This window comes from Leucoraja erinacea, chromosome 5 (assembly GCF_028641065.1).
Source record: "Leucoraja erinacea ecotype New England chromosome 5, Leri_hhj_1, whole genome shotgun sequence".
Classification (NCBI taxonomy): Eukaryota; Metazoa; Chordata; class Chondrichthyes; order Rajiformes; family Rajidae; genus Leucoraja; species Leucoraja erinaceus.
The window spans coordinates 35,249,967-35,826,682 of record NC_073381.1 but is presented as its reverse complement, the minus strand read 5'-3'; the positions used below and the strand labels follow the sequence as shown (position 1 = coordinate 35,826,682).

Here is a 576,716-nt window from a genome sequence, read left to right as displayed (position 1 = left end):
AAATATATTCACCAATCAAGACATGATATATACCACAATGACATACAGTATATACAGTATCTCAACTATTATTACACATTGCAATGAATGCAATTTCTCTTATTTCTTTCCACTTTTAAACAAAAATGTGGATTATTCAGCGTATGATCAACCTCGGAGAGTCCAAGCGCAGGCTTGGCGATCGCTTCGCACAACAGGTCCACTCAGTTCGCAATAACCAACCTGATCTCCCAGTGGCTCAGCCCTTCAACTTCCCCTCCCATTCCAAATCCGACCTTTCTGTCCTGGGCCTCCTCCATGGCCAGAGTGAGGCCTACCGCAAACTGGAGGAACAGCGCCTCATATTTCGCTTGTGTAGTTAACGCCCCAGCGGTATGAACAACTGCTTCTCCAATTTCAGGTAGTCCCTACTTTCTCCCTCCTTCCCCTCTCATTCACAGCTCTCCCACAGCCTCCTGTCTCCGTCTCTTCCTTTCTTTTTCCCTCCCCCGACATCGGTCTAAAGAAGGGTCTCGACCAGAAACGTCACCTATTCCTTTGCTCCTTAGATGCAGCCTCACCCGCTGATTTTCTCCAGCTTTATTGTCTACCAACGGGATCCCACCACTGGCCACATCTTCCCATCTCCTCCCCTATCGGCTTTCCGCTACCTCCTTAACTCCCTGGTCAATTCGTCCCTTCCCACCCAAACCACCCCCTCTCCTGGCACTTTCCCTTGCAACCACAGGAAATGCTACACTTGTCGCTTTACCTCCCCCCCCCCCCCCCCTTGACTCCATCCAAGGACCCAAGCAGTCTTTCCAGGTGCGGCAGAGGTTCACCTGCACCTCTTCCAACCTCATCTATTGCATCCGCTGCTCAAGATGTCAGCTGCTCTACATTGGTGAGACCAAGCGTAGGCTTGACAATCGCTTCGCCCAACACCTCCGCTTGGTTCGCAATAACCAACCTGATATCCCGGTGGCTCAGCACTTCAACTCCCCCTCCCATTCCGATTCCGACCTTTCTGTCCTGGGCCTCCTCCATGGCCAGAGTGAGGCCCACTGTAGTCTGAAGAAGGGTCTCGACCCGAAACGTCGCCTATTTCCTTAGCTCCATAGATGCTGCCTCACCCCCTGAGTTTCTCCAACATTTTTGTCTACCCATTCACACAAGTTCTGTTATCCCACTTTCTTCACCCACTCCCTACACTTTTGGGGCAATTTTACAGAGACAAGTTAACCTGCAAAGCCAATGCATCTTTGGGATGTGGGAGGAAACCCACACGCTTGCAGAGAGAATGTGCAAATTCAACACAGACAGTGCCCGAGGACAGGATCAAACACAGATCTCTAGCATGTGAGGCAGCAAGTCCACCAGCTGTGCCACTAGATTTTGTTATCCAACACACAAAAAAATATACATTGATAACTTTGGTTACTAAAACAAAAGAAACTATCAATTTTCAGTCTTAAATCTCTAAGTGACGCTATGTCCCCCTTTACAGCTACTGTATGTTTTAATTCAGTTCAAGACTATGGGGTAGTACATTGGCCATAAAGTTGCTGCCTGGAAGTGCTAGAGACCCGGAATTGATCCTGAATATGGGTGCTGTCTGTATGGAGTTTGCTCCTTTTCCCATTGATCGCATGGGTTTTCTGGGTTTGGAGTTTTCTTCCAAATTCCAAAGGTGTGCAGGAACTTTTTTCAGACTCAACCCAAAATGTAATATTTTCCTTTTGTCCAGAGATCCTGTCTGACATGTTGAGTTACTCCAGCTTTTTGTGTCTATCTTCAGTTTCAACCAGCATCTGCAGTTCCTTCCTACACAAACAATATTATACAATAGAACTTTATTAATCCTAGGAGGGAAATTGTGTGTGTGTGGGTATATATATTATATATACACACACACACACACATATATATGTATATTTATATAGTTATATATTCATATATAAATATACATTGTGTTGTTTTCTCGTTTATAACATTGTTTACAGAGTACAATGTTTACATATTCTGTTGTGCTGCTGCAAGTAAGGATTTCATTGTTCTAACTGGGACGTGAGAGAATAAAACCCTCTTGACTTATGTCGCTAATGTGTGGGATAGAACTAGTGTACGGGTGATCGGCGTTCGGCGTGGACTCAGTGAGCCGAAGAGCCTGTTTCCATGCTGTATCGTTAAATTAAACTAAAAACGCTTAAAACCAGAAGAAATCTAAAGAAGGGTCTCTACCCGAAACGTCACCCAATTTCTTCTATCCAGAGTTGCTGGCTGCTCCATGTAGTTCCCCCGCACAATTAAAGCTTGGAATAGTCTTCACCCTACCATAGTTACCCAACCAGACACAATTAAATTTAAACTAAATGCAAACTAAATCCCAAGAAGCCTTTTTTGCTTAAGTCCAAGTCAAGAGAGTTTTATTGTCATGTGTCCCAGATAGGACAATGAAATTCTTGCTTGCAGCAGCACAACATAATACATATTATGTAAACATAATACAGAACAGGAGATAAAAGTTCAGTGTGTCTATATACCTTAGACCACATATATATACACAATAAATAAACAGATAAAGTGCGATAGGCTGTTATTTTTCATAGTTGAAGTTTGGTGGTGGTGGGTCCACTCCAGTTTAAATTCCAATTGGAATATTTTTGGAGGACCAGTAAACCAAGAAGCAAGAGTTACTCCAGCTCCAGGGAGTGATTCTGCGTTGGTTTTCAGCGGTCGCGGTGAGGCGGCGACCGGACAGCAATGGCGGGCAGATCTCCCACAATGCAAATGGAGGGAGAAGGTGCCCGGTGCCGACCAGTTGCCGTGGCAGTGCGCACGTGCAGGGTGGCACATGCGCACAACCACGGCCGATGATGCGCAGGCCGTGGAAGTGAGCATGTGCAAGGCGGCCGGTGGTGCCGGCAGATGAGGAGCGAGCAGAGAACCGGCGGCCCGGACACGGATAAGGATGATGGGCGGAGATGGAGAGTGACAGACAATAACTATTTAATTTTACATGCCGAATGTTTTATTCTTGTACAATTGCTTCTAATAAAAATAATTTTTTTTTTTAAATAATAAATAAAATAAGTTCAAACCCTGCTATATTTTAAAAATGAGTAGGCACTCTGAAGTGAACGATTAGGAATTTAACTGATTTCTCCTTTTACCCCTTATAACTCACCATGATTTGTTTAGTTTTGTAAAGAATTTTCTCAGAATCTGGCTACCATTTGCTTTTAGATTCACTTATTGAGGAATATTGGTGTTACCAATGTAAAATAATAACTTGTTGCATGAACAAACTGCTCAAATCCTACAGTATTAGTAATCAAGTACATCAAAGCTCATCAGTAAATTAATGTGAAGAAAGAGCACAGTAGGGAGACCTTGCCTCTAGCAGTAATTTTAAAGCGCCAGCCAATTAGTCCCACTTAATTGCTCATCCTCCATAGCCCTGCACTGTTTGCCCCCTTGAAGAATTTGTCCAATTCCCCATGAAAGTTATAACAGAAGTAGAATTTCATCCTTTCAGGCATAGCTTGCCAGAGCCGATTAAAATCCTTGCAAATATTTTTCTCCCATGTTGCCAAGAAATCCCTCGGACATGTCGGTAAATCTGCCTTCTCCAGTTACTGATATTCGTTCTGCTGGAAACTGTTTCTCCTTATTGAGACCCTCCATGGTTTTGAACCGTAAACAATCTGTACTGCAAAGAGCATCTTCTCAGTTGCTTGCCTTTCACAGAGCTGAATTTCTATGATATCTACTTTGCAGAATCTTATGCTTTATGGAGAATAGAACATCTAACAATACAGCTCAGGAACGGGTCCTTTGGCCCACAATGTTTGTGCTGAACATGATGCCATGTTAAACTGATCTCATCTGACAGTACATGAGCCATGTCCCTGCATACCTTGCATTTCCATGTACCAATTCAAAAACCTCTAAAATGCCACTGTTGTATCACCCTCCACCACCATCCCTGGTAGTGCGTTTCAGGCCCCCACTACTCTCCCCCACTGTAAAAAAAACGTTCCCCACACATCTCTATTAAACATTCCCCCTCTCGCTTTATAGCTATGCTCTCTAATATTATACAAATCTGCCCTATGAAAATGGTTCTGACAGCCTATTCTATCTATGCCTCTCATAATTTTATATATTTTTATCGTCTCCCTTCAAATTCTAACGCTCCAGAGAAAATATTCCAAATCTATCCAACCTCTCCCTGTAGCTGAAACCCTCTAATCCAGACAGCATTCTGATAACCCTCGTCTGCACCTTCGCTAAACCCAGTTCTAGGTGCCACATCTTTCCTGTAATTGGACGACTAGAACTGCATGCAATACTCCAAATGTGGCCTAACCAAACTCTTGTAGAGCTCCTTCATGATTTCCTGACTCTTATATTTTGTGCCCCTTGCAATAAAGGCAAGCATACCATATGCCTTCCTAAGCCACCTCCATCGTGCCAGTGCCAAAACACTCCACTGCGGCAAGCCTCAACGACTTCCGCCCAGTTGCACTTACCCCCATCATCACCAAGTGCTTCGAGAGGCTGGTCCTGGCACACCTCAAAAGCTGCCTACCCCCCACACTGGATCCCTATCAGTTTGCCTACCGCAAGAACAGGAGTACGGAGGATGCCATCTCAACGGCACTTCACTCCGCCCTCTCCCACCTCGACAACAGAGACACTTACGTAAGAATGCTGTTCATCGATTACAGCTCAGCATTCAACACCATTATTCCATCAAAACTGATCACCAAACTCGGTAACCTGGGCATCGACCCCTCCCTCTGCAACTGGATACTGGACTTTCTAACCAACAGACCCCAGTCTGTGAGGTTAGACAAGCACACCTCTTCAACCCTCACCCTGAACACCGGCTTTCCACAGGGCTGTGTGCTGAGCCCCCTCCTCTACTCCCTCTTCACCTATGACTGCACACCTGTACATGGTACTAACACCATCATCAAGTATGCAGATGATACAATGGTGATTGGCCTCATCAGCAACAACGATGAGCTGGCCTACAGGGAGGAGGTCCAGCACTTAGCAGCATGGTGCGCTGACAACAACCTGGCCCTTAACTCCAAGAAGACCAAGGAGCTCATTGTAGACTTCAGGAAGTCCAGAGGCGGCACGCACACCCCCATCCACATTAACGGGACGGAGGTGGAACGTGTTTCTAGCTTCAGGTTCCTGGGAGTCAACATCTCCGATGACCTCTCTTGGACCCACAATACCTCTACTCTGATCAAGAAGGCTCATCAGCGTCTCTTCTTCCTGAGGAGACTGAAGAAGGTCCATCTGTCTCCTCAGATCCTGGTGAACTTCTACCGCTGCACCATCGAGAGCATCCTTACCAACTGTATCACAGTATGGTATGGCAACTGCTCTGTCTCCGACCGGAAGGCATTGCAGACGGTGGTGAAAATTGCCCAACGCATCACCGGTTCCACGCTCCCCTCCATTGAGTCTGTCCAAAGCAAGCGCTGTCTGCGGAGGGCGCTCAGCATCGCCAAGGACTGCTCTCACCCCAACCATGGACTGTTTACCCTCCTACCATCCGGGAGGCGCTACAGGTCTCTCCGTTGCCGAACCAGCAGGTCGAGGAACAGCTTCTTTCCGGCGGCTGTCACTCTACTCAACAACGTACCTCGGTGACTGCCAATCTCCACCCCCCCCCCACCGGACACTTATTATTATTTATTCAAATCATTTGCTATGTCGCTCTTCCAGGGAGATGCTCTGTACTGTACACTGACAATGACAATTAAATTGAATCTGAATCTGAATCTGAATCTGATCTGAATCAACTTGTGCTGCCACTATACAGTTAATGGGAAGATTATACAGTCAATGCTGTTAATGATCTTCCCATTAACTGTATACTTCTTGCATTCAGCCTCCCAAAGTGCAACACCTCACACCAAGCTGTTGTATCTTCTGACAACATTCCCCACTGTCTGCAACACCTCCAATTTTGGTGCCATCAACAAACTTCAATCAATCAATCAATCAGTTTTTATTTGTCACATTGCACATAAAATGCAAGTGAAATGAATTTGTCAGCAGCGGTACAATAATAAAGAACACACAACCACAATAAAATTTTTACACAAACATCCACCACAGCATTCATCACTGTGGTGGAAGGCACACAAACTTACTCACCAACCCATCTACATTTACGTCTAAGTCATTCAGGCACGGAAATCGTTATCAAAACATGGGGGGGACCGGAGGACACAATTTCTTGGTGGCCGCGCATGCATGCGCGCACACACACACACACGCGAGGCTTCGGTAGCTTCAGCCGTGGGCCCTGTGGACGGTAATCAGTGACGAGTGCCGACAGTCAACAAAAATATCGCGTAAGTGGGACAGGCCCTTTAATTTCCCATCAAGTCTTCAGCTCCCACTAGTCGAGATGCAGGTGCTTTGTGATAAAAGCATTGAAGCTTTTTCCTAAGGTGGATTTCCTTCTCAAATGTAGCAAACTATTGATCGTGATTGACTCCAGGTGGCTATTTCATTTCAAGAGTTAAAACGTAATGGCAAATATAATAAATGGCACATATGAAAGAAAGCTAACAAACCAATGAAGAAACCATCATTGTTGGTATAATTTTCAGTAGCACTCATCACCTGTTTGTCCTCTGGTTTAGTTGTGAACAGGTGTGTTGTCTTGTGGATCGCTGAAAGAAATTACCTGTTAAATTGAATGTGATTACTAACAATCGAGAACAGCTTTTATAAAGCGTGAATTGCTACATTATTATATGCGTACCATTCCGGTTCTGGAAAGTTAGTTTGCCACCAGTGTCATGGGATCATATGGAGAAAAATCATGGGTGAAGTTTCTGGTCGGGACCCTTCTTCAGACTTCAACCACTAGAGCTACTGCCTCACATCGCCAGAGACCCGTGTTCAATCCTGACTTTGGGTGCCATCTGTGTGGAGTTTGCCCATTCTCCCTCTGAACATCTAGGTTTCCTCCTGTTCAAACAAGGGTCCTGACCCGAAACATCACCCATCCTTTAACTCCAGAGAAGCTGTCTCACCATCTGAGTTACTGTAGCACTTTGTGTCTCTCTTTGGTATATACCAGCATCTGCAGTTCCTTCCGGCACACTCGTAGAATCATATAAAGGTTGTAACACTGAATGGGGCCATTGAACAAGTGGAGTCTATGAAGATTGTAAGGAAGGCAAATGTAAGTGGGCAGCATAGTGGTCTAATTCTTTTCAGAGTCTGAGCTAGCTGACCATGCATGCGGCCGCGACTCCGCAGCGCGCGGTCGGATGGGAACTGATTGCAAAATACATGTTTCACAAAACGTGGGGGGAGATCGTCCCCACCTCTGAAAACATGGAGGGGTCCCCCCCCCCCCCCCCCAGGATTTCTGCCCCTGAAGCCATTAATATATATTCCCAACAGCAGATGTCCCAGCACAGATTCCTGCAGAACTCCATGTTATTCCAGCCAGAATATCTACATTACACAACAACCTATGTCTTCTATGAATAAGCCAGCTCTGAATCCATACGACCAAGTCATTATGAATCCCCTACATTTTAATCTTCTGGTTCAGCCTACCATGAGGTACCTTATCAAGAGCCTTACAAAGATCTATGTATACAACATCCACCGCCCTACTTTCTTCAATCGTCTTTGTTACCTTTGATTTAAATGATAATAATAAGCAAGGAACCTCTTGCCGCCTTCTCCACTGAGTTCACTGCAATTACCGAACCTATGGATGAAAATCTAAAGGTTTTTCTTATTGTCTAGATCTAGAGAGAATAATAGAGAGTGCACAAGTTGGTTGGGGAAAGACAATGTGGTTGTAGATTGCATTGATAAAATCACTGGCAAACAAACAAATTGCATTATATTCAAAGCATTAATGATAAGGCCTTCACACTTAAGACATATTGAGGCATTGTGGAAGATATGAGTATTTTTACAATACCGGAGAGATTTTGAGGAACAAGATTATTATTCAGTTTTTACACAATTAACAAAAAAATCTACCCATCATGTGAAACCTTTCAAATAACAAATATAATTTAGATAACTTCAAGACCGAAAGTCAAAAGCGTTTTTCATAGCAGACAAATTTTCACCGTTTTACTATCATTTTGGACACCAAAAATGTGACATAAAAAACTAAAAACGGAATATTTAATTCATAAATAAACTTCATATGGCCCCTTATACGTTTTGATAATGATCTAGGGAAATATCTTCTTCAACACCAGGAGAAAAATACAGTAACATGTCTGGTTTTCCGCCTAGCAAAGATCCTGTAACGGTCGTTGTGCTAGGTGTCCATTGTCACAATGACCATTATCGGGGACAGTACCTCTGTAAGTTAAACCACGGAGGCTCCAAACTTCTAATGCTTTTCAAAAACCCAACTAGGTATCCTATGGTAGTAACGATTTTTGGGAGAGTTAATTATTTTTTTCTTATTTTCCAATTTAATATATCAAAAACATCGTGGTGTCAAAAACACAACAGCCGTTTATGATATATTTTCAGACTTTTTAAAATCAATTAAAAAAAAATGTTGGACATAAATTGGTCATCAAAACTAAGAAACTGAGCCAATCTTCAATTTGGCAACACGCTGTCCCTTGTTTACCTTTCGTACGGACCAAATCGCTAACTTCATTCCTTCGTGTCAGCTTCCGGAAGCTCCACAACGACCGTTACGGAGACATTTTACGTACTAAAAAATCATCCCAAATCAAACCTTCTGATGAATCATCGGCCATCGATATAGCTCAAATCCATAAGGTGATATACCGTTTAGATCACATTGGTGAAAATGTTTGGTTTTCACTAATAATGTAACGTTGTTTTTCTGGAACACCAAACCTTTGAGTTCCCATTGCAACATACTTTTGTGTGTATGATGTGTAACGCGCATTGCGATGTCCACTCAGATGGATGCAATATTCTACTACATGATCAGGTGAATGAAGTGGAAACAATGTTTGCAATTTTATTGTTCCATGTGGTATTCATAAACATGGAAAAGAATAAGAAATACATGCACTTACTGTGCCAGCCAGGTCACTGGTGGACACCACGCGAAAACTGTTACACAAAATGTATTTGTGTATTCTGATGCCATTTTTGGAAACGCCATCAATATGCTACCTTTTCTTATATTTTTTGTTGATACTATGTGCTTGAAAGTGCTTGTCAACTTTTTTGAAGGAATTTGAAATTTGACTCCCTTTGTCACATTTTTGTGTGCAGTATTGTAAAAAGGCACATATACAAAAGGGTAGATAGACACAAAAAGCTGGAGTAACTCAGTGGGACAGGCAGCATCTCTGGAGAGAATGAATGGGTGACGTTTCGGGTCTCGACCCTTCAGACCCGAACTCGACCCGAAACGTCACTCATTCCTTCTCTCCAGAGATGCTGCCTGTCCCGCTCCAGCTTTTTGAGTCTATCTTCGGTTTAAATCAACATTTGCAGTTCCTTCTTACACATATACAAAAGGGTGGCAGGTTACAGAATCTGGAGGCATTAGAAACTTGATACTAGAATCTGGTGCAAAAATAGAGAGCTGCTGAAGGAGGGGAAAGCCAGGGGCTTGTAGAGGGAGTGGTCCCTGTGCAAAGCAGAAAGGCGTGGGCAGGAGAAGATGTGACTGTTGCTAGAATCTCGTTGTAGTTGGGAGAAATGTTGAAGAATGATGTGCTGGATCGGTGGGGTGAAAGGTAAAGACTAAGAGAACTCTACCCTTATTCTCACTGGGTGGAGGGGGGTGGGGGGGGGGGGGGGGGGGCTGGGATAGTGACAAGTGGAATTGAAACAGTAGAGAGAGGGAAGGGGTAGAGTTCTGACAGCTGCGATGTGATTCAACACCCATCATTCTTTGATAATTCCACTGGGTGGCGCCATACGATGGTAGTCTCGCCAACAGTCTGTCTCTTCCTTTTTTCTTTTGTTTTTAGTCTGTTGTTAAATGTATGTTTTAGTTTTATGTCTTTATCTTTAGTTTTGTATTATGTGGGGGGTGGGAGAAACTTTTTAATCTCTTTCCTCGACAGAGATGCGACTTTTTCTATATCGTATCTCCGTCCGCACTGCGGCCTAACATCGTGGAGCTTGCGATCACTTAATAATAATAATAATAATAATAATATATTTTATTGTCATTGCACATAAGTGCAACGAGATTTTGGTTTGTAGCTTCAATCCGATGTCATAACTAATAAAATAAAGATTTAGATACCCCAAGATTATCACTTTGTCAGGAATTAACTTCGGGAGCTCCAACCGCAGGAACCTGTGGACTTAACATTGTGGAGCTCGCAGTCCCTTGGTTAGGGATCAACGTCGGGAACTCCAACCTCAGGAGCTTCGACTGCCCCGATCGCAGGAGCTTCAATCACCGGCTGTGGGAGCTTTGATCCCCCTAACTGCGGATGGTTCGAGTGCCCCGAACGCGGATGAAAAGGAGGAAAGAAGATAATACGCTGTTGCCCTCCATCACAGTGCACTGTGGTGGATGTTTATGTAATTTTGTATGTAGTTGTGTGTCTTGTTCCTATTTTGGTATGACTGCATGGCAAATCAAATTACTTGTATGTTTTTACATACTTGGCTAGTAAATTAATTACTTACTTTCTCTCCCCTCCCCTTTCTGCTTTCTGCATGGACCATTTGCTCTGTGACTACATTGAGAGTAGAGTGTAAGATATAGAGGAGATATGGGTGAGGGCTGGGACAAAGATGGTGCGGAGAAGCAATGTTTCCTGAAAAATGAGGACATTCGAGATGTCGTGGAGTTCAAAATCACATCTCGAAAATAAATGAATTAGAGAATGTAAGGAATATGATCTGCTCTGTTGCAGAATCTGCCACGTCATTTCCATTGATGTGGTGTTTAAGAATTATTAGCCTGTGGCTGCCAATTGTCTACAGTTCTAATGGTTTTTGATGAGGAGTTCAGTTCCTCCAGTGAATTTGAATATTCCAGTCGGGGTAATTATCTCTTGTGCATTTTCATTCATTAATAATTTTGTAGGTTCACATTGTAAGCTTGGGGATGTACTTGTCTCATCCAGTGTTCTTTCTAGTTTAATTTATTCATAAGTTTAATAAAACAAAGGATATAAATAAATGAACTATAAATGCTGACTATATTTGTCCACAACTAAAGTCCTGGATTGTGGCTCACATTTCGATATAGTTTGAATGGAGAAATTCTTTAAGCAACTCAATGTTGTTGGGAATTGAGAAAATGAATACTTTTCCAAACACCCGGATAAAAGAAAATAGATGAATGACCCATAAGCATTATAGTTCTTTACTCTGGAATTCATGGACAGACCACAAGAATACAATGTTAATATAAAATAAAGAGGTTTTCATTTTAAATGCTGATTTATTTTGCAAAGAACTTTTGTTTAAGCCTTTTCATTTTGCTGTTTGACAAATTGTTTATTCTCGATGGAAACGAAAACCAAACGGTGTTTCTAAATACCTAATCTAAATACAATGCCCAAATATTCCGGGCATAGGTCAGTAACAAAACAAACTAGAAATCTGAACATTTGCATGGAAGTTAGATTTGGCATAAGGATGTGCACTACACTTTTTTTTTTTCTAACACCCCAAAGTGGGGCTAATTTTAATTTTTTCCATCAAAAATTTATGATATTGTTTTCAGATCTATTTTTGAGGTACTATATATTTGGTTGGACCTGACTAAGTACTTTTGCTCTCCCCAAACCACAAAGAGAAATTGAAAATGTATGCACTGTTTCTGCAGGAGACCAGCCGCAATTCAAACCAGTTGGACAAATGTATCCAAAGAACCAGGTTTACCAAATAAATGGCAGGTGTGGTGTAATCTGAGCAAATGTGAGATGTTATACTTTGGGAGGTCAATTTTGGGAGGACAAGGTATACAATCAATGTCCAGCACATTAACAGCAATAATATACAGAGGGATCTTGGGTTCCAAGTCCATAGCTTCCTGCAAAAGGCAACACAGGTGGATAGAGTGATAAAGAAGGCATATGGTACACTTCCTTTCATTAGCTGTGGCATTACGCTGAAGAATCAAAAAGTCACATAATATTTGGAAAGAGTACAGAAGAGGATTACCAGGATGCTGCCTGGTTTAGTGGGTTTTGGCTATAAGGAGAGGTTGGACAAACTTGGATTGCTTTCTCTGGAATGTCAGATTAATGGGAGCCTCATAGAGATATTTAAAATTATGAGAGGCACAGATAAGGGTAGACATTCTCCTCGGATATTTCCTAGGATATTTCCATCCTAAGGACACTCCTAGGTTATGCCGTTGGCAGCATTTAAGAGGCTTTTGGATAGGCATGTGGGTATGGAGAGATGGGAGGATATTTGTCTACACTTGATTTTGTCAAGTGTAGACAAAAGAGATTAGTTTAACTTGGCATCATGTTTGGCGCAGTCATTCTGGGCTAAAGGGTCTATTCGTATTCTGTACTGTTCTATGTTCTAAATGTCTTACGAGTGACCAATAAATCATTTTTTAATTTATCTGCTGGAATATGAAAAACCTTCCTTATTAATCTACTTCTGGGTAAAATTAGATAAAGCTTGATTGTCTTGATTGTGGCATCATCAAGCAGTGCTTCAACTCTCTTGACAAAAGGGAGTACTGCACATTCGGCTTTTAAACTCGCGTTAAAGTTCAGAACCGTGGGGACTCCAACATGTAACATTGGTTAATACATTTTAACATACACATCCACCACAGCGACTCCTCCCCATTCCTCACTGTGATGGAAGGTGAAAAAAAGTTCAATCTCTTTCCCACCAAGATCTTGAACACAATAAATTAATGGTGGTGTTACTTTAATACTGCTGCAGATTTTCGTCAAACACTTCCAGTAATTTCTCAAGGTACTCAATTGATTGCTGTATTAAAGCATCTTTGTTTTGAAAAAGGTTAAATTATAACCATATAACCATATAAAAATGACAGCACTGAAAACAGGCCATCTCGGCCCTTCAAGTCCGTGCCGAACAAAATTATAGTACTGAAGCCAATATGTGGGCAGATATTATATGCGATCCATTCACGAGAGCATTCGTTTCGAAATTACTCAAATTAAGAAATGAGGAAATGAAACACGAAGAATCAGGAGGAATGATTTAGATGGAAAACTTGGGTCAAATTGTATATCACTTTGTAATCCGATGCATGCTGTTTTCCCAAATGTCACTCGACTTCATTGAATTATCATTGGTGGCATGAAAGAGCAACAAAAACATGACACAATACAAGCTATAAATAAGGACCTAATGCCATCACCCAGAGAGTTGTGAATTTGTGGAATTCCCTGCCACAGATGTCAGTGGAGGCCAAGTCACTGGGTGGATTTAAGAGAGAGTTAGATAGAGCTCTAGGGGCTAGTGGAATCAAGGGATGTGGGGTGAAGGCAGGCACGGGTTATTGATTGGGGACGATCAGCCATGATCACAATGAATGGCGGTGCCGGCTCGAAGGGCCGAATGGCCTCCTCCTGCACTATTTTCTATGATTCTATGTTTCTAATATAAATCTATTGAGAGTGTTGCAGACATGGATGAGGCTATACATTTTTTCCTGTTTAATTTTTAAACTCTCCTTCACCATTTGAGGTGCAACCACATAGTCTTGAACTAAAAGATGGAACTTCAGGATTTTGAATCCACCAATATCATTCAGAACATTACTATCACAGATAATTGAGACCACAAGACTGGTTTTGCTTTTTGTCTTTATCCCTTGGATACCAATCACATCCGATCTACTTTTTCAATTTTAGCAACTTATCAACTTTAATTTATTTTGCATTAAAAAAGGTAAAAAGACAATCATTAAAGGCTATAGGCATTGATCTCAAATTTCAATCTTTTCCCTGATTTCAAGATACTTAATCTATACATTTTTATACGATACAAAAGCAAGAAATGTATCTGAAATATGTAGTAAATTCTGAATTAGTTCAACATTGAAATTTTTGACCTACTGAAGGAGAACTATATTAAATGTAATTTCTGTGTAAATTTTTTATTTTCTGTGTATTTTTACGGGTAACTTGAGTTAAATGATAGAATTTTAGCCCTCCAAAATTATTAATCATGGAGTAAATATATATTTTGGTTAGATTTTATTTAATTTACAAGGAATGTTTACAAAACCCTGACTACATGGAAATAAATGCAAACATCATGATTGCCAGCATAATGGTGCAAGTGAAGCTATGTATAACAGCTAGTAACTAACTGAAAGTGAATGAGGAAGCATCCAGCTGCTCAAAATTCTTCAGTTTCAAATCATAGATCCTTTCAACCTCTATTCCTAAAATAAAATGCACACCCTACAATGTGTTTTCAGCCTTGGCAATATATTTGCATTTGTGTCAGAATGTTGTGTATTCAAACACATTCTGAGACACAAGGGGTTAATTTATGATCTTATGATTTAATATTGAGGAACATTCTATCTCTTTGGGTACATGTTACATTGAAGCTTGTTAGTTGCATGTAACAAAAATCATAGCTCTTATCTGGGGAAGGAAATTGGAGTTTTGTATTCTAGACCAGTGGTTCTCAACCTTTTTTCAGTGATGTACTCCCTGTGAAATATTTTTTCAGCCAAGTACCCCCTAACCAGCGCAAAGCATTTTTGGTTGAAAAAAAAAAGACTTAAAACAGAGCACTGTGCCATCAGTGTCTAATTTATTAAACTTTGGAACTGATAAACACATACAAAATTCAAACATTTGAAAAAAAACTATTTCGAACATTTTAAATGTTAATAATCCATGACTAAATTTATTGCAAATATTTCTCATCACTAAAATGTAGTGATTCAAACTAATGTCGTGAAAACAGTGACCATATAACCATTTAAAACTATAAAATGAACCATTTAAAACTCCATAAATGTGCAAAACACTCCTCTAGGATCTTTGCTACTGACAGTCAAACGGGAGGGAGCAGGAGAGATTCACACAGTGTATAATCCATAGCACCTAGTGTACAATTTCATAATATATACTAAATAACTGGGCTGACACACCTTGGCTGGGAACCGGGGGCCCACCAAAATTGTTCCCAATTGGGCCCCGCACATCCTAAGGCCGGCCCTGTATATGCAGGCCTATATTTTAAAATCTCACGTTCCCCCTGGAGTGCCTTCACGTACCCCCAGGGGTACGCGTACCCCCATTTGAGAACCACTGTTCTAGACAATGTTTACCTCATTTTTTTTCATTGCAATTTATGGGACCTTGCTCTATGCAATTACTGCCGTGCTTCCAAACATGAGTACATTTCAGAAGCATGCCATTGATTGTAAAATATTTTTTTTAATCTATGAATGTTGAAATACCAATGTATTTTTTTTTTTTCTCTCTGGGCAAAGAATACATAGCAGGAACGCCCCTTCGGCCCACAATGTTCATGCTGAACATGATGCCAAGACTGATCTCATCTGCCTGTACGATGAATATTTGAGGGAAGAGACGGTTACATTTGTAATCCAATCCAGGAATCAGACATTTTCTAAAATGCTACATGAATGTCTTTCCTAAATGTTCCTTATGCTGAATTGTGTATAAAATAAATATAATCACCAAACTCTTGCCAGACTTGCCGTAAGATTTCTGCAGAAAGATACTAATGATATCCAGCTGCTAACTTAAAATTCAGTGATAACAATTCTGTAGTTAACCACGCACTACATTGGTCATTTGGTGCGCTATGACACAAATTCTGCAGACAGATTTATGACTGGAAGGATTGTGGAGTGTGTTTTAGTTCCTGAAGAATTAAAGACCTATCGGATTATTCTGATATATGATTGTTGCTAAGAAGAAAGAATAAACTTTAAAATTCTACCTACATTTACAGATCTTTAAATGCTAAAATAAGTGAGATGACAAACATTATCAATTCTTAAGTAATTTGTCTCAGGGAAAACTCATAATATTGCAGTGTCTTCTGGAACCATTTCTCAAGAGAGATTACTATTAAATTTTACTTCGGAGTCACGTGAGTGACTACGTGAAGAAGCCCGCTTCCACGCATGCGTGTCATATCGCTACACGCATTGCAACGAGTCACACAGGGGGAACGGCGTTCCCCAAGCGGGAGATTTGAAAGTCGGGAACAGCAGGTAAGCGACTCTGCGTTCCTTTTTACTACTTACTTTTAGGAGGCTGCGGAAAGCTGGTGGGGAGACCCGTGGAGGGCGAGCAGCCAGCAGCAGCAACAGCACGAGTTTCCCTGGAGGGGAACAACCTGAGCCCGACTTTGCTCCCGCACCGGCAAAATTCACCTCTCGGCCGGGCGGGAAGCAAAGTAAAAAAGGTCCCTATGCCAGTCTCAAACGAGACTGGCTTGGGACCAGTCGCTAGCAGCCAGCACAGAGGCTGCGGGACAGACAGCTCGGACCAGCGGTACCGGGGCTCGAAACGCTCAGCGAGTGCAGCGGCACTTATGGAGTCGGAACGGGACGTTCGGGCTGAAAACCTTGTTCACAAGGTAAGCACCAGGGTCCAGGGGATCTATAGGAACAGCCGGGGTTACCGGCTGCGGAACTGCCGCGAAGGACCAGGCCCGTGAACACCGGGGTCGGTCCAAGCGGCTCGAACCCGACACAGGGAACGACGGTCACCGGCGGGAGAAGGAAAGTCGGGAACAGCAGGTAAGAGACCCTGCGTTTCCTTCAACTTACCTTTCTAGGTGCAGACATGGACCAGGTCCATGTAAGGTGCAGAAGGCCGGCGGGAGAACCGCGGAGGAGCGGCAGTAGCAGCAGCAGCAGCAGCGGCAGCGGCAGCAGCAGTGGCAGCCGGCAGTTGCAGTAGCACAGACAGCAGCAGTGGCAGCTGGCACTTCGTGAGGAGCTGGCAACGGCAGGAGCAGCATGGGCACATCGATTCCCGGAGGGGGAAAAACACCTGTGCCCAACTTCGCTCCAGCATGGTGAGAAAGTTCATTTCTCGGCAGCAAAGGACTTTGCAGTTGACTGGCTGCAATCTACTACAAGGGACCAGTATGTGAGTACCAGGATCGGTCCCAGCGGGGTTTTAGTTACAATAATCGCTTCTCGGCTTTTTGGCTAAGATCAAGTGTAGTATCTGTTCTTATCAGTTTAATATCTGATACACCCCTTATCTAGGGACTATATATTATATATAAAAACTATAGTAGCTGTTATCATCAGTTTTAATGTCTTGTATGTCCCTTATCTAAGGACCATATAAGTAGGAGTGCCCAGAATTGAGGGCATTAGAGTGGGGTTGACCGGCTGCAACGACCATAAGGGACCAGTACCGTCAGTACGGGGGTGGGTCCCAGGGGTCTAAGATAAAGGAGCAGCCAGGAGTGCTGAGAGCGTTGAAGTCAGGTTAAAGGAATAGATGGAAGCAGCTGTGCCAGTTATCCTCCACACCGGCCATATCCACTTCACGGAAGGAAGGACAAAACTGGAGAAGGAGGACCATGGAACAGCGGGCAGCCAGCAGCAGCCAGCGGCACTTGGATCAACCGTAGTGGGATCAGCTGTGCCCGATGTCGGCCCCGCACCGGCCAGATCCATGTGACCGAGCGGTAGGCTAGACACAAATCAAACAAGGTAGTGGACTCGGAAGGGTCCGACTTTGCATAAAACCGCCGGCAACCAGTGCCCGAGAGGGCTGGAGCGGGTAGAAGCGGTGTATGGAGCCTTGCTCCAACGTGATAAAACCACAGCAGTACCTCTTTGAGGGCTGCACAATGCTTTTACCCCATCAGAGGGGAGCACTGTGGGTCAGTTCTGGGCTGACCTGCAAGAGGGGTCCGCAGAACAAAAGACAAGTGGGCAGCAGTTTAGCCCCACATGGGTACCCCGTGTGGGACCCTAGAGATCTCTAACTCTATAAAAAAGAGTAGGCAGGACCCTGATGGGCCAGAGCCTGGTAATATAGCGTCCCATGATCCTAACACAGCAGGGACTCTGCTGGACATGGTGGCCGATTACTTTAGCCAAGTCAAACATGGGTAGACTTGGATCCAGGATGGCAATAGTATTACTATATGTCTGGCCACAAACGCCAACAAGAAAAATTTACAAACACTGGCCAGACATCTGCCACCTGGCAACGGTGAGGCATTACAGGTGCCCAGTGTAAACCAATGCATTTGGCAGCATATGGACGAACATCAGGAACCAGGACCTCAAGATCCAGAGAACCTTCAAGGGATTGACGGAAGGCATCATAGCACACACCAGCACCCTGGACTAAACGTAGGTAACCAAAGACCATCAAGACGCACTAGATCTGTTTAATAATATGCAATATAACCTGAACTACACGTGGAAGGCGGCCATTCAGCCAGCACTAGGACCCCAAAAATGCTACCATTTGCAAATAAAAACCGTGTGTGGACTAAGCCAAGACACTGGGGCTCATCAAGGCCAGCGCAAGGGCCTATTTTGGAGCATGATACCAGCCACAGGCAAGGCCATAAAAAATGTGGCTCATACCAGTAGCAGGGTCAGAAATCAATATAACCTGCAGGATCCGTTTTAGGGTATGGCCAGGGCGGCCACCCTGGAAGATGCGGAAGCCTCAACCTCCCACACAACCCCGAACAAGAAATATTAAACCAGAACCTTATTTTCAAAAAACCAAGGAAATAACAAAACCACCGGTAACCAGGGAGGTAGGTGGGTGGGGTTTTCTTCTGTTAAAATAGGGACCTACGAGTGTAGGGGAGGTTGCAACACTACAGTTATGTATGGTATATAATCACTACAGATTCATATAATCTCAGCAGTATTCAGGGTTATCTGATAGGGTTTTTCTCATCCCATTAACCACAGTACATCATACACCAGAAGGGCATTTTGTCCTTACATAAACCAAACAATCTAAAACCCACATGGTGCTACAAGAATTGTACACAAAGATGGGATTGAACATATTTATTAAATATAAGATAGAGTAGGGTTGCAGGATTATCATTGATTTTAACCCTAAACACATTTGTTTTAGATATTCATTTTAAGATGGATGCTCTTATTATTGACATAGACTTGGTGTCAGTTGTGGGTTTCTATATGGCAGGCATTGACTCAATAGAGAAACTTTGGCAATATAGAGCTTACATAAGGGGCAATCATTAGCCCCATTATTATGTACTAAAATTCGTAAACCAGCTTGGCATTGTTATGTAAATAAGCCATAGGGTGAGGTTTTCCCCCGTTCGGACCCATCATTGGGGTACTAGGGATAATTCAACCACACTCGGCATCTGGAATTTTCAGAGTACCCGACTGACCTTCTCAATCATGGTATTTCAGTCTTACAGGGGATGGTGTTAGAACCATGTTCCCTATGAACATTGCCAAAAAATTATTGATTTATCCAGTGACTGGAGGCAGTCATCCATGCCATAACACTATGGATTTATTGATTTGTAGAGTCTAACAGACCCACTACACTGTCAGACAGGACGATGAATCTCATCTCATCTGCACTAAGACTGTCAACACGGAAGCAGTACCTTGGACACATCAAGAAATGGGGCATATACTGCTTGGACAACAATCTCGACCAAAAGGCCAAGAACATTCTGGCCGTATTGGAATTTTTACAAGCCTCCATTAGGATTATCGATGGAGCTACAGTGCCTTCAATAGTGCCACAAGTGCACTCTCCAATTACCTATCACAAGGAACGGAGCGGCACGCGGTGGAAACGCACCCCTGGTAAGAAAACCAGGTACTCCGAAATCTGGGACGTGGGTGTCGTTTCTCAACATGCTGAGGAGCCTGTAGCTCATAACAGCGTTGTCACTTCAGTAACAGTCCAGGAAGATGGTTATGCTCATGGTGTTATTTACCGCACAACAAGTCCAGCCATTAAGCAAACTGAGCCTGGACTCCCTGATCATCTCACCGAGAAACTGGTGTTGTCATACAGGATTTAATAAAAGAAAACAGATCGGGTTCCTCGGGTCAAGTGTTTGAATTTATGGTACACCCATATGGCAAACGACTGTATAGCAAGACACATCTAACAATACATAGAATATACTAAGAACATTCGAGGTCAGAGAATGGAGTTGTTTATCTCTTACAAGAAACCGCATGAAAGGGTCATGACTCAAACTATATCAAGGTGGCTCAAATAGGTCCTAAAAATGGCAGAAATAGACACTAATGTTTTAACTCTCATTCCACCAGGGCTGCAGCAACATCCGCAGCAAAAATTGTACAGGTACCCACAGACCAAATCCTCAGAATGGCAGGATGGTCATTAAAAAAGGGTTTTCCACAGGTTTTATAATAAACCAGTTATTTTTTGGAGCCATCATTGTATTAAGAAAACATTTTATTTTCAACAAAATAATTTGCCCGAAAGTTTACAGGGCTATGATTCTAAAATTTTTAAAAAATGTTATATATTTTTTCGTTATACCACACAACTCTTTGTATAATTGTGTTTAAAATTACTAATGATGCTCTCTCCCAATACCCAAGGCAGTTTGTGAAGCATGGACTCGTTCCACGGCATGAGGTCACAGAGCTTTGAAATCTTCACGTAGTCACTCACGTGACTCCGAAGTAAAATAGTAAGATTAAACGAGAACTTACCAGTTTGAAGTTTGATCTGTATTTTATGAGGAGTTACGATGAGGGATTACGTGCCCTCCGCTCCCACCCTCTTATGATCATATCAAAAACTGGTATCTCTTTGGTAATCTTACTATGTTAGATCATTATAGGTTCCTGTGACCTCACACCGCTGCTTTGAAGTATGACACGCATGCGTGGAAGCGGGCTTCTTCACGTAATCCCTCATCGTAACTCCTCATAAAATACAGATCAAACTTCAAACTGGTAAGTTCTCGTTTAATCTTACTATTTTTGTTAGTCATTTTTTTGCAGTTGATTTTCAAAGGGTTTCAAAGTATCCTGGGTTATTAATGCTTGTGGCTAAGGGGATCAGGGGGTATGGAGAGAAGGCAGGTACAGGATACTGAGTTGGATGATCAGCCATGATCATATTGAATGCTCGAAGGGCAGAATGGCCTACTCCTGCACCTAATTTCTATGTTTCTAAAGACATACAGGTTTGTAAGTTAATTGACTTTGGTAGGATTGTGAATTGTCTTTAGTGTGAATGGAAATCGCAGGTCGGCGTGGATCCAGTGGTCCAAAGGGCCTATTTCAATGCTGTATCTCTAAAGTCATAATCTTACTGAATGGTAGAGCAGGCTTGGGCGCCTAATGACCTACTCCAATTTTGTTTAAATAATCCAAAATTCTGTACAAACTGATTCTGGCGTAGTAAATGTGCTCTGTGAATGAGCTGGTTAAGAGAGAAATACATCAAGTTCTGACAATTGATCTTCAACCTGATAGGGGTTTCTTTCTTTTCCCACAGATGATGCCTGGCCTACTAAGAGTTTTGAGAATTTCCCGTCCAATGTTAGTTCAGGATGGTGCCCAGGGTACATGTAATGCTATCCACATCACCATGTTGCTGGTCCAATGTAAGTTGGCAGATGAAACCACTTTAATTTAGCACTCCGTATTTATTTATTTGGCCCTTCGAGCAGTATTGGCTCGAAGGGCTGAATGGCCTCCTCCTGCACCTATTTTCTATGTTTCTTCTAAGTTCAAATAACAAGTGACACTTTGAATAAAAAAAGATTAATTCCCATCTTTGAATCAGAAAATTGTGTGTTTAACTATCATTTTCTGGTCTGAGGATTTATCTTGTTGAAAATACAACATACTCAGGGCATTCAAAATTGCTCCATGCTTTATTTAATTTTAAGTATTACATCAGGGTTGTGCGACTTCCTAACACCATTTTTGATATTTACATAAACCTCAAATGCAAGATTTGCAGAACAGAGTTGTTCTCTTCACCTTAAATTCTACGATGCCACCTATTGTAGAGTCAACTGCAACTTCTTCTTCTTATCAAGTCCACACTCAAGATTAGAAGTTGTTTAGCCAGAGCTGTCTGTCATGCACTTGTTGTGCTTCTTGTGCGTGGTGGTAGAAAAATTAGTGAAAACAGGGCAGCGATGTGAATGCTCTTTCCTTTACCCCAGCTGCAAGTTACTAATCATAATTTGTGCATTCTTGTCCAAATCATTGCTGTAGGTGAGGAACAGCAATGATGCCAGGTGCGGCCAGTATTTTCCCTGGGGTAGGGGATTCGGAAAGCAAGGCATATTTGTAAGATGGGAGGGAAGATTTAAGGGGGACCTGAGGAGCAACTTTTTCACACAAAGAGTTGTATGTATAGAGGAAGTGATGGAAGCCAGTACAATTATAACATTTAAAATACATTTAGACACGGATATGCATGGATACCAAAGGTTGGAAGGATTTGAGCAAGGCACAGGCAATTGGGACTAGCTTTGGTAAGCAACTTGGTTGTTATCGATGAGTTGAGCCGAAGGGCCTGTTTCCAGACTCTATAGCTCCATAACTATGATTAATCCATCACCAAATCCAAGAATTCCCGCAAGACGGTCCAACGGTCAAAGGCAAGAATACCTGCTGGATTCCTTACCTTTGTTAAATTGGCACAACCTTGCACATAAAACCAATAAGGCTAAGATGCTGATTTTGACTGGGACACGTTTGCAAACTCAGCATGCTAAAATACTAAATCATTTGTAAACACAAAGGAATATCAACAGAATTATTGCCATCTGCATGCTAAATAGAACTATCTGGTTTGTGTGCTTGAAGTGCGACAAATACATGTGCAGTGGATTCAAACAAATATGATGTGCAAGTCAGTCAGACTTCTGGAGCTGATTCTCTCTCTCTCTCTCTCTCTCTCTCTCTCTCTGTCTCTGTCTCTCTCACTCTCTCTCTCTCTGTCTATCTCTCTCTCTGTCACTCCTTGTCTCTCACTCTCTCTGTCTGTCTCTCTCTCTCTCTGTTTCTCTCTCTCACACACATACTTCCATCTAAAGGACATTGGAATAAGTTCCTGAAGAAGATTATTCCAAGAGGAAGTATCAATAAGTTTAATTGTAATTAGCTGTATTTCTCGGTTGAAAACACCTAGAGATTTGGCACGAAGGTGAAAAGGAAAATGAATGAGCACAGTTCATTCGATGCCCACTCCATGTACAAATTAAATTATTAGAAGTTTACAAAGGTCTTTAATCTTATCCTACTTTACATATTGGACAGTTGTTTATCCCAGTTGTGAGCGCAAGAGAAAAGGAAATAACTTTTTGTGAAGTAATAGACAATAGACAATAGGTGCAGGAGTAGGTCATTCGGCCCTTCGAGCCAGCACCACCATTCACTGTGATCATGGCTGATCATCCACAATCAGTACCCCGTTCCTGCCTTCTCCCCATATCCCTTGACTGCGCTATCTTTAAGAGCCCTATCTAGCTCTCTCTTGAAGTATCCAGAGAACCGGCCACCACCGGCTCTCAGAGAATTCCACAGACTCACAACTCACAACTGAGATAATGTGTTTCCTCGTCTCCATTTTAAATGGCTTACCCCTTATTCTTAAACTGTGGCCCCTGGTTCTGGACGCCCCAACATCGAGAACATGTTTCCTGCCTCTCGCGTGTCCAAACCCTTAATAATCTTATATGTTTCAATAAGATCCCCTCGCATCCTTCTAAACTTCAGAGTCTACAAGCCCAGCCGCTCCATTCTCTCAGCATATGAGTGTCCTGCCATCCCGGGTATTAACCTTGTAAACCTATGCTGCACTCCCTCTATAGCAATAATGTCATTCCTCAAATTAGGGGATCAAAAAGGCACACAATAATCCAGGTGTCATCTCACTAGAGCCCTATACAACTGCAAAAGGACCTCTTTGCTCCTATACTCAACTCCTCTTGTTATAAAGGCCAACATGCCATTCCCTTTCTTCACTGCCTGCTGTACCTGCATGCTTGCTTTCATTTTCTGATGAACAAGGACCCCCAGATCCCGTTGTATTTCCCCTTTTCCCCAACTTGACACCATTTAGATAGTAATCTGCCTTCCTGTTTTTGCTACCAAAGTGGATAACCTCACATTTATCCACATTAAACTGCATCTGCCATGCATCTGCCCACTCACCCCAACCTGTCCAAGTCACGCTGCATTCTCATAGCATCCTCCTCACAGCTCACACTGCCACCCAGCTTTGTGTCATCTGCAAATTTGCTAATGTAACTTTGAAACCCTTCGTCTAAATCATTGATGTAGATTGTAAATAGCTGCGGTCCCAGCACCGAGCCTTGCGGCACCCCACTAGTCACTGCCTGCCATTCTGAATGGGACCCGTTAATCCCCACTCTTTGTTTCCTGTCTGCCAACCAATTTTCTCCCTATGTCAGCACTCTACCCCCAATTCCATGTGCCCTAATTTTTCCCACTAATCTCCTATGTGGGACTTTATCACATGCTTTCTGAAAGTCCAGGTATACATCCACTGGCTATCCCTTGTCCATTTTCCTAGTTACATCCTCAAAAAATTCCAGAAGATTAGTCAAGCATGATTTCCCCTTCGTAAATCCATGCTGACTCGGACCGATCATGTTACTGCTATCCAAATGTGCCGCTATTTCATCTTTTATAATTGACTCCAGCATCTTCCCCACCATGGGATGAGGGAGATTCACATCCATTGTTGTTGATGGGCAATATTGGTAGTATACTGATTATAGAAACATAGAACATTCGGCCCTTCTAGCCTGCACCGCCATTCAATATGATCATGGCTGATCATCCAACTCAGTATCCTGTACCTTCCCTCTCCATACCCCCTGATCCCTTTAGCCCAAGGGCCACACCTCCCTTCCTCTTAAATATAGCCAATGAACTGGCCTCAACTACCTTCTGTGGCAGAGAGTTCCAGAGATTCACCACTCTCTGTGTGAAAAATGTTTTTCTCCTCTCGGTCCCAAAGGATTTCCCCTTTATCCTTAAACTGTGACCCCTTGTCCTGGACTTCCCCAACATCAGGATTATCTGTAATGTGTTGGTTTATTCATTGTACTGAATTAATGTGATCCAAATTAAAGTATTTAAGCTTAAACAGAAATAAAAACTACTTTTTTATTTGCGTGATATCCATGCTTGGGTGGGGAATGATGAAATAACTGATTCAAATGTGTTTACTCACACCAGTGTCTCAAGCATAACACAGTACTCTAAATGAACAGTTGGAGGAGCTATTTCCTAAGTTTTTACCCCTCTCATGCCCATGATTTGGGAAACTAGCTTATTTTTTGCTTCAAAATTCTAAAATTCTAAAATTAACTTAATCCAAAAGGAATTCTCCCCAACTGCTTCAAATCCAAGGGCGCTGGAAGATATTTGGGCAGCGCTCATATTCATTTGTTTCACTGTATGAAATGCTTTTGCCCGAATCCATGTGTTATGTTCTGGCAAAACGTTGTTGTGCCTTTCCTTTGTGTGCTATGTCTCGGATAAACAAATTAATTGTTTAGCTGTACATTTAAAATTTTCAATGTTATTTTTGTCTACAATATTTATAGTGTTTAAAGTTTTGTCAGGGTTCAGGATATCTCTACTCTTAAACTGAATAAACAAAGATGGTGAAGGCTAAGGAATCAAATTGTGCTTGGTTCCAATGGGCAGTTGTATAAAAAAAAACATTTGCAGCATTTCCCAGGTTAGTCCATCTCTGACCTCTGCTTCTGCATTGAAAAGAGCATTGAAAAGAACAGTGATGTACACAAGAATTCACCACATATAGAACATAGAACATAGAAATTAGGTGCAGGAGTAGGCCATTCGGCCGTTCGAGCCTGCACCGCCATTCAATATGATCATGGCTGATCATCCAACTCAGTATCCCGTACCTGCCTTCTCTCCATACCCCCTGATCCCCTTAGCCACAAGGGCCACATCTAACTCCTTCTTAAATATAGCCAATGAACTGGCCTCAACTACCCTCTGTGGCAGAGAGTTCCAGAGATTCACCACTCTCTGTGTGAAAAAAGTTCTTCTCATCTCGGTTTTAAAGGATTTCCCCCTTATCCTTAAGCTGTGACCCCTTGTCCTGGACTTCCCTAACATCGGGAACAATCTTCCTGCATCTAGCCTGTCCAACCCCTTAAGAATTTTGTAAGTTTCTATAAGATCCACTCTCAATCTCCTAAATTCTAGAGAGTATAAACCAAGTCTATCCAGTCTTTCTTCATAAGACAGTCCTGACATCCCAGGAATCAGTCAGGATGCTATGAGAGTGCAGTGTGACTTAGACAGGTAAGAATTTTTATCCACTTTGTAAAAAACAGTTTATCTAAATAAGATCCCCCTCTCAATCTCCAGCAGGCAATGAAATTCTTTAGAGAGTATAAACCACAGTCTATCACCAGTCTTTCTTTTGGTCATAAGATATTCTTGCTAGTCCGTCGACAAGGTCCCCGGAATCACCGTCCAGAGATGCTATGAGAGTGCAGTTAAGTGACTTACACGCTAGAGGCAGGTTGGGGGGGAGTGGGCACATTTAAGCATGGGGTAGCCATGACGAGACGGAGGCAGAGTTCTGTGGATCTCTGGAGGACGGTGCTTTTAAGAGAGAGAGCTAGATAGGGTTCTTAAAGATAGCGGAGTCAAGGGATATGGAGAGAAGGCAGGAACGTGGTACTGATTGGGGATGATCAGCCATGATCACATTGAATGGCGGTGCTGGCTCGAAGGGCCGAATGGCTTACTCCTGCACCTGGTGTTTATTGTCTATTGATACTTATAGAACTTCCATCCAATCTGCATTTTAACAGGGAAGTGAAGGAACACAAGAAATAAGAGCAAGTGTAGGTCACCCAACTCCTAATGCATGCTCTATCAATCAATAACATCACAGCTGATGTGTTTTTAACATCAGCACCACTTTCCTGTACTAACCGCATTTCCCTTGATTTCTATAATTTAATACCCAAAAATCAATTGATCTCTGTTACAGCTATTCTAACTACAACATTAGTATTTTATTAAATAGTTGTTTTTTATATCCAACGTATGAAGTTTTGATCCAACTTTGTTTTCTAGGTCTTCATCCTGTCTCTTTCAACGCTGTTTGTAACTGTAATTTTATCTGCCCTTCTCAGCTTCCCTTCCCTTCCCAAACATTCCCTTGCCTTACACATTCAAAGCATGCAAATCCAATAACATCTAACCTCTCATGAGAAAACAAAGGGGTAGCAGCTCATCTTGGGCAGCAATGCAAATGTATTTTCTTTGTAATCTAAGGCAGAATCGGAAAATATAAAGATCTTGTTATGGCAGGTAGGGAAATCGTCTTGGTTTGCCACTGCCCTTTTCTAAAACTTTGAAGAGGAAGTCTATTCTCTGCTGGGTGTCAATAGTCAATATTCAGATTTATTCGTCACATACACAATGAAGTGCAGTGAAATGAACTTGCCAGCAGTGGTACAATAAAAAAAGAACACACAATACACAATAAAAATTTAACACAAATCGTCCACCACAGCATTCATCATTGTGGTGGAAGGCACAAAGTTCAGTCAGTCCTCCTCCATTTTTCCCCGTGGTCGGGACCATAAACCTCCGCAGTCGCTGCTGCGGGTGGCCAGATGTACAAGCAAGGTAAATCCCGAATCGGTGCTTCCCTACCGGAGACCATGGCTTGAAGATGAGGTAGGCCACAGGCTGGTGGTCGGAGCTCTTCTCCGGCGAGGGATCTCGGCGAGGGATCCCGCTCCGGATGGTGAGTAAGTTCCCGTCGCGCCCGCAGTGTGGATCTGACTAAAGGGATAAAATCATTAATACAGTCTTCATGACCTGAAAGGTAAATTCAGAAGCACTGTCAGAATGTTTATTTCACACCGTTTCACAGAATCTTAAAATATATAAAGTTATGGTTTTCCCATTGTGCATGTGCTGAATTACTTGGTGATTTATATTCAGGAGTCTCATTCCTCTAACTTTAGATGCTTATTTTTCAAACTTTTATTGACTTGCCTTTGTAAAATCATTATGTAATATGTATCCACTTCTGCTGCAATTGATGGGTTTCATACCCATACAACCCTCTGTGAAAGAAAAAAATATAATTGTACTCTTGGTTCTTTGGTTTATGCCCTCCAGTTACTAATTAATGATTGAATGATTAAAATTATTTCTCTCTCTTTCCCCATCTAAACCTTTCAAAGTTTTTTAAATTGCCAATTAGTCTCACTTGAACTTAATTTGATGCATGTAAAGTGCTTCTGCCTTCCACATCCCCTGTTGGACTTAAAACTTTTCATCCCTTTAACATTTTTTTTTAATTAACACCTTGCACCATCTCACTTTTTGTCATTCTTAAGTTACAAGGCAACATAAATGTATTGAATATTGCAACATTTTATAACAATATACAAAAATGATTATTCGTCTGTCCTAGAAATGTCTGTGGCAGATTCTGTAAACCTTTCTGCCTCTTCTCTCCTATTACAACTTTAATATTTGATGCACATTCATTTGTCTTATTCTTCCAAAGATATGTATCACTGCAAATCTCTACATTAAAAGTAATTTGGCCCGTCATTTGACTTTATCTAACAGGTGTTGGAGTTCACTTCAAAGTTATCCAAGGTAGATAAAAATGCTGGACAAACTCAGCGGGTGAGGCAGCATCTATAGAGCGAATGAATAGGTGACGTTTCTAGTCGAGAGACCCTTCTTCAGACTGATGTGGGGGTTGCAGATGTAAGAAAGATGAATTTCTGAGGGGAATCAAATCGATTAATGATATTTCACATTCCCTCTGAATTAATAGAATAAAGGGCAATGTGATGACATTTCATTTCTCTGAGATCTTGTGCAGTGAATATTATGCCAGTTGTGCTTGCAGCTGGATGGAAATTATGGAAATGCTGTGATTTTGGGACCAATTCTTCAGCCCCTGAGAGGAAACCATTGAAGAGACGCCTTAGAATGATTTTCCCTCTGTGGTTGGCGCGATCTGATCTCTTTCCTGAATATTAGCAAGGCTATAGGATCGTTGAGCTCCTCTGGCATTTCATCTCTTGCCACCTATTGAGTAATGCTGTGAATTTGTCTCTGACCTTCCTCTCCACCATGATTTAAGACCACAACAGGCCTTGTGTTTCAGTGGGCATGTGGTCTTTTCAACCTATCATTCTGGGGGTAACATTGGGGTGGGACAGATGATTTGTTGTGGGACGGAGTCAAGGATTGGTGTCATAGAGAGAGTCTTTGAGGGGAATTCTTTGAAGGGGTCATTCCAGTAGAATCTGACCAACTTTGCTGAGCTCTCCATTCACCTCTGAGTATAATGGGCCATTGGGTGTTTGGGCCATAATCTTAAGAGTGTAGCGGGGACTCGCAGGAGTTCAGCCAAATACTAAATGGACACATTATATTCCCCGATACAGCTCAGAATATGGTGCATGATACCATGCTTCAGGCTGGCCGAGCCAAACTTGGGGGCGACAATGTCTGGAAACTCGGCCAGTACCTGGACATAGACATTGTCCACTGTCGCTATGGGGTTGCTGACTGGCGCGGTGGGCGCAGTTGAGCGCGAGGAGATCTTCTCGAATGTTGACGCGTGGACGAGACGTTGGCCCCTCACGTCCACGAGGAGCGACTGTGCCCACAAGAAATCTGTGCCCAGCAGTGGCTGGGCCACGTCGGCGATGATGAATGGCCAGGTGAAATGGCACGTGCCGAATATGACGGGAATCATGCAGACCCATATGTGCAGATGGAACTGCCATTCACAGCAGTTAATGAGGGAGGGGGGTGGGGGGGGGGCATGAATGTCCAATCCAGATGGGGGAAAAACACTGACCTCCACCCCAGTGCCCACCAAGAGCCTGAGCCCTGAGCGCCGGTCCCAGACATACAGGGGATGGATCCTGCCAGCCACCGCGGTGACTATCGGCGGCCGGCATCGGCATTTCCCGGAAATGAACATGGCTGGCGGCATTGGCGGGCTGCTGAACACCAGTGTTGGTGTTAAAAACACCACATCCTTCTCCCTGGATCTGCTGGGTCCTGCTCAGCCATACTCTCCTGTGTCACTTGCCTGGTCTGTGGCACTTGTGGGCATGGGCCTCTTGTGGGCATGGTCCTGGGTCATTGGGCCTTCCAGGGCGTTGAATCGATCCAGTCCAGCGATTCCAGGGATTCCAGCGCACCCACTTGCTGCCGGTCGGACAGTCACAGCTCGTCGGCGTGCGCCGTTAGTCTGATCGGATCCTCGAAGCTCTCCCCCGAGAGCTGCCGGCCGATGTCGCGCTGCAACTGCTGCAGGTAAGTAAATTCAAACAGTGGGCAGGGCTGGTGGTCGCCCATGAGCGTGAGCATCTCGCTCATGAGGGCCAAGAGCTTCCGGTCGCTGAGCCCGCCCATGTTGATGACCTGACACGTGCGCTCCATTCACCTCGGCCCGTAGATCCGGAGCAACAGCTCCTTGCGGCCTGTGTACTTGCCCTCCGCCAGAGGACTATCGAGTTAAGGTACGACCCGACCGGCCGTCTCATGATCAACAGCGCTTAAAGGGCTTTCTCACGGTGCGACCTGAAGCAAGACTTAACAAGAGTTTAACATCGTGCGAACCTTCTCCGATAACAGTACGGCATTCGTGTACCACCGAGGACCTCCGTGCCGCTAACGTCAGGTAGTTGTGATACTTTTTGAGGTCGGGAGAAAATTCAAACATTTATGAATTTCTCCAAGAGTGCCTTGGTGAGCTTTGCAACATTGTTTGAACGCAGTGGCCCGTGCGATATCCGTAATAACTCTTGCGGGTACCGTGGGAACTCCTGCGAACGGTAAACCCGGAAGCCTGACAGAGGGGACATAAGGTGAGGTTAAATAAATATATTTTTTATTATCAGATTGATGTCTGCAACTCTTCATTAACACATCACTACAAGAGGAATGTCTCTAATGTTATAATCCCTCTCATGCTGAAACACAAAATAGTTGAAGGGAGGTGAAATAATCACATTTTTATTCTTTTTCATTTTTGAGTGTTCACTTGCTGAGCTATTGTACTCTCACTTGCTGAGCTATTTTACTCCAGCAGTTTATGTCTCTTTTTGTCTGAAAGCAATTTCTAACTGGAGGAACTCCGCGGGCCAGGCAGCATCTACGGAGGGAAATTGACAGGCGAGCCTTTCCCCAGGCTGCCTTACCTCTCTACCCCCCTCCCCCCAACTCCCACCCACACACACAAATGCTGGAGAAACTCAGCGGGTGCAGCAGCATCCATGCAACGAAGGAAATAGGCAACATTTCGGCCCGAAAAGTTGCCTATTTCTTGTGCATGTGTCGGAAGGAACAGCAGATGCCGGTTTAAAGAGAATGAGTAACTCGACGGCAGGCAGCATCTTTGGGGAGAAGGAATGGGTGACATTTTGGGGCGAGACCCTTCTGATATGCTGCTTGTCCCGCTGAGCTACATGTTGTGTCTATCTTCATTTTAATCCAGCATCTGCAGTTCCTTCCTGGCCGAACCCGATTGAAAGGTGAGAGGCTGGGCGATAGAAATCATTAATTGAATTAAATAACTAGATACCTGTCTAATCGTATCTACGGGATTGGACAGGCTAGATGGAGGAAGAATGTTCCCGATGTTGGGGGAGTCCAGAACCAGGGTCCCAGTTTTACAGTCTACCGTGGGAACTCTTTAATTACAGCGGGAAACCTTCAGTTTCCCAGGGGGTCGGGACGGGACTGGAGTTGGGAGGGAAAGGTGGGGGAGTCGAGGGAGAGGAGGGGGAGACAGATGGGAGTGTCTTCATTTACTGGCGGTGGGTGTCTGTCACTGAAACAGGCAGGTGAGATTTCACATAAACCTTGTGTGTGCCTCTCTCTCTCTCTCTCTCTCCCTCTCCCTCCCTCCCTCTCACACAGGCATGACTGGAGGAACTCCGCGGGACAGGCAGCATTTACGGAGGGAAATGGACAGGCGACCCATTCTTCAGGCTGCCTTATGTCTCTCTCCCCCCCCCCCCCCCCCCCCCCCCAACTCCCACCCACACACACGAATGCTGGAGAAACTCAGCAGGTGCAGCAGCATCTATGGAACGAAGGAAATAGACAACGTTTCGGTCCCGCTGCACCCGCTGAGTTTCTCCAGCATTCGTGGGAGTTGGGGGGAGGGGGGGAGAGAGACATAAGGCAGCCTGAAGAATGGGTCGCCTGTCCATTTCCCTCCGTAGATGCTGCCTGGCCCGTGGAGTTCATCCATTCATGCCTGTGTGAGGGGGAGGGAGGGAGAGAGAGAGAGAGGTACACACAAGGTGGATGTGAAATCTCACCTGCCTGTTTCAGTGACAGACACCCACCGCCACTAAATGAAGACACCCCCATCTGTCTCCCCCTCCTTTCCCTCGACTCCCCCACCTTTCCCTCCCAACTCCAGTCCCGTCCCAAGTTCGGTCTGTGAAACGCAACACGCCAGCCCCGACAACCAGCCCGGTGGTCAGTCCTTTGAAGATAGACACCAGTTGCTTGGAGCAACTCAGCGGGACAGGCAGCATCTCTGGAGAGAAGGAACGGGTGGCGTTTCGGGTCGAGAGCCTTCTTCAGACTGAAAGTTTCACCTCTCAGTAGATCATAAAATAACACAATCATCATGGTCAATGTGAGACACAGTCTTTATTCATATTTGACAAAATAAAAAGATGACTTCTTGCACATATTGAGAGAAGGTGCATTACACCAAACAATATTTGTCTAAAAAAACACAGATTATTCTTCAGCTCTTTAAAGAGCTCGGGTGAAAAAAAACAATATAGTGTGTGACACAAAGTAACATCATTTGTGCCACGTGCTTAACTACACTACAGTCCACGATGTTCATTCACGATTAACGGGAAAGATCAGGAGACGGACAAGTCACTCGCACAAATGACAGAATTGCCGAGTACCGTGGGAACTCTTTATCTACCTCCCGCTATATCGTACGGAACTCTTGCTGGACCACGACCACTTCACTCTGGTGACATCTTGCATCAGGTCGCACCGTGAGAACTGGCCTTTACCACATAGTGATAACGGGCCTCGTCAGCCGTTGTGCTGCGGATGTAGAATTTGGACTTGGCATGTCAGAACCAAACCCTGGCTGCGAGGCCCAAAATATAGGCAGCTTCAGGGAGACCGCATTGAGTTCGGCCTTGTCGGGCTCGTAGGCGACAGCGGCGGAATGCATTTTTTTTTTTTTAAAAATGTAATTCCAGGATTACACTCCTGTGCGTCGGGGTCACCAGTGTAGCGGTGACTCGCAGGAGTCAGCCAAAAACTAAGCTGACACAAGTTGTGTGCAAGAGACGTGTTTATTCTCTCTGATACAGCTCCCTACTCCTTGAAGGTCACGGGCGTTGCCCGGCCTTACATACCAACTCGGGTACAAACGTGACTAGCGCCTCGTGACTAGCGCCTCCCACACTGAGACGCCACCCTCCAGAGCCGTGGGTTCGTTGTGCCCATGGCTTTCCACCAGGTGCCGCCACAAGAGCACAGAAAACATATCCCATGTTGTCCCATCAGTGAGTTCAATGTGTGTTATAGGACTATAATGCATGTTACAAACTGTGCATGTCTCAGGCACTGTGTTGTATGGACAAATTGTATGTGTTATATGCTGTATACATACTGATGTACTGTGGGCTATTGTTGTATTGTAGTTTGGTGGAAAATGTTGGGGAACAATGGTGAGACAACTCATGTACAATATGTGAGCAGTGTCTATTATAGGTGGCAGTGTGTATTAAAGGTGGTTATTTATAGACTGAGATTGTGTGTAAGCATGTGTTTTAGGTGGACAATTTGTGTTAAAGAAATAGATACAATGACGGACAATAGATACAAACAGCGTGTGTTATAGGAATCATGCAACAACGGAGCATTACTGTCGATCATTGTGTACTACAGGCGGACAGTGTACATAACAGGCAGTTTTTATTAAAAGGTGGATAGCGTGTGTCTGTCTACCTGCCATGATGTGGATGTTGTCGGATGCCTGTAGACTTAGTTGATTAGGCTGGGTGAAGGGTAGCGGTGGAAAAACGTGCAGAGGGGGCAGGGAGCTGGCCGCAGCATCCGAATAGACCGCTAGCGAAATGATTCACGGAGAGGAAGAAACGTCCGACCGTTCAAAACGCGCATTAGTGAAATATATCAGCTACGAGGGCAGTCCGCAATTGGATAAGGTAAATACTTTTATCTTTCCGAACAATCTGCCCCGCAGAGTTGTCAGTGAAGTATCCAGTCTGAATAGCAGCTGAGGCTGCCATTAAGCATTTCAGTATTTGACTGTGCTTTATCTGTGTGGGTTTTTTTCCTGGTTTGGTGTTTGCTACGATGAATTCTCTATTAAACTTGACAACGATTAAATATATTTATAACTTGTATTTATGGTCAAATCGCTTCCGAGAAAGCGTTCGACCATGGACAGAGCAAAACGTTGGCTTTCCTGAACGCCAAACACTGGGGGAAACCCGAAGCAGAATCATTATATTAACTGATAAATGCAGGACAGGTGTTAAATATATTTGACACTATTGAAGTTATCTGTCCAGTAAAACTGGGCAGCACTTTTTAGCATGGTTGGCGGAGATGAAGAGAAACGAAATATTCAGCTTTTATGCACAAACCCAGACGTTGACGATATTTCCTCAAAGGGATATATATGTTGAGAACAGAACCAAAAAATATATTGCTAAAAAACTCAGCAGGCCAGACAGACAGCGTCTACGGGAGGAGAAACAGTTGATGTTCAAGGGCGAAGAAAACAGAATTGAATGATTCTAGCAGAGGTGCTCGAGTGCTACTCGCAGAGTGCCCAGGTTTGGTAGATTATGGTGCAATATGGGACCTGTAGGTGGGAAATGTAAACACACCACGTGTTCCGAGCTTTGGCGCCGGCGACGCCAATTGTCACCCAACACAAGGATGGGGAAAGTCAGCCTGAGAAACAGCTACACTCGCATGCGAACGTTCAATGGGTTACTTCTGTGGTTAGAAGAGACAATTGCTCACTTGGAAAACTGGCAGGGAAATATGAATCATTCCCCACATGTTCCATCCTATCCAACATTTCTCTTGCTCCACCTCAGAGAGGTATTTCACATCATACTTGGCCCTTTCAATGGCCATACATTGCTATCAAATCTCTTCCATCTGTTATCCCAATTAGGCCGTTTCTCCATTATAAAACCCTCAATCTCAAGTTTATATTCAAATCCCTCATGACCCGAAATCCCTCTCGACCTGAAATGTCGCCCATTCCTTCTCTCCAGAGATGCTGCTGTTACTCCAGCATTTTGTGTCTACCCTCATGACCTGATTCCTTTCCCCTGTGGAAATAGTCTCCACACTCATCCAGGATTGGACTCTTGCCCGCGTAAGGCGGCCACGCATCAGGCCAATTTCCTCTTCTGAAGCTCTTGCTGTACCTGCCTCTCATTCTCTAAGGGCTGCCGGAAGAAACTAATCATGGTCAAATGTGCACGAGGCAGTAAATTACAGTCTGGAAAGGCAAGTGTAGCAGAAACTGGTCTTCTTCATTCAATTCGCATCTGCCTCAGTTGGCACCTAAATGATGAATCTTGCTTCATTAAAATTGTCAAGTTTCAGTCATTGAAACTTCAGCGAATCTCAGACTTCCAGACAGGAAATGCAGCACATGAAGTCAGAGGCCTGCTTCATGACAGACACTAAATTCCTCACTGCACTTGGTCACTGAATTCCTCCAATCCAATTATTTTGAGGATTCTCCAGCTTTGCTCTGGGAAATTGTGACTCATTGCTTGCTTCAGAACATATGTAGCATCTGAGCCCCAATGATTTCAATGGGAATTCCAATGACGGTTGGTTAGGAGGCAAAAGGGAGGGTCATTTTCTAATTGACTGTCAATAATGAGAGGTGATCAATGAGCAGGGCATTTTAGTTGGCATGCACAAGTTGGGCCAAATGTCCCAGGCTGTATGTCTCTATGGATGCCACAAGGATTTGTACTGGTGCCTCAACTATCTATGTCAATGACTTGGCTAAGTAACCAAGTATATCGCAGCCAAATTTGCTGATGATACAAAGATAGATGGATTCGCACATTATGAGGACAATATAAAAAGCCTGCAAATGGAAATAGAAAATTTAAATGAATGGGCAAAAAAAAAAATGGTGGATGAGTAAAACGAGAACAAATATGAGGTTATCCACTTTGGTAAGGAGGATAAGGAAGAGAATTAAGCTACAAAGATTTAATAGTGTCAAATCCTGATGCATGAATTACAAAAGATTGTCACGCTGGTGGTAACAATTAATTTGGAAGGTCGATGAAATGTTGACATTTATTGTGGTGGATGTGGAACATGAATTAGGAATGTTTTAATTCAACATTTGAGGGAAGCAGTGAGATTACTCCTGAATTTACTTGCATTGGAAGCAGTGCAGAGGAGGTTCAGTGGGTTGATTTCTGGGATTAACATACGAAGAAAGGATGAGCAATGTAGGCTTATTCTCATCAGAGCGTACGAGGTGATGCTATTGAAATATGTCAGATTGTGATGGATATTGAGGAGGTGGACGCTGAGAGCATTTTCCCTCTAGTGGAAGTATCTGGAATTAGGAAGCATACAGTAATTTCAGAATAAGATGTCATTCATTTAAGGCAGAGATGGTGAGAAATGTTTTAGCATTCTCTACCCAGAGCTTTAGAGACAGAATCATAGAATGTATTCAAGGCAGAAATTGACAGACAAGCATAATTAAAAAGGTAAGGAATAACAACACTTAAAGTGTATAGTAAAAATCAGATTGAGTTGAACAAATGCAAAGGGAAAAAAAATAAAAACATGAGTAAGAGTCACAAATACAAATTTTGTAAACTGACTTGCAAAATATGTCAGAATGAATGCAAAAACAATTTTACAATTTTATTGGATTAAAGAAATGATCTGATTTATTAAATAATGACTTTATGTCAGTATTTATAATCAGAGTAGGTTTAGTGTAAAAATGGATGGTTTGTTGGCATGATCTGCTGCCTGAGTTGCTGAATGTGTCACTGAGTCTGTGACTAAGTAATAGAAAATGAATGAGAACAGAGGGAGAGAAGACAATTATTGTACTTGGGAGATGGAAAAAAATGCTGCTGTGGAAAATCTAGATTGAAAGAGAACTCAGATAGAGTCATACAGCGAGGAAACAGGCCCTTCAGTCACACTTGCCCATGCTGACCAACACCAAGTGCTGGAGTAATCACATCTCTTGAGAACATGGATAGATGATCTTTCTTCAGATCAGTATGAAGAAGGGTCCTGATCCGAAACGTCACCTATCCATATTTTCCAGAGATGCTGCCTGACCCACTGAGTTACTCGAGCATTTTGGACTTTATTTTTCATAAACCAGTATCAGCAGTTCCTTGTTTCTACACTATAGTTTTTATCAATATTGTGGTTCCTAATGCTTTCTACTCATGGGTGTGACAGTTCAAAATAGCTTTATGCCAACTGAATTACTGAGCTCAGCTGCAGTGCTGTTTTGCAGTTTGTTTACAACAGACTGATGAAGGGAGTGCCATTTCATTGATTGTATTTTGTACTAGCTTGCAATAATGCGATGGAAGCATATATTTCCAGCACCCATCTTTTTCTCCACTGTGGTTCTTTTCCTATCTTTACACTTGAAGAAAAATAACCTTAAAAGCACATTTATACCTATATTTGACAAGAAAACATATTTATAGTGTCTGCAACCACTTTACAACCAATGAAATACTTTTGAGCTGAAGTCACTGAAACACCGGTGACCAATTTGTACATAATCCCACAAACACAAATAAGGGAAATGACCAGATTATTTGTCCATGTGATGTTGATTGCGGGTTATATATTGCTTGGGGTTTTCAGGATAACTTTCCTTGTTCCTTTTAGGATGTCCCAAAGAACATTATAGCGTGTTTGAAGTGCAATAATATTGGGAGGAAAACAAAATATAGTTTATCTTCATATAAAGTCTGTTTTGAATTATTTATATTTTGTAATAACGGTTTCAGATTTGAAAATGCAATGATTACCTGCATTCCTTAATTGATAGTGATGACATTTATCTGCTTTAGGTCAAAACTTCAAGAAAATTGTCTTTATGCTGCAAATTGTGCTTTGCAATTGGAGGTGCTCCATATGAAGTGGTCGCTAGTGCAATAGGGTTCTTCCTGCAAATTTATCTACTTGATGTAGCGCAGGTGGGTATATTTAGAAAAGGATATACCCTCATAAAATAATAATTGGAAATAAATGCAATTTTTTCTTTTGCAAACTAGTAACTGATTGTCACTGATGGAAGTTGCCAGCACACAGTGGGGTTATATTTAGTTCAAAAGTTGAACTAGATAGTTCACTCATGTCTCTAAATTAGCAGTGACATAAATTGACAAAGGTTCATATTGGGACTCAAACATGGTCACAACACCCTCGTTCTGATGTACAAATTGATTGAAAATGCATGCTTTACAGAGTCAGCAACATACTATTCAACCCAATAAACTGTTTGTCATCCTTTTTGAAAGAAAAATATTTATTGTGCCAAACAAATAACAATACAACTGGATTGTTCCAATTCAGTCGAAACAAGTGTAGCTGCTAAATGGAAACAAAAAATGAAACAAAACAGATCCTTCCATTATCATTAAAAAAGAAAACTAACAGTTTACAAATAAACAGGCATTTTACCAATATGAGAAGTGCAGCATTATATCTATAACATAAACAAGTTGATATAGTTACTCCAGTGTGAATGATTAAAAATACCTTGATTCAAAAACACCTTGAAGTTTGTGGATTCATAGGAGATACAGAAGTTGCAAATAATAGTATCAAATCACTGGGACAGGATATTATTCATATGGGGCATATTAGGTAAGGTCTTGAAATGAGACACTGTTTGAAAAACAATTTGGTAAAATATCTTGTCCACTGCAGTGAAGATTCAGCTCTTATATTTGTGCCTGTAATTTCGCTTCGACCATCTTTTTGTACAAGTTCCTGCACTATATTACAACGTCATTTTCCTAATCCATCTACTTGTATGAATGGATGGAGGTGCATGGCAATGAAGAAGGGGTGACTAAAAATATGTTTCCCTTCTCCTCACAGAGCCATACTTGTGGAAGGGGACTGTTCATTTACTGGACATGTAACTGAATTCCCAGCCTTCTCCCTACGTGATGGAAGCTGTGTTTAGGTGCCAAAATGTATCAAATAAAAAATGTGACTACATAAAATTACAATTTTCCAAATGAAAGTGCAAGACCATGTTTTTTTGACATTGGGGACACAGCAGCATGCAAGTAAGAAAGCAATGATTTGGAGCAAGTCAGCTTCGCCTTTCATGCTGGCTCCACCAATCAAAAAAACATACTTGTTTAAATTTTTGTCTCAATGCCAGCTTTCCACACTCTTGCCACCACCTAATTACCCTTCCTTGCAGTTTAATTATCTCTTTAGATGTGTTCAATGACCTTATTTCCAACTCTCCTGGGGGTAAAGAATTGCAAACATTCAAAGAGAAGGAATTCTTCCTCATCTAAAATGGTTGACCTGGGAGATGGTATATGTGGCCGTGTTCTTAAAACCTACACAGACCAATTGGCTGACGTTTTTGCAAGCATCTTCAAAATCTCACTACTACAGTCCGAGTTCCCGACTGACATTAAAAGGACATCCACAATACCAGTGCTCAAGCAGATCAGGATGACGTGCATCAATGACTACAAACTGATGGCACAATGGCAGGCAGTGACTAGTGGGGTACCGCAGGCTCAGTGCTGGAACCCCAGCTATTTACAATATATATTAATGATTTGGACGAGGGAATTGAATGCAACATCTCCAAGTTTGCGGATGACATGAAGCTGGAGGGCAGTGTTAGCTGTGAGGAGGATGCTAGAGGGCTGCAAGGTGACTTGGATAGGCTGGGTGAGTGGGCAAATGTATGGCAGATGCAGTGTAATGTGGATAAATGTGAGGTTATCTACTTTGGTGCCAAAAACAGGAAAGTAGTCTATTATCTGAATGGTGGCCGATTAGGAAAAGGGGAGATGCAACGAGACCTGGGTGTCATGGTACACCAGTCATTAAAAGTAGGCATGCAGGTGCAGTGAAGAATGCGGATGGTATGTTTGCATTCATAGCAAAAGGATTTGAGTATAGGAGCAGGGAGGTTCTACTGCAGTTGTACAGGGTCTTGGTGAGACCACACCTGGAGTATTGCGTACAGTTTTGGTCTCCTAATCTGAGGAAAGACATTCTTGCCATAGAGGGAGTACAGAGAATGTTCACCAGACTGATTACTGGGATGTCACGACTTTCATATGAAGAAAGACTGGATAGACTCGGCTTGTACTCACTGGAATTTAGAAGATTGAGGGGGGATCTTATAGAAACTTACAAAATTCTTAAGGGGTTGGACAGGCTAGATGCAGGAAGATTGTTCCCGATGTTGGGGAAGTCCAGAACAAGGGGTCACAGTTTAAGGATAAGGGGGAAATCTTTTAGGACCGAGATGAGGAAAACATTTTTCACACAGAGAGTGGTGAATCTGTGGAATTCTCTGCCACAGAAGGTAGTTGAGGCCACAGTTCATTGGCTATATTTAAGAGGGAGTTAGATGTGGCCCTTGTGGCTAAAGGGATCAGGAGGTATGGAGAGAAGGCAGGTACAGGATACTGAGTTGGATGATCAGCCATGATCATATTGAATGGCGGTGCAGGCTCGAAGGGCTGAATAGCCTACTCCTGCACCTATTTTCTATGTTTCTATGTTTCTATGATGGCACTCACTTCCCTTGTGATGAGATTGGTTATGATGCATATCAACTCCTGTCTAAGTAACGATCTGGACCCACTCGAATTTGCATTCCTCCACAGCAGATTAGCAGCAGGTGTAATCTTGCTCAGTGAATGACCACACAAAATTGTTGTACGTGTAGCCCAGTCCATCACACAGACTTTACTTCCCACGATTGACTCTGTCTACACTGCACGCTACCTTGGAAAAGCAGCCAACATAATCAAAGACTTGTTCGACCCCAGTTGTTTCTCCTTCCCTCTGCTCTTGTCCCGTCTGTCTGAAGCCCACTAAAAGTGTTATATAATCGTAAGGTTTTCTTGGATAAGGTAATAACTTGTGGCAGAAATATTCTGCGGAGGATGAACCAGGTTTCTTTGAGCCCAACTCGGTGTAATAAATAACGGATGCTCCCTATGCAGCATACCTCCTTGGTGTGGATGGAATAGCCAGTGAGATATGCTCCCAATATCATTTGTTGAGAGAAGAAGATCAGGATTGAATAATAAGAAAAACGAAAGTAATCATTTTCAAGGTGGGACTCAGGGGATTTTATTTCAGAAGTGCTGCAAAGGATGCATTTCTTGAAGAAAGGACGGAACCTGTAATTTGAGCAAAGATGGCTAAATTAAGTTAACCCTGTCCTCATCAATGGATATAGAGATGGCTGACAGCTTCATGTTCTTCAGCATCCATAACACAAGCAACCTAAGCTGATCACTTCACACAGATGCAGTGATCAAGAAAGTGCAGAGTATTTACTTTCTTAGATGTCTGAAAAGATTTGTCATGGCCATGAAGATATTTGCGATCTTTGTCAGATGTGCTGTCAACAGTATACTAATAGGGTACATCTCAGCCTGATATGGCCATTACCCTGCCATTGGCCACCTGAACCTCCATAGAGTTCTGAACACAGCTCCGCCCATCACTGGCTTGTCATTTCCTTCCATCCAGTCCATCTTCACAGTATATACTATCAACAAGTCCACAAGTATTACAAAGGATGCCTGCAATTCTGGCCTGTAATTCTACAATATTTTCTCTCTTCTACCTTCTGAGAGAAAATATAGAAATATTAACTTGGATGTCCACAATTAAAATCCACTTTTTCTTCACTGCTCTCAGATTCCTGAACCAATCCTTATTCACACCCCCTTCCCATAGGTGCTGCCACACACTCTTAACACACTTTCATTTGATTAATTCATTATTGTATTTAAATATTATTTTGCAGCATTCAGCTTTTATCAAACTCACTGCCATATTTATTCTACATGTTGCTATATATCTATCATTGTGTGCATATCATTTACTCTGTGCACTTCAGGTGAAGGAATTTCATTGGACCCTGGTGTACATGACAATAAACTAATCTAATCTGATCTAATTAGTCATACATTTCCGTATTTCCAGAAAAATCTCACATTACACTTATTTTTAGTGAGCAATCTTACAATGATTGCAACAAGATTTAAATACCACTTTCAGACAGTATGCAAATAAACAAGGCTGCTTTTTAGAACATTACACGCACACATGGTATTGCAGAAATATGCTTTTAATGTGTGTTTCAAGTTTAGACCACTTAGCATCCTGTCAATATAAGATATGTCAATATAAGCTATATTTAAGAGGGAGTTAGATGTGGCCCTTACGGTCAAAGGGATCAGGGGGTATGGGGAGAAGGCAGGTACAGGATTCTGAGTTGGATGATCAGCCATGATCATATTGAATGGCGGTGCAGGCTCGAAGGGCAGAATGGCCTATTCTTGCACCTATTTTCTATGTTTCTATGTCATGTTGAGCTCCAAAAATGGCAATAGTTCCATGAAATTAAATCTGTGCTGAAGGTTGTGATTATCTCATTAAATCAGTCATGATCACAGTGAAGCAGCGCAAAGGATGTCCGGAAGTTTGGCTGTAGTCATACATCACATTATCCTGAAAAAAACACTATTCTTCCAAAGGAGCAGTCCATAGAAAATTATTATCAGGCCGTAGTTACCCTAGAAACTTTGGATCTGCTTTGCTGAAGCCCTTAGGAGGAAAAAAAAATCTATTTTCACCTTAATACCTTGTGCCCTGAGTGTACCATAATCATTAGATTAGATGTGGCTTGGGTTTCTTGGAGGAGCCTCAGAAGCATCAGAAAAGGAAATGATTAGTCTTTTCATTCTACTTAAATTCAAAGCACAGATGTAAGTAGCAAGGAATCTTCCTCAGCCAGATTCTTTACTTATTGCATTAGTAGTAAAACTGTTTTCTGTTTATTCTTAAAACTAGTTTTCATTTTGTTTTCAGATAACTCCATTTTGTGCCTCTTTAGTATTGTTCATTGGAAGAGCTTGGGATGCTATTACTGATCCAGCTGTTGGATATTTAATCAGTAAAAGCAAATGGACGAAGATTGGAAGATTAATGCCCTGGTGAGTTTGCAGATATATTAAACAGATGTATACATGGGAATGGCATGCCACAGAAACGCTTGACATTGTGATGATCAGCATGTCAAAGGTGCAAGTGCCTGGTCAATCTTGGCTCACATCTTGTGGGAACTCCATGAATGAGGACCATGCTTGTATGGGAATATATAAAATTAGTAAATGACAAAGAAAAGATACGATGACATTTGAACATCTTCTGAGTAGAGTTGCTATAATTCTCTGGAATATTTGAGATTAACTATGATTTGACGTTTTCAAAGAAATTGATAGGATAGACTAAGAGAAACATTTTCTTCTGATTACAGAGTCCAGAAAAGCAAAACATAACCTTGAAGTCCAAGCCAGCTATTCAGGAAAGACATTAGGAAATAACTCTTCTCTCAAAGGATGTGTGGAACTCTCTCCCACAATAGCAGAAGATGCCACCTCGTTAGTTTCTTCTGTTAGGTTGGGAAGATGTTTATTTGGCAAATATATTAAAATAAGCCAAAGCAGGGGTTTTGAGTTAAGATGCAAATCAACCAGGGTCTCACATAATAGCACAGTGGATTGCTCACATTTCAATGTTCCCATGTTCAGTAAAGGTGAATCTGGAACATGTACTCCAAACTATTTGTGAGTTTTGAATGATGGCACACTTGTTCAAATTGGTAAATGGTCATGTATGAATGAAACTTAGATTATATACATATGAAATTATAATTTCAGCCTTAGTACAAACTTACCTTTATATTTCACGAGAAATGCATTTCAGTGTAACTCTAAGGTTCTTTATGTTCGGGTTAGTAAGTATTATTTTATCTCAATTTCTCAGTAGAGCTTAAAAGTTGACGTTTTTTTTAATTGTCTTTGTGAAATACAAATGTTATTCAGTGTTTTCAGCCTATCGAGAGCAGCAATACTACATCTTGAAGAAGAAAAAAATAATATTGCACAATTTGAGTCTATTGAACGGAGAGCTTCTTTAGGTTCAGAAGTTGTTCTTTTGGTGCTTTTGTAAACAATAATGAAGTATTGATATTAAGTTAAAGGGCCTGTCCCACTTAGGCGATTTTTTTCAGCGATAGCCGGAAAATAGGCTGTCGCCACATGGATACGGGGTGACGGCTGTATTGTTGCGAGTTCCTCCTCAAGTGTCGTAACTTCCGCTGGATTTTGAAATGTTCAAAACCTTTCGGCGACAGTGGGTTTGATGTTGCCTGTCTTCTCCTGTCATAGGTGCTGTCGTAGGTTGTCGCCAGGATGACGGCAGGTGACGTTTGTTGTCGCCGGGTGATGACCTCGGTGAATTCCAATGGCGACAACCTACGTTATCCTATGTCAACCGGCGACAGTACCGGCGACTGAATTGTCATCAGTTGTCGCTGACAGGGTCATTGCTTGTCGTAGCTTGTCACGGGTGGACGTAGGTTGACTTCGGTTGTCATTGTTTGTCGTCTGTGTGGTCGTAGGTTGTCGTAGGTGAGGTCGAAGGTGGACGGTCCTAAGTCGCGACGATTGGGTCGCCAGTTGTCGGTAGCTTGACGTTGCTTGACATCGACTAGGTGGTAGGTTGTCGTAGAAATTGTCATAGGGGAGGTCCAGTCGCCAGCAGTCGCCGAAAAAATCGCCTAAGTGGGACAGGCCCTTAACTCTTCCCTATTGTCGTGAAACAATAACAGAAATTGTCCAGAGGGAATTATAACATAGCAATGCAATGAATTTGCTTTCTGGCTCAGAATGCCCTGACCATAGACACTACTGCTTCTTAAGTATAGTGTAAATATCTGTGACCCAGTGCTGCCTAGAGCTTACTTTGTAATGAAATACAACATCCATTCACCCATTAAACCATATTATTCAACATGAATTCACAATTGAAAGTTGGGTCATTTAAATAATTCCAAAGAGGTATGGGCGTTATTTCATGGTTGAAATTACTGAGACAGCTGTTATGGATTAGATTGGCCCATGTAGGGGCTCAGGAAAATCAGGGAGGCTCGTGTTTCACATTATGCATAATACAGACTATCTCATGGACTTTAATATGGAATTTTGAAGTGTAAATATGTAGTAAGAAATGGATTTCATTTGTGGTATAAATTACAGCATTCTGGGAAACACTGGACCTGCATTGGGAACTTTTACCAACAGTAGTTTGGAAGTCAGTAAATCAAGCATAATCAATTGTTGCCCTTTGAACCGAATGTGAGAGTGTTATCTCATACAATTTCCAAAAACACCTTCTTCACTACAAGATGAAGGTGGCGGCATAATAAAGATGACAGCAATGAAAATATATGGAAGCCTCAATACCGAATCAAACTACAAGGATTTTCCTGCTATTGTTAAGTCTTATCAATAATATGTTTATGCATACTTCCAGGTCCTATTTCAGCAGGAGAATCAAATTAACATTCGACTATTGATCACTCCTTTATGTTATCAATAGTACAATTTATGATTATCTGAGAGAACAACAAGCTTTAATGAAGGCAGGGCAGAAGACTACTATACCATATTTATCAGATTTCTCTTTTCATTGCAACATATCTGGTTAGTTTTTTTCTGTTGCAGTATCCAAATGATAGCTTCCGTTAGAAAAACTAATTAAAATTATTTTGCCCATTTACTTTTTCTCTCAAAGTGAGTCCTACATATAAAATATTATTGCCGCCTTGTTCCAAAATCAGTTTTCTGGAGATGGTTTATATCAGTAATGCTTGAATTTGTCAAAGTAAAAAGCATTGGAACAACATAGTTAAATGTCAGTTTGATGAAATTAGACTTAGAGTGCAGCTTAACTCAGAATATTCTGACTGGAATGAGCTGCTTGCAGCTGTTTGACTGCAAGATTCACAATTTCCTGATGTATATCTTACAACAGCAGTTAAAACAGTTCAGGGCTCTGGAGAGTGTCCTAGAACAAAGGAACCTAGAGGTGCAAGCATACAGTTCCCTCAAAGTGACATATGTAGGAGTTTACATCTTTAACATACGTGAAGATAGACACAAAAAGCTGGAGTAACTCAACGGGACAGGCAGCATCTCTGGAGGAAAGGAATGGGTGACTTTTCGGGGATCGGTTCTGAAGAAGGGTCTCAACCCGAAATGTCACCCATTCCTTCTCTCCAGCGATACTGCCTGTCCCGCTGAGTTATTCTAGCTTTTTGTGTCCATCTTCAAGTATGTTAAAGATGTAAACTCCTACATATGTCGCCACTTTGAGGGAACTGTATGCTTAAACCAGCATTTGAAGTTCCTTCCCACACATTTGACATGCTTGCCTTGATCAGGCAGGTCATTGAGTACAAGAGCTGAGAAGTCATGCATAAAACATCAGTGAGACCATACGAAGTATTGTGTGCAGTTCTGATTACCCAGCTACAAGAAGGATATTGTTAAGCTCGAAAGGATACAGAAAATATTTGTAGGTGTGTTACCAAGACTGGAGGGCTTGAGTTATAAGGAGAGACTGGATAGGCTGGGCCTTTATTCCCTGAAGTGTACAAGGCTGAGGGGTAGAGGTTTACAAAATCATAGATAAAATGAATGGTCAGTCTTTTTTTCAGGCTAGGGGAGTCTAAAACTAGAGGGGTAGTGGGTATGTGGAAGGAGCTCCAGAGAAAATAGTAGAAACGGGAACAATTACATTTGGACAGGAATAGGATAGGAATGGTTTAGAGGTAAATGGTTGGGATAGACAAATTAGGTCCAAGGGACATATAGGGTCAAAGGGCTTATTTTCATGCTATATTACTCTATGAATGTGAAGATTACCTCTTTCGCTCTCAGCCATTCCTCTCCATTGAAATGAATGGGGGTCATTTATTTTCCATCATTTCCAACCTCATAGAAAGTCTTGAACTTCCACAGCTGTTGAACAGTTAATCAAGGAAGTGGCTTAGTTCCAAATGGAACAGCTGATATTCCTCAAGGGAAATTGAGTGCCTGGAACACAATTAAAAATTTAACATTTGTAATAGATGTTAAGCTTAAAAATAATTTGGTGGAAGAACTCCACCTAATTAGGTGGAAAGGTTAATAGAGAAATTGCAAAACATTGGAGAATTGCAGTGAATTTGCCCAATTTCAAATGTGGAGGCATTGCCAGCTAAGGTCAGGGGGAGGTTGACAATCTGCACTGTTATGCAGCAATCACAAATTATTAAAGAAAGCCATATGACAGGCCATCTCCCCTTCATCGGATTTCGATGCATTTTTTCACTCCGCTGTATTTTGATTCTGAATGATTGACAGATCAAAGTACAGAGCTCTTGGCTGAATTAATTTGTGGTTGGAATTCTGGGGGTGGAAACTGACTCTGACAGGCTTCATAATCAGTGGCACAACGACAATGCAATTAAGGATCCAAGGCTGGCTTGAACGTAACACTTTCAAGGCAAAATTTTGAATGATGATATTTTCTTTCTCCTTTCTCTACATAAAACATAAATAAAATAAAGGGCGGCATGGTGGCACAGCAGTAGATTGCTGCCTTACAGAGATCCGGATTCAATCTTGACTACAGGTGTTTGTGTGTACGGAGTTTGTACGTTCTCCCTGTGACCTGCGTGGGTTTTCGCCAGGAGCTCCTATAGATTCAGGATCAGTTCCTGTGGATTGGAGGGTATCTTACGTTATTGCACTTTTTAAGAAAGGAGGGAGAGAGAAAATAGAGAATTCAAGAACAGTCAGCCTGACATCGGTGGTGGGGAAGATGCTGGAGTCAATTATAAAAGATGAAATAGCGACATATTTGGATAGCAGTAACAGTATCGGTCCTAGTCAGCATGGATTTACGAAGGGGAAATCATGCTTGACTAATCTACTGGAATTTTTTTAAGATGTAACTAGGAAAATGGACAAGGGAGAGCCGGTGGATGTAGTGTACCTAGACTTTCAGAAAGCCTTTGCTAAGGTCCCACATAGGAGATTAGTGGGCAAAATTAGAGCACATGGTATTGTGGGAGGGTACTGAAATGGATAGAAAATTGGTTGGCAGACAGGAAACAAAGAGTAGGGATAAACGGGTCTCTTTCAGAATGGCAGTGACTAGTGGCGTACTGCAAGGCTCGGTGCTGGGACCGCAGTTATTTACCATATACATTAATTATTTAGATGAAAGGATTAAAAGTGACATTGGCAAATTTGCAGATGACACAAAGCTGGGTGGCGATGTAAACTGTGAGGAGGATACTATGAGGATGCAGGGTGACTTAGACAGGTTGGTGAGTGACCAGATGCATGGCAGATGCAGTTTAATGCACTTTGCACAGGTGCACTTTGGTGTCAAGAACAGGAAGACAGATTATTATTGGAATGGTATCAAGTTAGGATATGGGGAAGTACAATGAGATCTGGGTGTCCTTGTACATCAGTCACTGAATGTAAGCATGCAGGAACAGCAGGCAGTGAAGAAAGCTAAATGCATGTTGGCCTTCATAACAAGAGGAGTTGAGTGTAGGAGCAAAGAGGTCGTTCTGCAGTTGTACAGGGCCCTGGTGAGACTACACCTGGAGTATTGTGTGCAGTTTTGGTCTCCAACTTTGAGGTAGGCCATTCTTGCTATTGAGGGAGTGCAGCGTAGGTTCATGAGGTTAATTCCCGGGATGGCAGGACTGTCATATGTTGAAAGAATGGAACGACTGGGCTAGTATTCACTGGGATTTAGAAAGATGAGAGGGGATCTTATTGAAACATATAAGATTATTAAGGGATTTGACACGCTAGAGGCAGGAAACATGTTCCCGGTGTTGGGGGAGTCCAGAACCAGGGGTCACAGTTTAAGAATAAGGGGTAGGCCATTCAGAACGGAGATGAGGAAAAACGTTTTCACCCAGAGAGTTGTGAATCTGTGGAATTCTCTGCCTCACAAGTCAGCAGAGGCCGATTCTCTGAATGCTTTCAAGAGAGTGTTAGATAGAGCTCTTAAAGATAGCGTAGTCAAGGGATATGGGGAGAAGGCAGGAACGGGGTACTGATTGTAGATTATCAGCCATGATCACATTAAATGACAGTGCTGGCTCGAAGGGCAGAATGGCCTACTCCTGCAGCTATTGTCTATTGTTTCCTCCCACACTCCAAAGACGTACAGGGTTGTAGGTTAATTGGCATGATAAAATTGTAAATTGTTCCTAGTGTGTGTAAGATAGTGTTAATGTGCATGGGTATTCTCCACATACTTATGGATGTGCACCTTCAGCAATACTGAACAAGATTGACACTATCCTGAACAAAGCAACTAAGCAGCTCACTTGGTTGGCATCTATGCTCCTAAATATTAATTTCCTCCACCACTGGTACAAGGTGACTATAGTGTCTACCATCTATAATATGCACTGCAAGGATTTGCCTGGGCAACTTTGAAAGAACTAGTAAACCGTCAGCCACCAAAACAACAGCAGGTGCATGGCTACACCAATGTTGACAAGTTTCCTCCCAGTCGGTCACCATCCATACATCATTATTACTGTTCATTAATTGTTGCTGGCTCTAGGTCCTGGGAGCCTCTACTCAACAGCAATATAGAAGTACCTTTACCTGAAGAGCTACAGAAACATTTTAGTAAATGAAAGAATGAAATGTAGACAATGTAATAAGCTCATCATATTGGTTGGTTCACGTCATTTATTCTTGGGTTGGGCGATAGGTTATGGGGACTGTGATTATATTGTCTGGAGGTTAGAAGAATCAGAGGTGGCCTGAATGAAATATAGAAAACTGGGTTTAACAGGAGACGTGGAGTTGGTGTTTCCTTGACTGGGGTGTCAAGGATCAGGGTCTCGGACCATTTGGCCACTCAGGACAGAGATGAGAAGACATTTCTTACCCAGAGGGCAGTGAAATCGTTTCAGTTGTCTACCCAAGAGGATTATGGAGATTCTGTTGCAGAATATGTTCAAGAAAGTGGTGGATAGGCTTTTGGGCATAAAGAGTAGCAAGTGGTGTAGGTTAGTGCAGACAAGTGGTGCCAAGATAAAAATATAGCATAATCATTAAATGCAGGAGTGACAGCATGAATAGTCTACTCCTATTTATACTGTTCTCATGGTCACCATAATCAATAATTATTTTCTGACTTATTAACCAAAATGTTATTACCCAACTACATTGTGGTACAGGCCTTTTGATTATGTTTAGTTTTATCATGATTGCAAGACCTTTCAATATTTCTTGATTCATCACTCCTCTCTAGCATGGCATGTGCTCAAATCTTGCAGTGTGTATGTAAAGACCACAAATGGGGTAGGACAAGTTGAGGAGCTTTAAAAAAGGGATTTAAAGCACTTGGCTTCATTAATTGAATATGAATCAAAGGCAAGGAAGTAATGCTAAAAAAAAATACTGAATGGGCCTCGTCTGGGTGACTGTATTCTATTTACAGCTACAATAAAATAAGACGTTTGGGTACTGGCAGAAAACAATTGTGCTGTAATTATGCTGATTAACTCGGTCATCTATTATTTCCAGTAGAATATACAAACCTTTCATACATCATCACCTGTTTATGGAGAGCTAAGTCTCTTGTTTATTTGGTTGTGTACAGTTCTCCAAATAGTTTCATGGTATTAAAATCACATAATACATCAAGGCGAATTTCTGCAGTCATTTCTCTGATTTTCCATCGTAACATGATCAAAAGAGCAGCAGAAACCATAGCAATCCATTCCAGACCCACCTGCCCATCTCATTTACATTTCTCAGAACTTCTGGATAATCTCAGTTTCAATGGAGAAGCAGGAGAATTTCCCCAACAAATCATCCTCCAAATTCTTGCATTATTTTAATATCTTTTTGTTGTCATGTAGTTGCAAGGTACAAACAAAATGTTCAAATTAATTTTCTCAGTGGCTCTCCCTGATACGTCATTCGCACATACATAAGTAACAAATACATTCACACTTACGCTTTATGTCTCGCTGTTTGTCAAATGATGTAAATAGTTTCAGAAGAAATCTTACCAAGGACATGCAAGAAAAAGGAAAGAAAATAGGAGGACAGCACCTGCTCCTCAATGCTGCCCCATTGTTCAAAATCAGAAGGATTGATCTGTCCTAGATCTCAATGCACCTTCTCTGTCTGTTCCATGTGGCTCACTGTCCCCATTCTTTCAAGGAAGTACCTCATTCTTCTTTAAACATCTCCAGCGATCTAGCCTTCACAAATTTGGGGTAAAGAATACCAGCAATTCAGAATTCTCTGCAAGAAAAAATCTTAAGCTCACAGAAGGTGGTGGGTATATGGAATGCATTGTCAGAGGAGACGGTTGGGGCATGTTGCAAGGATAACTCAATAACTTCACGTTTGACTCCTCCCATTTCCTCCAAATACAAGGCGTAGCCATGGGCACAAGCATGGGCCCCAGCTACGCCTGCCTCTTTATCGGGTACGTCGAACAATCCTTGTTCAATACGTACCAGGGCCCCATCCTCGACCTCTACCTCCGTTACATCGACGACTGCTTTGGGGCCACCTCCTGCACCCACGCACAACTGACTGACTTCATCCACTTCACCACCAACTTCCATCCGGCACTGAAATACACCTGGACTATTTCCGACACTTCCCTACCATTCCTTGACCTCACTATCTCCATCACAGGTGATAGACTCCTGACCGACATCCACCACAAACCCACTGACTCCCATGGCTATCTGGACTACACTTCTTCCCACCCTGCCCCCTGTAAGGACTCCATCCCTTACTCCCAATTCCTCCGCCTACGCCGCATCTGCTCCCAGGATGAGGCGTTCCACACCAAGACATCTGAAATGTCCTCATTGTTCAGGGAACGGGGATTCCCCTCCTCCACCATAGATGAGGCTCGCACCAGGGTCTCTTCCATACCCCACAACACTGCTCTCTCTCCCCATCCCCGCACTCACAACAAGGGCAGAGTCGCCCTAGTCCTCACCTTTCACCCCACCAGCCGTCACATACAACAAATAATCCTCTGCCATTTCCACCACCTCCAACGTGACCCCACCACTCGCCACATCTTCCCATTTCCCCCAATGTCTGCCTTCCGCAAAGACTGCTCCTTCCACAACTCCCTTGTCAATTCTTCCCTTCCCTCCCGTACCACCCCCTCCCCGGGCACTTTCCGTTGCAATCGCAAGAAATGCAACACCTGTCCCTTTACCTCCCCCCTCAACTCCATTCAAGGACCCAAGCAGTCGTTCCAGCTGCGACAGAGGTTCACCTGTATCTCCTCCAACCTCATCTACTGCATCAGCTGCTCTAGATGTCAGCTGATCTACATCGGTGAGACTAAGCGGAGGTTGGGCGATCGTTTCGCCGAATACCTCCGCTCGGTCCACAAGAACCTACCTGACCTCCCGGTGGCTCAGCACTTCAACTCCCCCTCCCATTCCCAATCCGACCTCTCTGTCCTGGGTCTCCTCCATTGCCAGAGTGAGCAACACCGGAAATTGGAGGAACAGCACCTCATATGGGGAGCCTGCATCCGGCGGGCATGAACATTGAATTCTCCCAATTTTGTTAGCTCTTGCTGTCTCCTCCCCTTCCTTAGCCCTCGAGCTGTCTCCTCCCATCCCCCAGCCCTCGGGCTCCTCCTCCTGCCTTTTTCCTTCCTTCTCCCCGCCAACCCCTATCAGTCTGAAGAAGGGTTTCGGCCCGAAACGTTACCTTTCTCCTTCGCTCCATAGATGCTGCTGCACCCGCTGAGTTTCTCCAGCATTATTGTGTACAGTTGGGGCATGTACTTTAAGAACATTTAAAAGACATTTGGACAAGTGCAGGGATATGAAAGGTTTGGAGGGATATGGGCCAGAAATAGGCAGGTGAGACTAGTATAAATGGGGATAGACCCAAAATGCTGGTGTTACTCAGCGGAACAGGCAGCATCTCAGGAGAGAAGGAATGGGTGACGGTTCGGGTCGAGACCCTTCTTCAGACTGGTCGGCATAGATAAGTTGGGTCAAATAGCTTGTTTCTGTGCAGTATGACTAATAAGTGCAGAAGTAGGCTATTCAGCCCATCGAGTCTATTCCGCCATTCAATGTGATCATGGCTGATCATCCACAATCAATACCTCGTTCCTGCCTTCTCCCCATATCCCCTGACTCTGCTATCTTTAAGAGCTCCATCTAACTCTCTCTTGAAAGCATCCAGAGAACCGGCCTCTACTGCCTTCTCAGGCAGAGAATTCCACAGACTCACAACTCTCTGTGTGAAAAAGTTTTTCCTCATCCCCGTTCTAAATGGCTTACCCCTTATTCTTAAACTGTGACCCCTAGTTCTGGACTACCCCAACATCGGGGACATGCTTCCTGCCTCTAGTGTGTCCAAACCCTAAATAATCTTATATGTTCCAATAAGAATTTCCTCTCATCCTTCTAAACTCCAGAGTATACAAGCCCTGCCGCTCCATTCTATCAATATATGACAGTCCCGCCATCCCGGGAACTAACCTGGTGAACCTACGCTGCACTCCCTCGATAGCAAGAATGTCCTTCCTCAAATTTGGAGACCAAAACTGCACACAATACTCCAGGTGTCCAACTAGGGCCCTGTACAACTGCAGAAGGACCTCTTTGCTCCTATACTCTACTCCTCTTGTTATGAAGGCCAACACGCCATTCGCTTTCTTCACTGCCTGCTATACCTGCATGTATACTGATGAACAAGCACCCCCAGATCCCATTGTACTTTCCCTTTTCCCAACTTGACGCCATTTAGGTAATAATCTGCCTTCCTGGTTTTTCTACTAAAGTGGATAACCTCATTTATCCACATTAAACTGCAACTGTCATGCACCTGCCCACTCCCCCAACCTGTCCAAGTCGCCCTGATTCCTCATTGCATCCTCTTCACAGTTCACACTGCCACCCAGCTTAGTGTCATCTGCAAATTTGCCAATGTTACTTCTAATCCCTTCATCTAGATCATTAATGTATATTGTAAATAGCTGCGGTCCCAGCACCGAGACTTGCGGCACCCCACTAGTCACTGCCTGCCATTCTGAAAGGGACCCGTTAATCCCGACTCTTTGTTTCCTGTCTGCCAAACAAATTTCTATCCATGTCAGTACCCTACCCCCGATACCATGTGCTCTAATTTTGCCCACTATTCTCTTATTTGGGACCTTATCAAATGCTTTCTGAAAGTCCAGGTACACTACATCCACTGGCTCTCCCTTGCCCATTTTCCTAGTTACATCCTCAAAAAATTCCAGAAGATTAGTCAAGCATTCGATCATGGCTGATCTATCTTTTCCTCTCGACCCCATTCTCCTACCTTCTCCCCATAACCCTTAACACCCTTGTCAATCCTTGTTAAAAATACCCAATGACGTGGTCTCCACAACTGTCTGTGTCAATGAATCAAAACGATCATCTCTTGCTTATCATACGTTTGTGTCTGTTTACCCTGTTTGCGTCATGTTGTATTGTTTCCCGGCGAGTCCTGGAAGCAGTGTTTCATTAGACCTATTATACAGATGCAAATTTGAGACGTAGATTCTACATTTTTATTTTCTCTCATTTGGCATGCCAAATAAATTGTAATTGAATAGAAGAAACAAGTTGTTCTTCAAGATTGTGAATCTCAGCTCCCTCCTTTGATGGAAATGCATGGCTCATTTTGATTCATACAAGATCACTCCCTCTTTCACCATTTCCCTCACTCACTATATGGCCTTTGAGCATGCTTACTAATCAGTGCCGTTTATAAGCCAATTTTTAAATACAAAATATTTTCTTAGGGAGGGCAGTTTACCTTTTAGCAACTCACTGGAATCGTTTTCCACAGGACAGAGAGTAAAACATTTAAAGGAGATCCGAGAGGTAAATTTTTCACACAGAAGGTGGTGAATATCTGAAACAAGATGCAGAGGAGGTTGGAGACACACATACTACATTTGAAATGTATTCAGACAGGTAATGGATACGAGGCATGGAGGAATACAGATCTAGTGTAGGCAAATGGCATAAAATCACAATGCTCGTTTCTATGCAATATAATTCTAATGAAATTCAAAGGCTAAATACAAATCCGCCATGCCCGGAACCAGTCTCTGATGCATTCTTTCTTTAGGCAAGAAGATGAAAACTGTATATTATTGGTCCCTTTGAACCAACACCATCCAATATCTCACCACTTAACAAGCACTCTCTTCCTTTATGTGCATAAAACAGATGACCACATTATACTCCATGGGTCATGTTCTTAAGGGCCAGTCCCACTTACGCAATTTTTTCGGCGACTTGCCAGCACCCGTCATAGTTGCAGTAGGTTATCGAAAGTATTAAAAATGCGGCATTCTTCAGGGCAAAAGGCATTCTTAGCCATTCGAAAAGGCCGAAAGGGGTGATGGTAGCCATCTTAGGGACGTCGTCGGCGTGGACCGGAATTTGATTATACCCACGAATGTGGTTGACCTTCGAGAAGAAGGATGCGCCGTCTAGATGTGCCGAGAAATCCTGGATGTTCGGGACTGGTTATTGATCTGCCATGGTTACGCCGTTAAGACGCCTGTAATCACTGCAAGGTCTCCAACCCCCGGACTCTTTGGGTACCATGTGCAGCGGGGAAGCCCAAGGGCTAACTGACTGCTGGACAATCCCCATGTCCTCCATAAGCTGGAACTCATCTCGTGTGATGCGCAGTATACCAGGCAACAGGTGGCGCGTGCGGGCGTGAACCGGTAGGCCCTTGATGGGAATGTGGTGGACCATGCCATGCTGGGCACGGCCCCGTCAAACCGGGGCATGAGCAACCCTGGGAATTCAGTGAGAAGGGCTGCGAAAGGTTGCTAGATCTTGGCTACCTCGTCGAGTTGCTGTAGGGGCATGGACGAATTACGCGGCTTGGCAGGGCATAGGTCCGACACTGGAACCATGCGCCCGCCTCGCACATCGACTAACAGGGAGAACGCGTGCGGGTGAAGAAATCGGCCCCCAATATCGGTTGGGCAACATCAGCATCAGGCGAACTTCATCGGGCATCTGCTCTAGGAACGCTTGTTCGAAGAGCAGACATGGGCGGTGCCCGTCCATCAGGGCTAACATCTTTGCCATGATGGTGGATGGCCGTCGATCGCTGACGCTGTCCATATGTAAAATCTTTGCCGCCCTGTCTCTGTGACTGAGACCGAAGGTGTGGAGCTGGAGGGCCTTCAGACCTTCGTACTTGCCAATCTTCGGCGGGTCTCTGATGTAAGGCAATAGCCTCGAGGCACAGTCCTGTGGCAGAGCTCCTACCACATGGAAATACATGGTTTCATCCGCAATAATGTGGTGCAGGTGAAACTGTGCCTCAACGTGGGCGAACCACACCTGAGATTGATCCGGCCAAAACGAGGGTAGTTTGAAGCCCGGTGAGCCCTGCCTCGTGCCGGCCGATTCTGCGGGAACGTAGTCTTCCTGCATGATCTTTGCTTGTCTAACGACGGCTAGACAGGTCGGGGTCACCAATTTGGCGGTCGCAAGAACGACAACTAAGTTTTGTAACTTATTTTATTCTGAAAGTAGCCGCTTAGCTCACAGGTTATTACAACACGTCTGGCCACAACGGCGGTCAGCACTCAACTGCCGTGCAAAATTTAAACCGCGCGAAAAACAACAGCCCCTCCCGAGTCACGTGACCGCGGCTTCCGAACGCCAGGTTCGATATCTACGTGTGCCAGCCGGCGCCGCTACACCCTCTAGATTTTGATACTTGTTGAAATGACGATATATTTCTATGTCCTGATAGTGTACTTTTCTAGGAGAACATGCAGGTGGTGTGTTCCTTAATGCCTGCTGCTTTTGCCCTTCTTAAATGGTAAAGGTAGCAGGTCTCCAAGATGCTGCCAGAGTAACCTATGTTAGTAACTGGAGTGTTTTTGTACATGCATCCATGGTGCATTCTGCAGATAGAAAGTATGAATCTTTATCTTGGTGGATTACTTTGTAATGGATGGATGGCAACTAAAGAGTGAAAGTTAAGTCTTAAGGGCCTGTCCCACTTGCATGCGATTGTGTGCGTTTGACGCGACCAACTGGAAGGGGAGGTCGCGCGAAGTTTGCGCGTGACATCATTTATGCATATAAATCAAATCAGCTGGGCAGGAGGCGGGCCGACTGAATTTGGGCGTCGCACGGCGTCGGGCGGTGATGTCATCACGCAATGCCACACGCTAGGCGTACGCCATCAAGACGTTGCGTACGACGTCAAGATGTGCGTACGTGGGCCAACAGGCCATTGGCGCGCGAAGATTTCGGTCACTGCAGGAATTTCGGAGCCTTGCGCGATGTCGGGACCAGCCCCGCATAACTCCATACCTCTCCACGTTTCTAAGTGGGACCGGCCCCGTGCGGCCATAAGGTGCCCTTACACCTCAAATGACCACAAGGTCGCGTAATTTGCGAGCCAAGGTTGCGTAAGTGGGACAGGCCCTTTACTTTGTCATTGTTTAAAGAGGAGCAAGCCTCATCAAAGTCACTGTCAGTAGGCGTGTAGTGTTCTATTCCAGGTGGCTTCCACATGCTGTTCACTTCCACATCCATCTCACTTGACAATGACTTCAAGCCCAACTGATTGTATTCTTGACACCCCCAAAATTCCATTCTTCATCTCCCCAACAACAACTCCCCATTTTAAAAAAAAATCAGTTATCTCTCAGTTCAAACCACTTCCCACTTAAGCAAACTTTTTGAAAGCTCATTATCTCCAGACCCATGCTCACTTTCCAACCTCCAACCCAGATATTTTCTCTGCAGTCTTTCGGAGGTTCTCACAGAGGAAAGGTTTTTATGCGTGTATACTTGAGCAAGGTCCTTTCTATCACATGGCATATCCTGGGCATCATTGATAGAATATTAGCATAGATGATGGTCTTCCACCTATCAGAGTTTTATTGTGCAAGTCATTCTGAGGAATGAGATTGGTCATGCCTTCAGTTTCATTCCTTATAACATTTTTATTAAAACAGACTATGCTTTCTGCATTCCTCCAGGATTATCGGTTCTACACCTTTTGCAGTTGTGTCCTACATTCTCCTGTGGTATGTGCCACCAATGAAAGAAGAAAAGTTCCTTTGGTATTTAGTTTTCTATTGTCTGTTCCAGACTCTGCTTACAGTGAGTACCTAAACTAGTAATTTACCATTAGTCTGTGTTATTAAAGTATTGCGCAAGAATTGTAAATGGTCTGCATGAAGTGCTGAATTTAAAGATCATACAAAGTCATCCAAAGTCAACCTAAGTGGTGAGAGACATACATCTAAACATATATGAAGCACATTTAGAGTATCGTTGGGGGTATAGTTTTAAAAATAAGTTGCTAATAAGGCCAATGTGTAGAGATAAGTGATTGGGTGAGCATATAGATATAATTCAAAGGAACTTTGATAAATCACGTGGCTCATTAAAGAACAATGTATGCATTTTAATGTAGACAAATGCAACATTATCAATCAAATAGAAAATGTGACAATGCACTTTCTCAATTGAAACTTTACGCTGCACATGAATATATGTTGTATCATATATGAACTTAGGACAATTTTACAGAAGCCAATTAACCTACAAACCCACTTATAATGAGTGCATGTGGAGAAACACCTGTTTGTTAATTCGGCACCACAAACACACAAGATTCTATAACTTTAATCTCACCTTTAATGTGCCAAAGGTCACCATCCTTTTTCAGTATTAACTGAAAACTTGATTAATTTACAATGAATCTCTGAAACTTTCATTAATGTACCTTAGTACTGAGATCAGGATCTCGGAAATTGGATCCGAAAATGTTATCACTGGTTCAATCCCTGGGAACCCGCTTTCCATACTTTCTAACCTGCAATGTATTGTCATAAATATTTACATAAACTATTTTATCCTTCAATTAATATTTTTTATTCCTGGTGCTTTGAATCTAACTTGTATATTTAACATTTTCATTGGCTCTCTATTTAACCATTCTTAAACAATCTAACACTTGCCTTTTATCCTCATTCATATGAAATTAAAGTTTTGAGAATGAAATACATCATTCTTGATTTGTGGTATATCTGGTTTCAGGGATTAAGTCCAACATCATAATTCAATGTCACTCTCCCACTAAAGTCTCATTGTGTATCTTACGGGTGTGATAAATGCAGATGACCATTGCCTCTATTGAGTTCCTTAACATACCAGGTCATAAACTATTTGATTTAATTTATCAGCGCAGGCTCTGAACTACCATGTTCTTCTTCATTAATAATTGGTTGAATGATGTTACTGATGGAAAGATTTATTCTCTACTTTTCCATGAAGCAAACTACTCCAATTTACCCATGAGATATGTAGGTACATTTACCCATTTTCTGTTCTAAAATACCTATTATGGATTAAATCCCTGCTAACGCAAAGCATTCAGTACCAACATCAGCCTTCTAATGCTTCTGATGTTCAAATGCCATGCAGTAGATGTGTCTCTTTTTCTAAAAGTAGCAGCCTCTCATCTGCTCTGCCATTTAATTAGAACATGGGTGATCTTTTATCTTTACAACACAAACCTACACTAATCTTACATAACTACTCTAGTGTCTTTCTTGATATTTTGGTCCCTTTTTTGGAAAAGGGACTGGCAGGCTAAGGAAGACAGCTGATTACAGAAGAATTCTCTCTATAATAAAGAAAAATCCCCAAACACGTGTCCGACAGATCAGAAACACTCTTCAGGAGTCAGGTGTGGATTTGGCAATGACCACTGTCCTCAGAAGACTTCAGGAACAATAATACAGAGGCTACACTGCAAGATGCAAACCACTGGTTAGCCGCAAAAATAGGATGGCCAGGTTACAGTTTGCCAAGAAGTACTTAAAAGAGCAACCACTGTTGTGTCTGTACTCCATAATTTGAGATTTGTGGTTAAAGTACACATTGTCAGATTTTATTAAAGGGTATTTTTATACATTTTGGTAGAAATGACAGCTGTGTTTATACATGGTCCCCCCATTTCTGGGCACCATAATGTTTGGGACACATTGCTTCACAGGTGTTTAGAATTGCTCAGGCATGTTTAAATGCCTCCTTAATGCAGGTATAAGAGAGCTCTCAGCACTGAGTCTTTCCTTCAGACTTTCCATCACTTTTGGAAACCTTTATTGCTGTTTATCAACATGAGGACCAGATTTGTGGCAATGAAAGTCAAAGAAGCTTGTATGAGTCTCAGAAACAATAATAAAACTGTTAGAGACATCAGCCAAACCTTAGGCTTACCAAAATCAACTGTTTTGAACATCATTAAGAAGAAAGAGAGCACTGGTGAGCTTACTAATCACAAAGGGACTGGCAGGCTAAGGAAGACCTCCGCAGCTGATGACAGAAGAATTCTCTATATAATAAAGAAAAATCCCCAAACACCTGTCCGACAGATCAGAAACACTCTTCAGGAGTCAGGTGTGGAGCAACCACAGTTCTGGGAAAAGGTCTTGTAGACAGATGAGATGAAGATTAACTTATATCAGAGTAATGTCATGAGCAAAGCATGGAGGAGAGAAGGAACTGCCCAAGATCCAAAGCATACCACCTCATGTGTGAAGGTGGTGGGGGTGTTATTGCCTAGGCATGTATGGCTGCTGAAGGTACTGGCTCACTTATCTTCATTGATGATACAACTGCTGATGGTACAGGTGCACAACCTTTTATCCGAAGATCCAAATAACGAAAACCTCCGAATAGCGACATTTTTTCAGTCCTTGAAGAAAGGTCCTTGAAAACGTTCACCGAGGGCGGCCCGCAGAGGTGACAGCGGAACCTCCGGTCGGTCCTCGAAGAAAGGGGAACTAAATCCCCATTCATAAAAGAGAAGGTGAGGGTATATTGCGTGGGAGGGTTAATAATTGACAATTTGCTGCTGCCTGCCCGCTGTTAAAAAGTTCCCACGGTAGACTCACGATACACAGTGTATCGTGAGTCTTGCATGAGAACTTTTTAACTCAGCGGGCAGGCAGCAGCAAATTGTCGCTCCCTTAAGTTTCACCCCACCTACACCCCTCTGCTTCCCGGCCATGTGTGTGACCCCTTCCCTCCCCTCTCCAGCTCCCCGCCCATTGCACCGGGGCGGGGGTTTTGCACTGTCTTCACGTCGGAGTCGGTGCCAATCACCGGAGACGTCAGGACCAACGGGACACCGACCCCCAGGCCCACTGCAAGCACGGAGAACCCAGAGACCCACAGCCAGCAGCAGCCCAGCCCCGTTCCAATTCCAGAGGGACACGCTCCCCGTAGGGACCGAAGCTGATGGTGTGCAAAGTGCGTCTTGGTCTTGAGGTTGCGGATGAGGGGGCGCAGCTCGGGATGTGACGTCTCCGGCCACAGGAGCTGAGACTGGGAACTGTGGAGTTGTTTGCAGTTGCAGAGGGAGGGGGCAAGGGCGGTACAGTTCCCAGTCTCAGCTCCTGTCCAGAGGGGTGACCGGAGACGTCAGGACCAACGGGACACCGACTGCAAGCACGGAGATCCCAGAGACTCACAGCCAGCAGCAACTCTAGCCCAGCCCCGCTCCAACTCCAGAGGAACCCGGGTTGCGGATGAGGGAGCGCAGCTCGGGCTGTGGGCGAACTGCCACTTGTCGCTGTAGCGGTGAATCGGGGAGCGGGTTCTTGTTGGTCCTGCCGTCTCCGGCCACCCCCCTGGACAGGAGCTGAGAGACGTCAGGAACACCAGAAGCCGCTCACCGATGCGCCGCTACAGCGACTAGTGGCAGTTCGCCCACAGCCCGAGCTGCGCCCCCTCATCGGGACACCGACTCCCAGGCCCACTGCAAGCACGGAGATCCCAGAGACTCATAGCCAGCAACAACTCTAGCCCAGCCCCGCTCCAACTCCAGAGGAACCCGGGTTGCGGATGAGGGGGCACAGCTCGGGCTGTGGGCGAACTGCCACTTGTCGCCGTAGCGGCCCATCGGGGAGCGGATTCCTCTGGAGTTGGAGGGGGAGGGGGGTATTGTGCTGTTTGATCGCCCCCTGCTATCCCAGGGACAGGGAGACACAGCGGCTTTTGAGAATGGTGGGCAATCACTTCCAAAGTTTTGCCCACACAGTCAGTACACCTCTCCTACATTTGTCTCCCGCACTAAGATTATCTCGCAGAGAATGATCCCAGCCTAACCCTCCCTATTCTCTCCTATTCTGCAAGAAAAAACTACATTGAAGACTCAAACTCGTGATCGAGTAACTGCCGGGATCGAGGCGCAAACTCGCGACCTTGCGGATATGAGCCGAGCACTCTACCACTACGCCAGCCGTTAAAATCTACGCTAAAAATCTTCCTTTCCGAAAGCCGAAAAATTCTGAATTACGAAAAGTGTCTGGTCCCAAGGCTTTCGGATAAAAGGTTGTGCACCTGTAGTAACATAATGAATTCTGAAGTATTTAGATACATCTTATCTGCTCATGTTCAAACAACACAATCCTGCACTAATCTTGCATTCCTGACTCTAGTGTCGCTTTCCCTCTATATCTTTCTTAGTTATTAAACACATCCTCCCACTTACTACCAATTTTAATGCAAGGTCTTGTTTAGATTTCACTTTCTTTCCCACCTTCTTTATCTCATATATAATTCTCATTTTTCTTGTTTTTTTCCTCAGGTGCCTTATTTTTGAGACTGATCTTTTTTATAGTGTAAACTTTCTTAGTTATAAGATTTTTGTATGTTTCAGACCAGATTCATGGTTGCTAAATCCTTAATTTTCTTGATAAACTCTCCTTTGTGGCAGCTGTATTTGTAATTTGCATCATTGAGAATTAAAGAGCAACAGAAATAAACTCCTTATTTAAACCCGTCCCTATAAAAGGAAGGGAAATGATGTGCAGTATCAATGAGAATAATATTTTAAATTCATTAGATGCGTAACATTTCCCATACTAATAAATATCATATTTAGTAAATCTTATCATAGAAAAAGGCAACTACAATAATCTACATTGTAGACCGACAGACCAACAAAGTGGCTATTTCTATTACAAATCTCAAATTGTGGAATACAGAGACAAATAAATAAATGATTGGTCTTTGCCCCAAACATTATGGAGGGCACTGTATACTTAAATAATTTCATTTGAGATATTATCTATTACTAGACCAGGTGCAGACCAGGTGTCAATAACTTATAAAATATGCTAAAAATTGGAGCACTATCATGTACCGTTTTTGCAGAATTACCAGGAATTACTCACATACAGCGAGAGAGCACGTCTGCATGACCTCAATACTGAAAATCTGAGTGCTTTGGTAGACGTGTTTAAATAATTATAATCTCTGGAAACACTTGAATCAAAACAGGTATTTGTGGATCAAAAATATATTAATTAATCTATGTTCTACAATACACCCATCACGTGATATTCTGCCCTGTGACATTCTAGGCTAAGCTCTAAGATATTACAGGGGAACCTACTAGACTTCATCTATTATGTCCCCTTGTCCAGTGTTTCCATGTGCCGTACTCAGCCCTCACTATGTTTCTGAGCAGCGACCAGAAGGAGAGAGACACAGCAACTGCGTACCGTAAGTATGATTTTTTTCCGAAAGGAGTGCCAGTAAAATCCATGATACATGTTTTATGGGCACACACTGTGTACCTGTCTGAGGCCATCTGCTGGTAATGGTAAGTAGATGTATTCAGTCAGTCAAAGGATACTTTATAAACTGGAGCATTAAGACATAAGAAATCAAAGCAGGAATTGGCCATTAAACACCTCATGGCTGCTCTGCCGTTTGATAAAGTTAAGGTTAATCTCTAACCATTTAAAATCACGATGATTTTGAGATATATTTGTCATTCCATGTTAAAAATTTTAATTTTAAATATTAACTAAAAACAAAATTAGGAAAATAAATGAGCTAGCTTCTGCATTCAGTCTTGTTACCATAAAACTATGGGTGCTCTTAGCTAAGTTTTCCATTTCTTAACACTAACATCCTACGCATTGATAAAGTACAAAATGTACAAGTGATGAAAAAAGCATTAGTGTCGCAATTTTTTTTCATCAAGAAAAGTAAAGTGTGACTTTTGTAGTTGCTACAAAAAGACAGAACATATTGGGAAAATATTGACAAAGCTATAAAACCAGTAGAAATTAGCAGTCTCAAGGGTCTAATCCAAACCATCACTAATATATGTTCTTCAGAAATGCAACAAAAAAAAAGAAGTTGTACATAAAATGTATTATGAAAATATATATTAGGCGCTTTGGTGCCATATGACTGTACTTACTTCTAATAAAATAAAAATTAAAAAAAATAAAATAAAAAGAAATGCACCTGACCCACTGAGTTACTCCTGCACTGTCTACTTTTTAAAAACCCACATCTACAGCTCCTAGTTTATATGCTTGAAATTTTCGGCAATTGCTTTTAAAAAAAATACATCATGAAGTAATAGCTGCAGATTTTATTCTACTTCAAAAGTCTGACTCCATTGAAGCATTTAATGTAAACGACTGAAGGCACGTTTCTGTCCCATCACAATACCTTGTTAATTTTCCCATCTATAACTAGGCAGGCATGATAACTCACTAGGAATGATGACTGAAAAGAACCTCGCATTTTTCTCTTTCTTGTACAGGTATGACGATGGAAGCATTTGGAACAATGATTGGAGCTGCTGTCCAAGGTCAGATTGTTGCACAGGGCCATGCTTCCAGTCACTGCTTTCTGCAGAACAAATCAGTTGCCAGCACCAATTCCACTACGATAAACAGCCAACTTGATGGCAACATCAGCACCTTGCAACCAAAAGACTTACTTTCTCAAACGGTATGTAATTTAGCTAGAAATTCCAGAATTAGATAGGTAGTAGAGAAATTTGGAACTGAACTCTTTCTTCAGGATAGACATCACCATCCCCCACCAGGAAGTCATTAAAGCCCTCCATTTCTTCCTCGACCGCAGAACCATCCAATTTCCCTCGACTAACACTACTCCGCCTACCGGAATTGGTCCTCACCCTCAACAACTTCTCATTTGACTCCTCCCACTTCCTCCAAGTCCAAGGCGTCCCTATGGGCACCCGCTTGGGCCCCAGCTATGCCTGCCTCTTTGTAGGGTGCATTGAACAATCTCTGTTCCCAGCATACATTGGCCCTATCCCCGAACTCTATCTCCGTAACATTGATGTCTACATCGGTGCTACCTCCTGCACACAATACAGACCTCATGGACTTCATCAACTTCACCACCAATTTTCATCCTGCACTTAAATTTACTTGGACCATCTCCGACACCTCCCTCCCCTTTCTTGATATCACAGTTTCCATCACAAGAAATAAACTATTGACTGACGTCTATTACAAATCCACTGACCCACAACTACCTCGACTATACTTCTTCCCACCCTGCTTCCTGCAAAGACTCTATCCCCTACTCCCAATTCCTCCATCGACGCTGCTTGTGCACCCAAGATGAGGTGTTCCATACTAGAACATTCGAGATGTCCTCATTCTTTAGGGAATGGGGGTTCCCCTCTCCCATCATAGATGAGGCCCTCACTTGTGTCTCCTCGGTACCCCGCAGCTCTGCCCTTTCTCCCCCTCCCCCTAGTCGCAACAGAGACAGTTCCCCTAGTCCTTACCTTCCACCCCATCAGCCATTGCATATAACACATAATCCTCTGAAATTTCTGCCACTTCCAACGGGATCCCACCACTAGCCACATTTTGCCATCTCCACCCCTTTTCGCCTTCCACAGAGACCGTTGCCTCTGCAACTCCCTGGTTAACTCATCCCTTCCCACCCAAACCCCCTCCTCCCCAGGTACCTTCTCCTGTAACTGCAGAAGATGTAACATCTGTCACTATACCACCTCTCTCGACTCTGTCGAGGGACCCCGACAATACTTTCAGGTTAGGCAGAGGTTCACTTGCACCTCCTCCTCCGCTAAACACAAATTGGAGGAACGCATCTCATATTTTGCTTGGGCAGCTTACAGCCCAGTGGTATGAGTATTGATTTCTCTCACTTCAGGTAGCCCCAGCATTCCCTCTCATTCTATCCCTCCCCCAACCAAGTCGTACTAGCTTCTCATTTTCATTCTACAAACAGCTTACAATGGCCTGTTTATCATCGGTTATTTTTTTGCATATCACAATCACAATAATACTTTATTAGCCAAGTATGTTTTGCAACATATGAGGAATTTCATTTGCCAAGTCAGTCATACAAATAAAAAGCAAAGGAACACACAAAATATATTTCAACATAAATATCCACCACAATGACTCCTCCACATTCCCCAATGTGATGGAAGGCGAGAAAAAGTTCAAATCCCTTCCCTTCTTTACTCTCCCATGGTCGGGGGCCTCGAGCCCTCCGTTGACGGGATAATCTTGACTCCTGTAGCCTGGGCGATCACCTCCTACATCGGGGGGATGTCAGCTCCCCCTGCGCCGGCGATTGGACCCCGAGTCGGGGCTGGTCGAGCCTCTGCGTCATTGGAGCTTCCCGACTCGGCCTCTCCGGAGACTGCAAGCTTTTGATGGTAAGTCTGCAGGCTGCGGTTGGAGCGATCCCAGGCATGGGATAGACTCCGATGTTAAGTCCACGCCCCGTGGTGGGGCTCAAGTCAGTCTGAGGAGGCATTCAGCTCCATCGATGGTAGGCAGCAGAGCGACCAGAGATACGACCCGAAAATTAATCATATTTCCGGCAAGGTAAGAGACTGAAAAAAAAATCCCCCCCCCCCCCCCCCAACGTAAACAAACCGGAGAATATTTACACAATTGTTTAACACGCACTAAAACATTTAAAAAAGACTAAAAAACAGACAGACTGTTGGCGGGACTGCCAATCATGTGGTGCCCTTGTTCTTTCACTCATTGTTATTTATTTTTCCACATCACCGTCTATATCTCTCATTTCCCCTTATCCCTAACCAGTCTGAAGAAGGGTCTCGACCTGAAACATCATCCATTCCTTCTCTCCAGAGATGCTGTCTGTCCCGCTGAGTTACTCCAGCATTTTGTGACTATCTTCGGTTTAAACCAGCATTTGCAGTTCCTTCCCACACATCTTTCTTCAGGATGTCCCTTATGCCTAATTATTTCAGAAGTTCTTAATGGGGAAATAGGGTATGGAGATGTATTTCTCAATGATTCAATTAAATAAGATGGTCTTGTTTCTTGGTTTCTTGGTCCTCCAAAATATTCCAAATGGAATTTAAACTGGAGGTGGTGAAGGGAGGTCTTGTGATGCTTCCTCTGTACCTACCATAACCCTAGTCCAACCTCATGACTACAACTAGAGATGAGACTGCGAAAATGCCAGACTTCTGGAAATCTTGCCAATCACACCAAGAGTACAGTGAATAAGAAATACTGTTCCAACAGGTTGGTACTCTTGTCTTGCAGTAGCATGTGGGGTCCACAATGCTGCATCCAAAAACAAGAGGGGACCCAGCGAGAGGGGGGAGTGTACAAGGAATGAGTACTTTTTGTAACTGTCGGAACTTTATCGCGACTCTTTTGTGTACTTTGTAAGTCAAAACAAAGAATATCACTGTACCTAGGTACAAGTAATAAGGAAGTAGCATCATCATCGTCTAATTTACCCTGAAATGTACTAAATATGTAGGATTAAGAGAAGGCTATTCAACCCCAACAGCCAGTTCACCACTCCGTGAGATAATGACTGATATGTATTCCACATCACTCAGCTGCCTGACATTCTTACCTGTTGATCTTAAAAAATCATTAATTGCGTACACCATTTTGAAAAAAGTGTAGAATCTCTACCACTATTTGGATGAGCAACGGTTTCCTAATTTCTCTCTTGATTGTGAATTCAGAATATCTGAGATTCTCTTAGAAATTAAAAATAAAATCTCTCCAAACATTTTTTCTCCAAAGCAGAAACACCTAAACATTTTAAACTTTTCAGCATTAAAATTTTTATATTCCAGAGAACAAAAGCCTATTTTATACAACTTCTCATCATAGTCTAACCTTTGAAGCCCTTGTTATTTTCCCGTGAATATGCACCAATCTCCTTCCAGAGCCATGTTGTGTTTCCAAGATGTGGTGTCCAGAGTAGTAAGCGGTATTCCAAATGTGAGCTAAAAATGACTATCGTGGAAGTAAAATATTTTCTTTATGTGCTCCATCGCTCGGTCCTTGTTTATATATTCTAATGTTTCCAACAACATTTGTTAAACTAATGGGTAAACACTTTATTTGTTTCCCTTGCCTTACTTAAAGAGTAAAGGGCCTGTCCCACGAGCATGCGACTCCATGCGGCAAGTGCGACCTGAAGGGCCGGTCCCACCAGCATGCACCTGCATGCGGCAAGCGCGACCAAACTAGAAGCGGGGGCCGCGCGGAGGTCGAGTGAGTGACGTGAAGTTCGAGCGAAGTCCGCACGTGACGTACTGCGTCGAGGCGTCTGCGGGCCGGCGGGCTGATGCTGCGCAGAAATTTTGAACACGGTCAGTTTTTCGGAGCCCCGCGCGATGTCGGGACCAGCTCTGCACAACTCCATATGGCTCCGGCGATCGAAGTGGGACCGGCCCCGCGAGGCCGTACGGCTCAAGTGACCACGTTAGGTCGCGCTTGCCGCATACTGGTGGGACTGGCCCTTTAGGTCGCGCTTGCCGCATGGAGTCGCATGCTCATGGGATAGGCACTCTATGTTTTTAATTTCCTAGCCAATCTGAACAAATGTTAAATTGAGAGAACTTTGACAGATCATGGATGAAGCATTTGCAATTTCTTTGCTACCTCCTTTGAAATCCAATGGTGGAAGCAATCCATTACCCGAGTCACTCTTTATTGTAATTATTCCAATTTGGTGTCCATATACTAACCAGTTAAGGATCAGTGTGTCCTATCATCTTATATCCCCTGAACCTTTACTCGTGCAATGAAGTGAAGTGAACCACAGCTGGCATACAGAGGAAAGCCTGCCACAGAAGCACACTGGCAGCCTTTGATAAGAAGCAAAGCCTTATATCTTGTCAACGTTTTTTGAGGATTTGGAGCAGATTTCTTAGCCACCAACAGAGATTTTTAAATCTTTGTTGGCCGCAGCTGAAGTCCCGAATGATTGGAGGATAGCAAATGGGATATCTTTATTCAAACAGCAGGAAAAAGCCAGATAATTACAGGCCAAAGAGTCAGGTGGCAGTGGTAGGGAAACTATTGGAAAAAATTATGAGGGACTGGATTAATCTACGCTTAGAAAGGCAGAAATTGATCAGGGATAGTCGGCTTTGTGAGTGGGAGATCTTATTTGATGAAATAAATTGAGCTTTTTGACGAAGTAGCAAAACATATTGATGAAGGCAATGCAGTTGATGTAGCCTACATGGATTACAATAAAGACTTTGACATGGTCCCATAGAAAAGGCTTATCGAAGCGGTTAGAAACCATTGGATCTAACACACATTGACGGGTGGCTGATCTAGTGCCATCCCTGTGGATTACCTCAACTCAAATTCTCCCCATTTCATTCAGAAACCTTTATAGTTGGAAGCAATATAGGACTTCCTAATTTTTGTTTCCTCAATTGAACAGTTTAAACTTTCTTGTCTCTGCTCTTTTATAGAAAGATTCGTACATGATTGCTGCTGGTGTTGTAGGAGGCATTTACATTTTTTGTACAATTATTCTGTTCTTTGGTGTGAAAGAGAGAGATGGTAAGTAACTCAATTTGTGGTGCGAAGCCATTCTCATGCTGAAATGTTTTGAAATGCACAATTAATTTGTTGGTTTCATTATATATTGTTCTTAAATGTGCATTTGCCCCAAAATATACTTTATTCACAAAATGTTCAATTATACAATATCCATTGAACACGGTCAGTTATTCGGAGCCCCACGCGATGTCGGGACCAGCTCCGCACAACTCCATATGGCTCCGGTGATCGAAGTGGGACCGGCCCCGCGAGATCACTTGGTCAATGTTCACATTATTTTCAATATTGTTCTCTTTGCTTAAAGTATTTACAATATGTCATTATCCATTTCCAAACATTCCATCAGTGATGTGTTTAACTGATTTTTTTCACAAGGCCTATCCCCTTAGGCATCTGCAATTTGGCTTTTTTTCCCTACAGAAACTTTGCAATGGCTGCACCAAGCTTCAGTGCATCCTTCAGCACATAGTTCTGCACCTTGAAATGTGCCAGTCTGCAAAATTCATTTATGGCAAACTCCTTTCACCGTAAGATCAGCAAATTGCAACCAGATCAAAGTGCATCATTCACCAATTTGATGATCTTCAGCAACAGTCAATTATTGTCAGTATTATCCCCAACAATAACCTGGAAAGCTGTGGGTTTTGCAGCTGCTCAGGATGAACCAGAACAGAAAGCTCGCATCATTTTGCAGAACTCTTGACAAACACCTACTCCAGAGGCAGGTGGTTTAAGGTCTCATCCCCACTGCAACTGCCAGAAAATCAGGACATGGAAGGACATGACATGTAGGGTCCTTATCACCACCAGCCACACAAGTTCTAGGTGCTTGCTTGTATGGTCTAGAGATGGAGAATTCAGCCAAATAACTTGGACAATCTGTCCACAGAGCCATCCAACAGAATAAACCATCTGGAGTCACAAGAAACTGCAGATGCAGGAATCTTGAGTGAAAATCTAAAGGCTGATGGAACTCAGTGGGTCAGGCAGCATCTGGGGAGGGAAATGGACAGATGACATTTCGGGTCAGGACTGATGGAGTAGGCGGGAGAAAACTGGTGGGATAAAGCGAGGTGGGATGGGGCAAAGCCTGGCAAGTGATAGACAGATACAGGGGAGGGGGTGATTTAGCAGTTGCGTGAAGTAAATGACAAAGGCTAGAGGTGAAAAGAAGACAAAGGGATAAGAAGAGAAAATAAGTAAAGTAAGAGGAAACTAACTGGGTGGAAGAGGACAGGGGTGAGGGAAAAGAGAGGGATAAAGGGGAAATGTGAGTCTCGAGAATAGATGAGTGTATGGAGGTGGGGAAATGTTTGCACATTGCGCTGAGTGGAGGTAGAGAAGTTTTACTTGAAATCAGAGAATTAAATGTTGATACCGTTGGGTTGTAAACTACCCAACCAGCATGTGAGGTACTTCTCAGTTTGCGTGTGACCTCACTCTGGCAATGGAGGAGGCCAAGGACAGCAATGTCGGTATGGGAATGGGAAAAGGAGTTAAAATGGTGAGCAACCAGGAGTTCCAGCAGGCCTTGCAGACAGAGTGCAAGTGTTCAACAAAACAATCGCTTGGTCTAGGTTTGGTCTCATGGAGCATGGAATGCATGAATCCACTGTATCTTTTTCCCCACAAACTCTAAAGGATATTCTGTGCGAGCTACCACCTGATTGTCTTGTGATCACATACACTTCCATGAAGCAGATGTGGTACAGCAGGTTCCATTTCAATTGTGTGTTCTGCAGCAACATGATCAGTTTTGCAGCACTGGGGACAGGTAGAACATCAGCACATGGTCAACTTGGGTGTTCATATAGGTTAATGCAGTCACGCACAAAGGCAGTGATGAAGATGAGGGCCACATGGGATAACCCATCATCGATGATTATGCACTGCGATACCATCTTCTCATTTAATAAGGTTAAATACAAAATAAAATGGAATCAATGCTTCAGTAATTGGCATAAGCTCCAAAATTAGAAATATGAGTTTAGTTGAAGTAATTTATTTCCCACTGTGAGAGAATAATGAAAATAAATAATGGATATATATAGTAAATGCTGGAATTGCACTGCTGCAAAGGACCTATATCTGAAATGCTGATTTACTGTCTCAATCGACCCATGATTTTATTTATATCTCTGATTCCCTTCACATTTCCTGCAGTGTTTCTTCTTCTCACTTGGTATGCCATGGCATTCCAGGGGGTGAAACAATAACTGAAAGAAAGTGAGCCAGAGATTTTTATGTCTTGGTTTTGTCACAGTATTCAGAAGCATTGTCTTATTTGGTTTATTTTATCAGGACTCATCCAATAATTTATATTAAAATAGCTGACTAGGGGGGGGAATTGTTATGGAGTGACAATTGGTGTTTGGAGCTTGGAAACATAGAAAATAGGTGCAGGAGTAGGCCATTCCGCCCTTCGAGCCAGCACCGCCATTCAATATGATAACGGCTGATCATCCAACTCGGTATCCCGTACCTGCCTTCTCTCCATACCCCCTGATCCCTTTAGCCACAAGGGCCACATTTAACTCCCTTTTAAATATAGGAGAATATACAAGCACTATATGATTAAGGTCTGACAATAAATTTGCAATGTAAATAAAATTATCCTTTAATAATCCCAAGAATGTGCTGTTGAAATAGCTTATAGTCTGCCAAATAAAGTAATATTGATTGACATAGACGGGGACCAAAATAACCCAACATGTTACTGTAACTGATGAAAACTGTTGCTAAAAAGCCTCCACAAGGGCCAAAGTAAATGAATAAAACTAATACTCATTTGACTGGAAGGAAGCAATGATCAGTGGGATGTGAGAAGAAAACACCAAAGTTAATGGGATCAGTCTAAGAATTGAATACCGCACAGAATACATACTCATGAAAGGTGAAAAGGATATCCATTGAGACTTAATGAATAATTAGTTGGAAACTTAAATGAGTTGTTTTCGCTGTTTTCGCACTCTGGTCCCAGACTCAGAAGTTGATAGGTTACATTCCATGTTTAGGATTTAATCGAGGCTGATGCCCAGAACATAGGGTAGGCTACTGTATATTATCACCAGTCAGTCTTGCACAAGAGATATTCATCTAATTCACATTTATCCAAATGTAAAATGTTCCAACTCGTATTTGCATGTTATTGTTTTTTCAATAACTCCACAAAAGCAACTGAATGAATTGTTCATTCCATTGCAGTTTCTGCAAACCTGCTGTATTTTGTTTGTGCAGTGTTTTCCACAAAACAATAGTTCCCGTGCACCATTGTGCACCATTGTGAAGTATCTGGAATGCCCCATAAATGCAAGTTCGTTCTTTAAAGGGGGAACTGATGAGTACTGGAAATAGGTATGGCCTGGTAATGGGAGTGGGACAAATCACTGGGCCCATGGATCTAAAGTCCCAAAGTAGCAAAATCCTGGTTTGCAAAATCTAATAGATAATCTAAATGAAGAAAGATAACAGATGAGCAAAATGCAAAGAAATCTAGGTGTTGTTTTGCATGAATCACAAAAAGTTAGCAAGCTGGTGCTTTAAGTGGTTATGTTTTGGCATGCTGGCCCTTAGTGCAAGATAACTGAGGTTTAGAAATGGGGAAGCATTGTTATAATAGTACAGGATACTTGTGAAGCCACACCTGAGTACCAGTGATTGAAAGAGGCATTCCTTGGATGAGTGGATTGGCCTACCTTGGCCCGCGAACAAAATTAGGTCTGTACTTGTTGGCATTTAACAGAATGAAAGATCTAGTTGAAACAGATAAAGGTCCGAAGAAGTCTGACAGGGTAGGGTTAGCGAAAGGAACATAGTTATTGGTGATAATTTAAAACTGCGGAATGTGGGAGCTTCTCAGAGGGATATGGCGGCTTGATCAATGGGAGTATTTAAAGAGCAATTAAATGTTCGATGTTTTGAATGATAAAAGAAGTGAGGGCTGAGGTGAAATGGCAGATAAAAGGAATTGTTATCTGGAGCAGTTCAGCCATGATTATATTGAATACCCAGGCAGGAGTGAGGGGCTGAATGGTTCTACTCCTACTCTTCTCTTCTTATATTGTTATGTCCCTAGATGTTTCCAGAAATCTAATTCCTAAAATACAGAAACTCAACCAAATGCTACTGGATTTTTAAACTAGACAATACAAAATGGAACATGGTTGCAGTTTCAGCAGGAAAGAAGGTTGTAAAAGCAAAGTGGGTCGTGGTAACCTAACATATTCAATAAGAAACTATCAGATCACACTGACTGGCAATTTACACATCTCATGCTGTGGAAGACTTGTAACCAATTTGATCCATTCAGTTTCCATCCATATGACTCAGGTTTGAATGATCCCGTGGACTTGCATTTATATAGATTTTTTTCTCAATTTTTAAAAGGGTTTTCAAAATACATTTCTTCATTAAATTATTTTGAACTCTAAAGAAACCTAATGGAATTGGAGAGAAGATATTCATGTTACTTTTTAAGACTGTATGTTTAATTGGCCTCATCTCTGTCCAATCTGTACAAACTCTGTTATTTAAAGTAATTCTGAAAGCCTGCCAACTTAATCTGATCATCCAGTTCATCAGTCTTTTGATAAGAATCATTTTTAGTTATTAATATTGCCTGATTTGTTTAATGAAATGTGAAGGGCAAGTAGTTTGATATTCCATTTTCTTGGTTAGACCCCTACACTGTGAAGTCAGGCAAACCAATTCCTTTCCTAAAAGGAATGAAACTTGTGATGAGACATGGCCCCTATGTGAAGCTGACTACAACTTTTCTCTTCATATCTCTGGCCCTTCAGGTAATCCTCCAGGACATTTAAATCTGCATCACCAAAAAAGACATAATACAGAACTGCATTAAAATTGTAAGAAGTACTTGAATGTTACATCTTACAGTGGCTTGAATATTTAAAAAAATTATCTTAATACCCATTGAAATTTTTAGGAAGCATTAAATATGTATTTTTCAGTTCTTAATTATTTCTGAACTTTGGAGACATTTTTGCATTGTTATGGGGTCTTCAATGTTAAAGATACTATAAAAAATGTGAGTTGTTTTTGTCATATATACATGCCAAGAAAAAAAATGAACACAAATTTTATATTTGCTCTATTTGTTTGTGTAAAATAATTCATTAATGTAAATAATTTTATATGAATTCTCCTTTGTTTGGATTTGAAGGAAGATCCCATGTTATTCCTTTTATTTATTTTGAGTATAATAAAATGTCTGGTCCATGTGCTCAAACATCAGTCCATGCGCTCTGGTAGTTATAATGTAGACATTTCTCATCCTCCCTGATGAAATTGGACAAAACTAGCTACAATTTCTGGAGCCCACACAGGCATGGTTAAAGATAGAGACCCTGAAGTTGTTAAACGATTCAGCCACAGGGTGTGCTATTGAAGCAGTAACCTGTGCGTTCAACATGGAACTCAGTGTTAAGTCATGAACGTAAATTATTACACGTTAAAACCCAAGTTACTTTTGAATGGCAAAGCTTGTGTTTTTAAAGATTTACTTTCAACATTCCAGTCTAACATTCCTGGTTAACCATTGTGTGGAACAAGTCAAACAGAAAAAAAAATGTAGGTAAATGCAGAAACTGGCAAGTTGCTACTGGAACAAAAACACAATTTGCCAGAAACACTGAGTAGTTCGTGAAACATGTGTGAAAGAGGAAAAATAAATACCATCAACGTTGTAGGTTTATGACCCATCATCTGCATTTAATTGTTTTTGTTCCAGATTCCAGCTTTTTTGTGTCGGGTTTCCACTGTAGTTACTCTGCTCTTCCAGATGTCGTACTAGAACAAAACATTGAAATACCTGCAAAACATGGTTGTGCCATATATTCAATTGAAACTTAATAACCATTTCAGATTATGACAGATACTTAACACACACATAAAGGGCCTGACCCACTTTCCCGAGTTATTCACGAATTCTCCTAAGTTATTCACAAATTCTCGTTCCAGTTCAAGTTCAAGTTAGTTTATTGTCATGTGTCCCTGATAGGACAATGAAATTCTTGCTTTGCTTCAGCACAACAGAACATAGTAGGCATTGACTACAAAACAGTGTGTCCATATACCATTATATAAATATATACACACACAAATAAATAAACTGATGAAGTGCAAATAACATAATGGGCTATTAATGTTCAGAGTTTTGGCCGAGCCAGGTTTAATAGCCTGATGGCTGTGGGGAAGTAGCTATTCCTGAACCTGGTTGTTGCAGTCTTCAGGCTCCTGCACCGTCTACCTGAAGGTAGCAGGGAGATTAGTGTGTGGCCAGGATGGTGTGGGTCCTTGATGATACTGCCAGCCATTTTGAGGCAGCGACTGCGATAAATCCCCTCGATGGAAGGAAGGTCAAAGCCGATGATGGACTGGGCAGTGTTTACTACTTTTTGTAGTCATTTCCTCTCCAGGACGCTCAATTTGCCGAACCAAGCCACGATGCAGCCAGTCAGTATGCTCCCTGCTGTGCACCTGTAGAAGTTAGAGAGAGTCTTCCTTGACAAACCGACTCTCCGTAATCTTCTCAGGTGCCCAGCAGAGAGGTGCTGATATGCTTTCTTGATAATTGCATCAGTGTTCTCGGACCAGGAACGATCTTCAGAGATGTGCACACCCAGGAATTTGAAGCTCTTGACCCTTTCAACCATCATATATAAACGGGGCTGTGGGTCTCTAACCTACTACTTCCAAAGTCCACAATCAGTTCCTTGATTTTGTAGGGGTTGAGGGCCAGGTTATTGTGCTGGCACCATATGGACAGTCGCTCGATCTCTCTTCTATACTCTGAATTCTCCCGAGTTTTCAAACTCGCAGAATAGATAATAGACAATAGACAATAGGTGCAGGAGAAGGCCATTCGGCCCTTCGAGCCAGCACCGCCATTCAATGTGATCATGGCTGATCATCCCCAATCAGTACCCCGTTCCTGCATTCTCCCCATATCCTCTGACTCTATTTCTATTTTTTAAGAGCCCTATCTAGCTCTCTCTTGAAAGCATCCAGAGAACCTGCCTCCACCAGCCTCTGAGGCAGAGAATTCCACAGACTCACCACTCTCTGTGAGAAAAAGTGTTTCCATCATCTCCGTTCTAACTGGCTTACTCCTTATTCTTAAACTGTGGCCCCTGGTTCTGGACTCCCCCAACATCGGGAACATTTTTTCCTGCCTCTAGCGTGCCCAAACCCTTAACAATCTTATATGTTCCAATGAGATCTCCTCTCATCCTTCTAAACTCGAGTGTATAAGCCCAGCTGCTCCATTCTCTTAGCATATGACAGTTCCGCCATCCCGGGAATTAACCTTGTAAACCTACGCTGCACTCCCTCAATAGCAAGAATGTCCTTCCTCAAATTAGGGGACCAAAACTGCACATAATACTCCAAGTGTGGTCTCACTAGGGCTCTGTACAACGGCAGAAGGATCTCTTTGCTCCTATATTCGATTCAACTTGTTATAAAGGCCAACATGCCATTCGCTTTTTTAACGGCCTGCTGTACCTGCATGCTTACTTTCTTAGACTGATGTACAAGGACCCCCCGAATCCCGTTGTACTCCCCTTTTCCCAACTTGATGCCATTTAGATAGTAATCTACCTTCCTGTTTTTGCTACCAAAGTAGATAACCTCACATTTATCTGCCATGCTGCCATGCTGCCATGCATCTGCCATGCATATGCCCACACCCCCAACCTGTCCACTCCCTCACCCTGCATTCTCATAGCATCCTCCTCACAGTTCACACTGCCACCCAGCTTTGTGTCATCTGCAAATTTGCTAATGTTATTTTGAATCCCTTCATCCAAATCATTGATGTATATTGTAAATAGCTGCGGTCCCAGCACCGAGCCTTGTGGTTCCCTGCCATTCTGAAAGGGACCCGTTAATCCCTACTCTTTGTTTTCTGTCTGCCAACCACTTCTCTATTCATGTCAGCACTCTACCCCCAATACCATGTGCCCTAATTTTGCCCACTAATCTCCTTTGTGGTACCTTATCAAATGCTTTCTGAAAGTCCAGGTCCACTGGCTCACCCTTGTCCATTTTCCTCGTTACATCTTCAAAAAATTCCAGAAGATTAGTCAAGCATGACTTCCCCTTCATAAATCCATGCTGACTCAAACCAATCCTGTTACTGCTATCCAAATGGTCAGCTATTTCATCTTTTATAAGTGACTCTAGCATCTTCCCCATCAGCGATGTCAGGGTAACTGGTCTATAAATCCCTGTTTTCTCTCTCCCGCTTTTCTTAAAAAGTGGGATAACGTTAGCTACCCTCCAATCCACAGGAACTGATCCTGAGTCTATAGAACATTGGAAAATTATCACCAATGCATCCACAATTTCTAGATCCACTTCCTTAAGTACCCTGGGATGCAGACCATCAGGCCCTGGGGATTTAACAGCCTTCAGTCCCATCAGTCTATCCAACACCATTTCCTGCCTAATGAGTATTTCCTTCAGTTCCTCCGTCACCCCAGGTCCTCTGGTCACTACTATATCAGGAAGATTGTTTGTGTCCTCCTTAGGGAAGACTGATCCAAAGTACCTGTTCAACTCATCTGCCATTTCCTTGTTCCCCATAATAAATTCACCTTTTTCGGTCTTCAAGGGTCCAACTTTGGTCTTAACTAATTTTCTCCTCTTCACATACCTAAAGAAGCTTTTACTATCCTGCTTTATATTCCTGTCTAGCTTACCTTCGTACCTCATCTTTTCTCCCCGTATTGTCTTTTTGGTTTTCTTCTGTAGCTCTTTAAACATTACCCAATCCTCTTGCTTCCCGCTCATCTTTGCTACGTTGTACTTCTTCGCTTTAATTTTTATACTGTCCCTGACGTCCCTTGTCAGCCATGGTCGTCCTTTTCTCCCCTTGGAATCTTTCTTCCTCCTAGGAATGAACTGATCCAGCACCTTCTGTATTATTCCTAGAAACACCTGTCATTTTTGTTCCACTGTCATCCCTGCTAGAGTATCCTTCTAGTCAACTTTGGCCAGCTCCTCCCTCATGGCCCCATAGTCCCCTTTATTCAACTGCAACACTGACACCTCCAATCTACTCTTCTCCCTCTCCAATTGTAGATTAAACCTGACCATGTTATGGTCACCACCTCCTAATGGCTCATTAACCTCGAGGTCCTTTATCAACTCCGATTCATTCCATAACACTAAATCCAGAATTGCCTTCTCACTGGTAGGCTCCAATACAAGCTGTTCTAAGAATCCATCATGAAGGCACTCTACGAAGTCCCTTTCTTGGGGTCCAGTACCAACCTGATTTTCCCAGTCTACCTATATGTTGAAATACATAACAACCACATACTTTCGTTATATGCCAATTTTAACTCCTGATGCAACTTGCGCCCTATGTCCAGACTACTGTTTGGGGGCCTGTAGATTAGTCCCATTAGGGTCTTTTTACCCTTACAATTCCTTCGGTCTATCCATACTGACTCCACATCTCCTGTTTCAATGTCACCCCTTGCAAGGGACTGAATTTTATTCCTCACCAACAGGGCAACCTCACCCCCTCTGCCCACCTGTGTGTCTTTTCGATAGGAGGTATACCCTTGAATATTCAGAATGTTTGTAACAAGTCCATAGGAGTCGGTGGATATATCGTAGTGGCTCGGTATGCCAGCTGTAGATACTCGGGGCATCAGGTAAGTCGGGACGTATTTTCCAGCCTGATGAAAAATGTCCACGAGTAAAAAAAATAGCCCCAAGTACCTACAGATGGCATAACGACCCACTACGATATATCCACGGACTCCTACGGCCTCCTATGGACTCGTAATGAACATTCTGCGAGTTTGAAAACTCGGGAGAATTCGTGAATAACTCAGGAGAATTTGTGAATAACTCGGGAAAGTGGGACAGGCCCTTAAGTCAGTTAGTTATTGCACAAATGTTTAATTAGCAGTAAGAATTTGTTTTTACAGACATAGAATTTCAATGCCTTAGGTAAACATTGCTGATTTAAGATAACAATTTAAATTATTTACTATTTATCTACCTCTCATTCAATCTTTCTTTCCCTCTCTTTCTTTTGCTCTCATATGTATGATTTTGACACTGATTAACTATTTTAACATATACTTCCAATTTTAGATTGCAAGAGTCATATTAATCTATTCTCCAGTTAGATTAGTTAAAGTCAAAAAGGGCCAATTCCCTTTCGTGAGCACCGTCATTTTGATTTTTCAAGCATCTGCATTTCTTTTATTTGATTTCTAAACAAATGACAATTTAATGTAAAGTCCCTTAGGAAAGTAGTGAGCGTGTATATGTAATGATCGTGATCACTAAATGATACTGATTACTAAATTTGACCAGCTTTTTATTTCAAATTTAAGGTTTTTACTTGAAAATTTGAAAGTTAGTGTTTGAAGTTTCATTGTCAGAATGATTTCTTGTGAAGTATATGAACCATTTTGTTTGTATATACTGTATACATATTAATGAATATTTTCTCATTCCCAGCTTGTCGAGGGGAATTTTGCTCTTTTTTGCACCTATGCTGTGGATCTTCGACATCATTTTCAAAATATTGTCCTGACAATTCTGGTACGTTTAATTATAGCTTTGTGTTTTTGCCTCAGTGCACACATGTGAAGAAAGTGCTGCTTCATGAAGCAGGAGTATAAAAGAATATTAACCCAAATTCAAAAATATTTTAGAAATTATAATTATATACAGTCCTTAATAGGTGCTGATGTTGGAACAGAAAATCCCACTCAGTTGTCTTTTCAAAATCCCATTGCAAATCATCATTGTTCTAGAGAACAAACATAGGAAAGATTTGAAGAGATACGAGCCAATCGTGGGCACATGGGACTACTTTAAACGGGAAATTGATGAGTTGGGCTGAAGGGCCTGTTTCTGTACTCTATAACTCTAAGCAGCTATGATATCAGTTATTAATATCAGCTACTGATATCAGTGCTACATGCCAAGAAGTGGAACACTATGGCTGTTTATAACAGTTTAAGATATAACCCTAGGGTTATTCCCCCATAATGATTAAATGTAGAGCCAGTGATTTGGAGACTAAATTACGGAATACCCAATGAAATAGGTAACTAATTCTTACTTTGCAACATTTTTAACAAGAAAATGCAAATAATTTGCAGAGGCAAAAACTGAAAGTTAATACCTGAAACCCAGAATTATGAGAGTGAACTAGGTTTAATTCAGGTTGTAGAAACAAGGAACTGCAATGCCAGTTTACAAAAAAAAGAACCAAATGCTGGAGTAACTCAGCAGGTCAGACAGCATCTCAGGAGAACATGGTTAAAGGTGACGTTCAGACTAATTGTGGGCGGGGGAGTGAGAAAGCTAGAAAAGGAGGGGTAGAACAAGCCTGGCAACTTATATGTGGACACAGTGAGTCAAAGTTGGACAAAGACCAGAGGTGAAATCACTGAAGGTGTGAGACAAAATGATTGATGAGTAGTTATGATGCTAGAGGAAGGAATGCAGGTAGAAGGGGAAGGGAGACATAGCTGCAAGTTCAGGTTGGGGCACAGGGGAGGGGCATTACCGTCAACATATTCCCATCTCCACCCTTTATTGCCTTCCACTAATTGGTTAACATCCTTTTCCACCCAAACCTCCCTCTCCCTAGGTACATTGCATTATAACCATAGGAGATGTAACAGCTGTCCCTATACCTCGCCTCTCATCTCCATCCACGGATCCTAGCTGTCCTTCCAGATTAGACAGAGGTTCATGTGCACCTCCTCTAACTTCATCTATTGCATTCAGTGTTCCAGATTTGGCTTCCTGTGTAATGGCAAGACCAAGCATAGACTCAAGAACAATTTCACCAAACACTTGCACTTGGTCTGCCAAGGCCTACTGGATCTCTTGTTTGTTAACCATTCTAACTCTTCCCATTCCCACACTGACCTTTCTGTTGTGGGCCTCCTCCATTGACAGTGAGGCTATGCACAAACTGGAGGAACTGCACCTCATATTTCGCCTGGGTGGTTTCAACCCAACTATATGAACATCGACCTCCAGTTTTAGGTAACTAGCAAACCCTACCTCCTACTTCCCCCTCCCCCCCCCCCCCCCCCCCCCCCCCCCCCCCGTCCCTTGTGCCCATATCTATTTCTCCCCTACTGGAATTTGACCGGATTAGCGTGGTCTTTGTCAGGACAGAAGCAAGAATCCTGGAGTTTGACAAGAATTTAAATTGATGGAATTGGAATTGGCACAAATGTAGCAAGGATCGTGGAGATTGAGAGAACTTTAGTGAGGATTGCAGAATTTGACAGGGCTGTTTTGACTATGTAAAAATGATCCTGAAATTTCAGAAGGAGGGACCATGGATCCCCAAGTTTGCATGGAGTTTTTAGGTGATCCAAAGTTGAATTGGAATATGCTTAGCATCTTAGATTCTTAGAGACCTCCAGTGAAGATTGTGACGTTTCTCAAGGAGTACGACGTGAAAAGATGAAGTACGAGTGTAAGCAGGCCACGAATATAAAAAAGGATAGTAAAAGATTTTTTTTGTTTGTTAAGAGAAAAAGGCAGAAACAGATGACATTATTATGGGGATCAAGGAAATGGCAGAAGTGTTGAACAGGTACTTTGTTTGTGTCTTCCTTAGTGAAGACAGAACCAACCTCCCAGGTGTATTAGAGGACAGAGGATCTAGGGAGACAGAGGAACTGGAATAAATTTACATTAGGCGAGAAATAGTATTGGGTAGACTGATAGGACTGAAGGCTGATAATTCCCCAGGGTCTGATGGTCTGCATCCCACGGTACTCATTCAGATTCAGATTCAATTTTAATTGTCATTGTCAGTGTACAGTACAGAGACAACGAAATGCAGGTGGAGGTGGCTCTAGAAATCGTGGATGCATTGATGATCATTTTCCAATGTTCTATAGATTCAGGATCAATTCCTGTGGATTGGAGGGAGCTAATGTTATTCCCACTTTTCAAGAAAGGAGCAAGAGAGAAAACGGGTAATTATAGACAAGTTAGCCTGACGTCGGTGGTGGGGAAGATGCTGGAGTCAATTATTCAAGAAGTAATAACGGCGCATTTGGATAGCAGTGAAAGGATTGGTTCAAGTCAGCATGGATTTATGAAGCGGAAATCCTGCTTGACTAATTTTCTGGAATTCTTTGAGCATGCGACAAGTAAAATGGTTGAAGGAGAGCCAGTGGATGTAGTGTATCTGGATTTTCAGAAAGCCTTTGGTACAGTCCCACACAGGAGATTCGTGGGCAAAATTAGAGAACATGGTATTGGGGGTAGAGTATTGACATGGATAGATATAGATAGATATGCCATTTATTGTCACTATACATGTACAGTGAAACTGAAAGCTGCTCGTACTCAGTGCATACATACAATTTAGCACAAAAAACAAGAAACAGAAAAAACAAAAAACAGATGGGGGAGGGGGGAATAGGTGCACAAATTCTGCGGCGCTACATACATATATACATATATACAGATGGAAGTCCGTGTTGGGCGGTGTAGTCAGTGCATGTGTGAATTTGAATTTATAGTAGATATAATTCTCGGAAAGCAACTATTCCTGAGTCTGTTTGTCCTGGATTTGATGCACCTATAGCGCCTTCCAGAGGGCAGCAGGTCGAACAGTCCAAACGCAGGATGGGAGCTGTCTTTGATGATCTTCTTTGCCCTGCTAAGGCAGTGGGAGGTGTAGATGTCCATCAGGGAGGGGAGAGGGCAGCCAATGATCCTCTGCGCTGTCCTGGTTACCCTCTGAAGCCTCTCCCTGTCTGCCATGGTGCAGCTGCCATACCATGCTGTAATGCAGTATGTCAGCAGGCTCTCGATGGACGAGTGGTAGAAGGTCAGCAGCAGGTTAGAGTCCAGGTTGTGCTTCCTGAGGACCCTCAGGAAGTGCAGCCGCTGCTGAGCCTTCTTGATGACCGCTGTCATGTTGTCCGTCCAGGAGATGTCAGCAGCGATATGGACGCCGAGAAACCGGAAGGTGTTGACCCTCTCCACACACTCGCCGTTGATGTGTAGGGGGGCTAAGTCGGTGCTGTGCCTCCTGAAGTCGACAATGAGCTCTTTTGTTTTCCTGGTGTTCAGAGCCAGATTGTTTTCTGAGCACCAGGTTGTCAACTTCAGGACTTCCTCTCTGTAGGCTGCCTCGTCTCCCTTCGAAATAAGTCCGACCACAGTAGTGTCGTCAGCAAATTTGACGATGCGGTTGTTGTTGTGGGCCGGACTACAGTCGTAGGTGTAGAGACAGTATAAGAGGGGGCTTTGCACACAGCCCTGTGGGGAACCGGTACTCAACCTGCGAGTGGAGGAGAGGTGGGGGCCGAGTCTCACAGTCTGGGGCCGGTTGGTGAGGAAATCCTTTATCCAGGCACATGTGACAGTGGGGAGGCCGAGAGTGACCAGTTTACCAATGAGAATGTCCGGAATGATTGTATTAAAGGCTGAACTAAAATCCACAAAGAGCATCCGGACGCAGCTCTGCCCCTGCTCCAGATGGCTCAGCACAGAGTGGAGAGCTACGGTAATGGCGTCTTCTGTGGATCTGTTTTGGCGATAGGCGAATTGGTGGGGGTCGAGGTCTGGTGGTAGATAGTCCTTGATGTGCTGGAGGACCAACCTCTCGAAGCACTTCGTGATTACCGGAGTGAGGGCCACAGGACGGTAATCATTAAGGCTGGTGATGGTAGACTTCTTCGGCACAGGGACGATTGTGGCTGATTTTAGGCAGGACGGAATAGCTGCCTGGGCCAGGGAGAGGTTGAAAATTCTGGTGAAGATGGCAGTGAGCTGGTGGGCGCACGCTTTGAGCACCTTACCAGGGACTCCATCTGGGCCGGTAGCCTTCTTGGGGTTCACTGCCAGGAGCACCCGTCTGACATCACGTTCCCTGATAGAGAATTGGTTGGCAGACAGGAAACAAAGAGTAGGAATAAACGGGTCCCTGTCAGAATGGCAGGCCACTGGCAGGCGAGTGGAGTGCCGCAACGCTCGGTGCTGGGGCCACAACTATTTACAATATATATTAATGATTTAGATGATGGGATTAAAAGTACACTAGCAAATTTGAAGATGACCCAAAGCTGGGTGGCAGTGTGAACTGCGAAGAGGATGCTAGGAGGTTGCAGGGTGACTTGGACAGGTTGAGTGAGTGGCAGATGAATGGCAGATGCAGTATAATTTAGATAAATGTGAGGTTATCCACTTTGGTGACAAGAACAAGCAGACAGATTATTATCTCAATGGTGTCAGATTAGGAAAAAGGGAAGTGCAATGAGACCTGAGTGTCCTTGTACACCAGTCACTGAAAGTAAACATGCAGGTTCAGCAGGCAGTGAAGAAAGCTAATGGCATGTTGGCCTTCATAACGAGAGGATTTGAGTATAGGATTAAAGAGGTCCTTCTGCTGTTGTAGAATCTGGAGTATTGTGTGCAGTTTTGGTCTCCTAATTTGAGGAAGGACATTCTACCTATTGAGGCAGTGCAGCGTAGGTTCACGAGGTTAATCTCCAGGATGGCGGGACTGTCATATGAGTGCATAGACTCGGCTTGTATTCACTGGAATGTAGAAGGAAGAGAGGGGATCTTATAGGAACATATAACATAGAAACATAGAAAATTAGGTGCAGGAGTAGGCCATTCGGCCCTTCGAGCCTGCACCACCATTCGATATGATCATGGCTGATCATCCAACTCAGTATCCCATCCCTGCCTTCTCTCCATACCCCCTGATCCCTTTAGCCACAAGGGCCACATCTAGCTCCCTCTTAAATATAGCCAATGAACTGGCCTCAACTACCTTCTGTGGCAGAGAATTCCAGAGATTCACCACTCTCTGTGTAAACATTATAAAAGGACTGGTCAAGCGAGATGCAGGAAAAATGTTCCCAATGTTGGGGGAGTCCAGAACCAGGGGCCACGGTCTAAGAATAAAGGAGAAGCCATTTAAAACTGAGATGAGAAAAAAACGTTTTCACCCAGAGTTGTGAATTTGTGGAATTCTCTGCCACAAAGGCAGTAGAGGCCAATTCAATGGATGAATTTAAAAGAGTTAGAGCTCTAAGCACTAGCGAAATCAAGGGATATGAGGAGAAAGCAGGCACGGCTTATTGATTGTGGTGGTGGCTCGAAGGGCCAAATGACCTCCTCCTGCACCTACTTTCTATGTTTCTACAAGACCCAGGAGTTTGCCAGCAAAGCAGAGGGAATACCTGAGTATGTCAGGAATGTAGCGAAGATCCTGGATACCTATAGGGGTATATTTCAAATACTGAAGTTTGACAAGAGTGCATGTAGAATCCTGGAGAAAAAGAATCTTGAATCCTGACAGAAAAATCAAGAGGATCTATTTGATGCAGAGGATTCATCTGAGGAAATCACTTCTAAAATAAGTTGATTGGTTATGATTGCATTCTTGGGAAAATGCCAACAATTCTTGATTGGGTGGCAAATTACCAACTATAGAGTTTCTGGAAACAATATTTTTGTTATAATATCTGAATTTTTCAGGAGTAATTTTTATTCATAATTATTAATTGTGCACCCTCACTAATGTTTGATCATATTACTAATTCACAGGTATCTGCTGTGGTAGCCATCCCATTCTGGCAATGGTTCCTACAAAGATTTGGGAAGAAAACTGCAGTTTACTGTGGCATTACTGTATGTATCAAAATTATTTTTGTTTCCACTTTGTACTTGGGAATATTTTATAGATCTTCCTTAATGCTACTGTAATTCCTTACAACAGACATAGATCAATGGGATGACGCTTTTCCATTTACATCCAACAACGGCAGATTAGAAAGGGCAATGCAGTTACGTTTGACTTGGAAGTGCTGCAGCTAACTTAGTTCCACTGCGCGCAATGAGAAGCTCAAGACTTTATCATCCTGTCCTTGCCAATTGTAAATGCAAGTGGATGAGATAGGACATGGCATGTCACCCATTCCCCGCCTTCTTTTACAAGTCTGGCCGTGAAGGTTAATAGTGATAATTGATACTGGGTCACATGGCCCACTGCTGCCCCATTTAGGAGAGTCTGATCATTCCCATTGCATCCTCCCTTTAGAGATTTCATACAAAACTCCTTTCTCAAATTCCTGGAAGGTTCTACTGATTTTAATTGTCCACCATCTCTAAAGGTCTCGCAGGGGATCATCAATATAATCGGTAATTGGGGGAGATGTGCAACACAGAGGTTTGTGGATCATGTTCTTATTAATATTGCCTCAATTATGTTATTGTCCACATCAAAATTGCTATAATTAAATTCAAAACAGATGGGGAAATAACTTGAACCTTCTTTAACTTATTGTTACCCATATAATAGCAGTGTTTCTCACTTAAGTGATCCTTTATACAGCACCACCTGTTTTATCTGCTGCTTTTGTGCCACACAGGTGATGTCTGCAGATAGAAAGGAAGGGATAATGTGTCTGGGTTAACATTGCGGACAGCAATTAGCACTGCCGCCACCTACCAGTCCCTGGAAAATTAGTTCAATCATTACCTCGAATGCTCTCTGTGTGCGGTATACACATTTTCTCGGTTGCCAACCTGTAATGCTATGTGTGGTCTGGTTTCTTCCCACCTCTGAAATACATGCTGACTGGTAAATTACAGTAGCCAATGAATGTAAGTGTAGGTAAGTGACAAAAGAATCAAAGGGAGTTGATGAGCATGTAGAAGGGAATAATTTGCAGTGGTAGAAGTAAATAAGGAGAGGGGAAAAGGATCTGATAAGTGAGTACATAATGATGGCAATTTTGACTGATTGACAATAATGCGAATGAAACAATGTTGTTAAGACTATTCCACAAACCTCTGTGTTGGGCATCGCTCCCAGTTACCAATTATATTGAAGTTCCTCTGCGACATCTGGAGAGATAACAGTCTTCTATGGACAGCAGAACACCTATGCTCATCTGACACTTCAGCAAAGGTCAATAGAAATATCCCTGGTTAACACATTCCATCTGCGGCCATTTTGTGATATTCAGCAACCCTGACGGGCTTAAATCATTGATCAGGGACCAGGAAATGAATCTGGGATTTCTGGAATCTAATTGTAGTTTTGTTTGGTTACACGTTTAAGGGCTGACATTCCTGTAGTTGTGAATGACTTCACCCACAAGGTTGGAATTCAGTCCCACTGGAGTTCTGTTCCTATTATGATCAGGCAAAAACTCAAAGAAAGCTACCCAACTGGGAAGGGCGATAAGGGTATCACTGATGGAACATATCTCCTGAAAAGTCTAAACTGAAACAGAGTTTATCATTCAGTTACGTAAAATGTTCATGAAGTTGGATAACAGTGCACTGACAATCTTTCTATTTGTTCTGCTTTCTTGTACGAGCAGAGAAAACCACTCGTATATAGAAAATAATTCAACATTTAGCACTAAATTTAGTCCAAACACTAGAGAGCAGCCCTGAGCTACGATCTACCTCATTGGAGACCCTTGAGCTATCTTTAATCAGACTTTACTACACTTTATTTTGCACTAAATGTTATTCACATTATTCTGTTCATCATGTATCCACTGGGATCTCTTCTGGGGTAGGGGTGACCTGTACAAAAGGGACGGGTTACACCTTAACTGGAGGAGGACCGACATTTGAGCAGGCAGGTTTGCCAGGGCTACATGTGTGGGTTTAAACTAAATAGTGGGGGGGGATGGATTGACAAATTGGGAGTATAAAGATGTAGTTGAAGGGGAAGTGAGTACAGGAAAAATTACAAAAGATTCTCGAATTAATGGGAAGGAAAATTTGATAAGGGATAAAAGAGTAAGGTCAGTGCCAATTGCGAGCGGTGCGAGGGGGGACGTGAATACGGAGGTCAAAGTGTTGTATATGAATGCGTGAATTATAAGAAATAAAGTGGATGAGCTTGAGGCTCAGTTAGAAATTGGCAAGTATGATGTTGTTGGAATTACAGACATGGCTGGGAACTGAATATCCAAGGGTGTACCTCTTATCGAAAAGACAGACAGGTGGGAAGAGGGGGTGGGGTAGCTCTGTTGGTGAGGAATGAAATTCAGTCCCTTGCAAGGGGTGACATTGAAACAAGAGATGTGGAGTCAGTATGGATAGAACTAAGGAATTGTAAGGGTAAAAATACCCTAATGGGACTTCTACAGGCCCCCAAAGAGTAGCCTGGGCAGAGGGTGCAAGTTGAATCTGGACTTAAAATTTGCATGTAGCAAAGGTAATGCTGTGGTTGTTATGGGAGATTTCAACATGCAGGTAGACTGGGAAAATCAGGTTGGTACTGGACCCCAAGAAAGGGACTTTGTAGAGCACCTTCGTGATGGATTCTGAGAGCAGCTTGTATTGGAGCCTGCCTAGGAGAAGGCAATTCTGGATTTAATGTTATGTAATGAACCAGATTTGATAAAGGAACGAGGTTAATGAGCCATTAGGAGGTAGTGACCATAATATGATCAGGTTTAATCAACAATTGGAGAGGGAGAAGTGTAGATCGGATGTGTCAGTATTACAGTTGAATAAAGGGAACTATGGGGCCATGAGGGAGGAGCTGGCCAAAGTTGACTGGAAAGATACCCTAGCAGAGATGACAATGGAACAACAATGGCAGGTATTTCTAGGAATTATACAGGTGCAGGATCAGTTCATTCCTAGGAGGAAGAAAAATTCCAAGGGAAGTAAGGGGCGACTGTGGCTGACAATGGACGTCAGGGACAGTATAAAAATAAAAGAGAAGAAGCACAACGTAGCAAAGATGAGCGGGAAGCAAGAGGATTGGGTAATGTTTAAAGAGCAACAGAAGATAACTAAAAAGACAATACGGGGAGAAAAGATGAAGTACGAAGGTAAGCTAGCCAAGAATATAAAGGAGGATAGTAAAAGCTTCTTCAGGTATGTGAAGAGAAAAAAATTAGTTAAGACCAAAGTTGGACCCTTGAAGACCGAAAAAGGTGAATTTATTATAGGGAACAAGGAAGTGGCAGATGAGTTGAACAGGTACTTTGGATCCATCTTCACTAAGGAGGACACAAACAATCTTCCTGATGTATTAGTGGCCAGAGGATCTGGGGTGACGGAGGAATTGAAGGAAATCCACATTAGGCAGGAAATGGTGTTGGGTAGGCTGATGGGACTGAAAGCTGATAAATCCCCAGGGCCTGATGATCTGCATCCCAGGGTACTTTAAGGAAGTGGTTCTAGAAATCGTGGATGCATTGATGATAATTTTCCAATGTTCTATAGACTCAGGATCAGTTCCTGTGGATTGGAGGGTAGCTAATGTTATCCAACCTTTTAAGAGAGGCGGGAGAGAGAAAACAGGGAATTATAGACCAGTTAGCCTGACATCGGTGGTGGGGAAGATACTAGAGTCTATTATAAAAGATGAAATAGCCACACATTTGTATAGCAGTAACATGATTGGTCCGAGTCAGCATGGATTCACAAAGGGGAAATCATGCTTGACTAATCTTCTGGAATTTTTTGACGATGTAACTAGGAAAATGGACAAGGGAGAGCCAGTGGATGTAGTTTTCAGAAAGCATTTGATAAGGTCCCACATAGGAGATTAGTGGGCATAATTAGGGCACATGGTATTGGGGGTAGAGTGCTGACATGGATAGAAAATTGGTTGGCAGACAGGAAACAAAGAGTAGGGATTAATGGGTCATTTTCAGAATGGTAGGTAGTGACTAGGCTCGGTGCTGGGACTGCAGCTATTTACAATATACATCAATGATTTGGATGAAGGGATTCAAAGGAACATTAGCAAATTTGCAGATGACACAAAGCTGGGTGGCAGTGTGAACTGTGAGGAGGATGCTATGAGAATGCCGGGTGACTTGGACAGGTTGGGGGAGTGGGCAGATGCATGGCAGATGAAGTTTAATGTGGATAAATGTGAGGTTATCCGCTATGGTAGCAAAAACAGGAAGGCAAATTACTATCTAAATGGCGTCAAGTTGGGAAAAGGGGAAGAACAATGGGATCTGGAGGTCCTAGTTCATCAGCCTATGAAAGTAAGCATGCAGGTACAGCAGGCAGTGAAGATAGCGAGAGGAGTCGAGTATAGGAGCAAAGAGGTCCTTCTGCAATTATACAGGGCCGTAGTAAGACCACACTTGGAGCATTGTTTGCAGTTTTGGTCCCCTAATTTGAGGAAGGACATTCTTGCTATTGAGGGAGTGCAGCGTAGGTTTACAAGGTTAATTCCCAGGATGGCGAGACTGTCATATGCTGAGAGAATGGAGCGACTGGGCTTGTACACTCTGGAGTTTAGAAGGATGAGAGGATATGTTATTGAAACGTATAAGATTGTTAAGGGTTTGAACACGCTAGAGGCAGGAAACATGTACCAGATGTTGGGGGAGTCCAGAACCAGGGGCCACAGTTTAAGAATAAGGAGTAAGCCATTTAGAACGGAGACGAGGAAACAATTTTTCTCACAGAGGGTTGTGAGTCTGTGGAATTTTCTGCCTCAGCGGGCAGTGGAGGCCAGTTCTCTGGATACTTTCAAGAGAGCTCTTAAAGATAGCAGAGTCAGGGGATATGGGGAGAAGGCAGGAACGGGGTACTGATTGGGGATGATTAGACATGATCACATTGAATGCCGGTGCTGACTCAAAGGGCCAAATTGCCTACTCCTGCACCTATCGTCTATTGTCTATTATCTATTTGTACACTGTGGATGGTAGACACAAATGTTGGAGTAATCTGGCGGGACAGGCAGCATCACTGGAGAGAAGGAATGGGTGATGTTTCGGGTTGAGACCCTTCAGACTGATTATAGGGGAGTCGGCGGGACAGAGATATAATGTAGTCAGAGACAGTAAGACTGATGGGAGAACTGGGAAAGGGAGGGAATGGAGAGAGATGGAAAACAAGAGCTATTTGAGGTTAAAGAAGTCAATGTTCATACCGCTGGGGTGTAAGCTACCCAAGTGAAATATGAGGTCCTATTCCTCCAATTTGCGCTGAGCCTCACTCTAACAATGGAGGAGGCCCAGGTCAGAAAGGTCAGATTGGGAATGGGAAGGGAGTTAAAGTGCTGAGCAACCGGGAGATCAGGTAGATTAAGGCGGACTGTGCGGAGGTTGTTCAGCTAAACGATCGCCGAGCTGCGGATGGCTCGATTGTAATCATGTAATGTCTTTCTGCTGACTGGTTACCACGCAACAAAAGCTTTTCCCTGTACCTCGGTACATGTGACAGGAAACTAAATAGCACAGGAAAACATTAGTGTTAACCTATTGCCCTAACATAACAATGCATACTTGTCAATTTTGTTGTGCTCTTTCCTGTTCACAGTGGATTATTCCATTTTTAATTATGATGGTTTCCATTCCAAATAACCTGATTGTATTCTACGTGGTGGCGGTCTCCTCAGGTCTCAGCGTAGCTTCATATTTCCTTTTGCTGTGGTAAGTAACTTGGATTTATTTACTTGATTTAAGCTTCATGCAAGCAGTGATTGGCTTGGTAACTTCTCCCACATATAAATACATTCATTGTTTAATAACACCTCTTACTGTAAATACCTCACTTTTTCTATAGAATAGCCTCTTACCTTGTTTTTCTATCTGTCCTAAATTTAGCACTATTGACATTATTTATTCAGTTTTGAAGCTCATATCTCAAATCTAATTTCCTTTTCATACGTTTGCAATAAAAATTTCAATTATCTAAACAACATACAGTATTTCCAAATTTATGATGGAGGAAATGGTGAAGTCTAAGCTGGTTCTTCTTCAGGTTTTGGTTTTGATCATTCTTCCAAGGGTTTCTATTTGTTCTGCTTTCTTGTACCTAGCAGAGAAGCAGACAAAGAAAGCCAACACCTTTATTTCTACAAAAGTATTTGGCACATCGCCGAATGCTTTACTGAACTTCTACAGGTGTACAGTGGAGAGTATACATGCAGGTTGCATCACAACCTGGTTCAGTAATTTGTACATGCGGCTACAGAAAATGGTAGACACAGCCTATTCCAGTATGGGTACCCACCTCCCCATTATTGAAGGGGGAGTGATACATCAAGAAGGCAGCTTATATCATGATAGATACACACCACCTAGGCCTCACTGCCTTCTTTCTGCTGCTACAATTGGGGAAAAAGTACAGGAGCATGAGTATTATTATCTCCAAGTTAAAGAACTACTTCCCGTCACTCATCAGATTCTTCAAGCACTTTCCACAACTGTAACCACAAGGCTACAGTAGTAGTAAGCCACTACGGACTTTTCATAACTGTTGCTGCTCAACATGCATTGGATTTTTGCACTGTCATGGTGTGGTTTACTTAAAATAACTGATAATTTATAGTATATTTATTTGCCGTTCCATCAATTGTGCCTGTAAAGCAACAGTAAACAGTTTAATTTGGCTTATTGTCGATGCATATCTATCCATCCATATCCGTCATATCCTTCTTATCTATATATACTTAAAACTCTGATTGTGCGTGCGTGCGTGTGTGTGTGTGTGTGCGCGCATGCATGCATGCATCTGCTGGAAAAAACGATGCCCTAACGGTGATATTTTTACATATTCCTGTAGAGTTCTATCCCGTGGAGTCCAAAATTGTCTTATCTGAAAATGAAAATTCATGAAAGTGTTCACACATCTGAAATATCTTTGAAAATAAACGAGCCAATGGTCTCACGATGGCGTGACACCGCAGGCCACCCCCCCACCCCCCCGCAACTGCGCGTTGAGGTCATGGGACCCAACACTCCCACCTTGTCTAATAACTATTAAAACTCTGATCTTGTATGTGGATGTGTGTCTGTGTGTGTGTAATCACATCTTCTCGAACAAAAAGACACGCTAATAGTAAAATGTTTACATATTCCGTTAGGGATTTATCCCTTGGAGTTCAAAATTGTCTTATCTGAAAAATCTGTGCATTATTTCTCAAGTTCTTAATCAAAATGTTCAAAAATCTGAAAAAACTTGGAAAAAGATTGCTTATTCCCTGTGCTTACAGCTTTGACGTCACAATGAGATTGTAGCCCTGCTTGCAGTATTGTTTCTATCCAAGTACACTGAGTCCTGCTAGCCCTAGCAATTGCAAATGTTTTTTTTTATACTCACAGTACACTGAGTTCTGCTAGCTAACAAATGCAGTTGCATTTTTTTTTTATTTAAAAATGAGGGAGGGTGAATAAGGCAAAACGAACAGCTCCTGCGCAGTTGTCAGCTATGTGTGAGTGGTGAAATATTGCTTTGGGAAACAGGTTGCGTTGGGGGACCAGGCCTCCCGTGGGGGCTATGGGTGAGTGGTGGAATATTGCGTTGGGGAATGGGTTGTGTTGGGGGACCAGGCCTCCCGTGTGACAGGTACCCAACGGGTCCCACTTGGTCTGGTATACCTATAAATGTCTGATCTTGTATGTCTGTATGTATGTTTGTTTTGTATCTTCCTCAAAACACTACGCTTTGACGCTTCAATTTTTACATATTCGAACTCACATTTTTACCATTCACGCCGTACTCGGGTTCACAAGATTTCATCCTATATTTCACAAGTTATTCACAATTAAAGTTTTAAAACCTCAGCCTCATGCCTGTCTGCTTCAAAGGGATCTTGTTTGAGGGCCTCTAAAATTGAGGGGCCTCGGCTTGATCTTGGTTTGGGGGCCTCTAAAATTGAAATTGGCCTGGGACTCAGTTCATCTATGAGAGAGCCTGGCCAAAACTGCCATCCAGGGAGATAGTGAGAGAGGGAGAGGGAGAGAATGAGAGGGAGAGAGGGAAGGAGAGTGGTAGAGAGTGTTGCACAGGCCGGTTCATGGGTTCGCCGGCCTCCTGTATTTTCTGCGGCAAGGTAGAGACCGTGTTCCACGTGTATATGGAATGTGTGAGGTTGCTGCCCCTGTACGAATATCTGAAGGGGCTGATCCTCAAGTTCTGGTTGCATTTTAGTCCCATGATCCTGGTGTTTGGACACAAGGCAGGGAGTGGGGAGGGACGATCGGGGGGAGGGATCTCCCTGTTGGTTTGATCCTGGGCCAAGCCAAGATGCCCATTTGCGGATCCCCCCCCGCCCCGCCCCCCCCCCCCCCCCCCCCCCCCCCCCCCCCCCCCCCCCCCACCCCCCCCCCCCTTGGTCCCCGCACACCGCCCCCTCCCCTCCAGCCCCCGCCCCCCCAACGTGAGGACGATTGATTGCCTCCATAAATTCCATAATTTTCCTTGTGGGGGTGATTGTCTCTGGGGCCGCCTGTCTCCGGGATGAGCGCCGACCCCGTACGTAAATGTCACCCCTCATCCCTGGCTTCACCCCTCAGTATCCTATCTCAGGCCTTGATGTCTATCCTGAAGTGTGGTTCCCAGAATTGTCACGTTAATACAGTTAATGTCTAATCAATTCATTAGATAGGTTTATCATTCATTTCATGCATCGTTTTGCAAGGTCTATTTTTCAAACCTGTTATTCCTTATGCTCCCTTAAGCTTCATCAACTTGCCCTGCCACCTTCAAGCATTTATGAATATTTATAAATAACAGTGCTCTCTGCATTTACACCTTCCAGCCTCAAAATAAAACCAATTTTACTGCATGTACAATGTTTCTAGTATAATGTTACCCTAGGGAAGATAATCCACTTTTTTACTAGTAAAATGCGCACATGAAACATTTTCTCACATTGCCTCATGATGTAGGTGGGTATTTGGCCCATCAAGTCTACCTGGCTGTCAATGCTTTGGGATGCAAGAATACAAAAAAAATGTTAACTCAAATCCAAGACTATTTTAGAATCCAGATGTGGGCGTATAACTTGTACTGAAGATCTTGCTCATTTGTTTCTTTGGTATCCTGCTGTAAATGATCAATGTTTGTGAGAACAAACAGTGCTACTTATCATGTCAAAACATTCTGTAAAGTATACAGGAAATAAGCTCAGGGCTATTCATCTGTAACAACTAAACGGGGCACATTTAGGCCTGGATGATTCAGAGGCTGAATTATGGAACTCATCCGTTGCCCTTAGGGTGTATATGCTTTACCAATAGGTAACTCATTTTTACCTTCTAATATTTAAAAAACAGAGAATGCACACCAATGCAGTTTGCAAAAGACAAAGAGTCTGCCCCAGCTTTCAGAGATTATTCCCAGCAGTTCCATTCCTTCACTTATCTTTTCACACATGCCTACAACCTCACCTCTGCTTTTCCACCTACTCACCCAACTCCCATAACTTACAGTAATCAATTAACCAACCAGCAATCTTTGGGTGGGAGGAAATTGGAGTACTTGGGTGAATCCCATGTAGTCACAGGAAGGATGTGCAAACTTCCCAGATAGCACCCTGTGCTGCTGCTGCTGCTGCTGGACATGTATTTCTCTTGGGCTCCTTTTACCATCACCAGAACTTTGAAAAAAAGCTGTCATTTGTGCAAGTAGCATGTCTACCTTATTTAATCTACATTTACAATTGTGTATCGGGTGGAGCCTTGACGAAGTTCCTACCTTACCCATTTAGATGACGAAATGTCTAAGATTTTTCTCAACAAGCAGACAATACTACATTGAAAGGTGTTACAGTCCACTTTAAAAATGTGTGGCAGGTGCACTGTTGCTGATCAATTTATGACTATTGGCAGATCAATTTACCTCATGGGATAAATAAAGTTGTTTCGTATCGTATTGTAACAATTCCATAGGCAACAGCAAGGAGCTCCATGCTCTGCAGGGTAGAAGTCAGGGACATGCAGGAGGTCACAGGCTGCAGGATTGACCTCTTGCTCTGTCCCAAGTTTCAACATTCTGTCCAGTGACAGGCCACAAGCTTCTGTCCAACCTCACAGCTTTACACCAGCTGCCGCTGCTGCATCTTTTATCTTACTTTTTTGCATTGGGGATGTGGACTGAGGCTGAGCAAGCATCTAATCGGTCTTTATCTGGCCCTAATTGATCTGACTCCAATTGCCTTGAAAAGGTGGTTGTGAGCTGCTTCTTTGAATGGCTGCAGTCCTTGACCTGTGGCTATATCCCAGTCCTGTTAGTGAGAGTGAATGTGATGGCGATGGGACAGCGATTGAATTTCCAAAACAGGATGGTGGGCGATTTGGAGGCAACTTCCAATTGGCAATGTTTCCATACTTTTGCTGCTCTTGGCCTTCCAGCTGCTAGTTGTGAGTTTGGAAAGTACAGTCTAATGAATCTTGGTCAGTTGCTGCTGTGCATCCTGCAGATGGTACAAAGTGCTACTGCTATGCATGGTTGTGATTTCAAGCAGGCTGTATGGTGTCGAGCTTCTTGAATGTTGTTGAAGCCACAATCATCCAGGCAAATGCATCGAGTGCAAATCCTCTTTGAAAAGCCCTTCAACAGCACAGATTATCAGAAGGCCACGACGGCGATCCAGGGGATGACCCTTTCTTTTCACTCCCTACAGCCTGGACATCACTCATGCCCACTGCATTGATGATTGTTTGACACATTCTCTCATGCACGCTCCAGTCCACTGTTTTTCAAACTTAGGTAACATTAAACAGAAATCAGAATAAACCAATTTAAAATTTTACATTAAATCTTTTTTTTTCTTGAATTAAAATGCATTTTCTATAAAAGGCAATATAAATTTAACCTAAAGACTAAATAAAATACTTAGGTTGTCTCAAAGCTCTCTATAACTTATCTACCTCAATTGGAACCATTGATTCTGATTCAAATCCATTACTCTCTTATAAATAAGATATTTGTACATGTTTTTGGAAAACAAATCTTCCGTCTGGCGATTTAATCCATGGGAAAACAACAGCATTTCTACTACTGCAGTAACCTTGCACATGTCACAGTCTGACACATCTGGCAAACCAACCTGGACTGATGATGGGTTGGTTGCAGATAAAAGTGGGGAAAGAAAGAGGCAGAATGGCAGACCACTTTCTCACCCCAGTCACAAACTCAGATGATTTATGTGTACAGTTCTTCACAAAGGTGCCAGGAATCTTGTCAAAATGTGGCCACCGCAGCTGTTTCTAAATTGCTCCATTGGTGGGCACAGTGGGAGATTTTTACGATGTGCAGATTTTCGGGCCCATTACACACAATGGAATACCATTTTTTAAATTCCAATCAGCATCATCAATCTGGGTAGTCAAAGTAAATGAGCAATTCTACACAATAAATGACAGTTGCATTCTCAAGTCAAGAATTTGCGGCCATTTTGTCATTGTGCAACTTGACAATATTATTCTTTGCAAATATCCTACATAAATATCTGTTTGTTTTTCATTGCAGGTCCTTGCTGCCGGATGTCGTTGATGATTTTAGACTTAAAAACCCATTCATAAAAGGACTAGAACCTATATTTTGTTCATTTTACGTTTTCTTCACTAAGTTTGCTGCTGGTGTTTCTCTTGGGTTCTCAACACTGAGCCTTGAGTAAGTGTTTTGTATACAACTCGTCATTTCGCTCCTTACTACACAGATCTCATTAATTCCCCAGTGCACTAAATTGAATAGGAACACGTTAAAGATACGTTCCTTTTTAATTTTGTGATGTATGGAGAATAATTTTAGGTATATGCAGGTGTAGAATTCACACTCATCAAGGTGCAGTGTGGAGATCTCTCATCATGCTAACTCAATTCCAGTCGACAGTCTCGACCTGAAACGTCACCTATCCATGTCCTCGGAGATACTGCTTGGCCCACTGAGATACTCCAGCACTTTTGTGTTCCATGCAAGATTCCAGCATCGGCAGTTCCTTGTGTCCACATCTCTCAATCCTATTCTTATCCTGCCCTGCATCAATGCTATCACAGTTAACTTAGACATCTTTTGATAATGACTGCTTTTTACTATCCATTCACTGATACAATTCAAAGGAAAGGCGATAGGATGATACATTATAGAATCCTCTGAAAGTAACTGTGGCATTGGCAGTTTAGTAATTTAGTCAAAATTGGTTGATACATTCCAATTTGATGTTTAATGGCAATATTTACTTTGACTTCATTCACCTAAAGCGGCTGTCCCACTTGGGCGACCTAATTGGCGAGTTTAGAAAAAATGATATGTTGAAGACCTCCTTCGACTATGTAGAAGACCTCCTCCCACCTCCTTCGACTATGTTGAAGACCAGCTTCAACTAGCTACGACTAACCGGAAAAAATGGACACCAAATAGTGGAGAGTGAAGACGACCTTCTTCGATCTCCTTCAACCTCCCTTCAACCTCCCTTCGTCTATAATGAAGACTATCTACGACTACCTTCAACCACCTTCGACTACCCTTGATTACCTACGATTAAAATGCCGACCTACTACGACCCATTGCAACTAAACCTATGAGTAAAAAAAGTATTGATTTTTTCCATGGCAACCTTTTTTTACTTGCGGGCATTTTTTTGACACCGCAACCTAGCTGAGGCCTCGAGCACGCGGAGCCCACTCTCGCGCATGAAGGAGAGTTACGAAGACCTCCTACGACCTCGTGTCAACCATGCTGCGAGTATGAGTTGAGGGCAAACTCGCCAGAACTCGCGGATTAGGTCGCCCAAGAGGGACAGGCCCATAACTCTTGCAAGTACTTTGAAATAACACTTCCAAAACCAATTATCTCTGGTTCATATTGTTGAGAGTCATGCTGTGAGAAATGTATACACAAGAATAGATGTCCAAAAAGTATTACAGTGAAGGTACACAAAAAAGCTGGAGAAACACAGCGGGTGCAGCAGCATCTATGGAGCGAGGGAAATAGGCAACGTTTCGGGCCGAAACCCTTCTTCAGACTAATCGGGGGCGGGGGTGGGCGGGGACAAGAAAGGACAAAGGAGGAGGAGCCTGAAGGCTGGGGGATGGGAGGAGACAGCAGGGGGACTGAGGAAGGGGAGGAGACAGCAAGGACTAACAAAATATGGAGAATTCGATGTTCATGCCCCCAGGATGCAGACTCCCCAAACGGAATATGAGGTGCTGTTCCTCCAATTTCCGGTGCTGCTCGCTGTGGCCATGGAGGAGACCCAGGACAGAGAGGTCGGAGACGGAGTGGGAGGGGGAGTTGAAGTGCTGAGCCACCGGGAGGTCAGCTTGGTTATTGCGGACCGAGCGGAGGTGTTCGGCGAAACGATCGCCCAACCTCCGCTTGGTCTCACCGATATAGATCTGCTGACATCTAGAGCAGCGGACGCAATAGATGAGGTTGGAAGAGATGCAGGTAAACCTCTGTCGCACTTGGAACGATTGCTTGGGTCCTTGAACGGAGTCGAGGGGGGAGGTAAAGGGACAAGTGTTGCATCTCTTGCAGTTGCAAGGGAAAGTGCCCGGGGAGGGGGTGGTACGAGAGGTAAGGGAAGAATTGACAAGGGAGTTATGGAGGGAGCGGTCTTTGCGGAAGGCAGATATGGGGGGAGATGGGAAGATGTGGCGAGTGGTGGGGTCACGTTGGAGGTGGCGAAACGGACGGAGGATTACTTTTTGTATGTGACGGCTGGTGGGGTGAAAGGTGAGGACTAGGGGGACTCGGCCCTTGTTGCGAGTGGGGGGATGGGGAGCGAGAGCAGTGTTGCGGTGTATGGAAGAGACCCTGGTGCGAGCCTCATTTATGGTGGAGGAGGGGAATCCCCGTTCCCTGAATAATGAGGACATTTCAGATGTCCTGGTGTGGAACGCCTCATCCGTGGAGCAGATGCGGCGTAGACGGAGGAATTGGGAGTAGGGGATGGAGTCCTTACAGGAAGCAGGGTGGGAAGAAGTGTAATCCAGATAGCCATGGGAGTCAGTGGCTTTATAGTGCATGTCGGTCAGAAGTCTATCACCTGCAATGGAGATAGTGAGGTCAAGCAATGGTAGGGAAGTGTCGGAAATGGTCCAGGTGTATTTGAGTGCCGAATGGTATTACAGTGAGACCTGTTTGTGCTCTAGTTTTGCAGGCTATGAGACTGGAGCATGCACTCAGCCCCCTCCTGTGGCTTTCACCCTGAAACTGTTAGTGGGAGCAGCACCTTCAGGACTAATAGTCATTGGGTTATTGATATTCCAGTTTTACCCAATAACAGAAGAAGTCCGAATGAGAAATAAATTGGCACTCCAAGAGCTAAGGTACATATTTATTGACTGTGAAATTGGTTGTTTAAAGTAGGAGACAAATGTTTGAAAGTCCTGTTTCTGTTTAGAGGTAATAATTCCTTTTGAGTAATGGCACTGAGTAGGTGGTACCACACGCACCATCAACTATATTCCCACTCAATATTCAGTTTGTTAAAGTAAACAAAAACCAAAGGGTGGAGGGTATTGGGCTGCAGGTGGCTGGTGAGATGTTGTTATGTTTCGTGTTCAGCCCTGACATTAAATTTCTACCTCCAGTGGTTTATAGACCTAGTCACCATAATGTGTACAGAATATGAGATAATTATATCTAGTGTGATTTCTAAGTAGGACATCTTTAAAAACTGAAATTGAGTTACTTGATACATTAATATTGACTATATTGAAACAATGGACCTTTTTCAATAATAATGCCATTAAAGAGCTTGTATTCTGTACGAGGTGTAATCTGGTTTTGTCCTACCATGCAGAGATTGAATTAAAAGAAAATATCTAAAATATCAAAACGACTAGGATTTATGGTTGCCTGGTAACCAATGGCAGCTAAAGTGGCAATAGTGGGCTGATTGGTGCGTACTGCTGACTAAAATAAATGCTGCGCAAGCCATTTATCTGTAATTATAATTATGCCTTATGAAGACCATTGTGAGTTTTTAAATCAGAAGCTGAAGTATTTGCTACCACCATAGTACTCATAGGCCAGAGAATGTGAGCAGTTACTGTAGATCAGTATGTCTTTAATATATATATATATATATATATATACACAGATTATGCATGCTACACATTCCTTATGTAGTCCAGTTCAGATCTTCATCCTGGGCACGCCGTTCCTATAAGCCGGTGCGTCACTCTCTCTCTTTAGATTTGATGCGGACCAAGGGGATGAAAGCACGTTGTGTTCCCTCTGTTTGAGCTGCAATAAAGACTATGAGTTCTAACCTCTATGTGTGAGTCTGATCATTCAACATGATCAGAGATCACGGACCCGTTACTCGCCTAGTTGGTTTCAGTTTATTTTAGTCAGTTTTTTTGTCAGTTTGTTATTTTACTATTGCTGGCACACTTCGTAAGCCTGAACCATTAGTGTTCGATGGTCACCTCGCCAAGCATTGGCGCATCTTTGAAGAGTACTTCACCGTAAAGATCCATGCAGCGCATCATGCTGCAGCGCCAGACATTCGTGCCTCCATTCTCCTCAACCTGGCTGGTACAGAAGCCACTCGACGTGCCCGCAGATTCCACTATGCCCCAGCTCAGGAGATGCTGCGGGTGTTCAAATAGTCCCGGCAGAATCTATAGATGACCCTGCCTGCCTGCTGAACAAGTTCAGACAGCTGTGTGAGCTAAGCACTAATCAGCTAATGGAGCGCCACAGATTATTTTCGTGCAGCCAAAGGCAAGGTGAGCCTGTTGAAGCCTATATCAGTTCTTTAAAGCACATCGACAGCCAATGCTATTTGAAAATCTATGTGATAGTCTTATATGTGACAGACTGGTTTATATTATTCTCAATGACAAGGTGCGTGATTAACTTATTTGTGATGCAGATCTCACTCTGGAAAGGGCTGAGAAACGCTGTCGTGTTGCAGAAATGACAGACTCTCACACTAAATCTCTGGTGTTGGGTCCCCACCCTGCCTATGATGTAAATGTTGCCGGCATGTTTTATCAGGCCCAGCACCAGCCTTCACAAGTGCCCAGTAGATCGGGTGTCGGATTCATCAGTAATTGTGTGAACTGTGGAGGTTCTCATGCAGGCATTCGTGAGCAATGCCCGGCCTATGGAAAAGTTTGCTACTACTGTAAACTCAGAAACCATTTCATCCGCTGCTGCCACTCGCGTGGGAACAGAGTGCAGACAAAGCAATCAGTGCACCTGCTACAGCAAGACAGCTCACAGTCAGAACCTTCCCACGTAACTCCCACGTCAACCCCTCTGACTAACGAGGACATGCTGCTTGCTATCGAGAGACAGAGTATAAACATACATTCCTTGTCGGACTTGTCTCATAAACACCAAGATCCCATGGTCACTCTCATTAACGGGACGAGTGTTATTGCTAAGCTCGACACTGGAGCTCGTTGCAACGTTCTGTCCTTATCTGAGCTTAACAGAATTCGAAAAAGCAAGGTCATCAATCAGATTGCCACCACTTTACTTCCATTTGAAGGAGGTGCAGTGCTCCCTGTTGGAAGAGTCGAGTTACAGTGCCATCTGGAGTCACGTGTCTACAATCTGAGCTTTTTTTATTGTCTGAGAAAAAGTGACTTTTCTGCAAGGCATTGACGCATGGAACGACCTAGGTCTGGTCGACCTAGCTCTGGTACGGTAGTTCCTCAACTATCTGCAACATGTGGCTTTACTCAACAGATCCTGGCACAATACGGTAATCTTTTTGACGACAAGCTGGGCAAACTTCCTATCAAGTACACAATCACGACCGACCCTGAGGTCCTACCAGTTGTCCATCCTGCACACCGGATTCCCCATGCTTTGCGGGATTGCATACAAAATGAACCAAACAGAATGGAGACTCTGGGTGTGATTGACCCTGTCATTAACCCATCAGATTGGGTCTCAACCATGGTAGTAGAAATGAACAAGAATAAGGAAGAAATACGGATTTGCAATAATCCTAAAGATTTAAACACTGCCATCAAACAACCACAGTATCCCATGCGCACAATGGAAGATGTTGCTGCACAGCTGGGCAAGGCAACGGTATTCTCACTTCTAGATGCCAAGAGTTCATTCTGGCAGATTCCCTTGGATCACAACTCTTCCAAACTAACCACTTTCAGCACACCCTTTGGACGTTACAAATTTCTGCGTATGCCATCCAGCATAAATTCAGCAAGTGAAGTATTTCAGCGCACTATGGAACAACTATTTGCAGGTTACCCATGCTCCATCATTGTTGATGACATTCTTGTTGCTGGATAAACAGTCCAAGAACTCAATGCGAGGTTAAAGAAAGTTCTGGACCGTGCCAAAGAGATCAACCTCAAGTTCAACCCCCTAAAGTGCAAATTCAGAGTGAGCAAGGTGAACTACGTGGGTCATATGTTTACCAGTGATGGCCTCAAACCCGATCCATCAAAGACTATTGCAATTACCGAGTTACCAGCACCCACAGACGTGCTCAGCCTACAGAGATTCCTTGGCATGGTAAACTACTTGGGGAAATTCATTCCAAATTTCAGTGAACAGTCGGCCCAACTGCGCCACCTAACCCACAAAGACACTGTTTGGTTCAGGCATGAACAGCAGCAGACGGCGTTCGACACTCTTAAACAACAAATGTCATGCCCCCACCCTCACCTACTTTGATGTTAAGCGACTTGTCACACTGACTTGTGATGCCTTGCGGTACGGTTACTGCAGTCCAAGATAACGGGGACAACAGGCCTGTTGCCTATGCTTCTCACACTATGACCGACATGGAACAACGCTACGCTCAAATTGAAAAGGAGCTGCTAGCGGTCGTTTTCGTTTGCAGGACGTTTAAGTACTTTATCTTCGGAAAAACAGTCACGATTGAGATTGACCATCAACCCCTAATCATCATCTGAACAAACCGATACACGCTTCTCCAGGACACCTCCAACATATGTTGCTACAGAAGTATGACATTGTTCTAACCTACAAACCTGGCTGACACCATGTCGCGTGCTCCACGGAAGACCTGCGAGAAACCATCCACGGCTGAAGGCAGCTTCCTTGTCATGATGGTCTCCTAAGTTCCTTCATCCTGTTATGGAGGACCTGGTTACCCAAACTGCCGTTGATGATACCTTATGATCGCTCTCTCTATCATTAAGCACGGGTGGCCAGACAAGCGATACAGATTGCCACTCTCAGTCCGGTCCTTCTTTGCCGTTCGTGATGAACTAGTATGACAAGAGGACATTATCGTAAAGGACCACAAAGCTGTTATTCCTTACACAGCAAATACTTTGATGCCGTCCATGCGGGACACCCAGGCGCAGAGGCAACTGCCATGCGAGCGAAAAGCATGTTTTTCTGGCCAGGCACAGCTGATTATATTCGTGAGTAAGTAAAGTCCTATGCCGTGTGTAACAGATTGACACCACACCAACAAAAGCAGCCACTTCTCTCGCACCCGGTTCCCGACCTCCCATGATCCACATTGGCAACTGACATTTTTGAGTGGCATGGCAAACAATACCATGTTCTAGACAACTTGTATTGGTTAGAAATGGTTAGAAATTGATCTGATCAGTAGCCCCACCTCTGCAGGGGTAGTCCAGAAGCTGGCACGCCATTTCTCTGTTCTGGGGTCTCCGTATCAGCTATTGTCCGACAATGGCAGTCAATTTAGCAGCCAGTACTTCAAAGACTTTGCTACGCGCTGGGGCTTTTGTCATATCACCAGCAGCCCCGAATACCCACTGTCGAACGGGCTGGCTAGGCTTGCCTTCGGGAGTGCCAAACAAGTGATGGAATGGTCCCACAGAGTAGGATCAGATGTATACATAGACCAGCTCAACCTGTGCAATAATAATAATATAATAATAATAATAATATATTTTATTGTCATTGCACATCAGTGCAACGAGATTTAGTATGCAGCTTCCAACCGATGTAAAGAAAAGTAAAATAAATAAATAAGCTATGTGACGTGACCATCCGAGGGAGACAGAGCCGCTATAGCTCTGGGGATAAAGCTGTTTCTGAGTCTGGAGGTTCGGGCGTAGAAGGCCTTGTAACGTCTGCCGGAGGGAAGTAGTTCGAACAGTCCGTTACAAGGGTGTGAGGAGTCTTTATGGATGCTGACGGCCTTCCTGAGGCACCGTGTGTGGTAGATGCCCTCCAAGGCTGGTAGCTGTGTCCCAATAATCCTCTGCGTTCTGTGGATGACGCGCTGAAGAGCTCTCCTCTCCACCTCCGCGTAGCTGAGATACCACACAGAGATGCCATACGTTAATATGCTCTCTGTGGTGCAGCGGTAGAACGTTGTCAGCAGCTGTTGGGGCAGACCAGTCTTTTCTAATGTCCTCAGGAAGAACAGTCGTTGCTGTGCCTTCTTGACCAGCGCAGCGGTGTTGGTGGACCATGTGAGGTCCTCTGAAATGTGAGTGCCCAGAAACTTAAAGCTGGACACTCTCTCCACACTTTCCCCGTAAATGGAGATTGGGGCGTATTCTCCATTATGGGACCTCCTGAAGTCAATAATCAGCTCCTTGGTCTTGAAGGTGTTTAGTGACAAGTTGTTACATGCGCAACCGAGCCACACTGCCTGTGGCGAAACAGGCACTAGTACCGCATGTGATCCGACCATCTGAAATCCAGTCCAGGCTACAACTAAAGCGTAGCATTCAAAAAGGATGATATGACAAGATGAGCAGACCACTTCCACCACTGGCCAAGGGACAGGTGGTCCGTCTACAAACCGAAAAGGGTCACGACCTGCCTCCGTGTAATTTCTGGAACTGCTTCCGAACCACGTTCATATTTGGTCAATGCCGATGGCGGCACCTACAGACGTAATAGACAACGAACCAGCTGGGGGTGCTCTGAATTGAGCAAGTGCCCATTATGGTGGTGCTTAGGCTGGGTGTCAATATGCTTTGAAATAATGACTGCAAGACGACCGAGTGTTGTTCCAGCAGTGAAGGTTGCTTGGAGGCTGGTGGTGTCCTATGATTCAGTTTTAAAGTCCATACAATACAATACAATTTATTGTCATTTGAGCCTCAGTGAGGCTCAAACGAAATTCCGTTTCCACAGCCATACAAACAAAGACAATTTCCTACAGACATACACACAATTTAATTCACACAAACATCCATCACAGTGGGTTCACTGTGATGGAAGGCAAAGTCTTTTCTCTCCCCTGTACTCCATTTCTCTCCCGACGTCCAAGCCCCAGGTGGGCGATGTTAAGTCCCACGGCCATTTTAGGCCGTGCCGGGCGATTTACGGCGCCGCTCCCGGTCTGAAAGTCACAGTGTTGGAGCCCCCGGTGGGCGCTGTGATGTTCCACGGCCATGAAGCCGCGCGAGGCGATGTACGTCCCCGCTCCGGGTCGTTCCAACCCCGCGACACGGGCTGGAGAAGTCGCGTTGCGGGAGCTCCTGGAAGCGGTCTCTCCATCCGGACCCGCAAGCTCCCGATGTCCCAGTCCACCGGACCTGCGGCTGCATTGCTGGAGCCTCCGAGCCCCAGGAGTCGAGTCGCAGCAGCGAGTCACCACCGCTCCCCATGCTCCGAGGCCGGCCAGCCCCACGATGGCGAGTTCGCAGCTCCGATGTGATCGCATATTTGATTGAAAGACATAAGATGGAAACATCCCTTTCGGCCCTTTGAGTATGACTGTCATCGATCACCTGTTCAAGCTAGTTCTATGCTATCTCACTTTCTCATCCACTCCCTACTTACTTGGTCAATTTACAGAGGCCAATTAACCAACAAACCCACATCCAGAAGGTGTCCCCGAGCAAACTCCTGGAGGAAATTCACCTGGCCACAGGGAGAATGTGTAAACTGTCCCTGAGGTCTGGATTGAACCTGGGTCTCTGGTGCTTTGAGGCAGCAGCTCTACCGCAGTACCAATATGCCACCAAATATACAATTTGTGAAAGGAACAGGATCAGAAGAATTAGAAATGACATCAGGCTGCTCAGCTCCTCATGCTTACTCTGACATTCAATCAGGACATAGTTCATTTGTTTTATCTCCGCACCACTTTCCTGCACTTAATTCATTGCTCTTGATTCCCTTAATATCTAAAAATCTCTTGATCTCCGCTTTAGATATACCCAGTCTCTGACCTTCCTGACAGGCCTCGAAAGACTTACTTTCCAAGTCTTTTCAGTCTTGAAAGGTTTACCCCTTATCTTGAGACTGTTATCCCAAAGATAGGTTCTCAGCCCAGGGAAACATCAACTCAACATGTTCCTGCAAAGCCCAGTAAGAATTTTACTGAGATCACAGTTAGTTCTATTAAAGTCAAGAAGGTATTGTCCTAACCTGCATAACCTCTCATAATAGTACAAAAATACTTTCCCAGGATTAATCCAGTCAACCTTTGCTGCACTCCCCATATTACAATGAATCGGGGTTTATCTGCAAAATCTCCTCAAGGTATGCCTATTCTGAAGAAGTTCTCCTCCTCTCTTTGAATACAGTTAAACAACCTCCTCTCTCACTGTCCCCCCTCTGTGATCCCCGCTTCCTTCCAACTCTACGACCACATCTTAACACAGACCCGTTATCCCAGCCACGTTTGCTTGCTCGGGGCTTGCCTGCACCTCCATCTTGTATCTCATGGATTCCGGCCACAATTCCCTACCTCCCAGTTCAGGCCTCACTCACGAAACCTCAGGCCTCACTCACCCAGACCTGCAACGGACCCCAACTCTATTTCATCCAACGGCAGATCCACGCCTTCAATAAACGATTCCTGGCCCACCTGGACTCCACCAAGGACCTTAAACTGGCCCGCCTCCAGACCGCTTCTGCCACCGACACTCCGTGACTCGACCGCCTGCAGGCCCCGGGCCCCAACACTGGCCCGCACCGCCTGCCTGAACACCACCAGGCCTTAATTACCATATCAGTCTGAGGAAGGGTCTCAACCTGAAATGTCACCTATTCCTTTGCTCCATAGATGCTGCCTCACCCGCTGTGTTTCTCCAACATTTTTATCTACCTTTGATTTTTCCAGCATCCGCAGTTTCTTCTTAAACAGGGTTTATATAATATTCCTCACTCCGTATTGTAAACATTTGAGATTGAGCCATCTAATTAATACATTCAGATTTCTAAATATGCCATCGGAATCAATGTGTGACTAATGATTCTAAGCAGATGATACTAAGATAGGTAGGGTTGTGGATAATGAAGTAGATTTTCAAAGTCTACAGAGAGATTTATGCCAGTTGGAAGAGTGGGCTGAAAGATGGCAGATGGAGTTTAATGCTGATAAGTGTGAGGTGCTGCATCTTGGCAGGACAAATCAAAATAGGACGTACATGGTAAATGGTAGGGAATTGAAGAATGCAGGTGAACAGAGGGATCTGGGAATAACTGTGCACAGTTCCCTGAAAGTGGAATCTCATATAGATAGGGTGGTAAAGAAAGCTTTTGGTGTGCTGGCCTTTATAAATCAGAGCATTGAGTATAGAAGTTGGGGTGTAATGTTAAAATTGTACAAGGCATTGGTGAGGCCAATTTTGGAGTATGGTTTACAATTTTGGTCGCCTAATTATAGGAAGGACGTCAACAAAATAGAGAGAGTACAGAGGAGATTTACTAGAATGTTGCCTGGGTTTCAACAACTAAGTTACAGAGAAAGGTTGAACAAGTTAGGGCTTTATTCTTTGGAGCACAGAAGGTTAAGGGGGGACTTGATAGAGGTCTTTAAAATGATGAGAGGGATAGATAGAGTTGACGTGGATAAGCTTTTCCCACTGAGAGTAGTGAAGATTCAAACAAGGGGACATGAGAATTATGGGACAGAAGTTTAGGGGTAACATGAGGGGGAACTTCTTTACTCAGAGAGTGGTGGCTGTATGGAATGAGCTTCCAGTGAAGGTGGTGGAGGCAGGTTCGTTTTTATCATTTAAAAATAAATTGGATAGTTATATGGACGGGAAAGGAATGGAGGGTTATAGTCTGTACGCAGGTGTATGGGACATGGGGAGAATACGTGTTCGGCACGGACTAGAAGGGTCGAGATGGCCTGTTTCCGTGCTGTAATTGTTATATGGTTATATAATGTGTGAAACAGCTGAAGGTTATTTGGTGCAAACTGAATACAGGTGCTAAATGGTTGCTGTGTTATAAAACAGGTCTGTTGGAAAATCTGGGATCAGCATGCAATTTGTGGTCTAATTGCAAAATAACTTGAATGCGCCTGAAGGTGTGAAAACATTTGGGTTTGATATTTATCTGCTGATACGGTCCAATTTGCATAAGGCAGTACCAGGTCCACACAGCTACTCCCACTAACTGACTCAATAATGGGTTCAGGTTGCTCAGTGACCAAGCTCAGGTAGGAGATCCTGAGTAGGAGTAAAGCCATGAAGCAACAGGGAGGGTGGAAGTGTAAGAGTCTCCGCAAAACACTGTAAAATACAAAAAATACCTTTACCAAAGATAGACACAAAATGCTTGAGTAACTCAACGGGTCAGGTAGCATCTCTGGAGAAAATGGACCTGTGACATTTCAAGTTGGGACACTTCTTCAAAAGTGTCACCACCTCTTTCATCTTGCTCACACCCATACCTGAATTATCTTAGGGTGAAATATTTTGTTTGGCTGCAGTAAAGGCAAAATAGTAGCACCCATTGATTATGGAAGAGGAAAACAACAATTAAATGATCTTTTTTTCGCATAGCAGCTACTATTAAATGGAACAGAAACATAATCACTATGCCCATGAAGTGTCACCTAACTCCCGCATCTACTGTGCATTGGTGCCCAGCAGAGAAAGGTTATTAAAATTACCTATCCCCTTCTATCCTGATCATGGAGGAGTCACAGAAGGAAGTTGCCCACAGTTGCTACTTAATGGATACAGCAATGATAGATTACTTTTGGGGTTGAAGTTCATTTGAAATCACTTTGCTAAATGGACCATTTGAAAATATATTTTTTTAACACTTGAAATAAAAAAAATCGCATCCATTGAAAAGCACTTTTTTTTCAAGATGAATGCAATTTCCACTTCATACTTGATGTGTTTTTCTGCTTTACAGGAACGACAGGCAGAACTGTGAACATCCATTGAATGACATGCGGAGAATATTATGACAAATATCAGGACTGAACGTGACAAACATTTACAAGCCATAGATTCCACCATCTGCAGGAATTGTTATTGCTGCAGTACCTGTGTATATTACACTGATTGCAAACGGCTATTGCAATGATTTATACTTTAATACACTTTATGCAGTTATTTTATAAATTTAAAATATTGAATTGATTTCACATAAAAATAATTGATGTGCAAACGGTTAATTTAATATTGTGTGAAGGAATGCATAGTATTCATACATTTCCTTTTATTTACTAGGTTTTTCCAATTTTAATTTATTGCATCATAATTACTAACAGGACTTTTGTGATATTATTTTATATTTGAGAAGCATCATTTTTCTCTTAATAAATTATTAATGCTTTTAGAACAATGTAAATATTTGGAGAACAAAATTGAACTTTTTGCATTCTTAAGTAATGAACTACCAAAAGGAATATTTATAATGAAATTGCATTATTGGCAAGTTAAGTACTTCATTATTCTTACAAAACAAAATATATAAAACAATCAAAAGATTAGAAACTGGACACTACAATATTCATGTAATTGACATAAAATGCTATTCAATCTCCAAAATCTGATCATTTGGTTGGGAGTTTTGAAATATACGTACATGTTTACACACCACTGTTACAGTAATTACAACTACTGTAATTTTCCAAATTGCAATAAGTAGAATATTGACCAGTCATATTATTACAAAGTTTCCACAGTGTTGATTTAGTGGAATTTAAGTGGTCATCGAGTTGCAATGCAAGTGATTAAATGATATTGTAAATTAGTGCACGGATCCTTTATCCTTAATGCAGAATGTAAGTTCACTGAATCTGTTTGATCATTTTAAATGATCCATTGTGAAATAATTGACTTAGACTGTCTAGTAAAGTACTTGAGAGCACAAATTCTAAGCCCACACCAGTACAAAGTTTGGAGTCAGATTTAGTGTTGAGGAACATTGGATACCCACTACAAGACAAGGCCGTAAATGTATTGGAAGGTACTTAACTGAGATCAAAGACAGATCATGACATTCTGTGTGACCATTCTATCATCTCGCAGGGCTTGATAAGACAGTGTATCCAAGATTTGCAAACAATTCAATTTTCCAACATTAACATCCATCATACATAAAATTAATCGTTACATTTTTCTAAAAGAATGTCCAGAAATAACCATATTTTTTAAATAGGAAAATTACAGCCAAAATAAACAATTGGAACCAATTTTTGTTTTGTTTCATGGAGAAGTGTTTAGATTAACATATCACACAATGACATGTTAGGGCTTTATTCTTTGGAGCGCAGAAGGTTAAGGGGGGACTTGATAGAGGTTTTTAAAATGATGAGAGGGATAGACAGAGTTGACGTGGAAAAGCTTTTCCCACTGAGAGTAGGGAAGATTCAAACAAGGGGACATGACTTGAGAATTAGGGACTGAAGTTTAGGGGTAACATGAGGGGGAACTTCTTTACTCAGAGAGTGGTAGTTGTGTGGAATGAGCTTCCAGTGAAGGTGGTGGAGGCAGGTTCGTTTTTATCATTTAAAAATAAATTGGATAGTTATATGGATGGGAAGGGAATGGAGGGTTATGGTCTGAGCGCAGGTATATGGGACTAGGGGAGATTATGTGTTCGGCACGGACTAGAAGGGTCGAGATGGCCTGTTTCCGTGCTGTAATTGTTATATGGTTATATTATATGGTAATGACATCTTTAATACATGGTCCAATTTAGATTTGTTTACTTTTTTTCAAACTTAGATTACTGTTTTGATTGTATTCATCTTTGGTGGTAGAATATTGAAAGTGATAGAAAGGATTATGAGTAAATGAGTATTTTAGGTGGGCAATTCTCACTGCCTGTTGCAGCCACCAACCAACCTTAAAAATCAGTATTTACATATCTTGGTAAACCAATGATAGTTTTTTTTTAAAGTGATGAATATAATCAACATCTTTAAAAGACAGGTTATAACCCAAAGCAAGGGTTGGATTTTAAGACAAGGTCTCCGATACAGTTACAGGTTAGGAGTTTCCTCTATATAACATCTGCTTGCAAGTAAACAAGCCCAATGTCTTGAAGGACTGGACTGTACCTCTGTGAACATTGGACTTCTTCCCTTGGTTTTCCCACTGAGCATTTTTTCACAATCTTGCATCCAAACAAGGAGCGCAAAAGAGATACAATTTCAGAGACAGTGTGCTATTGTGTCAGTGTACATTTGCAGAGTAAAATTATTTTTAAAGTCACATCAGCAGCCATGTCCAGATCAACTCTATGGGAGAACAGCTCCGTTACAACCAATTCCAATACTTTCTGCTCATGTATTCTTGGAATTGGACAGATTAATCACTTTCTCCTCATGCTGAAAAAACAACTAATATCTCAACAGAAAAAGATTTGGTCAATTATAATTTGTAATACACCGTAATGCATCACAGTTCTAGGAATTTATCTTGGGGAATCAGTGGTTTATATGCATTACATTCCAAAAATAATCAAGATGACGATTTAAGAGCAGTTATTTTATCCCTGTCTGTTCATAATTTCCAAGTCAAAAGCTGAGCTGAAATTTATCAGTACAGGTGCACAACCTTTTATCCGACGATCCAAATAACGAAAACCTCCGAATAGCGACATTTTTTCAGTCCTTGAATAAAGGTCCTTGAAAACGTTCACCGAGGGCGGCCCGCAGAGGTGACAGCGGAACCTCCCATCGGTCCTCGAAGAAAGGGGAACTAAATCCCCATTCATAAAAGAGAAGGTGAGGGTATATTGCGCGGGAGGGTTAATAATTGACAATCTGCTGCTGCCTGCCCGCTGAGTTAAAACGTTCCCACGGTAGACACGATACACAGTGTATCGCGAGTCTTGCATGAGAACTTTTTAACTCAGCGGGCAGGCAGCAGCAAATTGTCGCTCCCTTAAGTTTCACCCCACCTACACCCCTCTGCTTCCCGGCCATGTGTGTGACCCCTTCCCTCCCCTCTCCAGCTCCCCGCCCATTGCACCGGCGCGGGGGCTTTGCACTGTCTTCACGTCGGAGCTAGCGCCAGTCACCGGAGACGTCAGGACCAACGGGACACCGGCCCCCAGGCCCACTGCAAGCACGGAGATCCCAGAGACCCACAGCCAGCACCAGCCCAGCCCCGTTCCAATTCCAGAGGAACACGCTCCCCGTAGGGACCGAAGCTGATGGTGTGCAAGGTGCGTCTTGGTCTTGAGGTTGCGGATGAGGGGGCGCAGCTCGGGCTGTGACGTCTCCGGCCACCCCCCTGTACAGGAGCTGAGACTGGGAACTGTGGGGTTGTTTGCAGTTGCAGAGGGAGGGGGCAAGGGCGGTAAAGTTCCCAGTCTCAGCTCCATTCTAGGGAGTGACCGGAGACGTCAGGACCAACGGGACACCGACTGCAAGCACGGAGATCCCAGAGACTCACAGCCAGCAACAACTCTAGCCCAGCACCGCTCCAACTCCAGAGGAACCCGGGTTGCGGATGAGGGGGCGCAGCTCGGGCTGTGGGCGAACTGCCACTTGTCGCCGTAGCGGCCCATCGGGGAGCGGATTCCTCTGGAGTTGGAGGGACAGGGAGACACAGCGGCTTTTGAGAATGGTGGGCAATCACTTCCAAAGTTCTGCCCACACAGTCAGTACACCTCTCCTACACTTGTCTCCCGCACTTAGATTATCTCACAGAGAATGATCCCAGCCTAACCCTCCCTATTCTCTCCTATTCTGCAAGAAAAAACTACATTGAAGACTCAAACTCGCGATCGAGTAACTGCCGGGATCGAGGCGCAAACTCACGACCTTGTGGATATGAGCCGAGCACTCTGCCACTGAGCCAGCCGTTAAAATCTACGCTAAAAATCTTCCATTCCGAAAGCCGAAAAATTCTGAATTACGAAAAGTGTCTGGTCCCAAGGCTTTCGGATAAAAGGTTGTGCACCTGTACAGGTATTTGGAATATATTCAAAAATAATGCTTTCAAATTGCTGTTATGACATCCATGGGATTAATTTGCAGCCTACTGTACGTGATCTTCCATATAGTCTCATACAAGTGTTTATGTGTTGATAGGTTCAAAATACAGGAGCTGAGGCTTGGGAGAGTTCTCTTCATTTGAGTTCTTTTCCGCTCTTAGATAAGCATGAGGGAACTTAAGGGAGATGAGTAAGAGAGGAATTGTGAGCATTATTTGGAAAATGCTGGAGACCAAAGGAACAGAGCCCAGCAAGCAGGTAAATGGCTAGGTGGAAGGTTTGAAACACCACTGCAACTCCTTGCCTCCTAGTCCCAGAACAGATATAAATAAAATCAAAACAACATGTCCTATATTTTAGTTTTCTGTCCTCTTGCTCAGTTGGTCTGATGGGAAAACAGCAACATAAAGAATGGAAAGAAAATTAAACATTATGTGCAAGTATATCTAATACTGTAGGGAACATGGAAATATCTTTCACCAGATTTAGTTGATCAAAGTTAGAGTTTGTGGTTGTTACAAAATTATGGTAATGGAAGCACAAATCAGAACAATAGCTTCCATTTAAATATATCAATAATGCAAGATGTATCAAGCTTCTTATCAAATACTGTTTCACTCCAGGCCAAACAAGGATATGATGGCATTAAGAAGTAGGTTTTAAAACATGCCTTAAAAGGTGAAAAAATATGAAGTGAAGGGCAGAGCTTTAAGGATGGTATTTCAAAATATAGGAACATGGCAACTGGGACAGTCTTCGAGCAATTACATTTGATTAAGAAGATGGGGCAGACACTGAAGTAAGGAGTAAAGGGCCTGTCACACTTCGGCGTCATTTGCACGACATCATTTACGCGTCATGATGCACGACGTGTGCATGGTACACATTACGTGTGCATGGTGCGTGGTAACGTAGGCAGTGATGCGCGGTCGCGCATGGCGCTCCAAGATTTTGGGATGTACAAAATCTCCGTGCGCCATCTGTGTGATGCGCAAATGACGCCCAAGTGGGACAGGCCCTTAAGGATACAACAGGTAACTGATAATGAATGTACCTGTCTTCAGTCTACTGGAGAAGGGAGTGGGGGTGTTTGAGTGTGTCGATGTGAACTGAGCAGTGGAATAATGACATTGTTTCTCAACATGGTGAAATCAAAAAATGACCATATAATTTTTAAACAATGTATAGTTCATTTCACTTTCCAAGCAAATAAGCCTAGTGGTGCTGTTGACATTCATCATTACAATAAAACGTTGAAAATCTGTCATAAACAGATCTAAAATGATGGTTAACATAATCATAACTTATTCATCTACCTCAACCCTGTTTTGACGAATGCAATCAACCCGGCAAGCACAATCAAATAAGATCAAATAGAACAAGTTGTCCTACAACTTTAGGCTATGCACGCAAGAAGATTCATCTACCTGTATAAGAACTACCTGGATGGAGAGATTTGCTTCAAAATGATATTTTGCAAACTTCCATTATTTGAACACAGTTTTGTAACATAGCTAGAGTAGACTGGCCAGGGTCAAATGGATAATACACTTATATCAGCTCTTCAAGAACCAATCAACCTTTTTTCCATTTAGCATGACAATGTTGCATCCATAATCCATGTGTTCTGTAATGATTGCCTGTGTGGGCATGCTTGAACAAATTTGCATGCTGATTGGCCAAAACATTTTAAATACACTCCCTGGTGAATTAAAATCACCAAGTTGGATGTATAAAGGATATTGACATTTAAGATAGCATGTTATGAATATGAAAATACAGAATAATTAATGTAACTTGTTTTAATGAAAACTTGTTAAATAAAACATTACATATAATGTTTGCATCTAATTTTCATTTACTCTTGTTGGTAAATGATTTTGGATAATTTTTATATTTTTGCTTCTCTAAACTCCTCTAAAAGGTGAATTGTTGTATATGGAATTAAACCAAAGTCATTTCAGAATATTGTTTGGCACAAAATTTCAAATTGCAACAATTGTTTTCAGTTTAGTTTTATAGATACGGCATGGAAACAGGCCCGTTTGCACTAGTTCTATTTTATCCCACGTTTTCATCCACTCCTTACACATTAGGCGCAATTTTACAGAGGCCAATTAACCTACAAAACCTTCACGTCTTTGGGATATGGGAGGAAACCAGAGCATCCTGAGGAAATCCATGTGGTCACACGGAGAACATGCAAACTCCATACAGGCAGCACCCATGGTCAGGATTGAACATAGGTCTCTGGCATCGCGAGGCAGCAACTCCACCAGCTGTGCCAATTGTGTTGAATAAAATACATTTCTGACAGAAATTCTAAAAGAACCTGGTTTGTACATAATACTTTAAAGGTATTTCAAAAAGATAAAAACTTTTTGCTATTCCAGAAGGAAAATTGTTCAAACATCTTTTTACATGCTTCTTATGAAATATAGTTAAACAGATATAACTTAAACCGCCTGCACTTAGAGAAATAGACAGATTATTTGGACCCATCTCCATCTCAATAATACCTGACTCACTACACGATTTTTCTGCCTGTGTAATCCAAGGAACATAATCAGCACGGTTGGAGCAGGCTCCAGTGACCATACGGCCTTCTCCCTTGTCAAATTCCAATGTTCTCAAGTAACATATAGGATACTCACTCAAGTAAATAAAAAACAGCTTTGCATGTAGTATGCCATGCAGGCCCTTGCATCTCAATAATGCTCACAACATGGTAATCCATCACACCTTGGATGAGCCGACAGAACAAGAAAACCTCATATTTGTTGACAATAATATTGTTAACTAGACTGCCCCTGTCACACGGGAGGCCTGGTCCCCCAACACAACCCATTCCCCAACTCAATATTCCACCACTCACCCATTCCCCCAAGGTAACCTGTTCCCCAATGCATTATTCCACCACTCACCCATAGCCCCTAACTGCGCAGGCACGGCTGACGGGTTCCTGTTGTGACGCCCCTGATCCCCCCTCCTCCCATCACCCCCCATCCCCCCCCCCCCCCCCCCCCCCCCCCCCCCCCCCCCCACCCCACTCATGCCATCCCACCTCAACCCCTCACACCCCCCCATCCACTCTTAGCGGCTCTCTGGCAGCGCAGCCATTCCCACCCATTGACTAGTCACTGGTCATTCTCCTCCGCCGAGATCAGATTCTCCGCTTTCTGTGTGGCGACATTTCCCAGGCCGGCCCGGTTGGAAACCTCCGCCAGCCATCGTTGGGCGGTCCGGTTAGAAACCTCCGCCAGCCATCCACTGCTCCAGTAAAGACATGATAACGCAGGAAGGGGCGGACCGTTCCGCGGAGCGACAGGAGAAAAGACCAATCCATGCGGCGCTGAACAGCAGGAGAGGAGATCGATCTGCGCACGCGCTTTTTTTAAAGATTATTAAACCTCGCTAAAGTTTACATTAGACCACCGATCAGAACAAAACTTGGTGCAATCGCAGCGCAGGAGAATGGGGAGTACGCTGGCAAAAAACGTAGTGCTATCGCGTAACGCTTTAGCGCAAATAGAATGACCGTGCAACCGGAAGATAACAAGATCAGAGCTTTAGTTATGTATAGATAGATATTGCAAGATACTTCATAGAACTGAAATTAATGGTGGAATCTGAGCCATAGGGGTTGGTATTAAGGCACTGAGGTATAGTCTTTGCCAGGTGGGGACTTTAGAGATACAGCACGGAAACAGGGCCTTCGCCCACTGAGTCTGTGCCGATCAACGGTCACCCCGTGCACTAGCACTATCCTACACACTAGGAACAATTTATAATTTTACAGAAGCCAATTAACCTACAAATCTATACGTCTTTGTAGTGTGGGAGGAAACCTGGAGCACCCAGAGAAACCCACGTGGTCACAGGAGGTACATAAAAACTCTGCACAGACAGCAACCGTAGTCAAACCGGGTCTCTGGTGCCGTAAAGCAGTCTCTCCAATACTACGCCACTCTCCCTAGTGAGAGAGAAATAGTTTAGATATGGAATTGCAAAATCTTGATCCACATGGCTAAATGTACTGACATCATTGCTGGGGAAAAAGTGATGCGTACAAGAACCTTACAATAGTTGTGAAGGACAGCTAATGAGGGCAGAAGCTTTGTAGTAAACTGATATTGTTTGGGTTGTCAGCAAAAATCGATGTGACTAATCTAAAGATGAAGGTAGCTAGCAACTTTGAGATCCTTTGATACTGAAAGGCTTCCCTGCCACAGTGAGACTTAGGGTCTTCTTGTGTATATCGTCTTGACCTTAATAAGAATCTTCCAAATAACCCTGAATGTATATGTACAATGTTACAGAAGCCAGAGCACCCAGAGAAACCCACATAGTCACAAGGAGTGCATAGAAGCTCTGCACAGTCAGCAACCATAGTCAATTTTACAGAAGTCAATTAACCAATTAAAGAAATGATGAAATTGAGTTGGAATGGACAGAGGGAAGGATCAAATCTGCTGGGATATTGGTCTGGAGAGGTAAACCTCCCACTGGGTTAAAAAAAAAAAAATTAATCATTGTAAGGAGGTTTCATAGTTATTGTTGGGTGGGTTGCTGTGAATCATAATGCTTAGGGCATCAAAAAATGTTAATGGAACAGCTAGAGGTTGATGAAGCATCGCAGGGGAATGACTCACAGCAGAATAATCTTTAACAAAAGGGTTATGCAATATCTGAAATAATGTGACGGTGTGACAGTTTAATGCCCTTGAACATTTCAAAATGTACTTCTAACCTGCATAAAATTATCGCCATGCAAACTCTTTTAGTACCTCGTCTTTCTGTTGATATGTAGTTTTGTATTTATCACAATGAGAGAATCAAGATTAAGCAGTAAGCTTAACATTTCAGATATTCTTCTTCCCTGATTGACTTTTAACACAAGATCATCAGAGTAAACCTTTGTGTTATATTCTCATCCTCAGAACAGCAGTGCCTATTACAATGTTATGTAATTGGACATATGTGTGTCTTGGCAACCTGGCCCTTGAAGCATTATTTGCATTAATTCCTGTTCACTGGTTTATTTTGCAGCATTTTTGTGCTGTATTGATTGTGAATGGGTTAATCATGGTGCTCTCTCTGGCATGATACAAATCCAGAATCAAACCATCAAAAAGATTTGTTGTTTTAGCTGTTTGAGCTCTGACAGAAACTTTGTCTATGAACCCTTGTGCTCGCAATATCTTTATAAACTTTACGTTTGAGATTTCATGAAACCTTTCCCGATGTGTCATTTTATCACTAACAACAATGTGGAACCATAAAAGCATAGCAAAACACAAACTGCTGGAGGAACTCAACATGTCAGGCAACATCGGTGAAGGCTATGAACAAGTCAACACATTACTTCAATTGATTGTAGCAGAAGGGAGAAAAATGGAAAATAGGTGGGGACGGGACAATGCCCGGCAAGTGATCAGTGGAGCAAATAACACTGACTACTGCGGTTACTCAGCTGGTCAGGTAGCATAGAAACATAGAACCATAGAAAATGGGTGCAGGAGTAGGCCATTCGGCCCTTCGAGCCTGCACCGCCATTCATTATGATCATGGCTGATCATCCAACTCAGTATCACATACCTGCCTTCTCTCCATACCCCCTGATCCCTTTAGCCACCAGGGCCACATCTAACTCCCTCTTAAAATGCAGTATCTCTGGAGAACATATTTTTCTCTGGTTTATTTATCAGGAGAACATGTACTTTGTGTTTATTTCTTTTGAGAATATGTAAATTATGTTTTTTTTTGCTCAAGATTCTACCATTTGAAGTTCCTTGTGTCTACTGAATGATAGGTGGATACGTGGGTGGGGGGGGATTTGATTGGCAGATGGATGGAGTAAATGACAAAGGGTAGAGATGAAAAGGAAACAAAAGGAGGTCAGATGAGGAAAGAAAATGAGTGAAATGTAAAGCCAGAGGGAGGGACATAGGTAGAGAAGGGCAGGGGAAGGGAAAAGGGATAAAGGGGAAATGAGGGACAGGGATGAGCTGAGTGTATGAAGGAGGGGAAAGGAGCAGGGAGTTTTTGGGTGGAATAGTGGGAGAAATTAGTGAAATGGATGGGGGGGGGGGGGGGGTGGTGGGGACTCAGAAAGGAGAGGGGGTGGAGGGGTTTACTTAAAATTGGAGAATTCAATGTTCATACCGTTAATCGTAAGCTACTCAAGTGGAATATGAGGTCCTGTTCCTCCAGTTTGTGTGCAGCAATGGAGGAGGCGATTGACAGAAAGGTCAGTCTGGCAATGGGGAGGCAGCAGATTCAGCAGGCCTTGATAAACAGAGTGCAGGTGTTTGGTGAATTGGTCACCTAGTCTACACCTAGCTGGTGGGTGTACCAGCCTGCTGCACACATTTGGCTCATCTGCAAGTACTTTACTAATCCAATTCACCCTCCATTGTCCTGGAATAATCCTTTGTTTTAAATATTTACCTTCTTTCCCCTTTCAAGATTCAACACCCTCTGCCTAACCTACACAATGAAGCAAAACTATGCTGTAACAGTTCTTCACATCACCAGGCAGATTCGTGTTGTGGGCCCACTTCCAATGAAAATGTTCAAACTAATTTCACAGACAATCTGATAAGAGCAAGAAGACAAAGGAGGCATGCATCTTTTAAGGCTAACAAGCATTCAAACCAATGCACAACATAATTCCAAAATCCCAAATATTAAAACATAACTGGATTTCAAAGTGTAATGTAAAATGCACAAAGGCAGTAGTTTAGGTAAAATGGTACATTAACATTGGACTATCAATTGTTGATCAGATAAATATGCTACGATTGGCATCATTGATTATATTAAACATGAAAATGCAGCCACGTTGCACAATTTTTTTAGGTTCTGAATCTGTTGTCCAGATCAGGTATTGGTTTCTGACAAAATCATTTTCTCTTTGCCTCTGGATACAATAGCAGCCATTGTTTGATCGAAATTCAAGTTTTATTGTCACAACCTATTAAAACAAGAGTTTGTAGAATTGCCAGTCAGCTCGTAAGATGAGAAAAATAGCAGATGTATGTTTCATTTTTATCTTTTTATGAGCAATGAAAGCAAATTATAGTATTCACAGTTTCTCCCACTGCCTTCATTTCTGCTACACACACATCCTGAGATGACTGAAATGGAAGACAGCTAATTTAATAGTCTGTCAAATTGTCAGCTTGACAGCTGGGGGCTGTAGATGTTGAGAATTTTAGGGCAGCTTCTGTAACTTACTTAGTTGTGCATGCTGACACCGAGTTGGCAACAGCTAGAAAAATGCCCAGCATGAAACTTGATTGTAATTCATGGTGGGAGATAAAGGATACAGCAGCTTGAGGAAACAGCACATATAATTTAACTAAAAATAAAATACCATTAAACAGCTAGGGAACTACAAATCAAAAGTTTCAGCTTTTAGGTTCCAAGTTTACAGATACGACCTATTGTTAATTAATTTCAATCTGGATTACGACATTTTTGGGAAATAGTTTAGTTTAGTTTAGAGAAACAGTGCGGAAACAGGCCCTTCGGTCCACCAAGTCCGCACCGACCAGCAACTATCCTACACACACAATGGACAATATATATTTATACCAAGCCAATTAACCTACAAACCTGTACATCTTTAGAGTGTGGGAGGAAACTGTAAATCTCAGAAAAATCCCATGCAGGTCACAGGGAGAATGCACAAACTCTGTACAGACAGCATCCCTAGTCAGGTGTGAGGAAATAATCCCTATTCACCAGCATGTGTGTAAGCATTGTGGGATATTCGGGAGTTCTAGAATTTTGTAGATAGGAGAATTATATTAAAATAATCTTAAAAATTGTTAAGCATCTATGGATACTTTAAGACTATTGAAATCAGTCATTGGGTGGAGGATATTCTGACCAATACTATTGGTTTAGGTTTAGGTTTATGTTTTTTTTATGTTTTAGAGATACAGCGCGGAAACAGGCCCTTCGGCCCATCGAGTCTGCGCCGACCAGTGATCCCCACACATTAACAATATCCTACACACACTAAGGACAATTTACACATACACCCAGCCAATTAACCTGCAAACTTGTACGTCTTTGGAGTGCGGGAGGAAACCAAAGATCTCTGAGAAAACAAACGCAGGCCATGGGGAGAACGTACAAACTCCGTACAGACAAGCACCCGTAGTCGGGATCGAACCCGGGTCTCTGGCTCTGCAAGCGCTGTAAGGCAGCAACTCTACCGCTGCACCACCATGGCCTTAAGTTGGTTTAGGTTTACTATTGTCACACGTACCAAGTTACAGTGATAGGCTTTATTTTGAACTGGACTAAGTGGGACCTGTTGTATCCCCTGTTCACACGGGAGGGCTGGTCCCCTATTGTAGTGTAGCGCAATATTCCAGGCTGGTTTCCAGAGGCTAGTATGGACATCCAAATGGATTCCAGCTCAGTCTCTCAGATATCAGTCACTCAGGGGTGGTGGGCTGGCAGATCAGTCACTCGGGGCTGGTGAGCTGACAGTTCACTCACTGGGGGGGGGGGCAGGGGGGGGGGAATGCTGGCTTTCAAAGCATTTCAAGCATAGTAGCACTAGTATTGGTGTTGTAGGCCAAAGGGACTGGTTTCCAGAAGGCTAGTATGGACATTGTGGGCCAAATGGATTCTTGGGCAGGCAGCTCAGTCTCTCAGACCTGGTGGGCTGGCAGCTCAGTCACTCAGGGCTGGTGGGCTGGCAGATCAGTCACTCGGGGCTGGTGAGCTGACAGTTCACTCACTGCTATTCTTTGAAATAGCATTTCAAGCAGAATGCAGGCCACCAAATCCAATTTCATAGCATCTCAAGCAGAATGCTGGCCACCAAATTCAGTTTCAAAGCATTTCAAGCAGAGTGCAGGACACCAAATTAAATTTCACAGTATTTCAAGCAGAGTGCAGGCCACCAAGCAGAGTGCAGACCACCAAATTCAATTTCACAGCATTTCAAGCAGAGTGCAGACCACCAAATTCAATTTCACAGCATTTCAAGCAGATTGCAGGCCACCAAATTGCCAAACAACTCATTGCATTGTCATTAAGCGCTAACAAATCATTTATTGGAAGTACATTGCAGACTCACAGTTCAGTTGATTCACAGCTTAGAATCACAGTTGGGGATTAAGTTGTGGCTTCTCCCTCTTGATCTTCCAGAGTGACCGACTCACATCCAGGCATCTGGGGTTTTATCGTCCTCCCCCACCCACCCCCCGGAAGGGGCGTTACCTTCATCGTAGTGATTGGCAGGCGAGAGGACCAATCAGCTGATCTCAAGATTTTTCATCGATCGGAAAAGTCCTCGGGGCTGCCTCAGGAGGACTGTGAGTAAGATGGCCAAAAATCATAGCGATACATGGTAGCATTTTTTCTAAAATCAATATAGAGCGCAGACAGGAAGTGGTCAAGATGAGACTTTTAGTTATATAGATGCTATCCAAACAAATTACATATACCATACATAGATACAATCAGTTCAAACTCAAGAGTAAATAGATAGAGCAAAGGGGAAGATACAGAGTGCAGAATATAGTTTTTCAGCATTGTAGCACATCAGTTCCACAGACAAAGTCCAATGTCTTCAATGGAGTAGAGGTGAATCAAACAATACCCTAGCTCATAGGAGGGCCATTCAGAAGACTGGTTACAGAGGGGAAGAAGCAGTTCCAGAGTAACATCATTTTCAGCAGGGGCCCTTAAGGGAGATTTCTCCACATGAAAAGTTTGATTTCTAAAGTTACAGGGCTGTGGTCTTAAGGAAAATGAGCAATATTAAAAACAATTTTTGCAGGAGCAACATTTAACCACATCTTATATTTAATGGATACTGATTGCCCAATTCTCCAGCTTTTTTGTCTATCATCCATTATGAGTGTGAGTTCATGAAATCTGCCTCTTAACATCGTAATGAAGGACATCTATTCCACTTATGAAGATTGATATCCAGTTTAAGTGAATAACTAAAATAAAAATTGAGTAGATCTTTCCAAACGTGAAGCCTGAAAGCTGTGAAGTAAAGATTCATACTCAGTACTCTGGTCTCACTGAAGCACAAGGAAAGCATGGGGTGGAAAATAAAAGTCAACTTATAATGTTCAGTCATCTTGTCGATCATGTGGTGCACAGAACAGCAATGCAGTTTCTAGATATACTGCGCGCCACTTATCACTTTAGCCATCTCGTGTATAATATATCCTATTTCTATCCTCCCCATGTATAATAAATTGCTTGTTGGCACCTAAATTATCTCAGCATTCTGAAGATCATCCATGCCCAATCACTCTTCTTCACTATTCTTCACACTGTTTAATACAACGAGGGCAATCACATGTGTGCAGGTCTGTCACATAACATTGAACTCTAAATATTGAAATCATTCATTGAGCATTTTAGGGCGTCTAACATTACACAAAAAACTCAGAGTACTCGATAACCTCCCATGGTAATCTGCACAAAATTAGTATAACTGTTTTGTCCTTGGGATGGATCCTTTTATTTGATTAGTTTTGATAGCTGCTTCCGGTTGACAAACAGCCTTCAGTGAATGATCAGTAGTGCAGTGAGGCAGAACTATAATGGGTTGTAATATCTTGCAGTGTCATTGACGTGGGGGGTGGCTCTTATACAAAGGAACCATTATGGTGCAGCCTCTATGGACCCATTATGTTACTTCCTGGGAGGCAATACAATTTCCATCAATGCAGTTGACAGAGGTTTCATATTCCTGTCAAAATGTTACAAAAGCAAATTACCGCAGATACTAAGAATCTAAAATTCAAATGGAGAGGCTGAAAACGCCCTTCATTAAAACTGGAGAAAGGTAGGTATATTTTAATATGATGAGAAAAGGGGAAGAGATGGGACGAACAAATATGGCGCTTATTAAACTTGGCATGCGATCTCCCAATTTTATGGGGAAATATTCATAACATCATAAGATCATGAGTGGAAGGGCAATTGACCCATCGTCTACTCCACCATTCAGCCCTTCGTCCACTCTGCCATTCAATCATGACTGATCTATCTCTCCTAACCCCACTCTCCTGCCTTCTCCCCATAACCTCTGACACCCATACTAATCAAGAATCGTTCTATCTCTGACTTAAATATATCCACTGACTTTGTCTCCACAGCCTTCTGTGGCAAAGAATTCCACAGATTCACCACCCTCTGACTAATCCGCTGAGCATACAGACGTTTATTTTTTGCCCTAGATTCCAACATCTGCAGTCTATGTTATCTCCTCATCGGCTTTACCATGGCCGTTTTTCTAAATATATTAAAATCTTGTTCCTATGTACCTTTGTCCTTATGCACTGGACATCTCATTGTTTCATCTCACCCCCTTGCCGAGTTCATCGCTGTACAAAGGGCAATCCTCCCTTACTGTGCTTTCTGGAAAAAAAACCCACCTTCAATTCAACATTCACATGTTGATCCCAAAATAATGCGACAGTCTCAATGCTTTTTATTGCGCATGTCCTTCCTGGCTAACTCATTCTTTCCTTGCTGGCAGGAAATACATCCTTTTAAAGCTGCACAGCAAATCTTTAGGAAACGCAGCTGCAATTGGACCCTGAGCCCTGCTAAGATAAACTCAATTCAGGCTGTTTGTAAATAATGCTAACATTAGGAGTGGGTTAAATTCAACCATGACAACTTTTAACAAAATCCGAAAATGACTCTGGTTCAGCATTAAAACTAAAAAGTACATTAAATCACATTTTTATGGATCCAAATGAATTCAGATTAAAAATATTTTTTTTGTGTGTTAACAAAATCCTTAGCAGGCATATTCTCCTCATAGAACATGTAGATTCCTGTCGTCGAGCTTACATTTATATCAAAACCAGGAGGGGTTGTGGAATCCTAAGAGACAGCTAAGACATGACAGCACATGGTGGACAATATGTGTAATTGAGCAGAACAATGACATGTTCAGTTTAATGCAATCCAATGTAGTGTACTGTGTGCATAGTCTTGAATGGCAAGCCAGAAGAGACCTGACACCACGCATGCACAAGACACTGATCAGCCACAGAAGGCAGTGGAGGCCAATTCACTGGATGTTTTCAAGAGAGAGTTAGATTTAACTCAGGGCTAAAGGAATCAAGGGATATGGGGAAAATGCAGGAACGGGGTACATTTTAGATCAGCCATGATCATATTGAATGGTGGTGCTATATTGATCATATTGAAGGGGGCAAATGACCTACTCCTGCACCTATTTTTCTATGTTTCTATGATCAGCAAAGTCAATAGAATGTTCAACAGTAGTCAAATGAGCAGTGTGTGAATTAATGGCTGTTGTGATCAAATATCACATGGGACATTTACACTCACTGTATCTTGTTCAGGCTGCCAAGAAACAAGAGCGATTGCAGTTCAGTTTAGTTTATTGTCACGTGTACCGAGGTACAGTGAAAAGCTTTTGTTGCATGCTAACCAGTCAGCGGAAAGACAATACATGATTACAATCGAGTTGGTTTTCAAATAGGTGTCGGTGAAGTTAATATACTGTACTATTATTTCAAATAAAAGCAGATATCGCTGATGATACTCAGCAGGTCAGATAGTGTCTGTGGGGAGAGAAACAGACTTAAAGTTTCAGATCGGTGTCATTTCCTCATGGACTATGTCTACGGGATACAGTATCAGCAAGTGGAAAGTAATTTTGGCTGTGATGCGAGGAAATAACTTTTCATACTAAGTAACTTCTATTTACAATCTTGAAACCAGAAGTGTTGAAGCAATTTAAGAACAGCTGGATATAGAAATAGAGGATGGTGAAGATTGTGCAGTTTATTCTGTAGTTGGCTTCATCAATTCATCTGGAGGGGTTGTTTGCACAGGTTTCCCCCAATCAGCTTCCACAATTTCAGCAGAAGTACTGCAGAAATTCTAAAGAAAAGGCATGAAGTTTTTTTTGCCACTTCTCTGCCATTTCAGTGTATTTTCATCAACCTGCTATACAATTTGTAACCCTACAATAGGGATCCCACCAGAATTTTGGGTTTCAAAACATTTTAAGATTTAATAGGAAGATAATTGTTCTAAAGTAGAATAGGGAAGTAATTTTACAAACCAAAAGTGGATTGTCTAACATGTGGCAGCAGGGAATGGAGGGTTATGGTATATGCAGCAAGAGTCACTACTAATTGTTCGGTCAATGGACTGGGGCCACCTACATGAATCAATGGTTAGGTTACTCCATTAAGACAGCAAGACATTTTTGTAAGGGCAGGGTGAATGCAAGGGATCAAACAAGTCAACCCCAGAGTTCGGTTGTAGCCATTAATGCATTGCATTCAAATCTGACAAGTTGGTAAGTTGACAAGCATTTTCTTTTATTTAACTTAATTGAATCATGTTCATAACCTCGGTATTAAAATAGCTAAATCAGCAACTTATTCAGACTATTATTGTTTCCAAAATACAGATATGCACCGAGTTGGTAATATTTAGTGCTTTTTCACCGCTATTAAACTTGAATGTTGTCAATAATGAAGCCTTCAATAGACATTGCTCCTGAAGTTGAAGACCGCATGGAATTAACATATTTTATTAAAGTCAATGAAATAAGAAAAATGTTGATCAATTTCAAGATTATAGAAAGATCTGAAACGTGGTAACCATATACCATTTTGATAGGAGGGCTATTTCTTCAGTTAAAGCAATTTTGACTGACAAGGGATTCTAAATTTACTTTAATTCATTATGTAAAAACTAGTCATAACTTGACTCAAAGTACAAGTTTAGTTGGTATATAAAATAATTCATGCCAATCATTTTAGATGGGGTTTTTTAAATTTACACTCCAAAACAAATTTTCTTCCAGATAATTTCACAATGAAAGTTTAGTTACATGTTAATGATAGAAATATGATCTATGAAGTGCAAAATGTAGTTACTTCATTTAAAAAAAATATGAAGCAAAGATCAGAAATAATTTCACTAATGCGGATTCTGACCTGGACTTAAATAACCGTTGATTGTTATTTCAAAAACTTAAGTACAATCTTCCAATGTAGCTCCAAATACTTCAGTAATAATTTATCTTGCCTTTTAAAACGACAATCTATACAAATGATCATAAACACGTGTAATTTCTTGGTTTAAAATGCAGGATGTAAGCATTCCTACTGCTGGCAAGTAGTGACTTTAGATTTTCAATTTCAAAGCATGGTTATCTAGTGTTATACAGGGTGATGAAATGGCCAACTAATTTTAAAAACACTGCAGTAATTGAGAAAACCACTTTATCAACAACTGAACTTCCCACCCTGCTTCCTTTAAGGACTCCATCACCTACTTCCAATTCCTCCGTCTATGCCGCATCTGCACCCAGGATGAGGTGTTCCAGACCAGGGCATCGGAGATGTCCTCATTGTTTAGGGAACGAAGGTTCCACTCTTCTATGATAGATGAGGCGCTCACCAGGGTCTCCTTTATATCCCACAGCTCCTCTCTCACTCCCCATCCCCTTACTCGTAACAATAACAGAGTCCCCCTTGTCCTCACCTTCCACCCTATCAGCCGTCGCATACACAATATAATCCTCCGACATTTTTGCCACCTCCAATGGGATCCCACCACTGGCCACATCTTCCCATTTCCTCATCTTTTTGCTTTCCGCAGAGATCGTTCCCTCCGTAACTCCCTGGTCAATTCTTCCCTCCCCACCCAAACCACCCCCTCCTCGGGTACTTTCCCTTGCAACCGCAGGAAATGCTATACTTGCCGCTTTACCTCCCCCCACGACTCCATCCAATGACCCAAGCCATCTTTCCAGGTGAGGTTGAGGTTCACCTGCACCTCCTCCAACGTCATCAGCTGCATCCACTGTTCCAGGTGTCAACTGCTCTACATCGACGAGACCAAGCGCATGATTGGCGATCGCTTTGCCCAACACCTCCGCTCAGTTCGCACTAACCAACCTGATCTCCCGGTGGCTCAGCACCTCAACTCCCCCTCCCATTCCGAATCTGACTTTTCTGTCCTGGGCCTCCTCCATTGCCAGAGTGAGGCCCAGCACAAATTGGATGAACTGCACCTCATATTTCGTTTGGGTAGTTTACACCCCAGCGGTATGACCATTGACCTCCAATTTCAGATAGTCCTTGCTGTCTACCTCCTTCCCCAGCTCTCCCACAAACCTAATGTGTCTGCCTCTTCATTTACTTTTCCCGCCCCCCCCCCACCCCCGACATCAATCTGAAGAAGGGTCTCGACCCGAAACTTTGCCTATTCCTTCTCTCCATAGATGCTGCCTCATCTGCTGAGTTTCTCCAGCATTTTTGTCTACCTTCCACAAAGATATTTCAGTTTCAAAATCTGAAGAACTCATGTAAGGAATTTAATTAATGTAACAAGGTAGAGATTTTTTAAAAGCTCAGACAGGGCAGCAGTACCCAATCAGTTCCTTTTTTAATAAGAAGTAAATAGAAAGATATAAACAATCCGTATCCCAGATCGCAAATGGAATTTACCCCTATCAAGCAAGCAAGCTCCTTTCAATGGACATTCTCGCTGTTCTTCATGCCTCAATCTATGACTAATCCAGACACAGGTAATCCCAATATCTTATCCTGTCTTCTCTTGCACCACTGAACCATTAACGGGAAGACAGCTTTCCCCTTTAGAATGCCTGTAAAAATTCTCAAGTCCAGAAGGGCCGAGATGGCCTGTTTCCGTGCTGTAATTGTTATATGATTATATGGGACCCAGCATTTTTTGGACTTGATTAATGTTGGCCCTTCTGGTGCACTCTTGCAGGATTCATGCCAGGAGCATACAAAAGGATGAATTCTACCCCCTTGTTCAATCTTAGACAAGAACCTTAAGCTCTGGTTTTACATTAATTTATTTAAGTCTGAATTCCATAATTATAGAAAGGCCTTCAAGTTTCAGCCTTCCAAACTCAAACTCCCCAACATAGAGAAACGGTTAGGCATTTATCAATTTCCCAATGGGATTCAAGGAAGAAATATTTTGGTTCATTGAATGACTGGGCAATTAACTTAACGGGCAACAATCAGTCGCTTTCTTTAAAAGGAGGTACTTCAATTCAATTAACTCAATAACCTTGTAATCTAGTATGCCTTGGTTGATATCCAGGATCTGGACCCAACAATGTCAAAGGAAGTAATTTTGCATTGACATCCAGAAGGCATTCAATAAGGCTCTATGCACAAGGCTAACATTAAATATGTGAAGGAGACCAAATTATTACTTGGTGACAAGAGGGAGTAGCAGATAGAGTGAAGATAATGTGCTAGGTTCACATTGGAAGGTAGTGAGTGCATCTTCACTTATTCACTACATTGTGATTTTTTAAAATATATACAGGTCCATGTTTGCCAATGCCATAAAGACTGCTGAACACCAGCTCGTGTATGTCGGCAACATTGGATTAAATGAGAAGGCAAAACTACAATAGATGGATTTCACGTAAACTTGGGGTCATCTACTTTTTGGATCAAGTGATTGGACAGTGAAAAAAAAGTACAGCAGAATATGTTTTAATACCACTACTAAATTGTTTATTAAAATATACTAGTCAGCACCGTGGCGCAATGGCAGATTTACCGGCTGAGAAAGAGAGATCCGGATTCAATCCTGACTATGGATGTCATCTGTATAGAGTTTGTACGTTCTCCCCTTGACCTGCATGGATTTTCTCCCACACTCCAAAGGCGTACAGGTTTGTAGGCTAATTGGCTTGGTAAATTTGTAAATTGTCCCTAGCGTGTGTAGGATGGTGTTAGTGTGCGGAGATTGCTGGTTGGTGTGAACCCGGTGGGCTGAAGGGTCTGTGTAAGCGCTGTATCTCTAACTAAACAAAAAAAAACACTAGTCAGCCTGAAATAATAAATAATGGGATGCTTGGAGTTAAGTTTGTCATATTTTGAAAGTATTTGGCGGGATAGAGAAACTAACCTGTAGTTGATGAAAAAATCAGTGCTAATTCAGTAAGAAGAGTTAGGAAACATTTGTTTATATAAAGGTTGACAAAAGTATAGCGCTCTCTCCGTATAGGAATATGCTTACTCAATTAATTACATTTAAATCAGAATTAATAAATCTAAGGTACACTAAAAAGCTGGAGCAAACTCAGCGGGTGCAGCAGCATCAATGGAGCAAAGGAAATAGGCAACGTTTCGGGCCGAAACCCTTCTTCAGAAACATAAATCTATGTTGGCCAAGCGTATACATGGAAAATGGTAGACAGATGAGATTAAGAAAGCAAATAACTAAGATTTTATCATATTGTGGAACAAGCTCGAGATGCTGAATGATTTACTCTTGAACAGTGCTCCTAAAGAAGTCTCCAACGGAAAGAAAATTCAGTGATACTCTGTATGCACATATGATTAAAACAAACTCAAATAATTTATTATTTATCTGCTCATTTACAAATAACATCATTAAGAAGAAGTTTGTTTGCATTTCCAAACATTTATGCAAACACAATTACGTTGCACTTCTGCAGTTGTCCAGAGTAATCGTGTCGGTTGGAGATGGAGGTGGTGGAAAATCTAGAAGTCCTATTGTTTGTTTACCATCACGAATCATAATTTCCTGTTTGTGTTTGAATGTTAATGGAGCAAATCCATCACTATCAGCAGTCAAAACTATCCAATTAGAACCTACAAGTAAATATATATAGGTTACTACTTACTGATATTCAAATCACAGCTGAAACAAAGTTACAGAATAAACATTACAAACAATTAGTAATTTTACAATATAAAAATAAATGTCCGATACCTATATCCTTTATGATCCTAATTAATGAAAATTGTTCTATTCAATTTTTACAATTAATTCCAGCAATTGCTCTCATCTCAGAATCATCTCTGTGCGGTAACATTGTACCAAGCCTGATACATTCTTGCACACTAGCATGACTTACATGACCTACACTAGCACACTTACATGGGATCCTCTGCTGAGAGCAATGGAAATATTGCAATCATTAGATAAATTTAAAAAAAATGGAAATACTTCATCACACCTTGAAACTTGGACACTTAGCCCATCACAACATTCAACTGAAGCATCTTGTGAGTACTTGGATGAAAATTAAACAGATAATCTGTAATATCTATATGAGAATAATTCAGCTAAGGTTATTAAAATGAATAATTATGATAACTAATTATCGCTCCTCAAATACAAAACCATTAATTTGTCTATTCCCTTTCCAACTATGCAGAGGGTAACATTTATGGTATGAACATTAGTTTAAAAAGCATCTGTGCATAAATCAGCAGAGCTGAAGGGAGACATGGTTTAAATTTGAGCATTTTGAAACCTCTCACTATCCTAATGTTTACTGTGTTATTTAAGCCATGCATTATGAACGTTAACTTTCATGTCACCATTAGCATAGGCATCTCAACGTACAGAGGGGTGATAAGAACACCAAATATTTGATATGTTGGGACAAATCAAAAACATGTTTCAAAAGAGGAGGTGCGAGAGGAGGTGCGAGAGGAGGTGCGAGAGGAGGGCGGTCCCTGTCATTGATGTCTGTGTACAGGCTAGGGAGAGCAGTGTGTGGAACGTGAACTGTGCCTAATTATAGCCGCTTCTGATGGCCCAGTTGAGAGCAGCTGTATCAGCAAAAAGTGGGGATGAATCTTGGACCTTCCTAGACTGTATTTACAACAGCTCATTTAGACAGTCACTTCTCTAGTCACTGGGTCAAATTTAAAGCTTACTCAACACTGATATTTATATCCTGATGAAACATACATAATTACATTTTGACCAATTATTACAAATATCCGCAAATAAGGCCAGTTCTGACAATTTAAAACATTTGTTTTACTTATGGATATAAAATAAAATCTCCTGGGTCACAGAATGTCTGGTTTGGAGTGAATGTGGGGAAAGAGAAGGGGAACTTAATTTCAATAGTTTTTTACGTCAACTTTCTGATAACTAATCCTTGCCATAATAAATATATAATTATCAACGATTCAATCTTATTACTGAAGTGGTTTCACCAAGTATAAGTAGTATTTATCAAAGCTGTAAATTGTTAGGAATTTCAAAATATCCTCAGCAAAAACATTTCTATTTTGGCTTCAAGGTTAGAATGAACATCAAACCAGATTCCCTAGACCTTCCGATAGTCAGATCTGATAGTGAAGGGGACAGAGGATCGGTCAAGCCAATTCCGACGAGCAATACCTCACTCCACTGTGGTTTACTCTGGCTCCCGATGCCAACCTAAGTTGGTTGAAGACGCTTACCCACAATGGATCTGAGCAGAAGACAGTGATGTCATCAATGTACAGTGAAGCTTTGGTCTGAGTGCCCCCCATACCCTGGCAATGTCACCCCTCTTATGCTCTTGTCCCTTCCTGATAGCTACAATAAAGGGTGTTTTGCAGGGTACACACTCTTCTCTGTGGGCAATTCTGCCCGATTCCAGACTTGATGGAGAAGCTATCTGTTTCCCATTGCACTATGCGGCCATCAAAGATTTTCCTGCCGGGTACAGCATTGGTTTGATCTGAGTGGATCACCTGTCCCAGAGCAGACTCTACCCAGTTGGAAGAAGAATCAGTTAACATTTAAGGTCAATTACCCTTTATCAAAACAGAGAAAGAGAGAGGTTGGCTCAGATCCTAAATTAACTTATGAGTAGCTCAAGCTGAGGTAGTGACTATAAAACATTATTGTGAAAACTAGCAATCATTAAAATCAAGATTATATCACTCAGATGGACAATCTGCATGATATTCATTGGATTTGTTCAAATCATTATTGACAGGCATAAAAATTACCAGTGTATTATTTTTATATTGAGGTTTTTGAACATCTGATAATTATATCAGTGTACTGATTATCCATATGGTAAAAAAGTATTATTAGCAACTAAATAAGATCAACCATCTGTCCTGCTTGCTTAGTTTATAACACTGAATGCCAGCGTCATGCTATAAGACATAATCGGGTTTTAGTGATAAGCCTTAGTACAGTAATCTCCAGTGATAAGACAAGAATTCTTTGCCTCTGTTTGGGCAGCCATGTATTGTATGAACATTATGGTGTTACATTAAACATTCAAAGGAGAGATTTCTGTATTAACCATATTTTGTAAATTTATTGTCAAGGTTTATTGAAAGTTACAGAGAAAGGTTGAATAAGTTAGGTCTTTATTCTCTGGAGCGCAGAAGGTTAAGGGGGGACTTGATAGAGGTCTTTAAAATGATGAGAGGGATAGACAGAGTTGATGTGGATCAGCTTTTCCCTTTGAGAATAGGCAAGATTCAAACACGAGGACATGACTTCAGAATTAAGGGACAGAAGTTTAGGGGTAACATGGGGGGGAACTTGTTTACTCAGAGAGTGGTAGCGGTGTGAAATCCATCCCTGTTGCCAATATTAAAACTTTCACATTATAAACTATGGTACTCTGTACCATTACGAACAGAACTAATGTTTACTACATAACAGCACAAATTACAATGGTAACCCAGTCCATAACATGACTCACCGGCGAACCAGATTTTAAATAAAATCAATATAATTGAGATATATATTTGAAATATAAAATTGAGAAAAGCTTTGAACGGAGCTAAGTTATCTGTAGTTCTCCAAACGAACTTTACAAACATATAATGATACAATACAGAGGCACAAATTGAACAAAGCAGCCAGGTTGAGTTTTGATAATAAGTTATTGATTAGTGGGGGTTTTTTTCAACTTAAAAGCCACAAATTTAAAATTGGCAAAATATAGATACTGGATGCAGACATTTCTAGCATCTTTGAAAATGGCTTAATTTTCTGTGGCATAACGTTAAGTTTATGAGCAAAGTTGCTCAGAAATTGACCGTTTCTGTCATGGTTTCATTCTCTTCCTCTCTAACCCTAAGTGATGTTGCCATGCCAAAGAAATGTCCAAATCACAAATGTACAGAGAGAGAAAACAGCACAATTGTCACAATTGACAACATACACTGATACTATAATTCCAAGTCAGAATGGAAGTCAGTCATTTCTCCAATCTATTACAACTGGAGAAAGATCTTTATTTCCTGAGAAAATGTCCATAAATTCTTCAACATATTTGTAGGCATGCCGAGTAGTGCCTGAGAAAATCACTGAGTAGTGCTTGTGAACATCCAAAGATTTATCAGATTCTTATGTACATGTATATGATAGAAATGTGTTATTGTCTAACTGCACTTCTGACTTTACTGGCACTGCTGAGAATCGTTGACCCACACTAACTGGAAAGAATCCCACATTGCCACAATGCTGACAGTTTTCTTCTAGCCTCCATTAAAAGTAGGGTAGAAGTACAGAACTACAGATGCTGGTTTACACAAAACAAGACAAAAAGTGCTGAATTAACAGTGGTCCTAGCAGCATCTCTGGAGAACAGATGGTCGTAATTTCGGGTCGGGACCCTTCTTCAGACTGATTGTGGTGGGGGAGGGAAGAAAGCTGGGAGAGAGATGATGTCAGGGCAAAGCCTGGCAAGTGATAGGTAAATATAGGTGAGGGGGGTGGGGTTTGGTTGATAGTTTCTCAAAACCAGAAATTAAGTAACTAGTCATGCCATTAATATAGGAAAGGAATCTTGGATTTCCACAAAGAAAAATCACTACCCACATAAACCTAGATAATGGATGCAGTTGATAGATTTAATCAAAATTTTCAGCGAGATTATCTCTCTGGTAAAAGCCCAAGTCAAGATCAACACTCTGCTTCCCAGCAATGTTTCTAACATCAGGAATATTTTAGTTACTATTGATAATAGTACATTTCAGTTTCTGAAACCACTCACCGTAATACATTTCAACAACAAAAAGGTTAAAAACTTCTTGGACTGTACTTAGGCGAAGCTTGTCTTCACAAAGGAGAAAAGCTCGTTTTTCATCCACAACTGTATTCTCCTGCAGCTTTTTCTTCAAAATAGAATTTCAAAGCAATATTATTTATTGAAGACATAATTCTTTAGAAACATAGAAACATAGAAAATAGGTGCAGGAATAGGCCATTCGGCCCTTCGAGCCTGCACCGCCATTCAATATGATCATGGCTGATCATCCAACTCAGTATCCTGTACCTGCCTTCTCTCCATACCCCCTGATCCCTTTAACAACAAGGGCCACATCTTACTCCCTCTTAAATATAGCCAATGAACTGGCCTCAACTACCTTCTGTGGCAGAGAATTCCACAGATTCACCAATCTCTGTGTGAAAAATGTTTTTCTCATCTCGGTCCTAAAAGACTTCCCCCTTATCCTTAAACTGTGACCCCTTGTTCTGGACTTCTCCAACATCGGGAACAATCTTCCTGCATCTAGCCTGTCCAACCCCTTAAGAATTTTGTACGTTTCTATAAGATCCCCCCTCAATCTTCTAAATTCTAGCGAGTACAAGCAGAGTCTATCCAGTCTTTCTTCATATGAAAATCCTGCCATCCCAGGAAACAGTCTGGTGAACCTTCTTTGTACTCCCTTCTCTGTACTCCCTCTATTACAATCATATAATTTAAATGAAATTCATAAACAGTAATTTACATTATATTACCAACCAATTTACGTATATTTTAGAATGATCAGTAAAATCTGTGTGGTTTACACAAGGAACATAATAGTAGAGGGTAGAGAATATTGTTCTGAGCTCAGGGACCTGAGATTAAATTTCACTTAAAACATTTTCTTTCTCCACCAGCTACAGAGAATCGAGGCAAAATTATTTTCAATACGATGATTTGGATGTAGATCAATGATTCAAATCTTCACCATCTTAGCTAAGTTGTAATTTCACTGATCTAGGCCTGACCAAGTATGTGCAATTGTCAGGCAGTCGAGGAAATATTCATGCTAGTCTGCAGTTAAGCTGTGGAGGGATCGTTACTCTCCACCCAGTATGTGTTGTAGTTAGCCACTGTGTTCATAATGCTAGGTCCCAAAATGGAAGTGTACTTCCAATTATAGCACAAACATACAATTTACACGTATATAAATACGGCAAGTGAAATAAATTAGATATGTTCAGACAGACGAAGACTGTCTAAAAGTAAAGGTATATGATTTGAAAGTTAGGTACTGTGAAGGCATTCTATTTATACATTCATTCGACGCCATTTCAGCTGAATAAAGAAACTATTTTGTAAATGAATTTTAAGTTTTTCTGCATCAGAAACACTTGAAATAAAAGTAGACTGCCAAAGCTTTGCCCTGGGTTGCCATGATTTCTTGATGGAGCTAAAATACTAGAAATAGTGAATGTTCTTTTTTTTAATCATTTTTCATCATTGGACAAATTGTCTGGTGAACACTTTCTCTCATACTCAAACAACGAGCGTTGAAGACCAACGATCAATTTGAAGACCAGGACAATCTTTCAAAATGTGCCATGTTTATGACTCCACGTTGATAATGTTGATGTGTCATGCAGAGTTGTCTTCAACATCGTATTGTGCTACAATACATTCACGGGACAATTTTGTTCACAATATATAGATGTTTGATTTTCCTATTGACTCAATAATAGATGTTTTTGGGTCAACATTTTATAAATTGACTTCCTAGGTTTGGATTGGCAGATAGGTGGAGTAAGTGACAAAGGCTGGAGATTGAAAGTAGATAAAAGGATGTCAGAGAAGGAGAGGAGTGACATGTAAAACCAGAGGGAGGATTATAGATGGAAGGGACAGAAGTAGGGGAGAGTGGACTGGGATAGTGGGAGAAATGGGTGTGCAGTGATTTAGTGAGTTTGCACACAGAGAGGGGTTAGTGGGGTGTCAATTAAAATTAGATAATTCAATGTTCATGCTGTTGGATTGTAAGCTACTCAAGTGCAATCTGAAGTACTGCTCCTCCAGTTTGTGTGTGGCGTCACTCTGGCAATGGATGAAACCCAGGACTGAAAGATCAGCAACGGAATGCGAAGGGGAATTAAAATGCTTAGCAACCAGGCGATCCAGCAGGCCTTGGGGGACTGAGCACACATGGGAAAAAAGGTCACCTAGTCTATGTTTGGTCTTGCTGATGTAAAGGAGGCCATATTGGGAGCATCAAGTGCAGATTATAAGAGGTGCTTTAGAACATCTGTCTCATCTGGAAGGGCTGCTGGATCCCTGGGTGAAGGCGAGGGAGGAGGTGTGGGGACAGGTGTAATTTCTCCTGCATTTGCAAGGGAAAAGGGTGGTTCAGATGGGAAGGGATGAGTGAAGGAATTGTGGAGGGAGTGGTCTCTGCCTAAGGCCGAAAGGGGTGGAGACGGGAAGATGTAATTGGAGATGGGATCATGTTAGTGGCGGAAAGGTTGGAAAATGGCGTGTTGGATGTAGAGGGTGATAGGGTGAAGGGCAGGGACCAAGGGAACTCTATCTTTGTTCCCTCTGCCAGAGACGGAGAGCAAGAGCAGAACTGCAGGGCACAGAGGGGAGAAAATACAATAATGTATTAATGTTTTGATTTAGATTTGATATCTTCTCTAAGTTTGTTTATGATATTTTTGATTACAAAGTTTGGAAGTATACAGCGTGTTTGACTTCCTGCAGATGAGATGTTTACATGAACTTCTAGGACTGTCAACAAAAGCTTCTTGGAAATAAATGTATAATAATAATTTTCAAATCCTTTACCCAGATAGAATATTGTACCCCTATTCAAGAAGGCCTGCAGGGAAAAAGGCTGGGGGAAGGGCTTCGAGGGGAGAGGGGGGGGAGAAGGGGATAAAGGGAAAGAGAGAAATGTTAGGATCGATGAAGGGATATCGATGTAAGGCCAAGGAAAGGATTGTTAGTGGTTATTTATCTAAACTTAAATAAATTAATGTTCATACCATTAGATTGTAAGCTATCCAAGCAGAATATGAGGTGTCGATCCTCCAGTTTGGTATGACCTCACTGGCAGCGGAGGAGGCCCAGGGCAGAAAGGTCAGTATGGGAATGGGAGTTATAATGGTTAACAACTGGGAGATCTAGCAGGCACCAGCTATGTCTACCTTTTTGACGATTATATCTGGGCCCCAGCTATACCTGTCTTTTTGTTGGTTATGTCGTTCAAGTTAAAGATGTAGCCATGGGCACCTGCTCTTTTTGTTGCTTACGTCGAACAGTCCTTGTTCTAAACGCACACTGACACAATCCCCTATCTCGTTCTCTCCTACATCAACGACTGAATTGAGGCTGCCTCCTGCATCTGTGCAGAACTCATTGATGTCATTAACTTTACCACTAGCTTCCATCATCTCCTTAAATTCACTTGGACTATCTGATACCTTTCTCCCTTTGCTTCATCTCTCTGTCTCCATCATAATGGCCAAGAAAGCAAACCAACCTCCCTTCCATTGACTCCGTCTACACTTCATGCTACATCAACAGGGCCACCAGCATAATCAAGGACCAGTCTTACCCTGGTCACTCCCTCTACTCCCCTTTCCTATCAGGCAAGAGGTACAGAAGTTTAAAAACACATACCTCCAAATTCAGGGACAGTTTCTTTCCAGTTGTTATTAAGCAACTGAATCATCTTCTCGTCAACTAGAGTGCAGTCCTGACCTCCAACTACCTCATTGGAGACCTTCAAACTTTCATTAATCGGACTTTACTGGATTTTATCCTACACTATCATTATACCCTTTAACCTGCATCTCTATACAGTAGACGGCTTGATTGTAATCATGTATAGACTTTTTGCTGACATAGCACACAGCAAAAAAGCTTTTGACTGTACCTCGTACATGAAACCATCAGTTTTTGGTTGAGCAAAATTTAATTTTGCAGATCGCATTATTTTGTGTTTGCTGTTTTAGAATATCATATGAAGATAAACAATGAAAAAAAACTCACTTTGACTTCTGTAATTAAGAGCAAAACCTAAACATTTTGGCAGCATAATTAAAATAAGAGGAAAATAAAGTACCTGACAGATGATATAAAGAAATGAAGGATCTGATGGATAGGCCATTGATGACTTCTTTCCATTTCTTGTACTATCTGATATTTGAGAAAGGCACTGTTTCATTTCTTTGAAGCTATCAAGCATTTTTTCCATTTTTTTAGACAGTTGTTTAATTTCATCATCCACTTTATCACTGCCATTCAGTACAGTTCTAGCACTTGCTTGTGCATTGTGATCTTCCTTAACTAAGACAGGGCTCCTCAAATCTCTATTTAGTGGTCCAAGTCCAGGCATTATGATATTCATAGGTTCTGCATCATAGTTTTTCAAAACCATTGTAGATTCACTGTGTGCTGATTCATCTGTTGGTTTAGGGGTGCTTGTTGCTGAGCTATGTTCACTACTGCTGTTCATTATTTCTTCTATTAATCCTTTTTTATTACTTGGAAATTGAATTGTGGTATTCCCTGGCAATAATAGTTCTTTACTTATAGCTGCCTCTTCCTTGGACAGATTTTCAAAATATTTCTTCATTCCAGAGATACTAATACCCGGCTGCCCAATCTGCAGAGAGTCTGGTAACACACAAGAATCATCTAACAGGAGCTTTCTACTCATAAACCTGATTAAGTAGCGATCCGAGTTAGAAGATGGAAGAAAAGCAAGGTCATTTGATTTCTGTCTCCCAACTAAAAGCAGTAACAATGTTTCAGTCAGAAAACACATACCTTTTGGCCGTTCATTGTTTTGCAAATGAATTTGCTGAATATTAGGCATACTTGAGGGAGTGACTGTATAGAGTAATATTATGTTACACGTATTGGATGATACAGCAATTGTACATCGATGGGGGTCAAAACATACTATATCAGGGACCAGAATCCCAGGTATGCTTACTTTTCTGGTTGTTGTCACTTTTCTCTCAAAAGTGACTAAAATCAGATGTGAAGAATCATGACCACTTCCAGTAATGCAATCTCTTCGTCGCAGGTGGAGTAGGGGACTGGGATCAGATTTTCGATGATTTGCCAGAATGTGGGTCAAGTCCACAGGACCAGATGATGAAAATGTTGGTTCCTCTATTAACGACTTTGAGGAATCTATTGATTTTCTTCTTGAATCCATGGAATGTGTTTCATCCACAGCTAACATCGTGGGTCGTGAGATTGCAGAACCAGTTTCTGATGTGGGTGTAACGTGAAAGGCAAGGCCAGCATTGAGACCACAAATTTTATCAAGGGGCAGTTCAGTTGTCACAACCACTTGTAATTCCATGCATGCCTCGACTGCACAGATATATCCCCCAACATCAAATATAGGACAAAAACTGCATGCACGAAGAGTCTTTTGAGCATTATTCCAAATATAAGAATGAAGGGCGCTGCCTATGGCAATCACCAAACGATTTCCATCTGCAGTCCAGCAAGCACAATGAATCAAGCCAGTACCTGTAATGTCTGCTTTAACTCTACGATTATCAATCTGCACGGCAAACAATACTGAGGCATCTTTTTTTGTTAGCACCACCAAGGCATCATGTTTTGGATGCCACACACAGCCTTGTGGCAGAATTGGAAAAATCTCTCCCAGTTCACAAGTTTGGGAAACCAAAAGTTTGTTTTCTTCTAATGTGCTGTTTTGTAACTGCCACACAGTTATATGCTTTTTATGCTGAACTGCAAGCAATGCCAGAGTCCCTGTATAATAAACAGGACCCCAGTGAAGTCCATTCACATGTTCAAAACTTCCAATGACACTGCTATCTCCAAACTTTACCTCACCATTGACTAGATAAACAGCAGTGAGAGCAACTTGCTTTCCATCAGTCCAGGCAATCCCATGAATAGGATGAAGAGCTTGATGCAATACATTAATTGCAGTTCGCGGCAATTTTGCTTTTCCAAGTTCCATGCTGGCCATCTTTAGAATCCTGGAAGTGACAAAAAAGAAAATTAAAATCTGGAACAGTCTATTCTTCAACAGATCCTACCCACAAGGTTTTAGCAAGGCAAAATATCTGATTAAATCAAAGCAAACGCATCTGTTAACGTCTGCAACACTGGTGGATGAATGTTTGTCTTACTGAGGTGAAAAGTATAACCTTCTCCTACAGCAGTCTGTTGCTTACCCAAGGCTTCTTCAATAAAGCTGACCTAAAAAGGAAAGCCACAACGTTTAATCTATAATGAGGCTTGAGCTGATTACTTTCAATCGAAGTCCAGACATTACTGCTGTTTCAAACTTAAAAATAATGAATGTTTTACACTCTCACCAAGGATTTAGCATGGAAATCAATTAAATGCAAAATAATAGAGAATAGCTTTGATTTTCTGTTGCACTAAATTTTAGCAGGTCTACATTTTTCTGTTTTTTTTTTAAATAGCAGGAAAATAATATCAAACAAAAAAGCCACCTTTGGCAAATGTTGACCTGTCCTTTGGACACAACATTTAGCAATGAAAGTCTTGGTTATAAAATTACCATACTGTATTTTCATTCCCACATTTATAAATGACTGACAGTGGTGATACACTGCTTACAGCCATAGTAATGGAAGTCAAGTGCAGATGTAGAGCAGGTCACCAATTTGCTAAAACAATGGAATCCCACATTAATCAAATTATATTAAAACTAATGACTCACACATGATAGTTGTAAATCTAAAAGCGAGCAATTTGGTAAACAACATAGTTAACAACTGAGCAGTGCCAAGAGTACACAATGATGACAAGCTGGAAACCTATGAATTACTACCAACATCCAGAGATGACATGGTTTACAGTTAAGTCATGTGTACGTTCTATACGATTATATTGCGTCCATTAACCTCAAGTGTTCTTTTTATGCCTTTACCATCAACAGCTACAACTGTTAATGTCTGATACATGTTGATCGCTGAATAAATCCCTCCATTCCTTCTGCATGTCAAAAATATTTTAAAAGAGTAGCTTCCAATAAACTTTCTATGCATAACTGTTCAACTTCTGCAACCTCCATTCCAGAACCAAGGTCACCTCAATGACCGTCATTGAGATACAGGGCAGACGATGCAGGTGTGTTCAATAGTTCCGAGACTGAGCTTGAAACATGGTCTATTCATTCACTGAAACATTGAAAAAAGGGTCCTTATACTTAACATTCACAAAAGATTGGTCCTCTACAAATCTGCCCCGACTATAAAACATTACCCTTCTACACTGAAGGTCAAACCAGGACCCTGAACTACCTCCCATGTCTCTGAAACCACTTCTTAACAAAGGCAGATATCAAAGAAGAATTTTACCAGTGTCTTCAGTGCACAAGCTGGGTGATGCCACCAGCAGTGGCTGCTTCGCCAACAGTCTGGTCTTTCTTCTTTTTGTTATTTTTAGTATGTGTTAAAAAGTGTGCTTTGGTTTGTTTTATGTGGGGGGTGAGGGGTGGGATTGGGGGAAACTTTTTTCAGTTTCTTACCTCAATGGAGATTAGATTTTTTTCCATATTGTATCTCCGTCTGCACTGCGGCCTAACATCGTGGAGATGGCGGCCTTTCCTGGAGACCGACGGGTGCTCCAAGCTGCAGTAGTCTGCAGGACTTTAACATCGCGGAGCTTACGATCCCTTTGCCGGGGATCAAAGCTGCAACCGTGGGGCCTGTGGACTTTAACATCGTGAAGCCCGTGGTCTCTGGTAAGAAGAGGCCGACTCAGGAGTTCCATGCTGTGGAGAGTTTCAACCGCACCGACCCGGGAGTTTCGATCACCCTGACGGCGGTTTCAATAGTCGGCTACAGGGGCTTCGATGGCCCCGACTGCGGATGGTTTGACTGCCCTGACAAAGAGGAAGAAGCTTGAATTTTATTGCCATCCATCACAGTGAGGAATGTGGAATCCACTGTGATGGACGTTTATGTTAACTTTTATGTGGTTGTGTGTCTTGTTACTTTTCACTTAGTATGGCTGTATAGTAACTCAAATTTCACTGTACCTTAATTTAGGTATGTTACAAAACCTACCTGAATCGTGATTGAGAATCTGCCCCACCCCTTGTGTGTGATTTTGGCGCTGTTTAGAGGGGGCGGGTTTAAAACGCGATTTTTACTAGGCTATAGCAATCGAAAATGTTCAGCCTAGTAAATCATTAACTGAGAATCGCTGAAAGACCCCGTCGCAAAAGTTTAGTTTTTATGGCCTTGTTTAATAGTTATAGTAGTTTAAAAATCACTCTCTAAACCCGCGACCTCTCGCAGCCCCAGGGTTTTATAAAGCAAACAATTAAAGGTATGTACCTTATTTTTACATTAAAAGGGGCTTCTTAAGAACCCTGTAATATAAAGTTTTCTATAGCGAGTAGCTCATTTTGGGCTCTTTATATCCCGCAGTATTTTTCTGGGCATTTGAGGGCACAAATCCAGCGCAATGTGAACGTTCTAAACCAGCGCGTTCACAGGAACCCACTAGAAAGTCGATTTTAATTGACTTTAATTTACAGCAATTGAACACTAAATTCCTTCCATTTGGCCTATAAATTGATGTAAATGAGATTTAAAAATCATGTTTTATTGTGAATTATTTGTGAATATTATTTGGACACTTAGGCTATTTAAAAATGTTAATCATTTATTAAGAAATGGATAGATGTTTAGATCTAGTAATTGAAGTTTGAAATTAGCTACAATTGGGTAACTAACAAATTATATGCTTTAATTTCAGGTCCTCCAAGTAAGATTATTTTATATTTGTTTCAGAATGGTTCAATCTATGATAACTGAAAATTTCATTCAGTTCTCTTAATTTTTAAGAAGGTTATGGGCTTTTGACTGTCCTCGATCACAGCTTTTTTGTTATGTCCATAGAAAATCAATAGGGAACAAGATGCTAATTTCCGGGTATGAAAATGGCCATAACTTTTTTATTACTTGAGATATGAAAGTGAATTAGGTGTCAAATTAAACTTATTGTTATGCTTTATCTGATGGGATAAATTGCAGACTTGATTTTTTTAATCTCAAAATTTTGTAACATTGCTACTTAATTGGTACATGTGACAATAAACTGACCATGAAACCTTGAAACAAGCACAAACTTTGGCTGTCTACAAAAAAGAGTGTTTGATAAAAGCTCATGATCGACCTGGCAGAGTAATCACTGCTCTCCTTCACTTTTCTGTAACATGGACTATCTATGTTCAAGAAGGCACTGCAGATGCTGGAGAATCGAAGGTAGACAAAATTACTGGAGAAACTCAGCGGGTGTGGCAGCATCTATGGAGCGAAGGAAATAGGCAACGTTTCAGGCCGAGACGCTTCTTCAGACTAATGCAGGGGACGGGAAGAAAGGAAGAGGAAGAGCCAGAGGGCTGAGGGAGAGCTGAGAAGGGGAGGAGACGGCAATGGCCACCGGAAATTGGAGGAGTCAATGTTCAGGCCACTGGGATGCAGACTGCCCAAGCGGAATATGAGGTGCTGCTCCTCCAATTTCCGGTGGTGCTCACTCTGGCGATGGAGGAGGCACAGGACATAAAGGTCGGATTCGGAATGAGAGGGGGAGTTGAAATGCTGAGCCACAGGGAGATCAGGTTGGTTAATGCGGACCGAACAGAGGTGTTCGGCGAAACGATCGCCAAGTCTACGCTTGGTCTCACCGATGTAGATCAGCTGACATCTAGAGCAGTGGATGCAATAGATGAGGTTGGAGGAGGTGCAGGTAAACCTCTGTAGCACCTGGAACGACTGCTTGGGTCCTTGAATGGAGTCGAGGGGGGTGGTAAAGCGACACTTGTAGCATCTGTTGCCGTTGCAAGGGAAAGTGTCTGGGGAGGGGGTGGTACGGGTGGGAAGGGAAGAATTGACAAGGGAGTTACGGAGGGATCGGTCTTTGCGGAAAGCAGACGGGGGGAGATGGGAAGATGTGGCGAGTGGTGGGGTCACGTTAGAGGCAAAAACGACGGAGGACTATCTGTTGTGTGACGGCTAGTGGGGTGGAAGGTAAGGACTAGGGGGACTCTGCCCTTGTTCCGAGTGGGGGGATGGGAAGAGAGAGCAGTGTTGCGGGGTATAGAAACCCTGGTGAGAGCCTCATCTATGGTAGAGGAGGGGAGCCCCCGTTCCTTGAAGAATTAGGACATTTCCGATGCCCTGTAGTGGAACACCTCATCCTGGGAGCAGATGCGGCGCAGACGGAGGAATTGGGAGTAGGGGATGGAGTCCTTACAGGAAGCAGGGTGGGAAGAAGCGTAGTCTAGATAGCCATGGGAGTCAGTGGGTTTATAGTGGATGTCGGTCAAAAGTTTATCACCTGCGATGGGGATAGTGAGGTCAAGAAATGGTAGGAAAGTGTCAGAAATGGTCCAGGTGTATTTGAGTGCCGGATGGAAGTTAGTGGGGAAGTTGATGAACTATCTATAGCAGGGATATAGATATAGCACATTGTAGCTGAATCCACAAAATCCTCCAAATCCACTGACAGGATAAGCAAAACTATTCAGCATCTTTCCCAAAATGGGAAATGAGACATAAGGAGAGAAAACAGTTGCTGTAAAAGTTGTATCTTACTTAACCATTATATCAACGATTTAAAACAAATTCCTAATCTAATTCCCTAAACAGTGGTGCAGCTGGAAGTGCTGCTAATTCACAACGCCAGAGACCTGGATTCAAATCTAATTTTGGATCTCATTAGGTTCGGCTGAAAGAACTTTCAGCGCTAATTCTGATTATAAATTTGTGTAATAGCAAGCCAACACTTATAGTCTATCTGTAAACCTCTTAACTGTTACCTATATGTACGGTCTGAATAACAAGTCCATCTTCCTTAATGACAAGTTGTTCATCACCATTGTTCTGGAACTACCAACAAATCATCTTTTTAGAACAATTCTAAGTGAGGAGTTTCAATGCACAGGTTATCAGATCTAGCATCACAATTGGATTAATGATTTTAATAATTTAAAAGATTCACTGCACTTTAGAGCTATTCTCATGGAAAATAATTTTTTCTTCAAACTATGGGGAATTTTGGTGTATACAACCTTTCATTCATATCAAATTCATTTTACATCATGGAGCATCAGCTGTCTCTACTAACACAACCAGCCCAATATCCAGCGTTGCTGGATCAAGAATTTCCTCCAAAATAAATCTTGAAAAATAATAAAGCCATTATCTTTGGTTTCTGTCACAAACTCTGATACTACTACTCAGCATCCTTCCCATCAACAACACCAGTTGCTTCCAACTCTATAAGAGTCCCCAATTCCACATTTTCATCAGTGCAACTACTGCTGAAACTCTCCTCCATGTTGTTGTTACCTCTAATCCATTCTCGCCTTTTGTGAATTCAAAATAATCCTAAACTGCAATCCTTATTCAGACTAGGTCCCATTCATATTAGCTCCTGGTTCAGCAAGTCTGACAAGTCTTTTTTCACTTCCCATTTCTGTACCTTCCTTCAGAAATCCTAGAGAAATCTCTGGGTTCCTCCAGTTCTAGTGCTGTACATATTCCAGATTTCAACTCCCCACCAAGGCAATGACAAAACCCAAAGCTAGAATTCCTCCCCTAAATTTCTCCACCCCTCTCTCCTCTTAAAATCTTCATTTTTAGCAGCTTTTGGTTATCTGACCTAAATTTGCTTATGTCGTTCAGACTCAAATTTTGTTTGATAACACAAATTGAAAACCTAAGGAATTTTAATTATTTCACAAAGTCCCAAAGCTAAGGAACTACTTTTCAAGTATAATCATTGTTGTGGTATGAGAAAACAATCTACGAATCGGTATTTAAGATTATTCACAGAAATGAGATTAGTGACCACGTAATTTAAATGTATTTATTCAGAGGTTGTGGATGTGACTGATAAATGCCAACATTTATTGATCATCCCTAACTGTCCAGTGCATTAATTATAATGCTCGACCATTTGAAAGGACAGTTAAGAGCCTGGAGTCACATATATGTCATATGTCCGTCGCCAAATGGTATTGGTGACCCTAACTGGTTTTTACGGCAGTCACCACTATGGACTCTACCTTTTTAATTCTGTACTTATTTAATTACTGCAAATTAAATTCCCCAGTTGTTACAGGGGTCTCAAGATCCATTGTCGATGTCCAGTCCAGGTACCTGAATGCTAGTTCAATAATTTTACCACTCTGCTATATGTTTGTTTTGTTTAAATGTTGAGTAGGGGATACATTCAGATAAGAATGTGAAATCACTTACATGACCCAGCGAGCTGACAGACCTTTTGTTTAATACAGAGTTAAGCCAGCAGTTCAGACAATGTAGCACTTTTTCAATACTGCACCCATTAGACCCTAAGATGTGGTGACAGGTTTGGGTCATTCAATAAGACGATATCCTTCGTCCACTTTCTTGCCCTTTTCCCAGAATCTTTAGTTAGAAATCTATCTTAGCTTCTAATTGAACAAGGACCTTGCACATCACAATTCTGTTACAAGGAGTTCTACAGATATTATTCCCCATCTCAATTCTATATGGGTATCTCCATATTCTAAGACTATGCCCTCTGGTTCTGGCCACTCCCATAAGAGGAAATATCCTCTCAGCTAACCTCTTAACAAGCTTAGGTTTCAGTAAGATCGCCGCTCCTTTCTCCCATCTGTAATGTGCCCTGTCCATTTAACTTTTCCTTAAAGGACAATCGACCCCATACCCAGGATCATCTTAGTGACCTTTCCTTCAAAGGAAATAATCAATAATGCTTACTGTTGTCTCCCTGGTGGCGGCTTTAGCTGCAGTAGGGGGTCTTTTTTTTTTTGTTTACACTCCAACCACCTAGAAGTAAAGGTGAACATCCCATTAATCCTTATCTGAGGCACGTGTACTAGCATTCAGTAGTTTGTTTAAGAAGGAACTGCAGATGCTGGAAAATCAAAGGTAGACAAAAATGCTGGAAAACTTAGCGGGTGAGGCAGCATCTATGGAGCGAAGGAAATAGGCAACGTATCGGGTCGAGACCTACCTATTTCCTTCGCTCCATAGATGCTGCTTCACCCGCTAAGTTTCTCCAGCATTTTTGTCTACCCAGCATTCAGTATTTAGTATACACGAGCACCCCACCCCTCTCGATTCCTTTATATAGTAGCTATTTGCGGGTCTTTTTTTCTGTTTAAAAACTTGTCCCGCTTTCCAGAATGAGCAACCTTACATTTTCTCAGAAAGCTGGCACGAACCCATCACCTATGAAAGAGGCAGCATTGCAGACTTTCAGCAGTGGGTGAACGCTGTCTAACGTAGAAATTGGGGACTGTTCCAGTGATGGAAGTGAATAGTCTTTAGATTATTAATATTAAGTGCTAACTTTATTTATTTCACCACAGGCGTTTTGGGAGTCTGTAATCACCTGTTATTTTATTTCGATTACTTGCTCCACTAGCAAAAAAAAGTGCTTGCGAAACTTTATTTTAGAAACTTAGCGGGTCGGGCAGCATCTGTGAGTAAGTCACGTTTCTGGTGGGGAAGAAGGGTGCATTCCCTGCACAGATGCTGCCTGTCCCGTTGAAGTTGCTCCAGCACCATGCATGTGTTTTGTTGCAGAGCTCCAGCAACAGCAGCCAACCTCTTGATGTCTCCATGGCTCCGCCTGGTTGCGACGTCTATGTAACTCCACCTCTCACACTGACTCACAGAGGCGCGGCTCCCGGGTCGGGTAATGGCCGGGGTTTAGGTGAGATCCGTCCCACAAGTGGAGGCCCCGGGAGTAGCGCCAGCGCCAACGCCAACTCACCCCTCTCTCCCTCCCTCTCCGTCCGTCTCCCTCGACGGCGGCGGCGGCGGCGCCTGGCCGGAAGCGCCGCTCCGACGGCCACCGCTACACTTCCGGCCATGCGCGGAGGGAGGGAGGAAGGGCCGGAGTTTGATGCGCAGGCGCGGGCAGAGCGGCTCGGCTCCATCCTGGCCGTTGTCATGGAGACAAAGTGCAGGAGCACGTCATTGGGGCCCACCGTGCCAGCACCGCCTGTGGTGGTAATGATGGTAAATATCCTATCGGCCATGCAGCCACTTTCACACGGAAGCTGTCTTGTTTTGGTCAAATGCTTTTTTTTTGTATTCCCAGAAAAATAGGTGCAGGAGGAGCCCATTCGGCCCTTCGAGCCAGCACCGCCATTCAATATAATCATCATGGCTGATCATCTAAAGTCAGTACCCTGGTCCTGCTTTTTCCCCCCATATCATTTGATTCCTTTAGCCATAAGAGCTAAATCTAACTCTCTTGAAAAAAAGACTTGACACATTTTAATTTCCCATACTCAATGGTCAAAGTTAGAGAGGTCTGAGCTACATTAAACACCCGAGTCACAGCCAATCCTATCCAATAGGTAGCAATGTTACAATTTTTTAGAGATTTAAAAAATCAACCTTTCTGCAATTTATCCCATCAGATAAAGCATAACAATAAGTTTAATTTGACACCTAATTCACTTTCATATCTCAAGTAATAAAAAAGGTATGGCCATTTTCATACTCGGAAATTAGCATCTTGTTCCCTATTGATTTTCTATGGACATAACAAAAAAAAGCTGTGATCATGGACAGTCAAAAGCCCATAACTGAATGAAATTTTCAGTTATCATAGATTGAACCATTCTGAAACAAATATAAAATAATTTTACTTGGATGACCTGAAATTAAAGCATATAATTAGTTAGTTACCCAATTGTAGCTAATTTCAAACTTCAATTACTAGATCTAAACATCTATCCATTTCTTAATAAATGATTAACATTTTTAAATAGCCTAAGTGTCCAATTAATATTCACAAATAATTCACAATAAAACATGATTTTTAAATCTCATTTACACCAATTTATAGGCCAAATGGAAGGAATTTAGTGTGCAATTGCTGTAAATTAAAGTCCATTTTAAATCGGCTTTCTAGTGGGTTCCTGTGAACCCGCTGGTTTAGAACATTCACATTGCGCAGAAAAATACTGCGGGATATAAAGAGCCCAAACTGAGCTACTCGCTATAGAAAACTTTATATACAGGGTTCTTAAGAAGCCCCTTTTAATGTAAAAATAAGGTACATACCTTTAATTGTTTGCTTTATAAAACCCTGGGGCTGCGAGAGGTCGCGGGTTTAGAGAGTGATTTTTAAACTACTATAACTATTATACAAGGCCATAAAAAGTAATAATGCCTTTTGCGACGGGGTCTTTCAGCGATTTTTCGTTAATGATTTACTAGGCTGAACATTTTCGATTGCAACAGCCTAGTAAAAATCGCGTTTTAAACCTGCCCCCTCTAAACAGCGCCAAAATCGCGCACACGGCCTGGGGCAGATTCTCAACGACGATTCAGGTACGCTTTGCAACATACCTACAATAGGTACCCGAGTGACCACCACTGAAAGCAATATTAATGCATATTAATATCAACTGAAAGCAAAATTGCTTGATCTACCTGAGGGGGAAGTGCTAAATATTAGTCAAGAACAGAGGATATACACCAATAATAAGCAAATAATTTTGACTTGGATAAAAAGGTACTGATCTGAACCCAAATATTTTATCAGAAATGAAAAAACAGAAAATGCTAAAAGTTTCACTTATTTCCTGAGATGAGGACAGATCTGGAAAGGGAAAGGTAAGAACAACAATGTGAAGATAATCAAAAAACAAACTGCTGGAGGAACTCATACGTGTCTCCTCGGTGATCTGCTCTTGTTCCTCTTCTCCCAGAGTCACATCAGGGACAGAGTCCCCCTAGTCCTCACCTTTCACCACATCAACCGTCGTAAACAGCCATTATCCTCTGACATTTTCAGCACCACCAACGGAATGCCTCCTGTAGCCACATCATCCCATCTCCCCCCCTTTTCGCCTTCTGCAGAGACCTTTCTCTCCGTAACTCGCTGGTTAACTCATCCCTTCCCACCCAAACCACCCAAGGTACTTTCTCCTGCAACTGCCGGAGGTTCAAAACCTGTCCCTATACCTCCTCCTACAACTCCATCCAAGGACTGGCTGTTCGAAGGGCAGAATGGCCTACTCCTGCACCTATAGTCTATTGACCATGACACTCCTTTCAGGTGAGGCAGAGGTTCATTTGCATCTCCTCCAATCTCATCTACTGTATCCGCTTTTCAAGGTATGGACTCTATACTGTATATCGGAGAGACCCTGTAGGCTTGGTCATCATTTTGGTGAACAGCTCCACTCAGTCCACCAAGGCCTACGTGATCTTTCAGTTGCTAAACAACTCCCCCTCCCATTCCCATACAGACCTTGCTGTCCTGGGCCTCCTCCACTGTCGAAGTGACAATGCAAATTGGAGGAATAGCACCTCCTTTTTCATTTGGGCAGTTTACAACCCAGCAGTATCAATATTGATTTATCTAACTTCAAGTAACCCTTGCTTTCTCTTATTAAACAGTGCAACAGGTTAAATTCTGGAAGATAATATCTGTTTTCTGATGTGGATAAAGATACCGCAGACACAAATTGTTTAACGGTTGTGTTCTACGGATCCTTGCATGTCAGATGTTATGCAAGTCAGAAGTGGAAATGGAACAATAAAATTGTAAACACTGAACTCAATATATATATTAAAAAAGTTCAATAAATTAAAAAATCCAATATAGTGCAACAAAGCCCAAAGTCCCTAGTGCAACCCAGGCAGTTTGTAGTTAGTAGGGGGTTTGTAGTGTTCAATAGCCTGATGGTTGTTGGGGGGGAAAAGTCATTCCTGGATATTACAGTGTATGTGTAGGAAGGAACTGCAGATGCTGGTTCACACTGAAGATAGACACAAAATGCTGGAGCAACTGCAGAACAGGCAGTATCTCCGGAGAGAAGGAATGGGTGACATTTTGAGTCGAGACCCTTCGGCAGTGAGTCAGGGGAGAGGTTTCAAAGGGTTTCAAAGGTATTTTATTGTCACATGTACCAATTAAGGTACAGTGATATGCGAATTACCATACAGCCATATGGGAAAAAAAAGCAACAAGACACATAACTACATAAAAGTTAACATAAACATCCACCACAGTGGATTCCCCACATTCCTCACTGTGATGGAAGGCAAAAAAAAGTCCAATCTCCTTCCTCTTTTCTCTCCCTCGGTCGGGGCAGTCAAACCATCCGTCAGGGCGATCGAAGCTCCTGCAGCCTGCGGTCGAAACTCCAGCGTCGGGGCGGCCAAAACTCCAGCGTCAGGGCGGACAAAACTCCAGCGTCGGGGCGGTCGAAACTCAAGCGTCCGGGTGGTCGAAGCTCCCACGTCAAGTCGATCAAAACTCCCGCGGCTTGGAGTTCCCAAAGTCGGTGTCTGACCAGAGACCGTGAGCTCCATGATGTTAAGTCTGCAAGCATCCATGGTTGTAGCTCCGAGGTCGATCCCTGGCAAAGGGATCGCAAGCTCTCTGATGTTAAGTCCACAGGTGACTGCGGTGGAGCTCTCAAAAGTCAGTCTCCAGCAAAGGCCGCCAACTTCTCGATGTTAGGCTGCAGTGCGTACATAGATAAGATATTGAAAAAAATCACATCTCTGTCAAAGCAAAAGATTAGAAAACATTTCTCCCAACCCCCACCCCCACTCCCCACATAAAACTAGCTAAAGAACACTAAAAGGATACATTTAACACATACTATTATAACACAAAGAAAGAAGGGACAGACATACTTTTGGCGAGGCAGCAATTGCTGGTGCCACCTGGGAAACTAGAGATATGGAAGGGCAAGGTGTGAAAATGAGACATCAAGGAGATGGGGTTCAAAGAAATGTAGAATGGTTCATTGTTAGCTGAGAGGATGATGTCAAGGAGACGTACAAGGTAAACATGGTAAAATGAATTGGTAGGACAGTGAAATAAGAAATGATGCAAATTAGGATCCAAGTAACAGAATATGCTATAACTTCCCTTTTGGTGAGCTGAACATAGGAAACTGAAAAGGAAAGCGTTAAAACCATGTCTTGTGGGAACAAAGTCATGAATGAGGATTTCAGCAGTAGATGAACTAGGAGAGATGGAGTAGGATGGTGCTACAGCATTAGAAGTTCACAATTATATGATCTACAGATCTTTGGTTACTTCATTGGCCAGGAGTGGAATGGCAACAAATAGGTACTGAAGAAAATAATTTCAACCTTTGTTTAAAAAAAAATTGCAAACAATTCCTGCTCAATTCCTGCCCACGATTAGACATTGGAGAAAAGATTTAATAATTTAGTCAATTTGAGGTGTCAAGTAAGATTGAGTTGGGTGGCAACATCTGGCATGTGAAAACTGATGCTTTGTCTTCAGATATGGCAAAGAGGCAGCATGTCGATGAGTAACAAGAGTGGGATGAGGATAGATCCGTGGGTGACATCAGAAGCAAGCTCAGAATGCATATTAAAAATGTATTTCCTTGCTTTGAATGGGGTTTGACTATTTAAGTGGGGGGGTGGGAGAATAGTAATTATTTATTTTATTAATTCAAGAGCTGCATCATTAAGCAATGATGCATGTGTTCTGATGTACTAATGTATGGAATGAAATTTGAATTCTGCGATTGTTATCTCTTCAACTGAATCATGAATTCATGGTTTATGTGGGTGTTACATTGAATGTTTCTCAGTGAGTGGGTTCTGCCTGACATTTTACATTTCAGATAAAGGTTGCAAATGACTCATTCTAAGACACTTATAGTTATGCATGTGCCATTCTCAGCTCCTCGGTTTTTAACAGGGATACTTATATTTTCTAGAAAATACGAATTTTAGAAAAGTTCATATTTTATCAATTTAATTCAACAGGATCTTATGATACAAACTTGTTGAGGCATTACCTTTAGTAAGACTCCAGGGTGAAAAGGAATTTCCAGATATAATACGTTTGTAGCATTTAATAGAGTAATGCTCTACATATGCTATCCAATTGACGTACTCGTATCATACCTGCCCCAAGAAAGTTAATCTACGCAATAAAAACTCAACCATGATGAATATAATTTTAAATATTATAATGTTTGTGGTTATTTTACAAGACAGTAATACAAATATGTTCTAATGATCTAGAGATAAAAGTCAAAATTGCACCAAGATTGTAGAGAAATGTATAAGTAGTTAATTCAAAAGAAATCTGCACAGTGACCACGAATCTACCACATCATGATAAGACATGGTGGTTTGTTTAGAAAGGAAATCAGCTGCCTTATCTGGCCTGGCCAGCTTTCCATTCCAGAAATATAGTTGCCAAGTTGAAACCAGCTTTATCTTTGAAAGAACAGCAATCCACTCAATTCGCAGGTATTAAAAAGTAGGAAAGGGCAGAGAAGGTGCAGAGGAAATTGGCCAGGACTGGAAAATTTTTGTTATGAGAAAAGATCAGTTGAACTAGGATTGTTTTCTTTGAAACCAAAAACGCTGAGGGGAGATTTATTTGAAGTGTACAACATTATAAAAGAAGGACCTTTATATGGTGTGTCAAAAAACAAGGGGCTTTGGTTTGGGGTAATTAACAGAAGGAAGAGGAGGATTATTTTAACCCAGAAGATATTGGGATCTGGAACTCATTGCCTGAGGGTTTTAGAGAAATGTTTTTATTTAAAAGGCCTGGCTGTGAGGTATTAGATGGGTAGCTATTTTTTAAATAAACTATATCCCCCCCCTCCCCACCCCCCACCTTGATTTCCTCTAAACTCTGAGCTCTAGCCTACTCAATCTCTCATATGACAGACCTGCCTCTCAGGAACTAGACTGGTGAAATTTTGCTGTACTTTATAAAGGATAGCAATTTTTATGGGTAAGGAGACATAATGTTCTAGGCATGTTACCACCAAGGTCCAAAATAATTGTTGAAGCATGCTTTTACTCTTGTACTCAAATCATCTTGCAAAATATAATTTGCCTTCATAATTTTCAGCTTTGTTTTCAGCAAGTTGTGTACAAGGTCAACCAGGTTCCTTTTCACTTCCCAATCTCCCACTAGAAGTAGTAATTTCTTTAAAACTCTGCATTTCTGTTTTTCTTATCAAAGTAGATAACAATATTTTTCCATATTTAATTCATCCAACAAATTATTGCCCATTCATTTATTTATATTCCCTTGACACCTCTTTGCATCCTAATAATTTATTCTGTATCTCTCATTAATTTTACGAAACATAAATTGATCAATCTCAGCCTTGAAAGTTACAATTGACTCATCAACTGTGATATTTGCACCACCATAAAATGAATGAAATGCTTACTGGCCTAACTACAGAATTATTTTGTGGCAGTTTTAGGCTTATTTCCTCTTGTTCCAGATTCCCAACACAGTAAATAGTTTATCTACTTTATCAAATTAGAGTCATAGTTATACAGCATGCAAACAGGTCATTTGACCCAATTTGTCTGTGCCTACCTGACCAAATCTAATTTGCCCATGTTTGGTCCATATTTCTCAATCTTTCCTATCTATTTACCAATCTAAATTTCTTTTAACTGTTACAATTGTTCCACTTCCATGTACCCACCACCCTCTTGAGAAAAAAACATCCCCCTCGTCACCTTTAAATCTTTCTTCTCTTATCTTAAACTTATGCCATCTACTTTTATGGGCCTGTCCCACTTAGGTGACTTTTTAGGCTACTCTGCAGTCACCACATGGTCACCACATGTTTGTGGGTGGTTGCCGGGTAGAAACCTTTATGGTCGTGAGGAGTTCCCGCGTTCTGGGAACGAGTCAAGGCCTCATTATAGTTGCCCCAAATTTTTCAACATGTTGAAAAATTAGCGCCGACCAGAATGAAGACGCCATGGAGAATAGCGAGAATTCTCGTGCTGTAGGCGGGTCTCCAGGAGATCCTAGTGGGTTGCCAGGAGGTCGAAGGTTCTCGTAGGTTGTAGCCAATGCTGACCGGTGAATTTTATTGGCTTATTGGGAAAAAAACATCAGCAGTAGTTTACAGAACCAAGGATAACCGACCGGTAATGTTAAATGTCCGCCGAGCTTCACAGCACTGTATCTCTAGCTTCTTAAAAGTTGTCTCCACTCCTTCTCCCTCCTCTCCCCCCCCCTCTCTCCCCCCCCCTCTTTTAAAGGACTTACCATACACTGTGCTTTAACCGTTTTAATTACAGCGCCAACCTTCCTGTTCACCGCGGTGTGTATCTATCACCTTGGCTTTGCACTGTGTGAATTTCACTCAGACAGCATTCCCTCCTGCTTGCCCTGTCCCCCGCCTGCATAATGGGCTGGTGAAGGAAGCGATGTGTGTGTGTGTTCCACTCTGACAGTCGCCATTCCAGTTGCCGGTTTTTCAGGCGACTGCCGGCAACTTAACAGTTGCTGGCAGTCGCCTGAAAAATCGCCAAAGTGGGACAGGCCCATTACATTCCCCTTTTCTGAGGGAAAAGACTGTGGCTATCACATTATCTATGCCCCTCATGATTTTATAAACCTCTATGAAGGTCACCTCTCAGCTTCCTACCCTCCTTGGTTTATACCACCTCCCCTTATAAATTGAGCCATCCAGCCCCAACAACATTCTTATGAAGGTTACACAAAAAAGCTGGAGAAACTCAGCGGGTGCAGCAGCATCTATGGAGCGAAGGAAATAGGCAACGTTTCGGGCCGAAACCCTTCTTCAGACTGAAGTCTGAAGAAGGGTTTCGGCCCGAAACGTTGCCTATTTCCTTCGCTCCATAGATGCTGCTGCACCCGCTGAGTTTCTCCAGCTTTTTTGTGTAACCTTCGATTCTCCAGCATCTGCAGTTCCCTCTTAAACATTCTTATGAATCTTTTCTGTACCTTTTCCAACTTAATAACATCCTTCGTCCAAACACACCAACATCTTGTCCAGCTGCAACATGACAACATAAATCTTATACTTTGTGCCTTGTGAAGCAAGTATGCCAAACGCCTTCTTCACTGCTCTGTCTACCAGTTTTACCACTTTCAACAAACTATGTATTTGTACTTTATTGTTACAACACTCTCCAGTGCCTTGTTATACACTGTATGTCCTGCTCTAATTTCGTATTTTGAAATGTCTTGATTAGACCATCTCTCGACCCTCCCTCTAAGAGAATAAAAAACAATGCAATATCATTAATTTACCCCTTTATTTATTTAGGAGTTAATTTATCTAAGATAAACACAAAGTGCTGGAGTAACTCAGCGGGTCAGGCAGCATCTCTGGAGGAAAAGGATGGGTGATGTTTCTGTCTTGGACCCTCACTGTTTCTCCAGGATCAGTATGTAATGTGTGAGATACAAAGACTAGTGCTGGAAATATTCAGAAAAAGCTGCATCCATGGAGAAACAATTAAATATTCTAAGCCAAACACTCCCTTGTTAAAGTGAAAATATTTCAGGTGTAAAAGGTTTTGAGTAAGAACAAAGACAGAGAAAGTGGGAAGGGTGGTTGAGGGAAGGGGGAGAGGGCAGTGTGCTGACAAAAAGCAAGATTTGTGATAAGTGAAAGAGGAATGATTAATTGATAAACCAGATGATGATGAATGACATAAAAGGCTGAAGCAAAGATGAAAATAATGATTCCAACAGAGCTGGAAATGGTAGCAGCTCAATCATCGTGCCACCTCCTGTTGAGAAAACAAGAACAATGGCTTCAAAATTCTAGATCTATTCTAAATATGTCATTTATCATGTTGGCATTACTACACAATATGATGAAATGTGTTGTCAATATGAAGAGGGGACTGCCCTGCAGTCACTCTGTTCCACACTTGCCTTGACTCTGCCATGCAATGACTTGAAACTGCTGAGGACAAGATCAAAAGTAGTTTCATCCTTTGCATTTTCTCACAACCTATGTGTCTGTTATGTTCTTCAGGATTTAGCCAGATTGTAGATCAGATGTACGAGCAGGCCATTGTTGGTGAAAGGCTTTGACAACTTCCACCGAGAACATATTGTATGCAATTACTTCCATTCCGCCAGAATTGAAAAAAACGACCTAATGGAAGGGAGTGAGTGTGCAGTTATTACTGGGTATTTTATAATCACGGCCTGAAGCTACCATAATCCTTGATTAATCTTCATCATTAAGCCAAATGATTGAACCTGGTTTAATGAGAAATGTTGAAGAGCAGGACCAATGCCAGACATGACTCGAAATGAAGTGGCAAACCAACAAAGCTATAATAAAGAACAGGGCAGAAGCAGGATGCTATGGACAGAGCTAAGCATTTCCAAAACCAATGAATTATATTAAAGTTCTGCCATATTCCATACCCAAGTACAAATGGCAGTAAACATGGTTTCATAAATGCCACTGACTTCAATGATGTCTGATGTCAGACATGAGTATGAGATAAGCTTGAAGTGGTTACATCCATCATCTGCCATGTGCAGATTGCACAGATCATCTCGGTCTCCTTCTGAGGAGAAGTTGAACTTCAGTTAATTTGATTCACTCCACACCATATGGAAGAAAAATGACACTAGGTGTATACAAAGGCTGCAAAACATGATGGCTGCAGAGTAAATACTTGCTGGATAATTATCTGTACCACAATATTAACATTCACCTAACATTGAGAGAACAATGCCACCCACAGCAGACGGCATGGAAACCATTATAGATATCATCAAATATGCAGTAAGAGGTGATATCAGTCACGTTTTGGACAATATATTGCTCTTTGAAGGTAATCTTGCATGTTCCCTGTCTTCAAGTGTTCAATTTGCTAATTGAAATTGTAATTAATTTATTAGCCAAGTATGTAAACATACAAAGAATTTGATTTGCCAACAGTCACACAAAAAAGCAACAAAAGATACATAACCACATAAAAATTAAGCATAGACTTAAACAGACACAACGGCACGTGAAAATCCCCAAGGCACACAGCATAAGCGGAGACCCACAGCCATCAGTTCAATGTCACAAGCTCCTTCACCGTGATGCGACCAGAGTTGTACTGACCGCTGGCACTCTCTGCAGTCCCTGTCTGCCAAAACAGTGAGAAAGCGGTCCACACTCGCACTAGACTCCGGGATGTCCTCATGGAGCCACGTTCCCGCAAAACACCAAGATCACTGCACTCATGGCACTCCCTCCAAGCCCTCACCTGTGCAGGCAGCACATCCATCTCGTTTTTTCGGTGACCTCCCATTCCCCACTATGATGGCAGGCAGATAATTTATACCTCCTTTTTTCCCACGGTTGGGGCGATCGAAGCTCCTGCAGTTGGAGCTCCCTCAGTCGATCCCTAACAAAGGGACAGCCAGCTCAACGATGTTAAAGCTACAGAGCAGACGGAGATACGATGTAAAAGTCGCGTCTTTGTCGAGGAAAGAGATAAAAAAGGTTTCCCCCAACACCCCCCAACCCACATAATACAAAAACTAACAGTACACCTGAAACATACCAGTAAACACAGACCAAAACAGCAAAAGAAGAAAAAGATGACAGGCTGTTGGCACAGTTGCCATGTATGGCGCCACCTAACTTAAATGCACATTACACTGATCATCTTGCCCATTTAAGGTAAATTGTTTCAGAATCCTGATAACATCCCCAATGAAAATAAAATCATCCACCCTCCAGTTCTACAATTCTGAAATAAGTAAATTATCATATGATAAATTTTAGGAATTGTGTTTTCAGGCACATGCCTAGATACTATTGTTGACAAACACTGCATGATTTGTTTTCCTCTATGGTTTTTAGAAGATGGACAATATCATAGGAAAGATGTGTTGGGGGTTGTGGTGTTGAGGGTTGTTGGAACTGATGTACCATAATATAGAAACATAGAAAAAAGTGCAGGAGTAGGCTATTTGACCCCTCGAGCCTGCATCACCATTCAATATGATCATGGCTGATCATACAAAATCCAACGTGGAAAATCAGTGCCCCATTCTGGCTTTTCCCCCATATCCCTTGATTCCCTTAGCCCTAAGAGCTAAATCTAACAAGCTTGCCTCTGCCTTCAATAATCATTAGGCACATCAAGGTCGTGTGGAAAATTAAAACTGAAAACTGCAGATGCTGGAAATTTGTAATAGAAAATGTTGGAAATATTTTGGAGTTCAGGCACTATCAAGGGTGAGGAAAACACGTTAACATTTCATCTATATATACTATTAAAAAAGTCTCGACTTGTTTGCCTGTCTGATCTCAGGAGCTATGCCAAAACGGTACACAATAACGCAACAATTTTTGCAGAATCTTACTCGGCTTTTTCCTGTGGTCATTTGTATCAAGTTTCTTCACATTTGATGTTATGTTTCACGTTATTGATATTTAAAGCTTTAAAAAAGCCAACTTTAACAAGTTTTTTACTGTTAAAAACCTTCCTGCTAGCTGCCAACAAACTTTGATACAAAGTAGCAATAAAGGGACACTGCTTTCCGCCAACTTTTCACCTGAATGGGATATCAGTCCTCCACCCAACATTTGCAACAATGTTGCCATCATACAACACTGACTCCAGCTCCTGGGAGGACAGGAGGGCGAGGTGAATTGTATTGCAATTGGGAAAGTGCAATTGCAATTTTTTTTTAAGTCCAGTGCTGGAGAGGCAGGGTAGTGCTGGAATCTTATGTTCGGCAACGGGTTGAGTTGGGGGATCACGCCTCCCGTGGGGGCTACGGGTTAGGGATATTGCCTTAGGGAACAGGTTGCGTTGGGGGACCAGGCCTCCGGTGTGACAGGGACCCAACAGATCTCAGTTGGTCTAGTATCAACTAAAATTAAGAAAAGTTAGAAATTAAATATGTTTTAAGGTGCAAGGAAAAGGGGGTATGGCATGAGGAGAAAAAGGGAGTGCTTGGAAATGAATGGCCAAGAGAGACTGAGTTACAACAAAAGGTGGTGTCGTAAGCTTCAGACAAGATGATGAAGCTTAATTGCAGCTGAGGAGTAGAAATGTCCAGAGATGTAAATAGATGAATGAGAACAGAGGATGCAAACAAAAAGAGTGCTAAAACCATGAGATACAAGACTCTGCATTTGTTGAGAAACCTGGATTTCCATCACGAAAATGTGTGGAATTGGTGCACTCCATTGTTAAGTGCCCTTGCAAATGCCGTCAAATTTCAATTCCTGCATAACTCTCAGCCTTCCAGGAACTATTGACCTTTGGAGCAACTTTTGTGATTAGTGTCCCTGCTGGTTAAAGTTCCAGCAATGTAAATCCATGAAATGTTAGGTTATAAATGTGGACTTAGGAGCACCTGGTCTGGCAAGATAGTTATGCCCCTGTCCCACTAAGGAAACCTCTGGAGACTTTGCGCCCCACCTGCAGGTAGACCTTAGTGGAAGGTCTACCTGCAACCTCCGGCAACCACCTTCAACTAGCATCACAACCGGCTTCGACTAAAAAAATTACCGAATTTTAAAACGGCAACCTATTTTTAGTCGTGGCAGGTATTGAATTTTTGAAATAATCGCCGGAACATATAAGCAGCGGAAACCACTTTCGACCATTAGGGAGACTGACAAAAACCTCCAGGAACCGCACGGAAACCTTGGGTAGAGCACAAAGGCTCTAGAGGTTTCCGTTCAGGTTTCCTTAAGTGGGATAGGGGCATTAGATAGCACTTCCTGCACAAGCTATCTTGAATCGGCAGAAATTTCACGACAGCTGTTAAATCTAAAACATCCTAGTGCCAGAGAATAAATTTGCAATGGCATATATTTTGGAGAGAAAGTTATGCAAGTTATTAATGAGTATGATTTGATTATGCAGAACAATAGGATTAATAATTGGATGATGCATGGGAAATAGAGTAATTTTTTGTGGGTGTAGTGTTCCGTTCCGAGCTGCTCACCTAAAACAAAATGCCTAAATTATAACTTAATTTTGCCACAGTGGAAATTCTATTTGAACAAATATATCATCAATGTTAACAATGCAAACAAAAGGCTTTTGGTTGTATTTTAACTTTGTGCATTAAATATGTTTTTCTCCTAGCTATCTTGATCAAATGTCTTCTGATTGTTTAAGAAATAAAAAAATGTTATGGTCATAGTGTGCTCACATGCCTTATTAGATTAGATCCTTTATTTGTCATTCAGACCTTTCGGTCTGAACGAAATGTCGCTGCCTGCAGCCATACATATAATAATAAACAACAAAACACACAATAAACACAAATTAACATCCACCACAGTGAGTTCACCAGGCACCTCCTCACTGTGATGGAGGCAAAAATCTTAAGGTTACTGTTTCTTCCCTCCCTCTGTGCTGAGGTGATATGTTGTTACCCCACCGGGCAATGGTAGTCAGTCCCGCGGCTCAACCGAGCTCCGCGAACGGGCCGGTTCAAGCTCCGTGGCCCGGGGTAGTCGAAGCTGCCGCCCTCCAGTCCAGCGGACGCAGCTGTTGCCGCGGGAGCTCCGTAAAACAGGCACCAGCCTGTGACTTATCTTCTGATATTCCCAAATCCTTGACTTCAACCAAATAAGACTGATTGCTGGGAAGAAATTTGGAAACCTATCAAAATATTATTTTACATGTGTTTAAATTTATTTATTAAGAGCTAAGGGGTTTGTTTATCAAATTATGAATATTTAATTGAGATGATGTTTATACAAAAAGTGGCAGTGTAGCGAGATTTTTCTCCAATGATGTTACCCAATCTAATTTTACTATGCTCATTATCCATTTTCTTCAGTGATTGTCTTTTTCAAGCAACTATATTATTTTATTGTAGAAATTCCAACTTGCGAGATGGCTCATAGGAATGATTGGCTAATAGAATCTTCTTTCCATGAGTGGGTTCAATTTTGATTAGTATGGGCGTCCAGGGTTACGGGGAAAAGGCAGGAGAATGGTGTGAGATGAAAAGATAGAGCAGCCGCGATTGAATGGCAGAGTAGACTTGATGGGCCAAATGGCCTAATTCTTCTCCTATGACTTACAACAGGCAGATTTATGAAATCTTTAAACATTTGGATTTAAGCAACGTTGCTCTGTGAAATTTAAAGAAAACAATTTTAGTCAATATGTGTCTGTTTTTCTTGTGCAAACACTAGGACACAATTCCCAATTACTTTTTTCTTACCCCAGAAGAATAAAATGGTTATTGTTTTAATATAATCTTCTGTCTTATGGTTGAACTTGGAGAGACAGTTGACGGCACGGAAAGACGGCACCCGGGACAGGCTGGGTTAGCACCCCAGTCTGTGTCTTTCGTGAGAAAGACACCCAATAAAGCTACGGAAAGGCCTAATGAACCACCATGGCCTAAAGATCTACCAGGTGCGAATGAAATGCTTGGAGAAGGAGAAAGAGGTGCAGCGCACAGGCCTTGAACCTGGTGAGATGATGGAGGAGCCCGGCCAGGACTCACCCCAAAGAGCCCAGTCCCTCCACGCACTACAGTCTCCCAACCCCTGCAGAGTGGTTATTAAGATGGCTGTTCCGTGGGCGGTTGCTGCTGGGACGTAAGTCGGGGCCTGATCAACCCTGGCTGGGTCGTCTGGGCGAGGGTGTCTGATGTTGTGAGACCCAAAACACCCGATGACCCCAGATCACACCACTGAGGATGCGTCCCAGCGCATCTAGAAAATGTATATTTTTCACGATCACTATAAATTAAACAGAAACACTAACATAGTGACATTGAGAACATCTAACTGGGATGATCGGGTGATTTTAAAAATAAATTCCTGTCTTCGCACAGCAAGCATGACACTTGCCATTGTAATTCTCTCCCCACTTCCACCTGTACTGCCCAGAATTCAAACTGAAGTTGGGGTGGCAGATTACAACCTTCACGTGGTCCACCCTGTTTCGACTAATGCAATCAACCTGGCGCGCACAAACAGAAGATCAAACAGAACAAGTTGTCCTACAACTTTAGGCTGTGCACGTCATAAGCAACAAACAAGAAGAAGAAACTGAAGTTCAATATACAAAATACTGCAGATACTGGAAATGTATCCTTTTTAGGAACTTTGCAACATACTAGATCCAAGATGATATTTAATTGTTTTGGGTCATCCCACTCTTCCCATTCTACACAAGCAAAATGCTGACGATGTTTGCCATGGGCATCATCTATAGATATACCATATGTCTTTTGTTCATCCATTCATGTGATTAACTTTTTTAATCTTTGAAATTCCTCCTGCCTCCCAGACTATCACAGACCTTGCCTTTTATTGTTCACACCCCTCCCCACAGCACTATTTATTTTTTCTTTGCTTCAGTCCATTGCACTTGCAACATTTCACAATAAAAAATAAAAAACAACCAACATGAAAATTTGGAAATCATAATAAACTGCAGATCGTGAGAAATGCAATTTTCTTATGCTCTCCATAGAAATTATATATTTCACAGCTTTTCAGTTTACATAGGAAGAGTTTTCTGCTGTGCTACTGTAACAAGAGGAACATCAAAATGCTGGACACAAAAAGCTGGAGTAACGAGTAGCTGGGTGACTTTTCAGGTCGAGACCCTTCTTCAGACCAGCATCAGCAGTTCCTTCCTACACACCAAAATACTGGAACTCCTCACAATACCAACACCCCCACACACTTGTCGTGTGCACCAGTACATGGTAACAATATTCAAATTAATGTAAAATAAAATAATTGTAACCACGCTGATTAATTGAGAGGTTGAGCTATTAAAATCTGCCAGCAGGTTTATTCCTTCAGTTGTCTTTATGGAATGTCCTTGGGTCTGGTGGTCATGGTTTTAAAGCTCCTGTACCTTCTCAATGGTATTTATGAGAAGAGAGTGGGGCCAGGGTAGTGCGAGTCTTTGATATTAGCTGCATTTTCTATAGATCCTTTTGGTGGAGAGACAAGTACCTGTGATAGACCAGGCAAAGCCATGCTCTATCTTCCCTTTCTTTCTTGGGTGTTCAAGTTGCTAAACCAGGCCATGATGCAACCAGTCAGTATACCCTCTACCATACACCTGTAGAAGTTCAATATTAAGTATAGTGAGGTACTTAATCCCATTGGAAGGTGCATATCAAAAACTGCTCATCAATACTTTGTCCTTGATCGAGTTTATTTTAGTTCACCTCAGGAAATTATTTTGACCACTCTTCTAAAACTGGCAGAGAAGAACTTCAGACAAATTCCTTATATCTCACATCTAGACACAGGGGAACATGTCAAAGGATATGTAAATCAGCATAATAGTGACCATCTTCAAGAAAAGGAGATGTTCAATTATTGTACAGAGAGGAGTCTCCCTAATGTATGCCGCAGGCAAATTTATCACAAAGGAAACTAGACTGAAGAAGGGTCTCGATCTGAAACATCACCCATTCCTTCTCTCCAGAGATAGTGCCTCTCTCTCTGAATTACTCCAGCATTTTGTGTCTATCCTCGACCACTACCTAACAGTGGTCAGAAAGTTACAATCACGCCATCAATCCTCAGGCATTAAGGACAGGATCTTCACAATCCCACTTCCTTGGATTGAGCTTCAAATGTTGCTTTATACACCAGCATATACGATAGCCAACTTCCTTTAGAGTGCCATAGGAATACAGAAATAAAAGTTGGCAACTATCCTAATTGGTACCTCTGGGAATCTGATCAGAATGCTGGAAGACTAACTATGGGCAATTTTTTTTCTTTGTTGGCAGATGATTAAAAAATAATGTTTTTCGATTCTTGGGGGGGGGGGGAGGATTTGACATGCTGGAAACTGCAGAATGCTATTGGAATGGTAACAGCTGTTCTGCATACACACATTTTTAGTATATTTTGGGGGAATGGGTGAAGGAAGATGCAATTAAATTTGCATAATTTGCAGACAGGAGTTGCAGATGATTTAGTGTATAATCATCTGAAAATTCCTTGGTTGGCTAATATCACCCCACGAGTAAAGTAGGAGTAAAAATGGAAGAAATTATAGTTTAGCCAATAACCCACCACGTCCTCACTATTTGCAATTGTACAGTATTCTGCTCTATGCAGTTGTTAAACCCCTGAGAAATGCAATTAAACTTACCTTGCTCAAACCTCTTGTGATTTAATGTCGCCATATGTTTGGTTATGGTCCCAGCCCGTGATTGAATCCAAGGTGATGCGGAACACAATCTATCAGCTGTATGCCGGAGCTATGGATGATGCTATATTTCTGACATTGCACTGGTATTGACTCGACATGTAGTATCTCTGTTTTGAATTATTTGTTGCCTGGTTGTGGTGTTGAGGAAATATAGGTGTCAATGGGTGTTATGTAGAACAGATACGCAGCAAATTTAAATATGGATATGTAGATTTTTTAATTAGGGTGCACCTTTATAAACTTAATTGAACAGTAGTTCCTTAAGAAGTAGTGCCTAAGCAGCTAGTCCCTTTATAATTAGTACCTACACAGGGGTGTACCCCAACAAAGGCCAAATTATTAATTGTATTATTATTTTGTACTTGCCAAAAACAGTGTATTAAGGGAAAATATCTGAATGCAGCAGAAATAGTTGTTTTGTTGTGATAAAGCATACATTAATTTGCAAGAAGTAAAATGCCTCAAAAATTGTGTTATGTGACCTCTCTCACAACCTATGTCTCAAAAGTATATTTATTGAATGTCAATTGGCTACATTGATGTTTCCAGTGCATCTCTTGAGACTGTGGAAGATCTGTGATCTACACATATCACCGACCCAGACAGATTTATTGAAAGAAAATATTTACTTTATAGTGCCTTTTATGACTCTTAAACATGAAGCATTAAAAAGCAGGATCAGGCCCTTCTCCGACAATGACTGTGTAGAACATTATGCCAAGTTGAACTAATCTCTTCTGTCTGCACTTGATTCATAGCCCTCCATTCCCTACACATCCATGTGCCTATCTAAAAGCCACAATTGTGTTTTCTTACTTGGCAGTATGTTCTAGGTGGCTACCACTGAGTGAAAAAAAAAGTTGTCCCGCAAATCTCCTTTCAACTTTTTCTTTGACTGGATGAACTGTGGTGGTCCTAGATAATTCTTGTCCAGCACCTTTTTAAAATGTCCACATCTCAAAAAATGAATAAAAGAGAAACAAGTTATGTCCATGGCAAGGTGTCCTTCGTGCATCAAACTGTTCCTGATCTTTGTACCTGCGTCTTTTACAGCAGAGGCCGGAGACAAGCTGGAGGTCCGATGCTTCATCCACTTTGCCACTGTGATTCAAATAAATAGCTGCGCCTTCTGGTGGGCCACTGCGACAGAAGCCGAGGGCAGAGCCTCATGGACCGGACCCTTGCGAGTCCGAGGTGGAGCCTCGCTGGCTGGAGCCCAGGCCTCGTGGGCCAGCAGTGGAGCCTCACGGCCCACGCCTCGTGAAGAAGAATTTCACTATGACTTGTCACACGTGACAATAAAGTATTCAATTCAATTACATTCAAATGCAACCCAAATTATTATTCACCAAAACTATCACATTTTACTTTCTCTCTGCTGTGGCTCTTCACATTAAAAAGCAAAACGCAACACAAAATAAACATCAAGGCAGAAGAATCTGCAGATGCTGGAGATTGTTTAAAAAAAAAAAGGAGAGCAGCTGGAGAAACTCAGAAGACCAGGCAATATCTGTGGAGGGAAATGGATAGTCAAAGTTTAGGATAAGACCCTTCAAAATAAACATTTTATGCAGAATGCCACTTTACATAGAAAACAATCTTTGTACTTGCCTTCTTGACCAGCTATTTTAATTTTCTCTCTTCAGGATTGGGGATGACTTGCTTCCACATCAGTTTTATGGATTGAGAGGTGGTGGATGAGACTGGTGCAGGACCTGGAGATTCTACTTGGGTGCTTATCTGCTGGAAAGATGTACAGTATGGGTGGTGATTCACATCTTCTGCCACTAATGCTAGACTTCAGGAATATTCTTCGTTCATTTTGTGCAATCATGAATGTGGATTCAATGGTATTTTACATTTTTTTCAAGAAGGGTTTGAGACATTCTTGAAATCATTTCCTCACTGCAGCAGTTCCTGACTTCAGAAACAGTTGCTGCAATATTTGCGACGACAATTTCTTCATGGGTTAAGGGCCTGTTGTCACACCCATCTATCTTGATTGGGTGTTTCCATCATGTTGTCCCACAAAAGAGTAAGAAGTGTGGCATGAGTATTGTGCTATGACTACTTAGGCATGGTTGAATAGCTCTGAGTGGGTGCTTTGAAATGTGATAATGAGACTTGCAGGAGTGTTAAACATGTGTGAATGAGGTGAACCCATCAATATTAGGCATGTGTCTAAAATGCAAGAGTAAATGAGACAGTTAGTACATTTAGTAAGAAATGACATTTGAATTTGCATTCATAAAATTTGCATTAGATGAACAGTTGCATCTCAACCATTCATGTAAGTTCAATTAATATTTTAAATCAACACACCGCTTCTCAAGGCTTGACTACGAGCACAGCATGATTCTGATTATTTTTTGGTTCCACATTAGTTGATATTGTTAATAGTTTTTTACTCCTTTCCTTGAACAAGCTGTCTCCTCCATCCTTACACATTACCATACGAATTTCAATTTACATTTTCACTCCCAAATTCTTCAGCAAGCTGCAATCTCCCTAACCATGTTTGTCTACTCTTCTCAAACATCCAGAAAATAAACTGCAATGGGTTCTCTACCATTTGCACACCATTTTCTCTCATGTCTACCTGGATATATTTTAAACACCTCGTTATTTACCATAGAAAACCACTGGCAAGGTGTCCTTCGTGCATCAAACTGTTCCTGATCTTTGTACCTGCGTCTTTTACAGCAGAGGCCGGAGACAAGCTGGAGGTCCGATGCTTCATCCACTTTGCCACAGCACTTGGCACCAAATCCATGGCCAGGTGCACTGAACAAATAGCTCCTTGGCTTTATTCCAGCAGGGTAAGGATGACAGATTTCCTTTCTTGAAGGACATTGGTAAAGCAGATGTTTTTACACCAATCTGATAGTTTCATGGTTAGCATTGCTGACTCACTTTAATTTCAGAATTATTTAAATAGTTGAATTTCCTAGCTGGTAATGGAATTCAAATTCGTGTAATTGAATCAATGATCCACAACTCAGCTGTCAGTTCAGTAGCTTAATTGTTATGTTCATGAACCAAATTATGATCTCCAACAGCTTCTGAAAACATAAATTTTGGCATGAATGTTGATGACAGAAAATTGTACCTCCTCAATATTTCTCCTATCCCTTCCACAATCTTTGAGTTAATTGTTTGGATGGCATCCAGTATTAAACAACATTTCTTCCACTAGATGTTGGGAAGGCTGAAGCTACTATATGGTGTTTTGTTTGACAGTTCCCAGTACACCCATGAAGCACTTTTTGGCTGTTTTCATTCAGTGTTATGATTAGTGTACAATTGCCTGTTTTTGTCTTATTCTCCACATCAGAATGAATTTCACAATGAACTTTCATTATTGTTGCAGCCGAATCATACTTGTCCTTTAAAAGGTGCTTGTTATCTCTAATTCAGGTATCTACTCATTACATTGAACCATTTGTGCACTGTATAATAGCTCAATTGGTCGGTGGGGGCACTCCGTTATTTTATGTTCGTTATTTCAACTTTTTTTGTTTTCTTTGGTGTGTCCAATGTTAGTTTAGGTGTATCTTGGTGTGTCTTGTGTAGGAGGTGGGGGGGGAAGGGGGAAAACCGCTTTTGGTCGCCTCCTCGACAGAGAGGCAAATTTTTCCATGTCGCTGGGGGTCTCCAGAGAGGAGTGGTCTGATCGCTGGCCTGGTGACTTTGGCATCATGGGGCTATAGTCTGTGGAGCTTCTAGCCACATGCGAGGCGTGGACTTACCATCCGAAGTCTGGGATCCCAAGCCGGGGATCGCCGGAGAAGAGCTCTGACCGCTGGCCTGCGGTCTATAACATCCTGAAGCCGCGGTATCCGGTAGAAAAGTGCTGATTCGGGCACTCCAAGCCGTGGAGTGTGTTTGACCGTTCCGACGTCGGAGGTTTGATCATCCCGACGAGAGGACCTGTACATCGTGCTGTCCGTGGCGGAGGGTTTATGGCTCCGACCATGGATGGAGGACTGACTAAACTTTGTTGCCTTCCATCACAGTGAAGAATGCTGTGGTGGATGTTTGTGTTAAATTCTATTGAGTATTGTGTATTCTCTTTTTAAGTGTATCGCTACTGGACCTTCGGGTGCATGTGACGAATAAAATTGACTTTATCTTTGACAATACTGTAGTTACCACTGCTGGGACACTGAAATCATACTCATTTCAAGCCACCACAATTAGATTTTTGCCTGGACTCTACTAAATGCATTACAATTCCATATTCTGATCCATGCAGTCACTTAAGGAGCAATCAAATGTAACTCTGATGGCACAGCACAAAGCTCGGGGTCATAATATTACATTAAGAATTAGACATTAAGTGATGTTGTTGAGAGTACCTGTTCAATCAGTATGTCAAATCTGGAACTCTGAAAAGTTGAGGCTTTGTCAATAAAAAATGTCAAAAGTGAACTTCATAAATTCCTACAATTTCATATTTGCATTTGTTCTAGAATTCTATTCCTTCACAACATATGAAATAGACAATCTCTACGTGCCTTCTGTTTTTGGATTTAAATTTTTCATAGATGGTACCATCTCCATTTCTAAACTTTAAGTCTGAAGCGTGAATAGTAGATTAGAAGCACTTATTGAATGAGCCATCTACTCGCAGAAATATGAAGTGAGAAATGTGTGTAGGCTTTCCTAGTGATTTTGCCAAGATATGTTTGCCTGAAGATTTTCAGTGATCATTTCCATCACTCTTCTGACTAGCTGACTTACTCATCTTTGATACATTCATTGTAGCTAGTGTCTTATTAACGAAAAGCAGGTTCAATAAAGTGTCTAACTTTACTTGTGTCATTGATAAACAGATGGGAGAAGAGGAAGTCAATTTCATTAATTTTCTTTGATCTTGGAATATTCACATAATAAAAGATGACTGCCAAGAAAAATTACATTTGCATTATAGAAACATAGAAATTAGGTGCAGGAGTAGGCCATTCGACCCTTCGAGCCTGCACCGCCATTCAATATGATCATGGCTGATCATCCAACTCAGTATCCCGTACCTGCCTTCTCTCCATACCCCCTGATCCCCTTAGCCACAAGGGCCACATCTAACTCCCTCTTAAATATAGCCAATGAACTGGCCTCAACTACCTTCTGTGGCAGAGAGTTCCAGAGATTCACCATTCTCTGTGTGAAAAAAGTTCTTCTCACCTCGGTTTTAAAGGATTTCCCCCTTATCCTTAAGCTGCGACCCCTTGTCCTGGACTTCCCTAACATCGGGAACAATCTTCCTGCATCTAGCCTGTCCAACCCCTTAAGAATTTTGTAAGTTTCTATAAGATCCCCTCTCAATCTCCTAAATTCTAGAGAGTCTAAACCAAGTCTACCCAGTCTTTCTTCATAAGACAGTCCCGACATCCCAGGAATCAGTCTGGTGAACCGTCTCTGCACTCCCTCTATGGCAATAATGTCCTTCCTCAGATTTGGAGACCAAAACTGTACGCAATACTCCAGGTGTGGTCTCACCAAGACCCTGTACAACTGCAGTAGAACATCCCTGCTCCTATACTCAAATCCTTTTGCAATGAAAGCTAACATACCATTCGCTTTCTTTACTGCCTGCTGCACCTGCATGCCTACCTTCAATGACTGGTGTACCATGACACCCAGGTCTCGCTGCATCTCCCCTTTTCCCAATCGGCCACCATTTAGATAATAGTCTGCTTTCCCGTTTTTGCCACCAAAATGGATAACCTCACATTTATCCACATTATACTGCATCTGCCAAACATTTGCCCACTCACCCAGCCTATCCAAATCACCTTGCAGTCTCCTAGCATCCTCCTCACAGCTAACACTGCCCCCCAGCTTAGTGTCATCCGCAAACTTGGAGATATTGCCTTCAATCCCCTCATCCAGATCATTAATATATATTGTAAATAGCTGGGGTCCCAGCACCGAGCCTTGCGGTACCCCACTAGTCACTGCCTGCCATTGTGAAAAGGACCCGTTTACTCCTACTCTTTGCTTCCTGTTTGCCAGCCAGTTCTCTATCCACATCAATACTGAACCCCCAATGCCGTGTGCTTTAAGTTTGTATACTAATCTCTTATGTGGGACCTTGTCGAAAGCCTTCTGGAAGTCCAGATACACCACATCCACTGGTTCTCCCCTATCCATATGAAAGACTTATTGAAATGATAATAAGCTAGGCATTTAAATGTCTCATCCAACAATTCTTCAGAAGTGCAATATCAGACTAAATTATGTGCTCTTTCTGGATGAGAATTGAGCACAATAACATGTTAATTCAGACATTGCTGCAATATTACCCATCGAGAATTAAGAATTCAGATGCGACTAATCGCATTTTTGATTCATAAATGAGACAGGAGCATAGAAATTTGTAAAACACTCTACATTTATTGAAAGGGTACAAAGGGAAAAAAATGTTTGTGAGACTTTGATCATTAAATGCCTTCTTGCTTCGGTCATTAATAAATGGTAAATGTTTGCTAAATGTGCTTTTAACTCATTGTGATTAAGCAAAACTGTTTTCTACTAAAATAAATACATATGACAAAAATATAGTCACTGTTACCATTTGGCAATTTCTATAACCACCACTGAGACATTTTTTGAAATCTGAGCCAAAGATTTAAGTGATATAAATCCCATGTCCAAAATGGTATAATATTTCATATAGAAAGCAGATCCTTCAATTCTTTGTGCATAATACTTTGGGCAATTGATGAATAATTAGATACATCCAGAACTGGTTCTGACTAATTAACAGACGCAGTAATGGATGTCTAGAATTATAGACATTTACAGCACAATGAAGGCCATTTGACCCATCAAGATCATTTTAACCAAAAACCTTAATCTGTGACGTGTAAATACATATCAGGTGCTCATCACAGTTTTATTTTTAGTAAATGCGACGATGGCTATTTATCTTTCAATCAATGTTCCAGATCCTCATCACTCTAAGTGCAAAAGAATAAGCGAGTTCGGTATTCCAAAAAACACAAGGAATCATGGGATTTATCAAAGGTGACTCTCCATAAAGAAAAAGCGAACGAAGCGCTGGCTGCATAAACGATATATAAATTCTTATCTTTATTCACGATTTATGTGTAAAAATATATTTAATCTGAGGAACGGGGATGCCAGGTAGCAGGGAGAGCGGGGTGTAACAAGCGAGTGAGAGGGGGCAGATGCGAGTGGGAGACGGGGAGAGACTGGACCGGCAGAGACATTTGGGTTAGTGTCTGAAGAAGGGTTTCGGCCCGAAACGTTGCCTATTTCCTTCGCTCCATAGATGGTGCTGCACCCGCTGAGTTTCTCCAGCTTTTTTGTGTACCTTCGGCAGAGACATTCTCGGCAGCTGAGCACACACAGACCTGCGCCTCATCCGCAGCCAGGATCTAACCCGCGCCGCAAGCACTGCCGAACCGCCATTGGACCGTCCCCGCTCCAGGCCGGCCCCAGACTGCCGACCAACCCGGCGGGACAGATAGAGCCGAGCTGGAGCCAGCGCCCCCCCCCCCGGTTGCAAGTCCGGGGCCGCCACTGCTCCGGGCCGGCCCCAGACTGCCGGCCAACCCGGCGGGACAATCCAGGGCTGCCGACCAACCAGGCGGGACAGGCAGAGCCAGCACCTCCACCCCGTGCTGGCTGCAAGTCTGGGGCCGCCAGGGCCACCCACAGACAGGGACGGGAACTGCCCAGCAGCAACTCAACAGCGCCGGAGACCCAGGCCCGACCCCGACCATGGACGAAACGCAAGCCTGCACACAACCAAAGATCCTAGAGGAGCTTTATTTATAATCTTTGCACACAACACAGAACCAGTTACCGAGAATGTTTATAGCGAGTGATCTATGACCTGGGCATGCACAGTATGAATATCAAACTGCTTATTCAACTCTTCGATTCCTTAGACTAGTCACTTCATCCATTTGGATAAATCCTTCATCCATTTCTCCTCTATTAACCTCAACGCTACGAGAAATGGATGCTTCCTATCTACTATGTCTAGGCCTCATTCTGTTCTCTTTCTGAGAAATCAAACCCCATTTAAGTGATAGCAGAATTCGGCCCATCAAGTCTACTCCGCCATTCTATCCTGGCTGATCTATCTCTCGCTCCTAACCCCATTCTCCTGCCTTCTTCCCATAACCCCCGACATCCGTACATTTGTTCTAATGCATATTTCTTTCAACCCAGACATCATCCCTATCCATTTCCACTATATATACACTCACTACATCCATACTGTTGTTTGCATACCCGACGCCAGGCTCCTGAAATAAATACTCTTTTTCAAGTGTTATATTACGAAAGGAGATTACGAGACAGACAAAAAAAATGTGATCAAAGTTTTCCCGAAGATGTGCAATATACCCATTGGTTCCTGGAACCTCCTTGCACAATCAGTGAAACGTAGAGCCCCTACAAACTAATTCCCCAGCCGCCTGCGCCTTCAGCCACCTCCTGACTGGGAGAGTCTGCACTTCACGCATTGGCCTCGTTAGTCACCTCAGAACCCACAAAAACAACGAGGAGGCAAGTCGTCCTCGACCCCATGAGATGAAGTAACCTATACTAGTTCCGTACTTCTCGTAAAAAAAAAATAAGCGCACAACAAAGAAAAGCTTCTAAGTATGTGTATAGGGCAGACATCGTTACAGATGCGATTGGAATGCTTTGCCTGTGGCAGAGATCCAAGTTATATCTCCACTCCACAATAACCAGAACAGAAGGCGTAGTTCACTATGAGCGAACTGCATCATTTACATCTACATCTCCCCCTCTCTCTCTCTCTCTCTCCCATCCAGCTTTTGCATTCTGTTTTACCCCGCAGATAGATATTCGCTAGCCTCGCAAAGGTCTCGGGCAGCGTTCCACAAGTTTAAAATAGGTCTTCTCTCCCTCCACTCGGGGAAGTGCCAGACTGCGACTTTAACCTAACCTGGGCTGGGCTGGGCAGCGAGGAGCGGAACACAGCACCGTGCTGGGGGGAGGGGGAGACTGCTCTTCCGTTCCCCGGCCGCTGATTGGCATGCGCGGCCCACCAACCATTCCAATTCGGAATGCGGAGCGGGCGGGCTCCCGGGTGATGGACGTCACGCGCCCATTGACAGGCTGGGCTCGGCTGGTGCGTAGTTGAAGCCACGCTGGGTGCACGGCAGAGGAGAACGCTTCTGCACTTTCCAGTGGAGATTGTGACAATTTCCTTGACGAAAGACACACATAATCTATATATTTTTAAACGTTTTTTTTACCATTGCTTAAGAATGGGCGTTGAAATCGAGACCATATCTCCTGGAGACGGTAATTCTTCCTTTCAGTGGATATGTATTGTGTTAACCGGGTTTACATTGTAGCAGTCTTGTCTTAGCAGTCTAGACAAATTTGGTAGCAATGCAGTGTGTGTGGATTTTTAAATGGCATTTGCTGACAGCTGCTTAAAGGCTGGTACTGTACTGTAGGGGAGAGATAACGGAGCGACTGCGGGATTTCATTCTACTTAGATTTTCACTTGAAGTATTTATTCTGTTAATATCGAGAAAAGAGGAAACGATCCGGCATGTTCTTTAAAAAAAAACTGATTGCACAGAGCGTGTGCTTGAAGAGGTATGTAAAGTTTAGTTACGGCAGCAGTCAAATCCTTGAAAGATCAAAGCCAACCATTCTGAAACAGGCATAGAATCTAAAACCTTACATTATAGGTCTGCTACAAGACGGGGATGCGTTTTAGCAAGTAATTTGGCAGCCTATTTATTCTGAAAGTTAGTATGTTTTAGTGCTCTGCTGCAAAGCCAACAAAAATAATATTAAATAATTGGGATATCGTATAGTTGTAATGGTATACTTGAATGTATTTAATAGTTGTGTAATCTATCAATAATAGTCACATTTCATACACGTGATGAATATTAAATATACAAATGTACTAATTCAATATTTTTTCTTTTAGGCAGTACATTTCCAAAAAAAGGACAGACGTGTGTTGTTCACTATATAGGTAATGTATTCTATGAATCATACATTTTAGTTTGATATAAAAAGAATGTCACCAGTGGGCAATAATAGGCATTGCAGCTTTCTGGAGGTGGTATCTATGATAGTGTTTTTGGAGTTCGGTGCTGTTCAGTGCAGGATGCCAGGATTTGCTCCTAAATTTGCAGCCTCTCCCACACAAAGTTCTTCATTTTGACTGTGTCACCATGGCAAACTGCTGAGAGATGGCCAAATCATTTTCTCTAGGGAGGAAGAGTAGACTGTAGGAAGAGCTGCTCTGAGCTACCCTCGTGTAGCTTTCGAGTACTGATTTTAGAACGGCTGGCAGAATCCCAGGAGCAATTCACTCCACTGACTAGTGATTGTGCACGGCATGGGCTGATGCGCAAAAAAAGAAAAGAGAAGTAATGGGGGCTCTTCTTAAATAAACACAGAAATAGTTTATTGGCAGTTAATGCTCACTGATTATGTACCTTAAAAAAATCTCACCATTGGCAATCTTCGTTTACACTCGGGGGTGAATGAGTTCTGCTCATAGCATCATTACTGCATTAATTGAGGCACGCAAGTGATATTGAAAATTTGAATTCTTTGAGTTACGTAGACCTGTGACATTATGGTTGTGTAAATAACAAAAATAATTTAGATTTTCTGTATTTCTTGTACATCTCAATTGATGCGATAATGATGTTGAGTAGAGATCATTGACCTCAAGAGTAAACCAAGGCTGCCAAATTGGTGAGATTTTTATAAGTACAGGATCTGTGAGCAGTGACTGCAACTAAAATGATTCTAATAAGTGTAGATTAATTATTTGTGACTGATCACTGGAGTATCTATGCAAATTAATTTGTCACGTGATTATTTCCGATTGATTCATCGCACATTATAGTGTTCTCACCATAGTGACACCTGGGTTATAATGTGACTAATGCACATTGAAATCTTGTACATATTTGGCACTTGGGATTACACAAAGTTCTACTTTGTGTTTTATATATGACAAATGAGATGTTTCAGCATATTTTATGCATCCCACTTTTTAGATGTACATTATTAATGTCCTTGCAAGGGCTTTTTGTTTGGGGGAGGGGGGGGGGTGTGTTGGTCTCGTTGGGCAAGCTACTGCTTTCTTATAAACTGATGATTGATTTCTGGCCTAGTCAACTTTATTTTGCCAGCGGACTTTCATTCAAAGTTTGATCCTCATTTCAGAATGGCTGGCAGAGTCACTGAAACAGTCCGCTCTATTGATTAGAGATGGTACAAGGCATGGCCTCAGAGTATTGCAGTGTGGAAACGGGCCGTTAGGGCCGGCTTGGCCATGCCAACCAACAACATTAGTGGAACCTGCCTGTGTTTGGCCCATAACCTTTAAACATATCCTATCCATGTACCTGTTCAAATGTCACTTAAATGTTATGATAGTACCTGCCCCAACATCCTCCACTGGCAGCTTGTTCTATATACCCACCACACTTTGTGTAAAGGAAAAAAAAGGAAAAGGAAAAAAGTTACCCCGCAGGTTTCTGTTAAATCTTTCCACCCCACACCTTAAACTTGTCCTTTGGTTCTTGATTCCCCTATTCAGGGCAAAAGGCTCTGTGTATTCACACAATCTATTCCTCTCATGATTTTATACCTCTAAGACCTGCAGTCTAAGGAATAAAGTCCAAGCCTACTCAACCTCTCCCTATGGCTCAGGATCTTAAGCCCTGGCAACATCCTCGTAAATCTTCTCTGCACCCTTTCCAGCTTAACAACATCTTTCATATAACATGGTGCCAAAACTGAATACAATACTCTCAATGTGGCCACACCATTGTCTTGTACAACAGTAACATGACTTCCCAATTTCTATGCTCAATACTCTGAATGATAATGCAAAAAGCATAAAGACATCAAGAAATTAGATTATTTTTAAATGGATACAGAGCTTTGGATACTTAGCACTTTGTGTTCTATGCAAGATTCCAGCATCTTCAGTTCCCTGTGTATGAATGAATGTAATAGCTGACTGGAAGCTCAGGGTCAACCTTGCTGACTGGATACAGGTGTTCTGTAAAACACTCATCCAATCTGTATTTGGTTTATTCGATGTATTAGGGACTATATTGTGAGCAATGGGATTGGAGGAAGAATAAGTGAATTGCTCTTACACTAAGGATAATGTTTTTGAGTCCCTGGATGGTGCAAAGAGATGTACCAACTCCAGGAGTTGCATGGAATTGTTGGTAAAAACAGAAGAGCTAACCTCAGCTTCCAGGAGAAAAGATTCAAATTCATTGGTTCCTTTATTGTCAAGTATACAGAAATGCAGTGAAATGCTTCTACTGCATGCTATCCATTAAATCATACCATGCATGTGTAAACTGGGTCCTCCTCAGGAACAGCACGCAAATAAACTTTGGAATCTGGCTCCATCTTGTAAATCGAAGGTAGACACAAAATGCTGGAGTAACTCAGGCGGACAGGCAGCATCTATGGAGAGAAGGAATGACAGTATAAAAATTAAAGCGAAGAAGTACAACGTAGCAAAGATGAGCGGGAAGCAAGAGGATTGGTTAATGTTTAAAGAACAACAGAAGATAACCAAAAAGACAATACGGGGAGAAAAGATGAGGTACGAAGGTAAGCTAGACAAGAATATAAAGCTGGATAGTAAAAGCTTCTTTAGGTATGTGAAGAGGAAAAAATTAGTTAAGACCAAAGTTGGACCCTTGAAGACCGGAAAAGGTAAATTTATTATGGGGAACAAGGAAATGGCAGATGAGTTGAACAGGTACTTTGGATCCGTCTTCACTAAGGAGGACACAAACAATCGTCCTGATATAGTAGTGGCCAGAGGACCTGGGATGACGGCGGAACTGAAGGAAATACACATTAGGCAGGAAATGGTGTTGGATAGACTGATGGGACTGAAGGCTGATAAATCCCCAGGGCCTGATGGTCTGCATCCCAGGGTACTTAAGGAAGTGGCTCGAGAGATCGTTGATGCATTGGTGATAATTTTCCAATGTTCTATAGACACGGGATCAGTTCCTGTGGATTGGAGGGTAGCTAATGTTTTCCCACTTTTTAAGAAAGGCGGGAGAGGTTATTCTTCCCAATAACCCTTTCTGGCTTAAGCCCTCCCTCCACCACCTCCAGTTTAAATTCCATTTGGAATAATTTGGAGGACCAAGAAACCAAGAACCAAGAGAGAGAAAACGGCGAATTATAGACCAGTTAGCCTGACATCGGTGGTGGGGAAGATGCTGGAGTCAATTATAAAAGATGAGATAGCCGAACATTTGGATAGCAGTAACAGGGTCGGTCCGAGTCAGCATGGATTTACGAAGGGGAAATCATGCTTGACTAATCTTCTGGAATTTTTTGAAGATGTAACTTGGAAAATGTATAATGGAGAGCCAGTGGATGTAGTGTACCTGGACTTTCAGAAAACATTTGATAAGGTCCCACATAGGAGATTAGTGGGCAAAATTAGAGCACATTGTATTGGGGGTAGAGTGCTGACATGGATAGAGAAGTGGTTGGCAGACAGGAAACAAAGCGTAGGGATTAACGGGTCCCTTTGAGATTGGCAGGCAGTGACTAGTGGGGTACCACAAGGGACAGCAGCTATTTACAATATACATCAATGATTTGGATGAAGGGATTCAAAGTAACATTAGCAAATTTGCAGATGACACAAAGCTGGGTGGCAGTGTGAACTGTGAGGAGGATGCTATGAGAATGCAGGGTGACTTGGGCAGGTTGGGGGAGTGGGCAAATGCATGGCAGATGAAGTTTAATGCGGATAAATGTGAGGTTATCCACTTTGGTAGCAAAATCAGGAAGGCAGATTACTATCTAAATGGGGTCAAGTTGGAAAAAGGGGAAGTACAACGAAATCTGGGGGTCCTTGTACATCAGTCTATGAAAGTAAGCATGCCGGTACAGCAGTCAGTGAAGAAAGTGAATGGCATGTTGGCCTTTATAACAAGAGAAATTGAATACAGGAGCAAAGAGGTCCTTCTGCAGTTGTACAGCGCCCTACTGAGACCACACTTGGAGTATTGTGTGCAGTTTTGGTCCCCTATTTTGAGGAAGGACATTCTTGCTAATGAGGAAGTGCAGCTTAGGTTTACAAGGTTAATTCCCGGGATGGCGGGACTGTCATATGCTGAGAGATTGATAGATGGATAGATAGCCTTTTATTGTCATTCAGACCGAAGTCTGAACGAAATTGCAGCAGTCATACATATAATACCATACAATAAAACAACAATAAAACACCAATAAACACATATAACATCCACCACAGTGAGTCCACCCAGCATCTCCTCACTGTGATGGAGGCAAAAGTCTTAGGTCCGCAGTCTCTTCCCTCCTCTTCTCCCTCTGCGCTGGGGCGATACCCCCCCCCCCCCGGGCGATGTTAAGAACAGTCCCGCGGCTCAAACACCGCAGCCCGGGGTGGTTGAACCTGCCGCCCATCAGTCCTGCAGAAGCAGCTGCTGGCCCGCGGCCGAACCCCGGACTCAGGCCACCGCTGCCAGAACACCGTCCCAGCCAACCTCACGTGAGTACTGTGCCGTCTTAAGCCTCGGGCTGGGCCGCCCCGACTTGGGCGCCGAACCTCCCCCGGACCGGGCCGCCCCGACATGGGCGTCGCTTCTTCCCCGGGCCGGGCCGCCCCGACTTGGGCGCCGAACCTCCCCCGGACCGGGCCGCCCCGACATGGGCGTCGCTTCTTCCCATGGCTGGGCTGCCCCGACTTGGGCGCCGAACCTCCCTCGGGCTGCCAGTGCCGCACCTTCCCGAGCTCGGCCGCTCCGACGGGAGCCTCGTTCCACCCTCGGGCTGGCCGTCCTCACGGGAGCGTCCCAACCTCTTCCAGCCCTGAGCCGGACCACCCTCACGGGAGCGAGCTCAGAGCGAGTCCTGGAGCAGCTGGGCTTGTACACTCTGGAGTTTAGAAGGATGAGAGAGGATCTCATTGAAACATGTAAGATTGTTACGGGCTTGGACACGCTAGAGGCAGGAAACATGTTCCCGATGTTGGGGGAGTCCAGAACCAGGGGCCACAGTTTAAGAATAAGGTGTAAGCCATTTAGAACGGAGACGAGGAAACACTTTTTCTCACAGAGAGTGGTGGGTCTGTCGAATTCTCTGCCCCAGAGGGCGGTGGAGGCTGGTTCTCTGGATGCTTTCAAGAGGGAGCTAGATAGGGCTCTTAAAAATAGCGGAGTCAGGGGATATGGGGAGAAGCCAGGAATGGGGTACTGATTGGGGATGATCAGCTATGATCACATTGAATGGCGGTGCTGGCTCGAAGGGCCAAATGGCCTACTCCTGCACCTATTGTCTGGTGTCTATTGAATGGGTGATGTTTCGGTGAGGAAGGTTCTCGACACGAAACGTCACACATCACTCATTCCTTCTCTCCAGAGATGCTGCCTGTCCCGCTGAGGCACTCCTGCATTTTGTGTCTATCTTCCATCTTGCAACTTCAAAGTCCCTGAAACACCAGATCTAGGCCTTGGGAGACTTGCAATTCTTCGAAATTCCACTTTAAGGCTCCTGGCGGCACTAGATTGAAGTAGAGGCCAGCCTGTTCCAGCACGATGCCATCCGGTCCTTGCACCATTATTCTCTGCAGCTGTCATGTGCTGCACGCAAATTGACGCTCCCACCTAGGCTACTGTATGGCTTCCCCGCAGTTGCCTCCGTTAACACCACGACGCAACACCACTGTAAACACACTGTACGTTGGCTTCACCCAGTCACTTCTGTGCGCCAAGGTTGACATGTCGCGATCCGAAATCGATCACGTAACTTTAGGGCACTTTCCAAGGATGTTGAATGTGTGTTTGCAGACCGTTCACAGCTGCCAACCTTTTCCCTCACCTTCCGCCGCAGTAGATTTCCTGTGCTCTTCTAGAGTGTCGCTGTCCCAACTATCAATGACTTGGTCTTAAAATGCCACATAAAACAAATAGTCTTAAAACACGTAGTCTTTCCAGGTGCGGCAGAGGTTCACCTGCACCGCCTCCAACCTCATCATTTGCATCAGCTGCTCTAGATGTCAGCTGCTCTACATCGGGGAGACCAAGCGTAGGCTTGGCGATCGCTTCGCTCAACACCTCAGCTCGGTTCGCACCTACCTGATCTCCCGATGGCTCAGCACTTCAACTTCCCCTCCTATTCCGAATCCGACCCTTCTGTCCTGGGCCTCCTCCATGGCCAGAGTGAGGATCACCGTAAATTGGAGGAGCAGCACCTAGTATTTCGCTTGGGCAGTTTACACCCCAGCGGTATGAACATTGACTTCTCTAATTTCAGGTTGTCCCTGCTTTCTTCCCTTCTCAGCTCCCCTAAGCCCACTGTCTCCGCTCACCCGCTCCCCCCCCCCCCCCCCCCTCCAGCATTTTTGTCTACCTTCGATTTTCCAGCATCTGCAGTTCCTTCTTAAACATAAAACAAATTTGATTACAGGTGTATTGATGAAGTGACTCAGTAATTCACAAATCCGCTCTGCTTTAAATTGTGCCATGAGATCTTGTATGCCTTCTCAAGTTGGCAGTCAAGGTCCTTCATTTAACATCATCAATGCAAAAGATAGCATCTCAAGTATTGCAACTGTACCTGACAATTGCAATCAAATTGTTTGGAAAAGACTTTTAACTGAGATGAGACTACAACTGAATTATGCTAACCTTTATTACTTTACTCTTTAGAAGTATTCAAATAGAAGTAATGTTATTGAATTATTACCTCCTCTATATAGCCGTGTGAGAGGTTTCAAAAAGGCAAGAACATTCCAGGCTCTAAATCCATGTGGGATGGGTAGTTGCTGTTAGGAGTAATAGGTATTTGGGTGGGGTCAGCATTTGATTAGAATAAGAGATTTTTTAAATCTAAGGGGTGGTGATGTAAATGTAGGTGAGATTTGAAAAAGGAGATTAAATTAGCAAAAAGAATATGCCAAAACCTACTTGATCTATTTTCCACTGACACTTATGTTTCATAATTCAAAATAGTTATTCTGTTTCTTTGACGCCTATGCTGCATTTCTTTACCTCTTTGTCAAGTTTCCATATGTGTCAGTTCTCTTTATGATTAACCATTTCATCTGTTGTTGCTCTTGTGTTCCTCAACATTGTTCAGTGTTTCCAGATGTCATAGTCAACCAATGCTTTCAAAATGTAGTTTCCTTGGCTATTTATATACTGTTTACAGGAAATGGGTGGTGGTGGTGACCCACACAGATCAAGGCATTTCTGTATTTTAGTCCTTGGGTCTGTTGAAGTTGTGAATCTTGGAGTGGAAGTATTCTTTTTCTGCAATCTTCTAAGAATCAATTAAAAGCAGCCAATGTATCATTGGTAGTAATCAATTATACCTCTCCAAAGTAAGCAAATAAGACAACCATATTATGATTTTTTGATTTTGTATCAACACAAGTGATGCAAACTCATCCTTAAGTCTTCATATTCTCGCCAATTCAAGTTGCACATACAAATTAGTAAAATAAAATAACTGAGGATACAAGGAACAGCTGATGCTAGTTTACAAAAAAAGTCTGAAGAACGTTCTTGACCTGAATTGTCACCAATCCATGCTCTCCAGAGATGTTGCCTGATGCAATTAGTTACTCCAGCACTTTGTGTCTATTTTTTAAAGAAAATAACTGAATTGGTAACTTCTTCCTTGAAAGACCTGTGCCTTCTGATGTGGAAAATAATGTTACTCAGCTGTATAAATAGTTCCTTACTTGATCAACATACAAAATGGCAAAAGAGAGAGGCAGACCAGAGGACTTGGAATTTTTTCAGAAACTAGCAGCAACAGACCAAAGAAACTAATCAGATGGGAGAAAACTGATTATGGGGGAAAAAAATCTGGCAAATAATGTCAAAACAAACAGCTTCTTTAGATATATAAAAAAGAAGAGGGTAGCGATGAAGATGTTAGGATCCCTGAAGGGTAAGACTTGAGAATTAATAATGGGAAACAGGGAAATGGCAGGTAATGTAAGCCCTTACTTTGCATTCATGGTAAAAGATACTGGAAATCATCCAAGCTGGCAGATGAGTTAGTTTCAAACAGCATCGTAGAAGTGTAACAGTTCTTATCACGGTATTGAAAAAACTAATGAGACTAAAGGTAAAGGAGTCATCAGGACCCAATAATCTGTGTTCAAAGGATTTAAAAAAAGTGTAGCAGATTCATCGGTTGATGTTTTATGAAATATATTTTGTTCCAGGAGAGTAACAGCAGATTGGAAACGCGTAATTGTGGTGCCTTTGTTTATGAAGTTACAAAGGAAATCCGGAAGAGATTTTGAGTAAATTTCTGGGATAAGAGAATCAAGAATTGCTTAAAGTTAAATCTGAATAAATGGGATTTAGGAGAACGAGGGTTACATAGAAATATAGAAACATCGAATTAGGTGCAGCAGGAGGCCATTTGGCCCTTTGAGCCAACACTGCCATTCATTGTGAAATAGAGAGAGTACAGAGGAGATTTACTAGAATGTTGCCTGGGGTTCAACAACTAAGTTACAGAGAAAGGTTGAATAAGTTAGGTCTTTATTCTTTGAGCGCAGAAGGTTAAGGGGGGGACTTGATAGAGGTCTTTAAAATTATGAGAGGGATAGACAGAGTTGATGTGGACAAGCTTTTCCCTTTGAGAATAGGGAAGATTCAAACAAGAGGACATGACTTCAGAATTAAGGGACAGAAGTTTAGGGGTAACATGAGCGGGAACTTCTTTACTCAGAGAGTGGTAGCGGTGTGGAATGAGCTTCCAGTGGAAGTGGTGGAGGCAGGTTCGATGGTATCATTTAAAAATAAATTGGATAGGCAAATGGATGAGAAGGGAATGGAGAGTTATGGTATGAGTGCAGGCAGGTGGGACTAAGGGAAAATAATTGTTCGGCACGGACTTGTAGGGCCGAGATGGCCTGTTTCCGTGCTGTAATTGTTATATGGTTTATATGGTTATTGTGATCATGGCTGATCATGCACAATCAGTAACCTGTGTCTGCCTTCTCCCCATAGCCCCTAGAGCTCTATCTAACTCTCTTTTAAATTCATCCAGTGAATTGGCTTCCACTGCCTTGTGTGGTGGAGAATCCACACCCAGATCTTGTTGCACTTTCCTTTTTCCTAATCTGACGCCATTGAGATAATAATTTGCCTCCTTGTTCTTGCTGCCAAAGTGGATAACCTCACATTTATCTACATTATACTGCATCTGTCATGCATCTTCCCACTCACTCAACCTGTCCAAGTCACCCTGCAACATCCTAGCATCCTCTTCGCAGTTCACACTGCCACCCATCTTTGTGTCGTCTGCAAATTTGCTAGTGTTACTTTTAATCCCATCATCTAAATCCTTAATATATATTGTAAATAGTTGCGGCCCCAGCACTGAGCCTTGCGGCACGCCACTCGCCACTGCCTGCCATTCTGACAGGGACCTGTTTATTCCTACTTTTTATTTCCTGTCTGCCAACCAATTCTCTATCCATGTCAATGCCCTACCCCCAATACCATGTGCTCTAATTTTGCCCACTAATCTGTGTGGGACCTTTTCGTCTCGTCTTGCTCTACCTGCAACAGTCTTGCACCTCACCAGCAAAGGCAGCCCCTACTGCAACAACCTGCGCCAGCCCTGGCCTGGACCTCAGTGGCTGCTGACATTTTCGAGTGGCACGGTAAGCATTACCTTGTCCTAGCCGACTCGTACTCGAACTGGTTCGAAGTAGACCTTCTGACCTCCCTCACATCCGAAATGGTCATTCGCAAACTGAGGAAACACTTTTCGACATTCGGCTCGCCTGTCCGTCTGCAGACCGATAATGGCAGGCAGTTTACCAGCCAGGAGTTCAAGCTCTTTGCCAACAAGTGGAACTTCCTCCATTTCACGAGCAGCCCCGAGTACCCGCAGAGTAACGGACTTGCGGAGCGGGCCATCAGGAGTGCTAAACAGCTGATGGAGCAGGCGCGCCTGGCTAATTCGGACTTTTACCTTGATCTACTTAACCTCAGGAACATTGCCAGAGACGCATCCCTGGGATCACCAGCCCAGTGGTTAATGTCCAGAACGACGCGCCCACCAATTCCGATTGCTCAACATGTGCTGCAACCTCATGTGCGGGAGTCTGCCTCCATCCAGTCGCGCATTCAGGTGAAGCACGATATCCAGAAACAGTCCCACGACAGGTCATGCAAACCGCTCGTGCCCCTGCTGCCAGGACAGGTCGTTCGCCTACAAACTGCAAGTGGATATTCCCATCTGGCCACCGTTGTTGGCACAGCCAACACGCCTCGCTCTTACCTTGTGGACTATGATGGGACTGGTGGCGTTCGACAGAACGGTTCACAAATTGATGATATCGATGGACCCGATAAAGGAATACCCTGATCTGTTTGATGACAAACTGGGCAAGCTGCCTGTCACCTACAAAATATCTACCGATCCAAAGGGAGCGGCTGTTATTCGTGCACAGCACCGAGTGTCACACGCCATGAAGGACAAAGTTGAGTCCATGTTAAACGACATGGTCTCCATGGGCGTGCTAGAAGCGGTCAGCGAGCCCACCGAGTGGGTGTCCACCATAGTTGCCACGTTAAAAAAGGACAAGAATGAGATCCGTGTTTGTATTAACCCTAAAGACTTGAACCTTGCCATCAGGCGCCCCCACTACCCCATGAGGACAGTTGAGGATGTTGCTGCACAGGTCGGACAGGCCACCGTCTTCTCTGTCCTCTATGCAAAGAGCTCGTTTTGGCAGATACCACTGAAGGGGTCATCGAATCTAACCACGTTTTCAACACCGTTTGGCAGATTCAAGTTCCTGCGAATGCCTTTCGGCATTAACTCCACCAGCGAGGTGTTCCAGAGGACCATGGAGCAGCTGTTCGCTGGTCTGCCGTGCGCTATCATTGTTGACGACATCCTGGTCTACGGCAAAGACGCGATGGAGCACGACCAGAACCTACGCTGTGTCCTGGAGCGGGCACGACAGATCAACCTCAAGCTTAACCCCAATAAGTGCAGGTTCCGGGTGCTGAGGTAGCTATATGATTGGTTGCATGCATAAACCATCTATAAAAGGCTTTCTGAAAGTCCAGATACATTACATCCACTGGCTCTCCATATTATATCCATTTTACTTGTCACCTCCTCGGAATATTCCAGAAGATTAGCCAAGCAAGATTTCCCCTTTATAAATAATTTTACTGCTATTTAAATGAGCGGTTATTACTTCTTTAATATTTGACTCCAGCATCTTCCCCATCACTGATATCAGGATAACGTGTCTATAATTCCCTGTTTTCTCTTTCGTTCCTTTCTTGAAAAGTGGGATAACATTAGCTACCCTCCAATCCACAGGAACTGATCCTGAATCTATAGAACATTGGAAAATGATCACCAATGCATCCACAATTTCTATAGCCTCCTCGAGTACCGTGGGATACAGACTCATCAGGCCCTGGGGATTTATCAGCCTTCAGTCCCATCAGTCTACCCAATACAATTTCTCGCCTAATGCAAATTTTTATCAGTTCCTCTGTCTCCCTAGATCCTCTGTCTTCCAGGACACCTGGGAGATTGTTTGTGTCTTCCTTAGTGAAGACAGAACCAAAGTACCTGTTCAACTGTTCTGCCATTTCCTTGTTCCCCATACTAATTTCACCCGTTTCTGCCTGCAAGGGACCCACATTTGCCTTTACTAATCTTTTCCTTTTAACATACCAAAAGAAGCTTTTACTAACTTTATATTCTTAGCCAGCTTACTCTCGTACTTCATCTTTTCACCCCGTATTGCCCTTTTTGTTACCTTCTGTTGCCCTTTGAAAGTTTCCCGATCCTCTGGCTTCCTGCTACACTCTTTGCTATATTATGCACCTTTTTAAGTTTTATTCCATCCCTAACTTCCCTTGTCAGCCACGGTTGCCTCTTACTCCCCTTAGAATCTTTCTTCCTCTTTGGAATGAAATGATCCTGCATCTTCTGGATTAAACCCAGAAATTTCTGCCATTGCTGTTCGACCATCATTCCTGCTAGGATCCTTATCCAGTCGACCTTGGCCAGCTCCTCTCTCATGCCTTCATAGTCCCCTTTGTTCAACTGCAACAGTGACACTTCTGATTTAACCTTCTCCCTCTCAAATTGCAGATTAAACATCATATAATGGTCACTCCTAGTGGTTCCTTTACCTTGAGTTCCCTTATTAAATCTGGTTCATTAGACAACACTAAATCCAGAATTGCCTTCTCTCTGGTAGGCTCCAGGACAAGCTGCTCTAAGAATCCATCTCAGAGGCACTCTTCAAACTTCCTTTCTTGGGGTCCAGATGTTCCCAGTCTACCTGCATATTGAAATCTCCCATAACCACAGTGGCATTAACTTTGTTACATGCCAATTTTAACTCCTGCTGCAACTTGCACCCTATATCCAGGCTACTGTTTGTGGACCTGTAGATAACTCCCATTAGTGTCTTCTAACCTTTACAATTCCTCACTTCTACCCACAGCGACTCTACATCGTCAGTCCCTATGACACCCCTCTCAAAGGACTGAATTTCATCCCTCACCAACAGAGCTACCCCATCTCCTCTGCCCACGTGCCTGTCTTTTCTATAGGACGTATAACCCTGAATATTCAGTTCCCAGTCCTGATCGTCCTGCAGCCATGTCTCTGTAATCCCCACAGTCATATCTACCAATCTCTAACTGAGCCTCAAGCTCATCCACTTTACTTTTTATATGCCATGCATTCATATATAATACTTTTGATCCATTACTCTCTTCACCTTTCACATCGATTCCTATTTCACTTGGCCATACTCTCCTATCCCTTCGTGAGCTTTCTGTCCCGTTAATTCTGGTGTCTTTCTTAACTTTTCCTATACTGCCTTTCCCTTTAACTCCATCCTTGCATTTCCAATTTGTCTCCTCCCCCCCCCCCCCCCCCCCCCCCCCCCCCCCCCCAACTATTTGGTTTCAACCCACCTGTGTAGCAGTTGCAAACCTGGCTGCCAGAATGCTTGTCCCCTGCCTGTTAAGATGCAACCCGTCCCTTTTGTACAATTCACCCTTACCCCAAACCAGATCCCAGTGGTCTGAGAATCTAAATCCCTGCCACCCGCACCAGGACCTCAGCCACACATTCAGATCCCCTATCTCCCTGTTCCCGCCCTCACCAGCATGAGGAACTGGAAGCAAACCAGAGATAACCACCCTGGAGGTCATAGAAACATAGAAAATAGGTGCAGGAGTAGGCCATTCGGCCCTTCGAGCCTGCACCGCCATTCAATATGATCATGGCTGATCATCCAACTCAGTATCCTTTACCTGCCTTCTCTCCATACCCCCTGACCCCTTTAGCCACAAGGGCAACATCTAACTCCCTCTTAAATATAGCCAATGAATTGGCCTCAACTACCTTCTGTGGCAGAGAGTTCCAGAGATTCACCACTCTCTGTGTGAAAAATGCTTTTCTCATCTCGGTCCTAAAGGATTTCCCCTTTATCCTTAAACTGTGACCCCTTGTCCTGGACTTCCCCAACATCGGAATAATCTTCCTGCATCTAGCCTGTCCAACCCCTTAAGAATTTTGTACGTTTCTATAAGATCCCCCCTCAATCTTCTAAATTCTAGCGAGTACAAGCCGAGTCTATCCAGTCTTTCTTCATATGAAAGTCCTGACATTCCAGGAATCAGTCTGGTGAACCTTCTCTGTACTCCCTCTATTCCTCTCTGAGGAATGTCTTTCCTCAGATTTGGAGACCAAAACTGTACGCAATACTCCAGGTGTGGTCTCACCGATACCCTGTACAACTGCAGTAGAACCTCCCAACTCCTATACTCAAATCCTGATCCTGGTCCTGCTGGAGAAGTCTGAAGAAAGGTTTTGGCCCGAAACGTTGCCTGTTTCCTTCGCTCCATAGATGCTGCTGCACCTGCTGAGTTTCTCCAGCACTTTTGTGTACTTTCATGAAAAGCAATCAGGAATGGAAAATGTATTAATTCTGTCCCTCCCTGGAGGCATTTTATAGCATCCTAATTGCCACCCTGGTCAAGAAAGCTCACTCATGATAGGCTTAGGATCAAATTTAAGCATTCTTTGTGTGTGTTATTCTTTATTAGCAAATATTATTATGGAGATTAATATATATTTCAACACCCTTCTCCAGTTAACATAAGTTGTTTCAATTCTTTGTTTTTGTTTTTCACCAGAATAATCAGAGTGACCTTTTTACAGTGTTATGTTCTGTAGTATACTTTTCCTATCGTATCTTGAAATATAATGCAACTTGCACCTGTGTGTCGAATGATAGCATAAAGTATGGCAAAGAACCTGATCTCAATCACGCATTGAATTTTTACAAAACTTGATTAGTGACTTTCTAATCTGATTTAGATTTCCTATGAAGTTATGTTATAACTAAACATTTAACCAGTTATTTCATCTCTATAATTACTAATACCGAGCACCATTTTACTGTAAGCGTATTTAATTGATTTTGTTCTTAAAAATTAGTTGTCACCTAAAATAGCCCTAAGTTCTTGAAGCTTCCATATACAAGCAATAAAGACTCCCCACCCCCCATCCTCCATTCCTAGCAGATTTTCATTGTACAATAAACATTGTTTGTATTTTCACGACTTGAGCATTACCAAAGTGGATAGAATATAAATAGAAAACTACTGGTTATATGTAACCGATGACCAAAGAAATTGGTATTTGGACAAAGTTTGCAAAAGTAGAGCTTAACATTATGTTGGACTTGGAATTCATTAAGGTGGTGTTGTGAGGGGAATAAATTGGGTCCTCTGCTGTGGTCTAATCCCTTGGAATCGGGATTCATTTGAACTGGTTCCTTGAGCATGAAATGCTGTAATTTATCCACATGGATTAAGTGATTAAAATTATGTCCAAAGGAGAATAAGAATAACATGCTAAAAAAAAACAATTTAATTCAACAGTATCACCTTTTGGATTAAAAAGATCATAAGATTCAGTACCTTCAGCAAGTTGTTCTTCCTAATTGAAAATATGACATGAAGGGAAATTAAGTGAATAAGCACTAAGTAATAGGTGAAAGTCAATGTTTTTTATTTGGGCCACCTGGGTTTCCATTTTTACCAGCTCACCAACTGTTGCTCTGGTTGTGTTTCTACAGAAAATAAATTCAATGTATATATTATATTTGCTTCGGCCCATTCAAGAATTCCCTGAACATATGTTAATTCCACCAAGTACTATCCAATGAAGGGTTATTTTTGGCTTTCCGGTTCATAATGCACAAATTATATTTGTGTTTATTGTTGGCATATCAAATTATTTTGCTTCAAAGGGAAATGCAAATGAAGAACAATCTAACCTGGTTCAATTAATTAAGCTCTGTGATGAAGTCAAGGAAAACCACGAGTCATCGGTGAATTTACCACTGCCTGAAAATGAGCTTGAAAGGTAAAATCAGTTGTTTCAACAAAAAATGGAAACTTTTAATGGGTTTATGCAAGATGTAAAGGTGTGGTTATCGGATGTTGGACAGAAAATTACACACTCCATTGCTGACATACAAAAGAGTGTTGTAAACTCGGATGACATAGGACCTGATGACAGTGTTTCAAATGCCTTAAAACCTAAATCAAGCCACAAATCTGATTGTAGTTCTGTTTGTAGTTTGTTTGATGGTTTGTTTGTCTTTTTGCACAAAGTCCACGAGCATTGCCACTTTTCATTTCACTGCACATCTCGTATGTGTATGTGACGAATAAACTTGACTTGACTTGAAATCTAGTTCTTCATCACGTGCCTCTTCACTGTCCTCTGCTCGCATTAAAGCTTATGCAGAAAAGGCTGCTCTTATGGAATGGGTTGTCACCCTGAAGAAAAGGCATGAGCTTGAGGCACGAGAATAACAATTGAAAAGAAAGAAAGAACAATTGAAAAGAAAGAAAGAACAATTGAAAAGAAAGAAAGAACAGCTGGAACTAGAGACTGAGCTGGCAGCAACCAATGCAAAGATCAATGTATTTGAGGCCATGGGATCAAGAAGCAGCGCTAGAGTATCTGATGGGAAGTTCTTATTTGAGAAAAGGAACTGCTCCAAAGGAAACATCAGCTAAATGAAATCCACATGCAAATGAATACTTACCTGGTCAAGTGCAATAAAGACAGAATGTGTTGATGGAAACTGAATCTTCCTCTCAGCAACAGGTTGTTAGAAGAAAACAAACAAGTCGTGGACCATCTGTTCTCTAACTCTTACATGATATGACCCATGTAACTTGATACTCTCTTCAAAGGCAAATGTACAGATAGTTGAAATCATCTTTGTCTAGACTAGATATTTCCAAACCTGAGATATGATGACTGATCACAGGCTTCACTTGATTCAAGGTACGCAAGGGAATATTGGTCTTTTGTCCTGTAAAAGGGTGTGCAGGGGCATGTTCACACTGCCCCCCCCCCCCCCCCCCCGTACTGAATGATGGAAACCAAGGTGATATCTGGAACCTAATTCAGAGGCAGAATGATATCACAGCTCCACTGGCTCAACAAAATCTCTCTTCTACTTTACCACCAAGACACAATCCTGTTTATGATGGTGATCCTTTGCAGTATGAAGTTTTTCATCAGGGCATTTGAGAGAGGAGTGGAAAGAAGGACTAACGATTACAGTGACGGCTTGCATTTTCTAGAGCAATACACACGAGGGCATCCAAAAGACTTAGTCCGCAGCTGCCAACATTTGCCTCCAGTCCAGAGCAAAAGATCTGCTTAAAGAACATTTTGGTAATGAACATAAGATTGCCACTGCATGTATGGACAAGGCATTTGCCTGGTCAAGCGTTCTCGCTGTTCTTATTGTTCCTTAGAGGTTGTCGCCAAGCAATGGAATATCTCACCTACATGGAAGAAATGAATGTTGCTTCCAATATGAAGACCATCCTTCTAAAACTGCCTTACAAGCTCAGAGACAAGTGGAGGAATATCAGCTACAGGAGCAGCGTGGACATCGAGCTAGATTTTCTGATCTGGTAGACTTCATATAGAGACAAGTGAAGATACTGTCATCTGGGATGCTAGGCCAATTGCAACTGTCAAAAGCTCTACTTTTGCTAAAGCAAGAGAAAGGTCAAGACCAAGAGGAAGCAGTAATACTTGTAGGAACACCAGTGCAAGAAAATATGACAACAAATGGAATGAAAAGAATGTATCTACCACCAATTCTCAAGGTTCTTGGTTGTTCTGTACTAAAGGTGGTCACACATTGGGGTGGTGTCCACAGATCAGGAAGAAGGGGCCCAGAGGAAGGATAGACTTCTTAAAGGAGAAGAGAGTCTGTTTTGGATATTTGAAAATAGGACACATGAGCAAAGACTGCAAGAGTCATTGGACTTGTGATGTGTGCAACCAAAATCATCCTGAAATACTTCACATTGAACAAAAGGACAAAGAGAAGAAGCCAGAACATACAGAACAGAATAAGAAACCAATTGTGAGTAATGCTGTTCTCTCACCCCAAATGTGTGGGCATATGGAGGCCGGTGATGAAACCTGCATCTTCTCCATTGTACCAGTACAGGTAAAGAACCACAAGTGGGACACAGTGTTGCAAACATATGCATTTCTGGATCATGGAAGTTCATCTACCTTTTGCACAGAAAGCTTGATGAGATGGATGAACATTACAGGACAAAAGACCAATATTCCCTTGCGTACCTTGAATCAAGTGAAGCCTGTGATCAGTCATCATATCTCAGGTTTGGAAATATCTAGTCTAGACAAAGATGATTTCAACTATCTGATGTGTTCACACATAAGACCATGTCTGTTTCCCAGCTAAACATTCCCAGATAGGAAGACCTGATACAATGACCTTACTTGAAGGATATCAAGATTCCTGAATCAGACTCTGGCATTGACCTACTCATCGGGACAAATGCTTCAAAGTTATTGGAACCTTGGGAGCTGGTCAACAGCCAAGGGGATGCACCATACGCTGTGTGGACCCTACTGTGGTAGGTCATCTATGGTCCCCTGAGAGGAGACAACGGCAGCAGGGATGAAAATGGTTGCCCTGCTGCTGTGAATCGAATATGGATTGTAAACCTAGAGGAGCTACTGGTCAAACAATACAATCACCACTTCAGTGAACGAACCAGCAAGGAAACGGAGGAAATGTCCTGAGAAGAGGTAATCTTGGATATTGTGAATCGCTCAGCAAAGATGACAGATGGACACTGTCGTCTAGACTTGCCTTTCAAACAAGAAAAGGCCAGCATGCCAAATAACTGTTGCATTGCAGAGCAGCTCATCCAGTGCCTGAAACGCAAGTTTGGCAAGAATGAGAAATATAATGATGAATATACATCTTTCCTCACAGAAATGATTGACAACAGTTATGCTGAAATGGTACCAGTGGACCAGCTAAATCAAAGTGATGGAGAACTCTGGTACATCCCTCATCACAGGGTGTATCACTCAAGGAAAGGAACCTTAAGGGCGGTCTTTGACTGTGGTGCAGTCTTCAAAGGAACATCACTAAACTGCCAACTGTTGCAGGGTCCAGACCTTAACAACTCACTCATTGGAGTTCTCATCAGATTCAGAAAGAACTGGTTGCTTCAATGGCTGACATCAAAGCAATGTTTCATCAGGTCAAGGTATCAGAAAATTGACTATGTACAATTCCTGTGGTGGCCCGAAGGTGATGTGCAACAAGATCTTGTTGAATACCGGATGAATGTACATCTTTTTGGAGCCGTGACATCACCAAGTTGTGCAAACTTTGCATTAAGGAAGACTGCTGAAGACAACAAAACTCACCTTCCGGCAGAGGTGACCAACACAGTAAAGAACAACTTCTATGTGGATGATTGTTTAAAATCCATGCTTTCAGAACAGGAAGCAGTTCAAATGGTAAAGACCCGACTGCCCTCTGCCAGATGGGATGATTCATACTGTCAAAATGGAGCAGCAACAGCCGTACTGTATTGGCATCCATTCCAAAAGAAAACAGAACCAAGAAGACCAGGGAGTTGGACTTGGACAGAGACAATCTGCCAATAGAAAGAGCACTGGGATTGCACTGGTGCATTGAAACAGATGTGTTCAAGTTCAGAATTGCTGTACAGGAACGAGCATACACAAGATGGGGCATCTTGTCCGTGGTCGGCTCTATTACGACCCTTTAGGATTTGAGCACCATGCTGGAGCTCTGTCACAAAAGACTCGGATGGGATGAAAACATACCCCTACCCTTCTCTCAGCGATGGACAGGATGGTTAGCAAATCTCAACAATATGGCGGAGTTCAAAGTGGACTGGTGCATGAAGCCCACAAGCTTTGGTCAAATCAGATATGCGCAGCTGCACAACTTTTTAGACGCCAACGAAAGTGGCTACGGTACTGTTTCATATCTAAGACTGGAAGACGATAACTAAGAAGTGCGTGTTGCATTCATAATGGGAAAATCTAGACTGGCACCATTAAAACAAGTGACGATTCCCAGAATGGAGCTTCCAGCTGCAGCAACTGGACAAATCCATCTTCTGGACCGATAGCACAACAGTGCTTAAGTACATCAACAACAACACCAAACACTTTCAAACATTTGTAGCAAACAGGATCTCTTTTGTAAGGGATGCTGTTGATGTATCACAATGGAGATATGTCGGCACAAAGGAAATTCCTGCAGATGAAGCCTCTAGAGGACTAACAGCAGACCGCTTTTTAAGCTGCAAGAGATGGATCAAGGGACCAGAGTTTCTCTGTTAGCCAGATAAGGAGTGGCCAAAACTTCAGTGGAATCTGCAATCACTGCTAATGATCAAACAAGACATCACAATGAATGTCTTTGTCAAAAATCCATTGAATCCCACAAACTCTCTGATCATCTATTTCTCCTCATGGAGGAATCCGAAGACTGCTGTGACTTGGCTTCTTAAAGTAAGGCCAACACTCTTGCAGCTGACTTGAAGGAGAAAGGAGATTCAGACTGCTGTGAGTAGCTTTGAAAAAGATCCTGGCATATTAAAGGAAAAGGTTGAAAAGGTGATGCAAGTCTTTAAAGCAACCCTCTGCGGACAGTGTTTATGTCCTGAAGATCTTGTCCAAGCAGAAAGCTCTGTCATCTCTTTCAGTCAAAGACAGATTCAAAGAAGAACTATCAGTATTAGAAGCTGGTAAAAATGGTGTCAAAAGGAACAGTCATTTGTACAAGCTCGATCCGGTGTTGGATAATGTACTTCTAAGAGTAGGTGGTCGCCTGAATAGACTAATGATGCCTGAAGAGGCCAAACATCCTATTATTCTCTCGAAGGACCCTCGCATATCAACTCTACTGTTACGACATATCCATGAACAACTCGAACATGGAGGAAGAAATCATATGTTGTCTTGCCTCTGTAAAAAATATTGGATTATCAATGTCCGCTGAAAGAAAGGTCATAATAGACTTTGTGTGTAAATGATAGTGGGGAAGAGTTGGAGAACAAAAAATGGCAGACTTGCCCCTGGAGAGGATTCTACCAGACAAGCCTCCATTTACAGATGTAGGAGTAGACTAATTCGGTCCTATAGAGATCAAGAGAGGATGAAGTCTTGTTAAAAGGTATGGTGTAATCTTCACCTGCATGGCAAGCAGGCCAGTACATCTTGAAGTTGCATCTACACTTGACACAGACTCCTGCATCCATGCATTACGAAGATTCATCTGTCGACGAGGTCAAGTTTCATCTTTAAGATCAGACAATGGCACAAATTTTATCGGAGCGGAAAAAGAATTGAGAGAAGCACTTAATAGCTTGAATCAGGACAAGATCCAGAGTGCTATGTTTCAGCGAAGGATAAGGTGGTACTTTAATCCTCCCAGCAGGATCCCATCACGGCGGTGTTTGGGAATGATTGATCCGCATGGTTCGAAATGTGCTGCGCTCTGTTCTTAACCAACAAGTTCTCGACGATGAGGGATTGCAAACTTTAATTTGTGAAGTTGAAGCAATTTTAAATGATCTACCCATTACCAAGACTTCTGATGATTCAATGGACCTGGAAGCACTCACACCAAAACATCTTCTTCTGTTGAAAACCAAGCCAATACTACCACCTGGACTTTGTAAAGGAAGACAATAGACACTAGGTGCAGGAGTAGGCCATGATCCCCAATCAATACACCCGTTCCTGTCTTCTCCCCATATCCCCTGACTCTGCTATTTTTAAGAGCCCTATCTAGCTCTCTCTTGAAAGCATCCAGAGAACCCGCCTCCACCACCCTCTGAGGCAGAGAATTCCACAGACTCACAACTCTCTGTGAGAAAATGTGTTTCCTCGTCTCCGTTCTAAACGGCTTACTCCTTATTCTTAAACTATAGCCCCTGGTTCTGGACTCCCCCGACATCGGGAACATATTTCCTGCCCCTAGCGTGCCCAAACCCTTAACAATCTTATGTTTCAATGAGATATCCTCTCATCCTTCTAAACTCCAAAGTGTAAAAGCCCAGCTGCTCCATTCTCTCAGCATATGACAGTCCCGCATCCCGGGAATTAGCCTTGTAAACCTACGCTGCACTCCCTCAATAGCAAGAATGCCCTTCCTCAAATTAGGGGACCAAAACTGTACACAGTACTCCAGGTGTGGTCTCACTAGGGCTCTGTACAACTGCAGAAGGGCCTCTCTGCTCCTATATTCGATTCCTCTTGTTATAAAGGCCAGAGAAGGGGGAGGGGGGGGAAACAGGTAGGGCCGCCCATCAGCCGTCGGCCTCGGAGTGAGCCTCAGCTCCATGGCCCCGCGTCCTTGGCACATCCTCTATGTACCCCCAGAGCCAGCTGGTCATCTCCGGGTCGTCACAGAGGACCGATTCCCAAACGCTTCAGACCCCGAGTACGGGGAGGGTGGAGTAGGCGTGGTCCCGAGTGAGCCTGCGGGCCGCCAGCGAGGCTTGGAGCGATCTGAGGACGGCGAAAAGCAACCAGCCAATCGTGGGGTCTGCCAGCGTGACAGAGCCGAGCCGGGGGGGGAAGTGGAGGAGAGCCGGGCGGCAGCAGCCGTTATTGTCGCGTCGAGAAGGTGGCATTGGCGGCCATGACTCTTGATCTTTGGTCCACAGCACAGCGGGAGGCGAAAAAATGACGGGGGGGGGGGGGGGGAAGGGTGGTGGAAAGTGCACCTGCGCGTTGAGAGCATCTGCTTTAATCGAGTGCGGGGGAGGGGTGGGCAGTGCCGCGAGCAAGGCCATTGTGACATCCGTTGCTGCCGCAACGGGTTGATTTTTAAAAAACAGTCCGTTTTGTAAACGACTTTATGAAAAATCTGGGGAAATAATTGATGAAATTTAGGGAGGAGTCGATTTGTGAAATCGTAAGTTAAATCGCTACCGAAATGTGTAAAAATTCTCAGCGTATTTGTGTCTGGTTTTCGAGAAAATACGTTTCAAAGGCAAAATGCCACACGCGCGCACACACACACACACACACACACACACACACACACACACTCTTTTAATATGATGATTGGCCAAGCTTAGGCAGGACGGACAAGTGCAGCTGGGATATGTTGGCATGTGTGGGCAAGTTGGGCCGAAGGGCCTGTTTCCACACTGTATCACTATTTGACTAAGTTATTTAACCATATATATTGTGCCATGAAATACAAAAATCATCATTGATTTCTTTGATAATAAGATGCCCGAAGGCACAAATTATACTCATATTTTAACAAGTAACATCTCGTAATCATACTCCGCGGCAAAACCATCGTTCATTTGCAGCTCATTTATCCTTTTTATCTTGACAACATAGGAATGTTCCTCTGTTGTGATATATATACTCGATATTCAATTCAGCAGGAGGCTGTTGAACTATAGAGATTCATGCCTATGATTACTTCATACCTTAATGCTTTGAAATTATTGTGACCCCATTTGAACAGTGAAATCTACATGCGTCAAGGAGCAACTAGTTCACTTGTATTAATCTTAAATTCATAAGTTATAGGAGCAGAATTCGGCCATTCAGCCCATCAATCTCCTGTGCCATTCATTCATGGCTGATCTACCTTTCTCTCTCAACCCAATTCTCCTGCTTCTCCCCATAACCCCTGACGCCTTGGATTTTGATGTCATAAGCTAGCATTTCTGTTTTCTGTATGCTCCAGTGATATTATCAATTGTGGATCATAATGTAGAGAATACGTGCCTATTGCAGAGAATAGGCTACCACTTTTTCAAATAGACTGCAAGGCCACATTTTAAGAATAAGGGGTAAGCCATTTTAATGGAGATGAGGAAAAGCTTTTCGCACAGAGGGTTATGAATCTGTGGAATTCTCTGCTCAGAAGGCAGAGGAGGCCAATTCTGTTTGCTTTCAAGAGAGAGTTGGATAGAGCTCTTAAAGATAGCAGAGTCGGGGAGTGTGGATGATCAGTTAATGGCGGGGCTGACTCGAAGGGCCGAATGGCCTACTCCTCAAGTTGTCCTACAACTTTAGGCTGTGCACGCCATACGCAAGAAGAAGAAGAAGCCTACTCTTGCACCTATTGTCTAAGATTATAACCGAAGGGAATGGATCAGCAGACTGGATCTCTTTGTGTCTTGAATGGAGAAAGCCGAGGGATGACCTAATAGAGGTCTTTAAAACTCAAGGATTATGATAGCGTATGATCATACTCTGAATTTCCATCCAGAATTGTTCCTTTTAGGCCAAGATTCAACAATGAGATAGAAATTAAAGGGGCCAAAAGCAATTTTTATTTTAAGCGGCTCAAGAAATTGTGGAACCGATTATCTACATAATCATAGGAACTTACAATCACAGGAATTTATTTTAAAAACAACATGGGTGATTTCCTATTAAGAAAGATATGAAGGGTTTCAGAATTGTGGCAAATAAACCAAGTTTGAAAGAATAGGCTGCATGAATGTCATTTGCTCAAATAATTACTGTTAATTTACAGACATACTTAGAATGGGGTTATAAAATAACATAGCACAGAAAGAGATGATTTGGCTGTGTCAGCTCATTACAAGAACTTGTGTGTTGATCTTGGTCCTCTTCCCCTCACCAATTCCCTTTTGAATTTGCTGCTCCAATGTCAGGCCTATTTTTCATGCAACGTGTGATAGTATTATTTCCTCATCTGGACTTGGCTCTTTTGGATGTTGCAACACCTGTAGTTGTATCATAGATTCACATAGCGCTACAGTATAGAAAGAGATCCTTCAACCCATCAAGTCTATGCTGACCATCAAGCATCCATTTTGACACAAATCAAACTCTAACCCGCTTTACTCTCACCATCAACACCTTCCCACCTCCCTCTACCCATGATACTACAATTCCTGTACATCCAAGAGGCAAATTACAATCAGCAATTAACCTAATAATTCACACATATTTAGGATGTGGGAGGCAACTGATGTGATCAACGGGTCAACGTGTGCAAACTCTGCACAGATAGCACTGGTGGTCAGGATTGCACCTAGATCACTGGAGCTGTGATGTTGCAGCTCTACTTACTGTAGCACTAATCGTCTACCAATTTTCTGCCTAATTGAGGTTAATCTCAAACTTACTTAATAGTTGTTTTATATCTGGGAGGAAATAAGAGTTTATGTTTAAAAACGACCACTGTACTGTTGAGCAAAACAAAATAACTTGTTGACCAGAACAAAGTTTGCAAAATATTTACATTAGCTGAGTGATACCAGGAACTTCCCTTGGGATTTCAATTTGTGCTCCTACCAACTTCCAGCGGCATAAAACTTATTATTGACACTCCTTTTAAAATTCATATTTCTTAAGGAAATAGAAATCGGGAAGGCCTACTACACAAAGCAAGCCATTTTGCTGAACAACTTTGAATTATTCTGATCCAACCACTTAACATGGGCATCACACGCCTCAGCACTCGTGAGTAATGCAAGGCAGCGCCTTTACCACCTCAGGCAATTGAGGAAATTCAGAGTGTCTCCGAGGATCCTCCAGTGCTTCTATGCAGCGGCGGTGGAAAGCATCTTGTCCGGGAACATTACCATCTGGGTTGGGAATTGCTCTGGCAAGGACAAGAAGGCTCTGCAGAGAGTAGTGCATTCAGCCGAACGCACTATGGGAACTTCACTTGCCCCCCTGCAGGAACTATACATCAGGAGGTGCAACTCCAGAGCCAACAATGTCATGAGAGACCCACCCCTGCAACGGACTGTTCCAGCTGCTATGGCCAGGCAAACGCCTCCGTTGCCATGCGGTGAGAACGGAGAGGTTGAAAAGGAGTTTCTTCCCAGAGGCCATTCGGACTGTAAACGCCTATCTCACCAGGGACTAACTCTACTGAACGTTTTTCCTTCCATTATTTATTATGTAAAGGTATATGTGTGTTATGATTGTGTTTATAGTTTGTTTGGTTGTTTGTCTTTTTGCACAAAAGTCCGCGAGCATTGCCACTTTCATTTCACTGCACATCTCGTATGTGTATGTGACAAATAAACTTGACTTGACTTGACTTGACTAGAGGGTCAGAGGTGGAGCTTTGCGGGTCGACGAAGCCTGCGGCCATCAGTGTCTGGGTAGGCGGGGCCTGGGTCGGCAACACGGAGGGGTCCGGATGGGACCCAGCAGTGTTAGTGGAGAGGTCGATGCGGCGGTCGATGATGGCGCCAACCGATGGACGACACGTGGAAGTGAGGACGCCGCTGCCAAGGGAAGGAACAAAGGAGGAACTAGCGTGGGGGGACTGCTGGGGGAGGGGGGGGAAGAACAATAGGGAAACTGGCACAGTGGTGGGGGTGGGGGGGAGGAAAGTTTGTAAGTGCCTTTTATGGGCAACTATTTGCATACCGTGGCAAGTTATGCAATCAAAGAATTTCACTGTGACTTGTCATGTGACAAAGTATTCTATTCTACCTGTAGTCAGGATTGAACCCGGGTTTCGGGCACTGTGCGACGGCAGCTCTACCGCTGTGCCACTGTGCTGCCCCTTGAAAAATAAAAGGAAGCAATATATTTTCAGTTTACTTTTTATTGGATCATCACATGATCAAACAGGGTGCGGCACAATTGCAATGTTATAAAACTGATAATGTAAGTGACCATAGAATTACAGGTACAAACATCATTTTGTTGGTAAACCAAACATATTCCGGATAGAACAACCCATTCAGATAATAATGATTTAAAACTTGCCTTTGACCAGGCATATTCATGAGTAGATGGATAGAAATAATCAAATCTCCACATACTGAGCTCTGGATACACATACAACTTGAAGAGTAAAATGTTTCCGTGTTTGAGTTGGCACACATTAAAGGTGTCTTTATGTAGTATTTTGGAGTGTTTATATGAATGGAATTTTGGTCAAGTTCTGAGGAATCATTTAGTGTAATGCACCTTACACATGGATCCATTGTTAACCTTTTTCAGCTCCAGAGCAACCACTGTGTGGAAAGTTCCGCATATTTGCTTTTCATCTCGTATCAGTTTAAAATATTTGCGTCATGGTGATTAAAACTACGGTAGGTGAATGAGTCAAGCGGGGCAGTGTGGAATAGCACTCTCGATATTGTGGGGAGAAATTAAACGGTGTGGCCTGGAAATTGAATTTAATTTGTGTATTGTTCTTGCTATAATGTAGAAATATAAATTTACATTACATTAAAGGCAAGAACAGGTAGGGTAAAAACAAAAATATGTCACTGGCCAGTGTCCAATTTCATGTGAACTCCCATTAATAGAACAATATTTTCTATACCTGCAACCAAATAAATCTGCTTGTCCACACTCAATGTACAGAGATTGCCAATGGCATCTACAGTGCCCTCCATAATGTTTGGGACAAAGGCCTATTATTTATTTATTTACCTCTGTACTCCACAATTTGATATTTATAATTAAAAAAATCACGTCAGATTTAATAATTTGATTTAAAAAATTTAAAAATTGAACATTGTCAGATTTTATTAAAGGGTATTTTTATACATTTTGGTTTCACCATGTAGAAATTACAGCTGTGTTTATAAATAGTCGCCCCCCCATTTCAGGGCACCCAAATGTTTGGGACACATGGCTTCACGGGTGTTTGTAATTGCTCAGGTGTGTTTAATTGCCTCCTTAATGCAGGTATAAGAGAGCTCTCAGCACCTAGCCTTCAAGTGAGTTTATTGTCATGTGTCCCTGTATAGGATAATGAAATTCGTGCTTTGCTTAAGCACACAGAAAATAGTAGGCATTTACTACAAAACAGATAAATGTGTCCATATACCATGATATAAATATATACACACATGAATAAATAAACTGATAAAGTGCAAATAGCAGAAAGTGGTTATTAATAATCAGAGTTTTGTCCGAGCCAGCTTTAATAGCCTGATGGCTGTGGGGAAGTAGCTATTCCTGAACCTGGTTGTTGAAGTCTTCAGGCTCCTGTACCTTCTACCTGAAGGTAGCAGGGAGATGAGTGTGTGGCCAGGATGGTGTGGGTCTTTGATGATACTGCCAGCCTTTTTGAGGCAGCGACTGCGATAAATCCCCTCGATGGAAGGAAGGTCAGAGCTGATGATGGACTGGGCAGTGTTTACTACTTTTTGTAGTCTTTTCCTCTCCAGGGCACTCAAATTGCCGAACCAAGCCACGATGTAACCGGTCAGCATACTCTCTACTGTGCACCTGTAGAAGTTAGAGAGAGTCTTCCTTGACAAAACGACTCTCCGTAATCTTCTCAGGAAGTCGAGGCGCTGAGGAGCTTTCTTGATAATTGCGTTAGTGTTCTCGGACCAGAAAAGATCTTCAGAGATGTGCACGCCCAGGAATTTGAAGTTCTTGACCCTTTCAACCATCGACCCGTTGATATAAATGGGGCTGTGGGTCCCCCTCCTACTCCTTCCAAAGTCCACAATCAGTTGCTTGGTTTTGCTGGTGTTGAGGTCCAGGTTATTGCGCTGGCACCATATGGACAGTTGCTCGATCTCTCTTCTGTATTCTGACTCATCCCCATCAGTGATATGCCCCACAACAGTGGTGTCGTCAGCAAACTTGATGATAGAGTTCGCACTGTGGTTGGCTACGCAGTCATGGGTATAGAGTGAGTACAGCAGGGGGCTGAGCACGCAGCCTTGAGGTGCTCCCATGCTGATTGTTATCGAGGCTGACACATTTCCACCAATACGAACAGACCGTGGTCTGTGGATGAGGAAGTCGAGGATCCAGTTGCTGAGGGATGCGCAAAGACCCAGTTCTGCGAGTTTGGTAACCGGTTTGGAGGGGATGATTGTGTTGAATGCCAAGCTGTATTCGATGAATAACAGCCTGACATATGAGTTTTTGTTGTCCAAGTGGTCCACTGCGGATTGGAGGGCCAGCGAGATCACATCCACCGTTGATCTGTTGTGGCGGTACGCGAACTGCAGTGGGTCCAGGTTTTTGTTGAGGTGGGAGTTGATTTGCTCCATGATCAGCCTCTCAAAGCACTTCATCACCACCGGCGTTAGTGCCACTGGTCGATAGTCATTGAGGCACGTCACTTTACTCTTCTTGGGCACCGGTATAATTGATGCCCTTTTAAAGCAGGTGGGGACCTCAGACCTCAGAAGTGAGAGGTTGAAAATGTCCGTAAAAACACCCGCCAGTTGGTCCGCACAGGTTTTTAGAACACGACCGGATATACCATCAGGACCAGGTGCTTTTCGGGGGTTCACCCCTCTGAAGGATTTCCTGACGTCGACCCCTGTGACTGTGACTGAAATACCATCACAGTGAATGGGGGCTCATGAAGGCACATCAGTATTCTCCCTGTCAAAGCGTGCGTAAAACGCATTGAGCTCGTCAGGGAGTGATGTTACACCGACATTCGAGCTGCCTCCTGGTTTCGCCTTGTAGGAGGTGATTGCATTCAGGCCCCGCCACAGCTGCCGAACATCTGTCTCATCCTCCAGTTTGGAGCAGAAGTCCCTTTTGGCCTTTTTGATGGCCTTACCAAGGTCGTATCTGGACTTCATGTAGGCCACTGTATCATCGGACATGAATGCCCTGTGTCTGGACTTTAGAAGAGTGCGGATCTCAAAGTTCATCCAAGGTTTCTGATTGGGAAACACTCGGAAGGTTTTTGTAGGGATGCAGTCCTCCACACATTTCTTTATGAAGTCTGTAACGACTGTGGCGTATTCGTTCAAGTCCGTTGCCGAGTCCTTGAACATTGCCCAGTCTACAGACTCCAAACAGTCCTGGAGTTGTTCTTCTGTTCACCCGTGGTCGAAGCCTATTGAGGCCTCCGCAGTTGCCGCAATGGCGGCCCGATGTTTCGGGCCCTCTTGCCGGGGTGATGAAACTCCGATGTCGAAACGGAAGAACACTCTCAGCGGCTTGGAGTTCCCGAATCGGCCCCTTTCTACCAGAGACCGCAGCTTCAGAAGTCTACAGGCCGAGCTGGGCGGAGCTCCAACATTGGCGGTTCTCGGCGAAAGATCCCAGGGCTCCGTTATGTTAGAGACAGCGCTGCCCGCAGCTGGAAGCGCCGCAGACCACAGCACCACAGTGTTAAAGTCGGCAGGCCCTCCGGAACTCCACACGGTGATCCCCGGTAAGGCATCGCCCCGCTCCAAGATGGTAACTCAGTGCTGCGCCGCTGCTGAAGCTCTGGCCGGTCTCCGGCAGGAAAGGCCGCGCCAATCCAGATGGTAGGCCGCGAGGAATGGGCGAAGATGCGGGTTGGAGAAAAGACCCATCCTTGACCAGGTAGTGACCGAAAAACGGTTTCCCACTCCCCCCAAAAACAGACTAAAAGACCTCTAAAACAAACTTTTAGACAGACTAAAAATAACAAAAAGGATGAAAGGAAAGCCTGCTGGCGAGGCTGCCACACTCGATGGCGCCACCAAATAAGCCGTTATGAGACTGAAAAACAAGACTAAAACTGTTAGAAACATCAGCCAAACCTTAGGCTTACCAAAATCACCTGTTTGGAACATCATTAAGAAGAAATAGAGCACTGGAGAGCTTACTAATCGCAAAGGGACTGGCAGGCCAACGAAGACCTCCACAGCTGATGACAGAAGAATTCTCTCTATTATAATGAAAAACCCCCAAACACTTGTCCGACAGATCAGAAACACTCTTCAAGTGTCAGATTTGTCAATGACCATTGGCTGCAGAAGACTTCATGAACAGAAATACGGAGGCTACACTGCAAGATGCAAACCACTGGTTAGCCACATAAATAGGATGACCAGTTTACAGTTTGCCAAGAAGTATTTAAAAGAGCAACCACAGTTCTGGAAAAAAGTCTTGTGGACAAATGAGACGAAAATCAACATGTATCAGAGTGATGGCAAGAGCAAAGTATGAACGAGAGAAGGAACTGCCCAAGATCCAAAGCATACCACATCATCAGAAAACTGAAGGGGACTAGCCCCAAAACAAGCATAAGATAAAGATGGCTGCAATACAGGCTTGGCAGAGCATCACCAGAGAAGACACCCATCAACTGGTGATGTCCATGAATCGCTGACTTCAAGCAGTCAGTGCATGCAAAGGATATGCAACAAAATACTAAACATGACTACTTTCATTTACATGATATTGCTGTGTCCAAACCATTATGGTGCCCTGAAATGGGGGACGACTATGTATAAACACTGCTGTACTTTCTGCATGGTTAAACCAAAATGTATAAAAATGGCCTTTATTAAAATCTGACAATGTGCACTTTAACTACATGTGATTTTTTTTCTATTACAAATCTCAAATTGTGGAGTACAAAGACAAATAAGTAAATGATGGGTCTTTGACCCAAACATTATGGACGGCACTGTATAACCAGAAGAATCGTGGCTTCCTCAGTTTTGTTCTGCATTATGACGTGCTGCTTTTGTGAGATGCAGGTTCTCTCAAACTTAGCTAAAAATACCCAAGCAATATTCATTGAAATTTGATGGGGATTCTTGTTGGTCATGAATTCAGTCTGCTGGTTGGATGATCAGTTTCCCCAGGCATAGTGCGATGTTGGCCTATTCCAGGAGATCTTCCATCCAAAACTGTTGAGTTGTGGTGGAATGGGTCTTCGTAAAGGGTGCAATGAGAATGCAGACCATTGTGATGCTCAAGGAGAATGATGTCTGAACTGCAGTGGAAGAGCATCATAATGTAGTCTTAATTCATGAAGCTATACTAATAAAAAAAATGTCCATGAGGCTCACGTGTTTAACTAAAAAATGGTAATATTGACATAAATGCTTAGTTTATAAGGAAACTGAATTATCCACGTGCATCGCAGTTTTTTTTTGCTTCAGGTTTAAACGATGTTCAAAGCTGCCAGCCTTTGTTACATTTTGCAGTGTATTTGCTGTATTTTGCAGTGTTAAAGTTTTTTTTAAACCCACAGGGATTTGATTTAAGCATGATGTGGTGTTATCTCTGTGACCATTGAAAATTGTGTGGTACAACACCTGATATCATATTGTATAAGGCATTACTGTTGGATATTATTGACCCTTGATTAAGGATGTTTGGCCAGAAGTTCTATACTGTTGACTTGCTCCAGGGAAGAGCAATACAGACCACAGGCGATGGGGGATGGGGAGGATGGTGTCTGTTATTACTGATTATCCACAATAATCACGTGAGGGGGGTAAATTTTAACCCAAAGCTGAAATAAGCAGCAGTTGACAGGTCAAGGAGCTGCGGAGTCCCTGGCCACACACGTGGTGTACCAGGGACGGGTCTGATACTCTCGCCACCTTCATGCTGCTCGTTTTCTCCGCTCCCGCAACTGGAAGCACACCATTTGGTGCCAGCTCAAAAAAGGGGCATCGCCCCGCTCCAAGATGGTAACTCAGTGCCTGCGCCGCTGCTAGAAGCTCTGGCCGGTCTCCGGCAGGAACGGCCGCGCCAATCCAGATGGTAGGCTGCGAGGAGTGGGCGAAGATGCGGCTTGGAGAAAAAAGACCCATCCTTGACCAGGTAGTGAGACGAAAAACGGTTTCCCACTAAAAATACAGACTAAAAGACCTCTAAAACAACACTTTTAGACAGAACTAAAATAACAAAAGGATGAAAGGAAAGCCTGCTGGCGAGGATGCTGCCACACTCGATGGCGCACCCAATAAGCCAGGTATGAGACTGAAAAACAACGACTGGACATCGCCAAACATTAGGCTTACCAACAATCCCTGTTTGGAACATCATTTAAGAAGACCTAGGCATGGAGAGCTTACTAATCGCCAAAGGGACGGGCAGGCCAACGAAGACCTTCAACAGCTGATGAAGTGAAAAACCCCCAAACACTTGTCACAGTCAGAAACCTCTTCAAGTGGACCGATTGGTCAGAAGACTTCAGAAAACAGAATATCCGGAGGCTACACTGCAAGATGCAAAGACTGCTCTGAACAGGCGGAGGCTACCGCAAGATGCATGCCCACATAAATAGGATGACCAGTTTACAGTTTGCCAAGAAGTATTTAAAGAGCAACCACAGTTCTGGAAAAAAAGTCTTGTGGACAAATGAGACGAAAATCAACATATCAGAGTGATGGCAAGAGCAAAGTATGAACGAGAGAAGGAACTGCCCAAGATCCAAAGCATACCACATCATCAGAAAACTGAAGGGGACTAGCCCCAAAACAAGCATAAGGTAAAGATGGCTGCAATACAGGCTTGGCAGAGCATCACCAGAGAAGACACCCAGCAACTGATGATGTCCATGAATCGCTGACTTCAAGCAGTCAGTGCATGCAAAGGATATGCAACAAAATACTAAACATGACTACTTTCATTTACATGACATTGCTGTGTCCAAACCATTATGGTGCCCTGAAATGGGGGACGACTATGTATAAACACTGCTGTACTTTCTGCATGGTTAAACCAAAATGTATAAAAATGGCCTTTATTAAAATCTGACAATGTGCACTTTAACTACATGTGATTTTTTTTCTATTACAGATCTCAAATTGTGGAGTACAAAGACAAATAAGTAAATGATGGGTCTTTGACCCAAACATTATGGACGGCACTGTATAACCAGAAGAATCGTGGCTTCATCATTTTTGTTCTGCATTATGACGTGCTGCTTTTGTGAGATGCAGGTTCTCTCAAACTTAGCTAAAAATACCCAAGCAATATTCATTGAAATTTGTTGGGGATTCTTGTTGGTCATGAATTCAGTCTGCTGGTTGGATGATCAGTTTCCCCAGGCATAGTGCGATGTTGGCCTATTCCAGGAGATCTTCCATCCAAAACTGTTGAGTTGTGGTGGAATGGGTCTTCGTAAAGGGTGCAATGAGAATGCAGACCATTGTGATGCTCAAGGAGAATGATGTCTGAACTGCAATGGAAGAGCATCATAATGTAGTCTTAATTCATGAAACTATGCTAATAAAAAAAATGTCCATGAGGCTCACTTGTGTTTAACTAAAAGAATGGTAATATTGACATGAATGCTTAGTTTATAAGGAAACTGAATTATCCACGTGCACTCGCAGTTTTTTTTTTGCTTCAGGTTTGAACGATGTTCAAAGCTGCCAGCCTTTGTTACATTTTGCAGTGTATTTGCTGTATTTTGCAGTGTTAACGTTTTTTTTAAACCCACAGGGATTTGATTTAAGCATGATGTGGTGTTATCTCTGTGACCATTGAAAATTGTGTGGTACAACACCTGATATCATATTGTATAAGGCATTACTGTTGGATATTATTGACCCTTGATTAAGGATGTTTGGCCAGAAGTTCTATACTGTTGACTTGCTCCAGGGAAGAGCAATACAGACCACAGGCGATGGAGGATGGTGTCTGTTATTACTGATTATCCACAATAACCACGTGAGGGGGGTAAATTTTAACCCAAAGCTGAGAGGGAAGAAACGTGGCATTGTTAGGGGGGGGGGGGGGGGGGGGGGGGAGGGGGGGTGTGGCGGGTAAATAAGCAGCAGTTGACAGGTCAAGGAGCTGCGGAGTCCCTGGCCACACACGTGGTGTACCAGGGACGGGTCTGATACTCTCGCCACCTTCATGCTGCTCGTTTTCTCCGCTCCCGCAACTGGAAGCACACCATTTGGTGCCAGCTCATTGGGTAACTGGCAGAAGTGGGGGGGGGACGGGGGACTGCATCGGGAACCTCCGAACGAATAACAAAAATCTGCTATATAGAAGTTCGTTATTGCGCTGTATAGAGGTACCTGTGCACTCGACACTATTGTAAACATTGGAACAATGATTTTTTCTAGTGTTCCTTTTTTCTTGGTTATTATCTATGTGATTATCTGTTATGGCACATTGTCGCAACATTAAATTTAATATTGTGGAACAATTACTTGTGGTTTGAGATATCCTTTTCAAAAAATCCACTTTAACTGAAGGAGACACCAAACTGCCGATGTTAGAATATGGAGAACTCAACGGGTCAAGTCAACTGCAAATTCAGGCTGAGAACTTGCATCACAGTTGAGAGTGTCAGGAGAAGATAGCCAGATCCAGCAGTTCTGCTATTACGTGATATTCCTAATAAACCTCATATTTTAATTGTCTAATTACTGTAATAAACAGAATTGTTGGCCCCACTATGTTATTCAAATCCAGGACAGCCTTCTTTTTCTGCCTGTCAATTTCCAAAGTAACGTTTAAGTGGTTCTCTAGTCCAGGTTGAAATCCCATTTTAACCAGTTCGGTCCATGTAATGCAAGTAACATTCGTTAATTTGTCACTGCAAGGAAAATAACTTTTCTTGTGAGTCTGAACTCTCTTGTCCTTTTTCCCCATCAACATAATTATCTTTATAATGCAATTATATCCAATTTGTGTTATGGAAGCACACATTATAACAGAACTACCTGTGTATATATGTGGCAGGGAAGTGAGTAAGACAGGCTATTAGGTTGTAGGTGAAACTAGATGAGGGTGGGGGTTGAAAATGATGGGCAGGTGGAGGAGGGAGGAAGGTTGAGACACGTTGAGAGGTGATAGGTGGAAACAGATAAAGGGGATAATAGGCAGATAAAAGTAGGTTTGGTAAAGGCAGGGCAAGGGGAAAGACAGGCTGGCAGATGATAGTTGGAACCAGGTAAGTAAAAAGTGAGAGATGATGGGCAGATAGAACCAGGTGAAGGAAGAGAGTAGGAAAGGTGAACTAAGGGAAAAGGAACCTGGGTAAATGGATATGTGGATGATGGGTAGATGGAACCAGGTGGGGAAGATGATAAGTCAAGTCGTCACTTTTATTTCTATAGCACATTTTAAAAAACAACTCTCGTTGACCAAAGTGCTTTACATTGGAATGATAAATTGAATTGGATAAATTGGAATTATACATTCGAATGATAAATCTAGGCAATTGGGGGTAGGGGCAATATAGGGAAGTATGCAATAGCCAAACAAAGGGAGAAAAAACTCTAGGTTAGTTGGTGGAAGTGGGAAATGGGGTTGGAATGTGTGGGTTTTCGAAAATTGAAAATTTCAATGTTCACACCAATGTGCTATAGCCTATAAATCAGATTGTAAGGCACAGTTCTTCCACTTTGTGTTGGATCTCACTGCTGCACTAGCAAAACCTAATGATAGACAGGTCGGTGTAGGAATAGGAAGAGGAGTTAATTTCAATTTCAAATGCAATTCATTACTATTTCAGATCCATTTCATAATATCTTGTTAAAGGCACATGGGAATTGTTGTCACTTTATCATACTATTGCTGTAACATTTCAGTTTCTCAAAGTACTGATTGAAGACCTCAACTATTGTCCTGGCTACCAACAGAACGCAGACATACTGGGTAAACCCAGCATTGCTCTGGAATAAGATCAAAATCTTCCTTCATTTGAATGGGGATTCCCGACCGTGAGGCCTGAGGGGAACATTATTTATTTTGATAGTTAATTTTAATGCTTTTAATGATTATTATTTAATTAAGAGTGCATCAATCAATTTTTAAAGTACCTTTGAATGTTTTAATTGTTCAAAGCAATCTTAATTTATATAAACATTTCTTCTTCCAAAACTGTTTCCAGGTTAAATGCTTTCAAGGTGTTTTGAGGGCGCGGCGTCTGGAATGACATCCAAGACTCATTTGTCACTGAGGCTTCGCTCTCCTATGTTGGGGAAGGGGATGAATGGGGAAGGAGGAGGTGGGGGGGGGGGGGGGGGGGGGGGGGGGGGGGGGGGGGGGGGGGAGGCGGGGCAGTAGTAGTAGTATTGTGTGGGGACCAGGTTATGGGTTACGTGGGAGATAAATTGCGTTGCGTCAAGAGTCAAGAGTGTTTTATTGTCAGATGTCCCAGACGGGACAATGAAATTCTTACTTGCTGCAGAACAACAGAATATGTGAAATGTAAACATTGTATATAATGGGAAAAAAAGTTCAATAAATAACAAAAATAGTGCAAATAACAAATAATAATATAGTCTTTTGCAGTCCAGAGCTCATAGCTTATTTGTTGTGTTTAATAGCCTGATGGCTGTGGGGAAGAAGCTGTTCCTGAACCTGGACGTTACAGTGTTCAGGCTCCTGTACCTTCTTCTTGATGGCAGTGGAGAGATAAGTGTGTGGCCAGGATGGTGTGGGTCCTTGATGATTTTGGCCGCCTTTTTGAGGCAGTGACTATGATAGATCCCTTCGACGGTGGGGAGGTCAAAGCTGCTGATGGACTGGGCAGTGGTCACAACTTTTTGTAGTCTTTTTCGCTCCTGGATGTTCAAGTTGCCGAACCAGGCCATGGTGCAACCAGTCAGAATGCTCTCTACCGTGCACCTGTAGAGGTTTAGGAGAATCCTCTTTGACATACTGAATCTCTGTAATCTTCTCAGGAACTAGAGTCACTGATGTGCCTTCTTTCCAATTGCATCGGTGTACTGGGTCCAGGAAAGATCTTCTGATATATGCACGCCCAGGAATTTGAAGTTATTGATCCTTTCCACCATCGTCCCATTGATATAAACAGGATTGTGGGTCCTCATCCTTCCCCTACTAAAGGCCACAATCAGTTCCTTGGTCTTACTGATGTTGAGAGCCAGGTTGTTGTGCTGGCACCATTTGGTCAGTCCAATGTACATTGGGAAAATTGTGTGTATATATCTGATTACATTATTGAAACCTTTATTGAAAAATATTGACATAAATCTTCTCAGAATTTTTTTAAACACTTGACAATATCTGTTAAATGTTATGTCTTGAGGGTAGTCAAACTAGACACAGGGAGAATGTTGCTGAGGTTAGAAGAGCTACAATGAGGCATAGTAGTTTCAGGATATGGAGGTGAACCAGTGGAATTTTCTATCACAGATGACAGCAGAAACCAAATAGCTGAATATATTTAGAATGGAGCTAGATACATTTCACAAAAGGCATTAAGCAACATGGGGAGAGAGTAGGAAATGGTATTGATACTGAGTATTTGCCATGGTTGTAGGGATAAACTGTAAGGGTTGAAAGGCATACTCCTCTTCCCATTTTCAGTGTTTAATCTGATTTTTTTTAATGCATATACTGGTTTTTATCATCTCTAGGGACACAAATTAAATTCAATTATTAGTTCCTTGCCATTCAAATACTCAGTAGACATAATTGATTTTAGCCTATCAATATATATATTTTTTAATTTCCATGGGTGTTACTATTTTAGTGAAATGTGTTAAACTTTTCAAATGTTAATATCAAAGGATTTGTCAATAAAATTATGTTAAAGTTACTGATAATAGTAAATTAACTGTTCCTAAAATGGAGCATTTTGTTCATAATGTAATCTATGATTTTGCTATTCCTCATAACTTTATCGCATTTTACAGAAATGTGTATTCATGGAACACGTTTGAAATATTCCCTAAGCATTAGGCTGTAACAACCGTGGGATTTTTTTTTAATTGAATTTGACAATTTTTTTCGTGAAATTAAGGAGGCACAGTATTGCATTTCAATGGCATCTAATGTACTCTGTCAGACAACCAAAGGCAAAACTGTGACCTAGATTTTGTAGCCAGCTCTGCATAAATAGGTCAGCATTCAAGCAATTTTTCAACAATGTAATTTTGTATGATTCTGGAAAAATATGTTGAATATCATGCTAAGTAAATGAAGTGTATATGTGTCACTGTACATTAAGTAAAATATTTGTTTAGCCACAGAACTGAATTGCATGATACAAAATCAACTTGCTTGAATGTTATATCAATTGAAATCTATTGTTTACTGTAGCCAATGTTCACTGTCCAACCAATTTTTCAATGCCCAGTATGCATTCTGCATTCTTGGAGTTACTAGTGTTTTCCCTACGGGGGTGTGGACTATGTGGGTGTGGAGAGAATTATTTTTCACAATTGATGCAGTTTATTGGCATCAATCACTAATATTTATTCCATGTTTTTGTATGATTACACTTAAAATCTGTATGCAACTTGAGTTTTCCTTTCACCAGCGTGGAATAGTTAACCCATGCTGTTTTACAATCAGTCCTTCCATTTTGTAAATTATAACTATATTCACAGAACCACTGTAACAAAGGTGCAATGGTAGCTATGCACAAAATGAAAACAATTGGACTCATCAATATTAATAAAATACACCACTCAGACTGGCATTATGTAATTTTTTAAGTTACTTGTCTGGAGCACCTCATTTTTGTCTTCTGGTGAAGGAATTTACCCATTGACTTTATGACCCATTGATGAGGTCCATCCACAATAATTCTCAACACTGGTACCCCACAAGGATGCATTCCCAGCCCCTGGCCATACTCCCTATCGACTCACAACTGCTTCTACTCGAACTCTATCTACAAATTTGCAGATAAGTCGAACAATGATGACCAATTTAAACTAGTAGTTCCCCAGCCTAGATTTTGCATTTTGGTGTACATAGAGCCACATATCACCAAAACGGGGCTTTCAGCCCAACTTGCCTATGCCGACCAAGATGTCCCATCTACATTAGTTCCACCTGCTCGCGTTTGGTACATATACCTCGCAATCTTTCCTATCCACATACCTCTTCAATTGTCTTTAAAATGTTGTCATGGAACCTGCCTCAAATTATCTCCTCCGGCATTCCATATGCCCACCACCCTTATTTCCGATATCATCTTTAAGCATTCTACCTCTTTGGTTCTTTTAATTCAAATACTTAATAACTTTTTGAATATTTTATATACTAGTTTGTTTTACCTTTCAATAAAGCTTGACACGTTATCAGATTCAGCTAACTTAGGAACATTGTTGGCCCGTTTTCCCCTCACAATGCTGACCTTGTGTAGAATGAAAGGCCGAAAAGACTTGAGAAACCTCAATCCCTTTGTGTGATGCATATCCTTGATTTTGATCATTTTATTTTAAGCATAATATTATTGAACAAAGATTTATTTTAAAGTCTTGTTTTTCCCGCTGATCCCAAGTAATAACCTTGGTGCAAATAATTGGTGCAAATGCTTGGCATGTTAACTAGTTTAGGTAAATCATAGAAACATAGAAACATAGAAATTAGGTGCAGGAGTAGGCCATTCGGCCCTTCGAGCCTGCACCGCCATTCAATATGATCATGGCTGATCATCAACTCAGTATCCCGTACCTGCCTTCTCTCCATACCCTCTGATCCCCTTGGCCACAAGGGCCACATCTAACTCCCTCTTAAATATAGCCAATGAACTGGCCTCAACTACCCTCTGTGGCAGAGAGTTCCAGAGATTCACCACTCTCTGTGTGAAAAAAGTTCTCCTCATCTCGGTTTTAAAGGATTTCCCCCTTATCCTTAAGCTGTGACCCCTTGTCCTGGACTTCCCCAACATCGGGAACAATCTTCCTGCATCTAGCCTGTCCAACCCCTTAAGAATTTTGTAATTTTCTATAAGATCCCCTCTCAATCTCCTAAATTCTAGAGAGTATAAACCAAGTCTATCCAGTCTTTCTTCATAAGACAGTCCTGACATCCCAGGAATCAGTCTGGTGAACCTTCTCTGCACTCCCTCTATGGCAATAATGTCCTTCCTCAGATTTGGAGACCAAAACTGCACGCAATACTCCAGGTGTGGTCTCACCAAGACCCTGTACAACTGCAGTAGAACCTCCCTGCTCCTATACTCAAATCCTCTTGCTATGAAAGCCAACATACCATTTGCTTTCTTTACTGCCTGCTGCACCTACATGCCTACCTTCAATGACTGGTGTACCATGACACCCAGCTCTCGTTGCGTCTCCCCCTTTCCCAATCGGCCATCATGCTCATAAAGGGGAAAAAAAAAACACTTTTCCAGAAATATTTTGACCGTAGCAATATGACAGTATTTTCTGATGTTTGTAAATTCAAAGTTAAGAGTAGTAGGCTTTCGTTTTTTGTAAAGGTTCTTACAACTCTTATGCTTTCTAAGAGGGTTGTGTGGTATTTGCAGGAATACTCCAGGATGGAAAGAAGTTCGACTCTTCCAGAGACAGAAACAAGCCTTTCAAGTTCAAAATTGGCAAACATGAAGTAATTAAAGGCTGGGAAGACGGTGTAGCACAGGTATTTATTCGATGGTTATAATTTCAAAATTTCAGTTTATCACATATTTTGCTTTTACAAAAATACAGAAATACAATTCCAGCTGCTTCAGCTTATAAGCTTTAACGATCTTTCCATATAACCTGTACAGTATATATTTTATGGGCATTTAGTATCCTCGTAGTGATGGCATTAAGTACTTGGCAAGTTCCTACATATTCATTAAAAACTTTCAACCTGCAAATCTAATATAAAGATGCAGTGGTATCCAATGAATTTTGGTTTGACTGGGGGTTGAACAATCACTTGCTCTGAAGCCAGTATAATTTTTTTAAAGTGTCTGAAGTAGGGTCCCAACTGTCACCTGTACATTCCCTCCACAGATACCGCCTGACCCGCTGAGTCCCTCCAGCACTTGGCGTTTTTTTAAGAATATAACCTGATTAGTGTTTTCGGAAGGAATGCAAAAATCATGATGAATGGAAGACACAGTTTGCCAATGGCAAAATCATAATTAGATGATGTTACCTCACACAAGTAGAAGAGAATAACATTTCAAATGTGTGTAAACTAATGACTTCAACTAATAATCAAAATTGCTTCAATAACAGATGAGTTTGGGGCAAAGGGCAAAACTGACCTGTACCCCTGACGTGGCATATGGTGCAACAGGCCACCCCGGAGTCATCCCAGCCAATGCCACTCTGATCTTTGACGTAGAGCTGCTGAAGTTGGAGTGACAAAGTCCTTCATTGAGATTTAACTGCAAGGTATGCAATCTTCTTTAACATCTAGATATTTTGTAGACACTTTTTGAAATTTGATCTGAAACTTTTAAGGAATGAATTTATTGAATGTGCCAGTCACTTTAAAATCTGATGAGACATTTGTCTTGAGAGACAATTGGATCATTGTTATAAAGTACAGCTTTAAGTCGAGCACTGGGAAATATTTGATCGACAGGTTGATCAACAGGAAGATCTATCAGGAAGATTACTTGAAGCCAGGGCAAATGAATAATGGAAGAGAAGCTAGATTATAATGGGATTAATTGGAATTATGCTGTCATGAGCTAATTGAGCCAAAGAGCTAATTTCATCTGAACCTTCAGGTTAATTAACCCTGCAAACAAAGATAATTTTGAGATTGGGATTGTGGTCCTTTGGACTGAAAGTTCAGTGCTATGGTTAAAGCTATTGGTTGAGTCAAAATGAAGGTTCCCCTATACCTCCTCCATCGACACCATCCAAGGATCCTGACAATCCTTTCAGGTGAGGCAGAGGTTCCCTTGCACTTCCGACAACCACATCTATTGTATCTGCTGTTCCAGGTATGGAATTCTCTGGGGTGGAACCCTCTCCAAGACAGACGTGAAGCTCACCGTTTGACCTGTTTTTACAAAATGTTAAATGGTCAGCTAGATGTAGATCACAAGACCTACAACAACCCCAAACCAATTAGGAGCAGACGAGGGCATTCGATCCAATTTGTGATCCCAGCTACAAAGACAGATGTATACAGCAATTCGTTCTTCCCACGCACAATTAAAGCATGGAATAATCTCCACCAAACTATAGTTACCCAACCAGATGCAACTAAATTTAAAGTAGCACTTTCTTCCCAATAACCCTTTCTGGCTTAATCCCTCCCTTCACCACCTCCAGTTTAAATTCCAGTTGGAATATTTTGGAGGACCAAATAACCAAGAACCAAGACTCCTATATATCGGCAAAACTAAGCACAGGCTCGTCGATCATTTTGCTGAACACCTCTGCTCAGTCTGCCTAGGCCTACATGATCTCCTGGTTGCTAAACACTAACTCCCCCTCCCATTCCCATGCTGACCTTTCCATCCAGGGCCTCCTCTACTGTCAGAGTGAGGCCCAATGCAAATTGGAGGACCAGCACCATATATTTCACTTGGGCGGTTTACAACCCAGTGGTATGAATATTGATTTTTCTAACTTAAAGTAACCCTTGCTTTCCCTTTTTTGCTGTCCCTCCCCCATCATTGTCCTCCTGAATAACTTTACTGATTGTCTGCCTCGTTGTCACCTTCTCCTCGGCTAACAATGAACTATTCTACATTTCCTTGATCATCGTCTGCTTTGATCTGTCGTTTGCACACTTTACCCTTCCATATCTCTAATCTCCATCTCCCCTGACTCTCGGTCTGAAAAGGAGCTGGACCCGAAACGTCACCCATTCCTTCTATCTAGAGGTGCTGCCTGTCCTGCTGAGTTACTCCAGCATTTTGTGTCAATCTTTGAAGACTCCAGAGATGTACAGGTTTGTAGGTTAATTGGCTTGGTATAAGTGTAAATTGTCCCTAGTGTGTATAGGATAGTTTTGATTTGCTGGGATCGCTGGTCGGTGCAGACTCTGTAGGCTGTTTCTCTAAAAAAACATTTGACATAAGTGGAAATTAGACTTCTCGTTATTAAATGCATAACTACTCTTAAGATGTCTACAAATGTTCGTGAATCTTTAGGATCTTGGAAAAAAAATATCCTGTCTTAGCAAAGTTTAATTGTAATAATTATGAAAACAATGTCTTTAAACTTCACCCCAATTACATTTTTTGGTACATTTGCTGTGGTAATTGCAAACTAGTTCGCTAAAATTATACTTGCACAATTATGCTTGAAAATACAAATAATAATAAATGCTCATTTTTATTTTATCAGTTTCCTCATTGAATCATAGTGGGTATATTTGGTAAAGCAGGCAATGTATAAGTAAGATTCAAAATGATGAGAAAGTTAATAATTGTATGCAAATCATCTGGCATTTCAATTAGCTACATTCTTTCCATAGTGCACTTTTATCATTGTAGATCATATAAGATTAAACTGATTACCATTCTGCTGTCCTACACATTCAACTGAGTCGGCAGCTTTATCAGAGAACAGTTGACATATATTTTATTGAAGGATCAGAGCTTAAAATAGCATTTTAAAAAATGCTAGTTTTGACAAATGGGTACATGCTAACATTTTCAATTGTGCAGGCACTAATATTGTCTACAGCATCTTGTCTGCATAATTGACCAATAGTCCTGTTTTTTAACTATAAAATTGTTGTTTTACTAGTTGGAATAAAATATTGCCATTGAGATGTTAATAAAAATGTAAAAATAAAAAAAGAGATTGACTTGTATTTAAATGGTAACTTTATTTTTCTCTTTTTAAAGGGATGACATAGGGAGTTCTGGGTTTCAGTATTGTGGAATAGATCTTCAGTAGCTCAAGAAGCCAGTTAGAAGAATTTTATGATATTGATTAAAAGATCCAATCCTACCTTCCTATCTACATCCTGTTTGTTTTTCTCTCGATATTTAGAATTGTTAGTTTTGACTGCCTGTGTTGTTCATTTGTAGATCCTGTTCTTATGAGATTCATATTTAAATTTTTATTGATTTCTGGTCTGTTTAATTGCATGAAATATTTAATGAATTCAAATAATATCAAATTATTTGATAAAGTAGACCTGACTGGGAGCTAATCTAATTTTTGAATAGCAAAGACATTAAACAAAGGGCCTACTAAGATTTTATGAAATTATAGTAAATGGTCATTCATAAGAATCTACTGGACCTATATTACCAGTCTTACACTGAAGCAAGAACTTATGTAAAACTTAATTGCTTGTTTAAATTAAAAAATATTGATGTTCACCATTAAAATATAGTCCCAGGCAATTGTATCTTCCTTTTTCTGATGGGAAAATATCACCATTGGATGTTTGTAGTGATAAGTTCTGGTAAAACCCCTTGAGCTTTGAAATGCTACATGTACAGACACTTCTAGAATAAAACAAAAATGAAACATTGCAAACAGATTTTACAAATGTATGTGTAGCTCAAGGAGTCTTATGCATTTATCAATCGGAATTTAGTCATTTTAAATGCGAGGATAAGACACTTGTGTTTTATAATAACAACAGAAATGGTGGAAAATCTCAGCAGGTCAAGCATTCTTTTTTGTTGTTTGTATTTCAGATTTCCAGTAATTTTTTTCATACTTGTGCTTTTGTTGAAATCAGTTTTGTCTGTTCTCATTTAGGCTGTTGAATGGAAAACCAAGTGATAATGACATTTCACACAATGCAGAATTTGAAATGCAGAAAAATGACTTGCATCATCAAATTTTACTTGTAACCTGCTCAATCATACTTCCAGACACCATAGCAAAAGCTAGCCTCAACCTTCCTGACCTAAGGAAATAGCATGGAAAAAAACACCACATCACAATGAAGAGAAAAAAGATTACAAGAACTTTAAACTGATGATATATTTTTTAAAAGCTAGAAACACTCAGCAGGCCAGGCAACATCTGTGAAGAGAAAAAGAGAATTACCATTTGAGACCAACATCTTTCATCAGGAATGGATAAAGATAGAGATAAGACAACTTGGAAATTGTAGGGAAAGAATGTGGGAAGGAAGGAAACAAAAAATGATAGTGTGCAAACTACCATCATTATTTTTGTCATCTTCATTGTGTTCATTTCTGCTGAGTATTTCCAGAAATTCCTAGTTTAATTTTGGATTTGTAGCATCGACAATATTTTGCTTGTGTACTTATATAATTCAGTTTACAACACATTTTGCAAGGTTATAATAATAAAACTCTTCATGTTTAAAGAATTATGCATTAATCATTTGATGACATTGTACAGAATCAAATGTATCTTTTAAAAGGAAAAAAATATTAAGTTTGGATGTTAAATAAAATTTGAAGGGATTTCCCAAATAAAATAATTTGATTTTTATTTAAACAAAAGACATTTAGATAAAAATGGTTTAGAGGGGTATGGGCCAAATTCAGGCAAAAGGGACTAGCCCAATATGCCAACTCGGTCAACCAAAAATGCCAGTTGCCGTGCTCTACAGCTCAATTACTCCAATTTTTCTCAATCTCCGAGAAAAACCCAAAGTCTTCTCCAGTTATTAATTATGCTTGAAGTACAGTCATTTACGGTGGAGGCAATCAAACCCCACGTGGCAAGATACCATAAATAACAGATTACATTGTTTTTGGTATGTTTAATTGGAAACTAGGTATTCCTATGGGAATGTGTCAAAAGAACATGGGTAAGATTAACGTCATCAGAATGTCTGCTCTGAATGTCAGGTCTTGATTATGTGTCTAATTATCTGAGTTTGAGTTGAGCCCATATGCTTTTATTTAGCTCAAACTGTATATTTATCAAGAACGTCTGCATATTTTTAAAGGGAATTATGTATATGCCAAACAACAAGCAAAATAATGTGGGGATTAAGTGCAGGAAACACGCCACGAGACAAGAAAAAGACTGTAAATAGAATCTATTTAATGTTACATAAACTCAAGCAAATACACCTAGTGTTATGTCTGATTGTAATGAGGAAACTCTATGGCTGATTATCAGCTGAGAATGGAGACTATGTCCTGTTACGTAAAAAATAAAATCTGGATAGATTCCATTATGGTTGTGCAAATTCTCCATCTCGTCCTCACCTTAATTTTTCTCTTTGTTAACCCTAATTCATTAATTTCACCTAACCTAGATAGCAGTAGAATCAAACGAAGCAATCGGTGGAATTATTAGAATAGCAGAAAGCTCAAAACTCAACTGGTTCCTCTTGAACAAAGGTTGTCATTTCACTTTTATTAGAAAGTATGCAAATGCTGAAGGCTATGACAAATGAGTGTAAAAGAGTGCAGATGCTGAAGGTTATAACGTTAGTGCAACAACTGAATTTCCACATTTAGCTGATCGTGTGCTTATGTCAAAAGTTGTCACATTTACACAGAACTAAATGCAAGTCTTGACTGTCTCCACACTACTTCAGAATACAGGTCTTGGTCTTCGGGAGATATTTTCCTTAACTGGTGCTTGGTTCACTGAGAATGTGCAAATTTGAGTAAGTCTTTGTCTGTGCAGTCCTAGATTTTTCCAAAACATCAACTGAGCACGTTGTAATTTTCTTTTTAATTTTACCAAAACAAAATGTGACAAGCCACATTGTCCCGATAGAAATGGGAGAAGATTGATAATGACTTGGATGAGATTGAATTTGATCCAGCAGTCAAGTTATGCTGTTCTCAGATTCAACCAAGCTTGGGATATATCGGTTTTGAATGAGCCAGTGTTGAAGGCTGTTTATAAAGTGGGGGGAATAAAGGTAATTTTAACTCCAGAATTTCAGTATGCTGCTTGGAGAAATGTAATCACATTCAGTTCCCACAGGCACCTCTGACTTTTTTTTTTTTTTTTACAGCCTTGCTTGGTGCTTTAGTCCAACTTAATACTGCTGCTAATGCAGTTCCATGAACCGTGCATACAAACCTACTGCCAAATACTTGTTTTTGACATCATTGTCACTGATCATTGTAATGAGGACAAGTACCATCCTCCATTTTCTTCTCAACAACACATGATGGGCTGTCCATCCACATCTCCCTTTCCCAGAGCATCTATGGATGTCCGTTTGCCTTTCCTAGTACCTTTGTGCATCAATAAGGAAATATCACAGGCAAAATTTGGTGTCATGTTCCACACCACATTGTAGGCCGAAGGGTGTGTTCCCGTGTCATATATTCTAGGTGTACTATGTAAAAGAGCCACAAGTGGACAAATAGAATGCGAGAAATGGAAGAAAGTGATTGATGCGGAAAATGGAACCAAACAATGAAAAGGGTCTGAGGGTTATAGCTGCCACATAAGAAAAAAATCAATGTCATAGAAGGCAAAGAAAACAAATAAGAGTTTCTGGGAAAAGTGGAACAATGCTATGAAAAATATTTAGCAAATTTATGAATCAAATCTTATGAATGTTAATGGGCTTGTGAGCGGCAGGCGCATTTCAACGAACCTGAATAGGATGCCACATGGAGAGGTAAGATTAACTATGTGCTAAAGTAATTACACTGGAAATACTACATTTTAATCTTAGATTCTATTTAAATAAAAGCCACATTTGTGATTTTCGATTCCATTCATATTGTTACAATTTAATTTATAATTGGAATTACATGATGGTGGAGCAAGCTACTCACAATTAGGTTAAAATGCAATGTTTCTGCTTGGGAGATGAATAAAAGTTGGCCTACGACCATAAAAAGACCCCAAATTGGTAAAAGGCTCTGAGCAATTATAATCCCATGGGATTAATTAGGCAGTGGCAGAGTTGATATTATAGTAGAACTCTATCTTTTTGTCTTAAGTGCAATTAATGATTTTCAGACCCATTCCTTCTGTCCAGAGATGCTGCCTGTCCTGCTGAGTTATTCCGGCATTTTGTGTCGATTTAAACCAGCATCTGCAGTTCTTTCCTACCCAAAGAAAGTTAATCACCGTTACTTGTCTTCTGCATCACAATGAACATTATCAATGAAGATGTACTGGTCTTCTTTTTTTTTTTGTTTATTTATTTTATTAGAAGTTAATACATCACAAAACAGTACAGTGGCACCTAATTTTAGGTGCCAACTATGTAATAACGTAATCCATTCTATGTACAACCTCTAGTTTTATGTTATAAGAAAGAAGTAAGCAGAACAAGAAAAAGAAAGCAATAGAAAGGGGAAAAAGTGGAGAAATAGATGGTAGAGAGTAGAAAAACGTGAAGTGTGTATATAAAAAATAAAAAAAAAGGAAGAGAGAAAGAGGAAAGTAGAAATAGAAGAGAAGGCCCCTTAAAAGAGAATTTTTCAAATCTGTATTCGGAGATGTAGCTGTACTGGTCTTCTAATAGGAACTGTTTTACCATGCGGCTTGTGCTAACTACTCCGTGATATCTGACTATAGCCAAGTATATTATAAATAAACTTAGACTTGGTGATTGTTTCGGCGAACATGTACTCGGTCTGCCGAGGCCTACTTGATGTCCTGGTTGCTAACCATTTTAACTCTTCTTCCTATTCCCATACTGACCCTTATAACCCTTGCCTCTATCCCCCTATCATTTGTCAGGCTTTGAACTGTTCCTCCTCACTTAGAAACATAGACATAGAAACATAGAAATTAGGTGCAGGAGTAGGTCATTCGGCCCTTCGAGCCTGCACCGCCATTCAATATGATCATGGCTGATCATCCAACTCAGTATCCCGTACCTGCCTTCTCTCCATACCCCCTGATCCCCTTAGCCACAAGGGCCACATCTAACTCCCTCTTAAATATAGCCAATGAACTGGCCCTCAACTACCCTCTGTGGCAGAGAGTTCCAGAGATTCACCACTCTCTGTGTGAAAAAAGTTCTTCTCATCTCGGTTTTAAAGGATTTCCCCCTTATCCTTAAGCTGTGACCCCTTGTCCTGAACTTCCCTAACATCGGGAACAATCTTCCTGCATCTAGCCTGTCCAACCCTTAAGAATTTTGTAAGTTTCTATAAGATCCCCTCTCAATCTTCTAAATTCTAGAGAGTATAAACCAAGTCTATCCAGTCTTTCTTCATAAGACAGTCCTGACATCCCAGGAATCAGTCTGGTGAACCGTCTCTGCACTCCCTCTATGGCAATAATGTCCTTCCTCAGATTTGGAGACCAAAACTGTACGCAATACTCCAGGTGTGGTCTCACCAAGACCCTGTACAACTGCAGTAGAACCTCTCTGCTCCTATACTCAAATCCTTTTGCAATGAAAGCTAACATACCATTCGCTTTCTTTACTGCCTGCTGCACCTGCATGCCTACCTTCAATGACTGGTGTACCATGACACCCAGGTCTCGCTGCATCTGCCCCTTTCCCAATCAGCCACCATTTAGATAATAGTCTGCTTTCCTGTTTTTGCCACCAAAATGGATAACCTCACATTTATCCACATTATACTGCATCTGCCAAACATTTGCCCACTCACCCAGCCTATCCAAGTCACCTTGCAGTCTCCTAGCATCCTTCTCACAGCTAACACTGCCCCCCAGCTTAGTGTCATCCGCAAACTTGGAGATATTGCCTTCAATTCCCTCATCCAGATCATTAATATATATTGTAAATAGCTGGGGTCCCAGTACTGAGCCTTGGGGTACCCCACTAGTCACTGCCTGCCATTGTGAAAAGGACCCGTTTACTCCTACTCTTTGCTTCCTGTTTGCCAGCCAGTTCTCTATCCACATCAATACTGAACCCCCAATGCCTTGTGCTTTAAGTTTGTATACTAATCTCTTATGTGGGACCTTGTCGAAAGCCTTCTGGAAGTCCAGATACACCACATCCACTGGTTCTCCCCTATCAACGCTACTAGTTACATCCTCGAAAAATTCTATAAGATTCGTCAGACATGATTTACCTTTCGTAAATCCATGCTGACTTTGTCCAATGATTTCACCACTTTCCAAATGTGCTGCTATCCCATCTTTAATAACTGACTCTAGCAGTTTCCCCACTACCGATGTTAGACTAACTGGTCTGTAATTCCCCATTTTCTCTCTCCCTCCCTTCTTAAAAAGTGGGGTTACGTTTGCTACCCGCCAATCTTCAGGAACTACTCCAGAATCTAAAGACTTTTGAAAGATTATTACTAATGCATCCACTATTTCTGGAGCTACTTCCTTAAGTACTCTGGGATGCAGCCTATCTGGCCCTGGGGATTTATCGGCCTTTAATCCATTCAGTTTACCCAACACCACTTCCCGGCTAACCTGGATTTCACTCAATTCCTCCAACTCCTTTGACCCGCGGTCCCCTGCTATTTCCAGCAAATTATGTATGTCTTCCTTAGTGAAGACGGAACCAAAGTAGTTATTCAATTGGTCCGCCATATCCTTGTTCCCCATGATCAACTCACCTGTTTCTGACTGCAAGGGACCTACATTTGTTTTAACTAATCTCTTTCTTTTCACATATCTATAAAAACTTTTGCAGTCAGTTTTTATGTTCCCTGCCAGTTTTCTTTCATAATCTATTTTTCCTTTCCTAATTAAGCCCTTTGTCCTCCTCTGCTGGTCTTTGAATTTCTCCCAGTCCTCCGGTATGCTGCTTTTTCTGGCTAATTTGTACGCATCATCATTCGCTTTGATACTATCCCTGATTTCCCTTGTTATCCATGGATGTACTACCTTCCCTGATTTATTCTTTTGCCAAACTGGGATGAACAATTTTTGTAGTTCATCCATGCAGTCTTTAAATGTCTTCCATTGCATATCCAGCTTTCTTCCACTAACACCACCACCACAATCGGTCTGAAGAAGAGCTCCGACCCAAAACATCACCTATCCATGTTCTTCAGAGAAGACACCTGACCCACTGTTCCTCCAGTACTTTGTGTCCTTTTTTTTTAACTTCAAAGTGATTTTACATATTCCTGTCAATCTTACTAAAGAATGAATAGTATTACCACACTGAGATCTGTGCCCGTGCTTATCATTCACGTCTTATATAATCAAAGCATATCAATAAAATAATCCTGTGCAGCAAAGTTCCTTTTGCCTGTTGAATCCTGTGTTATAAGCAGAAATACATTCCGACAGGATGTTTTTCTCTTGTATTCAGTCATTTTATCGGTGATAGCAAAGTGACCCACTGCCATTATTTAACAACAGAGGCCAACATTACATTCAGGGCAAGGGAAAAGCTTGTGCAAATGAAACAACAAATTTTGTTTGTTATTTTTAGTTACTCACGACTGAGGTCAGTAAGATTTTCATGTGATGTCACTACGTCATTTGGATCACCAGTCATGGCCAAGTCTTTCTATCATGGTCCTGTCTCGTGTCTGAGGACATTTAAAAAGAACTCCAAGTACATCTTCATACATTCATAGGTCATATAGCATGGAAACAGGCCAACAAAGATACCCATCTATGCAAGTATCATTTGTCTGCATATAACCCATATCCCTCTAAACATTTCCTACCAATGTACCGGTCCAAATATCCTTTAAATGTAGTTACCTCAAACATTTTCTCTGGCAATTCATTCCATATATGTACCATCCTCTGTGAAAATGTTGCTATTAAATCTTTCCTGTCTTACCTGAAATCTATGCCCTCAACTTCTAGATTCCCAAACCCTGGGAATTAAGATTATGTATTCACTCTATTTATGCCCCTCATGATTTGATACACATCTGTAAGATCACCCCTCAATCTTTTATAACCCAAGGAATAAAGTCCCAGCCTGTCCAACTTATCCCTATACTCAGTCCCTTGAGTCTTGGCAGCATCCTTGTAAATCTTTTCTGCACTCTTTCCAGCTTAATGGCATCTTTACCATAGCTGGTAGACCAAAATTGAACACAATGCTCCAGTGGGCCTCATCAAGTCTTATACAACGAAATTCATTAACACTAGCATGAAGATGCTGAAATTGAATCCGGGGTCTCATAAATGCAAAGCGTAAGCTCTCCTGCTGAGTTACATTCCTGATTCACCGGCAAGGCGTTTTCTTTGATGCAAGGCTCGTGGATTAGGAAAGTGGAAAGAGAAAAAAGGAAAGGAGGATATCTGGGAATGAGTTCAGGGGTGAAGGGTCAAACACAGTGACTATGTGGAAATGGAGTAAAGGTCGGAGGATTACTTGAAGAAGCTGCCCTCAACAACTGCAAAGGAACGCATCAGAGAAAATGCCTTGCAGGTGAAGAGAGCATCAGTGCTGCACTGAGACTTCTGTTCACATGACCTCAGACTGAAGAGGGAGAGGCAAACAATGGACTGTCAACCCAATCGAGTGGAAGATGTCACATCCAAATCTTATTGCCACAGTATTGAGTGACTAAAAATAAGAATTGACAACATTTATTGTTTCTTAATTTGAGGGTGTCCTAATTTGAGGAAGGACATCCTTGTGATTGAGGCAGTGCAGCGTAGGTTCACAAGATTGATCCCTGGGATGGCAGGACTGTCATATGAGGAAAGATTGAAAAGACTAGGCTTGTAGTCATTGACGTTTAGAAGGAGGAGGGGGCATCTTATAGAAACATATAAAATTATAAAAGGACTGGACAAGCGAGATGCAGGAAAAATGTTCCCAATGTTGGGTGAGTCCAGAACCAGGGGCCATAGTCTTAGAATAAAGGGGAGGCCATTTAAGACTGAGGTGAGAAAAAGCTTTTTCACCCAGAGAGTTGTGAATTTGTGGAATTCCCTGCCACAGAAGGCAGTGGAGGCCAAATCACTGGATGGATTTAAGAGTTAGATAGAGCTCTAGGGGCTAGTGGAATCAATTTACAATTTAAAAAAATTTACCCATTGCATTTATTTGTAAAAATCTTGGGTATACATAAAATTAATTCAGCTTCAATTTATCTTTACAATGCAAGTACTACATTTGACCAATTAACCTGTTTTTAACACAGGTTCACTTTAAAAATGTTGAATAAATACATTACCGCACTAGAAAATTCCCTGTTTCAAACATTCATGGTTTCCTTATAAAAATATGAATCATCTGTTTTGCCTTGAGCAATGCCTCAGGAAATCCTGAAGCAGAACAGCATAATAGGCTGCTGGATAAACATCCTTATCCAGCATTCTCATTGGCAAAGGACATTGTGACATTTGCCAAGTTTCCAAGGAAACGATGTGGTTGATTGTCAAGTGCTGGAAGGAATCATGTGACTTGTAACCAAGGCTTAGTAGGAATGGGGTTTGGCTGTTTAAGATATATAGCCATCAAAAAAGCCACAAAACCTTTCATGCAATTTCCTGCTGGACTGCTCTGGTGTTCCATTGCTCTGCTTGATAAGGGAATAATAACAACTTAGAAAGAGCCTTGAACATAATAAAACATATTAAGCCACTTCACAGAACTAAAGGGTACTCCTACTTTTCTGAGCTCAGGCTGCTGCTGAAGAGAATGATTGCCTTGTCCTTGTCAGTGGTTTCCAGACTGTCAGTATTCACAATTTCAAGATTTTCAATATCAACAATATTTGGCAAAGGTTTCTGGAATGAAAGTTCTGTCAGTATAACCCATGGCAGAAGGCACAAGAACCTCTGAACTTTTAAGTAATTTTATTTCAGTCTGCTGTGTCTTTCCTTTCCTGAACTTTGATTGCAATCATCAGACATGCAATCATGTCTTTCCTGTGCTCACAATTATTATTTTTACTCTTTCTAGCAGAGTTGCTGCATTCGATTCTGCTCACACACATTTTCTTACTTCCCTTATGTGCTCTGGTTTTGTCCTATTCGGTATAACAGGTTGAGGTCCTTGGACAATTGCCAACGTAAATGGTACATTAAATCACTGAAACACTTCACCATATCATGCAGTATCAGTGGAGAAAGGGAATGGAGATAACTTTTAAAGTAAATAAGCTACCCGAGGAGTGGAAAAAGTTAGACATCGAACATGTTTTCAGAAAACATGGAGAACACAAAAGGTCTGTAACAGGTTGGGGTCCAGCCGACATGCTGATGGTGCTGGCTGAAAGAGGTTGGTAAAAGTTAGTGAATAACAAGTTTGGAAGAGCTGGAAACAAGAGGAGACAAATTAGATCTGATGAGAGAAAAAGTGAATGTGAGATACAGGAGAAGAACGCTGATTATCTGGTTAGGAGAGGGGAAGTGAAGGCGTGTCTGATCATCATCATGTAGGAGGTTTCTGAAATTGCAGAGGAGCATCCATTGAATGGAAGCAAGAGGTCAAAGCTAAGGACAAGGAAATTTACCCCTCATTCCAATAAAAGCCACATTTTAAAATTGTTTTTTTTAATGCTGCTGAATGTTTAATGATTACAGTCAGTGCCATCATTTCTCTTTAAATAAAACTTAAATTACATGTCACTGTCATTAATCAGGAAGGGAATAATTTGAAGGTAGACAAAAATGCTGGAGAAACTCAGTGGGTGCGGCTATTTATCCGCTCCATAGATGTTGCTGCACCTGCTGAGTTTCCCCAGCACTTTTGTCTTACCTTCGATTTTCCAGCATCTGCAGTTCCTTCTTAAACACAGGGAATAATTTGAATTAGACTGATTGAAAGATTTAAACATTTTGCAGTTCAGCACCTCATTAATCACCAGCTAACATTTTGCAGTTAAATAAAACTTAAATTACATGTCACTGTTTATTTTTTTTAAAGCACACAAAGTACTGGAGTAACTCTGTGGGTCAGGCAGCATCTCTGGAAGACATGGATAGGTGATGTCTCAGGTCAGGACCCTTCTTCAGACTTCAGTTTATTTTACTGCTGGGTGGTTGTAGTTATACATTGGGCAGAGTGAAATGGGCAATGTCCATTTCTAGGTTATTCTGCAACACTCCAGAATCTTGACTGGCAATTATTGGTGTAAATTATGGTTGTACCGCTGATATGATTTTAGAATGCAATGTACCTAGAGTGCGACCATTCACCATGCTGTGCTCTATTCAGAGCATTGAGCAGTGAGTGTAGTTTAATGGAATCTATTAGAGCATTACTGTGCAAGTTAGACCGCTTTGTTACACAGCACTGGAGTAAATTGAGACCCCCGATTAAGATATTCCCATTATTTAACTTATCTTTTTTTGTCATGCCCACTGCACCAATCTACATCATGACTATTTAGATCCTCTAAATCCCAAATCACACAGTTAACCCAACTATCCATAGACCCATGGTCCTAATTTACTCATGGACTTAAATGAGGCCCCAATCTCCATCCACTACTCACACCCCCAACAAGAAATTCTGCATTCAATGTCCTTTTTTAATTATATCCCTAATATGACCCACATAGGGCATTTGATTGCCATCCCCTCTCTCCCCACCAATATCTTGGACCTTGTCTTTGTACCAGGACTTGGATTTAACTTTGCACACAAGATTAATTGTAGTTCATTTGATTCAGTTCAGAATCTTGAGCCTTAGTTGTTGTCGTCGAAAATAGTCATCGTTATCATGTGCAGTCATACTCTAGGGCATTTCTAAATTAGGACATTCCTAAAATGATTTTTTTTCAGTTAAAAAAAAAAGCTAACTTGCACTAAATATACCCCACCCTGCAAGACTCTGAGAACCCTTTCATATCAATGCTGGAGAACATTGTTAAAGAGGTAAGCTGTAGAGAGTTACCAGATTTTAAATATTTTGGAAGAGATGTGAGATGCTGCTGATCAGCATGAGTTACTTCAAAAGGACTGAGAAGGGGACCTTGCCCTACCATTGGAAATGTCTGAAGAAGGGTCTTTACCCGAAACGTCACCCATTCCCTCTCTCCAGAGATGCTGCCTGTCCCGCTGAATTACTCCAGCATTTTGTGTCCATCTTCGGTTTAAACCAGCATCTGCAGTTCCTTCCTACACATGGAGATACCTATCCCACCCATTAAAAGCCGCAATGGGGTGAGCACCTTATAGGTTTATAGATCAGATAGTAAGCTGAGCAGAATATCGTGAGACTTACAAAATTACTTACAAAATTCTTAAGGGGTTGGACAGGCTAGATGCAGGAAGATTGTTCCCAATGTTGGGGAAGTCCAGGACAAGGGGTCACAGCTTAAGGATAAGGGGGAAATCCTTTAAAACCGAGATGAGGAGAACTTTTTTCACACAGAGAGTGGTGAATCTCTGGAACTCTCTGCCACAGAGGGTAGTTGAGGCCAGTTCATTGGCTATATTTAAGAGGGAGTTAGATGTGGCCCTTGTGGCCAAGGGGATCAGAGGGTATGGAGAGAAGGCAGGTACGGGATACTGAGTTGGATGATCAGCCATGATCATATTAAATGGAGGTGCAGGCTCGAAGGGCCGAATGGCCTACTCCTGCACCTAATTTCTATGTTTCTATGAGACGGACCCATTCTAGAAAACTATTCAATAGTTTATTTTCCAACACAGACAGTATACAACTGCAGAAGATGTTGGCTTGTTTCATCAAGAGAGGACACCTAATTAATCACCAGTTTTATTTATTGTACAAAATCTGGTGAAGTAGGATAAATCTTGTGGGTTTCTATATTCATCTACACTGATCAGTCCCATGTCTAAATTGGACAGAACTCTGCTAATCAGCAATTTTAAAATGTTGAATTTTAAATGTGAAATTTGTTGTAGCTATTCCATGACTTTCAATTCAATCAAATGCACTCCTGTTCATGATGTGTTGAGAACATACACCCGTACACCATGGAAAGAAAAATCTACTGATTTCATTAATAGTCACACCAATAATGTAAAACACACTTTAAACATTTACACAATGGAGTGATTTTCTGATCTTATGTTAACAGTGAAAAACTCAAATATTAATAAAGAATGACGAAGGGCTCCAACACAAAATGTCATATTTTCTCCAGAGATGCTGGAGAATAACTGACCCAGTTATTCCACCATTTTGTGTCTATTAATAAAGTAAATCAGAAGGTTGATGCAATGAGGTAGATTTGTCAACCATCAGATAGAACATCAGATATAAAAGGATAAGCTGGTTTGATCCGAGATCACAAACACAGAACTTAAAGCCATTTTGAATTTGCAATATTATTTGATGTTGCATAGTCATTTTTAAGAGAAGAAAATTACTAAACCAAATTATGGCAAAATCAAAAGATTAATTTGCACATAATAGATCATACATTTGGTAATTAAAAGAGCATTACTGGATAAACACTGTGACATATCACATTGGCTAACCCTTAGTCACTTGCAATACACATTTCCCAGACAAAATGAAAATGCAGCATGCGTAATTGCTTTAGCAGGATAACAATAATGAAAGTAGGCAGTGTTAAAAGCTATAAAATGCTAAACTATTCTGCACCACTGCTCAGTTGTCATGATTAGTCTTGAAAGGAAAGTGCTCGCATATTGTCCTCCAGTGCGAATATAGTGCTCGCTTATATATTCGTTCAGTTAAGTAACAGCTCAATTTTGAGTCACTCTTCTGTTCAAATCATTCCATGGTTGTTGATTTTGACGCCTACTTCAATATTCTCTATCCACGGTGCAAATGATCAACCTGCAGTGTGTAAGGATGTTTTGAAACAGCTAAAAGATCACACTATGCAGTCAAATTTTGGGGTTTAAATGACTTTTAGCAGACATCTTTTGAAATTTACCATTTAAAAATTATTCTCTTATTTGAAGTACAGGTATATGCTAACTATGTTCGAGGATATAAATCCTATTGTTTTCATACAGTGGGCTTGAATTTCATTTGTGACCTTTGCAACTCTAACCAGAGAAGGCATATATATATATTCACACACACACACACACACACACACACACACACACACACACACACACACACACACACACACACACACACACACACACACACACACACACACACACACAATATATAAAACCTGAAGTTTTATATATTGAACTTTTGTTGTTGTTTATTATGGTGTTTATGGAGTACCATGTTTACATATATGTTGTGCTGCTGCAAGAAATAATTGTATTTTTCCGTTTCAGGATACATGCAACTATTCAGTGGTAAATGAAGCCATTATGGTAGGTGCTAGCCACCAAACTGTCATCTGTGGCTTTAATGAGTGTAACATGGTATGTTTGGTGCCAACCAACCCCATAATGAGCTTTCTTGAATGAATGATATTTGTCACATGTACCTAGGTACAGTGAAATACTTTGTTTTGCATGCAACCTAGGCAGTATACAAGTGTCACCACGTGTCTGGCATCAACAAGGTTACAAAGCAACAAACAGTCCTATCTACTGCCTGCTTTTGCTCATGATTACGAATACATCACCAATGCAGCTAAATTAGCAGTGGAACGCAAAGTGATGGAGGGACTCAGCGGGTCACATAACGTCTGTGAAGTGTATGGATAGGCAACATTTCAGGTTTGGCACTTCTGATTATTGACAGTTCGATTGACTTCAATGGACCGTTTAGGTACTCAAATGGTGCTGCAGCCACCCACTTGCTTTTAGGAACATGGGAAAAAGCAGTTAACTCTAAGTTGTCCGGTCAAGGAGAATTCAACAAAACATTAAATGGTTGCAATTAAAAACTGCTGAATCTATGTCAGGTGGCAGAAAATTAAGTTGAACATAGTTATGCATGCAAACTAATGATGAAGTAGAATATGCCCATTATATAACTAAACAAATTTACATAGAAATTAGCTCAATCACTGATGAAGGGAGACACAAACGATTTTAGATGCTGTATTCCATAGCAAATGTCCTCTTTGACATACCGAATCTCTGTAATCTTCTCAGGAAGTAGAAGCGCAGATGTGCTTTCTTTATAATTCTCTGGAGAACATCAATAGGTGACATCTCGAGTCGAGACCTTTCTTCAGCTTGCTTGTAAGTAAGTAAGTAAGTAAGTAAGTAAGTAAGTAAGTAAGTAAGTAAGTAAGTAAGTTTATTGGCCAAGTATTCACAAAGAAGGAATTTGCCTTGGTGCCCTGCCTACAAGTAACAACATGACATACAGTGATAGTTATGAATGACTCAGAAAACACAAAACATTAATAATAATAAAACATTAATGATAAAACACCATTGATCAAGCATGTGAACCAAGAAAATATCAGATCAAAGGGCGGCTACAGGTTTTTGGCTGCTGAGTAGAACAACTACTCGTGGATAAAAACTGTTTTTATGTCTGGCTGTGGCAGCTTTGACAATCCAGAGTCACCTTCCAGAGGGAAGTGATTCAAAGAGTTTGTGGCCAGGGTGAGAGGGGTCAGAGATGATCTTGCCCACTCGCTTCCTGGCCCTTGCAGTGTACAGTTCATCAATGGAGGGAAGGTTGCAGCCAATAACCTTCTCTGCTGATTGGACGATTTGCCGCAGCCTCCAGGTGTTGTGCTTGATGGCTGAGCCAAACCAGACCATGATGGAGAAGGTGAGGACAGGCTCTATGATGGCTGTGTAGAATTGGACCATCATTGCATGTGGCAGATTGTGCTTCCTCAGCTGCTGTAGGATGTACATCCTCTGTTGTGCCTTTTTTGACTGTGGAGTCGTTGGTACTTAAGGTCCTTGGAGATGATGGTTCCCAGGAACTTAAAAGACTCCACAGGTGTGACTGTGGTATTGTTGATGGTGAGTGGGGTGAGGGGAGGGGGAGCTCTCCTAAAGTCTACAATCACTTCCACTGTCTTAAGAACATTGAGCTCTAGGTTGTTGCTGTGCCACTTCCTGTCTGTGAGCAGATTCTTCCCCATCCTGGATCAGTCCAATCAGGGTTGTGTCATCCGCAAACTTGAGAAGGTTGACAGAGGTGTCCGTGGATGTGCAGTCGTTGGTGTAGAGAGAGTAGAGGAGAGGAGAGAGTACGCAGCCTTGCGGTGCTCCTATGCTGAGCGTGTCCGAGATGTGCTTTCCCAGCCTCACATGCGGCTTTCTGTCTGTCAGGGAGCTGGTGATCCACCAACAGAGGGGTTCAGGCACAGTCAACTCGGAAAGTTTGCAGTGTAGTAGCTCTGGCACAATGGTGTTGAATGCAGAGCTAAAATCAACAAACAGGATCCTCGCATAGGTCCCCTGGCGGTCTAGGTGCTGTTGGATGAAATGCAGGCACAGGTTGACTGCATCATCCACAGATCTATTGGCCCGATTGTATTGAGGTTGTGAGGAAACTGGAAGCAAGAAAAAACAGGACCAGCAACAAATAACCACAGGCACGAAGAGTTCAGGCATACTCCATCTTTGGCCAACAATTGGCCTATCAGGGAACCTCCTTGCCGGAGATGTTCTGCAAGCAACAAATAATTAATTTGCTGCCCTTCCTAGATCCCTCACAGCAGAATTTTCGTTCTTATCACTTAATAGAACAAACCATTCTCACTGACATCTATTCCAAACTCACTGACTCCCACAATTATCTTGACTGCAGTTCTTCCCACCCTGCTTCCTGCAAAGACTCTATCCCCAACGCAAAATTCCTCGGTCTATGCCGCATGGGCACCCAAGATGAGATGTTCCATACCAGGTCATACGAGATGTCCTCATTCTTTAGGGAGCGGGGTACCCCCCCCCCCCCCCCCCCCGCATAGATAGAGGGTCCTCACACACGTCTCCTCTGTATCCTGCAGCTGTGCCCTTTCTCCCCTTCCCCCAACAGGGTCAGAATCTCCCTAGTCCTTACTTTTCACCCCATCAGCCATGGCATACAACACATAATCCTCTGACATTTTTACCACCTCCAATGGGATCCCACCACTAGCCACATCTTCCCATATCCACCCCTTTCTGCCTTCTGCAGAGACTGTTCCCTCTGCAACTCCCTGGTTAACTCATCCCTTCCTATCCAAACCACCCCCACCCCAGGTACCTTCCCCTGCAACTGCTAGGAGATGCAACACCTGTCGCTATACCTCTTCCCTCAACTCTGTCCAGGGACCTTTCAGGTGAGGCAGTTCACTTGTGCCTCCTCCAAACTCATCTACAGTATCCGTTGTTCAAGATGTGAACTCGTACATAGGTGAGACTAAACGGAGACTGGGCAATCGTTTTGCTGAACACTTTCGCTCAGTCCGCTTGCACCTGCCTGATCTCCTGATTGCCAAACACATTAATTCTCCTTCCCATTCCCACACTGACCTTTCTGCCGTAGGCCTCCTCCATTGTCAGAGTGAGGCCAATTCCAAATTGGAGGAACAGCATCTCATATTTAGCTTGGGCTGCTTGCAGCCCAGTGGTATGGAATTGATTTATCTTACTTCAAGTAACCCCTGCATTCCCCCTCTCTTCAACCCTCCACTGCCCAAGACACACCAGATTCCCATTCTTACCTAGCAAACAGGTAACAATGTTTATTTTGCCTGTTTCCTTTAACATCCTTACTTTTCTGCATATCTTTCATTCATTTGTTCCATATCCTTCATCATTGTCTATTCCCTTTCCCCGACTAGTCTGAAGAAGGGTCTCGACCCGAAACGTCACACGTTCCTTCTCTCCAGAGATGCAGCCTGTCCCGCTGAGTTACTCCAGCTTTTTGTGTCTATCTTTGGATTAAACCATCATCTGCAGTTTCTTCCAACACAAACCATTCCAACACAACTGGGCATTATAATCCTCAAAGTCATTTCAAATCCGTCTATCATTTCACCCTTTCCTATCTCAATAAACATACACCCCTAGAGACCACGGAAAATACCATCTTCCTCCAATTCCATTACATATCCTTCTTCACCACATCATTGGAAGTTATGCTATCTTAGACCTAAACTCTAGAATTCCCTCCAGAAATCTTTTTTTACACTTCTCTCCCCATCTTAAACTCCAACTCTTTGATCAAACCTCTTGGAACCCAAATTAATATCCTTGTGAGGGCCAATATCATTCTTTGTCCAGTTTAATTCCAATAAAGAGTTTGGTGGTATTTAATGCATAAACAATGCCAAACAAGTACAAATTGCTGTTTATTAGTGGCTAGGAAGTGTGGCCAGAAGTGGAAGCAGATGCGACAGTGACTTTTAAGAGTCATTACAACTGCCCCATGAACAGGCAGGGAATGGAAGGATATAGACCATGCACAGGCAGAGAGGAATAGTTTAAATTCGCAGCATGACTGGCACAGATATGATTGGCCGAAGGGTTCGTTCCTGCGATGTCTTATTCAATATTTAATTCAGCCCAACGAAAGTCTGCTTAAGGTCAAATTGCCGCTGGATTCTGCACCTCCTGGCCCAGTTGCTGAGATGCAGAATTGGCCAGTTACGCAAACAGTTCCCACATGATATTATAATAGAGCACTGAAATCAAAAATTTGTAGAATAGAATAGAATAGAATGTCTTTTATTGTCATTCAAACAGCTTGGTTTGAATGAAATTGCATTTTCTACAGTCTTAACAATTACAATAAAACCCCAGACCCACACTTAACACAGTTTACACAAACATCCATTATAGTGAATCTCCAACACCTCCTCACTGTGATGGAAGGCAAAAGTCTTATCTCTTCCTTTGTTGTTCTCCCACGGTCCAGCAGTCCAACTGCATCGTCGAGGCGAACTGGGGCTTCTGAATGTAAAGCCCCCGTGGGCGATGGTAAGTCCCGCGGCCGTTTAAGCCGTGCCGGGCAATGTAAACATGCTCTGGCAACTGCCCAAGCAATGAGTAAGGTCGCTTGCAAATAAACTTCAAGTAATAGATGGCATTTTAGTAAATTTTCCAGAGGAATAAAAACACATTTACTTTTATGAAGCAGGCCATTTCAATATTGTCAAGAAGGATTGCAAAGTTATTTGTTAAAGGTTGGATTGCAATAATAGCGGGCAAAAAACACTTCCATACTGGACATGTTGCTTTCATTAAACAAAGTATAAAAACGTTTAACTCTTTTCCAAGTATTCTGGCATAAAGGTTTATCATCAGCTAGTTTATTTCACTAGCCCATTAATATCCTGACATCAACTCATTCATACTGTATTGCTTTGCTGAACACCTTACCTGAATTACTTGTATTAATAATTTCTGAGAAAAGATGCTGCCCGACCTGCTGAGTGCTTCCAGCCTTTTCCATTTTATCGCAGTTTTCCAGCATTTGCAGTTTTATTTTCACATCCCAATTGGATTGGCTTGCTGTATTTCCATTTTTGTGTGACGACCCAATATCTTAACCAAGTTTATACAAGAGTGTAAATTGCTCCCCAAATCATGATTACATCCTACACTATGGTTAGGCTGCAGTTCCAAAGAAGGATGGACTTGCCTATGAAGACCCTCTATTGAGAAGAAAAAGTCTATAACAATGAATTCACTGGAAAAGAACAATTCCAAATGATCAGCACATTGCTTTCATTAAACAAAAACAACATTAAAGAAAGACTATTCTCCAAATATGCAGCTAATGTCAGCAGAACCAAACATTAAACTAATAACACAAGCAATTTTTGAGTTTATTTTCTTTTCCAATATATAATTAAAGTCAATCTTTTGGAAAGCTCCAAATATGGTGCTGTCCAAGAAGTTAAGAGTTTCATAGGGTTTATTTGCTTCATCGTTAATCCTAGTTTAATTGTCCATTAAAAGTGGATTATAGGCTGAATTTTAGTTCACAACATTTTGCAACTAAACAATGGTTATGTTATTATTCTTGGCAAAAATGCAAGATTCCACTGTTCACAGCATTCTTGATCATTTAAGAGACTTCACGATAAGGAATTAATCACACAAACATGTTGGCTGTGGCTGATTTGTTAGTAATTTTGTCGCTTTCCAGAAGTTATAATTTGAAGTATTACTCCAGTGACACATGCATTAAAATCTAAACCAATGTTCCATTGAGGGAATGCTAGACTTCAGAAGTACAGTCTTTCAGATCAGACATTAAATCAAGGAAGCCGTGTTGCACAAACCTGTATATACCCACCATCAAAGGCACCAATATGAGGTACTACCTTGAGAAGGCAGCATCTATCATCAAGGATCCCCATCATCTGGGTCATGCCCACTTCTTGCTGCTGTGGTTGGGCAGAATGTACAGAAGCCTGAAGTCCCACATTACCAGTTACAGGAAAAGCAACTTTCCTACAACTATCAAGTCTTGAACCGGACTGCACAATTCTAATCTCACCTCAGCAATGGATCACCATGGATCACCTCTTGCACTACCATTAAATTATTTTCTAATTGTGTTTTTATATCAAGTCTTTTTTTTGTCACTGACATATAATGTACATGTAATTTATGCATCTTTAATGTTCAATGTATGTGTTTGTGTGTTGCTGCTGTAAGCAAGATTTTCATTGTACCTGTACCTCACCGAACTCGAGAATTTCACAATAAACTCAATGAGACTCGACTTGACAAAGAAGATGATATGGCTATTGAAGCAATGTCTCTTGTGAGAGCTTGTATATATGCAAGTTAACAGCTACATTCCTGCATCATCCAAAAGTACATCAGTGGCTTTGCTGAGCTTTGTGGTATAAAAGATGCTGTCTGTATACAAGTCTTTCTTTTTAATTTTGGCTTTGACCTTGACTCTCGCTGGCAAACATTTAAAAAAAAATGTGATTCACATAAACTTTAGCAACATGAGAATATTGTGTAGTAGTTATGTTTTCAACAGGCTCCTGATAATGTACAATGTAATGCCTTATACAATTGCACATAAACATGTTATTTAACATGGGTTATGGAGTGAAAAAAGGAGACATCAAATATACAATTTAACATGGAGACACAGGAGAGTGCAAATGTTGGAATCTGGAACAACAGCCAATCAATTAGTAGAGCAACTCAGCGAGGTGAGCAGATTCTGTGGGAGGGAATGGACAGTCTATGGTTTGGGTCTGGACACTTCATCTGCAGTGAGAGTATAGAAAGGAGATAACCAGTCTAAGGAGGTGAGGGGGGAATGGGTGAGACAAGAGCTGACTAGCAATAGGTGGATCCTGGTGAGGAAGAATTGACTGACAAAGGAAATCAGCTGGGAAAGCATGAAAATGGAAGTTGTGGTTGCGATTGAGGACCTGGGTAGATTAGAAGATGTTACGGAGTACTTAGAAGGAAATGATAAAATAGGCTGAAGTCAGCATGGTTTTGTGAAGGGGAGATCTTACCTGACGAATCTGCTGGAATTCTTTGAAGAAGTAAATAGCAGCACGAAGGAGAGTCAGAGGATGTTGTTTACCTAGATTTTCAGAAAGCCTTTGATAAGGTGCCACATGTGAGACTGCCGAGGAAGAAGAGAGCCCACAGCATCAAAGGGCAGATACTAGCATGGATAGCAGGTTGGCTGAATGGCGGAAGGCAAAGAGTGGCAATAAAGGAGGCTTTTTCTGGTTGGCTGCCAGTGACTAGCGGAGTTCCACAGGGGTCGGTGCTGGAGCCGCTACTCTTCAATTTGTATATTAATGATTTAGATCAGGGTGATTGAAGGCTTTGCGGCCAAGTTTGCAGATTATACAAAAATAAGTGGAGGGGCAGGTACTATAGAGAAAGCAGGGACTCTGCAAAAGGACGGGCATGTTGGGAGAGTGGGCAGAGAAGTGGTGGATAGAATATCGTGCAGCAAAGTGTGGAGTCATACATTTTGGTAGTAGGAATAATGGCTTAGATTATTTTTTAAATGGGGAGAGAATCCAGAAATCAGTGGTGCAAAGGGACTTGGGAGTGCTGGTGCAGGATTCTCAAAAAGTTAATTTGCAAGTCGAATCGGTAGTATGAAAGGCATACGTAATGCTAGCATTTATTTCAAGAGGGCTGGAATACAAAAACTGGTACATAATGCTAAGGCTCTACAAGGCACTGGTCAGGGCACATTTGGAGTATTGAGAGCAATTTTGGGCACCATGTCTGAGGAAGGATGTGCTGGCTCTGGAGAGGGTCCAGAGGAAGTTTACAAGAATGATCCCATAACATATGATTAACCATTTGACGGTACGGTGGGGGCCTGTACTCACTGGAGTCTAGAAGGATGGGTGGGGGGGGGGGGGGGGGGGGGGGGGGGGGGGAACAGCCGACTTCATTAAACTTATCAAATAGGAAATGCTTGGATAGAGTGGATGTTTCCACTAGTGGGGGCAACGAGGACTAGAGACCATAGCCTCAGAATCAAATGACGTTTCTTTAGGAAGGAGATGAGGAGGAATTTCTCTCATCAGCGGGCGGTGAATCTGTGGAATTCTTTGCCACAGAAGGCTGGAGGCCAAGTCAATGGATAATTTTAAGGCCGAGATAGATAGCTTTATGGTTAGTACAGGAGTCAGGGTTTCTGGGGAGAAGCAGGGCTAGATTTACGTATAAGCTCCCCGCCGCACTGGGGCCTACCCTCCTCCCCTCCGCACCGGGCCTACCCTCCTCCCCTCCGCACCGGGCCTACCCACCTCCCCTCCGCACCGGGCCTACCCTCCTCCCCTCCGCACCGGGCCTACCCACCCCCCCCGCCCACCTCCCCTCCGCACCGGCCTACCCTCCTCCCCTCCGCACCAGGCCTACCCTCCTCCCCTCCGCACCAGGGCCTACTCATCTCGCTGCCTCACCGGACCCGTCGAACCTCACCGCCTCGCCTACCATCTGCCCACCGGGACCTCCTACGCTTTGCCCGCTGACGCTTGCCACTCCACCGCCCGCCAGCAGCCCGCAGCCGTCGCCTTACCTGCAGCCTGGACTCAGCACCGGGCCTGCAGTTTCAACGCTGCAGACTCCAACTCCCCTGGGTTTGACTGCGCTGGGTCCTAGTGCTAGCCCCCCCCAAACCCTGGTAATCTCAGTGGCTGTTCCACTGGGTCTTCCCCATTCCCCTCAAACCATGTGACCCCAGCTCTTCCCCACCCACAATACAGTCCTCATACCCCCCTACCCCCTGACCACCCACCACCCCTCCACCAGACATCGCCTTGGCCTCAGTCCACTCACCTGCCTTCCTCCGGTCACAATCCCTGCCATGTGTTCACCATCCCCCCTGACCTCCCGCTCTCAGATACCGAACGGTCTGTCCGCAGCAGAGGTCTCACCTTTGTCCCCCTCCGTCCCCACCTCAATGAGTTCCGCGTCCGCTGCGATTCGGATCTCTTCTTCCGTCGCCTCCACCTCACACCGTTCTTCCATGGGAAGGAGTCCTCGCCCCATTGATGATCCCTTTCCCCGTCTCCAATGGACCCCCTCCTCTTGGAACCCCCCTCCCCCTCATGGGCATTGATACAATGAAATTTAGGGGTCACCATCCGACGTCGGAACGGGAGAACATTCTCAGCGGCTTGGACGTCCAAATCGGCAACTTCCTACCGGAGACCACGGTTCCCGAAGTCCACAGGCTGAACTGGGTGGAGATTCACTCTAGCGGCCCTCGGCAAAGGGATCCCAGGGCTCCGCAATATTGAAATCAGCGCGGCCCGAGGCTGGGAGCTCAGCAAACCACAGCTCCATGATGTTGAAGCAGCAGGCCCAACACTCCAGAGCTTCAAACGGCGATCCAGGCAAGGCATTGCTCGCTCTGCGGTGAAACCAATATGTATTTTAAAACTAACTGTTTAATGACAACATACAGTAGGATCTAAAAGTGTCACACTGTCACTGTCGGGTAGTCATTGTCCTCTAGTCGTGGGGATGGGGGATTGGGAGGGGGGGCGGGGACACTCACAAGTGAAATAGCTTAGGGCCTCTCTTCATCTAAATCCAGCTCTGGGGAGAAGGCAGGAGAATGGGGTTAGGAAGGAGACATAGATCAGCTATGATTGAATGGTGGAGTAGACTTGATGGACCAAATGACCAAATTCTGCTCATATCACTGATGAAGAAAGGGGCAGAGAGAGAGAGAGCAGGTTACCTGAATGGATGGGTTAGGAGAAAAAAAAGATACATTTAAACTTTAAAGTTTAGAAGGAAGACGGTGAAGTGATAAATCAATAAAGCATATAAATTATTAAATGGTATGGATTTTAAGTGCTGCCATCTGGGGAATGGATGCAAACATCTACCAATTAAGCCGAGAAGCTGGGGTAAAGGACATAAATGGAGATGAGTGAAAACCCAATTTTGAACTGGAATATCAGAAAAATCTTCTGATCCATAAATATTTTGCAATAGTCAGAAAGATACAAGAAGAACATTGTTCATAAGTGGAAAAGGTATCGAAAATCAGGAATCAGGAATGGAGTGCAGTTGGATTGAGTTGCATTAACAATTAGAAGTTCAAACCAATACACTTTCATATATATGCTCCTGAGTGGGCCTAAAACTAAGCGGAAGCTCAGAGGGGACCGTGCCTTTGCTGTGTCAGCTCCGAGATTATGGAATGAATTGCCTCTACACGTTAAACGGGCCCCTTCTCTAGCTGTTTTTAAATCACTCCTGAAGACACATCTATTCTCCGTGGCCTTTGTAGACCAGTAAGGTGTCGAATTATTTATTTACTTTATTTGCTTGATTTTACTGCGTGGTTCATACTCATGTTTTATGTCTTTTAATTTATTGTTGAATTTTCGTATGTAATTTATGCGCCTCGTGTTAGCTGTATGTTCTGTTATTCTGCCTGTTTTATGATGTCTTGCTTATTTTTTTTTTCTGTACAGCATTTTGATCAGCTTTGGTTGTTTTTTAAGGTGCTTAACAAATAAAGTTATTATTATTATTATTATTATAGGGTCTGAAGAAGGGTTTCGGCCCGAAACGTTACCTATTTCCTTCGCTCCATAGATGCTGCTGCACCCGCTGAGTTTCTCCAGCATTTTTGTGTACCTTCCCTTTCATATATAGCCTATTTCATTTGGGCTGAAAAGATCAGATCACCTTCTGATCTGTAAACTGTCTGTAGATGTCATATTTATCACCCTAAAGTCCTTCCTGTCTCACGTTGTCAGTATGTATTGAATAAACATAGAAGGCTGAAAATTCTAAAGAAAAATACAAATGTCTCATCATAAAAACTGGATAAGTTACAGGAGAAAGAAAAGTGATTTGCACACAATGAACTCCCTCTAGCCTTCCTTTCTTTACATTTGGAGTGAAATGTGTAATAATTACAGCTTGTGGAGGTTTGAAAAGCCTTCATGGCTGTACAACACTTCCCAGCTGTGCATTTCACAGCCTGAGATAAAGAAAGCACAATGTATTTATTTATTAGGCAGCGAACAAATACTCAGCCATTCAAATTACTGGCATCCTCTGGGTATTTAGAATTCTCGTGTGAAGCTTACCACAGATATGAATAATTACTTTTCATCTTTGCAGGAAGGAAGCTACTGAAATTTCCATTTGAGCACAAGTTAAAAGAAACATTTAATCAATAGTTTTTAAAGTGAAAATACAGGAGGTCTGAAACAAGAAAAATCTTTTGTTGTGGAAAAGGGGCTAGGCCAAACAATAAAGGAAATGTACAGCAGCCTTATTTTGTTTTAAATCACCAGCTGAAAATTTAGAACATTTCTGTTGTAATCGAGGTAACAAGGGAAATAAAAAATCCTTGTAATTCTTGTGAGGATCCAGCTCAAGAAAGAAATCCGAGTCGAGCAATTACACCCTCCCACTTCTCAATCTAAAGCAGATGGAGCTGTATAACAGAAAGTGATACTCACCCAATTTACATGCTTGTTCTGAGCAGAAACCATGCTCGATTACAATGGCAAGAAAATAGACAATAGGCGCAGGAGTAGGCCATTTGGCCCTTCGAGCCAGCACCGCCATTCAATGTGATCATGGCTGATCATCCCCAATCAGTGCCCCGTTCCTGCCATCTCCCCCGATATCCCCTGACTCCGCTATTTTTAAGAGCCCTATCTAGCTCTCTCTTGAAAGAGAACCTGCCTCCACCACCCTCTGAGGCAGAGAATTCCACAGACTCACCACTCTCTGTGAGAAAAAGTGTTTCCTCGTCTCCGTTCTAAATGGCTTACTCCTTATTCTTAAACTGTGGCCCCTGGTTCTGGACTCCCCCAACATCCGGAACATGTTTCCTGCCTCTAGCGGGTCCAAGCCCTAAACAATCTTATATGTTTCAATGAGATATCCTCTCACCCTTCTAAACACCAGAGTGTACAAGCCCAGCTTCTCCATTCTCTCAGCATATGACAGTCCCGCCATCCTGGGAATTAACTTTGTAAAATGTACCTCTGTTATTTTGTATAGAAAGGAACTGCAGTTGCTGGTGTATACTGAAGGTGGACACAAAGTGATGGAGTAACTCAGCGGATCAGACAGCATCTCTGGAGAAAAAAAGATGGGTGATCTTTCAGGTAGGGACCCTGGAGTCTGAAGAAGGGTCTCGACCTGAAACGTCTCCCATCCTATTTCTCCAGATATGCTGCTTGACCTGCTGACTTACTCCAGCACTTTGTCTATGTTATGTTCCTTTGTAGCACAGCATTTGTTATTTTGTGAACCATGTAATTGTCTTCTGCATTACGACTGCTAAATTCAGTGATTTTTCGGTCAAAAACAACTAGATTACAATTTCCCCTGCTTTTAAGTCTGTTTCCAATCCAAGAGTGACACTTTATGCGTATCTATAATATGCCAATCACCCAAAACAGGAAACACAAGTCATCTTTGTTGCATTTAACAGGCATATTTCAGAGGCACATCACATAATTTGTGGTTGATTGCAAGGAGAGCTACACTTAGCTACAATATAATGCAAAACACAATCAGTAGAACATACAAATCTGTTCTCCAAAAAGATGGAATAAATTGTACCATTCTGAAAAAGATCCACCTCACACTGGATTCTTTCAAAGAATCGACAATGGAAATTTGTTAACAAAAACATGTTGTTGATTCACACACATAATAATTTTAGAAGACTAATGTAGATTGGTTTATGCATGAAAGCCAATGACTTTGTTTTCGCTTCATCGGGAAACAGTATGGATGACAGTCATAGGTTTCAGCAGGCTTTAATGGGGCTTGCACTGCATAACTGCATAAACAAAACAGTGTTCTTCTGGATGTTTGGAACCAGACTTCCCTCATTAATGAGCTATCACTCTCAGAAGAATAACGCTGCTGGTTTTATTTCTCAGAAGAATAGGGTGGTGCAGCGGCAGATTTGCAGTCCTACAGTCCAAGAGACCCGGGTTTGATCCTGATCACAGGTGCTGTCTATACGGAGTTTATACATTCTCCCTGTGACCACATGGGTTTCTCCAGGTGCTCCGGTTTATCCCACACTCCAAAGACATACAGACTTGTGTGTTAATTGGCCTTGGTTAAAATTGCAAATTGTCCCTTGTATGTAGGATATTGTTAGTGTTCAGGGATCACTGGTCAGCATGGACTCGGTGGACCGAAGGGTCTGTTTCCTCACTATATTTCTAAACTAAACTAAATATTAGGAGCACAATTGGGAAACCAAAGAAAGGGTTTAAGTTTGGCCAGTCTCATGAATTTGCAGCAAAAATTAAATGTTTCATATAGGAGGGGCACAATGCAGTGGGTCTGACATGACACCAAACTGAGAGACAGCTTAATCCACACAAATTAGTTACATTCTTTTACATGAGTGATTCAGTATACACGTTACACAATCCCACACAATTCAATTTGTTCCCAAAATCCGTGGACTTGAAAAAAATCCATTGGTACCGCTGTACAGCTCCTATCTCCACTGTGTAGCAAAGTATTTAGTATGCTATTGAAGTTTATATCATTATTTTTTGTAATTACATTACAATTTAAAATGTAAAAATGTAATTGAAATGTAATTCATTATTCTGTATTATCCACCTTATTTTCTTTGCTGAAGAGCATTTCTTTGTGACATTTAATATGCCCTCAATAGTATTATCTCCTGTGGTTAGTCCAACATTGGGAAATTCAGTCATCATGAGGAAAATGTTATTAAGCTTCAACCAATCCACTGCAGTGCAAAAATCTTTGGGCTAAAATGAAAATGAATCTAATCTTAAATTAAAATATCAGGCTCACTGTGCTTTTTTTTCAAATCTGAAAATGAATCAATGTTGAGATTGAAAGGGTGAAATTCAAATCCAAGTAATGCACTCTCAAGAAGAAAGAAACTCTGTTAGTGCTTAAATCACAAATTAAATATTGAATATACTTAGAATATGACAATATAGAACTTGATTTGAGCTGAAGATTACCTCCTCCAATATCTCCAATAATTAGTACGGTCTCTGCAGTGTTTTTGAAGCAAATGAAAAGATGATAAATTGCAGCTGTAGGATACATGACTGCACTCTTTTCAACACCTATGTGCCTCAGCAGAATATGTTAGTGCAAGACAGATTCCATATGTGTACTGACGATTCCCATCATCATCTCCCTTGACCCCTTCACTGCCTGCAAATGGTCAGACTACTGATCTGTTAGAAAGTACTGGATGATCTGCAGTTTCCTGCATCAACCTCCTTTCCTTCACAGCTTATCCTCATAACTGCATCAGGTTGAACCAGATGGTTTGCAACTTTGGCAACCTGTGTGTATTTGTACAAACCATATACTCTCCTACACAAAGATTGGCATTACATTTTCTGGAGCTTCACCTTCTTTCTTAAACTCTTTCTTAGGATCTTTCTTGAACTCGCCTCCTTAACATGAATCAGCCACTGTGACATCAACTAATGACCTACTGCTGTTTTTTGCCTATCACCAACAAAATGTTTTAACCTACAAAATACTCTGCAAACGCTGAATGATTGTGTTAACAGCATTCCACTCACTCTCTGAACCTCCACAATGTGAAAAGACAAGAACAGAAAGAACATGAGACACCATTACCACCAAGTTCCCCATCAAAATACACAACCTCTTCACTTGTTCATTGACTAATTTCTAATTGTTGTGTGCTCGGTTTCATGTAATTCTTCAATGACTCAAGAAAGCATATTAGCTTTGCGTGACCCGTTACTACCGTAACAGGAATGAATGGAACCACTCAGTGGCCATGCTGCCTTTGCCAACAACTGAGGGCATCAGAATGGTTAGGAGGTGACGTGACACCATAATAGCCACCAATAAATTTGAAAATAATATTTTAGTTGATAATACGTATTATTTTTGCAAATAGTGATGGCTGCAATTAAAATAATGTCTTTCTTGAGCTGGTGTACAATAAAGAATTTGCAAAGAAAATGCTTGATCCATTCTTCTGGAAAAAGATGTGGAAAACCAAAATAATTAATTTTAAAACCTCAGGTTTAAAATCTAAAAATATGCTAGAGTACTATGCAGTCAATGAATTGCATGTAAAATGTAGCCTTTGTTATTGTCTGGCAAAGAGATAAACACTATATGGTGGTCTTGGCTTAGAACAAAAAATCCCAAACTGGATTACACTTGGTAAATTTTCTTCCTCTTTCTGAAATAATTTGATTTAATATTTTATCTTGACAAATGGCTTGCTAAAGGGCCTGTCCCACTTTGACGACCTAATTCACAACCTTTTTTACTCGTGGACATTTTTCATCATGTTGAAAAAACGCCCCGACCTACTTGATGCCACGAGTACTTATGATTAGCATCACGACCTGCTACGACCTACCTACGACCTCCTACGATCCACCTATGACCTCCTACCGACCATGCTGTGAGTATGTCAAGGGAAAACTCGGCAGAGGTCGTGAATTAGGTCGTGAAAGTGGGACAGGTCCTTAACCTATTCCATCAGTTGGGGCACATTGGCAGTGGTTAGCTTCTTACATATTTGACTGCGTACTCATTACCTTCAGGGAAACAAAGTCAGCAACAGCTAATGTCAACACTCTTTCAACATGTAGCTCGTGGTCAATCAAGCAGGGTACACTACACATGCAGGGTACACTACACATGCAGGGTACACTACACATGCAGGGTACACTACACATGCAGGGTACACTACACATGCAGGGTACACTACACATGCAAGGTATACTACACATACAATTACCGTGATGCTCTCACCCAAAGTGATCAACACCTGTCCTGAGACGAACATAATTAGAGACTATCAGAGAGACATAGGTAGAGCTTGACGTATTCCTTACTCAATGTTGATCACTGTTTAGCAAGTCATTTGCTTATTTAAAAAAACAAAACTTGTCTGTAAAGTAATCCAATTTTGGTCTCTTTTCATCTGTACAGTGCAACAAATTAAACATAGCAAAATTGAGGGTTGAGGTGGCATGTGCATGCACTGACCCAAGATGCATGAAGAAGCTAAATGGTGATTTTAGATTAGTTTAGAGAGCATGGAAACAAACCCTCTGCCCATCATGTCCATGTCCATGCTCACCATCAATCACTCATTCACACTAGTTCTATGTTATTCCATTTTCTCATTCAATTCCTACCCAATAGTCTTTGTATGTGTTAGGAAACCAGAGCATGTGAAGGAAACCCATACGGCCACAGCGATAGCATACAAACTCCACGCAGACAGCACCCGGATGAACCCAGCTCTCTGCTGTTGAGGTAGCAGCTCTACGAGGTTGCGTTACTGTTCATTCATTTTAGAAGGCAATTCATGTGGAATCCTTGTCTCTTATTAGACATGATTAGACAAAGTTAAAAATGTTCTTAACTTTACTTCTTTTAAAGAAAGGTAGATCTTTTCCAAACATGCTCGTCCATTATTCAAAAATGCAAGGAAGTTGATGTAAGCCTACTTTGTAATGTGCCAGGAAATGGGATTATCCCTGTAAGTGATGCCATTAATCATTGCTTCATTGATTTTTTTGTTTTGCAAAGGCCATTAATTGCTTTGCTGAATACTGTATACCATTCACAAATTCTTGCAAACTGAACATAGCATTCAGATTTTAAATCTTCTGAAAAATCTTAATTTCCATTCAAGTAATTGGGTAGAACTTTCTTAAATCTACTTCTGCCCCGTTTTATTTTTACTATTGTCATAATTAGTTACTGGATCTCATGGATAAGTGGGATTGTTTAAGGGTCTGTGTGCTTTGGGCAAATCACAAGCAATATTCCTTGGTAAAATTAATATTCAACATTATTGCATTTTATTCCTAACATGATGTTTTATTGGTTTAAAAAAAAAGTTATTTCACTCTTTTTCCCCTTTGCTCAAGTCAGAAGACCACAGGTACAAATAGGCTTAGTTCACAATCACAAATATTATAGATCACCAACATATAACATAAAACTATACAGCACAGGAACAGGCCTTTCAGCCCATAATGTCTGTGCCAAACATGATGCCAAGTTTAACTAATCTCCTGTGCCTGCGCATGATCCATATCCCTTGATTCCATGTGCCGATCCAACAACCTCTTAAATGCAAATCCTTCCCAAACATATAGGAAAATTCATACAAGGTATCTCTCCAGTAAGCTGCAGCACACCGTGTGCTGTGTTAATCTGGTGCAAATATGAGGCTGTGCACATTGTGGCGAAGGGAACACCACACCATGCCCTATTGCTTCATGGCCGGAGATATCAAGCATCAACTCAGAGGTCAGCTGTCCTCCACAGCTCTCAACCCACTGCCCTGAGCATATCTCAGTTGCTTAACAGTTCATCTTGTATCTTTCCTCACCCCTTTCTCTCTCCACTGCGCAATGCCTGCCATGTTGTGATAATGTAGATTTAGAATATGGCATTAAATCAAACTACCAAAATGAGAGAGGTGATTGCTTTAATGTTAAATTTCTCATAGAAAAAATATTTCCTTTTTGTTAAAAACTGTCTAGAGAATCTATGCTGGTGGCAAAAGCAGAACTGCAGAAATGTTATATTTCCAATCTGGTTTTACCTAGATTGTATATGGACAACTTAAACCCATTAGTTGCTCATGAACCAAGTGCTAAGCCCACAAATGAAAATACTATATTGGAGTTTGTATTATTTAGTATTATTAAATTGATAAATCACATGCTCCTGTGAAACAAGGGGCATGTTTCAAACATCAGTGGAGCATCCTTGCATTGAGAATACCTAGTTTCCAAATTTGGTTCACATGGATACTTAAAACATCAAGGTAGAAGGGAAAGTGTGTGATAGGGTGAGAGGTAGAATGAAACATATTTTTAAAAGGAGAGCAGCCAGAGGAACTCAACAGATATGGCAGTATCATTGGAGGGAAATGGGGCAGTTGACTTTTCAGACTGAGACCCTACCTCCAGTCTAAAAAGTAGCTAGTACAAAAATGAGGGGGAAGGGATTGGCAAGAGTTGGCAAACGATAGATGGATACAGGTAAGGAGGGGTTGATTGACAGATGTCAGATGATTACTTATCATTTGCTCCATCCTACCCCATCTCTTTATATTGGCAACTTCCAGTATATTATTTCAGTCAAGATGAAGGGTCTCTTCCAAATCGTTATCTATCCATTCCCCGCCACAGATGCTGCCTGACCACATTTCTTCAGCTGTTCTTTAATTTTGCAACAGATTTCAGCATCAGCAATCCCTTGTGTCTTTGATGAAATAAAGGTAACCAGTTATGCAGAGTCTTCAATGTGAAATACTAACTCAATTTTCTCTCTTCACATCGACCAGTGGCACTAATGCCTGTGGTGATGAAGTGCTTTGAGAGGTTGATCATGGTGCAAATAAACTCCTACCTCGACAAAAACATGGACCCACTGCAGTTTGCTTACCACCATAACAGATCAACGGTGGATGCGATCTCGCTGGCTCTCCACTCCACTCAAGACCACTTGGACAACAAAAACTCATATATCAGGCTGTTATTCTTTGATTGCAGCTCGACATTTAATACAATCATCCCCTCCAAGCTGGTTACCAAACTCGCAGAACTGGGTCTCTGCGCATCTCTCTGCAATTGGATCCGTGACTTCCTCATTCACAGACCACAGACTGTTCGAATTGGTGGAAAGGTGTCAGCCTCGATAACAATCAGGACGGGAGCACCTCAAGGCAGTGTGCTCAGCCCTCTGCTGTACTCACTCTATACTCATGACTGCGTAGCTGGTCACAGTGCGAACTCCATCATCAAGTTCACTGACGACACCACTGTTGTGAGATTGTGTGATGGGGACGAGTCAGAATATAGAAGACAGATCAACCAACTACCAAATGGTGCCAGCACAATAACCTGGCCCTCAACACCAGGAACTGATTGTGGACTTTGGAAGAGTTAAGGTGGGGGCCCACAGTCCCTTTTATATCAACGGGTCGATGGTGGAAAGGGTCAAGAGCTTCAAATTCCTGGGCATGCACATCTCTGAAGATCTCTCCTGGACCGAGAACACCGATGCAATCATAAAGAAAGCACATCAGCACCTCTACTTCCTGAGAAGAATACGGAGAGTCAGTATGTCAAGGAGGACTCTCTCTAACTTCTACAGGTGCACAGTAGAGAGCATGCTGACTGGTTGCATCATGGCTTGGTTCGGCAACCTGAGCGCCCAGGAGCGGAAAAGACTACAAAAAGTAGTAAACACTGCCCAGTCCATCATCGGCTCTGACTTGAAAGTAGGCATGCAGGTGCAGCAGGCAGTGAAGAAAGCGAAATTGTATGTTAGCATTCATAGCAAAAGGATTTGAGTATAGGAGCAGGGAGGTTCTACTGCAGTTGTACAGGCCCTTGATGAGACCACACCTGGAGTATTGTGTACAGTTTTGGTCTCCTAATCTGAGGAAAAACATTCTTGCCATAGGGGGAGTACAGAGAAGGTTCACCAGACTGTTTCCTGGGATGGCAGGACTTTCATATGAAGAAAGACTGGATAGACTTGGCTTGTACTCACTAGAATTTAGAAGATTGAGGGGGGATCTTATAGAAGCGTACAAAATTCTCAAGGGGTTGGACAGGCTAGATGCAGGAAGATTGGTCCCGATGTTGGGGAAGTCCAGAACAAGGCGTCACAGTTTAAGGATAAGGGGGAAGTCTTTTAGGACCGAGATGAGAAAAACATTTTTCACACAGAGAGTGGTGAATCTGTGGAATTCTCTGCCACAGAAGGTAGTTGAGGCCAGTTCATTGGCTATATTTAAGAGGGAGTTAGATGTGGCCCTTGTGGCTAAAGGGATCAGGGAGTATGGAGAGAAGGCAGGTGCAGGATACTGAGTTGGATGATCAGCCATGATCATATTGACTGGCGGTGCAGGCTCAAAGGGCCGAATAATCTACTCCTGCACCTATTTTCTATGTTTCTATGACCTCCCTACCATCGAGGGGATTTATCGCAGTCGCTGCCTCAAAAAGGCTGGCAGCATCATCAAGGACCCACACCATCCTCGCCACACATTCATCTCCCCGCTACCTTCAGGTAGAAGACTGATTATAGGGTGATTTCACCAAAGGTCAAATGAGCGTAGATCCCCCCTCACGTGACCGAAAATTTTAACTGGAGGACATATCTCAGTTCGGTACATGTTAGTGAATGGGGAAACACGCACTTTCCCACCCGTTAAAAACATCGAAAACGGCCGATTTATGAGCTAAATTTTCTGTGGTAGTCGGGACACACTGATCTGTTCGATTCATAAATTTTCAGGCATTCTGATAGAAAGTAAGGTAATTTCAAGAGGGAACTAAGGTAGGAAAACAGCGGACAGTGAACAGCAAATCTTTGCCGTCTGACCTCACCTTTGAATGTCCACACTATTTTCAGTTCTCGCGTAAAGTTCCTTTAATTATGGTCAAAAGTAAGGAATTAATAGGATTACCTTCCATTTATGAAACACTCAGCGAGGGCAGAGGCGATCTTCTCCAAACGATAACGTTTACTATCATTAAATACCACGGAAAATAAGTTAGTCCAGATATACTTCCGCTGTGTGCCTACCTTCAGTTCCCTCAATTAATTCTCTTACTTTCTATCTTTTTTTTGCCTTGAAATTTAGGGTCTCCGTGCTTCACGGTCAACCCGACAAAAAAAAAAGAAAAATTTCAGAAGAAAACATCGGCCAGTGTTCGATGTTTTTCCGGGTGGGAAAGTGCTTTTTCCTTTTCACTCACAAGAAGCACCTTCTCGAAAGCTTGACACAGGGGGGATATGTCCTGGCAAATTGAAATTTTCGGTCACGAGAGGGGATCTAGGCTTTAAATTGACATTTGAGGCAAATCACCCTATTGAATTCAAAAAAAAAAAACTCTGAACATAATCATGCCTAACTACGTTTATTGTACCCGCATCTGTTGAGTTTATTCATGCACTGAACATATTTATACAAGACGTTGATGGAACAGTTTCTGTTCCGTCCTATATCCTTGGTATTGTGCCACTCAGCAAGAATTTAATTTTCCTATCGGAACAAATGACAATAAACGGGAAGGAATCTTGAATGGTGTCATCGCGAATTACCACACTATTTCAGTACGTCCTTGTTAAGTTCCTCCGGTTGGATTATGGTCTTCTAATCGGTTTTCCACCGGTGATCGTGGGCAAGATGGCGATTTATCCAAACACTCAACGGGCCGCAGAGGCCTCTCTCCAAAACAATAACGTTTACTATCATTAAATAGGGGGAAAATAAGTTAGTCCAGATATAGTTCATGTGTGCCTTGTATCTTTGCAATTAGACTTCTCTACTTTATATATTGCAAACCCCCCTTGAAATAAGGGTAAGTTGTTTGCCAACCGCCAAAAAAAAACTACATAGAAGAAGAAGAAGAAATAAGGGTCAGTGTTCTGCTGTCCTTGTGACTTAGCTTTCTTTGTTTTTGCTCACAAGAAGCACCTTCTCGAAAGCTTGACGCAAGAATGGCAAATTGAAGAGTCATCATCTAGAAGTGTTTTCATTAGCCTTTAAATTCCTCAAAATGAGGCACAATATTTATTTTGTTTTTAAAAAAAAGCCCTTCATAGTCATGCCTAACTACGCGTTGTACCCGCACGTTGAGTTTCTGCACTGAACAGCAAGTTCAAGACTTTGCCAAAGATCCTATATCTTTGGTCCCTGCCACTCAGTGAGCCTGGGGTTTGGCGGATCTGTCAATCAACAGGGAAGGAGGGGGAATGGTGTCACGCGTCATTACGTCATGCCCCCTCATCCCCTCCCCACAGCCCCCTCAAGAGTTTCCACAGGAGTGTGCCCCTCAGAGCCCCCATTCCATCCCTCATCCCCTGGGCAACATGCCGATGCAAGCGGCCCCACAGGGCCAACGTGAGTCTCCGGCGACAACGCCTCCGATCCCGGGCAGGGCCGCCTCGGGGGGAGAGGATCCCCCTCCAAGCGACCCCCCACACCTGGCAACTCATCCCCTCCCCACAGCCCCCTCCTCCCCTCCCCCACAGCCCCCTCATCCCCTCCCCACAGGGGAGAGGATCCCCTCCCCACAGCCCCCTACAATCCCCGCTCCCGGCCCCCTCACTCCCCTCCCCCCAGCCCCCTTCTCCCTCCCACACCCCCCCTCCCCATCCCCCCTCATCCCCCTCCCCACAGCCCCCTCATCCCCTCCCCACCATCCCCCTCCTCCCCTCCCCACAGCCCCCCTCATCCCATTTCAGATTCAGATTCAGATTCAATCCCCTGTCATTGTCCCCTGTACAGTACCCACCCCCCCCCCTCCAGAGACAACGAAATGCATTTAGCATCTCCCTGGACAGAGCCCCATAGCAAACGAGCCCCCTCCTCCCCTCCCCACAGCCCCCTCCTCCCCTCCCCACAGCCCCCTACAATCCCCTCCCCAACAGCCCCCTACAATCCCCTCCCCACAGCCAACCTCTTCCCCTCCCCTCCACTCAGCCCCCTACAATCCCCCCCCCCCACAGCCCCCTACAATCCCCTCCCCACACAGCCCCCTCCTCCCCTCCCCCACAGCCCCCTACAATCCCCTCCCCACAGCCCCCTCCTCCCCACAGCCCCCTCCTCCCCTCCCCACAGCCCCCTACAATCCCCTCCCCACAGCCCCCTCCTTCCCTCCCACAGCCCCCTACAATCCCCTCCCCACAGCCCCCTCCTCCCCTCCCCCACAGCCCCCTGCAATCTCCTCCCCACAGCCTCCTACAATCCCCTCCCCACAGCCTCCTCATCCCCTCCCCTCCCCACAGCCGCTTCCTCATCTCCTTCCAACAGCCTCCTCCTTTCCGAGTCCCTTCCCCGCAGCCTCCTCCCCTTTCCCTCTGCTGCTTCTCGCTTCCCTTCAGTAGAGGGTAAATATAAGTTGAGGTTTAGTTAACAACAACCTTTTCTTCCTCTTTCAGATTCGTTTGCCACCTGAAGTAAACCGCATCTTGTACATAAGAAACTTGCCATACAAAATAACAGCTGAAGAAATGTATGATATCTTTGGGAAGTATGGACCAATCAGACAAATCAGAGTGTAAGTGAAGATCAAAATAACATTTAGATGCTGGAGGTTGACACCTTGTTTCAATTAAGCAACTCTTGCTTCTTGTAGGCACAAGAACTGGAGATGCTGATTTACAAAAAAATACTGCTGGAGTAATGCAGCGGGTCATGCAGTTGTGGGTCAGGAGCCTTCTGCAGACTGATTGGAGTTTGAGAGAGAGCTAGAAAAGGGGTGGGGGGTGAAATCTGGCAAGTGGTGGGTGAATACAGGTGAGGGATGTTTTTGATTGACAGATAGCTGGACAGAAATGAAAAGACAAAAAGTGTGGGATAAGGATAGAAGAGGCACCGATTGTGAAACCAGAATACACGTGGAAGGAAAGAAATTAGTGTACATCCAGGTGGGTCATAGGGAAAAGAGGGTAGGGGAAGTCCAAATAACTGGTATATTTGTAGTATATGTTGGTCAGTAGTCTGTCCCCTATGATGGAGACGGATTTAGAAAGGAGAGAGAGGTGTCAGAGAGACGCAACACCTGTCCCTAAACGTCCTTCACATCCAACCAGGGATCCCATCAGTTCTTCCGGGTGGGACAGAGGTGCACATGCACCTCTAACTATCCACTGCATTCGGTACTTCCAATATTATCTCCTTTACATTGGCGAGACCAAGCATAGACCAGGTGGTCATCTCGCCAAACACTTGCACAGTTTGCCAAGGCCTGCTGGGTCCCTCATTTGCTAACCATTTGAATTGACTTTTCTGTCATGGGCCACCTCCATTGCCAGAGTGAGGCCATATGCAAACTGTAGGATCAGTACCTCATATTACTTAATCACAGAACATTTTTAGCTCTCTATGCATTCAGTTGCTCGGGACATCGCCACTATAGCGGGCAACTAACTCGGTCTGGGGTGTCAGATCCCGCTATACCAGCTGTGGCTGTAAGAGGCTGAGGGGCTGAATCTGAAATTCATTCAGCCCCTCGGCTCGAGATACTCTGCCCTTGAACTTGGTGCTCTTGAGCGCCGGAGAAGGTTTGATGTGCAAGCAACTGACATCCAGCTTGTCTTTGGTTTCCACGTTGCATTGCGCTGGTGTGAAAGTCACAGATGAGCTAACCTTCAATGAGGAAATTGCAAGTAGTTATTTCTAGGTCCTCCAGAGCAAGGAATGTATGATTTCAGCTGATGAAACTTATAATAGATGCTAATTTTAATAATGTTCAAATTACGTAAGTAATTGTGTCTTGCATTGCAGTGGAAATACACCCGAGACGAGAGGAACTGCCTATGTGGTATATGAAGACATTTTTGATGCCAAGAACGCTTGTGATCACTTGTCAGGATTTAATGTTTGCAACAGATACCTTGTAGTGTTATACTACAACGCCAACAGGGTAATTGTTTCATTCTTGAATTGCATTGTTATTTAAGTAATGGGCTTTTAAACAATTTGACATTATATTGGTAATTTGTACTGTAACGTCTAGCACTTCACAAATGGGTGTAAGGGCGGTTCGGTAGTGCAGTGGTCGAGTTGCTGTCTTACAGCCCTTTCAATGCCAGAGACCTAGGTCGGTCGGTCAATCAATCAATCAATCAGTTTTATTCGTCACTTGCACATAAAGTGCAAGTTAAATGAATTTGCCAGCAGCGGTACAATGAAAAAGAACACACAAAAACCTTCTTCAGTCTGAAGAAGGGTTTCAGCGTGAAACATTGCCTTTTTCCTTTGCTCCATAGATGCTGTTGCACCCGCTGAGTTTCTCCAGCTTTTTTGTGTACCTTCGATTTTCCAGCATCTGCAGTTCCTTCTTAAACACACAAAAACCTAGGTTTGATCCTGACTATGAGTGTTGTCTGTACGGAGCTTGTACGTTCTCCACGTGACCGTGTGGGTTTTCTCCGAGATATTCGGTTTCCTCCCACACTCCAAAGACGTACAGGTTTGTAGGTTAATTGGCCTATAAAAATGGAAATTGTACCTAGTATGTGTATAATAGTGTTTATATGTAGGGATTGCTGGTCGGTGCGGACTCGCTGGGCTGAAGGACCTGTTTTGGCGCTGTTTTTCTAAAAAAAGAGATAATTGAGGTTTCTCGAGTGAGAGAAAACCTTAAAAGAGATGCTAGATTGCTAAAATTGGAAATTAGCATTTTATGCTAGTGCGTAGCTTGAAGTAGTGCATGGATTTTGTTTCATGGTGGAAATCTAGATTGTACTGAATGTTGTACTTTTATATTTAACATAAAAAAAACTACTCGGTATTTGTGTATGCTTTAATAGTTAACAATCCAAGATGGTTTGCTATGGTAACTGACAATTTTCTTATTGACATTAATACGTATATATTGTTCATCTATAGTTTAGAAGTCTGGTTATTTTGTAGCTTTTAATTATCTTCATTTTACCATATAAATAGGCATTCCAAAAGATGGATACAAAGAAAAAGGAAGAGCAACTCAAAATTCTTAAGGAAAAATACGGAATCAACACAGAAACAAAATGAATCATTGAATATTTGCTTCATTTTTTGCATTGATAATATGGTTGCAAGGGTTTTGAAGCATTTTGGAACTCTTAAGTGCTTGGTTTAATCTCAACAATTTGATACTTTGAGAAAGTCATTTACTTAGGTCAACTATTGTAAATGATTTCTTTGTAACTATTATGCTGATTTAAAAAAAAAAGACAATTTAGTACAACATTTATTGGTATTTAAATCACTTTGTTTTTACTGTACTTGGTTTGTGTTGAAAATTTTCTACAGAATGTGCGCTCTTATATTATGAATCCTAAAACATTGTTTTGTATAAAAGCTGTAATTGTCGACTCAGTCTCTTAACGACATTGAATCAGGTAGTCAGTTATGGATAATGGTTTTTTTAGAATAGGTTGGAAAGGAAGTATCTGTATACTCAAACTGCAATTCCGTATGATCTTCCATTACTCTCTAACACCCAATTTGTAATGCTCAACATTGTGAATTACAGAATTGCAGTAATCCCATTTTCACAAGTGTGCATGCAAATTTAGTGTGCATGTTATTATATGGCATTAGGTGGTAATGTTAACCCCAGAACATACTATTAGTACAAGACAGTCAAAACAGGGAAACAAATCGAGTCGGGTTATCTTTCTTTGTTGGGAAGGTTCACTTCTGTGAGCATGCTGTGTATTCTTTTATCTTCATGATAAAACCATTCCCGGTATAAAACCAGTTTTATATTGATAAAGAGTAATATTTAGTTTAACCTGAGATATAACGTTTATAGGATAGGAATCAATATTTTACAAGTAAATTAAATTGCAACAGAATCTATTTAACTTTTGTCTGGGTAACTTTACACATGGTAAGAGCTGCTCTGCTTCTGTGGAAAGGTGATGTGAAAATGTCCATACTTATTCTAGTTTTTAAGTTGAGCAAATTTCAATCAATGGAAATTTATTTCTTAAATATTCACAGGACCTACTTTAAATTGTACTAAAATCCACAGATAAAGCAGTTTAGTCGAATATAAATTGGAATGGATTTATTCCTGCTGGATTTAACAACTATTATGCAGGTCCTATTACTGAGAATGGCAATAAGCCAATTAATAGCATTTTTTAAAATATATCTGATTTTATGTAAGAAACACTGACCTTGCAGATTAACTTTTTTTTAAATAAGTAAAATCAAATAAACAAAATTTCTGAAAATTGCCGCTCAGACGGTAGAGACTGAAAAAGTGTATGGTCATTTCTCAAAAAACCCACAGATAAAACAAGTTTTAAGACACAGTGGAAAGGGGTAGACGAGGGTTCAGAAAGGGGAGGTTTGTGATGGATTGGACAATGCCAAAGTTAAATATGGTATCAAGGAAAAGATAGGTGGGAGTGGGATCAGCAAAATATATACAGGCCATCGCAAGTCAAAACTTGACTGGAGGAGTACGAATAATTGATAACAAATAAATTAGTTTTGAGTCTAGTTGAAATGTGAATTTGCTTCGCACACATTGGGATAACGTAGGCTAAGGTCAGAGAAATCAGCATGGAGTGGGACTAAACATTACAGGCGCTGATAGCTCAGAGTATTGTTTATGGATCGGACGGAAGATGAATCAATCCAGGATATTGAGAGTGATAGAAGAGTGAAGCTGTGTGTTACAGAGCAAAGTGTCTTCAAACTGTTCAAAAGAAGATGGCACAAGATGCATTTAGTAGATAGGTACCAAAAATGTGGAGGGAAAATGAGTGATTCAGAGAGGGTAAAATATGAGAGAAGGAATATGAGAAATTAATTTAAGATAATGAGAGAAGGAATATGAGAAATTAATTTAAGATAATGGATGTGAAAGAGTATGGGGGATCCTTGGTTGAGGAAAAAGGTAGACACGCCCAAAAACCACTGGTTTGAAATGGAGGTAGAAACTTGGAAAATACAGTGAAGTCCTTACTGGAATATAGGACGGCACGTAGTTAAGGTAGCTGGAAAAGTCAGTAATTTATATTTCAAGACTTAAACACAGAAATTGAGCTTGTATGGTGAAGGAAAAGAAAGGAATGGGAGGAGAGAGGGTTGAAATTAACAGATTTTTTTTCATTTCAAGGCAAGAATGGGAAGTGGTATCTCATCAATCATATATTTTGCAACAAGAGATGAAGGAGAGAAGATCGACACAAAATGCTGGAGTAACTCAGTGGGAGAGGCAGCAGCTATAGAGAGAAGGAATAGGTGCATTTTCAGGTCGAGATCCTTCGGACCTTCAGGAGAGAACGTTCCTAGGCAGAAATAAAGAATGTTCGATATTTTGTGATATAGACATTTTTTTGTGATGATAAGGCATAAAGGTTAAAAACTAGTTTTCAATTTTTCATAATGATTAAAATTACAAAAAGATATCAATGCTTATAAAGTTAAATGTATTACTTAAATCAGGACCTTAAATGGGATGCCAATCTGCCATAGGCAAATAGCAAGGAACCATATGTGTACCTTTGTCTAGGTATGTTACAAAACTTACCTTCAGCGGCGCTGCAGTTCTGTCACTGCCTGTGTGCGCGACTTTGGCGCCTTTGAAAGGGAGGCGGGTTTAAAATGCCGTTTTTTCCAGCCTGTTGAAATCGATTTTTGTCAGGCTGTTTAGTTGCTGAAGAAAAATCGCTCCAACATAGGTTTTATTAAGTTTTTTTTAAACTGTACTGGATATTTTAATAGCAGAAGTAAATTAAAAATCTTCTAAGCCGTTAACACCGACAACGGGGACGGATTTCACGTACGGGACAGGTAAAGGAAAGCCACTTATTTTACATATAAATGTGCTTCTTAGGGTGCCTTTAATCAAAATTTCACGTTGCAAAAATGTGATTATGTAAATATAGAAACCGGCAATATTTTTCCTGCCGATATGGGGTTCAAATTCACTGCAACCGCAGCGTTCCAAACAATCGCGTTTCACAAAATCCCACTCGCAAGATAATTTAAATGGCCATTTACGGGAATTAAACACTAAATTCCTTCAATTTGACAATGAGATTTAAAAATCATGTTGTATTGTGAATTCTTGTGTGAATGTTCTTTGGACACTTAGGCTATTTAAAAGTGTTAACCTTTTCTTAAGAAATTGATAGATGTTTTTGGAATGGAATGCTATTTATTGTCATTTAAACCTAGGTTTGAACGAAATTTCATTTCTACAGTTTTTTACATTACAAAAAAAAAACCAAGACCCACACTTAACACAGTTTACATAAACATCCATCACAGTGAATCTCCAACACCTTCTCACTGTGATGGAAGGCAAAGTCTTTATCTCTTCCCTTTGTTCTTCTCCCGAGGTCCAGCAGTCCAACTGCAGCGTCGAGGCGAACTGGGGCTCCGCTGTTAAAGCCCCCGGCGGGCGATGGTAAGTCCTGTGGCCGTTTAAGCCACGCCGGGCGATGTTAGGCCCCTTTAAACCCCGCGATTCCAGCAGGAGAAGTTGCCGTTGCGGAGCTCGGAAAAGCGGTCTCCCACCAGGGACCAGCGAGCTCCGATGTTCCTATCCACCAGGACTGTGGCCGGAGCCTCCGAACTCCAAAGTCGGGTCGTAGTCGCGTGCCACCACAGCTCCCCCCGCTCCGAAGCCGGCCAGCTCCGCGATGTCAGTTCCGCAGGCTCCGCGACTGGAGTCCTCAGGTTAGTCCCGGCCAGAGGCCGCCGCTGACTCCACGATGTTAGGCCCAACGACATCCAAGACCCGACGGGGAATAGTTGGGTCCCCGCACGGGGAAGAGATCCCCCACAGCCCCACATATACACAGCTAAAAATAAAAATAAAAACTACCTCAAGACATACATTTAACAAGACAAAAAAAAAGACAGCCGACTGTAGTCGAGCCGCTGCTGTTAGGCGCCGCCAATTACCCCAGATCTAGTAATTTAATTTTGTAATTAGCTACAATTAGCTAACTAACTAATTATATGCTTTAACTTCAGGTAATCCAAGTATGATTGTTTCATATTTGTTTCAGAATGCTTCAATCTATAATAACTGAAAATGTAATTCAGTTCTCTTAATTTTTAAGAAAGTTCCAAGTTCAAGAGTTTATTGTCATGTGTCCCTGGGGACAATGAAATTCTTGCTTTGCTTCAGCACACAGAACATAGTAGGCATTTACTACAAAACAGATCAGTGTGTCCATATACCGCAATATAAATAGATACACAGATGAATAAATAAACTGATAAAGTGCAAATAACAGATAATGGGTTATTAATAATCAGAGTTTTGTCCAAGCCAGCTTTAATAGCCTGATGGCTGTGGGGAAGTAGCTATTCCTGAACCTGGTTGTTGCAGTCTTCAGGCTCCTGTACATTTGACCTGAAGGTAGCAGGGAGATGAGTGTGTGGCCAGGATGGTGTTAGTCTTTGATGATACTGCCAGCCTTTTTGAGGCAGCGACTGCGATAAATCCCCTCGATGGAAGGAAGGTCAGAGCCGACGATGGACTGGGCAGTGTTTACTACTTTTTGTAGTCTTCCTCTCCAGGGCGCTCAAGTTGCCGAACCAAGCCATGATGCAACCGGTCAGCATGCTCTCTACTGTGCACCTGGAGAAGTTAGAGAGAGTCCTCCTTGACAAACCGACTCTCCGTAATCTTCTCAGGAAGTAAAGGCACTGATGAGCTTTCTTGATAATTGCATTAGTGTTCTTGGACCAGGAAAGATCTTCATGGATGTGCACGCCTAGGAAATTGAAGCTCTTGACCCTTTCAACCTTGACATAAACGGGGCTGTGGGTCCCCCTCCTACTCCTTCCAAAGTCCACAATCAGTTATGGGCTTTTGACTGTCCTTGATCACAGCTTTTGAGTTAAGTCAATGGAAAAGCAATAGGGAACAAGATGCTAATTTCCGAGTATGAAAATGACCATAACCTTTTTAATACTGAAGATATGAAAGTGAATTAGGTGTCAAATTAAACTTCTTTTTATGCTTTATCTGATGGGATAAATTGCAGACTTGATTTTTTAAAATCTCAAAATTTTGTAACATTGCTACTTTGCCTCCAAAAAAATTACTGCTCGGTTCCTCTCCTAACATCTCTGGAGAAAGTGAGAAAAGTTTTCTTTTAACAGACAGGAGGAACACTGAACATAAAACATTGCTGGCCAAACAGTTTTTACTGATATATACGACAATTTTAAAGCCAACATTTCTTTTTTTTCTGCAAATAAATCTTTGCATAGATTTTAAGGTATACAAGTATACTTAGTATACAAACTTAAAGCACAAGGCATTGGGGGTTCAGTATTGATGTGGATAGAGAACTGGCTGGCAAACAGGAAGCAAAGAGTAGGAGGAAACGGGTCCTTTTCACAATGGCAGGCAGTGACTAGTGGGGTACCACAAGGCTCAGTGCTGGGACCCCAGCTATTTACAATATATATTAATGATCTGGATGAGGGAATTGAATGCAATATTCCAAGTTTGCGGATGCCACTAAGCTGGGGGGCAGTGTTAGCTGTGAGGAGGATGCTAGGAGACTGCAAGGTGACTTGGACAGGCTGGGTGAGTGGGCAAATGTTTGGCAGATGCAGTACAATGTGGATAAATGTGAGGTTATCCATTTTGGTGGCAAAAACAGGAAAGCAGACTATTATCTAAATGGTGGCCGACTAGGAAAAGGGGAGATGCAGCGAGACCTGGGTGTCATGGTATACCAGTCATTGAAAGTAGGCATGCAGGTGCAGCAGGCAGTGAAAAAAGCGAATGGTATGTTAGCTTTCATAGCAAAAGGATTTGAGTATAGGAGCAGGGAGGTTCTACTGCAGTTGTACAGGGTCTTGGTGAGACCACACCTGGGGTATTGCGTACAGTTTTGGTCTCCAAATCTGAGGAAGGACATTATTGCCATAGAGGGAGTGCAGAGAAGGTTCACCAGACTGATTCCTGGGATGTCAGGACAGTTTTATGAAGAAAGACTGGATAGACTTGGTTTATACTCTCTAGAATTTAGGAGATTGAGAGGGGATCTACTCCTGCACCTAATTTCTATGTTTCTATGTTTCTAAGGTAAATGAATGTTCATCTACATTATTCACTATAGTGAGAAAACTCCACAGTGGTCACAAGACAAAACATTCTAGTTTATTGTCACATGCACAAGTACGGTGAGGTACAGGTACAATTAAAATCTTGCCTGCAGCAACATCATAAGCACATCATAATCAAAAGGTTATATCCTTGGTCATTTCTGAGGCAGTTAATTCACACCATAACCAACCTATGAAGCACTTCATAATGGAGTAATTGCTACTGGATGGTAGTTATTGACACGGTCAGCATGCACTTCTTAGGCATCAGTACCTAATGGATGCTTTTTTGAAGCCTTTAGCTTTGGCTTTGGACAAAATGTATTACTCCATACTAAATAAGAGAACTTACCCTTGAAGTACAAAAGCTGTAATTGACCCATAGCCTTTCAATTTGTGAATGGATTAAACGGTTCCCAGACGTGGCGCCAACAGACAAGAAGTCGAAGCAAAGAAGTCGAAGCCAAAGAACCGAATAGAAACGAGGCCGAAACGCCAATGAACCGAAAGCGTCTGAATACGAAACGCCTACTAACCGAAAGGATGGGACGCCTAAATGCAAACTAACCGAAGGATGGGACGCCTAAAAGCAAACTTACCGAATGACCGCTCAGTCGAAACGCTACCTACCCGAAAGGCAGCGTCGCCTACAAGCCAAAGGACCGACTGCCGCTCAACAGAAAAGTCCAATAACATCTTGCTTCGGTTTCTTGTCTGTCGGCGCCGTGTCCGCACACGGGATAAAACATGGGTAATTACCAATCTTTGCATTCAGTAATGAATTCAGTAGTGTTCATTATGCACACGAGGCAATTTTCTTTCCAAAGCAGCTCTGGATTTTGAGCTGATATCATTATGACCATTTCTTTAACCTTATTTCCCTTGCCCTCTCAATTCTGCAGAATTGTTTGTTATGCCACTATTATGATTCCATTTCTGATAACTATCAATTAGAATGTGTATAAATAGCTATATTGCTGCAATTTATGTTAACCAATTAAACAGAATAAGGCTAAAACATATATTTTTGGTAATGCTTTAGTAATTGACATGAGCAACTTCAAGATTTATCTGGCCAGTCAAAAATATCGAGGATCTTTGTTTCCTTTCTCCAACTTCATATTGAGCATTTATTATTTCCTATGAAATGTTTTTTTTTCTTTTTCTTGGTCAATTAGTTCATTCCCGTCTGCAAAGGATGCTACAGTGGAAATAAACCAGAGCGAGCAACTTCATTTGCTTAAACCCAGAAAAACATTGTGTGGAAGCAATCAGTGAGGCCCATAAATATTAAACACCAATGTCATCATTCTTGCATTCTGTCCTTCACTTTGACAGAGCAACAGGTGTTACAGAGGGGGGAAAAAAGTAAGTTATCAAGCTCACTCATAGGTTAATGAGGGTGCCATTACTCAGAACACCAGAAACCTGTTATATCATATTAGCTACTTCACAAGACATGCATTAGTCATGAGAAGTAGCTCTTAGGTTCTCAGTTCAAAACTGACAGGTAAAAAGTCATTCCTTGTAGGGCAGTAATTTACAATGGCAACTGCCCAAACTTTGGACAGAGAAATGGTCAGTAGTCAACCTGTCAATTTATGGTCTAGAGATTACAATACATGTTTATGGTCAGTATATTATTGATTGCATATTAAGAATCTAAAGTATATAATTGCCACTATTTTCAGTCTTTCCCAGAAAATCAACCAGACTTAGTAAATGTAATTAAACGTATCCTCATTAAGAGACATATTCAGGTAGCTTCTGAAAGAAAAAAAAATAATGAAAACAAACTTGTGGTGTCATTCTCAGGATTTGCTGGATCTTAGTGGCTAGTGGTGATATTCACGTCTTGTTTATTATTTTATTGGCAGCCTTGGTGGCTTGTATGGCAAAATCTTTATTTTACAGCTTATGTATTTCATTAAGTTATCACTTGGCATTAGGTAATACCGCATAGACAAATTATTGGAAGTAGTGTAAGGATTTGCTATTGTGATGACTTGTGCTGTTAAATTTAGCAGAATATCCAAGACCAAAAAAGTAAGATTTAAATTTAATCTTGCGGAAAGTGCAGACATGATACCTGTTTACCTGAACATTTGCCTTTTAATATTTGGATAAGAATATATAACATTGTTTACTTATTTTAATTAGTGCATCTTTCAATAGTTACTCTGCATTCAATTGTATCAGAAAATAAAAACTTGGCAAGGAGTCATGTGAATAAGTGCACAGTATGCTAACACCAAAACTAAAGTTCCCTTTTAATAAGGAAAATGATACACAATGCAAAATACTTCTTTGGTTGATGGCCATTATATAACTGTCACATTGCGTTATATAAGATGGTAATACATTGCTATAAATGTACAGTGTCTAATCATCTGAGTCATATGGTTTGATTGCTGTCACAGTTCTATCTATAAGAGACACGACTAATTGCCTATGACCACAGGTGATCATTACCATTTCATACACTGTAATTATTCATGAGTTCATCTGAAGGTCAGCAGTGAAAATACACTTGATTTCTCTCTTAGTGTAAGATAAAATGGCAGAGAGAAGATACAGGTATTTAGCAGAATGGTATCCAGGGTGTTTGTGATGTACAGGGAGTGTGAGATCATGCTAATTAGAACATTATGCCACAATCAATTACTGACAAAAACATATTCTATCTGCACCTCCTCGATAATTGTGATGCTCAACAACATCAACAGATGGGATTCTGGTATTTTTTTTAGCAGAAATAAATCAGATGGTAAATGTAGTCGAAATTCATGGGCTTTTTTAGATCATGCTCTTGTTGATATATTATTTATTTATGCTAAACGGGTTTGTTCTACCTCATCTACAAAAGTCCAAAACAAATCAGGACCAGTGGGCAGCAAACTGAAAGAGAAGACATGAAAAATGATGTGTGCGACATGGTCACATTGAAGTGGCAACGAGCCACACGTTCGCCTGAAGCTTCAGATCAAGGCTTTCTTTCTTACAATAGAATGATTGTTATCTGCTCCCCAACCCCAAAATGCTGTTAACATTCAGCAGGTTAGGCAGCAAATGTAACAAGAAAAACAGTTAATGTTTCAAGAAGGGTTTCGGCCCGAAACGTCGCCTATTTCCTTCGCTCCATAGATGCTGCTGCACCCGCTGAGTTTCTCCAGCATTTTTGTGTACCTTCGATCTTCCAGAATCTGCAGTTCCTTCTTGAACACTAATGTTTCAGCTCAATGGCTTTTCTTCAGATGGGATCTCAACTAGAAGCATTAGTCTTTTAGTGAAGACTGAAAACACACTTTCGCCAACAGGAAATACTGGTAGACACAAGAAACTGCAAATACTGGAATAGAGTCACACAGCATGTAAACAGAGTCTTCGGCTCAACTTGCCCATGCCAACCAACATATCCCATCTACACTAGTCCCACCTGTCTGCATTTGGCCTATACCCTTCTAAACCTCTCCTATCCATGTACTTGTCCAAATGCCTTTCAAGTGTCGTGACAGTACTTGACTAATAGAGCGGTAGCTCCACTTACCAACCACACTACATCACAACATTCTGGTCTGTAAGCCAAACACTTCAGAATTTTCCAAGTGCACTTTAGATATCTACATGCGCAATATACAATATAGCAACACTGCCCCTTTTTACTCTAGCACTTTAATTTTACATTTTTTAATTATAATGTTTTTTTTAACTGTCTGCTGTTCTACCAAAGCACCAAGTCAAATTCCTTGTATGTGTACATACTTGACCAATCAATTGCCTCTGATTTTGATTCTGATTCAACTACCTCCTCTGGCAGCTCGTTTTTGTGAAAAAATTCTCCTGTTGGGTTCCTATTAAATCTTTCCCCACTCATGTTAAACCTACATCCTCTGGTTCTTGATTACTTCACTCTGGGTAAAAGGCTCCGTGCATTTACGCTATCTCTACCCCTCATGATCTTATACACCACTATCTTACCACTATTGGTAAGTAAAATCATCTATCTCTACTACTTCTATAATTCAATATAATAATACAAATAAAAATAAAGGTGAGTAGTTGGTGGTGCATCTCCAAGTAATTAATATTCTTTAATTTAATGAGAGCAAAGGAAGTATTTTAAGAATAATGCACCATGTAAACTTGATCAAATGGAATGCCTCCTTCTGCACAATGTGGAAAGCCAGGGCTATTTCTAGAGTCTGGGGTAAATGCTTTTGGGTATTTGAGTCAGAATGATGAGACGAGAACCAACTACCAGATGTAATATATTTGCATTTTCAAAAGACATTCGACAAGATACCAGGCAAGAGACAATATATGCCACTGGATGGTGAATTGGCTAATGCCCCTGTCCCACTTAGGAAACCTGAACGGAAACCTCTGGAGACTTTGCGCCCCACCCAAGGTTTCCGAGCGGTTCCCGGAGGTTGCAGGTGGTTGCCGGAGGTTGCAGGTAGTGGAAGCAGGTAGGGAGACTGACAAAAACCTCCGAGAACCGCACGGAAACCTTGGGTGAGGCGCAGTCTCCAGAGGTTTCCGTTCAGGTTTCCTAAGTGGGACAGGGGCATTAGTAACAGGGAGAAGTGAGTTGGGGAAAGAGCCATTTTCAGATTGACAATCCATAACCCGTGGCCTGCTGTAGGTACCAGTGCCAGGACTGTAATTGTTTACAATATAATTAACGATTGAGAGGGAAGAAGTGAATGGACCATAGCTAAAGTGAGAATGATACAAATGTAGTAAGCTGTGAGGAGGTTACAAAACATTAAGAGAGATATTAATAAGTTTTACAAATGGGCAGAAAGTTGACAATGGACTAAAATACAGGAAAATATCAAATTCTTCACTTGAAAATGAAACACAGATAGCTGGCACACACAAAACAAATGTAAATGCTGTCATTTTTATAAAGGGGTTTGGAGTATAAAGGAAAGTTTTACTGTAACTGTGAGGTGACATCTAGAGTACTATAAAAATGTTGGCCTCGTTATTTAAGGACATAAATATTATCATTGGAGGTGGTTCAGAGAAGATTGACCACAATGATCCCCCAGATGGTTGCAATAGGAAAGAATCAGGTTGGGTCTTTATTGAATAGAGTTTAGAAGAATGATAGGTGTTCTTGTTGAAACATCCAACATTTCTCAGGGGCTCGGCAGGGTAACTAAACCAATACAGATACCAAATGCTGGGAAGTTATTTCTACTTGGGGGAGGATGTAAAATTACAGCAGGTAGTTTGAGAACAAGGGTGCATCCATATAAGAAGGAGTGGAAGATCAATTTCTTCTCACAAAGGGAGCATCTTAAATATTCCCTGAGCCAGAACATAGTGAAAGCTGGATCCTTGAACATAATCAAAGCTATCATGAATAGATTTTAAATCAATTGAACGATGAATGGTGTGTAAACCATGATCTTATTGAATGCGTGAGCAGGCTTGGCCAAATTGCTCACCTCTGTTCCTATCCCTTATGGTCTGTGTTAACATCATCAATAAACTTGAAAACGTGACTTTCTATCTTTTTATCCAAGTCATTTAAAAATATTTCATGCTTGCAGACCTTATGCAAGTCCACATCCTGGCCATTATTCCTAGTTTCTTTTTCTTGTGCCTCAGCCAATTTAATAATCGATGAACACATTTTCCCTGTATTCCACAGGCTTCAATCACTTGAACAATTTCATCAAATGCCTTCTCAAGATTCAAGATTCAAGATTCAAGATTCAATTTATTTGTCATTTGGACCCCTTGAGGTCCAAACGAAATGACGTTTCTGCAGCCATACCTTACAAACAAATAGACCCAAGACACAACAACACAACATAATTTACATAAACACCCATCACATCGCTGTGATGGAAGGCCAAAAAAACTTATCTCTCCACTGCACTCTCCCCCCCCCGATGTCAGAGTCAAAGTCAAAGCCCCCGGCTGGCGATGGCGATTGTCCCGCGGCCATTAAAGCCACGCCGGGTGATGCAAGGTCGCACACTGGGTCTTGATGTTGGAGCCCCCGGCGTGCACTCGCAGAGTCCCGCGGCCATTCCAAGCCGCGCGGGGCGGTGCTGTAAGGCCCCGCTCCAGGAGCTCTTCGACCCCGCTCCCGGAGCCGCCGTCCCCCAGACCCGCAGTTGCAGCCTCCGAATCTCCGGAGGTCGGGCCGCAGCGGCAGCAGCGCTCCACCACCGCTCCACCCGCTCCGGACTCGGCCAGCTCCGCGACAGTGAGGCAAGTCGTCGGCACCAGAGCCCCCGGTCTTCTCCTGTTGGAGGCCGCTCCTCATTGCAGCCCCAACGACAACGGAGACCCGACAAAGAAAAGGTCGGGTCTCCCGTGCAGGGAGAGATTAAAAGTTACCCCCCTCCCTCCCACCCCACCCCCCCCCCCCCACACACACACCCCAATTGCAAATAACAAAAACTACATAAAAACATAGACAAAAAAATAATTAAAAACGCAGACGGGCTGCAGAGGCCGTTGCTGACGAGAGTCGCGCCTGCCGTCTCAAAGTTAATTTAATTACACAATAAAAATGATCAGCCCGCTACTTCAGCAGCTTGTTCATAAAATTCACTCCAAGGAGGCCTGGAACACATTGTGAGGGGTGATGGTGGAGGCAGATACGATCTTGGTGTTTAAGAGGTTTTTAGATAGGCATGTGGAAGTGTAAATAATAGATGGATTCGGATCAGATACTGTACAGGCAGATTAGATCAATATTTCATCATGATTGGCACAAACATCGTGGGCTGAGGACCTGTTCCAGCGCCGAGCCTTGCGGTACATTGCGACCTTTGCAGCCTACATGAAGACCAGATACGACCTTGGTAAGGCCATCAAAAAGGTCAAAAGGGACTTCTGCTCCAAACTGGAGGACGAGACAGATGTTCGGCAGCTGTGGCAGGGCCTGAATACAATCACCTCCTACAAGGCAAAACCAGGAGGCAGCTCGAATGTCGGTGTAACATCACTCCCTGACGAGCTCAATGCGTTTTACGCACGCTTTGACAGGGAGAATACTGATGTGCCTTCCCGATCCCCCATTCGCTGTGATGGTATTTCAGTCTCAGTCACAGAGGCCGATGTCAGGAAATCCTTCAGAGGGGTGTACCCCCGAAAAGCACCTGGTCCTGATGGTATACCCGGTCGTGTTCTAAAAACCTGTGCGGACCAACTGGCGGGAGTTTTTACGGACATTTTCAACCTCTCACTTCTGAGGTCTGAGGTCTGAGTTTCCCACCTGCTTTAAAAGGGCATCAATTGTACCGGTGCCCAAGAAGAGTAAGGTGATGTGCCTCAATGACTATTGACCAGTGGCACTAACGCCGGTGGTGATGAAGTGCTTTGAGAGGCTGATCATGGAGCAAATCAACTCCTACCTCGACAAAAATCTGGACCCACTGCAGTTCGCGTACCGCCACAGCAGATCAACGGTGGATGTGATCTCGCTGGCCCTCCAATCCGCACTGGACCACTTGGACAACAAAAGCTCATATGTCAGGCTGTTATTCATTGATTACAGCTCGGCATTTAACACAGTCATCCCCTCCAAACCGGTTACCAAACTCGCAGATCTGGGTCTCTGCGCATCCCTCTGCAACTGGATCCTCGACTTCCTCATCCACAGACCACGGTCTGTTCCTATTGGTGGAAATGTGTCAGCCTCGATAACAATCAGCACGGGAGCACCTCAAGGCTGCATGCTCAGCCCCCTGCTGTACTCACTCTATACTCATGACTGCGTAGCCAACCACAGTGCGAACTCCATCATCAAGTTCGCTAACGACACCACTATTGTGCGGCGTATCACTGATGGGGATGAGTCAGAATACAGAAGAGAGATCGAGCAACTGTCCATATGGTGCCAGCGCAATAACCTGGCCCTCAACACCAGCAAAACCAAGGAACTGATTGTGGGCTTTGGAAGGAGTAGGAGGGGGACCCACAGCCCCATTTATATCAACAGGTCGATGGTTGAAAGGGTCAAGAACTTCAAATTCCTGGGCGTGCACATCTCTGAAGATCTTTCCTGGTCCGAGAACACTAACGCAATTATCAAGAAAGCTCATCAGCGCCTCGACTTCCTGAGAAGATTACGGAAAGTCGGATTGTCAAGGAAGACTCTCTCTAACTTCTACAGGTGCACAGTCGAGAGCATACTGACTGGCTGCATCGTGGCTTGGTTCGGCAATTTGAGCGCCCTGGAGAGGAAAAGACTACAAAAAGTAGTAAACACTGCCCAGTCCATCATCGGCTCTGACCTTCCTTCCATCGAGGGGATTTATCGCAGTCACTGCCTCAAAAAGGCTGGCAGTATCATCAAAGACCCACACCATCCTGGCCACACACTCATCTCCCTGCTACCTTCAGGTAGAAGGTACAGGAGCCTGAAGACTGCAACAACCAGGTTCAGGAATAACTACTTCCCCACAGCCATCAGGCTATTAAACCTGGATCAGACAAAACTCTGATTATTAATAACCACTTTCTGCTATTTGCACTTTATCAGTTTATTTATTCATGTGTGTATATATTTATATCATGGTATATGGACACATTTATCTGTTTTGTAGTAAATGCCTACTATTTTCTGGGTGCTTAAGCAAAGCAAGAATGTCATTGTCCACATGACAATAAACTCACTTGAACTTGAACCTCACTAGTCACTTCCAGCCATTCTGAAAGGGACCTGTTAATCTCTACTCTTTGTTTCAGTGGGGGCGTTGTGAGACGGCTGCCCTGCCAGCAGCGTGTTCGTTATTTCTACCTTTTTATTTTTTTGGTGTGTTTAATGTCAGTTTGGATGTCTAGCGGTATGTCTTATGTGGGGGGTAGTGGGGAGGGGAAAGGAGGGAAACAGAGAGGCAACTTTTTCCATGTCGCCTCCCTTGCTGCCTAACACCATGGATTGGAGCGGCCGTTCCCGGAGTCAGGCCCAGAGCATCGGCAGCAGGCGCAGCATGAACTTTCCATCGCGGAGCGGGCGAACACTTGCCAAGGGCCACCAGGGAGGAGTGCTCCGAATGCTGGCCTGGTGTCGTTGACATCATGGGACTGTGGTCTGCGGAGCTTTTAGCTATGGGCGCGGCATGGACCTACCCTCCGGAGCATGGGATCCCTCGCCGGGGATCGCCGAAAAAGAGCTTTGACCGCCGGCCCTTGGTCGATAACATCCTAAAGCCATGGTCTGCGGAGCTTCTAGCCGCAGGCGTAGCGTGGACTTACCATCGTGGACTTAGCCTGTGATCCCTCGTCAGGGATCGCTGGAGAAGAGCTCCGACTGCCGTCCTGCAGCCTATAACATCCAGAAGCTGCGGTAGGAAAGTGTTGATTTGGGACCTCCAAGCCGCAGAGTGTGTTTCACCGTCCCGACGTCGGAGTTTAGATCACCCCGACGAGAGGGCTTGTACATTGAGGGCCGTCTGTAGTGGCGACCACAGAGGGTCTACGGCCCCGGCCATGGGTGAACAACTGGCTGAACTTTTTTTGCCTTCCACCACAGTGAAGAAGGCTGTGGTGGATGTTTGTGTTAAATTTCATTGTGTATTGTGTGTTCTTTTTAAGTGTATCTCTGCTGGCAAATTCATTTCGCTGCATGTGATGAATAAAATGGACTTTGACTTTCCTGTCTGCCAACCAATTTTCTATCCATGTCAGCACTCTGCCCCCAATACAATGTTTTCTAATTTTGCCCACTAATCACCTATGTGGGACCTTATCAAATGTTTTCTGAAAGTCCAGGTATACTACATCCACTGGCTCTTCCTTGTCCATTTTCCAAGTCATCCTCAAAAAATTCCAGAAGATTAGTCAAGCATGATTTCCCCTTCGTAAATCCATGCTGACTTGGACCGATCCTGTTACTGCTATCCAAATGTGCCGCTATTTCACCTTTTATAAGTGACCAGCATTTTCCCCACCACCGGTGTCAGGCTAACTGGTCTATAATTCCCGGTTTTCTCTCTTACGCCTTTCTTAAAAAGTGGGATAACATTAGTTACCCCCCAATCCACAGGGACTGATCCTGAATCTATAGAACATTGGAAAATTATCACCAATGCGTCCATGATTTCTAGAGCCACTTCCTTAAGTACCCTGGGATGCAGACCATCAGGCCCTGGGGATTTATCAGCCTTCAGTCCCATCGGTCTATCCAACACCATTTCCTGCCTAATGTGGATTTCCTTCAGTTCCTCCATCACCCCAGATCCTCTGGCCAGTAGTACATATAACCATATAACCATATAACCATATAACAATTACAGCACGGAAACAGGCCATCTCGGCCCTACAAGTCCGTGCTGAACTACTTTTTTCCCTTAGTCCCACCTGCCTGCACTCATACCATAACCCTCCATTCTCTTCTCATCCATATGCCTATCCAATTTATTTTTAAATGATACCAACGAACCTGCTGCCACCACTTCCGCTGGAAGCTCATTCCACACCGCTACCACTCTCTGAGTAAAGAAGTTCTCCCTCATATTACCCCTAAACTTCTGTCCCTTAATTCTGAAGTCATGTCCTCTTGTTTGAATCTTCCCTATTCTCAAAGGGAAAAGCTTGTCTACATCAACTCTGTCTATCCCTCTCATCATTTTAAAGACCTCTATCAAGTCCCCCCTTAACCTTCTGCACTCCAGAGAATAAAGACCTAACTTATTCAACCTATCTCTGTAACTTAATTGTTGAAACCCAGGCAACATTCAGTAAATCTCCTCTGTACTCTCTCTATTTTGTTGGCATCCTTCCTATAATTGGGCGACCAAAATTGTACACCATACTCCAGATTTGGTCTCACCAATGCCTTGTACAATTTTAACATTACATCCCAGCTTCTATACTCAATACTCTGATTTATAAAGGCTAGCATACCAAAAGCTTTCTTTACCACCCTATCTATATGAGATTCCACCTTCAAGGAACTATGCACGGTTATTCCTAGATCCCTCTGTTCAACTGTATTCTTCAATTCCCTACTATTTACCATGTACATCCTATTTTGATTTGTCCTGCCAAGGTGTAGCACCTCACATTTATCAGCATTAAACTCCATCTGCCATATTTCAGCCCATTTTTCCAAAATACACAATACATCAGGAAGATTTTTTGTGTCCTCCTTAGTGAAGACGGATCCAAAGCACCTGTTCAACTCCTCTGCCATTTCTTTGTTCCCCATAATAAATTCACCCTTTTCAGTCTTCAAGGGTCCAACTTAAGTTTTAACTATTTTTTTCCTCTTCACATACCTAAAGAAGCTTTTGCTATCTTCCTTTTTATTCTTGCAAGCTCAAGCATGAACTTGTCCTGAGATCTTAATTTTTACTCCTTTATCATCCTAACTTTCCATCTACATGAATAATTATTGTAACTTTTGAGATTGATTTGAAGCTCAGCTAACATTTTTATGCAGCTGGATAGTATTGTTTAGAAACATAGAAAATAGATGCAGGAGTAGGCTATTCGGCCCTTCGAGCCTGTACCGCCATTCAATATGATCATGGCTGATCATCCAACTCAGTATCCTGCCTTCTCTCCATACCCCCTGATCCCTCTAGCCACAAGGGCCACATCTACCTCCTTCTTAAATATAGCCAATGAACTGGCCTCAACTACCTTCTGTGGCAGAGAGTTCCAGAGATTCACCACTCTCTGCGTGAAAAATATTTTTCTCATCTCGGTTCTAAAGGATTTCCCCTTTATCCTTAAGCTGTGACCCCTTGACCTGGACTTTCCCCACATCGGGAATAATCTTCCTGCATCTAGCCTGTCCAATCCCTTAAGAATTTTCTAAGTTTCTATAAGATCCCCCCTCAATCTCCTAAATTCTAGAGAGTACAATCCGAGTCTATCCAGTCTTTCTTCATGAGAAAGTCCTGACATCCCAGGAATCAGTCTGGTGAACCTTCTCTGTACTCCCTCTATGGCAAGAATGTCCTTCCTCAGATTTGGAGACCAAAACTGTACGCAATACTCCAGGTGTGGTCTCACCAAGACCCTGTGCAACTGCAGCAGAACCTCCCTGCTCCTATACTCAAATCCTTTTGCTATGAATGCCAACATACCATTCGCTTTCTTTACTGCCTGCTGCACCTGCATGCCTACTTTCAATGACTGGTGTACCATGACACCCAGGTCTCGTTGCAACTCCCCTTTTCCTAATTGGCCACCATTTAGATAATAGTCAGCTTTCCTGCTTTTGCCACCAAAGTGGATAACCCACATTATACTGCATCTGCCATGCATTTGCCCACTCACCCAGCCTATCCAAGTCACCTTGCAGCCTCCTAGCATCCTCCTCACAGCTAACACTGTCCCCCAGCTTTGTGTCATCCACAAACTTGGAGATGTTGCATTCAATTCCCTCGTCCAAATCATTAATATGTATTGTAAATAGGTGGGGTCCCAGCACTGAGCCTTGCGGTATCCCACTAGTCACTGCCTGCCATTCTGAAAAGGACCAATTTACTGCTACACTTTGCTTCCTGTTTGCCAGCCAGTTCTCTATCCACATCAATACTGAACCCCCAATACCGTGTGCTTTAAGTTTGTATACTAATCTCTTATGTGGGACCTTGTCGAAAGTCTTCTGAAAGTCCAGATATAACACATCCACTGGTTCTCCCCTATCCACTCTACTAGTTACATCCTCGAAAAATTCTATAAGATTCGTCAGACATGATTTACCTTTCGTAAATCCATGCTAACTTTGTCCAATGATTTCACCACTTTCCAAATGTGCTGCTATCCCATCTTTAATAACTGACTCTAGCAGATTCACCACTACCGATGTTAGACTAACTGGTCTGTAATTCCCCATTTTCTCTCTCCCTCCCTTTTTAAAAAGTGGAGTTACATTAGCTACCCTCCAATCCTCAGGAAATACTCCAGAATCTAAAGAGTTTTGAAAAATTATCAATAATGCATCCACTATTTCTGGAGCTACTTCCTTAAGTACTCTGGGATGCAGCCTATCTGGCCGTGGGGATTTATCGGCCTTTAATCTATTCAATTTACCTAACACCACTTCCCGACTAACCTGGATTTCACTCAGTTCCTCCAACTCCTTTGACCCGCGGTCCCCTGCCATTTCCGGCAGATTATTTATGTCTTCCTTGGTGAAGACGGAACCAAAGTAGTTATTCAGTTGGTCCGCCATATCCTTGTTCCCCATGATCAACTCACCTGTTTCTCACTGCAAGGGACCTACATTTGTTTTTACTAATCTCTTTCTCTTCACATATCTATATAAACTTTTGCAGTCAGTTTTTATGATCCCTGCCAGTTTTCTTTCATAATCTATTTTCCCTTTCCGAATTAAGCCCTTTGTCCTCATCTGCTGGTCTCTGAATTTCTCCCAATCCTCTGGTAGGCTGCTTTTTCCGGCTAATTTGTACGCTTCATCTTTTGCTTTGATACTATCCCTGATTTCCCTTGTTATCCACGGATGCACTACCTTCCCCCTGATTTATTCTTTTGCCAAACTGGGATGAACAATTGTTGTAGTTCATCCATGCAGTCTTTAAATGACTTCCATTGCATATCCACCGTCAACCCTTTAAGAATTAATTGCCAATCAATCTTGGCCAATTCACATCTCATATCCTCCAAGTGACCTTTCTTTAAGTTCAGAACCATTGTTTCTGAATTAACGATGTCACTCTCCATCTTAATGAAGAACTCAACCATATTATGGTCACTCTTGCCCAAGGGGCCATGCACAACAAGACTGCTAACTAACCCTTCCTCATTACTCAATACCCAGTCTAGAATAGCCTGCTCTCTCGTTAGTTCCTCTACATGTTGGTTTAGAAAACTATCCTGCATACATTCCAAGAAATCCTCTTCCTCAGCACCCCTGCCAATTTAATTCACCCAATCAATATGTAGATTAAAGTCACCCATTATAACTGTTTTACCTTTGTTGCATGCATTTCTAATTTCCTGTTTGATGCCATCCTCAAGTTCACTACTACTGTTAGGTGGCCTGTACACAACTCCCACTAGCGTTTTCTGCCCCTTAGTGTTTTGCAGCTCTACCCTTATCGATTCCACATCCTCCAAGCTAATGTCCTTCCTTTCCATTGCTTTAATCTCATCTCTAACCAGCAACGCTACCCACCTCCTTTTCCTTTCTGTCTATCCCTCCTGAATATTGAATATCCCTGGATGTTCAGCTCACAGCCTTAGTCACCCTGGAGCCATGTCTCCGTGATCCCAACTATATCATAATCATTAATAGCTATCTGCACATTCAACTCATCCACCTTATTACAAATGCTCCTTGCATTGAGACACAAAGCCTTCAGGCTTGTTTTTACAACACTCTTACCCCTTACACAATTATGTTGAAAAGTGGTCCTTTTTGATTTTTGCCCTGGATTTGTCTGCCTGCCACTTTTACTTTTCACCTTGCTACCTATTGCTTCTACCCTCATTTTACACCCCTCTGTCTCTCTGCTCACACATTTAAGAACCCCACCACCTCTTATTCTCTGTTTATTATTGTTTTCTTCTTTCCCCCCTACATGTTGGGTGTGAGTGCTTCCCTTCTCTGCCTCCTGCCTCACACACTGTCCACTAGCTTTCTCTATTTGAGTTCCTCCCCCCCAACCGTTCTAGTTAAAATCTCCACAGTAGCCTTTGCAAATCTCCCCGCCAGGATATTGGTCCCCCTCGGGTTCAAGTGCAACCCATCCTAATCTAAATCTATCATTTTATTTCACGTTTCACTTACCAGATGACTTTTTCATTATTTGTGAGATGAGGCATTCCAGAAAAGCAGCTGACATGTTCAGGAAGTTAGTAAATGATTATGTTTTAAAGGTTTGCACTAAAATTGTGGTTATAAAAAACATAGCAGGATTCTAGCCCCTAATGGTAGCTTTCAAGAACAGCTGTGCTGTGGTGCTGGTGTCATTTTAATACAGAGTTTATTGATTACTGGAACAATTAGTCTTAATGCAAGTAATGACATTTATCTGAGATTCATACTATGCATGAAAATTACATCCTGTGACTTCCGTTTTACCACGATGTGTTTAACAACATTTATGCTCACTTTTGCTAATTGAATAAGCTTGTTAAGTGATGTGGTGATGTATTTGAAAATAGACTGACTCAAAACATCATATAACCATATAACCATATAACAATTACAGCACGGAAACAGGCCATCTCGGCCCTACAAGTCCGTGCCAAACTACTTTTTTTCCCTTAGTCCCACCTGCCTGCACTCATACCATAACCCTCCATTCCCTTCTCATTCATATGCATATCCAATTTATTTTTAAATGATACCAACGAACCTGCCTCCACCACTTCCACTGGAAGCTCATTCCACACCGCTACCACTCTCTGAGTAAAGAAGTTACCCCTAAACTTCTGTCCCTTAATTCTGAAGTCATGTCCTCTTGTTTGAATCTTCCCTATTGTCAAAGGGAAAAGCTTGTCCACGTCAACTCTGTCTATCCCTCTCATCATTTTAAAGACCTCTATCAAGTCCCCCCTTAACCTTCTGCGCTCCAGATAATAAAGACCTAACTTATTCAGCCTATCTCTGTAACTTAGTTGTTGAAACCCAGGCACCATTCTAGTAAATCTCCTCTGTACTCTCTCTATTTTGTTGACATCCTTCCTATAATTGGGCGACCAAAATTGTACACCATACTCCAGATTTGGTCTCACCAATGCCTTGTACAATTTTAACATTACATCCCAGCTTCTATACTGAATGCTCTGATTTATAAAGGCTAGCATACCAAAAGCTTTCATTACCACCCTATCTATATGAGATTCCCCCTTCAAGGAACTATGCACGGTTATACCCAGATCCCTCTGTTCAACTGTATTCTTCAATTCCCTACCATTTACCATGTACGTCCTATTTTGATTTGTCCTGCCAAGGTGTAGCACCTCACATTTATCAGCATTAAACTCCATCTGCCATCTTTCAGCCCATTCAACCTATTCTTCAACTTATTCAACCTATCTCTGTAACTTAGTTGTTGAAACCCAGGTAATATTCTAGTAAATCTCCTCTGTACTCTCTCTATTTTGTTGACATCCTTCCTATAATTGGGCGACTAAATTCAACACTTGAAACGAATTAGCTTCCACAACCCACAGATATATTAGCTGAATCCATGTCTATTTTATGGTACACTCATATTTTTTTTTCTTAAACTTCCACTTGCATATGCTGAATAATAAATTAGATTGATCTTAACAAAATAAGTTAAACATATAATTTGTTGCAAATCATCATCAGTCATACTTCATGCTAATTCTATTTTATACTGAAATGTTATTGAATTGAATTGAAAGATAAAGCATGGATACAGGCCCTTCGACCTGAGTCTATACTGACTCTCATGTCTTGGCGATTTGGGAGGAAATTGGAGCATCCGGAGCAAAGCCACATGATCACAAGAGAACGTGCTAACTCCACACAGACAGCACATAAGGTCAGGATTGAACCCAGGTCTCTGGCGCTGTGAGACAGCAGCTTTATCACTGTGCCGTCCTGTAAATTCTGTAAAAGTCTGGACTCTGTCCTTTATTTTAGAATGGAAAATGTCAATTGATGATAAAATAAAAACAATTTGCAAGCAGTTTGACAAATTTACTAGCATTACTGTTCTACAGTCAAAGTACAGAATTTGTATTCTGTCACAATAACAGGAAAAGTGCATAAAAATGTGACAAAGCAACAGTTACCAGATATGGTTACAGTTGACATGGACAAATCCACAGGAATTGTTCATGGGGGACTTTTGAACTACAGTTAGAGATCTGCCTTGTTTCAGAGCCTGTACATTGTTTCTGTGTTAGTAGGTTATTGGTGAACACCCCACTCTGGGGAATTGAGCATAAAATCTTGGCTTACATAGTGAGGCAGTGCTCTTTTTTTGAGAGCGATATTAAATTATGTTTCCATCTGGCCTCTCAGATGATTTAAATAAAAATTTCAGTATGATATCCTGGTGTTCAATCCACCAGGCCAGTCCTCCTTTCAAACTCAGAAGTTAATTAGTCCCTTTCCTATACAATATTATTTATTTTGCACGCAATTGTTAATGTCTTTTTCCATAACAATGTTACTTGGATCATCGTTCTTCAGATATTCTGCTACTGCTTCAGCTTCACTTTATTCCCAGAACTATATACATATGCATTTGCCTGTTTAACCAAATTCCCATCTGCAGGTTAAGTTTCCCTCATCCTTGTCCTTTACACCACAGTGTTTCAGTCTGTGTTTAGAATAATTGAAATCCTATAATATTGTTGCTCTGTATTTTTGTATCCATCTGAAATTTGCATGGAAATTTGTTCCTCTGCCATCTACTCACATAGAATAGAATAGAATAGTTTCTTTATTGTCATTGTAACATGAGCCATGTACAACGAAATTTAAAAATGTCAGCCAGTCAATGCACCATTCAAACATTTCTAAAAGCTAACGATACATACAAGGTAAAATATTAAAAGATAAACAACTAAATAAATTTAGTCGTTTATAAAAATAAACATCTGCTGTTAACCGTAGCTCAGCTGGTAGTACTTACACCTCTGAGTCAGGAGAGTTCATCTTAGTTTAGTGTAATTTAGAGATATAGCATGGAAACAGGCCCTTCGGCCTACCGAGTCCATGCTGACCAGCTATCACCCATACACTAGTTCTATCGAACGCACTAGGAACAATTTACAGAGGCCGATTAACCAACAAACCTGCATGTCTTTGCAATATGGGAGAGCACAAACCAGAGCACCTGGATAAAACCCTGTACAATCAACACTTGTAGTTAGTATCGAACTGGGTACCTGGCTATAAGGCAGCAACTCTACCACTGCACCACTCTCCTGCATATTGAAGTCCCACTCCAGAAATGGCCAAGGGTATTACATTCTCTCATTGATAATCTCATGCAACAATTCTAGAGCTGTTGAAGGTGCTGGCTTTTGGATGAAACATTAAAATGAAATTTAATATTTTCAATCAATCAATCAATCAAACAACCTTTTTATTGTCATCTTGCAAAGCAACAGTTGTACAGTGCAAAATGAGAAGACGTTTCCCAGGGAATACCGGAGCATCGCACATGAAACTTAAAACATTTCACACATAATAACAATAAAAACAATCCAGTCCCTGATGAAACAGTATAAATAGTTAAAAGCAGGTAAAACAGCAACATTAAAATACAGTAAAAACAATCATTAAAATGTCCAGGTCAGCTGATTTGAGTGGCCAGTGCCAAAGTTATTAAAATGTCAGAGCAAAGCCGCAGAATCAGGTGACTGTGAGTACAGAGTGACTGTTTAGCAGCCTCACAGCCTGTGGCAGGAAGCTGTTTAGCAGTCTGGTAGTCCGGGCTTTGATGCTACGGTATCTCTTGCCTGATGGCAGGAGATCCAGGTGTGTGTGGAGGGGGTGCAGTTTGTCCTTAGCTATTCTCAGAGCTTTTTTCAGACAGCGGCTCTGGAACAGTTCTTGTACCGAGGGTAGGGAGATGCCAATGATCCTCTCTGCTCCCCTCACTACCCTCTGCAGAGCCTTCCTGTCTGAGCAGTTGCAGGTGGAGTACCACGTGTTTATGCAGTACGTGAGTACAGACTCCACCGTGCCCCTGTAAAAAGTCCTGAGGATGTTGGTGGGGAGTGAGGCCTGTTTGAGTTTCCTCAGGAAGTGCAGTCGCTGATGGGCCCGTTTGACAATCCCAGTGTTGTTCCTGGACCAGGTGAGACTGTCTGTAATTTGCACTCCGAGGAACTTTATGCTCTCCACTCTCTCCACTGTGGTGCCACTGATGTTGAGGGGTGTGTGTTTTGGCTGCGCCCTCCTGAAGTCGACAACCATCTCCTTTGTTTTGTCGACATTTAATGCTAGATTGTTGTTGCCGCACCAGTCCACTAGTTGTTTTACTTCCTCCCTGTACATTGATTCGTCATCTCCGCTGATGAGTCCCACCACTGTTGTGTCATCCGCGAATTTTATGATCTTATTGTCCCTGAATCTGGCAGCACAGTCATGTGTGAGCAGTGTGAACAACAGCGGGCTGAGCACACAGCCTTGAGGGGAGCCGGTGCTCAGCGTGATCGAACCTGAAGTGTTCTCGCCCACACGGACTGACTGCGGTCTCTCTGTCAGAAAGTCCAAGATCCAGTGACACAGGGTGGTGTTGAGGCCCAGCAGGGTTAGATTCTCCACAAGTCTCTGTGGGATGATGGTGTTAAACGCTGAGCTGAAGTCAATGTACAGGATTCTGGCGTAGGTGTTTTTGTTTTCCAGATTAGTGAGTACTGTGTGCAGCGTGGTAGAGATGGCATCTTCTGTAGAACGGTTGGGGCGATAGGCAAACTGGAGGGAGTATTTCATCCAGTACCATAAATATCCTCATGGTTTGATTTTGAAGAACAGTTGGGAGTTAGTGCCATTGATGTGGAGAAAATTCATTTCTTATTCCGGATAACCAAAAAGGTTGCAGCTATCTTTCCAATCTGTAACTATATATTCATAGGCTGGAAAGCAAGTTAGTATGCCCAGGTTTACTCCATTTGTGGTCAAAAGCTGTGAAAATCTGGCCTTCTTAGCCTAAACACCAATAATGGAATCTAATTTTACATTTGCAAGGTTTGGGCTTGAAGAATAGGAGCATTCTGTAATATGATAGAGATGAGGTTTTGCCACTTTTACACATCTATCAAAGGATCTGTTCTTTCAACAGTAGCCAGACTTACTGTGATATGAAAAGTACTGTTTTAAAGGATTGACAACGTAGATACAAGAAATTAAAATAAAAATTATCTGGGGCACAGAGCAAGTGGATGTGGGATTAATCGAATTGCACTTTCGGAGATGAAAATCGATTGAAAAATAGGTCTTGATGTATCATTATCAATGGTTATTTTTAATGTAAGGTATCCAAACCATTTATCAGATTAATAAAACAACCTGGGTGCTCTGTAAATTTTTTTAAAAGCCACTGGCCATTATAACATATACAATTTGGCTTATGCTGTGCATAGTATTGTCTATGGTATGTCCTTATATCAGTTACTGTGCATTGTCTATGTGTTGTAACTTGGATTGATAACAATTATTCAACCTGATTGTGTGCTTCATACACTTTTATTGTGTGTAAGTATATGTTCTTATTGCTGCTTTTGAAAGCATTATGGATTTGTTAAATAATCTGTCTACATTGGAAATAACCATGAAGCTAACAGGAAATGAGATGAAAATGGATGCAACTCTCCCTAATGCTGATCAATAATGATCTTGCAATAAATGTGTCAGTTACTTAATGTAACATGGTATTCTCATGGCAATTTCATTAGAAAATCCTATCTGGTTTGGAAAGGAATTTGTTTTAGATAGGTATGTACAGATATAATTACTTTTAAACACAAACATGCGAATGAGAATTAATTTTGTTCCTAAATGTTCTCCAGAAAAATTCGTAATGAACTAAATTCATAATTAACTTTATTAGGAATAAATATTGCCAGCAATTTGTCCTGGAGCAGCCCCATCAAAGCACTGCCCATGAAAGCACACAAATGCCTCTATTTCTTTAGAAGGCTTAGGCCATTTTATATGCCCCCAACAATCCTCACCAACTTCTACAGACGTGCCATAGAAAGCATCTTATTGGGATGCATCACAGCATGGTTTGGGAACAACTCCATCCAAGACCACAAAAAATTGCAGAGAGTTGTGGATGCAGCCCAGACCATCATGCAAACCAACCTCCCTTCCACTTCACGCTGCCGGGGCAAGACCACCAGCATAATCAAGGACCACTCTCACCCCAGTCACTCCATCTTCTCCCCTCTCCCATCAGCAAGAGGTATCAAAGTTTGAAAACACATACCTCCAGATCCAGCGACAAATTCTTCTCAGCTGTTGTCAGTCAACTGAACCATGCTCTCACCAGCTAGAGTGCGGTCCTGACCTCCAATCCTCCTCCTTGGAAATCCTTTAACTATCTTTAATTGGACTTTATCTTGCACTAAATGATATACTCTTTATCTTGTATCTGTACACAGTGGTTGGCTTGAATATAATCATGTATAGCCTTTTCAATGACTGAATAGCATGCAGCATAAAAAAGGTACACATGACAAAAATACAATAACCTAAATGAATAACTAAACTAAACCATTTTCACAAAAAAATAGGGATCCGAGTGTAGGATTGTGCCTGAAAAAAATCTCACAGCAATTAAAAGGGAAAACGCCTTATAATTTAGGTCCAAACTACATTGGAAAGTTAAAATCTCTGTGAGATTTCTCAGTGAAAATTATTCACCCCAACTCTGCATTGCTGACATGGAAAATAAGTGAAGTGAAGTGGCACTTCAAATTGTGTGGGTGAAAGCCAGGGACACGTATGGATTCACACCTTCGTTCTGCAACTGCAACTCCATTATCCGTGACAGCCTGCCTTTCTTATCTGTTGCTGCAGATGAATTGGATTAAACTCTGCGATGTAAGGGTTGTGAATGTGCAGGCTGAGAAAATTAGGAAATTGTCACAGCAGCAGAGCATGGGTGATTGTATCATCAGCCGAAAACTGAGTGTTTTAAAATTTAAATGTCACTGTGGCAAGTCCCCTTTAAATTGTAGTGACACACATTACTGCAACCCTACTTTTGATAAGAGTGGTGCACTGAAGGTCAAAAGGAATAGGAGTAGAATTAGACCATTCGGCCCATCAAGTCTATTCTGCCATTCAATCATGTCTGATCCATCTCTCCCTCCTAACCCCATTCTCCTGCCTTCGCCCCATAACCTCTCACACCTGTACTAATCACAAATCTATCTATCTCTGCCTTAAAAATATCCACTGATTTGGCCTCTATAGACAATCTCTGGCAAATAATTTCACAGATTCACCACCCTCTGACTAAATAAATTTTCCTCATCTCCTTCCTAAAAGAACATCCTTCCTCAGGATCCTCGACCTGAAACATCACCCATTACTTCTATCCAGAGATGCTGCCTGTCCCACTGAGATACTACAGCATTTTGTGTCTGTCCTCAAACTCAATGTTGTTAACATTCAAATAATTGGAAATAAGTAATTTGATGTTATCCCATCATGCCAGGTGTACACTGGTGTTCCTTTATCTTATTGTTGTCAACATATCAATTGTAGACAATAAATCAGATGAAATTATCCCATCATTTGGTTGCAATCTTAATACAGCCAAGCAAAATGGGACAGATAATTATTACATGCCCAAGATCTTTCCTGCAAGGATTACTAATCAGTGGAATGGGTCCCAGAAATATTGTTCTCATAGCAACTAACTGGAAGCTGGTGGAATTCAACCTTCATTTGTTTGCATCAACGGTTCTTAACCTGGGGGGTCGTGACCCCCATGGGGGTCGTTTGGGGGGTTTCCGGGGGTCATGAAGGGGTCATAAATACCATATCCAGTTGTTGAGCCCATTTTTAGGAACCTAACAAAGGTACATACCATTCACAGTATTTTGTTCGCATATGCGCGTACGTATACGCACACGAACAGTGTGCAGCTTGGATCATGTGCGATCGAGGCTCATGCTTGCCAACTGCCATGTGTTAGCGTTCGTGCAGGGCCAAACTGTGAGTAGGCCTTATATTTACCCATTTTCACTATAATTTCATAATAGCACTTTAGTTCAGATCACATAGAACAAATTTGTGTAATTCTCACAAATCACGGACGTTTTGAGGCCACGCGTGTGTGCTACATTGAAGTTGTGAACCATGTCTGCCAAGAAGCCCACGTATAGTGATGCATTTCTCAAGTTCGGCTTCACAAGCATTGTTCAAAAATCCATGGCCAAGCCACAATGTGTTATCTATGCCAAAGTTTTGAGCCACAAGAGCATGAAGCCCAGCAAACTAAAGATCCATTCGGAGTCTTGTCACAGCGACCTGGCGGGGAAGGGTGTGGACTATTTCAAACTAAAAGAAGCCACACTCAAGAGTTCCCACATCGATTTGACGGGTCACTGCACTTGCCAAATTGAAGCAGGCTTAATACCGGATTGCTTATTGAATCGTACAGACTAAGAAACCTCACACCATTTGTGAAGAGCTTATCAAGCCATGCCTTCTCGAAGCAGCGAAGTTGGTTCTGGGGGAACAGCAGTCAAACAAGTTCAGGCAGATTTCTCTTTCAAAGTCGAAGTCAAATCTCGGGATATGAGTAATGATATTCTGCTGCAAGTAGTGAGCGATGTGAAGAGCAGTCCAGTGTATTCATTGCAACTGGACAAGTCAACAGATGTTGCCTCATGTTCCCAACTGCTGGTCTACATTCGTTACCTTGACGTAGAAACCATGAAGGAGGAGTACCTGTTTGCGGAGCCATTGGCCACCACCACTCGGGGAGATATGTTCAGAATGCTGGAAGCCTTCCTCATCAAACATGAGCTTGGCTGGGAACGACTTGTCGGGGTGTGTACAGATGGGGCATCTTCCATGGTCGGATGCAGATCCGGCTTCAAATCCTTTGTGAATGATGTCGCTCAACATGTCTCCTTCACCTACTGCATGATACATCGCCATGCTTTAGCGATGAAGACTCTCCCTCCTGGTCTTTGAGAAGTGCTTTCAGATGTGGTGAAGATTGTGAACCACATTCGAGGGAGCGCAACAAACTCAAGAATCTTCAAAGCAATGTGTGAAGAAATGGGCGCCAATTTCACTGTGCCGATATTACACACAGAGGAGCGCTGGTTTTCGCGTGGTAAAGTTCTCAATCATGTGATTCATCTTCGAGAGGAAATAGCGCTGTTCTTGGAGAGAGGGTGTACCGAGAAGGAGAATCAGCTTCATGAAAACATGCAGGATGAACTGTTCATGATGAAGGTTGCTTACTTGGCTGACTTATTCGCCGAGGTGAATTCCTTGAAACTGTCACTTCAAGGAAACCTCCCAATGCTACACATGGCTTGTGACAATGTGGCAGCGTTCAGGAGGAAGATTCACCTTTACCAGAGAAGAGTCCAGGACGGTTATATGACTACCTTTCCTGAGATGATGACTCTCCTAGATGCTATGCCAGATTCTGAATGCCTCTTCCACGAGGAGATCTCAACCCACCTTCTGGCTATTAGTGAAGCCATCAAACGTTACTTACCCGGACTGGACGACCGTTCTCGTGATGAATGGATCATCCAACCCTTTTCCGTTGAAGACGTTGCCATCGGCGATACTGGTGTGGCTGCGAAGGTTGAATTTTACCGAATTCGTGAAGACACGCAGCTCAAGAGTGACTTCATGGAACAAGCACTCGCCATGTTTTGGCTGAAAGTGAAGGATTGTCCTGTTGTTTCGAAGAGGCCCCTGACCATATTGGTCCAGTCCCTCTCAACCTATCGCTGTGAGGCTGGATTCTCAACCATGGTAACTCTGAAAACGAAGGCACACAATAGGCTTGTGCTTGACGCTGACATGAGGTGCTGCCTGTCGAGCATTCGTCCTTGTTTTGATCGCCTGATGGTTACAAAACTATTTCAGCCATCCCATTGACTGAGTATTGGCAGACATGTTTTAATAAATCGGGCTTTTATTTTTCAATTTTGGTTTCAGGGGTCACGGGGTCACTGACCAAGAATTTCTGATGGTGTCGTGGGGCCAAAAAGGTTAAGAACCACTGGTTGACATCAAGGAAGATTGGTGGCAAAAGCATACATTTTGCCATACTAAGTGGTCAAATCATATAGTGGACAGAATGAATACTCCACTGCTGATACTGACTTTGTAAAGAAATGTCTGGATAAGAATGTTCCCACCATAGTCATCCAATTGTGTAGGAAGGAACTGCAGGTGCTGACTTAAACTGCAGATAGACACAAAAGGCTGGAGTAACTCAGCGGGACAGGCAGCATCTCTGGAGAAAAGGAATAGGTGATATTTTGGGTCGAGACCCTACTTCAGACCAAGAGTCAGGGGAAAGGGAAATAAGAGATAAAGACAGTGATATAGAGGTATAAAACAGCTAGGGGGCGCCGCACGATGGTAGTGTTGGCAACAGTCAGTCTGTCTTTTCGTCTTTTCTTTTTGTTATTTTTAGTGTGTTTTAAAAGTATGTGTTCTCTGGCTTGTTTTATGTGTGGGGTGGGGGAGGGGGTTGGAGGAATCTTTTTTTCAATCCTTTACCTTTCCGGAGATGCGATTGTTTTCAGGATCATATCTCCGGTCGCTCTGCGGCCTAACATCATTGAGCTGGCGGCCTTGCTCGGGACTGGCTTTGAGCCTCACTGCGGGGACGTGGACTTACCATCGGAACCTTGCCTGGGATCGACTCTCCACCCGCAGCCTGTGGATTTCACCATCGAGGAGCTCGCAGCCTCGGGTAGAGAACGATGTCGGGAACCGCCAAACGACGCAGAAGATTTCGACCAGCCCCGACCCGGGGTCCGATCGCCCGGTGCGGGGGAGCTAAGACTTCCCCCCCCCCTCCCCCGATGCAGGAGCTGGATCGCCCCGATGAGAGGGCCCAAATGCCGCCGGCTACGGGTGCCAAGATCGCTCCGTAAAAGAAGGCTTAATGCCCCTCGACTGCGGGAGAACAAAGAAGGGAAGAGATTGAACTTTTTTTCGCCTTCCATCAGAGTGAGAAATGTGGAGGAGTCACTGTGGTGGATGTTTATGTTAAAATGTATTTTGTGTGTTCTGTTGCTTTTTATTGGTGTGACTGTATGGCAAATAAAATTCCTCGTATGTTGCAAAACATACTTGGCTAATAAAGTATGATGATAATTATTATGAGTATGATGAATGAAAGATACGCAAAAAAAGTAACAATATAAAGGAAACAGGCCATTGTTAGCTGGAGACTAGGTGAAAACGAGTTACAGACTTTGATAGTGAGAGTGAGCCTCCTCCATTGCCAGAGCGAGGCCAACGCAAATTGGAGGAACAACGCCTCATATTTTGCTTGATTTCTCTAACTTAAAGTAACCCTTGCATCCTCTCTCTCTCTCAATCCCACCCCATCCTCTCTCTCTCTCAATCCCACCCCCACCTAAGTTTGAAGAAGGGTTTCGCCTATCTCCTTTGCTCCATAGATGCTGCTGCACCCGCTGAGTTTCTCCAGCATTTTTGTGTACCCACCTAAGTCATACTGGTTTCAAAGTCGGCTTGTTGAGTATCATTGTCTGTAACTCGTTTTCACCTCATCCTTAGCTAACAATGGCCTGTTTCCTTTATCATTGTTTGTTTTTTGTATAACCGTCCAAATGTTCCCTTACCAAAAGTCATGAACGAACCCATGAGGTCTGGAATCTACCCAGGACCAGACTTTGGTCATTATAGTCTGACGATAAAAAAGTATAGAGGAAGTCCAGGTACAACCTTGATCTGATCATCAAAAAAGCAATATATTTTGGTCTAAACTGGAGATAGAAATTTGGAAGCTATGGCAGGGCTAGCACACCGCCATTTTCTACAAGATAAAACAAAGTAATAACTCAAGTGACAGCAATGTATCTGCCCCTGGTGACACTGTAATCACAGTCACTGTGGCCAATGTCAGAAGATTCTTCACAGGTGTGGCCCTGGTGAGTGCCCAGCCTTGTTTATACCTGACTGTATTCTCAAAACCTGGGTGGGCCAAATGGTTGAATTTTGCAGATACCTTCGACCTCTCGTTGTTACGATCCAAGGCTATTGCCTGCTTTAAAAAGATATCAATTGTATCGGTTCCCAAGAAGTGTAGGGTGACATACCTCAATGACTACTGACTCGTGGCATTAACGTCTAAGGTGATGATGTGCTTCAAGAGGTTAGCTATGATGCATATCGTCTCTTGTCCTAGTAGGAACCAGTACTATTGATATTCTTTTAAAGCAGGTTGCATCCATTACAATTCACCTACCGCCACAACTGATCAATAGGGGATGTAATCTCACTGGCTATCCATTATGCACTGGACCACTTGGACATTAAGAGCACTTAAGTTAGGCTGTTGTTCATCGTCTTGACCTGAAACGTCACCTATTTCTTCTCTCCAGTGATGCTACCTGTCTGCTGAGTTTCTCCAGCATTTTGTGTCCATCTTCTGTTGTTCATCGATTGCAGCTTGGCGTTTCACACCATCAACCACCCCTAAACCTATCATCAAACTCGGACAACTGGATCTCTGTTCATCCCTATGTAATTGGATCCTCCACTTTCTCATCAGCAAACCACTTCCTCCTTGATAACCATCAACCCAAGAGCACATCATGGCTGTTCTACTCTCTATTTATTCATTACCGTAGCCAGACACAATTCCTAAAACATTTTTTAATTCACTGATGACACCACTGTTGTTGGACAAATAACGGATGCGTGCATATCTGAAGATTTGTCGGGCCCAGCACATTGATGCAATCACAAACCAAGCACATCAATGTCTATACTTCCTTAGAAGATTGAGTAGATATGTTGACAAATTCTTTATCAAACCTCTGCAGGTGTATGGTAGGGAACATTTTAATAGGTTGCATCACGGCCTGGGTTGGCTACTCAAACACCAAGAAACGAAGGAGATTCCAGGGAGTGATAGATGTTGCTCGGTCTATCATAGATACTGACTGCCCCACCATCAAAATGATCTATTGGTGCACTATCTCTAAAACGCAGTCCATATCATGAAAGATCTACAGCACCATCAGCATATGTTGTGTAATTATAAAAGGTAGTTTAAATTATTTACGTGGAGAGACTGCACTCTAATTAAACTAAAATCAAACCATTGCTGTTAACTCTGGTGGGCGGCGCGACCGACGTCGCAGTGGCCTCTGCAGTCTGTCTGTCTTTTTTTTTTGGTCCCGTTGAGGGTGTTATTTGTAGTGGGCTTTTAAATGTGTATGTGTGGGGGGCGGGGGGTGGGTGGCGGAAACTTTAAAATCTCTTCCCTGCACGGGGACCCGACCTTTTCCCTGTTGGGTCTCCGTTGTCATTGGGGCCTAGCACCGTGGAACGGCCTCCAACCGGAACGATCTGGGGGCTCAAGTCACGGAGCCTGCGGAGCTGCCGACCTACCATCGTGGAGCTGGCCAGCTTTGGAGCGTGGAGAGCTGTGATGGCGTGCTGCTGCGACCCGACTCCGGTGGATGGTGACACTGGGAGCTCGCGGGTCCCCGGTGGGAGACTGCTTCATGGAGCACCAGCAACAGCAACTTCTCCCGCCCAAATTGCGGGGTTGAAAGTGACCTGGAGTGGGGCCTTACATCGCCCGGCGCGGCTTTAAATGGCCGCGGACTTGCTAGTGGCCGCCGAGGGCTTTGACTTTGACATCGGGAGAAGAATGGAGAGCAGGAGAGAGCCAAGACTTTGCCTTCCATCACAGTGAGGAGGAGATTCACTGCGATGGATGTTTGTGTAAATTGTGTTGGTGTGTGTCTTGGTTCTTTTCTTGTATGACTGTAGAAACCAAATTTCGTTGTGAGGTTCAAATGACAAATAAATGGTATTGTATTGTATAACACACACAGAGTTAATTTCACAAAATGTCCACGGTTCAACTGTACTTATTTTGCCAGATTTATTTTACACAGAAAAAAATATTCTAGGACAGGTAGTATCACAAAAGCAGCCATGAGTGAATGTCACAATTCAGGCAGGACAGCTTTCTCCCCACAAGGGCACATTTCAATGTTATTATAAAGCACTTCACAATATTCCTACAACGGGATTGTAGAAATATTGTAGTAATTTGCAGCCTAATTAGTTGCAGCCTGAACCAATCAGTATGAATCCAAGGGACCACAATGAATATTGACCATTATGTAAAGCAGTGATTTCCATGGAACATTTTCCTGCTTATGCCAGTTAACTTTATCATTACATTTACAGGTTTCATGAATTAATATTGCACATTACTTTTAATCAGTGCATATCAACCCTGATATTGAGGTGCCTCACTGATGATACCGCTGCTTACAGCTAATAGCAGTTATAAGTTGGTAAATTAGGCTTCTATCCTTTTACAAGTGACTCATAAGGTACTGAATTTCTAAGTGGCCACTTGGGGACAAGAAATTACTGCATGCTAATAGCATGAATAACCTCATTTTAATATGTAAATGAAATTATAGTGTTCAAAATTTGTCACTGAGAAATCACTCATAATTTTAGAATTGTATATTGGCAAAATCCAAGATATATATCTGCTAAAGTAATTGCCTTAAAAGGAATTTGTTTTTGTTTGTGTCTTTTACCTCCCCCTTGACTCCATTCAAGGACCCAAGCAGTCGTTCCAGGTGCGACAGAGGTTCACCTGTACCTCCTCCAACCTCATATATTGCATCCGCTGCTCTAGATGTCAGCTAATCTACATCGGTGAGACCAAGCGTAGACTTGACAATCGCTTCGCCGAACACCTGCGCTCGGTCCGCAATAACCAACCTGATCTCCCAGTGGCTCAGCACTTGAACTCCCCTTCCCACTCTGAATCCGACATTTCTGTCCTGGGCCTCCTCCATGGCCAGAGTGAGGACCACCGGAAATTGGAGGAGCAGCACCTCGTATTTCGCTTAGGCAGTTTGTACCCCAGCGGCTTGAACATTGACTTCTCCAATTTCAGATAGCCCTTACTGTCTCCTCCCCTTCAACGCTCTTCCTCAGCCCTCTGGCTTCCCCTCTTCCTTTCTTCTTCCCGCCCCCACCCTACATCAGTCTGAAGAAGGGTTTCGGCCTGAAACGTTGCCTATTTCCTTCGCTCCATAGATGCTGTCACACCCGCTGAGTTTCTCCAGCATTTTTATCTGCCTTAAAAGGAATTTGTTCTTGTTTGTGTGCCTTTTAGCATTTACTTAACTTTTTGTAAGGCTTTTGCTGCATTTTAGTTCATCCCCATTGCTTTTTGGCTAACTTTTTCAAGTAAATATTCTTCTTTATTACTGTTGAATGGTTCTAGCCTTTTCACCATATTTCAGAAAACTAACATAATTATAAGTTTTGATTTTCCAATGCACTGTAATATTGAGATAAAGAAATGCTTCTAATTGCATGCAAATACAAGTAAAATAATTATTAAACTCCTTTGCCAAATATATCTCGGAACTGTAGTTCCACAGAGTTATGACTTCACATATTTGCATTGCAAGATGGTTATGACATCTGCTGCCTGATAACTACAGAAATTATCTGAATCAGAAGCTGTTCTTCTCGTTGATGAATGAATATAACATCACCAAATAGCCGCGGGGAAATCTGCTGTGGGGAAAATTGTCTGTAAAGCACACATGAACCAAGTAAATGTGAAGAAAAACCCAGTTAACATTTTCTTGATTAGATGTGCACATAGGTTTCAGTGTTGCTTTGAGGATAAATCTTTGCATATGATACTCTTGTAAGTTTCAGTTCTACCTAATGGTTGATTTACAGATAATTGATGCTCATCTAGTTACCGACACAAACATATCACATCATTATATAATTAGCAGTTCTGATGCCTTCATTGGGCAATAATCCATGGTGCCCCCATTATTTAAATGTGAAATACTGTATTGATACCTTATTCTCTGGATCCACAGCTGCTGAGCCGCACCAAATATTCATAGAATTAGAAAACATTTGGTCTCAACAGCATATATTGGCATTGACCTTCAGGAACTATGACATTGTAGCATAAGTGTATACACCTGTCCCTATACCTCCTCCCTCAATGGAGTCCAGGGACTCCTACAGTTTTTTTTTTGGTTAGGCAGATGTTCACCTGCACCTCCTCCAACCTCATCTACTGTATCCATTGTTCCAGCTGTGGATTCTTTCTTCATGACTGTAGCCAGACACAAGCATAGACTGGACGATCGTTTTGCTAAACACCTTCGCTCAGTCCACCTTGACCTATGTGATCTCCCGGTTGCCAAACACTATAATTCCCCTTCCCATTCTCATCCTGACCTTTCTGTCCTGGGCCACCTCCATTGTCAGAGTAATTCCTAAAGCCCCCCCCCCCTTCCCGGCTCTGTCCCTGTCTGTACCTTTTCAGACTTCTAGTTTCCCGCTTCCTGACTCAGTGTGAGAAAAAGTCTTAACCCAAAATATCACCTAATCTTTTTCTCCAGATATACTGTCTGACCCACTGAGTTATTCCAGCTTTTTGTATCTATCTTCGGTATAAAACAAGATGGTTGCCTACAGTATGTCAAACGGTACATTCAGAAAAGGTGTGGGAGGTCTCATTTTCTCTCCAAATGTGAGGCGCACACTTACCCTTTTCTTTCATGTTATAACATTTTATTCTTTACATCTACTATAAAGAAATGTATTAACTGCATTTCACCAGCGTACAATCTCCTTTCTAACATTCGGCATCCGTGCTCTTATTTTCAACCCCAGATAAGAACACTCCCTATAGCAGCGCACTGTGCCAAAACACATATCCATGCTGTCCAACTTTAGCAATCTATCCATTTTCCTGACTCCACAAGAATGTTCTTTTTTTGATGCATCCAAGTAGTAAGTCTTGACGAGATCCATCTGGGGGACTGTTTACTTTTCTGCATGCAAAAATTTACATACTGCTGACATAGGAAATGAAAAATAAAGCAGAAAAAAAATTGAAATAAAAAAAACACCAAGTGCTGAAATAACTCAACTGGCCAGACAGCACCTCTGGAAGACATGGATAGGCGATGTTTTGGCTTGCAACCCTTCTTCTGATGCAGTTCTGCAACATTCAGGTCAGGGAGTTTTCATGGAAAGAAAATCATATCTTTGAGTCATGTTAGCGAGGATGGTAATCTCCTCGTTCTGTGTTTTTCTCCATATTTTACCTTTTTACCTGGTTTACTGATTAGTGAACGGTTTGCAGCTAAGGCCGCATACACCCAAATCCTAATTTGTTAGCCAATAATTGATAAAGAAAAAAATAGAATTATGGTAACAACTTACAAAGCAACAAACCTTTTCACTGTACCTGAGTACAGGTGATAATAAACTAAACTAACAGTCTTGCTTCCGTCAGAAGTTTATGGGTTCAAATCCAACTCTATAGGCATAAGTGTATAATACAATACCTGGCTGACTATATTGCTGTATTTTCGAGTTGACAGATCTTAAGCCAAGGTTTTGCCTTTGCCATTCCTTTCAAGTGCCAATATTTTGAAGAAGAGAAAGGAAAATAACCTGTGTGTCTTAAATATTTAACTTGCAACCAATAACTATCTGGTCTTTTGCTGTTTGTGTGAGATTAGTATGTGCTAACTGGTTACTGCTTTATCTTTATGGCTATGCTGCCTACGTTGCAAAAATATTTGATTAGTTGCCTGGTGCTTTTGGATGATCCGAGGCTGTAAAGGTCACTGTATCAATTCAAGAATTTATTTTCTGGAATGCACTGGTTGAAGGATTAATATTCTCTTGGGGAGACTTCATGATTACACAGATAATGCAAAAGGAATAAAGGGGGAAGAAGTAACCACAACGTTACAAGACGGATCAAACTGTGACGTGCATCACACTGGATGAAATCTGATTTATTGTCAATAGATGTTGGATAATTCTAAATGATAGTTCATGGAGGAGAAATTTGTAATTTGGTGCAAGAATATTGGCTGTAAGTTGTATTGTCCTCATGCTAGTTCGATTCCATTGCAATGGAACTAATATTGTGTTGTTTTATTGGCTGCGGATTTAGTATTTAGCCCTATGACAAATTTCTCCCAGGAAATGCTTATCCTTTGCATAGGAAGTGCAGATAGGGGGAAAAAAATCAGGTGTCGAGCAGAGGCAATATTTGTTTGACTTTCCAAATCAGAATTACAATCATATACAAGCTGGCCCTGCTTGAACTGCTGACTAGGAAGGCACAAGAGAACAGGTGTCAGAGGTTATGGGGAGAAGGCAGGAGAATGGGGTTAGGAGGAAGTGATAGATCAGCCATGATTGAATAGCGGAGTAGACTTGATGGGCTGAGTGGCCTAATTCTACTCCTATTCCTTATGACCTTATGAGAACAGTACATGCTATATATTTCAAGATATACTGTAGATGTAATATATTTGGCCAAGGACAAAATAAATGATTTTCCTTCTGAAAACAAGTCATCTTTTAAAAATATAACTTCTGTTTCCAGAGTAGAAGGAAATCAGTCTTTGATATAAGATGAATTTACTCCTGCTTCTGAGAATAAGTTTATTGAAATATTCAAAACAATTGGATTTTTAATAATAAGATAAAAAAGAAAGAATAAGACAGTTACCCCTCAAACCTATATGCCATTCAGTAAGGTCATAATTCAGACAATCTTGGCTTCATCACCACTTTCCCGTGCCCTCTCCATGAACCCCAACTGCCTTAAGGTTTAAATGCCTGTCAAACTCTAGCTTGAATGATTCTGCCTGCACAGTTCTCTGAAGAATTCTGAAACTTTATTGACCCTTTGGGGTAAAGAAATTTCTCATCCTCACTGAAATTATGCATGTAGTTCGAGACGCCGGCATTAGATGAAACAGCCTCCCAGCATTCATTCTATCATTCCTGCTCAAAATCTTACATTTTTCAATGTTCATCTCTCCTTCTAAAACCCATTGAGTATGGGCTGAACGCTTCTTCACACACCTAACCTATCATCCCAGGAATCAGCCATTGAACGCTACCTGCACTGCCTTCAATACAAGCATTTACTTGTCGTACAATTGTCGTGGCCTGCGTTTGGGCCAGAGCGCAGGGGATAAAGGTCGCCGCTCAGTTGTTGACAACCTCCTGGAGAACTGTGACATACTATGTATGCAAGAGACATTCTTAGCCAATCACATGGCTCAGTTCTGTCAAGATAATAATTTAATATTGTCAAGCAAAGTGCTTTTACCTACAGATAGCTATACTTATATTAGTGAGGCCTGGCACACCACATCATGGCTGGACCACTGTATTAGTACAGCTGATGCACATGCCTCATTGGGGTGTATGAACATTCTGTACGGGGCAGCAATGACTGATCATATACCTATTGCTATGACAATAAATGTTGAACACATACCTGTGGTATCCAGAGATAGAAATAGCTTTAATACAGAAAAACTGGACTGGTCAACGCTTACAAAGGAAGACATCCTAGCTTATTATGCCCATACAGATAAGTCCTTAAACAATATTCATCTACCTAAAGATGTAATAATATGTAGCAATGTTAATTGTAAAGATATGAAGCATAGGAGAGATATCTGCTCCATGTATAATGATATAGTAAGCGCCTTATATATACGCAGTAAGCCCTACTGCAAGCATAAAAATAAGACACATAACATCAGACCTGGCTGGAATAAGTATGTAGCTGAGTATCATGCTGAAGCCCGTGAAGCCACCAAATCATGGGCTATGGCAGGTTGACCCAGACAGGGGCCTGTGATTGAGCACAAGAAGCTCACTAATGCAAGGTATAAGTATGCTGTTCGCTTCATCTGTAAAAATGAGCAAGCTATGAGGGCTGATTCCATGGCTAAGAAGCTGCTAAGTAACAATGCTACAGATTTTTGGAAGGAAGTGAGAGCTCTTAGCAGTTGCAAAACATCTCTACCATGCACTGTAGATGGAATCTCCGGAACAGCTAATATCGCGGAGTTATAGCGACAACATTATAGCACTTTATTCAACTGTGTCCAAGGTGACTTGTATAGGGTGGACAATATTGAGAGTAATGACTCGATGGTGTCAAAACAAAGCAAGTGGCTTGGATCATATCTCTGCTGAACATCTTAAGTATGCGAGTATGAGGATAGCTCCTCTCCTTGCTATTTGTTTTACTGGCTTTATGATTCATGGCATGTTACCAGACTCAATGTTGTCTGTCCTGTTAGTGCCGGTCATTAAGGACAAAGCTGATAAAGTAGGCAGCCTAAATAATTACAGGCCCATAGCTTTAGCCAGCATATTGTCAAAAGTTTTGGAAAGAGTTCTGCTGGATAGAATAAATGAGTTTGTTAACTCCACTGATAACTAGTTTGGCTTTAAAGCTAAACATGGCACTGACATGCATATATGCCCTAAAGGAGATTGTAAACAAATATCGAGGCAAAAACTCTTCAATCATTATATGCGCTTTATTGATGCTTCCAAAGCCTTTGACCGTGTTAGTCACAGAAAGCTGTTTGGTAAAATGAGTCAAAGAGGGGTGCCTGAATACATTGCTAGAATTCTGGCCTACTGGTATGCCCACCAGACTATGCAAATAAAATGGGGCAATAGGGTCTCAGCCCCATTTGGGGTTAGCAATGGTGTTAGACAAGGGGGACTTTTGTCCCCAGTCCTTTTTAATCTATATATTGATGATCTGTCTAAACAATTGAAAGCCTGTAACACTGGGTGCGTGATTGGTAGTATTTTAGTGAACCATATTATGTATGCAGATGATCTTGTGGTCTTTAGTCCATCTAGCGCTGGTCTCCAGCAGCTCCTTACTATATGTTCTGTGTATGGTGTGGAACATGACATTAAATATAATGCTAGTAAGAGTGCTGTTATGATCTGTAGAACCAAAGAGGATAAATGTCTAAAATATCCTGATTTTAAATTGTCTGACAATAATCTTAGTGTCTGTAATAAGGTAAAATATCTAGGGCATATTATTACAGAACAAATGACAGATGATGAGGGTGATAGGCAACAACGCACGCTGTATGTACAGGCGAATATTCTCTTGCGTAAATTTGGTGCGTGTGCAGATGTGGTGAAGATGTCGCTATTTAGAGCATACTGCACACCCCTCTACACTGCGCACCTGTGGTCGAACTATTTAAAGACAAGTATGCAGAGACTAAAGGTGGCATATAACGATGCCATGAGAACACTGCTAAGGCAACCTAGATGGTGTAGTGCCAGTAATATGTTTGTGGCTGCAGGAGTCAGTACTTTAGAAGCTATCCTAAGACACCACATGTATAAATTCATTTGCAGGATAAATGACTCTAAAAATGTGCTCATTGTGGCCTTGTCAAACATAAGGGTTAGCACTACACGCTACGAATCCCAGCTGTGGAGACACTGGTATCGTTGTCTCGTTGTAGGACATTGATCATCTTTTAATCTGGATTTTTAACTTAAGTATTGTGTTTTTTTTAAATATAAATTATGATGTTTTTATGTGATATACCATGATTTTATATGTATTTATGATATTTGATATGCAATGCATTTTTAATGTAATGTTGCCCCTTGTCTGGACCTTGAGTCTGTAATAAAGTTTATTATTATTATTATTATTATTACTTCCTTCACCATGAAGATCAAAACTGAATGCAATAGAATGTAGAAGATTGAACAGTACAGCACAAGAACAGGCCCTTCAGTACGCAATGTCTGTGCCGAACGATGATGCCAGGACATTATTTTATCTACCTGCATATATTCCAGGTCCTTCCATTCCATGAATATCTACAGTATATGATGATGCAAAGTCTCGTAAATGCCACTATTGTATCTGTCTCAACTACCAAATATGGCAGCACTTTCTAGGCACCCAGCACTCTCTGTATAAAAAAAAGTTGCTCCATACATCTCCTTTAAATGTTGCCACTCTCACCTTAAAACTGTACCCTCTGGTATTTGATTTTTCCATCCTGGGTTTTGTTTTGACCCTATCTATGCCTCTTGCAATTTTATATATTTCTATCAGGTCTTCCTGCAATCTCCAGCATTCCAGATAAAAGGGAATACCTCCAGTACTCAATAGGTGCAGGAGTAGGCCATTCGACCCTTCGAGTCAGCACCACCATTCACTGTGATCATGGCTGATCATCCACATAACTCCCAGTCCTTCAGGTGCAGTCTGATCAGCACTCTATAATGTTGCATCATAACTTCCTTTCTTTTAAAATCCATGGCCTTTGGAATAAATATCAACATTTCATTAGCTTGCTAATTACTTGTTGTTTCTGCAACCTACTGTAACCTTTTGTGTTATATACTAACATCTGATACCTTTATATCACAACATCGTGTGGCTTTATTCCTTTTAACTCTTAATCTCATTTTTCCTTCGTCCTTTCTTCCTTCCAAAGTGCTTAACCTCACATTTCTGCACATTGTGCCCCAGCTGCCAACTCACTTAACCTATCCATATCCCTTTGTTGACACTGTATCTTCTCAGAACCTGATAATCCAACTATTTTATTTGTATCATGAACACAAAATTCATGGTCCCATCATCCAAGTTATCAACAGTAAAAACAGTTGAGGTCCCAATAGGAAATGATTGTCAAATAGACAATGATCCATTTATTTATGTTCTAATTTCTGTTCATCAGCCACTCTATCCATGCCAATTACCCCAAATGTTGTATGCTCTTGTGCGGTAATCTTCTGTGACACCACATCAAATAGCTATTGGAAATTCTAATACACTACATTTACTGTTTTGTTATGTCCTCAAGAAACTAGAAATTGACAACTTACAAATTTACACAATCTCTTGTGATTTACTAAATGTCCTGCTATCACCTCCTTGATAATGAATTCCAGTATTTACTTGAGGATGCAATTTTCCAATCCTCCAGGACTTCTCCAGGATCCAGGGACTTTTGGGAGAACATAAATATTGGCAAACATTATATATAATAGAGGATGTTTTAACTATCCTGTCTGACATTCAAACCAGACCAAATACAGGGAAAGTTTGAAAGGTGAAAGGCCAGTACAAGGCCAGATAGGTGAGAGCATGAAGAGGAAAGATGGATGGATCCGGTATGCGGCGCGGCTCTGGCCAGCAGCGGCCTCTGCAGTCTGTCCGCGTTTTTATTATTTTCTGTCTGTGTTTTAATGTAGTTTTTGTTATTTTTGTTGGGGTGTGTGTGGGGGGGGGGGGGGGTGGGGTGGGAGGGGGGGGGGAAAACTTTTTAAATCTCTCCCTGCACTGGAGGCCCGACTTTTTCCTCGTCGGGTTCCGTTGTCGTTGAGGCCGCAACGTGGAGCGGCCTCCAACAGGAAGAGACCGCGGACTCAGGTGCCGACTCACCGTTGCCGTCGCGGAGCTGGCCGAGTCCGGAGCGGGTGGAGGAGCGCTGCTGCTGCTGCTGCTGCTGCTGCTGCCGATGCCGCTGCTGAGTCGGGGGCTGCTGCTGCTGCGGGTCTGCGGACAGCGGCGTCGGGAGCCCGCGGGTCCCTGGAGAGAGACCGCTTTTCGGGGCTCCTGCAACGGAGAATTCTCCCGCCCGAGTTGCGGGGTCGAAGAGCTCCTGGAGCGGGGCCTTACAGCACCGCCCCGCGCGGCTTGGAATGGCCACGGGACTCTGCGAGTGCACGCCGGGGGCTCCAACATCAAGACCCGGTGTGCGACCTTGCATCACCCGGCGTGGCTTTAATGGCCGCGGGACAATCGCCATCGCCAGCCGGGGGCTTTGACTTTGACTCTGACATCGGGGGGGGGGGGAGAGTGCAGTGGAGAGAAGTTTTTTTTTGGCCTTCCATCACAGCTATGTGATGGATGTTTATGTAAAATGTAATTATGTTGTGTCTGGGTCTATTTGTGTGTAATGTATGGCTGCAGAAACGGCATTTCGTTTGGACCTCTAGGGGTCCAAATGACAATTAAATTGACTCTTGACTCTTGACTTGACTCTTGGATGACAATGATGATTTGTACCAGACATACAAATCATGTGAGAAATACAATATAACAGTAATGACCTCCAATTTCTTCTATTCATTATTCAACTCTGCAATTTGTTCTAATTTCCTTAAGTTACATAGTTCTTGGTATGTCTTATACTGATTAAGTTATTTCTGGCATTTCCTTTCTGTCAATTTTTAAATTTAAAGGTCACTGCTGCAGTTCAGTGTACAATGGAAAGAACCTGCTTTATAAGTTGATTGTTTAATTCTTTCCACCACAGACAAACATTTTGTAAGTACAGACAAGAGTTTCTTTGCAGTTTTGACTAAAGTAAATTAACAGTATTTCAAAAATGTTTAATCCTCAAACTCAACTTATGGCCTACAATAGCTTACATGCACAGCGCAATGAAAAAGCAACTGAAGGATGAAAGGAAGTCTTATAGAAACATATATAATTCTTAAGGGATTGGACAGGCTAGATGCAGGAAAAATGTTCCTGATGTTGGGAGAATCCAGAACCAAGGGTCACAGTTTAAGAATAAGGGGTAGGCCATTTAGGACAGAGATGAGGAAAATCTTTTTCACCCAGAGAGTTGTGAATCTATGAAATTCTCTGCCACAGAAGGCAGTGGAGACTAATTCACTGGATGTTTTCGAGAGAGAGTTAGATATAGCTCTTAGGGCTAATGGAATAAAGGGATATGGGGAGAAAGCAGGAACAAGGTTCTGATTTTGGATGATCAGCCATGACCATATTGAATGGCAGTGCTGGCTAAATGGCCTACTCCTGCACCTATTTTCAATGTTTCTTTTATGTTTCTATGGATGAGAGCAAATAGCTTACCAAGCAGGCCAGCAATTTAAACCACATTATTTAAAGTATCAACACTTTGTAGTTGTCTGGCAAAATAACAGAATAGAGAAGTACATTGGGAAAATCAGGAAGGAACTAAATTATTTATCTCTAATATGAGAAAGCTCTGAAAACATCTACATTATTTGTATGCTTCCTTTGCTTCTCCCTGCAAGTTAGTAAATATTTAACAATTTGGTGTATGTATTGAGGAACTATAATGTTGAGATAAAGTGTAAAATATTTCCAGATATTAATCCATCATTGGCACCTTACTGATCTGTTCGGCACTCAGTGCAATGTTAGCAGAAAAAGAAATAAAATATCAATGCCATATTTTAAATTTATATCCCTGGCAGCTCAATCTCTGGTGTCATGGGTTATGGGGAAAAGGCAGCCATGATTGAATGGGGGAGTAGACTTGATGGGCTGAATGGCATAATCCTGTTCCTATAACTTATGAACTTATGGGCTACTAAAGTTGCCGCTGCCACTCACCACCACCCTGGCTGCTCGCAGGTCGGACACAGTGACGGTGATGTCACCACCAACCCTTACCTGCACTCCAAACTCTTTTATCCCACCAGCTTCCACATCCAATACATCATTCTCCAACATTTCCGTTGCCTCCAATGTTTCTATAACCTCCAACTTGATCCCACCACTAGTGACATCTTCCCATCTCCACCCTTTTCCGCCTTCCGCAGAGGTCGTTCCTTCCACAACTCCTTGGTTCACTAATCCCTTCCCATGCAAACCACCACCTCCCAAGTACTTTCTTCTGTAACTATAGAAGATGTAACAGCTGTTGCTTTACCTCCTCCCTCACCAGTATCCATGAACCACAGCAGTCCTTCCAGGTGAGACAGAAATTTACATGTACCTCCTCTAACCTCATCTACTGCATTGGTGTTCCTGATGTGACCTCCTGTACATGGGTGAGATCAAGCATAAACTCAGCAACTGTTTTGCTGAACACTTGTGCTCGATCCACCAGGGCCTACTGATCTCCTGGTTGCTAACCATTTTAACGCCTCTTCCAGACCTTTCTGTCTTGGGCCTCCTCCATTGCCAGACGCCACATGCAAACTAGTGTAACTGCACCTAATATTCCTCTTTGTTAGCTCACAACCCAATAGTTTGAACATTGAATTCTCCAATTTTAGGTAACTAACCCACCAACAGTTGCTTCAGTTGGTATAAACCAGCACCTGGAGTTCCTTGTTGATACATAAAAATGTGGAGGGTGTGAGTTCATGGAGGGATCTGCTGGTTGGCTGGACCATCTTGATGTTAAGAAGGTAGACGTGCTGACTTGGAGTACATAAGGGTTAGAAATTCTATGGGGCCAGATGAGATCAATCAAGTATGATATGAAAAGCAAAAGAAGGAAATTGCAGGGGGCCTGAGATATTTTTGCTTCTTCGTTAGCCACGTGAGGTACCTGAATACCGGAGAAAAACTCATGTCAGAAGTCTAAAGAAAGGTCCCAATCTGACACGTCACCCATTGTTTTTTTCTAGAGATGATGCCTCACCTACTGAGTTACTCCAGCACTTTGTGTCTAACTCATATTGTTCTTTTAGTAAGAAAGGTAACAGGGATATGCCAAATAACTACAAACTGGTGAGCTTTATGTCAATGGTAGGGTAATTAATTTTTGACTGCTAAATATTGATTCCAATTTTAAGACTTTTGTGTCGGAAGGAACTGCAGATGCTGGTTTAAACTGAAGATAAACACAAAATGCTGGAGTAACTCAGCAGGACAAGCAGCATCTCGGGAGAGAAGGAATGGGTGATGTTTTGGGTCGAGACCTTTCTTTTCAGATTTTTGTCCTGATTCTAACTTTCCCCATGAGAGGAATTGGTTCTGTTTTGCATCCAACAGATTGACAGTTTGATTATCAGACTACGGAACTATAGTCTGATAAGGTACACCAGTCATTGAAAGTAGGCATGCAGTTGCAGCAGGCAGTGAAGAAAGCGAATGGTATGTTAGCTTTCATAGCAAAAGGATTTGAGTATAGGAGCAGGGAGGTCCTACTGCAGTTGTACAGGGTCTTGGTGAGACCACACCTGGAGTATTGCGTACAGTTTTGGTCTCCAAATCTGAGGAAGGACATTATTGCCATAGAGGGAGTGCAGAGAAGGTTCACCAGACTGATTCCTGGGATGTCAGGACAGTCTTATGAAGAAAGACTGGATAGACTTGGTTTATACTCTCTAGAATTTAGGAGATTGAGAGGGGATCTTATAGAAACTTACAAAATTCTTAAGGGGTTGGACAGGCTAGATGCAGGATGATTGCTCCCGATGTTGGGGAAGTCCAGGACAAGGGGTCACAGGATAAGGGGGAAATCCTTTAAAACCGAGATGAGAAGAACTTTTTCCACACAGAGAGTGGTGAATCTCTGGAACTCTCTGCCACAGAGGGTAGTCGAGGCCAGTTCATTGGCTATATTTAAGAGGGAGTTAGATGTGGCCCTTGGCTAAGGGGATCAGAGGGTATGGAGAGAAGGCAGGTACGGGATACTGAGTTGGATGATCAGCCATGACCATATTGAATGGCGGTGCAGGCTCGAAGGGCCGAATGGCCTACTCCTGCAACTAATTTCTATGTTTCTATGTTTCTATCCTCCCATAAGCTAAAGTATAGTTGCGGTCTTCATTGTAGACACTGGACTTTTTCTCTGTAACTATAATAATTACAATAATAACTACGATAATTATAGGCAGCATGGAGTAAATGAGGTGCTTGAGAAGTATAAAGAATGTAAAAAGAATCTTAAGAAAGAAATTAGAAAAGCTAAAGGAAGATATGAGGTTGCTATAAGGGGAAAGTAAATCCAAAGGGTTTCTACAGCTATATTAATAGCAAAAGGATAACGAGGGATAAAATTGTTGCATTAGAGAGATAGAGTGGACAGCTATCTGCAGAGCCAAAAGAGATGGGGGAGATATTGAACAATTTCTTTTCTTCGGTATTCACCAAGGAGAAGGATATTGAATTATGTGAGGTAAGGGAAACAAGTAGAGTAGCTATGGAAACTATGAGATTCAAAGAAAAAGAAGTACTGATACTTTTGAAAAATATAAAAGTGGATAAGTCTCCAGGTCCTGACAGGATATTCCCTAGGACATTGAGGGAAGTTGGTGTAGAAATAGCAGGGGCTATGACAGAAATATTTCAATTGTCATTAGAAACGGGAATAGTGCCGGAGGATTGGCGTACTACGCATGTTGTTCCATTGTTTAAAAAGGGTTCTAAGAGTAAACCTGGCAATTATAGACCTGTTAGTTTGACTTCAGTGGTGGGCAAATTCATGGAAAGGATACTTAGAGATTATGTAAGCATCTGGATAAACGGGGTCTGATTTTAACTGTGCATAGTTCCCTGAAGGTGGGATCTCATGTAGATAGGGTGGTAAAGAAAGCTATTGGTGTGCTGGCCTTTATAAATCAGAGCATTGAGTATAGAAGTTGGGATGTAATGTTAAAATTGTACAAGGCATTGGTGAGACCAATTCTGGAGTATGGTGTATAATTTTGGTCACCCAATTATAGGAAGCATGTCAACAAAATAGAGAGAGTACAGAGGAGATTTACTAGAATGTTGCCTGGGTTTCAGCAACTATGTTACAGAGAAAGGTTGAATAAGTTAGGTCTTTATTCTTTGGAGCGCAGAAGGTTAAGGGTGGACTCGATGGAGGTCTTTAAAATGATGAGAGGGATAGACAGAGTTGATGTGGATAAGCTTTTCCCATTGAGAGTAGGGAAGATTCAAACAAGAGCATGATAACTTGGTAGTTTGTCAGTGTGCAATAATGAGCATTAAAGATGATTACCTACTTACATGTAATGCTACAATGCTGTAAAACTATATTCTGCACCCGTGTATTCTTCTCTTTGTGTTGTGCTTTTGGATAGCACTCAAACAAAAGCTTTTCACATTTAGGTTCACGTGAAAAGAATAAACCGATACCAACACTTAGTGTAAACACCTCAATTTGTTATCTCTTGTTCTTCTAACCTTAATGGAACACATTAAACTTAATGCAACCTATCCATATAATTTAATCTTTTGATTTCCAGTTTGTTTCTGGTGAATCCAACAGGTTGTGAATGCTCAACTTATATCCGGCCCATACATAAGAATAAGATCTTGAGAGGCCGACGGGATGTACCTTCTCATTTGTGGAAACTTGATATGCAGCAATTTATCGATTCATGTCGAGAAATCAGTTTGGTTGAGTTGAACGCTCTGGTTCAACTACACATTGCCTTTGGTTGGCCTACATTACTAATTTAAATATGTTGCTGCAGTATTTCCGATTTGTGAACTGTTTGGGTTACTGAAGAATTCTCAGGAAATGAGCCCTGAGGATTTGTACTCGTTAAATTGCACTACATTTGTTTGAAGTTTGCATCCACCCTCCTCCCCCTCCCCCAATTCTCCACGCAGATAGCTTTGCCCAAGATAAAACCATTCAGCAAAAAATAAATATTCAGTGCCAATTTCTTAATCTGTTGGGATATTGAGTATAAATATTAATTTGTATAATTCTATAAAATATATTAAATAATTTTAACTTTTTTGTAAAATTAAGGGTTAAGAAATGACCTGCCGAAGCCAAATAGCTTTCCACAGACTACCTGCAGGCTAGACATCAAATAACAAGTTATAAGTGATTTTGGATTAGGACCAAACTGAAACATTGCATGCTATTTTTAAATCTGTCCGTCTTTGTTCCTAACTTGATAGAATTATCATAAATGCAGACGAAAAGCGATGAGGTGTTCCTTTTGATGGCAAGAATTATGTTCACTAATGGAAAACCAGTCTATCAATTCCTTTCATCTAAAGAATCCTTTGATTTGATGCTATTGTTATGACTCATGTACCTTGCATAATCAGTGGTCACACCAAAATAAATCTACCTCATTTAAGTTTTATATGACTTTCTGTCCACAAAATCATGAGAGGAATAGATCAGGTAAACAAATAGTCTCTTGCCCAGATTCGGGGAATCGGGAGCCAGAGGACATGGGTTTAAGGTGAGCAGGGAAAGATTTAATAGAAACCTGAGGGGTAATTTTTTCACACAAAGGGTGGTGGGTGTATGGAACAAGCTGCTGGAAGGGGTAGTTGCGGCAGGTACTATCACAACTCTTAAGAAACATATAGACAGGTACATGTATACAGGGATACTGATTGGGGATGATCAGCCATGATCACATTGAATGATGGTGCTACTCCTGCACCTATTGTCTATTATATAGGGCAGGTTTAGAAGGATATGAGCAAACACCGGCAGGTAGTGTAGATGGGACATGTTGGTTGTTGTGGACTAGTTGGGCCGAAGGGCCTGTTTTCACACTGTAAGACTCTATGACTGCTGCTATTCATTCTGTGGCATGCAACCCTGCAGCAATTGGCCACCTCTTGTAAAAGTTCCCTTTCAAGCTTAGTGCCCATTATGGAATTATATGAAGCAAGAATACTTTTCTACTTTAAGTGTTTAAATGCCATTTGTTGTGGTTGCAGCATGCATTGCTCTGTGCCCGTTATCTTTATACTCACCTATTCTGAAATCTTTGGACACAGATTGTTAGATCCTGGGAATTTATTGGATTTCAGTACTATGAATCTCTATTTTGTTAAAACTAAGGTTGATTATAAACCAGTCCAATCCTGTAGTTCTCCACTGTTTCTCTGAAATTTTATATGTCTTTTGTACAGTAATACAAGCTGTTTTTGACAAAGTCATGGGTTGTGAAAGATTTGAGAAGACAAATCACTTTCTAAAGATTGGCAGGAGATCAGACATATAATAATTAATTATAGGTGAACTTGCATTAGTTCCAAACTGGAAACACACGCACTATGTTTTTTTAAATTCCCTGTTTTGTTCCCAGTTTGACAAAATTGGCATAAATGCAAAATGCATGAGTGTTAATGTTCCTTTTGTTGCAAAGATTTATGCCAACAAATGGGAAAACAGTATATTAATTGATTTTATCCAAAGGGTCTGTTTTTTCAATCCATGCTGTTACTTCGACATATATATCTTGCACAATCAGTGGCCATAACAAAATAAATCTATTGAACTGATGTCTTAGGCGGTAAGGAAGTTTTGAAAAACTTTTCCTGTGGTTTATACCAAAAAAAAAATCATTGTTTGCTTTAAGATCTAAGACCCTGCTTTCTGGTTGAAATTATTTATGTACAATTCTGTTATAATGATCTCTCTTCCCTGAAGACTCTTGCAGCAATTAGCTCCTCATTGTGTAATTCTAGATGTAAAAGGTCTGTTCTCATTAATTCCCCCACATATGAATCTGTAAATAAGAACTCTGGTACACTCTACAAATTAATTGTTCACGCTACAGCTGCTAATTTGGTTTTCGCAGTATATCCATGCATTAAAGTCCATATGACAATTGTACTAAAGTCCTATATGATAATTTTACTATGCTTTTTAGTTGCCTTTATGTTCTCAATTTAGATAATGTTTTATGTTCCCACTAAACTCGGGGACCTATAGACAATATTCAGCAATTGTTTTCTGCCCCTTGCCATTTCTTACCTTCACCCAAATCGATTTTACTTTGATTTTATTATCAGGGCCCCAATCTCCATTTTGCACTTTGCTATCATCATATCATATGCTAATTAAATGGGATCCTGTACGTGTCTGTGTATATGTGTATGTCATTGCATCTTCACGAAAAAACTACGCCGTAACGATACCATTTTTAACAAATTCTGGTTGACATTTTTCACGTCAAGGCCGTGATAACCGTATCTGAACATTTCATGCTTTATTTCTGGACATTGCAGATTAAATGTGAAAATCGTCAAAAGATTGAATTTAAATGACTGGCCTTCGCTGATGACATCACAATGGGTCTGCTCAGTGCAGTCTCACATACAGTATCTTCCACGCACTTCGAGTGATGTCTCCCCCCTCCCCCCCCCCCCCCCCCCCCCCCCCCTCCCCCTCCCCAGGCTATTCAAGACACCACCAAGGACGAGCCCGGAGATGAAGTCAGGCCTGGGACAGGAGATTGTGGTGGCCAAACTCGCAGTCCTCTGATTGATGCCCGCCGCGCATCGCTCAGGGTCCTTGGGTTGTCACCCACTCGCTCGGGCCCGGTGCCTTGGGTTGTCACCCACGGCTGGGGACGCTGCTGCCGCGGGCCAAGCCCGGCTCGATGCCTGCCCAGTCGATGACCGCTCGCCTGCCCGTGGCCTCCCTCGAGTCCACGTCCGCCCTCAGCAGATCCCCCACCGCCTCCTCTCGGGTCGACGATCCATGCCCGCCGCCCTTGCTCGCTCGGGTCCTCGGATCAACGGATGCCTGCCCGCGGCCTCGCTCGAGTTCATGCCGCTCGCGGCCTTGCTCGAGTCCACCGCCCGATGCCTGGTGGGGAGGCTCTGCTGCTGCTCTACAACCTGGGCATTACTGCCTCTACCCCCCCCCCCACTCCCTCTCTCCCCCCCCTCGCCCTCCCTCTCTGTCCCCCTCCCTCTCTGCCCCCCCCCCCCTCCTCCCTCTCTGCCCCCCCTCCCTCCCTGTGCCCCCCCCCCCCTCCTTGCAACCGCGCGTTGAGGGGACGGGACCCAACGGGTCCCACTTTGTCTAGTGTCTTCTAAAAGTTAGATATTCCGGAATATTCAATTCCCAACCTTATTCACTTTGCATTTTCAGTTTTCTAGTTTGTTGAAATAGCAATTTAAACATGTTAATCTCCCAATAAATCACCATTTAATTCACATTCAAACGTGACAGTACCTGCAGAGGTTTTCTGGTCTGCCATTGAAAGTGAGAAAAGAGTGACAATCCATTAATCTAATTAAAGATCAGGCACGTACAGCAAAAAAACAATAAATACTGTGTTAACATAGAAACATAGAAATTAGGTGCAGGAGTAGGCCATTCGGCCCTTCGAACCTGCACCGCCATTCAATATGATCATGGCTGATCATCCAACTCAGTATCCCGTACCTGCCTTCTCTCCATACCCTCTGATCCCCTTAGCCACAAGGGTCACATCTAACTCCATCTTAAATATAGCCAATGAACTGGCCTCGACTACCCTCTGCGGCAGAGAGTTCAAGAGATTCACCACTCTGTGTGAAAAAAGTTCTTCTCTACTCGGTTTTAAAGGATTTCCCCCTTATCCTTAAGCTGTGACCCCTTGACCCCGTGTTCACAGCTATTTTCTTGTTTCCACTGGCTCGCAGTCTCGGGATGTCCAACCCCGCAGAAGGTTTGTCCAGCCCCGCACGAGGTTTGATCGCCTGGCGCGGGGGAGCTAACATCCCCCCCGATGCGGGAGCTGAACGCCTCGACGCGGAGGGCCTGAACGCCGCCAGCTACGGGACTCAAGACTGAGGCCCCAGACCAAGGAAGAACAAAAAGGGAAGGACTTGAACTTTATTTTCGCCTTCCACTACAGTGAGGAATGTGTAGGAGTCACTGTGATGGATATTTATTTTAAAATGTGTTTTTTGATTCTGTTGCTTTTTAAAATTGTATGACTGACCTGGCCAGTGAGATTTCACTACACCAATTGGTGTAGGTGACAATAAATGAACTTATGAACTACTATACTTTAGGCATAGAGTAGACAACCATCATTAAACTAAAAGCCTGCTGTGGAGGACTTGGCTGGTGATTAGGAAAGAGGAGAGAGGTAGTGAGAGGAGCAACAGATAGAACCAGTAGAGTGGGCAAGTTCACTGGAGGCAATACCTATGAAGCAAGATGCCCAGTTGAGGTTTAATTTCCTTGGTAGGTTTGAACACCAAAGCCTCAAGTGATGGCAAACTTCTATGTACTGGATCCTGGTCACCATGGCTGTCACAGTGACCTCAATGTTTTCCTCTATAAGATAAATAATAATGAAAGCTGGAGACATATAATGAATCTCCCAGTTGGCAGTACACAAATGCATGAGATTGGTTACTGATGGATGGGTTGTCAGTTATACCTTCTCCATAATGCTGGAAGTCCAGATGAGCTGAGAGTCCGGTTTCTATCTCTGGCAGGTTTCCCACATTGACTTCCCACACACAGCAGTAGATGAACACAGGATTAACCCACACATTCCTGGAAACTGTAAGTAGGTAATCATCTTTAATACTCATTATTGCACATTGACAAACTACCAAGTTATCACGCAGAATGGCTATCATGCTACAAAGCCTGATGCGTCTAAGTTCCTTAATTAGCCCTTTAGATACTTTAAAATCGCATCTCTCACTACTGCACAATCAAAAAAAGTCAAACAAAAATATATATATATTTTTTTCATTTAAGTTTTTTTTAAATGAGATTGCTTTGTAAAAATTACATCCAGTTTTCCATGGCCATGGTTGCTGATGGAGATCAAATATTTAACTTGGATATTCCCAACATTTAGCAGGAAGCAACACAAAGTTGGCTGTTAAATTGCTCTAGTAGCTGAAACAATATATACAGTGCCCTCCATAATGTTCGGAACAAAGACCCATCATGTATTTATTTGCCTCTGTACTCCACAATTTGAGATTTGTAAGATTTAAAAAAATCACATGTGGTTAAAGTGCACTTTGTCAGATTTTAATAAAGGCCATTTTTATCCATTTTGGTTTCACCATGTAGAAATTACAGCTGTGTTTATACATAGTGCCCCAGTTCAGGGCAACCATAATGTTTGGGACACATAGGTTCACAGGTGTTGGTAGTTGCTCAGGTGCATTTAAATGCCTCCTTAATGCAGGTATAAGAGAGCTCTCAGCGCCTAGTCTTTCCTCCAGTCTTTCCATCACCTTTACAAACTTTTACTGCTGTTTATCACCATGAGGACCAAAGTTGGGCCAATGAACGTCTTAGAAGTCATTTTGAGACTGAGAAGCAAGAATAAAACTGTTAGAGACATCAGGTTACAAAAATCAACCGTTTGGAACATCATTAAAAAGAAAGAGAGCACAAGTGAACTTACTAATCGCAAAGGGACTGGCAGGTCAAAGAAGACCTCCACAGCTGACGACAGAAGAATTCTCTCTACAATAAAGAAAAATCCGCAATCACCTGTCAGATCAGAAACACTCTTCAGGAATCAGGTGTGGATTTGTCAATGACCACTGTCCACAGAAGACTTCATGAACTGAAATACAGAGGCTATACTTCAAGATGCAAACTACTGGTTAGCCGCAAAAATAGGATGGCCAGGTTACAGTTTGCCAAGAAGTATTTAAAAGAGCAACCACAGTTCAGGAAATAGGTCTTGTGGACAGATGAGATGAAGATTAACTTATTTCAGTGATAGCAAGAGCAATGTATGGAGGAGAGAAGGAACTGGCCCAAGATCCAAAGCATACCACCTCATCAGTGAAATACGGTGGTGGGGGTGTTATGGCCTTGGCATGTATGGCTAGTTATGTAGGTACTGGCTCAGTTATCTTCATTGATGATACAACTGCTGATGATAGTAGCATAATGAATTCTGAAGAGTATATGCACATCCTATCTGCTCAAGTTCAAACAAATGCCTCAAAACTCATTGGCCGACGGTTCATTCTACAGCAAGATAATGATTCCAAAAATACTGCAAAAGCAACAAAGTTTTTCAAAGGAAAAAAATTGTGAATTCTTGAGTGGCCAAGTCAATCACCCAATCTGAACCCAATTGAGCATGCCTTTTATATGATGAAAAGAAAACTGTAGGGGATAGCCTCCAAAACAAGCCTAAGCTAAAGATGGTTGCAATACAGGTCTGGCAGAGCATCGCCAGAGAAGACACCCAGCAACTGGTGATGTCCATGAATTGCAGACGTCAAGGAGTCATTGCATGCAAAGGATATACAACAAAATACTAAACATGATTATGATGTTTGTCATAATCATGCAAAGCTGCCAGCCAAAAGATGTTTCAAATGAAATTACAATGCTGTAATGAATCACCTGCTGAACTAAAAAGGAACCAAATAACACGATTTAAAAAATGTAATTCATCTAAGTTAATGCCGAACTTCATAACTGGACCACGAGCTGAAGCTTTATTATGTGCAATAGTTTAATTCTGTATAATCTTGCATAAGATAAAACATGGAAAGAGAAATTTCACCAATGATGCTTGTTTATAAAATTGACATTTTGAGAATAGTTTTATTCACTTAGATGTTTAGACTCCAATTACAAGCGTTTGTATATGTCAGTGAGCAATGGATTAAGATAACCTGATGTGAGGCCAGAGCTTTGTTGATAGTAAGTAGATATTTATTTGAATTCAAAATACCAGCTGCTCGCTGATTTGAAACACTGACAGACTTTGGCAGCATGAGAGATCCACCAAGACAGCCCTAGCCCATGGTTTAGTTAGATATTAAAACAGATGATATATAAAAGAGAAAGTTGTAATTAATAAAGGGGAGACCAGGTGCATCCAGGGAGAACAATAAAACAATAATAGAACCACCATAAATTTGTAACTCATGTCTTTGTTTTTTTATTGGCTCGATAGTCTTCGGCGAGGAGACCGAAGAGGGGAGACTACGCAAAAAGCTGGAGAGGAGAGGACGGGACGTGGTGAACTAATTACGGGTAAGATGAGACAGTGTGATGCTTGCAGGATGCGGGAGCCCAGGGACACGGATGGAGCCTCTGGCTGCAACAACTGTGGCAAGTGCGTCCAGATTCAGCTCCTGAAGCACCATGTGGGGGCACTGGAGAAGCAGCTGGAATACATCAGGGCCATCCGGGAAAATGAAAGTTACCTGGATAGGACCTACAGTGAGGTTGTCACGCTGAGGATATTGGAAGAACGAAGGCGTGTGACTGCGAGAAAGGTTGGTAAGTGCAGGAGACCCAGGTGGCTGTGCCTAATGAAAACAGGTATGCCCTCTTCCGAACTGTCAGCGGAGACGACGCTTCCAGTCCGAGCGGCAAACATGTCGGTGGCTCCAGTCCTAGAGATGGGACTCGACCGGCGAGACCGATGTCCGGCAGAGCCATAGTTGTGGGTGACTCCAGCGTCCGAGGAGTGGACAGGAGATTCTATGGTGGCAGACGAGACGCGAGGATGGTCTGTTGCCTCCCTGGTGCCAGGGTTCAAGATGTCATGAGCCAAATTCAGAATACCCTCGAGAGAGAGAAGGTGAACAGCCGGCAGTAGTTGTGCACGTAGGCACAAATTACATCGGGAAGAAGAGGAAGGTGGTTCTGCAACTTGAGTTCAGAGAGTTAGGAAGAAGACTGGAAGGCAGGACTTCTAGGGTGGTTATCTCTGGATTGCTTCCAGTTCCTTGTGCTAGTGAGGACAGGAACAGAGATAGGGGATCTGAATGTGTGGCTGAGGGGCTGGAGCAGGGAGCAAGGATTTAGATTTATAGACCACTGGGATCGCTTCTGGGGTAGGGGTGACCTGTACAAAAGGGGCGGGTTACACCTTAACTGGAGGGGGACCAACGTTCTGGCAGGCAGGTTTGCAAGGGCTACACGTGTGGGTTTAAACTAAATAGTGGGGGGAGAGGGATTGACAAATTGAGAGTAAAAAGATGGAGTTGATGGGAAAGTGAGTACAGGAAAAGTTACAAAACTTTCTCGAATTAATGGGAAGGAAAGTTCGAGAAGAGATAAGAGAATAAGTTCAGGGCCAATTGTGAGCGGTGAGAGAGGGGAGTGAAATACTGAGGTGTTGTATATGAATGTGCGAAGTATAAGAAATAAAGTGGACGAGCTTGAGGCTCAGTTAGAAGCTGGCAAGTATGATGTTGTGGGAATTACTGAGACATGGCTGCAAGAGGGCCAGGGCTGGGAACTGAATATTCAAGGGTATACCTCCTATCGAAAAGACAGAAATCGTGGATGCATTGGTGATAATTTTCCAATGTTCCATAGCTTCAGGATCAGTTCCTGTGGATTGGAGGGTAGCTAATGTTAGCCCACTTTTTAAGAAAGGCAGGAGTGTGAAAACGGAATTATAGACCAGTTAGCCTGACATCGGTGGTGGGGAAGATACTGGAGTCAATTATAAAAGATGAAATAGCAGCACATTTGGATAGCATTAACAGGATTGGTCCGTGTCAGCATGGATTTACGAAGGGGAAATCATGCTTGACTAATCTTCTGGAATTTTATGAGGATGTAACTAGGAAAATGGGCAAGGGAGAGCCAGTGGATGTAGTGTGCCTGGACAATGGACAATAGACAATAGGTGCAGTAGTAGGCCATTCGGCCCTTCGAGCCTGCACCCGCCATTCAATATGATCATGGCTGATCATCCAACTCAGTATCCCAACCTGCCTTCTCTCAATACCCCCTGATCCCTTTAGCCACAAGAGCCACATCTAACTCCCTCTTAAATATAGCCAATAAACTGGCCTCAACTACCATCTGTGGCAGAGAATTCCAGAAATTCACCACTCTCTGTGTGAAAAATGTTTTTCTCATTTCTGTCCTAAAGGATTTCCCCTCTATCCTTAAGCTGTGACCCCTTGTCCTGGACTTCCCCAACATCGGGAACAATCTTCCTGCATCTAGCCTGTCCAACCCCTTAAGAATTTTGTAAGTTTTGTAAGAAGACAGGCTATTATTGAAAACGGATGTTCTTGAGTTACACAGATATAGCTTACAGTTTCAGGAATGGAGCCCTTATTTAACCCAAAGTCTTCATGTACATGAAAACTCATAATTAAAAACAATAAACCAAGGCAAATTTTATATTTTTATTTACCTCCCCTTTTGCCTTTTTACATTATCTAGAATCCCTATTTTAATCAGAAGGGTACCAAATTATAAGCTAAATCTGACTGCACATGATCAGAGACACCATTCACTACCAAAACTGGGCCCTGACATTGACAGAGCATAGTTACAGATTTACCAACGTGGATTTGTTTCTCTTATCTAGTACATTAAATCTCGATTCAATTCTGTCCCCAGGAGTTGTCTGTGTGGACTTTCTGCATTTTCTGTTGGTGTGGGTTTCTTCTTCATCCCAAAGATGTGCTGGTAGATTAATCCACTGTTGTAAATCATCACAAATGTTGGTTAATAACAAACGGATTGGGTTGATGCGAGAGGGAAAATAAGTTCCAGCCACAGGAATGGAAATGAGATTACTCACCTGGCAGCAGGCACGGACCTATGAGCCAAATGGCTTCTTTCTGTGTTGTTATAAGGCAAGATATTTAGCTCAAAATCGAATATTGTGTTTTCAAGGCTGATAGACACTGTCCTCTTGTGGTATCTTATGGTTTCATATCTACTTATAAATGTTACTTTTAACAATAATAAAGACTAAAAGTACGTTAAAGTGAATTGCCTCAAAAGTACATTAATAAAGTGAGGCCGTATTAATGGAATTGCAATGTCGACCATGCAAGACCTCAAACAGAAATGCAATGGTAATTGGACATAAGCACTTTATGTTTTAGCTTAATGCTCCAACCAGTTTCACATGTTTGAACACAATTCAAGAGCAGAAAGGATTGCCCACTAGTGCTGATTAAAGAATTTAAAGATGACATACAATTTAGATGCGGGTTAATTAAATGTGGTTGTTACAATCACTCTTGTTGAATGTTTGATGTTTTCTTTAGTTGTTTCAAGTGTTTTGTGTATTTACACTCCCAGATCCTGTGATTCTTAGTGCCATTTATATATTTGGTTTCCATGATATTGGCCTCCTAATTATTTCCACTGAAATGTATCACCTCATACTTATCCATATAACAATCAATGAAATATTCCAAAGCCTATTTGAGTTGTTTAAGAAAGAACTGCAGATGCTGGTAAAATCGAAGGTAGACACAACATGCTGGAGAAACTCCGCGGAGAGAAGGAATTGGCGACGTTTCGGGACGACCCTTTTTCAGACTGATGTCAGGGGAGGGGGTAGGACAAAAAAAGAATGTAGGCGGAGCCAGTGGGATTAGTGGAGAACTGGGATGATGAAGAGAGAGATAGAGAGAGAGCAAGGGCTACCTGAAGTTAGAGAACTCAACATTCATACCGCTGGGGTGCAAACTACCCAAGCGAAATATGAGGTTCTATGCTTGAGTTAGTGAGAAAAAAACAAAACAGATATGTAGTAGAAGCCTTTAGGCTGGGGACGATTTAAAGATATTTCTTACATTATTCCATCAATGGTTTAATAGACACAGGGGGCAAGATTGCACAATTTATATAATATGACTGTGTAGGCCATGTCATTGGGTATTTTTAAAGTGGAGATTGACAGATTCTTGATTAGTAGAGGTGTCATAGGTTATAGGAAGAAGGCAGGAAATGGGGTTGGGAGAGAGAGGTAGATCAGCCATAATTGAATGGTGGAGTAGACTCCATGGGCCAAATGGCTTAATTGTGCTCATATGAATTATATTGCTTTACTTTAGCCCCATTCCTTACCTTACAAGTATTATGCAATAACCTTTATCCTGACTGTCAGTTCCTTCAGGATGCCTTCTTTGCACTCCTTATTGACACCACTAAACTAGATGTTTGCAAGCCCAAGCCACTCCACAAGATGGCCAGAGACTGTTTGCATTTTAATGCTGTTATTGTCTATGGGATATCTTTGTATCATCATGCCTCAACAATTATGTTTTTGTTCATTACCCTTCTAATGGCGATGATTCACTTTCTTCTGGATGTGCTGCATCTTTATCATTTGCGCTTTTATCTTATATTAGAAAATATTTAAGCTTCAAAATCTAATTCCACTACAAAAAGCTAGCAGCTTTGAAGAACAATGCCTCATCTTCTGTGTGGGTACGTTCTAGCCTTCAGGACTCAATATTGAATTCTCCAATTTCAAGTAACACACTTCTGTTTGTATCATAAATGGCCTTTCTAGTGCAAAACATCCATGGGTGATATTGGTATAGTTATTCTCTATTAATTGGTTTTCTCAAATTCACTTGCTGGGCAATCCTCCAACCATGCTAGAATGCAGGCAAGTAAATGTTATCACCCTCAAACTGCCCCAAAAGACCCATTTGATCCAGCCTCACCCTTTCTCAGATTAATATAGTCCTACTCCCTTCATGCAATTTAAAATTATCTTATTTATCTCTCTTTTATTGAAAAATGGACTCCAACCTAAAATGCTAACTGCTTCCCTGTCCAAAGCTGAAGTGGAATCTTGGAAGTGGAATCTAATTACATTTCCATGCCACCAACCACAGTCAACATTACATTCAGTGAAATGGAATTTGTTAATGAGTCAACTGTGCGGGTAGGTCTGTGGTATATGACAGTTGTGTTCTGAAGAAACTTCACATTTTGGAAAATCGCTATACAAAACGAATTGTGCCAATGGGGAAAAGGTGAGGGGCGTAAGTTTTAGACTCACAATTACAACGTTGTTTTTCCCTGCTGGATTTTCAAAAGTCACTGAAAGCTATCTTGCAGGTGCACCAAGCAATTAGGAAAGCAAATCCTGGCTGGGATTTATGTACAGAGGGAAAGATATCTTACCATACTTATAAAAGGCCTTAGTAAGACTGAGTTACTGAGTAGTGCTTTAGTCTCTTTTCTGCAAAAAGGAATATTCTTGCCATGAAGAAGTGCAACAAAGATTTGCTCACTGATTCCTTGGATGGCTGATTGCCATTTGAGGAGATGTTGATTTGGCCTGTATTCTCCAGTTTAGAAGGTATGGTAATATCACTGAAATTTAAAATTCCTAGTGTTCAACAAAATGGATGCCAGGAGTTTATTTCCCTTAACTGGGGGAAAACTAAACTGGGGGGTCACAATGGCAGAATAAGAGCAAGGCAATTTGGGGCTGAGGAATTTCTTCATTCAGAGGAAGACAAATCATTTGAATTATCTGTCATAGAGGGCTATGGTGGTTCAGTCGTTTTCATTCAAAGTAGAGATTGATAGATTTATCGATTTTAAGGGAATCAAGGGATGTGGGGGAAATCATGCAGGAAATTGGAACCCAGGTAGAAAAACAGTCATGACCATGACAGATCTGGCCAGAGCACTTAATGCAACTCTTTGTTATTACAAGACATTTCATACACATAAACAATGCAACTACAAAACATGTGGGACTGGTAATGGTAACAGTATGCATAGTGAATTGTGAGTTTCTATGAGACAGTGCCATTTGTAAAGCAATTACATAACACAGATATTGTCTTAATCTTACTTTGCAAATCTTATTTTCGTTTTTTTTTATTGTTCTTGGCAGGAGAGCAAAAGAAATAATGCCACTAATGACAGCTCTATCGATATCTACATAGTTGGAGTCTCTTATGAAAGAATCTCCAACAGTCCCCTTTACTGAGCGGAAATTATCATGACCCCACCCTGAACCAGGTGTAGTTCCCACAGGTGTCTGATAGACACTCAAAAAAGGCTTCCTAAGCCAGGAGCTCTGGCTGCAATGGCAAGTCAAATTTCACTACACCATTTGGTGTATGTGATAATAAATGTCCTTTGTATTCAATTTAATTCATTTTCAATTTAAAACTTTATTGGCATAAGATACATTGTTATATTGCCAAATTATTAAACATGACCTTGTATGATATCTGCTACTATAGTCACAAACGTGACTGAGCGGCAACCGTTATTAAAAACCTGCCAACTCTATTTATAGCCGCCCTAAAAATAAAACATACACTATATGCTGCTCCAGCGTAAGCTGAGCCGACCTCAGCCGGCAGCATCTATGTTTAAAATTGCTCGGTGCTACGGCAGCTGAGCTTACCTGGCGGTTGCTCCTGGCTGCAGCTATTTTTAACTCACCGGCTGCTGCTAATCTTTTGCAGCGATCGCTGACCTGGCTGCGCTGGCAGCCGCAATATCATATCCCAGCTCCTTACGGAGCCCTATGACGGCCTCCAAATCCGGCCGCCTGCTCCCCTTCGGAGCTCCAACGGCTGCAGCCACACAGGCCCCGCCCGTCAGCTACTACGGGCCCGCTGTACTGCAGCGGCCCGCTGAAAACAAAATTAACTTACCTGCCAGTGCAGTTTCGAACTGCTCCGACTCCCGCGCCATGCCTCGACGTATTGACGCGCATGCGGGCTGACGGGGTCTTCACGTAATCACTCACGTGACTTCGATATAAAATTTCCCTCTGGAGAAAAGTGAACAGTGAGGAATTTAAAGACTTAGCAAAAAAACTGGGAAAAGATTTCTTCAACCTGCAACCAGATAAAAGATCCATAAAAGACAACTGGGTGTGGCTGAGAGACACTTTAAATAATATTGTTACAAATCATGTTCCTCAAAAACTCATTAAGGGCCGTATGCGTCTCCTTGGTTTACGGTAAAACTGAAACGTCACTGCAGTAAGAAAGAGAAGTTTTATATCCATGCCAAAAAAGGGGTACAAAACTTGACTCGAACAATTTTATTAGAGTGCGAAAGCAAGTCGATCATGCTATTAGGAATGCTCATAGACAACATGTTTCTTCTATTCTTGGGGGAGGGCAACCCAAGGCTTTTTGGAGAAATGTGAAATCCAGACGGACAGACAACACTGGTGTCCAGATGCTTAGAGTGAACAACTGTCTGATCACTGAGGACCAGGCGAAAGCAGAAACTCTTGCAAACCAATTTCAACACGTTTTCACCCTGGAAGATATGGAACCTTCATCATTTACAGATCTACCGCCCAACCCGTATGCTGATATGCCTGCTATTAAAATTGAGGTTGAAGGTGTCAAGAAGTTATTGCTCAACATCAATACAACAAAAGCAATTGGACCAGATCAGATACAGAATCAAGCCCTCAAGATCGCAGCTGAAGAACTGGCTCCAGTTTTGCAGTTCATTTTCCAACAGTCGCTTGACTCAGGTGATGTTCCGCTGGATTGGAGGAAAGCTAACATCACTCCTCTCTTTAAGAAGGGTTCAACCACCAACCCAGCGAATTATCTTCCTGTTTCATTAACAAGCACTTGCTGCAAACTGCTGGAGCATTTAATTATTTAACTGCTGGAGCAGTTCAACTCTTCCAAATGTGAAACCATGCGTGTCACCAGAAAGAGGAATCCAGGCGAAACATTCAGATTCAGATTCAATTTTAATTGTCATTGTCAGTGTACAGTACAGGGACAACAAAATGCATTTAGCATCTCCCTTGAAGAGCGACATAGCAAACGATTTGAATAAATAATAATAAGTGTCCGGGGGGGGGGGGGGGGGGGGGGGGGGGGGAACCGGAACAGCCGCCGGAAAGAAGCTGTTCCTCGACCTGCTGGTTCGGCAACGGAGAGACCTGTAGCGCCTCCCGGATGGTAGGAGGGTAAACAGTCCATGGTTGGGGTGAGAGCAGTCCTTGGCGATGCTGAGCGCCCTCCGCAGACAGCGCTTGCTTTGGACAGACTCAATGGAGGGGAGCGTGGAACCGGTGATGCATTGGGCAATTTTCACCACCCTCTGCAATGCCTTCCGGTCGGAGACAGAGCAGTTCCCATACCATACTGTGATGCAGTTGGTAAGGATGCTCTCGATGGTGCAGCGGTAGAAGTTCACCAGGATCTGAGGAGACAGATGGACCTTCTTCAGTCTCCTCAGGAAGAAGAGACGCTGATGAGCCTTCTTGATCAGAGTAGAGGTATTGTGGGTCCAAGAGAGGTCATCGGAGATGTTGACTCCCAGGAACCTGAAGCTTGAAACACGTTCCACCTCCGTCCCGTTAATGTGGATGGGGGTGTGCGTGCTGCCTCTGGACTTCCTGAAGTCTACAATGAGCTCCTTGGTCTTCTTGGAGTTAAGGGCCAGGTTGTTGTCAGCGCACCATGCAGCTAAGTGCTGGACCTCCTCCCTGTAGGCCAGCTCATCGTTGTTGCTGATGAGGCCAATCACCGTTGTATCATCTGCATACTTGATGATGGTGTTAGTACCATGTACAGGTGTGCAGTCATAGGTGAAGAGGGAGCATCTTACAATATACTTGGTGTCACCCTTGAAGAATCCAAACAAACCAAGTATCTTGGCATCAAATTGCAGAACGATCTACGTTGGAATGGTCAGACTCATCTTGCAACGGTGAAAGCAACGTCCTAAATTTGCTGAGGCGCAACTTTCATCATTGTTCAACTTCTGTCAAGGAGAAGCTATACTTCACCCTCGTTAGACCTCATTTGGACTACGCAGTTGTAGCATGGGACCCATACACAAATAAACACATTTCTTCCATCGAACGTGTCCAAAGACAGGCAGCTCGATTTCTTACTAATGCCTATGAGAGAGAGGTGAGTGTTACCAAACTACTGAATTCACTGGGGTGGAACCCTCTCCAAGTCAGATGTGAAGCTCACCGTTTCACCTGTTTTTACAAAATGTTAAATGGTTAGCTCGACATAGATTATAAAACCTACATCAAACCCAAACCAATTAGGAGCAAATGAGGGCTTTCGATCCAATTTGAGATACCAGCTACCAAGACAGATGTGTACAGCAATTAATTCTTCCCCCGCACAATTAAAGCATGGAATAGTCTTCACCCTACTATAGTTACCCAACCAGATGCAACTAAATTTAAGGTAGCTCTTTCTTCCCAAAAACCCTTTCTGGCTTAAGTCCTCCCTCCACCACCTCCAGTTTAAGTTCCATTTGGAATATTTTGGAGGACCAAGAAACCAAGAACTCCATCTTCAAGTTGGCTGACGACACCACCATTGTTGGACGGATTACAGATGGTGATGAGTCAGAGTATAGAAGTGAGATTGACCAAATGGTGCTACCATAACAACCCAGCTCTCAATATCAGTAAAACCAATGAACTGATTGTGGACTTTGGAAGAGGAAGCATGAGGACCCACAACCCTGCTTATATGGAGAGTGTCAAAAACTTTCAAATTCCTGGGCTTGCATATTTCTGAAGATCTTTACTGGACCCAGCACACAGATGCAATTATAAAGAAACCACATCAACGCCTATTTTTTCCTGAGAAAATTAAGGAGATTTGGTATATCAGAGAGGATTCTCTTGAACCTCTACAGGTGTACAATAGAGAGCATAGCGACTGGTTGCATCAAGGCATGGTTTGTCAACTTGAATGCCTAGGAGCGAAAAAGACTGTAAAAGCTGTGAACATAGAAACATATAAAATAGGTGCAAGAGGAGGCCATTCGGCCCTTCGAGCCAGCACCACCATTCATTGAGCGCTGCTTAGTCCATCACCGGCTCTGACCTCTCCACCATCGAAGGGATTTACTGGAGTTGCTGCCTTAAAAAGGCAGCCAGCTTCATCAGAGACCCACACCACTCCGGCCATATATTCATTTCACTCCTGCCATGGGGAGGAAGGATCATGTGCCTGAAAACTGTAACATCAGGAACAGCTTCTTTCCTACAGCCATCAGGTTATTAAACACTACAACCTCAAATATGCTCTGAACTACAATAGACTAGTACTGTTATTATTGCACTATTATTGTTTGTTTTTTTGTGTGAATGTTTGTGTATGTGTGTATATGTGAGTGTGTGTGTGTGTGTGTGTGTGTGTGTGTGTGTGTATACACTTAACTTTTTTTTACAGTGTACTATGTTTACATATTCTGTTGTGCTGCAGTAAGTAAGAATTTCATTATTCTATCTGGAACGTATGACAATTAAACACTTTTGACTCTTGAATAAATAATGCCCGCAATTTGTCCAGGACCAGCCATATCGAAGCTTCAACCGAAAAAACACACCAATGCCTCTATTTCCTTTGATGACTTGGGAAGTTTGGCATGTCCCTAACAACTCACACCAATTTCCACAGATGCACTGTAGAAAATATTTTATCGGGAAGCATTAAAACCTAGTTTTGCAACATAAGTTTGAAAACACATGCCTCCAAATGCAAGGATAGTTTTTGCCAATTGTAAACAGGCAAATGAATGGTTTTCTCATCAGCTAGAGTGCAGTCCTGACCTCCATCTACCTCACTGGAGCCCTTTAAACTAGCTTTAATTGGACTTTATCTTGTGAAATGTTGTATCCTTTATCTGTACACAGTGGGCGGCTTAGAAACATAGATGCAGGAATAGGCCATTCAGCCCTTCGAGCCTGCACCGCCATTCAATATGATCATGGCTGATCATCCAACTCAGTATTCTGTACCTGCCTTCTCTCCATACCCACTGATCCCATTAGCCACAAGGGCCACATCTAACTCCCTCTTAAATATAGCCAATGAACTGGCCTCAACTACATTCTGTGGCAGAGAATTCCAGAGATTCACCACTCTCTGTGTAAAAAATGTCTTTCTCATCTCAGTCCTAAAAGATTTCCCCTTTATCCTTAAACTGTGCCCCTTGTTCTGGACTTCCCCAACATCGGGAATAATCTTCCTGCACTTAGCCTGCCCAACCCCACCTTACGAATTTTGTAAGTTTCTATAAGATCCTTCGTCCAAATCATTAATATATATTGTAAATAGCTGGGGTCCCAGCACTGAGCCTTGCGGTACCCCATTAGTCACTGCCTGCCATTCTGAAAGGACCCGTTTACTCCTACTCTTTGCTTGATTGTAATCATGTAGTCTTTAACTGGGAAGCACACAAACTAAAGCTTTTCACTGTACCTCGGTGCACATGACAATAGACTAAACTAGATGCTGCAAATATACCCATAAATCTTCAATCTTCAGTTCAACTGAATCTTTACAAAAAGGATATAGGTTGCGCACAGATTTTCCTGCAACTGATGGTCCGACAGCCCCCTATAATCCAGACAAAATTACAATAGTTCAGTTGAACCTCAGCTTCCTTCAGTGTGTTCCGACTGACAGAATGCATTTGGTCACCTGTTGGGCTGCATCCCCTCACCTGTTGTCGCTTCCAAGGTGGAGTATGTCGGCGACTCTGGGGGAGGGGGAGGAGGAGGAACAGGCGATAAGTAGAAAGCGCTGTGCCCATGGGCTACAACGTGAGCAGCAACAATCGTGTCTTAAAAACGTGCAGTTTTATTGTTTCTCAGTCTAGTAATGACCTTTGACTTTCATTGGCACAACTTTAGTCCTCATGTTGATAAACAGCAATAACAGTTTCCAAAAGTGTCGGAAAGACTGGAGGAAATACTAGGTGCTGAAAGCTCTCTTTTACTTGCATAAAGGAGGCAATTAAACACACCTGAGCAATTACAAACACCTGTGAAGCCATGTGTCCCAAACATGATGGTGCCCAGAAATGGGGTGACTATGTATGAATACAGCTGTAATTTCTACATGGTGAAACCAAAATGTATAAAAACACCCTTTAATAAAATCTGACACTGTGCACTTTAACCACATGTGATTTTTTTTTCTATTACAAATCTCAAATTGTGGACTACAGAGGCAAATAAATAGATGATGTGTCTTTGTCCCATACATTATGGAGGGCACTGTATATCAAGAGCACTGGAATACAAAAACAGATGTAATGCTAAGGCTCTATATGGCATTGGTCAGGCCACATTTGTAGTACTGTGAACAAATATGTGCCCCATATCTGAGGAAGGAAGTGCTGGCTCTGGAGAGGGTCCGGGGAGGTTTACAAGAATGATTCTGGGAATGAGTGAGTTAGCATATGATGAGCGTTTGACAGCACTGGGTCTGTACTCGCTGGAGTTTAGACGGTTGAGGGGGGATGACATTGAAACTTACAGAATAATGAAAGGCATAGAATGGATGTGGAAAGGATGTTTCCACTGGTGTTAGAGTCCAGGACGAGAGGCCATGGCCTCAGAATTGAAGGGCACTCTTTTAGTAAGGAGGTGAGGAGGAACTTTAGTCAGAAGGTAGTTAATCTGTGAAACTCATTGCCACAGAAGGCTGTGGAGGTCGTCAGAGAATATTTTTAAGGCAGAGATAGATAAATTCTTGATTAGAACGGGTATCAAGAGTTATGGAGAAAAGGCAGGAAAGTGGGATTAGAAGGCAGAGATCAGCCATGATTGAATGGCGGAGTAGACTCGATGGGTCGAATGGCTTAATTCTAGCTAGCGTATCTTTCCAGTCAACTTTGGCCAGCTCCTCCCTCATGGCTCCATAGTCCCATTTACTCTTCTCCCTCTCAAATTTTAGATTAAAACTTATCATATTATGGTCACTACCTCCTAATGGTAGGTATGTTGCAAAGCCTACCTGAAGCGTCGCTGAAAATCCGTCCCAGCCCGTGTGCGCGATTTTGGCGCCGTTTAGAGGGGGGCGGGTTTAAAACACGATTTCCCCTAGGCTGTTCAAATCGAGGATGTTCAGCCTAGTTAATTATTAACGAAAAATCGCTGGAAGATTCCGTCGCTTTAGCTATTATTACTTTTAAGGGCTTTATCTAATTGTTATAGTAGTGTAAAAATTAACCTCTAAACCCCCGACCGCCGGCAACGGGTCGGATCTCATACAGGGGCCAACAGAAGGTAGGCTGTTTATTTTTACATTAAAAAGGGCTTCTTAAGATCCCTTTATACAAAGTTTAAAGTTGCGAGTAGCTAATTTTGGGCCCATTATATCCCGCAGTATTTTTCTGGGCATTTGAGGGTACAAATCTAGCGCAATGTGAACGTTCTAAACCAGCGCGTTCACAGGATCCCACTAGAAAGCTGATTTAAATTGACTTTAATTTACAGCAATTGAACACTAAATTCCTTCCATTTGGCCTATAAATTAATGTAAATGAGATTTAAAAATCATGTTTTATTGTGAATTATTTGTGAATATTATTTGGACACTTAGCCTATTTAAAAATGTTAATCATTTATTAAGAAATAGATAGATGTTTAGATCTAGTAATTGAAGTTTGAAATTAGCTCCAATTGGGTAACTAACTAATTATATGCTTTAATTTCAGGTCATCCAAGTAAGATTGTTTTATATTTGTTTCAGAATGGTTCAATCTATGATAACTGAAAATTTCATTCAGTTCTCTTAATTTTTAAGAAATGGGCTTTTTTGACTGTCCTCGATCACAGCTTTTTTGTTATGTCCATAGAAAATCAATAGGGAACAAGATGCTAATTTCCGAGTATGAAAATGGCCATAACTTTTTAAATACATGAGATATGAAAGTGAATTAGGTGTCAAATTAAACTTATTTTTATGCTTTATCTGATGGGATAAATTGCAGACTTGATTTTTAAAATCTCAAACTGTTGTAACATTGCTACTAATGGCTTCTTTACCTCGAGTTCCCGTATCAAATCAGGTTCATTACACAACTTCTCCCTGGTAGGCTCCAGTACAAGACAATTCCAATGCTCTTTCTTTAACTGACAGATGTTACCCTCACAAACTCGAAGGGCTGCAAGCGTTGCAGTTTATGTTAGTGACGCGATTCGCAGCTGAACCTTTTGCACCCTCGGCATTGGGACCAATCGTTTCCCGCTTAGAACAGAAAACAAACGTTCAAAAGTCCCTGCATGCAAAAATACAGGAATTGCACTTTATTGGGAATACGCCGGCAGTACTAGTTTGCAAGGTGAGCTCAGATTGACGGCAGATGCCTCTCTCGCCGTGAAGCAGCGGCCCCGCCCATCAATCACTCACTCACAACGCGCACGCGCCAACCACCAGCGCTTGGACCGTACCAGCGGCCGCAGCAAGCGGGGGTAATTGGACGATCTGATCTCCAACAAACCTTTCACAGGATTACTGCGACTCAACCTGATGTTTACCACTCGGCAAAACGTCGATTGTTAAAATCAAAAGCGAGAGGGTAGAAGCAAGAACGCGACAAGCGAGTGGTTACTTCCACCCTCCTGCCCCCCCCCCCACTCGTTTCTGGAACGGGCGCAGCCATCCGGCGCGTGCGCAGACGCCCGGGTTGAAAAGAGCGGTTAAACGACGTCGCGTTCCTTCGCCATTTATGAACGCGCGTCCATTGTTCGCTGTTAGTTTCAAACACCAACGGCCGCCCGCCCGCTTGTCCGCCAGCCGCCAACCAGCCACTTGGCCGCGGCAGCCACACATTGACGACGCGGCAACAGGGAGCCGCGCAGCGCAGCGCAGCGGGGTGGCCGCTCACAGCGATGGGCTCGTCGGGCGGGCTGCCGCCCACGGGCGTCTGTCTTGCTCTCCGGGTGACCCGGGTAGACCCACCCCGACCCGGCTCGGTGTTGGTCCGGCTGTGGGGCCGCTTCCAGCAGCGCGAAAGGCAACCAGAGTACCTGAGGCTGCACAGTGAGATACAGAGCTGGGCCAAGGCGCTGCGGCTGGGCCAGGGAGGCGGCAGCGCCGGCGGCGTTTGTCCCGGAGCTCCCGCTCCGCCGCTAGACACCAACGAACGCTGCCTGGCCGAGATCTGCGGCGAGTGGCACCGGGCTCGGGTCTTGAGCCGCGTCGGCGACGACTACACCGTCTTCACGCTGGACGAAGGGCGGGCGCTGCCGGTCCGGGCTCGCAGCCTGGACCGAGGTAAGAAGGATTTCTTCCAGCTGCCGCCCGAGGTAGTTTGCTGCATCCTGGCCAACCTGGTGCCGGTCACCGGGCCGGGAGCCGCAGCCGACAAAAGTGTCCAGGAGGAGGAGGACGAAGAAGAGGAGCAGGAGGAGAGTCGACAGCGGCCGCCGCCGCTACAGGAAGGTGACGAGGAGGAGGAGGAGGAGGAGGAAGATGAAGAGGAGGCGACGGAGGAGGAGGAGGGGACGGGCAGCGGCGGGCGGGAGGAGCTGCCCCGCGAAGTGGGCACCAGGCCCCGAGGTGGCCACGGCCCCGCCTCCTCCTGGCCGCCCGGAGCGCTGTCTTTCTTCCGCGCCCTGCAGGGCCGCACGCTGGAGGCGCAGGTGGAGGCGGTGCTGCCCAACCGCCTGGTGTTGGTGGAGGTAGCGCGGGTGTCGCGGCAGCTGTGCGAGCTGGGCCTGGCCCGCACCATCGACGCCGGTGCCTTCCGGCTGCTGGTCGAGGTGTCCACCTCACGGCCCTGCGTGGCGCTTAGGAAGGAGCGCCTGGGCCTTCTGCCCCTGCCGCAGCCGCCAGCGGCTTCCATCACCGCTGCACCCGCCCATAGCCTGGGCGACGCCGAGACCCTTGTGCCGCCGCTGATTTCTGCTTCGCAGCCGTCCAGCGAGGCGGGCTACAGCCTCAATTACTTCTACCCGCTGCTGCAGCTCGGCGAGACGGTGGCGGTGAGGGTGACCCACGTCCGCTACCCCGACCGCTTCTTCTGCCAACTGAGGTGCCACTGCCCCGAGCTGGAGCGGCTGCACGACAGCATGCACCGCTACTACGACAACGGGCGAGCGGCCGAGGCGCAGCGCAAACTGGGCACGCCTTGCGCGGCCAAGAGCACCGACGGCCGCTGGCACCGCGCCATCATCCAGCACACACTGGCCGACGGCGTGCTGGAGGTCTTCTACGTTGACTACGGGGACCGCGAGGTGGTGCCAGCCCGCGCCGTGCGGCGGCTCAGCCCCGGATACTTCAAGATGCCCATCGTCACCTACCCCTTCGCGCTGCGCGATGTCTCCGACTATGGCCGCGGTTGGACAGTGCGACACGTGGAGCTGCTCAAGTCGCTAATCTTGCGTAAGGTGCTGCAAGCCAAGGTGGAGTTCTACAATTCGGTGGAAAACGTATATTATGTCACCCTCTATCAGGAGGATGGCCCTACCATCAATGCGGCCTTTTGCACCCAAGCGGAGGGTCTGCTCTCTGGGTATTACACGGAGGAAAGAGGAATGGGAAACGATTGCCAGAAACTGAATGCTCTGCAGTGTGGTGGTGACTATCTGATTGGGGACAAGAGGATAGAAGGGATATCAAAAGTCAAAGATCGCACGTCTCTACTCAAGAATGCTAATTTGAAATTAAACGCATTTTACGATGTCCTGGTTGAATTTGTGAAAGATCCTTCAGAATTTTGGATCCGAACCATGGAGACGGCAGGCGAATTTGAGAAGCTCATGAATAGCATTGCCAAAAAATATGGACATTTGGGTCGAAATGAAGGATTGGTAAAGAAGCCTGAACCCGGTTTGTTGTGTTGTGCTAAATTCAAGGCTGACAATTTGTTTTATAGAGCTGTTATTACAGAGATTCTTGATGGTCATTTCAGGGTTTTCTTCATTGATTATGGAAACATGGAAATTGTGGACTGGCATGATGTTAAGGCCTTACTTCCAGAGTACCGAAAACTTCCCGCTTTAGCAATTAAGTGCTGCCTTGCTGACCTGGTATCCAAAGGAGGAGCTTGGAATAGAGAAGCTATTGCCTATTTTGAAAAGGCTGTGATTGAAAAACATCTTGTAGTTCACGTCTTGGAGAAAGAAATGGACAAATATTTGATCGAACTGCTAGATGTGGAAGATGAGAGTGAGCCCAGTGTGAACAAGTTAATTTTGCAAGCTGGATATGCTGATCGTCAAGATCGTAGAGTTTCAAACTTCACTTCGAAGAATTTGGATTTATTGGGTCATTTGCACATTCAACATTCATCTGAAGAAATGTTTCCTATGTTTGGCAGGAGCAAAATGGACAAATTTGAGCAAAGACCAATGACGCCAGATGTAGTCAAACCTTTCACAGATTACTGTGGAACAGCATCACTGGGCTCAAGTGATTCTTTAATTTCATTACTTTCTGGTCAGGGCGAATTTGAAGGTAATGCCACAACAGAAATGATGGAATCAGTAATTACAGAATCCCCTTATAGACAAGAATATCTTAAAGTGGGAAGCACAGTAGATGTACAAGTTTCTTACATTGACGAGCCTGGTGACTTTTGGTGTCAAATGACTAAAAATACACATGAATTGAAGATACTAATGAGTAAAATACAAGAATATTACAATACACATGATGATCAATTTCAACCTGGTCAATCTGCTTGCATTATAAAGTACTCTGAGGATGGCAAGTGGTATAGAGCACTAATCCTTGGCAAAGTTATTTTGATGGAGGTAGATGTGTTGTACATTGATTATGGAAATAGAGAATGTGTGCCCATAAGTGAGCTACGTGCAATAAGACCAGAGTTTCTTCTTTTCAAAGGTCAGGCATTTAGATGCAGTCTTTACAACATAATTCAGCCAATGGGTCCTGATCCGTTCATGTGGAATGAAGATTCAATTGCTGCATTTCAAGAATTTATTGATAATGCCTTAAGCTTGTACATGGAGCTGAAATGCACAGTGTATGCATGGACTGTGGTGGATGGCAAAGGACTTTGTAATGTTGTGGATTTGAATACCCCATTCCAGAGTGCTTGTCAGTTGCTTATTGAGCGTGGCTTAGCCAAATTTGTAGGATCACCTAGTATTCTTGCTCCATCAGTAAGCCTTTACACTTATTACTATTCAACTCATGATGTAAAAATTGGAAGTGAAGAAGAAATGTATGTGAGTCATGTTGTAAATCCAACAAAATTCTACTGTTTACTTGGTAGAAACATGGGTGTTCTAGAAAAACTTGCAGACAAAGTTAACAAATTGTCTTGTAAGATGCAAGGCTATAATTGTACACAGGGTGTGGACCCTATTTGTCTTGCAAAATATACTGATAATCGATGGTATCGTGCTTTAGCATGGCCTGTACAAAACAGAATTCGGGTTTCTTTTGTGGACTATGGGAACAAACTAGATGTTGACAAGAATGACTTGCTTCCTATACCAAACAGTGCAAAAGATGTTAAGTTCGCACCTATGCAAGCAATTAAATGTGGTTTGTCTGACATACCAGCTGACTTATCCCTTGACATTATTTTCTGGTTTAAAAAAACAGTAATGGACAACAAGCTTTTAAAAGCTGTAGTTGTTGCCAAAGAGACTGATGGAAAACTGATTGTTGAATTATATGATGGGAACATGCAACTTAATGCAAAAATTAAAGAACAGCTTTGTTTGCAGAGCACTAATGAAACAAAAACAAATGGAAATGTAGGAAGGCAAAAAAACAAGAGTGAAAAATCATGCTCTCCTTATATGGCAAAGAGTGACAGTGAGTCATTGCCTTTCAAAAGGCGTATTGTTGAAGATCAGAATGAAGATCATGAAACTGAAAAGCTAACTGGATCTGTTTGCAAGCAGGAGAAATGGAAGAATAAGACTGAAGTCACTTCGCAGGCCGAAGAGTTTAAAAAATGTGCCAACAAAATAGGTGCAATGAGTACAAAAGAATCTTCTGATATAAAATCTGGTGGAGAAATGGGAGATCATAAATTTGACAAGAATGTTGAAAACACTAACTTGATCACAAAATGGTCTAAGGTGACAAACATTTCTCTGAATCCTGGATTTAAAAGTGAAGTATCTGTTTCATATATTATCAGCCCATCACACTTTTTCATTCAGCTCTCTCAAAATAAAGATAAGCTAAAAGTGATGAAAGAAAAATTAAACGCATGCACTACAAACGATAGGAATGTTGGAAGCTTTCAGATCGGAGATGTTGTCTGTGCAAAGTTCTCTGAAGATGACTCTCTATATAGAGCTGTAGTAACAGAATTTTACAATGATTTGTTTTCAGTGGAATATATAGATTATGGTAATACAGCAACAATTGATGCTTCAAAAATCTTCCCTCTTCCAAAAGATTGCATGGAAGTCCAACGACTTAGCATACCTTGCTCTCTTGCTGGATTTCGGAATGCAAATTTCAATGAAAGCAAAGTAATACTAGCTGAATTTGTAAAGAGGACCAATAAGACTGGACTATTGTGTGAATTTGTGCAACAGTTTGGACAATTGTGGGAGGTTCACCTCTGTGATGACCAGAGACTGTTGGCTGACTTGTTGAAAGACCTCGTATTTAAAAGTGGTTTACCGTATTCTAAGCAATTGACTGAATATCCTGCAATTGATTTAAGACCTGCATCCAAATTCAATGCATATGTTATTGCAGTAAGGTCTCCTCAACAATTTTGGTGTCAATTTAAGACAACAAGTGATGGCATTTTTATTGAATCGCATGAAGATAAATATGATCAAAAGTTACAGTTCAAAGATGACTTAACAATCGAGGCTGGCAATCTATGTATGGTGAAAACTAAAGATCATAATAACTGGGCCTCTTGTGAAATTGTGCAAGTTCTTAATGGAGTTGTTGAGGTACTCTTTCTGAAGGAGAGCATTAAGGAAGAAGTAAAATGTGAAGATATAAAAGGAGTAACAGCTACATTTACATTAACTTATGAATGTAAATTGTATGGCTTGGTTCCAGGTGATGGGAGTTGCTGGTCTGAAAAAGCCATTGAACTCTTTAAAACTTCAGTTTTGCACAAAACTATAACTGTGAAGGTTTGTAGTGTATCTGAAGATAATATATTAGAAGTGGCCATATATGAAAATCTGGACAACGTGGTAAGAAATAAATTAACTGCTTCAGGATTTGGTGTTGAGAAGCTGAATGAGAGTTCATCTAACACAATCGGCTTTGGACGATACATCAGAAAATTTCCTTTAATGGGGCAATCCATTGAAGGATATATCACAGCAGTGGAGAGTCCTAGCTATTTCTGGTGTCAATATTCAATACCTGAAATTCAGATGCTGTCTAAAACTATGCAAGAAGTTGGAGTATTTAGTATTACCAATCGAGAATTGCTTTCCAATATTTCGATTGGTGACAGTTGTGTTTGTAAATATTCGGAAGATGAACTGTGGTATCGAGCTGAAGTAAAAAATATAAATGAAAGCATTCTTACCTTGCAATATGTTGACTATGGGAATGAAGATGATGTTAGAATAGAGCAGGTTAAAAGGATACCCAAGGAACTGCTGAAGATTCCTACCCAATGTTTTCCATGTTGCCTTTCTGGGTATGATTTGTCAAAAGGTTCTTGGAAAGATGGTGCCGTGGATGCACTGCTTCAATTTTCAGATCAGTTGTTAAATATTTCTGTGGTGGAAAATGAATATAGGGAGGACAGTGGTGCTCCACTTTTATCACATGTCCAAGTCCAATATGCTGGTGGTACAATTAATGATGCAGTGAGAGAATCGTGGAATCTACATGCTGAAAAGTATAATGGAAGTGATCAGATATCTGAGAATTCATTAAGTACTGAGCAGTTAACTCCTGTGCATTCAAGCCCCGTTGGCCTGAATGCAGAAGAGAAGCTATTGATAGAACCTACACCTTTGAAGTTATCAAGTAAAGACAGCTTACTCTTAATTGCACAGACTGAAAATGAGGAAAAGGTGCATACTGATATTCCACCTGCACATGTAAAAGAGAGAGAATACACAATTAATGTTCTGTATAGTGAGTTGTCTCCACCGGTGGATGGTATGAGCAAGGAAATAGAAATGCTGAATACTTCAAAGATGCAGGAACTTGATGTGCTGACTTCAGTTCCTGCAGAGAGCAATATTAATATCCATTCAAGGCCCGTGATAGACGTATCTTCAAAACAGAACTGTCTGAATGAAAACTCTTCAAACCACCAGCATGAAGAGGCAAATCTTAAAAATGAACCATCCTTGGATCTAGATACAAGCAAAGTATGTGAAGATTTGGAAGGCTCTGTGCAGTCCATTGATCTATATGAAGAGATTTTTAAATGCCAACATGATCAGCCTTTTATTGAGGAGATTGGTGATGATTCTATGACCCGTATTCTCATATCCCATGATGATGATGATGACGAGGAGTACTATGAAGATCAGCACTTATCAGAAGTCCAACTGAGTGACAGTGATACGGAAGAACAGTTTGCAACAGGTGGGTAAGAATGCAGAGCAATTTTCATATTGAAGTAGGCTTTTGTAGAATGAAGGCTTTAAAGTGTATGTAATATGCAAGTTTATTACGACTTACTAGGAGGCAGAGCGTACAATTTTACAGAGCCAAGCTGGGAGGAATAATTTGCATGTACTAATGGGCTTTATTTCCTTTAAATGTTACGATGTTTTTGCCAACAACCATTATCAATGTTTGCTGGAATTGTTATTAAAATGAATCAAACTGTCTCTTGCACTACCAGAAAGATGGTTTGGAATGTTTCAAATTTTCTAGGACATTGTACTTGATGTCTGAACCAATATTTGTTTCGGTTATTAGTATTATTGAAAAAAAAACAGGTTATCTGGCTTGGTTGCTTGTAGGCACTTGATGACCCTAAATTGGCAGATGTGAATGTACATTACAAAAGTGCTGCTTCAGGATGCCATGAAAAAACTGCAGATTTTACATATACGTTTGGTTCAAGAGCATGAGCTTAAGTTTTAATTTGAAGGTAGATATTTTATTGCAGTCATTTGAAACTGTAAACTTCAGATATTGAAAATTTGAAATAAAAACAAAAGAAATTGGCATCCAATCAGAATTTGTGGAAAGATAAACAAGTTAATTTTAACTTGCAAAGGAGGTGTTGATAGGTTTCTTGGTCCTCCAAAATATTCCAAATGGAATTTAAACTGGAGGTGGTGAAGGGAGGTCAAAAGAAGAATATCTCAGTAAGAGGCCAGGATAGATCATGGTGTCAACAATGGGCTAGATGTTTGCAGTTAGAGAACCCAGAAAAACTCGGTAGCATGGTATTAATTTGTTTGTGGTTCATATGACAATAAAATTGAGATATCTATATAAAATCACAATTTTATTCATTATATAAAAGCTCCATGTTCATTATCTAAGAAAAGAAGCAAGAGTTAATGTTTTGGGTCAATGTACTTGATCAGCACTGGGATGGGAACAAACAATCAGTTAAGATGCATAGGAGGGAAATGCCAAAGGGAGGGAAGGGTAGTTTTAGCCAGAAGGTTGCAATAAAAGGCCAATTAAGAACAATAGGACAATTAAGCATGGGTGTAGGAAAAGTGCAACGGATAGGTGTCAGTCATTACTTTGGGAGGAACTCTATAATTCGAAGTGCAAAGTAATTAAACCGTTTAAGCAACTTCCTCAGCATGCATTTAGAAGAGGAAATATCAGTACAATACGACTGATTTTCTTTACTGTTCGTGTTCTAGATTTTTAATTCTGGGGATGGAATTGTCACCAAGTGTCTCCAGTTTGAACACATGAATCTAACTAGAATAGGTTCCAACTGTCAGACTTGCACTTTGGGTTGTACATTAATGGATTACAGAATTAATTGTTTCCATCTTTTCTAACAGCTGTTGGGTTGAACATCTGCTCGGAAGAAGAAACCAAAATTCCATCTGGAGCAAATCTTGGTGGAGTTACAAATGAAGGTATATGATCATTCTTGGCATTCTCTAAAACTGAATATTTGAGATGTGACAATGAAATTGTCACACAAATGATCGATCTGGTAAAAACATAAAATTGCTTCATTTTTGTTGGTAGGAATTTTGATATGAAAGAAATGGCGCTGAACAGTTCAACAGGGCTCTGATGAGACCACATCTGGAGTATTGTGTCCAGTTTTGGTCTCCGAATTTGAGGAAGGACATCCTTGTGATTGATGCAGTGGCAGCGTAGGTTCACGTGATTGATCCCTGGGATGAAGGGACTGTTAAATGAGGAAAGATTGAAAAAAGACTAGGCTTGTATTCTCTGGAGTTTAGAAGGATGAGGGGGAATCTTATAGAAACATATACAATTATAAGAGGACTGGACAAGCCAGATGCAGGAACAATGTTCCCAATGTTGTGCGAGTCCAGAACCAGGGGCCACAGCCTTAGAATAAAGGGGAAGCCATTTAAGACTGATGTGAGAAAAAACTTTTTCACCCAGAGAGTTGTGAATTTGTGAAATTCCCTGCCACAAAGGGCAGTTGAGGTCAAGTCACTGGATTGATTTAAGAGGGAGTTAGATAGAGCTCTAGGGGCTAGTGATATGGGGAGAAGGCAGGCACGGGTTATTGATTGGGGCCGATCAGCCATGATCACAATGAATGGCGGTGCTGGCTCGAAGGGCTGAATGGCCTCTTCCTGCACCTATTTTCTATGTAATAATTTCTATTTTCACCCTATATGTAACAGTCCTTATCCATTTTATCAATTTCATTCAAAACATTTTTGAGCTTCAGCTTACTCTTAAACTTACTCTTGTTTATACCATATAACTTGGGTACTGCAATGGGCAGAATTATTCAGCTGGTAAAATGTATTAACATTTTCATGACTAGTCACATGCATGGTAACATTGGATACATTTTTTGCATAATGATGCTACTTTTTTTTCTTGCAGGATTACTAGAAAATATGAATGAAAAAGATGGTGAGAATGAAAAAAGCATTATTTTAAAAGATCCAACTTATAATTAAGAGCAGTACAGGAAAAAGTATGAAAAATGTTCTTGTTTTGAATGTGTATTGCTACAATGAAATACAGTATATCTTGTCTTTGAATTACACATCTTGGGTTTAAATTGCTTTTGCTTATATTTGGAACTCTTGTAGTCTTTAAATTTAAAGTTTGCATGCATTATTTCCATTTCACCCTTTGTGATCCATTTGCCATCATTTTCAAATCTTACAAAATTAACCTTTTTGTTTGGCAGGAGGAAATTTGATCTTCTGATGCAAGTTTTGCCTGCTAATTGTGTTCAGTGGATGTTGAACCAAATACAATAGATTTTGCATGGCTTAAAATATTTTTGGGAATAGTGCATGATGACTGGTTCTTTGTTTTTTTTATCATACTTTCTCTTCTAATTAAATCCTGGGGCTAAATTAGGATCATGGCAGCATCTGTGATCAATGTTGATATTATGTGAGAAGATGAATAAATCTGGACAGATCTTGACCAATTAGCTAAAATAAGTGGCTGCCTATTTAAAAAGGTTTAGTTTCAATATTCCTGGCAGTCACAAGGAATTTCTGAATCAATTTGTATTGATATCAGCGTTGCTATCAGTTTCTGCCTAAGAACCCACTAAGGTATATTCTATATGTTAATTCAGCATTACGGGTGATTTGCCATCCAAATTAGCTGCTGCGAAAGCAAAGAGCAAACCTTTTAACTTGTACCATTGATGCCTTAGTTTTAAAGATCATAAAAGTAGTACGCCAGTTGGCTCCTTGAGCGTGCTCTGTTGTTTAGTCTTGCATTTGGCTAATCCATATTAGTTCAGTCTTTTGCAAAATCTTTTTGGGAACATGAATGACAACTTCATGTTTTTAAATCTTTCTGAGTAAATTTGGTCCTTTTGGGTGGGGAGAAATTAATACTAAATAGGAGTAAGGCAGATTACAATATTATTAGGCAGGAGCCAGGGAGAGTAAATTGGAAGCTGCTGTTGGGGAAATCCACATCAGACACGAGTCACTTAAAGACTAGCTGATCAGAGCTTAGGACTGGCATTTTTTGAGAAAGGAGGAGGAATGAGGTCGGAGATCAATAAGGAGGTTTAGTTTAGAGATACAGCGTGGAAACGGGCCCATCGGCCCATAGAGTGATCCAACACACCAGGGACAACTTACAATTTTTACCAAAGCCAAATTAACCTAGAAACCTGTACATCTTTGGAATGTTGGAGGAACCCAGAGCACGTCGCAGTCACAGGGAAAACGTACAAACTGCATACAGACAGCACCCATAGTTAGGATCATATTCAGATCTCTGGCGCTGTAAGGCAGCAACTCCACTGTTGAGTTACCGTGCCTCCCCGGGTGTTCTCTTTGGAAAAGCAATAATGTAAATACTTTCCCAGGTTATTGATAGAGTCAAGGCATGATATTGCAGGGGCTTTGACTCCTTTGTATACTCTCCATCCACAGATGAGATTCAGGAGGACTGGAGAATACCCAATGCTGTTCTTTTGCTTAAGAAGGGAGGTGAAGGCAGTTCAGGAAATTATAGGCCAGTGAGGCTAGCACAGTGAAAGGGAAGGAATGGAGAAGATTCGGAATAGGATTTATTCGCTTTGGAAGGGATGGATAATTATGGACAGTCAGCATAGCTTCATCAACAGCAGGTCATGTCTTACAAAGTTGACTTTTTTCAGGAGGTGATGAAGGTGATTGAAGTTGGGTGAGTGGATGTTGTCTGCATTGATATCAAGGCATTTGATAAAGTCCCCCTTAGTAGGCTGATCCAGAAGATTAAGATTGTATTCTCTCCATCCACAGTGACTTGGTAGTTTTGGATTCAGAACTGGCTTATCTATGTAAATTAGTAATGAAAGGGTGTTATTCTGGCTGAAGGTCTGATATCAGTGGTGTTCATCATGTATTAGCGTACAAACCTTTTTAGGATTTTTAAAAAAATATATAAAATTGACATTGAACATTAATGTAGCTGGATTGGTTGTAAGTTTGCAGATGATGCCAATGTTGATGCAGTCACAGATTGTGTAGAGGGCTATCAAATGATATACCTAGATTTGGATTGTTATGGATATGAGTGGCATAGCAATTGCAGATTCATCTGAGCAAGTGTGAGTTATTGCAATTTGGGAGGTTGAATGTAAGGGGAAAATAAACAATTAATGGCACGACCCTTAAAAGCAAAGGGATGTTGAGGTGCAACTCCCTAGCTTCCAGAATATGGCAACATGGGTAGATGATGATTTAAAAAGGCATATGGTATGTGCCATCATCAGTTGAGGCATTATGTGTAGGAAAGTCATGTTGCAGCTTTAACACTTGGTTAGGACATTTTGGAGTATTGTACTTCAGTCGCCCCATTATTTGAAGTATGTGGAGGCTTTCGAGATGGTGCAGAAGAGGTCTACCAGAATGCTGCCTAGGTTAGAGTATTAAGGGGTTAGTCAAACTTGGATTGTTTTCTTTGGAGTGTTGGAAGTTGAAGAGACCTGATAGAAATAAATAAAATTCAGAGGCATAATTAGGGTAGACAGTCAACCTTTTTCTCAGGATGGAAATGTCAAAGACTAAAGAGCACAGCTTTAAGGTCAGAGGGGAAGATTTAAAGGAGTGCTGTGGGGGGGGAGGGGGGGGGGGGGGGGGTACGGGTTAATAGAAACAGATGGAATTGTGGTGTTTTGAGGTCCAAAGAATATGGAGGGATGATAAGGATTGTGTGCAGGCAGAGGAGATTAACTAGGCATTGGGTTCTTATCGTTGGATCCACAATCCTGGAGAACAACATTTGGTGTTCACAGTGTGGACTTCTCTCGGGAGAAAACAAATGCAGATTGGGTGATATCCTAGGGAGCTCTTTGTTTGATCAGTGGATAACCTTGAACCTTGTTACCTGCCATTTTAATTATCCATTCCACTCTCTATGTTCTGTTGAACTTTGTCTGTGGCCTCTAGTGCAGTTGCAACAAGGCTCAGTATAAACCCTGTCTTCCACGGGGCACTTTGTAATGCTTTCCACTTGATGATAAATTGTGCACGGGTAATTCCATTTTTGTCTAATTAGAACTGGTCATTTTAGTTGAGGTATCCATTTAGAAATTACATTTTTCTTCTCTCCATCAATGCAGCCTGATTTGCAGGGTATGTCCTACAGTACCTCATTTTTGCAACTTTTCCTTTGTTTGCATTCTTGCTCTCTTAATTGCCTTCATTCATTGCTTTGCTCCTTTACCTTTTTCTAACTGCCCTCATTAAACGTTGATCTAATGACTAAAACTTATTTCCACAGCATCCCTGATTCCTTTAGTTTAGAGAGAGTGCGAAAACAGCCATAATTGATAGAGTTGTCTAAGATAGGGGTCCTGGCATCGGTGTTCCAGAGAGGGGTTTTGGGGCAGGAAGACAGCATCTGCTGTGCTTGTTGCAACGGTGAGCAGACTGCAGTGGATCAAGTTTGGCTGGGAGGCTAGAGTTAACCTCTCCCTTTATTGAGCAAGAAAGATGAAGAAGCTTGTTATTGACTTCAGGAAGCATAGTAGAGTATATGCCCCCCCCCCCCAGTCAGTATCAATGGTATGGATGTGGAAATGGTTGAGAGGCGTTAATATTACCAATGATCGGTTGTGGACCACCCACATCGATGCGACAGCCAATAAACTGTACCATTTGCACATTTTGTAAATGTAAGTATTGTGTTGTAAAAAAAAAAAAATCAATGATACTGAGGAAATTGAGCAGTTCTTTAGTGACTTACATCTACATATGCACCATAGGAAGCACACTGTTGGATTGCATCATAGCTTGGTTTTGGAATAGCTCTGCCCAAGACAGCAAGAAATGGCAAAGCGTTGTAGGCAAATCCATCACACTGGCCAAACCTCCCACCATTGCCTCCATCTACACTTCACATTGCCATGGAAAAGTAACCAGCATAATCAAAGATGTCCCACCCCATTCATTCTTCCATTTGCCTGCTGCTGTCCGGTAAAAGGTAGATGGTTGAACTGATGCGTTACAATGCTGAAATCTATATTCTGCACTCTATATCTTCCCAATTGCTCTGTATATTGTTGAGTTTGACTTGATTGTATGGTATATCTGATCTAATTTGATAGCATGCAAAACAAAGCTTTTCACTGTACCTTGGTACATGTGATAATAATAAACTTAAACTTGCCTAATCCTAATTAATATAGCAGCTAATATTAATTTGCCCATTTTGGTTTTAGGAGGGCAAATTAACTGCATTTTCTGTTTCCTTTGACATTTGAACTCTATAGTGTGTAACAACTATTATCTTGATTGCATCCTCATGGCAATATTTCTTTGAAGGCAGTCTTGAATATTGGTGAAATAACTCAATTAATTGAAAATCAACAATGGGTAGAAATGCACAAATAATAGTTGCATTTCAAACGCAAAAAAAACCCCTGCATTTGTTGAAAATCTGAAAAAGCTTGACATATTTAGCAGGTTGAAGAGCATTTGCAGAGATCTTGCATGAACATTTGATTTTCTGTCAATATTTCTAACATTAAAAAATATTGGACCATTCTATTGGAATCTTGTTCTGGTAGATGTACCTCAAAAAAATCAAAACTAATGGCAAATTTACATATTGGTAAATACAATTACTTCAAATTGATTATAATTTAATTCCTTTGAAGGGCAATTGATATGTCCATCTGATCTTCAGTTGCTGCTTGTTCTTTGCAAATATTAGTTTATGCACTCTCACCATTGGTCTATCTGACCAGTTTATCTATGATCACTTTAAAATTTGCAGTGTTGGTTTCCTAAACCCTTTTCTGGTATTTCCATGTTTACATTTCATGGCCTGATCAATTTGCACCTCCCTTAAAATTATCAATATGTTGTGTACCTGCATAAAGCATGCATATATTTTCAATGATTTAGTGTTTCCTGATGTTTTAGCTCTTTAGATGTCTGTAGTTATTTACTATTCATGGTGTATTTGATTTTTGAGGTTTGGGTGGCAACAGAAAAAGAACCATAACATTTTTGGTTGAGCTGAATATGGGAGTTGATTTACTATTATTCACATGCACGCAGATAGAATGTTCGTGCTCATGGTTGGTTAAAGGTTATTCTAACGGTGACGGTGTTTGGAATGGTCAAGTTTTATAAATCTTACCATGCATTTCTGTAAGTAATTTGGAATCAAGGGGTTAAACAATTTAAATGAGATTTGAACAAAGATCAGTATCATCTTGCATTTGTATATTACTACCAATTTTGTGGCATATGTACTTTATAGATGCCAAGAGTATTGAGATTACAAATGTTGCATTTTCTGTTGAAACATTGATGCAATCACCATTTTATGCCCCATTAAAAAATAATGTAAGAATAAAAGTTATGACTTTATAATAACGTTCTTTTTTAAAATTAGGATCATCTTTACTGAAACTTCAATCTGAATTTGAACTTTCATACCAGTTCCATCAATGTGAGAATGAACATCAGGATACCAAGTCAAGCTGCCCTAATTACAGTATGGATGCCAAGAAGGAAATGATTGCTTCTGAAGTTCATTGTGATGAAGATGATGGCCAGATTTTACCCTCCATTACTGATGTTAATCTGGATAAAGAACAATCGATTCATGGTGGCAGCAGTGAGGTTACAGATGCTGTGCTTCCTTCCACTGCATTGTTTGAACACTTAATTGATCAAAAACGCAAACGTCAACTGATGCCTTTTTCAACACTTTCAGTATCAGAAAAAATAAGTAAGTTTGAGAATCTGTCAGACACAAATTTGGAAGCTAATGTCTGCATCACAGTGGAAAGCACATCTGTGGATTTACTCCATTAATGGTCATCAGATGTCAAAAATACAGATTCCCGTTTCTGTGACAAACTTACTGATTCCTGCTTCTGAAGAATTTTGTTAATGCTGCAGCTACAATACTGGAAAATGAGCAGAATTTTTCATTTAGTCCCTTGTGTTGCTGTACTGATTTTAAAAGGTAAATTTAAAGGACGCTACGGTCTCCAATGAACCTCAATACAGAAACTGCTCGAGTACTTTGTTTGACATAGTTGATCAGGAGCTGAGAGAAAAAAAAGAATCATCAGATATTTATTTTGGGTAGATGTGATATTTCACCGTATAGAAGGTTTAAGTATAGGATTCAAACATGTATTCAATTGATTTGGTAAACCAGTTTCTTTCACTTTTCATGAAGATGCTTAAATCGTGGGTTATGGGTGGGGTGGGAGGGATAGAAAGTCGTGTTACAGGTACTTGGCCTGTTGCATGGAATTGGTTGCTGCTGGTACCAGTCAGTTGGAAAATTACTATATTTCATCTATAATGATGAACAGAGATACTTGAAGTTGTAAAAAATGATAAACATTGTATGTAGTGAATCCTGCTGAAACCTGATCAGTATGCAAGAATGTCAATGCCTTTGAATTGTTTCTGTATGTATATTACAGCCAAGAAAAGTAATCACCCATGGTTCCTGGAGAAAGTCATTTTACAAATTCTAAATTATGGATTATAATGCAAGTCAACTACAGCCTGGAACCCAAAAAGATGTTTCCAACACTCATACTTCATATTTGTATACACTGCAACCTGTTTAAAAATGTGTTCAATTAAAGTGAGAAATAAAAGCATGTTTATCCAATTTTGTGAGAGCTCATAATATTTAGGTTGACCTGTGCAAAGTTGTAGCAAACAATTAAGGGAGATTCTATTTTTTCCATAACTCCATGCAAAATGGTCAATTTCCCAGCAAACTAGAATGCTTAATTGAATGTTGAATACATTTCTATGGTGCTATTTGAAATTACAATCCAATATATCCTAACTTGGCCAATCTGTTCATGTCAAAGTTCTTTATAGATGCTAAAAATGTTTGCACCAAATCTTTGGAGCAGAATTATAAATATTTCATTTAACATTTCATTTGTTTATCACTTAGATATTTATTTCCATCTCAAGAAACCTCCATTGAGAGAGATGTATAATGCAGTTCTTCTTGCGTATGGCGTGCACAGCCTAAAGTTGTAAGATAACTTGTTCTGTTTGATCTTCTGTTTGTGCATGCCGGGTTGATTGCATTCGTCAAAACAGGGCGGACCATGTGAAGGTTGCAATCTCCCACCCCCATATAATGCAGTTGATTTGCATCGGACCAAAAGTGATATAGGATCATACAGCAAATGATTATGGTCTGGAATGCACTGCTGAGGTAGTAGCAAAGGGAAATTTAATTGTAGCTTTTGAAAGGGAACAGTAAGTATCTACGGAGAAATTTTCAGGTCTCTGGGGAAGGTGGGGATTGGGGCTAACTGGATAGTTCTTGAGGAGAGCCACCTTAGAAAGTGAATAGCATTTACATCTAAAAGTGAGTGACTCATCTGTGAGCAGAGTCAAAAGTTAATACATCCTGTTCTAGCAAATGGTGGATGTTTGTTTCTTGCTAAGTACTAAGCATTCCTTCATGATATTTAAACCAATAATAGGATAACTTTTGCCCTTTAACTTAAATCCATTCAACTGCCAAATGTTTTTGTTTTATCTTGTGATTTTGGTGGTGGTAAGGCCAGTGTTTATTGCCCATTCCTTTTTTCCCCATCAAGTGATGATGGTGAGCCAGAACCATAAATTGCTTCCATACTCCTGGAAATATCATCCATATATCTAATTTGTCAAAACTTATTTGCAACTCTAAATCTTGTTCTACATGCTAAAATAGAAATTTAATCTTTCATTGCAAATGGATTCTTGGATAGGGATAAGCTGGCTGCATGGGCTCTTATAATTATAGTAGAACATCTTTATTCTTTAATCACTTTTCAATAAAGACCATGACTGTTTCCCAAATGATTCCTGAACATTATTTTGGCTTTTTTTACACAGTTCACAGCCAGAGCTACAGCATAGAAACATACTTCTGCCACCTAAGTCCATGCTGTCCATTGACCACCTTTTCTATTTATCATCCACTTTCTCATCCATTCCCTAGCCCCATGGGGCAATTTTAGAGGTCAAGTAACATACAAACTTGCATGTCTCTGCTGTGGGAGGAAATGCACATGGTCACAGGGAAAATAAGCAAACTCTGCCACCTTCTGATATCTACTATAAATGTCTTTTGCACCCTCACTAAAGCTTCCACATCCTTCCTATAATGGAGTGACAAGAACTGCATACAATTACCTAACTAAAGTCCTATAAAGTTGCAGCATGATTTCAGTGTCCTAACTATAAGACCGAAACAATGGCTAGCCAAGGACAAATAAATGGCACACAGTTGCTCAACCAACCACATTCTGGGGGTCTTTATTAACCGCAAACAGAACTGACACTCACAAATGGTAGCTACATGGAAAAACTCAGATTAGGGCAATCTTACCTTTCATGGTATCTACAAGGCACAAATAAGTGTAGTGCTGGAATATTCTTGAGTTGCCTGGCTGAGTGAAGCTGTTATAATACTTGAAGCTTGACATTGATCAGGCTAAAACAACTTGAGTAGCACTGAAAATCAACTACTATAAACTACCCATTGAACATTACCACCAAGGCAAGAGTAGCATGGAACAAACTTCTTGGTTGAAGTTATTTCAATAACGCCCAATCAAATGCCCAAAACTCATTTGTCAACAATTCTAGGGCCTTAGGACTATATTTAAATCTTAATGTAGTAATGGATAGGCACTATGGAACTAAAATAAAAGGATTTGGCAATATATAACGACCATTTTACAACAATTGAATGGGGTTAGGAGAGAGACTCATCAGCCATGAATGGACATGGTTTGACAGCACTGGGGCCTGTACTCGCTGGAGTTTAGAAGTATGAGCAGGGGACCTCATTGAAACTTATCGAATAGAGTGGAGAGGACATTTCCAATAGAGGTCATAGCCTCAGAATTAAAGGACGTTCCCTTAGGAAGAAGATGAGGTGGAATGTCTTTAGTCATAGGCAGTGGACAAGTCAATGGATATTTTTAAGGCAGATAGATTCTTGATTAGTATGGGCATCAGGGGTTATGGGGAGAAGGTGGGAAAATGATGTTGAGAGAGAGATAGATCAGCCATGATTGAATGGTGGAGCTGACGATGGGCTGAATGGCCTAATTCTATTATGACCTTATGGCTAACTTTCCACGTAATTTTTGGATACATTCAATTATTGATTGAAGTTTGAATTTCTGCTATCCATAATTTGTATTTAAACATTTTATAATTAGCTTAAAATAATTTCATAATAAAACTACCTGAAAGATTAGTTTAAATGAACAAAACAGGATTAAAGAGGACTTGGAAAAGAAGCATGGTATTTAAATAGCACCTTTTATTCTCTGGTCATCTAAAATAACATTTAAACAGCACATGTTTAAGAAAGAACTGCATCTGCTGGAAAAATTGAAGGCGGACAAAAATGCTGGAGAAACTCAGCGGGTGAGGCAGCACCTATGGAAAGAAGGAATAGGTGACGTTTTGGGTCGAGAAGGGTATTCATTATTCAGGTAGTTTTGTTATGAAATTATTTAAAGCTAATTAAAAAATGTTTAAATACAAATTATGGACAGCAGAAATTCAAACTTCAAAGAAGGGTCTCAACCCAAAACGTCACCTATACCTTAATAGTAACTTTTAATAGTTAATAGTAACTTTAAAAAATGATCCATATTATTGAGTCATTCCAGAGCAATGTATCTAAATTTGTTTAATAGTTCTGAAACCAATTTGGACCTCAGTCGGATAAATCATTTTTGAACAAAAAGCATTTATAATGATATCCACAGGTGCTGACCAGTTTATACAATCCATTTGAAAATAATTGCACCAACACCTCTTCTCCCCACCTCCAAAACAAAAAAGCACAAATACTGGTTGCAGAATAAAGTTTTCTACATCAGCAATAATGCATTCATGTGTTACACAATGAAAAAAAGTAGGTGATTAACTTGTGCTGCTCAATTCTGATTGGAGACCAAAGTCATCTGTTTGGTTGACCTCTGTCATTACAATTATCACTAGGCTAGGTGGTCGTTAACCTGTTCATGTGTAGAAAACTTAGGCTTCTATGATCAGCAAGTTCTGCAGGCAGTATAATTCCAGCTTTCACATTCCTGTTGAAAGCTGCCAGATGGGTACTAGCTGAGATGAGAAGATAGTTATGAAAAGCAATTCTAATTTTAAGTGAAAAGATGAGCTTGCCGTAACCTCTTAGTCATAGAAAACTCATTAAAGTTTCTGTAAATTGCAGAAAGATTTTAATAATCATCTTGGCCTGTATGTAGTGGATTGACCAATTGCAACTAAACGCTGTCTGATTTTCATTCTATTTAATGTGGATATATATAAATGTGCAAGTGACAAAGAGCTGGTGAAGGTGAACAGAGTTTTTTATTTATTTGACAAAGTGTCTTCAGGAATTGAAAATTCTGTTTTACTTATGGGCCTGTCCCACTTAGGCGACTTTTTAGGCGACTGCAGACTATGCAGTCGCCATATGTTCGCGGATGGTTCCCGGGGAGTCACCTTCATGGTCGCGAGGAGTTCCAGCATTCTGGGAACTAGTCGCGGCCTCATTATGGTCGCTGTGAATTTTTCGACATGTTGAAAAATTAGCGGCGACTAGAATGAAGCCGCCTTGGAGAGTAGTGAGAATTCTCGTGCCGTAGGTGGGTCGCCAGGAGGTCGAAGGTTCTCGCAGGTTGTAGCCAGTGCTGACCAGTGAATTTCATTGGCTCATTGGGAAAAAAAAGGTAAGCAGTAGTTTTCAGAACCAAGGATAACTGACCGGTAATGTTAAATGTCCGCCAAGCTTCACAGCCGTTTATCTCTGACTTCTTAAAAGTTGTCTCCACTCCTTCTCCTCCCCCTCTTTTAAAGGACTTACCGCAGACTGTACTTTAGCTGTCTTTTTACAGAGCCAACCTTCCTGTTTATCGTGGTGTGTGTGTCTGTTTCACCTTGGCTTTGCACCGTGTGAATTTTTTAGAACGCGCTCCCCCCGCTTGCCCTGTCCCCCCGCCTGCATAACGGGCTGGTGAAAGAAGCGATGTGTGTGTGGGTGTGTTCCACTCTTGACAGTCGCCGTTCCAGTTGCCAGTTTTTCAGGCGACTGCCGGCAATTTGACAGTCGCCGGCAGTCCGCTGAAAAATCACCTAAGTTGGACAGGCCCATTAAAATGCCAACACATAACTGTACTTGTGTTAATTGGGTCTAATGCATCATTTGCTGAAAGCATTGTCAATATTTTAACTGGGCAGTCAGTAGAAATGGGGAGTACAATGCATGTAGTTGTAATGGTGTAGCAGTTTTACTTTGCTCCTGATGAACCAAACAGCACTTGGAGTCTGAGGAGGTTACCATGGACACATTTGACCAATGATTTAAAAAAAGCTTAGTTATTCAACAAATCGACCAAATGCAAAGTTTTGCTACTGTGAAAAGAGAGATCAGTGTTAATTTTAAAAATCCATTGGGAGAAGGAAACAATGCAAAGAATCTGGATTAATCTGAACAAACTTTATTACCAGATCTTCAGCAACATTTTGATCTTATTTCTTTCTCCGGATGGAATTAAAAATTTTAGCTAACAGTGCAGAGAAAAACTTCACAATCACCCTCCAGAAATCTAATTTACACTTTTGGTTTTGAGAATTATTGTAATCAGTCAAAGAATTAATTTACAGCTTCAAAACAGCGTGGCGAGTAAAAAATGTACTGGAGATTTAAACATTGGGTTCAATATTAAAATACTTAATCTAATAATTCACCACTTTAAAAGCTGTGGCAATTTAGTATATGAAACATCGGTTAAAATATATAAACATTTGGATACCTCACACTTGCATCCCACTGTCTTAATACTAGAATAATTAGACAGTAACCTGAATATTGTAATGTTTGTGAAACATGGGTCTACAAGCAACAAAAGGAAACAAAATTATGGAGGTAATGAGTTTTGTATGGCTGATGATATTAAAAAGGGCTATATAGTGCACACTATTTACTACAGGTAAATCAGTGCACACATTTTTCTGGGGTATATTCAAAGGCGGCATAGTCATTGTGTAGATTGAGAATTTGATGGAGGCAGAGGAACATTTGTGCCAGGAATAATATGTTCTCCTTTTCCATCAATAAGAGCGTCCCACTGATCAAAATCTTGCTGAAGACCTAGAAAATAAAATATGTTCAGATTAATCCAGAAACATTAATCCATTAATTCAAGGTAGAATTTAAATTTGTCATATAGGAAGATTTGTCCCTTTACCTGCTCCTACAGGAATAATTCTGGAATTTTTATTATAAACTTGGAACTCTACAGGAGGTGCTTTTACTATGATCCTAGATATTTATTTAATGCACATGTACGTGGTGTCATTGAATTTTATGCTACTGATTTAACATAAACATATTTTCTATTGGAAATACAATTTTAAAAAGGTTTCAATAGACAATAGGTGCAGGAGTAGGCCATTCAGCCTTCGAGCCAGCACCGTCATTCAATGTGATCATGGTTGATCATCCCCAATCAGTACCCCGTTCCTGCCTTCTCCCCATACCCCGACTCCACTATTTTCAAGAGCCCTATCTAGCTCTCTCTTGAAACCATCCAGAGAACCTGCCTCCACCGCCCTCTGAGGCAGAGAATTCCACAGACTCACAACTCTCTGTGAGAAATTGTGTTTCGTCATCTCCGTTCTAAATGGCTTACTCCTTATTCTTAGACTGTGGCCCCTGGTTCTGGACTCCACCAACATCCGGAACATGTTTCCTGCCTCTAGCATGTCCAAACCCTTAACAATCTTGTATGTTTCAATGAGATCCCCTCTCATCCTTCTAAGCTCCAGAGTGTACAAGCCCAGCTGCTCCATTCTCTCAGCATATGACAGTCTCGCCATCCCGGGAATTAACCTTCTAAACCTACGCTGCACTCCCTTAACAGCAAGAATGTCCTTCCTCAAATTAGGGGACCAAAACTGCACACAATGCTCCAGGTGTGGTCTCACTAGGGCTCTGTACAACTGCAGGACCTCTTTGCTCTTATATTCGATTCCTCTTATTATATAGGCCAACATACCATTCGCATTTCAAGCAAAAAAGATCGACAAATATCCAAAGCACTGCCCACAGAAAAATATTTTCCCTGCTGTTCTTTGATTGCAATCATGTTACCATTACCATTGTTGATGCTTTCCCATCATCTCCAAAATAACTATCTGATACCTGAAATTATAAAACTTGATTTCTGTATTTTATATTTCATTACGAAAAATGTATTATTTACTTACCCAAGTGCCTTTGCATAAATGCTAAAGCAGCTTTGTTGCTAATATCAATTGCTATATGGGGATCTATTGTTCCTTTCAGCCCAAACATCCTTCCAATGAAATGGCCAGTCAAAAATGTAAAATCAGGGAAACTCTGGTGAACTGTTCCCCTAAGAAGAATTTGAGTAAAATAAAGAAGCTTCAGTGAACCAAATTAAAGCATAATAAATTTCATATGTATCTGTTGTGGAAACTAAGGAATCTGAGAAAATAACAGTTTGCAAATAACTTTATGGTTCTCCAATTAATTTGACATCAAAGCCATCCATTTTTATTACTTGTAGTGTTTCATTAATGCATGCATGCTACTGTTTACTGAATCATAATTGTGCAAGTGACTGAGTTTCTCCAGCAATTTTGTCTACCATCTATATAGTGTAATAGCTTCAAATAATTGTGAAACTGACTATAGTTTCTATAAAAGTAAATTTGACTTTTTAAGACTGCATAAAGAAACTCTAAAAATACTACAGACCAAATCATTTTTCTGAAGTGGTGGGAATTATGAAAGAGGGTGTGGCCCCGGAAGAGAGGGGTGAATTACAAATGTGATACCCTTATTTTAACATGGAGTAGGTCGCTGCTCCCTCAGTGATGTGGAAATTTTATAAAGACAACACAAACAAATTTAATTGAGTTGCATTGTATTGGCATTGGTTTACTTCTGAGCAAAATGGAAGTTTCTCACCCTCAGGATAAAATAAAATAATTCAATGGAAAGTAGGATGGATGTCTTGCCTTCACAGAAAATTGTTGTATAAATTAAAGCGTATTTACCAAACAGCAGACTTTGTTGGACTCATAAAGAGACCAATTGCCTTCACTGCTGCCATCACTGACCTAAATTATCTCAGTCAAAATCAAAATTTAGTTACTTCAGCTGTTTGTCTTACTCTATCCCATTTTCGAATCTACTCTACTGTACGGGATTATTTTTGTCTGATTGGCATTGCCTTCATGCACCATGCTCCCAAGTCTCTCACAGAGCTCTTGCAACTTAAAATTCAACTCAGACTAGTTAGTCGTCTTTTTTTGTTTATTCTTACCTTGCATCTCAGTAAAGTTCCTTTCTATATTAAATGATTAGAGCCTCACACAAACAGATGTAACACTAATTTAACAATAGCACAGATTAAAGCTCATATAAAATATTTAATGATAATCATACAACAAGCAATAATTTTGATTGGTTTGGGCTTTTGGAGATACTCTGTTACTCTAAGTTTACTACTGCTGAATTATGTTATTTTATAAACCAAGTTGCATTTATGTTCTTTTTGTTCTGGGACACCTCAAAATGCTTCATGATCTTCAATTGCATCACTATATACAAAAATAATTTTTTAGGTGACTGCAGGAGACTATGCAGTCGCCACATGTTCGCGGGTGGTTGCCGGGGAGTCGCCTTCATGCCAGTTTATGTACAAGTATCAAATGACCAGATACATAGCCGATTTTAAAGATGTTGTTTGAGGGCTATCTTTGGTCAATCACTAATAAAATACCTCTGCTCTTCTGCTTTTGCTAGCTTTGGTATCCTTCATGATGGTTTAACATGAAGTGACTTTTGATGGTCAGGATTGAATCTGGGTCTGTGGCGCTGTAAAGAACAACTTTACTACCGTGCCACCCTGACAGTGAAGCATCTCCTGTCAAGCATACTACTGATTCCTATTAATCTAATGTGCTCCTTAACATCCCAGCAACATTCTACTATCTTTGATCGGTCTTTACTGGCTTCATCTTGCACTAAATGTTATTCACGTTATTCCCTTTATCTTGTAATTCCGCTGACTTGTTAGCATGCAACAAAAGCCTTTCACTGTACCTCGGTACACGTGACAATAAACTAAACTCCAGTGCCTTTTCACATCAGACAACAAAAACCAGAGCCTCAAACTTGGTTTTTTTTGGACTCTGGCTTAGATTCCTGGAGTTTGAGTTAAACTTTTTTTTTTTTTTTTTTTTTAATATTTTTATTAGAAGTAGACATATTATAAAGTATAGTTACATATTATAATAAAAATACTTTTCATATACATCAATCATACATTGTTAAAATTTTCAATTATCAATTCTGCTTCTAGTATTTTTTATCTTTTATAGCAAGAGAGAGAAAGAGAGGATAGAAAGTTACAAATTTAAAAAAAACAGAGAAGCGGAAGAGGTGGAATGGGTTGCCTATAATACGTCAATGGAGATAGGTTCGTAGATTATAAAATATAGCTTTTCATCTGATCCTGAGTTCAAGTTTCAGTTGGGTCCTCGTGCTGTGCCAATCTATCCCTTCAGATAGTTAATGAATGGAGCCCAGATTTTATCGAAAAGATCTTGTTTGTCCATTAAGACGAGTCTAATTCTTTCTAAGTATAGGGTCTCCGACATTTCCATAATCCACATTTTAATTGTGGGGGTTGTAGGGCCCTTGCAAAATTTTAATATTAATTTTTTCCCGATTATTATACTGTAGTCGAGGAAATTTCATTGGTTTGTTGTGAGTGTTAAACTTTGTTCTGATATTCCAAGTATTATTAATTTTGTGTCTGGGTCCAGTTTTGTATTAATAACTTCTGAAATTGTTTCAAAAATATCAGTCCAGAAATGTTTAAGTTTTATACAGTTTGCAAACGTATGTGTTAAATTAGCCTCTAGATGTAGACATTTATCACAAATAGGAGAGATTTGTGGGAAGATTTATTTTAGAGTAGTGTAGTCTATGTAATACCTTGAATTGTATTAAAGTATGTCTGGCATTTAATGAACTTTGATGTATTTGTTGTAAACTTTCGTCCCACATATCTTTCGTTATAGGGTGACCTATTTCATTTTCCCATTTGTATCTATATGGTTCGGTCGGTGGTACCTCGTTGTTTAGTAGGGTGTTATAAATATAAGCTATTAGCTTTTCAGTATTAGGATGCTTGTTCAAACATTCATCAAGAATTTCTGATTCCCTACTCCTGTAGACTTGTGTATTAGATTTAACATAATCTCTAATTTGTAGATATCTGAAGAAATTATTTGAGTGCAGTCCATAATTCTGTTGTAACTCTTGAAATGAAAGAAAAGTGCCTTTCCCATAAAGATGTCCAATATTTTTGATACCATATTTTTTCCATTGTGTGAAACCTTTGTCCATAAAGGATGATTTGAACAAAGGATTGTTTACAATGGGAAGGCATAGTGGTATATTATTCAATTTTAAATCTTTTTGTATTTGTTTCCAAATTCGTATTCCACTATGTATTATGGGGTTTTCTTTATAGGTTTTTTTGTGCAGTTTTGTGGGGGCAAATATGATCGAACCTATTTCAAAAGGTAGACAGTCTTCCTTTTCCATCATTAACCAATCTGGTTGTCGATCCATTTCTTCCAGCCAGAAATTCATGTTTTTAATATGGACTGCCCAAAAATAAAATAAAAAATTTGGCAAAGCCAAACCTCCATTTATCTGTGACTTACATAAATGTTTTTTACTTATTCTATGATTCTTATAATCCCAGACAAAACTTGTAACAATGGAGTCGACTTTTTTGAAAAAGTTTTTGGGATATATATCGGAATTAATTGAAATAGATACAGCAGTTGCGGTAAAAAAAAATCATTTTTATAGCATTAATTCTCCCAAGCATAGAAATGGGGAGTGTTTTCCAGTGTTACACAGAAAAGCTGGAGAAACTCAGCGGGTGCAGCAGCATCTATGGAGCGAAGGAAATAGGCAACGTTTCGGGCCGAAACCCTTCTTCAGACTGATCGGGGGTGGGGACAAGAAAGGGAAAAGGAGGAGTAGCCAGAAGGCTGGAGGGTGGGAGGAGACAGCAGGGGAGCTGAGGAAGGGGAGGAGACAGCAAGGACTAACAGAATTGGGAGAATTCGATGTTCATGCCCCGGGGGTGTAGACTCCCCAAACGGAATATGAGGTGCTGTTCCTCCAATTTCCGGTGCTGCTCGCTGTGGCCATGGAGGAGACCCAGGACAGAGAGGTCGGAGGCGGAGTGGGAGGGGGAGTTGAAGTGCTGAGCCACCGGGAGGTCAGCTTGGTTATTGCGGACCGAGCGGAGGTGTTCGGCGAAACGATCGCCCAACCTCCGCTTGGTCTCACCGATATAGATCTGCTGGCATCTAGAGCAGCGGACGCAATAGATGAGGTTGGAAGAGATGCAGGTAAACCTCTGTCGCACCTGGAACGACTGCTTGGGTCCTTGAACGGAGTCGAGGGGGGAGGTAAAGGGACAAGTGTTGCATCTCTCTGCGGCCGCAAAGGGAAAGTGCCCGGGGAGGGGGTGGACCGAGAGGGAAGGGAAGAATTGACAAGGGAGTTATGGAGGGAGCGGTCTTTGCGGAAGGCAGATATGGGGGGAGATGGGAAGATGTGGCGAGTAGTGGGGTCACGTTGGAGGTGGCGAAACTGACGGAGGATTATTTTTTGTATGTGACGGCTGGTGGGGTGAAAGGTGAGGACTAGGGGGACTCGGCCCTTGTTGCGAGTGCGGGGATGGGGAGAGAGAGCAGTGTTGCGGGGTATGGAAGAGACCCTGGTGCGAGCCTCATTTATGGTGGAGGAGGGGAACCCCCGTTCCCTGAATAGTGAGGACATTTCAGATGTCCTGGTGTGGAACGCCTCATCCGTGGAGCAGATGCGGCGTAGACGGAGGAATTGGGAGTAGGGGATGGAGTCCTTACAGGAAGCAGGGTGGGAAGAAGTGTAGTCCAGATAGCCATGGGAGTCAGTGGGTTTATAGTGTATGTCGGTTAGAAGTCTATCACCTGCAATGGAGATAGTGAGGTCAAGGAATGGTAGGGAAGTGTCGGAAATGGTCCAGGTGTATTTCAGTGCCGGATGGAAATTAGTGGTGAAGTGAATGAAGTCAGTCAGTTGTGTGCGGGTGCAGGAGGTGGCACCAAAGCAGTCGTCGATGTAGCGGAGGTAGAGGTTGGGGATGGGGCCCTGGTATGTATTGAACAAGGATTGCTCGACGTAACCTACAAATAGGCAGGCATAGCTGGGGCCCATGCGTGTGCCCATAGCTACGCCTTGTATTTGGAGGAAGTGGGAGGAGTCGAACGCAAAGTTATTGAGGGTAAGGACCAGCTCCGCTAGGCGGAGGAGAGTGTCAGTGGCTGGGTATGGGTTGCTTCTCTGGTCGAGGAAGAACCGGAGGGCTGTGAGACCATCGTGGTGGGGGATGGAGGTGTATAGTGATTGGACGTCCATGGTGAAGATGAGGGGGTGAGGGCCTAGAGAATTGAATGCGCGGAGACGACGGAGAGTGTCTGAGGTGTCTTGGACATAGGTAGGGAGGGATTTAACCAAGGGTGATAGGATGGAGTCAAGGTATTTGGAAATGAGTTCGGTGGGGCACGAACAGGCGGAGACAATGGGTCTTCCGGGACAATCAGGTTTGTGGATTTTAGGGAGAAGGTAAAATCGGGCTGTGCGGGGCTGGGGAACGATGAGGTTGGAGGCTCGGTCGGGTAGGGCATTGGAGTGGATGAAGTTGGTGATGGTGCTGGAGATGGTGGCCTGGTGCTCGTCAGTGGGGTCATGGTCCAGGGGTAAGTAGGAGGAGGTGTCCGATAGTTGGCGCGTGGCCTCAGCTTTGTAGAGATCGGCGCGCCAGACTACCACGGCACCTCCCTTGTCAGCGGGTTTGATAACCAAATCTGGGTTGTTGCGGAGTGAGTCGATGGCAGAACGTTCCTGTGGTGAGAGATTGGAGTGAGACAGGGGAGTGGAGAAGTTGAGGCGGTTGATGTCGCGACGGCAGTTATTGATAAAAAGTTCTAAAGCCGGAAATTGGCCACGAGGGGGGTTCCACGAGGAGGGGGTGCGTTGGAGACGGGAAAAGGGGTCATCAGTGGGGGGCGAGGACTCCTTCCCATGGAAGAAAGCTGTGAGGCGGAGGCGACGGTAGAAGCGCTCCAAGTCGTGGTGGGCGCGGAATTCATTGAGGTGGGGACGGAGGGGGACAAAGGTAAGACCTCTGTTGAGGACGGACCGTTCGGTGTTGGAGAGGGGGGTCGTCGGGGGGGATGGTGAACACTCGACAGGGATGGGGGTTGGGGCCGGAGGAAGGCAGGTGGGGACGAGGCGGTGTGTGGTGGGGGGGTGTGTGGGTGGTCAGGGGGTGGGGGGGTGAGAGAGGGCTGTGGTGTGGGTGGGGAAGGGCAGGGGCCACACAGTTAGAGGTGGTGGGGGGAGGAGACTTACAGTTAGAGGGGGTGGGGGGAGGAGAGAGACTCAGTCGAACTGCCACTGAGGTAGACCAGGCTGGGTCGACTGGCACTAGGACCCAGTGGAGTCAAACCCAGGAGAGTGGGAGTAAGCAGCGTGAGGGCTTCAGGCCCAGTGGAGAGTCCAGGCTCCAGGTAAGGCGACGGCTGTGGGTTGTTGGAGGGAGGTGGAGTGGCGGGGGTCAGCGGACCCGATGGTGAGAGTCCGGTGGCGCGGGTCAGCGGACCCGATGGTGAGAGTCCGGTGGCGCGGGTCAGCGGACCCGATGTCTGGTGTCGATGGTCGGTTGAGTCGGGGTCCGCGGGCGATGTGTGGGAGGTCCCGGTGGGTGGATGGTCGGCGCGGCGGCAAGGCTCGGCCAGCCCGGGGAGGCGACGAGATGAGCGGGGTGCGGTGCAGCGGCCATGCTGGGAAGGCCCCGGTCCCGCGGCGATGCCCGGTGGGTCGGGGTCGGGTCCGGCGGTGATGCCCGGTGGGTCGGGGTCGGGTCCGGCGGCAATGCCCGGTAGGTCGGGTCCGGCGGCGTTATTGGGGAGGCCCGGTGAGGTGTTTTCCAGTATTGAATATTCTTATGTAGTTTATTCAGTAAGGGTGGGAAATTTAGTTTAAATAAAGAGGTATATGTCTTGGTTACATAGATTCCTAAGTATTTAAATTTATCTTTAACTATTTTAAAAGGGGATTGTTGTATTGTATGTAAATTGAATTTTGTTATTGGCATGATTTCACTTTTATTCCAATTAATTCTATATCCCAAAAACTGACCAAATTGAGTTATTAGATTTAATAGGTTTGGAATACTAGTTTCTAACTTTGTAATATATATTAGTACATCATCTGCATATAAGGAAATTTTATTCCTTGTGTCTCTAGTATTGTATCCGTATATTCCTGAATGGTTTCTAACGCTTTCTGCTAGGGGTTCGATTGCAAGAGCAAATAATAGTGGGGATAATGAACATCCTTGTCTACAGCCTCTAGAGAGATTAAATTTAGTTGATAACATTTTGTTTGTTAATATTCTGGCTGTTGGATTAGAATATAACAATTTAACCCATGTACAGTACTTCTCTCCTAGTTGAAATGTTTCCATCACCGCAAATAAATATGGCCATTCTATCTGGTCAAATGCTTTTTCAGCATCTATCGAAATAATTGCTAGATCTGCATTAGGAATTCTATTGGAGTATATATTAAATAATCTTCTCAGATTATAAAATGAATAACGCTTTGGGATAAACCCTGTTTGGTCGGGATGTATTAATTTGCTGATCACTAAACTCAATCTATTAGATAGAATTTTAGTTAATATTTTCTGATCAGTATTTAAGAGGGCTATAGCTCTGTATGAACCTGGGTCTTCAAGATCCTTGTCCGTTTTTGGTATGAGTATGATTGTAGATTCATTTAGAGTTTCTGGGAGTTTCTGTTGAGTGTAAGCGTATTTGTACATTGTCAGTAGGCGTGGGGAAAGCAAATCATAAATTATTTTATAAAATTCAGAATTTAGCCTTTCCGTTTTTTAAAGATTTGATTGACTCTTCGATGTCTTTTATCGTAATTTCAGCCCCTAGTAATTCTCTCTCTTTCTGATCTAGACCCGCAAGCTTACAATTCTGTAAAAATGTTTCCATTCCCGTTGATTATTCTGTTATTTTAGATGAATACAATTTTTGGTAGTATTGTAGAAATCTATCATTAATATCTTTAGGCAGTGTTAATGTTTCTCCCTTGTCTGTTCTAATTTTGTATATTGTTTTTTCCCCATCCAATTTACGAAGTTGACGCGCTAATAGTTTTTGTGGTTTATCACCAAATTCAAAATTTAAATGTTTTGTGTGTTGATAAAGTTTTATAACTTGGTCTGAATATATCTTGTTTAGTTTATATTTCAGTACTGCAATTTTATTGTGTTTTATCGTGGATGGTGCTGCTGTATTTTCTGTGTCTAATTGCTTTATTTCCATTTCCAGTTTCTGTTGTTTGGCCCTATTCTCTTTATTAAAAAATGATTGGGAAGAAATTAATGCTCCTCGTACAAATGCTTTAAATGTTTCCCAAAGAAGGGAAGCAGAGATTTCAGGGCTATCGTTAGCATCAAAAAACATTTTAATCTGTTTTACTAGGTATTCATTACATAACTTATCTTTTAAGATTTGGGGATTAAATCTCCATTGTGACTGTGTCTCTACCATTCCGTTTAGTTTGATCATAAATGTTAGTGGAGCGTGGTCTGAGGTTATGATGTTATGATATTGCGAGTTATAAGTAAATGGGATAAGTTTTGAATCTACTAAAAAACAGTCTATCCTTGAGTAAGTTTTATGTACTAGTGAGTAAAATTAATATTCTCGGCCCGATGGATTTTAAATTCTCCAAACATCCTTAATATTAGTAGTATTAACCATATAACCATATAACAATTACAGCACGGAAACAGGCCATCTCGGCCCTACAAGTCCATGCCGAACAAATTTTTTTCCCCTAGTCCCACCTGCCTGCACTCGTACCATAACCCTCCATTCCCTTCTCATCCATATGCCTATCCAATTTATTTTTAAATGATACCAATGAACCTGCCTCCACCACTTCCACTGGGAGCTCATTCCACACTGTCACCACTCTCTGCGTAAAGAAGTTCCCCCTCATATTACCCCTAAACTTCTGTCCCTTAATTCTGAAGTCATGTCTTAATGTATTAATGTATGAGTTTAAAAATTCACTTGATCGAGATTTTAGTTTTCTTTGAGTTGATGATCTATCCAAACAAGCATCCAATGTACCATTTAAATCTCCACCGATTATTAAGTTTTGTTGTGTACATTCCGGGATATTGTTAAGAATTCTCTTAAAAAACAGAGGGCTATCAAAATTTGGTCCATACACATTGAGGAGAGTCACCTTTTTTAGGTATAACTCCCCTATTATTACAATATATCTGCCTTCAATGTCTTCTATCGTTGATATATGTTTAAAGGGTATACCTTTACGAATTAATATTGCAATACCTCTAGATTTATGTGAGAATGAAGAGTGGTACGCTTTAGCAATCCATTTTGCTTTCAATCTGTGCTGTGCTTCCTTTTTAAGATGTGTCTCCTGGAGAAATATTATATCTGTTTTCAATGATTTTAAATGAGCTAACACTTTACCTCTCTTGATAGGTTCATTAATCTCCTTAACATTCCAACTACAGAATTTAATTCCCTCACCCCCAATTTTTATATTCATGTCTTGCATCTTGTGATTAAGTGGTAGAGCAGACGATTCAGCACACTCAACCCTACCTTATACTCAAACGTCAGGTAGATGAATTTTAGATCACGTCTGTATTCCATCTGAACATATCTCCTTAAATAAAATATGCAATTCCATTCCAAATACAAAATATAATATGATATAAGATTAAAAAAGTGATAGCAAATTGGATTAGTAAAGTGTGGAAAGTAAAAAGAAAAAGCAACTACAACTACAATTAGTGCAGTTAGTGATAGCCACCCTAATGTGGCTAAGCATCTATGGACTTCCGTAGCTTTTGGTCAATAAAAATACTAGCTCCGTACTTTCCTTGAAAGGAAAGTTTCCAATTCGATGCAAACAATTTGTGGGGGGAAAGAAATAATGATTATATTCCATTAATGATATAATTAGTAGTCTCAAATTGAAATGTTAGTTTTGTATAATATAAACATTTATCAAAGAATAATCAAAAACAAAAACTTCCGAGAGAGCGCCACCATACATTTTTCATTATAAAATACCTGAATCACACTTTACTTATATTTCATACTTTTAGTTAATTCTTAAATAATCCAAATAATCTAATTATCAATAGTTAGTGTTAGTTAGTATTCATGATTATTTGATTCATGAATAGTTGTTAGAAGTTAGTACTAAAATGTAAATATTATATATCCGTTGCAGGATATTTACCCAATTCTTATTGCGAATTTTAGGCAACTCTTAAATATAATAGTTTAAAGTTTACAGTTCCATATCTTCTCTGCGAGATAGCAGTATCCAGGAAGGTGTTGAGTGTTGAATATTTTTCAATCTTCGATCTTGTCCTCGATGTTCTTGGCTAATTCAAATGCTTCTGTATACTTGATGAAGAAGTGTTCCTTCTTCTCGTAAGTAACTCTTAGTGTTGCGGGGTATAACAGTCCATATCTCAAATTCTTTATGTTCTTCAGTATTATTGTTTCTGTGAACAATGCTCTTTTCTTAGCAACTTCCACAGGATAATCTCTGAATACGCTAATCTTGTCTCCTTAATTAACAAGATTTCTGCTTTTGACAATTTTCCTCATCATGTCATCCAATACATGGTCATATTGGACCTTTACTATCATTATTCTTGGACGGTCGCCTACCTTTGGGGGACGTCCCGGCACTCTGTGCGCTCGGGCAAGTAATGGTGCCTGATCCAGGTTCAAAATTGTTTTCAGTACATCTGCAGCAAATTCACGGGGGTCACGAGTCCCCTCTCTGCCTTCCTGGATGCCCACGATTCTTAAGTTCTGACGCCTCTGTCGTCCCTCCAAGTCTGTACATTTTTCGGTTATTTGACGCAATAACTTTGATAGGCGTTGGTTCTCGGTGATGAGTTGTTTTGTAGTTGCAGTGCTTGTCTCAGCAAGTTCCTCAAGTTCTTTTACAATCTTGTGGTGTTGGTTTAATGTCTGGAAGATAGGTTCAAGTTTAGAATCAAATCTGGATTCCATCTTATTCAGTTTTTCATTTACTTCTTCAACATTTTGAGTCAAATTTCTTTCCATATCTAATTTCCAGTCTTCCGGGACTTTGTGTACCATCTCTGTAACATCTTCTTTAATTTGTTCTTTAATTTCTTTTTTAAAAGATGTGAGCTCTTCTTTAAAGTCCTGTCTAAGATTTTTAAGTTCCTCCATTAAATTAGAGATTTCCTGTGAAAGAAACATTTTTAATTCTTCCATCTCAGTCTTTTTCTTCTTCTTTGAGATGTCTTCTCGGGATGCTGTTAAACCTGAGGCCGAGGCTTCAGTTGGGCCTACCACTTTAGGCTTGCCGGGTTTTGTCTTGTGGGGGGGGAGTATGCTAAGTCGACATGCTGCCGGTGTCGCGCGCCTGATGACGTCACGGGCCTACTGCAAAACAATCGGTGCTGTTTTCTGCAGGTAGGATCTGTCTTTTCCCCCCGTTTTTTCGTTTTTTTTTCACGGAGCTAGTTGGCGCGAGTCTCTCCTACTCCATAGCGCCACCGGAAGTTTGAGTTAAACTTCTGGCTGTGATACTTTACAATCTACGAACTTATCTCCAATTACGTATAATAAGTAATTCATTCCGCCTTTTCTTTTTTTTGATATTTGTAATTATTTTTTCTCTCTTTCTATCTATATAAAAAAAACACTAGAAGCAGAATTAATCGACAATTGAAAATTTTAATAATGTATGATTGATGTATATGAAAAGTTTTTTTTACTATATGTAACTATACTTTATAATATGTTTGCTTCTAATAAAAATATTTAAAAAACCCCCCAAAAAACTTCTGGCTGTTACTGCAAAACCACATTGAAACTTACATTTTTGCATACAAAATTTGAGAAGAGAAAGGCATCACTTGTATGACTCTAGATACCAAGGACTCAGTTATGCTTTTTATTTGATTGGATTCTTTTTTATATTCTTTGATTGATATGTTTGGTAAATTCAAAAGCAGGAAATATAAGAATTCAGAGCATTTGAGCAAATATAGAGAAGAAAATTAGAATATTGAAAGAAAATGTATATTAACAAGCTGTTTCACAGTTCAATCAAATGTCCTCCCGTTGACATCTTCACCATATTTTGTTTTGCAAGTTATTGTTAAGAAAGCCTATTGTAAAAAACAGATAAAGATGTTTCGTTCGATGATTTGACTATATTATTCTATTATTTTAACCTTCCATGTGTTCTATAAACAATTGGAAATATTCTTAACTTAGCAGACACAGTAAAACTGGATAATATAACTCAATGACATAATTTGCCTTCACTTGCACAGTTACTCACATTATTGTTATCATCTTTCGTTGTATTGTGGTTGAATCAAGTTGTTTAATTTTCAGAATATTTGGAAGCCACTGGAATTTTTCTGAGTTGATGAATAATATTGGCTTCTGTATCCTTGTATGTATGTCATCTTCCAGTGGGAACATCCATGCATCTAATGCCACTCCACAGCTGTGTGCATAGAAAAATATATGCAGTGCAATTCATTTAATAAATACAGCAGACATGTACATGTTTGGGAGTTACTTAATAAACACAATTTATTAACAGAATGAAGGACATAAAATGGTGGAGTAACTCAGCAGGTCAGCACTGCAGGAAACTGCAGAGAATAATGGATATAGCCCAGTTCATCACGCAAACTAGGTTTCCCCTCCTCTTCTTCACTGCACCCCCCCCCCCCCCCCCAACCCCTTACCAAATATGATACACTCTGATCGATCATCCCATAAGATAGCATGTTTTCCCCATCTACCAACCTCTCGTCGTGGATCTTGCAATTTGTTTAATCTGCATTTTCTCTGTAACTGAAATGCTCTATCACTGTTCTGCACTCTTGTATTCTTCTCTTTGCAATATGTCAAACTTACATATTGCTTGATTGTACTCATGTATACTATGATTGGACTGGGTAGCGCACAACACATTTTTTCATTATATTTCAGTACATGCGAAAATAAACCAGTACCAATAGAAGTAGAGCTGTCAAAAACAAAGTAGTTTACTTTGAATCTGATGAAAATGATAAGGCCTTGACTGGAGTTCTGTTTACAGTTTTGGCTTTAGAAAGGATATGGAGGTGTAAAAATGATTTACTAGATTGGATTCAGGGATTAGAGATATCAGTTCCAACGTTTAAGAAGGAACAGCAGATGCTGGAACAATTGAAGGTAGACAAAATTGCTGGAGAAACTCAGTGGGTGAGTCAGCATCTATGGAGCGAAGGAATGGGTGACGCTTCGGGTCGAGACCCTTCTTCAGACCCTTCTCAGTTCCAAGGTTAGTTTGAAGCAGCTGTTATGGGTGCAAATTGGTGTAAGAAAATGTGGTAGACATATGCAAGATCTCAACAGGTATTAACAGGGTAACTAGAGAGAAGTTGTTCCCATTAGTGGATGTTCAAGGGCCAGGGACAGAGATGAATAATGAAGAACTAAAAATATTCAGGAGAATATGAGACAATATTCATCTTATGTTGACAGTAGTTATGATCCAGAACTCACTCACTGTTAGAGTGGTTAAAACATTCTAGCAGGGCAAATTGTAAGACACTTAAAGGGTTTGAAGAAATAATTTTCAGGCCTATGCATAAATAGCTGATCCATACTTTGACAGCCTTTCCGCACATCCGCGACCCAAGCAATCTTGATGTCATCTGCAAACGTACTAACAACCCATTTGTGTTTATGTCCAAAAGGACACAAAGTGTCAGAGAAACTCAGCAAGTCAGGCAGCATCTATATGAACATGCAGAGGTGACATTTCCTGCAGAGTCCATTCTTCAGACTGACTGCAGAAGATAGCTGGAAAAGGAGAGAGGCAGGACAAGGCGTGGTAGGTAATAGGTGGACACAGGCAAGGGATGGTTTTGATAGGCAGATGGTTGGAACAAATGCTAGAGATAGGAACATTAGGTGTGAGACAGGTTTGAAGTTGCAGATTGTGAGGAAAGAAGCAGGTGGGGTGGAGGGGAGAAATGTGTGAGTCCAGGTGAGGTACAGCATGGGGGGGGTGAGCGAACATTGAATTTGAGAATTCAGCATTCATACCATTAGGTTGTGAATTACACAAGCGGAATTTAAGGTGTTCTTCCAGTTTGCATATGACCTAACTCTGGCAACAGGTGGCCCAGGACATAAAGGTCAGCGTGAGAATGGGGAGTTAAAATGGTTAGCAAACAGGAGGAGATCCAGTAGGCCCTAGCAGACCGGGCGCAAGTGTTTAGCGAAACCAGCACCGTCTACGCCAATGTACAAGAGGCCAATTTATTATCATAATTTAGAGATATTTGAAGAGCAGTTGATGAGCTGGATCTGTACCGCAAAGGACCAAGTGGAGCAAGGGGTACAATCAGGTGAATGGTTTCCTCCTGTGTTGATAGTATCATTGACACTATGGTTTACACCACTTTTCCTCTCCTTCCTTTTTACTTCCTCATCTTGGTCCCATCACAATAACTGTCTCAGTTGCTCATACAGGGACCAGAGAAGGATCAGTGAGCCTACAATGCATTCAGAAATTATTCAGACCTCTTCACTTATTCATTTTTTTTAAATCATTAATCTACACACAATTTACACAAGAAGCGAAAATAGGTGCTTAGAAATTTTTGCAAAGTAATTAAAGCGAAATAACTGAAATACCACTTTACATAAGTATTCAGACCCTTTGCTATGACACTCAACATTGAGCTTGGGTTCATCCCGTTTCCATTGATTATCCTTGCGATGTTGGAGACAACCAGTGGTAAATTAAATTGATTGGACATGATTTGGAAAGGCACACACCTGTCTATATAAGGTCCACAGTTGACAGTGCATGTTAGTACAAAAACCAAGCCATGAAGATGAAGGAATTGTCCATAGACCTCCGAGACAGAATTGTGTCGAGACACAGACCTGGGGAAGGATATAAAACAATTTCTGCAGTATTGCAGGTCCCGAAGAGCACAGTGGCCTCCGTCATTCTTAAATGGAAGAACTTTGGAACCACCAGGACTCTTCATAGAGCTGGCCGCCCGGCCAAACTGAGCAATCGTTGGAGAAGGGCATTGGTCGGGGAGGTGACCACGAACCCGATGGTCACTCTGACAGAGCTCCAGAGTTCCTCTGTGGAGATGGGAGAACCTTCCAGAAGGACAACTATATCTGCAGCACTCCACCAAACAGGCCTTTATGGTAGAGTGGCCAGACAGAAGCCACGCCTGGAGGGAGACCGCTTTTCAGGGCTCCTGCAACGGCGACTCCTCCCGCTCGAGTTGCGGGGTCGAAGAGCTCCTGGAGCGGGGCCTAACATCACCGCCCCGCGCGGCTTGGCCGCGGGACTCTGCGAGCGCACGCCGGGGGCTCTAACACCAAGACCCGGTGTGCGATCTCGCACCACCCGGCGTGGCTTTAATGGCCGCGGGACAATCGCCATCGCCAGCCGGGGGCTTAGACTTTGACTCTGACATCGGGGGGGGGGGGGGGGGGGGGGGGAAGAGTGCAGTGGAGAGATAAGTTTTTTTTTGGCCTTCCATCACAGCAATGTGATGGATGTTTATGTAAAATGTAAATTATGTTGTGTCTGGGGTCTATTTGTTTGTAATGTATGGCTGCAGAAACGGCATTTTGTTTGGACCTCAAGGGGTCCAAATGACAATTAAATTGACTCTTGACTCTCTTGACTCTTGACGCCTCAGTAAAAGGCACATGACAGCCCACTTTAATTTTGCCAAAAGATATGAGAAACACGATTCTCTGGTCCGATGAAACCAAGATTGAACTCTTTGGCCTGAATGCCAAGCGTCACGTCTGGAGGAAATCAGGCACTGCTCATCACCTGGCCAATTCCATAACTACGGTGAAGCATGGTGGTGGCAGCATCATGCTGAGGGGATGTTTTTCTGTGGCAGGAACTGGGAGACTAGACAGGATCGAGGGAAAGATGAACGGAGCAAAGTACGGAGAGATCCTTGATGAAAACCTGCTCCAGAGCGTTCTGAACCTCAGACTGGGGCGGAGGTTCAACTTCCAACAGGACAACAACCCTAAGCACACAGCCAAGACAACGCAGGAGTGGCTTTGTGACAAGTCTGTGAATGTCCTTGCGTGGCCCAGCCAGGGCACAGACTTGAACCCGATTGAACATCTCTGGAGGGACCTGAAAATACCTGTGCATCAACGCTCCCCATCCAACCTGACAGAGCTTGAGAGGATCTGCAGAAAAGAATGGGAGAAATTTCCCAAATACAGGTGTGCCTAGCTTGTAGCGTCATACCCAAGAAGACTTGAGGCTGTAATCGCTGCCAAAGGTGCCTCAACAAAGTACTGACTAAAGGGTCTGAATACTTATGTAAATGTGTTATTTCAGTGATTTATTTTTAATTATTTTGCAAAAATTTCTAAACTCCTGTTTTCGTTTTTTTATTATGGAGTATTGTGTGTAGATTGATGATAAAAAAATAATTTAATCCATTTTAAAATAAGGTTGTAACGTAACAAAATGTGGAAAAAGTGAAGGGGTCTGAATATTTTCTGAATGCACTGTATAAAGAGATGGGATTCACCATTTTGAGTAAATGTAAAAAACATTGAAATATTAAACAATTTTCTGAGAGTTATTGTTTACACACACTTCCATCATTTAGCCTTTGGGGAAGTTTCTTGACAGTCATTGAACTAAAACATTAATTCAATTTCCTTCCCACTACAGATGTTACATGACCTTTGTGTTCCATTATTTTTTATACATTCTAGTAGTTCAACATCTGCAAGATGTGTTTTGTTTTAAAGATTACGCATAAAAAGTAGAGCCTTTAGTGGACGTGATGATTTCACTGTCATGTACACTGTTTATAAGTATGAAATAAATATTATGTAGCTCCAATCAAAATACAATTTATATAAAGATTAGACTGAATGTAATATTAGGAATATGATGGAAAGAAATCGCCACAGGTGGGAAATCAGATGAACCAAGTTTTGCTTTTAAACTGAACACATCACATGCATCATGAAGTCATTCTTGCTTACATCGACCAACTGCTGTGTCCTCCATTTACTAAACCAAATAAATTTACAAATCTAGAAACAAAATTATAGATCAGGAATTGGGCAAATTTATTTCATTCGGATTAGAGATTTTATAAAACACAGCCATAAAATGCTGTCTATTAACCAAGAACTACTGATCATTTCCCACAAATAATTTCACAGTGTACAGACCTAGATTTATCAAGACTTACCTAAATCGATGCTCTTTGCTAAGTGAATCAAGAACTGTGGCACCACCAAATGAATGGCCCATAATAGCTACTTTACACAGATCAAGACAATCCTACAAAAAAAAATGGTCACTTTTAAAAACTGAAGAGTTTTTTGTATTTTCCTTTAAAATAACCAGTTACATTTTTGGATTTGATAGTTTATAATCTATGGTCAATACATTGACTTCAATGCAGTTCCCCAACTGTCTTAAGAGATCTGATATTTTCACAGAACATGACAAAATATCTAGCCAACTGAAATTATTTGTCTATATTGTTTTAAATGCAACCTGTAGAATCAATCTATCTTTGTGATATCTCAGAACCTGACAAATCCCTGCAGTTCAAGAATTTCTTGGTTCAATAGACAATAGGTGCAGGGGTAGGTCATTCGGCCCTTCGAACCAGCACCTTCAAGAAGTTCATCAATATTTTACCCAGCCCAACAGCGTGCTTGAACAAAATGTATTCTGCTTAAACTTTGCTTACCATTAATAATTTTTTTTTTACTAAGCTCTGGACATCTGTTTGATATTCACTGCCAGATCTTGTTAAATTATAAACCACGTAAATTGAATAGTAAGCCAATCACTGGCCCATTCATATGAAGCCCGAGATACTTAAGATAACTGGGTATTTATTTTAATAAATGTATATTTTTGATATTTCATGGCATAAGTTTATAGGCCAAGTATTCACATACAAGGAATTTGCCTTGGTGCTCCGCCCACAAGTAACATGACATACAGTGACAGTTACGAATGACTCAGAAAACACTAAACATTAATAATAATAAAACATTAATGATAAAACACCATTGATCAAGCATGTGAACCAACAAAATACCAGATCAAAGGGAGGTTACAGATTTTTGGCTGTTGAGTAGAGCAACTACTCGTGGATAAAAAAGTTATTTTTATGTCTGGCTGTGGCAGCTTTGACAGTCCGGAGTCGCCTTCCAGAGGGAAGTGATTCAAAGAGTTTGTGGCTAGGGTGAGAGGGGTCAGAGATGATCTTGCCCTTGCAGTGTACAGTTCATCAATGGAGGGAAGGTTACAGCCAATAACCTTCTCTGCTGATCGGACGATTCGCTGCAGCCTCCAGGTGTCATGCTTGGTGGCTGAGCCAAACCATGATGGAGAAGGTGAGAACAGATTCTATGATGGCCATGTAGAATTGGACCATCATTGCCTGTGGTAGATTGTGCTTCCTCAGCTGCCGTAGGAAGTAAATCCTCTGTTGGGTCTTTTTGACTGTGGAGTCGATGGTAGCCCACCTCCACTGCCCTCTGAGGCAGAGAATTCCACAGACTCACCACTCTGAGAAAAAGTGTTTTCTCGTCTCCGTTCTAAATGGCTTACTCCTTATTCTTAAACTTTGGCCCCTGGTTCTGGACTCCCCCAACATCGGGAACATGTTTCCTGCCTCTAACGTGTCCAAACCCTTAACAATCTTATATGTTTCAATGAGATACCCTCTCATCCTTCTAAACTCCAGAGTGTACGCCCAGCTGCTCCATTCTCTCAGCATATGACAGTCCCGCCATCCCGGGAATTAACCTTGTAAACCTATGCTGCACTCCCTCAATAGCAAGAATGTCCTTCCTCAAATTAGGGGACCAAAGCTGGTCAATGGTAGATGCAATTTCACTGGCTCTCCACTCTGCACTGGACCACTTGGACAACAAAAACATCTATATCAGGCTGTTGTTTATAGACTACAACTCGGCGTTTAATAACATCATCCCTTCCAAGCTGGTTACCAAGCTCACGGAACTGGGCCTGCACATCCCTCTGCAATTGGATCCTCGACTTCTTCATCCACAGACCACAGTCTGTTCGAATTGAAGGAACCACTTCATCTTCAGTAACAATTAGTATGGGAGCACCTCAAGGCTGTGTGCTCAGCCCCCTGCTTTACTCATTCTATAACCATGACTGCGTAGCCAGTCATAGTGCGAACTCCACCATCAAGTACGCCGATGACACCACTGTGGTTGGACGAATCACAAATCTGGACGAGTCAGAGTATAGAAGTGAGATCGACCGACTGACCAAATGGTGCCAGCACAACAACCTGGCTCTAAACATCAGTAAGACCAAAGAATTGATTGTGGACTTTAGTAGGGGAAGGATGAGAACCCACAATCCTGTTTATATCAACGGGCCGATGGTGGAGAGGGTCAATAACTTCAAATTCCTGGGCGTGCATATATCAGAAGATCTTTCCTGGACCCAGCACCCCGATGCAATTGTAAAGAAGGCACATCAGCGACTCTACTTCCTGAGAAGATTACAGAGATTCGGCATGTTGTAGAGGATTTTCCTAAACCTCTACAGGTGAACGAGGCATTCTGACTCGTTGCATCATGGCCTGGTTCGGCAACTTGAACGTCCAGGAGCGAAAAAGACTACAAAAAGTTGTGACCACTGCCCAGTCCATCGCCGACTTTGACCTCCCCACCGTCGAAGGGATCTATCATAGTCACTGCCTCAAATCATCAAGGATCCACACCATCCTGGCCACACACTTATCTCACCACTGCCATCAGGAAGAAGGTACAGGAGCCTGAAGACTGTAACATCCTGGTTCAGGAACAGCTGCTTCCCCACAGCCATCAGGCTATTAAACACAACGAATAAGCTATGAGCACTGAACTGCAAAAGACTATATTATTATTTGTTACTTGCACTATATTTGTTATTTATTGAACTTTTTGTTTTTTCCCCCCATTATATACAATGTTTACATATTCACACATTCTGTTGTGCTGCAGCAAGTAAGAATTTCATTGTCCCATCCGGGACATCTTTATAATTAAAATCAAAACTTGACCACTTCCTCTTTGCACTGCATATTGATTTTAGAAAAAACGCTACCACTTACAGCTGTGGTTTTTGGCCAACTTACTCAGAGTCCCCCACCGCCGGCCAAGAGGATTTTTCCCATTGATGAAAAATAAAAGACTTATTAATGTTTAAAAATGTTGAGATTCTCTCTCCTGTCAATCACCCCATGGAGGCCACGCCCCTTCCAGTGGGAGGGGGAGGGACTATAAAACTCAGAAGTGTGGACTGCCTCAGTCTCTGCAAGATGGGGGAGCGAGAGGTTACAACTCTCTGTCTGAGCTGTGACTAACACTGAACAATTGTCTACTAAACTGCGAGTGGTTTTACTGACCTGTGAGTACCCGTACTGTAGTTTGAAAATGCAAAAGTGGTTTGGTTTGAAAATGCAAAAGTAGTGTTGCCTTTGCCTTATTGGAAAGTGATGTTGCCTTTACCTTATTGGAGAGTGGTGTTGCCTTTGCCTTATTGGAAAGTGGTGTTGCCTTCTATATAATTAAAAGTCTAATCTTGACCACTTCCTGTTTGCACTGTATATTGATTTTAGAAAAAACGCTACCACGTATGGCTGTGATTTTTGGCCATCTTACTCAAAGTCCCCCTCCACTCATCAGCTGCAGAGGATTTTTCCCATCGATGAAAAATAAAAGAGTTATTGGTGTTTAAAAAATGTTGAGATTCCCTCTCATGTCAATCATGCCATGAAGGTCATGCCCCTTCCGGTGGGAGGGGGGAGGGACTATACAACCCGGAAGTGTGGGCGTGGCTCGGTTCTCTGCAAGATGGGGAGGGGGGGGGGAAGAGGTCACAACTCTCTGGAAAGAGCCCTGGTTTTCAAGGGAAATTGGACATCTTGTTCGGAAAAAGAGGGAGATCTACAATAATTATAGGCAGCATGAAGTAAATGAGGTGCTTGAGGAGTATAAGGAATGTAAAAAGAATCTTAAGAAAGAAATTAGAAAAGCTAAAAGAAGATATGAGGTTGCTTTGGCAAGTAAGGTGAAAGTAAATCCAAAGGGTTTCTACAGCTATATTAATAGCAAAAGGATAACGAGGGATAAAATTGGTCCATTGGCGAGACAGAGTGGACAGCTATCTGCAGAGCCAAAAGAGATGGGGGAGATATTGAACAATTTTTTTTCTTCGGTATTCACCAAGGAGAAGGATATTGAATTATGTGAGGTAAGGGAAACTAGTAGAGTAGCTATGGATACTATGAGGTTCAAAGTAAACGAAGTACTGACACTTTTGAAAAATATAAAAGTGGATAAGTCTCCAGGTCCTGACAGGATATTCCCTAGGACATTGAGGGAAGTTAGTGTAGAAATAGCCTGGGCTATGACAGAAATATTTCAAATGTCATTAGAAACGGGAATAGTCCCCGAGGATTGGCGTACTGCGCATGTTGTTCCATTGTTTAAAAAGGGTTCTAAGAGTAAACCTAGCAATTATAGACCTGTTAGTTTGACTTCAGTGGTGGGCAAATTAATGGAAAAAGATACTTAGAGATAATATATATAAGCATCTAGATAAACAGGGTCTGATTAGGAACAGTCAACATGGATTTGTGCCTGGAAGGTCATGTTTGAGTAATCTTCTTGAATTTTTTGAAGAGGTTACTAGGGAAATTGATGAGGGTAAATCAGTGGATGTTGTGTATATGGACTTCAGTAAGGCCTTTGACAAGGTTCCTCATGGAAGGTTGGTTAAGAAGGTTCACTGTTGGGTATAAATGCAGGAATAGCAAGATGGATTCAACAGTGGCTGAATGGGAGAAGCCAGAGGGTAATGGTGGATGGCTGTTTATTGGGTTGGAGGCAGGTGACTAGTGGGGTGCCTCAGGGATCTGTGTTGGGTCCTTTGTTGTTTGTCATGTACATCTGGATGAAGGTGTGGTAAATTGGATAGGGGGTGTTGTGGATAATGAAGAGGATTTCCAAAGTCTACAGAGTGATTTAGGCCATTTGGAAAAATGGGCTGAAAGATGGCAGATGGAGTTTAATGCTGATAAATGTGAGGTGCTACACCTTGGCAGGACAAATCAAAATAGGACGTACATGGTAAATGGTAGGGAATTGAAGAATATAGTTGAACAGAGGGATCTGGGTATAACCGTGCATAGTTCCTTGAAGGTGGAATCTCATATAGATAGGGTGGTAAAGAAAGCTTTTGGTATGCTAGCCTTTATAAATCAGAGCATTGAGTATAGAAGCTGGGATGTAATGTTAAAATTGTACAAGGCATTGGTGAGACCAAATCTGGAGTATGGTGTACAATTTTGGTCACCCAATTATAGGAAGGATGTCAACAAAATAGAGAGAGTACAGAGGAGATTTACTAGAATGTTGCCTGGGTTTCAACAACTAAGTTACAGAGATAGGTTGAATAAGTTAGGTCTTTATTCTCTGTAGCGCAGAAGGTTAAGGGGGGACCTGATAGAGGTCTTTAAAATTATGAGAGGGATAGATAGAGTTGATGTGGACAAGCTTTTCCCTTTGAGAATAGGGAAGATTCAAACAAGAGGACATGACTTCAGAATTAAGGGACAGAAGTTTAGGGGTAATATGAGGGGGGAACTTCTTTACTCAGAGAGTGGTAGCGGTGTGGAATGAGCTTCCAGTAGAAGTGGTGGAGGCAGGTTCATTGGTATCATTTAAAAATAAATTGGATAGGCATATGGATGAGATGGGAATGGAGGGTTATGGTATGAGTGCAGGCAGGTGGAACTAAGGGGGAAAAAAAAATGTTCGTCACTGACTTGTAGGGCCGAGATGGCCTGTTTCCGTGCTGTAATTGTTATATGGTTAACTCTCTGTCTTTGGTGGCCTTGCACCCTGTTTGAAATGGTAGGAAACTGCACTTGAGTTTGGTGGCCTTGCAGCCTGCTTGAAGTGGTAGGAATCTGCACTTGAGTTTGGTGGCCTTGCATCCTGCTTGAAGTGGAATTTCAAGGAATAGCCGTGAGTCAACTGCCAGCCCACTAGCCGTGAGTGAGTGAGCTGCCAGCACACCAGGCTTGAGTGACTGAGCCGCCAGCCCAAGAATCCATTCGGCCCACAATGTCCATACTAACCCTCTGGAAACCAGTCCCTTCAGCCCACAACACCCATACTAGCGCTCCAGAAAGCCCCCCCCCCCCCCCCCTCCCCACTGGCCATCAATATTGACAATTGGTGCAGAGGTGGAATATTGCATTGCGGGACTAGCCCTCCCGCGTGAAGCTGGGACCCAACGGGTCCCACTTAGTCTAGTATGACAATAAAACACTCTTGACTGTTGATGTGTAATTAAGAATTGGTCACACTGGTGTGGACTACAATCACATACAGGCCAATTTAGGAAGGACAACTTCCTAAAGATTCAGAGGTTATGGGAAGAAGGCAGGGAAATGGGGTTAGGATGGAGATAGATCAGCCATGGTTGAATGGCGGAGTAGACTAGATGGGCCAAATAGCCTAATTATACTCCTATTCCTTATGAACTATTTCCTGCAGTAAAGTGCAGAAGTTATTCAAGACTAATCTTCCCCTCATCACAATTTGAAGATTAAACCCCTCCCCCTGATTTCAAGCAGTTCTTGAAGAGGTTTCCTTGAACTTAAAATAATTATTCTCTATATCAAGACAAAACCATGGCCATACCTTCATTTTGGAGAAATCAAAGTCTAATGGGAATACATTCTGCACCATTATTCCCTTGTTTATATCAGTAAGCAGATTTAAGGCCCTGGTACATTCTTCTCCTCGCTGATGTACCTGCAAATCAAGTTAAAAATAAGAAGCTATTTTTAAGTTGTTACAGAACATTAAACAATGTTAGCAAGTGAAGTAGGAAAACCTGATCAAATACAGTCAATGATAACCCTATTCCATGCTATTATTGACGGAATTAAATTATGGACTTGGGGAGAGACAAAATTAATGAGGGACACCTCCAGGTTTGAACTTAAGTAGTTATCCTAGAATTATGATGTCTAGGCCCTCAATGACCTGATAATACCAGCGAGTTTTTGGCACAGCTCACAAAGGCTAAAAAGATTAGAAAAATAACAGTGGTAAGCCTTTATTATTTATCAAATGAACATAAAGAGATGGAGTAATTCAGCAAGTCAGGTGGCATCTCTGGAAAACATGGATTGGTTATGTTTCAGGTCAAGACCTACTTCGGACTGCTTGGAGGGTGGGGTAGAAAACATAAAGCGGGGAGAGGCAGGACAAAGTGTGGCAGGTAATAGGTGGATGCAAACGAGGGAGTGTTTTAAATAGGTGATGGTTAGAACAAAGGCCAAAGGTAAAAGCAGACGGTGTGAAACAGGGTTGAAGAGTTGTGAATTGTGATGGTAGAGGGTGGAAAGTAGCAGGAGGGCAGGGGGAAGAAGAGAAATAGTTGAGAGTCCAGGTGGGGCACAGAAGACAAGAGGGAGAGCAGGGTGAAGAAAATGAAACTGGGCTAGAATGGGGGGGGAGAATCAGTAAGGAAATGGATAGAGGAGTTAAAATGGTTAGCAACCAGTAAGTCTTGATGGACTGAGCACAAGTATTCAGCGAAACAGTTGCCGAATGTACAGTTGGATTGGCCGATGTACAGGAGGCCACATTGGAACATGGAATGCAGTAGATGAGGTTAGAGGAGGTGCACATGACCCTCTGTTCACTTGGAAGGCTGCTGGGTTCCCCAGATGGATGCAAGGATTTTTTTGTCCTTTTGTTCCTTGTTTCTACATTTATTATTTATCAATCCTGCTCAGTGTCTTAAAATGATGGGTCTAATTAAGGTCATTAATTAGGATCCAGAAAATAACATTCTAAGGCTCCAGGCAAATTTGAGAATTCTAAATTGAATATGCCACTTTTCTCTTTTTATAAGTCTGTTGAGATTTGCAATGTGAAATTCCTTTTTTAGAGGAACAATTGTGATAAGATCTTCTGTTCATAGCATGCCATTTGATGTCCATTGCACAAAAAAATGCAATCAGGGACAGAAATGTATACTTTGCAGATTTACAACATGCACATGCTCCAATTCCCAAGGTTAGCTTTGGCAGTTAAGGACATTAGATCCAAATTTCATGACGAGTTCATTGGTTATAAGCAGAATAACTGGCAAACAGCATGTTCATGGTTTTAGAATGAGAATTTGCAACTTATTGCAAAGCTGCTTGCATCTAACACAAACCAAAGCCATTGATATCTGGGAGAATTGCCAACAGGTGTGCTACATCACCAAGGTTATGAAAATGGTCACTGATTAGCAAATGAAATTAGCCTCCAGTTTCTGAGCTGCTGTTTTAGTACACTGGTTTCAGTTTAGTTTTCCTTTATCATGTATAAATAAAACAAGATGAGTCGACACTCCTATGGGATTTTTCTTCACTTGGCTAACACCACACATGCCCCTCCTCTGCGTCCACCCACACAATGCACGCACAAATTCTGCAACTTCCCTTTAATCAATAGCATTGTGTTTTATCTCCACAGTAGCAAGTTTTCTGCAAATCTCCAAGATAACTGTCATTGATAAGATATGAAACTAACATTGAAAATAATGAGAAAATGGCACATAGCATGTGGGCCTGTATCCACTTTTTAACACTTGAAATGTGGGACAGATTGCTGAAGTGTTCTCATTGCTTCTCCAAGCAAAAGCCAAAGCAATAGGCTTTAAGACGACAAAACATAATCTCTGCATTTTGAAAACATAAGGATTATTAATGTCAGGTTTTCCTGATCATTTACTTATTGTTTCCCTTCAAAGGAAATGAAGGAGACAAATGTCAAGATGTATCTATTCTTCTTTCACCTTCTGGATTTATGTTGAATATTCCAACTAAAGGTGCTTGCATAATTAGCTTTCATATTTCAGTAAAACACTGCTGAAAGGTTTGACCTTGGCTTCACTCCAAGGGACTGGACCCAGATAACAGTTAATTTCCTGGTGACTCTACATGTTGAAATACTCATTCTGTTAGTATTTAAATTAAATTATTTACTTTCTCATGTTACTATGCTGGTTTATTGCTCTGTGACAAACTTAAACTTAAAACAAGGTGGAAATTTTCTCGGAACATATTCGGGATTAATTGTTAATTGAAGACTAAAGTATGGTTTTAAAGGACATAAAAAAACAAGAAGTGATTATGGAAATAGTTACCAGGTAACTTAATCTAAAAATAGTACATGATGTCTCGGCATCAAACAGCCTATAAAGTGTTAATCCATTTGTTTTATTACGGATAATTCTGCTGCATAATGCATTTTCATAATGTGAATCGTATATAACATGTCTGAAGAATTTAGGAACAGTTTTATTCTACACCGGTATTTAATTTCAAATTAACAAGGTGAAAAGTAACTCGTCTTGGAAACAACAGTGGCGACAATTTGGGCTATCGTAGGTTGTCATAGGTTGTCGCCAGGTTACGTAGGTTGTCACCAGGTGACGGAGGTTGTCGCCGTTGCTGACTTTGGTGAATTCCATTGTCCTAGTCGCTGGTAGTCGCCTAAAAATCGCCTAAGTGGGACAGGCCCATAACTTACAACTTCCAGTCTTTTTAGCAGTAACAAAAAATAATTTGTAACTATTAAAAACTCTTTTTTTAATCTTGAGAGAAATAACTATGTGATTGCAACTATCTGAAACCCTCTAGCATTAAATCCCATTTCCCCCACTAACACAATTGTTTTGATAATGGATTTTGCTGTAACAAAGTTTCTTAGCAACACAATTATTGCACTATAGCAGAACTACCTGTACCTATTTTGCGTTAGATCTCGTGTTTCCTTCTCAGCAGCAACATAAAAAATCTATTTGATTTTAAAAGTAAGGACTAACTTAAAAGTTACTTTACCTGGCGATTTCGGAATAGGAATTCGTCTTCCCCCTGTTTGTGCGGCTTATAGTAAAGCCACTTCTCCTCCAACTGATCCAACGTCAACGTTGAACTGGTGGGTACGCTTAGTTGCTCTCCTTCAGAGTTTGTTCTGGTTTTCTCTTCAAAGTAGTAGGTTGCTGATGCTGATCTATCCCTGAAATAGAAAAAAAACAAAGCTTTTGCTGAAACAGCAGCTACAATAAAACTCAAATTGACTTTTTTGATATTCTAAATGTCCATTCTTCTTGAAAACTTAATTGAAACATGAAATGCCATTAAATCAAGTTAATCCTTGACAATACATAAGAAAAACAGTAATGCACCCAGTCACAAATAGATAACGTCTGCACAAACTGATTAGAATCCTCACTTGCATACTAATTCCAAAGAAAACAAATATATTACTGTAATTCTTGCCCAGATTTACTGCAGATATTTAATTTACTAACACTGGCTGCAGTACAAATGTAACCTCTCAATAACAATATAAAATACAATCAAAGTCACACAGAACAAATCAATTTCCACAAGAAGACACAAAGTGCTGTAGTAACTCAGCGGTTCTTGCAGTATTTCTGGAGAACATGGATAGGTGACATTTCGAGTCAGGACCCTTCTTCAGACAAGAGTCACGAGTTAAAAGTGTTTTATTATCATACAGTGCCCTCCATAATGTTTGGGACAAAGACCCATCATTTATTTATTTGCCTCTGTACTCCACAATTTGAGATTTGTAACAGAAAAAAACCACATGTGATTAAGGTGCACATTGTCAGATTTTAATAAAGGTCATTTTTATACATTTTGATTTCACCATGTAGAAATTACAGCTGTGTTAATACATAGTTTGGGATACATGGCTTCACAGGTGTTTGTAATTGCTCAGGTGTGTTTAAATGCCTCCTTAATGCAGGTATAAGAGAGCTCTCAGCATCAAGTCTTTCCTCCAGTATTTCCATCACATTTGGAAACTTTTATTGCTGTATATCAACATGATAAAAGGACCAAAGCTGTGCAAATGAAAGTCAAAGAAGCCATTATGAGACTGGGAAACAAGAATACAACAAGAAATCAGCCAAACTTTAGGCTGACCAAAATCAACTGTTTGTAACATCATTAAGAAGAGAGAGAGTACTGGTGAGCTTACTAATCGCAAAGGGACTGACAGGCCAAGGAAGATCTCCACAGCTCATGACATGAATTCTCTCTATAATAAATAAAAATCCCCAAACACCTGTCCGACAGATCAGAAACACACTTCAGGAGCCAGATGTGGATTTGTCAATTACCACTGTCCGCAGAAGACTTCATGAACAGAAATACAGAGGCTACACTGCAAGATGCAAACCACTGGTTAGCCGCATAAATAGGATGGCTAAGTTACATCGGCAAGAAGTACTTAAAAGAGCAACCACTGTTCTGCAAAAAGGTCTTGTGGACATATGAGACCAAGATTAACTTATATCGGAGTGATGGCAAGAGCAAAGTATGGAGGAGAGAAGGAACTACCCAAGATCCAAAACGTACCACCTCATCTGTGAAACACGGTGGTGGGGATGTTAGGGCCTGGGCATGAAGGGTTGCTGAAGGTACTGGCTCACTTATCTTCATTGATGATGCAACTACTGATGGTAGACAATAGGTGCAGGAGTAGGCCATGTGGCCCTTCAGCATGGCTGATCATCCACAATCAGTACCCCATTCCTGCCTTCTCCCCATATCCCCTGGTGCTGATGGTAGTAGCATAATAAATTCTGAAGTGGATAGACACATCCTATCTGATCAAGTTCAAATAAATGCTTCAAACTCATTGGCCAGCGGTTCATTCTACAGTAAGACAATGATCCCAAACATACTGCTAAAGCAACAAAGGAGTTTTTCAAAGCTAAAAAATGTTCAATTCTTGAGTGTCCAAGTCAATCACCCGATCTGAACCCCATTGAGCATGCCTTTTATATGCTGCAGAGAAAACTGAAGGGGACTAGCCCCCAAACAAGCATTAGCTAAAGATGGCTGCAATACAGGCCTGACAGAGCATAACCGCAGATGATGATGATGATGTCCAACTGGTGATGTCCATGAATCGCAGACTTCAAGTAGTCATTGCATGCAAAGGATATGCAACAAAATACTAAACATAACTAATTTCATTTACGTGACATTGCTGTTTCCCAAACATTATGGTGCCCTGAAATGGGGGGACTATGTATAAACACAGCTGTAATTTCTACATGGTGAAACCAAAATGTATAAAAATTACCTTTATCTGACAATGTGTACTTTAATTACATGTGCTTTTTTTCTATTACAAATCTCAAATTGTGGAGTACAGAGGCAGATAAATAAATGATGGATCTTTGTCCCAAACATTATGGAGGGCACTGTATGTCCCAGATAGAACAATGAAATTTTTACTTGTAGCAGCACCACAGAATATGTAAACATCGTATACTGTAAACAATATAATAAACAAGAGATAAAAGTTCAGTGTGTGTATAGATATAGATGTAGGGAGGTCAGAACCTGCAATGGACTGGGCGGTGTTTACAAAATTTTGCAGTTTTTTCTGCTCCTGGGCGCACAAGTTGCCAAACCAAGCCACAATGCAACCGGTCAGCATGCTCTCTACTGTGCACCTGTAGAAGTTCGAGAGAGTCCTCCTCGACAAGTCAAGTCAAGTCAAGTTTATTGATCACATACACATACGAGATGGGCAGTGAAATGAAAAATGGCAATGCTCGCGGACTTTGTGCAAAAAGACAAACAAACAACCAAACAAACTACAAACAGAATGGAACAGAATCACATATTATTTTACATATTAAATATTGTGGGCGGAAGGAAAAAGGGAAAAAAACAGCACTTTAAAAAAAAAAAACAGTAGAGTGGTACAGGAAAAATTAGTCCCTGGTGAGATAGGAGTTTACAGTCCTAATGGCCTCTGGGAAGAAACTCCTTCTCAACCTCTCCGTTCTCACAGCATGGCAATGGAGGCATTTGCCTGACCGTAGCAGCCGGAAGAGTCCATTGCAGGTGGAAGGGGTCTCCCATGATTTTATTGGCTCTGGAGTTGCACCTCCTGATGTATAGTTCCTTCAAGGGGGCGAGTGAAGTTCCCATAGTGAAGTTCCCATACCGACTTTCCGTAATCTTCTCAGGAAGTAGAGGTGCTGATGTGCTTTCTTTATAATTGCATCAGTGTTCTGGGACCAGGAGAGATCTTCGGAAATATGCACGCCCAGGAATTTGAAGCCTTTGACCCTTTCCATCATCGACCCGTTGATATAAACAGGACTGTGGGTCCCCATCCTACCCCTTCCAAAGTCCACAATCAGTTCCTAGGTTTTGCTGGTGTTGAGAGCCAGGTTATTATGCTGGCACCATTTGGTCAGTCAGTCGATCTCACTTCTATGTTCAAGAACGAACTGCAGATGCTGGAAAATCGAAGGTAGACAAAAATGCTGGAGAAACTCAGTGGGTGCCCACCACGACTTGGAGCTCTTCTACTGTTGCCTTCACCTCGCAGTGATCTTCCATGGGAACAAGTCCCCGCCCCCCACTGTTGATCCCTTGTCCCATCTGCAATGGACCCCTTCCTCGTGGACCCCCCCCCCCTCCCTTCACAGTCTTCCAGCTTTAGAACTTTTTATCCAAAACTGCCTGCGGGACATCAACCGCCTCAACTTCTCCACTCCCCTGTCTCACTCAAACCTCTCCCCCCCTGAATGCACTGCCATCGACTTACTCCGCAACAACCCAGACTAGGTTATCAAACCTGCCGACAAGGGAGGGACCATGGTAGTCTGGCGCGTCGATCTCTACAAAGCTGAGGCCACGCGCCAACTCTCGGACACCTCCTCCTACCTACCCCTGGACCATGACCCCACTGACGAGCATCAGGCCACTATCTCTAGCACCATCACTGACTTCATCAACTCCGGCTCCCTGCCCTCCCCGAGCCTCCAACCTCATCGTTCCCCAGCCCACGCACGGCCCAATTTTACCTTCTCCCAAAAATCCACAAACCTGACTGTCCTGGTAGACCCATTGTCTCTGCCTGTTCGTGCCCTACCGAACTTATTTCCACGTACCTTGACTCCATCCTATCCCCCCCCTGGTTAAATCCCTCCCGACCTATGTTCAAAACACCTCAGACACTCTCCGTCGCCTCCAGGCATTCCATTCTCTCGGCCCCTCATCTTCACCATGCACGTCCAGTCACTCTACACCTCCATCCCCCACCAGGATGGTCTCAAAGCCCTTCGGTTCTTCCTCGACTGGAGAACCAACCAATACCCGTCCACTGATATTCTCCTCCGCCTAGCAGAGTAGGTCCTTAATAACTTTTCGTTTGACTCCTCCCATTTCCTTCAAACAAGGCGCATCGACGATTGCATTGGTGCTACCTCCCACACCCACCTTACTAACTTCATCAACTTCGCCACTAACTTCCATCCGGCATTCAAATACACCTGGACCATTTCTGACACATTCCTACCATTTCTTGACCTCACTATCACCATCGCAGGTGAAAGACTTTTGACCGACATCCACTATAAACCCACTGACTCCCATGGCTATCTAGACTACACTTCTTCCCACCCTGCTTCCTGTAAGGATTCCATCCCCTACTACCAATTCCTCCGTCTATGCCGCATCTGCTCCCAGGGTGAGGTGTTCCACACCAAGGAATCGGAAATGTCCTCATTCTTCAGGGAATGGGGGTTCCCCTCCCCTACTATAGATGAGGCTCTCACCAGGGTCTCTTCCATACCCCGCAACACTGCTCTCTCTCCCCATCTCCCTACTCGGAACAAGGGCAGAGTCCCCCTAGTCCTCATCTTCCACCTCACTAGCCATCACATACAACAAATAGTCCTCCGTCATTATTGCCACCTCCAACGTGACCCCACCACTCGCCACATCTTCCCATCTCCCCCGTCTGCTTTCCGCAAAGACCGCTCCCTCCGTAACTCCCTGGTCTATTCTTCCCTTCCCACCTGCACCATCCCCTCCCCGGGTACTTTCCCTTGCAACCGTAAGAGATGCTACACGTGTCGCTTTACCTCCCCCCTCGACTCCATTCAAGGATCCAAGCAGTCGTTCCAGTTGCGACAGAGGTTCACCTGCACCTCCTCCAACATCATCTATTGCATCCGCTGCTCTAGATGTCAGCTGCTCTACATCGGTGAGACCAAGCGTAGGCTTGGCGATCGTTTTGCTGAACACCTCCGCTCGGTCCGCATTAACCAACCTGATCTCCCTGTGGCTCAGCACTTCAACTCCCCCTCCCATTCTGAATCCGACCTTTCTGTCCTGGGCCATCTCCATTGCCAGAGTGAGCATCACCGGAAACTGGAGCAGCACCTCATATTCCGCTTGGGCAGTCTGCGTCCCAGTGGCCTGAACATTGACTTCTCCAATTTCCGGTTGCCCTTGCTGACTCCTCCCCTCCTCAGCTCTCCCTCAGCCCTCTGGCTACTCCTCTTCCTTTCTTCTTCCCGCTCCCCCACCCCATATCAGTCTGAAGAAGGGTTTTGGCTCGAAACGTTGCCTATTTCCTTTGTTCCATAGATGCTGCCGCACCCGCTGAGTTTCTCCAGCATTGTCGTTTACCTTCGATCTCACTTCTATAGTTTGACTCGTCTCCATCAGTGATACGTCCCACAACAGTGGTGTCGTCGGTGAACTTGATGATGGAGTTCGCACTATGACCGGCTACGCAGTCATGAGTATAGAGTGAGTACAGCAGGGGGCTGAGCAAGCAGCCGTGCTGATTGTTATCGAGGCTGAGACATTTCCACCAATACGAACAGACTGTGGTCTGTGAATGAGAAAGTCGAGGATCCAATTGCAGAGGGATGCACGGAGACCCAGTTCTGAGAGCTTGGTAACCAGCTTGGAGGGGATGATTGTATTAAATGCCAAGCTGTAGTCAATGAATAACAGCCTCACATATAGAGTTTTTGTTGTCCAAAATGGTCCAGAGCGGAGTGGAGAGCCAAACAGACAAATTCATCCACATTTTGAGACCAAGCAATCAAACTCTTTCACTCCACTTTTTGCTGGACTTTGTGGAGAAAAATTCACTGAGACTCCCCCACCCGGGTGTCCTCTGTGGCCCCTGGAGGTGTTTTATTATACATATACAAGTTGTGGAAATTCAATTTGTTCAAGTTGCCAGCTAGCGTTTGCTATTAACATATTCATTTCCTTTGCCTTTGTACTCTGTTGCTCAGAGTCCAAAAGACGCCTGTGAGTATCTATCAATTAACATACTAACTGATAGTTCCACTATATACCGGTTCTCGCAGGCTCGCCATTAACATCTTTATTGACGTTAGGTTTTGTTGCATGCAGAGTTGTGATCACAGCATTTGACTGAGCCACTTCTCCACTTTGTGCAAGTAAAACTTGCTGATGGTTAATCATAAAGAGTCCTTGAGTGTTATTAAAGAGTCGATTTCGTCACCTTCATCAGGTTGAGAAACTGCACCGTAGGATCTGAACCCACATTGAAATTAATTCAATTCTCACAATTCTTACCTCAAATTATGAGGTAAGAAGGTGGTGATTTTTTTTCTTCTATTATTTAACTTTAGTTTAATATGTATAGTTACATCAATGCTTTGTTTTTTTTTTAACTTTTTAAAATTTGAATCAATGTTTCATTTTTTAGCATTTTTTAAAATATCTCTGGACTTCAGAAGTTTAAGTTTGTCAGACTCTATCCTGACTTAGCTTTCTGTCACAGGTCTTGGGGGTGAGCACCTGCATCCTATTATTACTGCAAGGCCGATTCTGGTCCAGATAAACATGGGATGTGCAGACAGAGTGTAAGAGTTCCAAGGGGTAAGTCCTGTCCAACAAGATCTGGCCAGGTGCAGTGGTGCAGCACTAGGGTTGCTGCCTAAAGAGTCAGTCCCACTTGGGCGTCTTTTGGGTGACATTTAGGCGACAGCCGAAAAAGAGGCTGTCGCGTGGTGACGCGGGCGTGACGCGTGGTACTTCCCTGTCGCCCCAGGAATTTGGAATGTACAAAATCCAGGGGCGACATTTGGGCGTCTCATCATATCGTGCGCCCTGTCACATGCTGTCATATGCTGTCCTGTGGGTGACGCCCGGTTAGGGTTAGAGATTACAGATGGGGTGTAAAATATTCTTCCTTCAATGCATGGATTTTAAACATTAACATATTAAAATTAATACAATAAAATCAATTGTGCAAATGAAAAGATGTCTGAGTCGTTCAGTTTTATTTTTAATATGTATTGGCCCGCTTCCTGATCCGATCACCATCTCTTTTCACAGGGATGGATGCAGTGAGTGTAGACTGAACCCTCTTCCTCCCTCCCACCCCCATCCTTCTCCACTCCACTACCTTTCTCCCCTCCCCTCTCTCCCCTTCCCCGCTCTGTATCCCTTCTCCCCGCTCCACTCTTCTCCCCCTTATCCACTCAGCCTCCCCTCACATCCCCTTCTCCCCCTCTCCCTCCCTTCTCCCATTCTATATCTCCCGCCCCTCCGCCCCCCACCACTTTCCCTGACGCTCCCCATTTGTGGACCCTGCCTGTGACAGTTAGATCCCACTAATAGTACTGCACAAAGGCCACATCATCTGTCTTAGTAACATTGACTATGGGATATATGCAGACTTTGAGAACAACACCCCCCCAACCCCCTCCCCCCCCCCCCCCCCCCCCCCCCCCCTCTCCCCTCCGCCCCCTTGCCTTCCTTCAAAATGGGTGGTGGGTATTTAGACTCAGTGGCCGGAGCAGGTGGGTGGCACTGGTACATTGACAACATTGCTGTACCCAGTTGAAAAGCCCACTGCCTCTGGGGGTTTGGGGAGACATTTGGAAGAGAGATCTGCCTCTGGAACAACTCGTGGCCAACAGTTTAGTTCCCATGAAGGGGGAGAGATGGGAGGGGAGAAGGGTAGGGGGGAGTGGAGAAGGGGGGATGGGGGCGAGAGGGTGGAAGAGGGGAGAGGGGAGTTCAGTCTACACTCACTGAATCCATCCCTGATGATCGGATCTGGAAGAGGACCAATACATCTATAAATAAAACAGACGACTCAGACATCTTACAATAGACAATAGGTTCAGAGTAGGCCATTCGGCCCTTTGAGCCAGCACAGCCATTCAATGTGATCATGGTTGATCATCCACAATCAGTACCCCGTTCCTACGTTCTCCCCATATCCACTGATTCCGCTATCTTTAAGAGCCCTATCTAGCTCTCTCTTGAAAGCATCCAGTGAGCCTGCCTCCACCGCCCTCTGAGGCAGAGAATTCCACAAACTCACAACTCTCTGTGAGAAAAAGTGTTTCTTCGTCTCCATTCTAAATGGCTTACTCCTTACTCTTAAACTGTGCCCCCTGGTTCTGGACTCTCCCAACATCAGGAATAAATTTGCTGTCTCTAGCATGTCCAAACTCATAACAATCTTATATGTTTCAATAAGATGCCCTCTCATCCTTCTCAACTCCAGAGTGTACAAGCCCAGCTGCTCCATTCTCTCAGCATATGACAGTCCCGCCATCCCGGGAATTAACCTTGTAAACCTACGCTGCACTCCCTCAATAGCAAGAATGTCCTTCCTCAAATTAGGGGACCAAAACTGCACACAATACTCCAGGTGTGGTCTCACTAGGGCCCTATACAACTGCAGAAGGACCTCTTTGCTCCTATACTCGACTCTTCTTGTTATAAAGGCCAACATGCCATCCGCTTGCTTCACTGCCTGCTGTACCTGCATGCTTACTTTCATAGACTGATGTGCAAGGACCCCCAGATCCCGTTGTACTTCCCCTTTTCCTAACTTGACCATTTAGATAGTAATCTGCCTTATTGTTTTTGCTACCAAAGTGGATAACCTCACATTTATCCACATTAAACTTCATCTGCCATGCATCTGCCCACTCCCGCAACCTGTCCGTCACCCAGCATTCTCATAGCATCCTCCTCACAGTTCACACTGCCACCCTGCTTTGCGTCATCTGCAAGTTTGCTAATGTTACTTTGAATCCCTTCATCCAAATCATTGATGTATATTGTAAATAGCTGTGGTCCTAGACTGAGCCTGCGGTACCCCATTAGTCACTGCCTGCCATTCTGAAAGGGACCCGTTAATCCATACTCTTTGTTTCCTGTCTGCCAACCAATTTTCTATCCATGTGAGCACACTACCCCCAATACCATGTGCCCTAATTTTGCCCATTAATCTCTTATGTGGGACCTTATCAAATGCTTTCTGAAAGTCCAGGTACACTACATCCACTGGCTCCCCCTTGTCCATTTTCCTAGTTACATCCTCAAAAAATTTCAGAAGATTGTCAAGCATGATTTCCCCTTCGTAAATCCATGCTGACTCGTACCGATCCTGTTACTGCTATTCAAATGTGTGGCTATTTCATCTTTTATAATTGACTCCAGCATCTTTTCATTTGCACAATTGATTTTATTGTATTAAATTTAATAAATTAATGTTTAAAATCCATGCATTGAAGGGAGAATATTTTACAGCCTCAACCCTAACCGGGCATCACCCGCCTAACAGCATACGTCAGCGTGTATGTCGTGCAACTTGGTGGTTCTACGGTCGTCAGTCACTGATGCTCCGCAGTCGCCCAAATGTCGCCCAAGTGGGACAGGCTCTTGACAGTGCCAGTGACCCATGTTCCATCCTGACTACGGGTGCTGTCTGTATGGAATTTGTACGTTCTCCCCATGACCTGCGTGGGTTTTCTCTGGGTTCTCTGGTTTCCTACCACACTCCAAAGATTCGCAGGTTTGGAGGATCATTGGCTTTGGTAAAAATTGTAAATTGTTCCTAGTGTGTAGTGCATGCTAATGTAATAGAAACATAGAAACATAGAAATTAGGTGCAGGAGTAGGCCATTTGGCCCTTCGAGCCTGCACCGCCATTTAATATGATCATGGCTGATCATCCAACTCAGTATCCCGTACCTGCCTTCTCTCCATACCCTCTGATCCCCTTGGCCACAAGGGCCACATCTAACTCCCTCTTAAATATAGCCAACGAACTGGCCTCAACTACCCTCTGTGGCAGAGAGTTCCAGAGATTCACCACTCTCTGTGTGAAAAAAGTTCTCCTCATCTCGGTTTTAAAGGATTTCCCCCTTATCCTTAAGCTGTGACCCCTTGTCCTGGACTTCCCCAACATCGGGAACAATCTTCCTGCATCTAGCCTGTCCAAACCCTTAAGAATTTTGTAAGTTTCTATAAGATCCCCTCTCAATCTCCTAAATTCTAGAGAGTATAAACCAAGTCTATCCAGTCTTTCTTCATAAGACAGTCCTGACATCCCAGGAATCAGTCTGGTGAACCTTCTCTGCACTCCCTCTATGGCAATAATGTCCTTCCTCAGATTTGGAGACCAAAACTGCACGCAATACTCCAGGTGTGGTCTCACCAAGACCCTATACAACTGCAGTAGAACCTCCCTCCTCCTATACTCAAATCCTCTTGCTATGAAAGCCAACATGCCATTCGCTTTCTTTACTGCCTGCTGCACCTGCATGCCTACCTTCAATGACTGGTGTACCATGACACCCAGGTCTCGCTGCATCTCCCCCTTTCCCAATCGGCCACCGTTTAGATAATAATCTGCTTTCCCATTTTTGCCACCAAAATGGATAACCTCACATTTATCCACATTAAACTGCATCTGCCAAACATTTGCCCACTCACCTAGCCTATCCAAGTCACCTTGCAGTCTCCTAGCATCCTCCTCACACCTAACACTGCCCCCCAGCTTAGTGTCATCCGCAAACTTGGAGATATTGCCTTCAATTCCCTCATCCAGATCATTAATATATATTGTGATGGGGATCGTTGGTTGGCATGGGCCAGCCTGTTTCTACTTCGTATCTCTAAACTAAACTACATTTTAACTTATGCCTTTTTATTAATGAGGTGAGGAGTTCTTCAGGTGCGGAGTTACTGTGAAGACAGTAGCTCCAAATCATTGCAAGCAAAAGTTGCCATAACAACCCCTCAGGCCTAAATTTCGTAATTTAATAGGAAAATTGTTTTTCACATTGGTTATCTGCTTTAGATGTTTCTTCTGCAAAACAACACTGCCTGGAGCTTGGCACAAATCCAAATGCACCTTGCTTTGGCGAACAGAACATTTTTTTCCCACGTAGTTGTTGATAAAACCTTGACACATTCTTGTACTCTGAACAAACACCAGGATCAAATCTGCAGACACTCCTTTAGATGGAATGTGATTCACCTGATTGGTGCCTCACATTCACCCTGATTTTGCAATCCATCTACAGTACATGTAATTCAACTCCAGCCTCTGCTGCCACGTGATCCTGGAAGAGCAGTGACCTGCGATCAGCACCTAGACCTCATGCTATCAAATATGCTATTTTAAATAACTGTTTGAAAATAGCTCAGATAATCAGCGACAGCCAAGATCACTTTAGATTTAAATAATGTTAACATTAAAAAATAAATGTAAACAATTCTAATTAAACATAATTAAAGTAAATAAAAACACTTATCCTTTCCATTCAGGTTCAAATGAATAGGGCTATGATAGATACATCAGAAACGGCTGATATAAAATTGAAGGGCCACATACTAAAAGCCCTGTCCCACTGTACGAGTTCATTCAAAGAGTTCTCCTGATTCGAACTTGGAGATTAACGGTAATTGCTGCTCGTCGGTACTCGGGGCTCTCGTGGCCATTTTCAACATGTTGAAAAATCTTCACGAGTCTTCCCGAGCTTAACGCGTTTCCCGAGTACCTGCCGTTAGCGTTACGAGCCGCTAAGCAACGTCCCGGTGCTCCGACGTACCCGCTACGTACATTCTCTGTGCTTACCACAAGTTTGATTTTTTTTTAAACTCGAGAGAGCACTTGAATGAACTCGTACAGTGGGACAGGGCCATAAGGTTATCCATCCTCTTAGATGAGCAAGACTTAGCTCTGCCCTTGCACTCAGTGTTGAGTGCTGACAACTTTGATTTTCAGCTCATTCCTGACATCCATGCTGCATTGTATGGGTGCATGTCAGGAATGGTTCTATTTTTATGTTTTATTTTTAGCGATATAGCGTGGAAACAGGCCTTTCGGCCCAGAGTCCTGCCCAACCAGCGATCCCTGCACACTAACACTATCCTACCACACTAGGGACAATGAACAATTTCCCCAAAGCCAATTAGCATGCAAACCTGTACGTCTTTGGAGTGTGGGAGGATACCGGAGATCCCTGAGAAACCCCATGCAGGCCATGGTGGAAATTAACAAACTCCGTAAAGACAGCGCTCGTAGTCAGTATCGTACCCGGGTCTCTGGCACTGTAAGCACTGGCTATGCAACCGTGCCGCCCTTTGCTCATAGTTTCTTTCTGAACTGCTGGCATTTTAAAATGTTGGTCATTGCAACCCTTTATTTCAGTTGTATCTGCTGCCACTTGGTATTCCATCAGCAGAGGGTGCTAAAGGCTGCAACAATGTTAGATTGTTGTTAAACAAGAAACAATTGCACTATCTAAATGTCTTCATTCCAAGTTTTGGTTTTAAAACTACATCTTAAAACATTAAGGTAGGTAGGTAGACTTTTTCTACGACTGCATTACTAGATAAGTCAATGTTTCATTCACATCATATTAAGATTAATGGATTACAGAGGGGCGGCACGGCTCTGGCTGCAGCGGCTCACCGGCGGTCCCGTTGTCTTTGTGTTTTTTATGTTGTTTATTTTGTTTGGTTAGTTTAGTTTTTTGGTTTTAGCTTGTGTTTTGGGGGGGGGGGGGGGTTGAAACGGGGTTTGCAGTCTCTCCCTGCGGGGGAATACGACCTTTTTGTCGTATTCCCCTTCTCTGCCTCCGTCTGCGCTGAGGCCTAATGGAGCTGACGACCTCGAGGCTCCGGAGGCAGAGCACCGTCAGGACTCGCTCTGAGCTCGCTCCCGTGAGGGTGGTCCGGCTCAGGGCTGGAAGAGGTTGGGACGCTCCCGTGAGGGCGGCCAGCCCGAGGGTGGAACGAGGCTCCCGTCGGAGCGGCCGAGCTCGGGAAGGTGCGGCGCTGGCAGCCCGAGGGAGGTTCGGCGCCCAAGTCGGGGCGGCCCGGTCCGGGGGAGAAGCGACGCCCAAGTCGGGGCGGCCCGGTCCGGGGGAGGTTCGGCGCCCATGTCGGGGCGGCCCGGTCCGGGGGAGGTTCGGCGCCCAAGTCGGGGCGGCCCGGTCCGGGGGAGGTTCGGCGCCCATGTCGGGGCGGCCCGGTCCGGGGGAGAAGCGACGCCCAAGTCGGGGCGGCCCGGTCCGGGGGAGGTTCGGCGCCCAAGTCGGGGCGGCCCGGTCCGGGGGAGGTTCGGCGCCCAAGTCGGGGCGGCCCGGTCCGGGGGAGGTTCGGCGCCCAAGTCGGGGCGGCCCAGCCCGAGGCTGAAGACGGCACAGTACTCACGTGAGGGTGGCTGGGACGGTGTTCTGGCGGCGGTGGCCTGAGTCCGGGGTTCGGCCGCGGGCCAGCAGCTGTTTCTGCAGGACTGGTGGGCGGCAGCTTCAACCACCCCGGGCCGCGGTGTTTGAGCCGCGGGACTGTTCTTACAACATCGCCCGGGGGGGGGGGGGGGGGGTATCGCCCCAGCGCAGAGGGAGAAGAGGAGGGAAGAGACTGCGACCTAAGACTTTTGCCTCCATCACAGTGAGGAGATGCTGGGTGGACTCACTGTGGTGGATGTTAATGTGTGTTTATTGTTGTTTTATTGTATTGTATTATATGTATGACTGCTGCAATTTCGTTCAGACTAAGTCTGAATGACAATAAAAGGCTATCTATCTATCTATCTAATCCCACTCTCTGCGATCAGGAGAGAAAGATGAAGATTGATGCAATAACTATTACTATTCAGAGATAAAGATCATATGGTATTAAAATAATAATGTTCAGCGAAAACAATTTTTAATATAATTTGGTTAATGGTGTTCAGCTTTGCTTAAAATTTGTGCAGGGATTCTCCTTATCTTCTGTAATAACTTTAATGGAACTGAGCAAAGGACAAAAGCTGGCAGTCAAGTTGCTTCTTTATTATAACCATATAACCATATAACAATGACAGCATGGAAACAGGCCATCTCGGCCCTACAAGTCCGTGCCGAACAACTTTTTTTCCCTTAGTCCCACCTGCCTGCACTCATACCATAACCCTCCATTCCCTTCTCATCCATATGCCTATCCAATTTATTTGTAAATTATTCTTTCCATTAATTCTGTAGCAGTGGATTGGAAAACATTTTACAGCTGTATTAAACTTTGGTTTGGCCACATTTGAAGTAGTGTGTAATTCAGCACACCCTTTGGCCTTCTGAGGAACCAAGATGATGTTAAGGGCCTGTCCCACTTTGGCGATTTTTTCGGCAACTAGGCTGTTCTCACATGGTCGCGGGGTTGGGAGTAGTCTCCTTAATTCGCTTAAAGATTCGTAACATTTTTCTGGTTGCCGCTGGATTTTGAAATGTTCAAAATTTTTCGGTGACTGTGGGCTCGATGTAGCTTGTCTTCCCCTGTCGTAGGTTGTTGTCATGATGATGCAGGTTGTCGCCAGGTGACGTTGGTTGTCACCGGATGCTGACTTCGGTGAATTCCTTTGGCGACTACCTACGTCAACCGGCGACTGGTACCGGCAACTGAATTGTCTTCAGTTGTCGCCGACAGGGTCGTTGCTTGTCGTAGCTTGTCGCGGGTGGACATAGGTTGACTTTGGTTGTCATAGGTTGTTGCCTGTGTGGTCGTAGGTTGTCGTAGGTGGACGTCCTAAGTCGCGATGATTGGGTCGCCGGATGTCGGTAGCTTGCCGTTGACTAGGTGGTAGGTTGTCGTGGGGGGTGGGGGGGAGAGTCCCTGACAGTCGCCGAAGAAAATCGCCTAAGTGGGGCAGATCCTTCAGGAGATCGAGACCTGTTTGGTAAATCCCTCAAGACATTAGAAAACCCTGTTCTCCTGGAAAGCAGAGTCATGGATTACCTACAGCAGGCATCACAAAAGCATTGGAGAATTATCACCAACATGATCTATGTAAAATACGTCGTCCACAGGCAGGAGAAGCATATACACATTTGGTCACTTCTCAGCATCCACTTTTAGTAAACAATCCCAGCACGGAGGCCATACCAATTCAGTTAACTCAGTTGGACAGGGATGTAGTTTGCGGCCTAATATCATGCTGTTGAAGAAGATTCCAACATTTGTCATGGCAAGAAATTTCCAGGTGTGTAAAGGAAATGCTTTAAGAATGTTTTGAAAGCCACCTTGAAAACTATTTTAACACCCGACAGGCTGGTGGGAATCTCTGGCCTGTGACCATTTAAAATGAAGGAGCAGGAGGTGCAACTCCAGAGCCAACAATATCATGAGAGACCCCTTCCACCCCTGCAGCGGACTGTTCCAGCTGCTACGGTCAGGCAAACGCCTCCGTTGCCATGCGGTGAGAACGGAGAGGTTGAGAAGGAGTTTCTTCCCAGAGGCCATTCGGACTGTAAACATCTATCTCACCAGGGACTAACTCTACTGAACGTTTTTTCCTTCCATTATTTATTATTATGTAAAAGAATATGTGTGTTATGATTGTGTTTATAGTTTGTTTGGTTGTTTGTTGTTTGTCTTTTGTACAAAAGTCTGCGAGCATTGCCACTTTCATTTTACTGCACATCTCGTATGTGTATGTGACAAATAAACTTGACTTGACTTTAATGAATGGAGAACTTAATAGTGTGAACAGCAGAAAGAAACAGAAGCTTCTCATCTACCCACCCCATTAGTCCCCCCCCCCCCCCCCCCCCCCCCAAACCAAAGCAGATTCTACAAGTTGCAAATGGGCCTCATCAGGCACCTCAGAACCCCAGATGTGCAGTGGACCCAAGTCAACCTCGATCCCAAGAGATTGCCCAAGATGAACTTTCAAAATCATCCAAACGGATACCACTGAAGAACATGCATTCCCAGGTTTTCATTTGTAAATTACTATATTATGATCCTCTGCCAGTCACTCTGCAGAACGTTATCTCCCCACTATGATTCTGCAGGCAGCAGTAGCTGGAGAGATTGGGTGTACCCCACGGAATATGTTCCATGGTTAGACTCGATAAAATAATCTGGAACAGTCTTTCTTTCGCTTGTGTGAAATTTCAACAACTTAATAGTGACACAGATCACATCTCATAACATGTGTTCCAGCAATATGTTTATTCAAATACAAACATTGAGCAAGTTTGACAAGTAATGGACAGTTGGATATATCCAGCAAATCTGCCTATCTTCATCTTGTCAATAAATGAGTTAACCCACCAGAGACTACAGTGGTGGGTATCAAAGATGCCCAGATATTTTCATTATTTATAGGTGACCTCTGCCACCATGGGGTGGCATTGAATTCTTGGAAAAGGGTCTGTATTGTGATATTCTATAATGAGAGTTGATAAAAAATAAATTGTGTTGATTTATTTATTTTCCCCGTTCGCCTCTCCTCCTTGACCTCCCCACACACAAAATGAGTGGAGAGCGCATTTTATTCTGTATCTCAAATTGACGACTTGTGAATTCTGCAAGGGCGAATTTCTGCAACTCAAACTGTCGCAACACTGGGGGCAAGACTAGTACAGTCATGTTCACTGTGTGAGGGTTTTGAAAATGTTTGAAAACAGACATTAAACATTCACCTCGAACTGCAAAGTGCCATACATTCCAGTTAGTACAGACACTGTTTTAACTATTGTGTGCCACTCCACCATTGCCTCAATTTGATGACCTTGTAGTTTTATTGTTGTCCAGATGCACTTGCTATCTATTATTCCAGAACAAACTGTGTATACAAGATAACTAATTTAAGCACTGTTGAGGTTTTTAATGCATTTTCCTAGCAGTTTTTTCAGTGAACCGTGAAATTGCCTGTCCCCTTAATAACAGCACACATCAACATCAGCAAAATAGTCCAGCTAGAAAATCACAAACAAAATTATTTTTCTTGTTTGCTTTTATTTTGATTTTAACTGTTTAAAATCTCTTCCCTGTCTGGGAGACCCGACCTTTTCCCTGTCGGGTCTCCGTTGTCGTTGGGGCCTAGCACCGTGGAGCGGCCTCCAACCTGAACGACCCGGGGGCTCGGGAGACTGCGGAGCTGCAGAACTGCGGAGCTGTGGACTACTCACCATCGTGGGGCTGGCCGGCCTCTGAGCGTGGGGAGCGGTGGTGACTCGCTGCTGTGACTCGACTCCTGGGGCTTGGAGACTCCAGCAACGTAGCCGCAGGTCCGGTGGGCTGGGACATCGGGAGCTCACGGGTCCAGGGGGAGAGAGAGACCGCTTCCCGGAACTCCCGAAACGCGACTTCTCCAGCCCGTGTCGCGGGGTTGGAATGACCCGGAACGGGGACGTACATCGCCTCGTGCGGCTTCATGGCCGTGGGACATTCCAGCGCCCGCCGGGGGCTCCAACATTGTGACTTTTAGACCGGGGGCAGGGCCGTAAATCGCCTGGCACGGCCTAAAATGGCCGTGGGACTTATCATCGCCCGCCTGGGGCTTGGATATCTGGAGAGAAATGGAGAACAGGGGAGAGAAAAGACTTTGGCTTCCATCACAGTGGGTTCATTGTGATGGATGTTTGTGTGAATTAAATTGTGTGTATGTCTGTAGGAAATTGTCTTTGTTTGTATGGCTGTGGAAACGGAATTTCGTTTGAGCCTCACTGAGGCTCAAATGACAATAAATGGTATTGTATTGTATTGTATTGTATTAGAGAAACAGTTATGTAAATAATTCGCAGAAAGATACGAGTAATATTTTTTTAGTAGTTGTGGATTTTAACTTTTCCAGTATTGACCGTAATTGCCCGAGTAGCAAAGACCATACAGACCATTTCCAAAAGATTTGGTCTCCATTTATCGACTTATTACAAGTATAGGGTGCAACTTAACTTTGAAAATAAATGGTTTCAGGACCTGGTGAGGGGTGTGTAAAGATACGAAGTAGGTATATCCCTTTTATCTTATTTTACTTTCTTATATCTTTTGTTCTCTATTTTTCACCCTTTTTTGTTCTTCTTTGTTTTTCTTTTTATCTCCTCTTCAGGTTTTACGTTTCTACGGGTCTCTCTCGATCACTCTTTCACGCACCTACTATCCTATCTAACTCTCTCTACTTTCCTTCTTTTTTAAGTTTAAAATAAGAAGTGGTACAGGAAATGTATTATGTTATTTTTGGGTTATATTGCTGTAATGTACATTACTTCTAATAAATAAAATATTTAAAAAAAAATTCCAGTATTGACCGTAATTGCCTGAGTAGCAAAGACCATACATGGGCTGGAATTTGTTAAGTGAGTCCAAGGAAGTTTGTGCAGACAATACATTGAGTGCCTTACTACGGAGGAAAGTGGGCAAGTGGTGGAAGTATTAGTGGGGAAACACTTGGGGAACAATTATCATAATTATTTACGTTTTAAGGCAGTTTCAAGTTCAGATCTTGAATTGAGGGGGGTGGGGAGTTAGGGATAATTTCAATCGTGTAAGAGAGGACCTGGCAAAGGTAGATTGACTTTTCTATAAAACAACTGGCAAGTGGGACAAGCCCCATTTCATTGCTGTATAATTCTGTACAATGGTTGATAGAATAGTTATATGGTAGGGATTGTACATCAATAAATATCTGGAGAGACAATGACTGTTATAAGATTAGTGATGAACTCTACAGTTGGAACATCATAGTTCTATACCAATCAAATCATAATTTTAAATCAACAAACTGTGACTGCAGCAGACGTTCAAGTTCAAGTGTGAGTTTATTGTCATGTGTCCCTGATAGGACAATGACATTCTTGCTTTGCTTCAGCACACAGAACATAGTAGGCATTTACTACAAAACAGATCAGTGTGTCCATATACCATAATATAAATATATACACACATGATAAATAAACTGATCAAGTGCAAATAACAGATAATGGGTTATTAATAATCAGAGTTTTGTCCAAGCCAGGTTTAATAGCCTGATGGCTGTGGGGAAGTAGCTATTCCTGAGCCTGGTTGTTGCAGTCTTCAGGCTCCTGTACCTTCTACCTGAAGGTAGCAGGGTGTGAGTGTGTGGCCAGGATGGTGTGGGTCTATGATGATACTGCCAGCCTTTTTGAGGCAGTGACTGCGATAAATCCCCTCGATGGAAGGAAGGTCAGAGCCAATGATGGACTGGGCAGTGTTTACTACTTTTTGTAGTCTTTTCCTCTCCAGGGCGCTCAAGTTGCCGAACCAAGCCATGATGCAACCGGTCAGCATGCTCTCTACTGTGCACCTGTAGAAGTTAGAGAGAGTCCTTGACAAACCGACTCTCCGTAATCTTCTCAGGAAGTAGAAGCGCTGATGAGTTTTCTTGATAATTGCATTAGTGTTCTCAGACCAGGAAAGATCTTCAGAATAGGTTCCTGCTGAAACCTTTTCCCTTTGTCACTATTATTAGCGGTCATGCAGTTGCATTTTAAACACAAATTCTCTCGCAATAATTGAAGTAATTTCTGCAAATGCTGGATGATTGGTGCATTGATGGGAAGCACCAAAAGACAGGAATATAGAACATATAGAAATATGTTTATTTACAATGACACTTCTGACATGTAACACAAATTGTGGAGACAGATGACAATATTGGCCAGCAGCTGCAGGAACTTAATGCAGCCATTACATTTATCTGTGGGACGAAGTGGGACTCATTCATAATAAAACTTGGGAACATTGTCAGATTTCAGCATTGAAATTCAAACAACTTACATTTACTTAAAACACAAAACTTATTATAGTTTCACTACCTCTCATCCAAAAGTTCACGAGATTACCATAATATGGATGTGGTTATTGCAACTAAATGTTGAACATAATTTAAGATGTACAAGAATATTTGTTACTAAAAATGAGTACATGGGAACATGGGAAGGTAAAAATATTAAAATTTTCAAACCCACCATTACCTTGCTTCTGACCTATTTTAATAGATATACAGTGCATTCAGAAAGTATTCAGACCCTGTCACGTTTTCTACATTTTGTTACGTTACAGCCTTATTCTAAAATTGATTAAATTCATCTTTTCTTATCATCAATCTAAACACAATACCCCATATAAAAAAGTGAAAACAGGGGCTTAGAAATGTTTGCAAAGTAATTAAAAAGAAATAACTGAAATATCACATTTACATAAGTATTCAGACCCTTTACTCAGTACTTTGTTGAACCTCAAATCTTCTTGGGTATGACGCTACAAGCTTGGCACACCTGTATTTGGGTAATTTCTCCAATTCTTCTCTGCAGATCCTCTCAAGCTCTGTCAGGTTGGATGGGGAGCGTTGGTGCACAACTATTTTCAGGTCCCTCCTGAGATGTTTGATTGGGTTCAAGTCCGTGCTCTTGTTGGGCTACTGAAGGACATTCACAGACTTGTCACAAAGCCTCTCCTGCGTTGTCTTGGCTGTGTGCTTAGGGTCGTTGTCCTGTTGGAAGGTGAACCTCTGCCCCAGTCTGACGTCCAGAATGCTCTGGAACAGGTTCTCATCTGTACTTTGCTCCGTTTATCTTTCCCTATATCCTGACTAGTCTCCCAGTTCCTGCCGCTGAAAAACATCCCCACAGCATGATGCTGCCACCACCATGCTTCACCTATTGGCCAGGTGATGAGCGGTGCCTGGTTTCTTCCAGATGTGTCGCTTAGGCCAGAGAGTTCAATCTTGGTTCCATCAGACCAGAGAATCTTGTTTCTCATGGTCTGAGAGTCTTTTAGGTGTCTTTTGGCAAACTCCAAGAGGGCTGTCATGTGCCTTTTACTGAGGAGTGTCTTCTGTCTGGTCACTACCATAAAGGTCTGATTGGTGGAGTGCAGCAGATACAGTTGTCCTTCTGGAAGGCTCTCCCATCTCCACAGAGGAACTCTGGGGCTTTGTCAGAGTGACCATCGGGTTCTTGGTCACCTCCCTGACCAAGGCCCTTCTCCCCCGATTGCTCAGTTTGGCCGGGCAGCCAGCTCTATGAAGAGTCCTGGTGGTTCCAAAGTTCTTCCATTTAAGAATGACGAAGGCCACTGTGCTCTTCGGGACCTGCAATGCTGCAGAAATTGTTTTATATCCTTCCCCAGACCTGTGTCTCGACACAATCCTTTCTCGAAGGTCTATGGACAATTTTGTTCAATTTTGAGTGTCATAGCAAAGGGTCTGAATACTTATGTAAATGTATTAATTCAGTAATTTATTTTTTAATTACTTCGCAAACATTTTTAAACACCTGCTTTCGCTTCTTCATTCTGGAGTATTCTGTGTAGATTGATGATAAAAATAAAAATAAATCATAAATTTTAAAATAAGGATGTAACGTAACAAAATGTGGAAAAAGTGAATGGGACTGAATACTTTCTGAATGCACTGTAGGTTGTGTGGATGTGGGCCAATTCTCTGGAGTTCATGCAATTTTTATAGTCATTTGAAGAGGCTTTCCAGAGGCAGAGACTGAGATTCTGAGCAGGAAAACTTGAGTAAAGAAAGTGTCCTTGAGAAACTTGAGAAAAGAATCACTTGTAGGCTGAAAATTTGGAACGCCTATTATCTTTACCAATCTTTCCTCCAATTCCTGGGGCATCCTATAGTCACAGCCTCCCAGTCTTCAAGTGGGCATTTTATTCCTACTGTTTTCCTGTCCATTTACCAGTCCTCATTCCAGGCCAGTATCTCAGCTACAATCCCGCATGCTCCAATTTTGTTAAACAATCTCGTGTGGCACCTCATTGAAGGCGGTCCAAATATATTACATTCACTGAATCAGTCTGAAGAAGGGTCCTGACCTGAAACATCACCTGTTCATTCCCTCCATAGATGCTGCCTGACTTGCTGAATTTCTCTAGCACTTTGTGTTTTGCTCAAGATTCCAACATTTGTACTTCCTTGTCTACAAAGCTTTTTACTGTATCTCGGTCACGTGACGATAATAAACTAAACTATATATCTGGCAGACCTCAGCAGAGACAAGCTGCAAAGGCTGTGAGACAGGCTTTACTAGAATGAGAATGGTCCTAACTTACACCTCAAGAACAGTGCAGACTTATATTCCTTTCCTACCGAAGTGCCTAGTCAGTCCTTTAAGTCAACGTTAGGGCCATATCAGTCATTTGAGTACCTATATTTTCAGTATAAGTCAAAGTCAAAGTCAATTTTATTTGTCACATGCACCCGAAGGTGCAGTGAAATAAATTTGCCAGCAGCGATACACTTAAAAAGGACACACAATACACAATAAAATGTAACACAAACATCCACCACAGCATTCTTCACTGGTCGGGGACATAAACCCTCCATAGTCACCGTCACAAATGGCCCGATGTACAGGCCCTCCCGTCGGGATGATCAAAACTCCGACGTCGGAACGGTCAAACACATGCCGCGGCTTGGAGGTCCCAAATCGGCATTTTCCTACCAGAGACACCAGCTTCTGGATGTTATAGGCCGCGGGCTGGCAGTCGGAGCTATTCTCTGGCGATCCCAGGCAAGGGATCCCAGACTCCGGATGGTAAGTCCACACCACGCCACGCCATGCCCGCGGCTAGAAGCTCCACAGACCACAGCCCCATGATGCCAAAGTCACCTGGCCAGTGATCGGAGCATTCCTCTCTGGCGAGTCCCGACAAGGGTTCACCCCCCGTTCCGTGATGGAAAAGTACACACTGCGCCTGTTGCCGATACTCTGGACCCGACTCCGGGAAACGCCGCTGCAATCCATGCTGTTAGGCCGCGAGGGAGGCGACATGGAAAAATGTCGCCTCTACGCGGAGGAGACGACCAAAAGCGGTTTCCCCCTTTCCCCTCACCCCCACCCCCCACACACAAGACACACCAAGAGACACCTAAACTAACAATAGACACACCAAAAAAAACAAAAAATGTTGAAATAATGAACAGGCTGCTGGCAGGACAGCCAACTCTCAGCGCCCCCACCGACCCAGAAACTCCTCAATTAAGTAAAAAATCTGATATCTTGCAGCTAATAAGCAGAAACAAGCATTGCAAAACAGAATTATTCGAAAATAATTTTGTGAACTTTTTTCACTATCTAACAAATTTGAATCACAATAACAAGATCTGTCAAAATCAAGCAAGATGGACCATTAATCACTGCTGCCATCAAAAGTTGCACAGGATTAGCCAAGCAAAACCATTCCATGCCTATTTGCATTATGTGGTGCCTCTCCTCCAATTCTAATCTGCAAGCAAGTTGCACAATCTAGTTTTGCTCAGATACCATTTACTTGTTTTTGTTAATTTCAGAAAATATTGTTTTATTACCTACCTGTGTTCCACAGCAGCAACGACAAATCCCCTAGAAGCTATTTCAATGCATATAGCCGAATAAACAGTCCTATGAAAAGAGAAGAAATTCAGATTAAAGTGCCTGATCAATAATATATTAACCAAGTAATGTCTACCCTAGCACTGAAAACACTGGATCGCTGAGACCAATTAATAGATTAGCAATAACTATTCAACTATTCAGAAGTTGCATTGGGGAGTAACATACAGGAAACAGTTGGAGATGGTTGAATCAGCACAGGATGTTGCCTCTGAAATTCATTCAATCGACTGCAATAACAGACGACAACATGTTGATGCAAGCACATTGTTTATACAGTGCATTGAGAATCTTAAATACCCACAACCTTTTTAGAGAAATGACTTCATCTCTGCTTATATAAGGAAATCCTTATTTTTAAACACTGACCCTAGTTCTTGATTATTTTACAAGGAAACATCCTCTACAAATCTAACATGGCAAAATCTTAGGATCTTCTATGTTTCACCAAGGCCCCAGTCCAAATTATTCAAACTTTCCCTCAAAAGACAACCCATCCATTTAAGGTATTATTCTAGTAAATATTTTTTGAACTGTTCTAAAACTTTGTTAACCAAGAAGATCAATATTATACACAACAGATGTTGTCTCACTAATGTTCTTTATAATCAAAGAAAAACCTCCTTATTTTTGTATTCAATTCCCCTTACAAAGTGATAAGGTGTTTAGTTTTCATATATTTTCTTACAACATTGAAGGCCATCATTCAACATCAATGTGGGGGTTGGTAGGAACCAAGGACACATTGGGAATCACCCCCTCTTGATCTAGCTGAACAATCTTACTCTGATTTTGGCACACTGCGTATAGCGCATTCTCTCATCTAACTCCTCATTTCTATCATAGTGCACAAGGTAAGAAGTCACAACAAAATCAACTTAACGTCCAACTTGTTTGCTTTAAAACAAAATGCCTGTATCTAATTTTAATGATGGAACTTTATTGTCTGCATTATAATTCATCCAATTATTTGGAAGTTTGTTTAAAGTGATCAGAACTGCAATGTTATAGAGAACACAGAAATGGGCCCTTCAGCCCAAAGAGTCCGTCCCGACCATCAACCACCCATTTACAATAATCGTAGATTGATCAAATTTACCCTCCAACTCAATTACCCTCAATTTTTCCATTTACCTACATACTCAGGACCATTTGGATTTGCCAATTATCCCACTTGCTTTTGGAGGATGGGAGAAAAAAGGAGTATCTGAAGGAAACCTCTGTGATCATAGGCAGAAATTGTAAGCTCCACACAGACAGAACACAAGTTCAGGATTGAGCCCAGGTCTCTGCGCTGTGAAGCAGTAGTTTTACTGGCTGCACGGCTGGGCCATCCGTGGAATGGCTCCCAGAATGAGATCCGCAAAAAGAATATATTTACAGATCCATCATTAAATTTATTTTGTCTAAAAATAGATGATGAACAATGAGGGAAGGCTATTTTAATACATTCGATCAGTGATCACAAATTATATTAAAGCATTCTTTTTTCAGTTGCCTCGCATTAACTTTTTATTACCAATTGGAAATTTACCTCAATAAAATCCTTCAGATATTTGCGTCTGGGAACAAAAGGGTGAAAACATCTATAATTGTGCATGTGGTTTATTCCTTTTATGGACAATCGGGATATACATGATACCAATGCTTTGATTCAGACATGCTCCATTTGAAACACGTTCATCAGTTTATGCAAAATATTCGTAAAGAGATCTAATGCCTCAGGTTAAAGATCCACCATCAGGATTACAAAATGGGTCTTTCCGATACAGGGTATTTGACTCCAGTTTCTCTTTCAATAGGTGCTGCCAGCATTTCCTGTTTTAATTTCTGATTTCCAGCATCTACCATTCTTTGATTTTCAAGTTAGATTATCCAATGGGTAACAGATTGGGACAAGAGTAGACGCAAGGGACCAGAGTGTCCTGGTACAACAGTCACTAAAAGCATACATTAGTGCGCAACTCGCAATTAGGAAATCAAATGGTACATATGTCATCATTGCAAGGATCAGAGTACAGGAGTAAGGATGCCTTACTGCAGCTACAAAGGGCCTTGGTGAGTATTAGTCTCTACCACGAGGAAAGATGTCCTTGCCATGGAAGAGAATGCGAAAAATTGATTCTTAGAATGGCATGGTTGATATTTTGTGAAAAGATTGGGTCCATATTCACGATAGATTAGAATGACTCATAAAATTATTTTAAAATACCATTAGGAATAAGCAGACTATACAGAGGGAGGATATTTGTGATGGTTGGTGAGTCCAGAACCAGGGGATATATCTTCAGCTAGTGGAGCTGCTGACCTAGGATCAATCTTGACCTTGAGTGCTGTCTGTGTGTAGTTTACACATTCTCTGTGACCTTGTGTTTCCTCTTGGAGCTCCAGTTTCCTCCAACATCCCAAGACGTGCAGGCTGATTTGCAACTGGTTACTGTAAACTACCCCGCGAGGTAGATGATAAGTGCATGAGGAGCATAAAGCACGGGATTAATATACGATGGTGGACACGATGGGCCTGTTTTTGTGCTGCTTTTATGAGGAAAATGCCATTTGGAGGATAAGGAGAAATTAGAGGACGATAAACCTGTGCAATTCTCTGCACAAGAGCAGGAGCCTCAGGGCCGGATTTATGTATAAGCTAGACAACCTTAAGTTTAGGGCCTCGAGATCTAGGGGGGGCCTACTCACCTCACTGCCTCACCGGACCCGTCGAGCCTCGCCGCCCCTCCGCCCACCGGGACCTCCTACTCTTTGCCCGCTGACCCTGGCCACTCCACCACCCACCAGCACCAGCAGCCCGCAGCTGTCGCCTTACCTGCATCCTGGACTCAGCACCGGGCCTGCAGTTTCAACGCTGCAGACTCCCACTCCCCCGGGTTTGACTGCGCTGGGTCTTAGTCAATCCTGGTAATCTCAGTGGCTGTTCCACTGGGTCTTCCCCATTCCCCTCAAACCATGTGACACTAGCTCTTCCCCACCCACACTACAGTCCTCATACCCCCCTACCCCCTGACCACCCACCACCCACCACCCCTCCACCAGACATCGCCTTGGCCTCAGTCCACTCACCTGCCTTCCTCCGGTCACAATCCCTGCCGTGTGTTCACCATCCCCCCTGACCTCCCCCTCTCTGATACCGAGTGGTCTGTCATCAGCAGAGGCCTCACCTTTGTCCCCCTCCGTCCCCACCTCAATGAGTTCTGCGCCCACTGCGATTTGAAGCTCTTCTTCCGTCGCCTCCGCCTCACACCGTTCTTCCTCGCCCCCATTGATGATCCATTTTCCCATCTCCAATGGATCCCCTCCTCTTGGACCTCCCCTCATGGCCATAGGTACAATGAAATTTGGGGGTCACCATCCGACGTCGGAACCGGAGAACATTCTCAGCGGCTTGGACTTCCAAATCGGCCACTTCCTACCGGAGACGGCAGCTCCCGAAGTCCACAGGCTGAGCTGGGTGGAGATTTATGCTGGCGGCCCTAGGCAAAGGGTTCCCAGGGCTCCGCGATATTAAAATCAGCGCGGCCTGAGGCTGGGAGCTCCGTAAACCACAGCTCCCTGATGTTGAAGCAGCAGGCCCAACACTCCAGAGCTTCAAACGGCGATCCAGGCAAGGCATCGCTCGCTCCGCGGTGAATCCAATATCTATCTATATATTAAAACTCTGTGGCTGTGTGTGTGTGTGTGTGTGTGTGTGTGGTTGGCCGGGTGTATGTCAGATTCCATTTTCAGATATTTAGTTTTTGGCCTTTGATTCCTTGCTCGGCCAAAACCACATGCTCATATTTCGTCATTTTTTCCATTTCGATTTCACTTCTACATTCTCAGTTCCACTCCTCAATAAATTTCGTCATGTTTAATTACACAATTTTTAATAAAATCCTACCCCCCCCCCCCCCAAAATGTCAAAATGTTTAAAAAAAAACAGCTCTCACCCATAGAATGTTGGTGAACGTTCCATCGTACGTGGCACTGAGTAGGACTAATGCACGTAAGGCTGCTGGCCCTGACGGCATCCCCGGGCGCGTGCTCAGTGCCTGTGCTGCGCAGCTGACAGACGTCTGGACTGACATATTCAACCTGTCACTTGCCCAAGCAGTTGTCCCCACTTGCCTTAAAGCCACCTCCATCGTGCCAGTGCCAAAACACTCCACTGCGGCAAGCCTCAATGACTTCCGCCCAGTTGCACTTACCCCCATCATCACCAAGTGCTTCGAGAGGCTGGTCCTGGCACACCTCAAAAGCTGCCTACCCCCCACACTGGATCCCTATCAGTTTGCCTACCGCAAGAACAGGAGTACGGAGGATGCCATCTCAACGGCACTTCACTCCGCCCTCTCCCACCTTGACAACAGAGACACTTATGTAAGAATGCTGTTCATCGATTACAGCTCAGCATTCAACACCATTATTCCATCAAAACTGATCACCAAACTGGGCATCGACCCCTCCCTCTGCAACTGGATACTGGACTTTCTAACCAACAGACCCCAGTCTGTGAGGTTAGACAAGCACACCTCTTCAACCCTCACCCTGAACACCGGCGTTCCTCAGGACTGTGTGCTGAGCCCCCTCCTCTACTCCCTCTTCACCTATGACTGCACACCTGTACATGGTACTAACACCATCATCAAGTATGCAGATGATACAACGGTGATTGGCCTCATCAGCAACAACGATGAGCTGGCCTACAGGGAGGAGGTCCAGCACTTAGCAGCATGGTGCGCTGACAACAACCTGGCCCTTAACTCCAAGAAGACCAAGGAGCTCATTGTAGACTTCAGGAAGTCCAGAGGTGGCACGCACACCCCCATCCACATTAACGGGACGGAGGTGGAACGTGTTTCTAGCTTCAGGTTCCTGGGAGTCAACATCTCCGATGACCTCTCTTGGACCCACAATACCTCTACTCTGATCAAGAAGGCTCATCAGCGTCTCTTCTTCCTGAGGAGACTGAAGAAGGTCCATCTGTCTCCTCAGATCCTGGTGAACTTCTACCGCTGCACCATCGAGAGCATCCTTACCAACTGCATCACAGTATGGTATGGCAACTGCTCTGTCTCCGACCGGAAGGCATTGCAGAGGGTGGTGAAAATTGCCCAACGCATCACCGGTTCCGCGCTCCACTCCATTGAGTCTGTCCAAAGCAAGCGCTGTCTGCGGAGGGCGCTCAGCATCGCCAAGGACTGCTCTCACCCCAACCATGGACTGTTTACCCTCCTACCATCCGGGAGGCGCTACAGGTCTCTCCGTTGCCGAACCAGCAGGTCGAGGAACAGCTTCTTTCCGGCAGCTGTCACTCTACTAAACAACGTACCTCGATGACTGCCAATCACCACCCCCCCCCCCCCCCCCCCCCCCCCCCCCCCCACTTATTATTTTTTTTTTATTCAAATCGTTTGCTGTGTCGCTCTTCAAGGGAGATGCTAAATGCATTTCGTTGTCTCTGTACTGTACACTGACAATGACAATTAAAATTGAATCTGAATCTGAATCTGAATCTGAATCGTGTGATGTCACAATGCCATCCCTCACATATGTCCAATCGGAATGGATCTCATTTACATATGCCTTTGCACCAGCCCCAGCCCTAGCCCCCGCCCCCCACCCTCACCGCCTGTGTCGAAGCTCGTCATCACGTGTGTGGGAATAGAGAAAGAGGATTGGGGGTGATAGGGAATGGGGAACAGATGGACTGCCCCTACCCCTCCCCCTCTCACTCTCCCTGTAGATGGTTTATGCATGCAACCAATCATATAGCTACCTCAGTACTACTAACCCCGCCTTAGGTATCATTTATAATAACGCCTGCATCTCCTTCTGTGCAGTACTGTAGCAGACTGGAGTCAGTGACCACTCATGTATCGTTTAACTGTGTATCCTTATTAAAGACTATTAGAAAGTCTCATTTACATGGTGTCAGCTAGAGACAACTCGCATCTCCTGTCTACCAGTTTTTATTTCTTTTGCTAAGTTTTTATTTTCATTTTGACGATGGCTTCCTCTTGCCGAAAGCCTGCTCAGCTCATCTTCGATTCGGACATCGCGGAGCGCTGGGCTACTTTCGAACTGGACTACCGCCACTACATGACTATCGCACCTCGGAACGAGCCCGATGAAGTCAAAGCCTCTCTTCTTCTCAAACTTGCCGGCCCCGACGCCATGAGAAGAGCGAGAACTTTCAGTTACACCCCAGCGGTCCTGGGTGCCGACGATCAGGTACTGATACCCATAGAAACAGCCGACGACCCGCATGTCCTGATACGCAAATTCAGGGAGATTTGTGACCTGCCCTCCAATCGTATTTTAGAAAGGGCGAGATTTTTTACTCGCAAGCAGTTGCCTGATGAGCCTGTCGAGTGCTTCATCGCTGATTTACGTTACCTAGCTCAGAGGTGCCAGTTCGAAGCGATGACTGACCAGCTAACTAGAGACATTTTGGTGACAGGGATGCTCGATCAGAAGCTGAGATCAGAGCTCCTCCACAAACCCGATCTGACCTTAAATGAAGCCATGCATGCCTGCAGAATGGCTGAGGTCATCGACCCGCCAGACAGTCAGCGTGATTCGGACACTAAATCTATCAATCTGACTGGGTTCAATAGACCGCGACCTTGAACGGATAATACTAGATTTGTGCCACGGGCCAACCCCGCATCTGGCGGTGACCCCCCTAAATGCCCGAACTGCAACTATTTGCACCACAGGCAGTCGCCATGTCCTGCCTACGGTAAAGCCTGCAACTATTGCAAGAAATTAAACCATTTCTCTGCTGCCTGCCGTTCTCGTGGGAAAGTTCCACAAGCTTCCAGACCTAACCTAAACATGCTGATGCAAGTTGATAACAAGTATGATTCCCTGTCCCTGCTCGACGCTGCCCACGTTGCCGATCCAATTAATTCGCAAGGGGAGGCAAGTGTGTACTCACTCCTCCACGCACCTGGCCCGCTACCCGATCCAACTGTTCTGATAACTGTCAACAATTCCGATTTTCACGCTAAGCTCGACACGGGGGCAAAGGTGAATGTAATGTCAATAAGCCTTTTCAAGAAGATAAGGAATAATGAGCTCCTGATTGCAGGCCGCTCCACTCTGCACGCTTACGGGGGTGAGGTGCTGAGACCGATGGGTAAAGCTACTTCCACTTGTGCTCTGACTGTGTGACTCTGTTGGGCAACCAGGCATGCCAAGATCTGGGACTGGTGTCGTTCGTCAGAATGGTCCACAAGGTGATGATATCGGTGGACCCGGTAAAGGAATACCCCGACCTGTTTAATGACGAACTGGGCAAGCTGCCTATTACCTACAAAATATCTACCAATCCAAAGGTGCCACCTGTGATTTATGCACCGCACAGAGTGTCACACGCCATGAAGGACAAAGTTGAGTCCATGTTAAACGACATGGTCACCATAGTTGCCACGTTAAAAAAGGACAAGAATGAAATCCGTGTGTGCATCAACCCTAAAGACTTGAACCTTGCCATCAGGTGCCCCCACTACCCCATGAGGACAGTTGAGGATGTTGCTGCACAGGTCGGACAGGCCACCGTCTTCTCTGTCCTCGACGCAAAGAGCTCGTTTTGGCAGATACCGCTGGACAAGGGGTCATCAAATCTGACCACGTTTTCGACACCGTTCGGCAGATTCAAGTTCTTGCGAATGCCATTCGGCATCAACTCTGCCAGCGAGGTGTTCCAGAGGACCATGGAACAGCTGTTCGCTGGTCTGCCGTGTGCTATCATTGTTGATGACATCCTGGTCTATGGAAAGACGTGGTGGAGCACGACCAGAACCTACAGTGTGTCCTGGAGTGGGCACGACAGATCAACCTCAAGCTTAACCCCAGAAGTGCAGGTTCCGGGTCTCAGAGGTCACTTACGTTGACCATGTATTCACTCCTGCCGGACTCAAGCCCGATCCTTTGAAAGCTGCCGCCATCACTGAGATGCCGCCATCACTGAGAGACCTTAAGCGCCCCATCACTGTCACCTGTGACGCCTCGCGATTTGGGCTCGGTGCAGCCTGCCTACAGTCCTCCGCCGATGGCTCCCTGTCTCCTATGCCTCCCGTACTATGACCGACACCGAACAACGCTACGCATAGATCGAAAAGGAGCTGCTTGCCGTCGTTTTCGCCTGCTCTAAGTTCAAAGACTTTCTTTTCGGGAACTCTTTCACGGTTGAGACTGACCACCAGCCATTGGTGACTATCCTGAACAAGCCGATCCATGTCGCACCTGCCAGGCTGCAGCGCATGATGATGCAGCTCCAGCGTTTCGACTTCACCATTGTTTATAAAAAGGGTACTGAAATGCACGTTGCTGACACTCTCTCTCGCGCCCCACGCGCTTCCTGTGATCGCCACCCCTACGAACGGGAGGACCTCTTGGTGCTCGGCATTGACTTTGTCCACACTAAGCAGCTTCAGTGCCTAGCCGAGCATACTGCCACTGACCCCGCTCTGCAGCGACTTTCTTCCGTGATTAAAGGGGGTTGTCCGAGCAAGCGCGCCAGTGTGCCTGCAGAGACACAGCCTTTTTTCCTGGTTCGCGATGAACTGGTCATCCAAGACGGCGTTATTGTTAAGGGCCACAAGGTCATGGTCCCCTCCTCCCTGTATGACAAGTACTACAGCGTGGCCCACAGCGGGCACCCGGGCGTTGATGCCACGATCGCCCACGCACAGTGCCAATTCTACTGGCCTGGAATGGCTAAGTACATTCGGGACCGTGTCTCATCTTGCTCTACCTGCAACAGCCTTGCGCCCCACCAGCAAAGGCAGCCCCTTTTGCAACAATCCGCGCCCGCCCTGGCCTGGACCTCGGTGGCCGCTGACATTTTCGAGTGGCGCGATAACTACTACCTTGTCCTGGCTGACTCGTACTCGAACTGGTTCGAGGTTGACCTTCTGACCTCCCTCACGTCCGAGATGGTCATCTGCAAGCTGAGGAAACACTTTTCCACTTTCGGCTCGCCTGTCCGTCTGCAGACCGACAACGGCAGGCAGTTTACCAGCCAGGAGTTCAAGCTCTTTGCCAACAAATGGAACTTCCTCCACTTCACGAGCAGCCCTGAGTACCCGCAGAGTAACGGGCTTGCTGAGCGGGCTGTCCGCAGTGCCAAACTGCTAATGGAGCAAGCGCGCCTGGCGAATTCTGACTTTTACCTCGACCTCCTGAACCTGCGGAACATTTCCAGGGACGCAACCCTGGGGTCACCTGCCCAGCGGCTGATGTCCAGAACGACGAGACCACCGATTCCGATTGCTCAACACCAGCTGCTGCCTCGAGTGCTGGAGCCTGCATCCGTCCACACGCGCATTCAGGAAAAGCACGACGGTCACATGATAGATCGTGCAAGCCACTCAAGCCTCTGCTGCCTGGACAGGCCGTTCGTCTACAGACTGCTAGTGGATATTCCCGTCTGGCCACCGTGGTTGGCGTTGCTGACGCGCCTCGTTCGTACCTTGTGAACTTTGAAGGGACCGTTTACCGCAGGAGTCGTCAGCACCTGCTTGCAGTACAGGAGGCGCTCCCGCAGGCAGCGGGACCCTACGCTCTGCCGCTACTGTTCCAGCCGTCCGCTGCTGTTCCCGTTACCGGCCCCTGCATGCCCCTGACCCCTCGCGTGTTTTGTTCACCCCCGCGTGGGACGCCTATTGCTAACCATTTTTTTACCCCTTCCTGCACGTTTGTCCCCCCTGCCATTCTCTGTTTCCCCTGCGGCTTCGTCGCCTCCGGCCTTGCCGACGTCCCCTGGTCTTTCTCGTGGGGGGGGGGGGGGGGGGAAGGATTGGTCCGTACACGTTCGGGCCGTGTCAGCAAGCCGCCTGTTAGGTATGGTGATTTTGTTTAATACTGTTGCCATGGTTATCCTTCATGTTTAATCTACTAACTACTAACTCAGCCTTAGGTATCATTTATAATAACGCCTGCTTCTCCTTCTGCGCAGTACAGTAGCAGACTGGAGTCAGTGACTACTCATGTATCGTTTAACTCTGTATCCTTATTAAAGACTGTTAGAAAGTTACACGTGTGTAATGTCTCATTTACACTCCCTCCCCACTCTATCCCCTCTCTCCCCCCACCCTCTCCCCCTCCCTCACCCCAACCCCATCTCCTCCTCTCCTCCCTCCTCAACCCCCCCACACCTCTCTCCCTCCCCTCCCCATCCCTCTCTCCTCCCCCCCCCCCCCCTCCCCCTCTCCATCTCCCACCTCACCCATCTCCCTCTCCCCCCCCCCTCCTCCTCCCACCCCATCCCTCTCTCCCCCCCCCCCCTCCTTCCCTCTACTCCCACCCCCCTTCCCTCTCCCCCACCCCCTTCCCTCTCCCCCCACACCCCTTGCCTCCTCCACCCCTTCCCCTCCCCACTCTTCCCCCTCTCTCCCCTACCCCATCTCCCTCCTCCCCTCCCTCCCTCACACCCTCTCCCCCTCCCCTCTCCTCCCCTCCCACCCCTCTCTCCTCCCCCTATCCATCTCCCTCTCCTCACCCCTCTCCCTCTCCTCCCCCTCCCCCACCCCCCTTACCTCTCTATCCCCCCCTGTCCTTCCACCACTCCCCCCTCCCCCTACCCCTCCTTCCCCACTCTGCCACTTCTCTCCCCCCTTACCCCACCCCTCTCCCTCCCTCCCCCACCCTCTCTCTCCCCCCTCCCTCCCTCCAACCCCTTCCCCTACCCCTCTCTCCTTCTTCCACCACTCCCCCTCCCTCCCCATTCTTCCACGTATATCCCCCCCACCCCCCCCCATCCCCCACCCCTCCCCATCTCCCTCCCCCACTCCCTTCCCTCTCCCTTCCCACTCTTCCCCCTCTCTCACCCCTAATCCTCTCCCTCCTCTGCATCCCCCCCCCCCTCTCTCCCCTCCCCACGCTCTTTCCCCCCCTCCTCCCTTTCCCCCCCCCTCCCCCTCCCCCCCCCCTCCCCCCCCCTCCCCCCCCCTCCTCCCCCCTCTCTCTCCCCCACTCCCATCCCTCTCTCCCCCACCCCCCTGTGAGTGTGATGCCGCATCCGCAGCTCCCCCCCCCGTAACGCGTGTTGGGGAAACAGACCCAATGGGTTTGCACTTGGTCTAGTGTATTTTAAAAGCAACTGTTTAATGACAATATACAGTAGGATCTAAAAGTGTCACTGTCACTGTCGGGTAGTGATGGTCCTCTAGTCGCGGGGGTGGGGGATTGGGGGGGGGGGGGGGGGGGGTGGGGGCTCACAGGTGAAAGAGCTTAGAATCATAGACACATAGAAAATAGGTGCAGGAGTAGGCCATTCAGCCCTTCGAGCTGGCACTGCCATTCAATATGATCATGGCTGATCATATATGATCATGGCTGATCATATATGATCATGGCTGATCATTAGGGCCTCTCTTCATCTAAATCCGGCCCGGAGGAGCCCACATTATATTTATGGAGATGGATTAATCCTTAATTCTGAAGGGATTTAGGGAAATGAGTAGGCAGCAGGAATAGCGTACTGATACGGATGATCAACAATGGTTGTGTTGAATGGTGGAGTTAATTCGAAGGACCAAATAGCACCCCTCTGGTCCTATTTTTCAACATTGATCATTTGTGAAAAGTCAAGTAAATTTGATTTACTGAGATAAGTAAACTTTAAACAAACAGTTTGTGTTAGCATTCTCTCATGATCGCCATTTTCTGTGTGCATTGTGAAATTCATTGGACATTGGGAGCTGCAATTACTGCTCCACCCTTTTGGCAAGAAAAGAGTGTGTGTGGTTCTACTAATAAACCTATTAAGCGATATTTTTAAAATGCACGGAAACCACCGTATCACCCACAATAAATAACATGACCTGGTTCAGCAACTTATGTAAGGATATGCAGAGCAATTATACAAAACACCACTATTGCAACAAGTTCCACGAAACAGATTAAATCAGCAAGATAATGTTTACAAATCTTCCATGGCAACCAGTCTTTCAACAGGAGGGAGTGTTCTCTGTTGCACCAGGTACAAGATAAAAGGGGCAATGTAACAGTGTTAATAAGGATAACATTTAGTTTTTAATAACCTTCAGGATATCTGGATGACCCTATAAATTCCTAATGACAGACTTACTAATCCAATTTACCACACCTTCATCCAGATCATTGATGTACATGACAAACAACAAAGGACCCATGTTGGCAGAGGTGCATTGTGCAACGATTCTTGCAGCCTACCCAGTGCTAGACCAAAGATAATTCAGAGCAGTAAAAAACACAGTGGGGCATCCATCTTGTTCAAACTGGAAGAGAAACTTTATTTACACACTTGCTCACACATCAATTACAGTACCTCTCATTGGCTGTCAATAACAGCACCTCTCTTTGGCTGCTATCATTGTCAGTCATTCACCACCTGTACCAAGATTGTCTGAGTAACAATACAACATTAAGATTAACTTCTTTACAATTGAGAGCATATTTTTCATATATGTCAACACCCCCACTTGCTCTCGCATTGTTATCTTAACTCAAAATAAAACATCCTAAGGTTTTCTACCTTACATCATGTAGACTTTTACATACATGGTTACTCTCCAAACATAAACTTTGCAAACTCCAGTAACTTAAATTTTGTTGCAGGTTTTGTCATCACATCTGCTACCATCTGGTCTGTTGGGCAATACTCCAAACTTATTTTGCCATGATTCACAATGGACCTCACAAAGTGATATTTTATGTCCACGTGCTTACACCTCTGTCTACTTACAGGATTCTTTGCTAATGCAATTTAACGGGAAAGCAGATTATTATCTAAATGGTGGCCGATTGGGAAAGGGGGAGATGCAGCGAGACCTGGGTGTCATGGTACACCAGTCATTGAAGGTAGGCATGCAGGTGCAGCAGGCAGTAAAGAAAGCGAATGGCATGTTAGCTTTCATAGCAAGAGGATTTGAGTATAGGAGCAGGGAGGTTCTACTGCAGTTGTATAGGGTCTTGGTGAGACCACACCTGGAGTATTGCGTGCAGTTTTGGTCTCCAAATCTGAGGAAGGACATTATTGCCATAGAGGGAGTGCAGAGAAGGTTCACCAGACTGATTCCTGGGATGTCGGGACTGTCTTATGAAGAAAGACTGGATAGACTTGGTTTATACTCTCTAGAGTTTAGGAGATTGAGAGGGGATCTTATAGAAACTTACAAAATTCTTAAGGGGTTGGACAGGCTAGATGCAGGAAGATTGTTTCCGATGTTGGGGAAGTCCAGGACAAGGGGTCACAGCTTAAGGATAAGGGGGAAATCCTTTAAAACCGAGATGAGGAGAACTTTTTTCACACAGAGAGTGGTGAATCTCTGGAAATCTCTGGAACTCTCTGCCACAGAGGGTAGTTGAGGCCAGTTCATTGGCTATATTTAAGAGGGAGTTAGATGTGGCCCTTGTGGCCAAGGGGATCAGAGGGTATGGAGAAAAGGCAGGTACGGGATACTGAGTTGGATGATCAGCCATGATCATATTAAATGGCGGTGCAGGCTCGAAGGGCCGAATGGCCTACTCCTGCACCTAATTTCTATGTTTCTCTATGTTTCTATGTACCCTGGTTATCCTCATAAACCTTGGGTGTTGGGTACTGATATCTATCAATACCTTCTAGTAATTGTACTAGGTACATACACTCTTGTAGTGTTGCGGCTAACGCCATATACTCAGCTTCACAAGTTGACAGTGCAACGGTGGGCTGCTTTTTGGTTTTCCATGAAATCAAAGGACCATTTTTGTTTAGGCTTACACAATAACCGGTTGTACTACGTCTGTTGGTTACATCAGCCGCCCAATCTGCATCACTGTACGCTTGTAATGCCAGTTTCTCGTCGTCACATTTCCTGTAACACAACTCTTTCTCAATTGTGCCTCTCAGATATCTCAGTACATGTTTTACAGTCACCCATTGCTCTTCCATCGGCTCACTAAAGTACTGTGACAGTTTACTTACTACAAAACTGAGATCGGGTCTCGTGCAAGTAGTCAGATAAATTAGGCTACCTACTACCTCTCTGTATTTTCTGACATCAGTCATCATTTCTGCATCATCAGTGTAGTTTAATTTTTGTTCACAAGGTGTTGCCCTCGGTTTACAATCTTGCATATCAAACCTTTCAAGTATTTTCTCCACATATTTCTTCTGTGACATTCTCACACAGTTATCACACTGGTCAAAATTAATGCCAAGAAAATGTTTTAGTTTGCCCATGTCTTTCATCTTGAATTTGGCTGTGAGCATCTCCTTCACAGCTTTCAGTGACTTTTCATCACTGGCAGCAATAATTAAGTCATCGACCCATATTATCATGATCACTTTCTCATTTTCTGTTTCCCTTGTGTAAACACAATGATCAGCTGGGTTTTGCACAAAGTTGTTTTCAGTCAGATACTCATGTAGCATTTTGTTCCAATTTCTACCCGACTGTTTTAACCCATAAAGTGACTTTTTTAACTTATACACCAACTTTTCATTTGCGCTGGATTTTACATCGTAACCTTCTGGCTGTTCCATGTAAATCTCGTAATCTATTGGTGCATGTATGTAGGCAGTTTTGACATCCATCTGATGTAAAATCAGGTTTTCCTGTGCTGCTTTTTGCATCATCACTGGTCAGGTTAGCAGTAGGAGAAAATGTCTCCTCATAGTTTACACCCAATATTTGACTGTATCCTTTGGCTACATACCGTGCCTTGTATTTATCAGATCCATTCTCATTGTTCTTGATTGCATATACCCATCTACCCCCCACTGCTTTCTTACCCTCAGGCAAGTTGGTTAGGGTAAATGTGTCATTTTCTCTCAGCGACTGCATTTCCTCATGCATTGCGTTAACCCATTCCTTTGAGTTAGTTGAGGTTACAGCTTCCCTGAATGTTAGGGGGATGTTACACATCAATCTGTAGCAATAATCTATGTTAATCATTACATGATCATCACTCGCCTTGCCAGTTACATATTCACTTAAGTAACCTGGTTTCTTCCTCAATCTAGAAGGGTAACGTGCAGGCTCATGCTTATTTTCACCTATCTGTGCTTGGCTATTCACCTCAGGCCTAGTTACTGGATCTTGGCTCTGAGTATGTCCTGGACTCTCATCAGTATTTTTTCTCATCCTACTGGCCCTATTCTGCACCTCAAAGTCATCGTCACTGGGGGTCATGTCAGTCTGTGTCTGCCTCTCTATAATTGTTTTGGTCACAAACTTCACCAGTCTGTGCTTCTTTACTTTCCCATTGTCAGGATAGTAAACCATGTAAGCTGGGCTATTCTTGTCGTACCCGACAAAGATTCCCTTCTCACACTTTGAGTCCAGTTTTCTCTTGTCCTGTTTATAGGCATAACACTCAGACCCAAACTTTTGCATCCTAGACAGGTTGGGCCGTTTTCTTGTCAGCATCAAGTAAGGAGTCTGCTTTGTGCGCTTGTTAAAGCATCTGTTCCTCACTACAGCTGCTGTCTGCACTGCATAGGTCCAAAACTGTTTAGGTAACTCGCTCTCTATTAGCATACACCTGGCCATGTCAAACAGGGTGCGCCAATTTCGCTCAGCAGTACCATTCTGGTGTGGTGAGTATGGCGCTGAGGTCTCATGTCTAATGCAATTTCTGCTGAGCAGTGCCTGGTAATTCTTTCCCATGAATTCAGTACCATTGTCAGACCACATACATTTAATCTTCCCGTATGGGGCTGTGTCAGCAAGAAACCTCTCGGTGGCTTGCACTGTGTCACTCTTGTTCTTTAGAAAGTACACAAACACTGCACTGGAATAATCATCAGTGAATGATAGCGCAAACCTGTACCCCTCTCTGGACTCTGGGTCTATCGGTCCCGCTAAATCTGTGTGTACCAACTTCAAAACTGCTTTGGCTCTTACATCAGGGTCTCTGTTCCTAGTTTGGATAAACTTTCCCTGAGTACACACTTCACAGTGTAGAGCAGGTTTGTCTGTTTTGCCCTTAATTGCCATACCTTCAACAACATTCTGTAATTTTTTAATATCTTCATAATTACAGTGCCCTAGAATCTCATGCCATGTCTGCATATCATAACTGCTCTTACATTGGTCATCACATTCAACGTTTACCGTGTGCAAGTAGTACAGTCTGTTGTACTCATGAATGTGGAATGTTGTACCGTCCTTGTGTTGTAGGACGTCTCCCCGTCCCTGAAGATTACGGTTGCTCCGCTGGAAGTAGCTGCTTTTACAGAGAAGATGTCCTGCGGGTATGAGGGGATGTACAATGCCTGCCTCAGTGTTGTGTTGTGGCGACGCCCTTGGCTGTCGACCAAGCAAACCTCCGCGTCTCCTCTGCGCTCCGCGACTCCATCGCACCTTGTGCCGTCAGCCAACTCCACGCAGTGTGTCTCGGACTGGAACATAACGTCGAACTTCTTGAACCTTGCTATATCAGTGATGATATGTGAAGTTGCCCCCGTATCGACCATCAGCCCTTTCAACTCGACTCTACGCTCTGACTGGCTCTTCGCGTCCCTTTCACTCACCAGGAATGCATATTCCTTGTTGTTAGTCTCCCCGGAAACTTGTCGTGCGTCGTCCCGCCGCTGTTTCCGTCTGCAGGTTGCGTCCCGATGTGTGGTACTTTTACAGTGACTACACCACTGCTTGCGTTGACATGCTCTGGCTTTATGTCCTTTTAGGCCACACCTGAGGCACACAATGTCCGCTCTCTCCGCACTTGTACTTGTCGTGTCGGGTCTCACACTCGGTTGCACACGTGCCTTCATGACATTGTCGTCGGATGCTGCTGCACGCATCTTTTCCGTGTCTTCGTAGCTCCTTAGTTTAGTTTTAAATTCGGCAAAAGGCATTGCCTGCTCACTTTGCGTGACATGGATAGCAAATGGTTTGAAAGATTCAGGCAGTCCCTTCAGAATCATTGCAATTAACAGTCCGTCACTCAATACCTCACCAGCGTTTCTCAATGCTGTGATGGCTGTCTCTGCCCTTATAACATATTCAGTTACACTCTCGCTGCTCAACTTTTGAAGTGAAGTCAGTTCTGTATACAGACTTATTACACGTGGCTTTCCCTTACCCGCATAATAATCTTTCAAAATAGTTAGCGCTTTCCGCCCATCGTCTGCTGCTTCTCGCATTACCAGCGACAAACTCTTGTCATCCAGAAACTGGATTAGCTCAGCATATGCCTCTGAATTTTTGGCCTCGTTTCCTTCTTCATTGTCGGTAGGCTCTTCCAAGATAGTATCCTTTAGCCCTTGCAACCGAAGATGGCCCAAAAATGTCGTCTCCCACAGCTCATAGTTCTTTTCATCTCCGTCAAAAACTAGCCGAGACCAGCGGCTACTCGACTGGGTGCTCCGTCTACTCATGGTGCTAGCTTAGCAAGTTAACTCTCACCGGACGTTTCTCTCGGTGGTAAATCCCTGGGTAACTGTCTCTGGGTACCTCTGGGTAACTCTAGGTAAAGCTGGGTAAAGCTGGGCCCATAACCTGTTGGCGGAGGTGCATTGTGCAGCGATTCTTGCAGCCTACCCAGTGCTAGACCGAAGATAATTCAGAGCAGTAAAAAACACAGTGGGGCATCCATCTTGTTCAAACTGGAAGAGAAACTTTATTTACACACTTGCTCACACATCAATTACAGTACCTCTCATTGGCTGTCAATAACAGCACTACTCTTTGGCTGCTATCATTGTCAGTCATTCACCACCTGTACCAAGATTGTCTGAGTAACAATACAACATTAAGATTAACTTCTTTACAATTGAGAGCATATTTTTCATATATGTCAACAACCCAACACAGATCCCTGAGGCACCCCACTAGTCACCTGCCTCCAACCCGATAAACAGCCATCCACCATTACCCTCTGGCTTCTCCCATTCAGCCACTGTTGAATCCATCTTGCTATTCCTGCATTTATACCCAACAGTTGAACCTTCTTAACCAACCTTCCATGAGGAACCTTTTCAAAGGCCTTACTGAAGTCCATATAGACAACATCCACTGCCTTACCCTCATCAATTTCCCTAGTAACCTCTTCAAAAAATTCAAGAAGATTAGTCAAACATGACCTTCCAGGCACAAATCCATGTTGACTGTTCCTAATCAGACCCTGTTTATCTAGATGCTTATATATATTATCTCTAAGTATCTTTTCCATTAATTTGCCCACCACTGAAGTCAAACTAACAGGTCTATAATTGCTAGGTTTACTCTTAGAACCCTTTTTAAACAATGGAACAACATGCGCAGTACGCCAATCATTCTTGGCATTGTGCATGGCACATCTAAATGGTACATGAATTCAACTAAATCAAGTCAAGTCTATTTGTCACATACACATACGAGATGTGCAGTGAAATGAAAAGTGGCAATGCTCGCGGACTTTGTGCAAAAAGACAAACAAACAAACAACCAAACAAACTACAAACAGAATCACATATTCTTTTTCATATTAAATATTGTGTGCGGAAGGAAAAAGGGAAAAAAAACAGCAATTTTTTTTTAAAGCAGTAGAGTGGTACAGTAAGGTTAGTCCCTGGTGAGATAGGAGTTTACAGTCCTAATGGCCTCTGGGAAGAAACTCCTTCTCAACCTCTCCGTTCTCACAGCATGGCAACGGAGGCGTTTGCCTGACCACAGCAGCTGGAACAGTCCGTTAAATAAAAACAAGATCAAAATGTTTAAGATATAATTAAGGACTGCTCACATCCCTCCCATTGTGTAGAATATACAAAAGAATATACAACCTCTTCCCAGTTTTTATCAGACCAGACCTCCCATAAACTAAAGACATAGATCTGATCCCCCAACCTACCTTATTACAGCCATTGTTATTTTTTTAAAGCTGTATTTTCTTTGCGGCTGCAACAATATATTCAGCGCTGTTTAATGTTTCTCTTTGCACTACTGACATAATTGTGCATGGTTTGATTGTATTCGTGCATGATATGAGTTGACTGGATGGCATACAAAACAAAGTTTTTCCACTGTGTCACTGTACACAATAATAAACCAATACCCAGCCAGAGCCCAGCCTGTGAATGTGGAGCAGAACACCAGACAGCCAACCATGTCATCTCTGGGTGCCCGCTCTACCACCCACCAAATTGACGCCAACAGAGACAACAACCTGGCTGCTCAACGCCCTGCTTGACATCTAACTATTCCTTTGCCTTACGTTTCATTCGCAAGAAGAACCAATACCAATAGTATATGTACAATAAAGAACAGTGATATCATCTAATGAAGAATTTGGGAGGAGACATCGTTAAGCTAAAGGGCCTGTCCCACTTACGCGACTTTTTCGGCGACTGCCGGCACCCGTCATAGGTCGCCGAAAATTTAGAAGGATGAGGGGGTTCTAATAGAAACATATAAAATGATAAGAGGACTGGACAAGCTAGATGCAGGAAAAATGTTACGGGCCGCTGACCCCTGTGTTAGGCCTCATTGCGTCCCCCCATGTTTTAAAAGCGATTTGGCCCAAGTCTATCTTTCTTGGCTAACAAGCTAACCTTCGGCCTCCAAGACGCAGGTAAATTTTTCGGGCCTTATTTTAGGGTAAAAAATAACGTCCTCATTGCCAGGAAATATATTATCTCTAATTTTTGGCTTGAGGAAGGACATTCTCAAATTTTAATTAGTGCTGCTCACAGCGAACTGCAGGATACAAATGTGGCTTTACTAAAGCCTACACATTAAAAACAGCAGTGTTTAAGAAGGAACTGCAGATGCTGGAAAAATTGAAAAGCAAAGGAAAAGGTGACGTTTCAACCTGAAACATCACCTTTTCCTTCGCTCCATAGATGCTGCCTCACCTCCAGCATTTTTATCTACTTGCTAAACAGCAGAGTGACTTTATTTTAAGTGGAAAGGTTTTTACCACAAGTGTATGTGAATGCATGCAAATATAGTGGGAAATAAAATTACCATGAGATCAGGCTCAAGACTAGAAATGACAATGAGCATTTAAAGAAAATCATAAATTATCTGCAATGGATCGCGAAGCCTAATGGCGGAGCTGTCGGCCTCCAACCTGCGACCGACCTCAAGGATCCGGAGGTAGAACCAGCCAGGACTTAGCAACACGAGGCTGGCCGTCTTCGAGCTGCGTCGGTGTTCGGGCAGCGGCACAACTCGGCGCTCCGGTGAGGGTGGACGGCGTGGGGCTGAGACACTCCTGTGAGGGCGGCCCGGCTCCTGGCTGGAAGGCGCTTCCGTGTGGGCGGCCCGGTGCGAGGCTGGAAGGCGCTCCCGTGTGGGCGGCCCGGCTGGAAGGCGCTCCCGTGTGGGCTGCCCGGTGCGGGGCTGGAAGGCGCTCCCCGGTGCGGGGCTGGAAGGCGCTCCCGTGTGGGCGACCCGGCTACCGACTGGAAGGTGCTCCCGTGAGGACGGCCCGGCTCCCGGCTGGAAGGTGCTCCCGTGGGGGCGGCCCAGTGCGGGGCTGAGACGCTCCCGTGAGGGCGGCCCGGTGCGGGGTGGAGACGGTGCTCTGGTGGCTGAGGCGGCGGCGACCTGAATCCGGGGCTCGGCCGCGGGCCAGTGGATGACATCGTCGGGAGCTCGCGGGTCACAGGTTGATGCCTGTTTTCCGGAGCTCCCGTGGCAACAACTGCGTCCGCTGGACTGGAGGGCGGCAGCTTCGACCACCACCAGGCCGCGGAGTTTGAACCGCGGGACTGACTTACCATCCGGGTATCGCCTCAGCGCAGAGGGAGAAGAGGAGGGAAGAGACAGCAACCCTAAGACTTTTGCCTCCATCACAGTGAGGAGGTGTTTGGTGAACTCTGTGGTGGATGTTAATTTGTATTTATTGTGTGTTGTTTATTATTACATGTATGGCTGCAGGCAACAACATTTCGTTCAGACCGAAAGGTCTGAATGACAAATAAAGGATTCAATTTAATAAAGGATTCAATTCTATTGAATGAGTGTCAGGGGAATAACTAAATATCATTATGCGAATCACAGAGTACAATTGCTCTTTCAGTATTAATGTCTATTCTGGTGTTGAGAGTGGTGAATCTCTGGAACTCTCTGCCACAGAGGGTAGTTGAGGCCAGTTCATTGGCTATATTTAAGAGGGAGTTAGATGTGGCCCTTGTGGCCAAGGGGATCAGAGGGTATGGAGAGAAGGCAGGTACGGGATACTGAGTTGGATGATCAGCCATGATCATATTAAATGGCGGTGCAGGCTCGAAGGGCCGAATGGCCTACTCCTGCACCTAATTTCTATGTTTCTATGTTGAATGGAGAAAACTCTCCAAAAAAAAACACCCAATAATTATTAATGATCTTAAAATGTAAATCATTTTACCTGAAAGCTCCAAGGCCATGGGAGAAGATTACCAGGGGATATTTTCCATCTGATTTAAATGGGGCATCCCATTCAACAGGAACAATGTATGACCCTGTAAGAAAACACACATTTCAATTCTATTGCAAAGATAAAGCCAGTGCTGGAATGTTATGTCAACTCTCCTTTGTTTGAATGCAAATTAAAACAAATTTTTATCTTCCATCACTTGCAATAACTTTGGATTTAAAACCTTTTGTTTTATCTCAATATTTATAAATTTGAAGTCTTATTTTCCACATAACCCATCTACAGTAATAGTTAGAAAACTAAAAAAAAAGTAACTTGGTAAATAGTAAATACTCCACTATAGCAACGTGATTTGGTCAACTTTTCAAATACATCAGTGTTAAATAACAATGGTTTGAAATTAGCTGATTTATCATAACAGATGTAAAGCAGATTGAAATGTAGGTCTGGGCAGGTGTTCAGCAATTACTATAGCAAGTTTTCAGCAGGTTATGAGTACAAGAGCCAACAGCTAACTTAATCATTTGAGAACAGTAAATATGTGGGAATGAGTCATTTGATCTATTGAGGAAGTGCAGCATTGGTTTACAAGGTTAATTCCCGGGATGGCGAGACTGTCATATGCTGAGAGAAAGGAGCGGCTGGGCTTGTATACTCTGGAGTTTAGAAGGATGAGATTGAATTTTATTGAAACATATAAGATTATTAAGGGTTTGGGCACGCTAGAGGCAGGAAACATGTTCCCGATGTTGGGGGAGTCCAGAACCAGGGGCCACAGTTTAAGAATAAGGGGTAAGCCATTTAGAACAGAGACAATGAAACACTTTTTCTCACATAGAGCTGCGAGTCTGTGGAATTCTCTGCCTCAGAGGGCGATGAAGGCCGGTTCTGGATGCTTTCAAGAGAGGGCTCTTAAAGATAGCGGAGTCAGAGGATATGGGGAGAAGGCAGAAACGGGGTACTGATTAGGGATGATCACCCATGATCACATTGAATGGCGGTGCTGGCTCGAAGGGCCGAATGGCCTATTCCTGCACCAATTGTCTATTGTCTATTGTCTAATTCCTTGTGGAAACTCATAAATGCTCCACTATTTTCCTGGACAGTGTAGAAGTGTCCATTTACAGTTAAAATTCCTCGCTGTTTTTGGCTCCATTGCCAAGCAATTTTATGCTGTGACCTCATCTCCTGACCCTTCAACCAACTATTACTCTGTCTACATGTCTCTGTAAAATTTGTGGCAAGAATGAAACTAACTTTAAACAACATTGAAGGTAGACAAAAATGCTGGAGAAACTCAGCGGGCGAGGCAGCATCTGTGGAGCGAAGGGAATTGGCGATGTATCAGGTTGGGACCCTTCTTCAGACCAGACCCTTCTTCAGACTAAGGTGGTAGATGGTAGTATTACAAGATTGTTTTGTGGCTGAGACCCAAAATTTGATCACGCTGCAGTACCATCAAGCAGTCGGCAACAAAAGGGCGTTAAAATAAAAATATTAAAGGAGGCTGCAAGTTAAAGGAATTGCTGGAGAAAGAAACACATTTTCATTTAGCTTCACTATTTGGTTTGGGTCCATAGGCAAGTAGCAAACTAGTCTGCATTCAGCTCTGGATGTTTTTGACAATATCCATGTGAAGATAAACCTAGGGGCTAGTGGAGTCAAGGGATATGGGGAGAAGGCAGGCACGGGTTATTGATAGGGGACGATCAGCCATGATCACAATGAATGGTGGTGCTGGCTTGAAAGGCCGAATGGCCTCTTACTGCACCTATTTTCTATGTTTCTAAGAATTTCTCTCATTAAAAAAATCTAAGCGTGCGAACAGTTGGACAGAATTGTGTTTTCTTAATGACAATGCACATGCTCACTAAAATAGGCCGTTTCACGGCTTTATGTAAACCAAATAATGATGGCACAATCAAACTGGGATAGAGGAAGGGACAGTGATAGCAAAATTGATGTGAAGGAAAAACATGTACCATACCTTTATGTGTACAATGAATGCATTTATTATGCAAGGTGTAACTTAGCTTTAGATCAGGTATCTTTTGAACTGTGCAAAATACAAATGCAAGGCTGACATGAGAAAGATCCGACCCGATTCCGTATGTGTTCAGGATTGGGGGAGGACCAGAGACCTTGGACTCCAAAGCATGATTTGCAGCCTGCAGTTAAGATTACACAAATGGGAGTGGAGAACAAAGAAAAGCTATGGAAACTGTGGATAATGGTCAGCAGAGTCTGGCTTTAAACAAATGTGCTGTCACCTATTAAGACACTACAGCCAGGAACAAATGGAATGACCAAGTCAATTGCCACACAGGATGTACATCATTAGAATTACCATCAAGGTGGCTGCAAATACACAAAGCTAAATTCTTAATTTACAAATACCTCAGCTATGAAAACCTTGCATTTAGGAAAAGGCAGGTTAGTCAGTTACCAGAAGTTACCAGAAGGTGTGCACCACTGGACTACTGAGCAGAAGAACCACAAAGATGGCTTTGGGACAATCTGACAATTTAGGCATAGAGGGCATTGGAAGTTGTAGAGTTAGCCACTGCATTGTTATTGTAATTTCTAAACTCAATTGAAAGGTACAACAAATAAAATAATCTGGTTTGTCATCAGTTACTAATTTCTGAATAATCCACTTGTAGAGTGAACAGCTTCAAGATTCAAGATATCTGTCACATGTACCAAATGGTACAGTGAAATGTGTTTCACCATACAGCCATACGAATAATAAAGAGCACAGAACACGATAGACTTTAACACAGACCTGGTCACCCCTATTGAAATCTCCAAACTCATCTCTTCCAAACCCACTACCTGCTCCCTCGACCCTCTCCCCACTCCCCTGCTGAAGTCTTGCCTCCCCGTTCTCTGCCCCTACCTCACTAATCTCTTCAACTCCTTATTGTCCCAAGGAATTGTCCCCTCCGCTTTCAAAACTGCTGCTGTCACACCAATCTTAAAGAAACCTGGTCTTGATCCCTCCTCTCTCATTAACTACCGCCCAATCTCAAACCTCCCCTTTCTTTCAAAAACCCTGGAGCGTATCGTTGCGTCGCAAATTCATTCCCACCTCCTTGCGTATAACCTACTTGAACCCCTCCAATCTGGCTTTCGCCCCCTCCATAGCACAGAAACTGCTCTCCTCAAAGTCCTCAACGACCTCCTCACCTCTGCTGACACTGGTTCCCTCAACATCCTCATCCTCCTCGACCTGAGCGCAGTCTTCGATACAGTGAACCATAACATCCTGCTCACCAGACTCAAAGACCTCGGCATTGAAGGCTCTGCACTCAGCTGGCTCAGTTCCTACCTTTCCAACAGATCCCACTTCATCTCTCTCCACAACCACACCTCTGCTACAGCCCCAGTCACTCAAGGCGTTCCCCAAGGCTCCGTACTCGGCCCCCTCCTCTTCATCATCTACATCCTCCCCCTTGGTCAGATACTCCGCCACTTCAACCTGGACTTCCACTGTTACGCCGATGACACCCAGATCTACCTCGGCACCAAATCCCCCCCCATATCAACTCCTGTTTGTCAACTATAAAAACCTGGATGCAACATAACTTCCTCAAACTCAACAGTGATAAGACAGAATTCCTCCTCATAGGCTCCAAAGCCACACTCAGCAAAATCAATAACCCCACTCTCACCATCGACGGCACCACTGTCTCCCCACCTCCCCAGGCCCGCAACCTTGGCGTGATCTTTGATTCCACCCTCTCCCTTGAGCCTCACATCCGCCATGTCATTAAAACCTCCTTCTTTCATCTCCGCAACATCGCCAAACTCAGACCCTCTCTCACACCTCCCGCTGCAGAAAGACTCATCCATGCCTTCATCTCCTCCCGACTGGACTATTGCAACTCACTTCTCCTTGGCATCAGCTCCACCTACATCAACCGACTCCAACTGGTCCAGAACGCAACCGCCCGACTCATCACCCACACCAAATCCTGGCATCACATCACTCCAGTCCTCAAACAACTTCACTGGCTTCCCATCTCCCACCGGATCACCTGCAAAATCCTGATTCTCACCTACAAAGCCCTCCACCATCTGCCCCCCCCCCCCCCATATCTCACTGACCTCCTCTCCCCCTACCAACCCTCACGGTCCCTCAGATCCACATCAGCTGGTCTCCTCTCCATCCACAAGTCCAACCTCCGCAGTTTTGGGGACAGAGCCTTCTCCAGGGCAGCTCCCAGGCTCCGGAACTCCCTCCCCCAACTGATCCGCAATTCCGTGTCCCTCACCATCTTCCAGTCCCGCCTCAAGACCCATCTCTTCACCTCTGCCTATCCTTAGCCCCACGCCCCCCTCCCTTTTCATCTGTGCATTAATTGCCTCATATTGTGTTTTGAATTGAATTCTGTCTTTACTTTGTGTACTAGTCATGTCTCTACTATTTATTTCATTCCCCTTACATGTTTTTCCTCTACCTGCTAAATTTTTGTAAGGTGTCCTTGAGACTCTTGATAGGCGCCCATAAATAAAATGTATTATTATTATTATTATTATTATCCCCACAGTGGAATCAAGGTTTTCCACTGCGAGGGAAGGCTCTAAAATTCAGTCCTCCCCCTCCGTTGTCCTCCGTTGTTCATCCGTGGTCGGGGGGGCTCCCGAACCCCTCGCAGTCGCAGTCACGGGCGGCATGATGTTCAGGCCCTCACGCCGGGATGATGGAACTCCGACGTCGGAACAGGAGAACCACCTCAACGGCTTGGACATCCGAATCGGCCACTTCCTACCGGAGTCCGCGGCTCCCGAAGTCCACAGGCCCCGCTGGTCAGAGATTCAACGCTGGCGGCCCTCGGCAAAGGGTCCCAGGACTCCTCGGTGTTGGTCAGCGCCATTCGTGCTGGGAGCTCGCCAAACTCCAGCTCCAAGATGTTGAAGCAGCAGGCCCAGCACTCCGGAGTTTCAAACGGCGATCCAGGTAGGCATCGCCCGCTCCGTGGCGAATCCAGTGCTGCGCCGCCGCTGCTGAAGCTTTGGTCCGGTCCCCGGCAGGAAAGGCCGTGCCAATCCAGTTGATAGGCCGTGGGGGGGGGGGGGGGACACGCTACTTGGAGAATAGTCGCATCCTCGCCAGAAAGTGACTGGGAAACGGTTTCCCCCTTACCCTACCCCCCTCGCCCACATAGAAAAGCTAAACAACCTCCAAACCACACTTTTAAAACAGACTAAAAATAAAAAAGATAGAAAAACAGACAGCCATCAATGCGGCGCTCCTAGTGGACCTACCATCTTCACAGCACTTGTACCTCCAGATGTCCAATTATTTTTACTAGCAGCATATTTGATTTTAATGTCTCTCTGGTCACCCCTCAGTTTCTTCTGCTTGAGGAAAAGAAAACCCATGAATCCAATCTCTCCAGGCAACATGGATTTGATAAGGGAACTCAAGGTAAACGAACCATTAGGAGGTAACGACCACAACATGATAAGTTTTAATCTGCAATTTGAGAGGGAGATGGTGAAATCGGATGTGTAGGTATTGCAGCTGAACAAAGGGGACTACAGAGGCATGAGGGAGATAAGGACCCTAGCAGGAGTGGGACCCTAAGGAAAAGGACCCCAAGGAAAGGGACCCTAGCAGGAATGACGGGGAACAGCAATGGTTGGAATTTCTGGGAATAATCTGGAAGATGCAGGATCTTTTCATTCCAAAGAGGAAGAAAGATTCTAGGGGGAGGAAGAGGTGACCGTGGCTGACAAGGGAAGTCAAGGACAGTATAAAACTGAAAGAGAAGGCCTATAACGTAGCAAAGATTAGTGGGAAGCTAGAGGATTGGGAAGCTTTTAAAGAACAACAGAGGGCGACTATAAATGGGCCAAAATCAGCATGGCTTTGTGAAGGGGAGGTCTTGCTTAACAAATTTTCTGGAATTCTTTGGAGGGAGAGGGAGAGGGGGAGAGGGGGGAGAGGGGGAGAGGGGGAGAGGGGGAGAGGGGGAGAGGGGGAGAGGGGGAGGGGGAGAGGGGAGAGGAGGGGGAGAGAGAGAGAGAGAGAGAGAGAGAGAGATTATTAATGTCCTGGTGAATCTCCGCCAATGGTGTGGAAACCATAACTGTACACAATGCTCCGAGTGTGGCCACACCAATTCAAAATATATGTAAAGTTGCCTTTATAAGAAGGCGTGCTGCTACGACTAGAAGGTTTACTACTCTCTGGAGCAAGCACCAAAAAGGGAACATAGCTTCACAACATGAAACTCCAAATTCTAGGTCACAGGTCAAGCATGACTGAGGAGCACAGCATTAAATTAAATGATCAAAATGAAAATCCATTCAAGTTTGATGAATGGCAGGAGATTAAAAACAAAAGTTTGGGTTTCTTCCAAATTATTGATGACTAGACCAAGTGCAGACCATTGGGTCTGGTCCCCCAACGCAAGATTCCACCACTCACCCGTTCCCCCAACGCAAGCCATTCCCCCAAAGCAAATTGCACCACTCACGCATAGCCCTAACTGCGCAGGCTCAGCAGAGAGGGAGTGGGGCAGAGAGGGAGTGGGGCAGAGAGGGCGGGGGAGTGATAGAGAGGGAGGATAGAGAGGGAGAGGGGCAGAAAGGGAGGGGGTAGAGAGAGAGAGGGGGGGTAGAGGGAGGGGGTAGAGAGAGTGGGAGTGAATGTAGATAGAGAGGGGACGTCTCCCTCCTCCACCCCTCCCCATCTCCCTCATTTCCTTCATCCTCCTCCCCTCTCATATTCCCTGTCCCAGGACCTGCCCAGCTCGTAGAGCAGCGCCGGGGCCTGGAACTCGGCCTGGTTCTCGTACTCGACCCGGCCCTGGCTGTAGACACCAGCCGTCACCTCGGCCGCCACCTGGGCTGCAGTGCAGGCTACGACTTCATCTCCGGTCACGTCCCTGACTCCGGACCAGCGGCGGCTTCTTTCTCAGCCCCCATCACGGCCCCATCCCAAGCCCCGGGCTCGGCTCTCACTCCAGCTCGAGCACCAGGCTCGGCTCCAGCCATGGCCCGTAGCATCACCCTCGCCACCAGGAGCCGCCGCCGCACGAACGCTGGAGTGCCCCTCCCTCCCGGAGTGTCCCGTCCTGCCTTGAGAGTGCATTGTGACGTCACTCGGGTTTTTTCCCCCGAAAAAGGATGAGTTTTCGTGGGGTTTTTTAAAACTTTAAACGATAAAAAACTTCAGAAGTATACGTGGGAATGCGATGGGAAGATGTTTATCGCCTTTATGGGAAAAATGTGAGTAGAATGTGTGAAAATGGGAAGGCTGAGGCCTAGCGTTAGGAAAAAAATAGGAATTAACGATATTGACACACATACACAGGCACTAACAAGACAAAGAGTTTTAATATTATAGAGATGAATCAACCAAATACCAGCATCTTAATATATGCTGGAGGGGTAAACTTAATCACTTCATCATGACAAGGGTCAACAGCTTAAGGATAAAGGGGAAATCCTTTAAAACCGAGATGAGAAGAACTTTTTTCACGCAGAGAGTGGTGAATCTCTGGAACTCTCTGCCACAGAGGGTAGTTGAGGCCACTTCATTGGCTATATTTAAGAGGGAGTTAGATGTGGCCCTTGTGGCTAAGGGGATCAGGGGGTATGGAGAGAAGGCAGGTACGGGATACTGAGTTGGATGATCAGCCATGATCATATTGAATGGCGGTGCAGGCTCGAAGGGCCGAATGGCCTACTCCTGCACCTAATTTCTATGTTTCTATGTTTCTATATCCATGCACTCATGAATAGTGGAAGCATCCAATATACATTGACATTATTAACTTATTACAACACTGCTGATGGAGTAGGTTGCCTGTTGCTACCCAGTGTGCTCACACAATTATATAAACCAAATGCACAGGGGAAACCAAGGGAGAAAATGCATTTGGAAAACTGCAAAGGCCCTGTTTACTCCTTGTTACACTAAAGACATCCGGGAAACCAGAGACACCAGTTCCAAATAAAAGCATGCAGAATGTGCTCCGTGGCATTCATTGAGGGTGATTGATGAGAGGGGCTCTGAAGTGGTAAAGAGCCCACCAACTCTAGAATGGATGGTGCTCCCGAAGCATTCCAAAACAGAGTTCGCTCCGTGAAGCACAATGAGGAGTATTTGCAGTTCCTCCCCCAAGTTATCGCAGATGAAGCTTTGTGATCGGCAGTTTAAGGGCAGTGGCTCAGTAACAGACTTGCAACCTGTTAAAGTAGGGATCTATAAATCCTTCAATGCCAGCCTATATGAGAGCTATGGAAAGGAAAGGCAGAGAGAGAGAGATATGTGTTCAATGCGGGTAAATGGGATCAGCTTAGACACAGATGAGTCAGGCTGTTTCCGTGCTGTATGACTATAATCAGAAAGCTACAGACATCATTCATCCCAGAGTTTCCTGCCTTCAGATAATTTTAAATTGCATATGAAAAAGTTCTGACCAATCATTGTACGTACAGGGTTCAAAGGGTCGATCCTTCAAGATAAATAAAACTGCTGTAAGAAAACTGCCTGAAGTAATGAGTTAGTTAGTTTATAATGCCTTGCCAGTTAGTTTGTATTGACTGGCCCAGGCACAGTGGTACTTTTGGTATCTAGAGCAAGTAAGAATCCACAAACAGAGCAGAGGCATCAAGTCCCCACTGATGAGCAACCAGGTATTTACACCAATCCAACATTAATCCCAGTTTCTGTTTTCCCCGCATTCTTATTAACTTAGAATAAAGGGGAGGTCATTTAAGACTGAGGTGAGAAAAACTTTTTCACCCAGAGAGTTGTGAATTTATGGAATTCCCTGCCACAGAGGGCAGTGGAGGCCAAGTCACTGGATGGATTTAAGAGAGAGTTAGATAGAGCTCTAGGGGCTAGTGGAGTCAAGGGATATGGGGAGAAGGCAGGCACGGGTTATTGATAGGGGATGATCAGCCATGATCACAATGAATAGCGATGCTGGCTCGAAGGGCCGAATGGCTTCCTCCTGCACCTATTTTCTATGTTTGTATGTTAACTCTACCCAGATTCTATCACTCACTGCTCACCAGGGGCAATTTACTGTGACCAATTGATCTACCAACTCACACGTCTTTTGGACATGGGAGAAAATCGCAGAACTTGAAAGAAACCCACATGGTCACTGGGTGCAGCCAAGGTCAGGTTTGAACAGAGTCTCTGGCGCTGAGTGGCTGTCATTCTACTAGCTGCATTACTACGCTGCTGCTCAGTAAAAGGCACCTGAGAATTTGCCCTAAACCTGTTATCTTCCAGTCCAAGGAGCTGCCCACACAGGATATAACCATATAACCATATAACAATTACAGCACGGAAACAGGCCATCTCGGCCCTACAGAGTAAAGGGGAGGTCCCTCGGCCAGGATGTTGCAGACTAGCACATTCCATGGTCCTGGATCACATGTGAAGGGATGTGATGAGGGTTGATTTGTGGCCACAAACGGTGCAAAGGTCAAGGCCCTGCCATCATTGCACAACGAGAGGCTGGAAACTGTGCAAATAACAAAGTATGCATGCAAAGAAAAACTGAGGAAACAAGGAACAGCAGATGTGTGCTTACAAAAAGTCAAAATGCTGGAGTAACTCAGCCAGTCAGGCAGCATCTCTGAAGATTATGTCTTCAGATTGATTGCAGTGGGGTCGGGAGAAAGATAGATAGAGGGGCCGGACAAAGCCTGGCAAGAGATAAGTGGATGCAGATGAAAGGGGTTTTGAATAGGTAGATGGTTGGATAAAGGCCAGAGATGGAAAGTCGAAAAGGTGTGAGATAAGGGTGGAAGAGTTGTGAATTGTGAAGCCAGAGGAAGGACTGTGGGTGGAAGGAGAGTTGGAGGGGAGAAATAGGTATGAGTCCAGGTGGGACACAGCAAAGAGAGAGGGGAGAAAAGGGTTTTGGGAAGTTACCCAAAATTAACAACCAGGAGATCCCATAGGTTTTGTGTGTAGGATGGAACTGCAGATGCTGGTTTACACCGAAGTTAGACACAAAATGTTGGATTAACTCAGCGGGACAGTCAGCATCTTTGGGTAGAAGGAATGGGTGACGTTTCGAGTTGAGACCCTTCTTGAGACTGAGTTGGGGGAGTGGGAGAGAGAGATAAGGAAGGGTAAGATGTGTAAACGAGACATCAAAGGAGAAGAAGCTCCAAAGAAAATGTAGAATAGATCATTGTTAGCTAGTGGAAGGTGACCACGAAGTATAAATAGATTAAAAAAATAATCAGAGGGACAGTCAGACTGGTCGGAGAACTGGGATGGGGGGAGGGATGGAGAGAGAGAGAAAGCAAGGGTTACTTTAAGTTAGAGGTCAATATTCATACCTCCCTCGACTCCATCCAAGGACCCCAATAGTCTTTGCAGGTGAGGCAGAAGTTCACTTTCACCTCCCCCAACCTCATCTACTGTATCCACTGTTCCAGGCGTGGAATCCTACATATCGACAAGACCAAGCGCAGGCTCATCGATTGTTTCGCTGAACACCCTGCTCAGTCCACCTAAACCTATTTGACCTCCTGGTTGCTAAACACTATAACTCCCTCCCATTCCTATACTGGCCTTTCGGTCCCTGGCCCCATCCACTGTCCGAGTGAGGTCTAGTACAAATTGGAGGAACAACACCTCATATTTCGCTTGGGCATCTTACACCCTAACAGAGTTACTCCACCATTTATTTTCTATCATCGATCCCATAGGCCTTGGCAGACTAAGCGCAAGTATTTGGTGAAACAGTCACTGAATCTATGCCACCTATCAGTCGCCAGGCTTTTTCCTGCTCCTCCTCTCTTCCAGCTTTCTTGCCTGCCCTCCAACCCCCCTTCACTAACTTCAATCGATTGAAAGATCAGTCTACATTCTCCAGAGATGCTGCATGAGCCACTGAGTTACTCCAGCACTCTGTGTTTTATTTTTGTAAATCAGGATCTGCAGTTCCTTGTTCCCACAATCTTCTGGAGGAACTCAATGGGTTGAACAGCATTTGTGGGTGGGAAGGATTGGTTGACGATCTGACGATTAGGACTCAGTCCCAAAGAATCTACCGTTTCTTTCTATCCCCCGTTGCTGTTCCATCTGCTGAGTTCCTCAAGCAGATTGTTTGTTGGTTCAGATTCCAGCTTCTGCAACCTTCCGTGTCTCCCCGAATGTTACTCAGATTTAGGCCCTTGGTAATACGCAATTCACGCGGGCTGCCAACTAATCAACCAACCAAGGGGCGCAGTGGTAGAGTTGCTGCCTTATAGCGCTTTTACAACACCGGAGACTTGGGTTACAGCAGCGGTAAAGTTGCTGCCTTACAGTGCTTTTACAGCACCTGAGACCTGGGTTCGATCCCAACTACAGGTGCTGTCAGTACGGAGTTTGCACGTTCTCCCCGTGACCGTGTGGGTTTTCTCTGAAAACTTTGGTTTCCTCCCACACTCCAAAGACGTACAGGTTTGTAGGTTAATTGGTTTGGTATGTGTAAAAATTGTCCCTGGATGTGCGAGTAGGATAGTGTTAATGTGTGGGGATATCTGGTCGGTCTGGACTTGATGGGTTGAAGAGCCTGCTTCTGCGCTATATCTCTAAAACTAAAAACTGCAAAGATTTACATGCAAGTACTAGTCTTCAGGAAACATGTTGCGGAGAATATTTCTTACCATACAAATGCTTTAAAATATAATCCGTAATTTTTCTGCTGTATTTAAGAAAATCAGCAAGTCCATTGTAATATTCATGTCTGGGAATCCACAGTGGCTGTTGATGCTTTTCACGATGAACACATGGGTAGTACAGGCGCAAGAAACTTCCCTGTTGGGAAAAGGAGGAATGTGGAGCACCAACATACAGCAGCTTTGAAGTCAGAAGATAAACACAACATTGTATGAAGGCCATAAATGTTGAACATAACATCTATTGTTCCGTTGTCAATACATACGACCACTAAATACTCTTGACCCTTGACAAATGGATTGCTTTTCATTCCATGAATCTGGAAATATCCACATATCTCATTACTTTTGATTTCAGAAGAAGAAAACATTGAAATGAGAGTAGTACAGAAGTCAAGCCAGCTGCTTCATAGATCTTCATAAGCCTGACTGATCCTGACTCTAGGTGCTGCCTACTCCCACCGTCCCTTGGAGCTGTTAGCAAGCCATGAAGAGTGCTGCGGTTTCCTCTGAAATGCAGAAGACTTGCAGATTGATACACTAATTGGCTGCCTAAAATTGACCCTTGTATAGTTAGATGCCAGAAGAATCAGAGGGAACGCCGATGGGATGGCAGAGGAAAAATGTAATTAGAATAAATGGATGCACGATGGTTGGCAATTGATGAAATGGACAAAATAACCTGTTTCCATGCAGTGTGATTCTACGAGTGCAAAAGCAGGGGTTAAAACTACAACTGTACAAGAGTCAAGGCATCATAGCAAGTCACAAATGAAGTATTGCATCAAATTCATGTCACCACTCTCAAGGGGAGATACACAAAAATCTGAGAGACGGTTCCAGGGAAATTGTTTTATCTAGAGAATTAGAGCAAAGACGTTTGCCAGAGATCAATAGAATTTCATAATATCATGATGGGATTAGAGAGGGAAATATAAAAATCAATATTCACTGGAACTATTATTGGACAGCTCTGGGGACATCAAGGACGTGAGAGAAAATATTTTAATTTATTCACAGCGGGGTGGGGAGGGGCATTGGGGCATAAGCAAATTATTTTGTTTGTTTATTACACAGAGATTAGTTATTATCTGGAATTTATGGCCTACAAGAATGTGAGAGGGGCTAATCAGGGATTACAACAAGGAATCATAGGCACTGGAACAAAAATATTCCATTTGACTTCAGAAGCAAAGAAAAAGACGAGAAATTATGGAATTGTTCCACCAAAGTTCCAGTGTATGGCAATGGTAATGGGACTGATGTCCTCCATATTTGCCACAACTATTCCATGATTCCTGCAGACATAGAATGATGCCATTTTTGCAGATTTCATCCATGTCATGGATTATAAAGTACACATTTTTTGAGCAACTGTAGGTTTAACAGTACTTTTTCTTTGATGTGGAATATTAAGTTTACTTAAATGTTTAGCATCACAAAATCTGAGGCAAATGTTGACGATTGTCTGAACTACATGAAACCTGAACAGAAACCTCTGGAGACTTTGCGCCCCACCCAAGGTTTCCGTGCGGTTCCCAGAGGTTGCAGGTAGCGGAAGCAGGTAGGGAGACTGACAAAAACCTCCGGGAACCGCACGGAAACCTTGGGTGGGGTGCAAAGTCTCCAGAGGTTTCCGTTCAGGTTTCCTAAGTGGGACAGGGGCATTACTGGCAGGATGACAAATTTCCGCCAGGATGTCAATTGATACATTAAAACTGGTATAATTCTTTTCTTTAGAAGAGGCACAAGGGAAAGAGAACATTTTAGGGACTAAGTTAATGCTTATTTGATGACATTAAATCTGGATTGATTAAAATCAATGTGTACAAATCACTAATTGTTAAATGTTTATTAAGTTTATTTTCTCAACATTTCATCTGAAGGAAATAATAATTTTGATATACCAACCATACCAGAAAAATGACTGATTGGGAAGTAAATACTATTTCATTACGGTTTTAAGTGTGGTTTTAAAAGAAAGAATTCCGATATCTGGACATAGCGTTCAGCTGCAATGCCACTCAACACTCATTACTAAGGCTCACTTATGATGTGTCAAAAAACGTCAGAAACACGAGAAATTCAATCACTTCCAAGAATGAAGACAATTGGATTGCAATAAATTACCACAAAGTGCTGGAACTAACTCAGCGGGCAACCAGCAACTCTGGAGAACATGGATAGTTGAGGTGTCCTGACCCGATCATTTAATGTGAGCCAGCATCTGCAGTTCCTGGTTTCCACAATCTGATTGCAGTAACGTCTGAGGAGCCTCCCTGCTGTGTGCCACTGGCAACGCCATCTCACCCACCCAGTGGCTGGAGTACTCCCTGAATTGCGCCCATCAAAAAGGCACAATAGACATAATTATACATATACTTTTCCTGGATCTAACAGAAATATATTTTAGGTTTCTATGTTTTGAGACTGTCATGTCTCATTTGTCTTTCGCAACTGAGATTACTCCTTACCTGAATTGTGTGATCAGTCATAATATCTATACATCCAACAAGATGTGGCCCTTTCCCAGAAGGAATCCCCAGACTATGACTCCCACCATGTCCCATGTTCTGCTGAATTATAAAAATCTGTAAGATAAAACATTTTAAAATTAGATACACTAGTTATGGCACTACATTACCATCCCCATGAAAGAATAACTCATTCCAATTGATCAATTGTAGCAACATTTATATTGGAATTATTTTATTGGCTTTCACTAGTTTCATCAATTGCTCCATTTAAAATATGAAAGGTGAATTTTTTTGATTGTCATTCAATGCATCAAGATGTACTGATGGCTACCCAACAATTCCATTGAACACCAATCTGAATTGTTTTAATTTTTCAGTCTGTACATTAGTGTAACGTATATTATGGTAACTGTACCCTTGAGAACCGAGTATCAAATGGTGCGATTTATGTCCTGTGATATATTCATTATCTTAGCAGTCTCGTGAATATGTGTGTATGTGCAGTGCACTTTTAGATATAGATATAGATATGCCATTTATTGTCACTATACATGTACAGTGAAACTGAAAGCTGCTCGTACTCAGTGCATACATACAATTTAGCACAAAAAAAACAAGAAACAGAAAAAACAAAAAACAGAAGGGAGATGGGGGGGGGGAATAGGTGCACAAATTCTGCGGCGCTACATACATATATACATATATACAGATGGAAGTCCGTGTTGGGCGGTGTAGTCAGTGCATGTGTGAATTTGAATTTATAGTAGATATAATTCTCAGAAAGCAACTATTCCTGAGTCTGTTTGTCCTGGATTTGATGCACCTATAGCGCCTTCCAGAGGGCAGCAGGTCGATCTTTTGTAAAGAAGATCCACACTAGCAACAGCTTGAGTGAAAACCTACCTTTATTTCTGTCTACTTGCCACTACCGTAATATCTTATCCACTGACAAGACCAGTATGTGTTGCCATTGAGAAGGGAGCATTGAAACATCTACTTGAACTCCTGCAATCCCACAGTGCGCTTGGGAAGGCAATTCCAGGATTTAGACAAAATGACAATGAAGGACGGACAATAAATTTCTAAGTCTTGGGGATACAAGGAATTGCAGTTGCTAGAATCTTGAGCAAAACACAAGGTGCTGGAGTAATTCAGTCGGGCAGCATCTGTATTGGGAATGATAGGCAATGTTTCGGGTCAGGATCCTTACAGGGTGGGGCAGTGGTAGATATGCTGGTGGTGTCCAAGGTGGCCTTGGCAGACAATATTTCTACTAGATCTAAGCTTTGGTTAGTAGGTCTAATCTACTTAATTTTTAGCACATGGCTGACCTGCTATAGAAACATAGAAATTAAGTGCAGGAGTAGGCCATTAGGCCCTTCGAGCCTGCACCGCCATTCAATATGATCATGGCTGATCATCCAACTCAGTATCCCGTACCTGCCTTCTCTCCATACCCCCTGATCCCCTTAGCCACAAGGGCCACATCTAACTCCCTCTTAAATATAGCCAATGAACTGGCCTCAACTACCCTCTGTGGCAGAGAGTTCCAGAGATTCACCACTCTCTGTGTGAAAAAAGTTCTTCTCATCTCGGTTTTAAAAGATTTCCCCCTTATCCTTAAGCTGTGACCCCTTGTCCTGGACTTCCACAACATCGGGAACAATCTTCCTGCATCTAGCCTGTCCAACCCCTTAAGAATTTTGTAAGTTTCTATAAGATCCCCTCTCAATCTCCTAAATTCTAGAGAGTATAAACCAAGTCTATCCAGTCTTTCTTCATAAGACAGTCCTGACATCCCAGGAATCAGTCTGGTGAACCTTCTCTGCACTCCCTCTATGGCAATAATGTCCTTCCTCAGATTTGGAGACCAAAACTGTACGCAATACTCCAGGTGTGGTCTCACCAAGACCCTGTACAACTGCAGTAGAACCTCCCTGCTATCCCAGGGACCAGACTGGACAATCTTTACTACGCACTTTGGTAAAAACATCTGGTTTCAGAACTAAAGATAAATTGTGCACAATACTCCACCTAGGATTGTATATTGAATCTACACAATTGTAGTAACACATCTTTATGCTTATACTTAGATCACTTTGCAATAGAGTCCAGTGTATTGTTTGCCTTCATAATTGCTTGCGATATCCACATTACATTTCATTGACTTGTGTGCATGGACACCCAGATCATTTTGAATTTCAACATTTACCAATCTATGGAGATACAGGAGACTACAGATGCTGGAATCTGCAACAAAAAAAAGGTGACTTCTAGAAGAACTCAGTTGGCCAAGAAGCATCTATGGAAGGAAATGGACTTACTCTTTCAGGTCGGAGACCTTCTTCTGTGCATTCTCATTGGTGCTCATATTCATACAATCATAAGTGATAGAAGTAGAATTAGGCCATTTGGCCCATCAAGTCTACTCTGACATTCAAACATGGCTGATCTATCAGAGTTACCTTTGTGTCATCAGCAAAATTAGAAACATTAGTCTCCAAAGCCAAATTGTTAATCGAGATTGAAAATAGCTCTAATCGAAGCACTGATCTCTACTGAGCCCATACATTGCAGCCTGCCTACCCCAGAAGGAACTATTGATTCCCACTCTTTATTTTATATCTGTTAACCAGCCCTCAATCTACACCAGTATATTACTTGCAATTCCACATATTCTCACCTTGTTTCCTAATACCATGTGATGAGCCACAGAAAAGCCTTTCAAAAGCCCCCCCTCCCCCCTCATTTTAAGTATCAGGCGCATTCTCAAAGGCTCCAACAGATAGCTAAATGAGATTTTTCTTTCACAAATTCAGAGTACCCTTGTTCAATAATTTTCTAAGCATCTTAATATCATATCCTTTATTGTAGATTCTATCTTTTTGCATCTTCCGATGCGAGGTTAACAAGTCCTTTAATTTCTTAAACAGTGGAGTCAAGATTCTACTCTTCAATGTGTTGAAACTTTCCAGAATAAAAAGTTTGCAACACTTTGCACTTACCCGTGTTAAACTTCATTTGCATTCCTCAGCCCACGTACCCTACTGTCCAAGATCGCACTATAATTCTTGATAACCTTCTCCATTATCTACAATTTCACCCATTTTAGTGTCATCTGGAAACCTACTAACCATAACTTGTACATTTTCATCCAAATCATTGGTATAGAGATGACAATGAGCCCACCAGCACAGATCCAAGTCACACCACTAGTCAGTCACTAATAGTGGGCAATCGTCCACTATCACCCTCTGCTTTCTACAATGCATCCAATTAACAAGTTCTATCTGGATCCCATGCCATCCCATCTAACCTTCCTAAGCACCCAACCGCACAGATCGTTGTGCGGTTGGCCTCGTTCAAGTCCACATGGACTAGGTCTGATGCCCTGTCCTCACTGATCGTCTTGGGTTACTTCTTCAAAAACTCACAATTCACAAGGCAATATTTTCCCACACACACCATGCAAACTATCCCCAATAAACCCATCTTTCCAAATGCATGTATATATCTTATCCCTATGAACCACCACCAGTAATTTACCGAACTCAGATGTTAAGCTTACCAGCATATAGGTAGATTTTACTTTAGGCTTTAGAGGTACAGCACAGAAACAGGCTCTTTGACCCACCAAGTCCATGCCGACCAGCGATCAACCTGTACACTAGCTCTATCTTACCCACTAGCGACAATTTACAGGTGACAATTATCCTACAAACCTTTGGTATTCGGGAGGAAACCGGAGCATCCAGAGAAAATGTACAAGATCACAGGGAGAACATACAAATTCCGTACAGATAGCACCCATAGTCAGGATCGAACCAGAGTTCCGGTGCTGTAAGGCAGCAACTCTACCGCTGTGCCACTGTTCCACCTTCAGGATGCCAGGATTTTCTTTGCAGTCTTTCTTGAATCAGCCAACCATTAGACTGCTAGTCCTCACCCATGGCTAACAACGATACAAATATCTCAGCTAGGACTCCAATAATTTCTTCTCTAGTATTCCACCAAGTTCTTGGATATACCCGACCTGACCATGGAGAAGTATCTACCTTCATCCATTATAAGATGTCCAGTAGCTCCTCTATTGTAACTTTCGCAAGACATCCCCATTCATTTTCAAGTTCTCTAGACTAGTCTTTCTCCAAGATAAAAAAACAATGAATTCAATGTGTAACATAGCATATTTTGATCTGAATGTAGGCTGCTGAAATGAAAACTGGAAAATGTTGAAAACACTCAGCATGTCAGCCAGTAAGGTTACACAAAAAAGCTGGAGAAACTCAGCGGGTGCAGCAGCATCTATGGAGCGAAGGAAATAGGCCGGCATCTATGGAGCGAAGGAAACAGACAGTATCTAGAGAGGGAATGGGCAGAAGACCTTTCGGGTTGGGGCCTTTTTCCAGACTAAAACTAAACTGATAATGCGTAAAACAAGAACATTAATATGATCGACACAAGGAACTGCAGATGCTGGTTTGCAGAAAGGGACATGGTGCTGGGATAACTCAGTGGGTGTGACAGCATCTCTGTAAAACCTTTAGACGATGTTTTGGATCAGGTCTGAGGAAGGAACCCGACCCGAAACGTCGCCTATCCATGTTCTCCAGAGATGCTGCCCGATCCGCTGAGTTACATGTCAGCCAGTAATTCTGTTTGAGAGAAAGGTTTGCCACTTCGAGTTTATCACCTTTCATCAGAACTACTACTCATGCCTTTCTCCGGTCATAGTCCGTCAATTTGCCCAGATAAATGCGTTTTTGGTGATTGCAGCCTGTTAAGAATCAACCGCGAGACTCGGATGATCGAATATGGAGCGGAAACAAAAACTGCTGGAGGAACTCCGTAGATCAAGCAGCACATCTGGAGGCAGATATTCTACGACGTTTTCAGTCGAGACCCGAAGATCTACAACATTTTCAGTTCCCTTATTTTAACAATTGCCAACCACGCACATTTTTCGTATATCTTCCTCATTATAATCGAATTTTGCCAGACACGTTTCAGCCAACTCGTTTTGATAAAAATCTAAACTTTTAATTATCTCTTCCTCGTTCATCAGTTTCGCAATCACCCAATTTCATCAAGTTAATACGAAGCTTCTGAAACTAAGTGACACGAGGAACTGCATATGTGGGAACCGTGAGCTAAAAAAAGTGCTGGAGGACCTCAGCGGAGCAGACAGTATCTAGAGAGGGAATGGGCAGAAGACCTTTCGGGTTGGGGGCTTTTTCCAGACTAAAACTAAACTGATAATGCGTAAAACAAGAACATTAATATGATCGACACAAGGAACTGCAGATGCTGGTTTGCAGAAAGGGACACGGATAACTCAGTGGGTGTGACAGCATCTCTGTAAAACCTTTACACGATGTTTTGGATCAGGTCTGAGGAAGGAACCCGACCCGAAACGTCGCCTATCCATGTTCTCCAGAGATGCTGCCCGATCCGCTGAGTTACATGTAAGTATCGCATGCACTTTCCAGAAATCTCGCCGGCAGCAAATCATTGTTGTACTCTCCAGCATCCGTTCCTCAAACTCCTCATTCTGCAACCCAGTGTATTTATTGTGTTGTGGACCCCACCGTTTAAACCCGTTTTCATGCTTCTTAATTAAATCAGGGCATTGGCACATTCCACCGGGAAGTGATTCGTTTCCGTGAACACCTCTTGTCAGTCTAACACCACAAACTGTTGATTCCAAGCTGGGACGTCTCTCTGTGTCGTTTGCTGCCGGCATCGTTACTTCCACGGTCACTTTCGTCCAGGCCCATTTGTTACCGACCTTACAAGCTGGGTGAACGATAGCCCGTTGTCTTTGTTTAATGTGTGGCGTTTTATTGTGCTCTTCAGCCCCGGCAGCAGCACATTCTTTAATAAATGCAACATTTCTTACCGCTTCAACAAGCTTGGCAGTGTAATCCGGACCTGACGTGACGGCGTCCCAATGAATTAGCCGGGGCCACTCCTGCAGAAACCTCCCTCCCTCCCGCCCGCCCACCGAGTCCGACCGCCCCCCTTCAGGTCCCAGCCTGTCACTATGATGGGATCCCACGCTCGTCCGCACATCGGATGCGCTGCAAGTGCCTCCTTATCGTCCAGCTCGCCCCAATTACTACAGAATAAGCTAGGTGTACAATGTCCAAGTTCAGAAACCACACAGAATTGTAACGTGTGGTTTTCTCTAATGCACTCGAGAAATCAGCGGCCGGTTTGCCCTGGGATCGTCAATCACAAAAAAAAGGTCCCCAGCCCCTTTAAAGAGGCACAACTGTTAATGAACGAACCCATAAAAGTGGAAGGACAAAAACAAAACTATCATTGTCCGTTGATTGCAGAAGGATACTGATCTGACAGTGGTCTTTGTGGTTATCTGTTTGATTACGATAGTGTGAAGATCACTAAATAATAGATACCAATACATTCAAACGGGAGTCTGGTGAAAGGTTAGAACGTGTGTGGGATTGGTCACATCACAGAATCGTCTCAGTTAAACACAGCACCAGCAAGAATCCATCAGGCTAAGTCACAGTTTCTCGTACATTCCGTGTTGTCATATGTGTAATTAGGATTTGAATGGGCGATCTTTAATGCCTGCACATTCATAGAAAACAAACAATCCCCAGTGAGACTACAGTGGTCTTACAGTGGTATGTGTTTGCATCACTTATATGCAACAGGGTAATTGGTTTTGCAGACTGACTGTGTATTATATAATGTTCACTGTAAGCATTGTGATTGTTAAAGGGCTAGTTCCTTTGTCAGTTTTCGTGTTGGAAACAACGATGTCTGTGTACTGATGTGTGCAGTACATTTGAATGAAATGTTAACCATCTTAGTTCAGTCAAGCTCAGAGTTATATAGCATGGAAACAGGCTCTTCAATCCAGCTCCTCCATGCCGGCCAAGTTCTTGCTGAGCTAGTGCCATTTGTTAGCTAGTGCTAATACATTTCAGTTAAGGTACATTGTATGGATAGTGGTGAGATACCAGTGGCCAAGCGAAACACTGCCATCTCCACATCAACCCCCAACCTCTGGTAAAATCCATTTGCAATACGTTGGGTGGATGCCATCAGCTGACACAAGGCTATACCAGAGTTGGAACTTTCAAGAAATACCGAGTGTAGTAGGGTGCGGAACACATTTGCTGAGTTGCAATCTTCACATTGGCTAAAATCAAAAACTAATCATTAAAATTGATTTTACCAATTTCCATCCTGGAGTCGTGGGAACGGACTATTTGGCCCACCAAAGCCTTCTCTCAGAGTGTTTCTCGGTATGCACTGTGAAGGCCTTCAATAATACAACTTGATAAAAAAAAGTCACCACTGATCTACGTGATGTTTTATTTTGTCTGAGCTGGGCCCCAATTAAACCCAGATTCAAGGTACAGGTAAAATACAAAATTCCCTCCTACACTGACCATCAAGTACCCATTTACACTAATCCCATTTCTCTCTCCTCACATTGCCCTTAGCTCCCCAGATATTACCACTTTCCTGCACATTCAAGAGAGTTTATTGTCATGTGTCCCTGATAGGACAATGAAATTCTTGCTTTGCTTCAACACAACAGAACATAGTAGGCATGACTACAGAACAGATAAGTGTGTCCATATACCATTATATAAATATATACACACATGAATAAATAAACTGATAAAGTGCAAATAACAGATAATGGGCTATTAATGTTTACAGTTTTGTCCGAGACAAGTTTAATAGCTGTGGGGAAGTAGCTATTCCTGAGCCTGGTCGTTACAGTCTTCAGCCTCCTGTACCTTCTACCTGAAGGTAAACATAGAAACATAGAAATTAGTTGCAGGAGTAGGCCATTCGGCCCTTCGAGCCTGCACCGCCATTCAATATGATCATGGCTGATCATCCAACTCAGTATCCCGTACCTGCCTTCTCTCCATACCCCCTGATCCCCTTAGCCACAAGGGCCACATCTAATTCCCTCTTAAATATAGCCAATGAACTGGCCTCAACTACCCTCTGTGGCAGAGAGTTCCAGAGATTCACCACTCTCTGTGTGAAAAAGGTTCTTCTCATCTCGGTTTTAAAGGATTTCCCCTTTATCCTTAAGCTGTGACCCCTTGTCCTGGACTTCCGTAACATCGGGAACAATCTTCCTGCATCTAGCCTGTCCAACCCCTTAAGAATTTTGTAAGTTTCTATAAGATCCCCTCTCAATCTTCTAAATTCTAGAGAGCATAAACCAAGTCTATCCAGTCTTTCTTCATAAGACAGTCCTACCATCCCAGGAATCAGTCTGGCGAACCGTCTCTGCACTCCCTCTATGGCAATAATGTCCTTCCTCAGATTTGGAGACCAAAACTGTACGCAATACTCCAGGTGTGGTCTCACCAAGACCCTGTACAACTGCAGTAGAACCTCTCTGCTCCTATACTCAAATCCTTTTGCAACGAAAGCTAACATTGCCGGGAGATGAGTGTGTGGCCAGGATGGTGTGGGTCCTTGATGATGCTGGCAGCCTTTTTAAGGCAGCGACTGCGATAGATCCCCTCAATGGAAGGGAGGTCAGAGCTGATGATGGACTGGGCAATGTTTACTACTTTTTGTAGTTTTTCCTCTCCAGGGCGCTCAAGTTGCCGAACCACGATGCAACCGGGCAGCATGCTCTCTATTGTGCACCTGTAGAAGTTAGTGAGAGTCCTCCTTGACAAACCAACTCTCCGTAATTGTCTCAGGGGGTAGAGGCGCTGATGTGCTTTCTTAATAATTGCAACAGTGTTCTCGGACCAGGAAAGATCTTCAGAGATGTGCACGCCCAGGAATTTGAAGCTCTTGACCCTTTCACCCATCAATAGATATAAACAGGACTGTGGGTCCGAATCCTACTCCTTCCAAAGTCCTCAATCAGTTCCTTGGTTTTGCTGGTGTTGAGGGCCAGGTTATTGTGCTGGCACCATACGGACAGTCGCTCGATCTCTCTTCTATACTCTGACTCATCCCCATCAGTGATACGTCCCACAACAGTGGTGTCGTCAGCGAACTTGATGATGGAGTTCACACTATGACCGGCTACGCAGTCATGAGTATAGAGTGAGTACAGCAGGGGGCTGAGCACGCAGCGTTGAGGTGCTCCCGTGCTGATTGTTATCGAGGTTGACACATTTCCACCAATGCGAACAGACTGTGGTCTGAGAATGAGGAAGTCATGGATCCAATTGCAGAGGGATGCGCAGAGACCCAGTTCTGCGAGTTTGGTAACCAGTTTGGAGGGGATGATTGTATTAAATGCCGAGCTGTATTCAATGATTAACAACCTGACATATGAGTTTTTGTTGTCCAAGTGGTCCAGAGCGGAGTGGAGGGCCAGTGAGATCGCATCCACCGTTGATCTGTTGTGGCGGTAAGCGAACTGCAGTGGGTCCAGGTTTTTGTCGAGGTGGGAGTAGATTTGCTCCATGATCAGCCTCTCAAAGCACTTCATCACCACAGGCGTTAGTGCCACTGGTCGATAGTCATTGAGGCACGTCACCTTAGTCTTCTTGGGCATTGGTATAATTGATGCCCTTTTAAAGCAGGTGGGGACCTCAGACCTCAGAAGTGAGAGGTTGAAAATGTCCGTAAAAACTCCAGCCAGTTGGTCCGTTTTTAGAACACGACCGGGTTACCCGATCCGGGTATACCATCAGATCCAGGCGCTTTTCGAGGGTTCACCTCTCTGAAGGATTTCCTGACGTCGGCCTCTGTGACTGAGACTGAACTACCATCACAGCGAATGGGGGCTCGGGAAGGCACATCAGTATTCTCCCTATCAAAGCGTGCGTAAAACGCATTGAGCTCGCCAGTGAGTGATGTTTCGCCGACATTCGAGCTGCCTCCTGGTTTCTAATCACAGGCTTGACAATCATTTCGCTGAACACCTCCGCTCAGTCCGCCTAGACCTACCCGATCTCCTGGTTGCTAAACGCTTTAACCTGCTCCCATTTTCACACTTTTCTGTCCTGAGCCTCCTCCACTGTCAGAGTGAGATCCAATGAAAATTGGAGGATCAACGCCTCATATTTCGCTTGGGCAGCTTACAACCCAGTGGTATGCATATTTATTTCCCTAACTTCAAGTAGCCCTTGCATTCCCCCCCTCTCCAGTTCTCCAACTAGTTCCACTGACCTCCTGATTCAATATTATTGATTGCATGCCCCTTTGTCACCTTCCCCTCAGCTAACAATGTGCCATTCTACATTTCCCCTTTGATCTGTGTTTTCACACCTCATCCTTCCATATCGTCTCCCTCTCCCTCTCCCCTAACTGTCAGTCTGAAGAAGGGTCTCGACTCAAACGTCACCCATTCCTTCTTGCCAGCGATGCTGCCTGTCCCGTTGAGTTACTCCAGCCTTTTGTGTCTATTTTCCCCATAAATCTTATGATTTTTTGCAATTAAAATTTCATCCTCACACATACAGATATCGCACCCAAGATGCCAGTCACATTGGATGATTGTCTTCTGGTAAATATAGACTAATCAGTTCCTGGTGAATTTAGCAACTCATCCATCATCATGGAAATAATCCTGCTGAATTTTAGTTGTAGGCAATAGGTGAAGTAATGCACTGTTGATTGTGTAAGCTCTCAAATTCATGCACTGCATGGCCTCTGTGGTGAACAATATAGCTCACCCCCTCCATGACACACTGGTCAACATGTGGAGTACATTCAGCAACAGACTGGTCCCACCAAGATGCAGTACAGAATGCCACAGGAGATCCTTCTTCCCTGTGTCTATCAAACTGTACAACTCCTCCCCCTTCAATCATGGGGTAGACTGACTTCCCTCCCTGTGAACCTTTGTTGAATTTGTATTGCCAGTATATCCTTGGGAGGCTGGATCTGCATGCAATATTCCAAGTGAGGACTCACACATGCTCTTCATAACTCAAATCGCTCTGCAATAAAGTCCAAACATATTGGTTGACTCGCTTACAAGGACACCCAGTTCTCTCTGACATGAACACCTTTCAATCTGTCACCATGATCTGATTCTTGCTATTTTATTCAACCATGGTGAAAAATCTCATCATTTGCTACGTTAAAATCCCATCGGCCATATCCCCATTCATTCACTTAGAGTGTCTATATTCAATTGGCATCACATCACCACCAGCGATTCTGTATATTCCTCACAACACCATTCAGCTTTGTATCATCTGCACACTTGGATACATTACACTTGATGGCCTTATCCAAATCACTGATATAGACTGTGAACATGCAGGGCCCCAGCACCAATGCCTTTTACAACTAATTAGTCACAGGCTGCAGTCTGAAAATAAACCCGTTTATTCCTACTCTCTATTTTTTGTCTGTTAAACAATCCCCAATCTCACATAGTCTCAATTTATTTATCAAATGTGACAAGAACCCTGTCCCACACATCTCCATTAAACTTTGTCCCTCTCACCTTAAACATAGAAACATAGAAATTAGGTGCAGGAGTAGGCCATTCGGCCCTTCGAGCCTGCACCGCCATTCAATATGATCATGGCTGATCATCCAACTCAGTATCCCGCACCTGCCTTCTCTCCATACCCTCTGATCCCCTTAGCCACAAGGGCCACATCTAACTCCCTCTTAAATATAGCCAATGAACTGGCCTCAACTACCCTCTGTGGCAGAGAGTTCCAGAGATTCACCACTCTCTGTGTGAAAAAAGTTCTTCTCATCTCGGTTTTAAAGGATTTCCCCCTTATCCTTAAGCTGTAACCCCTTGTCCTGGACTTCCCTAACATCGGGAACAATCTTCCTGTCCAACCCCTTAAGAATATTGTAAGTTTCTATAAGATCCCCTCTCAATCTCCTAAATTCTAGAGAGTATTGTAGGTGGTACTGTATTGTAGGTGTAGGTAGGTGTAGGGTCTAGAGAGTATTAAAGTTATGTCTTCTGGTCTTTGACATTTCTATCCTGGGAAAAAGGTTCTGACTGTTTACCCTGTCTATGCCTCTCATAATGTTTATGTATAATAAAATGAAAATGGAAGGTACTATGTTCAGGATAAGGGAGGGTAGCCGAAGTCACCACTCAAGGACTCAAATCATTAACCATCAGCGGTAGGTTTATTTTCCTCGCACAAGGGAAAATATGTCTCAGTCAAAGAATGTGATCCCAAAAACATTTGGATGTAGGATTCTCTGTTACATATTTATATCAGTTCATCAATTATCTTTTATATGTATCCGACATCCAACAGCTTTTGGGACTTCTACAGGGTGAAACCGTGGAGTGCGACCTGTCGAGCTCTGGCCTGTCCCACTTACGTGTCCTTGGCACGCAAATTACGCGACCTCGTGGTCGCGTTGAGCCGAGACGGTCCTGCGAAGGTCGGGCGCAATTCCATGCGTACGCACAGCCGTCTGGAGCGCGTGACATCATTTGAAGATGGACACAAAAGCTGGAGTAACTCAGCGGGACCGGCAGCATCTCTGGAGAGGAATGGAGAATGTTTTGTGTCGAGACTCTTCTTCAGTCTAAAAAGAAGGGTCTTGACCCGAAACGTCACCCATTGCTTCTCTCCAGAGATGCTGCCAGTCCCGCTGAGTTACTCCTGCATTTTATGTCTATCTTCAATTTTCTTGGCCCCGCTGTGGGAGTAGAAGTGGGGGCGGATCCGGACCGCAATGGCCATGAGCCCCAGGCCGAGTTTGGCGATCGTTTGCCTGCTTCTGCTGCTGTTGGAGGTGAGAAGTTGCGTCACGCCAGGGTCTTGGGCCTGACCCACTTTGGCTGTCAGTTCCACGACAGGCCGTTGGTGCGCAAAGATTTTGTTCACTGCAAGAATTTCGGAGCCCCGCGCGATGTCTGGACCGGCCCTGCACAACTCCATTCCCCTTCCCGCCTCTAAGTGGGACAGGCCCCGCATAGCCATACGGTGCCCGTACGCCTCAAGCGACCACGAGGTCAAGTAATTTGCGAGCCAAGGACGCGCAAGTGGGACAGGCCCTTTAGTGACAATAAAATCTTTGAAGTTCTCACAGTTATTTGACCCGAGGGTGGAGTAGGCGGTAGGTGTTGTTTAAGGAGACAGTTTATCTGTTGTAAACAAGGAAACTGTGCATTTAATTACTCAGCTCATTTATCAAGATGGGACATGGACTCGTTGTGTTTCATAAGGTCCAACCAGATTGATTGATGAATGACTAAGCAAGTTAGAGACCAGATATATCTCACATCAACTGGAGTAAAAGTAATTAAGAGGATGCAGTGAACGGTTTGGCTGGCGATGAGAGGATCAAGTCAAGTCAAGTCAAGTTTATTCGTCACATACACATACGAGATGTGCAGTGAAATGAAAAGTGGCAATGCTCGCGGACTTTGTGCAAAAAGACAAACAAACAAACAACCAAACAAACTATAAACACAATCATAAACACACATATTCTTTTACATATTAGCATATTATTTTACATATGTGGAATCTATTATGCAGATTAAGAACTGCAGAAATCTTATGATAAATGGAATGGCACACAACAGATAGACGTCTGAAAATCCTGTTGAAAATATTGGGAAGATCTAATTGTAGATGTTTCGAGAAGGATGGGAGGTTAGAAAGGGGAAGTTGGAGGTGAGTGGATTGAAATGTTAAGTAATCGGTGATAATATTATCAATGATAGAGACAATGGGAACAGATTTTTTAGAACAAAGATGTTTATAGAAAATAGAATGTTAATAGAAAAAAAAAAATCACATTTGGTTAAAGTGCTCATTGTCTGATTTTAATAAAGGCATTTTTATACATTTTGGTTTCGACATGTAGAAATTACAGCAGTGTTTATACATAGTCCCCCCCATTTCAGGGCACCATAATGTTTGGGACACAGCAATGTCATGTAAATGAATGTAGTCATTGCATATCCTTTGCATGCAATGACGGCTTGAAGTCTGTGATTCATGGACATCACCAGTAGTACGGCCATATTTAGCTTATTGGGGGCTTGTATTGGGGGCTAGTACCCTTCAATTTTCTCTTCAGCGTATAAAAGGCATACTCAATTGGGTTCAGATCGGGTCTTCCTTGGCTGCCAGTCCCTTTGCGATTAGTAAGCTCACCAGTGCTCTCTATCTTCTTAATGACGTTCCAAACAGTTGATTTTGGGAAGCTTAAGATTTGACTGATGCCTCTAACAGTTTTATTCTTGTTTCTCACTCATAATGGCTTCTTTGACTTTCATTGGCACAACTTTGGTCCTCCTGTTGATAAACAGTAATAACACTTTCCAAAGGTGATGGAAAGACTAGAGGAAAGACTAGGTGCTGAGAACTCTCTTATACATGCATTAAGGAGGCAATTAAACACACCTGAGCAATTACAAACGTATGTGAAGCCATGTGTCCCAAACATTATGGTGCCCTGAAAGAGCAGGTCTTGTTGTCAGATGTGATGAAGATTAACTTATATCAGAGTGATGGCAAGAGCAAGGTATAGAGGAGAGAAGGAACTGCCCAAGATCCAAAGCATACCACCTCATCTGTGAAACACGGTGGTAGTGGTGTTATGGCCTGGGCATGTATGGCTGCTGAAGGTACTGGCTCACTTATCTTCATTGATGATACAACTGCTGATGGTAGCAGCATAATGAATTCTGAAGTGTATAGACACATCCTATCTGCTGAAGTTCAAACAAATGCCTCAAAACTCATTGGCTGGCGATTCATTCTACAGCAAGACAATGTCAAGTCAAGTCAAGTCACATTTATTGATATAGCACATTTAAAAAACAATTCTCGTTGGCCAAAGCGCTTTACATTTGTTATAGGACTAGTATAAACAAACAAAACTACATACATACATACATATATCCCTCGCTCAGTGGACGTTAGGAAAGGCTTGGGAGTATAGATAAGATTTTAGTCTTGACTTAAAGGAGTCGATGAAGGGGGCAGTTCTGATGGGAAGGGGGATGCTGTTCTAATACTAGCCCCCAATACAAGCATAAGCTAAATATGGCCATACTACTGGTGATGTCCATGAATCACAGACTTCAAGCCGTCATTGCATGCAAAGGATATGCAATGACTACATTCATTTACATGACATTGCTGTGTCCCAAACATTATGGTGCCCTGAAATGGGGGGGGGGGGGGGCTATGTATAAACACTGCTGTAATTTCTACATGTCGAAACCAAAATGTATAAAAATGCCTTTATTAAAATCTGACAATGAGCACTTTAACCAAATGTGATTTTTTTTTTTCTATTACAAATCTCAAATTATGGAGTACAGAGGCAAATAAATAAATGATGGGTCTTTGTTCCAAACATTGTGGAGGGCACTAGTATTTTTCCATTGGGGATCGGTCTGTTAACTCATCAGCCACATTGATCAACGTATAATTGAAAAATTAAAAAATCTGTTCCCATTGTCTCTATCATTGATAATATTATCACCGATTACTTAACATTTCAATCCACTCACCTCCAACTTTCCCTTTCTAACCTCCCATCCTTCTCGAAACATCTACAATTAGATCTTCCCAATATTTTCAACAGGATTTTCAGACGTCTATCTGTTGTGTGCCATTCCATTTATCATAAGATTTCTGCAGTTCTTAATCTGCATAATAGATTCCACATATGTAAAATAATATGCTAATATGTAAAAGAATATGTGTGTTTATGATTGTGTTTATAGTTTGTTTGGTTGTTTGTTTGTTTGTCTTTTTGCACAAAGTCCGCGAGCATTGCCACTTTTCATTTCACTGCACATCTCGTATGTGTATGTGACGAATAAACTTGACTTGACTTGACTTGATCCTCTCATCGCCAGACAAACCGTTCACTGCATCCTCTTAATTACCTTTACTCCAGTTGATGTGAGATCTGGTTTCTAACTTGCTTAGTCATTCATCAATCAATCTGGTTGGACCTTATGAAACACAACGAGCCCATGTCCCATCTTGATAAATGAGCTGAGTAATTAAATGCACAGTTTCCTTGTTTACAACAGATAAACTGTCTCCTTAAACAACACCTACCGCCTACTCCACCCTCGGGTCAAATAACTGTGAGAACTTCAAAGATTTTCTTGTCACTAAAGGGCCTGTCCCAGGGTCTTGGTGAGACCACATCTGGAGTATTGCGTACAGTTTTGGTCTCCAAATCTGAGGAAGGACATTATTGCCATAGAGGGAGTGCAGAGACGGTTCACCAGACTGATTTCTGGGATGTCAGGGCTGTCTTATGAAGAAAGACTGGATAGACTTGGTTTATACACTCTCGAATTTAGGAGATTGAGAGGGGATCTTATAGAAACTTACAAAATTCTTAAGGGGTTGGACAGGCTAGATGCAGGAAGATTATTCCCGATGTTAGGGAAGTCCAGGACAAGGGGTCACAGCTTAAGGATAAGGGGGAAATCCTTTAAAACCGAGATGAGAAGAACTTTTTTCACATAGAGAGTGGTGAATCTCTGGAACTCTCTGCCACAGAGGGTAGTTGAGGCCAGTTCATTGGCTATATTCAAGAGGGAGTTAGATGTGGCCCTTGTGGCTAAGGGGATCAGGGGGTATGGAGAGAAGGCAGGTACGGGATACTGAGTTGGATGATCAGCCATGATCATATTGAATGGCGGTGCAGGCTCGAAGGGCCGAATGGCCTACTCCTGCAGCTAATTTCTATGTTTCTAAATACTTCTTGGCAAACTGTAACCTAGCCATCCTATTTTTGCGGCTAACCAGTGGTTTGCATCTTGCAGTGTAACCTCCGTATTTCTGTTCATGAAGTCTTCTGCGGACAGTGGCCATTGACAAATCCACACCTGAAGAGTATTTCTGATCTGTTGGACAGGTGTTTGGGGATTTTTCTTTATTAAGGAAAATCCTTCTGTTATAAGCTGTGGAGGTCTTCCTTGGCTGCCAGTCCCTTTGCGATTAGTAAGCTCACCAGTGCTCTCTATCTTCTTAATGACGTTCCAAACAGTTGATTTTGGGAAGCTTAAGATTTGACTGATGCCTCTAACAGTTTTATTCTTGTTTCTCACTCATAATGGCTTCTTTGACTTTCATTGGCACAACTTTGGTCCTCGTGTTGATAAACAGTAATAAAGCTTTCCAAAGGTGATGGAAAGACTAGAGGAAAGACTAGGTGCTGAGAGCTCTCTTATACCTGCATTAAGGAGGCAATTAAACAGACCTGAGCAATTACAAACGTATGTGAAGCCATGTGTCCCAAACATTATGGTGCCCTGAAATGGGGGGACTATATATAAACACAGCTGTAATATCTACATGGTGAAACCAAAATGTATAAAAATGGCGTATAATAAAATCTGACAATGTGCACTTTAACCCCATGTGATTTTTTTTCCTATTACAAATTTCAAATTGTGGAGTACATAGACAAATAAATAAATGATGTGTCTTTGTCCCAAACATTATGGAGGGCTCTGTAAAGGAAAATGCTGGTATAATCAGAAAATTCAGCAACATTGGTAGAAAGAGAAAGAGAGTTAACATTTCAGATCAATGAGTCTTACTCTGAAGTGGAAGAGTAAGACAATTGCAGGAAGTGTAGAGGTGGAAAGAACACAGAGTGAGGGGCAAGGTTGGTTGGGTGACACAATTGCTTTAGGTGCTATCAATGAGAATGAAATGAATGCTTTTTAACCATATTCAATCAGACTGGAAAAGTGTAAACAGAGGAATCAGAGTTAGCCAGAGTAAGATAAGCAGCATGTTGAAACTGTCAACACAGCAGTTTCTGGAAATCAAATTAAAAGACAGAATGCTGGAGATAGGTAAATAAGGTATCATTTGACTGAGCTGCAAGATTAACTCTGCTTCAACTTCCAAAGATGCTACCTGGCTTGCTTAGTCCCCAAACATTTTCTGTTTTTCTTTCAGATTTCCAGCATCTCCAATTTTGTGCCTTTCACATAACCCAAGTCTTCTGAGACAATGAAACACACATGCTGATCAGCCCACCATGCTGATGATCAAATATCTATGACACTAATTCCAGTTCCCAGCAAGCAGGTCACAACCTTCTCTACCATGGGTTTTCAAATGCTAATCTATGTTTAAACTTTCTGAAAGTAAATAGGTAACATACTTTGTACCTTCTCTGGCAGTGTTTCCATTTTTAAATTATCCACGGGTGAAAACAAAACCTTCTTCATATCTCCTCCAATGTCCAACTGCTCTGCTTAAAACTATAGCTTCTGGTTATGGACATCTCTTCTTCTGGGAGAAATCTCTCGCAAACTAACCCAAGTCTCTCCCTCATAATTTTGCTCATCTCAATCAGGTCACCTCTCTGCCTTTTCTACTACAAAGAAAACAAAATCATCCTCATCACACTCTCTGATAGCTGAAATGCTCAGCTATTTTCAGCTCTCCAAACATGCCGCTAACTAGTTGTTTTTTCTTTATTCAACGCTGATTTTGGACTGATACAAGGAAAATTTCATTATCTATGCGTAATTATGCTCCTATTAATCTTGTATCACTCAATCTGGTCCATCCTCAGCCTCTTCCCCTCTATGGAAAATAAACCCAATTATTTTCCTCCTCATAGCTGAAATCAGGCAATATCAGGCAATGTTGTGGCGAATCACTTCTGCATCATCCTACAATCAAGTCCCTCCTATAGTGTGGTGACAAATAATGTACACAGAAATATTGTACACTAGTCGTGGCCCAGCCAATGTTATATCAAGTTGTACCATAACCTATCTCCTCTTGTTGGAAGCCACACCTAATAAAAAGCAAGTATTGACGACTTATTTACATGCACTGCCACCTTCTGGGCAGTTTGCACATTTACACAATATACCTCTACTCCTCAATATTTCCTTGGACCCTACCATTCATGATGTATTAATCCTTCTTAAAATGCATCCTGTTAACCTAGCATTTCTACCATTCTGTCTCATTATGATCAGATTCCTGGACTGACTTTGTTTTTATTCTAATCTGTCTGAAGGAGGGTTTCGGCCCGAAACGTTGCCTATTTCCTTTGCTCCGTAGATGCTGCTGCACCCGCTGAGTTTCTCCAGCACTTTTGTCTACCTTTGTTTTTATTCTAGCTGGGCTATCACCTTTTGCCCCTCAATTGTACATCTGCTCTATCATAGAATCCACATACGGTCATACAGCATGGAACCAGGATCTTTGTCCCAATCTGTCCACACCATCCTTCAACTAATCTCACACTAATCACAATTTATTCTCAAACTCGGCTAAATACTTCTGGCAATTTACAGCAGCCAAATAACCTACCGATCCACAGGTCTATGGGACGTGGTATGAGAACAGAGCATCCAGATGAAACCCACAAGGTCAAAGGGAGATTGTGCAAACTCCACATAGACAGTGCCGGGATCAGAATCAAACCCAGGTCTTTGGAGCTGTGAGGCAGCGGTTATATCAGCTGCACCACTGTGTCACCTCAGTACACCAATCTCCTGCCAGGTTAATTTAAAACCTTCCTAAATGCACTAACAAACCTCTCCATAAGAATGTTTGGACTCATTTTGGTTTGAGGCAAACCATCAAACATGTACATCACACCTTCACCATAAATGGTCCCAATAATCAAGACATATTAAACTCTCTCTCGTTCATATCCCTTATATTCAGCTAATTTATCCACTTATTATTATACTCACTTACACGTGGCACTGGAATTAATTCAGGGATTGCAACCTCTGCTACCTTAATCTGCTACCTTGTTGCATAAATTCATGTTGTTAGATTAAATCCCATGTTTTAACCCACGGCATTAGCAAAGATAGTTCTGCTGCAATGTGATAGTAGTGTTCCTAAGAAACCTCATCTTATGGAAAATAACATTATAAGGGCAATTGTGTCCATGGTGGTTAAAATGGATAGGGGCTAGAGAGTTTCAGACTCACAATAAAAGTTATTTTACCTGCAGGATTTGCAAAGATAAAGCTTTTTTATAAACACTGAGTTTATTGTCATTACAGCATGCTAAAATACTAAAGTCTGTATGTTATATTGTTTAATAGAGCATAGTTGCACAGTGTTAATAATGATTGCCAGTCAATTTCAATGCGATCGAGGTGAAACTAGCTGCTGGGTTCAAGACACAATGGCGACTGATTACTGCGGGGATGTTGTACGATAACGTCCCCCCACCCACTCTGTTTAAATCCAAATCAGCTAGTTTTCTGCCTGTTAATTTCCAAAATAACTCTTTAGTTCCTGATTGAAATCAAATTATAAGCCATTCGGCCAGCGTAATACACATGGTGTTGCCCATTTCATCACCCAGAGAGTTGTGAATTTGTGGAATTCTCTTCCACAGAAGGCAGTAGAGGCCAATTCACTGGATGAATTTAAAAGAGAGTTAGATAGAGCTCTAGGGGCTAGCGGAATCAAGGGATATGGAGAAAAGGCATTCAATGTTACTGATTGTGGCTGATCAGCCATGATCACAATGAATGGCGGTGCTGGCTCGAAGGGCCAAATGGCCTCCTTCTGCATTTATTTTCTATGTTTCTATATTATATCCAATCTGTGCTATGGAAACACATGTTATTATCAGAAACACGTATACTAATATGAACCAGTAGTCCTGGCCATTTATTTCCTCTATTAGAATACCGTGCAGCTGCTTTGTTGCATCCTGGTCCCTGGAAACATTCACATTTACGGCTGCAAAAACATCTATCTATACCTCTCAGTCCAGATCCTACCACCATTGTTGTCCTTGGCGTCTCACTCCTCCCTCTTTTCACCCTTCTTCAATCCATGTTGCATGCTTTTTGCAGGCCCGCCTCCCGGCCACGACTCAGCGCGTGCCCCAGGTTGTTGTCCGGGGTTGCCAGGGCGACTCCGGGGATGTCGGAGCTGCACGAGGCGGCGGCGGCGGGAGACACCGACCTGGTGGAGGAGATCCTGCACAGAGGCTCTTGCGACCCGAGCATGAAGGATCCGGACTGGAGTGACCGTACCCCGCTCCACTGGGCGGCGGCCAAAGGTCGGCAGCGCCACCCTATGCCCTGCCTCCCAACCCCGCACCCCTGCGCTGCGGGTTCTGCACCCACCTCCACGCCCAGCAACTTCCCCCACTCCAGTCCCAGAGTCGCTCGCTGTTTCTCTCCCTGGAACTACGACGATAGACACAAAATGCTGGAGTAACTCAGCGGGTCAGGCAGCAGCATCTGGAGAGAAGGAATGGGTGACGTTTCGGGTCGAGACCCACCTGTCTTCAGACTTCTGTCTTCAGTCTGAAGAAGGATATCGACTCGAAATGTCACGCATTCCTTCTATTCAGAGATGTTGCCTGCCCCGCTGAGTTACTCCAGCATTTTGTGTCTATCTTGTTTCTTTCTCTTTCTCTCTATCTCTACCTCGTCTAGAAAGATGCAGTCTGCCCTGAGAATGCCTTGCCCACTTAATCCCTGATACCCACCACAGTTACTGCGAAAACACAAAGTGTTGGAGTAACTCAGTGGGTCAGGCAACATCTACGGAAATGTGTTGGAAGGAACTGGTGCTGGTTTAAAGCGAAGAGAGACAAAATGCTCAAGTAACTCAGCGGGCCAGGCAGCATTTCTGGAGAGAAGGAATGGATGACGTTTCAGTTCTGAAGAAGGGCCTCAACTCCAAACATCACCCTTTTTTCCCCTTTGAGAATAGGGAAGATTCAAACAAGAGGACATGACTTCAGAATTAAGGGACAGAAGTTTAGGGGTAATATGAGGGGGAACTTCTTTACGCAGAGAGTGGTGGCGGTGTGGAATGAGCTCCCAGTGGAAGTGATGGAGGCAGGTTCATTAGTATCATTTAAAAATAAATTGGATAGGCATATGGATGAGAAGGGAATGGAGGGTTATGGTACGAGTGCAGGCAGGTGGGACTAAGGGGAAAAAAATTTGTTCGGCATGGACTTGTAGGGCCGAGATGGCCTGTTTCCGTGCTGTAATTGTTATATGGTTATATGATCACCCTTCTTCAGACTCCTTTCTCTCCAGAGATGCTGCATGTCCCGCTGAGTTACTTCATCATTTTGTGCCTAACATCTATGGAGAGAATGAATAAGTGACGTTGCTGATACTGACAAAGTGAATTACCCAAAGTTGTAGATTTCCACATTGAATCTGGAAGGCTGCAAGATGGCCAGATGGACGATGAGGTGTAGGACCTCATTGTATAGTGTAGGAGGCCAGGAGCATGGAATTAAAGTTCCAGGCAATGGAAAACGCAGATTCACTTCTGAGGACTGAATGCAAGTGTTGTGCAGAGTGGCACCTCAATCTTCGTTTGGCTTCTCAAATGTAGAGAAGATCAAATTGTGAGTACACCAGATTGGAAGTAATGCAAGTGAATGGTCTTTGACTAGAACAGTTAATTCTGTTTCTCTCTCTCTGTAGATGCTGCCTGATCCACAGCGTTTCCAGGATTTTTTGTTTTTTTATTTCAGATTTCCAGCATCTGCAATTTTTTGACTTTCCATCACATGTTGAAGGATTTAAGAATTTTTGTTTTGTTCACCTTACCCAGTTAACCATTCCAGACATTTGTCAGATTTTGAAAGCAATATTGCTTCCTGACATATTTTTAAAATTCATTTTGGATATCTGTTTATTCTCTAGCAAATACATCTATTTAAAATGTTGTAAAGAAAAGCTTATCATAACAATATCATATCAATTTCATCACATTTTCCTTTGAACTGAATACACTCAATTACTTTTTTTTGCATTGTATGCTACTTTTGGGTGTTTCCCTTGTTCCTTAGTAACCAAATTTGAACATAACCAAGTAAAAACCTTTTCTCCCAGAGAGTTGTGAATTTATGGAATTCCCTGCCACAGAGGGCAGTGGAGGCCAAATCACTGGATGGATTTAAGAGAGAGTTAGATAGAGCTCTAGGGGCTAGTGGAGTCAAGGGATATGGGGAGAAGGCAGGTACGGGTTATTGATAGGGGACGATCAGCTATGATAACAATGAATGGCGGTGCTGGCTCGAAGGGCTGAATGGCCTCCTCCTGCACCTATTTTCTATGTTTCTATTCAACATATGGTACTCAAGCAATATGTAACCTGGATTAATAATTTGGATTACTCCAGGGCAGAAGACATAAATTGGATTGTTGGTAGGAATGTTAGTTCTGTTCTTAAAAAAATATTTATGTGACCGTGCAAGCATAATTAGAAATTTGTCATATGGTTTTGAAGGACAAATCACATGGTATTGCTGCATTGGTTGCTCTATTTACTTTGGTTTTTGCACTGTCATGGTCTTAGAATAACTGAGTTTTTTGTATATTTATTGTTGTTATGCATGTTGCACCAAATAACCTGTAAAGCTGCTGCAAGTAAGGATTTCTTTGTTCCAGTTCACATTTAGTGCATTTGACAAATAATCACGTGATACTTGTAAACCACTAGGGTGCTCTCTTGGCTTGCTTTTTTTTGTTTATTGTGCTTCAGGGGTTTTCTGTGGATCTATACACCTTTCCTGTTTTTAAATCTATCTTTTTTGCTCATTGTTTTTCAAATGGTGCAGACTAATTAAATTTGTACAAACATTGTTGCTCTTATGAAGCAAAAACTACTTCATGCTAAATATATCTAAGATGCACCAAATTATAGTTTTTGGATTTCCCCCCCACCTTGTCTACTCATCAAAAACCAAATGCTTTGAACTAAAGATTGTTTTGAAATAGAAATTATTGGATTCTATTAATTATACTGTGATATTTATTTCTCAGGCAGTTAAATACAGTGCACATTCCCTGTATCCCTTAATCCAACGTTGAATTACCCTTAGCTATTTTTCAGTATTAATTAGAATATAAAGGTTTCCATGCTTTATGTAAATTATTAATTTGGAATTTTTGACAGGAAAAGCAGACATGGTGAAAATCCTTATTGCAAATGGATCTCGACCTTGCTTGAGGACAGCTACTGGATGGACTGCAGCACATTTTGCTGCAGAATCTGGCAAACTTTCTGTCCTTCGAATGCTGCATTCACTGCATGCTCCTGTTGACAAAGCAGATTTGTATGGAGACACTCCCAGAAGAATTGCAGAGATATATGGTCAGGGAGATTGCCTTAAGTTTCTTGAAACGTAAGTAGTTTCCTGAAAATATTGTAAAATAGGTTTGCAGTGTTTGTGATGATAAAAGTTAACATCTTCAGCTAACCATAACTCGATTTGATGAACCACTGAAAGTCAATTTGCAGATGGGTAAAAATATAGAATATTGTGAGATAATGCATAAATCAATTAACCAGATTGCACTTTTGAGGAAACATTACAGAGCCAAATCCAATGAGCCAGATTACACAAGTGCCAGATGGCAGTTCAGAAATGCATTCAGCAGCATTTATTGGATTTCTATATCTACACAACGTTGTGCAAAGTATGGAATGCATTGGAGGTCAGATGGCTTTGGCCATGCACCTTTGGCAATACATTCAGATGAGGGGAAGTATTCACTTCCTACCTGTCTCCTTAGCTTTATGCTAATGATTGCTGATACATCTATGTATTTGAATAATCCTGTGAACCTTCATTAAAAAGGAGGTGTTTCTTTTCTTAACTTTTAATTCATTTGCATGGGTAATTACGTTAATTAATTTTTAAAAGATTGTTGATCATTTAAATCATTTTCAACTGATCTTAGATGTTCAGAAATGCTGAAAAGGCCTTCTGACAGCTATGGGTAGGGCCATAGATTCCACTGGGTGCTGCCAGATTGTCACTGACAGCCCGCTACACTTTTGCAGAATGATTGCAGCAGCTCATTTGGCTCATTGGATGCAGCTCATTTGTAGCCACATAGTTCCAAAAGGTAAGTGCAGCTGTACTTCTTGCAAGATCAAATGGAAGGCATGCTTGACCCTCATGGAAATATGCGAGTTCAGTATTCCGACTGCGCATGCCCAGGTCATAGGTCATTCGCTATAAACATTCTCATTAGCTGTGAATCTGCATGGGTGCAGGCCTGCATTTCGTCCGTGGTCGGGTCCGGGTCTCCGGCATCGGTTGCTGTTGAGTTGCTGCTGGGCCATCCCCGTCCCCTCCCGGGTGGCCCATCCCTATCCGGGGGTGTCCCGGGTGGCCCTGGGCTGGCGGGGTGGTGATGCGGGTGGGAGGCGTTGGCTCCGGTTCTGCTCCGGCTCCTGGGGGGCCGTCGGCTGCGCCTCTCGCCTTGTCAGTGTCTGTTGGTTGGCCCCCTCGGTGCCGGCGGGGACCGAGCGCCGGTTATCGGCCGCTGTCCCATCGGTTTGGGGATGTCGGTTAGCCTGGCGGGGTTGAGCTGGGGTTGGTGCTTCTCCCCGCTGGTTGCGGGCTTGGGCGCGCTGCTGTTCCAGGCCGGTGTCCCGTCGATCCGGAAGTGTCTGGCCCTCTCCCAGGCGCGTATGGGACACTCGGTGTGGGGGTGGGGGGGGTGGGGGGCGGTCCAGTGGTGGTTCGACAGCACTTGCAGTGCCAGGGACCCAGATTCGATCCTGGCAGCGGTTGAGGCGTGGATCTGTGTGCGCTCAGAATGTCTCCCCGCCGGTCCAGTCTCCCCCCCCCCTCCCCCGTCTCTCACTCGCATCTGCCCCCTCTATCTCGCTGTTACACCCCGCTCTCCCGCTACCTGGGACCCTCGTTCCTCAGATTAAATATATTTTTACACATAATTCATGAATTAAGATTAAAATGTATACACAGTTTATACAGTCATTGCTTTGTTAGCTTTTTCTTTATAGCGAGTGACCTTTGACAAATCCCATGGTTCCTTGCATTTCTCAGAATACCGAACTCGCTTATTGCACAAAAGACTTCCAAATGGCATTTCATAATGGTAATAACATTGATCAAATAAACATTAATAATGTTTTATGAGAATTATTTGAGCAAATTATCCTTTTTATTAAACATGCATCAGTTACAATTTCTCTTTTGGTTTCAGAGCTGAAAGAGAGAGCTTGAATTACAGAAGAGTTGCTGAGATGAAAGGCATTTTTTTAGATGAGACAGACGAAGAGTGGGAAAATCTGAAAGAAAGTGAAATGGCTGAAAGGAGGAAAGTTGCCAATAACATGAATGATGTTACATGTAAACCTCAGCAAAGGCAGACACACTATATTCACAAGACACCAGTCAATAAAGTGCCTAAGAAAGGAAAATTACCAAAAATAAATACTTTTGCAAAAAAGATGTAAAATAAAATGGTCTTCAGGTCAGAGAAACATGTAATCTTATGACCTGAATTTGTTTAAAATTAGTTAGATTTGGATTGAACCAAGAACAACCTCCAAAGCACAAATTGATCAGTGATTTTATATTGCATAGAAACACATCCTTATTCCTGTCGACTTTCCACTGAACCTAATCAACTGCTGCTGTAGCTTAACATCAGTGAGCCTGGAATTTTCACGAAAATGTTATTAATTGCCAGGTTGGTTTAGTTTAGTGTAGAGAAACAGCAAGGAAACAGGTCCTTGGACCCACTGCGTCCACGCCGATCATCGATAACCCGTTTACACTAGTTCTGTATTGTTCCAATTTCACATTCACTCGCTAGACACCAGGAGCAATTTACAGAGGCAAATCAAACTACAGACCCACACATCTTAGGGATGTGGGAGGAAATGGGTGTAGCCAGAGGAAATGCCCTCAGCCACCAGGAGAACTGCACCACTGTCCAGACCCTGTTTTGTCAATGAAATATTGTTTAAAATATTGCTATTTCCAAGACATGGAAGCCTGTTACATAGTTTTGCCCTCTTACAAAAGATTAGCTGTTGACATTTCAAGATTCTGCCAGATACTGGGCAAGGGTAGACTTCTACCATAAACATAATGCAGTGCAGCTCAATGCCACATGGTATTTACACAACTGAAATCTCTATTGTGGCAGAGCAATTTTCTTTCTTATTAATACAGACACGTAGCCAACACGTAGCCAACTGGACCTTTGATAAACTTTTTTTTAAGAAGGAACTGCAGATGCTGGAAAATTGAAGGTAGACAAAAATGTTGGAGAAACTCAGCGGGTGAAGCAGCATCAATGAGCGAAGGAAATATGCAACGTTTCGAGTCGAAACCCTTCTTCAGACTTTGATAAACTTGTTAGTTAGGGAGGGCCAAGCTGATGAAGTTGACATCTCAATGCAAAGACACCTAATCTGTTTAATATTGGAAGTGGAGGAGGTGCAGCAGAGGCACTTGGCTTTGAAACCATGGCAGATAGCATTGACAGAAACAAGCTAGTATTGTTTATATTTCCTAAATTAAAAACACCATAAAATGAAGGATCCCGGCACTTGCCAGAATTGCTTAACCCTTGTCAGCTGAACTTTACAGGCTTTGATTGGCGCCAGCCAGGCTAGGCCAGACTGATATGCAGGATGGTAAAGGGTCCAGGTGTTCTCCCTGTTTCTCTTAAGTTGATAACATGTATAAACTAACCTCAAATGCATAATTTCTGTTGGGTCGCTGCAAAAGCATTGTAAACAGTATACATAATGTAAGACGGTCACCCTGTTAATTGATGATTGGTCGAACTGTTGAGTCTTGGAGAAATTGTTTGAATCTCAGGGCACATGTTTCAATGTTGGTTCTAGTTAGTTTCCTTCGAGAGCTTTCTTTCTTATTGAATGTAACACGAGGTTCAGCGTCGATCTTCTGGGAGAGCGCGTGGGACTGCGTGAACCTCTGTAGTGTCTGTCTGAGCGAGGCCAGGAGGGCTTGAACAGGCAGATATGGGGATCGAACCCGTGGTGGGATTGGTACAGTAGTTGAACTGTAATGCGCTTTTGCTAAAATAAAATGGAGTTGTTTCAAGTGCGTGAGTCAGTGTTTTGATTGAAACTAGACTTGGGGGGGGGGGGGGGGGGGGGGGGGGGGGGGGGGGGGGGGGGGGGGGGGGGGGGGGGGGGGGGGGGGGGGGGGGGGGGGGGGGGGGGGGGGGGGGGGGGGGGGGGGGGGGGGGGGGGGTGGGGCTTAGAAACGAGCAATTTATATTGGGGGCTCATCCAGATCTTAAAAGACGCCCAAACACAAGTTTGCGATGAAGGGTGTTGAGCCGTTTCGATCGCGAGTGCAGAAATCGGGCCCACAGTGCAGTTTTCGCATTGATTTTCAGCACTTTGTGTGTCATAGCATAGAAAATAGGTGCGAGAGGAGGCCATTCGGCCTTTTGAGCCAGCACCGCCATTCATTGCGATCATGGCTAATCATCCCCAATCAATAACCCGTGCCTGCCTTCTCCCCATATCCCTTGATTCTACCAGCCCCTAGAGCTCTATCTAACTCTCTTAAATCCATCCAGTAATTTGGTCTCCACTGCCCTCTGTGGCAGGGCATTCCCCAAATTCACAACTCTCTGGGTGAAAATGTTTTTTCTCGCCTCAGTCTTAAATGACCTCCCCTTTATTCTAAGACGGTGGCCCCTGGTTCTAGACTCGCCCAACATTGGGAATATTTTTCCTGCATCTAGCTTGTCCAGTCTTTTTATAAATTTATATGGTTCTATAGGAACCCCCTCATCCTTCTAAACTCCAGTGAATACAAGCCTAGTCTTTTCAATCTTTCCTCATATGACAGTCCCACCATCCCAGGGATTGATCTTGTGAACCTACGCTGCACTGCCTCAATCACAAGGAGTCGGAGCGGATAGATCATTCGCGGGCTTGGGAAAGGGTCTAATCGAGATCATTCGAACAGAGTGTAGCAAGCATGCCTTTGGGTTAGGGGCCCATTAAACCAGGGTGGTTTAGAGGCCCTGCTGGGGTTGGGTTAGAGACCCTTTCCTGAGTTAGAGGCCCAAAACTTTGATCGTAGTTGGCAGACTGCAGCTGCTTTAACGAGAGCCAAACACGCTTCATCGGGCGAGGTGTGGCCCAGGGTTAAACTAGATATCCGAATTGTTGGGGTATTAAAATACAGGTCTTGTCTTCGATCGGATCATTGCAGGGAGCGCTAATTGAAACGGTGCGCTCTGAAAAACGGCATTGATAACTCACAGCGAGAAGTGGCTAGGTGCTGAATCCTCCGTGCCCAACAGAGAGGAGTGTCTGTGTGAAGGTATCTGAGTCTCTCGTTGAAGTGACGGACGAAGAACCTCGAGAAGGTACTGGGCTTGGATCGACAGAGTGGATTGGCCGAAATATTCCAGTTTGTTCAAGAATTCAACTGGGCAATTTTACTATAAGGCAATTGGCAAACCCGAATAATTACCAAAAGCAAAATTTGTCTAATTTTACCAGGCCCCAAGGAAGGTTGTTATCCACTTTACGTCATCATCTGGGGAGTGAGGTATATGAGAATGTGAACCCTCAAGTATGGGCGGAGGACACTGCTCAGGTAGGATGCGTGAACATAAATCCCATCCGTGTAACTCTCCAGAAAGGGGTAACACTTCCTTCAATCCAACAATATCCTTTGAAACTACAGGCCATCAACAGCATAGATAAATTAATTTGGGGTTTGCTAGAACAAGGAATATTGGTGAAGTGCCAATCTAGCTGTAATACCCCTATTCGTGCCGTTCCAAAACCGGGAAAGGAGGGTCAGTACAGACTCGTACAAAACTTAAGGGAAATCAATTCTGCTGTAGAACCACTTCATGCCCTAGTGCCAAATTCTGCCTATATCCTAGCCCAAATACTGGCTGAAGCCAAAGTATTTTCGATAGTAGACTTATAACATGCTTTCTTTTCTTTTCCTGTTCATGAAGACAGCCAATATTTGTTTGCCTTCACATATAGGGGCCAACAATATACCTGGACCAGGTTGCCTCAAGGATTTGTCAACGCACCTGTTTTATTTTCCAGGTGTCTGCAGGATCAGCTAAGTACTTTAAAGTTTAAAATGAATCCAACATTAGTGCAGTGCATTGATGACCTATTGGTGGCTAGTAAAGATTAATCCAGTAATCGGGAAGATACTGCACAACTACTAAATCATCTGGCCAATCTAGGATATGTGGTCTCCCCATCAAAAGTACTGGTAGCTCAGGAGAAAGTAGAATTTCTAGGGATTATAATTTAAGTCACCGGAAGAAGTCTTGAGAAGAGCAGACTCAAACCTATCTGTGAATTTCCAATCCCAAAAGAAGCCAAACAAATGAGGCAATGGCTGGGCATGGTTAATTATTGCAGATACTGGATTCCAATTATAGGTCTAGAAACCAAGGAGCTAACACTGTATACCAGCAAGGAGGGTGAATTTAAACTCACAAAAGAGGCACAGGAAGCATTTGAGAACTTGAAAAGATCTTTGATGCGATCCCCGGCCATTATACGATCATCTGTTCCAGCTGTATTGTACAATTCTATCTGACTGTGCCACTTTCGTACCAACTCAAAAGCATGGGAATAGACATAGACCAGATGCATATTACTCCTCCAAATTAGATCTAATAGCTAGGGGACATCCTCTTTGCACTCAACTATTAACTGCAATTTACAATAGTTTCCAATCGGCTGCTAATTTGACACTCCAGCAGGAAATTGTAGTGTACAGTTCACATTTGGTATCGGCATCGTTGGGGCAGCTTCAAACTCAGCATTTGACAGTGGCCCGCCAAAATAAGTATGAGATCTATTTGTTGAACAATCCAAAATTGCAGTATAAACACTGTACATTAATTAACCCAGCCTCTTTTCTTATTTCACCCCCAGAAGAGCGAGCAGAAGCAGGAAACAACTGTCTATTTGTTATAGAGGAGGAAACATCAGTAAGAGAGGGCTTGAGGGATGTACCCATGGAAGACCCTGACATCACATTATCTGTGGATGGTAGTGCATCCATTGGACCGCGAGGTGAGAGGTTGTCTGGGTATGCAATTATTAATCAATAGACGGAGATTGTAGAAGCAGCTGCCTTTGAGTCACCCTATTCAGCACAACAAGCTGAATTACTCACTTTAATTCGAGCTTCTATTATTGGGGAAAATCTAAAAGTAAATATTTACACTAATTCTCGATATGCATTCGGGGTGGTGCATGATTTTGGACAATTATGGAAAAATAAGGGATTTCTAACCTGCAGGGACTCAAATGTCACACAAACAATTGGTGACAAATTTATTTAAGGCCTTAATGCTACCCAGACAAATCTCTGTAATAAAATGTAGTGTTCATATTAAAGGACAGACCCCAGTAGACATTGGAAATCATAATGCCGATTTAGTAGCTAAGAAAGTATCATGGGAACATAAGGTGGTGGTACATAAAATGATGAGTTCCCCTCGAAAGGTTAATGCTAACCATCTAGGAAATTACCTAATCGGAAAAGAAACTAGTATAAGGGAGAACCCCTAGACAAAGAACGAAGCCAATATAGTAAAGAGTCAACCTAGTAAAGAGCTAACATAGTAGAGAATCAACACAGTAACAAGTTAACATAGTAAGAAGACATACATAAATAAGAAGGGGTACTGCAGGAGAGACTTAGTAAATTAGGGGGAGAACTTGAATGAGTATAGGAATAGCAGACCGATGCATATTTGACCGATGGATTTGAATTGTTTAACCCCGGATGGTAAAGCGGCTTCTGTTATCAAGGGGGAAAGAAATTGTCCCTGGATTCGGCAGTCTTGATTGGATTTATGATGATGATTTGGTAGCATATGGAAATTGATTGTTAACATTTGAACAGTTGGGAATTTCACAGGAATTGGAATGGAATTGTATTATCAGCTACAATGCTGTGGAATGGGGATGAGATGGACTGAAATTTGAAATAGTAAATTGAAGGCTGAGACTGAATTTGGTTAAATTGGACCATTTATCATGGTTTTCTTTCAATTAGTCATGTCTATAGGGAAATCTGGACTGAACCCAGCTGAAATGTATATGATTACCCGTCATCAGATATACATATTATAACATTGTGTGAGTATGAAGAAGGCTAATTAGTGTTGATCCTAGAATAATAAAGTATATATTAGGGAACAGAATAGGAATAGGGATCAAGTAATAGGGTAATAGAATAGTTTCGAATAGGGATAGTATTGCAGAACTATAGCGAATGTATGGGAAAGCACGAGTGCATGATAGTAACTTGCTTTGTCCCAAGTTTTTCAAGATGTTTAGGTTTAGGTTCGACTGAGGAAGGTGATGGAAGACTGGGCAGCAACACGGATGGAGGGAATTCACACCCACAAAAGGGAGGTGAAGACTCATCAGATGCTTGACAAGATTCTGGGAATAAACATCATCATCTTGTGTTGCTGATAGATGGGAAATATAATGGACACATGTATGTATATCTGATTGTTTAGTTATCATTTATGATGAAGGTTATCATGAATGATAAAACGGGGAAATGTTAATATTGGCTAAATTAAAGACACCATAAAATGGAGGATCCCTGCACTTGTCAGTATTGCTTACCCCTTGTCAGCTGAACTTTACAGGTTTTGATTGGCGCCAGCCAGTCTAGGCTCAGATTGATATGCAGGATGGTAAAGGGTCCAGGTGTTCTCCCTGTTTCTCTTAAATTGATAACATGTATAGTGGTTTACAAACTAACCTTAAATGCATTATTTCTATTGGGACACTGCAAAAGCATTTTACAGTATACATAATGTTGCAAGACGGTCATCCTGTTAATTGCTGATTGGTCAAACTGTTTAACCTTGGAGAAATTGTTTGAATCTCAGGGCACACGTTTCAATGTTTGATCTTGTTAGTTTCCTTCGACAGCTTTCTTTCTTATACAATGTATTGAGCGGTTGTATTATTGGGTTAGGGGAATGTGTGTTATGTATGGGGTTAATCGCTATCTGTAATTGGGTTATTAAGAGACCACCCCCTTGTGGTTCAGCCCCTCGATATCCTGGAACATATAAAAGTCCACTACCACGAGGTTCAGCATCTTCTGGGAGAGCGCTTGAGACTGCTGAACTTTTCGAGTGTCTCTGTCTGAGTGAGGCCTAGAGGGTCACAGTTTAAGGATAAAGCGGAAATCCTATAGGACCGAGATGAGAAAAACATTTTTCACACAGAGAGTGGTAAATCTCTGGAACTCTCTGCTACAGAAGGTAGTTGAGGCCAGTTCATTGGCTATATTTAAGAGGGAGTTAGATGTGGCCCTTGTGGCTAAAGAGATCAGGGGGTATGGAGAGAAGGCAGGTACAGGATACTGAGTTGGATGATCAGCCATGATCATATTGAATGGCGGTGCAGGCTAGAAGGGCCGAATAGCCTATTCCTGCACCTATTTTCTATGTTTTTATGAACAGGCAGACACAATGATCGAACCCCTGGTGGGATAGGTACAGTAGTTGAACTGTAACGTGCTTTTGTTAAAATAAAATGTAGTTGTTTCAAGTGCTTGATTCAGTGTTTTTACTGAAACCAGACTGGGGGGATGCTTAGAAATGAGCAACTTACAGTATTACAGTTGGCTATTGTTGCTCATGTAAAAATGCATATGGTTGGTTGATTGGTAATTTTGAATATTCGTGAATTTAACAGTGATTTTACTTCGGAGTCATGCGAGTGACTACGTGAAGAAGGGCCGTCCGTCTGCGTGCGCGTCATTACGTCTGAACGCAACACGCACAACGGACTGGCAGGCACTGTGTCCTCCCAGTCGTCGGGATGAGCAGGTAAGGAAAGTTGAACTACTTACCTGCGTTCTTTCGGGCTTGAAGCTTTTTTGTAGTTTTCAGAGCCCATGATGTCGAGAAGACGGCCCGCGGGGATGTCGGCTGCCGAAGACCGCAGCATTCCAAGTAGCGGGCGATGGTCTTGTTCCCGACATTAGCGCCAACAGTAGAATCGGCAGGAGACTGCGCGGGAGCAGGAGCTCCATGGTTGTCCTGCGGGACGTAATACCACCCGCAAGTCTAACAAACCCGTTGACTCAGATGAGTCCGGGGAAGAGGGATACCTTCCCTCAACGGAGAGCACCTGAGGATGACTTCTCCCACATGGAGCAACTTATGGAGAAGTTGCTCCAACAATGATCTGCTCCAAGGGAGGGAGCAGTATCAGCCCGGCCTACAGCAGTGCCGGTGCTGGGAGCCTCGCACATGGGGCAGCCCAATGTCTTCCCCATTGGAGGGGAAGTACATATGGAAGAAACCACTCTGAATCAGAGTACAAAAGAAGAGGGGGGGAAACCTTCCCAGGGACAAGCAGAAGAAAGGAAGTAAGTTTTACTTACATTGCACTGTTTAAATCAACACCAAAATACTTTATATAAAAGGAATAATAAGCTTCCATACAAACAACAGAAAATAAGTAGTTCTGCAATCATCCAGGTTCCACTGGGTGCTTCCCTGGATGGAATCTAGCTATTGACAGCCTGGGTATTATGGAGAACCCGCAGGCAGCAACACCTGTTTTCAATGCTGCACAAATATCTCCTGCTCTGAGGAGAGGAGCATTCATGGTCGGTTTCAGTCTGACCCAAAGCTAGAACCTTATTTAGGTCCACTTGAAGGGCCATGTCAGCACAGGTATCCTCAGGGGCCTGCAGCAGCACCAGTTTTCAGGGCTGCCTACGAATCTCACTCTCAGTGGAGGGTGTGTGAGTGATCAGTAGGTAACTGATCTCGAATTTAAAGTATGAACATACTGAAGCACATGCAGAGCCAGCAGTTGGCAGAATATCCGCACGCTACAATGCCGGCAAGGGAGCACTATCAGCCGCCGAATCCTCTCTTCAGGTAAGACCAGAAGAAGGAAGCAAAAACTGTCGGACCAATCAAGGTACCAACGACAAGCAAATCATCAGTAGGCGACAACACACCCCACACCTCCATAGGGGGTAAGCGGTTCACTGAATCCGGTGGTAGCTTGAAAGCTGGGCACGAAAATATGATCAGAGTCGTCTTTCAAGGCAGACTCAAAATAATGGCCAGAATTGTCCTACAAGGCAGGTTCAGTATGATGAGGTTTTCAGACCAGACCCAAGCAGAGGTCAGGAGAAATATGGAATCCACACTCCCTACCAGTCCTACTCCCAATCAAGGAGAGAAAAGGAATCCGCATCAGGGGCCTTTGGGCTTACCACAAGACCACCGGTAGCCATGAAGGTAGGTGGATCTGGGTTTACTGAAACAAGGGATTGTGGACCAGTTACATGTTGGTAATTTACTCTTGTGTTCTTGTTCAAAATGACAATAACATGAATTTTCAGAACTGGTTTTAAAAAACAGATAATAAAGTGATTATTTTTACTGCACAACATACACAGGTTCCAAGCAGACTTGTAACTTGGACTAGAGTTGTCTTCGAGGCAGGCCCAATATTTTTGGCAGGATTGCCATTCAGGACATGTGACAGATGGAGGATGTCACTTCATCCAGGTTTAACTCATTTGTGCAGTACAGACGTTTAGAAACAATAATTTTTGTTACGGTCTAACAATTGTTTTATAGGAGCTTCCTATAAAATGGTCACATGGCATGCATCAACCTCAAAGATGCATACTATTTGGTGTCTATTCACTAAGAACAGGAGATATTTGAAGTTTAACTGGATGGCATGGATCTGCCAAATGGGTTGACATCAGCTCCTAGACTATTGACAAAACTACGGAAACCAATTCTGGAACTACAAAGGTCTCAAAACCACATAGTAATGGCATATTTGGACAATTTCATTTTGGAGTCACCAAGAATTGGCAGAAGCATCTGTCAAAGCAAACCAAAACCCTATTTTATAGAATTGGTTACCTCATCCATTAACGTATTAACTTGTTGGTCTGCAGATTCTGAGGAGGCCATTTCTAGGCATAGGACTGTCCGAACAAATACAACACAGTTCGGATAACAGATGTCTTGGAGTTTCCTATCAACTGTACTATAACTATAAACAAAGTTATAGTGCAATCTATAGTGCCAGAGGCGCACTCTCCTCCTATCTGATGCTGTAAGCAGGGCACGGGTCGATAGGAACGCACCCCTTTACAACAAAATTCATGAAGGGAATTTACAATTTAATACCCCTAAGACCAAGGTACACGGACACATGGGATGTGAGCGTGGTACTAACTCTACTTTGACAGTGGGGACCGCCTATAACTAACCCTGAAGGTGGTATGCTGACAAAGAGTCCAGACACTGCAAAAGCTACGGTTGGACCACATGACCACCAATGTGAACAACATAACATTCGTAATCAGGAACCTGATAAAAAAATAGCAGACCAGGAATGCCAGGGATGGAGATCCAGTTCTTGGCATATCCAGAGGACCTACGGTTGTGTGTGTGGTAACATACTAACACCACTATCTGAGAGTTACGGAGAACCTCAGAGGCTCAGAATAATCGGTCCTCATCAGCCAAGGTGTCAACTCAAACCATCTCCAGATGGTCAAAAGGGGTAATGGCGGTAACAGAGTGCACATTTATATGGTTAAATCTCACTCCACCAAGGCTGCATCTACGTCGGCAGCAAGAACAATGGACGTGCCTCTTGACGACATCCTAGTGGCTGCAGGATGGACGAATGAAATAACGGTCCACCGGTTTTATAACAAACCTATAATCGGACTGGGGGTGTTTGCACGTACCATTTTAAGTTCTGTCCCTTACTTTACCCCCAAGGTTGGGAGGGGAAACTAGTTTTTAAAAACTTTTCTTTCATTTAAAGCATCAGTGTCTTTACTTAACTACGTAATGTCTGAATGCTTTAATGATTACACGCATCCATGGTCAATCCATTCAGTGTGTGACGCCTGGATTCGTAACCGGCGTAAAATCACAGAGCTTTGAAATCTTCACGTAGTCACTCACATGACTCCGAAGTAAAATAGTAAGATTAAACAAGAAATTACCAGTTTGAAGTTTGATCTTGATTTTATGAGGAGTTACGATGAGCGATTACGTGCCCACCGCTCCCACCCTCATACTATCAAGGTCATATGGAAGTTCTAGTTTCTTCAATCTTACTATTCTCAGGTCTTCTTTTTATCTGTGATTTAACACCGCTGCTTTGAAGATTGACGCGCAAACAGACGCACGGCCCTTCTTCACGTAATCGCTCATCGTAACTCATAAAATCAAGATCAAACTTCAAACTGGTAAGTTCTCGTTTAATCTTACTACTTTTTGACACTAAAATTGATGTGCCAAAAGGATACAAATTCACTTTTATTATTGGATTTTGCAAAACAGCCATTGCCATGTCAGCTGCATGTATGTCTAAGTTTTTAAAAAACCCTCTCTAATAGGTCTTATTGTGACACATCAGAGATCTCAACTGAAATATTGAGACTTCGGAGCCATTTTTCTTGGAATTTTATATCTCTCATTTTATTCATTTACTGCCAGCTCATAAAATGACACAGCCTGTAGAAGAATCCTGAAAGGCATTGTCTATCCATGCCCTTCTCAGATATTGCCTGACTCACTGAGTTCTACCAGCAATTAGATTTTATTTGCAACTGATGCAGGTGTGCTGCTGTATAGAAGATAACATTTTCCCGTATTTAAGAAACCTACAATAAGTAGAAATACAGTATTTTCTGCACCTAGTTTGTCAACTTGATGGTGAAAAATATTAAATATGTTTATTTGATTCTTATGTCAGCTGTTGCTCTTGTGAGAATTATTGCATCATTCTTTCAATATACATGGCACAAACATTTTATATTCTTCCAATATATATAAACACCAACTGTACCGATTATATAGGAATTCAAGATCTCAGCATTTTTGTTGCAAATTTATTTTTTATCTTCTGCCTGTAATTGAATATTGCTTCTTGCTGTGTTCTAATTGTTAACTATATTAATATCTGGGTTTTTACAATGAAAATAAATATGTTAAAATATGTGTTTAGAAATTATGTAGTACTTGCTAATGCTTTTTAAAAAATGACACATTAAAAAAATTACAACACATGTTCAAAGGATTAAACATAAAATGTAGTTACTAAGAGACCTTTTAAATTATTTTTGAGCTGTGGTTTAGGTTTTTAATCTATTTTTAAAAAATGTATTTCGTAATACATTCCAAATCAGTGCATTATTTCCACCACCTCCAACGTGACTCCACCACTCGCCACATCTTCTTATCTCCCCCTATTTCTGCCTTCCGCAAAGACCGCTCCCTCCGCAACTCCCTTGTCAATTCTTCCCTTCCCTCCCATACCACCCCCTCCCCGGGCACTTTCCGTTGCAACCGCAAGAAATGCAACACCTGTCCCTTCACCTCCCCCCTCGACTCCATTCAAGGACCCAAGCAGTCGTTCCAGGTGCGACAAAGGTTCACCTGTATCTCCTCCAACCTCATCTACTACATCCGCTGCTCTAGATGTCAGCTGATTTACATCAGGGAGACTAAGCGGAGGTTGGGCGATCGTTTCGCCAAACACCTCCGCTCAGTCCGCAATAACCTACCTGAACTCCCGGTGGCTCAGCACTTCAAATCCCCCTCCCATTCCCAATCCGACCTCTCCGTCCTGGGTCTCCTCCATTGCCAGAGTGAGCAACACCGGAAATTGGAGGAACAGCACCTCATATTCTGCCTGGGTTGCTTGCGTCCGGATGGCATGAACGTTGAATTCTCCCAGTTTTGCTAGCCCTTGCTGTCTCCTCCCCTTCCTTAACCCTCGAGCTGTCTCCTCCCATCCCCCCGCCCTCGGGCTCCTCCTCCTCCCTTTTCCCTTCCTTCTCCCCCCCACCCCCCCCATCAGTCTGAAGAAGGGTCTCGGCCCGAAACGTCGCCTATTTCCTTCGCTCCATAGATGCTGCTGCACCCGCTGAGTTTCTCCAGCATTTTTGTGTACCTTCGATCTTCCAGCATCTGCAGTTCCTTCTTGAACACATAGTAGCATAGCTGTCAGAGTTGCTACCTCATAGTACCAGAGACACAGGTTTGATCATGACCTTGGGTGGTGTCTGCGTGGACTTTTTACACTCTCCCTGTGATCTTGGGTTTCCTGTAAGTGCTCTGGTTTCCTCTCACATCCTAAAGACATGCAGGTTAGTAGATCAATTGATCTCCGTAATTGTCCCTAGGGAGTGGATATACGAAATTGGAATAACAGATCTAGTATGAAAGCAGGGGCGGAAAACCCGGGGGGGGGGGCCAGAGGGCACATGTCCCCTCCATGTTTTGATAGCGAGTTCCGCTCTAGTGTGAAAGGGTAACTGATGATTGCTGTGACTCAGTGGGCTGAATGTCAATCTCTGAACTAAAGCAAATCTTGAAGGAAGCATTTGTCTTTTGTTTTGCCTTCCCATAGGTGACCATGTTCTATGTTCTATGAACTGCCCAATTTTCACACAGAGAGTTGTTAGTCTGTGGAATTCTCTGCCTCAGTGGTCGGTGGAGGCAGGTTTTCTGGATACTTTCAAGAGAGAGCTAGATAGGGCTCTTAAAGATAGTGGAGTCGGGTTATATGGGGAGAAGGCAGGAACGGGGTACTGATTGTGGATGAACAGCCATGATCACATTGAATGGCGGTGCTGGCTCGAAGGGCCGAATGGCCTACTCCTGCACCTATTGTCTATTGTAACTCACACTGGATTGTTATGCCAACATGAGAGGGTTTGAGTTCCTGGGAGTGAAGGCAAAGCAATGTTCTAATCTGTCCCATGGGGTCATCCATGGTATCCTGCATTCTAGGTCCTGAAATTTGTATTGAGGAATACAATTTGCTGCTGCGACATTTAATGAAGGATAGCGTTGCACACAAGATTGCACAAAGATTTGACAGTGTGCAGAATTTGACCACTGGCAGGGAGGGGATTCAACTGCTATTTGGACACTAACACATGCATAAATGTTTGCACAAATGCCTGCCAGCTCACAAACACGTACCCAAGAGTGTGATCAGGTAGATATACCATGTCCACTGGGTTAGCCAAGTACCTACCTATATTTCTGACCCTGGCACTGACTACACATTTGATCTTGATCCCAACCCCTGACTCTTGCTCCATATCTGGCAACCTTTCTAACCCCTGGTTCCAGCCACACACATGTTCCTGATCCCCAACTCTGGCTCTGCACTTGATCATTATTTCCACCATTCTCCTGGCTTTGTGACATATCTATCCATGTTCACAATCCCCAGTGCCCATTACACATGGCACCAGCTCCTGATCTCCTCCCTTGAATATACTCAGGCACTGAACCTCACAGCCCACAGGGACGGAGAATGCTAAAAATGCTGTGTGAAGACATTTATTCTTGTCTCTCTCTCCGCCTCTGCCTTATTTTGAATCTATAATCCCTGATTTTATATGCAAAAGCCAGGGAAAACATCTAATCCACATCTCCACTCTGGAATTTGAATATTTTATCATGCAGCAGACATGGAAAGGTGTTTAGTATATTTTAACCATATCTGAAAAACCTGATGAATAATATTCAAATCTTCGGTCAGCAGTTACCTCTGGAGAGATAGTAAGCAATTTTCTGTGAATTATTCACTATCATTTAGAATTGTCTTAATAATTTACAAAAAAAAACAAGAATGAATGCAGTAACATTATTGAACCATGAACTTGCCATGAAAATAAAGGATTATTGTGCTATTTTACTCTTCAGATAATGCTAGTGTTGCAGATTTATCTCCCATGTATGCCATAAAATTAAATTAACTGTACAAAGGTTAAGAAGTTGAAAACTGAATTTAAAGGTGCCCATATAACACAAGCACTAGAAAGCTAATGCATTTGCTCTCCTGGGATAAACATGAACACTTCTGGATCGTTTTCCTTTGCTTTAGTAGTTTTGTTTGCATATTGTAACACATTAATGGTAAGATACACAACCTTCATTATAAAACTATTTTAATTATCCTTGCACTACTTAAACAAATCTTTCTCTTTCCAGATAAAAGAGATTCCTTCTGAAAATGGTAAATATTATGTTACTTGGTTCATTTTCTTTACCACATTTTTAAAGGCGATTCACACGTTATCTTTAACTGTTAACAAATTAATTTCTAATTATTTATTAATTAGATTACGAAGTAGATGCTGGGGATTTCAGAGAGGACATCCCACAAATAAATGCAGGTAAGTTTATTTAGCATATCCCCAATAAATCTTGCCCATTTTTACAGATGTGCCATAGAAATCATCCTATCGGAACACATCTCAGCTTGGTATGGCAACTACTCTGCCTAAGACTGCAAGAAAGTGTCAAAAGTGTTTTGTTGTCGTGTGTCCTGAAACTGATCAATGGATTCTTACTTGCAGCAGCACAACAGACATATAAACAAAGTAATATGTAAAACCCATAATATATGACAAAAAAAAGTTCAGTTTATAAAAAAAAACCCCACAAATAAATAGACAATAATAGTGTAAAGTCAAAAATAATGCCCTCGTCTATATAGTTCAGAGCCCATTTGGAGGTTGTAGTGTTTAATGATAGTTTAGCTGTGGTGGGGTAGACTGACTTCCCTTGAAATCACATAAACCAGATTTAAGAACATTTCTTCCCTGTAGTTATCAGACTTCTGAACGGACATTCAATATGCTGAGGACATATTCCTGATCTTCTGATCTACCTCACTGCAGCCCTTGCACTTTTCTTTAACAGGACTTTCTCGGAAGCTGTGACATTATATTCTGCTCACTGTGTATTTTCTCTTTAGCACTACCTGCTGTGCTCATGTATGGTATGATTGCATGCATGTATGGTATGATCTGACTGGATAGCATGCAAGACAAGGTTTTTCACTATATTTCAGTACATATGACAATGATATACTGTACTAATACCATTGCTAAGTTTAATAATTAGCACTGATAATGTATTCTCCAGCATCTTTCAAGTTACGTCTTTCAATTGTACTAAATATATCCTGCAATAGTTCTCCAGATTAGCGTAAATTTTATATTCTGCTCTATAGTGCAGCATCTTTGATCAGCATTCAGAATATCTTATTTTCCAATTACCTTTCTGATAGAATCCCAGAGGTTTTTGTTTCAAGGAGACATTGCAGGAACTGTAAGTATGATAATCGTTATGTTGGTTCATAATGGATTCATTTATTGTACTGTGCTTTCAACAGTCATGCATTATTGATTTCCTCACTTTGTTTCAGCGAGAACGGAATGCTCTTAAAGATCCAACAACAAGATGGTCATTTCCTATTCCATATATTCTGACTGATAACCTTGGTAAAATTTCACTTATACATTTATAAATAATTTGAAGGTATTCAAACACTATAATTATGTACTGATTTAAGTATCGAATATCATTTTATCATGTTATCATTATCATGAGACTGCAATCATTTGCATAATGCTTCAAAACATGATAATTGAAAATGTTTACATTGACAATTGAAGAGATTTATTTAGGACAAGCTATTAAAATTCAAAATTGAAATGTCACTTAATGAGCAGTGCATCTTTCACTTTATTCATTTTTCGAATATTGTTGTTTAGAGCAAAAATTTAGAGCAGAGTATTTTTTTGACTTGAATAAAATGTGACTATTGTAACCCATACCTTAGTCTCAAGGGTAATCATTTAGATTCATTAACTGCATTACTGGACTCAAATTGGAAAAGCCTTCCTGCTTTTATTGAACAACCTGTATTTTTGCTTAAATTAATATGTACTTCAAAACAGAAAGAGGCACAGGAAGTTTCAAAACTTAAATTCTTCAAATGCTTAAAAAAAAACTTGATTAAATTTTAATCATGCATGATATTTTCATTTGGACTAACATTCCTCACTAAAAGGGATTATGAGTTTGAAAACATTTGCCGATTATTAACAATGTCGTTAAAAATTACCCTGCAGTATAATTCTCTTTAAAATTACGTCATATTTCTTGATTTTTTTAAACTAAATTATGTTATTGCTTTTACATCATTTTATGGGATGGTTTATTTTATAATCTTCTTCCCTTGAACATAACTGGGTGAACAGAAGTTCACATTATAGATGAATTCAATCATAGCTCCAAGAACTCAAAACATCTGATTCTATATTACAAACAGAAAATGTTGGAAAGGCTCAACAAAACTGAAACCGAATAAATGTTTCACGTCAGAACAATTTTATCGCCACAGATACTACACGGCCTGCAAAGTATTTCCACGATTTTCCAATTATAATTCAGATTTCCAGCATTCCCAATTTTTTTTGCTCAGAGTTCTGAATGAAGTTTTAAAGAAAATAAAATAAACAAATTCTTCAAAACATTCCTAAATAGTTAAAAATATGAAACCAAACATAAATAAATTAAAATAATGTAGTTTACCTGTTTTCCTTGCTGAAGCAGAATCCAAGCTCAAATGAACATATTTCTTGATCGTGATTCCCAGGAAACTCATCAAGTTTCTTCTCTGTTGCTGGGCTCCATGCAGAGGCTGAAATGCTGTTGGTCAGTTGAGATTTCAGTATTTACTCAGGAGTCAAAGAAACGGTGGCACAAATACTGAGAAATTCTAGCATTTACATGCAGAACCAAAAAAAATCCTGTGTTAGCTCAAGATCTCATAAGCATGCCCTTGTGGTTTTCGGGTATAATTTTAAATCATTATACATTTTCATGTACATTTTATATAGGCTTAACTGATACAAACTAAGAGATTTATATCTAAAGTTCTTAATTTTGGAACTGTGTTGGTTTATTGTATAAGTATATTTATTATTTCCACTTTATTTTTCAGAACTAAATGCCAAAGGTGTAATCTTGCTTGCGTTTGAGCAGTATCGATTGAAATCGTGCATTGATTTTAAACCGTATGAAGGAGAAAAAACATTTCTATCTTTCAAAAAGTTAGATGGGTATGTATAGAATAGTACTATTTTATGAAAGTAGAAATACACAATAGACAATAGACAATAGGTGCAGGAGTAGGCCATTCGGCCCTTCATGCCAGGACCGCCATTCAATGTGATCATGGCTGATCAACCCCAATCAGTACACCGTTCCTGTCTTCTCCCCATATCCCCTGACTCCGCTATTTTTAAGAGCCCTATCTAGGTCTCTCTTGAAAGCATCCAGAGAACCTGCCTCCACCACCCTCTGAGGCAGAGAATTCCACAGACTCACCACTCTCTGTGAGAAAAGGTGTTTCCTCATCTCCGTTCTAAATGGCTTACTCCTTATTCTTAAACTGTGACCACTGGTTCTGGACTCCCCCAACAAGGAGAACATGTTTCCTCCCTCTAGCGTGTCCAAACCCTTAACAATCTTATATGTTTCAATGAGATACCCTCTCAACCTTCTAAACTCCAGAGTGTACAAGCCCAGCTGCCCAATTCTCTAAGCATATGACAGTCCGCCACCGCAGGAATTAACCTTGTAAACCTACGCTGCACTCCTTCAATAGGAAGAATGTCCTTCCTCAAATTACAGGACCAAAACTGTACACAATACTCCAGGTGTGGTCTCACTAGGGCTCTGTACAACTGCAGAAGGACCTCTTTGCTCCTATACTCGATTCCTCTTGATATAAAGGCCAACATGCCATTTGCTTTCTTCACTGCCTGCTGTACCTGCTTGCTTACTTTCATAGAATGATGTACAAGGACCCCCAGATCCCGTTGTACTTCCCCTTTTCCCAACTTGACGCCATTTAGATAGTAATCTGCCTTCCTGTTTTTGCTACCAAAGTGGATAACCTCACATTTATCTGCATTAAACTTCATCTGCCATGCATCTGCCCACTCCCCCAACCTGTCTATGTCACCCTGCACTCTCATAGCATCCTCCTCACAGTTCACACTGCCACCCAGCTTTGTGTCATCTACGAATTTGCTAAATGTTACTTTGAATCCCTTCATCCAAATCATTGATGTATATTGTAAATAACTGCGGTCCCAGCACCGAGCCTTGCGGTACCCCACTAGTCACTGCCTGCCATTCTGCATGCCAAATCATTAATGTAGTTCAAATACAAAGACAAATGTCCTCTTAGCAAATTATTTTTTGTGCCAATTAACTGCAGATGGGAATTTTGTGCGAACTATTCAATGTTTGTTATAAATGAGAGTCAATCATTATCTGTCTCCAACATTAACCTTTGAAAACTGTTAAAAATTACGGCAGATCTGAATGCTATAGCATTACATAACACATTCTAATTAACTATCAACACATTCTCACTGACATGTTGCACTTCAATTGCACAACTGTATTTACAATTAAGCCCTTGCTCTACCCTATGAGAGATATTCCCTTTGAATTATGTGTTCTTTCCTAGCTTCGCTTTCTGTTCCATAAAAACATTACAAGAATAAAAGAGCACAATCTGCAATGCTGCATTAAGTGATTAGGTCTCATCTAGAGATATAAAAGGAATAATCCTTTGTTCCATCCATTCATCCCTCACCTTTTCTGAAACCTTACTTGTTTTCTCTGTTTGCCCGGCCCGTTCAAAGGTCTTCAACCAAAGATCTTAGAGATTATTATAAAGATAAAAGATCTTATCTTTTAATGTTTTATCTTGTATGTATTGTTAGCTTTTAGAAATGTTTGAATGGTGCACTGACTGGCTGACATTTTTAAATTTCGTTGTACATGGTTCATGTTACAATGACAATAAAGAAACTATTCTATTCTATTCTTTGTCTTCAACTGAGAATGGTAACTTAATTTACTGTTTTTCCGTTTTATTTTAAAATTCAGTATCTCAGAATCTTTTTAATTTTTGTTGCTCCATCTTGTCTCTTGTGTCTTTTCACTTAACGTCACATAGTGGTGCAGCTGGTAGTGCTGTTGCCTCATAGCACCAGAGACTCGGGTTCGTTCCTGACCTTGTGTGCAGTTTGCAAATTCTCCCTGTGACCGGTTGCTCTGGTTTCTTCTCACAACCCAAAGACATGTGAGTGTGTAGGTTAATAGTAAGATTAAATGAGTACTTACCAGTATGAAGTTTGATCTGTATTTTATGAGGAGTTACGATGAGGGATTACGTGAAGACCCCAGCCCAGTGCGCAGGTGCGGCATACTTCGAAGCAGCGGTGTGAAATCACAGGATAGACACAATATTTGAAGTAAGATAGTAAAGATCATGAGACATCAGTTTATTAGTTTGATCTATATATTGAGGGTGGGAGCGGATGGCACGTAATCCCTCATCGTAACTGTAACTCACCTTTTAGTCATGGTGTAGATGTTCCAGGAACTCCAATACGTCAGTGGTTGAATAGTTTGGTATGTTGTCCCTGCGTCGTGGCAGTATTTTACCCATGTTAGCTCTTGGAGACTGTTCGCAGGGATGCCGACATGGTGGTAATGGTTCCTTTGGATAATCCCAGTCCCTGGTAAGGTCTATTCAAAACCTGCACCCAGGAGTTTGATGTTTTTCTGGCATGGGTGGCTTATGCCTGATACTGGGTTGAGTCAGCAACCATGGTCCACTAGGGAAATCCATAGGTGACTCGCCCACCATGTCGTGATGAACTGGGAACCATGGCTGTGTAGGCCGGTCGGGCACGTTCAATATCTCGGAGACAGATTCCATCTGTATTGCGAAGTGCCCGACTGATGAGGCAGAAGGGAGGAAGGCAAAGCAGAAATTCCCCCTTCCAGCATGTAGGCATCTATCGCTGCTGCCTCTGATCTGGTTCCTAAGTCACATACATAGGTTACTGGTGATTCCGTCTTGTGCAACCAAATTGATATCTGGCTTTCAAACTGCTTAATACCTTTAGCAGATATTTTGGGTTTGACATCTATTCAATGTTATCATAATTTTTTACCCGTGACGTGGTGTCTCCCACTGTGTTCTAGCTTCCTAGGACATAGGCAGCTGATAGTTAAAATGTCTTTTGACACACCATTGCCAGATCTGTTTGACCAATTTGTTGCACAATAATGATTTTATGCTCCCCATATGGTTGATATAAGCCACTACCATAGTATTATCAATCCGTAACCACATATGTACGTGCTGCATTTGAAATGCATATGCTTTTTAGCCCAATAGGCGATCACCAATCCCAAGTAGTTGATGCCCGGTGTGTGTAGTAACGATGTTTCTGAATTGGTCCATCTGTTACCTGTGCTGGATATGGAGTTTAGTTGCTCCCCAGCCTAAAGTACTGGCATCGGTTTTTAATAACCAAGTTGGGATTGGTGATGATAATAGGGCTGAAAACTATGCGAAATATATGTCTGCCCACCACTGTAATTGTGATATAGCTTCAGTGGGTACATTCATGATTTGATTATAGTGACCCAAGTACCTTGGCAAAGTAACAGTCATATGGATGGATTGTTATTGAAGCCCAGATAATCCATGGTAGTTAACGGCTTCAATTCTGGTTTATCTGGGCGTGGGATGAACCTCAGAGCTTTAGGGAGCTGTTTCGTAGCTAGAACTGCTGCCACAGCTAATTCCTTTGATTCCTCTAATATGAGGATATCATCCAATATATGCCATGATTATGCTTGTTTTCTTAATATTTTCATGGCCATTTTTAATATTTATAATAGTTTAGGGCTGAGGTTAGACCATTGGGAATGCTCTATACTCCCATAGTTGCCCTAACCGGGATATCCATTATCCAGGTAAAATTTTTTTAGGTATCTATAATGATCCTAGTGTATGGGTATAAGATAGTTAGCATCTTCCATATCAATGCTCGCCATAGGTATCCTTTGGAGATCAGATGTCTGGCAGTGACAAAAAACCCGTCTCCATCTTAGAGTGTATATACTCAACAGATTTATTTAGTGATATTAGATCAATGATGATGCTACATTCACCATCTTTTGTAGTTTCGGTGAATATATTCGATACAAATTCCAATGGTTCATGTTTACTCCCATGATCCGTTTAGTAATGAGCCTTCTAGTCCAGCTTGACCTTCTCACTTCTCTTTCTTAGAGGGAGAAAATGCCCTTTGGGCGCATTGCTGAACTGGCGGTAATATTACCAATTTGAATTCAAGTTTTTATCCACTAATACTGTTGAGTATATTTTAGTTATTTGTGACAGCACCCCCTGCTTTATCAACAAGTGTAAATGCTCCCCCCCCCCCCCCCCCCCCCCCCAGTTAGTTAGAACACCCTTATTTAGTGTAAACTGGGAGGAACCAGACTACCTACCTCCATGTTTATTGTTTTTTCATGAAGGCCTAGTTTTGCTGGTATGCTGGTGCTGTCGGTGGGGCGGCGCATTTTCCCACGGCTCCGCTCTGGGCCCCTGTCTAAAAAGAGCTTTGGGGGTAATGTGAAGCGGTCGCCAGGCTTTCACCAGTCCTTGTTCGATATTGCTGGTGGATGCCGAGGGGTGCTGCCAGCTGGGTGTTGGATGCGATGTCCTGCTCGTTCCATGGCCTGCCCTCATGAGGCGCACAGGTTTAGCTGCCTCTCTTCCCGCAGCAGCGGTTTGCATAGCCCTGTATATTTGGGGTTGCGGGCAGGTCTTATGCACAAATGTCAGTCGAGTATCCCAAATTTGGGAACATCTTAGGCGTCAGCACACTCGTAGTGCAACGGGATAGTCTCATCCTGGGAGAACCACCTTGGTGATCATGGCGTCTCGCCTGCCAGGTGAGTATGACCGTGGAAACGAGCAAAGGCGGTGACATCTTGACCCTTCTGTTAGGAGCTTCAGAATTCGCTGCTTTTAGCTCTTGTCTGCGAGTCTGCTGACCCAGCTGCCTGCGGATTTGCCTCTAGAAAGGCCTACTCCTGCAGGTCTTTTTTGGGAAGATGGTCGTGTGGAGGAGCCATGTAGTGGCCCACGACACCCAGTAGCTCTTCCTGATCCTGCTCCCCTGGCATACTGCTGTTCTCGTCCGCCTGCCCAGCGTTTAAGCCAGCCCAGCCCTGGCCTCCTTAGCTAGCCTCAAAAGAGGGAGCAAAAGGGTGTGCTATAAATTGGAGGAGGCATAGCTCAAACTCCGCTGTTGCATCAATCCCTCGACAAGAGAGATGGCTAGTGCAATAGCACTGGGGTAGGAGTGTCAGCTCCCTTGGCATTCAGCCAGTGCCCTTTTTTCCTGGAGGTTTTGAACTCCATGACCTCCTCTGGCTTGGGGAGACAGACATACTTATTTTTGCTGCCTCCACCTGTTCCAGTGTTGGAGGAAGTTGATTCCTGTAGAACCTGTAATTTTGGTAAGATTTTTGTCTTACCTGTATGTAGAGGCTGCCTGCCGTTTTTCAGGCGGCATTGTAGCGGTTCCCGGGCGGCGATTCTCCTTGTCAGGAATCTGCAGGGCTGCCGGTCGGGTCTTTTAAATTTCCCTCCGGTCCGCTGCTGTTACCAAACAGCTGTTCAGCGGACCGGCATCAGCGCAGCTCCCTGTCAGCGGTCCACAGCATGTGCGGTCCCGTTTGCGCCTATCCCCCTCCACTGTCAGCTCCTTCGCTGGAGTCGAACGGGGGTCGCTTCCTCTGCTGCTTTGCTCCCCCTGGAGCAAAAACCACAAGGCCCGATTAAGGTAAGTACTTACCTCACGTTCCTTGGTTGCGGGAGCGCCGACTCCCGCTGGCCGCGTTTGCACAGCTGTGCGATTATGGCCGCACCTGCGCACTGGGCTGGGGTCTTCACGGAATCACTCACGTGACTCCGAAGTAAAATTGATCTCAGCCAATTGCCCCTCCTATATAGGGAGTGGATACCAAAGTGTGATAGCATAGAGCTGGTATAAATGCGTGATCGATGGTCAGTATGGACTCAGTGAAGCAAAGGACATGTTTCCTTGCTGTGTCAATCAATCAATCAATCAATCAATCAATCAATCAATCAATCAATCAATCAATCAATCAATCAATCAATCAATCAATCAATCAATCAGTCTGTTCCCAGCTGTGTATCGTTCAATTTCCTGAGTCTAAACTGCAGCATGTTCACCTCTTTCTCACCGAGGCAGAGCTGTCAACAATTATAACTGCTCACCAGAATTCTTTTTTTTATTTTTTTTTAAATTTTATTTTTATTAGCAGTACAGTAAATCACATTAATACATCGCATATGTCTTATTACATTATGTTGTACCACTTCATTTTTTGAGCTGTAAAAGAGAAAGAAATAAAAGAAGTAAGAAAAGTAAGCAAGAATCGTGAAGGTGCAGGAAAGTGTTGGGAGAAAAGAACCCCTTAGGGAAGGAATTAGAGAAGGAAGCAAAGAAAATAATTAAGACCCTAGAAAGAAAGGAAAAAAAAGGAAAAAAGGAAAATCAGTCGCTCTATTGTAACACAAAACTCCGCAAAAAAGGATCTACCAACCATGTTTTTATTAAAAATGTATTTTATACCCCCCATTACCCGGTCCTGGTAGCCTTTATATTTTAACTTATTATTGCACCTTAGCTTGTAATAGTTCCATAAATGCAGATCACGTCTTTTGGAAGTGATCTGCTTTACCTGCTAGGAGGAGTCTCATCTCTTCCAAGTGTAATGTTTCGAACATGTTTGAAATCCACATTTTTGTTGTTGGTATTGGAGCATTTTTTCCAAAATTTAAGTATAAGCTTTTTTCCGATTATGAGCCCATAATTAAGTAAGTTCTTTTGAAACATATTTAATTCAGGGTTAGCTTCCGATATTCCAAAAATGATCCATTCTACTCTGGGTAGAAGTTTTGTTTTAAATAATTTTGTAAAGATTTCAAATATTTCGTTCCAGAATTTTTTAATTTTTGTACAGAAAACAAAAGAGTGCGCTATGTTAGCTTCTTGTACCTGACATTTATCACAAATGGGTGAGACATTGGGGAAGAGTTTATTTATTTTAGTTTTTGAATAATATAGTCTGTGTAATGTTTTATATTGGATTAGAATATGTCGTACGTTGATCAAGCATTTATGCACATATCTTAAGTGTTTATCCCAGCTCTCTTTTGAAATTGTTATAGTTAATTCTTGTTCCCAATCTCTTCTAATATCTGTTGTAGGTATTTCTATATTCAATATAATATTATATAAGTATGATATTAGATTTGCTGATTCAGCCTTTTTCTTCATGGCTTCATCTAATAAGTCTGGGGGCATATTATAATAGTCTTTTGTATATTTTTTCAGATAATCACGGATTTGAAGATATTTAAAATATTGATTATTTTTCAAGTTATATTTCAGTTGTAATTGTTGAAATGGTAATAATTTCCCTAATTCATACAGGTCTCCGAGCGTTTTGATTCCCGTTCTTTCCCATTGTGTAAATGATTTATCTATAATTGAGGGTTTAAACGAAGGATTATTGACTATTGGCATTAGCAGAGATAGATTTCTTAATTTTAAGTTCTGTTTTATTTGTTTCCAAGTTCTGATTGTACTATGTATCATTGGATTTTTATTATAATATTTGTTATTCAAATTCGTTGGTGAGAGGAGAGTCGCGCCTGTATTACCAGGAGCACAGTCCTCTCTCTCCATTATAATCCAGTCCACCTGCTGGGCAGAGTTGTCCAGCAGGCGAATCATATTTTTAATATTTACCGCCCAATTATAGTACATGAAGTTAGGGAGCACTAGACCACCCATCTCTTTTGGTTTACTGAGGTGTGCTCTTTGTATTCTGTGGGATTTATAATCCCATATAAAGTTTGTGATGTCTGAGTCTAATTTTTTTTTTTTTAATTTTGGAAGATATATTGGAATTGATTGAAATAAATATAGGATTTGTGGTAAAAAAATCATTTTTATAGCATTTATTCGACCTATTAAAGACATCGGCAGCGTTTTCCAGAATTTAATTAGATTGTTTAATTTCTTAAGTAAGGGGCTATAATTAGCATTAAACATACCGTGGTAATTTCTAGTGATTTCAATTCCTAAATATTTAAATTTTTCTGTAGCTATTTTAAAGGGGAATTTCAATAGATGTGTTGAGTCTTTCGGTTTTATTGACATAATTTCACTTTTGTTCCAGTTTATTCTGTATCCTGAGAAAGATCCAAAATCCTCGATTAGATTTAATATGTTTGTTATACTGATTTGGGGTTTTGTGATATATAGTAATACATCGTCTGCGTATAAGGATATTTTGTTATTTGAATGTTTTGTATTATACCCATAGATGTCAGGATGTGTTCTAATTTTTTCAGCTAAGGGTTCAATTACCAGAGCGAATAGTAGCGGTGATAATGAACACCCTTGTCTATTACCCCTTGTTAATTGAAATTTCGTAGATAGTATATTATTAGTTAATATTCTAGCCGTGGGTTTGTTATATAATAATTTTATCCATGCGATGAAGCTCTCTCCCATTTGAAATTTTTGCAATACTTTAAACATATAATCCCATTCTACTTGATCAAACGCTTTTTCTGCGTCCAATGAAATGATAGATAACTCTTGTTCTTGAGGTTTGTGAGAGTGCATTATGTTAAGCAGACGTCTCAGGTTATTAAATGAGTGTCTCTTAGGTATAAATCCCGTCTGATCCTTATTTATTAATTTACTGACATATTGACTTAATCTTCTAGCTAGTATTTTCGCTAATATTTTTTGATCAGTATTTAACAATGCAATAGCTCTATATGATCCTGGTTCTTCTATATCTTTATCTTTTTTAAGTATTAGTGTGATCGTTGATTCAGCTAGTGTTTCAGGTAAGATTTGTTCTTTAAAAGCAAATGTATACATTTTCTGTAGACGTGGGGTCACTGTATCGTAAAAACATTTATAAAATTCATTACTGAATCCGTCTGGTCCTGGTGTTTTTCCATTCTTAAGTGTGTTTATTGTGTCTTCTATTTCCTTAGCTGTAATTTGTGCTCCCAGTTCCTCTTGTTCTTTCAATTCTAATTTTGGAAGGTTACAATCGGTCAAAAATTCTGAAGCTTTGTTATTGTCTATTAGCGTTTTCGATGTATATAAGTTCTTATAATATTGAGCAAATCTTTTATTGATATCCTGAGGTAGTGTTAATAATTCCCCTCTATCTGATTTAATCTTTAAAATTGCATGGTCTTTTTCCCGTTTTTTTAATTGGCGTGCCAAAAGTTTATGGGGTTTATCCCCAAATTCAAAACATTCTTGTTTGGTAATTTGGAATAATCTTATAATCTTCTCTGATAGTAATTTATTTAGCTTAAATTTCAAAATTAAAATTTTATTATGTTTATCCATAGTTGGATCTTTAGCATTATCTGTATCTAGTTGTCTGATTTGTTCTTCTAATTGTCTTTGTTCATTTTTATTCTTTTTGTTTTGAAAAGCTTGATACGAGATAGTGACTCCTCTAATAAATGCTTTGAAGGATTCCCATAATAAAGTAGGCGAAATATCTGGTGTATCATTTATCTCAAAAAATAGATCCATTTGTTTTTTTAGATATATACTCCCTTGTGGGTCTTTCAAAATTTGCGAGTTAAACCTCCAGAACGATGTGTTCATAGAGATTCCTTCCAATTTTAAAACAAAAGATAGCGGGGAATGATCTGAAATCGTATTAGTGTGGTATTTAGGGTTAAGAGTATAAGGGATTAGTTTTGAATCCACTAGGAAATAGTCTATGCGTGAGTATGTTTTATGCACCATTGAATAAAACGAGTATTCCCTTCCAGTCGGGTTCGCGATCCTCCAAACATCTGCTATATTTGTATTTTTTATATATGTATTTAAGAGTTCACTAGTTTTAGATTTCTTATTACCTCTTTGTTTTTGCATCGATTTATCTAAATACGGATCTAAAGCACAGTTGAAGTCTCCTCCAATTATAACATTTTGGTAGTTAGATTCTGCAATTTTATTCAGAATTTTATTAAAAAATTGAGGATTATCAAAATTGGCTATTTAAATCTAACTCTTGGTTGCCTTCTATAACTTTTCACAATGATTAATTAATGGTTGATGAATTATTTTATTTTCCCCTTAACCCTCTTCATTCTTTGAAGTGCCTTGCTGTGTGATGTACCATGAAGAATTGTTGCTAATACTGTTCAAAAGAACCAGCAAATTATTTTTAAAGGCCTTGTCTAAGCTACAAAGTCAGTGTAGTTTGGTTCAGGAGGAGAAGTGGCACAGGCACAAAACACTCTGATGAAAATATAAAAAGGTAGAATGGTTGCTTACACTGGCAAGGTAAAGGAAAATGAGAGAGATCAATTGTATCTAAAAGTAGAAAAATAAGATCAGATAGGTAAACAAGAAAATAAATAATTAAAAAAAAACATAATACGGTGATGCTAATCCTAATTTCAATTTACTCAAATTTCAAAAGCTGATCTTCCAACGTTAACGTTTTTACCTTGATTCCTTGGGTGTTAAAAAAAAATGTACAATTTGGATAGGAAAGATTTAAAGGAATAATGGCCAAACAATAATGGTTTTGATAGGATGGGGCATCTTGGTTGGCATAAACAAGTTGAGCTGAATTGTGGACAAGAAGAATTATTGAAGAATTAGTCTATAATAGCTAATATGAGCGTATAGTACTGTGATATGTAATCCATGAGTACTCAATTTCAGATGGAATAACTTAAAATGGATGGAAAAACAGCATTAGGCAGGTGCTTTAACAATCTCCCTCAATGTGCTGTATCTGTGTATTTCTTTATACCACATAATATGAACAAAATATGGCCCATCAGAAAGGATATGGTCTATATTTATTGAGACACAGGCAATACCCCAGGTGGTGCTCCAAACTGGATACTCACTTCCTTTCGATATTAATTTTCAATCCGTATCCAACAATGCACAATGCCACTTATAGATGAACAGAATTTTGACAAAATCATGAAGCTGCTTTATTCACCCTCAAGTGAATGGCTTACAATTATGATCAGTTTTATTTAGTTTCACCAAAAGTACTTTAATGAAGCAATTTTGTTATATACAATAAACCAAATAAACCAAATAAACACAATATAGGACAAATGTTTTATTACAGTATCTGTACATAACTAAAACTCTGATCTTGTGCTCTTCCGGTTTGCGTGGTTTTTCTATTTGCACAAAAGCAGCACATGATTGCGCTACGAGTTTTTGCCACCTTACTCGCATTCTCCTGTGCTCAAGTGCAAAAAGTTTTGTTCCGATCGATGGTATATTTTAAAAGTTATTAAGGTTTAAAAATCTTTAAAACCACACATGCGCAGATTGGTCTCTTCTCCTATCAGTCAGCAACATGCAGATTGGTCTTTTCTCCTGTCAGTCACTGGGATGACGACGCCCTTCCTGTACCATCGCCGCACTGATTGGCCAGGTCCGCTGTCAGTCACGGACAGCAACCGCTCGCCCGATGAGGAGAATATAAAGCTGAAGGAGCAGAGTGAGCATTACTAATGCTCCGCCGGCTGGAGATCATCTGCATGTGCCTCCGTGGTGCTGAGTGGGCGAGCGGCCGAACCCACTGCGTAGCCTCCATGGTGCCCAGCTGCGGGCACCGTCGGCCGCACTATCCAACCCAGGATTCTATGTAGCGATCCAGGAGTCATTGAGACCGCAGTGGTGAGGCTTCACGGCGATGGAGCTGGGGCAGCGGTGGGGCCTTGCGGCGGCGATGGGGCCTTCGCGTATTTCAAAATCCGCAGAGAAATCTATCTCTTCCTTTTTTAAAAGTATTTTTTCCTGTGTCATGTCTGGTGGGGAAGGAGGAGGAATAGAGGAGGGGAGAGTGGGGGTGTGGAATAGAGGGCGAGGAGGGCAGTGGGGGAGGTGAGGAGGGATAGTGGGGAGATTGAGGGAGAGGAGGGGGTAGGGAGGGAGAGGTCGAACGTGGGGGAGGCGGTGAGGAGGGAGCATGGGGGCGGATGGGGAATAGAGGGAGGAGGAGAGGGAGAGGAGTGGGGGAGGTAGGGAGTGGGGAATAGAGGGAGAGGAGGGCCGTGGGGAGGTCAGGAGGGATAGTGGTGGTGGGGATAGGGGAGGTGAGGAGTGGGGATTAGAGAAATAGGAGGGGGATAGGGAGGGGAGAGGATTTATGGAGGGAGGGAGGGAGTGACTGAGGGTAGGGGAAAGGAGAGGTGAGGGAGAGATTGGGGGAGGGGAGGAGGAGAGGGGAAAGAAGAGGGAGGTTGAAGAAGAGGGGTAGTGAGTGCTGGGGATGAGAGGAAATGAGCTGCGCCTGCTCAGTTGGGGGCTATGCATGAGTGGTGGAATATTGTGTTTGGGGAACGGGTTTCAACGGGGGAACGGGTAAGTGATGGAATATTGCGTTGGGGAGCAGACCCAACGGGTCTGTACTTAGTCTAGCATGGTATCAAGATTGCACAGTTGCAGCACACCAAGAGAACCACCTTTAGGAATAGTTGCAGGCTCTTCTTTTACAGATCCTAGTGAAAACATTGACACCAGAATTAAATGTATGTTGACCATGACTGACTGTGGTAGTTCTGATGGTACCTGGTAGCAATTCCTGGAAATTCTGCTGCATATTTTTAATCATTACATGTATATGAAATTGTACCATGTTTCTGATTGGCATAACAACTAAAGTAGATGTGATCCTATTATAATAGTGGCAGCATAGTTGAAATATGTTCTGCACTGATCTAATCAAAAGTACCCACTTGATTCTGATTTAATGTTTTTCTCTTTATACGTAATTTACTGAAAATGGTCTTCATTGAACAGGTGCTGGTCTTTTGTTGGTGACCAACACAGTGGTCAAGAAGTGTCCATTGGTGAACGGTGTGACACAAAAGCCATTGTTGAGCATGAACTTCTGCATGCACTAGGATTCTACCATGAGCAGTCAAGAACAGACCGTGATGATTATGTTAATATTTGGTGGAATGAAATTATTCAAGGTAAGATTTCAATTTAACAATTCTGCAGACAAATTGTGTATTTGGAGGGTACAATGACTCAGAGCACAAGGGATTTGGGGTTGAATTCAACCTTTGGACATCTTTTCCATGAGCTTGTGGGTTTCCTCTTATTCCATCCAAAATTCATATTTCAACATACTATAAGTAAGTTGATTAACTCATGCTAATGACCTCTTAGTGCAGGGTAATAGTAATAAAAAACGTATTACAGGGCTGTTGAGGATTATGTATGTGAGAATAATTGCACATGTGCAGGTAATAAAGAGAGAGGGATGAGATTAATAGGATTGCTACCATATAACCATATTACAATTACAGCACGGAAACAGGCCATCTCGGCCCTACAAGTCCGTGCCGAACAATTATTTTCCCTTAGTCCTACCTGCCTGCACTCATACCATAACCCTCCATTCACTTCTCATCCATATGCCTATCCAATTTATTTTTAAATGATACCATCAAACCTGCCTCCACCACTTCCACTGGAAGCTCATTCCACACCGCCACCACTCTCTGAGTAAAGAAGTTCCCCCTCATGTTACCCCTAAACTTCTGTCCCTTAATTCTGAAGTCATGTCCTCTTGTTTGAATCTTCCCTATTCTAAAAGGGAAAAGCTTGTCCACATCAACTCTGTCTATCCCTCTCATCATTTTAAAGACCTCTATCAAGTCCCCCCTTAACCTTCTGCGCTCTAGAGAATGGGAACAAATTGGGAACAGTTACAATTGGGAACAGTTACCCTGGGAACAAATTGGTCAAATGGCCTTTGTTGTTTTATTATAGGACTACAACATTATAATTCCTCTTAAATTGATCTTTTAATGCCAATTGGTTGCAAGGGAAGAACGCGATTGCTTGATTACAGCTGCCTGAGCAATAGTTTGAAAAAAGTTATAAACTAACAAAGTAAATTTTGACATTGAATCTAATTATGTACATAAATTGTCCACTACAGCTTCATATCAACTGTTATACTTTTATTTAGGTATGGAGCACAATTTTGTTGTTTATGATGATGACCTAATTACTGACCTGAATACTCCTTATGACTATGAATCTGTGATGCATTATGCGCCATTCTCCTTCAATAAAAATGATAGTTTGCCAACCATCACTACAAAGATACCAGCTTTTGATGGTATAATTGGACAACGTTTGGACTTCAGTGCTATTGATTTGCTGAGGTTAAATCGGATGTATAATTGCAGTAAGTTCAGTTTTTAATCTTTTCCATTTGATGAATGAAGTACTCTTCAGTGAGTTCAGTATTGATTATTTAAAATAAATTTTATACAAACCCTTTCCTCAGCTTCCACTCTCACACTGTTGGATCAGTGCGCATTTGAGTTCATTAATATCTGTGGCATGATACAGGGGGAGCATGAAGATGCTGATTGGAAACATGTGCAGAGCAGGCCTGGAAATGAGGATCATACTGTAACCGGGAAATGTAGAGGTGAGTACACACCCCACCAATGCCTCAATGTACCACTAGTGCCTGTTATTCTCCTAATCCACCATTCAGTTCCTTGAAGAGAGACACAAAATGCTGGAGTAACTCAGCGGGACAGGCAGCATCTCTGGAGAGAAGGAATGGTTGACATTTCGGGTCGAGACCCTTCGTCAGACTTTAGTCTGAAGAATCTGGTTGACATCTCTCTACCCACCTTACCAAATTCTTTAATTACCTTTGCGTCAGAGCAATGATTGAGATTTACTTTGAGAACTGCTGTTGATAGTTACAATTTAAATTACTTGATATTGTACACATACCAGCAATCATAAAAATAAGGTTTGAATCTTGAAACTATAATATGATTCAGTCCACAGAAAAAACAATAGAATAACATATTTTTTTCTAGCCTGATATCAAATGATATTCAATCTTGAAATATGAATAGCAGATAGAGAAAATCTATGTACCGATGAATAAATATTTTGTTCAATTCCAAATAAAAAAGATAATAATAAAAGGACTGAAGAATTATTTTGCGGTACAATAAAAACTTAACAGGTCTGAGATGTTATCGTGTTTTGAACTTAGTACCTAAGTATGTCCAGTGAGCGTTGAAATTAAAGAACTTGGCTTACTTATTAAAAACTTTGTTTAATGATGCTAATCTGAAATGTTTAATGAATCCTTGAACATTGTATAACCATCAGCATTTTATTAGATTCATTCTACATGACCTTTGAACCCCATGCCGGGAAAAGACTATATAAAAATTATTTTTGATCTGGCCCTACTCCCAAATATTCTTGAGGGCCAGTGAGCTACCCTTCCTCACCTACCCCTCTCCTCTTTATCCTTGGTCCTGTCATCTGCTGACTTGGGGATCCCTTAACCATGGGTTGCTTTTCGATTCAAGAGAAATTTTTGGACTTTGTAATAAAAGGTGTTGCACAGTTGTGTACTAATTAGGCAGGAGTCCATATATCCTCATCGACCGTTTTCTTACTACGTCAATAACTATCTGTAACCCTGACTAAGCTTGGATCTTCGGCCAAGTTAGCTGATTGTGGCTCCGAACTATTTGTGTGACTGAATGCTGGGCGTGAGGTTAAGGCTGGGTATGAGGTCAGGAAGTCCAGAACAAAATGAGTTTGAGCTTAGGACAGCCCATGTTCAAGCTCAAGACAACCCAGTGAAGGCCTGATGAACTGACTGAGGTTGATGCTGTTTGGATTACCAGCAGCCGAGGCCATCCATGGACACAATGGCTGAAAAACCCAAATGGGGAATTGTTCTAAGGACAACTCAACATTATAGCAAAGGGCCCCATTGGATTAACAGGAAGACAATTGGGATACATGAGAATGGTCACCAAAACCCCTCTGCCTATCTTCCAGTAAGAAAACCCAGCAAATTAGTTTAATTTGGAGATTCAGCACAGAAAAAGGCCCTTCGGCCCACCAAGTCCATTCCAACCAGCAATTCCCGCACACTAATGCTGCAGACACTAGGGATAATTACACAATTTATATTTATTCCAAGCCGATTAGTTTACAAACAAATACATCTTTGGAATGTGGGAGGAATAGATTGGGTAGATGCATTATTGGCCGGTGGGAGTGAGTTGGGCCGAAGGGCCTGTTTCCACACTGTTTCACTCTATGACTCTATGAAACCGAAGATTTTGTTGAAAACTCACACAGGTGAAGAGGAGAACGTACAAACTCTGTAGGATCATCCCTAGTGTTTGCAAGCGCTGTAAGGCAGCAACTCTACCGCAGCACTACCGTGCTATTACCTTTGTTTTATTTTATTTTTTTAATTAGAATAAAGTTGTTTTTTTAAGTATAACTGGTATATAACAGACAATTAAGTGGTCAAGCATTTTCTGGCAGTTATCTACTCTATATTATTCTCAGCTATTTAAATATTATTAAATTATGCAGAGCTCCTGTTATGTTCTATCCAGTGGGAAATAAATGGTCAGCATAGTCTTCAATTAAATTGCAGCAGTTATTTATTTAATTTTAGATTAAGGACTTGATTTAAAGCATGCTTTATCCATTTAGTATAGACATGTGTAACATGAATTACCCTTTCTCTTGCCATTGGCATTTTCTGCATATGAATTTGTCATATTGCTGTAACACAGTAAATCATACATTTGTTAAACTATATTAAAAAATGCTTTCACTTTCATCAGTCGCTAACATATTATTCACATTTTAGATGCTGGATACTTCATGTACTTTGATACTCAGAATGGTAAAAATGGTCAAACTGCTATTCTGGAGTCCAGGATCCTATACCCTAAAAGGACTGAGCAGTGTCTCCAGTTTTTCTATAAAATGACAGGCAGTCTAATGGATAAACTCACTGTATGGATGAAAATAGATGATGGAACTGGAGCTGTTAGAAAATTAGTTAAAATGAAAACATTTCAAGGTATGTACTTTCAATGTTGATAAGAACACAATATATGCTACAACATTATGCCCCAACAAAAGTGAAGCGCTGGATAGGGTAAAGGGTGACATAATGAATGAATGTTGGAGAGCTCTTTCAGTAAATGCAACATTTACAGGTGGGGGTCCGGCATTCTCGCAGGCAGGTTTGCTACTGCGTCACAGGTGGTTTTAAACTAAATAAGGGGAGGTGTCAAATGGGATAGTCAAGGACGGAGATAAAGGGAAAGGGAGTAAAGGGATAGTTAATGACCCCAGAATTAACGGGTAAGAAAACTCACTAAGGAATAGGAGAATATGGCCAAGTGCAGTAGGGATCGATGTGAATGGTGAGATGCGTAAGGAAATAAAAGTACTGTATTTAAATATGCGAAGTATAAGAAGTAAAGTAGATGAGCTTGAGGCTCAGATAGAGGTTGGTAGATATGACATTGTGGGGATTACCGAGACGTGGCTGCAGGAGGATCTGGTCTGGGAACTTAATATTCAGGGTTATACATCCTATAGAAAGGACAGGCAGGTGGGCAGAGGAGGGGAGTAGCTCTTCTGGTGAGGGATGGAATTCAGTCCCTTGCGAGGGAAGACATAAGGACTGACGAGGTAGAGTCACTGTGGATTGAGTTGAGGAATTGCAAAGGCAAGAAGACACTAATTGGTGTTATCTACAGACCCCCAAATAGTGGCCTGGATGTAGGGTGTAAGTTGCAGCAGGAGTTAAAACTGGCATGTAACAAAGGTAATGTCACTGTGGTGATGGGGGATTTCAATATGCAGGTAGACTGGGAGAATCAGGTTAGTTCAGGACCCCAAGAAAGAGAGTTTGTCGAATGCCTTCGAGATGGATTCTTAGAGCAGCTTGTAATGGAGCCAACCAGAGAAAAGGCAATTATGGATTTAGTCTTGTCCAATGAACCAAATTTGATAAGAGAACTCAAGGTAAAGGAACCCCTTGGAGGTACAGGTGCACAACCTTTTATCCGAAGATCCAAATAACGAAAACCTCCGAATAGCGGACATTTTTTCGGTCCTTGAAGAAAGGTCCTTGAAAACGTTCACCGAGGGCGGCCCGCAGAGGTGACAGCGGAACCTCCGGTCGGTCCTCGAAGAAAGGGGAACTAAATCCCCATTCATAAAAGAGAAGGTGAGGGTATATTGCGCAGGAGGGTTAATAATTGACAATATGCTGCTGCCTGCCCGCTGAGTTAAAAAGTTCCCACGGTAGACTCACGATACACAGTGTATCGTGAGTCTTGCGTGGGAACTTTTTAACTCAGCGGGCAGGGAGTAGCAGATTGTCGCTCCCTTCAGTTTCACCCCACCTACACCCCTCTGCTTCCTGGCCATGTGTGTGACCCCTTCCCTCCCCTCTCCAGCTCCCCGCCCATTGCACCGGCGCGGGGGCTTTGCACTGTCTTCACGTCGGCGATGCCAGCAGGTCAGTGCCAGTCACCGGAGACGTCAGGACCAACGGGACACTGACCCCCAGGCCCACTGCAAGCACAGAGATCCCAGAGACCCACAGCCAGCAGCAGCCCAGCCATGTTCCAACTCCAGAGGAAAACTGCAAACTGGCCGGAGACATCAGGACCACCAGAAGCCGCTCCCCGATGGGCCACTACGGCGACAAGTGGCAGTTCGCCCACAGCCCGAGCTGCTCCCCCTCATCGGGACACCGACCCCCAGGCCCACTGCAAGCACGGAGATCCCAGATCAGCAACTCCAGCCCAGCCCCGCTCCAACTCCAGAGGAACACGCTCCCCGTATGGGCAGAAGCTGATGGTGTGCAAGGTACATCTTGTTCTTGGGGTCGCGCAGCTCGGGCTGTGGGCGATCTGCCACTTGTCGCCGTAGCGGCCCATCGGGGAGCGGATTCCTCTGGAGTTGGAGGGGGAGGGGGGTATTGTGCTGTTTGATTGCCCCCTGCTATCCTAGGGACAGGGAGACAGGACAAAGGCAAATGTGACGGCGGAACCTCCGGTCGGTCCTCGAAGAAAGGGGAACTAAATCCCCTTCATAAAAGAGAAGTGGAGGGTATATTGCCCGGGAGGGTATATCGCCTACCTGGAAGAAACCGGACATTTTTCCAGCATGTCCTCTGCACACCAAAGCTCACCAAAGCTCACGTTTGGCGCCAAACGCACGTTGCCTCTGCTGCACACGGATATAAGAGTGTGAAAATGTCGCCTTAGGCCGCCTAAGGGCATGTAGCCCCGCTAGGGTGACATGAGTGCGAGAGGTGATTCAATGCTGCGGTCACATTTACAAATTCAGGAATTCATTCAACACACTGCATTTCATACAGACATTTATTCTGCAAGAAAAAACTACATTGAAGACTCAAACTCGTGACCGAGGAACTGCCGGGATCAAGGCGCAAACTCGCGACCTTGCGGATATGAGCTGAGCACGCTACCACTGAGCCAGCCATTAAAATCTACGCTAAAAAAATTCCATTCCGAAGGCCGACAAATTCCGAATTACGAAAAGTGTCTGGTCCCAAGGCTTTTGGATAAAAGGTTGTGCACCTGTAGTATGATTAGTTATAATCTGAAATTTGAGAAGGAGAAGGTTAAATCGGAATGCAAAGGGGATTATGAAGGCATGAGAGAGGAGCTGGCCAAGGTAGACTGGAAAGGGATACTAGCAGGAATGACAGTGGAACAGCAATGGCAGGTTTTTCTGGGCATAACCCAGAAGACACAGGATCATTTCATTCCAAAAAGGAAGAAATATTCTAAGGGAAGTAGGAGGCAACCATGGCTGACAAGAGAAGTTAGGGATAGAATAAAACTAAAAGAAAAGATGTATAACACAGCAAAGAGTAGCCGAAAGCCAGTGGATTAGGAAACTTTCATAAGACAACAGAAGGAAACGAAACGGGCAATAGGGGCTGAAAAGATGAAGTATGAAGGGAATCTGACCAGGAATATAAAGAAGAACAGTAAAAGCTTCTTTAGATATGTTAAGGGAAAAATAATAGCAAAGTCAAATGTAAATCCCCTTGAAGGCAGACACGGGTGAATTTATTATGGAGAACAAGGAAATGGCAGAAGAGTTGAACAGGTACTTCAGATCTGTCTTCACTAAGGAAGACACAAACAATCTCCCAGAAGTACTGGAGGACAGATGATCTAAGGCGATCGAGGAACTGAAAGAAATTTGCATTAGGTGAGATAGTATTGGGTAGGCTAATGGGACTGAAGGATGATAAATCCCCTGGGCCTGATGGTCTGCATCCCAGGCTCCTCAGGGAGGTGGCTCTAGAAATAGTGGACGCATTGGTGATCATTTTCCAATGTTCAATAGATTCAGGGTCAGTTCCTGTGGATGTGAGGATAGCTAATGTTAACCATATAACCATATAACAATTACAGCACGGAAACAGGCCATCTCGGCCTTACAAGTCCATGCCGAACAAATTTTTTTCCCCTTAGTCCCACCTGCCTGCACTCGTACCATAACCCTCCATTCCCTTCCCATCCATATGCCTATCCAATTTATTTTTAAATGATACCAATGAACCTGCCTCCACCACTTCCACTGGGAGCTCATTCCACACCGCCACCACTCTCTGCGTAAAGAAGTTCCCCCTCATATTACCCCTAAACTTCTGTCCCTTAATTCTGAAGTCATGTCCTCTTGTTTGAATCTTCCCTACTCTCAAAGGGAAAAGGTTGTCCACATCAACTCTGTCTATCCCTCTCATCATTTTAAAGACCTCTATCAGGTCCCCCCTTAACCTTCTGCGCTCCAAAGAATAAAGACCTAACTTATTCAACCTATCTCTGTAACTTAGTTGTTGAAATCCAGGCAACATTCTAGTAAATCTCCTCTGTACTCTCTCTATTTTGTTGACATCCTTCCTATAATTTGGCGACCAAAATTGTACCCCATACTCCAGATTTGGTCTCACCAATGCCTTGTACAATTTTAACATTACATCCCAGCTTCTATACTCAATGCTCTGATTTATAAAGGCTAGCAAACCAAAAGCTTTCTTTACCACCCTATCTATATGAGATTCCAACTTCAAGGAACTATGCACGGTTATACCCAGATCCCTCTGTTCAACTGTATTCTTCAATTCCCTACCATTTACCATGTACGTCCTATTTTGATTTGTCCTGCCAAGGTGTAGCACCTCACATTTTTCAGCATTAAACTCCATCTGCCATCTTTCAGCCCATTTTTCCAAATGGCCTAAATCACTCTGTAGACTTTGGAAATCCTCTTCATTATCCACAACACCCCCTATCTTGGTATCATCTGCATACTTACTAATCCAATTTACCTCACCTTCATCCAGATCATTGATGTACATGACAAACAACAAAGGACCCAACACAGATCCCTGAGGCACCCCACTAGTCACCTGCCTCCAACCCGATAAACAGCCATCCACCATTACCCTCTGGCTTCTCCCATTCAGCCACTGTTGAATCCACTGTTATCCCACTTTTCAAGAAAGGAGCGAGAGAGAAAACAAGGAATTACAGACCAGTTAGCCTGACTTCGGTGGTGGGAAAGATGCTGGAGTCCATTATTAAAGAGGTAATAATGGGGCATTTGGATAGCAGTAAAATGATTAGTCCAAGTCAGCATGGATTTATGAAAGGAAAATCATGCTTGACTAATCTTCTGGACTTTTGTGAGGATGTGACAAGTAAAATGGATGAAGGGGAGCCAGTGGATGTGGTGTATCTACTTTCAGAAAGCCTTTGATAAGAGGAGACTGGTTACTAAAATTAGAGCACATGGTTTTGGGGGTAGTGTGTTGGTGGGGATAGAAAATTGGTTGGCAGACAGAAAGCAAAGAGTAGGAGTGAACGGGTCGTTTTCAGAATGGCAGACAGTGGCAAGTGGAGTGCCGCAAGGCTTGGTGTTGGGGCCGCAACTGTTTACCATATATATTAATAATTTGGAAGAGGGAATTAGGAGCAACACTTGCAAGATTGCGGATGACACAAAGCTGGATGGCAGTGTGAACTGTGAAGAGGATGTTAGGAGGTTGCAGGGTGACTTGGACAGGTTGAGTGAATGGGCAGATGCGTGGCAGATGCAGTATAATATAGATAAATGTGAGGTTATCCACTTTGGTGGCAAAAACAAGGGGGCAGATTATTATCTCAATGGGGTTAGGTTAGGTAAGGGGGAGGTACAGCGAGACCTGGGTGCCCTTGTACACCGGTCACTGATAGTTGGCGTTCAGGTACAGCAGGCAGTGAAGAAAGCTAATGGAATGTTGGCCTTCACAACAAGAGGATTTCAGTATTAGAGTAGAGAGGTTCTTCTGCAGTTGTATAGGACTCTGGTGAGACCACATCTGGAGTATCGCGTACAGTTTTTGTCTCCTAATTTGAGGAAGGACATCCTTGTGATTGAGGCAGTGCAGCGTAGGTTCACGAGATTGATCCCTGGAATGGTGGGACTGTCATATGAGGAAAGATTGAAAAGACTAGGCTTATATTCACTGGAGTTTAGAAGGATGAGGGGTTATCTTATAGAAACATATAAAATTATAAAAGGACTGGACAAGTTAGATGCAGGAAAATTGTTCCCAATGTTGGGCAAGTCCAGAACCAGGGGCTACAGTCTTAGAATAAAGGGGAGGCCATTTAAGACTGAGGTGAGAAAAAACTTTTTCACCTAGAGAGTTGTGAATTTGTGGAATTCCCTGCCACAGAGGGCAGTGGAGGCCAAATCCCTGGATGGATTTAAGTGAGTGTTAGATAGAGCTCTGGAGGCTAGTGGAATCAAGGGATATGGGGAGAAGGCAGGCCATGGGTTATTGATTGGGGACGATCAGCCATGATCACAATGAATGGCGGTGCTGGCTCGAAGGGCCGAATGGCTTCCTCCTGCCCCTATTTTCTATGTTTCTATGTCTGATAGATTACAGTTCGAAGTTAAAAAACAAAGTACATGCTATAACTCCAGGTTAAGTGCTCAACAAATAAAACCAAGCCCAAAATCAAAATATTATCTAACTAAATACACCAACTTACAATAAATGACTCAATATGCGAACAATCCCACAAAACAGCTACCTACATATTAATTAGCTCTTAAAAAAAACGAATCCTGTCGCTGCAAGTATATCATTGGGGTTATCAAGTGGCCACCTCCCTTCATTGGTGTTTCGTTGAGTTCGGCCCATGACACCTCAGGAAGGTTCAACAGTTGGTTCTGGAGTTCCAGAACCTCAACCCCTCCCCTCTGAACACCCCCCCCCCCCCCCCTCACAACCCCCCACCATCTTATATTTGCTTTACAGCCTGATGCAAACTCTGTCCACAAATTCCTAGCTCTCCAAATAGCGACCTCCCTATGAAACCTCTACAACCCACCTCTATCGGACATATTCTTCCTCTCCATCCTTGCTGCTCAACTTCTATTGCCAACTCTACATATCTAAGCCTTTTCCTTCCAAACGCCTCTTCTACTAAGTTCTCCCATAACACCGTCAGTTCTATAAAATACATAATCCGCTGACTAACAGACCATAACACTATATCAGGCCTCAAACGAGTAGCAAATATTTCCCGCGGAACAACAAACTTTCCTCCCAACTGGCATACCAAGCTGCAGACTTCCCTCCTCTCCCTCACGGACAGAATTAATTGCTACACTCCCAGTCCTGATGCCTACTGAATTCACCTGTACTCTCCTCCTCTCGATTGCTGCAGTTGTGCACATCAATACCTGGTTATTGCCACCAAGTATACCGACCCTGAGAAAGACTAGTCCTACATCCTTATAAAGTATGCCCCTACATGGCCACCTCTGAACACAAGGGACACGCTGGGTTCCCACCTACCCATTAGTTGAGGTATTGAATAGTATTGCCCAGGACACCCCAGAATTAATGGGCAAACTGGGCACATTGAATATTTTATTGAATAAGATGATGGGAACCATATAACTGTCCATCCAGGCTTATAAGAGAGGAATTAAATTGTGTAATCTCTGGATATTCAAGAGGTCAACTCTCCACAGTTCTCCATGTTTTTCCTGCACTTCATTTCATTGTACAGGAATGAGATCCTGCCGACAACAGTGGTATCATTGGGAAGCTTAAAGATCGAATTGGCATTCAACTTGGCCACACAATCATGGGTATATAGGGAGTAATGCAAGAGACTGAGCAGTCAACTCTGAGGTGCACCAGTGTTGAGGGTCAGGGTGAAGGAAATGTTATGACAAATTCAAAGCAACTGAGGTGAGGTGGTCAAGAAGTCCAGAAGCAGATAGTAGTTCAAGGCTTAGGCCCAGAAGTTCAGAGATGCACTTATTTGGTATTATGGTGATGAAGGCAAAGATGTATTAAAAAAATATGATCCTCAGATAGGTGTTGTTTTTAATAAGATAATCTAGGGCTGACTGTAATATAAGGGAGATGTTGCTCCCTGCGGATCCATTTTTCCTAGATGTGAATTGCAGGAAAACTAGACATATTTAGATTTTCCAGAAGACTGGTGCAAATGTGGACCATTGGATGTTGATGTTAGTGCTATTCGGTGGTACTCATTGAGACAGGCCATTTTATTATTCTTGGGAACTGGAATGATGCACTTTACCTTAAAGCAAATGGGAACCATAAACAGTAGGCCATAGAAATATTGTTCCATAGACCATAGAAGTGAGATTGTAAATGTTGCCAATGACTTTGGCCAGTTGATAGGTGCAAACATTCAGAACCTGTCCAGGGGCTTGAATCAGTCTTGCTGTTTTCCGAGAGTTCCTGAAATGGAGAATGGAAAGATGAGGAAAGAAAAGAAGAATCTGAATTAGGCTGTGTGAAGAATAGGCTGTGTGGAAATTGTAGCAAAACAGATGTAATTTTGCAGTTTAGGGTGTGAGCAGGAAATTACAACAATATTGACCAGTGCCTGTGGGGAGAGGAGATTAGGGAGGGACTTAAATACAACTGGAAAAGAGAATATTCAGCAAAACTAGAACCCACATGGGTTTCCATAGAAACAGCTTTTATTTTGAGAGTGAGTGGCGAGAAAGGAAAGTTTTTTTAATGTAATACCTGAAACAATCAAAATAAGGATTAAAAGTTACATTTCTCACTCACATATTTTAGTGTTTTCACTAAATAATTTCAATGTCAATAATAGTCTGAGCACATGCTCTACTGCTGGTTGCAAATAATATTTTCAGTCTTCTTGTTTAAGAATCCTGAAGCCATTCAATTACAGATTGATGCCTTATCTTTCACTTCATTTCTTCTCAACATACTATAGCTCTTGGGTGTTTTAACAATATAAAATTTGGTGCCTTCAGCTCTATTACAGAGTTATGATAAATAGTTCTAACTTTTGAAATTGTGACAAATATGTCAATTTGTATTTCCATAGCGGATGGCACCCTTTCTTGGAACATTGCCCACGTGACTTTTCATGCAACGGCCAAGTTTCGTTATATTTTCCAAGGAATGATTGGTAATTTCAGTCAGTCTTCCGGTGGCATTTTCCTGGACGATGTCACTTTTACTGAGACCTCCTGTCCTTATGGCGTCTGGCATGTGAAGAACTTCACAAGCATGCTTCACCAGATGAGATATAACGAGACCGTATTCAGTCCCTGCTTCACCAGCCCAGAAGGATATGGATATGGCTTAAAATTATTTCCTCATTCTCGTTATGAAAATTACACAGGACTCTTTTTTCACCTGTGCAGTGGTGAAAATGATGGCATTCTTGAATGGCCAGCGGGAAATCGACAAGCCATTATCACCATAATGGATCAACATCCTGACGTAAAGCTTAGAATGTCATCCACCAGAAGCTTTACCACAAATGGAAGTTTGGTTATATCAGGTGAGAGAAAGTGCTGGTACCTTGATCCAATAGTTTCTCCAAGTTCTCAAGTAATATGAAATGTATGCATTATGGATACCATATGAGAGAACACCAGATTAAGTTTGTCGTGTGTGTAGGGAGGAACTGCAGATGCTGACTAACCCGTTGAGTTACTCCTGCGTTTTGTGCCTGTCCTTGGTGATCTCTCTCTCTGGATGATCCCTGTGGGTGGTGGGAACCCCTATCTAGCCCTGAGTTCTTCATGGAGAAATAAGGAACTACAGATTTGTAGGAAGGAAATGCAGATGCTAGTTTAAACCAAAGATAGACACATAATGCTGGAATAACTCAGCGGGGCAGGCAACATCTCTAGAGAATAGGAATGGGGGATGTTTTGGGCTGAAACCCGTCTTCAGACTGGATGAAGATTGTCCTTCATGAGTAAAAACAACACCAAGTGATATGAAATCAGAAAAGTAATCCTTTTTTTGGCACAGAAAAACCCGAATCTGAATTGTCATAATTCTCAGTTTCACTCCTCTCCGTTTCATTCCTCTCACTCCTTCCTGTGTTCATATTGTCTGTGGGACCTGTCACCAGCTCTCTTAACCCTCTTTTCATCAACCTATTCATCACACAGTCTTTACTTTTTATTTATTTGTTTGCAAATTATGCAAGGTATTTGTAATTATACCATGAGAAAAGGGTAGTTAAAAATACAACATCTTGTTGTGCGTGTGAAGTTATATAGAATACCAGGGTAAGAATTGCCTTTACATTTCCAGATGGGCTTTGGTGATCTTGTGGGTATTTAATGACAATCAGATAGTTTCACGATCCTCACTAATATTTGTGTACACCACTGTTTTCATCTTTAAATCTGGGAATTCTCAAAGTAACATTTTTGACCTTCCTAACTTTCAATCTATTCCTCTTTCACTCTTCCTTCCGTCTCTAAAGCCATTGCCAACATTTTAACATATTCCTTAATTATTGTATAATAGTCATTGTGCAGTATTCCAAATTAGAGGTGGTCTGGAGATACAAAGGCCTCTTAAGCGGAGGTCCTGATGGAGCCTGGATGACTTGGGGATTGGGGGGAACCCGATCAGGGAATTGAGTGAGGAGATTGGGAGACATTGATTGAAAGATCATGTAGGTGGTGTTGTACATTCAGAAGACTGAGACAGATGATTAGGGGATGGTGATTCGAGAGACCCTGAGCATGAGAATGCAGAGGTTAAGGCATTTACTGAAGCACTGGATTAAAGTCATACAGCATGGAAACCGGCTTCAGCACAACTTGCCCACGCTGATCAACATGCTCCATCTACACTAGTCTCACATGCCCGCGTTGGCCCCTATTCCTCTAAACCTATACTTTCCATGTACCTGTCTAAATGTTTTTTCAAATGTTACGATAGTGCCTGCCCCAACTGCATCATCTAGCATCTTGTTCCATAGACCCACCACCCTTTGTGTAAGAAAGTTTATTAAATCTTTCCTCCCGCGCCTTAAACCTATGTCCTCTGGTTCTCGATTCCCCAATTCTGGGTAAAATACACTTGTGCATTTAGCCAATCTATACATCTCATGACTCTATGCACCTCTCTAAGAAAACCCCTCATCTTCCTTCACTACAAGGAATTAAGTCCTATCCTGCTCAACCTCTCCCTATAGCTCACGCGCGTGTGTCCTGGCAACATCCTCATGAATCTTCTCTGCATCCTTTCCCGCTTGACGACATCTTTCCTTTAACATGGTGACACAAACTGAACACAATACTCTAATTGTGTCCACACCAATGTCTTACTGTATATAATTGCAACATGACCTCCCAACTTCTACATTCAATACTCTGACTGATGAAGGTTAACGTGCTGAAAACCATTTTGAACATCCTATCTATCAATGATGCCACTATCTAGGGACCATGTACCTGCACTCCTAGTTTCCTCTGCTCTACAACACTCCCTAGAGCCCTACCATTCACTATGTACGTTCTGCCTTGGTTAGACACTGGATTGTTGAAATTAAGGCCATACGGATTTTTGCCATTTGGGAATCTTTGAGCAAATTTGGGCTCCATATCTGAGAAAGGATGCGTTGGCTTTGGAGAGGGTCCAGAGGACGTTTACACGAATGATTCCAGGAATTGAATTGAATTGAATTTCCTTTATTGTCATTCAAACAAGTTTGAATGAAATTTCGTACCGTGCAGTCATGAGTGCAGAACAAGGGGTCACAGTTTAAGGATAAAGGGGAAATCTTTTAGGACCAAGATGAGAAAAACATTTTTCACACAGAGACTGGTGAATCTCTGGAATTCTCTGCCACAGAAGGTAGTTGAGGCCAGTTCATTGGCTATATTTAAAAGGGAGTTAAATGTGGCCCTTGTGGCTAAAGTGATCAGGGGGTATGGAGAGAAGGCAGGAACAGGATACTGAGTTGGATGATCAGCCATGATCATATTGAATGGCGGTGCAGGCTCGATGGGCCGAATGGCCTACTCCTGCACCTATTTTCTATGTTTCTATGACAGCAAAAAGCGACAAAACACGCAGTTAACACAATTTAACACAAACATCCATCACAGTAAATCTCCAGGCACTTCCTCACTGTGATGGAAGGCAAAAAGTCTTATCTCTTCCTTGCTTCTTCTCCCGCGGTCAGGCAGTCAAACTGGTGCATCGAGGCTCTCAATGTTGAAGCGATGTTAGATCCTGTGGCCGATTTTGAGCGCCGCGAATGGGCCGATTCAAACTCCGCGATTCAGGGCGGGCGAAGCTGCTGTTGCGGGAGCTCCCGAAAATCGGTCACCAACCAGCGAACTGCGATCTCCCGATGTTACCGTCGACAGGGCTCGCGGCCGAAGTCTCCGAAGCTCCAAAGTTGGGTCGCAGCCGCAGCGCCACCACATTCTCCGAAGTCAGCCAGCTCCGCGATGGAGAGTCCACAGGCTCCGCCACCGGAGCCTCAAGGTCGATTCCAGTTGGAGGCCGCCAGCTCCACGATGTTAGGCATCAGCGCAGATGGAGATACAAGGAAAAGCTCTCATCCCCATTGAAGGAAGAGATTAAAAAAAAAGTTTCCCCCACCCTCCACATATACACAGCTAAAATAAACTAAATCATACATCTAACAAGATAAAAAGAAAACGAAAAGAAGATAGACAGACGGACAGCAGCTGCTTGGGCAGTGCCGCCACTTCTGGAACATCTTGTCCAGCAGCGGGTTAGCATATGATCACCGCTTGACAGCGCTGGGCCACTACTCGCTGGAGTTAGAAGGTTGAGGGGGGACCGCATTGAAACGCATTGAAAACAGAATAATGAAAGGCATAGGTAAAGTTGATGTGGAAAGGATGTTTCCACTGGTGGGAGAATCTAGGACCAGAAGTCCCAGCCTGCGAATTAAAGGGCACTTTTTTAGAAAGGAGGTGAGGAGGAACTTCATTAGTCCGAGGGTAATTAATCTGTGGAACTCATTGCCACAGAGGGCTGTGGAAGCCAAGTCAGTGTATATTTATAAGGCACAAATAGACAAATTCTTGATTAGAACGGGTGTCAAGTGATATGAGAAGGTAGGAAAATGTGATTAAAGTGCCTGTCCCACTTTCACGACCTAATTCACAACCTCTGCCGAGTTTGCCCATGACTCATACTCGCAGCATGGTCGTCACAAGGTCGTAGGAGGTCGTAGGTAGGTCGTGGGAGGTTGTAGGTAGGTCGTAGCAGCTCATGATGCTAGTCGTAGATACTCGTGGTATCAAGTAGGTTGAGGCGTTTTTTCAACATGATGAAAAATGTCCACGTGTAAAAAGGGTCGCGAATTAGGTCAGACAGTGTGACAAACTCTTTAGGAGGCAGTGATCAGACATGATGGATTGGCAGAGTAGATCCGATGGGCCGAATGGCCCAATGCTACTCCTATAACTTGTGAATTTGTGAATTTGAGGAGTTGCTCCTCATGGATCAGGAGGTGGGCCAACAGATGATTAAAGTGGGAGGGCCAGGGAATAGAACTGCTGATGACAAGATATTTACATTTCAGTAAGTCTAGGACTTACAGATACATCCCAAATCTGTCCATTCTTTCTGCTGCTGAACTCCATGGTGAATCGGTGGTAGGTTCAGTGTTTCTGGGATTCTCCAACAGTACATTGTGAAGCTCTCTTGGACCCTACACTCGGTCTGACCCAACACAAGATTTAAGACAATATTTATTTTTAAAGAGATTTCAGGGCAAAGGCGTGGGAGAAAAAGGAAAGTTAAATTCCTTTATTTTAAAATACTATCTATAAATTAGTTACATAATTTTAGATGTATTTAACTACATTTAATATTTTTAATTCTGAAAATGTTTATATAATTGCAAATTAAAATATAATTTGTGCAACTGAAAGCACACTAATGGAGTCAGGGATGTGAAATACCATTGAGATTGGACCCGGAATCAAGACCAAATAAATATGGGTGTGATGAGGATAAATGTTCAATTGAATAGCGTGAGAATTTTGTTCAAATTATATATATAACTAAACGTTTCTCTATAAAATTGTGCTACTTAATTTAACTCACTGTTTCTCTTGAGTCGTTTATGGACTGAAGATTTTAATGCACTGCCTTCATTGCAGGAATGTACTTGAATTCAAAGATCAAAAGCAACCATTATTTACTCTCTTCACTGCCAAGATTTTCTTTCACTTGTATATTCTGACCTGAGTATACTGGGGGACGACACTGAACAGGTTAAAAAAATCAAATAAATCTGTATTTTTTAATTCCAAACTTTAGTGTAGTTTAGTTTAAAGATACAGCGTGGAAACAGGCCCTTTGGCCCACTGATTCCGCACCGACCAGCGATCCCCGCACATTAACACTATCCTACGCACTAGGGACAATTTACACTTATACCGAGCCAATTTACCTACATACCTGTACTTCTTTGGAGTGTGGGAGGATACCGAAGATCTAGGAGAAAATCCATGCTGTCACGGAGCGAACGAACAAACACCATACTGACCGTTCCCGTAGTCGGGATCAAACCCGGGTCTCTGCTGCTGCAAGTGCTGTAAGGCAACAACTCTACCACTGCACCACCATGACGCCCTTAGTCAAGAGTATTTTAAAATATTATAAAACCCAGTTGAATTCTTCACTTGAAGATTGACGCAACCTTAAGTTGCTATATTTGCTTCAAATTTTTCATACACAGGATTCTACATTTGTATTTAAGATAGCATGGCACTGAATTATTATGTATGACACTGTGTGCATTTAATTACAGAAATAAATGACACCTTCTATTGGGACAAACCTACATTGACTGGAGTGTATGATAGCACATGCGATTGCTACAGGAGTATGTCTTGGGGATGGTCAACATTTATATCACACAAACAGCTTCACCGTAGAAGTTTCTTAAAAAATGACGAACTCATTATATTTGTCGAGTTCAATGGTAAGATTTCTTCCCATATTTTCTCTTGATTTGATTGTTAAATTAACCAGTGTTATCACTTTCATGTAAATATGTACCTACAATCCTACCTACGATCCTAGATCCCCCTGCTCTACGGTACCCCCCAATGGTCTTTCCATTCACTATCAAGGTTACATTCTGGTTTGACTTCCCAAAATGTAACATCTCGTGCTTATCTGCTTCAGGTAAAACAAAATTAAAACAGCAGACATTGGAAATCTGAAAGTCAGGGAAAACCTCTTTCTCGGTCAATCTCAGTTCTGACAAATAGTCTCAGAACCTAGTTTAGGCTACACACAGTATATGAAATTTCTCCAGATATCAGGAGTACCAAAATCACTGAATCATTCCTTTCGTGTTAGCATCAGGCAGGATCTACTTAGCCGAGAACACATTGCAGAATTACTCAATGTCTATGAATCCTGTATAATATATCTTCCAAAACCATCTTTACGATATAATGGCAAACTCTAATACTCACAAACAAACAAGGACAAGTGAGTGTTATTTGTTCACCAGATGAGAACCATCATAAAACAATTGAAGTTGGATAGCCAAGAATTCAAATGAAAAATGATGAAGTAAAGCCTCAATTTAAGTAGCCATTACCTGCTAATCCAGGCAGTATTCTGGTAAACCGCTCCTGCACCCGTTCGAAAGACTTCACATTTCTAGTAAAGGGGTGACCAGCACTGCACACAATGCTCTAAATCAAAGTCCTATAAAACTGCATTGTGATTTACGGACACTTAAACTCAATGCCCCAACCAATGAGTATATGTTTTTTTTATATAGAAACAGAAACATAGAAAATAGGTGCAGCAGTAGGGCATTCGGCCCTTCGATCCAGCACCGCCATTAAATATGATCATGGCTGATCATCTAAACTGAGTACCTCATTCCTGCTTTTTCTCCATATCCCTAAGAGCTAAATCTAACTCTCTTGAAAACATCCAGTGAATTGGCCTCCACTGCCTCTGAGGCAGAGAATTCCACAATTCTCTGGGTAAAGAAGCTTTTCCTCATCTCAGTCCTAAATAACCTACCCCTTATTCTTAAACTGTGACCCCTGATTCTGGACTCCCCCAACATTGGGAACATTTTTCCTGCATCTAGCTTGTCCAGTCCTTTTATAATTTTATACTTTTCTCTAAGATCCCTTCTCATCCTAAATTTCAGTGAATACAAGCACAGTCGACCCATTCTTTCATCATATGTCAGTCCAGCCATCCCTGGAATTAATCTGGTGAACCTACGCTGCGCTCCCTCAATAACAAGGATGTTGTTCCTCAAATTAGGAGACCAAAACTACACACAATATTCCAGGTGTGGTCTCACAAGGGCCCTGTACAACTACAGTTGCTCCTTGCTTCTAAACGCAAATCCTCTCGCAATGAAGGCCAACATGCCATTAGCTTTCTTCACTGCCTGCTGTACCTGCATGCTTACTTTCAGTGACTGATGAACAAGCACATGCAGGTCTCGTTGCACCTCCCCTTTTCCTAATCTGACAACTTTCAAATAATAATCTGCCTTCCTGTTCTTGCCACCAAAGTGGATAACCTCACATTTATCCACATTATACTGCATCTGCCATGCTTCTGCCCGCTCACCCAACCTATCTAAATCATCCTGCAGCCTCATTGCATCCTCTTGGCAGCTCACACTGCCACCCAGCTTTATATCATCCGCAAACTTGGAGATGTCATATTTACCTTCTTTGCTGCTCTATCAACCCGTGTTGCTACTTTCAGGGAGCTATGAACTTGGACCACAAGGTCGCTCTATATATCATTCCTGGGTCAGTAGCTTTCAAACATTAACAGGAATATTGTAGTTCTTTAAGAAAACTTTGTTTCAATGAATTACAATGAAAATAACAAAAAACTGCAGATCCTGAAAATCTAAAATAAGGACTAGGCGACTCAAGTGCTCAGGCAGCGTCTTTGGAGAGATATTCACAATGACCACTTCTGATCGAAGACTCTTTGTCATTATTGCAATGTTAGTTATCCTGTACTCAGATCACTGAACAGAAGACATTCCTGCTGCAGTTAATGGGATCCACTAGAGGTCCTCGGCAGTCAGTGTAGGAGCAAACTCATATCCTCAGGAGTCCATTATGCAGTCATGGTAAAGCGAACAACCATCTTCAAAAGGCTAAAAGAGTGCAGGTGGTATTGCATGTGTTCCTTTACGATGCTACTGATGAGTTGTCAGCTGCACATCTCAGTGCTGGCAGCAGTGAGAAGTTTGACCTGTGTTGTGCACTGTTCCTGAGGCAATATAGCATTGCAAGCAAGAGCAAAACAACACTGCGTTTCAAACAGTGCAACAAAATTCTGTGTTTTTTTGCAATCTAATAATAATATTAGGAAGCAATTCAGCAATGTTTAAATTCCTCCAAAATACACATTTAATGGTCTATGTCATTGCAACATGGGAAACAAATGTTATTGCTTGTCTAAAACATATTATGTAAAAATACATTAGTACTAATTAATTGCATTATTAGGATAAAGAGCACAATTACTAAAATGTTGAGTGAACAGTAAAACCAAAACAGAAGCATACAAGTATACGGTATTGAATAAAGTATATGAAGAGAGTTTTATTAGTGGAATCATTTTATAAAGATATAAACTGCAAAGGGAAATCATGACAGTTGTCAAGAGGTTCTTACTGTGGTTGGTTTAATACTGAAACAAATTTGTCTGGATTAGAAATATTACTAAGCAACATGACTATCAGTAAAATAAAGAGATAAAGGGATTGCAATAAAGGTGTTGTAAAATCCTGACTGAAATTAGTAACATTCTTAAAAGAAATCCTAGGAATCCTAAGACTGGGAAAATCAGGTTGGTTCAGGACCACAAGAAAGAGAGTTTGTAGAATGCCTCCGAGATGGATTCTTAGAGCAGCTTGTAATGGAGCCGACCAGAGAAAAGGCAATTCTGGATTTAGTATTATCCAATGAACCAGATATGATAAGAGAACTCGAGGTAAAGGAACCGCTTGGAGGTAATGATCATAATATGATTCGTTTTAATCTGCAATTTGAGAAGGAGAAGGTTGAATCGGAAGTGTCAGTGATGCAGTTAAACAAAGGGGACTATGAAGGCATGAGAGGGGAGCTGGCCAAGGTAGACTGGAAAGGGATCCTAGCAGGAATGATGGTGGAACAGCAATGGCAGGAATTTCTGGGCATAATCCGGAAGAAGCAGGATCATTTCATTCCAAAAAGGAAGAAAGATTCTAAGGGGAGTAGGAGGCAACCGTGGCTGACAAGAAAAGTTAGGGATAGAAAACGAAAAGAAAAGATGTATAACACACAAAAAAGAGTAGCAAAGAGTAGCCGGAAGCCAGAGGATTGGGAAACTTTCATAGGACAACAGAAGGAAATAAAACGGGCAATACGGGCAGAAAAGATGAAGTTCGAAGGGAAGCTGGCCAGGAATATAAAGAAGGACAGTAAAAGCTTCTTTAGATATGTTAAGGGAAAAAGAGTAGCAAAGTCAAATGTGGGTCTCTTGAAGACACAGGTGAAATTATTATGGGCAACAAGGAAATGGCAGAAAAGTTGAATAGGTACTTCGGATCTGTCTTCACTAAGGAAGAATCAAACAATCTCCCAGATGTACTGGAGGACAGAGGATCTAAGGGGGTAGAGGAACTGAAATAAATTTTCATTAGGCGAGAAATAGTATTGGGTAGGCTAATGGGACTGAAGGATGATAAATCCCCGGGGCCTGATGGTCTGCATCCCAGGGTCCTCAGGGAGGTGGCTTACTACTAGAAATAGTGGACGCACTGGTGATCATTTTCCAATGTTCAATAGATTTAAGGTCAGTTCCTGTGGATTGGAGGATAGCTAATGTTATTCCACATTTCAAGAAAGGAGCGAGTGAGAAAACAGGGAATTACAGACCAGTTAGCCTGACTTCGGTGGTGGGAAAGATGCTGGAGTCAATTATTAAACAGGTAATAATGCGGCATTTGGATAGCTGTAAAAGGATTAGTCCAAGTCAACATGGATTTATGAAAGGGAAATTATGCTTGACTAATCTTCTGGAATTTTTTGAGGATGTGACAAGTAAAATGGATGAAGGGGTGCCAGTGGATGTAGTGTATCTACTTTCAGAAAGCCTTTGATAAGGTCCTGCATGGGAGACTGGTGACTAAAATTAGAGCACGTGGTATTGGGGGTAGGGTGTTGACATGAATAGAAAATTGGTTGGCAGACCAGAAACAAAGAGTAGGAGTGAACGGGTCCTTTTCAGAATGGCATGCAGTGGTAAGTGGAGTGCCGCAAGGCTCGGTGTTTGGACCGCAACTGTTTACCATATATCTAATGATTTGGAAAAGGGAATTAGGAGCAACACTAGCAAGTTTGCGGATGACACAAAGCTGGGTGGCAGTGTGAGCTGCAAAGAGGATGTTAGGAGGTTGCAGGGTGACCTGGACAGGTTGAGTGAGTGGGCAGATGCGTGGCAGATGCAGTATAATATAGATAAATGTGAGGTTATCCACTTTAGCGGCAAAAACAAGGGGGCAGATTATTATCTCAATGGGGTTAGGTTAGGTTAGGGGGAGGTGCTGCGAGACCTGGGCATCCTTGTACACCGGTCACTGAAAGTTGGCTTACAGGTACAGCAGGCAGTAAAGAAAGCTAATGGAATGTTGGCCTTCATAACAAGAGGATTTCAGTATAGGAGTAAAGAGGTTCTTCTGCAGTTTGATAGGGCTCTGGTGAGACCACATCTGGAGTATTGTGTACAGTTTTGGTCTCCTAATTTGTGGAAGGACATCCTTATGATTGAGGCAATGCAGCGTAGGTTCACGAGATTGATCCATGGGATGAGGAAAGATTGACAAGACTACGCTTGTATTCACTGGAGTTTAGGAGGATGAGGGGAGATCTTATAGAAACATATAAAACTATAAAATGACTGGACAAGCTAGATGCAGGAAAAATGTTCCCAATGTTGGGCGAGCCCAGAATCAGGGGCCACTGTCTTAGAATAAAGGGGAGGTCATTTAAGACTGAGGTGAGAAAAAACGTTTTCACCCAGACAGTTGTGTATTTATGGAATTCCCTGCCACAGAGGGCAGTGGAGGTCAAATCACTGGATGGATTTAAGAGAGTTAGATAGCGCTCTCGGGGCTAGTGGAGTCAAGGGATATGGGGAGAAGGCAGGCACGGGTTATTGATTGGGGATGATCAGCGATGATCTCAATGTATGGTGGTGCTGGCTCGAAGGGCCAAATGGCCTCCTCCTACATCTATTTTCTATGTTTCTATGTTTCTTATTCCAATTTAGTCACCAATGACTGCTACGCCTGGAAATCCAGCTGCATAGCACTGATTTTTTTTTAGCATTAAGCAAATGAAATCAATTTTATTTTTCAAAATGAGATATGGTAACAACAATTTGCAGACTGACAATTTGTACTAAACAGTGTGACTGGGTCCAAGGTACACAAAAATGCTGGAGAAACTCAGCGGGTGCAGCAGCATCTACGGAGCGAAGGAAATAGGCAACGTTTTGGGCCGAAACCCTTCTTCAGACTGGGTCCACTTTTGATTGTCAAACTTGCAACCATGATGAATCCAGGCCATAAGGGATGACACCAGCTGCAATGATTGCTAGATACTCTATAAACCATGGAATGGAGGAGCATATATGTTCTCAAGCATATGTTGAATATATCCTAGGATGTAGAGGGGGCACAGTTAATGATCCTTATTACACAACAGATGGCCTTGGTTGGATAGTATGCATAATGGTTAATGGTAAAAACCATTTCGATGTGATGAGCACCTATTGTACATGCAGTTGTCTTTCCAGAGACTTGTCTAATTTGTTGCTTGAAGAAGAAACTGGAGGACGGCAATACCTAATGGAGAAAATGCCATGGAGATTATCTCATGAGAGCAGTAAAGAAATCAGGAAAGGGAAACAATTATCGACATCCACAATTCCGCTACTAAAGTTAATTAATATTTTTTTCCCCAAAGATCTGACTCCGCTGATTAATACAGAAGTGCCAGTTCATCCTCCAAAGTCCCCTGGAAGGCAGCGGCGGGCAGTAGAACAGAGTCGACACTCAAAAGAAAATCAGCAACAAAGACCCCACAGGGCGCAGTGCAGTCCTGGCTTTTGTCTGAATGGCGGGTTGTGTGTTATTGTGAACGGAAAAGCAAATTGTAGGTATGTGAAACTTCCATAACTTATATGTGGATATTTAGGAGCAGCAAAGTAGTTAATACTTTAGTGGATTGTTTTATAATATTTAAAGAAGCATTTCCAATTGCCTTTGCACCATCACCCTACTCTTTCTCCGTTACATCAACCACTCCATCGCGGCTGTCGCTTGTACCATTTGTTTTCAACAACTTTACCACCAACTTCCACCCTGTGCTCAAATTCTCATGGACTATTTCTGTCACCTTTCACAATCTCTCTGCCTCCATCACAAGGGACAGACCATCGACTGACATCTACTACAAACCTACTGACTCCCATAGTTATCCTGAATATACCTGCTCCCATCCCTGCCTCTTGCAAGCACATCACCCCATGCCCTAAATTTCTCTGTCTCTGCCCAATGTGCCCCCAAGATTAGACTTTCTACCCTAGAACATCTGAGATGTCTTCTTCCTTTAATAAACATGGTCCCCCCCCCCCCCCTGCTGCAGTGCATGGATCCCTCACCTATAACTCCTGTGTGTCGCACACTCTGTTCTCGCACCCCCCTCTACCCAGATAGAGCAAGAATAGAGTTATCCTGGTCATTACGTTTCACCTCTCTAACATCCAACAAATCATTCTCTGACATTTCCAATACCTTCAACCTCATCCCACCATCAGTCACATCTTCCCTGCTCCACCCCAATATAGAAACATTGAAACATAGAAACATAGAAAATAGGTGCAGGAGGAGGACATTCGGCCCTTTGAGCCAGCACCGCCATTCATTGTGACCATGGCTGATCGTCCCCTATCAATAACCCGTGCCTGCCTTCTCCCCATATCCCTTGACTCCGCTAGCCCCTAGAGCTCTATCTAACTCTCTCTTAAATCCATCCAGTGATTTGGCCTCCACTGCCCTTTGTGGCAGGGAATTCCATAAATTCACAACTCTCTGGGTGAAATCGTTTTTTCTCACCTCAGTCTTAAATGACCTCCCCCTTTATTTTTCCCATTTCCCTCACCCCCTTCCACTTATATCCCATCTGCCAATCAACTCAATTCGACAAATGTGTAAGGACAGATAGTGAGGAATTTTCAAGATATTTGTGCTTGGCCGTATATTGGACATAATCTGTTTTTGCTGTATTGCCCTCCCACCCAAATCACTGCCGATCTGAACATTTTTCCAATGCCATCATCAGGTTCAAATTGGGTGTAGAACATGAACATTTGTATGAACAAAAATAATTATTTGTAACCTCAGAAGTTGCTCATATGGAACAGGGCCACTGGCTGACAGTGCTATCCAACACTGATGCATCATTCTGGCCATAATCTAAAAACATATATTCAGACTTGATTGTTACAGCTAAAGTAGTTTTTACCATTGGTACAGTAGATAAGTATATGAAGGATATAGAAGAGATGTGTTCCAGAGTTTGGTGCTGATAGACAGAAAGAAATATGTGGAACATTAGCACCAGAATTAAACTCATAGACGAAATGGCCATTGTTTGTGTTCTTGTCAGTTTTTTTAGTTTTAGTTTTAGAAATACAGCACGGAAACAGGCCTTTTGGCTCACTGAGTCTGCACTGACCATCGATTGCTATTCACACTAGTTCTATGTTGTCCCATTTGCTCATCTACTGTGTAATACGTTGCAATGTTGTTCCATTTTAGGTGTGCCTCGACTCAAATACACCAGCACTTCGGTGATCGCTGTGAGAGAACGCAGGTTCATGGTACTCTCTTAGGGGTGATGATTGGTGCAACTGCAGGTGTATTATTCCTGACCATTGCTATTATTAACATGATTGCAAGAAGACAAAATTAAATCTCAACAAAGTATTACTAGCTCATCGTGAAGATCATTAATTGATTTTTATTTTTCCAATTTTCCAATCTTTTAATCAAGAAATTGCTAGTGACACATAATTGTTGTGTTCCACAGTAACTCCATGAGGTTTGGGTTGCATTTGTATCTAATTACATTAATCATTATGAGCTTTCTAATTGTAGTGTTTTTAAGATTGATTGTAAAAGGTGATTGCTTCAACTTGTTAACCACTCTCTGGTTTGAGAAATTGTTTGCAGAGCCTGTGTAATAAATCATTATGCCTGAAGGCTGTGTAAATTCATTCATCACCTCGTCTCAGAGTTAAACAGAGAACCCCTACAATATATACACAAGTGGGAGACTCATGGGCCTGTCCCACTTAGACGACTTTTTAGGCGACTGCATGTTGAAATGCTCAGACTCACACATAGAGGTTAGAACTCATAGTTTTTTATTTGTAATTCCACAGAGGAAACACCTTGTGCTTTCGTCTCTATGCCATACATCTAATCTAAGAGAGAGAGAGAGAGAGAGAGAGAGAGACACGCAGGCTTATGGGCGGGTAGGGATGACGATCCGGACTGGACTACATAAGGAATGTGCAGCATGCATAATCTGTGTGGTGATATATATTCAGATTCAGATTCAGATTCAGAAAACTTTATTGTCTGTCGTAACAGAAAATCTTCTTTGACGTGGCTCAACATACAGACAGGACAATGTACTGATAAGCAGTCATACAACACAGATTTCTGCGAGCACACACAGTGTGTATCGATCTTAAAAGCAAATATAAAGATTAAAAACTGTAAAAATAGACAAGATAAAAGTTGTGGATATGTGTAAAGTGACAATGCGTCAGGGTTAATTTGTCCATTGGTCATTTTTTATTTAAGCTGTTTATGGCAATGGGTATGAATTAGTTTTTGTGGATGTTTTTCTTGGATAGGGGGACTTTATATCAACGGCCTGATGGCAGAAGTTGGAAAGACTTCTGCAGGGGGTGGGTGGGATCCTGTGTAATGAGATTGGCTTTCCTTTTAACTGCCTGGGTGTGGAGTACTGATAATTGATTTTGAGTTTTGCCAGTTATTTTGCTTGCCTGATTGATGATCCGGGAAAGCTTTGATTTGTCTTTGACAGAGGTGAGGGTGAACCAGGATGTGATGTTAAAGGTGAGTACAGATTCTATAAGTGATTTATAGACAACTGTTAAAATGTCCTGTCTGACATCAAAGCTCCTGAGTTTCCTCAGCAGGAACAGGCGTTGCTGTGCCTTCTTGTACACAGAGTCTGTGTGCTGGGAGAAGGACAGGCGGGTGTCAATCTCTGTGCCCAGGTATCTAAAGGGCTCTACCTGCTCAACTGTCTGCCCATTCAGCCTCAGAGGTTCAAAGAGAGGTTGGGGGGGAAGATGTTTGCCTCCCCCCACAACACAGCTCCTTGGTCTTGGAGATGTTAAGCTCCAAAGAGCTCTCTTTGATCCACAGCATCAGGGTGTTGACCTGCTGATAGTAGGCAGCCAGAGAAGTGTGATCCTTGATGTGGGCCACCAGGGCAATATCGTCTGCATACTTAAAAAGGGAAATGTCACTGTTATTGTTTGTTATGTTGTTTGTGTAGATGGAAAATAAAATTGGTGATAAGACACAACCCTCAGGGACACCAGTGTTTAAAATCATGTTCTTGGATTTAAAACCATTTACCACAACATGCTGAGGCCAGTCCTGCAGAAAGTCTTTTATCCACAGGATAAGTGATGGGTTGACTTGTAGGTCCAGAAGGCGGTTGCAGAGGGTGACTGTGTTAACTGTGTTAAAAGCTGAAGAAAAGTCCATAAATAAAATCCATGTGTGGGGGTGTGGGAAGTCCAGCTGTCTGCTAACTGTGTCCAGGAGAGTCAAACAGGCATCCTCCACCCCACGCCTTGCCTTATAGGCAAACTGGAGTGGGTCAAGCCTGTCCACCACCATAGCAGTGAGGTGATCACTTACCACCCTCTCCATACACTTGGAAAGAATGGATGTGAGTGCCACCGGTCTGTAGTCCTTCATCTCCCTGGCGTTAGATTTCTTCGGCACCGGTATGTCCACATCCGTGGGACAAAGCTGGAGTCAAGGAGATGCTGGAATAGCTGAGTGATAACATCACCCAGCTGAACTGAGCATTCCCTCAGCACCTTGCCCCTGAGCCTGTCCGGGCCAGAAGCTTTGTGAGGGTTGATGCGGCCCAGTATAGATGTAACCTTCCTTTTATCCACTGTAATTGATGAACTGCTGGTGAGGGTCCAGTCATTCTGGGTGTGTGTCCTGTCAAACCTGCTGTAATAGACCCGAAACGTTGCCTATTTCCTTCGCTCCATAGATGAGCTTTTTTGTGTAACCTGCTGTAATAGATGTTGAGTTGCTCAGCAAAGGTGGCAGGGTCAGAGCATTGGATCAGGGCCGGTTTCTGGGCTCTGCCCATCATGGTGTTAAGTCCCTGCCATGCCTCCCTTGCATTGCCAGTGGTGAATTTTTCCTCCACTTTGTTTTTGTAGTGGAGTTTGGCCAGCCTGGTCTTCCTTCTCAGCTCACTATTATACTGTTTTACTCTGTGTTTGTCTCCCTGTAGGAATGCCACTTTTTTGTTGTTAAGACACTGCTTCAGGTCCTTGGTAACCCAAGGCTTGTTATTAGGGTACAGCTTGACCTGTTGTGTTGGTATAACAGCATCCACACAGAATGACAAATAGGAGGAGATAGAGTCTGTCAGCAGATTTAGGTCTCCCTCACAACTTTGGAAAAATATTTCCCAGTCAGTGATCTCCTTGCAGCCCCTTAATGCATCGACAGAGTCATCGTTCCAGACTTGAATAGTTTTTGTTTGTATATCTTCTGTTTTTAGTTTTTGTCTGTATTTTGGAAGCAGCAGAATGACATTGTGGTCGGAACGACCGAGTGGTGGGCGGGGCTTTGAGACATAGACTCCCGGTATGTTACCGAAACACAGATCCAGCGTTCTGTCAAGTCTGGTAGGTGTGGTGACATACTGCTCCAAGTGCTCCAATCTATATAGTAGAGGCACACTCATCTACACTGCAGGAGACTATGCAGTCGCCACATGGTCACCACATGTTCACGGGTGGTTGCCGGGGAGTCGCCTTCATGGTTGTGAGTAGTTCCCGCATTCTGGGAACCAGTCACAGCCTCATTATGGTCGCCGCAAATTTTTCAACGTTGAAAAATTAGAGGCGACCAGAATGAAGCCGCTATGGAGAGTAGCGAGAATTCTCGTGCCACAGGTGGGTCGCCAGGAGACCCTACTGGGTTGCCAGGAGGTTGAAGGTTCTCGTAGGTTCTCGTAGGTTGTAGCTGGAGCTGACTGGTGAATTTCATTGGCTCATTGGGGAAAAAAAACGTAAGCTGTAGTTACCGAGCAGTAATGTTAAATGTCCACCGAGCTTCACAGTTGTGTATCTCTGGCTTCTTAAAAGTTGTCTCCACTCCTTCTCCTTCCTTCTCCACCCCTTCCCCCCCTTTTAAAGGACTTACCGTACACTGTGCTTTAGCCCTCTTAATTACAGCGCCAACCTTCCTGTTCATCGTGGTGTGTGGCTGTATCACCTTGGCTTTGCACTGTGTTAATTTCACTCACAGCACTCCCCCCACCTGCCCTATCCCCCACCTGCATAACGGGCTAGTGTAGGAAGCAATGTGTGTGTCCTGCAAAGAGTAGGAGTAAACGGGTCCTTTTCACAATGGCAGGCAGTGACTAGTGGGGTACCCCCAAGGCTTAGTACTGGGACCCCAGCTATTTACAATATATATTAACGATCTGGATGAGGGAATTGAAGGCAATATCTCCAAGTTTGCGGATGACACTAAGCTGGGGGGCAGTGTTAGCTGTGAGGAGGATGCTAGGAGACTGCAGGGTGACTTGGATAGGCTGGGTGAGTGGGCAAATGTTTGGCAGATGCAGTATAATGTGGATAAATGTGAGGTTATCCATTTTGGTGGCAAAAAACAGGAAAGCAGACTATTATCTAAATGGTGGCCGATTGGGAAAGGGGGAGATGCAGCGAGACCTGGGTGTCATGGTACACCAGTCATTGAAGGTAGGCATGCAGGTGCAGCAGGCAGTAAAGAAAGCGAATGGTATGTTAGCTTTCATTGCAAAAGGATTTGAGTATAGGAGCAGAGAGGTTCTACTGCAGTTGTACAGGGTCTTGGTGAGACCACACCTGGAGTATTGCGTACAGTTTTGGTCTCCAAATCTGAGGAAGGACATTATTGCCATAGAGGGAGTGCAGAGACGGTTCACCAGACTGATTCCTGGGATGTCAGGACTGTCTTATGAAGAAAGACTGGATAGACTTGGTTTATACTCTCTAGAATTTAGAAGAATGAGAGGGGATCTTATAGAAACTTACAAAATTCTTAAGGGGTTGGACAGGCTAGATGCAGGAAGATTGTTCCCGATGTTAGGGAAGTCCAGGACAAGGGGTCACAGCTTAAGGATAAAGGGGAAATCCTTTAAAACCGAGATGAGAAGAACCTTTTTTCACACAGAGAGTGGTGAATCTCTGGAACTCTCTGCCACAGAGGGTAGTTGAGGCCACTTCATTGGCTATATTTAAGAGGGAGTTAGATGTGGCCCTTGTGGCTAAGGGGATCAGGGGGTATGGAGAGAAGGCAGGTACGGGATACTGAGTTGGATGATCAGCCATGATCATATCGAATGGCGGTGCAGGCTCGAAGGGCCGAATGGCCTACTCCTGCACCTAATTTCTATGTTTCTATGTTTCTATGTGTGTGTGTGTGTTCCACTTTAACAGTCGCCGTTCCAGTTACCAATTTTTCAGTCAACTGCCGGCAGTCGCCTGACAAATCGCTTAAGTGGGACAGGCTCATAAGGGAGTCTTGGACCATAAAAAGAGAATCTAGATGAGCTGAGGAACTGAGCAAGAAAACAGTTTAGAGGCCACCTCATAGGAAGACTAATTAAAAAGACGGTAGCTGTAAAAGGGAACTCGTGTAAAAAGGCAAATCTACTGCATGATGGTTACATTGGAAAAATCAATATGCACGATCCACGAAACATTCAATATTTGTTGGAAATCTTATGAAAGTGTTCTAATGTGCTCGCAATAAGAATGGGATATCATTCCCATTGGCTTCTTGGAAACCCTGAGCCACTACTACTCAAATCAGCGAAGGAGTGTTCAGGATGACATTGAGTACCTCAAGTTCATTTATTGGAAGCACAGTATAGCTCAGTGTAATCTGTAGGTGGAACATACATCTTCTCCAGCTACCCCCGTGCCTATGTGTTGACATCTCTTGCCCCACCTTTAACACAGCAAGTGTGTCCATATACATAGATACATAGAAAATAGCAGGAGTAGGCCATTCGGCCCTTCGAGCTTGCACCGCCATTCAATATGATCATGGCTGATCATCCAACTCAGTATCCTGTACCTGCCTTCTCTCCATTCCCCCTAATCCCTTTAGCCACAAGGGCCACATCTAACTCCCTCTTAAATATAGCCAATAGTTGGTCTCATCAGCCATCTCAGAACCTATTCAACTGGAATTGAACCCAGTCATCCTTGATCCTGATGGGCTGACTGAGTAAAGGATGGTAGGACATAAAGAAGCCTCAAAGGAAATGGCACAGAAAGCCCAGAAGATGTCCCAGTGAGTGTTTGTGGAAGATCAAAAGATCATAAGTGGTAGGATTAGGTAGCAATGTTACAAAATTTTGAGATTTAAAAAATCAAGTCTTTAATTTATCCCATCAGATAAAGCATAAAAAGAAGTTTAATTGGACACATATTTCACTTTCATATCTTTAGTATTAAAAATGTTATGGCCTTTTTCATACTCAGAAATTGGCATCTTGTTCCCTATTGCTTTTTCATTGACTTAACACAAAAGCTGTGATCTAGAACATTTAAAGGCCAATAACTTTCTTAAAATTTAAGAGAACTGAAATAAATTTTCAGTTATTATAGATTGAAGCATTCTGAAACAAATATGAAACAATCTTACTTAGATGACTTGAAATTAAAGCATATAATTAGTTAGTTACCTAATTGTAGATAATTACAAAATTCAATTACTAGATCTAAACATCTATCCATTTCTTAAGAATAGATTAACATTTTTAAATAGACTAAGTGTCCAAATAACATTCACACAAGAATTCAGAATATAACATAATTTTTAAATCTCATTGTCATGGGTTTATAGGCCAAATGAAAGGAATGTTTAATACCTATAAATTAATGGCCATTTAAATCAACTAGCCTGTGGGTTTTTCTGGAACGGGACCATTTGGAATGCTGAGGTTGCGGTGATTTTAGTCCCCATATCGGCAGCAAATACACTGCCGGTTCTTCGGGGAAAAAAATCACCGTTTCGCAACTTAAAATGTGAATTAAATGCATCTTAAGAAACACTTTTGTACATAAAAATAAACTACTTTCTTTTACCTGTCCCCTACATAAAATCCGGCCCCGTTGTCGGCATTGACGGCTTCAGAAGCTGATTTTAAAATGACTCCAGCGATTAACTTGTCGGGTGAATTTTTTTTAAAAACACACAGAACGGCCGTTGGAACGATTCTTTAGCAACATCTTGCACTCCAACAAAATATAATTCAGGACCAGGTCGGAAAAAAAAACGGTTTAACCCCGTCCCCTCCCCCCCTCAAACACGCCAAAATCACGCACACGGCCAGTGGCAGAATTGCAGCGCCGCTGAAGGTAAGTATTGTAACATACCTAGATCAGGCCATGCGGACCATCATTCCCCATTCAATCATGGCTGATCTCTCCATCTTAACCACATTCTCCTGCCTTCTCCTCATAACCTCTGAAACTCATACTAATCAAGGATCTATCTATCTCTGCCTTAAATATCTCCACTGACTTGGCCTCCACAGCCAACTGTGGCAAAGAATTCTACAGATTCATCACCCTCTGACTAAAGAAGGTGTAGGAAGGAACTGCAGATGCTGGTTTACACCAAAGATAGATACAAAATGCTGGAGTAACTCAGCAGGTCAGGCAGCATATCTGGAGAAAAGTAATAGATGACAATTTAGATTGAGACCCTTCTTCAGAGCCTGATGAAGGGTATCAACCCAAAACATCACCTCTTCCTTTTCTCCAGTGATGCTGCCTGACACGCTGAGTTACTCCAGCATTTTGTGTCTAATCCAGTGAGTGTTGACTGCTGAGAGATATACAAGTGACATTTTGGATACCCCAGCACTATTGCGGACATGTGAGAGATTGGAAAAACACATGACTGTGTTCAATCTGTAATGGTACTGTGCATGTATATGTAAAGAATGTCCTTTCTATTTTTCTAAAAAGAGGGAGCATTGCACTCTATGAAGATTGTTCGTAAAAGGTAAGTTTAAGTACAGACAACTCTTGCGTCTGGGAGGGGATGTGTTCCTAGAAAACCATCTATCTCGTTGGGATGTCTGTTCACGTGTCCTCAGACTGAGGTAGCGGCGGCAAAGGATGGACTTGGCTGTGACTGCTAACCCATTCAACACAGCGACGTCATATCCAAGTCTTATTGCAGACAATACCGTGTGATCGAAAATAAAAATGGACAAATCTGTTGGTTATTTTGCATTCACTGTTTATTTATTTGTTATTCATAAGAGTGAGTTTTATTCTGTATCTCAAGGTTTTGGTTAGTGATTTGTGAATTACCAAGGGGTGAATTTCGATGACCCAAATGACTGTGGGTGTTGCTTGTATAATGTCATATGGTTGACTACCTCTGGATCTTGGCATTGTTTTAGACTATGGTGTTTTTAATATTGCAGCCTTAGTTCTACCACTATAATTCCCTTGCTAAAGTTTTTCAGTTTTAATCATCCAATTTATCATAATGCAGTTTTCATCCAAGTTGTATGCTGCAGATTTCCAGTTAACCATTTTTCATCCACAGGTTCTCAATCCTCCACTTTGTGTTCAAATGCTCATAATGATCCATTATTTGTGGATGATCAGCCATGAACACATTGAATGGCGGTGCTGGTTCAAAGGGCCGAATGGCCTACTCCTGCACCTATTGTCTATTATTTTATTTCACTGAAGATCATAAGAGATCCAGTGCAATCTCTAATGAATGGCCTCCTCGGTTATAGTTGTGCACTTTGCAAGATTGATAGGCTTTCCAGTCTAAGTTTGCGGATTACACGAAGCTGGGGGGCAGTGTTAGCTGTGAGGAGGCTGCAAGGTGACTTGGATAGGCTGGGTGAGTGGGAAAATGCATGGCAGATGCAGTATAATGTGGATAAATGTGAGGTTATCCACTTTGGTGTCAAAAACAGAAAAGTAGACTTTTATGTGAATGGTGGCCGATTAGGAAAAGGGGAGATGCAGCGAGACCTGGGTGTCATGGTACACCAGTCATTGAAAGTAGGCATGCAGGTGTAGCAGGCAGTGAAGAAAGCAAATGGTATGTTAGCATTCATAGCAAAAGGATTTGAGTATAGGAGCAGGGAGGTTCTACTGCAGTTGTACAGGGTCTTGGTGAGACCATACCTGGAGTATTGCGTACAGTTTTGGTCTCCTAATCTGAGGAAAGACATTCTTGCCATAGAGGGAGTACAGAGAAGGTTCACTAGACTGATTCCTGGGATGTCGGGACTTTCATATGAAGAAAGACTGGATAGACTCGGCTTGTACTCGCTAGAATTTAGAAGATTGAGGGGGGATCTTATAGAAACTTACAAAATTCTTAAGGGGTTGGACATGTTAGATGCAGGAAGATTGTTCCCGATATTTGGGAAGTCCAGAACAACCCCCTTGTTCTGGACTTCCCAAATATCGGGAACAATCACAGTTTAAGGATAAGGGGGAAACCTTTTAAGACCGAGATGAGGAAAAAAAAATTCACACAGAGAGTGGTGAATCTCTGGAATTCTCTGCCACAGAAGGTAGTTGAGGCCAGTTAATTGGCTATATTTAAGAAGGAGTTAGATGTGGGCCTTGTGGCTAAATGGATCAGGGGGTATGGAGAGAAGGCAGGTACAGGATACTGAGTTGGATGATCAGCCATGATCATATTGAATGGCGGTGCAGGCTCGAAGGGCCGAATGCCTACTCCTGCACCTATTTTCTATGTTTCTATGTAATACTGACAATATGCCTGTTGGCTAATGAAGGAAGGTTGCAGAAACTGGCTGCGTATCTGTTGGCATTTTGAAGAATGAGAGCAGAGATACAAAGCCATGTACTGGTTTGTTAATTGTGCACAGTGTGAATGGCAACATTAAGTTGCAAACACAGGATGCTTATTTGAATAAACAAAACTGTGGCAAATAGATTTGATTATATGAAAATTTTAAGGTCATCCATTCGACAGAGGTGAATGGAACTAATGGGTCAGATTCCAACAGCATACAGCACATATAGCATGAGCAGCCAAAGACTCATTCCTCCCCATAAATATGGCTATTATTTTATTTACTTGGGAGGTTAGATGATAGGTTGTTTCCTATAAAGGTACAACTATTACATGGCCAAAAATAAGTAAGGTTTCATGAAGAAACAATAACTGACCTTGGAAGTATGACAAACACTATAATTTTCCTTGTAATCATTTTATTGAAATGGAACTTTCTCTCAAATACAAATAATACAAATAAAGTTGATACATAATAGGTTATTACTCCACTTAGTTACTCAGTTTTCTTATCATCTTTCCTACGAATGAAGCTTTAGTTGTTTACATTGAACACACAGAAATGCAAATTCCTCTGCACATTAATAATAACATCCCACACTATTTTATTTGATATTTTAAAGCTACATTATTGACAAAGTTCAGTAATTGGACAAAGTAATTGGACAAAGTAAGTTTTTTCCCCACAATGGTCCTATATCAGTTATAATAATATATAATTAATCGTATTTCTATACTATCAGAATAACTCAAAAATGATTTTACTTTCAATAGACAATAGACAACAGACAATAGGTGCGGAGTAGGCCATTCGGCCCTTCAAGCCAGCACCGCTATTCAATGTGATCATGGCCGATCATCCACAATCAGAACCCCGTTCCTGCCTTCTCCCCATATCCCCTGACTCCATTATCTTCAAGAGCCCTGCCTAGCTCTCTCTTGAAAATATCCAGAGAACCGGCCTCCACCGCCCTCTGAGGCAGAGAATTCCACACTCACAAGTCTTTGTCTTTAAAAGTGTTTTCTCATCTCTGTTCCAAATGGCTTACCCCTTACTCTTAAACTGTGGCCCCTGGTTCTGGACTCCCCCAACATCGGGACCATGTTTCCTGCCTCTAGCGTGTCCAAACCTTAATAATCTTATGTGTTTCAATAAGATTCCCTCTCATCCTTCTAAACTCAAGAGTATACAAGCCCAGTCGCTCCATTCTCTCAGCATATGACAGTCCCACCATCCCGGGAATTAACCTCGTGAACCTATGCTGCACTTCCTCAATAGCACGAATGTCCTTCCTCAAACCCGGAGACCAAAACTGCACTCAATATTCCAGGTGTGGTCTCACTAGGGCCCTGTACAACTGCAGAAGGACCTCTTTGCTCCTATACTCAACTCCTCGTGTTTTGAAGGCCAACATGCCATTTGCTTACTTCACTGCCTGCTTCACCTGCATGCTTACTTTCATTGACTGATGAACAAGGACCCCCGGTTCCTGTTGTACTTCCCCTTTTCCTAACTTGACACCATTTACATAATAATTTCACATAGCATCTCTTCACTCTTTTTTGTTGATTTCACATGGTTTTTCTTTGCCACAATTATATCTGCTGTAGTGACAGTTTCCAGTTACATTGTTTCTGACTAGTTGCATGTTAAAGGCAAGGTGTACACAGCACAAGAACAAAAATGGACAGAAAACATTCAAATCTGCCAGTTTCATTTTATGCTAAAACTAAAAACAAATTCAGTGAATGCTTACAAGTGATTGAATAACTGTAGGCCCTATATGTCCCCTTGAGATCACAATAATATTTCTGCTAAATTTGAGGGGTTGCTGCTTTTCGAATGGATTTCTATTTACTTTATTCATTTTTCTACTCCCTTAATTCCATTTAAAACACATGCCTGATAGTAATATGTATCAAATCATGTATTGACATGATTTTGTTGGAAGAATGGTATTGGTAGGTTTTTGAGGGAACTTTGAATTATATGCTAGACCACCATTACACATTTCAATAACAATCATCCTTCACTTCCACTTTTTTTCACCTTGTTCTTTATTCTTTAACAAAAAATGAAACAAACATCTAATCCTGTTATCAGTATAAATTAAATCATCAAAAGACAAAACCTAATTCTAGCAAATAGATAAAACATGCTTTAAACAACCAAAAATAACATGTTTTATTTCAATAAATGCATGTCCAAACACCATAAACAAAATTTAAAAAACATTTTCCATTGTTATAATTATTAATAATTGACATGAAATAAAATTAAAAAAAACAAATTAGTATCAGAAACTATTTTAAAGCTGTTGAATTCAACTAAACTTGTCATTTTGTTCACTCGTTTTATTATTCCTTATTTTTACAAAGACCATATTGGAATTTATATACTGTATTTTACCAAGAAGTATACTAAAATAAACATTAAAGAAATCAGCAAATGAATTGCTGTAGAAATTCTGTTCTTTTCCATTCTTCATAATCTGTTGGGGAAGTCCTTTATTTAAGTTAATAAAGTTAATCAATTTAAAGCTATACAATAATATAGCTCTGAATTATAAGAAATTATAACACCAAAGAAATAACCTGAGCAATTGAATTAGGGAAAAAGTCATTTGCATCTATAATTAGAGATAAACTGCATATAACATGTAATTTTGGGCATGTTGTAGATTATTTTCATGGCTGAATGACAGAAAGAGGATCAAAAAGCTGCAGTTTATGATCTGCATTAATAATGTCCTGTTCAACAAGGAACATACGGTATGTTGAAAGTTGTAAATCAAGTATGATTTAAAGAGACATTAGTCATATTATAAATGATGTCCCGATGCCATTGGGGTATTGCTTATATCATTAATAATTCACACACCGTATTGTCAGTAACCCTTATTGCATTTTTAAAAATCAGCTATCTATGGCAGGAGGTGCAATCACTACCCCTTATTTTAATTGTCACACTTTTGTCTACTGGTCTGTTTCCACACACCATTAAATATTTCCCCTTGCCTCCACATCACTCTGAATTTCACCCCGCTCTTGATTTTATCCCCTTCATCTCCCCATTCGTTGCTTTTAATTTCTGTCCACAACCAGTTTTCCTCATAGAAACATAGAAACATAGAAAATAGGTGCAGTAGGCCATTCGGCCCTTCGAGCCTGCACCACCATTCAATATGATCATGGCTGATCATCCAACTCAGTATCCTGTACCTGCCTTCTCTCCATACCCCCTGATCCCTTTAGCCGCAAGGGCCACATCAAACTCCCTCTTAAATATAGCCGATGAACTGGCCTCAACTACCTTCTGTGGCAGACAATTCCAGAGATTCACCACTCTCTGTGTGAAAAATGTTTTTCTCATCTCGGTCCTAAAAGATTTCCCCCTTATCCTTAAACTGTGACCCCTTGTTCTGGACTTTCCCAATATCGGGAACAATCTTCCTGCATCTAGCCTGTCCAATCCCCTAATAATTTTGTAAGTTTCTATAAGATCCCCCCTCAATCTTCTAAACTCTAGCGAGTACAAGCCGAGTCTATTCAGTCTTTCTTCATATGAAAGTCCTGACAATCCTGGAATCAGTCTGGTGAACCTTCTCTGTACTCCCTCTATGGCAAGAATGTCTTTCCTCAGATTAGGAGACCAAAACTGTATGCAATACTCCAGGTATGGTCTCATCAAGACCCTGTACAACTGCAGTAGAACCTCCCTGCTCCTATACTCAAATCCTTTTGCTATGAATGCTAACATACCATTCGCTTTCTTAACTGCCTGCTGCACCTGCATGCCTACTTTCAATGACTGGTGTACCATGACACTCAGGTCTCGTTGCATCTCCACTTTTCCTAATCGGCCACCATTCAGATAATAGTCTACTTTTCTGTTTTTGCCACCAAAGTGGATAACCTCACATTTATCCACATTATACTGCCTGAATTGCTCAAGAGTGCAAAATAGCTCTGCTTGAGGAAGACCATTAAGCCTCTGTAAATTCACCCTATCATAAGGAACTTAAAGAACTTGCATTGTGGAATGCAATTGGATCTTAATTACTTCATGGGTCATCCTGCAGGCATTACTTCTGGCGCTTTCAAGGATATGTTGCATTGGTCAAGTGCGAGAACCTTGTGCATAAGTTCATTCCAAGCTCTGGCTTCTATTGAAACATCTGCCATGTTTTTTTGTTCAGCTAGCGTTTTGTTATATACTGTGTAATACATCTGCCTCTTTCTCTTCTCACTTTAGACCTATGTCCTCTAGTTCTTGATTCCCTAATCTGGGTCTTAAAAAAATGCATAGTATAGCTTTTTGTTACATTGATTTTCTAATCTATATATGTTTTATCTGTCATTCCATCATACCTTTAACATATTTTCTCAATTTCCTTGAAAATGGCATCACAGATATATAGGGTGGTAAAGAAGGTTTTAGTACATTGGCCTTCATCTGTCAGGGTACTAAGTATAGAAGTTAGGATGTTATGTTACATTTATATAAGATGTTGGTGAGGCCACATTTGGAGTATGGGCTTAGTTTTGGTCACCCTGCTATAAGAAGGATGTTATTAAGCTGAAAAGAGTGCAGAAAAAATTAATGTGGATATTGCCGGGACTCATGGGCCTGAGCAGAAGGGAGAGGTTAGGTAGGAAACTGAACCTACATTGATCGTTAAAAGCAGAATCTACCCTAAGACAGATTTACTGCTGTCCTTGCTAAATTGCCAAACTGAAAAACAACTCTGATAGAGCAAATGGCCTTCTCTTGTTCTGTACATTTATTGTCTTTGTTACATTTTGAAGCTTTCATCACCAACTTTACTCACCTTATTTTGTAGATGATTGAAAAGAGTGTTTTGTTTGGACATTCTCAGATGTAGTGCGGGAAACCTGGAATAAGTAAAATTCATACAGTGTTACTTCAGAGTGAATCTCATTAGTTGTTCTAAAAAAAATCATTTTTATAGTAAATGCAGATCACCAGATATTTTCTGTACTTTTAGTTTAAACGCAACTTCTGTTTTTTGTTTAAAACTCACTATCTGCCTTTATTCCTTTGCAGTTTAAAACTCTGCGTTATTTACATATTTATGCACTTGTTTTCTGAATTGATGATGCACATTTTGGACAGTAATGCATCACCTCCCTGTTTTACACCACCAGACTATTTTGAGTTTGAATCGCACATAATAGCATAAGAAGCAAGAGCAGAAGTGAACTACTTGGCCCCACAAGCCTGCCCCACTTTCCAATTAGATCATGCTTGCTGCAGCCTTGTTATTAACAGGGTATTCCCATGTTCTCCCCACATCCTTTGACTCCCTTGTATCTGTCAATTCAATGACGTATCCATGCCTGAAGAGAATTTAGTAATGGCTGTCACCACCTCAATTACAAAGCCAGCTGGAGTGGCTGAAAAATGTAAACAAAAATGACAAATATCCTTGTGTTCTGGATTTCTTTAAGGTTCTTTCATGTTCCAACCTATGTGGCAGTCACCTGGAAACCACTTCATGAGCCCTTGCTTTTGCTTTGGGAATCACTTTGGAAGTTTGGCTCCAATAAAGTCGGCAGTAATTTGCATTTATTTATTTATTTATCTATCTATCTATCTGTCTATCTACCTATCTATCTATCTATCTATCTATCTATCTATCTATCTATCTATCTATCTATCTATCTATCTATCTATCTATCTATCTATCTATCTATTTATTTGACAAAGGTTGGAAGCTGCATACCAAATCTCGTTGCACTGATGTGCAATGACAATAAAATATATTATTATTATTATGTTTAGATTTATTATTGTCACATGTACCAAGGTACAATGAAAAGCTTTGTTTTGCATGATATCCAATAAAATCAGGCAATGCTCTCCACAATACATAAATACAATGAAATCAAACTCAAGTACAGTAGGTAGAGCAAAGGGGAAGATACAGAGTGCACAATATAACTCTCAGCATTTTAGCACACCAGTTCCAGAGACAAAGTCCAATGTTCACAACAGTATCCCAGCTTGTGGAAGGCTTATTGCCCGTGTCACGATTTCATATTTAGAAACAGGACTTACCATCGGCTTGAAATGGTTAACTAAGGCTTCTCTTATCTATAATTCATAAAATAAGGAAGATTTAAAAACGGTTGTGTACAAAAGCAACAACAAATACTTCAATGAGTAAAATGTGGCTGAAATGCTTTTACCTTCTTTTCTGTGAATCCAGCAGCTAATAGAATAAACAAGCCCTAGAAAAGGTAATGAAGTGTTAAAATACATTAGCACTTTTGGGGTGATTTTCAATCATTGCCGTGTGAAGCTATATATTACCTGGAATGAGTTTAATAGAACAAAAGCATAGTGTAAAAAATCACTATTATTCTTAAGCAGGGCAAATCCAACGATCCATGTCAATCCAAATGTTGGAGTGAAAATAAGGACGGCCTTCATGATTTTCTTTATTGCTTCTTTTTCCTGCTTTAATCCTTCAGAAATATTTGGCCTCAGCAGTTTCAAAATGACTATTGTCAGGATAATTATATTGATGGCAATAATGCATCCGACAGGTATGATGAATGTTAAAAATGCAGAGAATTTGTGATTCAGCGTGGCATTTAGCCAACAGTTGTCTTTTCTCTTGTACATGTCTTTCTTCAGGAAACTTGTGGTTGTAGCAATTACTATGGCCAATGGACCGCCATAGCCAATGAGAAAACAAAATGATATAAAGGTTAACCTCCCGATGTGGTGGAAAACAAAGATAATCTGATGCAAGAGTGTTAGACTTTGATTTAATGTCCAAAAGAACGTGGAGAGGAAGAAAAAATGAGTGAAAATTGTAGCAACTGTACATAAGTCATCTTGCATTTTTATATATTTAGTTGAACCTATTAGAAATGAAATCTGAGCAAGCAGTAAAGCGACAGCAGTGTTAAGCTGGGTTATGTGCCGTGAATAGGCAATGCTACTTTTAGTAACTGTCTTCCACGTTATCTTTTCAATAGTGATACAAATTAATAGTGACATAATTGAAATGCTTAACCCAATGTAGGTCAGTTCATCAATAAATGGAATGAGTTTGGGATTTGGCGACATAAGCACAGCAAACGATGTTAAATGGTTACATGTGCAAAGTATGTTACTTTCAATCGTTGTTGTGTTACAGCCGTTGGATGACCAGCCTATTTGCGTATTGTTGATGACTCTGTAATCCCAAAACACACATCTTGCGGTTTTCAGATTAGCTGGTAGAGTTTTTGGAGACAATGTAAGCTTGATAAGAGGGCTTATCTTATTGGTTCGATTACTCGTTGAAATGATTGTTGATGTTAAAATCTGGCTGTTCACTATCAGGTCTTCTTCTGTTGAGGGTAAAACCTTATCCAAATCTGCAAAAAGAAGGTTAGATATTCTGACATTATTTGATAAGTTTCCCCAACCAGTCACATTTAATGTGGCAGTGCTATTCCCAGAGAAGTTCACATAATAATAATCTGTGGAACGAGCATCAAATTCAATTGCTTTTAGCTGAATTTGTTGAAGAGATTGATTCCTATCTTTCTCAGTGGAATCCATTGCTGTGGCAAATGTTTCAATGGATATCATTAACGTGCTTGTATCAGAATTCTGAATCTGTGCATCTTCAGCTGTTCGGAGTTTCTGTTCAATTAGTGTACTCGCAATTGAAAGGAAGTTCTGAAAGAAAATACGGGAAAGTCTATCAAATATATGGTAGAATGATTAACTATTAACTGTGAATAAAAGCCCAGAAAGTGTATCAATTTATCCCCACAAAATTTGAAAAGAATGGCTTAACCCAAGGTAGACACAAAAAGCTGGAGTAACTCAGCAGGACAGGCAGCATCTCTGGAGAGAAGGAAAGGGTGACGTTTCGGGTCGAGACCCTTCTGCAGATGGTCTCGACCTGAAACATCACCCATTCCTTGTCTCCAGTGATGTTGCCTGGCCCGCTGAGTTATTCCAGTTTTTTGTGTCTATATTTGATTTAATCCAGCATCATTAGTTCCTTCCTACACATTTAACCCAAGGTAGTTTGGCAGCCATCCATTGTTTGATATATTATTATGGTCATTCCTGGGCACTCCAGATGGCTCAGGACAGAAAGCAAATACATGCCTTTAGTAGTGAGTCTACTAAAGGAAACACTACATCTTATCTTAATCATTGTAAAGAACAATGTAGAAACATAGAAACATAGAAATTAGATGCGGGAGTAGGCCATTCGGCCCTTCAAGTCAATATAATCATCATGGCTGATCATCCAAAATCAGTTCCCTCATTTCCTGCTTTTTTTCCCCATATCCCATGATTCTGTTAGCCCTAAGAGCTACATCTAACTCTCTCTTGAAAACATCCAGTGAATTGCCCTCCACTGCCTTCTGAGTCAGAGAATTCCACAGTTTCACAACTCTCTGGGTGAAAAGGTTTTTCCTCATCTCAGTTCTAAATGGCCTATCCCTTATTCTTAAACTGTGGCCCCTGGTACTGGACTCGCCCAACAATGGGAACATTTTTCCTGCATCGAGACAGTCCAATCCCTTAAGAATTTCTATAAAGTTCCCTCTCATCCTTCTAAATACCAGTGAATACAAGCCCAGTCGACCCATTCTTTCATGTGAGCATTTCTGAGAAGTATGGGTTCACACAGAAAATGTAACAGGCTGTGCTCCTTCATGCGTGATCTTTGCAGCTCCTCATTTCTGCATAGCAGTTCCTAAATTATGTAATTTTCCATGCAAAACCTTTGGAGCAATGCGAGTACATTTGGACGGGGTTGCCTGTGACAAGGTATTACTCACAATCTGCAGATCTGGGAGATCTTGCAAGTTAAGGGCAATATTCGCCCACCTCCTGCCCCCTCCTGAGATTAATTAAATTCTCCAATGTCATGCTTCCAAGTATGCACGATTAAAGCATTAAAAAAAATGCTGAAAAATCTGTATTATACAATGCATAAATCTCACTTTGTGGGTGTTTTAACTCATTTGTGCTCATTTTCACTGCAAATGTTACCACTGGGACAACACTGCCTACCTGATAGTCACTCTGACCATGTAACGCTTCCCCCAACCTTGTGGCTGCAGTATGGACAAAATCCACCAACTTACTCTGGCCACACCACTTAAACATCGTCTCTTACCACAAGAAAGGGAAAGGATAATCGATGATTGGGAACACTACACTGTGCAAGCCCTTCTCCTAATTACACCACAATCCTGATTATGAAATACATCACCAACTTTCATCTAAAATCTGCAGCTTCACTGGAATGACTGCAACAATTCAAAAAGTTACTACCACATTCTCAGTGGAAATATGGACATATTAGCCTGGCCAGCAATATATTTCTATGCCTGTTTTGGAGACATACTGAAGTGGCCATTTGTACTGCGATACTGCCATACATTCAAAATGTGAAATCAGCTGAACGTTATGATGCTCTTGCTCATTTTATCTCCAGTTCAAGTCCAAAAATGTTTAATTTTGGTTGCTCAGTAGCAGTTTTCTTTAAAACAAATGAAAATTACTTACTGACACCTCCGTGAAAGAAACTTCAGAATTTGAGTTATTTACTGCCTGAGAAATTGAATCCAGAATTTTAACGGAAGCGCGATTATTTGCAATGGTAATTCCTGTGGCTTTCATGGTATCTTTTAACTCATCCAATACTTCTGTGACCACTTTTGTCACATTACCACGTCCTTGCTTGATCTCCTGAAAGATAATGCAAACCAATGAAACTTGTTTTTGTCTGGTCACTCGGTTTGCCGGCATTAGGTGTTTTCAGTTTAGATTAGAGATACAGCATGGAAACAGGCCCTTCAGCCCACCGAATCCATGCCAATAATCGATCACCTGTACACTAGTCCTTTGTTATCCCCCTTTCGCACCCAACACACTAGGGGCAATTTACAAAAGCCAATTAACCTACCAACCTACACTTCATTGGAATTGTGGAGGAAACCAGAATACCCAGAAAAAACCTATGTGGTCACAGGGAGAACGTACAAACTCCATACAGACAACTCCGCAAGTCTGGATCGATCCTGGGTCTCTGGCACTTTGAGGCAGCAGCTCTACCACTGCACCACTGTGTTCTTGCATCAGTTTTCCAAGTTAACAATTTATTTATCAGGCAGCAACCAATTACTCTCCTCCATCCCACCCCAGATCCTCTCGATAGAGAGTAGTATTATTATTATTATTATTATTATAGGAAACTGACACAGACCAGAGGAAAGAAAGGGAAAAGTTGAGCAGATAAGTGAATGAAGAACAGAATCTATCCATAATCCAATGCAATTTTGGGCATAGAATATCAGGAAAGAATATTGATCTAAGAAGTGATACAATTAGATTCACCAGAATAATGGGAAGGTTATAGTTGAATTAGGAGGATGGTTTTATGTACTTAGTTTGTATTTGGTTCTAGTTTATTATTTACTGTTGTACTCAGGTAGTGTAAAATTATTTTGTTTGCATGTTATCCAATCAAATCAGTTTATACTATTCATGAATACAACCAAGCCATACACAAGTACAATAGGTAGAGTGAAGTGTAAAATATCAGAATGCAAAATATAGTTTTTTTTGGCATTCCAGCATAACTGATCCAGAGAAAAAATCCAATGTCCGCAATGAGGTAGGTTGGAAGATTGGGGACAGAATCCTAGGTTGTGGAAGTCTGATGGCAGAGAGTTAAGCCCCTGTCCCACTTACGTGTCCTTGGCAAGCTAATTACGCGACCTCGTGGACGCGTTGAGGGGCGACGGTCCCGCGAAGGTCGCCAGCGACTTATGCCTCCGTACAGCCATCTGGAGCGCGTGACGTCATTTGAAGATGGACACAAAATGCAGGAGTAACTTAGCGGGACCGGCAGCATCTCTGGAGAGAAGGAATGGGTGATGTTTCGGGTCGAGACCCTTCTTCAGTCTGAAAGAAGGGTCTTGACCCGAAACGTCATCCATTCCTTCTCTCCAGAGATGCTGCCAGTCCCACTGAGTTACTCCAGCATTTTATGTCTATCTTCAATTTTCTTGGCCCCGCTCTGGGAGTAGAAGTGGGGGCGGATCCGGAACGCAATGGCCGTGAGCCATTGCCCGAACTCGGCGATCGTTTGCCTGCTTCTGCTGCTGTTGAGGTGAGACGTTGCGTCGCGCCAGGGTCTTGGGCCTGTCCTACTTTGGCCGTCAGTTAAGCGACAAGCCGATGGTGCGCGAAGATTTAGTTCGCAACAAAATTTTGGAGCGCCGCGCGATACCGCATCAGCTCCATACCCCTCCGCGCTTCTCAGTGGGACCGCATGCGGCCACACGATGCCCGTGCGCCACAACACGAAGATGAGGTCGAGTAATTTGCATGCCAAGGACACGTAAGTGGGACAGGGCCTTAAGAAGCTGTTCCTAAATCTGGTGGTGTGCACTTTCAAGTTTGGTTGCATCTGCCCCAGCAAGTGTGAAAAAGACCCTTGATTATGTTGGCTGATTTACTGAGGTAATAGAGTCAATGGTGGGGAGTGTAGTCTGTGCGGTGGACTGTGATACATACACAACTCTCTGCAATTTCTTCTGGTCTTGGGCAGCGCTGTTCTCTACCCACGTGATGGTGCATCCCAACAGTATGCTTTCTACGGTGTATGTGTAGAAGTTGGTGAGAGTCATTGGAGACATGCCAAATTTCTCCTGAGGAAGTTGAGGAATTGTTTTTTTTTTACTCCCAGCTTCAATGTGATTGGCCCATGACAGATTGTTGGTAATATTTACAGCTAGAAACATGAAGATCTTAACCACTTCTACTTTGGGGCCATTGATGCTGATTGTGGCATGTACTTGGCAGGTGTGGCATGTGGCAGATTCTTGCTTAGTTCAGGTATCAGATGTTATGGGGAGAAGGCAGGATAATGGAGTTAGGAGGGAGAGATGGATCAATCATGATTGAATGGCGGAGTAGACTTGATGGGCCACATGACCTATTTATGTTCTAGTTTACTACCACATGCCATAGATCAGCCATGATCATATTGAATGGCGGTGCAGGCTCGAAGGGCCGAATGGCCTACTCCTGCACCTAATTTCTATGTTTCTATGTTTCTATGTGCTGATGGGTAAGTTAATTGGCCACTAAGTGGACAATGGAACTGGAGAGACAAGATAATAGCTAAATTTGAACCCCAGAGTACGAACTTGATATTTTCAAGGGTACTTTTTGCACAGAAACAATTTGAATGTTTGAATATTTTTTGTCCCCCTCTTTAAATCTAGTTGTGTAACCATTTGATAATGATAATGATAATTTATTCCCTGTTTCTGCAAATGCTTTTAAAATGCAAACATTTGTAGATTCTGGAAATCTGAATAAGAACAGGTAGAGAAAATATTCGGCAGTTCATTCAGTATCTGTAAAGAGAGTAGAGTAGAGTTAATATTTCGGGTTGATGCCCTTCCATTTAAACTATTCACTGCAATGAGTCTCTGCACTATGCTCCCACTAAACCTTTGGGTAAAAAGCTTTTTTTTCTAAACTCCCTAATAGGTTAGTTGGCCTCTGTAAATTGCTCCCAATGTGTAGCCAAGTGGTAGAATCATGGGGGACTTGATGAGAATATGGGAAGAATACAATAGGATTAATATAGGATCAAAGTTAATAAATGCTTGATAGTCAGGGCAGATTTAGATTAGTAGATTAATTCATAAAATTATACAGAATAGAAACAAGCCCCACAGCCCAATTCCTCCATATCGACTAATATGTGTATCTTTGCTTCTATGTGTCTGTTATTGGTCTGTCTGTCTGTCTGTCTGTCTGTCTGTCTGTCTGTCCATAACTAAGGCTCTGATCATGTGCTCTTCCGGTTTGCGCAGTTTTTCTATTTGCACAAAAACGGTACGCGATAGCGCTACGATTTTTTGCCAGCTTGCTCACCGTTCTCTTGTGCTGTGAGTGCAATAAGCTTCATTCTGATCGGTGGTATATTGTAAAAGTTAGCGAGGTGGGGGAGGAGGGGGAATAGAAGGAGAGCAGGGGTGGAGTAGAGGAGGGGGGAGTGGTGGAGGTAGGGAGCTGGAAATAGAGATAGAGGAGGGCAGTGGGGGAGATGAGGAGAGATAGTGGGGGGATAGCTGAGGTGAGGAGTGGGGAGGGTGGGTGATAGAGGGATAGGAGGGGGTAGGGATGGGAGAGGAGTTATGGAGGGAGTGACTAAGGGTAGGAGAAAGGAAAGGGAGAGAGAGGTGAGGGAAGGATTGGGGAGGGGAGGAGAAGAGGGGAAAGAAGGGAGAGGGTGAAGAGGAGGGGGAGAGAGTGCTAGGGATGAAGGGAAATGAGGTGCGCCTGTGCAGTTGGGGGCTATGGGTGAGTGGTGGAATATTGCATTGGGAGATCAAGCCTCCTGTGTGACAGGGTCCCAACAGGTCCCACTTGGTCTAGTTGTCCTTTAAATCTTTCCTATCCATTGTAGACAAACAATAATCCAAATGTCTATTAAAAGTTGTAATTAGGTACAGGTTTAGATTTATAATTGTCAAGTGTCCTGAGGTATAATGAAAAGCTCTGTTTTGCATGCTATCCAATCAGATTACATATACCATACATAGATATTGTGACATCAGTTCCTTGCATAATGTCCAATGTTATCAATGGGGTGGAGGTGAATGAAACAGTAGCCTAGCTTATGGAATAACCATTCAGAAGTCTGACATCATAGAGAAGGAAGCTGTTCCTGAGTCTGGTGATGTACACTTTCAAAGTTCTGTATCTTCTGGTGGATGAGAGCAATGAGAAGAAGGAATGACCAGGGTGGGATAAGTCTTTGATTACGTTGTCTGCTTTTCTGAGGCAGTGTAAAAAATGTAGATGAAGTCAATGGTGGGAATGCCCGGTTTGGTGTCATCTGCTACACGTGCTAATCATGCCATGTATATTCTCATCCAGTCAGCTAGCTCTCCTGGGATCCCATGTGATCCAACCCTCCAGAGCAACCTACCTTGCGGAACCTTGTCAAATGACTTGCTGAAATCATATATACAACACCCACAGCTCTGCCTGAAGAGACCCAAAGAGAAGCAGGCAAGTGCATTTAAGATAAACTGGTTGATAAAGGAAAATAATTGAAGGATGATGTTTGATCGTGGATTTAAAGTTTCAGACTGACTAAAATGGGACAGAGCCACAGACACATTGGCTACATGCATGGCTGTGATTACAGTTATTGAACAACTAAATGAACATTTAAAAAAAAAAGAGTACAAGTAGTTTCAGTGCCTAACACAATCAGGGACTTTGAAAGGGAGAGTGAGAGGAAATCACATAGTGCACCACGTTGTTCAATGGACACAACTCAGAATTTCAAAAGGCAACAGTGAGAACAAAGTGGAAGTCCAGGCCTATCCCAATTCAATGGAAGCATGGGACCCTAGAATGTCTTGACTATTATATCCAGCTTTCCAAAGATTAAAAACAACGACACAGCCAGTACTGTCTATCAAAATTAAGTTTAAAAACTATACCTCTGAAATGTCCCATAATTTCAATAGTTTTACGAAAGTACAATTTTTAAACACGTTCTGCCATTGGCCTTTTTCATCACAGTTTCTTATTATTTTCCCAACATTTCCTTCTTCGCACGTGGAATTGGATTCTGCATACGAGTTGGCTTGTGTAGTGGGCCAAATGTAATTTCCGTTCTTGTCAGGTGGGCATTTTGTATTACTTTCTAGATAAATATTGAAATGAAAACAGGCATCAATGAGTACTCAGGAAAGACTTGGTTCCTCTGCTACTATTATGCAATTTACTTTATTTCATCCTTTTGTGGTCATCTATAAATTGTATTTAATTTGAACTGCATCCTGCTAGGAAACTTCTGAATATGCTAATCTTAAACAATAGGTGCAGCGGTAGGTCATTCGACCCTTCGAGCCAGCACCGCCATTCAATGTGATTATGGCTGATCATCCGCAATCAGTACCCCGTTCCTGCCTTCTCCCCATATCACCTGACTCTGCTGTCTTTAAGAGCCCTATCTAGCTCTCTCTTGAAAATATCCAGAGAACCTGCCTCCAACGTCCTCTGAGGCAGAGAATCACAACTCTCGGTGTGAAAACCCCTTTCCTCATCTCCTTTGTAAATGGCTTATCCCTTATTCTTAAACTGTGGTTCTGGACTCCCCCAACATCGGGAACATGCTTCATGCCTGTAGTGTGTCCAAACCCTTAATAATATTATATGTTTCAATAAGGGTTCCTCTCATCCATCTAAATTCCAGAGTATACAAGCCTAGCCGTTCCATTCTCTCAGCATATGACAGACTCGCCATCCCGTAAAATTAACTTTGTGTATATACGCTGCACTCCCTCAATAGCAAGAATGTCTTTCCTCAAATTTGGAGACCTAAACTGCACACAATACTCCAGGTGTGCTCTCACTAGGGTCCTGTACAACTGTAGAAGGACCTCTTTGCTCCTATACTCAACTCCTCTTGTTATGAAGGCCCACATGCCATTCGCTTTCTTCACTGCCTGCTATACCTGCATGCTTCTTGGATTTTTCTTGAGCAGCACAGTCAATTTAATATTTCTCACCTTCACCAAAACACTATCCTGGAAACTTTCCAATCAGGTTTCAGGGCTCACCATAGCACAGAGTCTGCCTTGTTGAAGGTACACAATGACCTACTGCTCACCATTCACTATGGCGACTGTGCAATTCTGCTCCTTCTTGACCTCAGTGCAGTATTTGATACTGTCGACCACACCATCCTAATTGACCGTCTCCGGTATGGGGTTGGTATTGATGGCACTGCCCTGAGCTGGTTCATCCCCTACCTCAAAGGTAGGAGTTTCCGACTAACATAGGCAACTCATTCTCCTCCCCAGCTAATCTCTGCTGTGGGGTTCCACAAGGTTCCATCCTTGGCCCCATTCTCTTCTCCCTGTATATGCTCCCATTAGGCCAAGCCATTGAAAGGCACGGTATTTCCTTCCATTGCTACGCAGACGATACCCAACTCTATCTCCCCCTGAAGCCCAAAAATGAATCAAATCTGTTTAACCTTACCCACTGCCTCGAGGATATAAAGTGTTGGATGGCCCAGAACTTCCTCCAGCTAAATGAGAGTAAGTCTGAGGTCATCCTTCTCGGCCCCTCGGACTCAATCAAAATGATAGCAGGCAGTCTTGGATTCCTTACCCCACTACTCAAACCTCACGTCAAAAGCCTTGGCGTGTTATTTGACTCAGCACTGAAATTTGACAAAAGTCATTGCCGTGGTAAAAGCTAGCTTCTTCCAGCTTTGGACGATAGCTAAAATAAAACAATTCCTCCACTTTGATGACCTGGAAAAGATCATCCACACATTCATCTCCTCCCGCCTAGATTACTGCAACTCCCTTAACATTGGCATCAGCCAATCTTCCCTGTCCCACCTGCAACTGGTCCAAAACGCCGCAGCGAGACTCCTGACGGCCACCCGAAAAAGGGACCACATCACCTCGATCCTGGCCTCTCTCCACTGGCTCCCTGTGCGGTTCCGTATAAACTTCAAGATTCTCCTCCATGTCTACAAAGTCCTCAATAGGCTTGCCCCCACCTACATAAAAAGTCTTCTCACCCACCACTCCACATCCAGGCCCCTCAGATCGGCAGACTTGGGGTTGCTGAATATCCCGCGGTCTAGGCATAAGCTCAGGGGCGACCGCGCCTTTGCGGTTGCAGCCCCTAGACTGTGGAACAGCATCCCCTTTCCCATCAGAACTGCCCCCTCCATCGACTCTTTTAAGTCAAGACTAAAGACTTATCTATACTCCCAAGCCTTTCCTGACGTCCTCTGAGTGAGGGCTACATGTATAATGTATGTAGTTTGTTTTGTTGTGCTATTCCTATAACAAATGTAAAGCACTTTGGCCAACAAGAGTTGTTTTTTTAAATGTGCTATATATATAAATGTGACGACTTGACTTGACTTGAGTAGATTAGTATAGATGTCAATGTTTGTTGATGGTCAGCGAGGTGGCCTAAAGAGCCTGCTCCAAGACACTGTGACTCCATATATTACATGACCACACTCATCTGCTTTCCCACACCAGATAAACATTCGGTACCTGTACGTGGCAGACAACAAGCCAAAGCAAAGAAGTCGAGGCCAAAGAACGGAATGGAAACAAGGCCGAAACGCCAATTAACCGAAAGAGTCCAAAGACGAAACGCCTACTAACCGAAAGGATGGGAGGCCTAAATGCAAACTAACCGAAAGGGCGGGTCGCCTAAATCCCAAGGAACCGAAAAGCTGCGTTGCCTAAAAGCAAACTTACCGAATGGTCGCTCTGTCGAAAAGCCACCTACCCGAAAGGCAGCGTCACCTACAGGCCAAAGGACCGACTGCCGCTCAACAGAAAAGTCCAATAACGGACTTGGCGTTGCCGGTGGGCGGGACTTGTCAGCGATTGGTCCAGACCCCCACCTCCATCACATCACTGTGAAGGCATGAACATTGTCCCAAACCTCCGCTCCACCCGGCCCGCAGCCCGCGGAGGGTGGCCGTGGGAGATTGGTGGCTGTCCCGACCGATGCACACCTTCGACCGCTTTCAACTTGGTGCTTGGGTTCAGATTGCCCAGTCACCTATGGCTTGTGTGGGAAAATGAACTCCACGCTCCCGTCTCCCCTTTCTCAATCCCCTCTTCTCTCTCTCCCCCCTCTCTCTCTCCTCTTCTCTCTCTCTCTTCTCTCTCTCGCCCTCTCTCCCCTCTCCTCTCCTCCCTCTTCTCTCCTCCCTCTTCTCTTTCTCCTCCTCTCCTCTTGCTTCTCCCCTCTCTTCCCCTCCCCTCTTCTCTCTCCCCCCCTTCTCTCCCCCCCCCATTCTCCCACTTTCTCCCTTCTCTCTCCCCTTCTCTCTCTCCCCTCTTCTCTCTCCCCCCCCGTATTCACCTGCGGTACCGTCCCCCAGTCACTGACCGCGGTCAGAGGGAGGGAGGGAGGGGGGGGGGGGGTGATCACCCTGGTGTGGAGGTTGGGGTCCGTTGGCGGTGCATCGCTTTCAGTGACTGTGGGACGCTCCCGCGGGTGGAGACGGAGGAGAGAGAGAAGGGAGAGAGAGGGGGGTGTGGAGAGAAGGGGGAGAGAGAGAAGGGGGAGAGAGAGGAGGGAGGGAGAAGGGAGAGAGAGGGGGGGAGAGGAGGGGAAGAGAGGAGGAGATAGAGAAGTGTGGAGAGAGAGGAGGAGAGAGAAGGTAGAGAGAAAAGGGAGAGAGAGGGGGGGGAGAGGAGGGGAGAAAGAAGAGGAGAGAGAGAGAGAGAGAGTGGAGAGAGAGGAGGAGGAGAGAAACATAGAAACATAGAAACATAGAAATTAGGTGCAGGAGTAGGCCATTCGGCCCTTCGAGCCTGCACCGCCATTCAATATGATCATGGCTGATCATCCAACTCAGTATCCCGTACCTGCCTTCTCTCCATACCCCCTGATCCCCTTAGCCACAAGGGCCACATCTAACTCCCTCTTAAATATAGCCAATGAACTGGCCTCAACTACCCTCTGTGGCAGAGAGTTCCAGAGATTCACCACTCTCTGTGTGAAAAAAGTTCTTCTCATCTCGGTTTTAAAGGATTTCCCCCTTATCCTTAAGCTGTGACCCCTTGTCCTGGACTTCCCTAACATCGGGAATAATCTTCCTGCATCTAGCCTGTCCAACCCCTTAAGAATTTTGTAAGTTTCTATAAGATCCCCTCTCAATCTCCTAAATTCTAGAGAGTATAAACCAAGTCTATCCAGTCTTTCTTCATAAGACAGTCCTGCCATCCCAGGAATCAGTCTGGTGAACCGTCTCTGCACTCCCTCTATGGCAATAATGTCCTTCCTCAGATTTGGAGACCAAAACTGTACGCAATACTCCAGGTGTGGTCTCACCAAGACCCTGTACAACTGCAGTAGAACCTCCCTGCTCCTATACTCAAATCCTTTTGCAATGAAAGCTAACATACCATTCGCTTTCTTTACTGCCTGCTGCACCTGCATGCCTACCTTCAATGACTGGTGTACCATGACACCCAGGTCTCGCTGCATCTCCCCCCTTCCCCAATCGGCCACCATTTAGATAATAGTCTGCTTTCCCGTTTTTTGCCACCAAAATGGATAACCTCACATTTATCCACATTATAATGCATCTGCCAAACATTTGGCCACTCATCCAGCCTATCCAAGTCACCTTGCAGTCTCCTAGCATCCTCCTCACAGCTAACACTGCCCCCCAGCTTAGTGTCATCCGCAAACTTGGAGATATTGCCTTCAATTCCCTCATCCAGATCATTAATATATATTGTAAATAGCTGGGGTCCCAGCACTGAGCCTTGCGGTACCCCACTAGTCACTGACTGCCATTGTGAAAAGGACCCGTTTACTGCTGCTTCCTGTTTGCCAGCCAGTTCTCTATCCACATCAATACTGAATGCCATGTGCTTTAAGTTTGTATACTAATCTCTTATGTGGGACCTTGTCGAAAGCCTTCTGGAAGTCCAGATACACCACATCCACTGATTCTCCCCTATCCACGCTACTAGTTACATCCTCGAAAAATTCTATAAGATTCGTTAGACATGATTTACCTTTCGTAAATCCATGCTGACTTTGTCCAATGATTTCACCACTTTCCAAATGTGCTGCTATCCCATCTTTAATAACTGACTCTAGCAGTTTCACCCACTACCGATGTTAGACTAACTGGTCTGTAATTCCCCATTTTCTCTCTCGCTCCCTTCTTAAAAAGTGGGGTTACGTTTGCTACCCGCCAATCTTCAGGAACTACTCCAGAATCTAAAGAGTTTTGAAAGATTATTACTAATGCATCCACTATTTCTGGAGCTACTTCCTTAAGTACTCTGGGATGCAGCCTATCTGGCCCTGGGGATTTATTGGCCTTTAATCCATTCAATTTACCCAACACCACTTCCCGACTAACCTGGATTTCACTCAATTCCTCCAACTCCTTTGACCCGCGGTCCCTTGCTATTTCCAGCAAATTATTTATGTCTTCCTTAGTGAAGGCGGAACCAAAGTAGTTATTCAATTGGTCTGCCATATCCTTGTTCCCCATGATCAACTCACCTGTTTCTGACTGCAAGGGACCTACATTTGTTTTAACTAATCTCTTTCTTTTCACATATCTATAAAAACGTTTGCAGTCAGTTTTTATGTTCCCTGCCAGAAGAGGGGAGAGATAAGGGAGAGAGAGAGAGGGGGAGAGAGAGAGAAGAGGGGAGAGAGAAGGGGGAGATGGGAGTGTGGGGTTCATTTTCCATAGTTGACTGGGCAATCTGAACCCAAGCACCGAGTTGAAAGCGGCCGAAGGTGCGCATCGCTCGGAACAGCCCCCACTCTCCCACGGCCACCCGCTGCGGGTCGGGTGGAGCGGAGATTTGGGACAATGTTCATGCCTTCACAATGCTGCCTGGATGAGGGGGTCTGGAACAAACGCTGACAAGTCCCGCCCACCCCCCACCCCGGCAACGTCAAGTCCGTTATTGGACTTTTCTGTTGAGTGGCAGTCAGTCCTTTGGCCTGTAAGCGACGCCGCCTTTCGGGTAGGTGGCATTTCGACAGAGCGGCCATTCGGTAAGTTTGCTTTTAGGAGACGCAGCCTTTCGGTTCCTTGGGCTTTAGGCGTCCCGCCCTTTCAGTTAGTTTGAGAGAGAGAGAGAAACGGATTCATTGAACGTCTTTGGAGAGCCACTTGAAAGAAACAGTCATCCTATGCCCACCAGCCTCCCTGTGTGAAAGTTTGTTCAGTTTATCACCGATAAGGTTACACAAAGAACCCAGACATTATAAAGTTACATGCACTTTGAGTAAATGAAGCAGATTATCCTGCAAATCAATCCCTTGGATATTTTCTTCATGTCTTAACACTTTAAATTGTAGCTAAACATTGAACGTTTTACTTACCATTTAGGAAAATAAGTCTGAAATTTTCACTTGTGCTTATATTTGCACGATTTGTAAAATTGCATTTAAATTCAGTAGTGGTCTGGACTGTGCAATGTAATGTAAATGTCCAACATGTTTGGTTATTGAGAGTTTTCGGATTTCCTCCTGAATCTTCATTTAACAAAAGTAAATGGATAATTAGTATGAGACAAATATTACTTCATTTTCAAATGAGTACAATTGTGGGAAGCTGGATTAATGTAGCAATTTCCCGACAAAGTCTATTATGTGCAGGCGGAAAGATGAATATTTTATAATCAGAATACTATTAAATTGTGACTTCCCTTTGGTGTTATGATTAATTCAAGAAGTTTGCTTGAAATTCCTTGGAAACATCTGGAAAGATGCACCCACACTGATGCTCAACATGTGGATTTCAAACATGTCGGAAATGTTACACCTTGAAGATATGAGATTCCTCCTATCAGGCAAATCAGACCAATTCTTAAAGATTTGGTCTCCATTTATCGACTTATTACAAGCATGTGGTGCAACACAACCTTCAAAATTAATTGTGTCATAACCGGGTAAAGATAGGAAGGAGGCATATCCCCTTTCAATTTCTCTCTTTTCCCCCCCTTTTCTCTTTCCTCTATTCTTTCTCTTTTTGCTTATCTCACTTTCTTCTTTCCTTTTTCGAGCTATATAATATTCTCTATCTCTATATTTTTTGCTTTTCTTACTCTTATTTTTCTACTATTAAATTTAAAATAAGAAGTTGTACATGAAATGTAATATGTTATTTATATCTTATATTATTGTACATCACTCTAAAAATAAAAATATTAAAAAAAAAAAGAAATTCCTTGGAAACCACTGTGCAAATTTGCTCTAACTCCCGGAGGGGTAAATAAAGTAGCTTGTGTGTAGCTGGAAATAATGGAATATTGCTGAGAAGATAACAGGGCCATGAAGCATTGCCTCATTCACCAGATGCGGTGACTGGACAGGGCCCAGGCAATATTCGTGTTTGGTGGGCCAGTGCTGGGCTTTGTACCTAAGATGGACTTGCCAGTGCGATTCACATTGTAAGGAAATAATAAGGCATGAGTAACAGAAAACATTCCCAATTAACATGTAGATCTTGTTATGACCAAATTATATTTAAAAAAAAAACAGATTAACATGATGGAAAAATCCAAATATTACAGAGAAAGGTCAATAAAAACATACCTGTTGCAAAATTGTTGGTATCTGATTCCAATGTAACATCATATGCTTCATTGTCCTGCTTGATGCAGCACTGAACATCATTAGAGAAGTTGTGATTTGGTTGTGAATCTGAAAGTCTCGTGTAATTTGATGGAGTTACTATAATCTCATCAGGGAGAAGATAAAATTGTACTTCTCTCTGGACTTCCTGTACAATTGATCCGTTAAATACACTCATAGAACAGGTGTATTTCCCTGTACAATGCAACACATGAGAGAAACATAAGATGAATGAATGATGCATTCCCATCAAGAGTTAAGTGCTGCTCCAATGAGAGTAAATCAGTCTTCATTTTGCAAACTTCATGTAAGTTTGATAGTTCCATGCAGATTTTGCCGAGGTTGAAGCAATGTAGAAATGACAATTATCAGGTTTTCAAATTTTGTTTCACATAGGCACTTTTCATGTGCAATAGCTCCTGGAGCGGGGCCTGACACCGCTGCCCCGCGCGGCTGGAATGGCCGCGGACTCTGCGAGCGCACACCGGGGGCACCAACACCAAGACCCGGTGTGCGACCTCGCACCACCCGGCGTGGCTTTAATGGCCGCGGGACAATCGCCATCGCCAGCCGGGGGCTATGACTTTGACTCTGACATCGGGGGGGGGGAGAGTGCAGTGGAGAGATACGTTTATTTGGCCTCCATCACAGTTATGTGATGGATGTTTATGTTAAATGTAATTATGTTGTGTCTGGGGTCTATTTGTGTGTTATGTATGGCTGCAGAAACGGCATTTCGTTTGGACCTCCAGGGGTCCAAATGACAAATAAATTGATTCTGATTCTGATTCTGATTCTGATTCAATAGGTTTATGTATGCTCCACCATCTGAGAAAGAAACTGCACAGTGCTTATTCCTGAAATAGGCATCACAAACCTATAGTCATGGAGTAATACAGCATGGAAACTACCTCTGGCTCAACTTGTTTATGCCAACCAAACTGTCAACCTGAGTTTGCTCCATTTACCTGCATTTGGCCCATATCCTTCTAACCAATTTCCTACCCATGTGCCTGTCCAATTGCTTCCCAAGTATTGTAATTGTTCTTATCTCTGGCAGCTCATTCCATAAGGCCATTGTCCTCTGTGTGAAAAAAATGCTCCTCAGGTCCCCTTTAAATCTTTTCTCATTCCATCTACAGTCAAGAGACCTCATCTCCTATACAATCTTTCATTTCAAGACTTGCTTATTTGTTTATTCCCCAGGTAGCCAAACCTTTGGGTTGCCTGTTTTAAAAATAAACATTGTTGCATGTGGAATCAACCCAAACCATTCACTTCTCAATCAGCATTGGCCCACCAAACATGAATATTGATTTATATCCCCACCACCTCAGGCTGCCCAGGCTCCTTTTTCAGTTCATATTTCATCTCCTTCCTCTGATCTCATTCACCTGGCCCTCGCTTACCTCATGACAAAATGATCTTGCCTGGCGGGCTCATTGTATCCCATCATCATGCTGGGAATGAAACCTAAATACAGGTATAGTCCTACCCCTGGATAGGACATACAGCGCTTAAAGCTCAGGAAATTCAGGTTTGATCCTGATTACAGGTGCTGTCTGTACGTAGTTTGTATGTTTTCCCCGTGACCTATGTGGGTTTTCTCCGACATCTTTGGTTTCCTCCCTCACTCCAAAGATGTACAGGTTTGGAGGTTAATTGGATTGGTATAAATGTAAAATTGACCCTGGTGTGTGTAGGATAGTGTTAATGGATGGGGATCGCTGGTAGGTGTGGACTCCGTGGCCTGAAGGGAGTATCTCTAAACTAAAGTAAACTAAAACTAACAGGTTACACATCTTCCCAATGATCTCTTACCACAAATATTATTAGTTCTGAAACACTTATACAAATTTTTCTTACTTCCTGACTCGAGTGTTTCAAATCTCCAAAAATAAGATCATCCGAAATAAAAATAAAAAATGTTGGAAATACTCAACAACTCGAGGGGTATCCCTGGTACAGAAACAGTTACTGTTTGAGGCCAAAGACTCTTTATAAGAACTTCACCGGCTGACCTTGTATTCATCTTCTTTAAACTTGAGTTTATCCCCAATCTTTACTGTCCTCAATTTGTAGTGTACAATATACTTCTAAACTGCTGCATCATAACACATGTATATGCTCCTCCAATGCTGGCCTGTTCGGTAATATTAGAAACATAGAAACATAGAAAATAGGTGCAGGAGGCCATTCGGCCCTTCGAGCCAGCACCGCCATTCATTATTAATATTATTAATTTTTAACCCACTGTTAATGACAATGACATAAGTTACCTAGATTTAATATGCTGTAACTTTATCCCTTAGCTTTTCATTATAATTAATAGTCTGCATAATTAATTTATATATTTGTAAATTCATCAACATAGAGATTAAACCAATTTTGCTCAAAACTTTTTGCTCACCTCTTAGATTTTCAGAATTTTATGTTTTTCCTCTTTTAGAAAATTGAGTTGCATTGATAAGGTGAAGAGCTACAGTCTTTTCTGCAGGGTTGGGGAATCTAAAACTAGAGGCCAAAGGTTTAAGGTAAGAGGGGAAAGATTTAAAAGGGGTCTGAGGGTCGACTTTTTCATGTAGAAGATGCGTATACAGAATGAGTTGCCTGAGGAAGTGGTAAAAGTGGGTACAATTAAGACGTAAAAAATACTTGAACAGGTACATGAATAGGAAAGGTTTGAAGTATATGGGTTGGCAAAGGCAGGTGGGACTAGCAACTTGGTGGGCATGAACGAGTTGGGCCAAAGAGGCTGTTTCAATGCTGTATAGTTCCATGATTCAATTACTTCTTTTCCGCTTGGTATCTAGTTTTCAGCGAAGGGTACCTTGCATTCCTATGTTTTCTCCTAAGTTTCTGAAAATAATGTCATATGAACATCTTACTATAATGACAACCAAAACTAACTTTTAAAGTAAAATAACAATCATGTGGCTTACATGGTAAAAGCTGAATCAAGTTCAGGAAATTACTAAGTAAAGTCTTGGGCTATGTTTGAATTCCCTTGTAATTGACTTTACCTTTCCAAATTGCAGTTGCGTTTATCGAAAGTTTGCTGACAGAGCGTTGATCACCTTCGTCCAAGACATAAAGACGTTCAGCAATGGGGGCATCTTCCTTCTCTCTTGATGCCCTGATGAACCATTTTGATTCATCAACCCTGCCCTTAATGATACATGACAGATTTACAACACCCTTATAACGAATGACCTCAGGATAGACTTCCATCTTCAGTAGCCCTAAAAGAACATAATTGTTTGTTAAAAGAATAAGTATTTTTGCATCACATCTGAAACACATTTCTGAAATTACTGCTCCTCGGCATCACTGCAATAATATCGGTGAAGGCTTTTGGTATTTAATAAATGGATGATTGGACACCATAATTCAGTAAAATTGGATGTACATGTAATTAAATTGGAACTTATCATGTCTTCAGTATGTGTCGCACACTGATTGGTAACTAATTGTCTGCCAAGATTACTATACTTAGTGGACAGCACAATGGTGCAGCAAGAGAGTCACTACCTTTGTGCCAGAGAGCCAGGTTCAATCCCAATCTTGGGTGCTGCCTGTGTGGAGTTTGCACATTCTACTTGTGACTATGTGGGTTTCTCCTGAGAGCTCCAGTTTTCTCCCTGGTCAGTGCGTTCATCAGCCACAAGTGTGTGGTGTGAATGGTAGAACTTATGTGTGCATAACACAGAAGAGCCACAGAAGATAAATCTCCAAAGCCAAGGTAGCCAAATCATTCGGGTCCGATCAGATAAATCCAAGGACATTGTGAGAAGCTGAAGAGGAGATTGCAGGTTCCCTGGCTGAGATTTACAAGTCGTCATTAAATGCAGGTGAGCGGCCAGAAGACCTGAGGGTGGAAAATGTTTTGCCTCTATTCAAGAAGGATTGCAGTTGGAAGGTTGTTACAGTCATATAAGACATTGGTGAGGCCACATTTACAGCATTGTGTTCAGTTTTGGACACCATGTTATAGGAAAGACATTGTCAAGCTTGAAAGCATTTACCAGGATGTTGTCAGGGCTCGAGGGACTTTGCAATAGGGAGAGTTTGAACAGGCTAGGACTTTATTCCTTGAAACACAAGAGAATGAAGGGTGACCTTATAGATGTTTACAAAATCATGAGAGGCATAGATTGGGCATAGATTTAGCACAGTCTTTTGCCCAGAATAAGGGAATCGAGAAAGAGGGGACATAGGTTTTAGGTGAAGGGGGAAAGATTCTGGTGAACTTCTACCACTGCACCATCGAGAGCATCTTCACCAACTGTATCACAGTATGGTATGGCAATTGCTCTGTCTCCGACCGGAAAGCACTGCAGAGAGTGGTGAAAATTGCCCAACGCATCACCGGTTCCTCACTCCCCTCCATTGAGTTTGTCCAAAGCAAGCGTTGTCTGCGAAGGGCGCTCAGCATCGCCAAGGACTGCTCTCACCCCAACCACAGACTGTTTACCCTCCTACCATCCGGGAGGCGCTACAGGTCTCTCCGTTGCCGGACCAGCAGGTCCAGGAACAGCTCCTTCCCTGCGGCTGTTACATTACTCAACACTGTACCTCGGTGATTGCCAATCACCCCCCCCCCCCACCCCGGACACTCCTTCCGCCAGGAAAAAATAATTGCACTACTATGACTGAATGTTCGTAAATATATTTATTTATTGCTCATATTCTTTGTCGCTCTTCTAGAGAGACGCTAACTGCTTTTCGTTGTCTGTACTGTACACTGCACAATGACAATAACGTTTGAATCTGAATCTGAATCTGAATTTAATGAGCACCTGAGGGAAAAATGTTTACACAAAGGGCTGTGGGTGTATGGAACAAGCTGCCAAAGAAGGTAGTTAAGGCAGGTACCATCACAGCGTTTAAGAAACATTTAGACAGGTACATGGATAGGACAGGTTTAGTGCAATATGGGCCAAAGATTGGCAGGTGGGACAGTGTATATGGGGCAAATTGGTTGGTGTGGGAATGTTGGGCCTAAGGACCTGTTTCCATGTTGTATTTCTCTAAGATGTGGTGCCTTGGTGGAAAAAGGCTGAAAATGTATTTCCTACACTTGCTGCACCTTCATTGTGTGTGGAGAAAAATAAAGTTTTCCAGTTATCAACAAGAAATAAAATCTAGCCCGGTCTTCCTGTGATGTGGATAAATCTGGTCTAGATATTGCCTCAGTTTGTGCTGCAGCACTCTGCTAAACCTCATCCTTATCTAGGCTATGCCTCATCAACCTCAATGTTAAAGTACAGGAGCAGTTGAAACTTCAGAAATAAATACATAATTTCATTTGTCAGAACTACGTGCCTTTTCACCAAATAGTACTTCTGAATGCTAAGGCACAGCCATTTTCACACAGTACCAAAGGTTTACTTTACAAATATTAATGGAGACATGACCGGTTTTCTTGTAAGTATGGATTAAATAATTGCAACTATCATACATTTTTGATCGTGTATTTCAATATTAAGCTCATACCATGAACTTTCAGTTTCAAGGAATCGCTGTCAGCCTCGCTCCCAATCAGAGAAATCGCATCTTCGGCTTGCCTTAAAAAATCCTTGGATGATAATTCTCCATTGATGTTCAATTCAAACTCCACAATGAGGCTTCCTTTGCTAGTTGTATGTAAAATACAAAGCAAGAATAAACTTTCAAGCTAAACTTCCTATTTAGGGCTATAGCAACTTACTGTAAGGGACGTTAAACTCCTTTGCTTGATGAAAGAAGGACAGAACAGATGTAATTCTAGGGAGGTGTGATATCCATTTAGCGCCAGTAGATACTACATCATTATAAGTAAGTTAGGGTCTCTCTGCTCAGATTGAAACATGGAACTGAAGCATCTGACTTGGGAATCGAACCGATCAAGTGTGTCGAATCAGAGGGAGATTACGCTCAATTCCCCCCTCTGTGCTGTCTAACTCTTCACGCAACCCCATGGTTGGATGTAGCAGATGCTATTCGTCAGCTGGTTTCCTGCCCGACAGCGGAGCTTTCACATTGATCTTGTAGATTGTTGCACAGGGCTCCTGCATTCTGCAAACAATGGGCCCCAAGATGCCCACGGGAAGGCAAAGATGGATAATGTGAGGGTGGGGGTGGGAGGTGGGTTGGAGGGGGTGTGAGGGTGGGGGTGGGGGTGGGTTGGAGGGGGTGTGTGAGGGTGGGGGTTGGAGGGGGTGTGAGGGTGGGGGGTGGGGGTGGTGGGGGTTGGAGGGGGTGGGAGGGTGGGGGGTGGAGGGGGTGTGAGGGTGGGGGTGAGGGTGTGGGGGTGGGGGGGTGTGAGGGTGGGGGTGGGAGGGTGGGGGGTTGGAGGGGGTGGGAGGGTGGGGGTGGGAGGGGGTGTGAGGGTGGGGGTGGGGGGGTGGGGGTGGAGGGGGGGGTGAGGGTGGGGGTGAGGGTGGGGGTTGGTAGGGAGGGTGGGGGTTGGAGGGGGGTGGGAGGGTGGGGGTTGGAGGGGGTATGAGGGTGGGGGTGGGGGTGGGGGTTGGAGGGGGTGTGAGGGTGGGGGTGGGGGGGGGTGGGTTGGAGGGGGTGTGAGGGTGGGGTGAGGGGGGGGGGTTGGAGGGGGTGGGAGGGTTGGGGTGGGGGTGGGTTGGAGGGGGGGGTGTGAGGGTGGGGGTGAGGGTGGGGGTTGGAGGGGGTTGCTGTTTTATAGTTAGCCAACCCACGTGAATGGAATTTCCTCAAGTCCCGTCTGAAATTTAATGGCAGAGCCAGTTTACAATTATGTGATTCCTCTTCCTGGCCAGAGTCAGAAGGTCATAAGTGACAGGAGTAGAATTAGGCCATTCGGCCCATCAAGTTTACTCCACCATTCAATCATGGCAGATCTATCTTTCCCTCCCTCCTAACACCATTCTCCTGCCTTCTCCCCATAACCTCTGACATCTGTACTAATAAAGAATCTATATTATATCTCTGCCTTAAAAATATCAACTAACTTGGCCTCCGCAGCCTTCTGTGGCAAATAATTCCACAGATTCACCACCCTCTGACTAAAGAAATTTCTCCTCATCTCCTTCTTGAAAGCACGTCCTTTAATTCTGAAGCCGGCCAGACTGAGGGAGTGGCTGACCCCAGGGGGGGTGAGACTGCAACACCACATCATAGGAAGTGCAACAGAAGGAACAAGGGAGTGCAACAGAAGGAGGAAGAGACTGAATCAGTCAGGAGGAGGAGTTAGGGTGGATGGGCTCCGTGTTTGAGGCAGCTGGATACAAGGATAAGGGTTCTGATTACTGGAGTTCTGAACAAGTTTGCTTGGCATACCACAGAGAAGCACTTCAGTTCATGGCCCACAAGGAATGTTGAGAAAGGACATCCCTCCATCATAAACACCCCCTTCAGCTGCCAGCTTTCCATATCATCATTTAACATGGAAACATGGAAAGGCGATGTTTCGGGCCGGGACCTTTCTTCAGACTGGACCAAGACAGCGGGAAACAACCAATCTCTCCAGAGGTGATATGTGACCTGCTGAGCTACTTCAGCACGTTGTGTCTTTTTTTGTAAACCAGCTCCTGCTGTTCCTAGTGTAATATATTTATCTTTTATGAAATAGACAATGGACAATAGACAATAGGTGCAGGAGTAGGCCATTTGGCCCTTCGAGCCAGCACCGCCATTCAATGTGATCATGGCTGATCATCCCCAATCAGTACCCCGTTCCTGCCTTCTCCCCATATCCCCTGACTCCGCTATCTTTAAGAGCCCTACCTAGCTCTCTATTGAAAGCATTCAGAGAACCTGTCTTCACCGCCCTCCGCAGAGAATTCCACAGACTCACAACTCTCTGTGAGAAAAAGTGTTTCCTCATCTCCGTTCTAAATGGCTTATTCTTTATTCTTAAACTGTGGCCCCTGGTTCTGGACTTCCCCAACATCGGGAACATGTTTCCTGCCTCTAGCGTGTCCAAACCCTTAACAATCTTATATGTTTCCATAAGATCCCCTCACATCCTTCTAAACTCCAGAGTGTACAATGCAATTTCGTTGTCAATGCATTTCGTTGTCTCTGTACTGTACACTGACAATGACAATTAAAATTGAATCTGAATCTGAATCTACAAGCCCAGCTGCTCCATTCTCTCAGCAAAAGTTTGAATGGTTGAATTCCAAAGGACGTGCAGGTTTGTGGGTTAATTGGCCTCTGCAACATTGCCCCAGAGGGCCTGCTTTCCTGATGCATCTCCAAAAAAGAAAAATTATTCATATCGGAGCAAGTCTCAGATGATTAAGATGCTCAATGACCATTCCTCTGTTTACTTTTCCATTGTGGATTGAAGCAGATAGGTCACTGGGGCTGCCTGTGAGTCATGCCAGATTGAGTAAGAACCACATAGAAGGGAAAATCTGTGTGAAGGGATGGAGGGGTAGCGTCTAAGTTCCAAATGGGGGCGTGGGGCGTGGAGGGGGGGGGGGGGGGGGAGTTGAAAGTTTCACAAATCAGGTTGAGCAGCAGAAGGGGGAATGGCTGGATGCTAGGGGGTCAATAATAGCTTTGGTAGCAGGATCATCAATTGGAGAGGTTGTGTTGCGAACTGATTGCTCGGCTGCGAGTCACAATCAGGTCTGGAGCTGGGAAATTCTGCAAGAGGTAGATTTTTTTGACATAGAATTGTTTTCTTTGAACATATCTACCTGGTGCCAATTTTTCCATGGGCTTGGACTAGTGCAGGCACGTCTCTGATGATGCTCACCTCAAAGAACCTGTGTAGGCCTGGCCAGCTCCTTCTGTGGGCCACTAATGTACTATGTGGGTGCAGGCCTATTGTACATTGCACTTTGTTAGACACCATTAAAATGTTTAACACACACACAGTGGGCTTTGAAATAAGTCATGGTCTCTTCCAACCACACAATGTACCTTAATATGCTCTGCAGTCTCTCTCTCCAGGTGAATACCACTGTTGAGCACATATAGTCAATGCACTGTGTGATATTTTTTTAATCCAAACGATCATCAAAATATTAAGAATAATAAACATACTTGGAAAAAGCTAATGCACAGAGAAGGCATGAATATTGAACAATGATTATGAGGGAAAATATCAAACAGGCATGAGCTTGAGTACCCTGCAGCCACTGTTGTGGAGAAGAATTGGAATAAATATTTTATTTGTGCTATTTAATATTAATTCAATTCACTTTTAAAAGATTACCGAAACTGCAGTATTTTGACACACTGGAACCCCTTCAGGTTACTGAAAGACTTGGCAAGCTGCAAATAAAATGAATAGTAAAGGTTAGCTTTAGGAATAAAATTTACGGACAAAATCGACTGTTGTTGACTATAACTAAACAAAGAGCATCCAAATAAAATCCTTTCACTGTAAGATATAAGTAGGTATGTTACAAAACCTACCTGAATCATGGCTGAGCATCTGCCCCACCCCTTGTGTGTGATTTTGGCGCTGTTTAGAGGGGGCGGGTTTAAAACGCGATTTTTACTAGGCTGTTGCAATCGAAAATGTTCAGCCTAGTAAATCATTAACGGAAAATCGCTGAAAGACCCCGTCGCAAAAGGTATTATTAGTTTTTATGGCCTTGTAAAATAGTTAGAGTAGTTTAAAAATCACTCTCTAAACTCGCAACCTCTCGCAGCCCCAGGGTTTTGCTTTGGTATGTACCTTATTTTTACATTAAATGGGGCATGTATATAACCCTGTAATTAAAGTTTTCTATAGTGAGTAGCTCATTTTGGGCTCTTTATATCCCGCAGTATTTTTCTGGGCATTTGAGGGCACAAATCCAGCGCAATGTGAACGTTCTAAACCAGCGCGTTCACAGGAACCCACTAGAAAGCCGATTTAAATTGACTTTAATTTACAGCAATTGAACACAAAATTCCTTCCATTTGGCCTATAAATTGATGTAAATGAGATTTAAAAATCATGTTTTATTGTGAATTATTTGTGAATATTATTTGGACACTTGGGCTATTTAAAAATGTTAATCATTTATTAAGAAATGGATAGATGTTTAGATCTAGTAAATTGAAGTTTGAAATTAGCTACAATTGGGTAACTAACTAATTATATGCTTTAATTTCAGGTCATCCAAGTTAGATTATTTTATATTTGTTTCAGAATGGTTCAATTTATGATAACTGAAAATTCCATTCAGTTCTCTTAATTTTTAAGAAGGTTATGTGCTTTTGACTGTCCACGATCACAGCTTTTTTGTTATGTCCATAGAAAATCAATAGGGAACAAGATGCTAATTTCCGAGTATGAAAATGGCCATAACTTTTTTATTACTTGAGATATGAAAGTGAATTAGGTGTCAAATTAAACTTATTGTTATGCTTTATCTGATGGGATAAATTGCAGACTTGATTTTTTAAATCTCAAAATTTTGTAACATTGCTAATATAAGCATGCGTGCAACCTTCCATTGAGTCCATGTATATCTCATGTTGCCTCGACAAAGCCAGCATCATAATCAATGAAAACTCTCGCCCCGATCACTGCCACTTCTCCTCTATCCCTTCAGGCACAAGGTCTAGAAGTATGAAAATGCACATCTCCAGATTCAGGGACAGTTTCTTCCCAGCTGATATCAAGCAACCATTCTATCAACAATGATCATCATCTTAACAGGTGTGGGACCAGCATTCTGGCAGGCAGGTTTGCCACTGCTACACGGGTGGCTTTAAACTGAATAAGGGGGTGGGGTGTTGAATGGGATAGTGGAGGATGGAGTTAAAGGGAAAGGGTTTCTTAAATGTGTGTGCGTAGAGACCGAGGAGTGTAAAATGAGGGTAGAAGCAATAGGTAGCAAGGTGAAAAGTAAAAGTGGCAGGCAGACAAAACCAGGGCAAAAATCAAAAAGGGCCACTTTTCAACATAATTGTATAAGGGGTAAGAGTGTTGTAAAAACAAGCCTGAAGGCTTTGTGTCTCAATGCAAGGAGCATTCGTAATAAGGTGGATGAGTTGAATGTGCAGATAGCTATTAATGACTAATGATATAGTTGGGATCACGGAGACATGGCTCCAGGGTGACCAAGGCTGGGAGCTGAACATCCAGGGATATTCAATATTCAGGAGGGATAGACAGAAAGGAAAAGGAGGTGGGGTAGCGTTACTGATTAGAGAGGGGATTAATGCAATGGAAAGGAAGGACATTAGTTTGGAGGATGTGGAATCGGTATGGGTAGAGCTGCGAAACACTAAGGGGCAGAAAACGCTGGTGGGTGTTGTGTACAGGCCACCTAACAGTAGTAGTGAAGTTGGAGATGGTATCAAACAGGAAATTAGAAATGCGTGCGACAAAGGCAAAACAGTTATAATGGGTGACTTCAATCTACATATAGATTGGGTGAATCAAATTGGCAGGGGTGCTGAGGAAGAAGATTTCTTGGAATGTATGCGGGATAGATATCTAAATCAACATGTAGAGGAACCAATGAGAGAGCAGGCTATTTTAGACTGGGTATTGAGTAATGAGGAAGGGTTAGTTAGCAATCTTGTTGTACGTGCCCCCTTGGGCAAGAGTGACCATAATATGGTTGAGTTCTTCATTAGGATGGAGAGTGACATTGTTAATTCAGAAACAATGGTTCTGAACTTAAAGAAAGGTAACTTTGAGGGTATGAGACGTGAATTGGCCAAGATTGACTGGCAATTAATGTAATATACAGCCTATAGTATTGTAATCTTGCAGTAATACAAATAAACTTAAAGCTATTAAAATAAGGCTTATTTTTCAAAATCCTGCAGGAGAAAATTTTTATTATTGTGAGTTAACTCCTGAATTCCTAACTCCCTTTTCCCTTTTGATACTATTGATTTTCTGACACAATTGCCAAAAACCACGAAGTTTCTTAGGAATGCAATTACCTCATAATAGCAGATCTACCTGTACCTGTTTTGTGTATATGTTTTGAATGAAGAATGCAGTACATCAAACTCAAAAAATATTTTTTCAAGTGTGTGAAATTCAAATGTGTGAATTTTTGTGTCACATTTTTTCAAGTGTGTGAAAGTGTGTGGATTTTTGTGTACTCAACCCTTCTGCGTACTCAACAAGCATAGCAAGTTGAGAAGATTGTGAATGAGTGAGATATTTGCTTTTATAAATAGTCATCACATTTAATGTAATCTTTGGTGAAACCGCAAGTAGATTAATCTGCGCAAATTCAAGACATATTTAATAGATTTAATAGAATTACATCAGGAAGGAAGGACTTTACAGAGGACTCGAAAGGCTACTCGTGGAGCAGAGATGTTTGGAGGAGATTTAAATGGGTTATTCAAAATGAGAAGAGGTTACACAGGAAGAAGTTATTTCCTCTGGCAGAAAGATCAAAGCCAAAGGGCAAGTTTAAGAAAATGAGAAAAAGAACAATGAGGGAAATAAAATAAAATGTTTTTATACCTAACAATGTTATTATTTGCAAATGGCCACTACATACTGGCCCCTAACTATTGGAAAGGTTAGCAAATTTCACATTATCTTTCAAAAAGTATATTTCCTTAAAGGACAATAATTGTAGGGTGAAATGGAACAGCAGGAGTATGGGAGTAATTGTATTTTCCTTTAAAATGTATTTGGGCAGGAAAGGATTTGAAGGATACAAGCCTAATGCAGACGTGGACATGGGACTGAAAGACATCAGGGTTGGCAGGGACAAGGTGGACTGTAACAACTCATTTATGTGCTAAATGTTCCTGAGGTTCAGTGATTCTTTAATTGACCTGGCATAAGCAAAATAGGTTGGATAATTTCCATCTGTGTGTATCATTTTGTGAGAGATGAGAGATGAGAGATTTGGAGCATTTGCTTAAGGATGTGCCTTGCTAGCAATTGCTGACATTTTTAAACAGGATCACCACTGATTAATTGTTGTACCTGCACTGAGTCTCAGACTTAAATGCAAGTCATGTTAAGCATGGAAATGTGGGACTTTCTGATGGATTTAGAAGGCCAAATTTGCGAGTTCCACAGCTGTATTTCAGATTCCAGCAGTAATTGCCAATATGCTTGATTTCAATATTTGCAGTGCCTTCTATCGATCCTATTAATAGTGGGGAGAACAGTACCCATGATGGAATAAGCAGTGTCCATCACATTTTCAGGATGCAGAAACCCTGCTTGATGGACCCCCACCCCCACTTACAGACAACCTTGTGGGACCATGGTCAGTGGCTTCTGGGAGGGAGGCAGTGTCAGCAAGGCATGGCCATATACTTACACAAGCCTAAATTGTACACGAAGAGTTTTGGTTATTGCACTGAACTAATAACAACCAGCAGAAAATCATAAAGTAAACAAATCATTTAACTTCGAGAATGTTGGCACAATATTCAAAACCAAAAAATTCAGATCTAGAAATATTTTTCAAGAAATAAAACTACAGCTATGAACATCACATTTGATCAGATCAGTTGGCAATGGTGCGTTTCTCTTACACCCACTAATATAGACAATTGTCACTACAGACAATTGACAGACTATAGATTCAGAAGTAAGCCATTCGGCCATTTGAGCTAGCACCGCCAATCTAATCCGATCTCCTGATTGGATTCTTAGAAACAGATGAAATGCTGAAATGCGATTCTAAATTAGAGATTTTAATTATATATATATTGTATGTATAAAATAGACTCAGGCAAAGGCCATGGGAATTAATCATGCTTACTCTTCTGTACCTTTGATACTGGATTCTATTGAAATGTACATACCGATGCCGTAAGGTTATTGTTAAGATCTTGATAAGCTTCTGATGACTTATTTCGAAAGTCATCAAGGTATTCCCGATTCATTGTAAAGGTGCCTTTTGCCGTAACTGAAAGAAAATTTGGGAAATTATCATTCTTGGCTACCATCCAAAAATAATATTTTGCATGAAGATATCGAAGGGCATTAACACATGAGACCCACTCTGTTTAAAAATGCCATAGGACTGATAAAAGCAACCTGCACTCCTGGTACTCACAGCACTGGATCCATGATTGCAACAAGGCTACTTAATTCAAACACTAGTGCAGATGCAACACCACATCAGTGACATGGGACGGATGAAGAAATGAAGTGCTGGCAAAATGCTATGTTTGAAACGCAGCACCACTGGCTGAGGCAATATATTATTTCAGGTTGTTGTTACCATTGTTTGGGACTCCACATTGGGGAGTTTACTTTCACCAATTTCAGGTAGTCCTTGCTTTCTCCCTCTTTCCCCTCCTCTTCCCAGCTCTCCCACAGCCCACTGTCTCCGCTTCTTCCTTTCTTCTTCTTCCCCCCCCCCCCCCCCCCCCCCCCCCCCCCCCCCCCCCCCCCCACATCAGGGTCTCGACCCAAAGAAGGATCTCGACCTGAAACATCACCTATTCCTTCGCTCCATAGATGCTACCTCACCCGCTGCGTTTCTCCAACATTTTTGTCTACCTACGACATTGAGCCAGTTCATAATACAATGCATAGATGGTTTGATAAAAAATGCAAATCAATATCATGAGAAAAGGCACAAACAAATGTTCCTTTCTCTAACAAGAGTAGGTTAATTGTGTTATATTTCTGTGCCTCCTGGTAATCTGCATCTCTAACTCCTTTGCATGTACATACTTTGCATATAGAGACACTGTTATAATGTTAACATTGTAAGCACTACAAACAAATAATAACCTTGGGGGGTGAAATTGAAGGTGCCAGCACCCACAGTGTTGTTGATGAGGCAGGGAAACATATTTTCAAAACAGTATTTCGCTATCCCCTTGAGTTTGAGAATCATGTCTCAGTCTCGTTCCACCAGAATCTCCTTTATCAAGGCTAAATGCCAGAAAGTTCTTAACCAAGCTCTGGAGAAAAATGTGTTAATGCTAAATATCAACAAGCCTTGCCAGAGTTTTATGGTACATTTTAAAGGGGAGTTATGATGTGTAGCTTTTCAGAGCTTTTAAGGGCATAAAGCTTAGGGAGCCAAATATTAATTGTGAGACACAAGTCTCCATATTTGATTAGTACAGGTGTCAGGGGTTATGTAGCAAAGGCAGGAGAATGGAGTTGTTAGGGAAACAGATATCAGCCATGATTGAATGGCAGGGTAGACTTGATGGGCCGAATGGCCTTATTCTGCTCCGTGAGTTTATGCTGGAATCTTGCATGAAACACACGGTGATGGAATAACTCAGTGGGTCAGGCAGCATCACGGGAGGACATGGGTAAGTGATATTTCGGATCAGGACCCTTCTTCATACTGATTGTAGAAAGGGAGAGAATGTTGGGAAAGAGATGGGAGTGGGGCGAATCCTGGAAAGTGATCGGTGAATACAGATTAGGGATTCAAAATTAGGAAGATGCATGGGAGAATGAGTCCATGAAGGCATTAAACACATGAAGTTGAATCCAAATTCTGAAATAAACAGATGGAATGTACAACATAGAACAGTACAGCACAGGAATAGGAGCTTCAATCCACAATGTCTGTGCCATACATAATGTTAAGACAAACTCTTATCTGCCTGCACATGATCTATATCCCTGCATTCCCTACATATCCATATGCCTATGCCACTGCATCTTCAGTACCACTACCATATCTGCCTCAATCACCATCCCCAACAGCACATTCCAAGCACCCACCACCCTCTGTGTAAAAAAACATCTCCTTTAAACATTGCCCTTAATACCTTAAAGCTATGATCGCTAATATTTGATTTTTTTCCATCCTAGGAAAATGGTTCTTACTGTCTACCATATCTATGCCTCTCATAATTTTATAAAATTCTATTAGGTCTTCCCTCAGCCTCCATCACACCAGAGAAAACAATCCAAATGTTGCCCTTTTATGCCCTCTAATCCAAGCCGCATCATGGTAAATATCTTCTGCACCCTCGACAAAGTCTCAGCATCCTCCCTGTAATGGGACGAATAGACGGTGGGAGAGTGGAACAGTTGAGAGAGGGAGGGGAGAAGGGAACGGTTGGGAGAGGGGGGTAGAGGGGGAAGAGTAGGGAATAGTTGGGAGCGAGGGGTAGAGGGGGGAGAGGTGAACAGGTGGGAGCGGGGGGGGTGAGAGGAGAATTGTTGGGAAAGGGGGCAAAGGTGGGGAAGAGGTGGGGAGAAGGGGGGGGGGGTGGAAAGGGGGAGAAGGGGGGAGGTGGGGGGGAAGGAGGGAGGGAGAGAGATTATATTAAGGCACAGATGGAGAATTACAGTGACAGGGGATGGATTACCCTTGCGAATTGAATGGAGATGTTCAGCAAAGCAATCCCTTGATCTGCGTTTGGTTTTAATAAAAACAAAAACACACAGAGAGTGGTAAATCTCTGGAATTCTCTGCCACAGAATGTAGTTGAGGCCAGTTCATTGGCTATATTTAAGAGGGAGTTAGACGTGGCCCTTGTGGCTAAAGGGATCAGGGGGTATGGAGAGAAAGCACGTACAGGATACTGAGTTGGATGATCAGCCATGATCATATTGAATGGCGGTGCAGGCTCGAAGGGCCGAATGGCCTATTCCTGCACTTATTTTCTATGTTTCTATGTTTCTATGTTTCTAAGACTAGTTTGGAACAAATGCAAGGGAATCGCTGCTTTACGTGGAAGAATTGTTTTGGGTTCCTGTGTGGAATGAACAGAAGAGGTAAATGCCCTAGTGTTCCACCTCCTGAAGCTGAATGGGAAAATTCCTTGGGAAGGAGGGTGGTGTTAATAGGAGATGGAATCAGAAAGTCACAGAAGGAAGTGTCCCTTTGAAAATGCTGAAAGGGGAGGGTAGGATGGGGCTGGTGGTGGCATCCCGTCGATTAACCATCAGAACATTTGAGTCTTTATTGTGAATATAAAAACAAATTTAAAGTTAATTGAATTCTGCAACAAAATATTTGCTTGAATAAAATAATGGATTATATATTTAAAATGTTATTCGTTGTTGTTTAAAGAAACTGATTACCTTTTTGTATTAGACTGGAAACATCCTCTCGGCAGAATCCTATTTCATCCGTGGTCAAGTCATTACAGTTAGACGTGGATGTATGTGAGCATTCTGGCAAATCTTTGCAAAATTCACTATACTTTTGCAAAGTTTCATTCCAGAAAGTGCACTTGCTTCCATTCCCCACGTATTTGCATTCTAAAAAAAGACAGCAAGCAGATAAGCTTATTAAAATGGTGAAATGCATTAATCATATTAAGTACTGTATATTCCAGTAGGCTTGAACTTTTTCTGATGTTAGCTGTTTCCTGCAGCTGGCACATCTCCTGCTGAGCATTTTCGGCATTTTCAGATTTTACTCGCATCAACTCTTCTTAAAAGGTAAGAAGCTCAGTATGTATATTGAAAATGTCCAGTTGCATCTTTGTACGAATGTTTTTTTCTAAAAGTCCAATATCTTTTAACTGTGCTACCTTTCTAAATGACAGTGTGAAACCCTTTAGATACTTCAGAAATGATTCCCCACTTTCTCTGCATCTGTTGAACACTGATACAGTTTGAGCCAAGAAGGCAGAGGTTTGTGTGTACCTCCTCTAACCTCATCTACTGCATTTTGTTCCCGATATGGGCTCCTGCACATCGGCGAGATCAAGCATAGGTTTTCATCAAACATTTGCGTTGGGTCTGCCAAGGACTACCAAATCTCCTGGTCACTAACCATTTTAACTCCTCTTCTCATTCCCATACCAATCTTCCTGCCCTGGGACTTCTCCATTAACAGAGTGAGGCCACATGCAAATGGGAGGAACAGCACCTCATGTTCCACTTGGGTAGCTTGCAACCCAAAGGTATGAAAATTGAATTCTCCAATTTTAGCTAACTACAAAACTACCTACCAACCTCCCCCCCCTCTTTCTTCACCTATACCCTATTTTGTTCCCCTCCCCTTCTCTCCCTTGTGCAGGGGCAGAAATCACTTTTAAAACATGGGGGACGCACAATGGGGCCTAACTTCTAGGACAGGGGTCGGCAACCTCTGGCCCGTAACTTGAAATCATTCGGCCCGTAGGTGTATTTAAAAAAAAATCAGTTTTCATGACCTGGGAACTGCAGCCAGTCTTGGGACCAGCGAGCCGACCTGGGCGCTACAGCCAGTCCTGGGGCACGCAGGTGACCTGAGCACTACAGCTAGTACCGGGGCAGGCGAGCTGACCTGGGCGCTACAGTCATTCCCGGGGCAGGCGAGCTGACCTGGGAGGTACAGCCAGTCCCGGGGCACTCAGACACCATGGACGCAACAGCCAGACCTGAGACAATACTAGAAATAGTATTGGGTGGCTAATGGGACTGAAGGATGATAAATCCCCTGGGCCGGACGGTCTGCATCCCAGGGTCCTCAGGGAGGTGGCTCTAGAAATAGTGGACGCATTGGTGATCATTTTCCAATGTTCAATAGATTCAGGATCAATTCCTGTGGATTGGAGGATAGCTAATGTTATCCCACTTTTCAAGAAAGGAGCGAGAGAGAAAACAGGGAATTACAGACCAGTTAGCTTGACCGGTGATGGGAAAGATGTTGGAATAGATTATTAAAGAGGTAATAATGGGGCATTTGGATAGCAGTAAAAGGATTAGTCCAAGTCAGCATGGATTTATGAAAGGGATCTTGACTAAACTTCTGGAATTTTTTGAAGATGTGACAAGTAAAATGGATAAAGGGGTGCCAGTGGATGTAGTGTATCTAGACTTTCAGAAAGCCTTTGATAAGGCCTCACACGGGAGACTGATGACTAAAATTAGAGCACATGGTATTGGAGGTAGGGTGTTGACGTGGATAAAAAATTGGTTGGCAGACAGGAAGCAAAGAAACATAGAAAATAGGTGCAGGAGGAGGCCATTCGGCCCTTCGAGCACATTTATTGTGATCATGGCTGATCGTCCCCTATCAATAACCCGTGCCTGCCTTCTCCCCATATCCCTTGACTCCACTAGACCCTAGAGTATCTAACTCTCTCTTAAATCCATCCAGTGATTTGGCCTCCACTGCCCTCTGTGGAAGGGAATTCCATAAATTCACAACTCTCTGGGAGAAAAAGTTTTTTCTCACCTCAGTCTTAAATGATCTCCCCTTTATTCTAAGACTGTGGCCCCTGGATCTGGACTCGCCCAACATTGGGAACATTTTTCCTGCATCTAGCTTGTCCAGTCCATTTATAATTTTATATGTTTCTATAAGATCACCCCTCATCCTTCTAAACTCCAGTAAATACAAGCCTAGTCTTTTCAATCTTTCCTCATATGACAGTCCCGCCATCCCAGGGATCAATCTCATGAACCTACGCTGCACTGCCTCAAAACCTTTTTCACCCAGAGAGTTGTGAATTTGTGGAATTCCCTGCCACAGAGGGCAGTGGAGACCAACTCACTGGATGGATTTAAGAGAGAGTTAGATAGAGCTCTAGGGGCTAGTGGAGATAGGGATATGGGGAGAAGGCAGGCACGGGTTATTGATTGGGGATGATCAGCCATGATCCTTGGCCCTTGTGGGTAAAGGGATCAGGGGGTATGGAGAGAAAGCTGTTACAGGATACTGAGTTGGATGATCAGCCATGATCATATTGAATGGTGGTGCAGGCTCGAAGGGCCGAATGGCCTACTCCTGCACCTATTTTCTATGTTTCCATGTTTCTATGATCTCAATGAATGGTGGTGCTGGCTCAAAGGGCCGAATGGCCTACTCCTGCACCTATTTTCTATGTTTCTATGTGTCTAAGCGAGCTGATCTGGGCGCTACAGCCATTCCCGGGGCAGGCGAGCCGGCCTGGGTACTGCAATCCCGGGCTGCAAGATTCTAGGAGCTGGCGGCTTCCGGTCACAGAGCCTGTGGACTTACCATCATGGAACTGTCTGACTTCGGAGGCGGTGTTGACCTTGCGGTTGCGACTCGACTTCGGAGGCTTTGGTTTTGCTGCACCATTTTTCACAAAACATGGGGGAAGGGAGGGGAGGGGGGGATTGGCCCCCACCTCTCAAAACATGGGGGTACAGCACCCCCCACCCTCTCCCCCAGGATTTCCACCCATGCCCCTGTGCCCCACCTGGACTTGCACCTATTTCTCCCCTGTAACTCCCCCTGGAGTATGAAGATGGACTTGGGTTGAAGATGGTCCGGGCAAGGAGAAGAAGAAGATGACTGCAACAACAGGCCTTGATGGCCAACTGCAGCTGGGGCTGTGAAATGGCACTAAATCCTGGCAACTATTGCAAAGAGGCTCAGTGGATTGTTTCTTATCATTATGTGCTAGCGAGGTTTTGTATGAAAATAATCTCACTGAAGATAGACATAAAGTGCTGGAGTAATTTAGCAAGTCCTTTCTTAGGCAGCCTCTCTGGATAAAAACGATGGCCGATTTTTTTTTCGAGTTGGGACCTTTCTTCAGACTCAAGACTTCAGACTTCAGACTTCAGCCTGGAGAAGGATCCCAACCCAAAACGCTATCCATCCTTTTTTTCATGCTGCCTAACTGCTGAGTTACTCCAGCACTTTGTGTCTTTATTCGGTATAAACCAGCATCTGCACTTCCGTTCTACACATAATCTCACTGAACTGTGTGCCAAAAAAAAGGATCTCACTACCTTGGCACATGTGATAGTAAAGAAACCATTGAACCATTGAAGAGGTACAACATTCCTTCCTGGACAGAAACATAAAGCTGGAGTAACTCAGCAGGACAGGCAGCATCTCTGGAGAGAAGGAATGGGTGACGTTTCGGGTCGAGACACTTCTTCTGTCCGAAGCAGCTCTCGAGAAGGAATGGGAGACGTTTCAGGCTGAGACCCTTTTTCAGACTGAAGACGTGAAGAAGGGTCTCGACCCAAAACTTCACCCATTCCTTCTCTCCAGAGATGCTGCCTGTCCTGCTGAGTTACTACAGATTTTTGTGTCTATCTTCAGTTTAAACCAGCATCTGCAGTTCCTTCCTACACTTTCCCTCCTGGATCTTGGCAATCCCCGGCATGTGACTGTTCAAAATAGAAAAGGCGCATTCAGGAAAGTATTGGGAACTTTCAGGACTTGCATCAGGAGCACAGAGAAGTCTTGAGGAAGGAACAGACAATATGTACCATCTTACAAATCACCCACCCACTGGCTTTATCTGCCACCTCCCGGCTTATCTACGGAAGAATCTACAAGTCCCATGTTAGTCTCAGAAGCACAAAACTAAAGTGGAAACTAATCATCCTAAATCCTGCCTAAAAAGTTGTAGCAATAGTAGGGTAACTTCAGCTACTGGGTAGATTTGCAATTCTTCCCAGAGTAACATTAACAACTGATCCTAAGTTCCAATATTTTGCACACATATTTTAGCATCTTGGTTGAGAAGCATATCTAACTTACCAGTTGTGATGTTAACATTCAGGATGACAAGAAAATCATCTCTTCCAGGGATTTTAACAGTAACAGGATAAATCATTTTCTTCATATATTCAGCAATAGCTCTAAGCCTAACTAATTCAAAATTTAAGTCTGCATAGTAAAATCTTTTGGCATGTCGTATAACTGGAATATGAAAAACAGGCAAAAAAATCGTTATTCATCAATGGAAATAGAACTAATTAAGCACTACAAAATCCAACCCCATTCTGTTTCTTTCCCATTCAATAATTACATGTTGACTCATGATTGTGATCCATAAATAATGTTACATGCTATTAAATGGCATATTCTGCATGAAATTTCAAACAAGACCTCATCTGCTACACAACTACAGCAAAGAAAGTTAGAAACATAGACACATAGAAAATAGGCGCAGGAGCAGGCCATTCGGCCCTTCGAGCCTGCACCGCCATTCAGTATGATCATGGCTGATCATCCAACTCAGTATCCCATTCTCTCCACACCCCCTGATCCCTTT

The 576,716-nt window shown here is 42.5% G+C and overlaps 10 protein-coding genes, 1 long non-coding RNA gene and 1 pseudogene across 21 annotated transcripts; 8 read left to right on the top strand and 4 right to left on the bottom strand.

The window, feature by feature from the left end:
• Positions 1-17,105: 17,105 nt before the first annotated feature.
• On the top strand, positions 17,106-17,213 carry LOC129697722 (U2 spliceosomal RNA; annotated as a pseudogene).
• A 16,900-nt stretch (positions 17,214-34,113) lies between these two features.
• mfsd2b (MFSD2 lysolipid transporter B, sphingolipid) lies at positions 34,114-116,458 on the top strand. Its single transcript, XM_055636362.1, has 16 exons — positions 34,114-34,203; positions 36,524-36,634; positions 38,119-38,244; positions 43,151-43,275; positions 58,235-58,358; positions 63,701-63,779; positions 64,840-65,030; positions 69,811-69,901; positions 74,579-74,700; positions 80,408-80,491; positions 86,504-86,587; positions 92,225-92,337; positions 98,165-98,308; positions 100,792-100,968; positions 110,705-113,352; positions 114,723-116,458. The coding sequence occupies exons 1-15, from the start codon at positions 34,114-34,116 to the stop codon at positions 110,757-110,759; spliced, it is 1,716 nt and encodes a 571-aa protein (XP_055492337.1). The 3' UTR covers positions 110,760-113,352; positions 114,723-116,458.
• Positions 116,459-131,847: 15,389 nt separating this feature from the next.
• wdcp (WD repeat and coiled coil containing) lies at positions 131,848-150,474 on the bottom strand. Of its 6 annotated transcripts, XM_055635364.1 has the most exons (5): positions 150,381-150,468; positions 149,360-149,428; positions 140,674-142,582; positions 136,578-136,698; positions 131,850-132,414 (listed from the first exon to the last, which is right to left on the bottom strand). In XM_055635364.1, exons 3-5 carry the CDS (start codon positions 142,570-142,572, stop codon positions 132,239-132,241), a joined length of 2,196 nt encoding a protein of 731 aa, XP_055491339.1. In that variant the 5' UTR covers positions 142,573-142,582; positions 149,360-149,428; positions 150,381-150,468; the 3' UTR covers positions 131,850-132,238. The 6 variants fall into 6 exon arrangements, with proteins under 6 accessions (XP_055491343.1, XP_055491342.1, XP_055491338.1 ...); XM_055635368.1 differs by lacking the exons at positions 149,360-149,428; positions 150,381-150,468 and adding an exon at positions 150,213-150,343 and having other exon boundaries at positions 131,848-132,414; XM_055635367.1 differs by lacking the exons at positions 149,360-149,428; positions 150,381-150,468 and adding an exon at positions 149,997-150,194 and having other exon boundaries at positions 131,848-132,414.
• Positions 150,475-150,529: 55 nt separating this feature from the next.
• On the top strand, positions 150,530-159,905 carry LOC129697125 (uncharacterized). The gene is made up of 2 exons (XR_008723453.1): positions 150,530-150,628; positions 159,418-159,905. It is a non-coding gene; the product is annotated as an uncharacterized LOC129697125 (long non-coding RNA).
• A 16,795-nt stretch (positions 159,906-176,700) lies between these two features.
• LOC129697123 (peptidyl-prolyl cis-trans isomerase FKBP1B) lies at positions 176,701-222,679 on the top strand. Of its 2 annotated transcripts, none has more exons than XM_055635360.1 (5): positions 176,701-176,890; positions 177,537-177,584; positions 217,941-218,053; positions 218,644-218,802; positions 221,226-222,679. In XM_055635360.1, exons 1-4 carry the CDS (start codon positions 176,854-176,856, stop codon positions 218,770-218,772), a joined length of 327 nt encoding a protein of 108 aa, XP_055491335.1. In that variant the 5' UTR covers positions 176,701-176,853; the 3' UTR covers positions 218,773-218,802; positions 221,226-222,679. The 2 variants fall into 2 exon arrangements, with proteins under 2 accessions (XP_055491335.1, XP_055491336.1); XM_055635361.1 differs by having other exon boundaries at positions 176,702-176,890; positions 222,097-222,679.
• A 35,664-nt stretch (positions 222,680-258,343) lies between these two features.
• sf3b6 (splicing factor 3b, subunit 6) lies at positions 258,344-262,186 on the top strand. The gene is made up of 3 exons (XM_055635359.1): positions 258,344-258,500; positions 259,730-259,868; positions 260,894-262,186. Exons 1-3 carry the CDS (start codon positions 258,454-258,456, stop codon positions 260,978-260,980), a joined length of 273 nt encoding a protein of 90 aa, XP_055491334.1. The 5' UTR covers positions 258,344-258,453; the 3' UTR covers positions 260,981-262,186.
• A 69,961-nt stretch (positions 262,187-332,147) lies between these two features.
• On the top strand, positions 332,148-348,563 carry LOC129697120 (tudor domain-containing protein 6-like). Its single transcript, XM_055635358.1, has 4 exons — positions 332,148-339,024; positions 340,422-340,499; positions 341,461-341,490; positions 346,951-348,563. Exons 1-4 carry the CDS (start codon positions 332,397-332,399, stop codon positions 347,373-347,375), a joined length of 7,161 nt encoding a protein of 2,386 aa, XP_055491333.1. The 5' UTR covers positions 332,148-332,396; the 3' UTR covers positions 347,376-348,563.
• Positions 348,564-350,842: 2,279 nt separating this feature from the next.
• pla2g7 (phospholipase A2, group VII (platelet-activating factor acetylhydrolase, plasma)) lies at positions 350,843-461,482 on the bottom strand. Of its 5 annotated transcripts, none has more exons than XM_055635352.1 (11): positions 461,365-461,385; positions 440,670-440,786; positions 438,184-438,334; positions 426,532-426,625; positions 405,169-405,237; positions 381,800-381,977; positions 378,594-378,707; positions 372,086-372,177; positions 367,141-367,311; positions 354,834-354,982; positions 350,845-353,715 (listed from the first exon to the last, which is right to left on the bottom strand). In XM_055635352.1, the coding sequence occupies exons 1-11, from the start codon at positions 461,368-461,370 to the stop codon at positions 353,603-353,605; spliced, it is 1,254 nt and encodes a 417-aa protein (XP_055491327.1). In that variant the 5' UTR covers positions 461,371-461,385; the 3' UTR covers positions 350,845-353,602. The 5 variants fall into 5 exon arrangements, with proteins under 5 accessions (XP_055491331.1, XP_055491327.1, XP_055491329.1 ...); XM_055635354.1 differs by having other exon boundaries at positions 350,846-353,715; positions 461,346-461,482; XM_055635353.1 differs by lacking the exon at positions 461,365-461,385 and adding an exon at positions 446,572-446,663 and having other exon boundaries at positions 350,846-353,715.
• On the top strand, positions 461,420-468,459 carry LOC129697119 (ankyrin repeat domain-containing protein 66). The gene is made up of 3 exons (XM_055635357.1): positions 461,420-461,648; positions 464,522-464,750; positions 466,588-468,459. The coding sequence occupies exons 1-3, from the start codon at positions 461,420-461,422 to the stop codon at positions 466,838-466,840; spliced, it is 711 nt and encodes a 236-aa protein (XP_055491332.1). The 3' UTR covers positions 466,841-468,459.
• Positions 468,460-481,241: 12,782 nt separating this feature from the next.
• LOC129697116 (meprin A subunit alpha-like) lies at positions 481,242-521,883 on the top strand. Its single transcript, XM_055635350.1, has 13 exons — positions 481,242-481,356; positions 481,432-481,456; positions 481,563-481,616; positions 482,516-482,556; positions 482,654-482,729; positions 484,238-484,355; positions 497,055-497,230; positions 498,238-498,459; positions 498,562-498,708; positions 500,935-501,150; positions 509,534-509,995; positions 515,267-515,440; positions 521,481-521,883. The coding sequence occupies exons 1-13, from the start codon at positions 481,291-481,293 to the stop codon at positions 521,690-521,692; spliced, it is 1,989 nt and encodes a 662-aa protein (XP_055491325.1). The 5' UTR covers positions 481,242-481,290; the 3' UTR covers positions 521,693-521,883.
• Positions 521,884-524,296: 2,413 nt separating this feature from the next.
• Positions 524,297-530,149, bottom strand: LOC129697117 (uncharacterized). The gene is made up of 2 exons (XM_055635351.1): positions 525,877-530,149; positions 524,297-525,811 (listed from the first exon to the last, which is right to left on the bottom strand). The coding sequence occupies exons 1-2, from the start codon at positions 526,563-526,565 to the stop codon at positions 525,544-525,546; spliced, it is 957 nt and encodes a 318-aa protein (XP_055491326.1). The 5' UTR covers positions 526,566-530,149; the 3' UTR covers positions 524,297-525,543.
• A 2,204-nt stretch (positions 530,150-532,353) lies between these two features.
• Positions 532,354-576,359, bottom strand: LOC129697115 (adhesion G protein-coupled receptor F5-like). The gene is made up of 14 exons (XM_055635348.1): positions 576,200-576,359; positions 571,819-571,998; positions 568,611-568,714; positions 564,085-564,143; positions 560,397-560,536; positions 557,924-558,142; positions 554,862-555,095; positions 553,647-553,799; positions 547,223-547,428; positions 542,250-542,432; positions 539,028-540,392; positions 538,904-538,945; positions 538,773-538,808; positions 532,354-537,586 (listed from the first exon to the last, which is right to left on the bottom strand). The coding sequence occupies exons 1-14, from the start codon at positions 576,282-576,284 to the stop codon at positions 537,524-537,526; spliced, it is 3,069 nt and encodes a 1,022-aa protein (XP_055491323.1). The 5' UTR covers positions 576,285-576,359; the 3' UTR covers positions 532,354-537,523.
• Between the last annotated feature and the right edge of the window lie 357 nt (positions 576,360-576,716).

Coding starts and splice junctions, on each gene's coding strand:
- mfsd2b (XM_055636362.1), top strand. CDS start 34,114: ATGATTCACGGAGAGGAAGAAACGTCCGACCGTTCAAAACGCGCATTA. Junction 34,204..36,523: donor GCAGTCCGCAATTGGATAAG/GTAAATACTTTT, acceptor TATTCTCATCAG/AGCGTACGAGGTGATGCTAT. Junction 92,338..98,164: donor TCATATTTCCTTTTGCTGTG/GTAAGTAACTTG, acceptor TTTTCATTGCAG/GTCCTTGCTGCCGGATGTCG.
- wdcp (XM_055635363.1), bottom strand. Junction 136,699..140,673: donor TTCTTTATATCATCTGTCAG/GTACTTTATTTT, acceptor TCTATTTTGAAG/AAAAAGCTGCAGGAGAATAC. Junction 132,415..136,577: donor TGTTGTTGAAATGTATTACG/GTGAGTGGTTTC, acceptor ATTTACTTGTAG/GTTCTAATTGGATAGTTTTG.
- LOC129697123 (XM_055635360.1), top strand. CDS start 176,854: ATGGGCGTTGAAATCGAGACCATATCTCCTGGAGACG. Junction 176,891..177,536: donor GACCATATCTCCTGGAGACG/GTAATTCTTCCT, acceptor TTTTTCTTTTAG/GCAGTACATTTCCAAAAAAA. Junction 177,585..217,940: donor GTGTGTTGTTCACTATATAG/GTAATGTATTCT, acceptor TGGTATTTGCAG/GAATACTCCAGGATGGAAAG.
- sf3b6 (XM_055635359.1), top strand. CDS start 258,454: ATGTATGATATCTTTGGGAAGTATGGACCAATCAGACAAATCAGAGT. Junction 258,501..259,729: donor CCAATCAGACAAATCAGAGT/GTAAGTGAAGAT, acceptor CTTGCATTGCAG/TGGAAATACACCCGAGACGA. Junction 259,869..260,893: donor TATACTACAACGCCAACAGG/GTAATTGTTTCA, acceptor CCATATAAATAG/GCATTCCAAAAGATGGATAC.
- LOC129697120 (XM_055635358.1), top strand. CDS start 332,397: ATGGGCTCGTCGGGCGGGCTGCCGCCCACGGGCGTCTGTCTTGCTCTC. Junction 339,025..340,421: donor GGAAGAACAGTTTGCAACAG/GTGGGTAAGAAT, acceptor CTTTTCTAACAG/CTGTTGGGTTGAACATCTGC. Junction 341,491..346,950: donor AAATATGAATGAAAAAGATG/GTGAGAATGAAA, acceptor TTTTAAAATTAG/GATCATCTTTACTGAAACTT.
- pla2g7 (XM_055635352.1), bottom strand. Junction 426,626..438,183: donor TATTTTAAAGCATTTGTATG/GTAAGAAATATT, acceptor GTTTTCTTACAG/GGTCATACATTGTTCCTGTT. Junction 405,238..426,531: donor CATGGCCTTGGAGCTTTCAG/GTAAAATGATTT, acceptor CTCTTTTCATAG/GACTGTTTATTCGGCTATAT.
- LOC129697119 (XM_055635357.1), top strand. CDS start 461,420: ATGTTGCATGCTTTTTGCAGGCCCGCCTCCCGGCCACGACTCAGCGCG. Junction 461,649..464,521: donor CCACTGGGCGGCGGCCAAAG/GTCGGCAGCGCC, acceptor AATTTTTGACAG/GAAAAGCAGACATGGTGAAA. Junction 464,751..466,587: donor TGCCTTAAGTTTCTTGAAAC/GTAAGTAGTTTC, acceptor TTTTGGTTTCAG/AGCTGAAAGAGAGAGCTTGA.
- LOC129697116 (XM_055635350.1), top strand. CDS start 481,291: ATGAACACTTCTGGATCGTTTTCCTTTGCTTTAGTAGTTTTGTTTGCA. Junction 497,231..498,237: donor GTGGAATGAAATTATTCAAG/GTAAGATTTCAA, acceptor ACTTTTATTTAG/GTATGGAGCACAATTTTGTT. Junction 498,460..498,561: donor AAATCGGATGTATAATTGCA/GTAAGTTCAGTT, acceptor CCCTTTCCTCAG/CTTCCACTCTCACACTGTTG.
- LOC129697117 (XM_055635351.1), bottom strand. CDS start 526,565: ATGAGTGTGCCTCTACTATATAGATTGGAGCACTTGGAGCAGTATGTC. Junction 525,812..525,876: donor CTCAACATCTATTACAGCAG/GTTACACAAAAA, acceptor CTATTACAGCAG/GTTTGACAGGACACACACCC.
- LOC129697115 (XM_055635348.1), bottom strand. CDS start 576,284: ATGAAGAAAATGATTTATCCTGTTACTGTTAAAATCCCTGGAAGAGAT. Junction 547,429..553,646: donor CAGACTTATTTTCCTAAATG/GTAAGTAAAACG, acceptor ATATTTATCTAG/AAAGTAATACAAAATGCCCA. Junction 538,809..538,903: donor CTGGATTCACAGAAAAGAAG/GTAAAAGCATTT, acceptor TATGAATTATAG/ATAAGAGAAGCCTTAGTTAA.